Below are 418,646 nucleotides of genomic sequence, written 5' to 3'. Positions count from 1 at the left end.
GCAAAACGAGAAAAGGGCGGCAGAGAGTGAGATAGTTAGATAGCATTACCGATTGAATGAATGTGAATTTGAGCAAACTCTGGGAGATAGTGAAGGACAGGGAAACCTGGTGTGTTGCAGTCCATGGGGTCACAAAAAGAGTCAGACATGACTTAGTGACTGAACAAGAACAACAAGAGAGCCTAATAGTTCACACTGAGCAGAGAGAAATAGGAACACCACACCACGAGAGCAACAACAGAGGGAATGGAAAGGAAGATTGTGCCTCGTTTCCAAGGCCCAAGGCACAAAAGGAATTGGCTTTCTGTTCGGGATTAACTGTTGTGTTTATAAGAACTGGAATATCCAAACCAGCATAACCTAAGTTTGGCAAGCATTCTGTAAGGGGGATGCTTACCAGAAATGAACTCTACCATAGTGGCCAACCACACCAAGTTGGGGTATTCAGTGTTAGGTATCAGTCCCTAATAATATACAAAAGAGCTTTTGCAGGAGAGCTCTTCAGGAGAGTTTATTGAAAGGACCTGTGGTTACACTGCAAGAGTGTATATCCTGAAAAGGTACTATTTTATCCACCCACAGGCACACACATCAACACAGCAGCAGCAGCAATGATTTCAGAACATTAACTGCCAACCCCTTCCCACGGGCCCAGCAGTTACACTCACCTCAGCGGACCGGCCACCCTTCTGGTCCTATTGCAGGAGTTCACCAAGAGGACGTGACCTCTAATTGACACTCAAACTGGACCCAGGTGATTGGAGGCACCGCACCCCATCCTCTGTCCTGGAATGTATGTTCTGCCCACCGTTCCCACAGCAGAAACAGTCCCAAGGACACGGCCGTGAGAGACAGGTGTGGTGTTGAGACCATTTGTGTGGCCAGTGTGACTGAGCGCCAATAAGGCCTCTGTGGAAGGACACAACTTAGGGACTACACACCACACCAACAATAAACTCTTAAGATTCTGGTGGGTGGGGATGGAAATAGACTCTCTCCTCCGATGGACCGCTAAGAAGTCTGAGCTTTGGAACCTTAGGTGGGCTTCCAGCAGGAGAGTCAAGTGGCCTGGCTGGTGTTGCAGAAAAGTATCTGGGGCAATGGATCATACAGAGCCTGGCAGAGACCCTGGGACAGATTTTTTCACTAAGACCAGGGAGACAAGGAAGGGCAGATTTGGAGCATCTTTGGAAAAGCCAGGTAGCAGGGATCTGCGGCTCAGAGAGCAGCAGGGGTTCTGAACAAGAGCCGGATCAGAGGTAGGAAGCAGCCTGTATGAGAACTTGGCAGAGGGGCAAGGTTGGTGTGAGCTCACAGGCCAGATCAGGGTGATCACCTGTAACAGAAAATGCGATGAGACTTTTGGACAGACAGATCAACAGAAGGGAGTTTTGAGTATCATTTGCCAAGTTTAGACCCAATTCTGTGAGCAAAGGAGGATTTCTGAAATCTGTGAGTTTCTTTTTTATTGTCTTTTCTTTGTTTTTAAAGCAGAACCAATAGACTCAGATTTCCAGTCTCCTGAGACCCCAGGAATTCCAGCTGGATGTCCCTCGTTAAAGCAAAACCGCGAATATGATTGTCTCTAAATGCAGGTCTGCAAATCAGGCCTTCAGTCTCAAGGGGTAGTCTCGAAGCTAAAATTAGAGTGGTGGAATGTCATGGAATCACTGCAAGCGTTACATCCCACGGACATCCCTTCAAAGTCTGTATTTGGTTTGTCACCTGTTACTAATTTTAGTTCATTAGAAATCGGGCACAAAACTTGGTGACTTTTTGGGCTGGCATAGTGGTCCAGGCACTGCCGAGCACGTGTCACCTGCATCCTCCGAGACCCGGGTGTGGAGGGGCCCAGCCAGGGCTGTTCATGGGGACCCTTAGGCTTTACAAGGCTCACGTGCCCTCTGAGTCATCAAAGGAACTTGGAGATTGCATTTAATATAGTTCATAATATACTACAGGGGCTTCCCCAGTGGCTGAGTGGTAAAGAATCCCCCTGCAACACAGGAGATACGGGTTTGATCCCTGGGTTGGCTTCCCTGGGTTGGATCCCCTGGAGAAGGGCATGGCAACCCACTCCAGTATTCTTGCCTGGAGAATCCCCTGGACAGAGAAGCCTGGCGGGCTACAGTCCATGGGGTCACAAAGAGTCAGACATGGCTGAAATGACTGAGCACGCATCCAGTATACCATATTGGCTTGGAGACCAATTTACTGAAAATCGGTGGTCTCTGTCTCCCCCATTGCGTGCCCACTCTCATCCCACCTCTGCTCTAGACAAGGTCCCCCAAAATGACCTTGGGAGCTTCCTCTGGGTTGCATGGACAAAGGCAGGGCTGAGACTGAAGGCCTTTCTCTTTTCTCCAGGGAGAAGATGCACATGAACTTAAGGTCCCACAACTCAGGGACCTCCACTTCCAAAGCCAGCTACCCATAGGCTGTCATATTTCCCATGTTCTGGACAGCTGGATTTCCCAAACTCTGCCAACCACTGCATCCAGTGGACCCATAGACCATTTTTTCTCCCACTGATGAAGTGGTTCTCGTGTGTGTGTGTGCTAAGTCACTTTGAGTGATAGTGATAGTTGCTCAGTCATGCCTGACTCTTTGCAACCCCATGGACTATAGCCTGCCAGGCTCCTCTGTCCATGGAATTCTCCAGGCAAAATTACTGGAGTGGGTTGCCATTTCTTTCTCCAGCTAAGTCACTTTAGTCATGCCTGACTCTATGACCCTATGAACTATAGCCCACCAGACTGCTCTGTCCATGGGATTCTCCAGGCAAGAATACTGGAGTGAACTGACATGCCCTCCTCCAGGGGATCTTCCCGAAACAGGGATCAAACCCATGTCTCTTTCATCTCCTGCATTAGTGGATGAGTTCTTCACCAGTAGTGCCACCTGGGAAGCCCCATATTGGTTGTCACTTTTGCCCTCTAAAGAAGGGAGGCGACAGAGTTGGAGGGAGGAAACTCCTTCTTTGGGAATGTCCCCCTTTCCCCACTGTGGGTCCCAGAGAAACCCCTGGCTCCCACAACATTTATTTTGAGTTAACCCATCCTATATGGGGCTGATTCCTTACAAGCCCTGTTGCAGAGGAAAAGGGGAGATCACAAAGAGAAACCCCACTCCAGCACAAGGGGACTTTTACGACTGCCTTGTCAACCACAGTAACACACAGTCTCCAAGGCAAGAAACACTGGGGTGAGTTTTGAGTCTGGTCTCTCCCCGCTTCTCTGTCTGGAGTAACCATATGTCAGGTTTGCCCACGACAGCCCTGGCTTATGCCTGCTGTCTGGCATGGTTATTAATAGCACTTTGCTTTCTTTCTCAAGGTGTCCAGGTTTAGATGATAAATTATATAGACTCCCCATCCATCTCTCATTTGTCAGCGACTGCTGAGAACCCTTCTTCCCAAATGCTCCCATGCCCATCTCCGTTATTCTGCAGTCTCAGAACCACCTCCTCTGTCCCCGTTTCATTACTTACTGCCTGTCTGAACTGTTGTAACCCCTTCTCTTCCAATCTGCACCATACATGTCTCATCCAAAACACAGCTTGCCACATGGAACACCCACCCAAATGCTTCCAACGATGCCAGTTACCCAGGACCCCTAAACTGCAATAATTATAAGCCACCTTCTAAAGTCCTGGGTAGCCTCTCTCTAAAATTTTCACTGCTTTGTAGGCAGATTGTGCTACTAAGCCTCCTCGGTCATGTTTGACTCATTGCAACCCTATGGACCATAGCCCGCCAGGCTCCTCTGTTCTTGGGATTCTCCAGGCAAGAATACTGGAGTGGGTTGCCTTACCTTCCTTCAGGGGATCTGAACCCACGTCCCTTATGTCTCTCGCATTGGTAGACGAGTCCTTTACCACCAGGGCCACCGTTAGCTGTTTGCTAATCTGAACACTCAGCTATAGTCAGATTAACTTTTCACTGAGTACACACTCCAAGCAAGCCCTCTCATTATCGCCTTTGCTGATGCAGTAAAACCTTTTCCTGTCTTCTCAAGCCCTAGTTCCCCAATCTGTAGCTTTCCACTCCTTGTCCAGAAATCCTTCCTCAAGTGCAAGGAGCCTGGGTTTCAAAGTCATGAAGATCTTACATTGATTGTAGCTGTTAGTGTCCGAGCACTGAAATTGAAAGTGAAGTCACTCAGTTATGTCTGACTCTTTGTGACCCCATGGGCTGTAGCCCACCAGGCTCCTCTGTCCATGGGATTCTGCAGGCAAGAGTACTAGAGTGGGTTGCCATTTCCTTCTCCAGAGGATCTTCCCAACCCATGGATCGAATCTGGGTCTCCCGCATTGTAGGCAGGAGGGAAGTCCTGCCTGAACCACCAGGGAAGTCCAAGCACTAACCACTGCGTTTTATCGACTTTAAGACTCACTTTCCCCCTATATTTGTTTACTTATGATTGCACTAGGTCTTCATTGCTGCTCGGGCATTTCTCTGGTTGTGGCGAGCCAGGGCTACTCCTCCTTATGGTGCGGGCACTTCTCACTGCGGTGGCTTCTCTCGTTGCGGGGCACAGACTGCACGTGCGCATGCTTCAGTAGCTGCAGCTCCCAGGCTCTGGAGCACAGGCTCAGTAATTGCACTGCATGGGCTTAGCTGCCCCAGAGCAGGTAGAATCTTCCTGGGCCAGGGATCGAACTCGTGTCCCCTGCACTGTGAGGCGGATTCTTATCCACCGCACCACTGGGGAAGTTCTCCGCCCCCCCCCCATTTTAACATACCTGGGAATGAAATATACCTTCAAATCTATGCCATCTTAGAATCAATATAGTGACTCTCTGGCTTTCTGTTATAACCCTAACTCTTGGTTTCCTCATCTTTTTTTTTTAAATAAGTGTGTTCTGTGTGCTTAGTCATGTCTGACTCATTGCGACCCCATGGACTGTAGCCCGCCAGGCTCCTCTGTCCATGGGGATTCTCTAGGCTAGATTACTGGAGTGGGTAGCCTAGCCATTCCCTAGGGAAACTTCCTGGCCCAGGGATCAAACTGGGCTCTCCTGCATTGCAGGCAGATTCCTATGCCAGCTGAGCTATATATGCATTTATTTGGCTGCACCAGGTCTTAGCTGCAGCATGTGGTATTCATTTCCCCGACCAGGGATTGAACCCAAGGACCCCCTCATTAGGAAGACAGAGTCTTAGCCACTGGACCACCAGGGAAGTCCCCTCCTCATTTTTTTTTTAATTAATAGCTTTTTATTGTGTATTGGGGTATAGCCTATTAACAGTGTTGTGATAGTTTTAGGTGAAAGGCAAAGGGACTCAGCTGTATATATACATGTATCCATTTTCCCCCAAACTCCCCTCCCATCTAGGCTGCCACATAATACTGAGCAGAGTTCCCTGTGCTATTTAGTAGGTCCTTGTTGGTTATCCATTTTAAATACAGCAGTTTGTACATGTCCATCCCAAACTCCCTAACTACACCTTCCCCCTATTCTTCCCCTCTGCAACCCCAAGTTCCTTCTCCAAGCCTGTGAGTCTGTTTCTGTTTTGGAAGTAAGTTCATTTGTCTGATTTCTTTTTAGATTCCACTATAAAGAACGGCTTATTTCTCCTTCTCTCTCTGATTCACTTCATTCAGTGTCACCTCTGGGTTGATACATGAGTCTCAAGAACATTGTGGGAATGACTTGAGATAATATAGTCATGACCTGGGCTGGGGAACCGAGATGTTATCCCCAGCCATTGTGGAATCATCACCCAGCATCTCACAGGAAGACATATACCACGTGCAAAAATTATTGCAACACATACCAAAGTTTGTATATTAATAGAATCTCACAGCATCCTCTGCACTGTGCAAAATCAGAAAGAGAAACTAGTCTCACCCCCAGGGGTGGCTTAACCACAACATGCCACTGAGAACCCTGTTCAGAGGAAATAAAGGGGACCTTTCTCCAGGGGTAATGGGTCAAGTCTTTGAGTTGTAAAGATGTCATTTGCACTGAGGAAACAACAAAAGCAGCTTTGTCCTTAATTTGTTCCTAAGTAGAAAAATCTTCAAAAGCTGAAAGAAAGTGAAAGTGCAAGTCGCTTCAGTCATGTGTGACTCTTTGCAGCACTAGGGACTGTAGCCTGCCAGGCTCCACTCTGTCCAGGCAAGAATACTGGAGTGGGTTGCCATTCCCTTCTCCAGGGGATCTTCCTGAGCTGGGGATCAAACCTGGGTCTCCCCCATTGCAGGCAGATTCTTAACAGTCAGAGCCACCACTTAACAGAGCCACCAGGGAAGCCTGATTTTATGTTAAAAAAAAAAATCCACAGGGAGGTAAGTATTGGGACCCAGGTGGCTGTTTTGGTAATGTTCATTTGGACAGTTGCCTTCCCTTGTGAGAGGTCCCTCGCTTTCTGTACAGAAGTTTGTCCACTGCAAGAAGCCCGGCAGGCAGCCACCCTGGGGAACAGCTAGCTGACTGGCAAGGGAATCTTTCCTCCTGTGTCATTTTGCCACCACCTTTGTGCTGCTACTGGTGAAGGACCTGCCTGCCAATGCAGGTGTAAGAGATGCTAGTTAGATCCCTGGGTCGGGAAGATCCCCCAAAGGAGGAAATGGCAACCCACTCCAGTATTCTTGCCTGGAGAAGGCCATGGACAGAGGAGCCTGGCGGGCTATAGTCCACGGGGCTGCAAAGAGTCAGACATGACTTAGCATGAGCACACACAGACAGTAAGGCCCAGCTTTTGCAGAAAAGCCTCAAGTCCAGATCATCAAAGGGCTGAGGTGTAGGATTTGAATGGGAGATATCAGTAAGTATGAGGTCATGATCTGATAATATTCTAAGTCTGCGCACAGAAAGAGCCTGACTCAACGATATCCCGTAGCAATGAGCTCACTTAGGGAGCAGATGGCTTCTAACTTATTGTTATTGTTTGCTGTTATTGTTCAGTCACCAAGTCTAACTCTTTTGTGACCCCATGGACTGTAGCCCGCCAGGCTCCCCTGTCCATGGGATTCTTTAGGCAAGAATACTGGAGTGGGTTGCCACTTCCTTCTCCAGGGGATCTCCCCACCCAGGGAGCGAACCTGCATCTCCTGCATTGGCAGGCAGATTCTTTACCACTAAGCCATGTAGGAAGCCCCTGGTTTCTACCAAAAGCAACCTAGGCTCCTTAGAGAATTGGCTGATGCTAGGTCTGTGTTAGGAACATGTTGCCTGCCAGAAAGCAAAGATGTGTTCGAAGATGATTTAATAGTTCATATCAAAAGGACACAGAAGTCAACTTGAAAGGGATTCCATTGACCAAATCTGGGAAACTTTGAGGATCAAAAGGAATAATCTTGGCAGATGATTACAAAATATTGAATTTAAAAATGTTTATGATTCCATAGTGATTCAAAAGAGAAAGAGACAAAATTCTGCTTTACAAAAGATTATAGGCTCTCTTACTCTTTCCATACATCTCACCCTCATGGAAACTTACATTACCATATGTAAAATATATAGCCAAGGGGAATTTGCTATATGGCTCAAGAAACTCAAACAGGGCCTCTGTATCTATCTAGAGGGGTGGAATGGGGAGGGAGGTGAGAGGGAGATTCAAAAGGGAGGGCATATGTCTGTACCTATGGCTGATTCATGTTGAGGTTTGACAGAAAACAGCAAAATTCTATAAAGCAATTATCCTTCAATAAAAAATAAATCAAAAAACATTATAAGCTAGTAAGTATAGACTAATTTACAGATTTAGAAAAGCACTCTTTTGTAACTCTCAATGTAATAACTGATTCAAGCAATGCTTGTCAATGAAAAATACAAACCACTGGGAAAAAAACTCTAGGGAAGAGGGTATAGACATAACCTCATGGTTACTTTTTAATTACAAAAGCAAAAGTGTGTCTTTGCACTGGAGTGACCTTATCTGCTTCTCATCATACTTGGCATCACCAGTAGTATGACGATCTGACCTTATGAAGAACTGATCTCCTGACATGGGTGAGACACATAAAAAAGACCCTGCTGGAAACATTTGCTCTCGATCAAATCCTGACAAAACGTAGGATTCTGGAACTTAAGATGTTCTGCAGGTCAACTGGATTGAATCTTCAAAGTGTTTGATATCAAGAACAGGGGAAGAACTTGAGGAGAATAAAGAAATACAACAGCCAAGTAGGTGTGTGAAACTTAATTGGATTCTGGGTCAAAAACTAGCTATTAAGGACATTTGGAGGGAAATTGGGGAAATTTGAATCCAGACTGCACAGGAGGTGACTTTGTTGAATTAATGTTGCTTTTCTTAGGTGTGATAATGGTGTGGTGGTGGTGTAAGAGAATGTTCTCCTTCTGAGTGAGGTGATACGAAACATTTAGAGGTGAAATACCAGGGGTGCAGCCATCTGCTTTCGGCAAAAAGGAAGTGTGTGTATAGAGAGAGGCATATAAATACAGAAATAGAGGAAATGGGTGTGGCAAGACACTAGAGTCTGTATTGAGGGGCATCTGGGTGTTCACTGTTGTGTTCTTTTGACTTTCCTGTGGGTTTGAATGTGGTCAAACAAAACAACTATTTTTTAGAAGACTATGTGAGAGAATAGGAAATAGAGAAAGTTTTCATATACAAATATTTTAAAACACACATCACTTCTATTTTCTTTTGCCCAAGATTGTGACCTTTGATGATTTCTCCTTTCCAAGAACTCTTGCTTGACTTAAAATCATTGTGACAACATCAAGCATGGGAATCAGATCATTTCTGACATATGACAGCAACAGGAAATGAAATATTTAGGTTTTCTCCAGAGAACTGTAGCTTATCTATGGAATTTAATCTTCTTCCACTGAACATCAACTAAATACAAGATCCTCTGAGAGATACCCTGCATGCCTTCAAAGGGCTTAAAAATACCACATAAACATGGACTTGACATGTTTTGAGTGGTTTGTATGAGCTAAAGGAAAGACTAGGACTGGGGATCTGATTATGAATAAGACACAGTCCTGGCCATCAAAAAACCCCTTGTCTTTTGAGAAATATAGACACATACATGAATGTCAATATAATAAGATTTATGAAAAAATCTATCATGGTCTAAAAATTATGACCAGGCATCCAGGCACAACTTTGGAAAGGAGTAGCTCTAAGCTAGAACTTGAAGAGGAAGTCAGAATGTTTTCAAGACAGACTGGTAGGCATTCCAAGCAAATGAAACAAGGTGTGCAAATGCATGAAGTTATCAAGGGATCACAACATGTTTGGAGATCCCCAAGTAGTTAAATAAAGCTCAGATTTAGGGGATTTGTGGAGGAGTGAGAGAGATGGAGGCTAGTTAATCAGGAGATCTCATGTTATACTAAAGAGTTTGAGTTGTATCCTATAGATGATGGGAAGGTTCTGATGGTAAGTGCCATGATCTGATTCTTATCTTGAAAGATAACCCTGGTGGTGGAGTGGCAGGAGATTGGAAAAAGGTGAGACAGAGAGACTGACTAATAGACTTTTGTAATAGTTGAGATGAGAGATGCTGAGAGCCTAAAGCAAGATGGGGTAGGCAGAGACAGAGAAAGGGTAGATGCGGGAGATATGACAAGGCATTGATTGGCTCTCATGACTGAAGGAATGCTGGGAAGTGAGGGAGAGGAGATGGTCCAAGATCACCCCTGTATTAGGGTTCTCCAGAGAAACAAAGCCAGCAGGGGGTGTGTGTGTGTGTGGTGTGTGTGTGTATGGGGACAAAGGGAGGCAGTTTTAGGGAATCGGCTCATGAAGCTGTGGGCACAGGCAAGTCTGAAGCCTGCAGGGGAGTTTGGGAGTCTGGGAGTTCCCACACGAGTTGATGTTCAGTCTTGAGTCCACATGTAGTCTGGGGACAGAATTCCAGCTTCTTTAGGAGATTTCAGTTTCTTCTCTCAAGGCCTTCAACAAATCGGTGAGGTCCACCCAAATTATGGAGTAGACTCAGAGTCTACTACTGATATAAATGTTAATCACCTTTATGTTTATTTATTTGTTAATAAATTTACTTATTTATAGTTATATTATTTGTTAATATTTATGTTATTTATTAATAAATCTGTTGTTTATTTATTTATAAAAGTAACTTCACAGCAATATGTAGACTAATGTTTGAACAGCTGGGCACCAAAGCTTGGCCAACTTGGCATGTAAAACTAATCATCATCATAGCCCGTTTAAAGACTGGTTATATTTTTACGCCGTTACTAAAATGTGAAATAGAGGGAATGGCTGGGAACAAATCTGGGGGGGTGGGCATGGCAGGAATAACATCAGCTTGGAAAATGTTGAATTTTAGTTGATCCTGTTGCGTGGTCAAATACAACATATGCACAGAGACAGATCTTCTTAATGGGCCAAATTTAAAGATCTTACTGGAAGTCAGAGGACCAGATGAGGCTGTTCCATAAGAGACTGTTCATTCATTCAACAAAAAATGTCTTCTGCGTGTCTCTACGGGCCAGACAGACTGGGGGACCATGGTGTACTCAAGGTAAAGTTCCTATCCTTCACAGAGCTGAAATTTTAGAAGGGTTGGCAGGCAATGAGCAAATCTTCATGTAGATATAAAATTTCAAATAGTGACAGGTATAATTTACTGCTGTGTAACAAACCATCCCCAAAACTCAGGGGCCTAAAACGACTTTTATGTGCTCATGATTCCATGGGTTGGAGACTGGGGAGAGGCTAGCTGAAGAGGCACGTCTCAGATCCACGCCACGGTGTTGCTGGCTCCGCTTATGCATTTGCTATCAACTGGCATTTGGGGCATGGCAGCTGGAGGAGGCTGCCAGCTGTCCCCGTACAGCCTCTCCAGTAGGCTAGTTCTGGCTCCTCACTTGGCAGCTGGGGTTCCATGAAGGCAATATAACGTTCAAGCTCTTATCTGGCCTCTGATTGGGTTAACCCTTTAATGTCCCAAAGGCCAAAGTAAATGGCATGGCTGAGCCCAGAGTCATCATGAGAGGGGACAACACAAGAGCATGGGATTCATTAGGAACTGACCATAAGCAGTGGAAACAGTGACAGACTTTATTTTGGGGGGGGGGCTCCAAAATCACTGCAGATGGTGACTGCAGCCATGAAATTAAAAGGCACTCGCTCCTTGGAAGAAAATTTATGACCAACCTAGACAGCATATTAAAAAGCAGAGACATTGCTTTGCCAACAAAGGTCCGGCTAGTCAAAGCTATGGTTTTTCCAGTAGTCATGTATGGATGTGAGAGTTGGACTATAAAGAAAGCTAAGTGCTGAAGAATTGATGCTTTTGAACTGTGGTGTTGGAGAAGACTCTGGAGAGTCCCTTGGACTGCAAGGAGATCCAACCAGTCCATCCTAAAGGAAATCAGTCCTGAATATTTATTGGAAGGACTGATGCTGAAGCTGAAACTCCACTACTTTGGCCACCTGATGTGATGAACTGACTCATTTGAAAAGACTCTGATGCTGGGAAAGACTGAAGGCAGGAGGAGAAGGCAGGAGGAGACAGAGGATGAGATGGTTCGATGGTATCACTGACTCAGTGGACATGAGTTTGAGTAAACTCTGGGAGTTGATGATGGACAGGGAGGCCTGGCATACTGCAGTCTAAAGAGGTCGCAAAGAGTCAGACACGACTGAGCGACTGAACTGAACTGACTGACCATAAGCATAACAACCTAACGTGCTAAATGCAATGAAGAAAATCAGAATAGGGCAAAAAGACAATTAACTCAGAAGAAGGGGCTTGAACAGACAGGGTAGTCAGAGAAGTGACTTTTGATCAGAGACCTAAATGAAGGAAGACAGCCAGTCATGTGAAATTCTGGAGGCAGGGACATGACGGATGGAGGAACAGCAGGTGCAATGATTCTGAAGCTAGGACGAGCTTGACGTGCTCACGAAACAAGAAGAAGGTTAAAACAAGGAGAGCAGACTGCACCCAGGCAGTGAACAATTATTAATTACTGCTGTGAGGCCAAGTTTTACTTCCTCATAGATTCTTGGCTGTGTTCTGAATTACTGAGCTTGCCAAATAAGTACCATATGGAAAATTATGACATATTATTATGCCACTTAATAAGCTTCAATTATATAACTCTCGTTGAAAACAATTAACCCTTTCCTAAACATCTTGTTTGGGCTTCTCTGGTGGCTCAGTGGTAAAGAATTCACCTGCCAATGCAGGACATATGGATTTGATCCCTGGGTTGGGAAGATCCCCTGAAGGAAATGGCAACCCACTCCAGAAATCTTGCCTGGGAAATCAAATTGGACAGAGGAGCTTGGCGGGCTACAGTCCAGGGGGTTGCAAAGAAGAAATAAAGATCCTCTCAATGAAGGTGAAAGAAAGTGAAAAAACTGGCTTAAATTCTCTTGGGTTTTTTTTTTTTTTTTGGCTGGAGGAAGAGTTTTCCATATTTGAGGGAAAAAATCTTCATGGATAGTTCTTGTCCAGAGGAGCAGCTGCCCACCAAAGCTTCAGTCTCCCCTTATCTAATTATAGTTGTTACCAAAAAGCCTGAAACTACATTTCCCAGCATCCCCCACATAGAAGTAATGCTACGTGACTAGATCTTGCGGAGGGCTGTAAGCAGAAGTGACGTCACTTCCAGGCCGAGGAGGTTAAGAGGTGAACATCCTTACCCAATCAGCTGTTCCCACTCTGCCACCCGTCTATGCCTAAGGTAGCTTGAATGGTAAATGTAGAAGATTGCAAGGCCTGCATCTGCTGGGGCCCCTGAATAACCACAGGAGCAAAACCATCACCCTCTCTACAAGATGCCCATATTGGACGGACACATGAGTAAGAAATCACCTTTAATTGTATTAGGCAGTCAAATGTAGGAGTTTGTTTGCTAAAGCTACCCTCATACAGTTCAGTTCAGCTCAGTTGCTTAGTCGTGTCCGACTCTTTGTGACCCCATGGACTGTAGCACGCCAGGCCTCCCTGTCCATCATCAACTCCCAGAGTATTCAAACTCATGTCCATTGAGTCAGTGGTGCCATCCAACCATCTCATCCTCTGTCTCCTCCTGCCTTCTCCTCCCGCCTTCAATCTTTCCCGGCATCAGGGTCTTTTCCAATGAGTCAGTTCTTCACATCAGGTGGCCAAAGTATCGGAGCTTCAGCTTCAGCATCAGCCCTTCCAATGAATGCTCAAGACTGATTTTCTTTAGGATGATATAAATTCTATGTCAAATCTACATTAAGTAAAATTGTTTCTGTTATGTTTGTGATGGTCTGACTTAGATACAGATTATGGGACAATATCAGATTCACTCTGGGAGGCCCAGGGAGCTAGGCAGCTATTCTTCACCATGACTGGAAAGGAAGTATAATAAAAAGCAATATTAATACAATCAGCATGTACACATTTCCTCCAGTGGCTCAGTGATAAGGAATCCGACTGCAATTCAGGAGATGCAGGAGACAAGGGTTCGATCCCTGGGTCAGGAGGATCCACTGGAGAGGGAAATGGCAACCTACCTCAGTGTTCTTGCCTGAAAAATCCCACGGACAGAGGAGCCTGGCAGGCTACAGTTCATGGGGTTGCAAGAGTTGGATGTGACTGAGCGACTGAGCAGGCAACTTCTTAATATACGTGGTCATTTAAAATACCAGTCCCTGGGACTTCCCTAGTGATCCAGGGGCTATGACTCTGTGCTCCCAATGCAGGGGGCCCAGGTTTGATTCCTGGTCAGGGAACTAGATCCCACATGCCACAACAAAGACCTAGCATAGCCAAATTTCAAAAAAATAAAAATAAATACCAGTCCCTGTATTGTGTACATGTCACATACCTTCTTAGGTGCCCTGGCCTGGTCGGACACCAGGCTCTCAGAGTCAAGTGGACCGATGGCCACGCTTCAGGCCAGTCCTTCTCCAGCCCTTGAGGCTGACCTGTGTCTGTATCTGGGGTCTCTGGATCCTCCTGCCACAGATTTGGATAAATAGCTCCCCCTATAGGGCATGTGTGTAATTTCCTGTTGCTGCTGGGACAAGTAGGAGTTCAGATGGCTGAAATGAGGCTCACCCGGCAACCCCAAGCTGTCAGCAGGGCTGGTTCCCTCTGAGAGCTCCAAGACAGAATCCTGCCCACTCCTCCCTCAGCTTCTGGAGGCTGCCAGCACTGCTCGGTTTGTGGCCCCTTCTTTGCATCATTCCAACCTCTTGCTTCCTTCTCCTCTCCTCCTGCTGACTCTGATCTCCTGCCTCCTCCTTATGACATGTGAGTACATTGGACCCACACAGATAACCCAGAATAATATCAAAATCCTCAATTTCATGACATCGGCCAAGTCTCATTTGCTTTACAAGGTACCATGTTCAGGTCCTGGTGATTAGGATGAAGATGTATTTTTTAAAAAACTTTTTATTTTATATTAGAGTACAGCTGGTTAACAATGTTCTGATAGTTTCAGGTAGACAGCAAAAGGACTCAGCCATACATATACATGTATCTATTCTCCCCCAGACTCCCCTCCATCCAGGCTGCCACTTATCATTGAGCAGAGTTCCCTGTGCTATATACAGTAGCGCCTTGTTGGTTATCCATTTAAAATACATCAGTGTGTACATATCCATCCTAAACTCCCTAACTAGCCCTTCCCACCACCTCTCCCCACCACCCCCAGTAACTGTAAATTCATTCTCTAAGTCTGTAAGTCTGTTTCTGTTTTGTAAGTAAGTTCATTTGTATAATTTCTTTTCAGATTTGGCATATATATATACATATATGGCAAATGGTATCATATTATATTTATCTTTCTCTTACTTCACTCAGTATGACAGTCTCCAGGTCCATCCATGTGGTTTCTCATGGCATTATGTCATTCTTTTTAATGGCTGAGTAATATTCCACCATACATATGTGCCACATCTTCCTTTAGGGTGAGGGTATCTTTGGGGACCACTGTTCAGCCTGCCACCATGGGGGAATAGGGCTTCCCATGTAGCTTTGAAGGTACCAGATGACTTGGAAATGTGAGGAAGCAAGTGAAAGTCACTCAGTTGTGTCTGACTCTTTGCGACCTCATGGACTATACAGTCCATGCAATTCTCCAGGCCAGAATAGTGGAGTAGGTAGCCGTTCCCTTCTCCAGGGGATCTTCCCAACCCAGGGATTGAACCCAGGTCTCCCGCATTGCAGGCAGATTCTTTACCAACTGAACCACCAGGGAAGCCCAAGAATACTGGAGTGGGTAGCCTATCTCTTCTCCAGGGGATCTTTCTGACCCAGGAATTGAACCGGGGGCTCCTGCATTGCAGGCAGATTCTTTACCAGCTGAGCTATTGGGGAAGCCCAAAGGTGAGGGAACTGACTGCCTATGTGGCAAAATTCAACCAATGGGAACCAGGAGGCAGGACCTATCCAGGAAGACATTTCTTTCCTCCTTCCTGGAGGAGTGCTCCGAGGGAGGAATTCCCTGGGGGGCCTGTGCAGAAACATGGCACGTGGCCCCAGAGAGGCTCCTGCTGAGCACCTGCGTGGGTCTCTCATGGCTCCCCGGGAGGCAGCGGCTGGCACAGTGACATGGTCCTTTGCCTTGCCTCTCATCCTCCTCCACCTCACTGCCTTATCCTCGCTGCCCTGGGATTGCCCTTTTTAAGCATCAGCAGTTAATCTCTGCCATGGACTCTGTTCTCTAGGGAATCTCATCTGACATTCCCCCCTCCCCCAGCTGAAAGTCACCATTTATTCCTTCACTGATTCAATAAATAATTACTGAGCATCTACTATGTTCAGACACCGTTCTGTTCTCCTGGAGCTTACCTCCTAACTGGGGAAGACATGCAATAAACAATTAAATAAGAAAATACCATTTGTGGCAAGTGCTATTTAAACCACAGGGATGCGATAAAAAGTCTTGCCGTTTTATATTTGGTGGTGAAGAAAGGCTTTTCTAGGGAGGTGACAGTCAAACCGAGACCTGCGTGACAAAGAGCCATTTGTGTAGAATCAGGGGAAGAAGAGGCGACCTTAATGGCAGGTATCAATTTGCCATCTCACATGGATGATTCTGGGAAGCATGCCCTGGGTGAATAGCAGCAGAAATTTACTTTTAAAAAATTCATGATTCTACCAAGCAACAGAAGGCCAGATGGTTTAAAAGACAAACATTTCAAGCAAAGTCTTCCAACTTACCAATAGATGGGATTTTCTTTGTCATGAAAGGATATATTTTGTCTTATTAGAAATTAGATTATTTTTAACACCAAGCATCATTTAAGAGGACCATGAAATTAAAGTGATGAGTCTAGCTACTTCACCTGTATAATAAACTGGGTTATAAACCGATGTCCTCCTAGTTTTGTTTCTAGGATTAGCTGAGGTCTGGTGCCTAAGTTATCTTCCTCCCTACAGCTTTTTTACCTGGTGTCTCCAGTACGGTGACTATTGTACTCCAGAAGCACGCATCCCACGAGAGAGTAAAAAAAAAACTGTTGTGTCCATTTTCATGACTTGATTTTGGGAGTTGAACATGGTTCTTCTGCCACATTCTATTTTTTTAGAACGAGAGGAGAATCGAACCCCACCTTCTCGTGGGAGGATTATCAGAGAATTTGTGGATGCATTTAAAGCCACCATAATCGGTCTCCTGGTCCAAATTATTGACATTTCTCTTTCATGCACTTCTGAAATTCAGCTAACATAAGATTAGGACTCAGTTCCACTAACTGGGAATCATTCTCCATGGGTTCCTGGGTCTATCCTCTGAGTCATTATTCTTTCTTTTTCTCTTTATTTTTAATTGAAGGACAATTGCTTTACAGTGTTGCGTTGGTTTCTACCACAGATCAGCATAAATAGGCCATGGGTTTACCCGTGTCTCCTCCCGCTTGAACATCCCTCCCTCTCATTATTCTTTAAATGCTACGGATTAGTGACTGATAATGCTATGGATTAGTGACTGATAAGAAGGCTGAGCATTGAAGAATTGATGCTTTTGAACAGTAGTATTGGAGAAGACCTTTGAGAGTCCCTAGGACTGCAAGGAGATCAAACCAGTAAATCCTAAAGGAAATCAATCCTGAATATTCATTGGAAGGACTGGTGCTGAAGCTGAAACTCCAGTACATTGACCACCTGATGCAAAGGACTGACTCATTGGAAAAGACCCTGATGCTGGGGAAGATTGGAGGCAGGAGGAGAAGGGGACGACAGAGGATAAGATGGTTGGATGGCATCACTGACTCAACGGACGTGAGTTTGAGTAACCTCTGGGAGTTGGTAATGGACAGGGAGGCCTGGCGTGCTGCAGTCCATGGGGTCACAAAGAGTCAGACACAACTGAGCGACTGAACAATTACAACAACAGTGACTGCTATGTGCCTCCCACTTCCCCCCTTTAAAAATCAGTGTCCACAGCTGTTTTCTTTTGCCAGTCCCATTGTGGTATGGGAGCGTAGAAAACTTGTCTCTTTAGTGCAGAGACCTTCCAATCAACAAGACTTTAATCAATGAACTATACCTGGGGACCACACCCAAGGAGCCTCATTCACAGTGGAGCTTGATTTAGATGATGAGGTCTTGGGCCTCAAGTCTGAACTTGATGCCTCAATAGATAAGACTTTGATGGATCTGGAGAGGGAGGGAGTGGATTTTGCATGAAGGGTGATTTAAAGTTAGTGGCTGAGGGACTTCCCTAGTGGAGGAGCAGATAGGAATCCACCTGCCAATGCAGGAGACCTGGGTTCGATCCCTGATCTGGGAAGATCCCACATGCTCCGAAGCGACTAAGCCCATGAGCTACAACTACTGAGTCCATGCTCTGCAACTACTGAAGCCCAAGTGCCTAGAGCCTGTCCTCTGCAACAAGAGAAGCCACCACAGTGAGAAGCTGGGGTACCGCCATGCAGAGTAACCCTCGCTCACTGCAACTAGAGAAAAGCCCACACAGCAACCAAGACCCAAAGCAGCCAAAAATAAATAAAATTTTTAAAAAGTAAAAATAAAGTTAGTGGCTGAGATGATCTAAAGAACTTCACACATTATGGTTGAGGTTGATGGGACCAACAGTGGGTGATGGTCCACTTGGGGCTTGTCTATCTCTACATGGCCTCCTGACATAATCTTTTCAGCACTGCTACTTCAGGTTAGGGGAATTTCCTGTCAGCTCAGAGCATTTAAGGCCTGTTTCCCAAGAGAAAGAGCAGGCGAAGATAGGCCACCTTTGCTGACCTGGCTTGTAAGCTAGGCAGGATCACTTTCACGACATTCTATTTATTAGAAGTGGAGTCATGATGCTGTTGTTTAGTCACTAAGTCATGTCTCCTTGTGACCCATGGACTGCAGCCCGCCAGGCTTCTCTGTCCATGGGATTTCTCAGGCAAGATGACTGGAGTCAGTTGCCATTTCCTTCTCCAGGGGATCTTCTTGACCCAGGGATCGAACTCGAGTCTCCTGTGACTCCTGCATTGCAGATGGATTCTTTACTGCTGAGCCACCAGTGAAGCCTGAAGTCACTATGGCTGGTCCTTTATTCTCGAAGTGAGACCTCACCTTTTTATGGGCTGGGTATGAGGAAGCTGCAGCATATTTAAAACTACCACACACACACACACACACACACACACACACACACACACACACACAGCTGCAAGGGAGGCTGGGAAACCTATCAGAAGATTGAAGCATATTTTAAAACTACCATACACACACACACACCTCACCTTTTTATGGGCTGGGTATGAGGAAGCTGCAGCATATTTAAAACTACCACACACACACACACACACACACAGCTGCAAGGGAGGCTGGGAAACCTATCAGAAGATTGAAGCATATTTTAAAACTACCATACACACACACACAGCTGCAAGGGAGGCTGGGAAACCTATCAGAAAATTGAAGCATATTTTAAAACTACCATACACACACACACAAGCTGCAAGGGAGGCTGGGAAATGTATTCTGTAGCCGAGTATCTGTTGCAAGCTAAAGCTTAGGGGAATTCTATTACCGTAAGGTAAAAAGAGAGAATGGACTGATGCCTGGTGGATGGTTAGCCATCTCTGCAACAGGCAGCTTTGTGGAGGAACTGACGTCCAAACCAGACTGTCAAAGATGAAGAAAGCATGAAAGGGGAGAAAGGGCGTTTCAGGCAAGAGAAGAACATGAACAGACAGTTGGAGGAGGGAGTAATGCGGGCATATGTGTCTGTTTACACGAAGAGTGCCTATCTAATTAGAGGAAGCCGTTGGTGGGATGCTGGCAAACTATACCCCCTAGGATGGGGGTGGCCTTATGAAGAAACAGAAAGGAAGTATTTGGATTTCAATATAGCTTTGTGATACGAGCAAGATTTCATATGAACCCGGGTTTGAATGCTCTGTCCATTGTAGTTTATGATTTTTCAGCCAGCATGGCAGATTACAAAAACGGCCACAATTCTCCCCGCTCTGACTGAGTGACTTGGCAGCAACTTCCATCAAGCCATGCAGTCTGTTCCCTCATCTCTTGACTCTGATCTGGCATTGGGTTTTGCTTCAGCCAATAAAACAGGGCAGAATTAATCATATGACTGTTTAAACCTAAGCCTCAAGAGGTTTGCCTGCTAGCTTTCTTGAGGTCTTGCCAAAACATCCTGTGAATCAGCTAACACTAGTTAGGTAGGGGACAAGAGACCCATAGAGCAGAGCTCAACCACCCATCTGAGGCCCCAGTTCAGTTCAGTTCAGTCTCTCAGTCATGTCTGACTCTTTGTGACCCCATGGACTGTAGCATGCCAGGCCTCCCTGTCCATCACCAGCTGCCGGAGCTTGCTCAAACTCATGTCCATGGAATTGGTGATGCCATCCAACCATCTCATCCTCTGTCATCCCCTTCTCTTCCTGCCTTCAATCTTTCCCAGCATCAGAGTCTTTTCAAGTGAGTCAGCTCTTCGCCTCAGGTGACCAAAGTATTGGAGTTTCAGCTTCAACCTCAGTCCTTCCAATGAACACCCAGGACTGATCTCCTTCAGGATGGACTGGTTGGATCTCCTTGAGTCCAAGGGACTCTCAAGAGTCTTCTCCAACACCACAGTTCAAAGCATCAGTTCTTCAGTGCTCAGCTTCCTTTATGGTCCAACTCTCACAGGCACAGGACAAAGACAAGGCAAGATCAACAAAGAGAACTGGCTGCTGCAGAGTCATGAGTGAGACCATCAGGGAAACTGCCCCCCATAGAATCACGCTCTCAATAAAGGCTTGTTGTATTAGGCACTGGATTCTGGAGTGACTTGTTACACAACAAAGCTGTTACAGCTAGTTAAATAAATGGCCTTCTAAACCCCAATGTCCTCAGCATTAAATAGGTTTGCCAGCATCTACATCATGGCCACTGAGGGGACACAATGAGATGATGATGACTTGACACCAAGCCTGAAGCATTACATGTGCTGAGCAAATGCTAACTAAAGCCACTGGTCACATCAGAGAGAGATGGTCAAGGGGAAAGGGGAGTGTGAGAAGGAATGATTCATTCCGCTGGCATGAGCTCACACCATACATCACAAACCTGCATTTTCTGGCTCATTATTCACCTTTGAAAACTTTCCTCCTCGAATTCTTGTTTTCTGGACACTTCAACACATATGCACTGGTCAGCATATCTATTTATACATCCTGGCTTCATGTATTTATATATTTTATCTCCAGTTAGGCTCGGCTTCTCTCCTGGCTCAGATGGTAAAGAATCTGCCTGCAATGCAGGAGACCTGGGTTTGATCCCTGGGTTGGGAAGATCCCCTGGAGAAGGGAATGGGTACCCACTCCAGTATTCTTGCCTGGAGAACTCCGGGGACAGAGGAGCCTGGCAGGCTACAGACCATGGGGTTGCAGAGTCAGACATGACTAATTGACTAACACTTTCAACTCTCAGGCTCTAAGCAATTTAGATAATTCTTGGGTTTCCGTGGCAAACCCCGCTGAGATGGTGTTTTGCTTTTTTATCTAAACAGCAAGAATGTAGTAAATACTCAGTAAATTAAGTTAATTAAATTATGTTCTGGTTGGTGTTATTCTTGGGGTTATCTTATCTCTAATCAAGAGGACTATTAAATTTCCTCAGTGTCAAGTAAACTTACAGAGAACGATTTCCCTCAAGACGTTAGAGGAATTATTCATTTTGTTTCCTGGCAAGTCAGGAGCGAACGGGGAGACCTCTAATCTGGCAACTGGTTCCCACCAAACAAACGTCTGGATGCCTCTGGGACAGTAGACCCTGTTTATATCTCAAACTGCTCATCAACTCTGATCCTGTTATTACCTGAAAGAGAAAATAAAAGTGCCTGGGTGAACTAAAGATAGGCACTGTCTCTATACTTCGAAAACATCTTTAAATTTCCCACATCTTTCCCTCACTTAAAATGCTGCAGGCTTTCTAAACATCTTCCTTTTTACTTCCTTCAGAGGGTTTTCTCCAAGATGCTGCATTTTATTGAAAAATTATTTATTGATGAGTCTTTTCTGTTGGGGGTGAAGGACCCAGCTTCTACCAGCTTTGGGGAGTCAATTATGCATCTCATTTCAACTCTGCATTCAGCAGTGTCACCTCAGAGCTTGCAATCAGCCATAGTGGGAATAATGCCACCCTGGGAATTAGCAAGCACTACAAAGTGGGATTGTTTTCCCTGGGGAGCCTGGAGATGAATTTATCTGCCAGCAAGTCACTGCTGCCAGAACACTGGGTGCTGGAGAATTACAGCTCTTGTCGTCCTGAGCTCAGACACTAGGTCTCAGCAGTAAACGTCAGGGTCACCTTCCCACTGCTGGGCTGAAGAATGCTCTAAGTTGGGGGGCTGACAAAAGGGGGGCAAAGTTAAAGCAGGGCCGGCCGGCCAAAGTATGTGCCACTCAGCTGGAGCCAGCAATATGGGCTGACACATGGGTGAGGCAGAATGTGCATCAGACAAGGCTGGACGCAGGCGGGCAGAAAACACAGTGCATCTTTCGGTTAGGTTATAGGAGAGTTTTTAGTGCAAGGGTATATTGGTCTTCCCAGGTGACACAGGTGTTTAAGAACCTGACTGCCAATGCAGGAGACCTAAGAGACTCAGATTTGATCCCTGGGTTTGAAAGATCCCCTGGAGGAGGGCAACCCAGTCCGGTATTCTTGCCTGGAGAATCCCATGGACAGAGGAGCCTGGTGGGCTACAGTCCATAGGGTCACCGGACGCAACGGAAGCGACTGAGTAGACACGCATATTTGGCTTTATGTTTGATAAAGACATTCTGGGCAACTTGTCTGTGGAGAATAGCATATGGGGTTGGTGAAGGGTGCCAAAGATGGAAGTATGGAGGCCAAGAAAGATGCCATCTGGGGCTGGGGGGCTAGGACATGGCTTCTGACTTTCGTCCTGACACCTGCTCCATGCTGACATCTCTGTGCTCAGGCTCCTTGAGGGGCCCTCCCCCCCGGAACTCCTCCCCTCTGCCACAGGGCAAGACCCATTCAAGATGCCCCACTCTCGAGGCTCCCCCTCAAGGGCGCTCCCCCACCCCCCTCCCAGTCACACGGACCTACGTGCCTTGGGCACCTGGAACTCACCTAACCACTGCTGTGTCAGCCTGTGTGGTCATATAGCATCTTCACCTGCATTTTTCTGATCCCCATGTCTTGAGAGTTGGGGCTGGGACTTGATCACTCCGTCTGGCTAAATTCAGCTTCTGGGACGTTCCCACTGGGCGCCATGCTGGATTCCTTAGGGCATGTGGACAGAAGACATTTTCTGTCCTGAAGAAGCTCTAGTCAAAATCTAGGGACTGATCAGGTAGAAACCAGATCTGTGCTGATAATAAATGCAAAAAGGGCTGATCAGGAAGGTCACTCAATATGGTGGACAACACAAAGCAACAGATCCAAAACCAGGGACTCTATTCCATGTCTGATACATGGAATCAAAATCCTAACTAGAGCCAACAGTTGATCAAAAAGGAGATGGTATACTTCTGTAATTACTTAAAACAGGGGTCCACAAACTCCTTCCACAAAGGAGCAGAGAGTAAATACTTGGGCTTTGCAAGTGCTCCCATCACAACTGGTCAATTCTGCTGTCGAATGGTAATCACACTTCTAGATACCACACAAATCAACAGGTAGAGATGTGCTCCAATAACTCTCTACTTAGAAAGCAGTTTGTCTCTGGGCTGTAGTTTTCTGACCTCTGACCTAAAAGATCAAAATTATAGACTTGAAAATGGTAATGCCAAACTTATAATCCAGATCCAACAATTTCCCAAATATCACGATGCTTCTCTGGTCAGTTGTACAGAACAGGCATAAAGGTGCTGGTTAAATTTGGGTGAGCGAGTGAAAGTCAGTCATGTCCGACCCTATATGACTCCATGGGCTGTAGCCCGCCAGGCTCCTCTGTCCATGGGATTCTCCAGGCAAGAACACTGGAGTGGGTTGCCATTCCCTTCTTCAGGGAAACTTCCTGACCCAGGGATCACAGGTCTTCAGCTTTATATATTGTTTTGTTCACTATTATTAATAGATAATAAGGTTTAGTGGATGAGGATTTTTATGTTCTTTAAAGCACATGTTTGTATACCCAGAGGACACATGTATTTCTAGAATATATCAAAGATCCCAATGGATGAGATAGATTAAATACAGAATTTTACTACAAGCGCGTATGTGACCCAACTTAAGGTGCTTAGTAAAAAGTCTCACAAATGTTTGCTTTCTTACATTTCTGAACTATTTTTAGAGAGAAATCAAGTGGGCTTTTTTTTTCCTCTCCAAAGCTGTCTAGGACACAAAAAGGACTAGGCACCTCTAGAGATACCATGTGCAATCATATCTAAAATACCCTGGGAGAAAAGGAAGGTGCAAGAGAGTTTATGCTTTTGTGTATTTCTTAAAATGGAAGGGGTTGGGAATATTGATGTGAGTATATGCTTGGAATATTTCTAGAAGGACACTCTAAAAAATGGTAAAAGTAATTGTTTCTGGGGAATTGGGTAAACCAGGGGATCACAGCTGGGTGGAAAAGTCATTTTACTCTCACTGTTTGAATAAAAAAAATCTCACCTATGTGTATTATCTTCTAAAAGTATTAAAAATTAGAATAAAAAAACTAGGTTGTCCAACTAGTTGTCCATGTTGATGCCTTTCTCTGTAATAAGCAGAGACTCAACATTACTCCACAGGTCACGTGCACAAACCTATTAGTCTCACACACAATGAGTGCCTGTCAATCTGGTGAAATCAGAATAAACCACAGATGGAGGAAACTCAAGTTTCTTAGCTGTGATCTTTTCTGTGATTGTGTGAGATGTTACCCCTGGGGACACCCAGGGGGTGTAGAGGCCTTTCTGTACGTTCTATTCCAACTTCCCCTGAATCTCTAATTACTTCTAAATAAAATGTTAAGTTGAAGCTATTGATGGGTAAAAGCTTCTGTGTAAAGAGACCTGGGTCCAAGTCTGGTGCTGCTGCAATGCCTCAGCCGAGCCACTTTGCCTGTCTCTGCCCACTTCCTCATATGTGATTGGGGGTGTGGGGCACCCTTCTGGGGTATGAGAAGTTACACAGGAAGTCCTGAGTGGTCAGTAGTGGAAAAGGCACTTCTGCCGGCTGCTCTTGGGGCCTGAAATGAAAACAATGACAACAACAAAATACCGGAATCTTAGCTCACCTTTGTTTGGTCACCTCCAGGCCAAGTGCTGGGGCAGCACTTGGCTTGGGATCACCTCCTGATCGCTCCTGGGAGGAGGCGGATCCAGGACACAAGGACACACAGGTGATGAGGACATTGGGGGGCACCAGGGACGTCACATGCCATGTCTGATTGAGGAGCCTGTGTCGGTTCTTTGGGGGAAATCGGTCACTAGACAAGTTCCCTGGGTGTTCTGCTCACAAGCAGGTGAGCAGGCCTGCAAGCAGGTGGCAGGACAGAGGCTCTGCCATCAGGCGTCTTGGGGCTCGGCTTTAGGAGACAGTCTAATATCCACAACTCAAGTCCTCAGATTTCTGTGCTTTCACTGAACCTGGTGTTTTATCTTCCTCGCTTTCTTGGGGTCATGCTCTGTGTCTAAAAAGCTGCTAAAAATGACTACATGGTTGACATATAGTCCTGATGATCAAGTGCATGAAACACACAGCTTTGACCCTTTGAAGCCTTGAGCATTAAAAAGAAAACCCAACAAAAACACAAACAAGGCCCACATGGTATTGAGAGCCACCCCATAAAGAAAAGACACTGAACGTTAGCTAGTATCTTTTATTGTCAGACTTTCTTGAGCCAAGAAACAATGATTCCGCATGGCTATCCATAGGGATAAGGCAAGTTTCTTCTCTTGGTGGTTAGACTTAGTTGGCCTAAGTCTTTACAAGTTTTCTGTATAAAAATAGAAGTCCAAGACCAGATTACCTTTCTTCTGGTCATAAACGCTGATTTATTTACAGGGGCCTTGTTCAGGTCATCATTATAAACTTGGGATAAAATAGGTGTGTATTTTATTAAAGCCTCAGCATTGAATGTCAGGGTCCTTTAAAGATTTGCTCAAGTTGCTTTCAAGGAAGGTGACATTTTCCCCTCATATTCAAACATGGTTAAGTCACAATCTACCCACAGAGTGATTCAAGCTAACCTTCCAGGAAACATTTTTTTAACTTAAATCTCTTAGAAACTGAAGACTCCAAAGTGACTTCATACAGTTCTAAAAACAGCCTTGGAGCGAGCTGTTTAAGAGTGGTTTATAAATACAGTTATTTGCAGGCTGCATATCTGTTTATGATACAGCAGACACAGATTGCAGACTTTGCTACACGTAAAACAAAACTGGAGTCAAAAATGTGGCTTTTGAAATACAGCAAAGACAGGAAAAATCCAGGATTCCAGGTTGTTAATAAAAACCACCTTGCCAAGTAACAGTTGAGGACTCTTGACTCTGAACAATTAAAATATACAGATGCTACACCATTCATTGCACATCCTCTTTCCCTTCGCTTTCAAGGCTCGCGGAACAATGATGAAAGTGATGTGTTTATGAACACATGCGTGCACAGGCAAGCGCATGCACGTTAAAGATAAACGAGAAAAAGTTAATAGGCGTCTGTGAGGAAGGCTGCCAGCAGCTCTCCACCTAAAATAGACCATCCCCTCTCGCTCTCTCTCCGTCCCCCTCCCCACTCCCTCACCTTCCCTCCCAGGGGGAATCAGGCGGGAGGTTAGTGCAGAATTGATGGATCGATGCCCCTCCCCCACCTCAAGCTCAGCAAGCCTTTCTGAAAAGCAGGGGCGAGCATCTATCTCCCTTCAGTAGCACAGTTACGGGGGGTTTGTGTCGGTTCCACGGAGTTAAGGCACTTCCGGCTGCTTTGGTGGCAGCGTGCGTTTCGTTTCCTCTCTTTTTAAGGCATGTGTCATCTAAGAGAAGTAAAGCTTTGGAAACTGGGTTAAGGTGGTACATCTGAATACACCGGTCGCTGGAATGGACAGGGCGAAAGGTCCCCCGAGACACCTCCCTCCGACGAGGGGCTTCTGGAAAGTCCCGAGCGGCCGCAATTCGGACTGCAGACGCGGGAGCCGGCGGGGCCGAGGCGGGGGGTGGCGCGTGCAGGTGCCGAGTTCGCGTGGACTCAGGCCGCCTTCACCTGGAGCTGCCCTGGCTGCTCACGGAGCGGGAGGTGCTGTAGCGCTTCTTCACAATCATGCTGATGTAGGCTTTCATGAGCTTGGCCACGTCCACCACCTGCGGAGGGAGCAGTCGGACCACGGTCACCAAGTGTCCGCAAGGCCAGGGGGCCCAGGCCAACGATCAGACATCCTCCGCCCAGGGCGGGCAAGCGGGGCCCGTCCTGTCCGCAAAAGCCAGTAGCCTGCCCGTGTGAATTCACGATGCAGGCTGTGGATTTGGCCAAAAGTTCAACTGCTTTTGCCCTTTTGCTCATGGTGGGGAGAAGGGACTCCTAGCCTTTCCCCCTGCGCCACCTGGAGGTTGCCTGATGTAAAACTGTCACATTTGCAGGTAAAATAAAGCCCCCATCTAATCACATTAAGAGTCCTGGTATGATCAGGGTTGGGATGACTGTCCCCACTGAAAATCACAGCTTTAAAGATTGGATCCCATCCTGCTGGTCAGCACCTCCTGATATAGCTGGAGAAACAGACTGAGGGCCAGGGCGAGGGTGGGGGGTGGGTGGATGGGGACCACCACCTCCCACCCCACCAAGAGCCACCCATGCATGTTCTGCTCCCTGACAACTCTGCACCCACAGTAGCTCTTCCAGGATGTGTTCACTGCCACCCCTTTCTGGCCCATTCCTCCAGATGGCTGGCCTGGGTCCCTGCGAAGACATCCTAACTGGCTTCCATCTCCCTGATCTCTCTTCCTTCTAATCCCACCGGACATCCCTGTGAAAGCACTGTCCAGACACACCATGCACAAAGATCTCACAACGGTTCTCTGTTGTCTACTGGAGTTGACCAAACCCAGCAGCCGGGCACCATGGACCCTCCCATAAAAGCCCCCACCTCCTTCCAGCCCACTGCACACCTCCTGCACCACGTCCGTGGTCATCACCTCCCAGCACCTCTCCCTCACTTCACGCCAGTAGCCAAATGGGAGGCATGGAATTCACGCCCATTTCTTACCTTTGCTTGCTAGCAGCTCCCCGTGTGGAGACCGCAACAGGCTTCCTGCATTCTCATCATGATTACTACTACATTTTATGCTTTGGAGCGGGATGGCATATATACAGAGGAGTTTTTGTGATTTTTTTTTGTGTGGTGAGAATTAGCTCTTCCCAGGACGGTCTGCCACTCACTCCCTCCTGCTCCTTGGACACTGCCTGGCCCCAGTCTCATAGCTGTCATACACTGCCACCTTGTCTAATAATTTTCGCAAGGCTTTATTGCCAAAATATATATACATATATATATTTTGTGGACCTCTATGTCACTTCCCTTTCTCTTCCTGCAAGCGTAAGACCCCCTGACAGCTGGAAACCAAATTTCTCCATTGCAAAGGTACACAGAAGAAATGTGGGACTATCAGATTTTGGCCTGGGAGAAACCTGCAGCAGGGGTGGGACCACCACACTGCATTTCCCGATGTCTTAGAGCGAAATATTCAAATAAAGTTATTTGGTCAAAGGCATCAGGAAATGGGATGTTGTCTTGCTAGTTCATCAAGGCCACAGACCAAAGATTTGCCTCTTACCTCACTGGTTTCAAAGAGCAGCTCCCTCTCATCGACGACGATCTTGTAGGTGTTGGCCAGCGGGGCACCGAAGGAGAGGATGTGTTCATACTGGAAGACTTCCAATGGCCTCCCTTCCCCACGCTTGTAGACAGAGACCGCGTCAGCACTGACGCCCAGCCAGAGTTCCTGGGGAAAGCCACCTTCCTTGCACTGGGGGGCGGGCAAGAGTTGGGGCAAGATCAGATCAGCAAAGTCAGAAACAGGACACAGAAACCACAAGATGGGCTTTGAGCCCAGCCCTCTGCACAGAGTACTGAACACATTCAATGTCTTTTTATGCAGAGGGCAATTTAAATACAAGATATGGTAGCTCTCTGGCTGTCTTAATTGATTTCTGACCAACTCATCAACCCCATGTATTTGGAGAACACCAACTAGTAAATTCAGCATCTTGCTTGGACTCTTCACCTCTCAACATCACCACTGTCTTGGCCATGTAAATTAGCTATGAAAAGGTGGCCACAGGCAAGGAACTTGACAGTAATTCCCCATCAAATCAAGCAGCCTGTCTATCATTGCATGCTAAGTGACTTCAGCTGTGTCTGACGCTTTGCACCGTATAGACTGTAGTCCACCAGGTTCCTCTGTCCATGGGACTGTCCAGGTAATACTAGAGTGGGTTGCCATGCCCTCCTCCAGGGGATCTTCCCTACCCAGGGATGGAACCGGCATCTCTTACATCACCTGCACTGGCAGGCAGGTTCTTTACCACTAATGCCACCTGGGGATCCCTGTCTATCTCTAATTCCACCTCAATCCTGCTTTGGATGATTGTTCTTCAAATACAAAATCTAGGAACATAGAGGGAAATTCTCCAAACATGTGCTGAGCAATTTCAGCTCCTCCTGAAAAACACATCTCGGGACAAGGAGCAGCAATGACCTTTTGTGTGTATGGTGGTTGATTTCACTGGTTTACCAACAGGCTTTTTTGCACACATAAGTGGAAGGATATAGGAGCTGGGATATAGGGATGACACCAGCAGGCAATGGGACGCAAGAGGGATACACACTGGGGATGCAGGAGAGGAGCTATTTGTACAAAGCATCTGACTTACACTTAAAAACAAATCTAACTGACTCGACCAACCAACCCGCCCACCCAAAGATGGCATCCAGTGAAAACTCATGGAATATATTATCAATATTTAGGGTTTAATAAAGCCTCCTTTAAAAGTCAACAGATAACATGCTGAATGACCCTGATCATAAGAAAAATAGATGCTCATCTAGACCAAGAGTTGGCAAACTTATCTGTTAAGGAACAGACAGTAAATATTTTAGAGTTTGTGGTGTCGGTCACAGCTATTCAACTCTGCCATTTTAGCCTGAAAGCAGCCAAAGAAAAATACATAAAAGAAAGAGCACTGCTGTATCCCAACAAAACTTTATTTAAAAAAAAAAAAAAAAAGAAGGCAGGCAGCATTTGGCCCTCAGGCTGCAGTTTGTCAAAGGCTTGATTTTGATCATTAATAAAATTTTCTTTCAATAAATGGTCTACTTAAAAAAAGAAAAAGGATATGAATCAGTACTGGGTTGATGCAAATTTAGCCAAATTCCAATTGTGTAAAAGAAATTCTTTCCTACAAACAGTCATGGAGAAAAAAAATTAAAATCCAAATATATCCAAATTTTCTAATTTTATGGACATACTGGCTAAGATTCTTTTAAAAACTTTAATGTAGATTTTTACCAGCACTTTTTCACTGGGTCTACAGCTTGAATAATAAAGTCAGTTATTTAAGAATAGGTGATATCTTAATTTTCCACTTGCTTCTCACATTACAAAAGCATTTACGAAAAGGAGGAAGAATGCTTTGGGTGGATGGGGGAGGGTGTGAGGGGTAAAACTGGGGAGCTCTAACGTACAAGGGCAGGGCTTCCCAGGTGGTGCTAGTGGTAAAGAATCCACCTGCCAAAGCAGGAGACATAAGAGACACGGGCTTGATTCCTGGGTGGGGAAGATGCCCTGGAGGAAGACATGGCAACCCATTCCAGTATTCACGCCTGGAGCATCCCTATGGACAGAGGAACCCGGTGGGAGGGTCGCAAGGAGTCTGATATGACCGAAGCGACTTAGCATGCACGCAACCTCAGAGGGTAAGAGAGCCACATGTTCTACCCGGTCCTCCCTCCCCGTGACCTTGACCGAGGTCACACTGACTCGGGTGCGCAACCTGGTCCGGGAAGCAGCAGCCCGCGCTCACCTCCACATCGAAGAGCGTCGACCCGTACCCAGGCCACTCCTTGATCAAGGCCATGTACTTGGCCATGGCCTGTTCCTGGCTCACGCCCTGGAATTTCTTCCACTTGTCCAGGATGCTGGCCCGCGCGGAGCACACCTCCTCCTTGACCCACATGTCCACCATCTGCTCCTCCTCTGCCTTCTGCCGTATCGCCGAGCCCGTCCGGAAGCTCCGCCGCAGGGTCCCCTCCAGGAAGCTCGCGCGCCTCTTTTCCAGCCGCTCCCCCGGCGTGAAGCTCTTGGTGGACTGGCTGATGCGGGCCTTGAGCCTCTGCAGCGAGTAGACCTCCTCGAGGGGCGGCACCGGGGCGTGCGGCGTGTAATCCCCCTGCAGGTACTGGAGCCGCAGGGCAGCCAGCACCTGCAGGTTCTCCTCGGGGGCCGGGTAGTGGCCGTGGATGACGGCTTCGTGGGCCTGCGAAGAGGCGGTCGATGGCTTTACGGGGCCAGACATGGCCATGTGACACGACGCCCGCCTGGCCTGTCCCCTCAAACCATCAGGATTTCTCTCAAATGCCATCTTCCCATAAAATGGGACCCTAACGCCCCTTCGTGGCTTTGAATTTCTCCCTGGCAATGGGTACCACTGAAAACGTGTATTTATTATTTCCTCTCCCTCTCCCTCCTCCCCATCCCCAACTAGGACAGTTCCTGGTACAAGAGTTCACATAATATGTATGCAAGTTTCCTTCTACCAATGAATAAAAGAGCAGCCCACACTGGTTATGCTGGGAATTCTACCGCCATGCCTGGTTTCTAAGGACTAGCAGTTAAAATGAGAGGGGTATGAATGGGTTCACCCCTGTGCGTCTGCAAAGGAGCTTAAGAACTCCATCAGTTCAGTTCAGTTCAGTCGCTCAGTCGTGTCCGACTCTCTGCGACCCCATGAGCTGCAGCACGCCAGGCCTCCCTGTCCATCACCAACTCCTGGAGCCTACCCAAACTCATGTCCATTGAGTTAGTGATGCCACCCAACCATCTCATCCTGTCATCCCCTTCTCCTCCTGCCCTCAATCTTTCCATGTACCTGTTCAAACATAAAGGCGAATTCCACACTGTCTTTTGGCACGTTGTCTGTGTCCAGGAAGCAGTAAAGTTTGAAGTAGAATTTCCAGGGCTGCTCGCCCGCCTCTGAAGTGGCAGCCAGCCTACAGACAGAAGCGGAGAGAGACGCAGGAAGTAAAACCAGATACGGGCCAAGGGTGGCCCACAGGGCCATCAGCGCATGGGATGTATTCTATATCAGCCTTCAGATACCCTGTCTGGGCTCAGAGCAGAGTGTGGAGGTGGGGTGGTGGGAGAGAAAACAGAGCCAGGGAGAAGCTTTTGAGAGTTCCCTGCTAACTCATCCAGAAGCAAAAAACACGCTTTCATCCTAGTTTTAAAGAAAACAAACAGGTAGCCTTCAGTTAAATTGAGCTAACAAGTATTTTCTGAGTGCCCATTCTGGTTAGTTCCAGCAAAGCATCATGCTGCATTCAGAGGAAGAAAAGAAACAGAGCCTATTCCTTCATTCCCTCTGCCAACTCTCAAATACTTATAACAACTGACATGGGGATTCCCTGACAGTCCAGTGATTAGGACTCTGCACTTCCACTGCCCAGGTTTGATTCCTGGTCACTAAGATCCTACAAGCCCACAGCACAGGAAAAAAAAAAAAAACAACCTGAACTAAAACTGACATGAATATTAGGGAAGCTGTGTTTACATAAAGCAGAAATATCTTTTTTTTTTTTCCTTTCCATTTTGGCTTATTTCCACCAAAGCACTTAGACCAGGCCCACCCAGAAGAGAGGATGTCACTTCTCAGAGACCTGAAGTTTGGGGCTGCTCTAAACCTCGTGGTCCCCTGCCACATTTCTAAGTTAAAGCTGCTTCTGCCCCTTATGCAGTCGGGGAGGGCGAGGGCCCAGCCTGGCTGGAGTCTTGTTGTTGGCACTAGAATCATTCTAGAGCAGGACTATCTTCTGTGTTACTTGGGGGCTGTAAATATTGCAGGTCCAAGAGATACTAAATGGGGTTTGCAGCCGGCTTCTGTCTACTCACTCAGCTTCAAAGCTAATGACAAGTGAAGATCTGAGAAAAATCAGAAAATTCCAAGATAATGGGAACAACAGGCGACCGAGAGAAGGAATGGGGTGGAGGAACAAGGATGAGTGAATCCTGTTTGAGACAGTGGCTCTATCCAGGGTCAAGGGAAACAGGCAGCAGAAAGAGATGAGAAATTAAATATGCTTCAGCACAGGTAAAATGAGGTGGATTCAAACACGCGCTAAAGCTGAAAATCGAATAGAAGTTCAAACCCTCTTTCTCTTAACTTCTTTCTAACCTGCTGCCACTTCAGGGAGAAGGAACTTACTTTTCAAACTTTGCCAACACATCCGCCACGATGGTCCTGCTCTCAATGGCTTTATCGACGTGTCCATTGTACTCAAAGAGTGCGAACATGTTTCTGCTGTCTTCCATGGCCAGGCCTCGGATCAGCTTCTCCACCACCTGGAACACATGGGGTCCTCAGCTGTGGTTCTAGAACATGCCTTTATCAGAAGCCAGAGGGAGCTGCCGGCACACGCAAGGGTCCGGGCAGCTTTCCGACACCGTCGTGTGTAGAATTTCAAAGGTGCTGTTCCCCCTGGTTCTCTTGAAATCAGTTCTCTGTCTTCCTTGCCAAAAAGAACACAGGATATTCTGCTTCCTGGTAGGGGCAGATGCTGGGCCAGTTTCTTGAAAACTAGCAAGTGCATGAAACTAAAGTCCTTCTGGGGGCTTCCCTGGTGGTTAGTAGTTATGAATCTGCCTTCCAATGCGAGTGACGTGGGTTCGATTCCTGGTTGGAGAACTAAGATCCCACATGTCAGGGGACAACTAAGTCTGTGTACCAAGACATGAGAAGCCCACACACCACAACAATGACCCAGCTCAGCCAAAATAAATAGGTAAATAAAATTGTAAAACAAAAATAAAGCCCTTTTGTCTAACAGTGATTTCTGCTGATATTTCTGCTACATCAGCTTTCCTGGGTTTTATTGCACTATTCCTTTTAGCCCTTGGTTTTGCAATATTAATACTAAGTTTACATTGAAAAAAGAAAGAAAAAAACTGTGTTCCCCTCTCCCAGTGTTCTAGATTGCTGCTGTTGTTTAGTCGCTCAGTCATATCTGACTCTCTGTGACCCCATGGACTGTAGCCCGCCAGGCTCCTCTGTCCATGGGGATTCTCCAGGCAAGGATACTGGAGTGGGTTGCCTTGGCCTCCTCCAGGGGATCTTCCCGACCCTGGAATTGAACCACGTCTCCTGTGGCTCCTGCACTGGCAGATAAGATTCTTTACCACTAAGCCACCTGGGAAGACCCCATGTTCCAGATGTTTGTGTGGCAAACAGAAATACTTTGATCGTTTCTGCAGTAAACTGCGGTACTGCAGAAACGATCAGATACACCCTTGTCATGGTAGGTGTATCTGAGTCAGGTCCATAATCTCTACTAGACATGCCACTGCTTCTTAGATTAGCAGGATTATGGGCACGTCCTCGTTTACGGAGCAGCTGCAGTATGCCAGCCTAACTGTGCACAATTTTCCTGACCTGAGGAAGTGTGTGGGCACTTGGGCCTCCCGCTTACCTCCCCAGCCGTGGTGTGGGAGTTGATGGTGATTTTGCAGGAACCCCCGCCGTGGCAGTACACAGTGGACGTCATCTCTTGCCGATGGATCAGAGCTTCTATCTCATCTCGCGAAGGCACAAACTCTCTGCATTTGGTTTTCTTAAGAGATTCGTAAATGAAGAGGGAGTATTTTTCCATCTCAGTTCCTGGAAACTGCTCCCGTATCCTAGGAGACAAACGCTGACTGTTAGTTGCCAGAGTGAGCATGGATGGCTAGGTAGAGTCAGGCAGCTTCAAGGTGCCGCAGACCAAGGTGGCCAGTGGGGTCCCAGTGGTGTGCGGGGCCAACGCCAGCCATGTCTGTAGCTCACCCTGTGCTGTTTAAAGATGAAAGCAGCAGAAAGGAAGAGACAGAAAGGAAGGAAGGAAGGAAGGAAGACAGAAAATCCAGAGGCCAAAGCTCCAAGTATGACCGGGAGCAACTTTTGCTACCAGCTGACCTCTGCAGAGCTATTATATTTGAAAAAGCCACATGCCTCATACTGTCCCGTGAAAATCCCTTTTTCACAGTTAATCTGCATCTGAATCAGAGTGTTTCCACCTGCTTGATCTGAAACAAATATCTAAGGTTTTTTTTGTTTGTTCTTTTCCTGTTTATATAGAGTTTGCGTGTGCTAAGTTGCTTCAGATGTGTCCAACTCTCTGCAACCCCATGGACTATAGCCCGCCAGGCTCCTCTCTCCATGGGGATTCTCCAGGCAAGAATCCTGGAGTGGATTGCCATGCCCTCCTCCAGGGGATCTTCCCAACCCAGGGATCAAACCCATCTCTTGCATTGCAGATGGATTCTGTACTGCTGAGCCACTGGGGAAGCCCTTATATAGAGTGGTGGTATTAAATTTATCCAATGTCCTACACATTAGGACACAACCCTCAAAGTGACCTGGTCCCTGGACCAGCCCCGTGTGGTTTAGAGACACAAAGGTCGTCTGCCCCCGTAAGCTGCTCAGGTGACCTACGAGGCTGACCCACCCCAGGCGTCTTCTGTTCGGGGTCTGAGTTATCGGAGCCGCGGGCCACTGCACCCCCGACGTGAGCAGCACTGCCCAGGCCACCTCGTACCTTCTCAGGTGGAACTTGAGGTACTTGAGGATCCCGCGGCTGGGCAGGAAGGTGCAGCTCAGGCAGGTGAGGATCTGCCAGCTGCAGAGGTTGCCCACGCTGCCCGGGTGGGGCACCTTGTTGGTCTGCTTGATGAGCTGGCAGTACAGCTCGTCTCGCAGAGGCCGGAGGTCGTGCCCCGTCTGGAGGATGCCCTGGATGATGGGGACAGGGTCGGACATGGACTCCAGCTGCTGGAGAGAGTTGAATATCTTGATGGCTTCGTCCTGAAGCGTCGTGTAGCCCTTGTCTTTGAGCACTAGGAGCAAAACAAAGAGAGTCACACGAGGGGTTCGGAGACAGTACCCTCTGAGCATGTGGGGTTCAGAGAAGGTACCCGCTGAGCAGCGGACAAGAGGCAGGACTGGGGACTAGAGCTACTTCAGGATGAAGTGACCGCGCCCCCGCGATGTGCCTTGGACACTTCAATCAGCCCAACAGAGGCAGGCTAAAGTAAACTATTTTTAGTTATTTAAACTATTTAAACACGTAACTGAACTATTTCATTGTGCAAAATGCTTACTGAGAAGCTGGTCTATGCCAAACAGGTTCCACAGCTGACAGGTAAGACACCTGTTTAGAGTTTGCCTCTCACAGCGTTCCCCAATCGTTTTCACACCAGAGACCGATTTCGTGGAGGACAACTTTTCCACGGACCAGGTAAGGTGGGTGGGGGTTGGTTTGGGGATGATTCAAGTGAATTACATGTATTGTGAACTTTATTTCTATTATTATTACATCAGCCCCACACCTCCAATCACCAGGCATCGGATCCTGGCAGTTGGGAACCCCAGTTCTGGTATATGAAGGGTACCGTGAGTTCCTGGGGAGAACTGGCATGTTCTTTAATATGACAATCCTCACGTCACTATAACCAACCAATGCTAATCTGATGGAGCTCAAGAGTTCACAGGGAACCACAGCACCATGTCCCGGGTCTGGGTGGAATTCGGGACTCACGGTTGAGGTTGATGTCTCCGTAGGGCAGGGGCAGGAGTGGGGAGTGCAGCGGGTGGTGGGTGTGCCTCAGGATGGGGTTCCGCTTGTATATTTGCTCCACCACGTCCGAGTTCAGGCAGTTCTCCTTGAGAAGAACGGGGCCATGAGAGGATGCCCACGAGCTTATCATAATAAGCATACACACGAAAGAACAAAGCCACCCGTATCCACCTGCACACGAATGGTTTTCATACATCACGAAACACCTGCAGCTTGGGGATGGTGGTGGGAATCCAGCATTAATCATCTCAAACACCAAGATAGCCACAAGTGATGCTTCAGGATAAATCATACATTCTTGTTTTTCTTACATAGCTTATTCTCATTCTCTTTCTTTGGTTTGCATATATTTTCCTATATTATTAAAAAACCTTCTTTCTGGAGATTGTCGGTGTTGTTCAGTCACTAAGCTGTGTCTGAACGACCCCATGGACTGCAGCACGCCAGGCTTCCCTGTCCTTCACTTCACTCCTGAAGTTTTGCTCAAACTCATGCCCATTGATGCCATCCCACCATCTCATCCTCTGTCGTCCCCTTCTCCTCCTGCCCTCAATCTTTCCCAGCATCAGGGTCTTTTCCAATGAGTTGGTCCTTTTCATCAGGTGGCCAAAGGATTCTAGCTTCAGCTTCAGCATCAGTCCTTCCAATAAATATTCAAGGTTTCTTTCTTTCAGGATTGACTCATTTGATCTCCTTGCAGTTCAAGGAACTCTCAAGACTCTTCTCCAACATCACAGTTCAAAAGCATCAATTCTTCAGCACTCAGCCTTCTCTATGGTCCAATTCTCACACCCATACATGACTACTGAAAAAAGCACAGCTTTGACTATACAGACCTTTGTCAGCAAAGTGATGTCTCTGCTTTTTAATATGTTGTCTAGGTTTGTCATAGGTTTTCTTCTAAGGAGCAATCTCTGGGAATTACATATACTTAAAAAATTAATAACTTCTCTGGCTAATTGTTTAGCCATAAGTCATTTGGCCAAATCACGCTATCCTTGTTTGTAATTCATTTTAAAAATAAGAATTCCCTAGCTGTTCAGTGATTAGGACTCTAAGTTTCTACTGCAAGGGGCCTGGGTTTGATCCCTAGTTGGGAAACTAAGATCCTGCAAGCTGTGTGGTATGGCCACTAGGAAAAAAAAATACATTTTGGTCGTTCTCTCATTGGTCTTTCTAGCCTCCATCTGAAAATGACACTATGCTATCAATGAGACCGTTCTTTCCTGAGAACTCCTGAAATATAAGAGCTCCTCTCAGAGAATTTCATCATGTATTCATATTTCTAAAACATTAATTTGGGATCTGAAAAAGTCACAATTATTTTTAGAACTTTGAATCAACAGAAAAGTTGGAGGAGAAGCAATAAATCATTCTATCGTGCCAATTTCATTTCCACTATGAAACTTTTTCAGTAACACTCAACTGAAAACAAGAAAGAAATATGTTAAACTACTTTAAAAAAAATTCTACTTACTTTTTTAAAAACATCTGATTTCAAATGCATTAAATGTGTTTGTCTAAGTTAAGAAGTGCTTCTAAATGTTAAGAAGCACTGTTTCACAGTTAAAAACTATTTACTCTTTCGTGTTTGATTTATACAGTAAATAGAGGGGTAGGTAAGATATAGCTCTGAAAAGAAAGTTCAGCTGATATGTGCTTTTTCCTTTCTTTTCTCACAAGAAAGCTTCAAAAAATTCATTTTTTTTTTAAGACAAGAAATGACATTACTAGTTTCAACTGTTCCTGATGACATATTAGTTTCAAGGGTTCCCTGGACAGCTCTGTAGTTTGTAGGATAACTGACTTACAGGAATCTGACTCCAAATACCCAGAAAACATATTTTGGAATCAAGAGCATGACTTGAATTTGGGGGGTAATAGTACCCTACCAATGTATTAGACCCTCTCCCACCTTTACAAAGGCAGTTTCCTTCCTGGATCTGATGAGCTACTTTCCTTTGACATATATCAGTAAATAAATGCCTGTCTCACTATCATTCTGGTATCTTTTCTGTCACAGCTCTGGCTCTTTCCTTCGTATTGGAACCCTGCCCATGTGGAAAATTTGGAGGAACAGCATAAAAATAATTTCCCCTGACTCGCTTCTGCACCAGGGACTGACCCATTATGTGAACAATGCAACCAGAACATCCCACATCTTCATTTCCATTCCTGGAAAATGAGCGCTGTGATCCTTGTTCATGGCTGCCATTTAATTATTCATTCATTATCAGAGCAAATAATCTTTATCAATAGAAAATCACAATTTAACAAGGTCAATGTTGGTCCAGAAACTTTGGAGCTTCTTCTGTGAGTTTGGAGGCACCTAACAAGGATTCCAACATTCTAGACCCATCCTGGGTTTCTCCCTGGTGGTGCAGGGGTCAAGAATCCACCTGCCAATGCAGGAGGCACAAGTTTGGTCCTTGGGTTGGGAAGATCCCCTATAAGAGGAAACAGCAGCCCACTCCAGTATTCTTGCTTGGAAAATCCCATGGACAGAGGAGCCTGGTGGGCTACAGTCCATGCAGTCGTAAAGAGTCAGATATGACTGAGCCCTAGGGATTAGATTTAGATTATGGGCTCTTAAGGAATCAACTTGTGTGGTCTAGAAACCGTTGAGTGAAAGTAGAATTATTTTGTGACTCCTAGAAGGGCCCCAACTTGGGCTCAAGTGGAATCTGTGACATGCAGATTGTCCCCCACACAGGTCACACCACGTCCCTGCGACTGGGGAGCCCGCACCCTAAATTACAGACCACTGTCCCTCTGCCTACACAGTTCTACAGCTGGGTTTGCCTCAGCAGCCACACCTAACACCTCCCCAGACAGGATAGCTTTAGCATCACATTCCATGTGCAGTCGAGCATTTAGATTTTTTAAAACCCGGGATGCACAAACATGAAATTGACCAAGAGTTAGTTTCAATTACAGAGTGAAAATGAAGCATGACTAATGTTGACATCTTGGTGTCCTGAGGGTGAGAATCTGGGAGCTACTACTGACCACTATGACCACTCTCACCTTGATATCTTGAATCAGCTGCTGCGTGGGGGTATCAATTGGGGCCTTGGTGTCGGTCACGTTTTGAATGGCACTGGACCATCTGGTGGCCTCGTTGAGCAGCTTGGTGTAGAGCCGGTAGCAGTGCTTGCGTCCATACACGGTGACGTTCCAGTAGCCTGTGAGAACAGTGACACACGCATACCAGTGTTAACCTTGGGGACCAAGGTGACATCCCCGTACCAGAGTCCCAGAAATCCAGCACCCACATCGTCTCCACCTGAGTCCCTTATTATTGAGTTCAGTAGCTACTTGCTGACTTCTTCCATATGCCCTGCCCTGCACTAGATACCCAAAGTCACGTGGAGTTTACAGTTGAGACGGAGAGACGAACATTAAAATGATAAGCCCAGAATCAAACATATAATTAGTATCATCTGCTCTAAAAGCAACAGGCATAAACTAAAGTCCTGTTCAAGGCTCTGGACAAGAGTGAGAACTCTTCCTTCAGATTTCTTTTTTTTCTCCCTTTCTGTTCCTTCTCTTCCTTACGATTTTCCCTCCTCCCTTCAAAAGAAACTGCTTATGCAAAGCAAGCAGTCCAAGTGTTCAGACACCAGACAAAAGTACAATGGAGTGATTTCAGTTTAAAAAAAAATAGAGTATTTTTCGAATGGAGTAACTATACTAAAAAAGCGCAAAGTCACAACTAGCAACAAAAATAAAAATAAACAATCCAGAAACATCTTTCATAATACCCAAACGGGAAAAGAAAAAGAAGCTGTGTGACTACTTTATATTCTACTGGGTTACATTCATTGACACTCAGGTTCTACCTTGTTTTTAAGCTGCATTATGACTCTCAGGGTGCAACGGTGAGAAAGAAAAAAACAGAAGCACAGAAAAACAAGGTGTTCTGCAGGAAAACCTTTGTTTATATTTCATTGCCCTGAGAAGAATCTTTCTGCAACTCAAAAAATCAGGACCCTTTACTATGGTTTACATTATCAAGTGTTCATATAGGTAACCACGGACAGCCTCAAAAGATAATTGAACAAGGAAAGAGAGATTTTTGGAGAGGAGAGGAGGGAATGTACACACGCTAGGTGGGGACCTCACCCCTCTGCTCTGAGCAAACCGGCAACTCCTATGATCAATCGGGCCACGTCTCAAGCATGATCAGCCCGAAGCACACCGCATCGCTTACCTGTCTCCTTAAAGATCTTCTCATCGGGTGGGACGACCGAACAGAGGCTATTGAGGACCAGGGTGCCCAACTTCAGAGCGTTCTTTTCCGAGCTCTTGTAGTAATCCAAGGAATTGTGTGTGAGCACAAACCACCGTTTCTTCAGTTTCAGGGAAGACATCTTCGGACTGTTTTTCACTTCTTTGTGCAACCACCCTGGAAAGACAGACTGAAGTGTTAATTATTCAAAACCAGGATGAGCCGCATCTCGTACCAGGTGACCATCAGCTTACAAATGGGCTGTCTTTCTGTATGTCTGCTAGCAATGGCCACATCCTTCCTCACTTGATGATTTTTAACAATGCCAGCAGGCAAGATCATCCAAGGAGGAGGGGATATATGCATATCCACGGCAGACTCAGTTCTTTGTACAACAGAAACACAACATGGTGAAGCAATTATGTTGTCGTTCAGTCACCAAGTTGTGTCCGACTCTTTGCGACCCCATGGACTGCAGCATGCCAGGCCTCCCTGTCCCTCACCATCTCCCCAAGTCTGCCCAAATTGATGTCTATGAACCTGGACAAAGCAATTATACTCCAACTAAAAAAAAAAAAGAGGCAAAATTATTCAGAGAAGAGGCTCAGAATGGAAATGCAGCAGATACTCATGTAGATGAGAACAGGGCTCCGTAAGTCAGAAAGCCTCAGGGCATCACCTCTCACTATGAATTCCTGGCCCTCCACTCTGGTGTCGCCCTTGGACCTCTGCAGCAGCGTTATCCAATGGTGCATCTCCTCCGGCGTGTCGGCGTTGCAGTGAAGCACCCGGTTGGCAGTGATGATCACGAACGAGTTGGGTCTGAGCGGCGGAGAGAGAAGGAAGCAAAACCGCTTAGCTCCACTGAAACCCTCACCTCCGTGTGAACCAAGACTGAACGTCTTTTTCCCGGCTTATGGGTCACGGGGAGAAAAATGGCAGTGCTACTTGTATTTTCTGCTGAGGCAAACCTCGCTCATTTCTGCAGGATTTATTTCATGCCTCATTAACCTTTACACTTGGAGCAACACATTCTGAAAGGTCCTGGAAGGGAAAACATTTCTTCATGCAAAACTTTCCAGACGAAATTCGGTTCCGGGCAGGCTAACCAAGGTGACTGTGGGGGAAAGATTTTTTTTGGATGCCTCTCCAAAGTAAATTTCTTCCTGCCTTGGATAATATTTCTGTGGGTTGGTAATGAAATGTCAGACACCAGTAACAGAAGATAAGTAAACAGCTGTAAGTGGAACATCTTATACACTTGACTATGCCTGGAACAGAGAGCCACCTGGATCCATGACCTTAGTGTGAGCTGACAAGGGGGCCTTTTCCAGGCAGAGATAAATTAATAATGGAAATTTACTTTCTCCTGCATCTTTTTATCTGGCAACACGCTGAGTCTCTCATAGGACCTTGCTTCTATTAATTCTTCATCACTGGAGCTAGGGACTACGAACAATATTTTGCAACTTTTCAAATGTTTGCTGAAGTTAAGTGCTGCAAAAATTCAAGGAAAAGAAAGAGGAACAGGACTATAGTATGGACAGACAGGTGCTCCTTAAAAAACAAGATTTTTCTAGAGTTAGGAAAGGAGAAAGGTGAGCACTTGGGGAAGAGGGAAAAGCCAGGTAGGGATGGAAATTTCTCCCATGGATCATCACATGCCCACTGTGCCAGACAAAGGGGTTTAGAAGAAGAGAGGTGCAGGCAGGAATGTGACCGTCAGAATAAGGACCTGGGCTTTGATGACTGATATGACATGCAAGTGTTCAAGGTTCCTGAGCCAGGTATGAGGAGGTGCAGGGTGACTAGTAGAAACAAAGAATACAGTTCAGAAACGCCTTTGTGAATGGTGAGTGATGGACACCTCAGAACTCTCATTTGGCCCAGGAGACATGATTTTTGTTGTCAATTTTAATTCATTTCTATTCTCTCTAAAGCAATGTTATTGAAGGCAAAAGTCAATTCCCACTTGTACTCAGAATTTTTAAGTGGAGAAGCAAAATAAAGATGGTAAAGATGATGGTCACTGGGTACAAAGACCCCAGACCACTGCCAAAGATGATTTGCCTTCAAAAACAAACAAACAAAAAAAAAACTGAAAATATGCTATTTTTAAGGGCATGGGTAAGGAAGGCATGTCAAGGAAAATAAATGACTGTGGTTTAATTTATTAACACTCTACATATAAACTTGCATCAAAATCCTTTCTCAATTCATTATCAAAGTATAGAAGGGGGAAGTTCACCCACCCCTGTGCTGGGACGCAAGCATTACCTTCCTATATGAATCCCAAGTTTCTCCCTGTTTTTTTGTTGTTATTATTGTTTAGTCATCAAGTTGTATCTGACTCTTTTGTGACCCCAAGGACCATAGGCTCTTCTGTCCATGGGATTTCCCAGGCAAGAGTACTAGAGTGGGTTGCCATTCCCTTTTCCAGGGGATCTTCCTGACCCAGGGATCGAACCCACAGCTCCTGCATTGTAGACAGATTCTTTACCATGGGGCCACCTGGGAAGCCTGTTTGTCTCTATGACTGTCTATATTAGGTTTCCATGCTCTCCCTCACCCCTGAGCCCCCACACTCCAAAGACACCCCGAGAGGAAGACCGTGATTGCTGGAGTGGATCGGGTGGGAACACGAAGCCTGAAGTCATCTCCAAGGCCACAGCGTAGAGGCCTGTGGGTGCCTGCAGGTAACGAGCAGGTACTTTTGTTAAGCATCACACCTGAGCTTACCTATCTGGGCTGTCCGAGGCACACACAGAATCGATCAGCCCCACATCCAAAGTGCCCTGGAAAGGAACGAAAAGCAGAGAAACTCAGAGAACCATTGGAGTACAGCACGCATCATGATAACATCCCTAGATGATGCCTCTCCAAGCAGGCAAACAAAAAAGGCTCCTTCTTTGTGTGTTAACAGTGAAGTAATAGTTATCTAAGGAAACATTCCCCTTCATTCAGTACAGACAGCCTTGAGACAGGGCAGAATCTACAGTCAACTCATTAAATAAATTATAAGCGGATCTTTCTGTCTTGTTCCTAAAATACTTTCAGTAAAGAGTGCTTACGAACTTCTTTCAATTGTACCAATTTTCTGATTTATATTATGATCTATCTTGAATTTTATATTTACAAGAAAAGGAAACGACTTCTAAAATATGGTTTTGTGGCTCTGTTTATAACGTGTCTGGGAGAGATTAATGACAGAATGAATACAATTTGTAATTCAGTAAATCTTTTGAAGAGAATATAATAAGCTTCCACGATTTCATAAAAATTGGATTTTTTGGAGAAGGAAATGGCAACCCACTCCAGTATTCTTGCCTGGAAAAGTCCATGGACAGAGGAGTCTGGCGGGCTGAAGTCCATGGGATTACATGACTGAGCATGTGTGCAAGAGGGTGGAGGGAAATGGGTTGGTAGCAATAAAGTGGTAGAACTAAAAAAAAAAAAAAAAATTGGATTTTTTTGTTGTTGTTCAAGATGGGCAAACTGTAATCTATTACTACTCACAATCCTCTATAATTTCTTGTTTTTCTGCATGATTTTTACCAAAATGTTCCTGTTTCTTTAATTATTATAGTGTGTGTGTGTGCGCTTAGTCACTCCAGTCATGTCTAACTCTTTGCAACCCCATGGATGGTAGCCTTCCCCATCCATGTAGGACATGGATCCACTGTCCATGGGGATTCTCCAGGCAAGAATACTGGAGTGGGTAGCCATGCCCTCCTCCAGGGTATCTTCCCAACCCAGGGATCAAACCCGCATCTCCTGCATTGCAGGTGGATTCTTTACCAACTGAGCCACCTGGAAAGCCCAATTATTATACTATTACTTACTAAAAAACAAAACAAACTGTCCACAAGTTCCTGGTCCCCTTGCCCCCTCGGGATCGCCCCCCTCCACCGCACCGCAGCTCACATACCACAGCGTTTTGTGGGTTTGCCTGCTCGTCATGCATCTCCCGAATCTCCTGGTCTGTGGATGCGTGGACCTGACTCAGCACACTGAACCACTGGCTGTGGGAAGGAGACAGCAAGGGTTAGGGGAGGGCCAACCTCTGCACTTACAACACAGGGACGCCCTTTTCCACCTCCCCTGAAAAAATGACATCTCCTCTGAGCAACTTTAACTTGCCTGTTCCTCATGGGTAAATGTGGATATCCTACTACCAAAGGAGCAAGGGTGGAACAAACAGCCAAGGTACCTTGAAGTACCATCTGATGCGACTTCCGATCAGTGGGAAAACCCTTTTCTCTGGCCCTATATTCACATGGACATTTAATGATGATGATAACGAGCTTCTAGAGAAACTGGCAGCAAGAAATGAAACCCTCAGTTCTACCCAAAACCCTTCAGTCAAGAGTCTTTACTGAAGATATTATTTATAACCTAGGAAACATTCAAGTGCCTTCTCAGTTTTAAAAAGTATATTCCAAGGTAAGAAGGCCTATAATATAAGAGCATCATCTCGAGGGTCTACTTTCCCTACTCAATCCCAGGATGAGGTTTCCAAACACCTGATAGGATTTCTACATAAAACCACTGGAGAGTTGAAAATAGAAAATGCCTAATGTAGAAAATTATTTTGACTAGAGAACTCCTCTGTCTTCATTTCAAAAGGTTTTTGGTACTTCCAGCTTCATCAGATTCAGATAATGAAGGAAAACAGGCCAATTCCAGAAAAGTCAAGCAGAACAAAAGTTATGTTGTAACTAGAAACACAATACACGCTTCAGGAAAATGACTATGAATATCCAGTTGTCTGTTGGTTCATCCATCCATCCATTCTTTACTAAGCAACTACAAGTGAGAGGTACCAAATGTGAGATGCCAGAAGATGCCCTTCTCCTGTAGGGGGCTGATCAGACACATATACACACTCCTGTAACTAAAACTGAGAAAGTACTTGGTATCCAATGGCATATTTAAGTAAAGCAATTAATACCTATATTTAAAGGTAAGTTATGTAAATTATTTATAGCAAAGCACTAAAATCTCCTGTGATTCCTAAAGCAGAAACATGTAACCAAGAGCTTGAAAATACTCAACATACAGTGACACTTAGGGAGACCAATGGAAACATTTTAATACTGAATAATTCTTCAGTCATTGCTTTATAAAGCTCAAAAATATCCCAAGTCAAACACTGAGCAACATTTACATTTAAAACGTAGGCCACATGGGATCAGACAGACAGACAGACAGACACACAAATAAAATTTGCTGTGGCTTCCATCTATACAGGTGACTGCTTCAAATCTAAAAAATCTCTTCTCCTAAATCAAGTACAACTCAGAATCTGAAAAAGAACTTTTAAAAATGTGTTCCACTGGTCAGGGCAAAAAGTCCTTGGCTACAATACTCCAAATGTTAAATTTAGCAGGTTCATTATGGCACAAAACAGGCAGGGCTGCTGCCAAACACTGGGTCTATAATTCAGTTGCAAAGCCGTGGGCATTCCCTGGACCGCGGCAAACCACATGTGGTCTCCAGGAGTCCCAGACAGAATGATGGGGCTGTAATTCCAGGTCTGCTTGTTTTTCCAGCGTTGTGTCATGATTTATGGATCTGAGCGGGGGGTTTTAGTTCGTTCCCATGGGAAGAATTATTTTCTTTGCCCTTCATGCTGCTGCCATGGTGTTGTATCAACACAGAAACATCCAAAGGGCAAGGGGTCATAAAGGCCCCAAGAACTCTCTGGAAGATTCTAGTGATTTCTGAGCTGACAAGTGAATTCTCCAGGCAAGAATACTGGAATGGGTTGCCATTCCCTGCTCCAAGGGATCTTCCCAACGCAGAGGCTGACCTGGGTTCTCTTGCATTGCAGGCAGACTCTTTACCATCTGAGCTACCAGGGAAGCTCTGAAAAGTGAAGAACACAGGCCAAGGGATGTCACCCTCATAAATTAGAAGGCATTTTGTGGCACTGCTCAGATGAGCATTTTGAGCTCAGACAAGCTCCTTTTGTGGCGTTGGATGACAGGCAGCTCCAACCCGACCCGACACACCCAGAAAGCAGCAGGGACAGACAAGACACAGGCTCTCCTGAGTGACCCTGCCACGCGTCACACTGAGGGGCAAACCCCAGTCCTTAATTTGTGCCACATCTCGGCCCAACAACAGACCCCGAGGTCCAGGAAAGTCAGACAACTTGCCACAGCCAATAAGAGACACCACTGTCTTCTCAGCTCAGTCAGAAGTTCAAGCTCCTTAAGAGGCTTCCTGCCTCTCTTCAACAGAACTGAGCTTGCCTTCCTTTACAGATTATGCTAGCTTTTCTCTGTTGGGGCTTCCCTGGTGGCTCAGAGGGTAAAGCGTCTGCCCGCAATGCGGGAGACCTGGGTTCGATCCCTGGGTCGGGAAGATCCCCTGGAGAAGGACATGGCAACCCCACTCCAGTATTCCTGCCTAGAGAATCCCATGGACGGAGGAGCCTGGTGGGCTATATATATAGTCCATGGGGTCGCAGAGAGGCGGACACAACTGAGCGACTTCATTTTCACTTTTCTTTCACTTTTCTCTGTACCTCAGTCTCCTACTCTGTAAAATCAGATAACAGTAATCCTCCTGCTACCCTGTCGGGTTGTTGTGAGAATTAAATGAGTTAAAACACGTGAAGCATTTTGAACACTGCTTGAAATACAGTAAGTTCCCTCTAAGTGTTAACTATCTCTCCAGCCATGGAATTCTTCACTGTCACGGCCTTAAGCACCCTCCCAAATGCCACAATCCTGGCACTTGTTTAAACAGCCAGTGGTGAACGTTCCTGCTTTTTCAACCTTTAAGCAAACCAGAGCAGCTCCCTTCCAAAGCTCAGAGGCTTCCAGAGGGTGGCTTTCAGCTGTGTGTAGGAGCGCAGTTTCCACACGCTGCTGGTGACAATAAAAGCCTGAGTGGACGCAACAAAGGGTCTTTCCAGCAGCAGGTGAAGCTGGAAATCCATCTGCTTTGTTACTGCAACAGACATAAAGCCCAATGAAAGAGTCCCCAGGAGACAAGTATTCAATACTTGTCAATTCAGCTCTTCTGACTCAGTCCTCAACCATCCTAACAGAAATACCCAATGAGAAAAGTCAGTTAAGAGCTTTTCAGGGCTGGTCGGCTCAACAGCGACCCATGTGACACCCAGGCCAACAGAGAAGCGAGGATGAAGCTACTACCGAGTTGACAGCCCAGTGCCTCACCTGGCGTCTTCCGGGGATTCCGCGATCAGATGGAAGGTCCTATCGGCCATGATGATGTCAATCCCGTTCTCTTTGCTGGTGTTATCTATGATCTCCCTGCAGAGGAACACAAGCGCCCAACGCAGAGCGGGAACACAGAATGAATGCTTAGGGAGGGGCAAGAAGAGAAATTTCACAGTAACTGAAAAATCAGACACCAATCCTTTAGCCTTCTCGCTTTCAGAAATGATGACGGGGTCTCTGGGGGTGGTAGATTCCTCCTTGCTCGAGAATGGGGGTGTCTGTTGGGTGTGTGTGGGGGGAGATGGGAGTGGGGTTGGGGGGCATCCTTGACTTCTCCAGGGAGGGGCCTCTCTTCTCCCACTGGCCCATCCACGGCCCACCCAGTTCAGGTGCCCCCACTCTGCCTGTACCTTCCCTAGGCTCCCCCACTGCTCTATAAGCGACCCCCACATTGAGGCCAATCTGCAAGAGCGCTTTCATTCATCACAGCGTTCCATCGAGGTTTCAGGCCGCCACTGACACCTCTGAATTCCTCTAGTAAGGACACACTATTTCCATCAGGGGCTTTGGGGTGAAGAGCAGGACTTGAGTGCCTCTAGATCTCAATTTTGCCTTGATCTGATCCTAACATTCTTAAACCACCCTAGAGGTTCAAACTCAGTGGACCAGGCTAAGAAGAGCAGGGTAAAACACAAGCAGCTGTTAGGATGGGACCAGAGGTGGCGATCTCCTCAATAAGAAGGGTGTTGGGGATACAGATAGCTTGCTTTGACAGCTGAAGTAGCACAGCTGTTTCCAGTAAAACACTTATTTTACAACTAGAACATTCAGCAGTCCGCTTAGAAAAAATAAATATGGTATGACCTTTTAGCTAGAATCACCAAGATGAGATCTCTTAAAGGAAATCAACCCTGAATACTCCTTGGAAGGACTGATGCTGAAGTTCCAATACTCTGGCCACCTGATGCAAAGAGCTGACTCACTGGAAAAGACCCTGATGCTGGGAAAGATTGAATGTAGGAGGAGAAGGGGGTGACAGAGGATGAGGTGGTTGGATGGCATCACCAACTCAATGGACATGAGTTTGAGTAAACTCTGGGAGATGGTGAAGGACAGGGAAGCCTGGAGTGTTGTAGTCCCTAGGGTCGCAAAGAGTTGGACATAACTTGGCAACTGAAGAACAACAACTAAGATAAAATATTTTAAAAAGCCAAGAAGATCAGAATTCACACAGGAGTCTGTGATGCCTTCTTAAGAGTAGAAGAGAGAGGTGACCCTGATGGGGGAGCGATCAGCCAAGTGTCTGACACTGCAACCTCTGGAGCACGGTGACAATCCTCAGGGGAAATCTAACCTGGCCACATTATCCCAGACCAGCCCCTTAGGTACCTGGGAACTCAGTTACCTTGTGTATAAAACGAGTGGGTGCTGTGGTTCTGAGCCACGGCAGGTCCACCAGAATCCTGGGGAACATTCAGAAGCTCAGGTGGAGTTTTTCAGGGTAGAACCCAGTAACTTGCATTTACAAAAAGCTCCCCTGGAGATGATGATACTGTCAGGGTCTCAATAAACACAGCCTGTCAACTACAGGATAAATAAGGCAGCATCTCCAATAACAGATAGGGAGTGAAAGAAAAGATGAAGGGGATGGTATATAAATTGAAAGCAATTTGAGAGATCTGTCAACTGATCAAAAACTATGAACCTTATTTGCATTCTGATTTGAAGAAAGAAACCAACTGGAACCAATAATACTATCACCCCCATTTATAAGATAACTGGGGAAATCTGAATAATGACTAGAGTTTGGATGACAGAAGGAGTTCATGTTCCTTTTTAAATGTGGTAATAATATTGTGATTAAATATTTTAAAACATCTTAATCTTTAAGTGAATACCAAATATTCACAAATGAAATTATATGGTTAGGGCTTGCTTTAAAAACGTAGTTTGGAGAATTCCCTGGCAGTCCAATGATTAGGACTGGGTGTTTTCACTGCCATGGGAGTGGGTTCAATCCCTGACTGGGGAACTAAGATCCTATGAGCCATGCAGCTCAGTCAACTACAACAAAAAAATGTAATTTGCAGGGGTGGGGGGAAGAGCAGTGTGGGATCACAAATGAAACACCACTGGCTGGGGGTGGGTAACCACTGAACGTTGAATAATGAGCACATGAATTTCATTCTAGTCTCCAACCTATGCTTGCATATGACTGAAATTTTCTATAATACAAAATATATTTTTTTTATATAATAAAAATAAAAAATGAAGAAAACCTTATGATGGTGAAACCTTAACAACTCATTGCCTTCTCTCTACGGAACATGACCAACAGCTGAAGAACTAACACTTCCTTACCTCTTTAATTTCTACATAACACCTGAAGAACAGGGCCCTACTAAGCATTTATTTGCTATATAGCAAGCAGCAAAAGGAACATCCATCAAATTTACACTGGTGAAATTCACGACCGTGATTCTCTCTCTCAGCCTCCCGGCCTCTGTGAGCCACCCCCCACCTATGGGGTGAAGAGAGGACCATCGTGGTACATAGGGCAGGGGGAAGACTACAGGAGGCTCAGAGCTGGGCCATGCTGCACACACTTGCCAGACTCAGACTCGAATTCCCACGAACTCATCTGACTACAGAACAGGGGCTCCTCCTCAGGAACCCCAAATGGGCAGCCTGGAAAGTCCCAGGACTCTGCTGTTTGCATTTCATTGTTTGTCCTTAAAATTAAATACATAATTGGTCAAACTCTCCATTTTTCAATGAACCATTTTCTAAAGCTCCTGAAGCTGGTTGAGTAGAAACGACAAGTCATTTTCAGGTCTCATGAATTCAGGGGTTAATTCCGTCTCTCAAAGCTTATTTTTACCCATTTTCTAAACATACATGATTGCTCACTTTGAGTGGGATGTAGCTACATGTTACCCCAAATTTTATGCTTAGTATTTAGTTACCTAAGAAAACCAGCTACTCCTCAAATTCTCAGTATTTTCTGAAAACCTTAATTTTTAAACAAATACAATAGGCCCTCAATGGTTCAATGCTTTGGTTCATAAGAACCAGGAATTCCCCTGGTGTTCCAGTGGTTAGGACTTGGCGCTTTCATTGCCATGGGCCGAGGTTCAGTCTCTGGTTGGGGAACAAAGATCCCACAAGCTGAGTGGTGTGACCAAAAAAGAAAAAAAAAAAAGATGGCAGAAAAAGTGGGGTGTTGGATTCAAACCCCAGCTCTGCTGCTCTCATTGTTGGCATGAAAAGCCTAGGATTCCCAGCAAAGGTGGGACACAAACGATTCATTTCACACCCCTCCAGATGGACTGTCCGCTCCCAGCATAGCCACCTGTTGGCTACAGTCGGGCGTGGGAAGAAACAAAAGTGATAGGCTGACCCACAAAAGGATGACAAGATGCTCAACCAATAGATCAATATCCACACCATGATTCCTGTGTACAGCCAATCACATTTCCAACAGGTTAGTTCTATGTTCAGCGAGCATCTTATAACCCAGAGCTGAAAGTTTCAAAACTCAAGGGAACTTTCACAGATGGTCTTATTTCTCTGATTTCCTAATAATTCAGCCCACTGAAAGGAATGGTGAGGACTCTCGATCACCTCCTACAATCTACTGCTTCAGAGAACGTGTCCCAGACAGCTTGGAGTCAGGGACCTAATTGATGGAAGCAGCCCCAAGCCCCTGCCAGGGCTCATGAACGTACTTGGCCGCCCGGACCTCCACAGTGCCCTTGAGCTTCTCCTCACTGTCGTTCTCGAAGTACATCAGCTTGGCCTGGCGGAGGACGAACCAGCGCTTCTTCCAGTTTCTCCTGGACAGGGTGGAGGAGCCGCCACCCTTCTTGTGCAGCCAGCCTTGCTTGAGGGCCTCCTGCTTGGAGCGGAACCACAGGAACGTCTCGTCCTTGAGAACGCACCAGCGGCGCTTCCAGGAGTTCATGAGGCCACCTGTCTCCCCAGGGTTGCGGGGCCGGGGGAGGGGGGGAGGAATTTAAGGAAAGTTGGATGTTAAGATCAGTAGGTCTTAAGGTGAAGAGCTTAACACCAAGGCTACAAAGGGACTGATATTCTAACCCTGGAGTGAGGCAGGACCATGGGGGTTGGGGCAGAGGGTAGGGGGAGAACCACTTCCATACTTATGGATCATATTTCTGTCCAGACACCCCAGGGAGGGGAAATTAGTTTAAAACTGTGTCCAAGTTAACACTTTCCTTCTTAGTTCAGTCAATGTGAGGAGCAATATCTATAAGAGATTCTGGAGTTCAGCAATAAACTCTAACTTACATAGGAAAATAACACGTCCCTTTTCTCAATAAACATCTTTTCAGCAAAAAGATTCATTATCTGAAAATGGTTTATATGTACAAGCTATAAAACTGAGACTATGAAACAAAGTAAGACTCCAAACTGTGATAGCATGGTGAACATGAGAATTTAGCTGTAATTTCTTTCGTGGAAATAAATCTGATTGAAGGAAACTAGACCAGGATATACAGATATTATCATTTACAACATAAAAAAATACTTCTAACAGTCTTCCAGCAGGATAATTTTATTATTCTAATTTTATTTTGCCCCAAGACACTCAAGAGTGACATTTTGCCACCATCAGTCAAGAATCTGTTTTAACAAATCCACTAAAGAACATCGCATCTACTTCAGTAACTGTAAAATGTCCATAAGTTATCTCTTTGATCCACCAGTAACACAAATAAAGAGTATCTAAGTGTGGATACTGAAAATGAATATAGAGGAAATGCTTTCCTCTTACAGATTAGAAATATATTTAAAACAGACATTCTCAGATTAATTGTTTTCAATGGGTGCTCAGTGATTACAGGTCTCAATTTCAACAAGAGAAGCAAAGATAACACTGGTTTGTGTGTGCGCTGCGGAGCACACTTGTATCGCTGACTTGTACAGACGACAACCCTGTCTCGTTTCTACAGAACGTCCTGCTCACCTAGCTGAGAAGCCTTTGTGATCATGCCAAGCACCAGAGCTGTTTCCTAACAAACAGCAAACTTGCCAGGGACTCCCAGAAGAAAACTTTCTTCCTTCTTGATTTGTGGCTTTAATCTAAGTTTCTTAAAATAAGCCAGGAGGAAACTGTAGTACAAAGTTATCCTATTATCTTATCGTCTTTGAACGATAAGGGCTATTCACAGTGGTTTCAAAGACACAGATTACAACAGTCATCACTACCAGTCACTCTGTTGTGCTTCCTTAATTGATGGGACTCACGCCCAGCCCTCCCTCCCCCATTCTGGAGGCTCCCTTCATATTTCATCTAGAGAATCTGATCAGTGTTCTTAGTTTCCTGACTGTATACACCTTTAGGAGGTTATTAGGCTGGTGCAAACTGATTTACACTCACAAAATATAATCTGCTGGTTAGATTTGCCTTATGGCTCATTTCTTTGAAACTTTTGGTCACAACTTAAGGCCTTATTAAACATCAAACGACAACATATTGGAGATTAAATGGTGATGCAGTTACACAATAATTTGTTTTATTAAGAGATGAGTTTGCCGAAAGTTTACTTGCTTACCTTCTTGAGCTTTGAACGCTTTAATGTTGGGATCTGAGTGCACTGAGTGTATATTTACTTTTTCATAATCTTATTTGTTTTAATCAAGACAATTATATAATAAATGAATGCCATATATTACAATTAAGAGTGATTTACAGGGAATTTTTAAGCTAACTTAGAGAACTAGATTAATTAGGGGGTGAGGAAAATATAAGAATAATAAAAAGCTTATCTTTATTCTAGGAAATGCATGAGAAAATCTTAAAATGCTATGATTAGATACTTATTATATTATTAGACTCTGCTTTGTGATGACATTTTTTTCTTCATCCAATGAACACTCGATTATTTGGTTAGAATCCTCAATCTTTTTCATCCCAACACAACTACAAGAATTTCTATCAATTAGTACCTTTCACCAATAGGAAGATCTCCCCTAAAACAAACCTGGAGGGGTTTCCATGAGCCCTTTGAGGCTGAGAACAGCAGAAATTTGACAAGTTAAGTGACTGATGTTAGCAGCTACACAGATATCAAAGAAAGAAAGTGAAGTAGCAAAAAAGAAACCAACTTAAAAGGAAAAAAAACCCACAAACACACAGAAAAAGTATTAAGGAGAACAAAAGAGATATGAGAAAAGAAAAATATACCAACAGAAAAGAAAAGCAAAGGACAGAATGGTCAGAGAAAACACGAAGAACTTAAACCATCTGGGGAGGGCGGGTCTTGTTATCTCCACCTGACCCACAAGACTTGGCCTCTCCCCTCATCCAGCCGAGGGTGGAGAGAGAAACCAGACAATCCCCTTTTGATGACCTGCATAAAACTGGGGCTGATTATGGTTTCTCCCGATCCCTGTCACTGATTTGGAAGTCAAGGCCGAGAACAGGAATAAGCCACAGGGACAAGGTCCTGATTAAGCACTTTTCCAGAAGGAGGGTGCTTCAAGGTCCCCAAGCACTAAGGTCCAGCTCGATACATGCCAAGTTCCATGGCAATGAGAAAATACAATTACAATTCTCATCACGAGCAAGGGACAACAGTAGGTGTCACAGGCAGTTCAAGCCAGGGGCAGCCCGCTCTCAGATCTTTGCTTTTCTGTCTATAAGACATCCCTCTGGGGTCTCTAAGACTCCTGCGGGAGGGACAAATGCAGCTTTATCAATGTAGTGGGTCGCACCAACCACAGCAGCAGCACACAAGCTGTGTCTGTACATGCATAAAAGAGAGAGAGAGAGGAAAAGATGTAGGGATGGTGAAAGGGAGGGAGGAAGACAGCACAAATATGAGACATGGAGGGCTGCCCTGGGGGCTCAGATGGTAAGGAATCTGCCCGCAATGCAGGAGACCCGGTTCAGCCTCTGGGTTGGGAAGATCCCCTGGAGGGAAATGGCAACCCACTCCAGTATTCTTGCCTGGAGAATCCCATGGACAGAGGAGCCTGGTGGGCTACAGCCCATGGAGTCATAAAGAGTTGGACGCGACTGAGTGACTGACACACACAGGAGACATGGAGGCAACAGAGAGACATGAACTGAAAACGGTGACGGCGGCTGCAGACCCTCCGTCCTAACGTAGTCTGATCGGGTCACCAACGTCACACAACCATGGCGTCCCCTCCAGCCACCTGTCAGGGCCTAACACCAGGGAAGGGGGATGTGGGGTGGTTTTCCCGGCCGCCCTTCCATCAGCCTCAGCTTCCCATCGCTTCAGCCCCTCCCCCAGGCTCCAGGGCAGCTGCAGGCCATACCTTTCATGTAGAGGAAACTGTGGAAATAAGGCAGCGTGACACAGCTGTACACAGAATCCCGCCGGTACGAAAGCTCGTCGTCCGTATCAAACCGAGAATCGAAGTCCTCTTCACTGTCTTCAAACTGAACCAGGGGGAAGAGAGAGAGCCAGCAGTGAGCCAAAAGGACCAGAAACGCCCAGCACAGATCAACACTGAGAAAATAAAAGTAACTGACAAAGAAGCCATAGGCCGATTTGTCACAATACAATGGAGTGTGGTCATCAAAAGAATTCAGAATTACGAAATACTGACTGCTGGTGTAGGGTGGTCGGTGGACTTGAGATGTAGCACACAAGACATGGTTTGATCCCAAGACTCTGTATTCGAAGTACAACACTACTGCTTAAACATATAATTTTAATCAAACCACTCAAGAGTTAATCCCCTCTAGGTTACTGTGCTAAATCTATCTTCAAGTCTTAGAAAAAGTCCAGAGAGTATTTAACACGTGGTCAACGAAAAGAAAGGGAAAAAAAGTAAACTACAAATAAATCCAGAAGCTAGAAAGGGCCTGCTGAAGCCTGCAGTTTCCTCCCTTACAATGAGAACAATAACACAACATCCTGCCGGGAGCCTGAAGCTACTGTCAGGAGCGGTCTCTGAAAGGTCCCCGTGAGCCTCATTAGAGCTTAGGGCGGGCCTTATTTCCCAACCTCCTGCAAAGCCAGGACAGACACTGGCCAAATTCTCCACTGAGCATGCCAGTTTTCTCAGACTTTGGGCAAAATGCAGTTCTCTGGGTTTTGTGTTGAAGCTCCAACAGGCACCAACAGTTCCATTTTCTCATCCGATTGCTTCTGGCAAGAGAAAGCGGTCTCAGACCAGCTCTAAGAGCCTGCCTTTGGCCCATCCTGTTGGGGGATGTCTTTATTCCAGGGAGGGGGCAGCAGGGACGTGGATGACAGACCACTTCCACCCCAATGAGGGCCGGCGGGGGGCGGGGGGCGGGAGGTGGGTGGCACCAGGCCAGCGGGTACTCACCGAGGACTGGGCGCCCTCCGAGCTGAACCGGTAGGCCCCCGAGCTGTTGTAGGTGCCCACGGAGCATCGGTAGTCTGGGGACCACTGGCTGCTGCAGGAGTTGGAGAAGGTCACGCTGCTGCCGGAGGTGATGGCCCCGTCCTCGTAGTCGTCCTGATCGTAATCATAGTCGCCCTCCGGGGCGGGCAGGGCCCCCGGGGTCTGGGGCAGGCAGTAGGTGGGCTCGCCCGCGGAGGAGTCGTGCTCCGAGGGGGCCAGCAGCACGGTGCTGTCGGCGCTGGGGCTGGTGGGCACCACCGTGTCGTTCATGTAGGGGTCCTCCTCCGAGGACTCGTCGCTGGTCCGGATGCCACTGGTGCGCTGGTCCGAATGGCCGTGCTCGCTGGGGTTGGGCGAGTCCTTGAACGCATCGTCATCGGCCTCGAAGCCCTCGTCCACCTCCTCCTCCTCCTCCGGGTAGGGCTGGCTGAAGTTGAAGCTGGGTTTCTCCGCCCCGGCGCCCGGCTCGCCCGCGCAGCCGCTCCCCACCAACAGCGAGCGCTCGATGTTGCGGACGCACTCGTCGATCTCGTCAAAGTTGAGCGACTCCAGGAACTCCTGCGCGGCGCGGCAGGCCTCGTCCTCCAGCCGCCGCAGCTCCTCGTCCCGCAGCTGCTGCAGCTTCTGCAGGGACGCCTCGGTCAGGGACAGCTCCTGCCGCTCCTTCATGCGCTGCAGGTCCTCGATCTCCTTCTCCAGCCGCAGGATCTCCTCCACCTGCTTGTTCTCCTTCTGCTTCTCCAGCTCCCGGCTCAGCTCTGCCGCCCTCTGACTCTCCTGCTGCAAGGCTTCCAGTTCCCGCTGCTTCCGGGCTGCTTCCTCCTGGATCCCAGAGGAAGGAAGAGGTCAGGAAGTGACCCTGCAGAGATGGGGGCAGCGGCCCTCCCAGCGTGATGAGATACGGCCCGCTGTGGGCTGAACTGCACCCTTCCCTCCCCCCAAATGGCCATGTGAAGCTCTAACCCCCAGTTCAGTCCAGTTTAGTCGCTCAGTCGCTTCCAACTCTTTTTGCGACCCCATGGACTGCAGCACACCAGGCTTCCCTGTCTATCACCAACTCCCGGAGTTTACCCAAACTCATGTCCATTGAATCAGTGATGCCATCCAACCATCTCATCCTCTGTAGTCTAACCCCCAGGACCCTTGGAATATGCCTGGATACGGGGACAGGACCTTAAGGAAGTGATAAAGTTACAGTGAGGCCCCGAGGCAGGGCTCTAAGCCAATCTGACTGATGTCCTTATAAGAGGGGACACACACACACAGGAACGCCAGGGAAGCATGCACACGGGTGTAAGACCATGTAAAGGACACACCATGAACCCACAGAGAGGAGCTTCAGAAGAAACCAACCCTTGCAGACTCCTTGATCTTGGGTTTGTAGCCTCCAGAACTATGACACAGTCGATTTCTTTTGTTTAATTCCCCCCGGGCTGTGGCACTATATATTATAGCAGACTGAGCAAATCAGTACAGTGGTGCTACCGGTTTAGAGCTAGCATGCTTTTGCGATTTGCACAAAATCTTAGACATTCACACATTTTTACCCAAAGGTAATGGGTTAGAAATGGCAACAAAAACATCTCCTCTAAAATCCTTCCTCCTGTGTCTTTATTTTAGTTTTGAATCCTTCTCCCTATATCATTATTTTAGCTTCTAATCCCTGAGGCAAAGTGTCAGTGAAAGTGTTAGTCACTCAGTTGAGTTCGACTCTTTGTAACCCCATGGACCGTAGCCCGACAGGCTCCTCTGTCCATGGGATTCTCTCCAGGCAAGAATACTGGAGTGGGTTGCCATTTCCTTCTCCCAAAGTGTCAGCAGTGGGAAGGTAACAGACAAAATGCCACGTTGTCATGGCATTTTTCACCTGTTGGGCGCGGAGCTCCGCTTCTCTTCGTTCTTTCTCTCTCTCTCTAAAATTAGTCAAGAAAAAGACAGTGAAATAAATGAAAGCAATGAAAGATTTCTGAGAACCACTTTTCAGAAAGCCAAGGTTTTTTTCCCAAGATTATTTTTTAAAAAACAAGTCACAACGCTAAGCTTCTGGCGCATTCTGCCGACGCACAAGCTAAAATGCTTGCTCGGCAGTTGAGGGGCGTGCTTTAGTAGCAGGCTTAAAAAGTCAATAAAAATCCACATAAAACAAACATTCAAATGGTTTCCAGAGGAACATAGATTACTGTGATCCCATCTCCCAGTTTTCCACATGGTTGCATCTGTGTCAACTCCATTCACATAGAGATCTCAAAACAAGCACTAACTGGGCTTCCATGGTGGTCTAGTGGTTAAGAATCTGCCTGCCAATGCGGGGGACTTGGGTTCAATCCCCGGTCCAGGAAGATTCCACATGGCGCAGAGCAACTAAGCCTGTGCGCCATAACTACTAAAGCCTGCGAGCCTAGAGCTGTGCCCCACAGTAAGAGAAGTCAGAAGCCCACGCACTGAAGAGTAACCCTGCTCGCCGCAACTTGAGAAAGCTTGAAGGTGGCAATGAAGACCCATCTCAGCAATAAATAAATCTTAAAAAAAAACTAGCAATAATTAAGTGAACGATCCCTCCCAAACCCTTAAATCAAGCTAAACTCACAGTCAACGGCTATAAGAATGGCATCTACCATTACTAGGAGCCAAGAGTGAACTTTTAAACAAAAGATTTGCTAAAGATGACTTAAAAGGCATGAAGGATGAATGGCAACACAGACAGCTATTCTTTGCATGAATAAAAATACACACGAAACTGGGTCTTCAGTGGTGCCAAGGAATTTTATCTGACCCACCAAGAGGTACTGTTTTCAACAGCAGGTTCAGCAGCATGCTCTGGGAATTACAGCCTCAAGCCTGGATCCAGAGCATAAAAACTGCAAAGGTGTCCTGTCTGTTTCATGCAAATAAGAAAAGTCCATACCTTTCCTCCTCCTCCCGTTTCCTCTTTTCTTCCTCTTCCCGTTTCCTCTTTTCCTCCTCCGCCCGTTTCTCCGCCAGCAGCTGTCTGTAAATTCTTCTGGCAATCTGACCTCGGAGTTGCTTCTGGAAAACCACAGCTGCTTTTTTCAGGTGCAAAAATCTCCTCCTCAGGAGGAAGGCCCTGTAGTTCTTCTGTATGATCACGACACAGTCAAGGACCTTCTTGTATTGCTTTCTGAAAAACGAGAACGAAAATAGCACAACAGCATCGCTGAGGACGGAATGAGGCCACGAGCTCTTCATAGGAGTTTATGTTAATGTTATACGACAAGAGAGCAGGACCTCATTTGGGGCTGATCCACTCATTACTGGGACTCATTACAGGGAGCCAACGAGCAGGCCCTTGTGGGCAAAACAGAAGAAAAACCAAAGAACAATAACAGAACTCAAGCAAGAAGCCTATCATCACGTAGGCTAAATAAACACATCGCTCCTAATAACTGACTTTGCAAAGTCCTGGCAGGAAGTGAGGCTGTAAACAGAACCAAGGGATGTGATACATTCTGCTGTTCTTAGGAGCGAAAAGGAAAAGGATTCACCACAGCAGGATGGCTTTGTGTTTGAGAAAATCTAATGTATGATGATGAATGATGAGCAGGCCCGCTGGTCCACGGATGCACCAGACAGTACCTGCCTCATTGGGCAAACCCGGGAGAGGGGACTGCTGTGGACCCCATGGGTCGACACCAAAGTAAACAGGCGAGCTGATTGTGGCTTCAGGATACGGCCCCGAGGAACTAGGGAAACTATTTAAATATCTCGCCTGGTCCACCCCAGTGATGCCACTGCTCTGAGAAATCACGAGCCCCTGTTCCCACTTCCTGCCCAGGTCAAGCTAACTGGCATTACCAATTAGGAGCACTGCCCTGGCCCTCTCCTTAGCCTGGTCCTGATAAGAAACCATCTGGGTCTATTTTAAATGAAAGCATATAATAGCCAGCACCACGGGGTGAAACATACTAGACACATCCCCGCCCCTCTGCACACGTCTTACCTTGCCAAGTAGCCCAACACATGGGCCCGGATGACCATGGCCGCCCGCATCACCTCCTCTTCCCGTCGCTTCTCCAGTTTCTGCTCCAAGGACTCACGAAGGAAGACCTGCCCAGGAGGGAGCGGCACGTCAGAACCGCAGAATGTGGCTGGTACAGGGAAGGCCTCTCTGAGTCAGAGATCTCTTTGGGGGGGCGGAGGGTGGGGGGTAAGGCTTTTTTTCCTCTCTCCGATTTTTGCTCCAAACACAAAGAGCAATGCTACCCCGCACAGGGAATCTCAAATTCCTAGTGGGGAAAGGATTCTTTTTTTTTTTTAATATCCCATCTGTCATGGACTCAGACTTTTGTAAAGTGTAGTCAAAAATATATTACCAGAAAGAAAAAAAAAAAACAAACAAAAGGATATTTAACATAGAAGTCCTACTTTTTTGGTTATTATTAGTTCAACAGGCATAAGATGACTGTGAAAATGCCACCAAAGTTTATAAACACTTACCTCATTGTAGTTCAGGGACCAGCACTAGTCTACACTAAGTAACAAGAGATACGAAAAGACTCCCTGATGAAAGAAAGAAGCGGAGGGGGAAAATAACCACAACATTTGTAAGACGTTATTTGTCATCACGTGGAAGTCTCTCTTTATGCTGTCAAGTGATTACAATCCAGCATCTTGGCCTCAAAAATAATGCACATAAAAAATTGTCCTTTAAGAGTGTAATTCTGTAAACTGTTTGAAATGAGCTCTGCATCACTGATGCTACATCTCAGTTCAGCCACCATAAGACAATCAGAATCAGGACTAAACAGATGGTAGCTATCTGCTGGCCTGTTTCTGGCTGTGGGCACTTCAATACTAAGCTTGTCATTTACATAAAACAAGTGTGTCTGGTAACTGGCATTTGTATCAGAATCCCTAATATTTGAAAAGGTATGAAAATAAAAGACCCTCCCCTCAATCATGGCAGGGCTTCCATGCTGGCTCAGACAGTGAAGAGTCCACTGACAATGCAGAAGACCCAGGTTCCATCCCTAAGTTGGGAAGATCCCCTGGAGAAGGGAATGGCTACCCACTCCAGTATTCTTGCCTGGAGAATCCCATGGGCAAAGGAGCCTGGCGGGCTGCAGTCCTTGGGGTCACAAAGAGTTGGATAGGACTGAGCCACTAACACTTTCACTTTTCAATCATGGGAGCTTTTCATTTTGTAGTTTTCAATGGGATGCACCCCTAAGAAGTTTTGAATTATTACTTAAAAAAACTAATGCCAAATACTGATCTGGGGTTAAACGACACACCCCCTCATCCATGATTTCTTGATTTATGCTCCTTTGACTCATTCTGGCCTATGACGATGCATCATGTCCCCTGATGGCACATTTTTTCCAGACTCTCTGCTCTATTTCTTCCAAGACATTTAAGCAAAAAAGCAAATAAAGAATTCTACCACCACGTGACTCACAGAAACCTTACCTACTCCTGCTGTGGATTTCTGCACATTTGTAAAACTCTCCCACAACACCTCTCCTAAAAAGTCTTTTCATACAATGCTCTTCCTGCAATTGCAAGTAATATGCTCCACTGATGCATAAAGAGACTGCAAGGTTAGTTAAAAAAAAGAAAAAAAGTAAAAAGCAGAAGCTACAAGCATAAAGTGTGTTTGTTTGATAATGATAAAAAGTTTCCAGAAATATGAATCTCTACCAAAACCATGGGTCAGCAGCAGTTTTCACCAAGACTGGACTTCAAAGAAATATTTAAACTTCTCTTTGAGATGACTGTTCTACATTAAGGAGCTTACTCAAATGCTTTTGCTCTGGTCAGTGTTTAAAAGAAAATGTAATAAAGTCTTTTTTTTAAACATTCTCCATTTACTTTTTTTTCTTTTGGCCGAGCTATGTGGCATGGCATTCCAGATCTTAGTCCCCTGACCAGGCATCAAACCTGCACCCCTTATAGTGGACGTGAAGCTGTAACTGCTGGACCCCCATGGAATTACTAAAGTTAAATCTTGATGATGAGTGATGATGGTTGTGGTGACATAATAAAACAAAAGTGTTAATTCCAAGGAGCCATATATTTATCACATGAACAAACAGGAAGCTTTCTGAAGGAAAAAGATGCTTGCTTCTTAGAAGGAAAACTATGACAAACCTAGACAGCGTATTAAAAAGCAAAGACATTAAAAAAAAAAAAGCAAAGACATCACCTTGCTGACAAACGTCTATATAGTCAAAGCTCTGGTGCCTCCCGTAGTCAGGTAGGATGTGAGAAAGAAAGAAAGAGAGAGTCACTCAGTCGTGTCTGACTGTTGGCAACCCCATGGACTACACAGTCCATGGAATTCTCCAGGCCAGAATACTGGAGTGGGTAGCCTAGCCCTCCTCCAGTGGGTCTTACCGATCCAGGAACAGAACTAGAGTCTCCTGCATTGCAGGCAGATTCTTTACCAAATGAGCTATCAGGGAACCCCAGGAATGTGATGGTTGGATCATAAAGAAGGCTGATCACCAAAGAATTGATGCTTTTCAACTGTGGTGCCGGAGAAGACTCCCGAGAGTCCCTTGAACTGCAAGGAGAGCAAAGCAGTCAATCGTAAAGGAAATCAATCTTAATACTCATTGGAAGGACTGATTCTGAAGCTGAAGCTCCAATACTTCGGCCAACTGATGCAAAGAGCCAACTCACTGGAAAAGACTCTGATGCCGGGAAAGACTGAAGGCAGGAGGAGAAGAAGGCAGCAGAGGATGAGATGGTAGCATCACTGACCATGGGCATGAACTTGGGAAAACTCTGGGAGACGGTGAGGAACAGGGAGGTCTGGAATGTGGCAATCCATGGGGTTAAGAGAGTCGGATATGACTTAGTGACTGAACAACAACATGAAGGGAAAAGTGTTTCACACCGAATCAGAAGTCTGAAGACTCTCTTGATTGGATCAGAATCAGAGAAATACCTGTTTTAGTTTCATGCCCATCAAAGAGAGCTCTCTGCTCTGCCCATTAGACTTACATCCCCATCTTTATCTAGATCCTCTTTCCATGATGGAAAATGAAGTAAAATGCTTGAGAGACCTGACTTGGCTTCACTAAGAATATTTACCCTGAATTTACGCAGTGACACATGGGAATTGATGCCAGTTCTTCCAGCCCAGGGTGTCTTTTGCCACGTCACCATGTTCCCAGGACACAGCCAAGATAAAGTCAGCAGGATCCAGCTGCTGTGAGTGGAGGTCCTTGTCGGGAATCATCAAACGGCTTAGGAAAGGTCAACAGCCACTCAGGGGGCTGCTCGGCCAACCTTGACTCACTACCCAATATGAACACTTTCCTGTAGCTTTTTTTTTTTTTAAAAAAATCCTTTCTTTAGATAGCTTAAGAGCCTATGGATTATTCTAGGAAACGTGTCTTTTTAGAACACCTCTTGCAGACTTTATTGCCACAAAAGAAATAAGGTCTGAAAGTGTAGTCCAGGTGACCGGAAAAGTGAAACTTGCTGGAGTCACAGGGCAGAGGGAAAAGTCGAAGCCAGGAAAAAAAAGAGGGGAGCAGCTGTCCACCTCTGCCCCCCTAAACTCAGCTTCTCAGCAGGGACACACATCACATCTCCTGCTCGGGCTGCTCCAGGGGCTCAGCCAGCCTCCTGTCTTCTTTAGGGGTGCTTCCCCAGCAGAGATGAATCCTTGCCTTCCAACAACTAGATGTGTTTTTAAGCCTGTGAATTCAGACCTGGTGCCATGTTTAATTTTCTGACTACAGCGCTGCCCACAGTACCCTCCATCGTGTAAGTGTCAACAGAAACTTTTTATCCAGAAGATCTGGATGTTCCTTAGTGGTTTACGGGCTTAAATGCAAAGACCTCTGGCAGCAGCACAGACAAAAACACTGCTAGCATGTAATTAAGTCTAAAGTTGGTCAAGGTCAAAGCTATTTAGTGGATAAAATTCAAATGCTCTCATGTTTACATTTACTTCCTAATATTTACATGAAATGATAAGCTTCCATTCTACTACCAATGTGTCACCAGTTAAAATTTAACTCCCCTTTAAAGACTTCCTTTTCTTGAATACTTTTCTGATCGTTTCAATTCACAGTGAGCTCTCTCCTGGAGCTATGTCCTCATTCCTTAAAGAGATCACACTATAATTTATTAGTTGTATTGAAAAAAACCCTGATGCTGGGGAAGATTGAGGGCAGGGGATGACATGGTTGGATGGCATCATCAACTCAATGGACATGAGTTTGAGTAAACTCTGGGAGATAGTGAAGGACAGGGAAGCCTGGAGTGCTGCAGTCCGTGGGGTCTCAAAGAGTCGGACATGACTGAGCAACTGAACAACAATAATAATGGGGTGACATCTCCCAGCAAATAAGTAAACCAGGGCAATGCTTTTCTGTCTCTATATCCCTGTGCAACACCCAGTTCTAAGCTGTGCTGGGGCCTGACTTCCATTTGTAAATGAAGTTGGACTGGTTTTTCAGTGCTCGGTGCTCAGAAACGTGACTGCTATTGGCTCCATAAGTCAATGAACTTGGATATTATTCCACCATACAAGGAAGGGAGATAGGAGGAAGGTATAATATAGAGAATGTAATATATTATAGAGACTGTAAGATCCCAGGGAATCTTCCTGACCCAGGGATTGAAGCTGGGTCTCCCGCATTGCAGACAGATTCTTTACCAACTGAGCTATGAGGGAAGCCATGACAGAGGAGGGGGCTTAATCCAATTTAGGGGTGAGTTTTGATGCAGGGTGAGATGAAGAACGTCAGAAAGGATTCCCAGAGAAAGACAAATACCATGTGATACCACTTACATGTGGAATCTAAAATATGTCACAGATCAATGGATCTACAAAACAGAAACAGACTCACAGACATAGAGAATAGGCTGGGCGTTGCCAAGGGGGAGCAGGGTGGGAGAGGGGTGGATTGGGAGTTTGGGATTAACAGATGCAAACTATTATAGGACGGATAAACAACAAGGTCCCACTGTATAGCACAGGGAACTACATTCAATATCCTGTGATAAACCATAATGGAAAAGAATACAGAGAAGCACGTATATATGCATATAACTGAGCCACTTGGCTATACAGCAGAATTAACACAACACTGTAAATCAACTATACTTCAATTTGAAAAAGAAAATAAAAAAAAGGATTCCCATCAGTCTGCATCCAAGCAGACTTGAAGGAGAGGGGAGAGGTCCCGGCAGAGAGACCTAACGAACCTGCAAGGACACACCCCCCAAGGATCACCAAACGCCCCAATGAGTTACGCCCCTGCTTAATCCGACCAGGGTGGGTGGAACCTGTGACTTTCTTTTAGGACGTGGCAGAGGTGAAGGGGTATCACTCTTGTGAGTATATTACATTATATAAAAGACTTTGTGACCCATTGGGAAACGAGCTGTCTAGCCTCAACAAACCAAAATCAACAAAACTGCAGTACGCTGCTTCTGCTGGCCCTGAAGAAGTGGGTGGGCCCAGGGTGAGAACACCAGTGGGTGATTTCCTGAGCGACTGCGCATGTAACAATCTTGTGTCGTTCCCTGACAGTGTGTGTGTGTTTTCGGCACTTAGCTGACACTGACTGAGCTCCTACTATGCGCGCTGTGTAGTACACAGTGTACGTGCACTACATGGGGTAAGAAACGGTGGGAAACTCTAGAAGCTGAGAGCAATTTCAGGGTAAGCAGCCTGCAGGAAAAGAGACACCTGGGAAAGACTGAGGGCAGGAGGAGAAGGGGACGACAGAGGGTGAGATGGTCAGATGGCATCACGGACTCAATGCACATGAGTTTGAGCAAGCTCCGAGAGATAGTAAAGGACAGGGAAGCCTGGTGGGCTACAGTCCATGGGGTCGTAAAGAATCAGACACAACTGAGTGACTGAACAACAACAAGAGTCCCACAACCACAAAGAACTCAATTCTAGAGCCACATGAGCTGGGAAGAGGACCACAAGCTCAGGAAGGGAATGCAGCCCTGGCTGACAGGCTGAGACCCAGAGAGAGGACCAGCTATGCTATGCCTGGACCCCTGACCCACAGATTCTATGAGATCACTGACTTGTGCTGTGAAAGCTGCTAAGTTTATGGCTGATTGTTACACAGCAGTAGGTAACTAACACAATACCTCTGCATGCTATCTCTACTGGATGCGCGTATACTAAGTCACCTCCAACTGATGCCTAAATACTTGTCATTAATTTCACATCAGTGTTAACAGATTGAATGTCTAGCACCCCTTTGCCCCCAGTTCATATGCTGCAGCCCTGTCTGTCAGTGTGATGGTATTTGAAAATCAGGCCTTTAGGAAGTAATTTCATTTAGGAGGGTGAGGTCCCATGATGGAAAGAAGGAAGACAGACCAGAAGTCACTCTCCACCATCTGAGGACATAATAAGAAGGCAGCTGACTGTAAATAAAGAAGGAGCCCTTTGCTAGAACCTGACCATGTAGGCACCCTGATCACAGAATTCCAGCCTCCAGAACAGTGTGAAATAAATGTGTGTGTTTAAGCCATTGTTATGGTATTTTATCAGAGCAGCTCTAAGACGAAGATAGTCAAACTGCAAGATACCTGTCTCTCTTTTCCTCTTCTTCCTCTCTTTTTTTAATACAAAGAAACTCCTAGGTTAAAAATATAATCTGAGCAGCAACTTTAAAATACTTCTCTGACACTACACTGCTGCTTGCAGGGTCAGAGGATGAAGTTGGAGGAATATCTGTAACTCTGAGGACATCCATACACTCAAAGGCCAAGCCCCAGTTGCCTGCATTTCTGCCTCTCCTAGTTGTAAGACATTGGGGGTGGGAGGGGAGACAAGGCTGGAAGATCAAATGTGGGTTTTGGCCATTTCTGATACTGGGAATAAAGGTCGCGCTGCCAATTTTATGACTAATTTTTGCAATTGAGGCCAGACTGTTCACCACTTAGCTAAGGAGTAAAGGCCTCATACCTGCACGTGTAAGAATAGATTTCACCTTGGCCTTCAGGACTGGACTTTGGGCAACCTACACGATTTCAGACGACTTGCTGGTCTCCCACACAACAGCTCCTGTGGTGCACAGCATTACGACAACGCAAAGTTAGAGGGTCTGGGGCCTCACTTCTTAGATGCTGGAGGCTACCCAGCTCTTCGCTGGCACTGAGCTGCCTATCAGCCAACATCTGCTGACTGAATGAATGAAAACATACATAGGACCTGATGTGTCAATGGCTCCCCAAGAACAGAGTCCCCAAAGAGTCAAGGACTTCAAATAAAAGGTTAATGGTGGAAGGACAAAGAGTGTTGGCCAGCGTGATACCATGATACCATCTTCCTAACGCTGAAAAACAATTGGTTAGCAGTCATCACAGGACACTGAACTCAAACATCTCTCCGGGGGTTGCCGGGCCAGCCATTCGCTCTCTGAAATCTTACCTTCGTCTTCCCCAGTTGCCACTCACTGTTGGAGGCATCATAGAGCTGCAGCAGGGCTGTGCACTTGCCCCTGATGTCCTCAGGCAGCGCCACGTTCCTCATCAGCACCTCATACCTGCAACGTGAGAACACCCAGCGTCACCTCGGGCTACAACCCTTTCCCCAGTCTCTCGGAAAAGAAGGAGGGTCTCTGCAGCTCCATCTTGCCTTTTGTAAAAGTCCTGGAAGGGTCTCCGGACGGCATAGCCAGCTTTCCGGATCCTGACTGTCTCCAGCATCCCCGAGTATCGCAGCTGGTTGACCACGACTGCCTGGTCAAACTGGTCCGGCATCTAAAATGTGCCAAGAGGTGAGAAGATGAGGTTATTAACAAGACCACCCACACCATGGTTGTACTCACATACACTTTGGGCCTACAGAAATACATAGAAGAGAAAATGAACTCATCCCAGACTTGAACTCATCCCAACTACAGACTTGTCATAATAGCCAGCACTATCAACCCTGCCCCATCCTTAGCCCCCTACTCTTTGTTCCTGGATTTTTTGGGAATCAAGTCCCAGATAGCACACCCTCTCATTTGTAAACATATATCATTTTTTTTTTTTACTTTTTTTTTTTTTTTTTACCACACTGTGAGGCATGCAGGATCTTAGTTCCCCAAACAAGGATCAAACCCGTGCCCCTGCAGTGGAATCATGGAGTCCTAACAATTGGACCACCAGGGAAGTCCCCCCATCAGTATCATTTTTAAATAGAACTAAAACCCTATTATGAGTCTTCCCTGTAGCTCAGATGGGAAAGAATCTGCCTGCAGTGCAGAGACCAGGGTTCAATCTCTGGGTCAGGAAGATCCTCTGGAGAAGGAAATGGCTACCCACTCTAGCATTCTTGCCTGGAAAATTCTCTGAACAGAGGAGCCTGGAGGGCCACAGTCCATGGGGTTGCAAACAGTCGAACATGTCTAAGCAACCAACCATTTGATCACTTTTCATCACAATACTATTATATTTAAAAGATATCAATAATTCCTTGATATTAATATCCAGGTTCAAATTTCTGATTATTTTATGAATATCATAACCAGACCACCATTTTTAATCCTATGTTTTCCAGAGAAGCTACAGTGTCAGACATTTATCATTTTGTTTTTAATACTTCAATTTCCAGGCATTTTTTAGCTGAAGAATGCTGTGAAGTGACCCAGAGAGGACTGGGGGAGGAGTTAGGGCCTGGAGAGGAAAAGGAGAGATTGCAAGTAGAGAAGAGAAACAAAAATTCTCAACTTCTAGTCAAACACCCTGTTTATCGCGATCCATACTATGATCACTAAATATATTAATCCCAGAACACACAAATGAAAGACAGAGGAAATGAAACCAAGACTTAACATTCTGAACTGTGTTCTCAGATCTGCTCAGTTGCCAAAAAAACTGGCACTGCTGACAGGACAATGGTCTTTCAGGGAAAAGCCCAAAAGTAGGCCACTTCCCATTCACAGCTTTTTGAGCAGTGATTTGTTTTTTAATCCAGACACCCCATTTCCTTTAATTAACTTGTATTTTGTTATCTTACAAAACTGTGTATAAGATGACCGAAAAATAGTGCCATAGGGCCCAGAGACGTCAAAAAGTGCAAAGATATAAAGTGGCTTAAATTTGTGAGCTTTAAAAACACAGCACAAAATCAGGCTGAAAGGCACATTATCCTCTTTGCTTTCCAAATTAGCAAAACATAAATCTGAAGAAAGCTCTGCAAATCTTTGCAGTGTTTCATGGAAAAGTTGCTGTCCCATGCAGCAGAATGACTTCTCTCATATTTAATTTCTCCTAAAACACTGTGGTCAAACTGTCTCTACTTGGCAGTATTCTACCCGAATCTAGCCAATAAACTAGGGCAACTACCCAAAGAATTGTGGCTCACTGCTTTCTAGTCTTATTTCAAATATTCTTAGACAAGAAAGAATAGAATAAAAGCATGAAAAAATTAGCCTTGGTTACTCCTCTACTTAATCTTTGGATTAAAAAAATGGAGAGGTGCAACAGTTCTGAAGGTATGTGGTTAAAATTTCTTAGATTTATTTGGGATATAATCTGAATCCACAATGACCACCAGAGAGCTAATATAAAACAAACACTGAATAAGACATCAGGCTTAGTTAAGTATTAAATTCATAGTCAGAGAAATCTACAAATTTCATGTTTAATCATTTGATGCTTCGAGACTTGTCCAATTTAAGAAAAAACTCTCTAAACTTTCACCATTCCTGACCCATACTGTTTTTCCCTTGCTCCTTTTCTTCCGATCTCTACTTAAAAAAGTCCATACAATTCCTTAGTTTGGTACTAGTTATTAAAACTCTAAAAAATACTACTAAACGGACACCCCCATCCATAAAGTCTGGCCGCACTTACCATCTTCCAGTCCCTCCGAGGAACATTCCACATTCAGTTTCGCTCTCAGGCCAAAATTCATATGGAAAACAACTGCCACACTGACCTTTTCGCCACAGCTAAAGACACTGAACAATAATGAACACCATTCCTGTGCTTTAAAAAGTGCTCGGTCGCCATGACAACCCCTTCCATTCTCGGGCTAATTAGTGTGGTGTGGTTGTAGGGTTTCATAGAGCCCAGGGAGGGGAGGGTGGGAGGCAGCCACCAGGAGTGGCCACTCTTTCCAGGCTCCTATTGTGACTATGCTTCTGCCCCTTCATAGAAATTTAACCAGGGGAAGGCGGATCTCTGGGCAGATTGTCACCCTGGGCAACCCACAGGGCCATCACGAGGGGAGTAGACCTGTATTTCCATTGGTGGGTCTCTTTTGAGTTTTAACTTCCTTTTCTTTCTGGTTCAAAGATGACACAGCTGGAGGAGGGGGGGACGGGGGGACAAGTCACAGCTTAAAGGCATGTGTCCTTTTAAAACTTCCCTCATGGCCTCCAGTCCACACCAGTAACTAGTTGTCCAGAACGGGAGGGCCCCCCCTTCCAAGACTGCCTGCAGCGTCCTAACTGGGAAGTTTTGCTGGCCAACAGTTGAGGAGGATTTGGGATATAACAGCCAAGAACTAGGGTAATTAAAGTCCCAGGAGATCCATTTACCAAATATTAAATGAATAAACACCTACTATGCGTCAAGGTTTTGTGATCCATGCTTGGGAAGAGAACATAAAGATAGGTGCTAGGTTCTTTTTTTGTTTTAAACCAACAACCCTCACCAGAGTAGTGCATTCATTATAACTGATGAACCCACAGGATATATCCTAATCACCCTGAGCCCACATCTGACATCAGGGTTCACTCTTCAGTGTTTACATTCTGTGAGTTTTGATGAGTGTGTAATGACATGTGTCCATCATCAGAGCCTCACACACAGTGGTTTTGCTGCCAAAGAAATCCTGTGCTTCATCTATTCACCTCTACCTCTCCCCAACCCCTGGCAACTACTCATATTTTTGCTGTCTCCACAGTTATTTTTTTTTTAAGAGCAGTTTTAGGTTCACAGCAAAATTGAGAGGAAAGTACAGAGAATCCCTTATACCTTCTGCCCTTCATTTGCATAGCCTCACGGGCTGATTCTGTCTCCAACTACCCTGGAATTGAGGAGGGTAACAGGTATGCCAGACATTACTGCTTATACAGTAGATAGCCTAATATCAAACTACATCTGTCCATCTGACAGATGAATGGATAAAGAAGTTGTGATACATATACACCATGGAATATTACTCAGCCATAAAAGGCAAGGCACGTGACAGTTCTAAAAAGGTAAATGCCTATTATACAGAGTGAAATAAGTTAGAAAGAGAAAGACAAATATCATACATTAACACATATATATGGAATCTAGAAAGATGGTACTTTAAAAAAAAAAAGAAAGATGGTACTGATGAACCTATTTGCAGGGCAGCAACGGAGATGCAGACATAGAGAACAGACTTTTGGACACAGTGGGGGAAGGAGAGGAAGGGATAAACTGAGAGAGTAGCATTGGAACATACACATTACCATATGCAAAATTAGACAATCAGTGGAAATTTGTTGCATGACACAGCCATGTCAAACCTGGTGCTCTGTAACAACCTAGAAGGGTGGGAAGGGGTGGGAGGTTTGAGAGAGAGGGGGCATACATATACCTATGGCTTATTCATGTTGATACAAGGCAGAAACCAACACAATATTGTAAAGCAACTGTCCTTCAATTAAAAGTGAATTTGATCTGAAAGAGACACGTGCACCCCAATGTTCATCACAGCACTGTTTATAATAGCCAGGACATGGAAGCAACCTAGATGCCCATCAGCAGATGAATGGATAAGGAAGCTGTGGTACATATACACCATGGAATATTACTCAGCCGTTAAAAAGAATTCATTTGAATCAGTTCTAATGAGATGGATGAAACTGGAGCCCATTATACAGAGTGAAGTAAGCCAGAAAGATAAAGAACATTACAGCATACTAACACATATATATGGAATTTAGAAAGATGGTAACAATAACCCTATATGCAAAACAGAAAAAGAGACACAGAAGTACAGAACAGACTTTTGAACTCTGTGGGAGAAGGTGAGGGTGGGATGTTTTGAAAGAACAGCATGTATATTATCTATGGTGAAACAGATCACCAGCCCAGGTGGGATGCATGAGACAAGTGCTCGGGCCTGGTGCACTGGGAAGACCCAGAGGAATCGGGTGGAGAGGGAGGTGGGAGGGGGGATCAGGATGGGGAATACGTGTAAATCTATGGCTGATCCATATCAATGTATGACAAAACCCACTGAAATGTTGTGAAGTAATTAGCCTCCAAAAAAAAAAAAAAGAAAAGAAGAAAAAAGTGAATTTAAAAACACATTGAAAATTAAAATCGTGTTCCTTGGGAATATGGAAGAAAGAAAAGTACCGAGATGGTACAGGTGGTAGGTGAATTTGAATTAAGATCCCACAAGTCAGAGTCTGGACTCTCGCATCTACAACTCAGTGCTGGGGGGACGGGACATTCTACACAGAGAGCTCAGCTCACACCAAAAAGGCAGAGAGGGAACCTGCGCTGACAGTGGACACGGCGCTCAAGTCTGAAGCCACTGCTTCCAGAATCAGGGGCCACCCGCCGGGGTCAGACCTGGGCTGTGGACGGACCTCCCCTCCCTCCTCCATTGGTAGTGGCAAAACTGGAAACCAGACCAGAGGGATGGCTGGGTATACACTGATATCATGCCCATCACGAAATGTTATGTGCCCATTAAAAAATAAGCCCAAATTAAAAATGCTCCTGTAGGGACTTCCCTGGAGATCCCAGTGGTTAGGACTCTGTGCTCTCACTGATGAGGGCATGGGTTCAATCCCTGATCGGGAGCTGTGATCCCACAAGCCAAGTGGTGTGGTAAAAATAAATTTAAAAAAAATTAACAAATTAAATAAACAATAAATATTAGATACAAATAGTATATAAAATGATTAAATAACATATAAATGGGCTTCCCTGTTGGCTCAGCTGGTAAAGAATCCGCCTGCAGTACAGGAGACCTGGGTTCGATCCCTGGGTTGGGAAGATCCCCTGGAGAAGGGAAAGGCTACCCACTCCAGTATTCTGGCCTGGAGAATTCCATGGACTGTATAGTCCATGGGGTTGCAAAGAGTCAGACATGACTGAGCGACTTCCACGTCACATAGAAATAAATACTAAGTGTATTTTTAAGTACCCCAGTTAACTCTCAAGCCTTTTGTAAGGTGAGGAAAACAAGATGCAGAGAAGTATGTATGAGAATCTCATTACTGTAAAATAAACAGTGGTCCCATCAAACATGACACCTGCTCTACGTATGCACGTGTGTGTGAATATATACATCTAGATACACGATGTGCAGAAAAGGATAGGAGGAGACATGCCAGGCTGTTATGGAGTGGGGGGCACTATTATGGCTGGTGGGAAGAAGAGACAGCTAAGAAAAAAGGGGGGAAATCAGATGGCACTAAAAGAAGGAAATAATCACATACATAACCACATGAGAAATTTCTATTTGGCTGTATATCTTTGAAGACACTTAAAAAATTTTTTTACAAAGTAAAAGGATTCTAGAGGTCCTTCATGGAATAAGGTGGAAATGGGGGCAGAGAAGCAGGGAGACCAGGGGAGAAGCTGCTGGAAGGGAACTTGAAAGTGGCAGCAACCCAGATGTCCATCAGCTGACGAGCAGATGAAAACGTGCTTCATATCCATGAAATGGAATATTATCAGCCATAAACATGAAGCGCTACCTGCTACAACATGGATGAGCCTTGAGAACACGAAGCCAGGCATATAAAAGGCCACATGTTCCATGATTCCATTCATGTGAAATGTCCCGGCCAGGAAATCTACCGGGGCAGGAAGGACAGCGGTGGCTACTCAGGGCTGAAGAGAGAGGGGCTGCAGCTGACAGGGCAGAGGACTTCTTTTTAAGCTAATGAAATGCTTTAAGTATCGGGGCTGAGGGTTGCACAGATCTGTGAATATGTGAAAAACGACTGAACTGTATGCTCTAAAGGAGTCATTGTATGCTATGTGATTTACAGCTTAATAAAGCTTAGAAAAAAGGTATTGTAAAAGCCAGACTGACACAGAAGCATTTAAAATGGACAAAGAGAGATGGATGCAAGAGAAAAATTTGCATTCTGGAGACAGGACTAAATACATTTAGCTTCAGGTAATTTAATTCTACAAAACAAAACAAAAAATAGAACTTTTCCCCTTACAATCTGAAAAAATAAGATTTCATAATGCCTCAATAAAACAAGTGATGGATAACAGAGCATGCTAAGCCCTCCACAAAAATCAATTACGGGTAAAGGCAAGCTTTGGTAGCTAAATGTCTACATAAAGGGCAACAGAAGTGCTGGCCGACAGGGACACAGGATAGGAAAGGTGTTTTACAACAAAAAAAGAAAAATGCATCTATGTGCTAATGAATAAGATTACCCTGAATACTACCTGAAAGTGAAAGTGAAGTCGCTTAGTTGTGTCCGACTCTTTGCGACCCCGTGGACTGTAGCCCACCAGGCTCCTCCGTCCATGGGATTCTCCAGGCAAGAATACTGGAGTGGTTGCGATTTCCTTCTCCAGGGGAATCTTCTCGACCCAGGGATCGAACCCAGGTCTCCTGCATTGCAGGCAGACGCTTTAACCTATGAGCCACCTAGCTTTCTATAATTCCAAAAATATTGCAGACAGACAGTAAGAAGTATGACAGTGGGACTTGGAAATAGTCACATAGTAAGGGGATGCTCAATCTGTGTCTATTTAATTAACAAAAATAGGAGTTAATTATCTGTGGACCCCTGAAGTTCTAATGTTTTTCAGTGTTTGAGACCTCACGGATCTGAGATGTCCTAGATTTGAAACCAAGGAGCCCTGAGAAGGGCCCAGGGAGAGGGGGTGGGAACGCAGCCTGCCACACCAAGGCAGGTGTGTGTGAGAATCTGTCTGGGACCAGCCAGGACTGCAGGCGGAAGGCATTCCCTCTCCTCTGATGGGACAAGTCACACACACAGAGACACAGACACACAGACACTGGATTAAGCACTATATAGACCAGAAACCAAGTTGGGGGTGGTGGGGAAATCCAGTCCTCCTGCTAAGGTGAGACCCTCTCCAGGCCTTGGAGTCTCTTGGAGAGAAGACTCCCGAGGGGAGAGAACAAGCTGGACAAGGACGTGGGCTGGCGCAGAACCAACTCTTACTTCACTCTGCTGTCATCCACTGTCACGTAATATCACTTAACATGGATCTATTTTTTAAAAATTTGCTATGAGGGGAGAAAACTATTCTCTAAGAAGTGCTATGTTTTATCTGACCATACACTCATAAATTGATGACTATCATAACTCACTGTGATTTACTTATGTACACTGTGCCAAAGAGGAATTAGGCAAGATAAAATAAACAGAAAATAAACACAGTGATCAAAAGGGAACAAACAGTAGAAAATGCATCACATTCTCCTCTTTGCCTTGGCTGACAGGAAGCTCAAACTTAAATTTACTTCTCAACAGTAACTTTTGTTAACCAGGTATTTTATTTTGCCTTAATTTTTGGATCAGGCTTCACAGGTGTGAATCAACAGATTATCAGTTTCTTTAAGAAAGCTATGCTATTTTTACAATCTAAAATAAGAACCATAAAAACATAATCTTAAAAACATTAATAATTTTTAAAAAGAATTCTATTATTCTACCTTCAAAGAACTACTGATGATTATACACATAGAATTTCAAATGGTTTCTTAGCAGCCTTGCAGGAATCAAGTCCTCTTATTTGATACACGGAAGATTCCCACAGCTATCCTTCAATTCATACAGTACCTGAATGCAGAAATCTGATGGGGTGGGTGTGATGAGTAATATTATTCCATTTTGTGGATGAGGAAACTGGAAGTGAGTAAAGCTAAAAGACTTGTTCAAACTAGTTTTAATATTTGCTTAAATCACACAAAGTTCAAAGTGCTTTGCATTCCTGAAAACTCGTATGTAAATCAAACTTGATTCAAACCATATTTTCCAACTGATATTTTACAAAATTGGAGGCATATTTCCATAGGATACTATTCTCAAAGGAGTGAGCTGGAAACTTCTCCAGGGAAAAGATTACAGTGAAATCTAGGCAGAAAAATGTGCCCTGTATTGCAGCATTTCCAGAAACTCTGGGTCTTCCGGGCACATGGAGACAGTATCTAAAAATATTAACACTGAGGAGGGGGCCTTAGAAACAACCTGTCAGGTACTGACATGATGTAAATGCGGGTGATTAAAAAAAAAATCACAATTCTAAGGGCCGTGACAATGTAAAGCAGAAACTGGTTCACTGCACTGTGAGTTCAGTCAAATATCTAAATATGGAAATAACGAGTGAACAGAGGAAACCTTTTGGAAAATCTAATAGCAAATTCTGAGCAAGTCCATCTTTGGTAACTGTTAACATAGACAATGAAAGACTGATAACACATTTCATTGCATCTCAGCCTCAGAGAAACGACAGAATTTAAATGTTCTTTGACCCACTGGTGGTTGCAACTTCTCCTGCCTGTCCGTCCTCCTCCTTGGGTACCACCTGCCCTGGACAGGTGCCGGAGAAGAGCAGACACACGACAGACACTCACCGAGCCCCGTCCCACGGAATGAGCCTGCCTGGGACAACACATGTAGTGATGACTGCTTTTGCTTTCATAACAAATGCAACTTGATAATTCAAGCAGGTGCTTCTGAACACAGGCTACAATTTATTTCCAGAATGAGTCCTTTTCTCCCTTTTTTAAGGAGATGCTTAATTTATTCGAAGTCTAAAAACTAACCACTTGGTAGGATCACAATGTCTTAGAGATGAGGTGAAAGTAAACATTACTATTTTCATCAATCAAAAGTATTTATTAAGAATCCTCCATAGACTGGTGGCTCACACAGTAAAGAGTCTGCTTGCAATGCGGGAGACCAGGGTTTGATCCCTGGGTTGGGAAGATCCCCTGGAGAAGGAAATGGCAACCCACTCCAGTACTCTTGCCTGGAAAACCCCACGGATGGAGGAGCCTGGTAGGCTACAGCCTATGTGGTCGCAAAGAGTTGGACATGACTGAGCAACTTCACTTTCACTTTTCCATAGACTGAAAAACCACAAGCTCTGGGATGCACCCGAGCAAATCCAGTCCCAGCTGTGACCCAACAAATGCAGACTTTCTTTGGTTCCAATCTGCTTGGAATGCAACACGGTGGTGAACCCTGGGCCTGTCGCTGTGAGTCCCCAGAACACAGAACAACCAGACGTGGGATCTGAATGTGTCTTAACGTCCTACTTTAGTAGCCTAATAAATGTGTTTTTAACTTCATATTACAGGGACGTCCCTGGTGGTCCAGTGGCTAAGAATATGCCTGTCAATACAGGGGACACAGGTTTGATCCCTGGTCCAGGAAGATCCCACATGTTGCTGGGCAACTAAGCCCGTGTGCCACAGCTACTGAACCTGGGCTCTAGAGCCCAAGAGCTGCAACTCCTGAAGCCTGCGAGCAGCAATGAAGACCCAGAGCAGCCAAAAATAAATTAATTTTTTAAAACTTTATATTCTCTGAAGACTTACCCCCAGCACAACACTGGTAGGTTGTTTCTGAAACTGAGTGGTGTAACATTCTAAAACTAATAAAAATGGAGTTCTATTTTTTTTATTGTGTTTTTTAATGGCTTCTGATTTGCTTCCTCGATGAAATATTGTCAACTTTATTATGGACATGGCAGCTCTGCAGTGGAGGGACTTGTTACACAGTCCATATTATGGAGGATTAGTATCCATCATCCCAAGAAATGTTAAGTTGATTCTTGTATAAAACCATTACATGACTCTTCATTTTGATAAGCAAACATTGTGGACTGAGAGAGAGACACTAGAATTATAGAGAGGATTTACTATATTAGGTATATTTGTCTTATGATCACGGGATATGGGCTTTCCTGGTGGCTCAGACGGTGAAAAATCCATCTGCAATGCAGGTGACCCAGGTTTGACACCTGGGTCAGGAAGATCGCCTGAAGAAGGGAATGGCAACCCACTCCAGTATTCTTGCCTGGAGAGTCCCATGGACAGAGGAGCCTGGTGGGTTACAGTCCATGGGGTCACAAAGAGTCCAACAGGACTACGCCACTAACACTTTCACTTTTTTCAAGGGATATACCTTTACCCTAATTCAACTTTAAAGCAAACAAATATTAAGAATGCTGACAACTCTTTCATCAACTTTAAGAAGTAAAAAAATTCCAGAAGGGTTTACCAAAAATTGATCACACTAATAAAATATCATTCCCAGCCTTACAGTGACTGAGTCTCCGTAATATTCCTGTCCTCACGTCTTATTAACAAAAAATTAAGATGGAAGACCTCTCAATCTTTATTTGCTGTTTCGTTACATCCAATTCTCAAAAGCAGTTAATAAATAGCGGACAGGGGTTTATCCTGCTTTTGAACGGTTTTCAAAAGCACAGTTACTGAAGCAGCAGTGTAAGTTTCCCGACCTTGAACAGGAAGTAAACAACAGCCAATTAAACTAGAGACAAAGGTTCTTTGTCTCACATCAGTCACTCCTCTCCCCGGCTGTTCAACGTTGAGGCAGTTGTTACCACTTGTTAAGTTTTTCATTTTGAGAAACAGGCAGAAAGAAATTTCCCCTGGAGAAGAAGCAAGCCTACTCCCCTCCCAGGTGAGGAATGGGAAGCATCTTGGTTACATGAGTGGCTGAAGCTGTCAGTCAATCCTGGGGGTTGTATTACTGAGCCTGGAAATTTCTCACCCACAAATACAGGCTTCAAACCACACCCTTCCCAGATGAGCACAGTTTTAAAAAGCAAGGAAATCCAAGCTGTTATAGGTGGGCACTGTGGTCCTCACCTCAGATCCACACAAATCCCAACTACTTAATGGGGAAGAGAACTCTGAACATAAATAATATACAGGCGCATCATGAAACCTTTCTAAGGCACTGTGTTAGCACTGTCCTTCCCCCACCTGTTCATGAACTGACCACACACACCAAATTAACACAAAAGCATCAATTTCCCATTGAAGCCCTCCGCCCAATATGTTCCAATCTATCTTCCTGGTCAATGTATCCCACCCACCCTCTACATTTAAGTCAGATGAGAAGTAACTCTGGCAGCCTTTTGACTAAAGCTTGCTGTCTTAGCTCAGCTGAAGCCAGCTTCCCCACCTGAAATGTTCCCCCGTTGTCTCTGTTAAGTTTCATGGGTCTTTTAAGGGCTTCGCAAATACTCCCTCCTCAAAAAAATTTTTCTGGATGCATCAAATTTGTGCTGCCTGTGACCTCATCGTGTTCTTTTTCATGTCATTTTTTAAAAAATTGACAGTTAATTTACAATCGTGTTAGTTTCAGGTGTATAGAGAAGTGATTCCATTTTTTATATATATATAAAACAGATTTATATATATTACATTTATATATGGGTATATTACATATATATTTACATATATGTATTTCTTTTTCAGATTCTTTTTCATTATAGGTTATTACAAGACACTTAAATGGCAACCCACCCCAGCATTCTTGCCTGGAAAATCCCATGGACGGAAGAGCCTGGCAGGCTATACAGTCCACGGGGTCGCAAAGAGACACAACTGAGCGACTTCATTTTCTTTCTATTATTACAAGACACTGAATGTAAGATCCAACGCTACACAGTAGGTCCTTGTTGTTTCATAAATCGTAGTGTGTATCTGCTAATCCCAAACTTCTGATTAATTCCCCTTCCCTTTCCCCTTTGTAAAGGGTAAGTTTGTTTTCTGGGGGCTCCCAGGTGGTGCAGCAGTAAAGAATCTGCCTGCCGATGCAGGAGACCGAAGAGAAGTGGTTTCTATCCCTGGGTTTGAAAGATGCTCTGGAGCAGCAGTTTTCTTGCCTGGAAAATTCCACAGACAGAGGAGCCTGGCAGGCCACAGACCATGGGGTCAAAAAAGTGAGCCATGACTGAGTGACTGAAGCGTGTGCGCACGCACACCCACCTGCATATAACTTCTGCAAATCCTCCTGTACACTTCACCTCAGTGCTGAGTCGCTCAGTCACGTCCAACTCTGTGTGATCCCATGGACTGTAGCCCGCCAGGCTCCTCTGTCCCTGGGGATTCTCCAAGCAAGAACACTGGAGTGGGCTGCCATGCCCTTCTCCAGGGGATCTTCCTGATCCAGGGATGGAACCCAGGTCTCCTGCATTGCAGGCAGATTCTTTACTGTCTGAACCACCAGGGAAGCCCATAATACCTGATACAATGCAAATGCTACCTAGCTAGCTATAAAAATAATGTAACTGCTATATAAATAGTTGCTGGTAAATTCACGTGTTTTGGAACTTTCTGGAAGTTTTTCTCCTGAGTATTTCTGATCTGAGGTTGGTTGAATTCCCGGATGTGAAACTCTTGGATCAGGAGCATTAACTATATTTACTCAATTGAGTTGAACACTTCCATTCATACAAAAACATACACGTGAATGTTTATATAACAGCTTTATTCATAACCATCAAAAGCTGGAAGCAATCATCATGTCCTTCAATAGGTGAATGGAAAAATAACGGCAGCATTCATTCAATGGAATATTATTCAGATTTTTTTTTTTTTACACTCTCAAGTCCCCAGAAGATGTGGTGGAACCTTAAATGCACAGTGCTAAGTGAAAGAAGACCCTTTGAAATGGGCATATATCGGGTTGGCCAAAAATCTCCTTCAGGTTTTTCCATAAGAGGTTACAGAAAAACTTGAAAGAACTTTCCGGCCAATGCAATACTATGTATGTGATTCCAATAACCTGACATTCTGAATAAAGCAAGCTAAAAGTAGGGATCTGCAACCTTGGGACTGCAAACTGGTACCTCCTGTCAGCAGTGGCATGAAATTAGAAACACAGAGCACAGTGCATATAATGCATTTGAATCATCCTGAAACCATCCCCACCCATGCCTGGTCCGTGGAAAAATTGTCTTCTATGAAGTCGGTCCCTGGGGCCAAAAAGGATGCAGACAGTAGAAAGAGACAACAGAAAGATGAGTGATTGCCAGGGCCTCGGGGAGGGCTGAACAGGTAAAGAATAGGAAAATTTCTAGGTTGAGGAAACTGTTACATGTGATACTATAGCTGACATGATACATATTAATCTTTCTGTTATATGGAATCTAGAAAGATGGTACTGATGAACCCATTTACAGGGCAGCAATGTAGAGGCAGGCACCGAGAACGGACCCGTGGACGTGTGGTAGAAGAAGACAGTGGGCTGAATTGAGACGGTAGCATGGAAACAAATATATTACCATATGCAAAATAGATATGATGCAGGGAGCTCAGATCAGGTCCTCGGCGACAACCTAGAGGGGTGGGATGACGGAAGGTGGTTCAAGAGGGAGGGGACACATGTATACCTATGGCTGATTCATGTTGATGTATGGCAGAAACCACCATAATACTGTAAAGCTATTATCCTCCAATTAAAAACGAATAAAATTTTTAAAACACACAGTACTTTACAGCCAAAGAATGAACCTTGGAGGATCCTAGGAAGTAACTCAGATTATCACAAGAGAATCTGAATATATTACAGATGGATGAAACAACATCACGGGAAGGACGGAGAGGAAAACCTGCAACTAAAGTACAATAGCGTCGGACACGGAGTCTATCCTAAGACTCAGAGGCAAAAGGAGTCACAAAAAAGCACTATCCTGTGGTGGATAAAGTTGTTTCCCGGGGGGTGTAAACGAGCAATTCTGGTACCACTATACCTTTACCCTGGAATAGAACAAATAAACAGGTGCACGGTGGAAGAAGACCTTAAGGAAACTAATTCTGCCCGACTAGAGTTGACTCACGTTCATGAAAACAGCAGCAGAAAAACCCAACTCTGACGCCGTCTCAGCCTCAATTCTAAAGATGCCAGTCACAAGGTCCAAGCTGTCCTCAAAATGTGTTTTTAGGGAACAAGCCCCAAACTCAGCTCAATACCCACCTAGGTTTTCAATGATTTACATAACACAACTGGAATGTGTTTCCGTGGGAAAGAGTTTAGCCCACCGTGTACTGAAGACACTTTTTGGCAGAGAGTTTAATGAGGACAGATGTAAAATACCGGGAGATGCAAGGAAAGTCTGGTTTTCTCCATTATCATTGAAGGAAAGAATAATGCATGCCAAGGGGTTTTTAAATAAAAAATACAGAGAATATATGCAGTGAAAGCGCCACAGCTCTCCTGGAGAAGACCACTCTTGCCAGCTTCCCGTGTTTTCTTCTGCATGTAATCTATGCGTGCATGGATACGGACGTGCACCTGTGCACACAGATGAACACATTCTTGAGGCTTTTTTTTTTTTCTTTTGAAAGCAAATAAAGACATGGTCAACGCCTTGCTCTGTTCGCCCAAGGTAATCTTGGAGAGCTCCCTGTTACAACACACAGACCTCCCGTGTTTTTTTCACAGCAGCACACTATGTCTTCACCAGAATGGGTGTGTAATCAGCTCCCTATGGAGGGACACTGAGGCTGTTTCTCCCCTGAGCTGTTTTCTATTCCGCTTTTACGGAATGAAGGGAAATACAGTGGAACCTTGGTGTCCCCACACCAGAGAATTTCCTATCAGTACCTCCAGCCCTGGCCCCCTCTTTGCTTCATGGTGAATGAATCCTGTACTTCTGATGCCAATGGTTAGAGGCCCAGATAACAGGAAGGTGATTACCCCAGCGTGAAGTCTTATAACCTTCTCCAAGATGGAGCTCATCCAACCTCTACTGGCAAGGAAAAACAATTACTAAGACGCCTGATATGTGAGACAGGCTCTTGATCTATGAGAATATTACACTGTGGACTCCCTGATTATATAAAGTGTCAGCAACACTTCAGTACATTTTAGTCAATCAATCAGAAACTACCGATGAGATGACTAACTAGCAATGCAATGCCGCAAATTTTCTATTACGTTCCAGCATCTCAGACGACAGAACTTTGGGAGCTTATCTGTCACGCTCTAACAAGGTCATTTAATAGTATTTCTAGTCCACATGGTGGATAGAAACCTAAAGGGATGGGTTACAGTAAAAGGTTGTGTCTTAAGTAATTTAATCATAAAAAATAGCAGCTACCCTACCCATGGAACAGGGACGTCTTTCCACTTTACGAGTATCTCAGTCTTTACAACCACCCTCTGAGTAAATCAGTCCATGATGATCAAATGAAATGTGTGATTAAGGTGAAGAGAGGCAGACACTCAGGAAACGCTACTAGCTGACATTTGCATAGCACCGTGTAGGTCAGATGCCACGTGTTCGTCTCCACCGCCCTGTGAGGTGGGCAGGGCAGCAATAGCATCTTCACTACACAGGTCCAAAGGATGTGAGTGATCCAACCCCCGTCACATGGCAGTTACCAGGACACAGCAATGACAGGCACCCACTTCTAACATCAGAATCCCTGCAGATTCTGCCACAACTTCCCTAGAATGTAGGAACTCCTCTGCTTATAGACAAGTTCAAGTCCAAACTGACATCGTATGAGTAGCTGCTACCATCGCCTGTGGGTGGCTGATGTACTTCTGTTCTGGTGCATGGGTTAGTCTGTATTTATGAACCTTTAGGGCGCTGGTGGTAGAAGAACAGTACTGACACTACCAGTAGTAACAGACTAGTAGAAGCAGCAGTCAAGGTAGCAGCATAATGACTGCTCACGTATCTGTGTCATGCTGCATGCTCACTTCGTAACACTAGATTTTATTTTTTTTTTTATTATTTTTGGGAATATGTTGGATCTTGAATTCCTTGACCAGGGATCAAACCCTCACCCCCTGCAGTGGAAGCGCAAAATCTTAACCACTGGACTAGCAGGAAAGCCCATAGTTTTTATTTAACTTTAGCAACTCTTAAGGTAGCACTCATCATTCCCATTTAATAGATGCATAACCTCAGGAACAGAGAGGTTAATTAACTTATCTAGGGTCACAAATCTAGACAGAGCATAATAATTTAATTTATTAATTTAATTAATTTAATCTAGCATATTAAAAAGCAGCGACATTACTTTGCCAACAAAGGTCCATCTAGTCAAGCTATGATTTATCCAATAGTCATGTATGGACGTGAGAGCTGGACCATAAAGAAGGCTGAGCGCTGAAGAATTGATGCTTTTGAACTGTGGTCTTGGAGAAGACTCTTGAGAGTCCCGTGGACTGCAAGACCTAACCAGTCAATTGTAAAGGAAATCAGTCCTGAATATTCATTGGGAGGACTGATGTTGAAGCCAAAGCTCCAACCCTTTGCCCACCTGATGCGAAAAGCCAACTCACTAGAAAAGACCCTGAGGCTGGAAAAGACTGAAGACAGGAGGAGAAGGGGATGACAGAGGACGAGATGGTTATATGGCATCATCGACTTAATGGACATGAGTTTGGGCAAGCTCCGAGAGTTGGTGATGGACAGGGAAGCCTGGCGTGCTGCAGTCCATGCGGTTGCAAAGAGTCGGTCAGAACAGAACTGAACAACAAGGGTCACAAAGCTCCTCTGAGACAGAGTCCAGTGAGTGAGGACCAACCTGCACTAGACCCACAAGCTATCCCGGTGGTCTGCAAGATCCTCTTTTAGGAGGCAGGGTGGGAAGTTCCTGCAGTTCAAGAGTATTCATTATTTAACAATGGAGTTTGTTTCCTGATGCATTTGCCCTAAATATTCCTGAATGAAATTCATCACAATAGCTATCTTGGTAGCAGACTTTAGGCCAAAACAGAAATCATTTTTTTGGATTAAAACACCAATGAGACAATATATTCAGCTGGAGCAGGGGCCAGCAAAGGACAGCCTTGGAGTCACATCTGGCTTGCCACCTGGTTTGTAAATAAAGTTTTATTGGAACACAGCCATGCATTGTGACTGCTTTCACAGGGCAGTGGCAAACCTTAAAATATTTACTGTCTTGCCAGTATTAGAAAAAGTTTGACAACCCCTGAGTTGGAGAATCAAAGCCAGGGAACGGGTGCACTCAAATAGCACAAACTGAATTGTGTTCCAAGGGTAATTCTACACGAGATTTTGAGAAATCAATACACAAATAAAACATCAATAATTTTGAAACGTATTACATGTTGAAATAACATCTCAGATTTGTTGGGCTAAAGGCTAATTCCACAAAAATTCCTTCCTTTTAAAAGTGGCTACTGGAAAAATTTTAATTACATACATGACTCACATTTTATTTCTACTGGACAATGCTGCTCTAACAAATTAGGCTGAAACCTCTGCTCTGTAATGACTTGGGTAGTGAAAGAATAACAAAGCTTAATACTGTAATTCTACTTTGAAACTTGGAGCATCTTTTATATAAATGAACTGTCAAAACTATTTTAATACAAGGCTTATAGAGAGATAAACACCACCTATCACTTCTCATTGAAAACATTATCCATTGTTCAAAGATGAAAAGCAACACTCACGAATGATGTGAAATAGAAGAGACCTCATGAAGAGTTTTCATGAGGGCAACGATGCTACACAAAGAAATGAGATATGAAGAATTCCCATTTACTGCAAATAAAGTGTAAAATACCAACACAATGATTCTCAAATGAAATATGTTGATTTCATTTTCCTAATGAATTTATGTTTTGTTTCCAAAATCACTCCAGAATATTCCAAGCAATTAAATGTGTTTTCTTGTTTGACAAGTCATTGAACCTAGTATCTTCTGCACCTATGGGTGATGATGAACTACAGTACCATGGGGGGAATCTCTCATAACATTAGACTGAACAGGCCAAAACGGGAACACATACATTCTCATCTTCTTTCCCCCAAACTTGGCAAGTAAATGCCTGGAAAGGCTACACAGCGAACAGCTCCCAAAGTTTGGCTGGAGCACCTCAAGTGGATCCATGGGGCATTTGCTCCTTTGATTCTTAGCTGCCATTGTGCCCAAGTCGCATACTTGTTTCCAAACCCCACAAATGGCCAGAAAACCTCAAACCGCACAAATGGCCTGAAAACCACACGTATTTAACATTTGGTCGAATGCTTCGTTGAATTACAGGAATATAAGCCTGCCCCCCCCACCCCCCAGCACTCTGCTGCCCCCACCTCCCATGGCTTCTTTCTTCCATTCTTATTCCTTTCCGGTTTCCTGCCTTTAACAACCAGCCTTGCACCTGCTCCTCTGACCACCCTTCCTCTTCTTGCTGGCTGTGCATGAGGAATACAGCTCACTGCTGGGTTTCCTCTCCTCTCCTCTCCTCCATACACGGGAGGCACTCTGACTCCCTCTGGGCCACGGATTCCCAGGAAATCCTGCAGGAAGTACCTGGTCTTCAGGCCTGCACATCAGACCCCTCTTGGGGTCCAGGAGGGGAGCCCTAAACTTTCCTATGATGCCCTCTGCCACTCACGTGGGGCAGACAGAAAGAGTTCCTGCAAATCGGAGCCCCCTGGATTGCCAAAAGTGGAGCTGGCACTTAATTCTCACCACTGAAAGGGAGTGTGATGATTTTCTTCTGAAATGCGAAGCAGCGAATAATGGTTATCTATTATTTAAATATGAGTGACTATCTAGACAAAGGATTTTTGGTAGCTTATTTAAACCTGAAAGAACTCTATTAAAAGAAGTGGGCAAGCCAGAATGATTATTCCATTGCATGCATGGAGGAATGCATGCATTAAATACATGCATCGGATACAACATGTGTGCCATGTTCAAGGTCCTGTGACTGGCAGGCATTAGGATCTGTGCCTAGATTCTGGCTCTTTCTTCTTGTAGGAAAACCAGGAGGGTGTGACTCCAAGTGACAGGTGCTAGCTCATGAGGAGATGGATCCCAAAAAAGAGAGGAAGCATTTAGGAACTTTAACAGCGTAAAGAAAGCTGAGTGCCGAAGAACTGATGCTTTTGAACTGTGGTGTTGGAGAAGACTCTTGAGAGTCCCTTGGACAGCAAGGAGATCCAACCAGTCCATTCTAAAGGAAATCAACCCTGAATTTTCATTGGAAGGACTGATACTGAAGCTGAAGCTCCAATACTTTGGCCACCTGATTCAAAGAGTTGACTCATTAGAAAAGACCCTGATGCTGGAAAGATTGAAGGCAGGAGAAGGGGATGACAGAGGATGAGATGGTGGATGGACTTGATGGACATGAGTTTGAGCAAGCTCCAGGAGTTGGTGATGGACAGAGAAGTCAGGCGAGCTGCAGTCCAGGGGGTCACAGAGTCGGACATGACTGAGCGACTGAACTTTGAACTGAATAGCCAACTGACATGGCCACATCATTTTTTATTCTGTTTTTTAAAAGTACCAGTCCACAACGAATTAGCAGCAAGTAAAAGGGCTCCTCTCTTGCCACAGGTATTTTGAGAAGTACTGCTGAACTTGGGGTAGTGCTTATCAGAAATTTCTTGATAATCATGTGTACACAAATCTGCTGTCATTACGCCATTATCAATCTTGCATGAAAGTACTAGACTGACTCCCCTTTCTATTGTTTAACATCAAATCAAGCTCAACAGATAAGGAAAATGTACTTATCTAAATCCTTCCTCAAAATTGTCACAAGCACAAAGTGCTTATTCAGAAATTCTGATACCACATTTGTTAAAAGTTCTCCAAACTGTACACAAGATATAATTCAAACATTTTGTATTTCCTTATTTCCAGCTTATTTCCTTATTCCTTATTTCCACCTTCATCCTCTTCTACACTTTTATTTTCCAGTGGGGCCCATGAATGCTCCCTTGTTAACGGAGCTCCCACTGTACTCAGGGCAGCTGTCCTGGGAATGAGATCATTCTAAGTGAGCTCTGCAAACCCATTCCCCTTTGCCAGATATTCACTCTAAGTTTTCTATGGAGTGAGGCTCAGCAACAGGCCTCAGGCTGGCCCCAGAACCAAGCAGAGAAGCCAGGACCAGGGAGATATGAGGCAAATCTACTGAAAAAAAAAAAAAAAAAAAAAAATTTTTTTTTCTTTCTAATTAAAGGACAGCTGCTCCTTTTGGCACAGTCCTGATTCCTTTCAGAAGTAATGCTTACTCCAAGAGGGCAAAGACTTGGTTTGATTTATTCAGAGATGCATCCCAAGAATACAACAGATTCTCAAAGACTATCTGCTGAAAGAACTAAATGAGGATGTTTTGTGAAGATGTGATGGTTGCCACTATGGCAGCCATTTTGTGACCTTGAGGAAGGACCAATGGAATTGCATACGCCTCAATGTGAAGCCCTGATATTGCAAAGTCTCTGAACAAATGCTTCTTATTAAATGTGACCTGTATATGCTTGTGTAGGTCATTACTAGCTGAGTTATTTTGTGTCTTGTCACTGCAGAGTTGGCGCTCTGCCCAAAGGGACACTGAGGGTATCGTGTATGTGTGTCACACACCTGTACAGTCTGATGGTAGACAGAAGAGGTTCGATTTTAGAAGCGAAGGATCACCCCTGGGAAGTAGGGGGTGCCAATAGGGAATGGACTTAGACCAGAAAGATCAAGCTGCCTGGTGAAAATGCAAGGCTGATAAATAGCTTAAAACTCTACAGTGGTTAATACTGTTGGTCACAAAAACACCCAGAAGGCAAATGAGCAGGGGAGCAGAGGTCAGCAGTGGCAACGTTAACTGGTGTGCTGTGCCAAAGCCAGACAGACATCCCACGGTTGTGGTCAAGTTCAAATCTAGGTCTGGAAAGTCGGAATCAAAGACGGAATGAATGGACCCAGGGTCTGTGAGCACAGTGAGGACCACTAGGTGGTGGTCTCATGGGAAACAGCCAGATAGGCAGGAGGCTTGGGACATGGTTTGAGGAAGGAGGTTCTCAAAGTGTAGCGAGGACCTGACGAAGAAGGGGAGAGAGGATGTGGAGGAGGACAAGGAAGGCGGGGGAGCTGGCAAAGAAGAGATGTTCTCAGGCCTTGGGTGGGTCACGAGGTGAGGTCATGTGCAGAAGTGGAAAGGCTGACATCAGGTGAGGGGTGTGGGAAGGCTTCGAGGGAGGGAGGCAAGGGCATGGAGGTCACCTCCTCCAAGGCTGGTGCCCACGTGCCCTAGAATCCACTGGAGCACTTTTCTCAATATTGTCCTGAGACAGAATCTGAGACAGAAGAGAACATGAGTATCACCCAAGACAAGGCTGTCCGTCTGGAGGGAGGTGAGGCCAGTGAGCCAAAGTGACCTTATAGACTCCGCAGGTTCATGACTAAATGGCTCACCTCTCCTCCCAGACCTGAGACGCTGTTTCACGTCTGGGTTCACCATGTGATTATACAAAGCTGTATATGTATGGTTTGATTCACCATGTGATTATACAAAGCTGTATATGTATGGTTTGATGGTTCCTTAAAATATATGTTCTGTGTTCCCATTTTTTGAACATGAAAGACCCATGAATGAATCCAACTGAAGCAAGAAAACAATGAAATCCCAACACGGGTTCATGAGCAAGAGGAACTAAGGGACCCAGGTCTATGCAAAGGAAAGGAATGAGTTAGTTCTCTTAAACGAGGGAGTAAAAACAATGGAAGAATGAGACGGCAGGTTGAATGGCAAATTTAGATTCTGAATAGGTCACATATATGTAAAATCAGAGATTCAGCAGTTCAAGATTAAAAAAAAAAAAAAAAAACGATCCTGAGAGTCAATTAATATGTGTTGAAAGACAACCTCAGAAAAACACAGAGACAAGTGGGAAGGGAGGGAAGGACTAAAGATTTGTTTTAAATCAGACCACAAACCCTGACAGAGCCAACAGACGATCCAAACCTAAACATATAAACCCCATCTGGAAATCCTCACAGAGCAGCCTCCCTCTTGGGTATCATCTGTTGTGATATTATCTAATGATTGTAATTAAACCCTTTTTATCTTGCTAATCTAAACCCTGATCTCACTCTTCTCATTGCTGGACTATTACTATTTCTCCATCCACCACATAGGACAGGTCGGAGTCCTTTTTATTCAGACTTGCTATGAAAAAAACCATGCTGAGAAATACCAATTGAGGGGCAGCCATCGCTCTTTGTAGATGTTGGCAAGAAAGCTCAAATCAGTCCTGAAAATGCTAAAATAGCTGTGAAATTTACCAAGTCGCTTCTGCAATCACCAGGGTCATGTAAATGTGACAAGGAAGCTGAGGCAGAGAATGTAAAGCAGGGGATGAGGAGGAAAGACAGGTGAATGCCCAGGAGCCAGGCATCCAGGAAAACGTGTCCACCTCAGAGCTGTCATAGTCCACCAGAGTTATTACTCTCATGATGTTGATCAGTTGGGACTAGGGCATGCCATCATGATAACATAAATCAGTGTACAGATAGGTAACAATCAGGAGAATAAACTTGTGGTTTCTTGCTTTAAGGTAATTGAACTTTAAGGTAATTGAACTGAGACAAAACACTTCTACCCACTGAACACTAGCGACTGACCACCATACTTAAGTTTTGAAAAATTGCTCTTTTTAAAACATCAGATACACAGAAAAACAATAGTTCTTAGAGATAGAAAAACAATGGTTCTTAGAGACAAGAAGGTCAAAGCAGTCAACCCTGAAGGAAATCAACCCTGAATATTCATTGGAAAGATGGATGCTAAAGCTGAAGTCCCAATACTTTGGCCACCTGGTTCGAAGAGCCAACTCATCAGAAGAGACCCTGGGAAAGATTGACGGCAGGAGAAGGGGATGACAGAGGATGAGATGGCTGGATGGCATCACCGAATCAATGGACATGAATTTGAGCAAGCTCTGGGAGACAGTGAAGGACAGGGAAGCCTGGCATGCTGCAGTTCGTGGGGTCACAAAGAATATGGCACGACTTAGTCACTGAACACAACAGAAACAAATAAATAAAAATTCATACAAGGACCAAAGAGCTTGGAATGTCAGAAAGTATGAACATAGCAACTCGGAAAATTTTGAGCTCAAACCTAGAATGTCAGTTATTACAAAGAATGTAATTTCATCAGATTCTCAATTGTTGGTTGAGAGCTAGAAGGAGTTTAAGATATTACTCCATCTCATCATCCCATTTATACAGGAAGAAACTGGGAGGAAGCTACCTGTCTACATTTGTCTAAAAGAATGTGCTAAAAAAAAAAAAAAAAAAAAAGAATGTGCTAAGAAAAGAGTTAACTCATTGATAATGGATGTGGCTGGCTTATAAATACTCATCAATACAGGTTGGGCTATTAGAAAAAAATCAAACGGAGACCGTTACTTGAAAGCCTTTTGCTGCGGTCTGAGCTGAGAGAGATGGCATCATATTGGCAAGTCCTGGGTAAAGTCTACTCTCCCGAAGGAAAATGAGGGCTTCATGAGCACTCACTCTTCATGGAAAGAAGAGGCTCCTAGGAGCCTTTTCTCTTGCTTATTCATGTATTAAAGTGGCTGTCTGCAAGTCATAATGGGAAATCAGCCAGCCTTAGACACAGCCAATATCTGTTAAGTATAAATTAGGAATGCCACAAAATATTCCGCTGAGCACTTGAAAGTTGCTAGGAAACAGGAGGTCAGGTGATGCACAAAGGCCAGGTTATTCCCATCCCCGGGGCCTGGACAGGACTGGTTCCTGCTGGAGTCCCAGCATCCCAGAGTTGTGTGACTCAAGATGCTGAAGTCCAGAAGCCCCTCTTGACCCTGCTACCTGGGGAGAGGACCCAATGAGAAAATTCAAGGAAGGTGCAGGAAACAGAAAGCATGCCACCACCAATAACACGCTCTTTCTCCTCATCCATCCTTAGAAAAACATATTTCACATACTTCCCCTGAAAGTGTTAGTCCCTCAGCTATGTCCAACTCTTTGTGACCCCATGGACTATATCCCACCAGGGTCCTCCGTCCATGGGATTCTCCAGGCAAGAATACTGGAGTGGGTTGCCATTTTCTTCTCCAGGGGATCTTCCCCACCCAGGGGTTGAATCCAGGTCTCCTGCTTTGCAAGCAGATTCTTCACCATCTGCGCCACCAGAGAAGCCCAAAAGCCATTATCTGACAAGGATGGGACTTGAACCCATGCATGCAGAGCACAGTGGATGAGTAGTCCATCACCTTAACCACTTGGCCACCTTGACGCACTTCCCTTAGTGATCCAATTTACTTATTAAAACTCACCATGTTTCCCATTCACACACTAGTAAAGTAATGCTCAGAATTCCCTAAGCCAATCTTCAACAGTATGTGAACCATGAACTTCCAGATGTTCAAGGTGGTTTTAGAAAAGGCAGAGGCACCAGAGATCAAATTGCCAACATTCGCTCGATCATTGAAAAAGCAAGAGACTTCCAGAAAAACATCTAGTTCTGCTTTACTGACTAAGCCAAAGCCTTTGACTGTATGGTTCACAATAAACGGTGGAAAATTCTGAAAGAGATGGGAATACCAGACCACCTGACCTGCCTCCTGAGAAATCTGTATGCAGGTCAGGAAGCAACAGTTAGAACTGGACATGGAACAACAGACTGGTTCCAAATAGGGAAAGGAGTATGTCAAGACTGTATATTGTCACCCTGCTTATTTAACTTATATGCAGAGTACATCATGAGAAACGCTGGGCTGGAGGAAGCACAAGTTGGAATCAAGATTGCCGGGAGAAATATCAATAACCTCAGACATGCAGATGACACCACCCTTATGGCAGAAAGTGAAGAAGAACCAAAGAGCCTCTTGATGAAAGTGAAAGAAGAGAGTGAAAAAGTTGGCTTAAAGCTCAACATTCAGAAAACTAAGATCATGGCATCCAGTCCCATCTCTTCATGGCAAATAGATGGGGAAACAGTGAAAACAGTGACAGACTTTATTTTTCTGGGCTCCAAAATCACTGCAGATGATGAGTGCAGCCATGAAATTAAATGACACTTACTCCGTGGAAGAAAAGTTATGACCAACCTAGACAGCATATTAAAAAGCAGAGACATTACTTTGCCAACAAAGGTCCATCTAGTCAAGGTTATGGTTTTTCCAGTAGTCATGTATGGATTTGAGAGTTGGACTACAAAGAAAGCTAAGCACTGAAGAATTGATGCTTTAGACCTGCGGTGATGGAGAAGACTCTTGAGAGTCCCTTGGACTGCAAGGAGATCCAACCAGTCCATCCTAAAGGAGATCAGTCCTGAATATTCATTGGAAGGACTGAAGTTGAAGCTGAAACTCCAATATTTAGGCCACCTGATGTGAAGAACTGACTCATTTGAAAAGACCCTGATGCTGGGAAAGATTGAGGGCAGGAGGAGAAGGGGACGACAGAGTATGAGATGGTTGGATGGCATCACCGACTCAATGGACATGAGTTTGAGTAAACTCCGGGAGTTAGTGATGGACAGAGAGGCCTGGCGTGCTGCAGTCCATGGGGTTCCAAAGAGTCAAACACAACTGAGCAACTGAACTGATGTTTCCCATTCTTAGATTTAAAGCATAGTTTTCAGGGTTCTGGTAATACTTTTTCCATGAATTTACTTTTCCATACATCTACCCCCACGTGGGTGTTATGTCTTTCATAAATTCTATCTGAGGATGTGGTCCCAAGTTAAGTAAGTGGTGAACAAGCTCAAGAGGAAACAAAAGCCTCTTCATGCTGGGACAGCCACAGTCAGTGTGGAAGGGCCCCACCAACACACAGATGTTGCCTCTTTGCAGAGAGACAAGTATGATCGCTATTATTTATCTACCACCATGACCAGTGGTGGCCAGCATGTGCCAGAGTCTGAGCTAACAGACATGATCACAGTTAACCTTGCAACCACCTTAAAAATGGGTGACTTCTGTCCTCATACCATCAAGGAGGCAACTCAAGTGGCTATACCAGTGTCACATGGCTGGTGAAAGGCAGGGAGTCCAGCATTTCCTATGAGACTTCACTCTGTCCACCATGGTTTCTAATACATCTTTGCTGATCATTTTAATCTAGACCTGTTGAAAGATTAACTAGTTTTATCAGTCTGTGTACTATAGAGTATCTGAAGGTGAGGCTGCCTTATTCACTAGCAAACAGAAATGCAATCAACTTGTCCCCTGAGAATCATAAAACCTTATGCCATTAGTCCTAGAATGTGTGGAAAAACAGGCCAGGTTAACTGACAGCTATAGAGTCACTGGGCAGGCTGGGATTCGGTTTGAATTAGAGGTTAACTATTGCAATTCAGGCCACAAAACCATGGGACTAGGCCAAGTGAGACCAGTGTGGGGGAGAGACACATCGTACACTGGTGAACGTTCTCAAAAGTCCTCCTGGTTCTGGTTTCACCTTTTCCCGCATCCATGATTTAGCCTCATCAACTATATCTGAGGCCAGGACATGATTTATTAGCTGAAATGGAAATGATTTAGAGACAACCTATTTATCAGTTCATTTCTTCCTGTACTTTTGCACCCAATCCCTCAAATACAGTTAACAGTCAACCAAAGAGTATTGCTTCATCTGTGCCCACACATCAGGAGGAGAAGGGGGCGACAGAGGATGAGATAGTCAGATGGCATCACCAACTCAATGGACAGGCATTTGAGCAAACTCGACTGAGCGAGTGAACAAGCTCCATCCCATTCACAGGACCATCAAAAACAATAAAATGGTTAGGAATACGTGCAACCAAGGAAGTGAAAGATCTGTACTTTGAAAACTATGGGGTCGCAAAGAGCCGGACACGACTGAGCGACTGAATAAGAAGTGACGATACGTCAGCTAGTCTATTCATCTTTCCCTACACCTGCTCTCAGCTCTGCAGTTTACCGTCTGCGCAGCACCCAGCAGAGTGCAATCCGGGTTTTAGGCTCAAAGCAGAACCAAGAACAGAAAAGCCTGCACACCCTCGCCAGTTGCTAAAGGCCCTTCGAATATTCCCAAACCGCTTTCTCAACTGTTTCAATACTTCATGCCAACATGTTGTAACAGGGAGAGTGGATGTGCTCTGGGCAGGCAAGGTGAGTAATGCAGAACAAGTGGCGATTGTATTGTAGTTCATTTCTTGTTTTTTTTTTTTTTTTTGATCAGGCATGAGAAGGGAAAGGCTTTAACTCAGTCAACACTGGCAGAGCCCCAAGCCTGTGTGAACCGGGAAATGGCCCAGCACAGCTGCAAACACATCCAGCGTTCCTGAGCAGAGGTGGACCACGTGCTCACGCAACGAGGCGACAGACCATCGCTGGTCCAAAGCTGGTCGGCGGCACTGAGGTTTGCAGTGTTTCGTGCATCTGATCCCAGACCCCAGCGCTAACGGGCTGGGTCTGAGCCCTAGAAACCCGAATCATGTGATATCACCACCAGGTCCGACCTGCCCTTCCACCTCCACTCAGGACTCATTTTCCTAATCTGCAAGGCACCTCCAAGCAGAAGGCTCTCGGGGGCGCCTCTGTGTGCACCCGCAGCTCAGTGTAAACTGAACACGCCACGCTTCAGTGGAATTGATGTAATGAAGGCATGGAATCAAACAAGAAGGCCAACTTTTCAGAGTTAATACCAAAATCAACAAAAGGAAAAGAGAAAGAAAAAGAAGCCAAGCCAGGCTAATTTCCCTTCTGTAATTTCTCAAGCCACAATCAACATATTAAAGATTCTTTACATTTGGGGTTGGTTTCACTGGCTCAGCACAATGGGCCTCAGTCCTCTACTTCTGTAGTCTAACAACCTTATTTAAACCATCCTCTACTTATATGGCATCATCAACCCAACGGACACGAGTTTGAGCAGACTCTGGGAGATGGTGGAGGACAGGAAGCCTGGTGTGCTGCAGTCCATGGGATCACAAAGAATCTGACACTACTAAGCGACCGAACAACAATAATTACTCATGTGTGTTACCACCTTATTTAAACTGTTCCGTTGAAAACAACGTCAAGGGATGCCTGAAAGATTTCATATTCAAGCCTCTGTCCTGTGCCTAAAGCACAAAGGCTGAAATTGCAGGAACTCAAACTTCTTGTGAATATTCAAACTTCATCTTCTGGTTTCTAAAGAGACTTTTTACAAAAGCATCGCTAAACAGTATCTGAAACATTTGTTCGCTGGTGAAATTTTCACCGCATTTTTAACAGGGACACTGTCATTTCATAAAGGCAAACTGAGTCTATCTCAGAATTCAAAAGCTGAACAGTATCCCCTTTTAAGTGAAATACTGGCAAACGAAGCATCTGGCGCACTTTAATGGGCTGTTTTATCCTTTCACAGTGGCTGAAACTAGGACAGCCATTCATCTGAGCAAGCGGATAGCACAGGGCAATTACGTAATCCTTCAGGGCACACGGATATTCAGGGTGCTCCACACCTCCCCCCAAATTTAAAATTTTCTAGTACTACTTACAAGGAAAGAAAACAGTAATTAATATACGTTTCATTTAATGACTCAATACCTGTGAAAAATGTGAAAGGATACTCTTTTCACCATAAATGCAACAGTTAAAACAAGGTCCAAAGTCATAAAACGTGTTATAATAAAAATTAAACTGTGGATGTCATTTTCTTTTTCCTTTTACCAAGAGCAATGGAAAAATAAGGATAAAGCCCAAGAGATAATCAGCATTGATATCTTAACCCAGTAACTTTCAGTCAGGGGTAATTCTGCCCTCTGGGGGACACTTGGGGGAGAGTGGTTTGGTACTGGCATCTACGGCTGTTGTTACAAGTCCTTATAAGATGCATTGGTACCCCCCGCCCGCCCCCGCCAAAGACCAGCAAAGAACTGGGTCAACAGTGCCAAGGTTGAGACACTCTGCCCCAAACTGATAAATTAAAAAATATTTAAACAAGGAGGTGGAAGGAAAAGGATGTGAAATTCAATTATGGACATCTTTCAAGTTTGAAGCACAACTCAGGGGAAAAAAAGTAGGTTACAAAGCTGGACTAAGAGGCCAAAGCTTAGAGGGAGGTTTGGGGCTGGAAAAACACAAGGGAAAGCTACTCACCTGGGCTGAGAGCAGGACAGGAGTGAGTGTTCCTATGGGAACAGCACAGGTGAGGAGGTGAGGGCAGGCCCTTGGCCAAGCCCACACCCAGGGAACCAGTTAAGAGCGGGATGGGGAGAGGCTTGGTCAGAGAAGTGCCAGGAAGGAGGGGGTGGCTGGTGATGCCACGGGGGCGGGAGGTAGGGATTAGGAGGGCAGGGCAGGGAAAAACTGTACCTGCAAGCTTTCAGCAAGACAGAGGCAGAGGCAGCCTGGATGGCAGAACCTCGGAAATAAGAAAATGGGCATGGACTCTTTTCAGAAATGTTTCAGCAGTGAAAAGAAGGCTGCTCAAGTCAAGCTCCTATTCATTCCTACCTCCTTTTCTTTTACATAAGTAAATATGTATATTTAAATACAGGAGGTGTATGTCTTCCCTGGTGGCTCAGAGGGTAAAGAATCCACCTGCAATGCAGGAGACCCGGATTCAATCCCGGGGTCGGGAAGATACCCTGGAAAATGGAATGGTTATCCACTCCAGTTTTCTTCTCTGGGAATTCCTGTGGACAGAGGAGCCTGGAGGGCTACAGTCCTTGAGGTCACAAAGAATCAGACACGACTGAGCGACTAACACTTATGGGACCCCCAGGGACCCCCCAGGGTAAAGTGACAGGGAATTCATTCCCTGTGAATGAAACTCCAAGATGAGAATAGGAGGACAATTAAGAGAGGTAGCTGGGCCCCGTCCAAATCACAAATTTCTCAATTTCGAAGTCAGGAGACCTCCCTGACCACACATGCCCAGAAAGGCTCCTTGGAGGTCAAAGGGGAGTGATGTTAAGCTACCCACAGGCTTTTCAGTAGAATCCACCTTGGCTAAAAGATACCCATGCACACATGGGAGAATCCCGAGATATCAAACATGGGCTGTGAATCAGGCAAATCAAAATGACTGGCCAAAGGAAACCTGGAAGAAATGCCCCATGAGAATAATTCAAATTGCCACAAGGGTGGGACTCAGTGACTCTCTCTCTGAGTCTGTGTGTCTATCCATATGTACTGTACTTTTGTCCTTTTAATAAACACTTTACCACTTCACTACTTTCCATCTTTGTGGGAGCTTTTTTCTGCAAAGCCAAAGGTCCAGGGCCCTTCTCACTGACCACTGGCCTAGTGGGTAGGATATGCTGCTTTCACTGCCGCAACCTGACCTCAGTCTCTGGCTGGGACCCAAGCCCTGCTCCAAGCCATTGCAGGCTGAGGCCACCTGAGATCCAAAGTGTCAGCCAGGAGATGGGCTCCAAGGAGAAGGAACTCTTTACAGCCCAACAGAGAAAATGATGGACTATGTTCTCAGGAGAAGCAAGAAAAAAATCAAGAAGACAAGGTGAGGCTGTTCTTCAGAAAGCCTGCAACAATTTAAACTTCCAGCAGCAAAGTACACGAATGCGAGTTTTCTCAAATAGTCACAGTCTCTGGGACGTGTTACTGATAACAGAAAACCAAAAATTCATCCAGTCTTCACATCAACAAGATTATCTCACTATTTTACATTTTACTTCTCTGATGATACTATTGAGGTTGTCAGGTTATTTCCCATTTGTATTAGAACTTTTGCAAATTTCTTGCTCATGTGTTTTACTCATTTTTCTGCTAAAATATTTACTATTTTCTTATTAATTGGTGAGGGCTCTTTACATATTAAAGTTCTAAATCCATTATTATACACTACAAAATTTTACTGGTTGTTGGCCTTAATGAAGGGCATGTTGCCCAGGTGTATATACATCAACAGTCTAACAATGTGCATACCGTCATTTTAGCAAATAAACTTCTGAGAATTTACCTTAAGGAACAGTCTTAAATGAGCACTAGTATTTACACACATCTGGATAATATAGTAAGCAGCACTGTTTACAACAAGAAATAAAGGAAATAATCCAACAATAGAAATTTGACTTAAAGCACCACCACTGATAATTACATAGTCGTGGAAAAAAAAGCACAGGAATGTTTTAAGATACAGTAACAAAAAAAGTAAGTTACTAAAAATAGAATTACAATATGATCTAGTAATTCCAATCCTGGGTATATATCCAGACAAAGTGAAGTCACTCAGTGATGTCCAACTCTTTGCGACCCCATGGACTAGCCTGCCAGGCTCCTCCATTCATGGGATTTTCCAGGCAAGAACACTGGAGTAGGTTGCAGTTTCCTTCTCCAGGGGATCTTCCCAATCCAGGGATCAAACCTGGGTCTCCCACACTGCGGGGCAGATTCTTTACCATCTAAGCCACCCTATCGAGACAAGACTATAATTCAAAAACATTTATGCACCCCCTATGTTCATAGCAGCACTAGTCACAATAGCCGAGACACAGAAACAACCTACATGTCGACAGGTGAACAGATAAAGATGTGGCACGTATATATACAATGGAATACTACTCAGCCATAAAAAAGAATGAAATAACGCCATCTGCAGCAACATGGATGCAGCCGGAGATTATCACACGAAAGTGAACAGAAAGACAAATGCTGTGTGATATCACTTACATGTGCAATCGAAAATATGACACAGATGAACCCATCTCCACAACAGAAACAGACCCATGGACACAGAGAACAGACTGGTGCTTGCCGAGGGGGAGGGGGTCAAGGGAGGTCATGAATGGGAGGCTGGGGTTAGCATATGTAAACATTTACACAGAAAACGGATAAACAGCAAGATCTTACTGTATGTGTATAGCACAGGGAACTATATTCAATATCCTGTGATAATAATGGAGAAGAATACTTTTTAAAAAGGAATGTATATATGTAACAATCACTTTAGTGTATAACAGAAATTAGCACAACATTGCAAATCAACCATACTTCAATAAGAATATATTGGTTTAAAAAAAGGTAACTGTGATCCCAGTTTAAAGAAAAAACTATGCATACAACAAAGTGTAAGCAGGATTGTCTCTTGGTAGTAAAATTATAGGTAAATATAAAGAGATTTTTTTTTCTGGATTCTGCATTGTTTCCAAATATTTTATAATCAATAAGGATGGCCTTTGTATTGGAGAAGGGTGGAAGAAAACCCTAGTGACTCCTGTGATAATGTTTTTATTATAGTTACTCTTCATGGCAGTAGTATTTTTGAGTATCAGGGAAAGAACTGGCCTGAGGAAGGAAAACAGGAAACTCCCCAGGGTCAAAGGCCAGCACAGCGAAGGGCTGAGGACAGAAGGTGGCAGACAGAGCTTTCTCCAAGGCTGTGAGCAAACCCAGGGACATCAGACTCTGAGCCTAGGCACCACACTGCAATCAGCCCTCAGCTCCCACCCTCTGGGCTCCAAAACCTGGACCCTTTGCTCCAAGGTGGCTGAGGAGGAACACAGCTTTTGGAATCCTTCATCCAGATGCTGGGTGAGCAGCGGTGAGCGTTACAACAAACTCACAAACAGAAATCACACATTAAGGGGGCTACTTGTGAAACTATTAATGCAGAGTCACTTAGGCTAGAACACACACAGACACACAATCAGTCTGCCTATGACTGACAGGCAGTCTGGGACTGGGATGGGCTCAAACATTGAATTGAGCTGCTATTCTAATTGCATGCTATTAAGAAGTTCATCAAGACCAACCAAAATAAAAATGCACCACTGGAGGACTGCAGGGAGGTGGCATGGCTCTCTGGCATGGTGGGAACAGGGGAGACATGTATCCTGTTATGGCAGATGGCACCTTCCAGGTGGGAAGTAAGCAGGTGGGCTGGAGTGCCTTTGCCAACATGCTCTTCACCATGCCATGGTACTCTTCACAGAGAGTGAAATATTATTCATCCAACAATGAGTATATTCTCTCACTGCAAACAACAACAGGATTCTGGAACTGGGGTTCCATATATGGAAGCACAGAAAGTCAGGTGAGAAAACCCACAAGTCCAACACAATGAAAGAGCCAGAAATATGTGGCACTTCATCTTTCCCTTATGATGGTTCTCAGTTTTATGTCAAATTAATTTCCCCTGTGGTCGCTCAAATGGTAAAGAATCTGCCTGCAATGCGGGAGACCCAGGTTCGAACTCTGGGTCAGGAAGATCTCGTGGAGAAGCGAATGGCAACCCACTCCAGTATTCTTGCCCTGGAAAACTCCATGGACAGGAGAGACTCCCATGCCACAGTCCACAGGGTCGCAGAGTCGGATACAACTTAGCGACTAACACACAAGACTGGAAAAAACTCACTGTTAAAAATAAAACGTTCTAACATTTAGCTTTCACTTGGCACTAGGAATTTATTTCTGTGAAGGCAGATTTGGCCAAGCGGCAGTCAGCCACATTATTATTCATTTCTTTTAAATGTAAGTCAATTTAATATGAAAGCCCACCTTCACATTTAAAACACTTATTCTCTTAAAGGGCACTTTTAGCAACTGAATAGAAATCAGCTAAACACATTCAAGTGGCAGAAGAGGCAGAGATTAGCATTTCAGACGCTCTTTTATTATGTTCTTCAAATCTTTAGGGACTTCTACTCCGAGGAACAAGAGGATCTCAACAAAATGGGTCTCACCAGGTTTCTCCAGGCAGATTGCAAAATATCAGCAAGTTCACGCTTGCAGGAAACAAGTACAGGATGTTCAACAAATGACCATTCAGTTCCCGTAACTTCTCCCAGTTCCATCCTTGTGTACCAACCAGTTTATAACCCAACTTAGAAAGATGCTGCTTCTTGTGCCCATTTCTTTGAAGGTCGGTATAAACCACAGGGCAAGAAAAAGCCACGAAACTATATAGCATATACTCTTCCAAAGGGAACTTCTTTGACATCACAAATTCAAACAAAAGAAACCCTCCCCTCACCATTTCCCAGAGCCGACCCAATAAGAGAAATGATTTTTTTTTCCTATAAAAGATGAATTTCATAAACAAAATACATGGCATCACCAATGCCTTATCCACGTGGTTACGTCTTTTGTTTTTACACAGGAACAGTAGTTCAGACTTGCAGAAACAATAAAAATCAGCACTTACCCATCTGTTTAGAAACTAAACAGTTCTGCTGCTCAGGAAAGCCTGAGGAAAACAGCAAAAAAACCTGTCTTCCTCAGGCTTGAAAAATTCCTCCATACAAAAATTTCAGTACTGTGATCGTCGTGAAACTTTTAAACCATGCAGATAAAGAGAAAAACCCCTACCTTGGGTCTCTTTTGCCCCCTTCAGCTTTTGTCCACTGTAAACGGCTACATCTTTAGCAGTCCGGGCTGCAAGCATCTGAGCCCACAAAAAAACACAAAAACGGGCTTTCTTCAGCTCACTGCTGTTCCCAGTCTTTTATGTGGTGTCTTGGGCCCTGCTTGTTCAATTCCTGATTTTACTGAAAGAAGTCCAGCCTGGCGAGGCTGGGGCGGGAGAGAGACTGCCCAGGACACTTCAGGCCACAGAAGCAAACGAATCACCTTCTACGCGCCAACGTGTGCGGAGACATTAGGAAGGTCCAAAGAGTCTGACTTTTCAAAGATGACTAATATTAAAAAGAAAAAAAAATGTCCCAGGACAAAACGCTGCAATTTAGTGGTGACCTTGGAAACTCCACCCTGAGAAAAGCAGCCCTCCCTTGAGCCCCGCTTCATTTATGGCTATTTATCCTGGTCTTTGCATTTGGCTCCTGAATGGTTGCCATGACAACTCAGTAAACAGGATTCAAGTGACCACTGAGGGGTTTAGTGGGATTGTTTTGTTTAGGGAGAAGAATGGTAGCTTTAAGGCTTCCTCTACTAAAATTTCCTGAAAAGGTAGAGCTGTCTTTTTTTAGATTGTGTGTAGGTGATGTTCTCAAAAATCAAGAGATGCAGGCGATGAGTGCTCTGGTTCCAGGAGAAGAGGCGACAGGAGTTGCAATCAGAAAGACAGGAAGAGTTCTGGAAGGTTACTGTGTGCCAAGAGGGCTTTGTCCAGTGTGGATGCAGAGAAAGCATCATCTCAAAGACTGTAAGACTAAGTAAATGTAGGGCGGAGTCAGTCTGATAATCCAGACAGTTCTAAAAAAAATCCTGGCTCCCGGGTTCCCCTTGCTCTCTCAGTGTCTCCATTTTTTCATTTAGTCTCTCTTCAATAAAGCAGTGGCTCAGTGGTAAAGAACCCGCCTGCGATGCAGGAGATGTGGGTTCGATCCCTGGGTCAGGAGATCCCCTGGAGAAGGAAATGGCAACCCACCCAAGTATTCTTGCCTGGAGAATCCTATGGACAGAGGAACCTGGGGGGGCTACAGTCCATGGGGTAGGAGAAGAGTTGGATATGACTGAGTGACTCAACCTATAAAGCCGTTATCAATCAGACTGTGAGCCACAGAAATTTCATTCTCAATCTTCATCAATCAAAACTATCCTATTCTTATAAAATACCACCTGAAAAAATGCTCACCAGGTTGTAAACAGATGATGAATATTTCATATTTTGACACATCACCATGGTACGCCTTTGTCAAAACTCAAAGAATCTACAATACAGTGAACTTGAATGATAATTTTTGATTTCAATAATAATGGATCAATATTGGTTCACTAATGGTAACAAATGTACACTAACATAAGAGGTGCCTAACAGGGGAAATTGTGTGTGTGTGTGTGTCTGTGTGTTGGAGGGGAGAGTAATATGGGAACTCTTTGTGCTCAAATTTTCTGTAAATTTTAAAATATTCTAAAAAATAAGGTTTATTCATTCTTATTTATTTTTAATTGGAGGAGGTTGGTGCTCAGTCTTGTCCAACTCTGTGACCCCAGAGTCCACAGGCTCCTCCATCCATGGGATTCTCCAGGCAAGAATACTGGAGTGGGTTGCCACTGGCTTCTCCAAGGGAGCTTTCTGAGCCAGGGACCAAACCCAGGTCTCCAGCATTGCAGGCAGATTCTTTATTGTCTGAGCCACCAGGGAAGCCCCAAATTTCAACTGGAGGATAACTGCCTTACAATACTGTGTTGGCTTCTGCATCAATCAGCCACAGGTATATATATGTCCCTGCCCTCTTCGACCTCCCCCCACCCTCCCCATCCCACCCCCTAGGTTGTCACAGAGCACCCCATTGAGCTCCCTGTGTTAAAGAGCAATTTCGTATCAGCTGTCTATTTTACATACCATAATGTATATGCATATGTTTCAATGTTACTCTCTCAGCTCCTCCCACCCTCTCCTTCCCCAGCTGTGTCCAAACACCTGTTCTCTATGTCTGTGTCTCTATTCTTGCCCTGTGAATAGGTTCATCAGTACCATTTTCCTTGATTCCATATATTTGGGTTAATATACGATATTTGTTTTTCTCTTTCTAATGTACTTCACTCTGTATCAGACGCTCTAGGTTCATCCATCTCGCTACAACTGACTCAAATGTGTTCCTTTAAAAAAAAAAAAAGAAATTAAAATGTTCATCCATAACCATGTCGAAGGCTAAACGGAAATAAAAAAAAGATTAAGAAGCTAATTACAACAAACTTCCAAAAGTATTCTATTTAAAACTCAGAAAGGAGGAGGTCTGGACACAGTCTGAGATTTTCCTTGATTCAGCTTTAACTGGGGGTTAAACTTGTGAGGCTAAAGGGAGCCTGTTTTTCACCCCACACATGAAACGCAACGATGGACTGTTTCACACACTGAAGTGTCGCTGTTTCATGTCCCTGTCACCTCGTTTTATACCCACAGCTGCTCTGGCAAGTGAGGCTTCCCTGCTGGCTCAGACAGTCAAGAATCTGCCTGCAAAGAACCCTGCCTGGGAGACCTGGGTTCGATCCCTGGGTCGGGAAGACCTCCTGGAGAAGGGAATGGCAACCCGCTCCAGTATTCTTGCCTGGAGGATCCCATGGACAGAGGAGCCTGGCGGGCTCACTACGCACACTTGGGAGAATAGGCAACAACCCCAAGGCCACATGATATATCACCAAGGCTTGGTGATAAGAGGCTGGACGGACACCCGGGCACACACACCTTTGACTTGTATCAATTTCACTCCAGTGCTGTAGGGGCCTTGTACCTGGGCAGCTGCGCAATTGCCTTCCCACAGGGGTGGGGCCTCGGGGTTTCAGAACTCCCCAGACCCAGGGCACCTTGCACCCCGTGTCTCAGCAGCAGTGGAGCAGAGCCACCTGTGCCCTTGGTGCGGCGCCTCAATGCATGACCCAGTCACCCAGGTTCCAGGGTGACCCGGGGGCACGCAGAGGGCAGCTGGGGACGTGTGGGGCAGTGGTGAGCGCAGCCGTGGGAAAACATCTGCACTGAAAAGAACAGGAAAAGCAAAGGCGTGAAAGAGACAAGCAGAGTGAGGAGTAAGGCGAAGCTCCATCAAACCCAGCTGTCCCCAAAGAGCCTAGAGATGCCGCAGTTTGGTGTACGGACGTGCAACTGAAAATTCTAAGATGACATTTCTTGCAGGCGTCTGGTTACTAGACCAGGAAAAGCGTACACTTATTCAGAGCTTAAAATATTTGACATACTCATACGAATAAATATTTGCCATTTTACTTTCATCTCAAGTGACTGGATAAAAATCAGCAAACGGAAGATAAAGAAGTGCAGATTTCATTCAGTAGGAATGAAGACCTTTCCCATAAATAGTAAGGGCATAAAAAGAAAGAAAAGACAACAACAGGGTCCCTTTAGGTGTAAACAGAGAGTAAATTATCTGTTCCTGAGGATTAGTTTATGAAGAGGTAGGCAGATCCTTTGGTGTCTCATTTAAAGGGGATAAACAGATCATATTTCATCAATTCTTTATGCAAACATGTTCCCTTCTCCCTTCGCCTGAATGTGTCCACAGCTTGCTGACATCCGAACAGCCATCATGATGCAATCCCATACCCACATGTGCATGGATTTCACCACAGCTTTTCACTCTCTTTGAAAATCACAGGCACTATTGGAACTACTTGCACTGCATCTAGCTGGCCTTTAAATGTAGCCTAAATATTCCTCTTTAGAGTCATCAAAGAAACGGAAAGTCATTTTATCTGCAGAAAGGCCTGGAAATGGAGCGACAAGGTGTAACTCTTACCAGCAGAGCAAGGATCTGTGGTGGACGACGACCCCCATTTCATACTTCTTGCAAAGCAAAAAGCAAGTGCCTGGAGACAGAACAGCATGGTGCTTGGGCTAAGTGGCTTAGGAACAGCTTCTGCTTTCAGGGTGATGTATAAATAGTGGTGCCTTTACAACCACGGAAATCTTTGATTCAATAAAATATGGTAATAGATACTGTTTGAACTGGATGATGTATAATTCTAGAAAGTGAAAAGTGAAAGTCTCTCAGTCGTGTCCAACTCTTTGCAGCCCCATGGACTATAGTCCATGGAATTCTCCAGGCCAGAATACTGGAGTGGGTAGCCTTTCCCTTTTCCAGGGGATCTTCCAGACCCAGGGATCGAACCCAGGTCTCCCGCACTGCAGACAGATTTTTTACCAGCCGAGGCACAAGGGAAGTCCAAATTCTAGAAAGTTCGATCAAAATGCTAAAATACAGTGTTTAACCTTTCAGGTTCAACCCTTGTTATCCAACAGGTTTGCACACCCAAACCTCCTTGCCAAATCCTGGCAGAGAACATATTCCCTAGGGGAATACCACTTAGAGATTTGAGTGTCTGCGTATGAAGCAGCAAGCCCAACTCTCAGTATTTGTGAATGAGTCTCCAGCGCTGAGCTTGGCTCTTTCCAAAGGGCTCCAAACCCTAGGTGGGGGGTGTGGGAGGGTGGGGGTGGGGGGACATTGCATGTGAGAAGGGGTCATCTAGGAGAGAGAAAGACAGCATATTAGCACAGAAAGGCTGGATCACAGTAAGGACATCACTCTAATACTGACCTACTGGTGTATCCCCAGGGTCACTTCTGACTACACAAATCAAAGATGATCCAGCAAAAAACAGACCAGAAATAAACTAGAATAGAACCTACAGCAGTAAGGATTAAAGACAGGGCATAAATCAATCTCTGGCAAAGTGAAGTATACACCATGAACATCATTATGGTGTCCTTTAATGAGCAATTCGATTTAATGTGTACTGAGCACACCTGAGGGCCTGGATGTGGACTGGGCTACCCAGCAGGGCACAAAGATGGAAGACGCAAACCAGCAAAGTTGTACATGGTCAAGATCTTCTGTATTTATGGAATACCTTGTTCAGAAAATAAGCCAGCCAGGGCTTCCCTGGTGGCTCAGATGGTAAAGAATCTGCCTGCAATGCAGGAGACCTGGGTTCGACCCCTGGGTCAGGAGGATTCCCTGAAGAAAGGAATGACTACCCACTCCGGTATTCTTGCCTGGAGAATTAATTCCATGGACTGTAGCCTGGTGGGCTACAGTCCAGAATCGGACACGACTGAGCAACTCACTCACTCACTCAGAAAACCGCGCTGGGGTAGAGAAACCAAAGCCTAAAAAGAAATGTAACAGATCGCCAGTCCAGGTTGGATGCATGAGACAGGGTGCTCAGGGCCGGTGCACTGGGATGACCCAGAGGGATGGGATGGGGAGGGAGGGAGGAGGGGGTTCAGGATGGGGAACACATGTACACCCATGGCTGATTCACGTCAATGTATGGCAAAAACCACTACAATATTGTAAACTAATTAGCCTCCAATTAGAATAAATAAATTAAAAAAAATAAATGTAAAGGGTCACTGGAATAAACTCAGAAAGGCTTGTGAGAAACAAGATGAGTAAAATGAGAGGGGAAAAGATTTAGAAAGAGTAAGACAGGACAAAAAAGTCAAGGTAGGAAATGCACTATAATAATATCAGAATTTTCTAATATGTGGACTCTGTTAAAACAAACAAAAAACCTAAGGAAAAATATAGCAGGCAGCGCTCCTGGGGACCACACAAACACGAATCCCTAGGATTAAATGTGCCGGATTCATGAAGCCATTCATCACATCACGATGCCTCTGGAAACAAAAGGCTCCGGTTTCCATAACGCCAACATGGCTCTCTCAGTTCGTGTGTGGTCCTGAGTGTTGTCTTAAAGAGGGACCTGGGCGGATGTCAACAGCGGCCGCATGAAGAGAGGACACAGGTCAGCAGGACTCACTGAAGGGAAAAAACTGGCCTCCCCTGAAGTCTCTCAAAGATGACTTCAGTGTGAGACGGTTGGACCGTCCTCCTATCTCGGAGCCTGGAGACGGTGCTTTAAGACAAGGCCACCACAGCCAGGCTGGCCCTGTGTGTCCAGCTTCACTGTCCTACTGGAAGTTCCATTTTCCACCACATATGGCTGCGTCCAACTCACAGACCTCAGGGCTTCCCTCCTGGGACGCCTGGTCCAGGGCTCCCCTTGGCGTGGACACCCCTCATCCCTTAGAAAAACCTGACTTCACAGAGCCACCTCTGCTAAAAGCTTCCCCCCAGAGGTCCCCCGGGCCAGTCAGCTGACTCATGTCCTGCCTTTTTAGAGCAGACCTGATAAGAATCTTTGAGGATATGGTTATGCGGGGTTAAAACTTAAAGATGACCCTGCAGGAATCAAAGATGCTTCTGCCTAGAACCCAAGAGCTCCTCCTCCAAAGACAGAAGGAAGACTGAGGAAAGCCAGCCAGATCCTTTACATTTCTTTTTAGGCTTTGGTTTCTCTACCCCAGGGCTATTTTCTGAATAAGTGAGTGAGTGAGTTGCTCACGGCATCTGACTCTGCGGCCCCATGGACTGTTGCCCACCAGGCTCCACCGTCCTGTGAATTCTCCAGGTGAGAACACGTCCTGCCGCTCCTGTAGCAAGTGGGGCTTGCACTCGGGGCTGGGAAGTGCGGAGAACCAGTTCTCACACCCGGGAAGGCTCTCCTGATATTTATCCGTCTGTTCCCTTCTTTAATTCTGAACTGAGGAATGTTAATAACGGACTTTTCTGACTAAAAGTTATTTGCTGAAACAATAGGCAAGGAGAGAAGGCAGAGGCCACAGGACACCCTTGGGGAGAAATGCTGAGGAGGCAAAGCAGAGTTTCTCTGGTGCCGATATCTCCTGGGGTTGGTCTGGACACATCTGGCCAGGAACTACTACTGCCTAAGCAAATCACAAAGGTCTGTGGTCAAAGCCAAGGTTTTTCCAGTAGTCAGGTATGGATGTGAGAGTTGGACTATAAAGAAAGTTGAGCACTGAAGAATTTATGCTTTGGAACTGTGATGTTGCAGAAGACTCTTGAGAGTCCCTTGGACTGCAAGGAGATCCAACCAGTCCATCCTAAAGGAGATCAGTCCTGAATATTCATTGGAAGGACTGATGCTGAAGCTGAAACTCCAATACAGAACTGACTCATTGGAAAAGACCCTGATGCTGGGAAAGATTGAGGGCAGGAGAAGGGGATGACAGAGGATGAGATGGTTGGATGGCATCACTGACTCAACGGACATGAGTTTGAGTAAGCTCTGGGAGTTGGTGATGGACAGGGAAGCCTGGTGAACTGCAGTCCATGGGGTCGCAAAGAGTCAGACACGACTGAGCAACTGAACAACAAGCAAATCACAATAGGAAAAAGCTACACGGCCACATCACCAATTGAAAACCATCTGATGGAGAAGCCTGCCCTCCATAAACTGAAGATTCTAAGCTGACAGGAGGACTGCCTTCCACAGTGTCTTCTGAGGCAAAGAACTGGCTACAGACCAGCCCCCTACCAAGAGGTGTGCCTTTATTTTCTTTATAACTTAGTGCCAGGAGGACTTCCCAGAGATGCTAGTGAAGTGCCTTCTATATAATACCCAAGGTTAGCTCCAAATTGTTCACAAAAAAAAGCCCACAGACTATTATAGCTGAACTGACAGAACTGCTTCAGCATGTCAGTTATATTCTCCCTGCTTACACCAGCTTTTCAAAGCAAAACATGTGGGCTTCCCAGGTGGCTCACTGGTAAAGAATCTGCTTGCAACACAGGTGACACAGGTTCGATCCCTGGGTCGGGAAGATTCCCTGGAGGAGGAAATGCAACCCACTCCAGCATTCTTGCCTGGGAAATCCCATGGACAGAGAAGCCTGGAGGGCTACAGTCCATGGAGTTGCAAGGAGGCGGACACGACTGAGCACAGACACACAGGACGTTTTTACACCAGTTTTTCAAAGGAAAACATAAAAATCCCCAATAATGAAAACCCACAATATTCCCAAAAGAGGGTTTCTAGACGCTTCAGGCCAAGTCTCCATCCTGAGTGTCACACTCTTGCCAAGGAGAGGACGCAGCCTATAACACAGGCCTGGGGCACACGAGCTGGGCGTGCACACTCGCCAGGCCAGCACGGGAGCCTCGGATGTGTTGCACAGGTCCCTAAGAGCATCAGGCAGCTCCCCCACTTTTCCTGAGGCCACAGACTTTACAGCCATTGTTCTCATCCCCCTTGGGGTCACAGAATTGCCAAAAGGAATCTTTAGAAGCTGCTAAAACCCATGATCTATGTTTCTGAATGATGTACAAAACACCTCCATATACATACATTCAAATACATCCCCAGGACTTCTCTGGTCGTCCAGTGGTTAGGGCTCCACGCTTCCACTGCCGGGGGCACAGGTGCCACCCCCGGTCAGGGAACGAAGATCCCTCATGCCACGTGATATGGCCAAAAATAATACATCCTCCCAAGGCCTCCTGATCAATGTCTGATTTGAGAAAGGTATGGGATGAAGCCTGGAAATACACACTCCCGATGTCTAGGCAAAGACAAGCAAGATTTTCCCTGTGACATTTCTGGAAGCATTCATCTTTGGACAAAAGTCATAAGAAACTACAAATGAGGGTTGTTTACATACATTTCCTATATCATCACCAGGAACACTCCAATATTTCCAATGGAGCCAAACAAATGCTAAGCGAGTCATAATTTACCATTCCCAGAGTCTAATTAGCCCCTTCACACTTGGTATCACACCTACACCTTAGGCCTCAAACAAGTCAGTTCTCCTGTCTGACTCGCTGGGTGCCTTTAAAATGGTACTGGGATGTGTTTTCAAAGTCTTTGACAGTCCATCTCCTGGTGGGTTATTAACTAGTGCCTGCCATCAGTCAGGAGGTGGGAAGGGCTGTGAGCCAAGAGAAATAGAACCGGAAGCTGGATTGGCTCATTTTTTAAATTTTTTTTAATGCAAACACTAAAGCAATTAGACACAACCAAATCCCAGTAAGGAAAAATAAACATCAAAAAGAGGCAGTTGCTTCAACATTCTGAATGAAGTGTTTTCAAGCAGGCCTAATTTCAAAAGTGATTACAACTTAAAGAAAAAAAAAAACTAACTCCATGCCATCCAAGAAGGACAACAAAACCACGGAGGACCAGGTTTTTAAAATTTCTATCCTTATAAGTAAGGCCCGGCAAGGCCAGACCCCTCATTTTATTGAACCTAAGATGCCAACGGCTGTAAAACTGCACAATTACTACATCACTAAGAAGAGAGAAAAAGTTCCAATTAAACTATTTTTTTGGTTTGCCAAAAAAGCTGTACATTGTATCTCAATAGCCATGGCCTTAAATTTGGGACAAAGATGCATGTTCAAATTATGGTATTACTGGGACTTCCCTGGTGGTCCAGCGGGTAAGACTCTGTGCTCCCAGTGCAGGGGGCCTGGGTTCAGTCTCTGGTTGGGGAACTGGATCCCTGCACAAGTGCCGTAACTAAGAGTCTGCATGCCTCAGTGAATACCCTGTGAGCCGCAACTGAGACGAACAACAGCCAAACAACTATTTTTTAAAAGATACATAAAAAACCAAACTATGGTATTATTGTTATCCTTGCTGTAAAAAGAGGAAAGAAACACTGACAGAGGTTAACAGCCCCTGTGAGTATAGACCCAAATGCAAAGCCCTTCTATCCATCGTGTAGCTACTGCCCATTAGGGTTTTAGAAAGTGTCAAAGTGAAAGTCGCTCAGTCGTGTCTGACTCTTTGCGACCCCATGGACTATACAGGCCATGGAGTTCTCCAGGCCAGAATACTGGAGGGGGTAGCCTTTCCCTTCTCCAGGGTATCCTCCCAACCCAGGGATTGAACCCAGGTCTCCCGCATTGCGGGCAGATTCTTTACCAGCTGAGCCACAAGGGAAGCTATTTTATAAAGCCCAGCAAGGGGATATAAACCGGCTGACACGGGACACAGTTATGTGTAACTTTTATGTTGAGCATAGTTGATTAACAATGCTGCATTAGGTTCAGATGCACAGCAAAGTGAGTCAGTTAGACATGTATCTACTCTTTCTCAAACTCTTTTCCCATTTGGGTTATTACAGAATATTGAGCAGACTTCCCTGGGCTATACAAAAGGTTCTTCATGCAACACAGCTATGTTTTAGCTATTAACTTTCAACATTCTGTCCAAAAAAAAACCCTATGTATTGTTAAGCTGCTGTTATTTTGTGATAACCTGAAACATTTTATTAAAAATTTGAAAAATGGAAAAGATGAGCTACTATTTCAACTGCCAGACCTGATGGACCGTAAGTCATCACAGGTCTACAGAACCACAGTCTCAGTCACTTTAGGCCACACAAATGACAAATTCTCCCCATCACACCTCAGAGTAACAAACCGAACAGATTATAATCTCCCCTTGTTGAGTTTTGGCTTCCTAGAAGACAGAATTCAGAATTGTGGTTCTTATAAAAAACACCTTAAACTCTAAAGGAGAAATCACTGTAGTATTAAGTCAGAGATAACTGGAAAACAAGATAAAAGATCCGCACCAGCAAAGTTACAGACAGCAGCATTAGGGAGCATAAGACAAGTTTCGTGGGAAACAGTCGAGGTCAGATTCCTTATCTGAGTCCTTATGAGGATGGCATCTAGTTCTTGCCCATGAGGGGCCTTGACATTATTATTTTCTTGGGGGATTTCCTTTCTTCACAGGGCTAACTAAGAGCAGATGTTTGCCAAATCAAGATCATGTCAATTCTTTAACAGCACTTGAAGGCAAGTTACCCATTTAGCCTTAGAAAGAGCAGCTGTTTTCACCTAACACTAAATTTTCTTAATTGAAGACAAAAGGAGACGGGGGTGGCAGAGGATGAGATGGTTAGATAGTATCACCGACTCAATGGACACGAATTTGAGCAAATTCCAGAGACAATAAAGGACAGGGGAACCTGGCGTGCTGCAGTCCATGGGGTCCAAGAGTCGGGCACAACTTAGGGACTGAACAGCAACAAATTTTCTTTCTTCAAATAGATTCTCTGTATAAGAACAGACTATTGAACTATGTGGGAGAATGTGAGGGAAAACTCACACTGTTTCTGATTAGGACATGGCATTAAAAAGCTAAAACCGAGAGCGGAGACACTAAAACTTTTGATGACAGGAGTCCTCTAATTAGTTACAACTAACTAAAGTCCCTGAAATACATTATTTACTATGTAGAATACAGAGTCTTTGTCATGTTTAACAATAAAGCAAAAGAAAAAAAAAATGAAAAAGATATCTCCTGAAACAAAAAACACACCAATCATTTCTTCCAAAAGTTATATACCACATTCTGGAGCTTGCCCAAGAATCTGAAAGCAATGCTAAAGAAAAAATGCGAAGGTTTTGCATTGTTTCCTTTTAAATCAGGTTTGTCTAAAGTGTAATGGCATCATTCAAAAGCAAATAGGTCCAAAATACAAAGGGATTTTTACCCACTGAATGTTATAATAATGTCATATCCATTTCCAACCATCTATAATGAAAGAACTCTGGAGAAACCAAATCAGCAAGTAGCCATGCCAGAAAGCAGTGACCTTAAATAAGACAGTCTCAGGGGACAACTGTCCTAAATCTTACCTTCTGCATGTTTGGCTTGATACATCGAACAAAGAAAGGATTAGAGGCGCTTAGCGTTGCCATTAAGGAATGCAGGGAGTCCTATGAGGAAGAAAAACGTATATGTTGATTTAGTCTCTTTGTATGTCTTTAAACTTCTCAGCACCTAGGCACTCATCAGAAACAAGAAAAAGAAAACAAACCTGAGGAATAGTGATTTTATTTTTAATCATGTCACTCTAATAAAAGTATTATAGTTGTCATAGAAACTATTTCACATATGCAAAACTCATTTGTTACTTCTTTGATATACACTGGAGTGGGGAGCTAGTCCCTTCTCCAGGAGATCTTATTGACCCAGGGATCAAACTTGGGTTTCCTGCATTGCAAGGAGATACTTTACCATCTGAGCCACCAGGGAAGCCCCTTTGATTTTTAATCATGTCATTCTAATAAAATTATCATAGAAATAGTATTATAATTATCATAGAAATTATTCCATATATGCAAACATTTATTACTTCTTTGATATAGTACCATTAAAAAATACTATTCTGTTAACCAGCAAAAAAAATAAATAAAAAATAAAAAATACTCTGTGATATTTCAATGTTTATACGGAAAACCTGAGAAGTATCAACTCTCTTTGGAGTTGTTTCTCCTAGTTAATTATTTCCATTGAAACGACAGCTTCCACAAGTATCTCCCTGGTCTTTGAACCACGATCTTTCTTCACCAGACAGATCAATCTCCTGTAATACTGCTGTCTTTTCTTTAAAAATTTTTTTTTAATTGTGAAGAATATTTAACATTTACCAAAGCAGACAAAGCATGTAAGGAGGGCCCGTCATCAGCTTCAACTCCTGGCTAATCTCATCTCATCTGATCCCTGCCCTGTACACACCACGTCCACTTCTAGCAGAAAAGCAAACCCCAGACATTGTGCTATTTCATCCTTTAATACTTCAGTATGTATTACCAAAGGTTAAATACTTTAAAACATACAGAGGTAACCACAATATCATTCCTGAAAAGAATTAACACAAATTCCTCACTATCAAGATGAAAAGGTACAAGTTCAAGATTCATTTTTAAATACTCAACCATCTCATATGTCACAATGTTTAAATGGTTTATCCTTTGAATTCAGAATGCAAATAATTAGGTCCATGTAGTGCAGTTGGCTGATATGTCTCTTCAGTCTATTTTAATCCGCTGGTGTTCCCTCAGTCTCTATTTGTCTGTTTCTTTCTTCTTATAATTTTGCTGTTGAATAAGCTAGGTTGTCCGCTACATTGACTAGTTACTTCTGTGCTTAGAAAGCCTTAGGATTTCTCACAGATGACGGAATGTTCTGGAATTCATGGCCCCTCATACTCTGGTACCCATTTATCATCATACAAGGAGTCCAGTCCTCTGGAAACAAAACTCATTCCTGACTTGGGACCCTGCCTTCTGCCTTTGTCTTTACCTAGAAGCTCTGCCCATTCTCTTCCATTGCCTGATTCTTAGTCCAATTTAAGTCCCCAACATCTGCAAAGTCTTCCAAGACAACTCCAGGCAACACTGACTTAGAAAAAGATGACCTAACGACCCCATTGGAAGAATAAGAGCCTAGGGTTTAGAGTCAGATAGACTCAAGTTCCATTCAGATCCTAGCTTCAGTACTCAGAGGGACTAAGCAAGCCTCCAATTTCTCTAAACCTCAGCCTCTTCATCTGTAAAATGGGGACAATAATACATACTGTGAACAAGATAGCATATATAAAGGGATTAGCCCCATGATTGTAACATGAGTACATAATAAATGGCAGCTGTGATTATTAAGCTGTTATTAAATTACATCCTATCAGGCTCACACCTGCCAGGACTGTCAGCAATGGGACTGTGGGTCGAACTGATCCCCAAACACATCGAAAAACAAACCTCACACAGCACCCCCCAACCCCACGGCATCCAACTGAGTAGCTACATGAAAGAGAGCCTCCCAGGGGGCAAATTTAATAAAGGTCTGATGACTGATGTGCCTCCATTCCCCCTCATGTAAGGATTTGGGGGTAAAACAGGACAATTCAATTAAAGAAATGGCCTTCTTGTGCTCTGCCTCTAAACTCTCTAAAAGGCTTACATATTTATGATGCCAAAAGAACATTCCTTATTGTCCCTGAATTCTGGACATCTGGACAAGGTAACTGACACTGATCTTATTTAACCATGCCCTTGGTTACTCTTCCTAGTTATGATACTGTAAATCTACTGAGGAAAATTTTTTAAAAATCCAGACACAGGAAGAAATATACTTTATATGCATCTGAGCCTTTAAATACAAATCAGAGCAATCCCAAATAACCAAACAGTCCTTAAGAAGAATGACTATTTCATAAACTTAGACTAAGTAGTTATTTATCTTTAATAAGACAAAAGAAACTTTTTTTTTTTTTGGTCGGGCTCAGGGAACAAAAGTATATTTTTCTTCCAAAAGTCCCGTTTTAAAAGGATGATAGAAAACAAGTAAACCTTAAAAGGATGATAGAAAAGAAGTAAACCCTTTCAGAGATCTCATAGATACTCATTCTGATTTTCAGTTCTTAAAGTCACAATAAAGATGGCTCCATCCGGGCCAGCAGCAGAGACTAACCTTGAACTGCGAGCTGACCGTGGGCCGCCGGTGTTTGCTTCCGCATTTCAAGGTATCCTGGTTATTGCGGCTGGAAACGTGTTCGAAGAGGTCGTAGATGAAGTCGAATCTGTGTGAGCAGAGAGCAGGAGGGCCATGAGGGGCGCACACCCAATTATTAGGTGCTCAATCACTGTAATTATAATGCATGTTCCCACTGAAAATAACACACCAAGGCCTGCAAGAGCTAAGAAAGCGTTCCAAGATTTCACACCCACCACCACCCAAGAGCTTTAGGCACTGAAAGCAGATGTGGATGCTTCGGAGCGCTGGAGTCTTGCCGGGGAGAAGAGGGTGGGTGAAAATAACCCAGGTGACCAGCCACTCTGGAGTTGAGCTTTGCAGCCCAGTGGAAGGGAAGCATTTCTCTTGTGCAACTCAGCGTGGCGAAGATGCAGCCAGTTAGCAGGTGGAAGGGCACTAGGCTGGAGTGAGGCCGACTTGGGTTCAGTCCTGCCATCCCCTCTTCCTAGTTGTGTGACTCGGACATGATGCTGGTCTCTCTCCACGCCTGTTTTCTCAACTGGAAATGGGAGTTATTTTAAGATGTATCCTAGGAAGCTGGGGTAAGGATGAAACGAGGAAATGGAGGCAAAAGGCTGAGCATGACGCCTGGCTCATCCTAAACGTTGATGATCACTGTTATTATTGTTAAAAAGTTCTAGAAAATCTATCGCCACTACTAACAAAGTAAAAGACTTCTCAGGAGCTATTTTTTTTTTTTTTGGCTGCACTAGGTCTTCGCTGCCGTGAGGTCTTTTCTCTACTGCGTGTGGGCTCCTCATTGCGGTGCGTTCTCTTGTGGACCACAGGCTCTGGGGCACATGGGCTTCAGTAGTTGCAGCACTCAAGCTCAGTAGTTTCAGTTTGTTGGCTCTAGAGCATGCAAGCTTCAGTAGCTGTGGCTCGAGGGTTCTAGAGCAGGGCTCAACTGCTGCAAGGCAGGTGGAATCTTTCCAGACCAGGGATGGAATCTGCGTCTCTAGCACTGGCAGGCGGATTCTTATCCACTGCGCCACTAGGGAAAATCCTCAGGACCTTTTTGATCTTCCTTGAATGGAAGATGTTCTGGGCTATAAAAACCAAGGGTCAGGGCTGTAGGGGGCAATGGCTTTGCTGAGAACCAGGAGAGAAACAGTCTGGCTTTCACACCCTTCAAGGGGATAATGCCAGTGCTTCCCTCATCACTTCTCATTCTGTTCAACTCTTTCTCACTTTTATCCTAGGGTGATGTTTCATTCTCACTCTTTGAAGTTCTCTGTACTTTGAGCGCTTTGGAGAAAAGCTTTGTGTTCCATTAAAATGTCCCACTGGACGAAGAAACGGCAACCCAGTTCAGTATTCTTGCCTGGGAAATCTCATGGACAGAGGAGCCTGGTGGGCTACAGTCCATGGGGTCGCAAAGAGTTGGATGTGACTGAAGAGATGGACTGCAAAATGTTACAGATGCCAAAGGCAAAAGAGAGCAGAGAGGCAAAGACACCAAGCCCCTCCATCAGCAGAGAGAAACCTGGGCTGAAACAACGCTCTTGCCTCCAATTCCACTTAACGTTATGATAGTGGCATCCAGTGGAAGGCCATCTTGCTGGCCTCCAGGCCTCGGCCCTTCTCATAACCAAATGTTCCATTTAACCTCAAGACCCCGCTTTTATTTAAATGGATCGATTTAAATCTGCTTTGAGAGAAAGGTAATCTGCTATGGTTCAAACATCACCATTTTTACTGCTCTGAGAACACACCTAAAAATAAAAATAGTCTACAAGGTTATAATTAGGGAATCTTCATAGAGGAGGGTTAAGGCAAATTGAAAGACCAACCACTTCCCCCCTGGGCTTCTAAGCTGACACTTAAGATGGGTTCTCTTCACCCCGGTTCACAGCTATTTAAGCGACAGGGTGGCCACCTGGGGCTTTCATTTCTAAAAGTATTACAGCTTTTTAGTGATGGTGCTACTTTCCTTCCTTGGATATTGAAAATTTGTGTTAGAAATTCACACTGGATCTAAGACACATATTGATGCCTTTAAGGGCTGTTTTCCCCTCTTTCTCTCTCACAAAGCCTCCTAAAAGCAGGAAGCCTCCTGGTTTAAAATAGTCAAACAAATAAATTCATCATCAAAACCTTTCAGCATATTTTCCTTAACTACTGATTTAAAGGTGTGAATTTATAATTCATGAATGAATAAACGAATGGGTAATTTTAGCTGAATACTTGTTTATTTCTCTTGATAACTCTTACACTAACCACAGACATAAGGTCCTACAAGACCCGAGGCTGACATCAATTTAACACATAGCTCTAAGCTTGCTGTGAAGAAACTAGGTCCTGCTGGTTAAAATCTTAGATTCTTGAATCAAGCAAAACAGATCAAATCTAGTTGAAGAATCCTGGGCAAGTCACTTAACCATGCCACGCTTAATCTCCTCACTAGCATAACAGGATGAATAAAAGTATCTAACTCAGGGATTTGCTGTTCCAACGCCACCTCATTAAATGGTAGTCACTACCACTAGGGCCATTTATGTATCTCTCAGGTCACTTTATTGATCAAATATTGCCCAGGGAAGAACACACCACATCAAGTTGCCCCCATATTAATTTTTTTATGTTTGTGAATGAAAAACATCTGCACAAACATCAATCTGACATCGCAGGGAAGAGATCGACGCACCGGCTTTCTCTCAGAAGGTTGAGAAGATCGTCCCTGAAGGTATCCCTGTTCTTCTCCAAGATGCCCCGCACGTCATACTGAACCTGGTTTGCAACAACAAACGAGAAAAGGAAGAACTGATCAAAAGAACCATTTCAAGTCATAAGCGTCCCCTTTAAAAGCTGGACCCATCATTGAATATATTTATGATCGGCTTCTGAAATTACTATTCTCTAAATACCAAATGGGCAAATATCAGCAGGGGTCTTGATTAAGAAGTTACCTGTCTAAGGGTGTGGGGAAAAGGGAACCCTCCTACACTGTTGGTAGGATTGGTTCAGCCCCTATAGAAAACAGTGTAGAGGTTCCTCAAAAAGATGAAAAACAGAGTTGCCATATGGTCAAGTAATCCCATTCCTGAACATATATCCAGACAAAACTCTAATTCAAAAAGACACAGGCGCCCCTACGTTCATAGCAGCACTATTTACAATAGTCAAGACACGGGAACAACCTAAATGCCCAGTGACAGATGAATGGATAAAGATGTTGTACATATATACACAGTGGAACACTACTCAGTCACACAAAGAGCAAAATGCCATTTGCGGCAACGTGGATGGACCCAGAGATTACCATACTAAGTGAATCAGAAAGACATGATCTCACTTCTACGTGGAACCAAAACATGACACAAATGAACTTATCTAAGAAACAGACTCACAGACACAGAGAACAGACCTGTGGTTGCCAAGGGGGAGGGGGTAGGGAAGTCTGGGATTAGCAGAGGAAAACTGTTATATATTGGATGGATAAACAGGGTCCTACTGGAGAGCACATGGAACTACATTCAAAATCCTGGGACAAACCATAATGAAAAAAGAATATATATACATATGTGTGTGTGTGTATGAGCAACTGCATCACTTAGCTGTAGAGCAGAAATTAACACAACATTGTAAATCAATTACGCTTCAATCATATAAATTCAAGAAGGAGTTACCTCTCCAGCATAGTGTTTCACTCCAAAATTGTTGACTGCAACTCTGGGCTTCACGTAAAAGTGGTTATTCTAATAAAAAAAAAAAAAAGTAAATGCATAATTTCACTCACTGATTTCCTGACAGTGTACCTACAACTGCCAGTGAAAACAATTTCAAAATCCACGACATATAAGAGCTTTAGGACATATCATGTGATGCACTTCATCAAAATCATGCACCTCTGGTCTGTGTCATTACAGTAGGTTAAAAAGGTTAAATCTTATACTCAAAGTAAACATGGACATATTCTGACAAGTAGCCTCAGATCTATGCCTTTGGCTTATTTCTATTTAGTTCTAGTAGAGCAAAGCTTCCATTTGAGAAAAATAAAAAATTCAATGTGAGAGGAACCGTGGGGCCAATAGCCCTGAAACTTGTCCTACGCCATCTTAATCCACAGGTGAGCTACCCAGACACAGTGAGGGGTTGGTAGGTGTGGACATACAGCGTGCTGATTGTGCAACTTCTCCAATAAGGTGCTATCAGTGGCTTGAGGAAAATGGCTTTCTTCATTGATAAGGGCTAGGAGACCAAGTTTCTAGAAGAGGGGGGAAAAACAGGTCAAATACGAATTAAACATTGAATTTTTGCCTCTATGTATTTTTACAGATCCTTTCCTCTCTACTCTCTATCAAGTGGTAAAAAGTGCATAGTTTCTCAGATCAAAAAATTCAGAATGACACGCTATAAAGAACTCCAAATGCATTCCATACTGCAAACCCTGAACCCCTGTAATCTGGTGACCAAAACATTTACAACTGGCCAATCCACTACTGGGATGGCAAAGTTTTTGATGCGGACTTAAAATCTCTGGGAAGCCAATCTGCTCACTGTTGATTCTTAAAATATTGACTTCAAAGAGACAATGGGCGTGAAGCAGCCAAGTCCTTAAATTCAACCTTGCACAGTTACATGTATGCTTCCAAATGGTCCATTGTGTTCTAAACATTCACATCTTTCATGTGCGTGTTCGTACAAGCTCTTTTGTTCCCGTAAATATGAATCAGCCCAGCTGGACACCCTTGGGACTGTAACAATTCTTCAACAGTGTGTTACCTTCTCAATCAAGTCCAGGCATTCTCCATTGTCTATCCAGTCAATATCTTCCCACACTAAGCCTTCTCTGTACAAAGATTAAAAAGGTCCAGGTTGTAGTAAAATATCGCTTCAAAACTATCCAACGTAGGGACTCATTTTCTTAAACATTTTGAAATGCAATTCAATGAGTGCTTACCTACTATATTCCAGTTGTTCTAAAGAAAAGATATGCTTGTTGAAATATTCCTGAAGTTTCTCGTTTGCATAGTTTATATTGAACTGCTCAAAGTGATTCACCTAAGGGGGGAAACAATCCAACAAGAGTCTTTAGCGCTCTCGCTCTTACATAAAAAGGTCAAGAAAAGGCCAACAAAGATCTGCAGGGAAAACATATCAGTATTTGTTTCACGAGATCTGCTGAGGAGGATCCCACTCGTTGGAAGCACACCTCAAAGTTTTCAAATCCAAAGATGTCCAAGATGCCAATAGACTTGAAGTCATCTCTGCCTTTGATCCTGCTGTTGATCTTCTTGATCACCCACTCGAAGCAGCGTGCGTAAAGTGCCATGGCCAAGGAGTCCCTGCTGTCTGCTGCCTGAGGGGAGAGGAGACAGAGACGCAGTTTCCCTAATGACTGCAGGGAACCCAGATGGGCACATCCATCTGTGCTGCACTTGGGAGCCACACTCACTCCACATCTATGCAGCCCATGTCAAGTGAACCAATACCATGCAGGAAAACACAGCTGTCTAAAGAAAGGGAAACCTGAAGCTTGCTTATTTGCAGCAAGAGTCACCCTGAAGCATCAGGCTTACAAATTCAGCTTTAAGTATTGAGTTATAAGAAAGAATCTGGACCAAAATACACAGCTCTAAATTTGATCAGGTTTATGCCACTAAGTGGGCTTTCCAGGTGGCTCAGTGGTAAAAAATCTGCCTGCCAGTGCAGGAGACTCGGGTTTGATCCCTGGGTTTGGAAGATCCCCTGGAGAAGGAAATGGCAGCCCACAACTCCAATGTTCTTGCCTGGAGAATCCTATGGACAGAAGAGCCTGGTGGACTACAGTCCACGGAGTTGCAGAAGAGTCAGAAGTGACTTAGTGACTAAATAACAACAACAACATAATGCTAATTAAGACTTGACTTCACTCATTATCATCTTCTCATATTTTACTTTGTGTGCATACAAGTTTTCTTCATGGTATGGTTAGCATTTTTACTTATCCAATCAATAAACAGCTATTAGATGGGCTAGTGCATATAAGTGGCTCAAGGCAGTTGCAGAGACAAAAATAAATCATACAACATACTGTTGCTTTGCTCTCATTAATAATAATTTATTAATTATAATAAAACCTAACACCAGTTAGTAATAATAATTATTACAGCTGTTTATTTAACTCTTTCTCTGCACGAGTCACTAAGTTTCCAGTTCAGTAGCTCAGTTCTGTCCGAATCTTTGTGATCACATGGACTGCAGCACGCCAGGCTTCCCTGTCCATCACCAACTCCTGGAGCTTGCTCAAACTCATGTTCACTGAGTTGGCAATGCCACTAAGCTTTTAGCATTTATTTATTTTTTACTATCATCCTTATACATGGCAACCCACCCCAGTATACTTGTCTGGAGAATTCCATGGACAGAGGAGCCTGGCGGGATCCAGTCCTTGGGGTCACAAAAAGTCGGACATGACTGAGTGACTACTACTTTCACATCCTTGTCTTGGGGCTTCTCTGGTGGCTCAAGAGGTAAAGAATCTGCCCGCAATTTGGGACACCCAGATTCGATCTCTGGGTAGCGAGATCCTCTGGAGAAGGGGATGGCTACCCACTCCAGTATTCTTGCCTGGAGAATTCCATGCACAGAGGAGCCTGGTGGACTACAGTCCATAGGTTCACAAGGAGTCGGACATGACTAAGCAACTGACACTTGACTTTTCGTCCTTGTCTTACAGAAGAGGAAACTGAGGCACAGTGAATAAATTCCCCAAAAACAGAATATAATAAGCTGAAGACTCAGGACTCAGACTCAGGAAATCTCCCCCAGTCCCATTCCTCTTAAAGATTCTGCTATGCTGTCTCTAAGATGACCACTGAACCACTGGATGTCTTATTTTTGACCCTGAGCCAAAAGCATTTGAATGGATCACTGCAGTTACTTATTCAATCAAAGCTGTGGATCTGCAGACCCAGGGGCATCTTTAGAAGTTGCTTTGAGGGCCACACACATACCTGCTGAACATTGAGAGGTGTGAGGATCTCCTCCCCCCGGAGGAACATGGACCTCTGGGTCAAGGCGTCCGTGAGCTGTGCCGGGTCCAGCCCAAGTAACTCTGCAGACCTGCCCAAGGCTGGGGAGGAAGGACAAGGCGAAAGTGGATGCACAACCCCAAGAAGGAACAGCCCATGGGACCCCAAATGGGTGCAAAACCACTGCCACACACGACACAGTTAAGCAGAGAATAATCCTAAGGCCCTCGGGCAGGACCTAGAAGACACATGTTCTACCGGCAGGTTATTCACTCCCTTAATGAGTCTTAGATTTACAGCAAAGGACCTGGTACTTGGAACAAGTATGATCCAGAGACCCCCATGGCAGGTTCCCCAAGACCCTGTCAGAGGTTTGCAAAGCCCATGACTATTTCAATAATAAGACTAGCTTTTTTTTTTTTTTTTTTAGTGATAAACTCTGTTATTTGCTTTTTCACTCTCATTACCTCACAAGTACACAAAAGAATATTCCAGAGGCTACATGACATGAGTAGCTCAATAAGTTGAGGGCAGAAATAGAGGCCAGCTGTCCTTCATTACACCGGATATTTTAAATATTTACAAAATCATTAGACAATGTCAGTCGTTACTGACTTGTTCTCTTTTGTTTTGGAAGATGGCCTTTCAAATAAAATGCTACTTATTTTACTATATGCAAGGGGTTGGTTACGGTTATTTTAAAGTGAATTTCTTGCTATTTTTTTAACTGTCTCCACTATTATTTCTAAAGGGCTTTCCTGGTGACTCAGATGGTAAAGAATACGCCTGCAATGCAGGAGACCTGGGTTTGGTCCCTGGGTCACTAAGACCCCCTGGAGAAGGGAATGGCTACCCACTCCAGTTTTAACTGACTCTGTTTTCATTTCTAAGGCAGTAAACATCAACAGGAATGATCCACGGGAACAAGAACTACAGGCCTGTAGCCCTGGGCTACTCAAGGGCCACTTTGAATTTACACTCTTCAAGTTCCCAGCCTCCTTGCCCTCATCCACTGCATCCATCAGCAAAGTTTAAAGAATAAATCACTCCAGGAAAATGACAACTGACACTGTTACACGTATGTTAACTCACTTAGTCTTAAGACATCTCCACTGTGCACTTTACAGTGAGAAGTCACGAGTGTTGAAGGGATAAGTAACCCAAGGAAACAGCTTGTGGCAGAGCCGGGCTACGAACCAGTCATCCTGGCTTGAAAACTAACGGTCTTAACCATTCCACTATGGCAGCCCTCAGCAGCCAGGAATTAACTACAACAACACTACACCCGACTCATGACATTCTTCCTACATCAAATTCTTGCCCCTATTTCCTCTTATTGGGTTCACTTTCATTCTTTCTTAGTAGAAAAGGAGAACACAGCCACCATTCCATGCAGTAATCACTTGTTTGATGCTTTGACCCTTTATTAACTGACCTTTCACATCAAACTTCTGTAGCTCATATTCTAGGGCTCAAAATATTTTTTTTCCAAGGCCAGACAGGAAACATTTTAGATCTACATTTCTTATGAGGCAAAAGCCAAGGAAGTGAAGGAGGGAGAAGCAACCTTACCCGTTTTGAAGGAAACTTGCGCCCCACCAGCAGTGATAAATTCTATGTTCCCAAGATGTAATATACCAGCAAGCAACCTCAACACTTCCCGAACTTCTTCCTTACTAAACTGCATGACCTCCATTGCCATCTGTAAGGAAACAAGGTTAGTTTTTCATCTTTTTTCACACTAAAGAAAATGAAAATGGTCACTACTCAGTAAAGTTACTAAGTACTATTCTAAAGGCAAGAAAGCAAGAAACATTGGTTTGGCCAAAAATTTCGTTGGGGATTTTCCATTAGATGCTGCAGGAAAAAAACGAACACATTTTTTGGTCAACCCATTTTATATGACAAAGACTTTAAATGGGTACACATAAAAGAAAAGCAAGACATTAAGAAAGATTTGTAGAATATTTAAGAGAACCCAATCGACAAGATAAAAATAAATATCTGCTTTACACACAAGACTCCTATTTATGCCAGAAAAGAACTACTCCAGAGTCATAGTGACAAAGAAATACTTTTTCCTATGTGTATCAAAATGTAATGGAACATTTTTTATTTTCTTACACATAAAAAATAGGCGGGAAGGGGTGGGGAGGGAGGTGGGAGGGGGGCAGGTTGGGGGACACAACTGTACCCATGACTGATTCATGTCAATGTACGGCAAAAACTATCACAATATTGTAAAGTAATTATCCTCCAATTAAAATTAATTAATTTAAAAAAAAGAAAAAATGTTGGAGGGGAGATACTTCATGAGACTCCTTCAGTATAAATTTGGGGACTTGTCTTAATGGTTAAAAGTAGCAGGGACCCTGATAGGTAGAACGAAATTCCCTATCAGGGGTTCTACAGATAGAAGAGCCTTCTGCTCATTGTGTAGAAGATGCTGATGGAAAAACTGAATGGATCTAGATTTGTCTTCCCTGACAGTCATCGCACTGCTATTTTCCATTTCTCCAAAGGATTTTTAAGGTCTTATTTTGGCCTCTGGATACTAAATAGAAGTTAACACAATGCTGATTTGAAAAAAATAAAAAAGAACAAGGACCAACAGGGGCTTTGTTCCCCAGAAAGTTTCTAAACGGAAGCCAGGCATCTTCTGAATCAGATCAAAGATTTGCTCATTATCTCTTACGATTTAGGAGCCATATTCTCATCAGAGAAAGAGCCAGCTACCCTCTCCCACTCCTACACACGCACACACACGTGCAGAACAGAGGACGGAACTGCTGGCAATATTGATGAAAATAACCTACAAAGAGAACTGAGACCCATGATCACTACAATGACCACTGGAACGGAAAGAAGGAAGCCACGCAGCACTGTGAAGCCACAGAAGCTGCAAGAGGAAACGACTGGAGATTTTAAAATATGAAAAGTAATTTCTTTACAAGGAAAAAAAAACACAAACAAAGCCAGAAACAAAGGGCAAAAAAAATAAACAGGAAAACAAAATTAAAAGAAAAAACTGCATAAGGCAAGGAACCAACAGCTATATTAAGAGACACATGACGCAGTAAAATAAAATAGGCACCTTTTCTAACAGGAAATGCAAATCCACAGAGAAATGTTTTCCTTCCTAGAAATCCAACACGTGCATACTGAAGAAAATGAGATAACTTCTATTAACAAAAATTTTTCTGAATGATAAAATGGGTGAAAGGGGGATATTTATGCAGTGGTCACTCACTGGTAGTATAAGTCAGTATAATCTTTTTTGAAAACAAGATTATGGGTCAGTGTTTGGCTGGACCACCTATGTACATAATCTTAAAATGTTCAGAGAAGTTACACAAGTTTCTCAGGGTTACAAAACCAAGATTCAAAGTCAGGCCTGACGAACGCAAAGTCTAACTTTCTCTCCATTCGGTTATATGCTTTTTTTCTTTTTACATCCTTAGAAAGTCAGTCGCCTATGTAATCACCCTTAATTTCAGTGCTGGAATTTTATTTTTAGCTACCATATGTGGCATGCAGGATCCTAGTTCCCTGAGCAGGGATCAAACCCATGCCCCCCTCCATTGGGAGTACTGAATCTTATTCACTGTATCACTACGAAGTTCCAATGCTGAAGATTTGTTTCAAAGAAAATCCAACAGGAAAGAAAGCTTTGTAAAATATTCACTACAGCATTATCTTAACAACACTTTCAGAGAAAAAAAAGTTCCATCTCTCCTACAAGTCAAGTCAATTATAGTAAGTAAACTTGTTATAGAACAGTGTATAGTTTTTAAAGGAAATTATCAACATTACATAGAAACATGATTACATTTATGATAGCTTTATGCAAAAAGTACTAAATTATATTTGTGCAACTAATTTTTTTAAAGAAAATCACGCTGGGAAGAAAATCCACAAAATTGAAAATAGTTGCAATGTTACTGCTGGCAGGCTAACGGACATTATATTCACATCTTTTAATATTGTTGACATGTTTTTAGTATAACAACTGAGTCTATTAATGGATGAATGGATAAATAAATTGCTGTCTATTCAATGGAATACTATTCAATGTAAGAAGAAACAATTCTGTTATGTGCAGTTTGGATGAATGAAATAAGCCAGACAGAGGAGAAGAGATTTTGTATGATTTCATTTTTAGGAAATTCTAGAAAAGACACATTTTTCTACATGTCCTAGGGCTAGGGAGTCTGGAATTGTCCAGGGAGGGGGACAAGAACCCTTTAGAGTGTAGAATTGTCCTTCAGTTTGATCGTGGTTGTGGGTACACGAGTGTGTAAATTCAAAATTCACTTTATATGCTTTATATGAGGGCATTTTATTATATGCACATTATAACTTAATAAAAGTGACTACAAAAAAAAAAAATAAAAAGACCATGTATTGTTTAACAGAGTGAGAGAGAAGACTATCATTTTATGGGTACAGACAAAAATTGATGCCAAGAATAAGAACTATTGGTCAAGTGCTCATCAATTTTTAGAAACCTACGGGAAAGTAATTATTCAAATTTACTTATTCTAAAAGCAAAGAAATGTGGCTAAGAAATACAGAATATCTATTATGCTCAAGACTTTTAAAACAGTAGTAGTAGTAGTGTTAGTTGCTCAGTCGTGTCTGACGCTTTGCAACCCCATGGACTATAGCCCACCAGACTCCTCTGTCCATGAATTCTCCAGGCAAAAATACTGGAGCCGGTTGCCATTTCCTTCTCCAGGGGATCCTCCCGGATCCAGGGATCAAACTCGGGTCTCCTGCACTGCAGGCAGATTCTTTACCATCTTTGCCAGCAGGGAAGCTTTTTAAAACAGTGGTAAGGACCAATTCAGATGTTGGCAAAATAATTATAAAGCATCTATGCTGTGCTAAAGTTAATAATTTTCCCTTTTTTTGATTAAAGTTTTTCCTCATGTATCACAGGACCTCTTCAACACTAATTTATAAAAATTTTCTAAGCTCACCTTAGGATGACCATAGAGATAAAAGATTTCACTGTAACTCACCTGCCTGGACTTTATATAACACTAAACAAATAAGATCTTCCATAAAGAACAGACTTATCAAAGGGGAGGGGAGTCAGGAGAGGGCTGGATTGGGAGTTTGGGATTAGTGGATACAAAATATTATACACAGAAAGGATAAACAAGGTCCTATTGTATAGTACAGGGAACTATCTTCAATATTCTAGAATAATCCATAATGGAAAAAATGAAAAAGAATCTGTATACACGCACACATATATAACTGAATCACTTGGCTGTACAATAGAATCAACTATACTTCAAGTTTTAAAGATCTCCTCTATACTTGCAAGAAAAAAAAAAGGAAGGTCTTCAAAAAATAAGTTCACAGTAGCAGAAAATTGCAAACTGTAAAATAAAAAACATCAAAAGATGCTCCATGAAAAAAATTCTTGTTTAAGCTCTGAAAATACAAAGATTACATATGGAGGCATGAACGCAAATAAATAATATGTGCTTTCTGTATGAACCAATTTGTGACTTCACTCCCAAGTTTAACTCTAAGTGAATTAGGAGTCTGGTGACAAGTATCAATCGTGTGCCATGGGGTAATGTACTGGCTGGAACCAATTAACACCAACCAGCATGGGCGTGGCTACTCACCCCTGCCAGCAAGTCTCCATTCACTGTTTCCTACTGTCCTATTTACAGTCTTTTCAGTAGCAAGCTCCACCCCTTTGGCAAGAGCAGCCACTTTAAGACTTTCCTAAAATTTTTATTGAAATACAGTCGATTTACAATGCTGTTAAGCCTCCTCATAATTATCTTTCTCAATGACATGGCTCAAGACTTAAAAAAAAAAAAAAAAAAAACCCTGGGAAATTCTCAGTACAGTTCAGAAGCGCAAAACAGCAATTTAGCTATAAAACTGGCACAAAGTCATACAAAATGTTTTCAATGAAGTCTTTAATAAGCACATAAAAAACAGGTGATTGTGAAAGTGTGGGGTGGGAGGGGAGTGATGACAAATACGTAATACAATCCCAACCACTAAGGTCAGAAGGAAGCCGGGCTTTTCACAGGACAAACAAGCAGGGAAGAGGAGTGAATTTCAGGTACAAAAGGTAAATGCACTCAGGGTCTCAGCTGTGAGGTGGGGGCACCACCTAAGGAAGCCAAGGGTCCTCAGGTGAATCGTGAATAAATGGATTGAATAAGATGGGGTGGGAGGGGAGGTGTCTGGGCACAGTAAATCACGAATGAAGGATCAATACTTTGAAAATTTATTATGTAATTTATATTAGGCGGGATTATAGCATTGTATAATATAAAATTAGCTTCTACTCCTGTATTTTCCAACATTGAAAGAGACTGAAGTTTTCAAATGTGGCAAAATCGAGGTATAACGTCAGTCTTTTAAAATTTCTACTGGGGCATAGTTGATTTACAATGTTGTCTTTTAATTCCAGCTGTACAGTGCAGCGAATCAGTTATGCATATACATGTATCTACTCTTTCTTGGATTCGTTTCCCATATAGACCATTACAGAGTACTGAGTAGGGTTCCCTGTGCTATAAAGTAGGTCCTCATCACTTATCTATTTTATACCTAGTAGCGTATATGTGTCAATCCCAATCTTTCCATTCATCCCTCTCCCCAACAACCCAGTGACCCTAAATTTATTTTCTACAGTTGTAAGGCTTTCTGTTTTGTGGATAAGTTCATTTGCAGCCTTTTTTTAGATTCCACAAATAAGTGATGTCATATGATATTTGTCTTCCTCTGTCTGACTTACTGCACTCAGTATGACAATATCCAGGCCCATCCATGTTGCTGCAAATGGCATTATTTCAATCTTTTTTTTTTAAGGCTGAGAGCCATCTAAATCTTTATAAGACCAAACTGATGAGGAGAGAACAGATGGGTTCACACAGTTAAAAACATGGGTACACCCAGTAAAACCTACATGGTCAGGAAACCCCAGTCCTGGTAGATGGCTAGGAACACCATTACCATTCAATATGTGGAATCAAAAGAATAAAAAGATTATCACTCAAAGACTCTTGTTATCCTCCCCCACATTTCATCAGCCACCATTCTGGTAGGTCAAATGCAGGCAATAAAAATCAATTAGTTGTTATTATTTTCTTGAAATAGCTTTTCATTCTGACTCAGCAATTTATAGTGCAACCTGGAAGATTGCAAAGAAAAAAAAAAAGGGCTATGAAATTTAGTCTGTGTTCACTGTCTCTCCCCAGGAAAAACTGGGTCCCCTAAGAATGGCTCAGGGTCCTTTACAGGTACATATTTATAGTAATGTCAGGTGATGTCGATAAGGAATTCTAAAACCACATAAATTCTCAATGAAATAAGAAAAAGTCCTAAAAGGTCCTATTGCCAGAATATGTTGACATTAAGCTGATAAAAAGAATAATGATTTTTTTTTAGTAGCTAAAAATACCAGAGGTGACATTTTCATATGTAATTCACAGAAATAATTTCTCTCTGCTAACATTTTAACACATTCTACAAACAAACGTTCTTGAGTCCCAACAGAATGTGGTCCCTTCCCTTTCTTCAATACCGAAACCTCTGGGGAAAGAAGCTTTATGGAATTAAAAGTAGGAAGATACAAATCTCAATGGTACTTGATTTTGGAAGGAAATTGAGACAAAGCTATGGTTTTTCCAGTAGTCATCTATGAATGTGAAAGTTGGACCATTAAGAAGGCTGAGTGCCAAAGAACTGATGTTTCCAAATTGTGGTGCTGGAGAAGATTCCTGAGAGTCCCTTGGACCGAAAAGAGATCATATCAGTCAATCCTAAAGGAAATCAATCCTGAATATTCATTGGAAAGACTGATGCTGAAGCTGAAACTCCAATCCTTTGGCCACCTGATGCAAAGAGCAACTCATTGGAAAAGACTGATGCTGGGAAAGACTGAGGGCAGGAGAAGGGGGCAACAGAGGATGAGATGGTTAGATAGCATCACTGACTGAATGGACATGAATTTGAGCAAACTCTGGGAGACAGAGAAGGACGGGGAAGCCTGGCGTCCTGCAGTCCATGGGGTCGCAAAGAGTAGGACATGACTTAGCAACCGAACAACAACAGGAGACAAGTTACATGATAAAACAACAGCATAATCTATTCCAGTCATCCTAATTTCTTTAACAGAACATAGCGATTATATAGACTGTTTGCTCACTACAGTCTCCTTGTTGCTCGAACGGTGCCTGCCTGGCACACAATAGATGCTTAAAAACGTTGAAGACAGAAAATCAACTTTATAGCCAGAAGTGTTCAGTGTCTCTTTAACCATCTGTATCACTCTTGGTTATACAGCGCTATGCAAGACAGAAAGATGGGTTGGCTGGTACTGATATAATACTTTATACTCCTGTATTATAGAAATTATGATTTGATAAAAGTGTTAGTCACTCAGTCATGTCAGCTCTGTGCGACCTCATGGACTGTAGCCCACCAGGCTCCTCTGTCCATGGAATTCTCCAGGCAAGAATACTGGAGTGGGTTGCCATTTCCTTCTCCAGGGGATCTTCCTGACCCAGGGATTGAACCTGGCTCTCCCAAATTGCAGGTGGATTCTTTACTGACTGAGCCACCTGGGAAGACCTATGATTTGGTAATATAATCATATATAATCATTAAAATTGACATATTCATTGTAAAAATATTCTAATAGAATGAATGATAAAGAATAAAATAAAACCCTAGAATTCTGCTCTGAGATAACACTTTTGAATTATTTCAGTGTATTTTCTGCATACATACTATATATTCATGACATATATAAGCTTACTTTTAAAATAAAAGATTATATCATGCTGTATTATGCTTTCCTCACTTACAGAATAAACAAGTTTTTCCTTAGTGTTAAACATACATGAACATGGTTTTGCGAGCTACAATGGATCTTAAAGATATAATAAATTATTTGAGCCATTCCCCAACTGATTGTTTTTGTAGGTTTTGGAGGAGAGAATTTTATTTTTTTTATAGAAAAGAATATTTTCCCTCCTTTCTGAAAAGTAGCACATTTATTATTATTATTTTTTCTGGCTGCATTGCTTCAATCTTCCAGAAGAAGGCTAAATAAGAGCAAAAATTACATGCTCCTGACTTCAATGAATACCAGCTAAGTCTTCACTGACGTTTCTGATGGGCCAACACTAAAAAGTAATTGCAAAGCAAATACTTAAGACTCTATAAATAGAATTCCTCTAAGTCTGCTATGTACACTCATTATGTCAATTTCATGTCTAAACTTTTCTTCCCTTCTAGATGACATGTCCTTTCATCGCAGGACCAAATTTCAAATGCCAAAAACCTATCATTTCAACTTAAAAATAAAAACTAGCAATCACGGAAACAGGGCCACGCTCCATGAGTTTCCTTGTAGCCAACAGAAGCAGCACACAGTTTTGAATCAGAAAACGATGCCCCCAGGGGAAGCCACCAGACTACCTTCCCCGGGCACTCCCAGGACCGGGAAGGGCCTCGCTGCCCCCTCACCCTGGCGGCCAGTGAGCGGTCAGCGTGGGCCTGCAGTGACAGTGTGACTTGGATTACAAGGAGTCTCTCACTGCAAACATCCACTTTCTAGTACAAAGTGAATGCAGGAAGCTTGTGTAGTGAAAGAAGTCTCGGGCATCAAAATAAAATTGAGAGAAAATTTTAAATAAAGACTTAAACATTTCATGAAATTCAATTAGCAGGGCCAAATCCTGTACTGCTTAGGGCAGATACGCAGCAACGGTGCTGTCAGCAAAGGTTTTTTGGTTAACAGGTTGAAGGAAGGAGAGATGACAAAGAGAGACATCTCTTTGCATTATACGTGGCAGAATGTGACATCTTTAAAAGGAAGGCTGAGGCGAAGGTGATCATGATACTATAAGCCTAGCCTGTTTTTATTTTCATTTCAGTTTAAAGGCACATACATTAGACACTGGGAAATGACATGTGATATATATCCACTTAAAAATATACTTTGAATCCATTCCAGAAGGTATTCTCATGAACAGTCTAGAAAAGCAAATGACGATATGGAACTGACTTGTTGACAACTAGAAAGACAAACCTAGGTGCACCGAAATCAGGGGCTAGCTACCTGCCTCCTGGTTAGAGTCTAGGATTTGAAGTTAGACTGTGTCTAGATACTGGTTCTGTTAGGTGCTGTGTGTGGTTAGGCTGGTCACCAACCTCTCTGAGTCACAGAATATAGACAACCATATTTCTACCCTCACGGGGTTGTTAGAAGCAGAGGAATGATTAAGTCCTCATAGTAAGCGCTCCATCAGTGTTAGTGTTAGCTCCATTTATGAATCAACTCTATATCTACAGACTCCAACTGCTGAACAAGTGACTCCAGCAGAGGAACAGACCACACTGATAAAATCTACCGGCCACACTCAACCAATGCCTAGACTTCCTAAACACAGTCACCTTATAAAAAGTCCTTGGGGTATTCGAGAACTGCAGGATACAACAGGGGTCCACACCAAAGTGTCTTAAGATGACCACTGTTTGCATAGTAAGAATCAGTTACCAGAATCAGGTATGAGAACAGGATGAGACCCAACAGTCATCTGGTCTAACTGTTGACAGATTTCTTTTGAACTGTGGAATCAATTACTTAAAACAATTTTTAATTGTAAGCCCTGAAACATATGATCTGCTTACTCCAGTACCAAACCTGTGATTTTTCTTTTGTTTCGTTTTTCTGAACCCTATTCCAAGCCAATCCCCATCTCTCCTGAATGCAGACATTCACCCATCTTCTAGGAGAGAGGATTCCCTCCCAGGACTTGGAATAAGAAGAAAGGACCTATTCTCACAAAGCAGTACAAATGTGATTATTTATTAAAAATTTTTTTGAAACAGAAAACGAAAGTCGTCAATTTCTTTCATTCTTTTTTTTGCGGGGTGGCGGGGTGGGGGGTGGAGTCACCCTTATAAAGGAAGATAGGCAAGTAACTTACAATTACTTCCCTAAAGGATTCCTGATCACTGATTGTCCTGTCTGTCACACATCCAGACTGATTCAAGTAGTGGTAGTTTTCTGGCACAGATAAATAAAATTCTTCTACAAAAAGAAAAACAAAAACATAACATCAGTACTCGACTGTCCAGGATAAGACAGAACTCAAAAGAGTTTCCACTTTGCAACTTTATTTTTTAAAGTATGGAAAATAATTCTATGCTTCTAATAGTTCACTAATAAGATTAAAATGTTCTCAGACTGTATGATTTCAACACCTTTAGACCGTGAAATTTTTGCACCTGGTTTTATGCCCCTGGATGCGTTCTAGTGTCTCCTAGTTTATAGTCTATGGGAACTTGAACAGAATTTGTATCCTGCTGTTGTGTGAAAATTGTACAAATCTTAATTATGTTGAATTGGTTCATGCTGCTTTTCAGGTCTACTATACCCTTCTACTTTTCTGTATATTCATTCTATTAATTTCTGAGAGTTTGATACTGAAACTCCAACTAAAAATCATAATTTATCTACTATTTAAGTAGTACAATCATTTAAATTGTAATCTATAGTGGAACTATATGTAACTTTGTTCTACATTTTCCAAGTCTCCTGTAAATGTGTTATCCTACTTGCATAATCAAAAAAATAAAAAAGAAAAAAAAGATTAAAACATTCTCTCTTAATCATCATCTAGGGAAAATAGAATTATCAGATTAGATGGGATGGAAGAAAACACTACTGAAAAAAGTAACTGATGAGGATCCCGTGTTGATTGTTGTTTTTCAAAGTCAAATATTTGCAAATTTGCTTTATTAGGGTGTGATTTAAAAGTAAAGCTAGTTGTGATACATTATGCATTTTTCACAAATAGTCCTTAAATCGGAAAAAAACTAAGATTCCAAAACATATCCAAAAAACTCAAGCTTTCTCTACTAATGATTTTTTCTCTACGGTATCCGGCTCTACATGCACTCAGCATTTTTGATCATCTCGCACATTTCGTTTCAAATGGTGGAAGACCAACAAAGTCCAGTCTTCTCTTTCACAGATGGGTTTTAAAGGGAAATGTCTCTGCAGCGGCTCCATCACTCACCTCTCTCTTCATGTCCTAGCCCTGCCAGCAGCGCATAGAATATGTGATAATTCCTTTCCCCAGGGTTTTGCCTTACTACTCGGTTCTGTGAAGAGAAGAAATCAGATTTCTATTCAGGGATGTTTCCTCTGATTAATGACCAAGAACCAGTAACTGCTGAAAAATGTTAAAGATAATGTGAATTAAATCACGCTTACTTACTTTTTCTAATAAATCTTCATGTGAAAAGCAATGGCAAGTCAAGGAACAAAACAAGGGTACAGGATGCTCCATTAGTCCTCATTTTTCTACTCTTTGTTGCCCAAATAATTACAATTCCTTGTGTCTTGGGCATTCTGACTTTCAGTGCCAAAAGACAAGCAAACAAAACAGACTATTTCATCAAAATCCAACTTCAAACAGGACACATGTGCCCTAGAAGGCATCGAACTATTTGAAACAACTGATTATTTCAAACAACTAGCTGCTCAGTCATGTCTGACTCTTTGGGACCTCATGCACTGTACCCCGCCAGGCTCCTCTGTTCATGGAATTTTCCAGCAAAGAATCTGGAGTGGGTAGCCATTCCCTCTCCAGGGGATCTTCCCAACCCAGGGATCAAACCCCAGTCTCCTGCACTGTAAGCAGATTCTTTACCATCTGAACTACCAGGGAAGCCTATGATATTTGATGAGAAGTCCAAATTTTCAGATTGGAGACATGAAATCAGAGATTCCCAAAAGAAAGAGGGCCCCTTATTTCCTAGGATAATTAACAGGTCAAGCAGAGTAAAACAGGAGCAGTAATGAGGTAGAACCAGAAATGAATGTTTCACATTCTCTATCTGTCTTAAGAAAAAGCAAAGAACAGTTTCTACTAGAGAGTCAAATACTAATACACAAAAGCCAAACAAAACAGGATACAATCTACAATTCTCCCGCCCTGGATGTTTCCCTTCTGGCCAATGTTCAGCTGAACAAACTTCCCGAAGCGACTGGAGTTATTGTTGTACACGGTCTTGGCATTGCCGAAGGCTTCCATGATGGGACTGCAAAAAAAAAAACCCAGGACAACAGTGAGAGGCAATCAGGGTCCATGTAATTAACAACAGTCCTCACCAATGGCAAAATAGATAACTGCAAGACAAATCTGAAAGCAAAGGGCCCTACAGCAATTATGTTTATTTATAGAAGGGCCAGATCTCCCAGTACTTGCTGAAATGGGTTTATAATGCATGTCCATCTTGAGGGGGAGAACTTGCAGCTGGTCGTGTGGGCAAAGGATGCTACCAGGAGTCAAGAAGGCCATGTGGGCTGGTTCTCACCCAAATTAGTTTATTTACGCAAGTCAAGGGTTGTGTGCACACGCGCACGTGCACACACACACACACACAAACCCACACGAATTCTAGGAACTGAAAAATTCCCCAGTCCTGGAAATTTCACTCATTTGTTCTATGTCCCAGGGGAGCTCATTTAACTTCCTTGGGTCTCCTCCAACTGTAAAATGTGGTCAGACTAGGTCTGCGGTCAGAGTAGGTCAGGAGTCAACCATCTTTTGCTGTAAAGGATCAGATTAAAAAATACTTTTAGGCTTTGTGGGCCAAGTGGTCTCTGATGCAATTACTCAGCTCTGCCACTAGAGTGCAAAAGCAACTATAGACAAGATAGCAAATGAGTGTGTCTGTGTTTCTATAAAGTTTTATTTATAAAACCAGGCTGCAGGAGGAAGATGAAATGGTCCAGAGAAAGATGGTGGTGATGGCTGCAGAACAACATGAATGTACTTAATGCCACTAAGCTGTACATAGAAAAATATTTAAAGTCATATATTTTGTTATGTATATTTTAGCACAATTTAAAAAATAAATTTTGAAGTCTAAAAAGACAAAGCAATAGGCTGTAGGATACAGGTGTCAGGCTGGAGTCTGCTGACCCCTGGACTAATTTTTAAATAACAGGACCTTTAAAGTCTCTATTGGTTCTAGGACCTTTAAAGGCACCAATCAGACATGGGGCAATTACACATTTTAATTAGAATTTCAGAGAGTGCTGTACCAAGGCTCTCTTTCAAGCTCTGAGGTCATTGCCATTGATGCCCAATAGTTTTGCCACCTGAGAGGCTGAAGAAGTGAAGTAAAAGTCGCTCAGTCATGCCCGACTCTTTGCAACCCTACTGACTGTAGCCCACCAGGCTCCTCCGCCCATGGGATTTCCCAGGCAAAAAGACTAGAGTGGGTTGCCAATTCCTTCTCCAGAGGACCTTCCTGACCCAGGGATTGAATCCGGGTCTCCTACGTTAAGAGCAGATTCTTTACCATCTGAGTCATCAGGGAAGACGCTAGTAAGAGGCCACACAATACCATTCTGCCCACAAGACACCTCCCAAGAGTTGACCGCTAAGCTCTCTGCGACGTGCTGGATGGAGACTGAAATTTCTGCTGATAACAAGGCCTCCAAACAGCCAGTCAAGAGCTGCCCAGTGGGAGGCAGCTGCAGAATGTTCCTCACTCCTTTGCTCAAACCTGGCCCAGCAAGGGAGGGTCAGGTCACCAGAAATCTCCACCTGTGTGTGGAGACTTCTCCTTGAGCAATCGTGAAAGCCACATCAAGAGAAAGAGCAGACAGGACCCCAAGTTTCAACTACTTCCTTAAATAAGTCACACAGTGAGGAGAGTGAATCCTGTTCGCTAGAACAAGAAACACGATGGAGAAATAAATACCTGCTCTCAAGAATGGCTTGTTCGACAGACGAGGTCTTCTCCTTCGAGGACAAGTCCACAGACTGCTGACTGATGGCTGATAAAAACTTGAGGATCAGCTTAGTGCTCTCGGTTTTCCCGGCGCCGCTTTCACCACTGGAAGATAAAATGGAGGCGTTTATACTTCTAGTGAAAAAAAAATAAAAATAAAAACCAGCTTGGCCGGAGTCACTCCAAGGTGTCCACAGAACAACTCTTGAACCGTGGGAAAGAGACCCAAGTGCTGAGTTACAGGGAAGAGAGGGTCCCTCCCTTGGAGAAGGCAATGGCACCCCACTCCGCTACTCTTGCCTGGAAAATCCCATGGACAGAGGAGCCTGGTGGGCTGCAGTCCATGGGGTCGCTAAGAGTCAGAAACGACTGAGTGACTTCACTTTTCACTTCCATGCATTGGAGAAGGAAATGGCAACCTACTCCAGTGTTCTTGCCTGGAGAATCCCAGGGACGGGGGAGCCTGGTGGGCTGATGTCTATGGGGTCACGCAGAGTCGGACACGACTGAAGTGACTTAGCAGCAGCTGCAGAGGGTCCCTCCTCCTGCCAGCCGTACGGCCTAGGTGTTACCAATGCCCCCCACTAAACAGAAGCCTCCTCTTTGACTAAGCTCAGGTAATAAGACAGATGGTGCCTTTCATTTCCCTGGTAGCTCAGTTGGTAAAGACTTCACCTGCAATGCAGGAGACGTGGGTTCGATCCCTGGGTCGGGAAGATCCCCTGGAGAAGGAAACAGCTTCATCTGGGGCTTTTCAGGTGGCGCTAGCAGACACGACTGAAGAGACTTAGCAGCAGCAGCAGTAAAGAACCCACCTGCCAATGCAGGAGACATGAGAGACGTGGGTTCGATCCCTGGGTTGGGAAGATCTCCTGGAGGAGGGCGTGGCAACCCACTCCAGCATTCTTGCCTGGAGAATTCCCATGGACAGAGGAGCCTGGTGGGCTACAGTCCATGGGGTCGCAAAGTGTCGGTCACAACTGAGCGACTGAGCATACAGAACGGCAAGCTCTGCAAAGGCCGGAACAGGGGTTTTGTTCACTGAACTGTCCTGGCTGGTGGCCAGCACTTAGTAAATAGTAACTATACAAATGAGCACATTAATGGTATCTTTCTGGTAAGCAAGTAAATATTAATTATATGAATGAGCACATTAATGGCATCTTTCTGGTAAACATGAATAAAAATGCAATCATTCATAAATATCGAGGGGACAAGGCAATGAGCCCGAAGGTGCTCAACCAACACTTAGGCATTTTATTCTTGTGATAATACCATGAGGTGGGCAGTGGCTAAGTGTCGGGATCCGAATTGACAAGCAGATCTGTTGGCATCCAAGGAGTAGTAAAAAGACAGAGAATTTAGGAGAAAAGTAAAGCAATGGCAGAACAGCACATAAACAGCAACATCGTCATGGGGTAACAGGCTCACAACTGCTCAAGGGGTGAGATAAACACACGTGGTCCCAACAAGTCCTAAAGAAACAGTCCCCATTGAGTGTCGAGAGCTGGGAGCTTATGAACGAGGAATTCTGCAGAAAACATCGTGAATGATTAGGCGCATGTAATAAAGGAGAGGAAATGACTCAGTGATGACACCATCCATGCCCGGCTGGATACTGCAGGCCCTGGGGAATCTCCATCGATCAAGGCCAATCACTGTAACCCCATTCCCTCTGCAGGTGATAGGGTGGTTTGGTTGGTCATGGGAAAGGGTCAGGATTCCAGCCAAAGAGACTTAAAGTCAAGCATGCTGAGGGCTTCTGGGGAGACTTGCATGTGCAAGTGGGGGGCGGGGGGTAAACATACACGCACATGCGTGCGTGCACACACACAAGACCGAGCAGTGTCCCCCTGACTGCAGATGACAAATACCTGGGAAGCCACACCTTTCTTGAGATAAGAAAGCAAAAGCCAAGATAATCAGAGGAGCGCCCAGTGGGAGTGGCTGAACCCATAGCCCTGACCCCGCCCTGCCTTGCTGCCTGAGATGATAAAGGCCCATGAAAGTGACACCAAATCGGGTCACCTTTTCTGTCATCGGCAACCAGAACCGCCCTAGTGTGGGGCTGCACGTTCGTCTCTACATCTCTGGTACCAGCCAAGCCGGGGAGCTGGCTCACAGGAGGCATTTAGCAGGAAGGAGTGGCAGAAACCAAGAGAAAGTTGCAGGAAGAAAATTTAAATAATTCTTGATATTTAAAAACACATATACCATCTCCCTAGCAGTTAAATTTTGTTGAAACTGAAAGTGACAACTTCATACAATGTATGAAACAAAAATAATGTTTTACATGGTCCCCAAACCCATCTCTGTATCTTCCAGCACACAGAGGGGGCTGGCATTTCAACCTCTCTTGTAGGAAGGACAGTGATCAGTACCCAGGAATGAACGTGGCCAACTGAACATGTCAGCAGCTGAACTGAGCCAGAGAGGTGTATGTTACTTCCACGTCGGGTGGCTAAACCCCCTCACGGTCCTCTGGGCTCCCTATTTTACCAGCCTGGCAGCTGGGTGCCCTCAGGATGGCACATCTCCAGAACAAAGTGATGGGTGCAACAAAGTCAGGGGTCTCACCTTCCCATATGGGGCTGTGAAAGTCGCTCAGTCGTGTCCGACTCTTGGCGACCCCATGGACTATACAGTCCACAGAATTCTCCAGGCAAGCCCCTGTTACAGCAATCAGCAAAGCAATGAACCTACCGTGATGAACACGGTAACCATACAGCCGTGGAGAAGAGGCTGTTCGAGGTGGATAGCGAAGACTCAAGGAGAAGAAAACCCAAAACTTGTACAGTCCTTTACCAGCCATGGATACTGATCTATTGCCAAGCTTCAGCCCACATTTTTTCTCACTGCAGCAAATTTTTTTCAAGCATCTTCTTTAAGCACATCTTTTTTTAAAAAAAATTGGGGGTAGAGTTGCTTCACAATGGTGTGTTGGTTTCTGATGTATAGCAGAGGGAATCAGTTATGTGTACACACACCCCCTCCCTCTTGGCCATTGCTCTCACCACCCCCCCAACCCCATCCCTTTAGGTCATCACAGAGCACTGAGCCGAGCTCCCTGTGCTATAAGAAGGATCCCCCTAGCTGTCTGTTTTACACATGGCAGCAAATATACGTCAATCCCAATCTCCCAATCCATCCCCACCTTGAAAAATGGTACAGGTTCCCTGGTGGCACTAGTGGTAAAGAACCCGCTTGCCAATGCAGGACACATAAGAGATGGGGATTCAATTCCTGGACCAGGAAGATCCCGTGGAGGAGGGCATGGCAACCCACTCCACTATTCTTGCCTGGGGAATCCCATGGACAGAGGAGCCTGGTGGGCTACAGTCCTTGGGGTCCCAAAGAGTCAGACACGACTAATGTGACTTAACGCAGCACAGAACCTATTTAGGCACATCGTTGATCCGTAAAGTAAAACTTAAAAACGAAAAAGGAACTCAGGTTTGTGCAACGGTAATTCTCAAACTTGGCTGTACATGAGAAATACCTGTTGTGTTCCTAATTCGAACCTGTAAGGGTAGAACTTAATCAGTAATTTTTCTTTTTTTTTTTTTAACAAATTTCCAGGTGATTCCACTAAGAAGTCAAGGCTGGGAACAACTATTCTTGAAAGCCCTTTCACAAAATTCAGATAGGACTTCAGCAGATTACAAAGGGGACATATACAGGGGGCTGGGGAAGTGTGCCATGAACAAGGCAAAGAATAAATGACTCACAAATTGTCAAAACTCAGAAATATGCCAGATGTCCCCAGACATTAGCATCAAGGTACCAGGACTCACTTCTGTCTAACCCTCCTCCTCCTCCTCTCCCCACCCCTGCCTGTGACTGCGTGCCGTGTGCTAAATTGCTTTAGTCGTGTCTGACTCTTTGCGATCCTATGGACCACAGCCCGCCAGACTCCTCTGTCCTTGGGGTTCTCCAGGCAAGGATGCTGGAGTGGGCTGTCATGCCCTCCTCCAAGGGATCTTCCAAACCCAGGGATCAAACTCTCATCTCTCAGGTCTCCTACATTGGCAGGCGGGTTCTTTACCGCTAGCACCACCTGGGAAGCCCATTCTCCATTTACCGAGGGTCACAAAACATCATCTTTGAAGCAATGGACAAAGAGCATCTCTGCAGGAACTCCCTCCCTCCTGAAGTATCCATGGGGCCATGATGCAGCAGGCTGCACTAAGGGCTGGGAAGACAGTCTGGAGACAAACGGCCATGGACGGTATTTATGATCCAGCAGCAGCAGGAGATAAAAGAGTCACAAATTATGGCTAATGCTGTGGAGTATGAATCTCAGGAGACAGGAGGAGTCATAATTTAGATAGAGAGTAAAGGTTCAGCAGAGACTTTTCCCGGGAAATGACATTTGGACTGAAATGCAGAGACATGCACAAAAGTGAGCCGGGGAAAACCTGAAGGATGGGGAGGCGAGGGCTTGGAGCCTTGAGGGAGGGGGAGATGCCCACAGAGCCAGCGGGGAAGGGAAGGGGGGCTGGGGTCCCACTGAGAGGTCACTGTTTTCCAGGCAAGTATGGAACTGGTTCTTTTCCACAGGAGAGAGGGGGAGAGGCTGGTGATGGACTTTCATGGCTAATGGGTTAGTCAATCCATCATGCTATGGAATGAATCCTCCATAAAGTCCAAAAGGATGGGTTCTGAGAGGTTCCGGGCTGGGGAACACGTGGAGGTGGAGAGTGGCTCCCCAGAGGGGCGGGAACTCCTCCCCCTTCCCCACACTCTGCTGGGCATCGCCTCTTCCATCTGCTGTTCCTGAGTTAAACACATCCCTCTATAGTACAGTGAATCCCCCCGCCTCCACGAAACTTCAAAGCTGCAGACATGCCCCTGTTTGCCAGCTGCTGTACTGTACCACTGTACTTCCCAAAGTGCTGCACCATTCATGTGTTTTTCTGCTGTGGTTTTTCATGCATTATTTGTGTGAAAAGTATTATAAACCTATAACAGGACAGTACTACATAGCTGATTGTGTGAGTTGGGTGTGCGTGTGTGCGCGCACGATAACCAGGTGGTGCTAGGGGTCAAGAATCTGCCTGCCAATGCAGGAGACATAAGAGATGCAGTTTCGATCCCTGGGTCAGGAAGGTCCCCTGGAGGTGGGCTTCAAAACTCACTCCAGTATTCTTGCCTGGAGAATCCCATGGACAGAGGAGCCTGGAGGGCTATAGTTCGTAGGGTTGCAAAGTTGGACATGACTGAAGAGCCTTAGCATGCATGCACACATATAGATGAATGCGTTAGTTGCATACCTAGGCTAACTTTGCTGGACTTAAGTTGGACTTTAGTCCAATTGGACTTAATTGGACTTAATGAACATTAAGTTCGTTAACTTAACAATAAGGGACTTACTGTAACTGATAATTGAGTAACTAAAAGGTTTGAGTTCTGTGAGCTGCTCTAAAAAAACAATTTTTTTTGCTCTAGCAAATTAATCAAATCCAAGGAGGCGGTCCTTGGAAGCTCCAACCTAGAGCTGCTGGGTCAGAAGGACAGGTGACCACATGACGGGCATCTGACGTGGAGGGGGAGGCAGTCTCGTAGGACTAAACTGTTAACTGTGGGATCTGATGCTGTTTCCTGGTGGACAGTGACAGAACTGAGTTACTAACATGGGGAACTTGATAACACATGCTATGTGATAGACAGCATCTATATTGTAGCATTCTAAGGATATAATAACTAAGTATATCCTGCTTTGCTTATTGCACCACATAACTATGAAGCCAAAATAAATGTTAAGACTCATAAACTATAATACATATAAAATCTAGATTAACAAGACTACCTTAACCCCCTGGTTAATGTTGCTTCGCTAAAGCTGAAGCGCTCTGTGAACCGTGACTGCCCACTGCTTCCCCGTGAGCCTGGCAGCCTCTCTGACCACAGGCGCTTCGATGAGTCATGTGTTCCACCTTAGCTCCTCTATCCCAGCCTCGATAAAACAGTCACTCACATAGCAATCACGCTGTTAGCTCCCCTTCACTGACAGTGAACACATCACTAACATATCCAGTCCTGCCTTTGTCTCATCAGCCCGTGACGATTACAGTCCTAACCCTTGGCGCCAACGTGACCACAAACACAAACATGGGCTTCGGAGGAAACATATGCAGCCAGATAAGCCAAAATGAGTTGATGTTGTTAAAAAATTTTTTTTTTTTTTATAAATAGTGAAAATTTAAAAAGGGAAAAAAAAACTAACTACGGCACTGATATGGGGCCTTGGAGACCATACTCGAAGTTCTGATAACTTTTTGTAGGCAGAATGGAAAGTCTCAAGGATAGTTTTTAAGCAGAAGGATGTGAAGATCAGGTTCGAGGTTCTAACGAATCAGTGTGGAGAATGGATTGAGGGGGATGGAAGGAGAGACATGAGAAAGGAAGTCGGGGAATGAGGGCAGAGGATAAGGAGAGGAGGTGGCAGAGGGGAAAGTCAGAGGTCCCCAGAGGAGGCAGGGGATGGCTGGGGTCCTGGTCTGGGTGCTGGGTGACAGGGAGGTGGGGGAATCAGTCGGGAGAGTCCAGGGCGTTTGCCAGCCAGTGTGATGACCTGGACGCTGGTAACACAGCTGGGCATCTTTGTCAATAATCACTGAACTGTATATATGAGATCGGCACAGCTGACTGAAGGCAATCTGACCTTCATTGTTGGGGGCGGGGTGACTCCTAGATCCAAGATTAATGTCCTGATATCCGGCTTGAGACCTTGCTAAGAACAAGAAGCATGATAGGAGGAACACGGATTTTCTGGGAGAAAATCAGGGTGAACTGAGGATTGGTCACCCCTGAGATGCCCAGCAGAGACCTTCATGACGATGCCCTGCGGGAGGGGTGAACACATGGGTGGGACACAGAGGAGAAGCTGGCAGGGGAGCCCTGAAGTCTGGGGAGGCAGGGAGATGCAGAGAAGGAAGGGCAGGCTGGACAGAAGCTGAGGAAGATGAGCCCAGAGAACAAGGAAGAGTCCAGAATGGTGGAGCAGCTTGGAGGAGGGTGGGGCAGCCTGTGGAAGGGGCTGTGGAGCCAAAGACAATCTCCGCCCCCACCCCCCGCCCATTTCAAAAATAGAGAAAATAAGTGAGTAAGTGTGTTAGTCACTCAGTCATAGCTTTCTCTTTGCAACCCCGTGGACTGTAGCCCGCCGCTTCTCCAGGCACAAATCCTGGAGTGAGTTGCCATTCCGTTCTCTCCAGGGGATCTTCCTGACCCAGGGACTGAACCCAGGTCTTCTGCACTGCAGGCAGATTATTTACCAGGCAAAGACAATCAAGTATCCAGTAAAAGATACTAGAAATTGTTGGGTGATAATGCCAATGATCCAGTAGAAAAGGAGAGATCCAAGAACCAGGGGCAGAGAGGCTCAAAGGTGGAGTGAAGTCCCCAGGAAATCAGGGAGGAGGGATCAAAACACACCTGAAGGAAAGCGCCTCTGCTGTGAACAGGGCCCTCTATCCACCTGCAGTCTCCCCTTCAGCGCACATGTTGGCCAACTGTGGCCTCCAGATCTGCTCTTCTGCTTTTATAAATAAAGTTTTATTGGCATTCACACACGCTCTGTCTGCAAGCACTTCTCCACTCTAAGGGCAGAGTTGAGTAGTTGTAACAGAAATGATCTTGCTCACTGAGCCAAAAATATGTCCTCTTTTAGAGAAAATATGACCCTCCAGAGGCTACCCCTGTGGACACCTGACGACCATTCCCCATCCCGAATGGGGATCAGATCAGACTGTCCTGATTCGTGTGATTTTCTCGGAATATACAGGGATTACTCCACTGCTGACTAAGACGACTTTGGAAACTTCTCTACTGCCTAGAAGATACAGTCGGCAGGTCTTTACAAGCAGGACAAAACCATCAAGGTGTGACCCTGCAGCAGGAAGTAGGCCTCTGCTCTGAAATGAACACAAGGAGACAAAAGCTCAGTCTTTCTCAATGAACGGCAGTGCACCGTCTTTGCCTGTCCAACCAAGCCTGGTTCCTACATGTCCTTAGCAAATCCCACACTTTACAGGCACGCCTTCCATTTGCTAATGATCCTCGTTCTTCTGATGGCTCAGCTGGTAAAGAATCCACCTGCAGTGAGGGAGACCTGGGTTCGATCTCTGGGTTGGGAAGCTCCCCTAGAGAAGGGGAAGGCTACCCGCACTCCAATATTCTGGCCTGGACAATTCCATGGACTGTATAGTCCACCGGTTCGCAAACAGTCAGACACAACTAAGTGACTTTCACTTGTTCTTTCAAATGCTTCTGGGCCCGTCCCCACCCTGTGCCCGCCGTGTTCCCACAGACTGTTGGGCTCATAACCACAAGTCCCTTCCTCTGTGATATATTTTCTCAGTTCCTTCTTGAGCGTCTTCTGTCATCTTCTCTGAGCAACCATGTACACATTTCTCCAATAGCACTGGCAGACTGTACTGAAATTACATGTTTACATCAGTTTCTTCCCATCAGAGCAGAAGTTCGTAAAGGGCAGTGGTTGGGTTTTTTTGTTTTTTTTTTTCAATCCTAAAAGCCTAACAAGGTAACCTTCCATATGATACGAGCTCAAGGCATGCCCCATGCCTTATTCTGATTAGTGACTTTTTAATCCAGGATGCAAGCTTTGTTCACTATTCCAGTTCGGTCATTTCTAAATATACCACTAGAATAAAAAAAAAGACTGAGAAGCCAAGTATTATTCCAGAATATAAAAGACACGTTGTTGTGTAGTCGCTAAGTTGTGTCTGGCTCTTTTGCAATCCCATGGTCTGTGGCAGGTCAGGCTCCCCTGTCCCTGGGATTTTCCAGGCAGGAACACTGGAGTGGGTTGCCATTTCCTTCCCTGGGGGATATTTCTGACTCAGGGATCAAACCCACATCTCCTGCATTAGAGGCGGATTCTTAACCACTGAGCCGCCAGGGAAGCAGAAAAGACACTGTTAAGAAGAAATCACTACTATTTTGGAAAAACAAAATTTTTCACAAAGCAAACAGAGGTCCTAAGCCAATAGCTGCTCCGCGCATCCATCCTTTGATTGATGGACATTGGATGCTGAACCCTCTATCAGGCACTGTCCTAGGCACTGAGTTGCAGATGAATTAACCACAGGACTTGACATTAAAAGGTCACATATCCAGAAAAGACCATAAAAGACTAAACAAAATAGACTAAATTCTGCTTGCCCCAGACTGAAGTTAACAAGAAATATACCAGACCAACCAAGATCAAATGCTGACCCTGTTAGATTAAAAAGCTCATGGAAGTTTTAAATACATATTTTAGAAATCATAATAGCATAAGCGTTGGCTTAAATGTACATAAGCAAGTAAAACAAAACTAGAGCTTAAGAGAGGTAAACTTTTGAAAGTGAGACAAATAATAAAGGCTTGGACTAGAATCCTGGAGACTGGGAGGAACAGAGGCCCGTAAAGTGAGAGAAAAATTGATCTACGAGGTCCCTGCCTAAATCCAAATAGGCTTCTTTTCTTAGTTTCATAGGTAATTAGCCTGATTTTTGAAGTAGTAACATGTTGTAGCCACCAGGGGGCAGATCATGCCCGAGGAAATCTAAATGGGCTACTGTGCCCTCCAGTTTTTTTTTTATACTCAATTTTCTCTTAATTTCCACAAGCCCCAAGTCCCACTGGGGGGGGGGGGGGGGGGAACAAAAAAAAACCTGCTGGAGTGGTCTATTAAAAACCAAAACACATTTTAATGAGAAATCTATTCTTAAAAATGCCGTTTCCTGATTTAATTTAAATACTCTTCACATCAGAATTACACAATGAGAGCTTTCTGTTTGGGGTCCCCTCTCCCTCCCGGCTACCCCCAACTTTATTTTTAAATACCACAGTCTTTGGCAGGAACATGCTAACCCCTTCCTGTTTTATTACACACACATATATATGCACAATGATCTCATTTGATTTTTCACTTTCTTCCCTAACTGCTCTGTCTAGCAAGTGATATATGAGTCATGCCCTCACTTTTTCCACTGAAAGTAATAAACACAGCCAATTATCGATGGCAAATATTTAGGTACCTAAGTGTGGAAAACAGCTTGATCTTCTTAAACTCTCTGTTAATCTTATCAAATTATATTCTGCTAATCTGTATGCTAAATATTCTGTATGCTGAAACAGGGATCTTAAATTCCTACTTCTAAACTTCACTTTCAACTTTTGTGAAACCATCTCAAAGAGCCCACAAATAGTGCTTCAATCAGAAGGCAAGTCAATTCATTGGGAAGGTGACTCTTAAAAGCTCTGTTTTCAAACCAAGTGTTAGCTTCATTTTTATTAACTTCAAGTTACAAGGATTCACATTTACTTAACTGGATTAACGGACAGTCCCTCTATCCAAGTTGTTTCCACAACCTGGTGAGTGAACATTGTTACGGTAAGAAAAGAGAATATATCTTCCCAGGTGTTTCTCTTTCCTTAAAGAAAGTAACTGATGGAGGAAGCAGGGAGAGAAAAGATGAAGGAGAAATGCATTGTTCTATCCTCCATCACATAATTCTGATTTATTGCAAATGAAGGATCCATGAACAAGAGTAACGGGTAAACACTGCCAAGAGGAACAACACAATCCCTGAAGGCAGTACCTGCGTCAAAGGGCTGCTGGAAGGTTTCAATGAGCTGATGCATGGAAAGTTTTTGGCACAGTGTTCAAAGCCTTTGGAAATGTTGGCCATTATCTCTTACCCATCTTCCGTCAGATACCATGTGGGACAATGTGGGTGTGCGTGCTCAGCTGTGTCTGACTCCTTGGGTCCCCATGGACCGTAGCCTATCAGGCTCCTCCATCCATGGGATTCTCCAGGCAAGAATACTGGAGTGGGTTGCCATGTCCTCCTCCAGGGGATCTTCCCAACCCAGGGATTGAATCCACGTCTCCTGCATTGGCAGGCGGATTCTTCACCACTGAGCCACCTGGGAAGTTGGAACGGGGGGGGCGGGGGACAGTGTGAGGACCTCCCAAATGGCCTCCTTTCTCTCCCCTAGAGTTTCCAGGAGGACTCACCTCTGGTACATCTGCTCCTGACTCCCTCCCCAAAAGAGCAGCGGTGGTTTCCTGGACAGGTGAACTGGGTGGAGGGAAGGGCTGGTCAGCTCCTCACCATCTGGGGACTGGTTTTGACAGCGATCGTGGTCACCAGTGACCTGCCTGAACCCTGACCAGGGGGTCGGTCTGTCTGCAATTTGGGGCTGGGAGTCTGAAGCTGACACATGGCTCTCCACCTCTCTCCTGAACCTCACTTCCACTGGATCAAAAATCAGGGAGTGGGATCCTGATATGATGTCCTCTCTAATTCTAAACACCTTTTCTTCTCCCCTTGAAATAATAACAATTATTTTGCCACAAGTTGGGAAAGAAGATCTTGACCTCTGTTTTTGATGGCTTTCCAGTCCCATCAGCAGCTTTAATAATTCAGTTGAGTCTTAGCAACAGCCGAGCTCCATGCACGAGTGCCTGGACGAAGTGCCTGGATATTCCAGGGCACTCAGCACGTCTGCTCTTGATCTCATCCAGGAGTGTTCTGATCACCACTAAGACATGAGTGAGTGAGTGAGTGAGTGTGTGTTTGTGTGTGTGTTCAGTCGCTCGGTCGTGTCCCACTCTTTGCAGTACTATGGACTGTAGCCCATCAGGCTCCTCTGTCCATGGGATTCTCCAGGCAAGATACTGGAGTGGGCAGCCATTTCCTTCTTGAGAACATGATCCCAATTATAAATAATATGAGCCAACAGGATATCACTAGAAATTAGGTGATAAGGGCAATTTGAATTATTCAGTAAAAATTACATATCTTCAAAGCAATACACTCTATGATTTTTTTTAGGAAGCTCCTAGTAATAATTGTTTTGTGAGTGAGGCATCTGGTAGCTTAAAATTTTAATAAATGAGTAAAACTTGGCTGAAATAGATGGCAAGACCCTTTTTCCTCACCTCTCCCCAAAATTAATGGAAATCATTATGCCTTTCTATCATTCCCTCAACATATAACAGAGTAAGTCCCTCTTCTGCGGCTAATTCAAGGCTCAACTTCAGGAACATCCAATTATTAAATTCCTTAAAAATCCTTAAATTTGGGAGATTCTTGGGTAATCTGTTACTGGCAAAAACCAAAACCTTCCTCAAGTAGGCAAGCATACTAACAAGCACTCTAGAATACAGAAAACATTTTAAACTTGGAAGAACTACGCAATGCTTCCGTAAGTCAACAGTTGATCACTGGAACAAACCAAAGAATAACTAAGGTAAATGAAACAAAGAGACGAAATGGAGAAATCACTCTGAGGACAAGAGCCAGCAAACAAACATGGTACATCCTGCTTTTTTATCGAGTCCCCAGTTTCTTTCCGAAGCTGTAGTCGTTGGGCTACTCAGAACGGAAAACTCCGTCTGGGAACTCTGGGGGCTGACGTGCTCACGGGCGGGCTCTGGGTTTGGGGGCCGGCTGGTTACCTGATGAGCACGCACTGGTTGTCGTGGCGCTTCCACAGGCAGCGGTAGCACTCGTTGGCGATGGCGAAGACGTGGGGGGGCAGCTCGCCCAGGTGGCACCTGCTGTAGCGATCCACGGCGTCCCTCGAGTACAGGCCCGTGATGGTCTTGTAGGGGTTCACGGAGGCGATGATGGAGCCGATGTAGGTCTGCGGGGACGGGGCGGGGAGACAGGGACTCGGGTTACGGGTGGCGCTTGGGGAGGAGAAGGGGGCATCTGGGCACGGGATCTCACCCCCACCCGCGCTGGGGTGAAGACAGAAGCAGCTCCAGGCAGCTCCACACTGAGAGGGGAAGAGATGCCACCTCCCACTGGGGCCACTGTCTGAGCCTAAACAGAATCCAGAGTGCACGTTAAAGGGACCAGGGACTCCTGGCCCCCACTCACACACTTTTCCTGTATCTGGGGACTCCTGGCCCCCACTCACACACTTTTCCTGTATCTGGGGACTCCTGGCCCCCACTCACACACTTTTCCTGTATCTGGGGACTCCTGGCCCCCACTCACACACTTTTCCTGTATCTGGGGACTCCTGGCCCCCACTCACACACTTTTCCTGTATCTGGGGACTCCTGGCCCCCACTCACACACTTTTCCTGTATCTGGGGACTCCTGGCCCCCACTCACACACTTTTCCTGTGTCTGGGGACTCCTGACCCCCACTCACACACTTTTCCTGTATCTGGGGACAAATCTTGTGCAAAGGAATGAACCCACTTCAAAGAGGGCTGCAAGTAAACAAGAGAAAGACAATGGGGACACAGCGAAGCCCAAATCCCTAATTCTCCGGGGACCTCCTGACCCCAGTGCCCATCAGGAGGCTGTTAGGAAAGGCGGGATTAAAGCAATAAGAGAAGGCGGGGTGGGGGGGGGGGGGGGCCAGGGAGGGTGACTGCTTAGTGGGCTTCTGTTCAGGATGGTCAGAAAGTTTTGGAGGTAGATAGTGGTTATGGTTGCACAACACGGCAATGGTATTTAGTGCACTGTACTGCACACTTAAAAAGAGTTAAAACAGTAACTTTTATGCTATAAATCTTTGACTTAAGAAGTAACAAGAACATTGTGAAAACACTTGGTATTCTTCCAGTAATCTCAAACACCTCATGAAATGCCATGTAACTTACCTGGAAAAATAGCTGACTGGCAATCTTCCCTTTTCTGGAACCAAATCCAGGCCAGAAATTAAGCAAAATCTTCAGAAGAGCAAAACAGAGGCTACAGAGTTATCAAAGCATCATGCTTCATGCCTCCTCCACGTGGATACAGACTAACTCACCCGTCCTTCTCTAAGAAAGGCTAATGAAGCTGGGTTGCTGGTTCCCAGGCTCAGACACAAGTGGAACAGCAGATAAGGAGGGTGGGCGCTAAGGTCCTGCAGCCATCACCATTCACCTGCCTGCTTCCACTGTGTGTTCACTGAGCCCCGGACTTGACAGCGTGCTATGGGCTGCGTCCCCTCCTCCAATTCATGCACTGAAGCCCTGACCCCCAGCACCCCTGAATGCAACTCTAGCTGTAGACAGGACCTTTTAAAGATGATTAAATTAAAATGAGGCTGTTCAGGTGGGCCCTAAACGTGTCCTCGTGTGTGCTAAGTCACTTTAATCATGTCCGACTCTGTGCAACCCCATGGACTGTAGCCCACCAGGCTCCTCTGTCCATGGGGATTCTCCAGGCAAGAATACTGGAGTGGGTTGTCATGCTCTCCTCCAGTTATCTTGCCCACTCAGGGATCGAACTCATGTCTCCTTCATCTCCTGCATTGGTTCAGTTCAGTTACTCAGTCGTGTCTGACTCTTTGCGACCCCATGGACTGCAGCACACCAGGCTTCCCTGTCCATCACCAACTCTAGGAGCTTGCTCAAACTCATGTCCCTTGAGTCAGTGATACCATCTAACCATCTCATCCTCTGTCATCCCCTTTTCCTCCTGCCTTCAATCTTTTCTAGCATCAGGATCTTTTCAAATGAGTCATTTCTTTGCATCAGGTGGCCAAAGTATTGGAGCTTCAGCATCAGTCCTTCCAATGAATACTCGGGACTATTTCCTTTAGGATGGACTGGTTGGATCTCCTTGCAGTCCAAGGGCCTCTCAAGAGTCTTCTCCAACACCACAGTTCAAAAGCATCAATTCTTTGGTGCTCAGCTTTATGCTCCAACTGTCACATCCATACATGACTACTGGAAAAACCAGAGCTTTGACTAGATGGACCTTTGTTGGAACATAATGTCTCTGCTTTTTAATATGCTGTCAAGGTTGGTCATAGCTTTTCTTCCAAGGAGCAAGCGTCTTTTAATTTCAGGTCTGCAGTCACTATCTGCAGTGATTTTGGAGTCCAAAAAAATAAAGTCTCATCTATTATAGTGAAACAATGTAAACAGTGAGAGGTTTTATTTTGGGGGCTCCAAAATCACTGCAGTCACCATCTGCAGCCTGCATTGGTAGTCGGGCTCTTTACCACTAGGGCCACCTGGGAAGCCCAAACTTGTCCTTGTAAGAAGAGAGAATCTAGATACACAAAGAAACACAGGCGATGTGTGCACACAGATAGTCCACATGAGGACCCAGCAAGAAGGCGGCCATTTGCAAGCCAAGGCAGGAGACCTCAGGAGAAACCAACCCTCCTGATACCTTGACCTCAAATTCTGGGCTTCTAGAACTGTGAGAAAATAACTGTCTTGTTGCTTCAGCCAGTTAGTCCATGGTCTTTTGTCATGGCAGTCAGAACAGACTAATATAGAGGGTCTGAGCCTTTCAACACTCACAATATCCCTAGGAGGTTCAGAGTATTATTGCACCTATTTTTCAGAAGAGCAAATTAAGGTAGAGTGATAAAATTTTGCTTTTGGTCACACAGTCAGTAAGGGGCAGAGGTGAGATGTGAATGCAGGCCACCTAAATCCAGAGCCTTCTCTTCGCATTCGCCAGCAAGGGGTGGGAACACAGCAGACAAGAAAAGCAAGAAACACTGGACAGAAAGCTCAAACATCCTGAGTGCATCTGTACCATATTATAGCAATTTGCAATCATCTATATTTACAGTGACTTCCAGGAACATGAAGCAAAATATCCTGTGTCCCGTGTAACTGCTTTCAAATGTAAGACAGTCAAGAGCATGCTTTGGAAACATTTTAAACCAAAATAAGGTTGAAAAGGTCAAAGAGTTATTACCGTATGACCCAACAATTCTGTTCCGAGGTATGTACCCCCCATAGAATTAAAAACAGGTACTCCAACAAAGATACAGCAGCATCAAACACAAGAGCCTAAAGGTAGAAACAACTTAATGTCCACCATCAGATAGATGGGTAAACAAGATGCAGTACAACCATACTGCAGAATATTATTCAGCCGTGCTAAGGAAGGAAGTAATGATACAGGCTTCCGTGTAGATGGACCTTGAAAACATGACACGAGGTGACAGAAGCCAGGTCCAAACATGGTGGTAGTTACCATGGGCAGAGGGGAGGGTGGAGGCAGGAAGGACTGACAGCTGACTGCCTTGCAGGTACAGGGTTTCCAGTTGGGTGATGGTAACATTTTGGTGCTGGTTGTACAACACTGGATGTACTAAATGCCACTGAATTTACCTTCAAGTGGTTGGTTTTCTGTTATGTAAATTTCGCTTCCATTGAAAAACAATTAAAAGATGCAGAACTTTCAGGAGTGAATTTTCAGGTCTTCAGACACCTACACTCTCTAGAGGGCCCCCTTTTCCCCATCAGAGCATCAGGGGAAGGATGTGGCCAGAAAGAAGAGTGCAGGCAGCCTTTTCCTCTGGGGAAGGAGAGCGTCCTACTTCTACAGGAGAGCAGAGAATCACATGGTCCCCTGGGGGATGCCAGATACCTTCCATCAATGCCTGGACCACAGGTGCTGGCGGCTTCTTTTACTACAACTGCAGAGATGAGGGAGGCAGGCAAGTAGGTGATGCTTGAGGCTCTGGGAGTCTGGCCCCTTCCTCTTGTAGGTCTAAAATGTCAAGCTTGTTTCTACCCTTTTGTTGGCTCTCTGCATTATTATTATTTTTATTGGTGAAATACCAAGACTTCATTTTTCTGTGAAACATGTTTCCCCCTCCCCACTTTGGCAGAACTCAAGACAATCAGTGAAGACCCTCTTTATACAGATAGGTAGGCGTGCTGCCAATTCCCTGTCTCAGCTACAAGTAAAAGAGAAAAGCCACAGTCAGGGCATCAGTTTGACTATTACATGAATATTAGAATAGTAACCCATCATTAACATATCTGAAAAGAGAATAATATGCCCAAATTGTGAACATTTTTGCACTCCTGTTCATATCCAGAAGATGCAGGTTCAATCCCTCGGTCAGGAAGATCCCCTGGAGAAGGAAAAGGCAACCTACTCCAGTATTCTTGCCTGGAGAATCCCACGGACAGAGGAGCCTGGTGGGCTATGGTCCACGGGGTCACAAAGAGTTAGATATAACTAAGCATGCACTGCCTGACTGCCTCCCGTTGACAGCATATTGGCAAGGTGGTTATGCAATTCTGAGATGAGATTTTTAAGTATTGATTTATACATGAAAAACATCATAACCTTTTAATACAAGCTTTCCTTTGAAAGTGATGACTTTGGCCAAAACCTCATAGGCGTGCTCCCCCTTCCCGGCTGGGGAAGGAGCCCCCTAGCATCACTTAAGAAAAAGAATCTGCCTTCCAATGCAGGGGTCGGGGGTTCAATCCCTGGTCAGGGAACTAAGATTCCACCTACTGCAGAGCAACTGAGTCCACACGCCACAACCAGAGTCCATGTAGCACATCGAAAGATCCTGTGTGCCACGACTGAGACCCAACACGGCCTAAACAAATAAGTAAAATTAAAAACAAACAAATAAAAAAAAGAAGTCACTTATCCTGACACAGATGACGTGGATTCTGTATGGGGGCAAGAGACCCACAGGACATTAAGTTTGTTAGTAAAGGTGAAGCCAGAACATCCAAAACGTCTTAGGCCTAGTTTTGTTTTTGAGTAATTCACATTGCACTTGGCCCAATGAAGTAGTTTTAAGGTCTTTCAGAGAGACAATGAGGTCCGTGGCGTGGCAGTTACAGACGACACACCCGTGTCTCCCACCCAGTCCCCAGAGGTCCCAGGGGCGGGAAGCGGGGCTCTCTGATCAGCAGATGGTCAGCACTAAGGCAGCCCCTAGGAGGGCAAGTATCATGCCATCGTGGTTATGCCCACCACCCACTAACATCACCATCCCTTCCCCAGTTGAGCCTGGTCCCCAACACATAGTTAGAGCTGGCCCATGAGCTCACGCCCAGCTACTGTCTCTGGCTCAAAAATCATCCCAACACGTCTAAAGACTGTCCCACTCTTGAATACTCTATCTTATAGACTTTGTGGCTGCCCGTAAATTCAGTCAAAGGGCTCCTCTGTGCCAACGGGGGGCAAGAGAAAACCAGACTGAATTTGAGCCCAAATTCAATCCTCTGACTCTCTCCCTGCCTCCAAAAAAAAGGAAAGCATATGTAAAATGTGTGTTTGGCTGGCATGGAGAAAGAACCCAGTTCTTCACTGCTATTTTTCAAGATTATGGGAAACCATGCCTCATGCAGCGATCAAAACGCCTCTTACTGTAAGCACCTCCACTTAGTTCCAGAGGTCGACTAGGCTTTTATAACATGAAAGCACACGTTTTACAGTTTCACCTCCTCACTAATGACCGGAGTCATTTCTCAACAGGCCTGACACCAGATTTCAAATGACAATTAGGTCTACGTGTTTGCAAAACAACTTGACTGACGTTTCAGAACCACAGGGCACAGAAGCCAAGTGACCCACACAGACACACGTCAACATAACCTTGACCGACGGGCAGCCCAGCGGCCGGTGCTGCCTCCGCTGACAGAGGAAGGAACAGAGCCAGTGAGCGGGGGCAGGACCCTGGATCCTCATCGGGGGGTGCTTTCCCACAGGTCTGCGGTGACTCCCCCCTTCCCCACTCACTCACATGCACACAGGACGGGAATCGTCCCAGACTCTCCAGCCTCACCGTCCGTGCTGGCCACACCCCACTTTCAATTAACTCTAGAATCAACCCCCTTTTTCTCCATCCACACCCCTCTGACTACACTTGCTCAATTATGACCCAGAGTCTTCTTCCTCATTCACTTCCCACTCAGTCTTGTGTGTTCAATCCCTGCTATGCCCTTGACAAATGAACAACTGAAGACGGACCCTCCCCTGCACAAAACTTTCACAGCTCCCGCAATCTTCAGGATCAACCCACAGAATATTCGAGAAAAGAGCCTGAGCACCTCCAGAAAGGTGACTTGTGGAGGTGACGCACAGCCTAACGAATTTTTCTCCTAACGGTTACAGAAGTGGGGGCAGCTTCGGTGACTTTCCCGTTTTCATTGTTTGTGCCCACACTGGTGCCAAATGATACTTTTGGACTCCCCCCCAACAAAGGAAGGTGTAAATCAACATGGCCATCAAAGTCATGGTTCCTAATGGATTCTTCACATTAGATGAAGGGGTTGAGGTCCATCAGCAAAAATGATTACAGCCAGGGCACCTTTATTTTTTCTCACACTACCTTGAACATACCACCTCTTGCATGGATTATTCTGTCACTAAAACAAAGGCTGAAAAAAAATAAATAAATAAAATAAAACAAAGGCTGCATGGATAAGAGATTTGTTGAATCACAAGGAAAGTTCGACGTGGAAGTAAACATGGAGACTGAGGAGTAGAAGGGGCAGGAGAACAGCCTAGTTTTAAGTATCAAGGGATGCAAAAGATGCAATGTGGTAAGAAGTCACAAGAGCGGTGGGAAAACATGTGGTCCATGCTTGTGCCATGGACCACTCTCTTGCTCTTTAGTTGCTAACTCGTGTCTGACTCTTTGCGACCCCATGGACTGTAGCCCGCCAGGCTCCTCTGTCCATGGGATTTCCCAGGCAAGAATACTGGAGTGGGTTGTCATTTCCTTCTCCAGGGGATCTTCCTGGACCAGGGATTGAAACTGCATCTCCTGCATTGACAGTTGGATTCTTTACCACTGAGCCACCTGGGAAGCCCAATAATACCATAGCAATGCTTATTCGTATTTTTGTGTTTATTAATGAGTTATAGTCATTAAATGCTACAGTCTGAATTTGAATGCTGGTTCCGCTGGTTTAAGTTAAATTCTTGGTGCTTCGGTTTCCTCATGGTAAAGCAAGGGTAACAACATTAGTGGCTGGAAGAATTAAATGGATTGACACCTATGAATGTAAAAATCTACTACAGTGAAAGCTGAATGCCTCAGTGAAGAGCCTGTGTTTCCATGCTCACTCTATAAAAAGGCAATTGCTGTCATTGCTCCAAAAATGGTCATGAACGCCGTGCACTTTGGGACTCAGGGTACTTGCAGCTCTCAAACACCAGGCGGGGCCATGGGCTGGTTTCCTCACACTGGATTCCGAATTTCATGAGACTACATCGCCTGGTCATTTTAACGGGCAGCTCTCAAACACCAGGCGGGGCCATGGGCTGGTTTCCTCACACTGGATTCTGAATTTCATGAGACTAAATCGCCTGGTCATTTTAACGGCTTTTCCGAAATAGAAAGTATATTCTATTTTGGAGCACATAAATTTTTTTTTCTGGTCAGAAGAGTTCCACATAACTCACCGAAAAAATACATTTCCTTGCCCATTTTAATAATCGGGAACAGCTGCAGTGCCTGTTGCTATAAAACGCTGAGAGAAACTCCCTTCACTGCTTTAAGACATAGCCTAGCAATTCGAGGTTTCAAAAGGCGTAAGTACAGCACAGCAGAGACATCATGACAGAGGTCCGTCTAGTCAAAGCTGGTTTCTCCAGTGGTCATGTATGGATCTGAGAGTTGGACTATAAAGAAGGCTGAGCACTGAAGAAATGATGCTTTCAACTGTGGTGCTGGAGAAAACTCTCCAGAGTCCCTTGGACAGCAAGAAGATCAAACCCATCAATCCTAAAGGAAAGCAACCCTGAATATTCATTGGAAGGACTGATGCTGAAGGTGAAGGTCCAATCCCTTGGCCACCTGATGCAAAGAGTCGAATCGCTGGAAAAGACCCTGACTCTGGGAAGATTGAGGGCAAAAGCAGAAGGGGGTGACAAAGGATGAGATAGTTGGGTTGCATCATCCACTCTATGGACATGAGTCTGAGCAAACTCCAGGCGATAGTGAAAACCAGGGAAGCCTGCGTGCTGCAGTCCATGGGGTCACAAAGAGTCGAACACAACTTAGTGATCGAACAACAACAACAAAGGTTGTAATACCTAGTATCCTGTCCCCCACCAAAAAAAAAAAAGAGTATAAAAGAACACTAAAAGTGACCCAGTGGCCTCAGATACATTCTGCTGGTACATATGGAGCATCCCTGTTACTGTTGGAAAGTCATTTTTACAACACAGGAAGAAGTGATGGAGACAGGAAGGTGTGGTCAGGTCAGAAGACCCCAAGTTCTCATCCTGGACCTACCTTCCCTGGTTCACGGCTTAACCCCTCCAGGCCCCAGATTCCGATCAGTAATAACAACACACCCTCTGTTATTCCACCCAATTACCATGTGAAAGTGTTACATAAATCACAGGTGCGTATTATTGTTTTCATTCATGAAAATAAAACTATAACGGTGTTTCAGCACGTGGTCCTGAAAAGCTGGATGTAGATCAAGTAACCTCAAATGCACCAGGGTAACTGGTTCAAGTCACTGCCATCTCGCCCCTACAGGGAAGGTACTGTCAAGAAGTGGGGACCACTGTAACCAGATTTACTCTCCACCCACCATTCTCCGGGGGGCTTCCCTGGTAGCTCAGCTGGTAAAAGAATCCGCCAGCAATGCAGGAGACCCCGGTTCAATTCCTGGGAAGAGCCCCCGGAGGAGGGCACGGCAATCCACTCCAGAACCCTTGCCTGGAGGATCCCCATGGACAGAGGAGCCTGGCGGGCTACAGTCCATGGGGTCGCAAAAAGTCGGACACAACTGAGCGCCCAAGCACAGCACACCTTGCTCCTCATTCCTTCTCTCTCAGTCATCTCAGCTTAAACCATGGCCAAGACTCACTTCTCCAAATCTCTTTCTGGACTGCAGCTCTGGTTTTAAGTTGCGGATCCGGGTACTCAAGAGTCTGCTGGGCATCTCAACTTGGCCTCCCCCAAACACCTGCTTCTCCACTCACTGCCACATCTTCACAAATAGCACCACGGTCTACCCAAATGGACAAACCAAAAATCCAGGAGCCATCCTATAGCAATACAGCCTGCTGCCCCCAAACCCAATCAAACACCGAGATTCTACCTCTTTCTAAATATCATACTCCAGCTCCCCGAGGACTTGTTTGGAACCCCAACATTTCCCATCTGGTTTGCTGGTCACCTCTCCTCCTAGACCAGATACACCTGCTGGACTCATCCATCACCCACAGTCAGAGTGAGCGCTCCCAGAACTCACCTTTGACGCTGTCCCCTGCCAGGCTTCACGAATGAATTCCAGGTCACTCACTCACACAGCGCCCTTCCTCGCCTGCTCCTGACCACCTCGCCAGTCGGCTGCACAAACCCTTCACTGCAGGTTCTTGCCTGTCCTGCAGGTGGGCAAATCACGCTATTCCAAGTCTCTGTTGATCTTCTGCCAGGAAAGAGCTGCCCTCCTTCTTGGCTGAATTCCCCTAGGAATGTTTCAAAACTCGGCACTAGTGCTCCAGTTGGGATCCTTTCTGGACCCCCTCACCTCTTCTCGCGATGCTCATTCTTTGTGTTCCCAGCACTTTAATCACAGTCACTGTCGCCCCAAGCCGCTGTCAAAGGTATGATGTGTCTGTCTTCATCAACAAGCGAGGAGGTCCTGGAGGGGCGCTGTCTTTTGTTTATTCAATATTTCAAGAAACGGTAACCATCATGAAGAGGAATTTTGCATCCTTGGAGTCGCAAACACAGCCTGGCACATAGTCAGTGTAGAGACATTGGAGGCACCTGATTCACTACCAATGCACCAATAAGTTCCCCCTTTAACTGAGTTCTCAGGCTCCACACCCACCTTCTTCCCTAACAAAATTTGCCATCCTCATCCGATTAAACAATTCAAACTGTTAAGCATTCAATTTCATTGAAAACTGGATCATAACCAGTAACTCAAGATATATTACTAAAGTCAAGCTCTTACATTTAGAAGTGACATTTCCACTTAATTTGAGTGTGTTTCTGACTCATATTCCTCCCTTGTTGAAAGGAATCTGACTCAAAAGAGGCCGGAAAGGGGGAAAAATGAACAAAAACAAAGTTTCTAATTGCCACCACCATGTGCCGATGCAGAAACGGCAACTCAAGAGCATAAATGTTTGGTCAAGTTTAAAAATACAAAGAGTCAGACAGATGGTTACAATCATCTTCTGGCAACACCAGTCTTGATTTCATGTGAAAGAAAAAAAAAACCCCTGACAAACCACACCGTATTCAGCTGTTCCTGGTATGAGACAAATGCCAAGCCTGCTGGCCATCCAGTCTTCAGGCCATCCCTGAGAGGCGCGCTGTTACTTGACACTGGCTTTGGAAAGGGATGGGAAATAACCCCCAAAAGTCTCCTCTGGGAAGACTGAATGAATCAAGGAAATGAATCGCAGGCTGAGATCCGCACGCCCGCAACACTGAACGCTGCAGCTTGGCTGGCCTGACCTGAACACTGCGGGCCGCCCAGGTGAACTCACTTGTAATTCACATGGCTTCAACAGGCAGCCGCCTGCCAGCACCTCTTATGGGTTTGGAAGTTAATTTGGGAACAACAAACTCATTTACACATTCGGTCTGCACGGCCACCTTACCCAGAGGAGGGTTTTATTTTTGAAACACCTAAAAATACACGAGCTGTGAAACATCTTCTGTGCTTTCACAACCGTTTATCTTTAGACACAGCTCCACGTCTTAAAACGGACTCATCTGACTCTCAGCTCTGTCCTGTTTGCTCGGCAAGACCAACAAACGAACCCACGAGGTGGGTGGAACAGAACGGGGCTTCCTCTGGAGCCATCCTCAAGCCCATAATTGCAGCCGGCCCCTGATGTGGTTGCCAGCCCGCTCCTTAGACAGGAGGTTCCCACAGGCAGCTGACCCAGAGCACGACAAACCCCGTGACGGAGACAACGTGTTTCTCTTCTGTGGGGCAGAAAACAAAACTGCCACACCACAGAGCTGGCTGGGCCATCCCTTCACTCTGGACACAGAGCTGACGGTCAATGCAAACAGAGACCTCATCTGTCTTGGTCCAGGGGGTGCTTAGATGCTGGGTACAGAATGTGAAATGATCCAGGCTCCAGAGAATACGATGCAATAAGCATCCAAAACCCAGCTCGTCTCTCCCACTCTCCTCTCCTGAAGGAGCTGTCAGAACAGTTGGTGGGGACATCAGGGCATCATTACAGCTAGCCCTGCCTCCCTTACCCCCTCCCCCATGGGTATCACATGTAATTTTCTCTTGCTCACTCCCAGCTTTGTTGCAGATGTTCAGTCGCTCAATCGTGTCCAACTCTGTGACCCCATGGGTTGCAGCACAACAGACTTCCCTATCTGTCACTATCTCCTGGGGTTTTCTCAAAATCGTGTCCATTGAATTGGTGATGCCATCCATCCTCTGTCGTCCCCTTCTCTTCTCTGCCTTCAATCTTTCCCAGCATCAGGGTCTTTTCCAGTAAGTCAGTTCTTCATATCAGGTTGTGGTCCACAACCCTCATTTCTATCCACTTTGAGCTACTGCAACACTCTCCCACCCAACCTACCCTCTGTAGACTGTATCACATCACTTCCCTATCAACCCTTCTAAACTTTTTTCAAGGAAACTGCCTCTTCAAATGAATAAGGCAATGGCAACCCGCTCCAATACTCTTGCCTGGAAAATCCCATGGACGGAGAAGCCTGGTAGGCTGCAGTCCATGGGGTCGCTACGAGTCGGACACGACTGAGCAACTTCACTTTTCACTTTCATGCATTGGAGAAGGAAATGGCAACCCACTCCAGTGTTCTCGCCTGGAGAATCCCAGGGATGCGGGAGCCTGGTGGGCTGCCGTCTATGGGGTTGCATGGAGCCGGACACAACTGAAGCGACTTAGCAGCAGCAGCAGCCTCTTCAAAAGCCTTTAGCAAGGACAATATAGTCTCTTTATCACTAAGCCCAAACAGTGCTGCCTAGCTTTAAGTAAGGCAGGGTATCTCAGCATGACTGACATCTTAGGCCAGATAACTCTTTGTAGGGGGGCTGTCCTCTACACCTGGGGATGTTTAGTAGATCCCTGGCCTCTACCAACTATTAACAGATATCAGCAGCATCCTCTGCCCTCGCTATGGCAACTGGAAATGCCTCCAGGTATTGCCAAAAGTCCCCTAAGACCCACGCATCTGGTCCAGAACAACTGCTTTTAAAGGTGTCCTGACCCCAGCCTACGCATCCCACTAACTATTGGATGTTCCCCAAACATCAGATTCCATAAACAAAGGAATCTTCTCTCAGTTTAGCAAAGCCAACACACCAAAAACACTCTCATCTCTCCACCTTCAAAAAAGGCATCTCTCTAGCCTTTTCTTCTAATCAACTCTCAGCCCTCCTTTGTAGTATCATTGCTGTCGCCCCTTCTCCAAGGAAGCCAGCTCTCCTTCTCATCCACCCATTTGTTCCCTCCCCCCTCTTATCACTCTGTACATCACACGCCCCTCCTCTCCGTCTTTAGGGACTTACAAGTGTGGGGCCTTGTCTGCATCAGGCCTCATCGGTGGTGGGAAGAGACACTTCTTCCCAGGGTGGGGCTCAGGGCACCCTCTCCAAGGTGCCGGGAAACCCAGAGACAAGAGGTTGGGGGTGAAAGTCTGGGGCAGGGTCACAGATCGGGAGCTGCCGTGATAAGTAGAATCCTCATCTGGGAAGTCGCCAGAGGACGGGGAAGCTGATAAAGTGGAGCATTAGGTGAGAGAGCCTGAAGCTCTAGGAAGGGATCCTGTACTGGGCAGGAGGCAGGGGTTCGGGCCAGGCAACTGTGGGAAGAACAGAGATGCTCTAAACCAGGTTATTATTACTGTTGTTTTTGTTTACTTGCTAAATTGTGTCTGACTCTTCTGTCCCTGGGATTCTCCAGCCAAGATACTAGAGTGGGTTGCCATTTCCTTCTCCAGGAGACCGTCCCCACCCAGGGATCAAACCCGCATCTCCTGCAACAGCAGGCAGATTCTTTACCACTGAGCCACCTGGAAAGACATCTAACCTGGGGGTCAGAGCCAAACTGGACCAGTGGCAAGGCTGGAGTCACACAGACCTACAGCCTCCGAGGTCTGCACAGTCTCTGTGGCCGGAAGGAGCAGCCCCAAGTTCCAGGTGGGAACTTTACAAATAATGACCCATGTTACAAGATGAGTAAGATGGGGAGAGAGGTACTGATACAAAGGTTAGCACGGTTCTTAAAGCTTTCACTGGCCATTTTATTGTGAAACAGCCCCATCAGGTATGAGGGTTATGACATGTGACCTTTTATTTGTTGAGGCTAAAAATTATTTTTTAATATTGATAAGTAAAAGTGAAAAATCAACAGAAATTTGGCAAAAAGATGAATATAAAAATTGTAAAATGAAGTCTAGATCTTCACCGAACAGTCTTAAAGGGTTAGAAAACCATTCATGTTAGTGTATGCTAAGTCGCTTCAGTTGTTTGTCTGACTCTTTGTGATCCTATGGACCATAGCCAGCCAGACTCCTCTGTCCAAGGGATTCTCCAGGCAAAATTACTGGAGTGGGTTGCCATGCCCTCCTCCAGTTTCCCAACCCAGGGATCAAACCTGTGTCTCTTACGTCTCCTGCAATGGCAGGCTACCTGGGATGAAAACCACACAAACGCCTGAAAGCTTAGAATGTTCAGATCCCTGAAGAAATAATGATACTATCAGATGACACCTGACCTTTAAAAATTTTTAAACTGACACAAAAAAGTTAAATGGTTAATATAGAGCCCAAAGGGAGGTGAGTAGAGAAAAGTGGACTCAACTTTGATTTGTCTACTGAGTGCTCTACGCCTTCATAGCTCTCTAGCCACATCTGAATTGTTATTTAATCACTAAGTCACGTCCAACTCTTTTGTGACCCCATGGACTGTCAAGGACCCCATGGTCCCCAAGGACCCCAAACTTGCCAGGCTTCTCTGTCCATAGGAGTCTCCAGATAACAATACTGGAGTGAGTTGCCATTTCCTTCTCCAGGGGATCTTCACAATCCAGTGGGATCAAACCCATGTCTCTTGCCTCTCCTGAATTGGCAGAAGGAATTCTTTATCACTAAGCCACCTGGAAAGCCCACCCACATCTGAATGGAGGATGCTAAAAGCTAGAAGAAATATTTTATTGCAGTCTTATAATGTTCTCAGTCATTAAGAGTAGCCCTCAAGGAGAAGAGAAGTTAATGGTCCCTGTTAGCACAAACAACAGACCCCTCTACCTGGAGATGAGTCTGTTTACCAGCAACCTGTGTTGCCCAAAACAGAAAGCCAACAAATGATGCAAGATCCAGGGTGGTGGGGGAGACACACACAGGCTCCTTCTCAGTGACAGGGCTCAAAGGAGGGCACCTATGGCGGGCGGAGTAACGTACCCCTCCCTGCCCTACCAAGGAGTAGTAGTGTTAATCGCTCAGTCGTGTCTGACTCTTCTCGACCCCACGGACTGTAGCCCACCAGGATCCTCTGTCCATGGGATTATCCAGGCAAGAACACTGGAATGGGTTGCCATTTCCTCCTCCAGGGGATCTTCCCAACCCAGGGATCAAACCCACATCTCTTACATCTCCTGCACTGGCAGGCAGGTTCTTTACCACTAGCGCCACCTGGGAAGCCCTTGGGAAGATGCCCTGGAGAAGGAAAAGGCTACCCACTCCAGTATTCTAGCCTGGAGAATTCCATGGACTGTAGAGTCCATGGGGTCGCAAAGAGTCAGACAGGACTGAGCCCCACCAAGATGTTCACCTAATTCCCAGGACCTGTGACTTAAGTGATGTTGCACATAAGACACTCAAGATATGATTAAGGTTTAAGCTCTAAGACTGGGAATTAACCCAGGTAAGCCTTATCTAATTGCATGAACTTTAAAACCTGAGAACCTCTCTTGGCTCTGGTCAGAGATCAGATGAAAGGAGGAATAGATTTGAAGCATGAGGACTACGTCCAGGGTTGCTGTCTTTGAACGTGAAGGAAGGAGGCCTCTACCAGCTGGGAATCAGCAGCCAGCCAGCAAGAAAATGAGGACTTTGGTCCTACAACCACAAGGAACTGAACTGTGCCAACACTGGGAAACAGCAAGAAACAGATTCTTCCCTAGAGGCTCCAGAAAGAAGGCTAGCATGCCCACACCTGGATTTTAGTCTAGTAAGACCCCTTCAGACTAACCTACAAAACTGCAAAAAAATTCATAGCTATGGTAATTTGTTATGCCAGCAAAAGAAAACTAACACAGCACCTCTGCTATAAGTCAAGCCATTTTTTCCCCTTTTAAAATATGGACAAGCATCACTCAGGGCTGGGGTAAAGGTGGAAAGCTGTGCTTTTCTAACAGGTGGTGGTTTTGTCTCCTTGGAGCAGTGTCTGACAGGTACCAGCATCCACTGAAAATAGCTTCAGTAATGAAGATCAAGATGACTGCTTTATATATAAACAATACAATTATCTAGGTTCTAAAAGGAAGGCATATAGAGTATAATTAACTGACCTGAGCTGTAAATTGGATGTACAAAAATCCTGTGTTTTTCTCTCAAAGGGGAGAGAAAAGATCTTCATTCCAGGGGGGAAAAAAAAATCAAGATCATATTCATTTGGTTTATTGGGCTATTTAGCTCTCAGGTTCACATCACCATCATGGTGGAGGGGAGCTTTAAAAGGCTCTGTCCTTTAACCTTCTTCAGTAGTTCTCCCCCTAACTGACTTTTTCTTGACTGTCAAATGTGTAACAAAAACTCACATCTAAAGACAGAAGGATATGAATTCTGAAATATTCATTTATAAGAGATAGGTACCAATAAAGAAATTTTAAACCCAGCTTCACTTTTATCACCAACTATGTCACTTCTAACATGAATGGCATCTCTTTTACAAACATATGGCACAACCGCCAGGTGCCCGACACTGTCCTCGGCTCAGGAGAGACAAAGTCAGTCCTTGACGAACTGAGCAAGGAAACGGCCGTGTAAACAAAGTCACGCAGTCGTGTCAAAGACTTAAAGCTGAAAGCACAGCCAAGGCCCATGCTTCCCGGACACCTGTGCAGGTGGGAAGGAAGCTGTTTTGAGATGGGAACAGGAGAAAGCCCACGTTTGTTCAACAAGCACATGCACAAATTGGGATACACGGCCACTTTTACAGAAACATGTATGAACATTACCTTTTCTGAAGGACATATGGAAAATGCTGTCTCTAAGGGCTGAGTGTAAGCAAGGCTAGTCCGAGGGCTAGAAGGCGACTCAATTTCTCTATACAAGGCTGTCTGAAGACATTTGCCAAGCACTAGGTCAATCTGGCAAAAATGCCACTTTCCCATTATTATTAAAAGAAGGCAAATAAACACCTTCTTTTCTTGAAGCTGAGGAAAATTTTGCATTAAGCCCACAAATATCTAATTCTTCCCTATTTCCCAATTCTCCTCTCCTGGTCTAAGGTTGGATAAACTAGAGCAACCACAATACTGAGAGGATCTTGAGTTTCAGTTAGCACCTGCTAGCTATTGGAAAGTGAAAGTGAAAGTCGGTCAGTCATGTCCAACTCTGCGACCCCATGGACTATACAGTCTAGAATTCTCCAGGCCGGAATACTGGAGTAGGTAGCCTTTCCCTTCTCTCGAGGATCTTCCCAACCCAAGGATTGAACCCAGGTCTTCTGCATTGCGGGTGGATTCTTTACCAGCTGAACCACATGGGAAGCCCAAGAATACTGGAGTGGGTAGCCTATCCCTTCTCCGGTGGATCTTCTGGACCTAGCAATCAAACCGGGGTCTCCTGCATTGCAGGTGGATTTTTTACCAACTGAGCCATCAGGGAAGCCTAGCTATTGGAAAGGCTGATATTATTATTCATCATGATTACAGGCATACCACCAAAACTGAGTGTTAACTCCTAAAGAACAAAAACTACTGAAAGATGAAGGGTTTTTACAATATTAAAATTTGGGTTTTTAAAAAAACTGCATGAATTTGAACTTGACAAGAAAAATAAACACCTATCAGCAGTTGCCCAGTAAAGACCTGAAAACAAAGGCAGGTGGAAAGGAGAAAGTCTGCAAATCATTCTGGAGAGATGACGTAATTTATACTTTAATGTCAGAAAGGGATGACTACAGGAGTGATTTTCGGGTATTACTTTTATAATACAGGCACAGAGTTCATAAAAGTTGAGGAGAAATGTGCATGACTGTTTTTTATACAAGGACGTGTCTCCAATCAAAAGAGCAATCCCACAAATGAGACGGGTTCCCTTGAATCCAAATGTCCCCTAGATGGAACTTTCCTACATGCTGGTGGGAATGTACATCGGTGCAGCCACTATGGAAAACAGTATGGAGGTTCCTCAGAAAACTAAAAACAGCTACCACATGACCCAGCAATTCCACTCCTGGGTATATCTCTGGGAAAAAAAATGAAAACACTAATTCGAAAAGATGCATGCACCCCAAAGTTCACAGCAGCATTACTTACAATTAAGATATGGAAGGAGACTGTGTCCACCAAGAGATGAATGGATAAAGAGGATGTGATATTTACGCATGCACACACACACACACACACACACACACACACACATATATACAAAATGGAATATTACTCAGCCATAAAAAGAATGAAATTTTGCCATCTGCAGAACATGAAAGGACTTGGAGAGCATTATGCTAAGTGAAGTAAGGCAGACAAATGTGTGATATCACTTATATGTGAAATCTAAAAAATACAATGAACTCCTGAGCGTAACCTAAAAGAAGCAGACTCACAGATAGAAGAAACAAGTGATTACCAGGGACGAGGGAAGGGGGGCAACCTAGGGGTGGAGGAGAGGGAAGTACAAGACAGATGCAAGGATGTACTGCATAACATGGAGAATATTGCTAATATTTTTTGATAATTGTAAATGGAATGTAACCTTTAAAAATTACATATATAAAAAGAAACATCTCCGTAGATAGGCCTCAGAGCCAGAAGAAAAAAAAAAAAAGTGAAAATCCATAAAAGGGGAAAAAAAACCAAGAAAATGAGAAGAAAAAAAAAGCTTGAACTCAGGTCTGCTTGTTTGCAAAGCCACATTTCTTCCCAGCCTTAACCAAGGAAGTCAAACCACTCTGCCTGACTTCTCTAAGGAACAGAACATTCAGGAACAGAATGCACTCAGGAGAAGAAAGAGGTCAAATTACCCTTCACTACAAAGCCATGCCTGCTAATAAAGTCCAGGCAATCAACACGAGAACATGATTTACGGACCCACATCTCTAATTTGGCAAAAAAAAAAAAAAACCCAAAAACTAGAAATATAGCTTTTACTTAGATGAACGGGAGGTTCTCAAAAATGAAATACTCTCCAAAAACAAAAATAAACAGACTCAAACTGGAGGGAGTTTGGAAACTTCCCTGGTGGTTCAGTGGTTAAGACGCCACGCTTTGACCGTAGGGGGCATGGATTTGATCCCTAGCCCGGAAACTAAGATCTTGTATGCCGTGTGACGCAGCAAGAGGAAGGAAAAGAGTGGAAGGATCTTGAAGGGACCGAGAGCGGAACTTACATAGATCTGGTTTCTCTTGTAGCGCTGGTACAAGTTGTGCATGATGGCACCCCCGTGGAGCTCCGTCAGGGTGGCCATGTCATCCACGCCCTCCTCATCCATGGGGTGCATAGGCATCACTTTCTGGTGTGTAATTGTGCTCTGCTTGTACGTGAATACCTGACGGGGGAAATGAATTCACAGCTTAATTATGGGCAATGAACAGTTTCCACTGACCATTTCCCAACTCACAATACAATCTCAGTACAAATCTGGCAAAAGGATCCTGAATCCACCACCAAAACTCAGACTGCAGAGAACGCTTTAATTTCCTTCATGCCACCTACCTATTTTTGTGCTAGGTCGCTTCAGTCGTGACAGACTCTTGGACCGTAAGGACTATAGCCCACCAGGCTCCTCTGTCAGTGGGATTCTCCAGGCAAGAATACTAGAATGGGTTGCCATTTCCTCCTCCAGGGAATCTTCCCAACCCAGGGATCGAACCCATGTCTCTTACGTCTCCTGCACTGGCAGGAGGGAGCTTGGCCACTAGCGCCACTTGGGAAATCTCACCTATTTTTAACATTAGCAAATTTGTTTTGACAATTGACATTCGATGTCCCTAAAAGACATTTGTTCAAGTACTAACCCTCCTATGGGAATCACAGAAATGATAACATTTTCAGTTCACTTTTCTCCCACTGATACAAAAGCAGTAACAGTTAAGAAGCTGGCTGACCAACCTTTCAGAAAGTAATTTGATTTCACTGTGTAATATATTCAAGGGACCATGGGATATAGTTCAAAGCTTCCTAATAAAGCTCTTCAATCTAAGTGTTGTCACAAAATTCACCATACAGCCTGGACATTTGTTCAGAGACTGACACACGACTTCTCAGGATAGTCTGAAAAATATTCTTAGGCACGATCCCTTCTCAACTGAGATATATAAATAGCATTCCTCTGATCTTTAGGAAAACAAACCCTCTCAGATTTAAAATACAACTGGTTTGGGACTTCCTTGGCTGTTCAGTGGTTAAGACACCACACTTCCACTGCAGGGGGCACAGGTTCAATCCCTGGTTGGATAACTAAGATCCTTTATGCAGCAGGGAGCAGGCAAAAGGAAAAAAAGTTAAATAAATAAATTACAATTGGTTTGCCTGTTTGACAGCCTAAAAGTGAAAGTCACTCAGTCATGTCCAACTCTGCGACCCCATGGACTATACAGTCCATGGAATTCTCCAGGCCAGAATACTAGAGTGGGTAGCCTTTCCCTTCTCCGGGGGATCTTCCCAACCCAGGGATTGAACTGGGGTCTCTTGCATTGCAGACAGATTCTTTACCAACTGAGCTATCAGGGAAGCCCTATCTTGCTTTAAACTCCAAAACCAGTGGTGGGTGCTGCATATGTGTTGTATTGTTTCATTGTTGTTGTCTATTTGTTAAGTCATGTCTGACTCTTTTGCAACCTCATGACTATAGCCCACCAGGCTCCTCTGTCCATCGGATTTTCTGGGCAAGAATACTGAGTGGGTTGCCATGTCCTTCTCCAGGGGATTTTCCCAACCCAGGGATCGAACTCACATCTCCTGCATTGCCAAGTAGGTTCTTTACCACTGAGCCACCAGGGAAGCCCATTGTATTGTGTACCGGAGACAACTCGGACACTGCAAGACTGATTATAGAACACGCATGGACTTCTAAAATCTACACTGGATTCTTTCATCACCATTGATTGGGTACAGTATTAACTGCACCCATTCAGCTTCATATGCTGACCAGTTTGACCATACTTACAAACTCTGGTACATAAAACAATCATTCAAAGATGAAGTCTACCCCCTATTTATTTACTGTATACTTTTATATACAGTGAATAATCACAGAAAAGTAATCAAACTGATCACATGGACCACAGCCATGTCTAACTCAATAAAACTATGAGCCATGCCGTGTAGGGCCAACACAAGACAAATGGGTCATGGTGGAGAGTTCTGACAAAACATGGTCCACTGGAGAAGGGAATGGCAAACCACCTCAGTATTCTTGCCTTGAGAACCCCATGAACAGTGTGAAAAGGCAAAATGAAAGGACACTGAAAGATGAACTCCCCAGGTCAGTAGTTGCCCAATATGCTAGTAGAGATCAGTGGAGAAAAAACCCGAGAAAGAATGAAGAGACGGAGCCAAGGCAAACACAACGCCCAGTTGTGGATGTGACTGGTGATGGAAGTAAAGTCCGATGCTGTAAAGAGCAATATTGCATAGGAACCTGGAATGTTAAGTCCATGAATCAAGGTAAATTAGAAGTGCTCAAACAGGAGATGGCAAGAGTGAACATCGACATTTTAGGAATCAGTGAACTAAAATGGACTGGGTGGGTGAATTTAACTCAGATGACCATTATATCTACTACTGTGGGCAAGAATCCCTAAGAAGAAATGGAGTAGCTCTCATAGCCAACGAGAGAGTCCAAAATGCAGTACTTGGATGCAAACTCAAAAATGACAGAATGATCTCAGTTCGTTACCACGGCAAACCATTCAACATGACAGTAATCCAAGTCTATGCCCTGACCAGAAATGCTGAAGAAGCTGAAGCTGAATGGTTCTATGAAGACCTACAAGACCTTACACCAAAAAAAGATGTCCTTTCCATTATAGGGGACTGGAATGCAAAAGTAGAAAGTCAAGAGATACCTGGAGTAACAGGCAAATTTGGCCTTGAGTACAGAATGAAGCAGGTCAAAGGCTAACAGAGTTTTGTCAAAAGAACACACTGGTCATAGCAAACACCCTCTTCCAACAACACAAGAGAAGACTCTGCACATGGACATCACCAGATGGTCAACACCGAAATCAGATTGATTATACTCTTTGTAGCTGAAGATGGAGAAGCTGTATACAGTCAGCAAAAACAAGACTGGGAGCTGACTGTGGCTCAGACCATGAACTCATTGCCAAATTCAGACTGAAAGTAGGGAAAACCACTAGACCATTCAGGTATGACCTAAATTAAATCGCTTACAATTATACACTGGAAGTGACAAATAGATTCAAGGGACTAGATCTGATAGACAGAGTGCCTGATGAACTATGGACAGAGGTTCGTGACACTGTATAGGAGGCAGGGATCAAGACCATCTCCAAGAAAAGAAATGCAAAAAGGCAAAATGGTTGTCTGAGGAAGCCTTACAAATAGCTGTGAAAAGAAGAGGAGCAAAAAGCAAGGAGAAAAGGAAAGACATACCCATTTGAACGTAGAGTTCCAAAGAATAGCAAGGAGAGATAAGAAAGCTTTACTCAGTGATAAATGCAAAGAAACAGAGGAAAACAATAGAATGGGAAAGTCTAGAGATCTCTTCAAGAAAATTAGAGATACCAAAGGAAAATTTCATGCAAAGATGGGCACAATAAAGACAGAAATGGTATTGACCTAACAGAAGCAGAGGATATTAAGAAGAGGTGGCAAGAATACACAGAAGAACTATACAAAAAAGATTTTCATGACCCAGATAACAACAAGGGTGTGATCACTCACCTAGAACCAGACATCCTGGAATGCCAAGTCAAGTAGGCCTTAGGAAGCATCACTATGAATAAAGCTGGTGGAATTTCAGCTGAGATATTTCAAGTCCTAAAAGATGATGCTGTGAAAGTGCCACACTCAATATACCAGCAAATTTGGAAAACTCAGCAGTGGCCAAGGGACTGGAATAGGTCAGTTTTCATTCTTCCAATCCCAAAGAAAGGCAAAGCCAAAGAATGTTCAAACTACTGCACAACTGCACTCATCTTACATGCTAGCAAAGTAATGCTCAAAATTCTCCAAGTCAGGCTTCAGCAATACATGAACTGTGAACTTCCACATGTTCATGCTGGATTTAGAAAAGGCAGAGGATCCAGAGATCAAATTGCCAACATCCGCTGGATCATAGAAAAAGCAAGAGAGTTCCAGAAAAACATCTACTTATGCTTTATTGACTACGCCAAAGCCTTTGATTGTGTGGATCACAACAAACTGTGGAAAATTCTTAAAGAGATGGGAATACCAGACCACCTTACCTGCCTCCTGAGAAATCTGTATTTCCATATAGAAACAACAGTTAGAAATGGACATGGAAAAACAGACTGGTTCCCAATAGGAAAAGGAGTACACCAAGACTGTATATTCTCATCCTGCTTATTTAACTTACATGCAGAGTATATCATGCAAAATGCCAGGCTGGATGAATCACAAGCTGGAATCAAGATTGCTGGGAGAAATATCAATAACCTCAGATAACACAAATGACACCACCCTTAAGGCAGAAAGTGAAAAGGAACTAAAGACCCTCTTGATGAAAGTGAAAAAGGAGAGTGAAAAAAGCTAACTTAAAACTCAACATTCAGAAAACTAAGATCATGGCATCTGGTCCCATCACTTAATGGCAAATAGATGGGGAAACAACGAAAATAGTGAGAGACTTTATTTTTTGAACTCCAAAATCACTGCAGATGGGGACTGCAGCCATGAAATTAAAAGACGCTTACTCCTTGAAAGAAAAGTTATGACCAACCTAGACAGCATATTAAAAAGCAGAGACATTACTCTGTCAACAAAGGTCCATCTAGTCAACTATGGTTTTTCCAGTAGTCATGTATGGATGTGAGAGATGGGCTATAAAGAAAGCTGAGCACTGAAGAATTGATGCTTTTGAACTGTGGTGTTGGAGAAGACTCTTAAGAGCCCCTTGGACTCAAGAAGATCAAACCAGTCAACCGTAAAGGAAATCAGTCCTGAATATTCATTGGAAGGACTACTGCTGAAGCTGACACTCCAATCCTTTGGCCACATGATGGGAAGAACTGAATCACTGGAAAAGACCCTGATGCTGGGAAAGATTGAGGGCAGGAGGCGAAGAGGACGACAGAGGATGAGATGGTTGGATGGCATCACTGACTTGATGGCCATGAGCTTGAGTAAGCTCTGGGAGTTCGTGATGGACAGGGAAGCCTGGCGTGCTGCTGCCCACGGGGTCACGAAGAGTCAGACACACTGAGTGACTCAACTGATTCTTTTCACTGATACTTTTATGTTTGTCCTTCAAATAAAAACACCAAGATGTAAAAGCAAAATGTAAACAACACAAAAAATGTGATCTACACAAGCTCACGTGTGCACATGCACACAAAGTAACTTTCTTGAACAGTACCCGCAGATTGGGGAATTCTAATTTTCAATGTCAACCAGTTGTCTGAATATTCATTGGAAGGATTAATGCTGAAGCTTCAATAGTTTGGCTACTGATGCAAAGAACTGACTCACTGGAAAAGACCCTGATGCTGAGAAGACTGAAGGAGGAGGAGAAGACGGCAGCAGAGGATGAGATGATTGGATGGCATCACTGACTCAACAGACACGAATTCAAGCAAACTCCGGGAGATAGTGAAGGACAGGGAAGCCTGCCAAGTTTGCAGCTCTTGGGGTCACAGAGTTGGACAGTACTTAACAACGTAACAACAAGAAGTTGCCTATATGGAAACAAATAGCATGTTATTTGGGAGTGACACAGCAAGAAAAGCAGAAGTACCAACCCAATGGTTTCCATAAACCATGGAAAAAGGTGGCATGTTTTGTTTTATTTTCCAGAGAAAAATGAAAACTTCAGTGGTGTCACTTCTGCCACATAAACCACAAGGGTCGGTCAGAACCAGTCCTGAGAGACTGCTCGAGGCCAGGGCAGACCCCAGCCATCTCATCTGAGGTCCAGCCACTTTCCCAGCTTTTTCCGAGCCCAGACACCTGCCAGGAGAAGTGTCAGCCCCAGCAGCCCCACCTCATAGGGAGGTGGCCACCCCACCACATAAGTGCCCCCGAAAGAGTAGGACAGGTCTGGGGCCACTGAGGGCATGCAAGGGGGCTATGCCACAGCCAAGATGACCAGGTATTACAGAAAAACACCAAGAAATTCAAGAGTGTAGAAACACAAGGTATCAGACCCTCATTTTAATTCATTAACATCAAACAAGAAAGTTAAATACATTTAGGCTGACAGTGGCGGCCATCTTGGGCTTCACAGGTAGCTCAGCGGTAAAGAATCCATCTGCCAATGTGGGAGACACAGGTTCAATCCCTCGGTCAGGAAGATCTCCTGGAGGAGGAAATGGCAACCCACTCCAGTATTCTTGCCTAGAAAATTCCATGGACAGCGGAGGCTGGCGGTCTATAGTCCATGGGGTCACCAAGAATCAGACACGACTGAGTACATAATGACTAAGTATTTATGTCACATGTAACCGTCTGTTGCCTTTTTAACACCCTGGGAACAGTAAGACAACCTATAGTCCAAGTAAGCATCTCAGAGCTGGGCACATGGTCTCTGAAAGAATGGCAATCACTATAAGTTGAGTCCCCACCTTAGTACATGACTTTCTCATAGGTTTTCAGATACACGCTGTGTCAGATGTAGGCATGTGGCCATTCCAGGAGTGGGGCAGTCAAGAGAATGAGCGCTATTCCTTCTCCTGACCTCAGAGAGAAAGAATCAGGATAGACTGTAACAGTTACATAAATAAGAGGTTATGTACAGGAAAGAAATATCATGCCAAAACAGAGGGCTGCAGCTGTTCAAAACAGTGATTATTTCAAAGAACAGTGGGTAAAGCAGAGAAAATGTATGTGTGAAGGAAAGGCAGAGAGAACCATCCATTCTCTCTCTGTTAACCCATAGAGATGGGTTAACATTTGCAAAGATTTTACAGTGATGCCTGGTACATAGATAAGTGTCTGATAAATTAACAAAGAAAATCCATACATTCAAACAAATATTTACTGATGTGTTCTAGGCATTGGGAATACGATGGATGTTCTAATAAGGGGAAGGAAAAAGCAGAAATGGACAAGTAAATATAACACTGTGCAGATGGTGATGAATATCTATGAAGACATAAATGAGGGCAAAGGGATTAAGCACCCAGAGGGGTTACTTTATGTTGTGTTTAAAGACAACCCTCACTGATCAGGTAACATCAAAGTAGAAACCCTAAGGAAGAAAGGAATGGAAGCAGGCTCCTGCATTCATTTTGTTAAAGTACACTGGTTGAATAAATAGCTAATTTGGAAATATTTCAAAGGATTAGTAAGACTCACCATCTTGTTCAAGAATTTTTAAGGAGAGCCCTTTGAACTACCAGAAGTCATTCCTATGGAACAACAGACAGGGTACAAGTTGCACAACTTTATCCCCAAATAGCAAAAAAGAAAATTCTAGGGCTAAGGAATGGAATTCTTTTTACAGGAATTTTTTGGGAACAAACAACAGCCAAAACGCAATAGCAAAGTGAATTCCTCTAAACCCAACTAAAAACAAACTGAGTGACTTCAATGGGGCATATATTAGGAGAAAGGTGGTAAAGGTTAAGAAACGGGGCAAAGTATAGAAGATTAATAGACAGGAAATCAATTTAGAGAAAACGGGACCTTAGAACAAATAGCTCCTGTTACAGAAATAAAAGCTCACTGGTCACAAGATGGACTGGATTAAGCATGGGAACAAAACTAAGGCCACCCATCAACCCTACTGGGGCCTCAGAGAAGGTTTGCCCAACACTGGGTCCAACTCTGTATGAAAAAATGAAAATCAAGAAGTTAAGTAATTAATTTAAAAAACAGCTGAGCCATTTTCAATCCCTTTATTCTAATCCTAGCAAAGTACACATATGGCAGGAAACCCCCATCAGGCTTATGTGCAAGGTTTTATAGTCTATAGTGACATACTATAGGGGCTTCCCTGATAGTTCAGCTGGTAAAGAATCTGCCTGCAAGACAGGAGACCTGGGTTCAATCCCTGGGTCTGGAAGACCCCATGAAGGGAAAGGCTACCCACTCCAGTATTCTGGCCTAGAGAATTCCATGGACTGTACAGTCCACGGGGTTGCAAAGAGTCAGACACGACTGAGCGACCTTCACTTCACTTCATAGTGACATACACAGATTTCTCTTATTACAATTCGTTAGCAACCCCCAGTCACAAAAATCTAACTTTTCTGATCAGAGAGGAAAAAATAGAAAAAAAAAAAAATCTTATGTCCTCTCCTGATGGACAGATGGGATAGACCATGCTCTCAGTCTGGGTAACTTCATTTCCCATGAGCTTGGCATTTCTTCTAGAGAAGGTCTCAGTTTGGCTCTCCAGGGTACAGTTGGCAAGGTCTGTAAACATTTCGGTTGTCACAACTGTGAGGGATGGGGGGGAAGGGCGCTAATGGCATCCAGTCGGTAAGGTCAAGAATGCTGCTATAGACATCTGAGAATTATCCAGCCCAAAAGTCACGAGGACCAGGGGGAGATATCATGGTCTAGGAATGCCCTGATGTGCCTTCCAACCAGATGTTTAGGTAGATACCAGGAAAAAATGACGAGTCAGCCAATGCCTATAAGCAAAACCTTTCATAAAACACAGACAAATCTTTTGGAAACAATTTTAAAGATAAAAACATTTAACAGAGGTAAATCAAAGGTCAGCAGGACAATACTATATAATTTGGTTTTTGATTCTTATTTGACCCAAGTTAAGAAGGGTGATGGGTGATGATTTACAATGATGGTGGTCACTAAGCAATGGGGTTTGCTTCTATTTGTTATCGTTTTCTTTTTTAAGGAAAATTTTTTACTGGAGTATAGTTGATTTACAATGTTATGCTACTTTCATGAGTACAGCAGAGTGAACCAGTTATACATATCTAACTATCTACTCTTTTTTAGATTATTTTCCCAAAGAGGCCATGACAGAATACTGAATAGAACTCCCTGTGCTATACAGCCAGTCCTTATTACTTACCTATAATGGCAACCCCGTTGTAGTATTCTTACCTAGGAAATTCCAAGGACAGAGGAGCCTACAGTCCATGAGGTTGCAAAAAAGTTGGACATGATTTTCCGACTAAACAACAAGTGTGTATATATATGAATCCCAATCTTCCCGTTTATCCCTCCCTTACTTCCTGGTGACCATAAGCTTATTTCGTACATCTGTAACTATTTCTGTTTTATAGTTACAGATAGTATCATTTTCTAATTGTACTGTATTACCGTCTCAGACAACATGTTCCACACTATTTCCACCCTGTCTCCCTGACCCAGGGCTCTCGGACCTGCCGTTTCTGTGTCTGGGCCACTGACATCCCACTAATCTCCCTGATGTCTCCACCCAAATGTCACCTTCTCAGAAGGCACCAGTGGTTTCGTGTGAAGGACACCCTGCCACCTTCCTCCTGATTCTATCACATCTGTTTTTTTAGCTCCTGTGACAGTTTGCAATCACTTTAATCTATTATCTCCCTTGTTTCAAAACCATCTCCCTCCCAACTCAGAAACCTCTCGTCAATATATTTCAACTCTTTGGACCACAACCTACAGGCAAAAAATGTGTTTTACACTGTGAACTACTATACACACAGTTTCACAAGGGTTTCGTAAAACACCATGAAGTTTGGTGCATCCCAGTGTCTTCTCTTTGTAATGTCAGTTGTGACTCTCTAAACTGACTTCATACCTCACTATAGAGAAAACTCAGTCTGGAAACTCTACAAAGGCAGGACGCATGCTTACCTTGTTTCTCAGCGACCAGCCTTGGCCCACCATACAGACTCAGGAAATATTGAATAAATGGTCCTGGCCTTCAAAATGGGTACAATACATAGGGAGAGGCAGCGGTGGGTACTGACCAGATATGGCCTCGGAGTCAGACCTGGCTGGACTCTGTTCTCCGAGATCTATGCTTTCATAGCCCAGGGATAATGAGCCAGATGCTTAACCTCCCTGGCCCATGATTTTCCCCATTGATAAAGTAAGAATGGTGATGATTATCCCTCACTCATAGCATTACTGTGAAAACTAAAAATAATGTGGTAAGTGTTAGTAACTCAGTTGTGCCTGACTCTGTGACCCTATGGACTGCAGCCCGCCAGGCTCCTCTATCCATGGAATTCTCCGGGCAAGAATACTGGAGTGGGTAGCCATTCCCTTCCCCAGGGGTTTTTCCCAACCCAGGGATCGAACCTGGGTCTCCTGCATTGCAGGCAGATTCTTTACCATCTGAGCTACCAAGAAAGTCCATTGTGGGTAAAAGTCACAGCAACTGAAATCAACAAGGGCTCTGTGAAGGGAGAAATTCCTATAAGGGGGCCATCATGCAAGGAAGAGAAGTGAAGTGAAGTGAAGTGGAAGTCGCTCAGTCGTGTCCGACTCTTTGCGACCCCATGGTCTACACAGTCCATGGAATTCTCTAGACCAGAACACTGGCGTGGGTAGCCTTTCCCTTCTCCATGGGATCCTCCCAACCCAGGGATCGAACCCAGGTCTCCTGCATTATGGGCAGATTCCTTACCAGCTGAGTCACCAGGAAAGCCCAAGAAGACTGGAGTGGGTAGCCTAATCCCTTCTCCAGCGGATCTTCCTGACCCAGGAATCGAACCAGGGTCTCCCTCATTGCAGGCAGATTCTTTGCCAACTGAGCTATTAACGAAGCCTATAATGCAAGGAACAATGTAGAATATTCTCTAAGGAAAGAATCAAGACTCAGAGATGGGGGACTCCTCCTCCTCAGACAAGGGCCTGAACACCAGCTGGGGGTGGTAGGGCAGAGCCAAAAGGAGGTGGGGATTTATTCAGATCTACCTTTTTTACGATGATCTTGCCCAGCACTGCATCTGATGAAAGACAACACAACACACTTTCTTCTTCTATTTTAATCCTTTTGCACAAATGTGGCTGGCTTTGTTTAGATTTTCCCTGAAATGCAACTTCATTTGTGTGGGGAGATGGGGTTTCTTAATTTACTTTCCATCTTTCTTTCAAATTTCTTGGTTCATGAATTAAAGCATGATCGACGAGAAAGGTTAAGACTTTTGCCTCCAGACATGTGGCTAAAATGATCATGTAAACCAAAGACAAGCTTCCTCATGTCAAGCTCCATGGACTCTAAGTCTCTGAGGCTATGACCTTAGGACAGGCTGTAGAAGGAAGCCACCTACTTAACTGAAACTCTGCCCTGGCCTGTTCAGTGGCTGCCCCAAGGAGACTGGAGAAAGTATTTGGGACACAAAAATGTAAAGTCCGTTAGAAAGTTCCACTGGAATCTTACTAAAGGCAAAATGATACATGCCTACTCTCCGAGTGAGCAGGGGAAAAAAAAATGGCATCAGCGCTTTGCTTTCAGCTCAAATTTGTCAGAGTAAATACATCTTAATTGCACGGCCCACGGAGGGTAAAATGATCTTTACATAAATAAAGATTCTGTTACTCTAACCTCCCCCTTGCATTTGTGAGATGACTGGCTTCTAATTATAGATAAAACAAGATTATTTTCTTTTTTCGGAGACTCAAGCTAGTTGTGAGATTAAGTCATTTAAACCATCAGTGGGTTTGCAATGTCCAGTAGGGCGAGATGCATGGCATGTGGGTGATAAACCAAAATAGCAGAGAGAGGTGGGCAGAGGGCGCTGGGATTTATTGAGCACTGGCTGCGTGAGTCAGGCACGTTTGATCCTCAGGGGCGAAGGAAACACCATTGCTCACTTCTTAAAGAAACCGCTCAAGAAGATTCAGAGAAGCTGAGAAATCTACCCATAGCACACAGCACAGTGAGCAGTCAATTCCTTGAGATCACGGCAAAGGCGATTCCCACCCTAGAGAGACACGAGGTCAGAGACGATCCGCCGCTGCCACTAACCGGCTGGGACTCCCTGGCACGTTCAATAGAGTCAGTGGTTACGATCCTTGGCCATTTGGAGGAGTTCAGTTCAGTTGCTCAGTCGTGTCCGACTCTTTGCCACCCCATGAACTGCAGCACGCCAGGCCTCCCTGTCCATCACCAACTCCCGGAGTCCACCCAAATCCATGTCCATTGAGTCAGTGATGCCATCCAACCATCTCATCCTCTGTCATCCCCTTCTCCTCCTGCCCTCAATCTTTCCGAGCATCCGGGTCTTTTCAAATGAGTCAGCTCTTCGCATCAGGTGGCCAAAGTATTGGAGTTTCAGCTTCAACATCAGTCCTTTCAATGAACACCCAGGACTTATCTCCTTTAGGATGGACTGGTGGATCTCCTTGCAGCCCAAGGGACTCTCAAGAGTCTTCAATACCCCAGTTCAAAAGCATCAATTCTTCGGCATTCAGCTTCCTTTATAGTCCAACTCTCACATCCATACATGACCACTGGAAAAACCATAGCCTTGACTAGACGGACCTTTATTGACAAAGCAATGTCTCTGCTTTTTAATCTGCTGTCTAGGTTGGTCATAACTTTCCTTCCAAGGAGTAAGCGTCTTTTAATTTCATGGCTGCAGTCACCATTTGGAAGAGAGGGGAGCAGAAAGTACAGTATCACTGCCCTCCCAGCGTGCCAGATTTATTTCTCTCACTTACCCCATGAGTTTTCATTTATTTACTCTCTCCAGTTCCCTCGGTCATTCGTACCAGGCTGTGAGCTGGACCCCAGGAATACAAACATGAATTAAATGGTCTCTTTTCAAAGGGCTTATCGACCACCAAGGGATCAGAAAAATAAACAGGCAATCCTCACCACGTGGTGGGGGCTGTCAGAGAGTCAGATGTGAACCGGCCACGTGGGATGGCCCAGGGCCAGGCAAGAGCACACAGCCCAGGGCACCCGGGTAGCAGAGTATGGCTGGGAGGGGGGTGGGGGGCTCTCGGTCCAGAGTGGCCCTTGCCCTCTGACCCAAGGAACGGAGAGCTACATACGTAGCTAAGGAAGGGGGGGCAGCACTTGTTATCTATTCATCATCATGAACAAGTCAGTATCAAACGTGACACTAAGATTGTTTTTCGAGTGACAGATAAAAGGAGAAATCTCACTACATAATGCAATTCAAGGAGATCAGCTTTCGAGAAACTCCACAGGAAAGCAATGTCTGAATCAATGCTAGGAGTGATCTCTACATACACTGTTGTCCCCCAAATGGACACTGTGTCTTTCTGCTTTTATGTGCACAAATATCACTACCAAATGCATCAGTGATGACAGGCACTACCCAGAGTCAGGAAGCTCCGGCTACCAGTCACTGACAGTCACTCTTAAGCACTGAGCCCGAATCTTTCTGATGACACTGCAGAGTGTGCAGAGAGACGAAGAGGACTAAAAGTCCAAGAAGCCAAAGACAGCCAGGAAGCTAATCTGTGGACAGCACGCCTGCTCAGGCACCCAGGGAGCCTTGCCACACAAAACGAAAAAAATGAAGTCGCTCAGTCGTGTCCGACTCTTTGCGACCCCATGCATTGAAGCCCATGGAATTTTCCAGGCAAGAGTACTGGAGTGGGTTGCCATTTCCTTTTCCAGGGGTTCTTCCTGAAACCAGGGATCAAACCCAGGTCTCCTGCATTGCAGGCAGAGGCTTTACCTCTGAGCCACCAACCAGCACACAAATGCAACTCACTGACTCGTCCTGGCAACTGCCTGCCAGCCAAGAAGCGTTCGTCACTCAGTCCTGTCCAACTCGGCAATCCCATGGACTGTAGCATGCCAGGTTCCTCTGTCCAGGCGAGAATACTGGAGTGGGTTGCGATGCCCTTCTCCAGGGGATCTTCCTGACCCAGGGATCTGAACCCGGGTCTCTCACATTGCCGGCAGATTCTTTCCTTACCATCTGAGCCTCCAGGGGATACCCTGACTCTGGCCCCTCCCTGGTGAATCTCAGAGAAAAAGGTTAACAGCCACAGTGACCTGGCATGGTTGTAATAAATGACTCTCACACACACACAAGAACATATTACCATGTTTACATATTAAGGAAAATAAGATCTCCAATCGGAATTTATACACACATTAAGAGTTGTGATTTTGTAGAAGAATTTAGTACATATTTCTTTTAAACGCTAAACACATTTTTTTTTTTAGCCATTAAGAAAAAATTTTAGGAAAATCATCTGCACAAAGAAAATTCACACCTGTCCCAGCTGAGCTAGGTTCTAAAGCTTCCTTGTAGCTGCTGTGACCACCCAGGCCAAGTCTACCCAGAAAAAGACCACGTTCACGCTCCTTAGGTCAGTCTTTCCACACTGAAGAATTCAGCGTTCAGAAAACAATCACTATATTTTAATGTGTTTTCATTATAGAGTTACACTGAGCTATGGTAAGATAAATCTATGACGATATTAGACTATGCACACACACAGTATAATCCTAAGTTTGTTTGTTTGTTTTTTAAATACACACACAAGGACAAACACACAGGCATACACATACACACCAGCAATTGTACTCCTGGGCATTTGCTCTAAATAAATGAAAACATCCGCACAAAAATGTACACATGAATGTTCACAGCAGCTTTATCTGTAACAGGTGAAGGCTGAAAAAGTTGGTCCCAGAAGGTTACAAGCCATATGATTCCATTTCTATTATATAAGATTCCCAAAATGACCCAATTACAGCAAATGAAAGCCAGATTGGTATGGCTGGAGGCTAAGGAGGGGGTGGAGGAGGAGACAACTTGCTGGATCCTTGTGCTGATGGAAAGGTTCTGTATCATCAAAGGAAACTGGGTAAAAGGGTATACAGGATCTTTCTGAACTAGTACTTACAAATGCATGTGGATCTACAATGATCTCAGAACAAAACACTTAATTAAAAAAAAAATTTAAATATGTGCCAAAAGCCTAGAAGAAAATAGATCACAACTCCAATAACGGGTCACAAACTTATAGGTGTTTGTGTTTTAATACTTTTCCATAATTTTTTTCTATTTTCTAAACTTTCTTAAACAGTTTCAGGCTTAAAGAGAAATCAGTTCAATCAAAATTATTATTAATGAACATATCCAGATACATGTAACTAATTCAATGAATCTTTGAAAAATGAGTACTGCAGAACTGCTTTCAAAAAATAACAAAAACAAAATGAAATAGTAAACCTCCCCCAAGGGTCACCAGCTACTGGAAAAAGAAAGGGCTTCCTTGACCCGCTTGTTTTACACAGAGTAAGTTCAACCCTTTACACAGAGTAAGTTTCTACAAGCCAAGAAGTAGGGATATGACAAAAGCCCAGGAACCCCAATTCTTGAGACAAACATTCGACAAGCTCTCACTTCCACAGTTTCTTGCCCTCACAGGCAAATTCTACCAAAAGTTTAGAGAAGGGCTAACATGTATCCTGCTCAAATTCTTCCAGAAAATCACAGAGGAAGGAAAATTCCCAAATTCATTTTAGGAGGCCACCATCACCCTGATATCAAAACCAGACAAAGATGCCACACACAAGGGAAATTACAGGCCAATACCACTGATGAACATAGATGCAAAAATCCTCAACAAAATCCTAGCAAAGAGAATCCAACAGTACATTAGAAGGATCATACATCATGATCAAGCAGGCTTTATCCCAGGGGTGCAAGGATTCTTCAATATATGCAAATCAATCAAAGTAATATACCATATTAACAAATTGAAAACTAAAATTATATGATCATTCATTAGATGCAGAGAAAGCTTTTGACAAAATTCAACAGCCATTTGTGAACACTCTCCAGAAAGTAGGCACAGAAGGAACATACCTCAACATAATAAAGGCCGTATATGACAAACCCAGAGCAAACATTATTCTCAATGGTGAAAAACTGAAAGCATTTCCTCTAAGATCAGAACAAGACAAGGGTGCCCACTCACACCACTATTATTCAACATAGTTTTGTGAGTCCTAGCCACAGCAATTAGAGAAGAAAAAGAAATAAAAGGAATCCAGATTGGAAAAGAAGTAGCCTCGGTTTGCAGATGACATACTATACATAAAATAACCCTAAAGACACCATCAAGGAATTACTAGTGCTAATCAATGAATATAGCAAAGTTGCAGGATATAAAATTAATTCACAGAATCCTTTGCATTCTTATACACTAACAATGAAAAATCAGAAAGAGGAATTAAGGAAACAATCCCATTCACCACTGCTAAAAGAATAAATACCTAGGAATAAACCTACTCAAAGAGAAAAAAGACCTGTAGGCAGAAAACCATAAGACACTGATGGATGAAATCAAAGATGACACAGAGGAACAGATATACCATGTTCCTAGATTGGAAAAAAACCAATATTGTGAAAGTGACTATACTACCCAAAGTGACCTACAGATTCAATGCAATCCCTATCAAACTACCAATGGTATTTTTCACAGAACTAGAATAAAAATTTTAGAATTTGTTTAGAAATACAAAAGACCTTGAATAGCCAAAGCAATCTTAAGATCTTAAGAATGGAGCTAGCGGAAACAATCTGTCTGACTTCAGACTATAATACAAAGCTACACTCATCAAGATGGTATAAAAGAAAAGAGGTAGTTGCTCAGTCATGCCCAACTCTTTGCAACCCCGTGGACTGCAATGCACCAGGCTCCTCTATCCATGGGATTTTTCAGGCAAGGATACTGGAGTGGTTTGCCATTTCCTTCTCCAAGGGATCTTACCAACCCAGGGATCGAACCTGGGTCTCCTACACTGCAGAGAAACTCTTTACTGATTGAGCTACATGGTACTGGCACAAACACAGAAATATAGACCAATGGAACAAAATAGAAAGCCCAGAGATAAGCCCATGCACCTATGGGTACCTTATCTTTAACAAAAGAGGCATACAAAATTCTATACAACGGAGAAAAGACAGTCTCTTCAATAAGTGGTGCTCGGAAAACTGGACAGCTGCATGTAAAAGCATGAAATTAGAACACTAACAGCATACACAAAGATAAACTCAAAATGGACTAAAGACATAAATGTAAGGCCAGAAACTATAAAACTCTTAGAGGAAAACATAGGCAGAATATTCTTTGATATACATCACAGCAAGATTCTCTATGACCCAACTCCTAGAGTAATGAAAATAGAAACATAAATAAACAAATGGGACCTAATTAAACTTAATTAGGAAGGGAACTATAAACAAGGTGAAAAGACAACCCTCAGAATGGGAGAAAATACAGCAAATGAAACAACCGACAAAGGATTAATCTCTAAAAATACATAAGCAGCTCACTTAGCTCAACACCAGAAAAACAACCCAGTCAAAAAGTCGGGAGAAGACCTAAACAGACAGTTCTCCAAAGAAGACATACAGATGGCTAATAAACACAGGAACAGATGCTCAGCATTGCTCATTATTAGAGAAATGCAAATCAAAACTACAATGAGGTATCACCTCACACTGGTCCAAATGGCCATCATCAAAAAATCTACAAACAATAAAAGCTGGAGAGGGTATGGAGAAAAGGGAACCCTCTTGCCGTGTTGGTGGGACTGTAAATTGATAACAGCTATTACGGAGAACAGTATGGAGAGTCCTTGAAAAACTAGGAATAAAACGATTGAGCCAACTATTCCACTACTGGGCCTATACCCTGAGGAAACCATAATTGAAAAAGACACATGTATCCCAATGTTCATTGCAGCACAATTTACAATAGCTAGGACGTAGAAGCAACCTAGATGTCCATCAACAGATGAATGGATAAATAAGTTGTGGTACATATACAATATGGAATATTACTGGGCCATAAAAAGGAATGCGTTTGACTCAGTTCTAGTAAAGTGGGACGAACCTAGAACCTATTATACAGAGTGAAGTGAGTCAGAAAGAGAAAGACCAAAATTGCACATTAACACATATATATGGAATCTAGAAAGATAGGAACAACGAACCTATCTGTAGGGCAGCAGGGGAGACGCAGACATAAACAGATTTGTGGACACACTGGGAGAAGCAGAGGGAGGGATCAACTGCGGAAGTAGCGCTGAAACATACATTACCATACGTATAATTAGACAGTCAGTGGAAATTTACTGCATGACACATGGAGCGCAAATCTGGTGCTCTGTGATAACCTGGGGGGGGGGATGGGTGGGAGGGAGATCCATGACCGAGGGGACTTATGTACACCTATGGCTGACTCATGTTGATGTATGGCAGAAACCAACACAATATTGTAAAGTCATTATCACCCAATTAAAAAATAAATTGATTCATTAATTTCCTTAACGTGTTTTCCCTACAATGCCTTTCCCAAGGGGGTCCCTGCAGCTTCTCCCAGCAAGGTGACTCCCGCCCCATCAGTTGCTTACCCTCTCTCCCACGCTCCCTGGGTTCCACACTGTGTTGAACCCTCCTGGGCTCCGTCCTTCATTCCTCCAGGTCGCCCCTCCTCCCAGCCTCGGGCACCAGTCCCCCGGACTGCAGGGCGCTTCTCTTCCACAGCACCTTGGACAGACCCCTCTCCGGTCACCACAGGACACTGTCATCTCCCTTTTCTTATCTCTGCCTAGGGACCACGAAGAGCCCATCTTTAGGCTCCCACGTGGAAGTGGCTGACTTCCCTGAATACTGTGATGAGGATCCGGGACTGCAGATGGCTGCTGAGGGAGGACAATCGTGGTGTCTAGGAGCAGGGAGCGGCTGTCCTTGTGCTGGACCTAGACCGGGTCTCCTGAAAACCTCTGGGTCCTCACTGCCTAGTCAAACATCTGGCACCACTTGTTTGGCTCTCAGTCCTGTCCGACTCTTTGCGACCCCACGGACTGCGGCACGCCAGGCGTCCCTGTCCTTCACCATCTCCTGGAGCTTGCTCAAACTCATGTCCATCAAGTCGGTGATGCCATCCAACCATCTCATCCTCTGTCATCCCCTTCTTCTCCTGCCTTCTGTCTTTTCCAGCATCAGGGTCTTTTCCAATAAATCAGCTCTTGGCATCAGGTGGCCAAAGTATTGGAGTTTCAGCGTCAGTCCTTCCAATGAATATTCAGGACTGATCTCCTTTAGGATGGACTGGTTGGATCTCCTTGCAGTCCAAGGGACTCTCAGACTCTCCAGCACCACAGTTTAAAAGCATCAATCCTTCAGCGCTCTGGCACAGTTAGTAAGCAGCTTCTGGCACCTAAAGCTGCTTCCAACCATCTGTTAAAAGGACGAGCACCTTGCCCTTCTGGGATGCTGAGGTCATATGACAAGCACCTTGCATTTGTCACCTAACTCCAAAGGCTGAGTTGTAAATGAATGTTTTTCATTTACTGTCTGTCTTGAAACTGCTTTTACACTAAATAATATGAGAGCAATGCCTTGGCTACTCTTAAGTGAAATGAAAACAGCATATTTGAACCAAATACCATACATCTTGGACTTTTAAAACAAAGTCACAATCAAATTTAAGAATCCTACCTTTAAGCATTCCATTTTTTGCATGCCACTCATTTCCAAGTGTCAAGTAAGAATCAGAAACCATGCAAAGTATTTATTAATTCAGTGAACAAAAACAGAATCGGAATGACTCCAGATTCTAGACTGAAACCAGAAGTCATTTTTGGCTGTTACTTTGGTAAAATATCTACAAAGGGGCAAGAGGTCAGCTTGGCTCAAAGGGATGGTACAAAAACTAGGAGAAAACACACCATCAAGAGGATAATAGCAAAGGCCAGAAACAAACAGAAACTTGGAACATGGAATAGTGAACTCCCACGCTTTCCCTGTGTGCCAAACCTACTCCCGCCGCCAAGGAAATCTCTCAAAATGTCAGGAAAACGCTACTTGAATTACTGAAAGGACTAGGAAGGGGCAGAGACCAGGAAGAAAAAAGACTGAAAAATATATAGGTCACCAAGATGGCAAGGTATCCTTTAAAAAGTGTAATTAATAAGAAAAATTAACAGTAAGTACTGAGATATTTTTGAAGATAAGATGAAGGCAAAAGGATAAGAAGGCAGCAGAGGATGGGATGGTTGGATGGCATCATCGACTCAAAGGACACGAACGTGGGCAAACTCTGGGAGACAGTGAGGGACTGGGAAGCCTGGCATGCTGCAGTCCATGGGGTTGCAAAGAGTCGAACATGAACTAGTGACTGAACAACAACAAAAACTGAGATATTTTTCCTAGTAGCACATGGACCATGAACGACATAGGAGGCTGAAAAGAATTCTGCTTGTTTGTTTACCCCTGAAAGGTATCATGTATGTACGGATGTGAGATTTGGACTGTGAGGAAAGCTGAGCGCCGAAAAATTGATGCTTTTGAACTGTGGTGTTGGAGAAGACTCTTGGGAGTCCCTTGGACTGTAAGGAGATCCAACCAGTCCGTCCTGAAGGAGATCAGTCCTGGGTGTTCATTGGAAGGACTGATGCTGAAGCTGAAACTCCAATACTTTGGCCACCTCATGCAAAGAGTTGACTCACTGGAAAAGACCCTGATGCCTGGAGGGATTGGGGGCAGGAGAAGAAGGGGATGACAGAGGATGAGATGGCCGGATGGCATCAACGACTCGATGGGCATGAGTTTGAGTAAACTCCGGGAGTTTGTGATGGACAGGGAGGCCTGGCGTGCTGCGATTCATGGGGTTGCAAAGAGTCGGACACGACTGAGTGACTGAACTGAACTGAAAGATATCAACAAGGAATTGTTTCTTAGTAAATTTCTGTGAATGAAAAGAATATAAAATCTCCACACACCTTCTGATAGAAATCTGGTCTGAAGATCTAAAAGTCAGAGCATCTGAGCTTTAGAGAAAATTAAGGGAATCTGGTTGAAGTCTTAATCTTAAAAACAAAGGTTATACGGGATAAACTTGGCCATGTTTATCAATTTTTTGTCAATATCATCATTCTCTGTATAGCTTGCCATCCTCCATTGAGTTTTTCCTAAAAAGAGAGTTTGGGCATCCTTCCTTTCCTTACAAGCTTGCATCTCTTCAAATTCCAGTTTTAGAATGTATAGACTCAAACACTGTACGAAGACAAAGCGGCCCTTAAATCCTTGAACTTGGTCCAAACGGTTCATATCTCCATCAGAAAGCAGCTCCTCTTCACGGGTGCAGACCCAACACTGTAAGCTTGACCCCCACTCTTGCTTCCACTTTAACAAACCTACAATGCTCAGGCTTCATCCACCCACGCCCACCACCCTCATCTACTCTCTGGGGGCAAAGCCAACAGAGAAAGGCAGGTGGAAACAGATAAGAACACGATGATGAAAACTCATCAAGTGAGAGCCTCCCACGTCACGGACCACTGGAAACTGAGATGCTGCATCAAACTCAAAGCAGTCAATGTTCTCAAAGACCCTAAGATTTGCATTAGCAATGACTGGATAAATCCACATTATCCACAAAGTTCTTTAATTCCCCACGTCTTGATAGCTACATATGCTCCTGTTAAAAGTAAGAGTTAACACAGTGCTAGAAGGAATGTAAAATGGAACAGCTGCTTTGGAGTCACCCCAAAAAAAGCAAACAAATTTATCACCTGTCCCAGCAATTCTACTCCTAGGAATATACTCAAGAGAAATGAAAACAAATATCTATGCAAAACTTATACACAAATGTTCCCGGGAGCATTATTTCTATGTGCCCCAAAGTGTCATCAACAAATGTCCATCCACATGGATAAACATCGTGTGGTCTACCTATACAATGGAATATTATTCTGCAATAAAAAGGGAGGAAGTACTGATATATGTGAACACGGATGACCTCGAAAGCATTATGCCAAGTCAAAGAGGTCAGATCCTAAAGGCCACACATTATATGATCCTATTTATAGCAAACATCCAGAACAAGCAAATCTCGAGACAGAAAGCGGATTAGCGGTTGTCAGGGGCTGGGGAGGATGGGAAGGAGGAAATGGGGGATGACAGTTCATGGGTCTGAGGTTTCCTTTAGGGTGGTCAAAATGTTCTAAAACTGGTTGTGGTGATGACCGCCTAACTCTGTGACTCTACTAAAAACCACGGAACTGTACACGCTCAATGGGTATCATCTATGGGATGTGACTCACATCTTAAAATAGCTATTGTTTAAAAAAAAAAAAATACTGGAATTAAGCACTTGGCCCAGAAGGTGACAGAGGCAGAAGACACTCTATATAAATTGGGCAGTGGCACTCTGAGCCCTCTCAACTCGGACACCACGCTGACCACCACTCTGCTGCGTAAGAGGCAGGCGCCAATGGGACAGGAAGGAACTCAGTAAAGCTGGCTCTCCTGGAACGAGGAAGGTCTTCCCGAGCATGACAAGTAGACACATCCCATAAACATCAGAAGCCCAAGGCTGATCACAGAGCAAGGAAGCTGAGCCCCCGGCAGTCTGGAGCGGCTGGGCCAGAAGAGGGCAGAGGAGGGGACAGGAGGGATGCCCAGGGCCCATTCACACCAGACCGGCCTGCTCCTTGTCCCTGGCTGGGCCCCGCTTTCTCCCATGCCACCCCGCTCCCTGGCAGCTTCCTCCACACACATCTCCACCATCTTGCCACCAACTCACCTTTGTCTGGTTTTACATCTGTTTGTATAAAAAGAACTGCAACACTAACAAGGTCTCGGAACACACGTTTTTGTCCAGGGCAATGCTCATGTCCACTATTCAGACAGGCTGGGCCCTTCACTGTCCTTGTTCTAGGTGTTTAGCACCCAGACCCGGGCCCCTAAATGACTCTGGCTTTGGGGTCAGTGGCAGCAGGAGAGAACCCCGCACATTGCCAAATGCCCTAAGGCCCCTCTCACGATAGCACTCAGCTCCATATAGCACGAGCATCTTCACTGTGGCCACGAGAGGCAGATACAGGTACCCTGGGCCCCTGCCCCAGAGGGTTTGCCTGGCCAGAGGTTTGCGGTGGAGTCAATCAACACAGTTTCTGGAGTCAGCTAAGAAGAGAACCATGTGGGTTATAGCTGAGAACCCCTGAAGTCTCCCCTCAACCCTGGATCACAGTCTGAAAGCTCCTGCCGTGGCCCTGCCGGGATACTGGACATCACTGGAGCAGAAGGCTCATGGGGCAGTGAAATAAAGGTTACAAAGAGCTTGGCGCAGCACCCAGCTGTGGTCCACACAAGCTGACTCATTATTACTGATGCTCTCCTGCGGTGGCCCCGTGGGACTGGGTGGGGAGAGAGAACCCAGGAAAAGGCCCATGAAATAATCAGCATCAACAAATGTGGATCTGAAGTGAGGGCACCATCCACAGGACAGAATCTAATAGGATATGAACCAGCCAAACATTAGGTGCTCCAAAAATAAGGAGCAGCTTTAGTCTTTATGTGCCTGGGTGGTTTACCAGGACATTTCAGGAAATAAAAAGTGCGGAAGAGGAAGATTTCAGAGATTCTGGTAGCAAGGAATTCAACACCTACGTAGTGAAAAAAAAAAATACCCACCTTCCCATTCAATATTATCTATAGAACAGGGTTCAAGTCTCTGTCCCCCGCCCCCCCCCCCATGCCCTTGATTTTGGCAAGCTGCTTCGTTACAGTCACAAGAGGCTGTCTACGTACTTTAATTCCAAGTGCAGTGGGTGGCCAGGTAGAAACGGGGAGACGTGTGCATGCATGAAGGAGATGAGAGGGAAGTGAGGTGAACGATCTAGCAAGCTCTGGCAATCTCCAGACAGGTTTCCTACTGACAGGCTGTGGCCCAGTGATTCAAGAGAAAAAATAAAACAGAAATGCGTAAGCATACCTGCCCTAAGAGACTCTTTGCTTTACTGTTTCACTGGTGAGATTTCATTCTTTCTGTTGGTAGAAGCCCTTGTGAAAAAGGCTACAGTCTAGTACTGCGTTGGCCATAATGTTCATTTGTGATTTTTCTAGATGTCAGGGAAAACCCTGAACAGACTTTTTAACCAAACCGGTACTTACCACTACAGAAATAGAGGCTTCTCCTGACACACCATAAACGGCATCAGAGTGCTCACATGTTTTTAGAGGAGATGATACAAGCTGCCAATACGGTACAACAAAAACAGGCTATAAACCCTTATTTTAAAGATCTGGCTGCTACAAATAAAGCTAAAACCAATATATATATGGGAGGGGAAAAGTTTCAACATAGGGAGAGCTGTATCTTCGTTTAAAAAATAAAAGAGGTGATTTAAAATGTTTAGAAGCTGCTTACATAACCCTAAAGACAGCCCCCCCACCCCCACAAAAAGTATTATCCAGAAACAATGCATGTTTTCAAAGGAATTCAGTTTCAAAGCTGTTACGGTCTTTTCATTGTATATTACAAGAATTGAGATATTATGGGTAATTATTTTGTGGGTTGAGCTAAGCCTATTAAAATGGAGACAGTATTTCTGTACAAAAGGTTGGAACAAATTATTAACAATGTGAACAATTCAGTTAAGTGGGATAAAACTCAGCCAAGACGGATTTTTCAGATTTTAAGAAAATGGCTTAAACGTGTCTTTCCTTCTACTGACACCGAAATTTGCCTCCATGAATTTAATACCCTGCAAATTATGCGTAAGCAAGCATAAAGAGCAGAGCTGGAGGTCTGCTTTCATTTGAAAATTTTTAAGATTTCTCCAAGACAGAAAGGACGGTTATATTTCACGAGCTCCACGGACCATCAGAACGGGGGAAGCTTTGAGGTCTGAGACACTTAATCACCAATTCAGGCTCTCCAAAAAAGCCACTTTCTATTTGAACTCTTTAACAATGGCAGCTGACTTCTATGCCAACTCTACCCGCAAACTGTTTTCCATTAATAAGTTTTTGTAAGTGTGTCTAATAATTAAAGCCCATGACCTCTTTGTCCTGGAGTCTATTCCAGACTCCACGGGCTCAGAATGTTTTCACTGGTCCGTCCAGTGCATATTAGCTCACACCCAGGCACAGCCGTAATGTTTTCTGTTGAGATGAGCATAGTATCTGATAATGAGATAAAGAGGACGGGATCAGAGAAGCCAAGAGACACATCTTTTGGGAGGACTGAGAGGAATTTGAATTGTATTACTATGGGATCAGTCCTGGGTGTTCACTGGATGTTGAACCTGAAACTCCAATACTTTGGCTACCTGATGCGAAGAGCTAACTCATTTGAAAAGACCCTGATGCTGGCAAGAATTGAGGGCAGGAGGAGAAAGGGACGACAGAGGATGAGATGGTTGGATGGCATCACCAACTCAATGGACATGAGTTTGGGTAAACTCCAGGAGTTGGTGATGGACAGGGAGGCCTGGCGTGCTGCGGTTCATGGGGTCGCAAGTAGTCAGACACAACTGAGTGACTGAACTGAACTGAATGATGGGATAAACAGAAAATGAAATGGACATTATATTCTTGGTCTCACAGTATAAAATAAGCCCTGAGAAAACAGCATCTTATGGAAAATCCTTTACAAGTACATGTATACTTCCAAAAATGTGTCTTCACCCCTCTTCAAGTTTAAATAAGTGTCATTTCTGATGCCGTGTGTTGACTGGGATGGGGGTTTAAGGCATCTGCTCTCCTGCTTTTTGCAAAAGCTCTTTTGTGTAAAATGCATCACCACCAGGCCTGGCCCTATGCAAGAAGCTGAGGATATAGACAGATGAGAAAGGATGCCAGGGGCCAGTCAATGGAAGGGACAGATGGGGAAACTGATCCTGAAACTGCATCTAAAAGGTGCTGTAATAAACGTGCCCCAGCTCTAGGCAGAGGGAGACCAAATCTGTCAGGAAAATAACCTCCTCGGAGGGGTCCCATTACTCTGGTGACGTGAGCTGCTGTGAGTCAATCCACTGCTTTCCTAATCTGTCCAAAGTTGGTAAAAACCACCTCCTCCCCAGTTACAGGGCTACGTGAGCATCAGACAGGTGGTTACCAGGCACGGGTGGAAAGAACCTGGGAGCTGAGGCATCGTTGCTGACGATACAAGCTGCCTGCTTGTTCCCATTGGCTCAGCGCTGAAACCTGTTTCTTTGGCAATCCTGCTGTGGACTCAGGCAGCGCTCACCTCGTTCCCTCCCGTCTCCCTTGTACCCTGAGCCCACGGTCACTCATTTACGAGGCCAGTCCCGCCAGTCCTGGCAGCCAGTCAAAGGCACACACGGCCGGCCCAGGGTAGCACCCACCTCCACACATCACAAAACCTCCCCTATCTGCCCCAGGTTCAAGTGTTTTCCCTACTCCACCATTCCCTTTTAAAATTCTATGGAAATGGTTTCCTCCTAATATTCCTGTAATCTCTGTGTACACATCTATACACATATATATGCATCAAGATGTACACAAACATTGGAAGGACCGATGTTGAAGCTCCAAAACTTTGGCCACTTGATGCGAAGAGCCAACTCATTGGAAAAGACCCTGATGGTGGGAAAAAATTGAGGGCAGGAGAACAGGGGGAGTGACAGAAGATGAGATGGTTGGATGGCATCACTGACTCAATGGACGTGAGTTTGAGCAAACTCTGGGAGATAGTGAAGGACAGGGAAGCCTGGCGTGCTGCAGTCCACGGGGTTGCAAAGAGGTAGACATGACTTAGTGACTGAGCAACAACCACATGATTATGGCAGTTCTTATCTATATAACCTGGCAGATACCTATGTTCTGTCTGGCAATCAGTCTTGTAGGAAGGTGCTATTCTAATCTCAATTTTCTAAGTAACTGAGACCCAGGGAACCCGATTAACTTGGCCAAGGTCCAGCATGTTGACAGGCAGGGTTGGTGCCCATAGGTTCATCTTTGGCTTGTGTACCCCCAGTGCATGTTATATTTTCCTATTTCAAAATATGCTGGTTTGTTTGTTTCCCGAAGGCCCTAGAACCTCCTTATCTAACTTTCTAAATAATAGGAAAATAGTCACTCTTGTCTGCCCATTGCTAACAACCAAGTTCAACAGAAACAGCATTTTAAAACCACATGTATGAGAAGTACTTGGTCTCAGCACATCAAATATATAGTGATGGTAAAATTAGTTGTTTTTTTTTTAAAGGAGAGAAATAGTCATGGGACACAGAAAGTTAGACACTTAACTAAAAAGCTTCTAGGTCTCCTGAGGTTCATTAAAAGCATCAAAACTAGTTCAAACAAGTTAAGCTAGGACGGTTAAGTGAGGACACCAATAAATAAAAATTACCTGGTTGCATAAGAGCTTCAAATACTTAACCCATATTACTTCACTGCAATTTATCCCAACAAACAAAATGCCTCACACATAAGAGGAAGTAAGTGGGAACAAGAAAGATGGGCTGGCCTAAATCACTCAATGAATCAGCTGCTAAACTAGTTACAAATCCCAATTCACGTCCCCTTTTCTGTCGCCCCCTCAAAAAAACACCTCTGTTCCATGTTTCTACCTAGTTTTCAACCTGAATCCTTAAAAAGATTCTTTCAAATCATGCACTGGAAAACCATTTTCTTCCAAGAAATTTTATCTACTTTTTTTCCTTTGAATAATTAATTCTCTGGTTCAGGGTTGGTCAGTTGGACCCTGAGTAATTTACATAAATTGAAGAAACATACATTTCCCTCCAATCAGATCCACATCACATATTAACACAGATATTCAAATTTCAGTTTTACTTTTTCACTCTCAGAGTACCTTAGTGAGGTAAGTGAACAGAAAATAATGATTCCTGAAAATAAAGACTGTATCCAGTGACTCCAAGATTTATCCACATACTTATTCCAACAACTTTAATAGTGACCATTTTTTTTAAAAAAGCCCATCAAAGCAGGCAAATATATAGTTATGAAAGTAATTACAGTATGAAATGGAGAGTATTAAGAAATGAAGAAAATGTACCCACTTTATTTTTCTGCTAGTTAATCTGTCAGAACAAAATAGCTCTTTTTTTTTTTTTTTGAAGAAAAGAATGTGCAGTCTTGCAGCATTATTAGAACACAAAACTGGTATAAACAGGATCCTAGAACCTAATGCACATTCAACCATTAGTTCTAAGTTTCACCTTGTATACTAGTTTTTGTCCTTAAAACTAATGTCAACCCAACTGTGAAATTAGGTGAAAGTTATACTGACATTAAGAACATGTGTTATATTGACTATATTATTCAATTAATGGTTCTTAAATCAAGGTCTGCACAACTCTGAAAACATCACAAAAACCACAGTTAAGGAATTATTGGGGGGGTAGAGGGGGAGGATTTCTGCCCACTCCTCCTTACATGGTGTGTAAAATTCGTAAATTCTCCCACTAAGATTTCATCCAAAATAGAGGAGCTCCATATATATATATATTTTTAAAAGGATATATAATTATAATTAAAATAATTATAATTATATTTATCTTTTATATTATATGATTAAATTATCAAGATTTATAATGAAATAATGTAATGATTTAGTTTAATACTTAATAGCTAAATTGATAATTTAATTGAAGCCTTAACTAGAAATGTTAAAATGATCAAAAACCGTATCTTTACACAAAAGGAAAGAGAATGATTTAAAAGTACACACCACAAAACTAAACCTCTCACTGAGACAAAGCCCAGAAACTACCAAATCTGGAGTTGGGAGTACATTTCTCCCATTAGGTCAAAGATTCCTATAGTTGAATTAATTGTAGCAGGGACTTTCAAATGCTTAACTGGGGCTGCTAATTTTCAACGGCTGAGTAAGATATCTAAGGCAATGCAATTAGTTTTTCATGAAGCTTAATTTCTTCCATTTCAAAAGTTGTCCCTTATTCTGAAAATTTGCACTTCCTGCTTTCTGTGTGTTAAAATTGTTTTCAAAATTAAAATGATGGCCAGAGAGTTATTAAGTGTCCTTACCCGTCAGTGTAAAAGACAGGATAATCCTTTGCTGGTCTCCTAGAATATCTGGATGTAGGAATCCAGAGGCCTGGGAACCAATGAGCTAGAAGGATCCAGTCACAGTTCAGTTCAGTTGCTCAGTCGTGTCCGACTCTTTGCCACCCCATGAACCGCAGCACGCCAGGCCTCCCTGTCCATCACCAACTCCCAGAGTCCACCCAAGCCCATGTCCACTGAGTCAGTGATGCCATCCAACCATCTCATCCTCTGTTGTCCCCTTCTCTTCCTGCCCTCAATCTTTCCCAGCATCAGGGTCTTTTCAAATGAGTCAACTCTTCGCATCAGGTGGCCAAAGTATTGGAGTTTCAGGTTCAACATCAGTCACAGGAGAACATAAACTACAGATCAATCGTAGTGAAGTCTTTGCTGTATATGGATTTTGTTTTTCAAGTAAAATGAGGCCAAACAGAAAGTCAAGCTATTAGAAGACTAATTACAACATTACTTTTGATTCAACAGGATTTGGATGAAGTTTCCCCCACGCCAAGCTTTTCCCAACTCTGAAAGTCACCTTGAAATCACTGAAGGATGACAGTCACTTCCAGATGTAAGACAAAATGTTTTAGGATAAACATGTCGAGTCTCTCTTATTATTTCTCACACCCAAGCATAAAGACTAATTCCTGGCTCCAGAGAGTCCATTACCCTAAAAAGAAATTCTCTGAGGTTTGGCCATTCCAAGAAAGCACACGTTTCACTTAACATCTTATGACACCTGTATTATCTTGGTTCTTTGCTGCCAAAAGTAGCTAAAACAGGATGACGAGAGGCTGGATGGCCACAGACAGGTTTACAATGAGCCAGTTGGTATTAAGGTGGGGAAGAGCATTGTGTAGGGTTTGCCTCTTCAATGATGCTTCATTAATACATGACAGGTATTAAGTGCACATGACGTCAGCATATCCCTAAACACTCTCACACTCCCTTCTCTATTCCTCAAGCCAACTCTGAAAGGTAAGCATGACCATTTCACTAATTGTCCAAAGTCGCAGCTCAGTTGGTAAAGAATCTGCCTGCAGTTCAGGAGATCTGGGTTTGATTCCTGGGTCAGGAAAATCCCCTGGAGAAGGAAATGGCAACCCACTCTAGTGTTCTTGCCTGGAGAACCCACAGACAGACAGGCCTGGCTATAGCTCATGGTGTTGCAAGAGTCGGACATGACTTAGTGACTAAACCGCCACCAAAGTCATTCAGTTGGTGGCAGAGTCAAGCAACTCTGTACTTTGTCACCGAGTTCACTTTTATAAAATATACTTCTTCAGTGGAGAATGGAATGGCAACCCACTCCTGTATTCTTGCCTGGAAAATCTCATGGACAGAGGAGACTAGTGGGCTATGGTCCATGGGGTTCCAAGAGTCAGACACGACTTAGCGACTAAACCACCACCAAAGTCATTCAGTCGGTGGCAGAGTCAAGCGACTCTGCACTTTGTCACCAAGTTCACTTTTATAAAATATACCTCTTTAGTGGAGAATGGAATTGCAACCCACTCCTGTATTCCTGCCTGGAAAATCTCATGGACAGAGGAGTCTGGTGGGCTATGGTCCATGGGGTCACAAAGTGTCGGACACAACTGGGTGACTGAGCACACATGCATGCATACCTCTTCAGACAGTTACATAGATCATTCCCCTGTAAAATCAACACAGTTGTAACTAAGTTCATCTTAGGATGCTACAACTTAAAACATATACAGTCCAGAACACCAAACCCATCCTCATTTCTTAAGTACTTATTAAACACTTATTTATGGGGTGGTATTCTGGGAGGCACTGGGGTGATGCAGAGAAACAAACAGGTCTCTGTCCTCATGGAGCTCACAGTCCAGAGAGGGAGACACAAGAACCAAACACATTTTTTAAAGTTATCAGGGCCTTGCTGGTGGCTCAGGCAGTAAAGAATCTGCCTGCAATGTGGGAGACCAGTGTTCGATCCCTGGGTTGGCAAGATCCCTGGGAAAAGGGAATGGCTACCCACTCTAGTATTCTCGCCTAGAGAAGCCCATGGACAGAGGAGCCTGGTGGGCTACTGTCCATGGGGTTGCAAAGAGCTGGACACAACTGAGTCACTATCATGCACAAAAACAGTAAAACGTTTGAGAGAGAACATGTGTACACTCATATACTAAAGAAGATAATATTGGTATTAGCTGATTAACATTGATAATAAGAACCCAAATAAAAACTGCAACCACAAAAAAGGAAGCATCCTCTGCCTCAGAGGTTCCCAAAGTGAATGTACGTTAACAGGGATTAATTTTAGGAACCACCTCTCTTGCTGTTTGGGAAGCACTATTAAGAATGAAACCCTTTCTTAATGCCTTTCCTATTTCTTTCCGCATGTAATTTCTTTGCTACAGAAATAAATGAAATGCACGCTCTTAATTTCTGAAAAATGCAGCTATTCCAAACCTTTAACCCATCCCACCCCCCGGCTTCTCCCAATTTCATTTAGGACTGGTGTTCCCCAGTTAAGTCTTTGGGAAACACTAGTGGCTAATACTGCTGGTAGGAGTTGGTACCTACCAGCTGTATACAGAGGACCAGCTCTCCACCAGACAACTCATGAGACTAGTCTACATCAGCGACACCACCACCATTACCAGTTGCGGTTACCTGCGCGCCAAGTCACTTCAGTCGTGTCCAACTCTTTGCAACCCCATGGGCTGTAGCCCACCAGGCTTCTCTGTCCGTGGGATTCTCCAGGCAAGACTACTGGCGTGGGTAGCCAATTCTTACTCCAGGGGATCTTCCCAACCCAGGGATTGAACCGAGTCTCTTCCTGCTCCTGCACTGGTACATAGGTTCTTTACTACTAGCGCCACCTGGGAAGCCCTTGTGCTAAATCACTTCAGTCAAGTCAGACTCTGTGCAACCTCCTGACTGTAGCCCGCCAGGCTCCTCTGTCCATGGGATTCTCCAGGCAAGAAAACTGGAGTGGTTTGCCATGCCCTCCTCCAGGGGAAGGTTTTACTAGATATATGTCCTCTAGGGTCGAGACCATGGCTCTTCTTCCATAGCCATCAGCATATTTTGTGGGCGTATGAGGTTTTTCAACTACATCTGGAAATATGATTATTATTCAGGAAAGTTAAAAGAATCCACCTGCAATGCAGGAGACCTGGGTTCGATCCCTAGATTGGGAAGATCCCCTGGAGAAGGGAAAGGCTACCCACTCCAGTATTCTGACCTGAAGAATTCCATGGACTGCACAGTCCATGGGGTGGCAAAGAGTCGGACAGGACTGAGTGACTTTCACGTTCAGGAAGGTTAAAATAACAAACTATTTGCAGTCCTTAAATTCTTTGAATTACCTTTAAAGCATTTTTCTCCTTCCATTCCGATAACTGAAAAAATAGCTTCAGGCCATAATTTGCACACTAGCGGCATTTACCTATTGCTACAAACTAATCCCTGGCTGGATAACAGTAGAGACAATTCACAGCCTCACCTTAAAAAAAAAAAATACACACACACACACACAAATACTGGTCTGCAGGCAACTAAAAATAAACTCAAAAGACAGCTTCTAGGTTTAAAACCATTCTTAAGAGTAACATTCATATAAAAGTCAGTTAGGACTAAATTTGCATCATTAAAGAGTGTCTTTATCTCTGCCATCAGAATAAACTACACACCTATAAAAGCACAAGTCAGCAAAGAAAAAAGGCTGAATTATGAGGACGCATTCAGAGACTGTTGCAGGGTTTGTGGTCAGTAGGGAAAACATCTCACAACCCATTAATACAAGACCAAAATACTTTAGAACCTGGCTTTCTTTTCCTGTGTACACTGAAACCAAATCCTGGTTGCACGATTCAGACATAAGTTAAACATCTGGCCAAAACCCAGACGAACAACAAATTTAGAGAATCATCCAGTGGTGTTAAATAAATGTACTTACCTCGGCGGACACTTGTTCACAAAATATTTGAACTAGTAAACTTGGTTGTGGGGGGGAGTTTTATTTTTTTCTTCCCCAACTTGGTCTGAAATCTTTCCAATGTTTCAAAGCAGCTAAAATACATGCCAACTCGAACAAAAGAAGTTAATATGGCAGGCTGCGTACATCTGACTTAACCTAAAAACAGAAGCCATTTTGGTCTTAGAGCCTGAATAAAACAAGCACGAAAAGCTCAGATGGCTTAGATTCTCTTCACACAAAGTAACTGAGAAGACTGACATCTAAACTATTTACTCAGCAAGTCTGATCCTAATGGCAATTTTAGACCTGGAATTTCTGTAAGACAAATAGACGTGCTTTCAGGCAAGTAAAAAGTTAACTGTTCTACACTGATATCCCTCTGCATATGAGTCCCTTCTGTCTAGTCCATCAATTGTAGGAAAGTTGCCTTAATCAAAGAGCATCATCAATTTATTCAGCTATTTCCTATTTATACCAGCATGACATATTAAACCTGACACTGCAACCCCCAACAGCTATGCATCTTTTTAAAAAGAATTTTACCAAGCAAAATAAAATAAGTTCTCAGTTAAAGAGCCTGTGAATAGGAATGGGCATTGGCGGGGAGAAAGATGAGGAAAAGCCCCTTCTAGGTGACCTCAATCTACTGGCAATTCTGACACCTTCTAGCGGATGCTCTAAAAAACTGCTGGGGGAGGGAGAGTGGTAAATAATTTACCCTGGGTTTTTCCTGCCATGTAAAATGGCTTTTCATTCAAACAGTAGACAGCATAAAAACTTTATTTCTACCCTGAGGTCAATTTTACATTTTTGAACTTCAAGACTTTCAGGGAGAGGATGAAAAAGTAGCCATTGTGTTCTGGCGGATTCCACCCCCACCCCCCACCATGACTTCATACTTTTCAGGGAAAAGTTACACTTAAACCCAGAAGTGGGGTAGCCCCTCAGGAATTTCACCCCCCAGCTGGCTGGCTTCCTTTCATACTAGAGAGTCAAGTGGCAGGAACTGACCACCCTGAAACTGCTCCTGTCTACACAACAGAGAAGTGGCAACACACGTATCTGTATAAATGATACTTTTAATAAAATTAGAAATTTGGGTCACATGATTATGAGGATCCTATTGAGAGCAAACGAAAGTTATCTTTCAAGCTCTGGAGAATTATGTAAATGTCAGCCTTACGCAACACTGTCACCCTTTATTTTAGTGCTCACAAGGAACAAGGTGAGACAGTGACCTAGGGAGACGGTTCCGATGTGTAAACCCTCATGATTGTTCTTTTTTTTGCTGACTTCACTTCTCTGGGAAGATTAAACCAAATAAACTCAGAAAAACACATAAGTATCAACTAGTATACACACATGATATTACTGGTTAATTTAGTTGAGAAACCAGGAAAGATATGCAAAGCTTTGGTTACAAAGATAGATGGACCAGAGACACAGATATAGATGTAGTGGGAAATCCTATAAAATTAAAATCTACATATAACTTTAGGCACATTAAAAGGGCAATACAGTTGAGGGTCTAGATTTTAAAAGTCACAAAGTAACACAAGTATAGATTTTAGGTCACACGTGACGTTTATTTATGCTGTCCACAAATGACTATATACACCTAACCGTGGATGTACAGTCCTTCTCTCCACGCAGATGTTAATTAACTTACTCATTAGGGTCTTATTTTCAGTTTTATCCTAAGTGCATCCATTCACAAGGCTTCACTGGATAGCAGGTACCAAAAAAAGAAGAAAAAACTTCACTTTTTTGCCTCTTGCTTTCAGACACTAATCGAATTTCTCAATGTTTGTGAATCACTGTTGCGATTCCCTAACCAGCTGGCTGAGTACTGAATGTTTGCACCACTCTTCAGGTTCTGTTACTCTCTGAGGCTCATCACCTCCAAGCAGGAGACGGCCGCACAGAACCAAGTTTGGCCTGGACCACATGTGAGAGGTTCTTTGCTGCCAATGTCTCCTGTTCCTCTCTAAGGTAACCTTGATCAAAAGTGCTCTGGGTCGAGTCCACCCGTACAGAAAATGCAGCCAAAACGAGACAATCCCTTAAGTCCTTTCCTCTCCCCTATTCCCCCTGCTCACCCAATAAATCCTTGAGTTAAAATGACCTGTAGAAACCCCCTGGAAACTTCTTCTAGGAATTCCTCAAAGGCCTGTGCCAGACAGCCATTGAGCAGCTGAAGAATCACAAGTATCCACAGGGACCAGTGAGGGGAGAATTGGAAATGTGGATAACTGGAGACGTCACTTAAAGAGAATCTCAAAACTTCATTATAAATAATTCACTATTTCTTAAAATTACATGGGGCTTCCTGGTGGCTCAGACGGTAAACCATCTGCCTACAATGCAGGAGAACTGGGTTCAATCCCTGCATCAGGAAGATCCCCTGGAGAAGGGAATGGGCTACCCACTCCAGTGTTCCTGACTGGAGAAAGTCCATGGACAGGGGAGCCTGGCGGGCTGTAGTCCACGGGTTTGCAAAGAGTCGCACATGACTGAGTGACTAACATGTTCACTTCGCTTTTAAAGTTACATCTTCTCTCTCGAAAACCTGCTCCACTTGGAGGAGGTTGTCGAATGTCAAGCAACCTGCAGTGACCACAGTTCATCCCTCTGAAGTAAGGATGATAACAGTCTCACGGGTACAAGGAAACAGTCAGGACAACCTCTCACCTGCTCAGACAGTAGGAGTAGGAGGAACAAGATCCCTGGAGGTCCCAGGGCTAAGATCTACGGCAGTAAGAGGCCAACTATTTATTCTCAAAGGCTAATAAGTAAGCCACCCCTCTGCACTCAGACCACGCCGTCTTCAAGTTCCTCGATGTCCGGATATTGCTCCTTGGACCACCAGCCATCCCATCTGGACTGGTCCATTCTTCCCAGTGGGAGAGAACAGCTAGTCCACACCATCAAAGGATTCTAGCCCGCTCCTCGCGAAATAACCCACTTCTCGGGCTGCTTCCAAAGAACACATTCTCTGAGCTTTCATCATTTGTTCATCTCCTCTGAACTATGGAAGGGTAGGGGGTGAAAGGTACCCATTTTCAGATATGAGATGATAACTAGAAATAGTACCTAAGTCTGAACTTGTTTTAAAACACTTTATTTACCTCCCTGCTCTTAATTGTTACTCTGATCTTGAGCTTTCATGTTAAAATATAACCTTTAGAAATATTAATGTGCGACCCACTATAAACCCTATAAAAAGTGGCTGTATATGATCAGCCATGCTCATGCTTTTTACTTTATGGTTTTCTATTCTACTTAGTTTTAAAAGACTATTCCTTTTAAATAAAATGTGGTATAACCATACCATGGAATATTATGCATCAATAAAAAGGAATGAAGAATTTACTACAACATGCATGAACCTTGGGAACATTATGCCAAGGGCAAGAAGCCAGTCATAAGACATTACATTTTGTATGATTCCACTGAAATGAAATATCTAGAACAGACAAATATTAGAGAGTATTTGCAACTGTAATTGTCCTGGAAGGTAAGGTGGGAAGGTTTAGGGGTGACAGCTAAGAGGTGCAGGGCTTCTTTTCAGGGCAATAAAAATCTTCCAAAATTATTTGTGGTGTTGGTTATACATCTCTGCAAATATAATAAGAGCCACTGAATTGCACACTCTAAGTGGGTGAATTGTGTGGGATATGAATTATCCCAATTCAGCTGTTAAAAAAAGCTACTCTTTGCATTTTAGACTATAGCTCAAACTTCAGAAAGTTATTAGCTAATCATATTCTTTCTAGGTGCTAAAATGTGGCTACAGCCTCCCTTGCTCTGCTAAAAGTAACATCTGAGAACTATTTTAAAATCTCCATCAAAGACAGCAAAGAGCCAATAATGGATACTTCTGAGTATGACTTTCCTCAAAAGGAAATTATTTTCTCTATGGCTTTTTTACATCATCTTACCATTGCAGAGAGATGTCTCAAACAGGGAACATCCAAAATAAGGCTGGAGATCTGGGATCCGACTGGAGAAGGGCATGGCTATCCACTCCAGGATTCTTGTCTGGAGAATCCCCATGGACAGAGGAGGCTGGCAGGCTATAGTCCATGGGGTCGCACAGAGTCGGGCACTGAGTGACTTTCACTTCTGAATGCCGACACCTACTCTCCCTAGCAGCCTCCAACCAATGTTAATGAGACTGTGTACTATTTTTCTAAGCCAAGTTAAACCCCTTTGGTGAAAGGGGGAAAAAATAAAGCTTAATAAATATCTGAAATGAGCAATGTTTACATTTTAATTTTGGATGCTTTTAAATCAGGGGAAAAAAAAAAACTGTGAAAGTTGAAAAATCTGCAATTTTAATCTCCCTGGTGTCTTGCTGCTCCGAGAAGGAAATTAGGTTATTCGGACAGGATTTGCCCTCCCCAGAGGCATGCTGGCCATATTCCGTAGTGGCCCGACCTCTTTTGAGTCCTCTGTTAACAAAAGCTTTCTGCGACCAGGGACAGCATATGCTCCAGCCCATTGTCACAGCAAAGGGGGGCTTCTCGACATCAGCCAGCAAACATCTGTCATCAGCTCCCTTCGCAAGAGCAAAAGCAGATGCTTGGAGCGAGCCCACTGTGAACTCTGACATGGCAGGAAGATGGATGCATTTCAGAACAGAAGATCACCGCAGAGGACAAAAATCCTTGCTCAGTTTCTCAAAGGGCTAACTACTCGCTTACCCTCATTGGAAGACCTAGAAATGCTATTAATTATTTCAAAATTATTACAAGACCCACTTGGAACACCCAAACAGCAGCTAGATTAAACACCGACTCAAACCTCTGAAATGAAGCCACTGCATTTGGCAATTCTAATACAGGCCATGTGCTGAACTTACAAATGGAATGTTAAGAGTTTTATGGGAGAATGAACACGTCCTCTAGAAAGGCTTCATCTCGGAAACCCTTTGGGGACATTTTCCCCCTCAAAAATTCATGGGACTAATCAAACCCATCGTATGAAACAGGGCAGTGCATACTGCAGTAATTTAATCATAAACAAGTTCACTAAGATGTACTGAGGCAGACATCTGAAAGTATCAAAGAAAGGACTGTTCAAAATTAGAATACTTTAAAAGTATCAGGGAATCATTTAAGCAAAGGGAGGGGAAGACAGGCATCTGATTCTGCATGTGCGTCTCTTTCTTACGGTTGTTGTTGTTTAGTCGCTAAGTCATGTCCAACCCTGCAACCCGTGGACTGTAGCCCGCCAGGCTCCTCTGTCCATGGGATTTCCCAGGCAAGGATACTGGAGTGGGTTGCCATTTCCTTCTCCAGGGGATCTTTCCAACCCACAGATCAAACCTGCATCTCCTGCACTGGCAGGCAGATTCTTTATCCCTGAGCTACCAGGGAAGCCCCTTTCTTAGGGAGCCTTGCTTAAACTCTGAGGTTCTGATCAGGACTGGGAGTAGGAGACGGCAGGTATCTGAGGTATACAACTGAAGGGTGAATCAATCCTGGGGCTCGGGAAAAGGTAGCTTCAGCACTTGCAACAACCCTGAGGGATGCTTCTCTGGCTGGCACCCTGCTCACCTTATCCCACGTGGTGCAGTGGTAAAGAATCCTCCTCCCAACGCAGGAGACACAAGAGACTCGGGTTCGATTCCTGGGTCAGGAATATCCCCTGGAGGAGGAAATAGTGACCCACTCCAGTATTCTTGCCTAGAAAGCTCCATGGACAGAGAAGCCTGGCAGGCTAGAGCCCATGGAGTTGCAGAGTTGGACATGACTGAGCAACTGAGCCCATCACAGCGCAGGCCCCCTTTCTGGTTACCAGTCCAATATTCCCTACGCCAGAACGGCATGGACAGTGGGATAAAACAGCACCTTAGAGCTAAGACTACGGAGAGCCTGGGAGTTCTAAGAGCATCTTCTGTACATGGAATCACCCTCCCTTTCTTCTCCGGCTTTGGCACCCCACTTAGAAAACGAGGGCGGTATGTTGTAATTGCCTAGCACGGCAAATGATAAGTTCACAATTTCATCTGCCCTTCAATATTAAAAATAAGCATGAACTGTCCAACTTGCACAGCAACCTCTCAAGGTGTATAAGCACAATCAACTCCCTCTTCAAAATTCTTCTAAGAATCAACCGTCTTTGGGAATGTGCTTCACACGTAACACAGACTTCTCTTATTTATGCTGTGCCTGGGCGTGGCTCCCCACTAACCCAGAAAAAAAATAAAACATACAGTTACAGACTAAACCACTGACAGGTGTTAGTATTTAAAACTAAGATCAGCAGACAGCTTCTGCCAGGATACTGTTCAAGAATGAGTCCTTTATGGCTGCAGGAGTCCAAAAAGGTACTTGGACTGTGAGAGTGACCATCTGGGCTTTTAAAAAACATGCTTTTGGGGGGAAGTCTGTATATTAGACGTTTTTATTTAGAACAGGGATTTTAAAAGGAAAAAACCCACACACAGCCTTCCAAGCCCTGCATGTTGGCCCTCCAAGGGTGTCTGCCAGACTGGTGGCATCGGCAGCGCCTGGGAGTGAGTGAAGTGAGTGAAGTCGCTTAGTCGTGTCCGACTCTTTGCAACCCCATGGACCGTAGCCCACCATACTCCTCCATCCATGGAATTTTCTAGGCAAGCATACTGGAGTGGGTTGCCATTTCCTTCTCCAGGGGATCTTCTGGACCCAGGGATCGAACCCAGATCTCCTGTGTGGCAGGCAGACGCTTTACCGTCTGAGCCACCAGCACCTGGGAGCTTGTTAGAAATGCAGATTTTCAGGTCACACCTGAGATTTGCTGAACCAGAAACTCTGGGTTGAGTCCTAGGAGTCAGTGATTTAATAAGTCTCTCCAGGGGATTCTGATGCCTGTTCAGTTCTGAGCACCAACTACCTACAGGTGGCTCAGAGGGTAAAGAATCTGCCTGAAATGCAGGAGGCCCGGGTTCAATCCCTGGGTTGGGAAGACCCCCTGGAGAAGGGAATGACAACCCACTCCAGTATTCCTGCCTGGAGAATCCCATGGACAGAGAAGCCTGGCAGGTTGAACAGTCCATGGGGTCACAAAGAGTCGGACACAACTGAGTGACTTTCACTCAGTCACTTTCACTTACTTGCGCCCTACAGGTAGGGGTCCTGGTACCAGGACACAAGGGTTTTACCACTGTCAATCTTTGTCCTTTTGGGGAAGGCATCTCCCTTCATGCACGCATGCTAAGTCGCTTCAGTCATGTCCCTCTCTTTGCAACCCCATGAACTGTACCCTGTCAGGCTCCTTGGTCCATGAAATTCCCCAGGCAAGAATACTGGAGTGGGTTGCTATTTCCTCCTCCCAGGGATCTTCTCGACCCAGGGATCAAACTCATGTGTCCTGCGTCTCCTGCATGGGCAGGCAGGCTCTTTACCACTAGTGCCATTGGGACGCCCTCTCCAGATTATGGGGTTGAGGACTTCCCTGGTGATCCAGTGGTTAAGAATCTGCCATGCAAATGCATGGGATGTGGATTTGATCTCCAGAACTAAGATCCCATGTGCCATGGGGCAACTAAGCCCACGTGTTGCCACTACTGACGACCGCACACCACAACTGGAGAGGCCCTGTGTCATGCCAAAAGATCTCGCATGATGCAACAAAGATCCCACAACCAAGACCCACTGCAGCCAAATGATTAATAATTAATTTTTTTATATGATGGGGTTTAACAATGGGTCCATCTAGTAGCTAGGGGTTCACAGAATCCTGCTGGCTGGCGGCACTGGTTTCAAGTACAGCTTCCTGAGCTCACCTCCAGAGAAGCTGTACCACTGGGTTCCAGGTTCACCTGTACCACTGGGCAAGGCACAGAGGCCCAAGCGTCCCCATCACTAGTCCCTCCAGCGATTCTGACGTGTAGCCAGGACTGGAATCCACGAGAAGGCCTCCTGCAGCACTAAAACATCACATCAGAAGTAACTGGGAAAAATGATCCTCCAGCTAAGTTTTCCTGCCAAGGACCAGATGGTTAACTTCAGGCTTTCTGACTCCCGGACTGTGTGCCGCTATAGCTGGAAATCAGTCTTAGACAAACCAGTGAATGGGCATGGCTGTGTCCAATACAACTTCATTAAATGTGACTTTCTTTGTCATCTTCATGTGTCATTAAAAAAAAATCATTCTTTTGATGTTTCTGCAAACATCTAAAAATTTAAAAGCCATTCTTAGCTCTTAAGCTATACGGAAATAGGCAGTGGGCATGGACTGTAGTTTGCCGCCGTGCTTCAGTTCAACACTGGAGAGATTATACCAACTTCACTTGGTTCAGTCAGGCTGTGTTCATGACACATGTAACTTCAATACACACAGCTGCCTTCAAACAAGCTAGAGGTTACTTTTTAGAAAAACACCAAGGTTTAATGGGCACACAGCACAAACTGATGGCCTGACAACTCAGAGTAATATACTGAACATACCGGTCATCTCAGAAAGCTTAGGCATGCCCTTCCAAGCAACATGCCTCCCAAGTACCCATGTGGTTTGAATCCTTACCTTCAAGACAGCAGTGCAATCAGTCTGAAATAAAAGCTGGAAGTCATTCATGCCTTCACTGCAGTTCTAAGCAACAGACACATCTTACACAGAAGTTATAAATGAGCCCCCTTCCTCTCCAAGGTGGGGCAGCTGCCTGGGATATACATACCCCTCCGTTGCTCTGCAGTTCATGCAGCCCAGGTGGGGTCATCTAAGCCACAGGACAGGTGTGGGGCTGGAGGGGTGGACAAAAGCAGCTCTTTCGAGGGACACTGTCTTTGCCTACATCCCAGGGTCTTATCCTTCCTTCAGTTCCCCAACCCCCTTCCTCCTTCCTTGAGGTAGGAACAGGGAAGATTTCATGAGAAACATAACTGAGTGGTTTGAACTCAAAGACCATTACTAATGGCCTCCATGCATGGAGCTCAGTGGAAGGATTTCAGGAAACTGCTATACCACTGAGATTTCTCTCAATATGAATCAGAGACGCCTTCACAGCGTCTCACTGCCAGGACAGGTACCTCTAAAAACACCAGGTTCTGTTCCAGACACGGAAATAAAAGGAGGCAGGACTGCAGAAAAGAGGAAGATGCAGACCATGAAAGAACCAAACTGTCTGCAGAGTCATAGCACCAGGAAGGCCAGGTCCTCCCAGGAACCCTGACCTCGCAGGGCAGGGAGCAGCCCGACAGGAAGGAGATAGCAAATGGTGTGTGTGTGGGTGGGGGGTGAGGTTTCATCTCACGCCACAATACCCACTGAGTCTGTGGTTCTCCACTTTCACCGTGAACAGCATCATCCAGGATCCTTGTTAAGTCACAGACCCCTAGACCACACACAGAGTCGTGGATGCAGCAGATCGGAAGTGGGACCAAGGAAGCTGTATCTTTACCAAAGGCCCCGATTACAGCAGTCAATCGGAGAATCACACACACACAGATACCATACTAGCGTCTGCGACATTTAAACCCAAACGTCCCACTTAAAAAAAGAGATTCTAACAAGAGGGTGGGACTAGAGAGGTGGAGACGAGAAGACCAAAAACAGGTCAGTTCCCCGGAGAAAGAGGAAGGCCCGTGTACTCGGGGACCCCCTGCAGACAAGGGCCCAGTGGACGAGCGGACAGACAGATGGAACTGAATTCACAGAGATAAAGTGGGCATGAGAGACATTCCATAGAACCATCTAAGTGTCCAGAAAAGCAGCTATATAAGAAAAACCAAAGCCTAGAAATGATGCGTAACACGAGCAAAGTTTTCTAAGCTCAGAATGCAAAAGTCATGCCTTCTCAACAACAGTCAACGTACTGTATGGATAGGATGTTCAGTCTATGAAACACTTCTGACCTTGCCTGATTATTAACTGGCACTCAGGAAGCTTCCGAAAAACACACCAGGGTCTAAGCCCCAGCAGAGACTCTGAGTCCATAGTTTGGGGTCAGGGCCAGGGCTCTTGGTAAAAGCTTCCAGTGAATGTAAGGTGTTGTCAGGGTTGATGCAAAGAGCCGACTCACTGGAAAAGACCCTGAAGCTGGGAAAGATTGAAGGCAAAAGGAGAAGGTGGGCAACAGAGGACAAGATGGTTAGATAGCATCACCAACTCAATGGGCATGAATCTGAGCAAACCCAGGAGATAGTAAAGGACAGGGAAGCCTGGTGTGCTGCTGTTCATGAGGTCACAAAGAGTTGGACACAACTTAGCGACTGAACAACAACAGGGTTGAGATCCCCTGGAGTAGGAAGTGGCAACCCACTCCAGTATTTTTGTCTGGAGAATTTCATGGACAGAGGAGCCCAGTGGACTACAGTCCACAGGGTTGCAAAGATTTAGAGAATGACTGAGTGAGGGTGTGCACGGGCACACGCACACACACACACACACAAGGTTGAGAACCACTCTGGCAGAAGCCTGGAAGCAAGACTGTCAGCACAAGGTGATGAAACATTAAAATAAAAAAATGGGATGTGCATTGGGTCTTCTGTTGCCCTGGAGCAATAAAACCAAATAAAGGAAAAAAGCCACCACAGAGGAGGAGGGACCTGGCAGGTGGTCTGAGAACCCACCGTTGAAGAGCAACTTCAAGAGAAAACACAAAGGTCATGATCGGAAAGGAGCCAAGGATACTCAACCCTGGGGACTGAAGAGGGAAAAGAAACGACCTTGGGCAACAGCCAGGATGGGGAGGCATGGGGCCCGAGAAGGTCAACAGCCAACAACCCCCATCACATACCATCTCCCCGTCCCTCTTCATGCTCCTCCCGAAGAAGTAATGTCATCAAGTAGAAAGTTGATCAAGTCTGGATCCAAACCCCACCTCTGTCAACTCATCACCGACCAAGTGCGGCTCTCGGACACGTTATTTCATGGAAGCTCCACCTTCATGTCAATAAATACGGCTGACCATGCCTTCTTACAGGAGTCACGAGGATTGAACAGAATAAACAGAAGTAATGTGCACCAGCACAGTGCCTGCTAGAGAGACGTCTCCCAGAAAATAGCCCCCTCTCCCCTGTAACCCCTGGTGGCTCAGTCAGCAAAGAATCTGCCTGCAATGCAGGAGACCAGGATTCGGTCCCCAGGTTGGGAAGATCCCCCGAAGAAGGAAACGGCAACCCACTCCATATTTTTGCCTGGGCAATGCCCTGGACAGAGGAGCCTGGTGGGCTACAGTCCATGGGGTCTCAAGAGTCAGACACGACTGAGCAACTAACCACCCCTTTACCCATCCTCAATGCCAACCCTCATGAGGCGGACATGGCTTAGAAGTGGGGTGACTCCATTGTCCACAGCTCTCCAGGGAGGCGACCTTGGGAAGAACGTGGTTGAGAACTCAGCACGTGTCTGAAGCTGAGTTCATGCAGGGGGGGTCTGTCACACCCTCCTGAGTCTTGCCCTGCAGGTACTACCGTAGGTCTCTGTAGAACACTAGAAACCAATTCCCCATGCATATCACTGAGTCTCTCAGAAAACTAGTTCCAAATAATAGGCCTATAAATGAATTTCTCAAATGCATTTGCATCTCCATCACAAGCCAAGAAATGCCTAAATTTGTTCTAATAAATGGCCTCTGCATTTTCTATTGAAATTACACCCAGCAGCCAATGGTGCTATGTCTGCCTCCCATAGATGATTTTCTGAACTATTTTTGGTTTCAAACAAGATCTTCACATCCACTTTTCACAAAATGATACTTATAATAAAGGTATAGTAGTTAAGCCTCAAAAAAAATAAATAAATAAAACTGAGTTTTCGAAAGTGCCTCTGCCAAAGTTACCAGCTGGTCTGAGCTTAGCATCCAACATTAATGAAAACGTTTTCGGTATTCGTGGGTATCGAGAATGCAAGGCACTATCCTACTTACCTTTGAGTATGAGCAATCTGATTTCCTAAACTACAAAATTGAAAGCAACCAAAGATCCAACGGTACAAAACCACTGAAAGCGGCCATGGATACAGCGGTACAAAACGCCAGCCCCTCTTTCTGCCTGGACACAAGCGCCGCAGGACCAGGAATCCCGGGGACTACAGGAAGGGTCTGGACATACCACAAGCTCACAGAGGCACAAGCCGGCTGAGTGACCCAGAGTAGAACCTGGAATCCAGAGATTGATGGAAGATGAGATGCCCAGGTCAGAGTCAGGCTTGAGTCCAAATAAACAGATCAAGCCAAAGGAATGGGGAGAGGAGGCTCATTCAGCGGACCCGGGGAAGAAAAAGGAGGCCAAAGTCGAGAAACAGACTCAAAGGAAAAAGTCAATAAGCTGACCCAACCGGGGACAGGGAGCCACAGAAAGAAGGTCATGACCCTAGACAGAAACCATTTACTCTCTCCTGCATAATCATGTGTGTGTGTGTGTGTGTGTTCAACTAGAGGCTCACTGGAGCCAGTTAATACTGTTAACAGAGATCCAACCCCTCCCTACCCATCCACCCACCCAATGGGGGTGCCAGACGGGGAGGGGCCTGGCTGTTCAGTCCAAAGGATCTAGGCTCAGGGGGGAGGCAAAAGCCTGCTCTGAAAGCAAGGGTCAGAAATAAACTGGATTCACTTAAAGGAGCAGGGAGACAGGCTCCAAAGACAAGGGTTTCTTAAGGTCTTGTATGTAAGTGTGGCCTAAGGGTGGTTCGTACATGGCCAGGACAGAAATAATCCAGCCAAACTCCCAACATGACTCTTGTGACACGGAGGTTTTTTTCTTCTGTCACTTTTGGTCCTTTCAGACTTGTGACTTCCTTCTTAAAATGTAATATGTAAAAAAAATAAATAAATAAAATATTTTAAAAAAATGTAATATGTGCTCAACAGAGCACACATTCTTCTAATGACGTGTCCTTCTAATTGGCTCCGTGCTGACTGCAAATAGAGCTTCAGAGGCATTCGGCCTTCAAGTGCCTTCAAGGGCTAGCTCTGCTCCTAAATGCTAAAGTGAAACAAAGTGTTAGTCGCTCAGTCGTGTCCAGCTCTTTGTGACCCCACGGACTGTGGCCCCCACCAGGCTCCTCTGTCCATGGAATTCTCCAGGCAAGATTACTGGCGTGCGTTGCTATTCCCTTCTCCAGGGGCTCTTCCTGACCCAGGGATCAAACACAGGTCTCCTGCATTGCAGGCGGACCCTTTACCATCTGAGCCACCAAGAAAGCCCGAAGCGCTAAGGACCCAGCAATGACAGATTCCCATTCTCAGAAAGCTTGGTGAGAAGACACAGGAAAAAAAAAAGAGATAAAAAGTCAAGGTAATGGTCCTCTTGGAAACAGAGGTTAGAAACACTTCGTGGAAAGGTCTTCGTCCAGGTATTCATACCTGGGTGCAGGTGGGCAGGTCCAGAAGCATCTCTGCAGGAACCAGGTTCTTGAAAGGGAAATACAAGCCCTCAGCCTACATGAATGACAACCTTTTCCCAAGTTACAGGAAGCAAGTGTCTAAGCAGAGTTATGCAGATTTACAAATACGCACATTTTTTTTCCCTAGAGCCAAGTGCACCAACAATCAGACATTGTTTTTTTTCCTATATTCCCAGAGTAAAAATTAATGGAAACATCTGACTTTCCATCTTTGAGCCACAAGATGCCAAACCCGATTCTTGGAAGGAATCTAGAGAGTCAATCACATGGTTTTCAGGCCTACAAACATTGTTCTTTTCCACTCGAAACCAAGTAATTTGGACAAACTGCATTTTACTTGGTCTTTAAGTAAGATAAAGCCCCAGGGGTGTTCAGTCTCTGGAGTATATTCTAAGAAACTCCATGGGCTTGTGTTTAACATCCATCTCAGAGACGGCTATTTTCAGGATGAAACAGCGAAATGTGGGAAAAGCACAGAGAATTTCAGAGTTTCCCAGCTCAACGCTGACTTTTTAATACAGCTGCACTGTTTTCATGGCAGTGAATTCCAAGAATAACAGATGGACCCATTCTGAAGTTAACAAAAGAAACCAAATACATCTGATCTTTTAAAAATTATCTGCCACTTTTCACCAGCACCTCCCTCTTTCCTCTCAGTTTTTGGCTGACTGTGCAGCCAACTTCCTCTTGAAAGGGGCCCTTCATCCACCACAGGGGTGGGGCTGTCCACCCCCAAGCACACATCACAAGGTCAGCGCCAAACGCACTTTGGGGGTCAGCAGATTCAAGTCACCATCTAATTCTCCATCCTTGGACCCTGGAGCTAAGTCAACAACACTTCTTTCTTGGGATTAACATAAGTGAAGTAGCCCAGTCGTGTCTGACTCTTTGCAACCCCATGGACTGTAGCCTACCAGGGTCCTCAGTCCATGGAATTTTCTAGGCAAGAATACTGGAGTGGGTTGCCATTTCCTTCTCCAGGGGATCTTCCCAACCCAGGGATTAAATCCGGGTCTTCCGCATTGCAGGCTTTACCATCTGGGCCACCAGGGATTAACGTAAACACACTACTAAATACAACATAATCATCAAGGACCTACTGTATAGCACAGGGAACTCCGCTCAGAATTCTGTAATAACCTATATGGGAAAAGAATCTGAAAAGGACAGACACATGCACACATGCAACTGAATCACTCTGCTCTACACCTGAAACTAGCCCAACATTGTGAACCAACAATGGTGGTGGTGGTTTAGTTGCTAAGTCGTGTCCGACTCTTGTGACCCCATGGACTGTGGCCCACTAGGCCCCTCCATCCATGAGATTCTCCAGTCAAGAATACTGGAGTGGGTTGCCATTTCCTTCTCCAGGGGATCTTCCCAACCCAGGTATCAAACCCAGGTCTCCTGCACTGCAGGCAGATTCTTTCCCAACTGAGCTACAAGGAAAGCCGCCAAATCAACTATACTCCAATATAAAATAAACATTAAAAAAAAAAAAACACATCAAAATAAAGCAGTTCTTTCTTGACAGTGTCTATTCCTTAACAAATACAAACCAGAATGTTTAACGCACTTTTATATTCAGGAGCAGCACAAAAAAGGTATCCAAGAGGAAAGTAGGTTAAAAACAAATTGGTTGGGAAGTTAGTGCTTACTGGGTACAGAGTTTCTGCTTAGGATGATGCAAACGTTTTGGAAATAGTGGTAATGGTTGCACACATTATGAATGTAATCAATGCCACTGAATCACACACTCAACAACAGTTCAGAGAGTCAATTTTATATTTACCACAACACACATACACAAGAAAACCCAAGTTCCAGTTCAAAAGATCAATTGTGGACTTATCCATTCACTTTTCTTTCAACTCAAATTCAGACATTTATTAAGAGTCAGGCAGAGAAAGACAAAATCAAGAACTATCGTGGTCATGTGGAATAAAAAAAAAATGATACAAATGAACTTATTTACAAAACAGACTCGCAGATTTAGAGAAGGAATTTATGGTTACCAAAGAGGAGAGGGGAGGGATAAATTAGAAGCTTGGGATTAACACATACACACACCCTACTTTATATAAAATAGCCAACCTATAGCACATATATAGTATATATATATGTATATGTAGTATATATTCAACATATATATAGTATATATAGTACACATTCAATATGCTGAATATTCAATACCTGTGATAACCTAGAAAAGAAATCTGAAAAATACTATCTATACATGTATAAATTACTTTGCTGTACATTTGAAACTAACACAACATTGTAAATTAACTGTACTTCAACTTAAAAACAGGCGAAAAATTTTTTTAAAGATTTGGACATCTGTAGCAGAGATCATAGCAAATATTTTAGACACCCATCCAAAAAGCTGAAAATCCAAAAAGGAATACAAATGTCATAGCTGTCAACACATACACACAACAGAATTCAAGATGCAACAGAATTCAAGCCCAAAAGCCAGGGCTGTATATCCTTTGAGGGACAAGCTTTGCCTCTCAGCTGGACTGCAAAAAAATAAAAACCAACAAAACAAACCCTTCTTTGTTCAACTTACTGTCTGTCATCAGAAAAATTCTATCTTTAAATCAAACACATTGGTAAGCTAAAACACACAGTTAAAATAGAGGGCAGCCTACTCCAGTATCCTTGCCTAGAAAATTCCATGGACAGAGGAGCCTGGTGGGCTACACTCCATGGTTACAAAGAGTCAGACATGACTGACTGAGCATGCACACACACACACACACTCTTAGGCTCAAACAGAGGGGTCGCAGAGTCAGACATGACTGAGTGTTCACAAGTGCGCAGACACACACACCACACTATTAGGCTCAACCACAGAAAACTGCCAATATTCAACTCTTTTGTCCTACAGAGATGGCAACTTCCTATGGTTCAACCAAACCCACAGGTTAATCTGGCCAAAAGCACCGGCTACAATACAAGGGCCACCTCAGACTTGAGAGGCTAAGATGAGGGAAAATATGTTTCTTTCCTTTTAAGAGAAAAAAAAAAAAATTGCTCCTCAAAAGCTTCCCCCTATTCAGTGCATTAATATGAGGATGCTTCTTTTTATGAAAAAGGAGGGAAAAGGTTTAGAAGGGGCTAGAATATACATTTTGTTTTTTTTAAGGATAATGTAAAAGCAAGGGAGTCCTGTGCCGGCCACAGAAAGAAATCTGCCCTGTGGTCCCAGACTCCGGCTCTGAGAGTCACTGAAAGCATCTGAAAGACACCGCTTCTGCATCATTAGCATTCCCCAAGCTCCTTCTCCTCCTAAGGTTAGTTGTCTCCTTGCTGGTTCCGGAGCTGCCCGGGGGGACCCCAGATGGCCCCACCTGACTTGGGGGTGCTGAGCCAACTGCAGCTCATTCCCTCCCCAGGCACTCTTGGAGAAGGGGCTGGCGGGCAAGATCTATTTACCCGGCAGCTGCCTCAGCCAACAGCTGGTTCTGCCTGCGAAGCCAGGAATGCCACTTCTGCAGCTGCTGACAAGGGTGGGTGTTCCTGGGCTCCCGGGGGCCCACATGCGCAGGCAGCTTCCTCGCAGATCAAACTCCTAACTCGGTTAAAAGATGGAGGCTCCATCACTTCCCTTCCAAAGGCAGATCTGACCTGTTCCCAACCTCAAGGTGAAATCACCGAGTGCTAGCTGTCTGATTCCTAACAATCGGTGCTGCTTCAGGCTGACATTCACACTGTGAGATGGGAGACCTGCTGGGGGGGTCCCATGGTCAAGTTTCCAGCCCTCCACAGGCTTGGGGGAGATTCCTCTGCTCCACGGAGAGGGCTCATATGGGGTGTGCCAGGGTCCCAAAGCTGCCACATCTACATGCCATTCAAGGGACACAAAAAGGCACCAGTGGGGGCAAGGTGAAGGAGTGAAAAAAGCAAAGAAAAGCAGCTGCACAGAGCAAAAATTGCATGAAAAATAACAACAAAAAAAAATGCAAGGAAAAATATCACTACGCACACTCATCATCAAATGTCACAAAATTAGGTCCACAGTGATGCCACTATTGGATGGCATCGCTGACTCAATGGAGATGAGTCTAAGTAAACTCCAGGAGTTGGTGATGGATAGGGAAGCCTGGTGTGCTGCAGTCCATGGGGTTGCAAACAGTCTGACTCGACTGAGCGACTGAACTGAACTGAGGCCCATAGTATTAATTCCAACAAGTCAAAGTGAAAGTCAAACCCAAAAGGTTAGAGATGGCATTAAACGGGAGATATGATTATTAATAATGTGGGTGATGTTTCCTCTCTGGCCTGAGAAAGTCCATCTGGGCGGGGTGGAGGGAGGTGGTACAACTTGAAAGTACCAGTCAGTCTAATGGCCATTTTGTCAATTAATAAAATGAGAAGAACAACATTTAAAACCAACTCTGTTTCGACTTGGTGCAAATAAGCGAAGGGCACGGCAACCCACCCCAGTATTGTTGCCTGGAGAATTCCAAGGACAGAGGAGCCTGGCGGGCTACAGTCCATGGGGTAGCAAAGAGTCAGACACAACTGAGCTTAGACTAATGCTTTCACGCTTTCAGAGGATGGCATTTACTTGTTGACTGGGATGACAAATTCCCCAGCCAGCAAAATACTTCAGAAGACCCCACAGAGGGACAAGGCAGGCAAAACAGACAACAGGATGGTTGCAGAGAGTTATAAAGTCTTGATGAAGTTGACCGGGGCAAGTTTAAGAACTCCCTTAAAATCTAATCAGGTAAACTGCTATCACTCTAAGTTATTTCAGAGCTATCAAATTAGGCTCTTTTCAGGACAGATAATAAAACAGTTGACTCTCAAAGTGAAAAATCTATGGGCCTAGTTTTGTGAAATTTGATGATGAGTGTGTGTAGTGATTTTTTTTCCTTGCATTTTTTTTGTTGTTATTTTTCATACAATTTCTGCTCTATGAAGCTGCTTCTCTTTGCTTTTATTTTTTATCAGTCAATTCTACACTGCTCCAAAAGGATGCTTCCTGGATTGCCCAGCGTGCCTGGTGAACGCAGTGGAAAAGACACACATTTAGTGCCAGCTTCCATCTGATTCTCTTCACCAGAGTCGATCCTGTAGCCAGATCCGCTTCCTGTAGAAACTGGGAACCGTGGTGCTCTTTTCCTACATCTCTGTCCGAGGTCTGCTGTGCAAACAGATAAGTCATTGCTCATTTCTGGAGCACGTGCTGACCTGCCCACGTGCTTCCTCCTCCGGAGGCCACAACTATGTATTTTTTCAACACAGCGTGTTCGCATGTCGCCTGCATGCTTCTTTTTCCATCTGCAAATACTTCACGGTGAGTATAACATAAGTTATGAGTCAACTGGGAATGCTTTGGTCCTCTGTATTCCTGGAACCAACCTACAGTAGTTTAAGCTTTGGCTTGGGATGGAATTCTAGATTAATATAAAAGTTATCTCCCTGGGCGGGGCATAGAACAGCTGAGCACATGTGCAAAATCTTCAGAGACTGAATGAAAGAAGAAAAGGGGCCCTTCAGGGCTCTCACCAAAACAACATAGTACTATCTCCGACCTACCCCACGGCCCATCTCAGGATTTAGTTATTAGTGGCTCTGCTTGGCTTCCAACATGAAAACAGGATTTTGAAAACTGCTCTTTAATCCACCTGAGCATTGCTTCACTGCAGTCAGCACGATCCCAGGCCACACTTCAGGTGAAGTAACTGCCAGAATTAGGGGGTGCACATAGGGAAAAGGGGCTTCCCTGGGGACTCAGAGAGTGAAGAATCTGCCTGCAACGCAGGAAACCCGGGTTCAGTCCTCCTGGGTTGGGAGGACACCCTGGAGAAGGCAACAGCAACCCACTCCAGTATTCTTGCCTGGAAAATCCCATGGACAGAGGAGCCTAGTGGGCTACACCCATGGGGTCTCAAAGAGTCAGACAGGACCAAGTGATTCACAGACACACACACAGAAAGGGCAAGTGTCTCAAGGCGGGGCTCAGGCGGTGACGCAGGCCCTGGGAGTGGTTGTCAATGCAGACGAAGCATCACTCATTCACCCACCACTCACCTGCCGTGCGGCCCAGTTTCTAACAGGCCACTAACCAGCACCAGTCCATGACCCAGAGGTTGGAAACCCTTGATGTAGGAGGAAAAAGCACTTCCCACTCCTCACTGCAGAAACGACGACCCTAAGGCAGTTCACCACAATGTCTCGTAAATCCACTCCAAATGCTGCTTGGACCAGCAGCATCCACGCCACCAGGAAGCTGGTGAGAAATGCAGACTCTCAGCACCACCAACCCCCGCCCCCCGACCTGCCAACCAGAATCTGCATCAGGAACAAGACCCCCGAGTGATTCCTGTATGTAAGGTTTGAGAGGCACTGCTCTAAACCAAAGGACGACTCAGCTAACAGTCTGAAAGTTTATGGATTCTGGGAGGTCATATTTTGGTAGCATAAAAATTTTACTGAAATTGTTAATAAAGATACAGAAAATACCCATTAGATAGCTTTTGCCTATTACCATTTGATCTCAAACACTGATATCTTTTTAATTTAAAATTTATTTAAATGTTGGCAGGGGAAGAATTCCAGACTGTTGTAAGAAGCTGAATGAAAGAAGAAAACGGGCCCTTTGGGGCTCTCACCAAAGACAATACAGCATTATCTCCCATGTATCCCACGGCCCTGTGGTCCCATTTTAGGGACCCCTTTGTGATAAGACATACACACTCACATAAAATCTGCTATTGTAATCATTTTTTTGAATTTTTATAATAGATGGATTTATTAATTTAGTTGCACATTGTCTTTTAATCTCACATAGAGACTTGACTTAGAAATAATTCACTCTTCCACACACATTTCATGAAATACTTCTGTTTAGCCTCTTCTCATGCATGTAAGACATCAGTGTTTTTGTCATCACCAGAACCCCTTGCTGAATCACCTAACAGGTTTCTAGAATTTATCATCATTACTTCAGTTAAAGACATTGAAGGTACAGCACGTTAAAAACCTGCATATGATTCTGTCCCTATAAAAATATTTCCCAACCACAAGCAGCCATTCTCCTCATACCAGCACGGCTGGTGTCTTTCATCTGTCCTGTGGCTTATCCGTGATGTGATCCCTAACTACACTGTCATTTTGTTGTTGTTTAGTCACTAAGTCATGTCTGACTCTTTTGAGACCCCATGGACTATAGTCCGCCAGGCTCCTCTATCCATGGGATTCTCCAGGCAAGAGTACTGGAGTGGGTTGCCATGCCCTCCTCCAGGGGATTTTCCCGACCCAGGCATTGAAACCACGTCTCCTGCTTGGCAGGCGGATTCTTAACCACTGAGCTACCAGGGAAGCACAATGCTTTTAATTACCTTTAAAAGACTTGTTTACAACATGCCAACACTTAAAATCATGAGGGTCCAATCCCAAGAATAACTGCTAAATCTTCTAACATTCTCTCATTCTCTTTTAGCCAGGTGACCTTTGCATTAATTGCTCAGTCATGTCCAACTCTGCAACCCCATGGACTAGCCCGCCACGTTCCTCTGTCTATGGATTTCCCCAGGCAAGAATACTGGAGTGGGTTGCCATTTCCTTCTCCAGGGGATCTTCCCAACCCAGGGATCGAACCTGGGTGGTCCTCCATTGCAGGCCGATTCTTTACTGTCTGAGCCACCAGAGAAACCCTAGGCAACCTTTGAAAGCACTTAAAAACTAGCACTAAGTTAATACAAGGCTGAATAACATCTTTTCTAAATGATACTTTGTTTCTCAAAGTAAAGAGGGCACCTTACAAAAGTTCTTTGTAAAGGATCTGGGTGTCAAACTCTCTGCAATCACTTTTTTTTTTTTTTCCATAAACAAGTTCTTTCCATTGTTTATTGCTCAGTGGCAGTAAGTACATTCACACCGCTCTGCGACCATCATCACGGTTCATCTTCAGAACATTTTCATTCTCTGAAACCAGGACTCCGGACCCATAAAATAACTCCCCATCCTCCCTTTCCCTCCGAAACACCAATATCTTAATAAAAACATAACCAAATTGGTCTGAAATTGGCCAGCACTGTAAAAGTTACCACGTGTTTGACCAGGACAAGGCCGCGCTCTCCATCTCTGACCTGATTCCCTCAAGACTCTCTCCCTGTTCAGTTAAACAGTGGGTGTGCCGGGCCTGGGCTCCAGGACCAGGTAAAGAACTTCTAATCCTTGGTGGTTATGCCTGTTATGTTCTGCTGTGAGACTGTGCTGTCAGGGCAGGAAGAAGGAGTCAGAAGAAAAAGAAACGAGAAGTCTTTCGGCCACTGCCAGCTCTCGAGCCACGTCAGATCCACGTCTTTCCAACCTGTCTTACTTTTCTCATATTTTAAACCATTTCCTACATGGGTCACCAAGCTAATTACAGTTGTTATACTTGGGAATGACAGAGTGGACAGCATAAGACCAAGGACTTGATGGCCGATTGAAGACTCCCAGGTTGGGAGTTGCTTTCATGTTTAAGTATATACTTTTCTGGTTTAGTTCTTTCTGAAACCCGCAGTCCATAAATACAAGTCAAGAGGGAATAAAACTGTTGGCTTGACCATCCCTTTCGACGCTGAGGGCTGCCCATCGACCAGCTGGCAATAGGGTCACACGACACCAACTGCTGACCATGTATGACATGGGCAGTAAGCTCAGAGGTTGTTAGAAACGCTTTGTGAGAAGCCTCTGCTGATCAAAGCGTAGTTCAATAGGAATAGAAAGCATCTTTGGAATATTGAGTTTGCTACCTTAAATAAAACAAGCCAGGAACAAAAAAGGACAAAAAATATATGACTGCGCTCACAGAAGTATCAAAAAGAATTAAAATCATAGAGATAGAAAATAGAAAGGTGGTTGTTACCAAGGACTGGGGGAATTAAGCCTTTGCTGGATACACTGTCTCAGTAGCTTATTGCAAAATGGAAAAGTTCAAGAGACCTACCACCCAACAACGGGAATGCACTTCACAACTACTGAACTGTACACTTCAACATGGTTAAAATGGGAGTTTTAACATTATGTGCTTTGCGTCACCATATTTTAAGAGGAAACGGGGGGGGGGGGGGGGGCGGGGAATTAAAGTATCTTTGGGATTAAAAGTAAATCAGAAAAAAAAGAATTCCATTAAGCTCTGTCAGGCCAGATACACTGTTTAAATGTTATTTTGCCTTTTTTACATCATCTTGAGAAGGATGAAAGGAACCGAACTCTCATCTGGGGAAAGGGAGAAGGCAAGACACAAAAATGCTGGCCAGGTCACTTGGTCCTTAGTTTCTAGATCACATCACCCTACCTGAGAACCTGATGAGAAAGAGCCCAGACTGGGCAGCAGTGACTGTAAGACGGGTGGTCTCTTCGGCCCCCGCTCCCTGCACCCACCCCTACTGCAGATCACACCTGTATCTTCACCACCAGATAAATCCTGAAGAGCATTCAAGATGCTCAGATGAAAAAGGAACTCAGAAACTGCAAAACAGCCCAGAAACATCACTGCTTATCAAGCCCAGAAATGAGGAGTGTACTACCAAGAGGCTCATCTCTGCTCAAGGTCTCGATAACCAAGTAGCCCGTCAGTCACACTCTACACAAACACTGACCTTGAAGCGTCTGTTCTCAAAGCAACTCGCAAACAAAATTCAGAAACAATGAATGTTAAATACTGCCGCACAACCTCCTTTTGTTTCTTTATGTCTTAAATTTTAACGTGCCTCTGAAGGAGGGACCCACTTGTATAACATTAAAATTGGTTTCCTTCGGGATTAACAGATACAAACTACTATATATAAAATAAACAATAAGCACATACTGTATACCACAAGGAACTGTATTCAATACCTGCTAATAATCTATAAGGGAAAAGAATCTGAAATATATACATATTTACATATAACTGAATCACTTTGCTGTATGCCTGAAACGAACACAACATTGTAGATTAAGTATGTATGTGTCTGTATATGTGCTCAGTCGTTCAGTCATGTCTGATTCTTTATGACCCCATGGATTGTAGCCCACCAGGCTCCTCTGTCCGTGGGATTTCCCAGGCAAGAAAACTGGAACGACTTGCCATTTCCTACTCCAGGGGATCTTTCTTCCCAACCCAGGGATCAAACTCACACCTCTTGGGTCTCCTGCACTGGTAGGCCCATTTTTTTACCAATGAACCACCTGGACTTCAAAAAAATTGTAAATTGGTTTCCTTGTAAAATGGAGAAGCTAGGCTCCTTTTCAATTGTCCAGATATAATCAATGGGCCAGTGTGTAGATTCAAGTATTCGTTCTCAGTCATTTTCATTTGTTTTACACTAAAGAGTGGGAACCTTGGAGCAGTGGTCCCTACAGACAGAGGAGCTTCTTCAGTGCTTCACAAGGTGGATAAGAAGCTCAGGATACGTGGTTTGCTCCATCCTATCTTTACAGGGACCAGGTCACTGCTACAGACTCACTGGCAGACCAGTATTCCCAACACTAGGCAAGTTTACAAACTTTAAGGGAAGGTCACCATGAAACCCATCACCACCCTATACGTCTGCTTCATCCTGATCCCCAGGAGGGAAACCAGCCACGTGCAGTGTTCTTCTGTCACGTCCTGATTGGAACACTTGGCTTTCCATTCGGGAGAATTTTTTAACTGCGTCTCTCACACACTCAAGGTGTGCATTACACATTCCTTTTGGGATTCTGTTTCATCACTGAGAAAAGATGCCTAGGGCATGAGGGGTGGGGGATGAACACACGTGCCCTTACTCAGGGCCCCTTGAGGAAGCAAACACGGCTGGTACGAAGCTGCAGGCTCTCAGCTCACCTGACCATAGTCCGTCTGGAAGACCACAACGCCCTCCGCGCAGGAATTTACGGTACTGGGGAAATGCTGGCCATTTTCTCTCAGCCAGACCCGTGTTCCCTGTAAATAAACAAAGGGCATATGAGTTGAAACTGCATTTTGTGGCAAAACACCACCCATAAAATTACTATACTTAACTAAATTCCTTAAAAAAGTCAGTTTTTGAAAAGCAAATGTCTTTCTCAAATAAGCAAGGAACGAATCTTCAAAGAAAGCACCACCCACAGCCCTCTGTGTCAGCTGAACAGTCGTGTCCGACTCTTTGCGACCCTACGGGTTGCAGCCTCCAGGCTCCTCCGTCCATGGGATTTTCCAGGCAAGGATACTGGAGTGGGGTGCCATTTCCTTCTCCGGGGGATCTCCCCGACCCAGGGACTGAACCCGGGTCTCCTGCGTTGCCAGTGGATTCTTTACCATCTGAGCCAGCAGGGAAGCCCACATATACCCACGGCCTTACATATGTACGAGAGTGACTGACAGCCCCACTAGACAGAGGAAGAAAAGAAAGGACAGAGAAAACCGTGCTAAAATGCAACTGATTTCTGTGGATTATCTCATTTCATTCACACACGCCCTTTGAGGTCATTTATCATCCCATTGTATAGATGGAGAAGTGGAGATCCAGAAGTAGCTTGCCCAGCATCTCACGTGAAGAAACTGCAAGCTTAATCAGGTCACCACACTGCTTCACCTCAAGTCGAGAACTCTACGGGACGTTCAGGCTCCAACTTCCCAGGTCCAAGCCCCATGCATGCACTTCCCCACTTGGAGGGCACTGACTTCCTCCTTGTACAAAATCCACTGACCTCTCCATAAGAGGGATTACGTTTTAGTAAGTATTACACCCCAGTCCCACTGGTATGAATCTTGGCAGGATTCCACCAGATAACAAAGGCACCCCAAAATTTGGATTTACAGCCCAAGAGATAGCAACTTCCAGATCCTACTGTTTTAACTTAGGGCAAAATGTTTTGGCATCAATTTTATTTCTCTTTTTTACTTCCCCACTGGATAAATGAAATGGCAATCAAAATACCTAGCTTTCCAATGCTGAATTTCCCCTTTCTTTGATTTCCCAACATGAAAACCGTTTGTTTTCAAGGACGAGTGATAAAAATGTTGGCAGAAATTACTGGGTGTTCACTGGTCATTCAAATTATAAACAGTTACCTTTATGGCAATTCTTATACATGGTGATGGGAATGTAAATTGGTGCAGCCACTATGCAAACATTATGAAGTTTCCTTAAAAAACTAAAGTGGAACTACCACATAATCCAATAATTCCACTCCTGAGTATATATCCAGAAAGGAAAAAAAAATCAGTTCCAAAAGATACATGCACCTCAATGTTCATAGCAGCACTTTTACAACAGCCAAGACAGGAAAGCAACCCAAGTGCCCATCAGACAACTGGATAAAGAAGATGTGATGTACAGATACGTGAAAATTGCTTAGTCATAAAAAATAATGAAACACTGTCATTTGCAGCAACGTCGATGGACCTAGGTAACTTATGTTTAGTGAAATAAGTCAGAGACAGACAAATACTGTATGATATCACTTATATACGGAGTCTAAGAAAAGAATACAAACATATATGCAAAATAGTAACAGACTTACAGGCATGGAAAACAGCCTAGTGATTACCAATGGGAAAAAGGAGGCAAGAGGGATGTATTAGGGGTGTGGGATTAACAAATACAAATTACTATATATAAAATAGATAAGGAAAAAGGATATACCATATAGCATAGAGAATTATACCCATATCATGCATTATACCCATTAGCCCACAATGGCATATAATCTGCAAAAATACTGTACTACTATGCTGTACACCTAAAACAAACACAATATCTACATCAACTATACCTCAATTAAAAAATATTTAATTTAAAAAAAGAATTACTTTTATGACTTAATATATACCCAATGTGCTGGAATCACTTTAGTATCTCATATTATTTCTATTCTTCTCAATTTCATCAACTCCAACAAAAATGAAACAGTGGAAACACACCAAAATTATCACCTGATATATTAACAGCACTTAAAGCTTCTTTTTTTTTTTTTTTAGAACTTTCAACCTCATTTCATTGATCTGCTTATTAATTTGCTTTAAGATGTTAAATGAAATATTCAAATGTATTGGTTATTATACATTTAACTTCTAATGTAAGTGACTACTACTGATCTCAACACAGAGAGATGGAAGGGGATAAACAATGTCCAAGTAAACTAAGTATACTCAGCACTTTATGCTACTTTAAATTATGTTATTACTCACATAAACAGTAGCTTCCAGTAATGGAGTGCCCATGAGGTGTCCCAGTTGTGTGCTAAGAGCCTCAATAACACTGATACTAACTTAACATTTGGTAAGACAGGAATCCTTGCCCTGAAACTCAAGTTCAGAGCTTAGGTCCTTATCTAATGTCACACAGCTAGTGACCAAACCAGGTCTCAAACCTTTCCAATTCCTTATTCCATGCTCTTTCCACACACCACACTATGTGTCTCCTTAAAGTAATTCACGAATAAATAAGACACACTAGTAGATCAGTCAACAACTAAAACATACCAGTATACAAAGGTCACTTTAAGCATCCAGTGATCACACACAACTCCTATTACAAGGGAAATTTTAAGACATAAAAATCCAACTTACATGTTACTCCCTCAGTGCCAATGACAACTGTTTAAAACATACCAGCCAGGATCTAAAACACTTGTTGTCACCTCTGTGACCACACACCTCTGTCCCCATGAAGTCAATCCTGAGTTTGATGAAAGTATTTAGGACCAGCAGGCTAGACCTCAGGGCTCTGGGAGGAGGGGGACCAAAGATGGGGCCACCCATCCGTGAGGTTCTCCAAGCATTTCCACCAAGACCAAGGTGACTGGAGTCCCAGGTTGAAACACCACCAGCTCCTATTCCTCTTACAGATTCTACAGTTCCCCTAGCATCCCTACCGCCACCCTATATAAGGACCCCCCACAATGGGCAACCCCTTTTCTCTTTAGTGTGGGAATTCTAAGTTTTAGTTAACTCCCAACTTCAACCTTCCCTCCACGGAGGGGTTGAAATCCTCCATAATGAAGATGGGAAATAGCATCCAAAAGGAGTATGAGGGGTTTCTTTACAAATCCTGACGACCACCTTATATGAAGGACACAGGTCCCACCAACAGGGCCGAGTTCCCATCCCCGCACAGGTCGGTCAGGGAGCTCCGATTCCCACTTCGGCTTGAGACACCGGTAACATCCAGAAAGGACACAAGTGCTGGGCAGTCCTGGTTTATTAGCAAACAGCTGTTTTCCAAAAAGAACACTTACTGCAGGCATCTCTAAGACTGCTCTTTCAAATACCATTTCACACCAAAACTGCAGTATTTGTAATGGTCTAGATAGAGACTTCCAAGTGTCTTAACTACTTTTTTAGCCTTTTTAAAATTCACATGTCAAGACACTGCAACACTGAAAGCCTTCAAATACCTACATGTAAAGAATCCACCTGCCAAAGCAGGAGACTCGGGAGACTCTGGTCCAATTCCTGGGCTGGGAAGATCCCCTGGAGTAGGAAATGGCAACCCACTCCACTATTCTTGCCTGGAAAATCTCATGGACAGAGGAGCCTGGTAGGCTATAGTTCATGGGATCACAAAGAGTCAGACATGACTGAGCATGCAAACACACACACACACACTCAAATGGAAACTTTCAAGGTCATAACACAAGAGCTTTTACTCATTAGGTGAAACCATAAAATAATCACAGTGGACCTCCGTCCCAGAATCCTGAGTCCAAAGCTTTCTGTTTGCTATGGCTACCACCTGCATTGCTTTGATCAAAAAGGATTTCACATCTGTTTCCCAAGTCTCAAAATTGTCTATTTATATGAATTAAGATTCTGTTATGAAACATCACTGAATTAATATAAATTGTCACCAGGATTAATATAAACCTCCCAACTCCCAGAGGCTGCACAGTGTGCTATTTCTTTCACTTGAGTTTTGCTGTGGCTCTTTGCGAACCTTCTCATTTGAAAGTATTACCAAGCCCTTTGTTGACACAGTCCTGCCTACATGATCAAACACACAATTCAACTTACTTAGTCCAAAGGTCTTTCTCAACAGGTGTGAAGAGCTGCTGATAAACAAGTCTTACAAAATCCAGCCCTGATTTCCAATCCAGAGCCCCCTAACCAGTTTTCCTAAACCCAGAGCAGTGTCTTCCCCAGATAAAAAGGGAAATGCATTCAAAACACCCACTTTGTTCTCTGAAAAAGTTTAAACAGGCAATTTTCATAGAATCAGACTTGCAAAGTAAAACTGGTGCAATGGATATTTTTCACATAGATTGTTCTGGATGGTTTCTCTCAGGCCTCAAACTTTCTGCTTCCAGTCTATTCGAAAAGAACACATACGCCCCGGTCCAGAAAAGAGGCCACCCACAGGCATTTGAAAACGAAGTCACAGACAGACATTTACCAGAACATCCAAGTTTGAGTAGGGAAGAAAAATACGCCCAACCATATGCAAACCATTATATTCTGTCATTGTTAAACAGGCTGATAATTTAATGTACAACACAGGCATATGGAGAAAACTCCTAGCATATGGGGAAAACTCACAACTGAAGTAAAAATATGCCTTTAAAAGCAGGTGGAACAAGTTGGATCACAAAATACACGTTTTATTAAAACTCTGGACGTTTTCATCTTAATCTGAGACAGGTATGTGTTAAATTCAACTTCTAAAAAACTTTTCTGCACACAATCACCAGTAATAGTTTTACAAGATAAAGCACTTGCCCAGAAATTCCCATCTCTTTGAACTTGAGGGAAATCTTGTAAGATAAGGAGGCAAGTAATACCATTCCTTTAAAAATTAGGTTCACAGAGATTCCATTTTTCCATTGCAAATGAATGATTTCCTGGCCATACTAAAAGACTGACCATACCAAGTGTTGGTGACAATGTGGAAAAACTGGTGGTGATATAAAATGGTATATCCACCTTGGAAAACAGTTTGGCAGTTTCTTAAAAATCAGAATATAATCTTGCCATATGTCCCAACAATTCAACTCCCAGAGATCTACCTACTCAAAGTTTTTCAAAAGCCCTGTAAGCGAATATTCACAGCAGCATTGTTCACAACAGCTGAATTATAGAAATCACTTGTCGACAGAAGAAAAATGCACAACCTAAAGTTGCAGGTTAGATTTTATTTGGGGACCTTACGGAGGATTACTGCCTGGGTGCCAGCCTCTCAGCTGAGTTAACAGTTCCAAACAAGCAAGGGAGGAGCCAGGATATATTGGAGGTTCTGCTGGGGCGGGTGGGGGAGAAAAAATGTGGTCCAACACCAAGAGATTACTGCTAACCACAAAACCCAGCATCTCAAGTTAACAATTACAGTGTTTTTCTATGTATGGGAAGATGCAAGAGTCTGGGCTCATTGAATTGATTCCCCAGATACGCATCTTAACTATCTAGGACCAGGATCCTATTTTTCTCTATCCTGAATTCCCTCAAGTTGCACTGTTGAGGGTGGATACAGTGGCTGATAGTGGGCACCCTCTTTTTTTTTTTTTTTTACGGGAAAGGCGGGCAACATTTTTTTTTGTCCACACATTCAAATGTCCATCAACTGGTATAGAAATAAAATGTGATAAATCTATACAATGAAAGGCTCAGCAATAAAAAGAAAAAACCAAATCACAGAATCACCAACAAGGATGAAACTCAAAAATATTATGCTAAGTAGAAGAAGCTACACATAAATAAGTATATATCACAGAATTCTATATATATGAAATTTTTGGAAGAAGAAAATTCATAGACGCAGAGACTAGATGAACAGATGCCCAAAGCTAGGTGTCGGGGCAGGGAGACACACTGACTGTGCGTGGAAGAAGGAACCTGGGTGGGGAGGACAGTGGAACCATTCTAAAACTGAATTGTGCTGATGGTGGCACAACTGTCTAAATGCAACAACTGTCTAAATGCCCTAAACTCCATTCAACTGTAAATCTACAATGGGTGGGTTTTCTTGTATGTGATTATACGAGGCCATTTCAAACCATTAAAAAAATTTAAATCCCAGCCTATATACTTCTCAGTGGTACATGAATATTCTTAACCATTCCATAATGGGAAAAACCCCATCATGTCTCTATAATTGAGCAATGGTGATGTGAAGAAACACACACACAGGAATAATGACTATGTGTGCGTGCGTGCTTAGTCGCTTCAGTTGTGTCCAACTCTCTGCGACCCCATGGACCATGGCCTGCCAGGCTCCTCTGTCCATGGGATTCTTCTTCAGCTGTGTTAAAACTCTGAAGACTGATCTGTGTTGGGTTCATTAAGTCCCCACTCTATTAACAGACCAGGAGGGGCTCAAAGATACAAGGCTACCAGGAGACGTGTCCAAGCTCATCTCCTGATAACACTCTGTTACAGAACATGTTGTTGTTTAGTCACTAAGTCGTGTCTGACTCTCTTGTGACCCCCTGAACTGTAGCCCACCAGGCTCCTCTGTCTATGGGATTTCCCAGGCAAGAATATTGGAGTGGGGTGCCATTTCCTTCTCCAGGGGATCTTCCTGACCCAGGGCTCCAACCCGTATCTCCTGTATTGGCAGACGGATTCTTTACCACTGAGCAACCAGGGAAGCCAGTGGTAGAGAGTATCTCTGTTGCAATTATCAGCCTCCCTCCCTGGAAGATAATCACAAATCCCCAGTCAGCTGTGTGTGACTTGCAGTAACTTCTTGGGCAAGCAGTTGTACCTGCCACTTTCCTGCTAACATGGAAACACAACGTAGCTTTGCAGAGCCTGAAGTACTTAAACTCCTGGCCCTTCTGCACAAAAAGTTGACTGACCCCCATTTAAGAAGCTAAAAATCACTATCATAGATTTCAACCTGCTGCTGCCCCATTTAAAAGAAAAAATGTTTTTTTCTTTTCAATTACTACATTTCTTTTCTGATTTCAAGAATGATTTTCTTCCCTGAACTTTGAAAAAATTAAGTTTAAAAATAAGGTAGGAAAACAACCCTAAAAAGGGATAATGATGATGGACTTTAAATACCATACTGTGTGGCATGTTCTAATTACAGATTCACAGAAGAGGACATTCTTTAGTCAAACACACAACTCAGTCTCAGACCCACAACAGGGCACCGCACCTATTTTTCTCCCATAACTGCTTACTTGGCCCATGCTGAGTGCCACGGTTCAGGAGTCCTAACAACCTACACGATAAAGTCACAGTCTGTTTCTGAAATGTGATCTGCCTTTCTTTTTTTTTTTTTTAAAAAAAAAAAGAAAGTCAAATAACATTGTAATGGATAAATTAATATGGCTATTGTTTAAATAAAAATGTATCTTGAGGAAAGCACTCTATCTTGAGATAGAGGAAATTAACCAATAACGTTTCCCTGCCTGCCTACCTACTTAGCTGCACTGGGTCTTAGCTGCAGCACGCGGGATCTTTGATCTTCTAGCTGGGGCATGCAGGATTTTTAGTTACAGCATGTGGGATCTAGTTCTTTAATTAGGGATCGAACCCAGGCCCCCTACATTGGGAGTGTGGAGTCTTAGCCACTGGATCAGGGAAGTGCCTAATATGGCTATTTAAATCTGCAGTATTTTCAACAGCCAAAAGAAAGTTCTCCTTTTTAGCCTGCAATAACTTAGTAAATAAGTAACCTGGATTTGAAGATGTCTAATGTAACAAGTGGTAATGAACCCGCCCGCCTAATGCAAGAGTTGGGGATTCGATCCCTGAGTCAGGAAGATCCCCTGGAGAAGGACATGGCAACCCACTCCAGTATTCTTGCCTGGGAAATGCCACGGACAGAGAAGCCTGGCAGGCTACCCCGCAGGGTCACAGGAATCAGGCACAACTTAGCAACTAAACACCAACAAATGTGGCAGGCTGGGACATGAGGGATCCTTGTTCTTGAAGACACTGAATTCCAGAAAGGAGATGTGGGTAATATATTACAGTACAAGAACTCAAACAGCATTTTTAAAACTGAAATATAATTGACATGTAACACATTAGTTCCAGGTGTACAACATAATGATTTTAGTATCTACAGAGAAGTGATCAAGACAATAAATCTAGTTAACATCCATTACCACACATGGTTAATATTTTTTTTCTTATGACAACTTTTAAGATCTACTCTCTTAGCAACTTTCAAATAACTATACGGTATTATCAAGCATAGCCACCACGCTGTCCATGAGATCCGCAGGGCTTATTTTACAACCGTAAGTCTCTAGCATTTGAAGCTCTTCATCCAATTCCTCCACCCCTCCCTCTGGCAACCACTCATCTGTTCTCCGTAGGAGTTCAGGGGGGTGGTTCTGACAGGGAGGGTCCACATATAAGTGAGATCTCTCCTCGTGTATAGTCATTTTTGTTGTTGAAGTAGGAATACCTTTTCATCAACTGCACAGATATTTTTTTTCTAATCCTCATTACTCAAATCTGTCTCCAGGACACATGGTGTTTATAACATGCAAAGTTCTAACACGGGTTCCTCCACCTCATCAGTATTGACATTTTGGGTGAGGGAATTACGTGTTGTGGGGGAGGGGACTGTCCTAGTTGAGAACCACTGGTCTAGAGTGAATGGAAAGTTCGAGAGTCACAGCCAAAGGAAAGGAGCTTTCAAACCCCATTAACCGAAAGCAGACTCCACTGTCTCAATTCTAGGAATTTCCACAACCTCCTAAAGTCTGATCAGCCCAGACATGACCTACCTGGGGCAGATCTAATTTCCGGTGACCTTGGCTGGGTTCTCACAGAAGGAAGGGGCTGGGTGCGGGGAGGGAGTGCTGCAGAATGGGATTCAAAACATCTGACGGACAGAAGGAGAGAGGTCTCCGAGGCAGCAGGCTGGACGGCAGTACTAGGGGGCCTCTCTCCTTTTCCTCCTTTCCGTCCACTCTGCCGTTTGGGGTTTTTTTTAATAGGTACTTTTCATGTTTCCCGGGGAAGGGAATGGCAGCCCACTCCAGTATTCTTGCCTGGAGAATCCCATGGATGGAGGAACCTGGCGGGCTTCAGTCCATGGGGTCACAAAGAGTCAGACACAACTGTGTGACTAACACACTTTCATGTTTAGAACTAACAACGTTTGTATGCAGACAATCGGAACCTGCACAGACAAAAACCCACTCAAAACCTGTGCTCTTTCCCCTCGGAGGAGATTCCAACCTCAAGGGCTTGCAAACCTCAGTGCAAAACTTGTCAGCAGGTCTGGAAACGGTGCAAGTGAGAAGGAAATACAGCATCATCACATGTCCAAAGTGAGTATGAAAAATGCAGTGTGAAAAAGAGCGGCGGGGACAAAAGGGGCCCTGCTGGCCGGGGACGGACCCAGGAGGCTCAGAAATGAAAGGAAAAGGGGCAACCCAAGACGTCTCCCCTGCAGAAACAGCTGCACCTCGGGAGGGGACCCGGGAAAAGTGAAGCAGCTTCGCGGCCACTGACCCCAGCGTCCCAGCCGCCGTGGGTGGTCTGCGGGTCCACCCACCACGCAGCAGGCAGGACAGAGCGTGGGGCCACCAGGGTGAGTGGTCCCCGGACTCACTTCCTGCACGTGACCGCAGAGCTTCAGACCTGAGGTTGGCAGCCCCTTCTGCACCACCGCATCGGAGTCCGAAAAGCCCACAGCTGCTTAGCTCCCAGCGGAACCCAGGCGGTTTTGGGCTCAGTTCTCAAAGGATGCAGAATTCAGCTAGCGCGGGACCCCCAACCGCTGAGGATGGAAAAAGAATATGCTGTGAGCATATCGCCCGGGATGTCAGAAACACGTGGTATGAAGATGCCCAGTGTGTCCCATGTCACTGGGGCTGTGAAGCAGCAGTGGTATTTGTTTTCTATAATAAGCAATGCCAAGGACAACTGTTCTACACCCCTCAGAGCTGAGGCCACCATTAAATTCCAGGGAAAAATGTGTTGCTGACACTTGTTCAGGACTCACAGACACAACCCCTCCCATATAACCAGCCCCAAAGGCTACGTGACAAGCGTTGCGTAACTCCCCAGAAGCCCTTGAAGGCACTGCTCTTTTAATAAGGAATGTATTCCAGCTATCTGTAGCTGAAATGTGTTTGTGGCTATCAGCTATGTCATCTTCATCATCATAAACATTTCTTGGAAATATGAGCCTCAGTATCATTTACAGCACTAGTCCCCCAGCAAGATATGTCATGTCGCCAACACCTGACCATAAACACACCTAAAACACAGTACGGTTGTAAAATGAGGCTGCCTACATTCAATACCATAAAGTCCACCATCTGTCCCATGCCTCGTCACAGTTCCCAGTGAGAAGGGTCACGTGGCATCCATTGTTTCCCGTTGTCCGCCCACAAGGACAGACTGTCACCACCATGAGCCACTGCTTTCATGGGGACAATGACATGTAAAGTACATGAGCCGTAGGAGGTAGAAAGGGAGGAAAAAAGAAAACAGTAAAAGATTTTGGCAACAATAAACTAATCTTTGCTCAATGTTCCTCAGGTAAAGATGCAAAGACTCATTGGTGTCCCCCACTCATAATCAAAACCAAAGCAAACTATGCTAAATGGCAGGACACCTGACTTATGAAATTGTAATTCTTTTGTTGTTGTTCAGTCAGTATGCTGTGTCCAACTCTTTGCAACCCCACAGGCTGCAGCACGCCAAGCTTCCTTGTCCTTCACCATCTCCCAGAGCTTGCTCAAATTCATGTCCATTCAGTCAGTGATGCCATCCAACCATCTCATCCTCTGTCATCCCCTTCTCCCCCTGCCCTCAATCTTTCTGAGCATCACGGTCTTTTCCAATGAGTCGACTCTTTGCATCAGGTGGCCAAAGGATTGAAGCTTCCGCTTCAGCATCAGTCTTTCCAATGAATACTCAGAGTTGGTTTCTTTAATGAGTTTATTCCCAACTCTGGGCTTCCAACTTGCCGACTGATTCCATCCTGGTTTTATATTTTGATTTTCCCTACCTTCTTCTCAACTCCTCCTAACAACTTTTCAGTTACTCTTCTGAACTACAGTGACTAGAAGTAATCCCAGAAACAGTAACACTGAAAGAAATGAATCATCTCCAAGTTGCTGAGACAATCTCAGACAGTGTAGGAATGTGACAATCCACGGACCAAAAAACAAATTATTCTGTCTAGTAGCTAACCAATCATCACACAGCCAACACATGTGTCTAAAAGAAAACAGAAAATGAACCCAAAGAATCAGCCAACACGTTTAAAATTCATTCAATCTGTATGTCACTCCACCCATAAACCCATCTATCCATCAATCCAGCCACCTTTCCACAAGTCCATTCTTCCTACCAGCATCTTTTGTGCCCCCTCGTATGTACCAGGCACTCTGAAAGATTCACCAGTCTGTAAGAACCCTACATACAAACAAGTTCAGTTCCAAGAACACGTCTGTAAGTCCAATTTGTTCATAAATCCAACAAAATTAGCCCAGGTACTCAACTACAATTAGCCATATAGTACTGTAATAGATTTATAATATATTTTATGCAAATAATACATAAAAAAAGATGCAAAAAAATGAAACATTTTTAATCTTACAGTACAGTACCTTGACAAGTTCTATAGTATAATAGCTGGCATTCGGGGGCTGGCATTGAGTGAACAGGCAAGAAGAGTTATTGACTAGAGGAGGGAGAAGCGGTGGGAGACGGTAGAACTGAAGGATCGTCAGCAACAGAAGACGGAGGACCAGCTGCAATTGTCCTGATGCTGATGGAACAACATCAGACAACTCATGTCTGATGTTGATGGAACGCATGTTCACATCTTGGAAAAGTTTGCAACTTGAAGGTGCGTACATAGAGGACTTATTATAAATAAGATCATTCCTGCTCTAAAACACAATATGTTGGAGGTAAAACTATGCCTATTCTAATACCCTCTACCTAGAGTCTTTCTTCTGAAGCAAGGAATTATGTAACAGGAGGAGCCGAAGAATAAGACAAGAAGGAGAAGTAGGTAGCTGGGAGAAGGCCAAGCAGACTTTATAAAATGAGCACAACTGTTCTAAGAACTCTTAAAAAATAGAGGGAAATCCTCTCTCAGGGACACAAAACAACTGGCTTCAGAACTGCATTCCATTCTTCCTTGCAGTGGAAACAGTAGGAGATACGAACAGGAGGAACAATAAAAGACCATCCCAAAACGTTTCACTCCTCATAGACCGTAACGCCAGATGTCCTTTACCTCTCAGTTCCTGGAGTTTTGTCCTCTCCTATTCTTGATAGGAATAATTTTCTTTAAAAAAAAAAAAAACGAAAAAAAAACACCAACAAAAACTGGTTAAGATAATCTTGATGAAATCCTGGCTGTGTTCTGGCTACCATCTGTTTTTAGAAAAAATAGACAAACGTACTCAAAACAGGAGTTTGTCGTTACTTCATAAAAACGAAAGACCCAAGAACCCAGTAGGAAGTAAATAAACTTAAAACAGCTATTTCTCATTTCAGCTGAGTACATACTCATTAATTCCTTTACAGAATTTTATTGAAGTTCAAGAACATTTCATCTTTTTCATAAAATCCTACTTCCTGAATTAAGAGTTGCTTAAGAGATCTTCTAGCACCTTCAAAGAGACAGACAACATGAAAAAAGTAGAACGCACAAACCCTGCTGGGGAGAATGTAAAATAGTGCAGCTGCCATGGGAAACGGTCTGGCTGATCCTCAAAAGGTTAAACATGGTTACTATACGACCTGGGGATTTCACTCCCAGCTATATATCCACGGGAAATGAAAACATATGGCCACACAAAAACCTGTACATAAATGTTCCCAGCAGCATTATTCCCAAGAGCCCAAATGGGGAAACAGACTGAAGGACAGATTCTTTCAAAATGTACTGAGAGAAGGGAGTATTATTCAGTGATTAAAAAAGGATGAAGAACTGATACACACTACAACATGGATGAGCCTTGAAAACATTACTCTAAGTCAAAGCTCTGGTTTTTCCAGTAGTCATGTACAGATGTGAGAGTTGGACCATAAAGTAAGCTGAGTGCCAAAGAATTGATGCTTTTGAACTGTGGTGTTGGAGAAGACTCTTAAGAGCCCCTTGGACTCAAGAAGATCAAACCAGTCAACCGTAAAGGAAATCAGTCCTGAATATTCATTGGAAGGACTACTGCTGAAGCTGACACTCCAATCCTTTGGCCACCTGATGCAAAGAACTGACTCACTGGAAAAGACCCTGATGCTGGAAAAGATTAAAGGCGGGGAGGAGAAGGGGACAACAGAGGATGAGATGGTTGGACGGCATCACTGACTCGGTGGACACGAGTTTGAGTAGACTCCAGGAATTGGTGATGGACAGGGAAGCCTGGCGTGCTGCAGTCCATGGGGTCACAAAGAGTTGGACATGACTGAGCAACTGAACTGAAGTCAAAGCATCCAGCCTCCAAGGACCACATACTGTTTGATTCCATGTATATGAAATATCCAGAAGGAAAAGCCATAGAGACAGAAAGTAGATTGCTGGCTGACTAGGGCAGGTGTAGACAGTGACTGGAAACAGGGGGTGACTGCCAAGAGGTATGGGGTTCCCTTTGAGTGATGAAGACATTTTAGAGTTAGAGACTGGTGATGGCTACACAACTATTAGAATATATTAGTAAGAATCTGCTTGCAATTCAGGAGACGTGGGTTCGACCCCTAGGTCGGGAAGATTCCCTGGAGAAGGGAATGGCTGCCCACTCCAGTATTTTTGCCTGGAGAATCCCATGGACAGAGGAGCCTGGCGGGCTATGGTTGACGGGGTTGCAAAGAGTTGGACACAACTGAGCGATTAACATGCAAATACTCATTCTAGTACTATATTTAGTGAATATACTAAAAACCACTGAACTGAATACTTTAAAAGGCTCACCTCTATATGTGAATTGTCTCAGATATAAAAGACAAGAGGGGGAGAGAAAGAAACAGCTGCAAGAAAAACAGGCTTATACCCTCATTCACTCCCTGGATCCAGTTATTCCAAAAGCCATCTTCACCTCTGGCCTCTCTCATGGCATAGGCCAAGCAAGCCCTCTTTCCAGTTTACACTGGTTTGGACTGAGTCACCATCATTTACAGGCAAGGGAATATCAGCTATTACTTTCGCAGCAGACAAAGGTCATGACTTTAAGAAGCCATCTAGAGAGCAATGCACTCAGTCCTGTCAACAACCACAAGTTTATATGTTTTCCCTAGATCATCAAAACCATGTGGCATGTGTTACACTAGAACTTTTATCAGTTGTATGATAGGAGGTGGGCTTCCCTAGTAGCTCAGTTGGTAAAGGATTGGCCTGCCATGCAGGAGACCCAGGTTTGATCCCCGGGTTGGGAAGATCCCCTGGAGAAGGAAATAGCAACCCACTCCAGTATTCTTGCCTGGAGAATCCCACGGACAGAGGAGCCTGGCAGGCTACAGTCCATGGGGTCACAAGAGTTGGACATGACTTAGCAACTAAGCCACCACCACCATGATAGGGGGCAAGAATGAGTTTGCTTCACCTGCCACTGAATTCCCAGCACCTGGAGCAGGTGAGAGGTAAGTGTTCACTCATTCAACCCCAAATCCTAGCTCAGCACCTGCTCACACATCGGGGAACACACAGAAGCGCCTGCAGGAATGGAGCTGCTCAGAGAGAGACAGAGGGCCACTCAAGACGTCAGTAAGAGGCCGTAGAAACTGCACCGAACACTCCCCTGGAAGGTGTGGACTCCAATCCAGCCCTACTACATGTAGCTCAGAACCGCCGCTGTTAATTACTCGAGACTACTCCACACTAAACAAGGAGTCATTCAATTTGTCTGCTATAAGAGAAGGTCACACGAGATGGCTTGCCAAAGTGCTCCAAAGCCACAGGGCCCCCGACACAACGTGGCAGCGTCTATATTTGGGGTCTTGCTGCCAGCACCTCCCACGTCACACCCAGGACGGCTTTTAGCATTCGTACGGCTTTCATTTCGCTTTCCTCTAAACACCATGCTACAGAACCTAAGAACACACAGGCCTCGTTTAACTAACCACGGGAACTAACCTCTCCTCCCAACCACCAAAACTACAGCTTTGGCTGCGTTCCAGCCGCAAAGCACTTAAAAATAACTTACAGACACACTACACCCATCAGGAGGGTGACCAGAGGGTACCAGGGAGGATGGAAACAGGTTAAATGAACCAAGTGCCTGTGTGTGTTCCACTTGAGATCTACCAAGACTTTACCTAAATCAAATGATTTCTCTCCTGTGACAAAACTCAGTCCATCTCTTCTGGGGTTCCAGAGAGGTCTGGATAGAGAGTGACATTTTCTTTAAGAGGCAGGCTATGTGCCAGCCCCGCGGCAACGCCAGGTTATGTCTCCAGCACTAACTCGGGCTGAGATCTGAGATTCTTCTCCAAGGATACAGACCTCTGTGTCTGAGGATGAGTGTAAGACAGAGAGAAGAACATATAGGCATTGGGTGTAGGAGAGGCCAGAGAGGCCGCAGATGCACTGGGCTTTGTGGCGGTGGTTCTGCCGCTTAAGTCAACCTTTTCTTTTTGAATAGTTTTGGATTTTATAGAGAGGGTGCAACGCTAATACAGATGGTCTGCACATACTTATTCAGGCAGGTTCCCCCAACTGCTGACACTTACACTCATCACAGCGAAGGAGCCAACACAGGTGCGTGACCATGAATGCAATCCAATCTTCTTATGGATTTCACACCAGGGTTTCCCTAATGTCCTTCTCCCATCCCAGGATCCCATCCAACACACTCTACCGACTTGTCATGCCTCCTTAGGGCTTTTCTGCTCTATGACAGTGTTTAAAGGCCTGGATAGCTATAAGGAGTACAGGTCAGGGGTTCTGTAGAATGGTCCCTCCAAGCGGCCACTGTCTTAGGTTTTTTTTCTCCAGGTTAGATGTGAGTGTCGTGGTCTCCAATGATGGTTCAAATCCAGTGGTCCAACTGCCTGAATGGGAATCCTGGCTTTACTGTCTCTTAGCCTCTGGGACAAATTAGCCTTTCACAGCCCTAGCTTTCCTCATCTACAGAAAAGCAGAAATAAACCCTCCCTCCCTCCCTCCAGGGCACTGTGGGGCTAACTCTGAGAAGGAAGGAGATGGATAATCAGGACTTCTCCACTGAAAGCCTAAGTGGCCACTGACAGTTTAAACAAAGATGCCGGGCCAGAGACACAGGACGAAGACTTGTGCCAGACAGACGTGATTTCCAGAAACCTGCAGTCCAGTGAAGTTTATGTGGATCATTTAAAGTTGATGCCATAGGACTAATCTGGGCACACGTACCGAGTACCCGCACGTGGGGGTGTTGGCAAAGGAAGCAGGCCTCACAGGAACAGGGTTCTGAGAACGAACAGGACAGACTCCATGGGCCAGAGGGAGTCACAAGGTGAAAGATCCAATTTTCTGCAAATTAGCCAAGGACCAGTGCAGACGCAGACACATTGTCAACTGGCTTACCTGCTCTACTTAATCAGCTCATGAACTATGAATGGGCTTCCCTGGCGGCACTAGTGGTAATGAACCCGCCTGCCAATGCGGGACGGCACAGCTTCCAGCTCTGGGTTGGGAAGATCCCCTGCAGGAGTAAGTGGCTACCCTCTCCTTTGTTCTTGCCAGCAGAATCTCATGGACAGGGGAGCCTGGTGGGCTATAGTCCATGGGGTTGCAAAGAGTCAGCCACGGCTGAGCACAAGAGCAAAAACTCCAAAACACTCCACACGTGCAACAAGGAAAGTATTCGCCTTCCTCTAGTCTAAGAAAGAGAAGTCTCAAACTCTAATCAACCAAGCTCGAGAAACCACTGAAGTCTCCCCAGTTACCCATAAAATGAGGCCAAATTACATTGTTCTCCAATGCAACAGACTTTTTTTTTTTAACAACTATGCTTGTTAAAAAATACACAGAAAACCCCAGCAGCCCAGTCTTTGAGATATTAACTTCTAATTTCACCTGAGTCCCTAAGGCTCAGTCACTCATAGCTTGGAAATTCTCAAGCTCTTGTTGAGTAGGATCAACAGGTAGGCTGAAGCAGGGGCCAGGGGCTGCAGTAAGACCCCACAGGGGGTGGACAAGAATAAGCCAAGCCCAGGGGCAAGGGGGTGGGGTGAAGTCTGGGGCCTGCAGACAAGGAGGCCCCAGGGCCCATGGGGGCAGGTAACACAAAGGCCTGGGTCCTGACATTCAGGGAAGTTCCTCTGGGCTCCTCAGCAGCCTCTCCCCGAGCTCTGAATGCCAGGCCCCACCCAGACCAAAGTGGCCATGGTCCACGGGAAGGCCCTCAGCTTCCCTTTGCATTCCTAGGGAACCCCTCACGACCTGCCACCAGTGGTGGGAACAGGCTTAGTCCTGCAAAGAGTCACTTTCCCAGCCATGGGCCAGAGGAAATTTCCTAGGAGGGGAGTCTTCCCTCCCATGCCCCCCAACTCCATCCTTCCCAAACCACTCCAGCCACAGCCGAAGCCAAGCTCTGGGGGGACGGACACATACACACCCACACACAGACACACACACACACACATGGGGGGGGATGGACACACACACACACAGACACACACACACAAGCTCTAGGGGGACGGACACACACACACACACACACACACACACACACACACACACACACACTACCCCACTCAGTCAACACCCCCCAACTCCACCCTTCCCAAACCACTCCAGCCACAGCCGAAGCCAAGCTCTGGGGGGACACAGACACACACACACACACACACACGGGGGGGGTGGGGGGGGACGGACACACACACACACACACAACCCCACTCAGTCAATGCCCCCCAACTCCATCCTTCCCAAACCACTCCAGTCACAGCCAAAGCCAAGCTCTGGGGACGGACACACACACACACAAACACACACACACACTCAGACACACAAACACCCCCACTCAGTCAACAGCTGAATTCATTACTGGCAGCAAAAGACTCAGACGCCAGGCCCAGCAAACTCCCCATAAGCCACCACGGGACGAACAGTCTAGAAGGAGGCTCTGGTCTCTGACTCCACAGAAGATCCAAATGCCCGCGGAGATCGGAAACTCCTACAGCGCCCAGGGACCAGCTCCAGATGGGCGGAGGTACAATGGTGGGGAGACCCCAGCTCTGGGCCCAGGCCTTTCAGGGGGACCCGAACAAACCACGGCTCCTTCCTCCCCTCCATCCACAAACTCACCAATTCAGAGATTCTCACACCTCCTTTGACTCCCAGGAAATGCCTGATGCCCTTTCTGCTGCTTACTCCAGCAAACTCCAGCGTCGGCCAAAAAGTTCCCTCCGTTTTTTCCATAACATCTTATGGAAACCACTAATCTGAACAGCTGCCCCAAGAGAAGAAAGCATTAGATTCAAGTAAAACCATGAAGGAAGAAGGGCAGTGAGGGAATAAAGAAGAAGAAAAGGAAGTGGAAGGGAAAGGAAGTCAGTTAACGATAAACCGTCTGCCCCCCAAGCAGAATGCATTGCTCCCACGTAATTCACTACACATGTGGATGGACATCTCCACCGTTCTTATTTACTCCAATACTTAATGCTCACTGCAATCCAAGTGTTTGTCTTTATTTAGCTGAAAGTCATTTCCGAACATGTTATTTAAAAATCATTTTAGACGTTCCTACAAAACTATGCCTTTAACAAAGGTGGCTTGCTAAACATTACCTAAAAATGTACCCTTCATAACTGAATGTCCTTTATAAGCATTATTTAGGGACTACAGTATCATCAGCATTGCATTGGCCTGCCAATAAAACACCATAATATCCAACTCCAAGAGATACAGGACAGGAGTGAAAGTCGCTCAATCGTGTCCCCTTCTTTGAGACCCCATGGACTGTAGCCCACCAGGCTCCTCTGTCCCTGGGATTTCCCAGGCAAGAATACTGGAGTAGGTTGCCATTTCCTTCTCCAGGGGATCTTCCCAATCCAGGGACCAAACCCAGGTCTCCTGCATTGGAGGCAGACTCTTTACCGTCTGAGCCACACTGTACTAATGCATGAAACCAGCGTGTGTGCGTGCTCAGTCACTTCCGTCGTGTCCGACTCTGTGAGACCCTATGGACTGTAGCCCGCTAGACTCCTCTGTCCATGGGGTTCTCCAGGCAAGAACACCGGAGTGGGTTGCCATGCCCTCCTCCAGAGGCTCTTCCCGACCCAGGGATCGAACCCTTGTCTCTTGCATCTCCTGCATGGCAGGTGGATTCTTTACCGCTGAGCCACCGGGGAAGCCCTGCATGACAAAGCCACATAAATGGGTGTTTAATCACAACTCGGCTGTTCCAGCGGCCATGCATCTTCCTTCCAGACTTCCACAGAATGCCTAGGTACTGCTCTCTCTTGCCAACACCAGGCCAACTCAAAGACCTCTTATGTCGTACGATACAACCCTCTTTGTTCCCCTACCAAGTGACAGGGGTTTGTCAACACATACTGGAAACCCAGAGAGACTGCTACTCATCTCCATGGCCTCAATTCACGGGTGACAGTGATGGGTGTCCCAGGGACATCCCTTCTGGGCTCCAAAATCCAATCATTCTCCTTCAACTGACTGAAAAGAGCAAAACCTCGTCCCCAAAAAGGTTTGTTTAAAAAACTCAAGAAAATCACAGAACACTAGCAAGGCCAAAGGGTGCCTGGTGGCTAACCCTGAATTCAGCCTGATCAGAGCGACCTACCCAAAGGCCATCAAACATTTGACGAGTATCCCTACAACTCACAGACCTCACTGGTCTCAAGAACTGCTCGGACTCTTTTTCTTCTAAGCAAGCACTGACCTACAAGCATGTGTGTCCTCTCATGGTCATCCATCACAGACCGGCAGATAAGCTGAATTCTTCTGAGAAGCGCTGCTTGCAGGCTGAGGAGGCCTGGAGCCGCTGAGCCAAGTCACGGACGAAGCTGTGCTGCTCTCCCTGGAGGTGAGAGCAGGAGTCACCACGAACAGCTTGCTGGATCTGGAGAGAATGTTCCGGAGCTCCCTGCTTCCCTGCAGGCTCCGACGGTCAGGAATCCGCCTGCAGTGCAGGAGAACGGGGTTCGATCCCTGGGTCGGGAAGATCCCCTGGAGGAGGGCATGGCAACCTACTCCAGTATACTTGCCTGGACAATCCCATGGACAGAGGAGCCTGGCTGGCTACAGTCCACGGGGTCTCAAAGAGTCAGACACAGCTGAACGACTGACACTTCCCTGCTCCCTGGGGGACAGGTTCCTGGGAACCCTACTTCCTCCTGGGTACTTTTAGCCTACTGCTGCCCAACAGAGTTGAAGCAAGCCACACAGAGGGTTGTAAACGTTCTAGCAATCACACTCTGCGGGGGGTGAGGGAAGGTGAGATTAACTTTAATAATATGTTACTTAACCCCGAAGATTTAACTTCAATACACAATCAATATAAAAATGGAGAATTTAATTTCATATTCTTTTGTCCGCACCGCCCCCCCACAGTAATTCTCAAAGTCTGGTGGGTATTTTATATTCACTGCACATCTCAATTCAGAATAGCCATTTTCCAGTGGCTCACTAGTCACGTGTGACTGCCGGCTACAGCACCGGACCATGAAGTTCCATGAGACACGAGAGATGTAATTTGTGAGCTAAGGCAGTGACGTGTGTACAAAGGCATGAACGCAATGTCTTTTTATTTGTTTTTTTCTTCATTTCAGAGAACATATAAAACTTCCCAGTGACAACCAGCGAAAGTATGTAAAAATTACTCACCCTCACCTGCCCCAACCTCACCTACCTGAGTTCAGCATTCACCTAGAGGAGATGAAAAAACAACCTTTTTCTCTAATCTCTGAAATACCAATAAAAGAATGTGATAAATCAGAATTACTCTAAGAATGCAAATTCTACATGCCCAGTATATAAGATGATTAAAACAGCTTGGGGGCACACTCAGTACATAAATTGCCCTGTGACTTTTTTTTTTTCCCAACCAAAGAAAGGGAAGAAGCAAAACATAGCTGTTTACTGTTATACAAAACATTTCAGCAGCTTCGTTTTTTAAATTCTTGAACTCTAAATCGCACATGTCAGCTCATTATCTGAGTTATTGGTGGCTTAGGGTTAAGACAAATAAAACTAGACAATTAATTATACATCAAGCAGCAGAAAGTATGTGCTTTCACCCCGAAACTTGCCCTCTCCTCCTCCCAACCATGACCAGATATTTGGACTGTGGTAACAGGAAGAGGAAAACGTCTTACAGATGCAGTAAGAGTTGTCCAGAGCAAATGTATTTTTTAACTGGGGTTTCCATGAGCTAGAGGCTGGAGAGTGGAATACTTGAGAAACAGTAAAAACTACCTGGAACCCAGTGTGGGGGGATCTGAAGACAGACTGCAGGAAAACTGGTAAATTTGCCCCAGATACACAGCAGAGAGGGAGGTGAGCAGCTCTGAGAGGCACACTGGCTTTTCAAGACCCAGAGGGTCGCCTCATTCAAGCCATTGGTCCAACCCAGCCAAGCCACTTATTCTTACCACCACCCCCAGGTCAGATCCCAACCCCACCACCGCCCCCACAACACCCAATCTTATCCCTTTTTAATCTATGAGCTGCCTCCTCGGAACCAGTGTGATCTTTGCAAATGCACCTCCCATCATTGCTTAAAGCCTCTTGCATTCAGACAAAAATCTCTCTTGCAGCCAGTGGACTATGCAGGCCCCAGCCCCTTCCTCCCCACTTTGTCCTCGTTTGGATATTTCTCAGGTCCCATCCAGCTTGCAGTTCCTGACCACTGCCCTATCAGGAAAAACCACTACACCCTTCTAGCCTGGGCATCAACCTCACCCACACTGGGAGGCCCTGGCCTGCTCGCTGCACCTTTGTCCCATGACAGAGAAGTCAGCACATAAATAAATAGCTCACACGTGATGCCAGCCCTCCCAGCTAGATGGGAGGGCCAGCACCACCTGCGTAGGAAGGACAGAAGGATGGACTTCTAACAGCGACCCAAGACCACGGTGGACTTCAGCACGAACTCCACCCATCCTGATGCTGGGCTAAGAACAGTGTCTTTTACCAGCCCTGCCCTATTAACAATCACCCTGACCTTCTGTGCTATCCTAAATATTCCTTGGAAGGACTGACGCTGAAGCTGAAACTCCAATACTTTGGCCACCTGATGCAAAAAACTGACTCATCTGAAAAGACAGTGATGCTGGGAAAGACTGAAGGCGGGAGGAGAAGGGGACGACAGAGGATGAGATGGCTGGATGGCATCACCAACTCAATGGACATGAGTTTGAGCAAGCTCTGGGAGTTGGTGATGGACAGGGAGGCCTGGCGTGCTGCGGTCTATGGGGTCGCAAAGTGTCGGACACGACTGAGCTGAACTGACCTTCCGTACCATACTTCCCCCTAAACTTACTTCTACAGCATTTAAATAGATGAGAAAACTTGTATTACAGATTCTGACATCCACAATTGTGGAAACCAATGATAAAAGCTATACCCTAAAAAACAGCGTATCTTGGATAATCTACCAACACCCACTGTTTCCCAGTAGCTCCTACCACTAGCAGTCTGGGGTTATTCACCTTGGAACCCAGTCAGCGGGCCTGCTCACCACCAGCCCTCCCGTGCTACTCCCAGGGCTGGCCAGAGTCCTTCTCGAGACCACAGAAGGGCGCTCGGAATTACCACTCACCCGCTCACCTCCCAGTGCCTTGGCTCTCTGGAAGCTTCTAGAACCAGCCCATCATGAAGCCACATTCTCCACAGTTAAAACGACTTGACTTGAGAAGCCATTTGCTGTCTCAGCCCAGGGAAAGGTGTGCACAATGGTTTTCCAGAGTTCTGACCTGGTGTCCTACTTCTTTCACGAATCCTGAGGTAGATTCTCCTCTTTTAGCAGACTCATTGTATCTAGAGAACCACCAACACTCAAATTCCAAATGCACTCACTCATGCTACAGATGTTGACTTAGCCCTTGCTGGCTGACATGGCGCCATGTCAGGGCCAGGAAGTGACTGAATTCAGTGACGACGACATGGGCTTTGGGATTTAGCAGCACAGACTCCAATCCCCCCACCCCAGTGACCACGAAACCCTGGAGAACAGCAGTAACAGGAGACACCCATGTCAGCCACTGTTCCAAGAACTTCACTGACTGGTTTAACTCTCTCTCTGAGTGAGCAATGAATAATGCCCCCATTTAACAGATGTGAAAAACGAGGCACAAAGCAATGAAAAAACCTGCCCAAGGTCCCAGAGCTAACAGGTGGCGAACCAGGTTTGTTTTTTCTTTAAAAAACAAAAACAGGAGTTGCTTGTATATTTTTGAGATTAATCCTTTGTCTGTTTCTTCATTTGCTATTATTTTCTCCCAATCTGACGGCTGTCTTTTCACCTTACTTATAGTTTCTTTTGTAGTGCAAAAGCTTTTAAGTTTCATTAGATCCCATTTGTTTAGTTTTGCTTTTATTTCCAATATTCTGGGAGGTGGGTCATAGAGGATCTTGCTGTGATTTATGTCGGAGAGTGTTTTGCCTATGTTCTCCCCTAGGAGTTTTATAGTTTCTGGTCTTACATTTAGATCTTTAATCCATTTTGAGTTTATTTTTGTGTATGGTGTTAGAAAGTGTTCTAGTTTCATTCTTTTGCAAGTGGTTGACCAGTTTTCCCAGCACCACTTGTTAAAGAGGTTGTCTTTTTTCCATTGTATATCCTTGCCTCCTTTGTCAAAGATAAGGTGTCCATAGGTTCGTGGATTTATCTCTGGGCTTTCTATTCTGTTCCATTGGTCTATATTTCTGTCTTTGTGCCAGTACCACACTGTCTTGATGACTGTGGCTTTGTAGTAGAGTCTGAAGTCAGGCAGGTTGATTCCTCCAGTTCCATTCTTCTTTCTCAAGATTACTTTGGCTATTCGAGGTTTTTTGTATTTCCATACAAATTGTGAAATTCTTAACTAAACAGACATTTCTCCAAAGAAGACATACAGATGGCTAACAAACACATGAAAAGGTGCTCAACATCACTCATTATTAGAGAAATGCAAATCAAAACCACAATGAGGTACCATTACACACCAGTCAGGATGGCTGCTATCCAAAAGTCTACAAGCAATAAATGCTGGAGAGGCTGTGGAGAAAAGGGAACCCTCTTACACTGTTGGTGGGAATGCAAACTAGTACAGCCACTATGGAAAACAGTGTGGAGATTCCTTAAAAAACTGGAAATAGAACTGCCATATGACCCAGCAATACCACTTCTGGGCATACACACCGAGGAAACCAGATCTGAAAGAGACACGTGCACCCCAATGTTCATCGCAGCACTGTTTATAATAGCCAGGACATGGAAGCAACCTAGATGCCCATCAGCAGATGAATGGATAAGGAAGCTGTGGTACATATACACCATGGAATTTTACTCAGCCGTCAAAAAGAATTCATTTGAACCAGTCCTAATGAGATGGATGAAACTGGAGCCCCTTATACAGAGTGAAGTAAGCCAGAAAGATAAAGAACATTACAGCATACTAACACATATATATGGAATTTAGAAAGATGGTAACGATAACCCTATATGCAAAACAGAAAAAGAGACACAGAAATACAGAACAGACTTTTGAACTCTGTGGGAGAAGGTGAGGGTGGGATGTTTCAAAAGAACAGCATGTATACTATCTATGGTGAAACAGATCACCAGCCCAGGTGGGATGCATGAGACAAGTGCTCCGGCCTGGTGCACTGGGAAGACCCAGAGGAATCGGGTGGAGAGGGAGATGGGAGGGGGGATCGGGATGGGGAATAAGTGTAAATCTATGGCTGATTCATATCAATGTATGACAAAACCCACTGAAATGTTGTGAAGTAATTAGCCTCCAACTAATAAAAAAATTAAAAAAAAAAAAAGACAAAAAAAAAAAAAACAAAAACAGCTTTATTAACATTTAACTTATACCCCATTAAATGATTTGCACCCAAAGCAAGTCCATCTTCATTATCATTCTACATAATTCTGCCTCTCCTGTCACTTAGCTATCTGGAGCCACAATTTCCTACTTTACAAAATGCAAATGATGGACAGTCAAAGGGTGAAAAGAAGGGAATACATCTTAAAGCAACTTAGCCGGGCACATGGCTGAGGAACAACCCACCAGCCTCAAAATGAAGAAAAGACAGTCTGCACTCCAAGAGTATAATCTAATCACAGACTAAACTAGTAAATACAGAAAAGAGCCATAATAAAATGCAGAGAGAGAGAGATGACACAAGAAGGGCAGATTACAATACAAAGGGGAATTGTGTGTTTAAACGGGAGGATCGGTGTTCGGGGAGCTGAAGTATTAGCAACAGAAAAGCTGGGCTGGGGAACGCTGAGTTTTCCATCACTCAAAACACAAACTGCAGGAGAGCGGCCCAGAGCTCTGTTAGCAAGATGAGTCTTGCACATCTGACGCGGAGGACACGAGGCAGTGAATCACGCTTGCTGTGGAGGGCGGTCTAAATCCCCTTTTTTCCAGAGATGGATTTGACTCTTTCAGCAAACCCACACACGCCTGGAAACACTACCAAGAACAATCGCAGTGTATTCAACCTCATCCACGTGTCTGGTCTCCTGCTAAGCTCACTGCTGTCTTCCGAGGGTCATCATCTCCCTTCCTCATCTTGAAACTCTCGCCCCCGCCTCAAACTGTTACTGACCTTGGGGCCAGAGTCCTACCCCTGTCAAGAGGAGAGAGGGAGGCTGAGCAGAGAAGAGGGGCGACCAAGGAGCAGGCCTCCCACCCTGAGACCAGCTGCCTTCCCTCAATCAAAGCCCCCCACCCGCCAAGGCCACGGGCCTACTTCAGCTCCACCGAGTGACCAGGGCCACTGAGCACAGACGTCCTGGAGAGGCCAAAGGCAGCCTCACCTTAGATGCAACCCGCTTTCAAATACGCTTTTATGGCTCACAGGAACCAGTGACCTCGAGGGATCATCTGCTCTTTGCTTTGGAGAATAAACTCCATTCTGTGGGAGAAACTTATGAAATTTAACTCCCGATTTCAAAGATATTAAATGGCCGGTGGTGGCTCAGACGGTAAAGTGTCTGCCTGCAATGCAGGAGACCTGGGTTCGATCCCTTGGTCGGCAAGATCCCCTGGAGAAGGAAATGGCAACCCACTCCAGTACTCTTGCCTAGAAAATTCCACGGATGGAGGAGCCTGGTAGGTTACAGTCCATGGGGTTGCAAAGAGTCGGACACGACTGAGCGACTTCACTTCTTTCTTCTTCTTCAGCACCTTCGCACGCAAATCACCCTGGGGGCTGACCCACACACAGACACTGCTGGGTCCGGGCTGAGAGCTGGGGGTCCAGGGTGGGGGGCGCTCAGGGCAGGGGGAGGTGATGAGTAGCTTGTTTAATAAAGTGACATCTGAGGAGGGGGAACAATCCAGGCTTTGTTGAATCCGACTTCCTGTTCCATATCTTCCATGGCATATTTAAAAAAAAAAAAAAAAAGGGAAGAAAAGCCCCGTTTGATCAGGACAGACCCATCTTCAAGGGCCGTCTCTGTCAGAAGCAATAGAGTTTTCTGGGCATTTTCACGGCAGTGGTTAAGTGTCTGTCACACACACAGCCCATACCCGTGACAGGTCCCGAGGGGACCCACTGGCTGAATAGCAGCTGTCCCATCCCCAGGCCACCAGCAGGCTTTGAACAGGGGGTCCCTGGTGGGAAAGAGGGCCAGGGTATCGGATGAGCCTTCCCAGCCCTCCACCGCTACAGAGTGAAACGAGCAGTCAGGCTGCTCTGAAAACCGAAGGAACGGGCATCCCTCACTTCAGGAAGGGCCGGAGGCAGGTTTCTCAACATCAGCAAAACTGACAATGTTGTCGTTCAGTCTGCTCAGTCGTGTCCGATTCTCTTGCAAACTCATGGACTGCAGCCCACCAGGCTCCTCTGCCCATGGGATGCTCCAGGCAAGAATACTGGAGTAGGTTGCCATGCCCTTCTCCAGGGGATCTTCTGGACCCAGGGATTGAACCTGGGTCTCCTGCATTGCAGGCAGATTTCTTTGGCCACTGAGCCACCAGGGAAGCCCAACATTGGCAACAGATGCAGAGAAGTCTTGTGTGGGAGGCTGCCCTGCACACTGCTGGAAGTCTAGCATCATCTCTGGCCTCTATCCACTATATAACCCCTGCTCCCAGTGTGACAAGCACTGTCAAATGTCCGCTGGGGTCAAAATCACCCCCATTGAGAGTCACTGGCCCAAAGCAAAGAAAACGGTGTCAGGCCCACTGACATCCCACCTGAAAGCAGTTTGAACTCATTAACCACCAAGGACTGGACAACAGAAGCCAGCACGGCCAAAGCCCACCTCAAATCAGCTCTCCAGGCTCCCTCCTCCAACCCCATCCTGAAGGTCTCCACCACCATCAGGGGCAAAGCTGACATCCCCAACCATCCCATCTCCCAAGGCAAGAAGTGCCAGAAGGCTGTAGATCAATGGTCCCCGACCTTTTTGGCACCAGTTTCAGGATGATTCAAGCACATTACATTTTGGGGACACTTTATTTCTGTTATTATTACATCAGCTCCACCTTAGATCAGCAGGCATTAATCCCAGAAGTTGAGGAGCCCTGCTATAGATGCTCCTGGTCCTTCCATGGAGATGTCTCCTGACTCACCCGCCCCCCCATCCTCTGAACCCTCGTGGTTAAAATGGAGAAATCTACATTCAAGAACCCAGCACCATTTCCAAGAGTCACTTGAAAAACTCCTCCCTCTGTTTCTGCTCTTTGCTTGCTTCTTTCTAACTTGATTACACGGCAGAGCTAAGATTCAAAACAGATGTCATTCCAGGGCACGTGTTCCTGTCATCACACCACACTGCCTCTGGAGTGGGAGACAGAGAAGCAGCCACCAGTGGGAACAGGAGGAGGGTGAGGTGGTCCCAGGAAGCACAGCAAAGCCTGGGAAAACCAGTGGAGAAAGAGTCAACTGCTATGAAGAGGGCCAAAGAAACGACCGCTGGTCACTCAACCTGATGACCTGATCACAGCTGACGGCGATTCATTTAGAGTGATTTCCTGAAACATGAAAATCCACAGGACAATTTCATCCATCCTGAAGTAAGGCTCAAGTGCTGCCACCATATCCAAAAGGAGTCTGCAGACAGTATCAGAAAACCTTTTACTCAGCAAACTTATAGGAGATAGACTCCCTCTTCAAAGACAAACAAGGGACTTCTCTGATGATTCACTGGCTAAGACTCCACGAACCTAATGCAGGGGTCCTGAGTTCTATCCCTGGTCAGGAAACTAGATCCTGCATGCTGCAACTAAGACCCAGTGCAGCCAAATAAATAAGTGTTTAAAAAAAAAAAAAAAAGAAACAGAATAGACAACTTCAGTATGGAAAAATGCAAGCAAAGTACACTTATGGTTTTTTAATGTATCTACTATGGGCTAAACACAAAAAATCCTTTCTTTAGTATTTCCAGATCTCAGTTGCTGGGGAGACACACACAGCATACATCCATATGACTTCCTTTTTCTAAACTTTAAAAAGTAATATAAAAACTTACCTTAAAAAAAAAACACTTACCTTTATCTCTCTATTATTAAGAGAGTAGAAGACTGATGAATCACTTAAAACTAAAGCAAAAACCACCTCTGAATATTCTCTTAAGCAGTTCTGAGCAAATTCCTATCAGCTGGCAGTATTTAAGGGGAAAGATGAAACCAACATAAAACTGCAAGATCGTACATGTTAAATCACACATGTGTGCACAATGACCATCAGAGGATGAACCTCAGGCTCCTGTGAATGGAGTTCCCACCTCTGGGGCAGCGGGTATGGATAAACCATTTAAAATAAGCTTATTAGTTAAAGCAATTGAAAATAGAGGGACAGATGAACTTATTTGCAAAGCAGAAACAGATACACAAATGTAGAGAACTTACTAAGGGGCAGGGAAGTGGGGTGGGATGAATTGAGAGACTGGGATTGACATCTACAAACTATTATGTATAAAGTAAATAACTAACGAGAACTTACCGTGTAACAGCACAGGGAACTCTACTCAATGCTCTGTGATGGTCTATATGGAGGAAAAAATCCAAAACACAGTATGGTGTGGATATATGTATACGTATAAACGGTTCATTTTGTTACATGGTAGAAACTAACACAGTATTGTAAAGCACCTATACTCCAATTAAAAAAAAAAAAGGGACAAAGTGGGACCTGTGTTAAAGCCACCCTGACACTCTGCTCCAAGGCCACAGAAGGACATCCATTCCCTTCTAACGTAGACTTCTTGCCAGATAGAAACCAACATGAATATAGAAATAGGAGAATCCCCATATACAGAGGAGCCTGGTGGACTACAGTCCACAGGGTCACAAAGAGTCAGATATACACATTTGTATAAAGTTTATACATATTTGTATAAAATCAGAGCCAACACTCGAACATTATTCAGCTGTAAAATGGAATGAAGTACCGATACAGGTTACCAAGATGGAACTTCAAAACACGCCAAGTGAAAAAACTCAGACACAAAAGGTCACATTATCGTACAATACCGTTTAAATGAGATATCCAGAACAGGTAAACCCAGAGTGACAGAAAGCAAATCGGTAGTTTTCAGGGGCTGGAGGAGGAGTGAGTGGGAGATAAATGTTGACTGGATTGGGGGTTTTATTTGAAGGTTAAATTAAGTCATAAGCAAGAGGCCCTGATTTAACAGGATTAGTGCCCTTCTCCAAGACCTCACTCACGCCCACCTGCTCTTCTCATATCCATGTGAGGGCACAGCCAGAAGGTGGCCCTCTGCAAGGCAAGAAGAGAGTCCTCACCAGAAACCGATCTGCCAGAACCTGATCTTCGAGCCTCCAGAACCATAAGAAAATAAAAGCCTGTTATTCAAGTCACCCAGTCTGTGGTATCTGGTGATGGCACTCCAAGCTAAGACAGTGGAAAGTGGAACTGTAAGTTGCTCAGTTGTGTCCAACTCTTTGCGACCCTATGGACTGTAGCCTGCCAGGCTCCTCTGTCCATAGGGTTTTCCAGGCAAGAATACTGGAATGGGTTACCAGGACCTTCCCTCTAAACTATGCTCCATGGGGAGATGCTCCATCTTGGTGAATGAATGCAAAGTGATAAAAGAGGGATGGGACAGAATCTTGGTATAGCACCCAACCCTCCAAACCTCACACCTCTGCAAAAAAAAAAAACAACAACAACAAACTAAAAACTGAAAAATAAAGCTCCCCCCATCCCCCACCCCCGCCCACTCCAGAAGACAAGATTATCCAGCTTCTATTCCTGGCTTAGCCAAATAAAACAATGAATGGGGGTGGGGGAGGGGGGAAGGAATCATGTGGGGATCCACTCAAAAACACGGAAATTCAACCTAGATATCACCCTTGCAAAATGGTTTCACAATAGACATTTTTTGGAAGCAAGCTAAAACTAACCCAAAAGAAAACAGAGGCCATTCCAGTCCCTTACTCTGCTCCAAAGTTAAGAAACATCACTGCTTCACTGGGTGGAGAGTGCAAGTCCAGTCAAGTTTTGTTTGGTCCACTCAACAAAACCAAAATGTTCTGCGTTACTTGTCAACACTTGACACACTGGGAAAATTCACAGAAATCTACTTATCTGGTCCCTCTGTAAAAATGAGAAGACCTGGCAAGACAGAGCTTTAATTCTCTCAGGTCTGTGAGCTCCAGTTAACCACAGTCCCCAGCACTCCCCATAGCACACAACCTACATCATCTCATTTACCCTTCTTTACTTGTTGGGCCCTAACTGGCAACTCTTTTACACAGCGCTTTTTTTTTTTTTTTTACTAGGAGTTTAGTTGCTTTACGACGTTATTTTCTGCTTACAGCAAAGTGAATCAGCTATATGACATGCATATCCCCTTTTTTGGATTTCCTTCCCATTTAGGTGGTCATAGAGCACTGAGAAGAATTTCCTGTGCTACACTGCAGGTTTTCATTAGTTATCTGTTCCTTACATAGTAGTATATCTATGTCAACTATAATCTCCCAATTCATACCACCCTTGCCTTTCCCCCCTTGGCGTCCACAAGTTCATTCTCTACATCTGTGTCTCATAATTGTGCTTTGTAAATAGGTTTATTTGTACCATTTTTTTAGATTCTATGTGCATTAATCTATTTTTCTCTTCCTGATTGACTTCACTCTGTATGACTCTCTCTAGGTCCATTCATGTCTCTGCAAATGGCATAATTTTAGGCTGTGTCCCAACACAGGTTTTTAAAAATGCATTATTTTGTACATAATGCCTCCATTCATAGTAAGATTTTTGAGGAAAGTGTTTCAATTATTTAGCCGGCTTGTCAAGCAGTGCTCTTAATTAAACTTGGCTCAAATCAAAAGAAAAGGAGTATGTTTTTAGACCCAGTCTTGGGCATAATACATTAAATCATATCTTAATTCTGACCAAATGGCAGAATAAAGACCTTTTTAAAAGCATGAATTTTAGCCACCCAAGTGAGTCAGTATTCCATTTACAGCTGCCATGGGTTAAGGCTTCCAATGTCTTTCACCCACCACCCTGCCCCACCACTAACACACACACCCCATGTCACTGCCTCAATATTGAATTTCAGCCTCCAGCAAGACAGACTGTTTCCATTAGTTTGGTTTGGGATGATTCCTGGGCTGTAGGCACGCTTCCTGGCCAGCTGCCAACTGAACACCAGAATGCAAGGAAATTGTTTATTCCTCAAAAAATGAAGAACTGATTCTATCTTCCCTTTGGTTTTCATAAAAGTTCACTAAAAAGGAGCCTACGTTTCTCACAGTGTTTCCATTCTGTTGGTATTTAGGGCCTAACCCAAATCTCAAAAATTGCTGCTTTCTCCCCAATGATAGAACAAACAATTTTCACATTCAGAATTGAAAGGTGCTAAAGACAAAATTTAAATGGTCTAAGCAGCTATCAATATTTTCTTAACAGTCTTACTGATTAACTGAAAACTCCAAACCTTTGGTAACAATCAACTCTTCTTTGACTCTTAAGAGAGCAGGGAGGCAAATGCTTGGGAACTTTGGAAAGGATCCAAGTCTTTGTGCCATGAATGATCCGTGAATATTTCAAACTGCGATTTTCTGCTTCTCCTTGCCTGGCCATCTGAAACTCAAGACTGAAAGATTAATTTCAAGTTTCACCCCCAGTGTCGCAGAACCTCCTTCTTCACAGGTCTGCGAATGAGGTCAACTTTCCGAGAAATGGCACGTGTGGGGTGGATACTCCCGGTGTAAAAGGAACAAGAGATCTGTCATCACTGAGACCCCCCCGCCAGGGCAGCAATGAGTCAGAAAATGGGGGTGAGGGGGGCCAGGAGGGGACAGTTACACACAGAAGCAAGATCAGCAGTGGCCAAAGCAAGGGGCAGGTGTGTGACTGAAGGTGGCCAAGGAACCGCCTTCTCTAGTCAGCTTCCCCGGTGGCTCAGACAGTAAAGAATCCACCTGCAATGAGCGAGACCTGGGTGTGATCCCTGGTTTGGGAAGATCCCCTGGAGGAGGAAATGGCAAACCACTCCAGTATTCTTGCCTGGAGAATCCCCATGGACAGAGGAGTCTGGCGGGCTACAGTCCATGAGGTCACAGACAGTCACACACGACTGAGCAACTTAAAGCACAAGGAACCACAAGATCTGGAGTCAGAACAAGAAAGGTGAGAACTCCAGTTCATGTGTATGCATGACGGTTCAGAATGAGGAGAGAAAAATCAGAGCTTTAAATACAACAGGCAAAGCCAAGCTCAGATCTGCAGTGGGGTGGGGGAGGCTATGGGACACAGCTGCTGAACAGACACCAGGAGGAGTAACGTCCATACTGTGGGTTACTTTCTGCACCTCCATGCTCAAAACTTTATCATCTCAGTCATGGTGAGAGAAACAATACACCATACTCATCTCGCCTGAGCTCCTTACTTGGGCAGTAAGCTAGGTCAGGAAAGGCAAAGGCATGCTAGCAACTTCTGAATCTGATCTCTACAAAACGATAAAGACCTTAACATTCCAACGTGAGAGCAGCTGGGCCAAGAAGGCTCCCGGCTGATCCCACCTGCTGGCTATGCGGCCACTCCGAGTAATCCTCACCCGTGACAAGCTTTCCAAGGACCATCTTAAGCTTCCGCTGGAATCCTCTATGAAGCCTGCATGGCCCATTTTTGAGAGCACCATAATATTGCTGTTTTTCAGTCGCTAAGTCGTGCCCAACTCTTTGTGACTCCATGTGCTGCAGCATGCCAGGCTTCCCTGTCCTTCAATGTCTCCCAGAGTTTGCTCAAACTCATGTCCACTGAGTCAGTGATTCCATCCAACCATCTCATCCTCTGTCGTCCCGTTCTCCTCTTGCCCTCAATCTTTCCCAGCATCAGAGTCTTTTCCAATGAGTCAGCTCTTCGCAAAATATTAGCGCTTCAGCATCAGTCCTTGCAATGAATATTCAGGGTCGATTTCCTTTAGGATTGACTGGTTTGGTCTCCTTGCAGCCCAAGGGACTTGCAAGAGTCTTTTCCAGCACCACAATTCAAAAGCATCAATTGACAGCCATCGTCAGTAAAGCTATGTTCTCAGAGTGTGGCCAGCAAAAGGGCAAATCAAAATGTCCGTGACCATCTCCTCGTTGGGACCAGAGATGTCCCAACAAGATGGCTATGTCATGGTTAATTCTGCCAAGTCCACTATTTTCATTTTTCCAATTTGCAAATATTGAGTTCCGAGCCTCAGATAATGTCCTATATTTGAGGGAGTCCTAGACAAAACACACACTCCACTAGGTACACAAGCCACAACAATAAGCTTAAAATAAAGCCTCTGCCAAGTGTGAGATCCTACCGCCCTGGGAAAAGTTCAAACACTTGATAAGACTCAGTCTTCCAGACTGACAATCCACCTGGCAAGAGAGCTGTGATAAGCTTGAGAGAGATCAACCTGGAAGAAAAGAAATGAACACACAGGCCCCGGAGTCAGACAAGAGACCTAGAATCCCATCTACTAGTTGTTCGACTTGACTCGTTACTGAACCTCCCTAAGTCACGGGGTGTTCAACTCTCTATGGGATTAACAATAGTTCCTAACATGCAGCATATTCAATGAGGTGATGTATATAAAAGGCTCAGTGCAGCTGCTGCTGCTAAGTCACTTCAGTTGTGTCCGACTCTGTGCGACCCCATAGACGGCAGCCCACCAGGCTGCTCTGTCCACAGGATTCTCCAGTCAAGAATACTGGAGTGGGTTGCCATTTCCTTACAGCACATGGCCTTAAATAAGTATCTCATAGTGTCCTCTATTCTTGCTATCAGTTTTAGAGGCTTATAGCATCTAGATAAATCTGAGGTACCTTTCAAGGTGTATCAGTTGGTCAGCTATGCTTCTTTGGTGTCCTCTGGAGACCCCTCCACCGAGTCACGCATTCAGTAAGGGCAGGTGGGAATCCCACCCGCAGCCAGATGCCAGCTTTAGCACAGCCTTAGACTTGCCTGGTGGCTCAGATGGTAAAGAATCTACCAGCAATGCAGGAGAACTGGGTTCAATCCCTGGGCTGGGAAGATCCTCTGGAGAAGGGAATGGCAATCCAATCCAGTATTCTTGCCTGAAGAATTCCACGGACAGAGGAGCCTGGCGGACTACAGCTCATGAGGTCGCAAAGACTTGCGAACGACTGAGCGACTAACACTTTCGCTTGGTCTCTGACAAGCATTCCAAGTTAGTCACAAGTCGGCACAGCTGGATCACGCTGAATTCCATCAGCACTGCTCTTTAACAAGCAGTGTTCTCTGAAGCAAAGAACTCACTCACCATACTCGAGTTTCTCATCATTAATCTGAACTAACCAAGGTGGCGAATAAGTCCTTGGTGCATGTCTCTGACCACGCATGCCTTGGTCCGGAGTGCTGAGTCCAAGCCTTGATGATGATGTCATCACTGAGGTCTCATTGCCAACGTCAAGCCCAGATTTCCATCATGAAATCTAGAGTCCTTAATTCCACATCAGGGTCAGTTAATGCCCAACAAATTATCCACTTAGTAAATTAATGTTATGTTAGCAGATAGTGGTGTGGACTCTTGTTCTATCAAATTAAACATCCCATTTAGAGCCCCGAGGAGTCCTTTTATTTAAATGATTTCCAAACAACAAACAAAGCATGGGTGACACTGAAGTTCAGCTAGAAAGATGTCTCATTCACCGGGTTAAAAACAGCAAAGTCAATAGAAAATAAGATGATTTCCCTTTTTTGGTCTACCTGCTAGATGAGGGGGAAAGGTGAGAAGAATCATGGAAAGAATCACTCCTACTACAAAGCACACTTAATCTTACAATTTTATATGTCAGTTACATCTCATTAAGCCAAAATTTAAAAAAAACCTCATTCCTCAACCTCAAATTAAATTCAAGAATTTAAAGATGAACCCAAACTCATTTCCCTCCTGCCTGAAGGTCTGGCAACAACAGCAGAAACAGTGTGAATTTCTAAGTATTTTTCCATTGATTTTCAGCAAATGAAAGCTGCCTGCTGATTCAACCACCCTTACCAACTTTTTCAATGATTTATTACTGTGGCTTGCAATAAAGACACAATAGGTGAAAATTAAACAGAAAGCCAAAAAAAAAAAAAAAGTCACCCTTACTCATCAAAACTGGGAGAAGGGGAAAAGAAACGAGAAGGTGTGGAATTTGTTGATAAAGGTTCACTTCTCCTGTTCCAAGAGGCTGCCTCTTGCATGACCAAGGTTGCTACCCTCTGTGCTTGGTAAGTAATATTATTAAATGACAAGAGGCCCAGAGAGAGAGGGCAGATCTCACATGCTGGCCCCTGTTAGCTTTCTCCCATCTCAGAAACAGACACATCCATTTTCTGCTGTTCTGTGACCAAACCTGTCCTACTGCCTGTTCCTCTGTTTTTTAGGATAAGTGAAAACTCACAGTTAAGAAGACCGAGGAAAATTACTTTATACCCTACTACATAAATAAACAGATTTATATGCGTGTGTGTATATATATGTATAAACATATGAAAGTCAAAGTGTTAAGTCGCTCAGTATAGTCCAACTCTTTGCAATTCCATGGACTACAGCCTGCCAAGTTTCTCTGTCCATGGGATTCTCCAGGCAATACAACAGTGGGTTGCCATTTCCCTCTCCAGGGTATCTTCCCGACCCATGGATTGAACCCAGGTCTCCTGCACTGCAGGCAGATTCTTTACCATCTAAGCCACTGAATGAGCATATACATATACGAACATACACACACACACACATATGTGCATATATATATACACACATATATATCTATGTTTTATTTTTCACTAATGCCACAAAAAATTTTGGAATAAATATAACTAAGATATAACTATCAATCTAGATGCATTGTATTACACTACAGAAGCTATTTTGGCAAAAAAAAAAAAAAATTACTTAAAAAGCATGGAAAATTAAAATACAACAGGGTTACAGAATCAAGCCAAATTTTTACCCCAGGATTTCCCAACCTTGGCACTGCTGAGGTTCGGGCTGAATCAACTTGGATTGTGTGGGACTGTCCTGTGGTTTCTAGGATGTTGAGCAGCAGTCCTGGTTTCTAGCCAACTAGATGCCAGTGGTACCCTCCCCACATCAGTGGTAACAGCCAAAAATGTCTCCAGACACTACTAAACTTCCCCGGGAAGGCAAAGTCGCCCCCTGGTAAGAACCACTCATCTGTATGAAACAGACTTCTAAGTCCCTCCCTAATGATACCAAGCCCTTGGCAACATCTGAAGTGTTCACGTGATGACAAAGAACACATCTGCTGATTTCAACCAGGCTAGTATTTTCCTTTTCAAAATCTGTGACTTCTCAGGAATGAAAAACATTAGCAGCTCCCATATCGCCACCTTAATTGAATTACTGCTTTGAAAAGTTGGTTGCAATGTAAACCATTATCTTTTAAAAATCTCACATCCGTTGAAAGAAGGTTAAAGCCGAAAATGGTCTCTTAAAAGTTTTATCACTTGTTGTGAACCTAAAGCTGCTCTGAAAGAATCAAGTTTTTCTCACACACACACACACACACACACACACACACTGTATCCTTAAACTTGAATGACATAGCAGTTTAATCAATTTCTGCTAGGAAACATGTGAGCAGTCCAAATGCCCTAAGCCTTGACCAGTCTAGCTGAGGGTCACCTACATCTTCAGGGTGGTAACTGTTGTTCAGTCGCTCAGTTGTGTCCGACTCTTTGTGACCCCATGGACTGCAGCATCCCAGGCTTTCCTGTCCTTCACTATCTCCCGGAGCTTGCTCAAACTCATGTCCATGGAATCAATAATGCCATCCAAGCATCTCACCCTCTGTCGTCCCCTTCTCCTCCTGCCTTTCATCTACATCTACAGGGCAGACAGAGCAATCTGCACCGCAGATGCCCAGCAAGATTCACAAACTGCCCACAGACCCCAAAGCAAATACGCCTTCTCCCAACATCGCTCCATGGGAATCTGGAGTTCATCAGAAACAGACAAAAGCCAAGAAAAAGGACTCCAGAAATTCAGTGTGACCTTCACCTTCCAGAGAGATGCTCCCCAGAAACCTACAAATATTTCATTGAAACTATTCTTTGAATCTTCTCTCCAAACTCAACTCCTACCGAGCCTGTCAGTCAGGACGGATGTTCAGTTGCTGCCATCACAAAAGTCACCAGGACTGTCTCTTTGGTTTGTTTGATTACAGGAAAATTTTTTATCTCCTGTTGCAGTTGCTGACAAATTAGGTTATTCTCCTGGGGCTTATATCACGTGACTCTGGCCTGCTCTCTGGGGAGAAGCAACTACACATTCCCAAAGCTCTCCCCACAGATTCTACCTTCACCTCCTTTAACACAAACTACTGTCACCATCTCCAATGGATTCTAGTTTCATACAGCTGAGTATCTTTGGGTTCAAACCCTGGTTCCCACCACTGCCCAGCTGTGTGAACTTAGACAAATGACTTCACTTCTCTAGGACTCTATTTTCATAGGTGAAACAGACATGAGAATGGTACCAACCATATAAAACTACAGGGCATATTAAATGAATTCATCCACGTCAAGAATTTAGCAAAACCATAGCCCATGCTGAGCGAGTGATCAATACACTTTTACAAGTTAAAAAACTGGATAAAAGAAAATGCAGATGGTATGGAAGCTGAAAAGAGCATGATGGCTAAGCCACAAGGCTGATTCCATGTTTTCTTCAAATCACTACCAACATCCCACACTATATTCAATCTAAGTCTACATCATATTTCCTCCTTGGACAGATAAACCACTGACTTGAGTAGAGGACACTGCTGGAATGTACTTTTTTCTTTAAAAGGTAATTCTGTCCTAAGCTGGGACAAAAAGACAGGATATACCATTTTTTAAAGCATGTTTTCACGTAATTTTAAAGATTTTTAATTTACTTTATGCTATTTATTTGGGGGGGACGCACCCTGCAGCATTAAAATTAAATTCCAAAATTCCACTTTCCTTGAGGGAACAGCTATTCAACTTCATCAAACATTTTATAATAATGCAAAAGAACACCCTCAAGGGACCTTTTATTCTTCTGACATATCCTGTTTCCTTGTCTCACATGCACATGCCAACTCTAAAGATCTCCATTTAGAGATCGGGTGGAGGTTTAAAAGCCCTCAGAGATTTTAGGAGATTCAAAGGACACAATCTAAGTTATATTTCTGATCCCATCATCTGGTGATAAACCTTGGGTCAGGTAACCTTGTCCTCTGTGCCCCGGGTTAAAGGAATCCACCTGATATCTCATAAGATAATAGGTGAATAAATATAAAGTTATACTCCCACTGCAGAGCCATCGAGTTCTCTAAAAGATTTTACCTATTCATTTCAGAGGTACATTTTTCTCAACACTGCTTGCAAGTCACAGAAGACCACAGCCCAAGGCAGCCAAACTGAACCGATTTTGCCCCCCATTTTTACTCTTAGAGCCAATGACTCGCGTCTTAATTTTTTGCTGTAAAACATTGGAAAAGAACTATGGTGAAAATAGATGACCGATTCACCCTTCACAACATACGCAGAGTCCCTGACTTGCTCGTTCTCCAGAATACTGTCTGGCAGACACCAGTTCTGCTAATGTCACAACCCGGAGCTCATTTTATCAGATGCTTTTTCTTCTTATACATACTTAGAAAAACAAGAGGCTCCATCTTTAAAACATTTACAGAAAAGGTGCACTGGCCTTTTCAAAGAGAACCTTAAGTGAACATGGTCTTAGAACCTAAATTACCCTGAGCTAGCCCACCAGATCTACTCAAAGGCAAGAAATTGTTACAGCTGAAAAAGCTACATTACCAAGAGACACATCCAAGAATCTCAGTGGTTCTCAAGGTCTGAAAATTAATGCCAGAATTCGCCGTCTGCACCTGACTTCATATCCTTGAAGTTGAACTTGGCATCTACTTTTTCGAGAATTCCCAAAGGAGTGAAAATCTTATGCAAATACAGAATACCCAGGATTAACAGGGCAATATTCCGATGATCCCATCCTAACAAGGCAAGTCGTATGCAAAACAGTGGGAAAGCTGCTTCTGATTCTCATCTTCTTAGAAAACTGTAAGTTCAGAACCACTGCCAATACAAACTCTGCTTCTGGACACCAAACAATATATCTACTAGATGTGACAAAAACCCTAGGCAACGTGGCCTTGGCCAAGATACTTCTGTTCCCAAGAGCTCTGTCTGCCTCAGTTAGAAACCATGACACTATGCTATGCTTAGTCACTCAGTTCTGTCCAACTCTTTGTGACCCCATGGACTGTAGCCCGCCAGACTTCTCTGTCCATGGGGATTCTCCAGGCAAGAATACTGGAGTGGGTTGCGATGCCCTTCTCCAGGAGATCTTCCCAACCCAAGAATCGAACCCAGGTCTCCCGAATTGCAGGCAGATTACCGCCTGAACTACCACTGAGCATATATGTGTATATATGTTTTTATAAGGGATTTCCCTGGTGGTCCAATAAAGCTCTGTGCTTCACTACAGGGGATCTCTGGTAGGGGAACTACGATCCCACATGCTACCCGATTATTTAGAAGGAAACGGCAACCCACTCCAGTATTCTTGCCTAGAGCATCCCATGGACAGAGAAGCCTGGTGGGCTACAGTCCCTGGGGTCTGAGACGGGTATGACTGAAGCATCTGAGCATCCACGCACATGTTTTTATATGTATATATAAACTACATATACTGATACATATACACACATATGTACACATGCACATCTGTGTGATATATTAATTTCATATATATAAACCAGTTTGAGGCTTTCCTGGTAGTTCAGTTCAGTCACTCAGTCATGTCTGAGTCTTTGCAACCCCATGAACTGCAGCACGCCATGTCTCCCTGTCCATCACCAACTCCCAGAGTCCACCCAAACCCATGTCCATCGAGTCGGTGATGCCATCCAACCATCTCTTCCTCTGTCGTCCCCTTCTCCTCTTGCCCTCAATCTTTCCCAGCATCAGGGTCTTTTCAAATGAGTCAGCTCTTCGCATCAGGTGGCCAAAGTATTGGAGTTTCAGCTTCAGCTTCAGTCCTACCAATGAACATTCAGGACTGATCTCCTTTAGGATGGACTGGTGGATCTCCTTGCAGTCCAAAGGATTCTCCAGTCTTCTCCAATACCACAGTTCAAAAGCATCAATTCTTTGGTGCTCAGCTTTCTTTATAGTCCAACTCTCACATCCATACATGACCACTGGGAGAACCATAGCCTTGACTAGATGGACCTTTGTTGGCAAAGTAATGTCTCTACTTTTTAATCTGCTGTCTAGGTTGGTCATAACTTTCCTTCCAAGGAGTAAGCGTCTTTTAATTTCATGGCTGCAAAGATCAGACGGTAAAGAATCCATGCCTGCAATGCGGGAGACCCGGGTTTGATCCCTGGGTCAGGAAGATCCCCTGGAGAAGGGAATGGCTACCCACTGCAGATCACTGGAGGATCGTATAAACAGAGGAGTCTGGCCGCCTACAGTCCATAGGGTCAAAAAAAGGACACTGAGCAATGAACCATGCACGCTAATCCAGTTTAAACCAAAAAAATCTCTTTTATGCTTCAGAAGTAACATCTTACCTACTTGTTGTTGAAACACTGGTCACACTCTATACACATCCTTGCCAAAAAACAAGAGCAGGTGGACATTATTCATGTAAAACAGGAGTTACAAAGAGAAAAGTCATATGTGGAGAAACCCTTGGATAGACAACCCAGGAGGCAAGCAGCAGAGCACACGCTAGGATGCGGGGCTCACTCTGGACTCAGATTTTTGTCACAAAGGAAGCAGGTAGCAAGGGCAGGGATCCCAGGCAGAGACTGCAGAGCTGGGCCGAGGGCTGGCTTGGAAGCTTGCAGTAGAAGTCAAGGGAGTTCAGACTGTGTGCCCCCAGACTGGGGGACTGTCATGAGGCCCCTCACCCAGGGGATTTTATAAAAGGTATCGAGAGTTCCTTTTCAACAGATTTACCTAAGCTCAGTTGGGAAAGAATCCGCCTGCAACGCAGGAGACCCTGGTTCAATTCCTAGGTTGGGAAGATCCGCTGGAGAAGAGAAAGGCTACCCACTCCAGTATTCTTGTGGCTCAGCAGGTAAAGAGTCCGCCTGCAATGCATGAGACCTGGGTTCAATCCCTGGGTTGGGAAGATCCCCTGGAGAAGGGAAAGGCTACCCACTCCAGTATTCTGGCCTGGAGAATTCCATGGACTGCACGGTCCATGGCGTCACAAAGAATTGGACATGACTGAGCAACTTTCACTTCACTTCTTCACCTCTCTTAAGGCTTTTTCCCCCTGTTCCCAATAAACTTTTTTCAAAGCATGGGATCAGCAGCAGCAAGAAGGCGGCAGTAAATACAAGCCAGTGACCGGTAAGAAATAACTGGGCAATACTCCCCTCTCTGCTGGGCTCATCTTCACCTGGGATTCCTCCCAAACTGGCCAGACCTGGGACCAGAGTGAGGGTGCTTCCCTGCTCTATGCTCCGAGCCTCCCAGCCTGCAGGGTGACCAGCCTTTAGGTGGAGGCTGGACCTCGTCTGTTCCATTTCTCTGGTCACACCTCCCAGCCAGATGAGTCCTCGCTGCTGCCAACACCATGTACCCAACAAGTCAGGGCACTTTCCCTGCCCTTGGACGTCTTGTGTGCTAAGTCACTTAGCACCGTAGCCCACCAGGCTCCTCTGTCCATGGGATTCTCGAGACAAGAATACTGGAGTGGGTTGCTATGCCCTCCTCCAGGGGATCTTCCTGACCCAGGGATCGAACTTGCATTTCTTAGCTCTCCTGCATTGGCAGGTGGGTACTTTACCACAAGTGCCACCTGGCTTACATCAAAAATATCCGCCCCCCTTCCATCCCGTCCTGCCGAGATACTGATGGATGACCAGAATATCTTGTCACTCTCTTATTCAGCATCCCAAGTCGAGGTTCTAAAGAACTCCAACACTGCTCACCTGGCTGTTCCATATGGGGGCTGTCACATGTGTGACCTTGAAAGTCTAGCTATCAAGTCACTGATTTCATGAAGCTTCTGTCTCAGGGAAAGCGATGACGAACAGGAATCTGCTGCTTGGTGAGCAAGGGTTCAAATGCACTAGGTCTGAGCGAATCTACCTCAAAGGGCTTGAGACGGAGTCACCAATCAAAACATTTTTTGACAGCAGCAGTAAAATAGACTGCAAGGGGTAAACTAGGAGGGCCACGAGACTCTGAGTTCCCAGCAGCCATGGGACAGAGTAACTTACTACGCAAACAACTGCTGGCCTCAGAATGATAAGGGATGTTGGCACGGGTATTAAAAGGGTAACAGTCCACTGGAATATTGCTCCGCAATAAAACGGAACTCGTGATGCACACCACATGGATGGGTCTCAAGACAAGTAAGTGGAAAATGCCAACCCCAGAGAATTTACACACTGGTTGATTTATGTAACAGTCTCGAATGAGAAAGGTATAGAGAACAGATTAGTGGTTACGAGGGACTGGGGGAAGGCTGGGACTATTTCTCATGGGGTAGAATGGAGCAAGGGAAAGTTCTGCATCATGGTTGTGCTGGTGGCTTCACGAATCTATAGATGTGGTAACATAACCTAGAATTATACATGTGCACATACAGATGAATGGATGTAAAAAATCTGAATGAGATCTGCAAACTGTACCCTGATGCTGGGAAAGACTGAGGGCAGGAGAAGAAGGGACGACAGAGGATGAGATGGTTGGATGGCATCATCAACTCAACGGACATGAATTTGAGCAAACTCCGGGAGATGGTGAAGGACAGGGAGGCCTAGTGTGCTGCAGTCCATGAGGTTGCAAACAGGCAGACACAACTGAGTGAGCAAAAACAGCAAACCGTACCAATGACAATTTCCTGCTTTTGATTCCGTACTACTGTTACCTATTGTTATATAAGACATCACTCCCAAGAAAGCTGGGTGACAGGTACACAGGGCCTCTCTGGGCTGTTCTGGCAACATCTGAGTCTATATTGCAAAAAAACAAAGCATGCCGGAGTGAGACTATATGAAACAGACAGGGAGAAAGCAATAGATATAATTTACCTCAACATGTTCTCAAAACTTTAAAAAAATATGGCCTCCTTTTATCCTAGTAGAGAACAACAGTTAGTTTGATAACACAGTATAATAAACATTTCTCTAGTGATCTAAGCAGAGGACTTTGGGAACACGAGGTAAAATGCTAGGAGGGAGACCAACAAAAGCCTTAGGGCAGAGAGTACAGTTGGAAGTGAATATTCCCACCAGATGGAACAACACAACTTAGACAATGTGCATGTATGCTGTCGTGTCCGACTCTCTGTGACCCCATGGACTGTAAGCCTACCAGAGGCTCATCTATCCATGGACTTCTCCAGGCAAGAAAACTGGAGTGAGTTGCCATTTCCTACTCCAAGTTTAGATGATAAACCAATTCTAAGTGTCCACATCACACGGGGAGAGTTAGGATCCTAAATAGAATAAAATTGCAATACTGATAAACGTGTGCTTCCCCATCACCCAAACAGACCAAAAAAAAAAAGGCAATCAGGAATGGATATAAACAAAGAAGGGTGAAAAAAATGCTGGCAAGATCCAAATTTAAACTGTGGCCATACAAATGGTAAAGCATCTGCCTACAATGCGGGAGACCGGGGTTCAATCCCTGGGTCGGGAAGATCTCCTGGAGAAGGAAATGGCAACCCACTCCAGTATCCTTGACTGGAAAATCCCATGGACAGAGGAGCCTGGCGGGCTACAGTCCATGGGGCCAGCAAAGAGTCGGACACGACTGAGCAACCTCACTTCACAAGATCATGGCCATGGTACAAGGGTTCTCCACTAGAGCGATTCTGCACCCCTTTCCTACCCAGGAAAGAAAGTGAAAGTGTGAGTCACTCAGTCACGTCGGACTCTTTGCAACCCCATGGACCATAGTCCGCCAGGCTCCTCTGTCCATGGAATTCTCCAGGCAAGAATACCAGAGTCCAGAGCCAGTCCCTTTCTCCAGGGAATTCTCCCGACTCAGGGATCAAACCTGAGTCTCCTGCATTGCAAGTGGATTGTTTACCATCTGAGCCACCAGGAAAGGACCAGAGGCCAGGGATGCAGCTCAACACCCTCCAAAGCACAGGACAGCCCCACGCTACTATAACTAACCCGGCTGAAATGTCAAGGGTGCTGAGGTTGAGAAGGCCTACAAAGAGGGTGCACTTGCCCACCTCTGAAAATCTGAGGCTGAAATCTACAGAAGGGCTGTACAAACCCTAAAAGAACAAACTGTGGGCAGAGATAAACAGAAGCAGATCCGCACTAAACGACAATGGTATGCACTGTAAAAGGTGGAGGGTCATGTCCACAAAGCATTCAACACGTCTATCTCGAAGTCCATGGAAAGATTTCCTGGGGGTAATTAATAAAAATAATAAGCCTTAGGACCTCCTTGGTGGTCCGGTGATTAGGAATCTGCCTGCCAAGGCAGGGGACCTGGGTTCAGTCCCTGCTCTGGGAACAGTCCACATGCCTCAGGGCAGCTAAGACTGTGAGCCACAACTACTGAATCCCGCAAGCTCTAGAGCCTGCAGCTAGAGAAAGCCCATGCACAGAAACGAAGACCCAGCGCAGCCAAAGATAAATAAGTTTAAGAAATAATAATAAGCCTTAAAGTCTCACACACACACACACACACACACACACACACACACACACATACACACACACACACACACACACACACACACACACCCCTCCCCACGACAGTGTGGCGTGTTACCTAAACCCCTACAGTTGGAACCACCCCCACATAACTGTTACAGCCCAGGGTTAATTCACAAGGATACTTACAATGCAAAGGAATGAGAACTCAAAGAAAAATTCATATAAAAATTCCCCAAACAAATAGCCAATGGCTCCCCAGGCAGCATGAAGTCAGGACCCTGTGTGTGCTTTGGTCTTAAATGAACATCAGGAACCACGCTGGGATTTTCTGGGTTTGAATGTGGATAAACATCCCCCTAGTAATTAACTGAGAGAACGCCTCCCTCCTCCAGTCTGGTTCAGAGAAGAACCCAACCCACCAGTAGACACAGAAATCAAGTATCATGTGTTTCCCCTGTGAAACAAGGCATGTCATCAAGACTCTAATAAGCCCCTACTATCACAGGTACGTCATGACAGGCTGGTTCAGCTGTGCCTGCTCCAAGATGCACAGACACCTCTCAGAAAGCTTTTCTGCCAAACAGTCTAAGTAAACATGTGCAAACCCTATGAGCCAACATCTCCACTCCCGGAAAATCTAACCTCAAGAAATAATCAGGCAAGCGTGCAATGAGCTGGGTGTAAGAATGTATGTGTGCTATTTTCTATAAGAGCAAGCACCGAGAAAAACACCTAAAATGGACAACACAGGAATGCGTGCCCAGGAAGACAGGCAGGACCACTGAGATCAGACACCCAGGACACCTGCCTTGGACTATTGGCTTTAGAGTACAGCCCTGTACATCACAAAAATGGGAAAAAGAGAAAAAAGAGGTTAACAAACAGAAGTTCCTCAAATAAAGAGTGAAACCAATCTTTGCTGGAAAATTATTAATTCTGAACTTGCAGTAGCAGCGATCATTTGATATAAACTCTTGCTTACTATAAATAATAGTAGCAAAAGCTTTCAAAACCCCAACGAACCTAATTTGGCCACTTCACTTTTTAAAAATTGTGGTTTGTTTTTTTTTTTCTTAGAGAAAAATTTCTTCAAATAGAAACTATCAATACATGTGAAACATGCAACAAAATTGGTATTTTCAGGAAATGTAAGGAAATAAAAACATTTACATGACTAGGAAGAAAGATTAACACATGCATAATCCCTTAATACATCTTTATATATATTTTCTGGCCAAGATATGTTAAGATTTAGTCTCATCTAAAAACAGATTTTTAATGAATTACTTCTGCTTTCAGTTTTCTTTATAATATACACAAGATTGAAAAGTTTGAGGAATATTTTCAGAAATAGTGGCAATTCACAATATTATTTACATGACTCATAGAATAAAACTATAACACTGTGTACTTCTTGCACTATCAATAACCTATATCAGGTAATCTCATTCCTTCTTTTTAACCTAAATATTGCTATAGGAATTTTGTTGACAGTACCAACAACTACTGTCTGCCTTAGCAAACCCAGCCCTCCCCAAACTGAAATGAACTAAAGAACCACAGTGACTCAAGAAAGGTCTTCTACTTTAGTGTTACTGTCAGTAAAACAAGTTATTGTGAAAATCTTGACTGCAACCATATAATTAATGATTCTACTGAAATATGGGCAAGAAAAGCAGGTCTGTGGAAAATTTACTATGGAGCATATGTCTATTATTCATGCAAACATCACTTGTCCATCAACAGAACACCCACACACATGCCAACTATAATTATCTTTGTTCATCTTTGATGATCTGACTTTCGGCAAGAAAACACATAGCTTTTTTTATTTTTTTCGTATATTTTTTATTACATCACAATGAAGGTATATCTGTCAAGGCAGGAGATTAGAAGACACTTATTTACCAATTTGGTAGCTTGATTTACAACATATATTTAGAGATGTCATACAGGGTGTGCATTCATACTCTTATCCCTGGCCCTGAAAACGATGGGGGCTGCCTGAATACACACAAGATTCTTAAGATCTAAAGCTTCTCTCAAGTAAGTGAAAAACACTGCATATGTGGTTTCACAGAAACAGATACAGAGGCAAACAGAACACTAACAGTAAGACCAAGGAAGTTTTTATCCTTTGTTCACGGCATTTTCTACATTTTCTAAACATGGTACAAACTCTTTGCAGGATAAAGGGGGAAAAAATGAATCTAAGAATGACACGGAAAAGTAATATACTGTATCTATGTTTATCAAGGCTTTTTTTTCTTAAGCAGGAATATTCCTAAATACGGATATATTTCTAGTAACCCAATTTAAGTAAATGAAGCTGATAAACCCAAAAATCAACAGTAGCCACACACACAAGCATGCAACCTACTAGAAAAGCTTCTTTTAAAATAGACCTTTTTTTAATTCTTGAAATTTTCTTTTTTAATACTTTTGTGAATGGAATTCCTTTCTTATTTACTTTCAGATAGTTCAATGCTAGCATAAAGAAATTGTTATTTTTTGTATATTGATCCTGTATCTTGCAACCTTGCAAAATTCACTTATTAGTTCTAACATAATTGAATACATACATATATACAATTTTAGGATTATCTATATGAAAAGAAAGTGAAAGTCGCTCAGTCGTGTCCGACTCTTTGCAACCCCATGGACTGTAGCCTGTCAGGTCCCTCTGTCCATGGAATTCTCCAGGCCAGAATACTGGAGTGGGTAGCTGTTCCCTTCTCCAGGGGGTCTTCCCAACCCAGGGACTGAACCCAGGTCTCCTGCTCGGCAGGCGGATTCTTTACCAACTGAGCCACCAGGGAAGGGCCCTAGGATTATCTATATATAAAAGTATGAAAGCTTTTCATTTCTTTTCCTTGCCTTATCACACTGGCTGGTTTTAACAAAGCAGACCACATGAGTAGAGACACTACAAAGAGGTACTTCTCTCTCCACAACACATGTCACTGTTAATGGATACTGCTTACAGGTTATTAACTGACCCCCAAAAATGACACACAAGAACTACGGGATTCTTGTGGAACCCAGTATTAGGTAAGAGGCCAAGTGAAAAAGCTACTGTCCACGACACCAGTCAAACCTCATCTTACCTTGCCCTTTAATCACTGACAGGTAATCAAGATAAATATTCCATCCCCAAAGCACAAAAATTCAACTTTACCTACCTTTTCTAATATAAATCTTTAAAAAAAATAATAATAATAATTATCATAATGTTAAATGCCTGTATACAGAAGCAATTTTCATCCCGGAAGAATGGATCCTAAATCTGGGGGGAAGGTAAAACTGTGAAATAAATGCCTAACTGCCATCTGGTCGTCTCCTGCTCTGGCCACGTTTCAACAGATGCGTCATGGCTTTGCCACAAGGACTCTGACACTTTTTCCTATAACTAGCAAAGTCAGATGATGTGATGTCATGCAACATGAGAGGGTAGGTTTAAATTGGGAGTTTTGTACATTAAGCCTGGCAGACACATTTTCCGAACAGCTCTTAGCAAAGCAGAAAAATGTTTTATTCAAGGATGCTCTTTGGAAAACGTTCCACTCCACTGTCAATGATCAGTCCCCTCACAAACATTTCATAAGCGAACAAGTAAAACAACAGACACAGGGGCAGTCTGGAAAGTAGCCAGAATCTTTAATCGAAAGAAGATTCCATCAGAAAACCTCCAAGAGGAACTGAAAACTTGAGAGTTAGAACTGAGGAGACAAATGAGTTCTACCCTTTCTTTTAATTAAAAAAAGAAAAAAAAAAAAAAGAAACGAAACTTCTCAAAACTCTAGTTTTCTAAGTGCCTTATCATCTAAATCTCCCTACCATCCTCATGAGCTTGGGGCCTGCAGCTTTAGATGCTATATTTTATGAGGATACATGTCCTTCCTGAGTAAAAAAGCACACCAAATAAAAATTAGGGGCATGCTCAAAAGCCGATGAACATTTTCCTGCTGGGTTTGCAGAGTTTCTGGGGGGTGTGGGTCACTTGTTTTCCCAAGCCTCCAAGCAGTTTTCAACTCAAAACTTATTTACTAACTGCCTAAGGTCGAAGGTACATCATCAAAGAAACAGTGATGCAAGCATAATACAAATGACACCAACGGGAAAGGAAAGCATGGCAGTGAAGAGCCCAGAGGTCCTGGAGACAGCCTGTCTGGGTTCAAAGCCTGGCCATCGCTGTGTGACCTTGGGCTAATTACTCAACCTCTCTGTGCCTCATTTTCCTCATTGACAGAGCCCTACTCATAAGGTTATTACTTACTTACTGGACGAATTACTGAATGTAAAGTGCTCAGAAACATGCCAGGCACATAGCACTCAATAAACTGCAGAAGTACTTTTCACTGTCTTCAAAGAATTATAAAACGCTTCATAATCAAAAGGAAAAGTTAGAACCATCTCCCCTCCTGACATTAAAAAAAAGAATCTGTACTTAAGAGGAAAATAACAGCTACACAGGATAGCATCCCATGGTAGAGGACTTTTGATAAAACTTATAAATCAAATATTTAACTTTTCAAGACTACGCATTTGAGAAAGAAGAAAAAAATCAAAGCCTCTAGCTAAAAGAGGGTAAATTCCTAACAGTTCAGTTCACTTGCTCAGTTGTGTCCGACTCTTTGCGACCCCATGATCCGCAGCACGCCAGGCTTCCCTGTCCATCACCAACTCCCAGAGTTCACCCAAACTCATGTCCATTGAGTCGGTGATGCCATCCAACCATCTCATCCTCTGTTGTCCCCATCTCCTCCTGCCTTCAATCTTTCCCAGCATCAGGGTCTTTTCCAATGAGTCAGTTCTTCACATCAGGTGGCCAAAGGATTGGAGTTTCAGCTTCAACATCAGTCCTTCCAATGAACACCCAGGTCCTAACACAACCAGGACAGAAAGAAAGAGAGCCAAGTCCACAGGAAAGAGAGGAGTGACCATGAACTAGACCTGTGGGGATGGTTCCAAAAAAGGAGCGAGACAGCAGGACATCAGATCGGCAGAGAGGACAGGACAGACAAAGGTACGGTGTAGGCCAGGTAATAGATCCTGTGGAATCCAATTCACAGAGGGGAAAAGAATAAAGAGTTGCCAAACCAGGAAGTCTTGGAAACCAGACTAAGAATGTGAACTTGACTTTATAAGCAATGTAGACATGTTTCTGACAGCATTCTGGAACATCAGCCAGACATGTATTGGTCAAAAGGAAGAAAATAAATGCAGTCCAATACCAGAAATGACACTGGAGACAGCCCCAAAGCCAAGATTTCCCTGCCCCATTGAGGACTGGAGTTTCAGTCACCATCAGACACCACTTGTTCTTAATTTTCAAGTTACTCTAACCTTGTATTATTACTCATCTACCAAGTGCCAAGTGCCTTGTAAACCTTATCTTGAATTCTCTTAATAGCCATGCAAGGTCAACACTATTATGCTCACTTATAGACAACAGAACTTGGGCACACTCTGGGAGAGAGTGAGGGACAGGGAGGCCTGGCATGCTGCAGTCCATGGACTCAAAAAGAGTCGGGACACAATTTAGCGACTAAACAACAACACAGACAGAGAAATGAAGCCCTGGAAGGTCAGATAACCTGACTGAGAGCCTGTAAGTGCGGAGGGGGTGTGCAGCCAAGCTCCCAAAGCCCACATCTTTTCTACTCTTAGTGATGAGGTGCTTTCACCCAACCTAGCAGCATGGCAGGCCCCAGGAGTGAGGCCCAGCTTCCGGCAGACTTCCCAGACGGCTCCTGCTTGAGTGCACGTGTGTGTTAGTTTCATCTCCAACTCTCTGCGACCCCATGGACTGCAGCCCACCAGGCTCCTCTGTCCATGGGATTCTTCAGGCAAGAATACTGGAATGGGTTGCCATTTCCTTCTCCAGGGGATCTTCCCGACCCAGAGATAGAACCTGGTCTCCTGCACTGCAGGCAGATTCCTTACCATCTGAGCCACCAGGGAAGCTGGAGTGCTCCCTGCAAATCAATGACCTGAGAGCATCACCCAGCAGTCACCCTGAATGCAAAATTTTGAAACCCATTTATAAGAAGGTATCCTACGTCCCCCTGCCCAATCTCCACAGAAGAGCACATTCAAGGTGCCTGTCCTTAAAGGTGACCCCACTTAAAAGGCTGCTGGAAAAGCAAACACACCGCCCTCTCTCTGCCCGGCTCTGGTTAAACAGTGCCCGCCCCGCCTACGCTGCTCGGGGCCTGACCTGGGGAGAGGTGAGCACCCAAAGGACCAGGGCTCCCTGCTCACTGCTGCTCCTGCAGCTTTGCTGTTCCCAGCCTGGTGGGGCACTGAGACTTCCCTGGTGGTCCAGCGGCTAAGACTCCGCACTCCCAATGCAAGGGACCTGGGTTCAATCCCTGATCAGGGAACTAGATCCTGAATGCTGCAACTAAAGATTCTGCATGCCCCGACTGAGATCCCATATGCCTCAACTGAGATCTGGTGCAGTCAAATAATTTTTTTTTTTTTCATTTTTAAAAAATTAAAAGAAAGGGCAGGGCACTGTGACTTCACTGCAAGACAAGAAGACACCAGGGAATGCTCTGATTTCATTTTATGGTCGTCAAAGGGGTCACCTGCAGCATGCAGTGGGACAAGGAAGCCCTGAGTGCTTGCCTTTGCCCTTGAGGGATGATTGGGTGGGGGAGGGCTGCCAAAAACAAGAGTCTTCAGTTTTGTTTTGCTTTTGTACCAAGACAAAAAAAAAAAAAAAAAACAACAACCAATAAGATGCAGGAAAAAAAAAAGGCGGGGGAGAAATAGGCTCAAGAACTCGTTCCAGTTTAAAATAACTATTTGAGTTCCAGGAAACAACCAAACCTAAGACTCCCTTCCAAATTAAGTGGAAATAAGAAAGATGCTTCCACTTAACACCTTGAGAGGTGGGTTTGTTCCTGCCCAGGCTGAACCAGACTGAGAAGGAGGTACAGCTGGAATGTTTTCCACTGACAATATAGTCCTTAAAACATCAATCCTGCTTTATGTGTTTATGAGTATCTCACTTGTGTACGTTTTACATTTTCTGAAAATCAAAGTGTTCACATGTGTCCTATTAATAACCCTGAGAAGATCTTTCACTTGATCAGCCATTATGCCACACCTGTTCCTACAACAGAAGACAGAGAAGTCCAGCTCATTTAAGGTCCAGCCGGCACTGACTGGCCTTTCCAGTATTGTAGGCACTCTACCCAGCCCTGGAGGAAAAAGAGCAGCCACTTCAAAACATCAACACATCTGCGTGGTAGTCATGCCACTTTTCTGAGTTGAGCCTTTTCTCTTTTAAAAGTGCATTTGGTTTCAGACACACGTAACCTTAGGTTCTTCCTGAGGTCAGTTTTTGAACAGCTTACCTCTAAACGTTGAAAAGGCAAATTTCCCAGAAGTGTGCACACAGTTCACTCGAGAGAAGTCAGAAAGATCTAAGACACAGCATGAAGAAACGGAAACACAGTTGGGGAGCCTGGAGCCCTCAGTTTCTCCAACCCGTGGGTACATGTGAAGTCAGGAGCCATCAGCTGCTGGGCACAAACCTCATGGGCTTCCAGCTGAGCGGCAGCCCGATGCTACTTAGAGCAGACAAGAAGGCTGTGTCTGCAACACACAAGGAATTAATTCCACAAGGAACTGATCCAGGGGTCTAGCTCAGTGATTCTCAACTGAGAGTGATTTTGCCCCCCGTGGCTCATCTGGCATCATCTGAAGACACTTCGGTTGTCATGACTTGTGGATGCTACTGATATCTAGTGAGTCGAGACCAGGGAGGCTGCTCGACACCCCACGATACACAGGACAGATTCCCCCCATCAAAGAACTGACTGACCCAGAATGTCAATGGTACCCAGCTTGAGAAACTCTCACTCTAAATGGCAGCTGCTAGTCACAAGGAGCTCTTGTTTCCTTGCTATTTGGCCCTTCACACAGAAAGCTAATACATGCGACATAATTTTTTTTTCCAATTGTTAACATTAGCTTCAAACTGCTGTCTAACAAGCAACAAGTTATTATGCCTAAATCATGAAGGGAAAAGGTACCAAAGAACAGGACATCACTTGGCAATACAAAAGGCCCTTCAAATCTGCTGTCCTTGGAAATATATCACTTCCACACTTACTCTTCCTGCTCTAACAGGACATTACAAGATGTTCTTCGCTGGACAATTTCACAAAAGGGTGCTCTAAGATACTTAAGAGAGACAGGGTCTACGGTAGAGAAGTGTGTCCCCAAAGAACACAACACTGCAGAGCCAGTCTGGCCCTGCTGACTTCCCATCCAAAGTAACTGGTTAGGGGAGGAACTCTGATTAGAAATGAATATTGACTAGAAATCAATTAATCAGAAATTTCTGATTAGAAATTAACATTGCACTACAAATACATCACAAGAGCAAAAGTATAACTTTAAGCCCATAAAAATTTCCCCTAGCTACTAAAATCACCAGCAACAGAGGATAAAGGCTGTGGGTTCTGTAACCACCTCTTCAACCTTAGGCAAGGGTCAACGTCTTTGGGTTAAGACTTTTTTACCTAGGACAGGCAGGGAATGGAAAAGTTGATCACTGCAGGCCAAATTCAATATTATGTTAATCGTGGATATAAAATCCAACAACCAGGTCTTCTTACACTGGACAAAAGTGTATTGTAAGGAGGGAGTTATTTCCAAGTCCAAGGGTAGGATCCAGGGCAGGAGGCTGCGGCTGTTCCACGTTATCCTGCAGTTCTCCCCAGGTGCACTAGGGGGCAGAGTTCTTCCAAAGGGGAGGTCACTAGCCTCCTCCGCGGTCCACAGGCAAGCTTCATGGGGACCCGGACCCCAACAAATCGAACACAAATTCTGTGTCTCATCAAATTTCCTAAGAGATTCACAACACAAAAGCAAAATAAGGGCCTCCTTCCTGCCACCAAAAAAAAAAAAAAAAAAAAAAGTTAAGAATTAGTGTCCCGCAGGCAGAGCCTCAGGTTTTCTTACAGATGAAAGCAATTAAACATAGCCCGCTGGTCTTTCATCACTGGTTAACCTGCAACTCCTGCAGAACGTTCTGGTGCCTTCTTACAGGCATGAAAACAAAGGTCTATGGGTTAGGAAACGCTAGCCTCGCAATTACAGTGTTCTTCTTTTAAGTAGAAATATGCATTAATGAATGATTAATTGCTTTCCAATTCGCTTTTCATCATGAATGTAGGCATTACACGTAAGAAGCCACTTTTTGGGGAAAAAAATGGATATTACTATTACACAAGAATATACCACTTTGGCTATTATAGACTATTTATATTATGGTAAGTGTGCACCTGGAAAGTACAATGCCTTGAAATAATAAATCCAATTAACTCTGATAAAGCCAGATAGCCAACACAGAGGCAAACCCTCACCAATCTAAATTGCTGGAAGGTTCCAAAACTGTCCTGGGTTTACAAATCATCCCCTGGCTTTCAATGAAAGTCACATCAGACTCCTTAAGCTAACTAAGTTTACTTTGAGCCACTTCAAACCTCAAACTTAAATAGAATTTGTTAAATAAACACAACCAAGAAAGGATAGGGAGCCAAGAAACCACAGTAACGCTCGATCCCAGAGAAAAAAGAAAAAAAAAAGGGTTCTCAAGTCAAGCGTTTCAAGTAACCGTGGTGTCCCGCCCTCAATGACCCTAAAAGGAACATCAGTTCCATCTCTCAAAATAACCAAAGTGCGCCCTAAACGATTTTCTTTACATTCAAATTCAAAATCTGCCAAGGACAGTCAGCACAAACATGTGATGTTTTGATCTCACGCTCTGGAATGATCTCAAAGCCTGAAGGAGCACTTCTTGGGGAGCACTGCAACCTACACTCCAAAGGTCCCACGGGCGGAGAACTCAAGTCAACGACTGAACGCTCGCCGCCCCCTTCTCACACTTCATTAAGCGTCTCCTCTGGAAGCTTTTGCGTCCCTCTCACAGGAAGCCGGCACGTTTTGCAAAGGAAATACCAGACCAGACCTTTCTTGGAGAAAAGGCACGTCCCCGATGAGCCTTTTCATGGGGTTTCCCGCACCCCGGCAGCGGGGCGGGCAGCCCTCCCGTCAGGGCCCCTCGTCGCCCGCTCAACTCGCCCGGGGCGCCGCGGGACAGCCGGTGAGCCAGCCGCCCCTGCGCCAGGACGCTCACCTTCGCGGCATCCCGGGGCCAAACGAGAGCGCGGGACAAAATAAAAACCCAACCCGGCTTACTCAGCCATGAGACTCACCCCCGCCCCCCCGGGGCTCGATTTCTGACGACTCCCCGAAAGTTTCGCCCTCTCGGGCTTAGCGCGCGCGGTAGCGGGTGTGCGCGCGGCGCCGGGGGCGCATGTCTTCCCTCCCCGGAGGCCAGGTCCCCGGCAGGAAGGGAGCCCGCGCCCGCCCTCCCGGCCGCGAGCTCACTCACCTCGGGGAAGAAGTTGTCCATTGTTCCCCGTGCGCTCCCCAACTTGCCAGAGTCCGGCTCTCAGCTCTCGCGGAAGTCAATGCAGCCCAAGGTCCGGGGGAACCATGCGTGTCAAGGCGCGACTCCCAGAAACTCGAGCCCGCGGGGCTCCCCCGCTGCCATCTCCGTCTCCCACTTCTCGGCTTTCGCACCTTTTGTTTGCCCAAACCCCAGACTCTTAACGCATCCGTCCCAACTGCAGCCTTTGTCTCCTCGGGCTCCAAGTTCCTCACTCCTGGGCGCAGCGCTCGCGAGCGGAGAACAGCTGGTGGCACATTCTTCCCCGGGGTTGGGGGAGGGCGGCGGGGGGCGGCTGGGGAGCGCGCCCCACTCCCTCTGCACTCCGGCCCGAGGCGCTCAGGGCGGGCAGGAGAACAGCGGCCACAGAGCGAGCCCCGGAGGTGGTTCTCCCAGCTCGAGCGCCGCGGCGGTGAGGATTCGGCGCCCGGAGCTCACCGGCTCACAGTCACACCGAGACTCGCGGACAGGGGCGCACGGCCCGGCCCGCCCTCTCGTCCGGGCCCGCCCACTCGCTCGTCTCGCCCCGCCCAGTACCGAGCCCCGCCCACCCAGCCGGCCCACCCAGCCGGCCCACCCGAGGCTCGTTGGCCACGCCCTGCCCCTCCGGGAGCCCCGCCCTCAGCACGCCCCTACCCGCGCTTCCGCCAGGTTAGGCCTCGCCCTGCCGGCGCGCCCCGCCCCCAACTTCGCCCAGGCCCCGCCCACTCCGCGCCTCGGACCGCCGCGGGCTCCGAGGCTCGGAGGCGGGCGGGGCCAGAGCGGCTTGCGGACTGCCTCTCCGCCTCCTCCCTTCCCCAACGCGGGGAAGGCGGGGGAAGTTGACTCCCCTCTGGTGATAGAGACCTAATAGTCACCGAGGGGCCGGGGGGTTTGTGTGTGTGTGTGTGTGTGCCTTTGATCTTCAGCAGACTCTGGAACCGGCTCTACGCGGATCTCATTAATGCAGCTCGGCAGATGAGCGACCCCGGGGACGGAAGCGCGATCAGGGGAGCTGCCCCGGCTGTTGGGCCAGATCAAAGCAGAGAACGGAGGCTGATCAGAATTTCTGGAAGCCTCCTACCCGTGTGGAGTTTCTCTCCTGCACTCAGGTTACAAGAAGTTTTCGTCGCGGCGGGAAAATTCAGTTTTGTAAACTGGAAGAGGACGTGGCCAATTACACTTAAAAAAAAATGTAACCCTTTTCCCGGACCCAAAGGAAGTAGGTAGCCAAATGGAAGCGGGTGAAGGCTCAAACCCTCCCACCACCATACCGAGTCCTGGGTTCTTTGGGGCAACTCCTTAAACTTTAGCGTGCACATGAACACCTGGGCATCTTATTAAAATACAGATTGGAATTGATGAGTGTAAGCGCTGATAGTCTTGCATTTCCAGCAAGTTTCAGCTGCCTTGTGCTGTTCTGCAAACTGGAACCTGTCTGTAACAGAGAAAATGAGAGCAAAGGTTTAAAAACTTTTGTAGCAATATAGCAAACACCACGACATAGAAGCACGTGATTGGTGGACTGTTTGAACTAAGAATAAACCAGTTTGGGTGTTGTCAGACTCCTGGTGAGTCATAGTTGGCACAGCAGAGGTTTCGTATTGGTACCTGGCAGATTGGGAACAAAAACGACTGGTTCCTAACCACAGGTGGTTTGAGAAACTCTCTCTAGGGGTTTTGGCAACTGCTCATCCTTTAAAACTCAAGTCTGAAAGTCACATCTTTCCTGGGAAGCCTGCCCAGAGATGTCCAGCCACTCATGCCACTTCCCACTCAACCTAACGAACAGGTGTGGCTTGTCCTAAGACCTCTGAGGAAAGTATATCGTATTGGAATAAAACTATATTCTATAAGGGTTTTTTTTTTTAATTGGTGCCCTTCCCATCTTCAGTTGAGAAATTAGAAGCCCCTGTTTGTAACCTCTGTCAGAGCAATTCTTCAGCATTAATATCGTTGTACCCATTCCCTTTAGAAAGAGTCAAGGTATAAACTAATACTTGATATTGTGCTCTGTGATTGCCCTGTTTCACAGGTTTACACATGTAAGCCATTAACGATTGTGTCCCAGGTTGCACGGAAAGTTAAGATGGAGCCAGGATAAATACCAACCATCCCAGACACCAATCACAGGGCTTAGTCAAATGAGTCCTGCTGCCACCTGTGTTCAGATACTGGCACAGAGCAATTACAGCTATTATGGTGTTAATCTGTATAGAACATCTTTCAAGAGAACGTACCAGGCAGCTTGTTCAAGCGAGGGTGTGGATATGGCTTGGTTCCCAGCCGCAGCCCAGCCACTGGCAGCCTCGGCCATGGTCATTTCAAAGTCACTTTCCAATACTGGCTCATCAGTTGTAACAAATGTACCATGCTAATACAACATGTTCATAATAGAGGAAACAAATATAGGGACACTTTGCCCTAAATGTTTCTGTAAAGTTAGAACTGCTCAAAAAAATAGCCTGTAACTTTTAAAAGTCACTTCCTTATTGATTAAGAATATATGGTTAATAATTACACACCTCCAACTTGCCTCCTAAAATAATTTTGAGCCGGATCTAATACATAAGGGTTAAATTTTACTGAATTGGTGGTGGTGGTATAGTCACTATGTTTTGTCCTACTGTTTGCAATCCCATCCGGCTCCTCTATCCATCGGATTTCCCAGGCAAGAAAACTGGAGTCGGTTATTATTTTCTTCTTCAGAGGATCTTCCCCAGCCAGGGATCAAACCCTTGTGTCCTGCATTGGCAGGTGGATTCTTTACCACTGAGCCACCTGGGAAACCCTTTACTGAATTACATTTCTTTAAAACGTTTATACCACTTTATCAAAATCCCCTAGGACAGTTGCTTAAAAGAAAAAGCAAACAAACCAAAAATCCTATGACTGCATCTCAGGGTGGCCTGGGTGCCTAAGAATCTGCATTTTAGTAATCACTTGACTGAAGCAACTTAGCAGCAGCAGCAAGTAGACAGTTCTGAGTTTTAGGATCATTGTTTTGGGTTGTCACCATTCATCAGCTTTTCCATATAAATGCACAATCTCAAAAAGCTGTAAAGATAAACTATACTAGGGAAAGGCTACCCACTCCGGTATTCTGACCTAGAGAAGTCCATGGACTACAGTCCATGGGGTCTCAAAGAATCGGACACAACTGAGCGACTTTCACTTTCAAACAAGATACCAAACTTTCAAGTATTTGGGGTGGAATCAGTTGTTCTAAAAGAGTATGTTAAATTTACAAGGGCTTTGACAAAATTGGACTGAGAAGGGGAAGCCTTTTAAATCAGCAGATTTCTAAGAATATCCATTCTTGTTACCACTGTTGAAAAGTTAAGTACTTCCTTTCAAGGGGCCCTGTGACCCAATGGTCAAAGCTGTTTGGACTAAAACATCAAACCCTGTCCCTTGAGAAGTGACAGGGGGAGACTCCAGAATGTTAATACCAGAATGGGCACATTCTCTGAGGCCAAGTTCCTTCTTAATTACCCTACTTATTTCTCAAACATGCTCATGGAATGTTATATTTGCAAAATAAAGCAAGAAAAAAGCTCAAGTAACATTCTCTTCTTTAGCTGCAAATATTAATCCATAAGGGACGGAAACATACTTGTATATAGATGGGATAATTTTCCCATTTTAAGGAGTACTTTCCTATGGGCATGTATATGAATAAGAACTATAATCTTCTGTTTTTATTTCCACCACGTGTTTGTTTGTTTTCAGTTGAAATGAGTTGTGATTTCCTTGTGGTTTTGGATTGCGTCCTTTTGCTGTTGTTGTGTTGTATTGCTGCTATCAGGTCCTAATCTGGATGTGACTTTGTGTACAGTGGCTTCTTCATTACCTCTGTTTTTATAAAATACTCACCTCTAATTGCTCCAGTCAGACTAATGGCTTAATTACTAGTTACAGGAAGAGAAAGTTCTGGAGTTTCTTCACACAGATTAGAAGTTAATAACTGACACAACCTTAAAATCCTGTTTTTCATGCTTAACTGAACAGCAGTTCCTTTCAGTTCACTTACAGTCTTGGATCTTTAAAAATTCACATGTTTTTCCATTTTGAACAAACAAAAATTAAGTGACTCTCTTTGTGTTCTTTAAATTTTTAATCAAGTTGTTCACTTCCCATAACAATTCAAAATCCTCAGGGAGTTTTGGGTTTGGTTTTGTTTTTTATTGTTTTTCGTGTGAAACTTAAAACAATTGTGAAAGATTTCTTTAGAAAGAATTAAATTCGGAGGAATAAAATACCTGAAATATTTCACATTGTAGTAGAATTAAACAAGTACCAACACAGAAATGAAGCACAGATAAGACACTCAAAAAAATGATTTGCTAGCAGTCATTTTTCTAAACAAGACGGGTTACAGCTAAGGTGTAATTTACCTCCTCAAAGAGCCCTCAATGGACAGCCAATGCCAGCGAAATCCCCATCACTTCACACTATACAGATGCTTTCTAAATTGATATCCCACACAAACAGAGAGTTGTATTCATAAATGAACCCATTTCCAGTTAAAGTGCGGTGTCCTGGTGCTATTGGGTGTGATGAATAAATGGTATAAAGATCCATGAAACCCTCCATGATGGTATATTCTGCCCACGTGGAGTATATTTCTCTTTGATTTCTTTGTATCTTCAGACTCTCTCTTAGATCAGAGTGGCTCCCAGGCTGACTTTCCAAAGCTTACTGTATTTCCAACTCTATTATTAATCACAACATCTCCCACTTCCAAACCTTGTCTCCACTTACTCCCTGCTTTCTGCATCTTCAATCCTTCCTGCTCACATTTTCCAAGCCAACAAATGTGATCATGTCTCTTCCATTTGAAAATGGCTGTTTCTGAACGCAATTGCTTCCTGAACTGGGCAGTCTTTCTTCAAACCCCTGACTTTTCACTGTCTGCATGTCATCTCCAAGCACTTTACTCTTCAGTAGCTTATGACTGAATTTTTGCCCCCACCCTGTTTTCTTGAAGATCACCATGACCTCGAAATAATCATATTCAGCGACCTATTTTCAAATTCCATCCTCCTGGACACCCACCCTCTTTTGAAACTCTCACTTCTCAGCTTTGAGGCTAGCTTCACGGGGATGCAGCAGTAGTTAATTGCACAGGACCCGAAGTTCAGAAGAGGCTTGGCTTACTACTCTGTTGTATTGCCTTAAATCCTAATGAATTTTGAGTCAGGGGGCTCTCCTTTTCCATTCTGCACAGAACTCCCAAAATTATGTAGCCAGTGCTACCTAGCTTTAAAGCGCTGCATTTGTCTGGTCCTCCCATCTTTTTGACCTCATTCTCTGTCACTTTTACAGGTTCCCCTCCTCCCTCCCTTCCCCAAAATACAGTCAACCCTAAGCCCACATTCTTTTCTCTGCTCTCACATCGTTGCCATTAATTCTCACTACTTCAGCTTCGATCTCTTCATAAGTGATTCCCAAATGCATAACTCAAGCACAGCAAAGTCCCAACCCCATGTTTCAAACCACCTGTTGGATTTCTCCTAGTGAGGTCCTTCTCATCTCTCATGCTCCTAAACTAACCATGCTTCACTCTCCATCCATTTTTACCAACTTTCCTATATTTATGCATGGAATAACCCCAAGTCAGTCATCTTGATGAGTCAATATCCGTCTTTCAGGGCTGCCCAGGATCTTCCAAAGGTCCTACCCACATGCTGAGAGTGTCCTCACATTGAGAATCCCTCCAACCCATTAAGAATCTTCAAGCATCCTTTGTGCCAAACACGTGACTTCAGACCTACCAATTAGATGTACCCACTTAAGGTTTAACCTGGGGAATAAACTACATGAGGACAAAGGGGAAGTTCAGAGAGTCAGTGCTGGTAGCAGAACTGGGGGCCGAAGGTACGTTTTCCTGGTCAGCTGTGGGGATACCACTCCTAGGCTGCCCCAGTTGGGTTCTGAAGTTGGTAGGTGAAGCTGCCTCTTACCAGCCGGGCCTGCCCTGAGCCCTGTTTCTAAGAATTGTTTCTGGAAGCTTAGCCTAAAGTTCATTCCTTCAGCCTTTCCAACAATATGGCAAGCTCTGTCATACTATTTAATAATCTCCTCTTGCTTAAATTCTTCAAAGTGGATTTTGTTTTCTGCCACTCGCCAATACCTTAGGAGAGGTGATGCCCTTAGATTGAGGGAAGTGGGGTCCTGTGCTTGCGGGTGCCTTTCTCAAAATGATCGAAGTCCCATTTGCCACCTGGGATTGGCTGGGGCCAGCGGTGCCACTCAGAGAGGCCACCCTGGACCCAGATCAGGTCCTCTGTGTCTCAGCCTCTGCCTTTCCACTTTGGGGTACTCACTAACGCTCTACTGTGCACGCAGGGTCATCCAAAAGTCCAGAGCTGGCATTTGTGGGGGTCCTCATGGAGCTAATAGCTGGACCTCAGTCCCAGGAAGACAGCCACCTAGAGTTTCCTGCTGATCTACGCAGTGTGGTTTTCACGGGATTGTGAGCGACTGGGCCACCCAGGTGATGCTGACAGGCTGATGCTGTGACTTTCACTCACTTTGGGCACAGGAGGACTATGGTCCTCTTTGCCCAGCAGTCTGCCAGTGATACTGGGCTTAGCCTGTGTGTAGACTCCTCTATCAGGTCTCACCCATGTGTTCCAACTTGCACTGTTACTGCCCGAGTCTACAGCATCACTGGGCAGTGGGTGGTGGTGGGGAGCTGGCAGATATGTTTGCCCCGTGTGTTTCCCGCCCCTGGCACACAGAATGGTCACTGTACTTCTTCCATGGGCCCTGCTCCTCATGGCAGGCCATCTTCCTGGGTTCACTGCACCCGTCTCCTCCTTGGTTTTCTAGACGGTTGTCCTGCGGTGTCAATCTGTCCTTGACATCAGCATCCTTACTTGTTTTCAGTCTGTGTGGTGTCATTTTATTCCTGTGGGTGGACTTAATCTGAACTAGGTGAGAGATGGAGACGGGCATTTCTTGAGAAAATGGGACCCACTGTACTCATGGTCCTCCCACCTGACCTCCCTATTGGTGTTGGTGCGAAGTGCAGCCAACGTTGAAATCGACCTTGTGCCCAGAATAACTTGATTGCAGCCTGAAGGGTTCAAGAGAAGATGTAATAGGAAGATGTGTGGCTTAATGGTTCTGCTAAAAATTCTCAGTGGTTAATGTAACATGACCCGAAGATGAATTATTATCTGCATTTTCCTGCATACTTGGTTGGACTTGCCTTTGTGGCCACCATCAACAAAGCACTGTCACAACCTTTGAGAGTGTCACTGGCAGCCAGTTTCACAGGCACAGGGTGTATGACGTAATATCATGAACCATGATGCAACAGCCATGAAATTAAAAGATGCTTGCTCCTTGGAAGAAAAGCTATGACCAACCTAGACAGCTTATTAAAAAGCAGAGACATTACTTTACCAACAAAGGTCCGTCTAGTCATAGCTATGGTTTTTCCAGTAGTCATGTATGGATGTGAGAGTTGGACTATAAAGAAAGCTGAGTGCTGAAGAATTGATGCTTTTGAACTGTGGTGTTGGAGAAGACTCTTGAGAGTCCTTTGGACTACAAGGAGATCCAACCAGTCCATCCTAAAGGAAATCAGTCCTAAATATTCATTGGAAGGACTGAAGCTGAAGCTGAAACTCCAATACTTTGGCCACCTGATGTCAAGAACTGACGCACTGGAAAAGCCCCTGATGCTGGGAAAGATTGAAGGCAGGAGGAGAAGGGGAAGACAGAGAATGAGATAGTTGGATGGCATCACTGACGTGATGGACATGAGTTTGAGTAGGCTCTGGGAGTTGGTGACGGACAGGGAGGCCTGGTGTGCTGCAGTCCATGGGGTCACAGAGAGTCGGACACGACTGAGCGACTGAACTGAACTGATGATGCAAAAGCATTAAAGAAATGACATGAAGAAACTGCAGAGGTCAGAATTTCTATATTATTTTTAAATAACCAGGTTCTGAAGAGCTGTGACACTATGAAGGCATTCCCCTATCCTTTTCTCATCATGAGAAATAAGAAATGAGCCACTAATGGCACATTTGACAATAAGAACATGAGGAGGTGTTTCCTGGATGAGAACAGGAAGGGCTGGTGCCTGGACCCTTGAAGAATCTTAGTGTACACTCAGAGGAATAAACAAATACTGAAAGGTTCATTATTGCGAATCTTCATGGAGGAATCAGTGTATATTACATGGATTCATGTATTTTGTAATATATTTTATATCAAATTATTCATATACACAGGAGTCCCCAAATCCTAAGGGAAAAAAGCACAAAAACAGCCTATGGCTGACCTACAAGTGAGAAATTTGGGGTTATAATTCATGGGCTGCATCCCAGGGCTGGTCTTCCCAAGTGGTGCTAACGGTGAAGAATCTACCTACCAATGCAGGAGATGCAAGAGACGCAGGTTTGATCCCTGGGTCAAGAAGATCCCCTGGAGAAGGAAATGGCACCCCACTCCAGTATTCTTGCCTGAAAACTCCCATGGACAGAGGAGCCTCACGGGGCTACAGTCCATGGGGTCACAAAGAGTCAGTCACAACTGAGCAACTAAGCACATCCCAGAGCCAATTCCATACAAAGTCTAAAACCTGGCAGAGCCTTGACTTCCACACCTGAAATCACCTGAAGTCATTGCGATTGCTTTGGTTTCTTAAATGAGTTAAGAACTTCTGAGTTAGGAATATGTTTGGAATGCTGTTTTATGTTTTTGGGTTTTCCCCCTAACATCTCCGTTAAATGCATTTATGCTGCTGCTGAGAATATTAGGAACAAATCAGATAAGGACAGAAGATCGTTTATTTTAAAAAGTCTGGGGTAGAGTTGTTTAGAATTATTACAAAGCTGGATGCAATTTAGGTGCCCCTCAGCAAGAGATGGGTTGAGTAAATTATAGTAAATGTGCCCAGCAGCATATCTGGAAGTGAGTTACTGTTTCTGCATGATGAGCCCCGAAAACTAACTGGCTTCAGACAACAATGACTTCTTATTTCTCGCAGTTCCCGGCCTGACTGCTCCTGTCACCTGGGCTCTCCAAGGCAGCTGCAGGAGGACAGGTGGCAGCTGTGGCTGGTGAGGGGACCCAGCCTTCCTCCTGGGGCAGAGGCCTCGCTGGGGCAGCTGGCAGCTCTCCCCCGGGACTTCACAACGCGGAGGACTCAGGACTCCATTCAGGCACATGCAAAGAAGTCACAGGACGTTGCTTCTGCCACATTTTATTGGTCAAAGCCTGACTGTTGCAGATTCTAGGCTGTCTTGATGGAAGGAGGGGAGAGAGTGCTAAAATGTAGGTGACACCACATTTACCACTTTAAAGTAGACAAAGGCGTTTAGGGGACTTCCCTGGTGGTCCAGTGGTTAAGAATCCGCCTTGCAATGCAGGGGACGCAGTTTTGATCCCTGGTTGGGGAACTAAGATCCACATGCTGCAAAGCAACTAAGCCTGTGTGCCCCAACTACAGAGCCCACCACCACAGTTAGAGAGTCCTCAACAAAAGTCCCCTGTGCCACAATTAAGACCAAACGCAGTCAAATAAATAAATATTTAAGAAAATAAAGTCTACAGTGGCATTTAGTACATTCACAATGTTTACAACCACCTAACTAGTTCCAAAATATTTTCATCACCTCAAAAAGAAACCTCATGACCATTCAACAAACACCTAGATTCACACCTACCCCCAGTCTCAGGCAATTTCACTTAAATGGAAGCATGCACATCTTTTGTGACTGGCCTCTTTCACTCAGCACGATGTTTTTAAGGTTCATCTGTGTTGTAACCTGCATCAGTACTTCTTTCCTTTTTATGGCTGAGTAATATTCCATCGTATGGATAGAGCACATTTTGTGTATGCGTTTGTCTAACCAATGGACATTTGGTTAGTTTCCATGTTACGGCTGTTGTGAATACTGGCACTATGAATACTCAAATACTCGTTTTCAGTTCTTTTAGGTGTATCCTAAGAAGCAGAATTGATGGGCCAAATGGTAATTCTATGTTTCCTTTTTTTAGGAACCTCCAAGCAAAAGTTGCAGAATGACATGTTTCATCTGAAGACTATAGAAATTTAAGATAAGTAAATGATGGCTATAAGCAGACATGTTAACTTTTCTCTCATAAACAAAGTCTGGAGGGTTGGGATGCTCCATAAAGCCTTCAAGAATGTCAGCTTCTTCTAGTTCTCTCTCCACAGTGGGCCACAGTGTATTTTAGCCTCAAAGTTCAAAAAGGCAAATGTCCAGTGACAGATAAATGGATAGAGAAGATTGGTACATATATACAATGGAATATTACTCAGCCATAAAAAGGGAAGAAATTGGGTCATTTGTAGAGATGTGGATGGACCTGGAGTCTGTCACACAGAGTGAAGTAAGACAGAAAGAGAAAAATAAAAACTGTATTATTAAGGCATATATGAGGAATCTAGAAAAATGGTACAGATGAGCCTATTTGTAGAGCAGGATTAGAGATGCAGATATAGAGAATGGACGTGTGGACACAGCGGGAAGAGGGGTGGGATGAACTGGGAGACTGGTGTTGACCCAGGTACACAACCGTGTGTAAAATAGTTAGCAGGGCGCTGCTGTGTAACACAGGGACCTCAGCTTAGTTCTCTGCGGACCTGGATGGGCGGGATGAGGGTGGGAGGGAGGCCCAGGAGGGCGGGGATAAATGCATACGTACGGCTGATTCAGTTTGTTATACTGCAGACACCAGCACAACATTGTAAAGCAACTATACTCGGATAAAAAGAGAAGAAGAAGGCAGCAGTCTCAACTTCCTAGGCTGCAGGAGGCCATGGGGGACAGCGGCTGACAGAGGGGTCAAAGGGCATACCCACAAGCCCTTGGGGCAGATTCCAGGAGTTGTCATGTGGCATACCTACTCACTCTTGACCAGAACTTAGTCACCAGGGACCAGGAATATTGAGAAGTGTGATATTTATTCTAGGCTTTTATTTACCCAGCTAAAACCTGTTACTTAAAATAAGGAAAGAATAGATACTGAAGAACAGGAAGAAAAAAAAACAAAAATGTTGAACAGATGTTATCTCTAGATAACAAGGACAGGGCAATCAAACATTATTCTTGACCTTTTTCTATATTTTCTGAAAAAAATTTTTTTTCTTTTGGCTGTGCTAGGGCTTTGTTGCAGCATGCAGGGGCTTCTCTAGTTGTGGTACACTGGCTTAGTTGCCCTCAGCACATGGGATCTTAGTTCCCGGACCAGGGATCAAACCTGCGTCTTCTGCATTGGAAGGTGCATTCTTACCCACTGGACCACTAGGGAAGTCCCCATATTTTCTGAATTTTGATACCTATATAATCAAAATAATTGTTCTTATTTTGAAAAATAAAAAATATATTTCTTTTATCCAAGCAGAACTTCATTTAGTCTCCCTTTCTTTCAATTTTCTTTCTCTTTTTTTTTTACATTCTCTTCCATTATAGGTTATTAAAAGATCCTGAGTAGAGTTCCCTGTGTATACAGTAGGTTCTTGGTTATCTATTTAATATGTTAGCAGTGTGTATATTTTAATCCCAAACTCCTAATTTATCCCTCCTTGCCCCTTTCCCCTTTGGTAACTATAATTTTGTTTTCTATGTCTATTCAATTACTTTTTTTAAATGTTCACTTGTATCTGTGATGTCATGTATTAGAAGATATAGATATAAAGATGAGTAAGACAGAGTCTCTAAAGAAATCAATAGACCCATTGCAGAGTGATACTAAAAGATAATTTTGAAATGACTGGAAGTTTCTGTAGGAAAAGCATACACAATGTTTTAAGGAGACCTTTAAAATAAAAAGCGAAGCCTGAGGGAGTGTCATGAGCTGAGTTATGTCCCCCCAAACTCACATGTTGAAGCCTCACTTAGCCTGTATTTGGAGACAGGGCCTTTAAAAGGTGATGAATAAAAAATGAGACTGCTAGCATGGCCTCTAATTCAACATGACTGGTGTCCTCATAAGCAGAGGAAATTTGTACACACACAGAGACACCAGGGACGCTCACACTGAGTAAAGAGCACATGAGGACACAGCAAGAAGGCAGCTGTCTGCAAGCCCAGGAGAGAAGCCTCAGAAGAAACCAACGCTGGTACTTCCCTGGTGGTCCAGTGGTTAAGAATCTGCCTCCCAATTCAGGGGACGCAGGTTTGATCCCTGGCCCAGGAACTAAGGGCACACACCACACACCACAGGGCAGCTAAGCTCACATACCACAACTAGAGCATCCGAGTGCAACAAGACCCAGTACAGTCTAATTAATTAATTAATCAAAAGAAGAAACCAGCCCCACCAACACCCTGATCTGACTCCTAGCCTATCCCTTCTCCAACCGATCTCCTGGACCCAGGAATCGAACCAGAGTCTCCTGCATTGGAGGCACATTCTTTACCAACTGAGCTATGAGGGAATCCTGCCCTAGTCTTTAGAACTGTGAGTAAAGCAGTTCTGTTGTGTAAGTCACCACGTCTGCGGTATTTTGTTATGACGGCCCTAGCAAACTCATACAGGAATCAGGAGACAATTCCCAGACAGCAGCCCTGGGACCAGAGCTCCGTGGATGAGAAGGTGTCTACCAGGTGAGGAAGAGAGGAAATCACATTCCAGGCAAAGGGAAAACTCAGAGATAAGAAAAGCAAGTTCGGCCAAGTGTACCGAGGATGCTTAGCGCAGAGAGTGCGTGTGTGGAGCTATAGGAGACAAACCTGGGAAGCGGGCATTAACCTTTCATTAAGTCAGTTTACAACTAGTAGGATGCTAGTACATGTTTGATGATTGACTCTATGGAAAGGATGGCCCTCATTTGTTGTTGTTTAGTCGCTCAGTCCTGTTTGACTCTTCTGTGACACCTTAGACTGTAGCCTGCCAGACTCCTCTGTCCATGGGATTTTCTGGGCAAGAATACTAGAGTGGGTTGCCACTTCCGTCTCCAGGGGATCTTCCCAACCCGGGGATTGAATCCACCTCTCCTGCATTGTAAGGCAGATTCTTTACACTGAGCCACCTGGGAAGCCCTCAGCCCTGATTTATAAAACGGCATTTGCCGGTGTCTGTGGCCACAGATCGTCTTGTCACGACTGATTTCAGGGATTCACTGAACGTGAAGTTGGGAAGAGCCTCACAGAAGCACATCATTATTCAGTATTTCCACCCAATAAGATATAGGAGACATCACTACCTTCAAGTGCAGAGATAAGAGTGAAAATGTACTCATATAATTTGTGAGCGATGTGTTGAGCATTTACTATTGGGGGTTTTAATGTAATTTATTTAATTGTAAGTTTAAATAACTTACCTTTAACTGATGGCTGTGTTTAACAACTGGCTTACAACATTTTGGAAAATTTAACAATCTGTTCTCAAGAATCACGAGCACACTCCTGTTTACATCTACTATTTTATAAATTATTGCTCTTGCCCTTAGTGGGTGTTAAGACTCAAAAAATAACACATAGCAATTTTTATCATCAGGTTGAGGAGATAACACACACATGTCCAAAAAACCTGGGATAATTGCTAAGAAGTTAGAGGGTTGTGGGAGGCAGGAGGAGGAATCTCCATGGCTGAAGCGGTAGTTAAGCCATCACAGAGGAGGTGGAATTAACTGGAATCTTCAAGAAGCGGGGTAAAGGAAGTTTTGGAATGCGAAAGGAAGATAAAGAAGGATGGAGACCGAGAGATAGACAGAAGAATGGATGGATGAACTTTTCAAATCAGATGCCCTCCATGGGCGTAGCTCCTGAGTCAACTGGGAGATCAGGTGATTTGTACATTTGCTCCGATAAATGTGCTGGTTAACTCATTGTTATCTTGAAAGCCAGAATATTGTAGCCTTCGGAGAGTTAGAGGTGAAGGGCGCCTGGCAACATAAACCGTAGGGTAAGAGGGTTGAGGAGAGGAAAGGCAGTGTAATCCATGTGATGCAGGATCAGGTCCAAGTCAGGGATAAGTGGGAAGGCATCAAGAGAAGAAGATACAGAAAAACTAGGCTGGGGAGCCCACACTCACTGAGGTCGCAGACACAACCACGTGGTGGACCCCGCCATCTTCTCTCTCAAGACCACCATTCTACCCGTGGCTTTGCTTCCTGCCCCCACCAGACAGCATCACTTCCACCTTGTGCTCTCTGGTCCCATCTTTCCTTATCCCCCTCCTCCTCGCTCCAGCATCATCTTCCCTACCAGGCCTTTCTGATCAGCTCACAACATGCTCTAGCAGCCCCATCTCTAAATCTCTCAGTGAAGCTACATCATCCTCCAAGTCCCACACCTTGGTCTGCACAACAAAACATCCCCCAGGCATTTTCTCTCCAGGGGCCTCCTCTGCCTTACCACCCCTTCTTCCTCAACTGTCCCTCCTCTCCAGTGCCAATGTCACCAGTGATTTCTCTGCTCCACAGAAGCTGGAGTAATATCTTAAAATGTATATCAACACTACTTTACAGCTGCACTTAAACTCTGCAAGGCAGTCCTTTATATTTAGTATCACATACCAGCTCCTTCCAGGCTGATAAAACCCTGCAGGAACAACCCTGCAATCACACTGACCTTTTGGAGCTTGATCCTGCCTCAGGGCCTTTGCACAGGTGTTTCCTATACCTGTGATGTCTCCTCACCTTCCATCACTCCCTTCACTCTGCATGGCTGCCACATCTCCTGGTTCAGGGTTCAGCTCAGGTGTCCTCGGACCAGCCCATCCAATTCTGCATGGACACATCTGTCACACGGTGTCATGTTGCATCACTTATTTCCTTCATGGTGTTTATCTCTCATTGTTTATTTATTTATTTGGCTGCTCCAGGTCATAGGTGCAGCATGTGGGATCTAGTTCCCTGACCAGGGATCTAACCTGGGCCCCCTTCATTGGCAGCTGGGAGTCTTAGCCACTAGACCACCAGGGAAGTCCCGAGTTTATCACTCTTTGAAATTATCTTGTATTCTGTTTTCCTCAGGGGTCAGCAAATTATGGTCCATGGGTCAAATATGGCACAAAACCTGTTCCTGAAATGCAGTTTTATTAGAATGAGCTGCTTCCATTTACTGACAGATCATTCAGAGAGCTGAGTAGTTGTAAGACATGGTTAAATAGCATCACTGACTCAACGGACATGAATTTTAGCAAACTCTGGGAGATGGTAAAGGGCGAGGAAGCCTGGCATGCCGCAGTCCATGGGGCTGCAAAAAGTAGGACACGACTTAGCAACTGAACAGCAACAACACCAAAAGACCTCATGACCTCATGGCCCACAGAGCCTAAGATATTTATATTTGTCCCTTTCAAAAAGATCTGCTGATCCCTGGTTCCCTTGTTTACTGTGTTTACGTGTTTGCGGTCTGCCTTCCTCTGTTAGAATACCAGTTCCCTGAGAGGAAGGGTGTATCTCTATCACCTGCTGTATCTCAAGCACCCGAAGAAATGTCTGCCACTGTAGCATAAATGAAGGGGTGATAACGAAGAAGTGATAGCGTTGTTAGCACAAGGACTTGTGTGTTAACACCACAGTCTAATCACAGTCTAATCATAACACCAATACTACAGCACTGTCATTACCACTAAGGGTTACGGTAAATCAACAAGAACTAGTCTATGCTGGGCGCTGCTTCTAAATGCTCTGCTTGCATTATCCTATCAGCAAAGGAGGTTTCGTTCTACCCATTTTATGCAGGTGCAAATCGAGACTCAGGATTCAAGCAATGGCCCAGCTTCCCTCTGCTGAGCAGCGGCACACAGCTGGGTGAGGTCACTCCAGTTTAAGCTCTTTTTCTGTCCTTCTCTGGAAAGACCCTGAACTTCAGAGCAAGACAGGACTGAGTTCAAAACCAGACTTTACCTCCCTACAACTCTGAACTTGGCAATTTGTCTAGGGTGAGGCTGGCAAAGTACTCCCTAATTCCCAGGATGGAATAAGATACAGAAAGTAACACCTGACTCAGAGTGGGTGCTCAGAAAAGTTCATTTCCTTCCGTCCTTTTTTTCAGACAATGAATCGGACAAGTTTCATTCGATCCACACTTGACCTTACACTTGGCAGGGGGCCAGGGCGTGTGCAGCCTGGTGTTCTGCCTGGCCGGGCAGCGGTGCTGGTGTTTTCACAACGGAGACAGCCCTGACCTGGCCTGGAACACCTGGGAGCCCCCACCCCGACATCTTTCTCCTTTCTAACCCTGGCCACTTACCTCCATTGGAAATGATCGCACCCCCTCTTCAGCTGCTCTGGCCTTCGGGACATAGGGTTCTGTTTAGACATCTTCTGCCTACACCCTCTCATGCTGATCACTGCTGAAGAACAGAGAAACTGCAAATGAACATAATATTCAGCAAGAAATAGAATGCCGGTAGTCTGGGCACTGGCATCTGAATAAGCACAGAGAAGGAAGCAAACAGAGAAAGTTATGATAAGTTTTGCAGGAATCTCAATATGTTAAAAATATTTTAATTTGGTGTTGCCAGAAAAGAGCATTGGGGGCGTTGGGGGGGCGGTGGTGACAACAGCAACAGGGAGATATATTATGGGTTATGACTTAGTCATGGGACTCTTTCAATCAAGCAAGGAAACCAGCGCTGGTAGGCTTAAGGGGGAAAGGAATTTATTTGCAGCATATGGGGAAGCTGGTAGAACCCAAGGGTGGGATCAGAGGGCAGGGGCTTCCTCTTTCAGCATCGTGTTGAATAGCTAGCACCTCCCCCACCTGATGTGAAGAGCCGACTCATTGGAAAAAGACACTGATGCTGGGAAAGATTGATGGCAAAAGGAGAAGGGGGTGACAGAGGATGAGATGGTTGGATGAAATCACAGACTCAATGGACATGAGTTTGAGCAAACCCCAAGAGATGGTGAAGGACAGAGAAGCCTGGTGTGCTGCAGCCCACGGGGTCACAAAGAGTCAGACGCAACGAAGCAACTGAAGAATAACAACTCACCACAAACACCTTATTATGTTGGGTACAATACCATGGTGGTGGTTCAGTTGCTAAGTCTGTCTGACTCTTGTGACCCCATGAACTGTAGCCTGCCACGCTCCTCTGTCCATGGGATTTCCCAGGCGAGAATACTAGAGCGGTTGCTGTTTCTTCAGATAATACCATAGGCATCCTTTAAAATTCATGTCTATCCAAATTGAGAGGCATTCTACAAAATTCTTGACTAGTACTCCTCAAACTGTCATCAAAAACAAGGAAAGACAGAAGCTGTCACAGACTAAGGAGGCTAAGGAAACAGGACTAAATGCAATGCTGGATCCTAGAACAGAAAAGGGATATTTGTGGAAAAACTAGTGAAATGCAAGCAGTCTCAAGTTTAGTTAAAAATAACATATCAGTGTTGGTTTCTTCATTTTGACACATGTACAGTGTAACGTAGGATGTTAACACAAAAGGAACAGTCTGTACTATCTTAGTGGCTTTTCCTTAAATCTAAAATTATTCCCCTCCCCCACCCCAAAGTGTGTTTGTTTAAAAAAATATTAAAGGTACAGGGAATCCAAAAAGTCCAAAGAAAGCCAAGTTAAAAACCGCAGTGGCAAGTGAGTCCCCATGCCTAGGAGGAATGGGACACAAGGCTCCCATGAGTCACAGCTGAGACTCTTATATAAAACATGACTCCTCCAAGGCTACACCCTCAGTATAATGGCCAGCCTTGAAGGTTCCCAACTCTTGTCAAAGACACTGACAAGAAAACTTGTCAACTAAGGCCTTGATGTGAAGTGAAAAATAGAAATTTTCTTGGGAACTCATAAACATAAGCTGCTCTTATTCTGGTTTAGATTTTCAATTTGTACTCCCTGTGATGGGCAGAATTATACACCAACACCTCCTCCATTCATAAGTTGAAATCTCAGCCTCCAATACCTTGAAACATGACCGTATTTGGAAACAGGGCTTTAAAGAGGTGATTAGGTTCAAATGAGGCCATCGGTATGCGTGCTCAGTTGTGTCCGACTCTTTGCAACCTCATGGACTGTGACCCGCCAGGCTTCTCTGTCCTCGGGATTTTCCAGGCAAGAATCCTGGAGTGGGTTGCCATGCCCTCCTCCAGGGGATCTTCCCAACATTGACAGGCAGATTCTTTACCACTGAGCCACCTGGGAAGCCCCTGACGCCATTCGGGGCCTTAATTCAATGTGACTTGTGTTCTTATAAAGAAGAGGAAATTGGAACAGACAGCAAGACACCAGTAGCATGTTGGTGCACAGAAGGAAGACCATGTGAGGACACGGCAAGAAGACATCCATCTACAAGCCAAGGAGAGAGGTCTCAGAAGAAACCAGTTCTGCTGATCATGGACTTTTAGCCTCCAGGACTGTGAAAAAATCCATTTCTGTTGTTTAAGTCATCTAGTCTGTGGTACTTTGTTATGGCACCCCTAGCAAGCTGCTAGATTATCCAAGTGCAAAAAATCCATTTTAAACACATATAGTAGGAAGAGCCCTTTTAGGGCTCCAATCTTCTGGCTAAGAATTTACTCTCATCTCAACATACTTGGGATTCTGATTGATGGAGACCAGCCATGCATGCACACACACTAAAACAGAAAACCCCAATAACCAGGACTTTTGTAAGACAGAGCTTATTTATTTATTTTTTCTCTCTCATTCAAATCAGGTAGCTGTCTGGAGCTGATTCAGAGGATCCAGGGTCCTCAGGGACCTCCAATTTCTTTATTTTCTGTAAAGCTGATTGGAATGGGTTTAAGAAACAATGGAAGAAGAAGAAGGGATGGCATTAAATACAGACCTGCTAGGAGTTTTGTTACAAAGGGAAGCAGAGAAATGGAGGTATACCTGGAGAGAGGAAAATAAAGACAAAAGAGAAGCTTTATTTTGAGATGGAGACATCATCCACATTGGGATACTGATGGGGATGGCCCCATTGAAAGGGGAACAGAGATTGATTGGAGTGGGAAGAGCCTTGGGTGGAATGATGGCTCAGCATTGGTGAGAGGGGAGGGGAGTTTGTACCCAGACTGTACAGTGAGAGTTGAGAAGGAAGGAGGGCTGCAGAGAAGAAACCACACCCCATTCCACCCTCTGCTGACCTCGGAGGTGAGTCTGGGTGGGAAACGAACAAGGGACTCACCTAACTTAAGCACGAGGGCCTGTCCTTGGTACAATGTCTTCTAACCCCTGGGAAGGACATTGCCAGCCAATGTGTTCCTATGGTACCAGGGTTTTGTAAATCTTTTCTGAGATGTTTTCATTGCAATCAGTTCACCCGAAGATGGCTGTATGTTTTTACTTGGAGTCCACTCTGGCATTTTCCTGAATATTCTGGGACATTGGAGTGATGGGAACATTTTGGGAATGTCTGTCAGGGGGAGTTTAGTTGTGTATTAGTCTTGAGAGTCCCTTGGACTGCAAGAGATCCAACCAGTCCATCCTAAAGGAGATCAGTCCTGGGTGTTCATTGGAGGAACTGATGCTGAAGCTGAAACTCCAATACTTTGGCAACCTCATGCGAAGAGTTGACTCATTGGAAAAGACCCTGATGCCGGGAGGGATTAGGGGCAGGAGGAGAAGGGGACGACAGAGGATGAGATGGCTGGATGGCATCACCGACTCGATGTTTGAGTAAACTCTGGGAGTTGGTGATGGACAGGGAGGCCTGGCATGCTGCAATTCATGGGGTCGCAAAGAGTTGGACACAACTGAGCGACTGAACTGAACTGATATATACACAGATACATATGTATACATATATATGTTGTTGTTTAGTCACTTAGTCGTGTCCGACTCTTTTTTAACCCAATGGACTGTAGCCCAGGCTCCTGGGCTCCTCTGTCCCTGGGATTTCCCAGACAAGAATACTGAAGTGGGTTACCATTTCCTACTCTAGGAGATCTTCCCGATTTAGGGATCAAACCCACCACATCTCCTGAATTGGCAGGCGAATTCTTTACCACTGAGCCACCTGGGAAGCCCCATAAATATATATGCACGTATATACAGAGAGAGAGATTTATGTTAAGGACTTGGCTCCCACAAGTGTGGAGGCTTGGCAAACGCAGAATCCTCAGGGTGGGCTGACTCAGGCTGGAAACCCAGGGAAGGCTTGCAGTCAGAGTCCAAAGGCATTCTGCTGGCAGAACTGCTTCTTGCTCAGGGGAGGTCAGTCTTTGTTTTATTAAGACCTTCAGCGTTGGAGTGGCCCACCCACGTTATGGAGAGTAACCTATTTACTCAAAGTCTACCAACTTAAATGTTAATCTGAATCAAAAAACACCTTCTCAGAAACAATCCCAAATACTGTTTGACCAAGTATCTGGGTACCGTGGCCCATTCAAGTTGGCACTCACAGTTACTATCACAGTTACTATCACAGACGTGATATGTATTTGTGTGTGTTAGGGAAGGCTTTCTGCTTGCCTTAAGTGAAAGTGAACTCTATGAGTGTGGGAATCACTTCGCTGGATTCTCCTGCCTTGTACATGGCTGACTCTTCGGGTATGGAAACTGGAGATGTGAAACCAGGGGTCTTGTGAAGATATGACCTTGACTCCATGCTGGTCAGCGCCAGAAGCAGAGGAAATACTGAGTTTGAAATAAATAAAGCAAGTCTGCGGAAAGCTCTTCCAAATCTCACAGCTCATATATAAAATAAACTCGAAAGAAGTCTGCCCAAACTTGCCAACAATCCTAAAAATGTACATGACATTGCCATTTATTCCTTGTGAAGTGGAAAGAACCCCTTCTACACTATCAATAATAAAAGGCAAATTCATCGTCTGGAGAAACACTGAATTGCCAACTTTTATCCTCTGTATAGAAAAGGTTATTACAAAGCAAGCTATCATTTGAAGACGTGATTAAGGGGTGTGCAGACAAAAGTGTAGGCAAACCTTATTAGAGATGAGTGTTCATTAGCAACAAGCTTTTTAAGATTTGCAATTTGTTGTGATTTCTTTATTCATTATACATAATACTCACTTTTGCCCTCATGTTGTACTTGTGTGTTGTTTTTTTTATAACGTGAGGTCCCAAGTTGCATAAGCTCTGGGTCCCATAAAACCAGAATCCACCCCTGGGTAGGGCTCAGGAGGAGCCGGTGATGAGGGAAAGAAATCATGAAGAATCATGGAAGTCAGAGAGAGGACTGTTTCAAGGAGGGAGTGGCTGGCGGTATAGAATGTTCTGGGACTTGAGATACATCACTGTCAAAAATCACACACCTGCTCATCAAAAGGCTTTCAGGGCTTAAAAACGGCTTCATCATGGAAAATCTGGGGAGTTTACACGTATCCCCTGTGTCTCAAAATCACCAAAAAATATGGCTGTCAGACTTAGCAAATAAAACCATAAGAATAAGTTTCAAATAAACAACAAATAACGTTTTTAGTACAAGTATGTCCTATGCAGTATTGATATCTGATTTGACAACACAGCCTGGTGAGCTTCTTAAAAATATATTTAAGTACTAGATTTAAGAAAGCATTATTTTAGGCACTTGGGTCTCTTTTCAGGAGAATCCTGTGAACTATCCAAATCAGCCTGTCCAAACTGATTTCCAGTCCAAGTCCACAGATTTGTTTCATACTCTCTATAATTAAGAGGATGGCATTTAACTTGGAGCAAGTAGAGTGATGTAGTAATAACAGAATTGAAGATTAACCTCTGAAGTAAGGTGACTATGATCAAAAAGCATTGACCCCTTGAAAAGAAACCCCCCCACAAAACAAAACAAAACAAAACCCACAAACAAACAAACAAAAACAAAAGGCACTGACCAAACAGGTTAGATGTTAGGATCCTCATTTTCCTCTCATTTTAATTTTATAATTTATTTTGTTACTAATTTTTCATTGTTATTGAGGTATAGCTGATAATATGAATAATGCTTCAGTGAATGTTGGCATCCAAGTATCTGAGTGTCTACTTTCAATTCTGTTGGATATAGACCCAGAGGTGGAATTGCTGGGTCATAGGTAATTCTAGGTTTAGCTTTCTGAAGATCTACAGAAACTCCCTACTCACTGTTTATAGCCTACCTGTTGTACAAGAACAGCCCTTGGGCTCCACCATAAGCGCACCTAGGGCCAGCTTCTCGGGCACGTGTCCTGTAGGGGCCTTTTCGCAGGACCGCGTGCTCAGAAGCGCCCCCATTCAGAGAAGCCCCAAGGCTGAGAAGGGCTTCTGCTGCTGCTGCTAAGTCGCTTCAGTCCTGTCCGCCTCTGTGCGACCCCATAGACGGCAGCCCCCCAGGCTCCCCCATCCCTAGGATTCTCCAGGCAAGAACACTGGAGTGGGTTGCCATTTCCTTCTCCAATGCGTGAAAGTGAAGTCGCTCAGTCGTGTCCGACTCTCAGCGACCCCACCAGGCCCCTCCGTCCATGGGATTTCCAGGCAAGAGTACTGGAGTGGGCCGCCATTGCCTTCTCTGGAGAAGGGCTCCATGCCGGGTTTAATCCTCTGCTGCCGCCATCTTGAAATTCTTGATTACTGTGTCTCTGGACTTGTGTTTTCTAAGCGAAGTCCGATAGGACTGTGAAGAAATGTCCAGGATCCCTGGTCTCAGTCATTCCTTGCCGCTGCACCTCTACAGAGTGTCCGTTTTGTCCCAGGAGCACAGAATTCAGGAGGACCAGGGTGTGTGGGGAGACTCCGAGTGAGCAGCAGGTAAGGGTGCTCCACCTCTGACTGGGTAAAATGGGTGAGGCGTGCTGATAATCCCAAGTGAACTCACTCCTTTTTGCTTTGAATGCTGACGCAAACCCCCCAGGACCTCCCTCATATCCTTTCTTTATCAGGTTATTCCTTTTATTCCCCAGCTGTGTATGCCAGGGTGATGACATAGAAAGAAGGGGAATGACAAGGCAGTGCCTGGTTACTTTTCCTTTCAAGCCTGCCTTCCTCATCATTAATTCAAAGACAGAAAGTGGTGGTAAAACTTGCGTGCAGCAAGAAGTGAAATGAAAACGGTTCAGTGAGCATCGTGTAGCATTTCCACCGTTCTTGTAAGAATAAAATACGTGTGATGAATGTACAAGCAATGCAGTATGAATTGTATAACTTATGGGATTCTGCATATGAGTCAAACGCTTGATATTTTATTTAAAGTGGGCTTTGCACAATCAAAAGAGGGACAGTGAAATTCCTGCTAATAATGTACATTAAAATTTTTTCTTTACTTAAATGATAGTAAATAGAAAAACACCATGACAAGTCAAGACAGAGAACACAGGAAGGAAAAAGCTTTTTATCTTAGTGCTTTTAGTGGTACTTCTTTCTTACTTTTTGAACAAAAGGTTCTGCGTTTTCATTTTGCACAGTCCCCGTAAATTATGTAGCCAGCCCTGACAGCCCCCTATTCTCAAATGCTAGGACAGTAGTTTTATGTGCAATTAGGGTCATGGGGGAGGGGTGAGGAAGAACTTGAAGTGCCATGGTGTTATTTTAGGAAGGGTGGAGTTGACCATGATTTTGAGAAGGAATGCACTTCAGAAAATAAGTACATAGATGAAAGAGCCTGGAGACTCAAGCTTTCATTTATACACTGTCTCAGCATTCTCATTCCCAAATGAATGACAGATAGCCTGTTTTAAAGAAAGAGAGAAGGGGGAGGGGTAAAACATGGGCAGGCAAGTTAGATGAGCTTCATTTTGTGCTAAATGTAACATATCACACAAATAATGACTTATACATGAAAATGGGCCTCCCAGGTGGCTCAGTGGTAAAGAATCTGTCTGTCAAACAGGATATGCAAGAGATGTGGTTTCGATCCCTGGGTTGAGAAGATATCTGGAGGAGGAAATGGCAACCCACTCTAGTATTCTTGCCTGGGAAATGTCACGGACAGAGGAGCCTGGCAGACTACAGTTCATTGGGTCGCAAAGAGTTGGACATGACTGAATCAACTAAACAACAAACACCAATACATGAAAATAAGGGTAATAATAGGCTCTATGCCACTGATAAAGTTATGAAAGCTATCTGAAAGATAAAATTCATTTTCATTCAAAACTTAGTATAAACTTCAGTCTGATGGTCTGAGGGATATTTAAGAAGCCTTTATTTTGATTAACTGATCAATAAAGTAAAAATAAACTCAATTGTCATGCCTCAGCCTTTTAGATTTTTTAACATAAATATTTTATGGCAATTCAAGTAAGCCAACAGATACAGATATATTATAACACCAGTATCAGAAATAATAGTCCTGCTCTCCTTTGACAGATTTCAAAAGTTTGTTTTTTTTAAAAGGTACTTTAAAAAGAAGATCAAATATTTTGGATTAGCAATTTCGAAGTTTCTTTCCTTCTTTTTTTTTTTTTTTCTTTCAGAAATTCTAAATACGTCCTTACATGGAAAACTTTCCTCAAGAGAGAAAACTAAAAGAAATGGTGATATTCCCCAAGTTGCTCTGATGGTCTGCTGCTTTTAGTATTCTACCAATTAGGATAGTCAAGTGACACTCCAGAAAACCATCAAGACATGCCTGGTCTTTACAACCCAGGTTGTGTTGAATCTATGCCGTCTGTCCTGGAGAAAGAACTATGAAAGCATGCCACCTAACATTTTTAAGGAATTTGCAGTCAAATTCCCCAAGGACTAGGCAATATCTGGGTTATACTTAACTCATCATGATTTCTCTTATCTCACAGGAGAGTTCAGCAAGAAATAGGTGAGCCTTTATTTGCTAGATTCATGGTAGGCTGAATAATTGACCCCAAAGATATTCCAGTCCTAATGGCCAGAACCTCTGAATGCCACCTTTTATGGCAGAAAGGGCTTGCATCTGTGCATTTATACCAGTAATTTTGAGATAGGCTCCTAGATTATCTGGATGGACTTAAATGCAATCACAGGAGTCCTTATTTAAGAGAGAAAGAGAGACTGGAGAAATAACTTTGAAGATGAAGGAGAGAACCAGCCGTGTAGACACCTTGATTTTACTTCTGCAAAATTCATTTTCTAGTTCTAACCTCCAGAAATGTAAAAAAGTTGTGTTTTAAAGTTACTGAATTTGTGATCATTTGTTTTAGCAGCAATGCGTGTCTGCTCAGTCACTTCAGTCGTGTTCAACTCTTTGCGACTCCATGGACTGTAGCCCACCAGGCTCCTCTGTCCTTGTGATTCTTCAGGTAAGAATACTGGAGTCGGTTGCCATTCCCTCTTCCAGGGAATCTTAGTCCAGGAATGGAACTCAAGTCTCCTGCATCTCCTGCATTGCAGGCAGATTCTTTACCACTAAGCCACCAGGGAAGCCCTTTAGTAGCAATAAAAAACTAATATGGAATCTATAGCAAATTTCCTTCTTTTGAGATGAAACAATCATAATTATTAAGAGATGCGATAGCACATCCTACTCAGAGCTGCTGAAGTTTCTGGGAATGTTTAACCTGAAAAGGAAAAAACATGGGTGAGGTCTGCTCTTTGTGGACACAGAGGCCAGACCGTGATCAGTGAGTTAGACGGTTTGGCTCATAATGCGAATGAAGTTTGTTCAACATTAGAATATGCTGTCTTTGTGCCCCTGGATTGCTGTAGTTGTTGGTTCAGTTGCTCAGTAATGTCCGACTCTTTGTCACCCCATTGACTGCAGCATGCCAGCCTTCCCTGCCCTTCACCATTTCTTAGAGCTTGCTCAAACTCATGTCCATTGAGTTGGTGATGCCATCCAACCATCTCGTTCTCTGTCATTCCCTTCTCCTCCTGGCTTCAATCTTTCCCAACACCAGAGTATTTTCTACTGAGTCGGCCTTTCACATCAGGTGGTCAAAGTATTGGAGCTTCAGCTTCAGCATAAGTCTTTCCAATGAATATTCAGGATTGATTTCCTTTAGGATGGACTGGTTTGATCTTGAAGTCCAAGGGACTCTTGAGAGTCTTCTCCAACACCACAGTTCAAAAACATCGATTCCTCGGCACTCAGCTTTCTTTATGGTCCTACTCTCACATCCATACATGACTACCGGAAAAACCTTGCCTTTGACTAGATGGACTTTTGTTGGCAAAGTAATGTCTCTGCTTTTTAATATGCTGTCTAAGTTGGTCATAGCTTTTTTTCTAAGGATCAAGCATCTTTTAATTTCAAGGCTGCAGTCACCATCTGCAGTGATTTTGGAGCCCAAGAAAACAAAGTCTGTCACTGTTTCCATTGTCTCCCCATCTATTTGCCATGAAGTGATGGGACTGGATGCCATGATCTTAGTTTTTTGAATGTTGAGTTTTAAGCCAGCCTTTTCACTCTCCTCTTTCAATTTCATCAAGAGGCTCTTTAGTTCCTCTTTGCTTTCTTCCATAAGCATGGTGTCATATGCATATCTGAGGTTATTGATATTTCTCCAAGCAATCTTGATTCCAGCTTGTGTTTCATCCAGTCAGGCATTTCACATTATCTACTCTGCATAGAAGTTAAATAAGCAGAGTGACAATATACAGCCTTGACATATTCCTTTCTCAATTTGGAACCAGTCCATTGTTCCACATCCAGTTCTAACTGTTGCTTTTTGACCTGCATACAAATTTCTCAGGAGGCCACTGGATGGGGACTCCAATATACTGGATCACTCATTGGTCAAGTATATCATTAGAGTGAATCCCACATTGGGGCGGGAGTTTGGATAAATAACTTCTCAAGTCCTTTCCACGATTGTGTTTTCTCCTGTATCTAGTCCTGATCGTTAGTAGATGAGTGACCCATAGAACTGTTCACGGGTGTGGGAGCTCCTAGGGCTGGGCCAAAAGGGAGCTCACTATTGGCCCACTGGCTGCTATAGGTTAAGGTCAAAGGGAACATGTGCAGCTCAGAATAGAAGTCAGTCCAGTTGTCTGGAGCTAGGAAGGTGCCCATTCAGAGTTCCTGGAAGGAGAAGCTGAGACAGAAGACCTAGAGGATGAGGCTTTGCCTTAAGTTAACTGAGGTTTAAATGGGTCAAAAGGGGAGGATGATGAGTTGTGAATGGGCACCTTCCTGCATGTGGACACCTGGACAGCTGGGCAGTGGGCACCTTCCTGCCTCTTTGTGTAGCTTTAGAGTTAAGGCTAGATCTTCAAGGGACCACACAGTCTGGTCTCTCTTCCCTTTATGCCTTTGCAGTCACTTTTACTGACTCCATCTCCTCCAGCCATCCTTTGAGACCATGTTTTTCTCAGCGCCATATGCATCCTGATCACCAGGGATGCTAGTTAATAACTCCAGGTCATGGAGGTGGCACCTGAGAACCTCAGTTCTGAGCCAGCTTCCAAGGTTCCCAAACTGAATTCTTTACTCCTTTAAGTATATTATCCACTACCTTAACTTCTAACCCTCTCTGAAACTCTACTCTTACAATCTCTTCCTTCTTGTTTTATGCTCCTGCTAGTCCATCACCTGGCCTACAGTAGATCGATAAAATACTTGTGAAATGAATGAATAATGTCAACCACAGCTACAATTTCAGTAATTGTCTATATGCTGATGAAGATTCCTTAAATCAGATCCCTAGCCACTTCTTTTCTGAGCCCTGAATCAAACTCCCACCCGTCAGTCATATAACCAGTACCCAAACTTAGCATTTTGCAGAACTGAACTCATTACCTTCTCTCTGTAATTTCCTTCTCCCTTGCAAATGTATTATTTTTTTTGGTTTTCCCATAGTTAACATGATCACCATCTACCTTTTTTTTTTATTATTAATTTTTTGACTGCACCACACAGTATACAGAATCTTAGTTCCCTGCCCAGGAATCAAACCTGCACCCCTTGCAGCGGAAGCATGGAGTTTCAACCACTGGACAGCCAGGGAGGTCCCACCATCTACCTTGTGTTCCAAGGGGAAAAAAGCAAAACTGAAGTCTTCCTTTACTCAACCTCATTCCTATTGGGGTACCTATCAACCCCAAATCCTGTTATTGTAGTATCTCCCAATTGTGTCCTTATCTTTCATTCCTCACTACAGTCACCTTAGCACAAATCTGGATCTTCTGTTGTGCCAGGAAAACTGCAAGAGCCTCACAATGAATCCTTCAGCTACTGATCTCTTCCCACTCCAACTATTTTCATCACTGCCACAAGAATTAATATTCTAAAAGCACATCAGATCCCATCAGCTCCATCTCCTTTCTGATAAAATGACTTTCGGATTCTCCAGGGTGGGCAACGAAATCCTTCACATCCTATTTTAAGGCTATTCTAATTCTGTCTCTCTTCTACCCCCAAGCACACTGCACCTTATGGCCTGGTCACACTGAGTATCTCATGATCCTGGATTGAGTCAGCCCTTTGATACCTACGTGCATTCAAACATGCTGAGTCCTCTGCCTTAAATGCTTACCTCTAGGGACTTCCTTAGTGGTCCAGTGGCTAAGACTCCGAGTCCTCAATGCAAGGGGCCCAGGTTTGATCCCTGGCCACTTCAGTATTCTTGCCTGAAAAAAAAAAATGTCACGGACAGAGCTTGATGGACTACAGTCCATGGGGTCACAAAGTTGGACGTTACTGAGCACACACACGCATAGGGAACTAGATCCCACATGCTACAACTAAGAGTTCACATGTCACAACTAAAGATCCTGCCACAAAAATCACAGATCTTGTGTGCTGCCACTAAGACCTGGTGCAGCCAAGTAAATAAATAAACATTTGTTTAAAAAAGTAATTGCTCACCTCCTTCTCTGCCCAGCACGTTAAGACCAGTTCAAAGAACATCTCCCCTGGACATGTTTTAAGATGAGGGTTTGCATGTCCTTATCTTTCTCTGTTCCTATTTCATGCCTCTATTATATTATAATATTGCACTGACTAGAAATTAGCTCTGTATCTGCTTCCTCCCCCAATAGGCTATGATCTGCTAAGAAAAGAGATCATGCCTTTTTCATCTTTGCATTTCCAGTGCCTAACATAGAGTCTGTTACATAGTGGTAGCTGCTAAGTAAGTGTTTGTTTATAGAATTAATCGATATTGGAGCAGATTACAGAGAAGGACCTAGAATGGTCTACTTTGGAGGGCATCATAAAGACCATCTAGCACCAGTGTCTGGTAATGATGCTTTTAGATACTCTCAGTAAAGTCTCTGGAGTCATAAGTTTATTCCCTTTTTTTCTTCCATACTTGGGATAGATGAATATTGGATATTTTAATCTTATTTGAAGACTTAATCCTTCCTAGGACTTTCAATATCTAATAATTGTTCCAGATAATAGGAGATATTTTATTAAGCCTTATCTTTAGAGACTTTAGTATAGCAACATGAAATCAAGCTATGAATTATTACTATGGATGATTAACATGCTTATTTAGTACAGTCAACAATTAAATATGATTAGGCTCAGCATGGAGTAAGACTGCCAGGTCTTCATGACAGATGCAACTGCCTAAACTTTCTCCCTATTCTGAAAGACCTTTCCTGGAGTTTGCACTCCATTTCTTCATGACTGTCTCCATGCCCACTGGAAGATCGTGACTGTTGATTACAAGAATCAAAGAAAGAAAATTCCTGCTTGGAATTACAGAGCACTACCACTAGTCCAGTGACAACTTGAAACTTGGTCTTGGAAAAGATGGAGTAGTGACTTTAAAGTGTGCAATCTGTCTCTAACCTATGTCTTTAAGGAATGGATAAACACTAATAAAAAGCAGCAAAAAAAAAAAAAAAAATACTGTCAATAGCCAAACAAGGGAAAAGGTATGGCCTCATGTTATTACTTACAATATGGGGTTTGATGTCAAGCGGGGGAACAGAAGTTTCTGGTGTTGTTTCTTTCAGCCTCTGAAAATGCTCATCAGGCTTCTCCAATTTGGACAGAAAGGGCCTGATGGGGTAAGTCCAGGGAAAGATAAGGCAAAGGTAGCAGAAGTGCCCTATCTTACCTTTCCAGAATGTAGTGGTGAGCAAGGGATATGTCAAGCTTTTCCACTGTCCAGGGCTCATCAATGAACAGTGGGGATGAGCCAAGTCTTGCAGGAACCTCTGTGAACACAGGCTACATCCCTGACTTGATGGAGTGAACCTTGATGCAGAATATTTAATATAAACTCAGACAGGAGAGCAGATCCTAGGTGCTGGGTGTTAGATGACTTTATATTTTAATCTTTGTATTTTTCATCACTCAAATGTTTTGAAATGAGTGAATGCCTTTAGGAAAAAAAAAAAAACAGTAAAGTCATAGTTACTTAAGAAAAAGAAAGAAGCCCATAAATAACCCAATCTCGAGAAAAGATTGGCTTTTTGGCTTTTCCCTAGGATCCTGTTAGAGAAGGGATTTCAGCTTGCTGGTCAAAAACTAGCTCTCCCATGGACTAATGAAAGTAATTCAACCTCATGAGCTTTCTTTCGTGTCAGACTAAACAGTCAGTACGCTCTCACTTACCTAATTCAATGTGTTTCAGAAACTTGAGAAATTGGGAGCTGGAACTGGTTAATGAAGAACGTGGTTGAAAAAGGCTTCAAAGAAGTACTTACACTGGTAAGGACAAGCACATTTGGGAATGAGCTGGCCTTTTCATTCTGTCCTACCAGTATTTCTACTTCTTTCTTAACCCCAGAGAGTTGGAATGACGAATCCTCCTAGCAATTTCTTTGCCAAAGTCAGAATTCCTTATGGAAGCTTAGTCCCCATTGCATCCCTTCTGTTGGAGCTTTGGGTTGCCTTGGCTCCACTGTTCCTCACATCACTTTTCTGCCTAGGAGGTGTGAGGCGAGCAGAAGTAACGCCATGGCAGGCAGCTTAGATTAGGAGTAGGCCTTCCTACTTCTGGGTGGTAAGATTATCAGGCCACCTGGATACAACCAATCAGCTTAACACTGACCGCTGTTTGCCCGTTAGGAACGGGGTGGAAACCCCCAGGAAAGTCCTGCGCTCGCGAAAGTTTTAAGTGTGTTTGACCAATGAAATTGCTTTGCAAACTTGTAACCAATCCGCTTAAACCAACTACCAACGGTATGTGCTTACCCTATAAATTTGTGTAACAGCTTGGGCTCGGGGCCCTCTGACCCCGCACCACTGCGTTGGATGCGGCAGGAGCCCTGACTCGAGTCAGCAATAAACTTCCCTTTTTGCGAGTTGCATTGTCTTGGAGGCCTTCTCTCTTCCCGCTCGGGGATTCAGACATCGGGCATAACAGGAGGCAGTAATATTTCAGTGTCAAACACATTGCATGGACCTACATTTGATTGTAGCTACAGGAGTCTTAGGTGACAATATGATTTAAGTATGAAAAATGTTAATGTGACTATTTAAAACTAAATCCAATTAATAAATAATATAGCCATCACATTCTAGGCAGTAAGATTTATAGTCTTTACATTTTTCTTTATTTTCCAAATTTGCAAAATGGACACGTTATTTCTAAATCTGAGAAGAAATTATATATATGGGGTATAGAAATAATATATAGGGCTTCCCTTGTGGCTCAGCTGGTAAGGAATCTGCCTGCAATGTGGGAGACCTGGGTTCAATCCCTGGGTTGGGAATATCTCCTGGAGGAGGGCATGGCAACCCACTCCAGTATTCTGGCCTGGAGAATTCCATGGACTGTATGGACTGTATAGTCCATGGGGTCTCAAAGAGTCAGACATGACTGAGCAACTTTCAAAACAAACAAACAAATTATATGTGTATAATTCTGAGGAGATTTTAAAAACATTTCTATCCCCTGGCCTCTCCCCACCTCACCACAAGAAAACAGTTGACTTAATTTCTTCTTTAAAAGTTATTCCTTAAATGAAGCCAAGTGGTTAAGGAAGATATTTAGATCAAATAAAAGGAAATAACTTCTTCATGCAACTTGTGGTTGGTGAGAGGCATTGCTGTCACAGACGTTCAAATGGTCAAATGCAGTGGTTAGAAAACTTGCAAGGCCCAAGGAATGAAGGCATTTGCAGGGTGTGATGGCTACAGGGAAGGTGGGGGGTCTGGAGGAAGGCAGGTGGAGGTGCTCTGATCATCCGCTGTTAGGAGGAGACCAGATCTCCAGTTTTAGGGTGAAGAAGAATTTCAGCTTCAACTGATCACAGGAACATTCTCCTGACTTTGATTTGAATATTCAGAACAAGATCTTACTGATACATTTTGAAACGGAAACTACTTTCATTTTAATGCCACATTTGACCTTTGGTCTGCCCAGAGGATGAGTCATGTGGGGTCATTGTTATTCGTGGACACCCTTGGGCAGCGATTGAGTTGAAAGCATTGTGCCAGGAACTGGCAACGCAAAAGCAAATCAGAAGGGAAGAGCTCAGAGTCTACCAAGGAAAAGAAAGACGTAACAAGTAATTGTAGAGTAACCTATTAATGCTGTGATACAAGTTAGAAGAAAGTATCTTGGGAACCTGAAGGTAATTCATTTTGTTCAGTTGGGTGTCAGGACGTGTGTGGTCCCAAACTTACCTAAAGTGAGAATCATCCTGGCACACTTGCTGGGAAAAAAGATTCCTTGATTCCAACTCAGACCTACAGAAGGAGAAGGTCCAGAGAAAGATCAGGAATCTGACTACAAAACAAGTGTCCTAAAGGGTTGTCACCTGAGGGCCACTTGGGAAACTTGGGTGAGTAGGAGTTCGTCAAAGAAGAGCTTCTCAAACTTCTGCGGGCAAAAACCACCCAGGCCGCTGTTGAAACGCAGGTGTTGATTCAGTAGTTCTGTGTTGGGACCTTGATTCCACTTCTAACTAGCTCCCAGTTATGATGAAGCTGCCGGTCAGTTGACCACATGGGACCTCTCATTGTCCTTATAAGAAAATACAAACACTTGATCTGAATACAACATCCTTTGTGATCCAGTTTTACACGTCTCCGGTCTCATCTTTCCCTTCCCATCCTGTACGCTATTCTGACAGACTTAACTGTGCTTTGTCTACAAATGTTTGCCTGTATCTTCTCTTCCATGCACCCTCTTTTTCTTTGTTCAACAAACTTCTGGCTCCAGATATAGGTTCCTAAGCATTCGTTAGGTCCTGGTTAACCAGCGTTTCCTTTAGGAAACATCGTCTGAAGCCCCCAGATCTGGGGTGGGCACCCCTCCTCAGGGTTCAGACAGCACCTTTACTCTGAATTGGTAACTGCATGTTCACTTTTCTAACTAACTCGACCATGAGATCTGTTTTCCTTTTCCCAGGACACACGGTTTGGCTGTGAGGAACTGCTTGCGAAATAGATGTTCGTGAATTGAATCTAATTAAATCAAAGGTCCACGTCTAACTGACTCAAAGGCAGTTGTGAAGGTTCAGACACTTTAAAGTTGTGGATGATGTTTGGGGATCCAGGTGATATCAACTCTAATCAAAGGGGAAAGTAACTGTAAAAATATAGCAGGTTTTGAGGGTCTTTGTAGCCACAGAACTGGCCCTGTAGGCTCCTCAGTATTAGCACTGAGGACCTCAGATTTAACTTTTTTTCGAATCATAGAACCTTTGAGAATGTGATAAGAACTATGGAGTCTACCCCTGAAAAACCATCATGTAAACAAAAAGATTTATTAATACATTCTTGCCATTGATATCGGGCAGCTTAGAAACCTAAGGATTTTGATGTTGAAGGAGACCCTGTAGGAAAGTGCAATTTAGCAGAAGAATGTGGATTAATTCAGGCTCATGGGCTCTTTTAAAAGTGAACATATTGGAATACAACCATGTCCGTTTGTTTCCGTATCATCTATGGCTGCCTTGGAGCTACAAATACAGGGTTGAATAGCTACAGCAGAGATCTTAGGGCCTCACTTCAGTTCAGTTCAGTCGCTCAGTTGTGTCCGGCTCTTTGCGACCCCATGGACTACAGCACGCCAGACGTCCCTGTCCATTGCCAACTCCCAGAGTTTACTCAAACTCATGTCCATAGAGTCGGTGATGCCATCCAACCATCTTATCCTCTGTCGTCCCCTTCTCTTCTTGCCCTCAATCTTTCCCAGCATCAGGGTCTTTTCCAGTGAGTCAATTCTTCGCATCAGGTGGCGTTTGGAGTTTCAGCTTCAGCATCAGTCCTTCCAATGAACACCCAGGACTGATCTCCTAAAGGATGGACTGGTTGGATCTCTTAGGGCCTGGACAACCCCAAATGTTCCTAGCTAGCTCTTTACAGAAATGTTTGCTGACCTCTGGATTAACTGCAGGAGCAGGACCAGGGAGGGGATGCTGTGTGTGTTGGGGTCCAGTGGGTTTCCTACACATGTATCCTACTGTTGGTGCCTTTTAAAAAAGTTGGATTGGAAACCTGATATCCAGCCTTTCTCCTCTATTTCTGCAAAGAGGTTAGTGGCAGCTGCCAGACACTGCAGGGGAGCCTCCTCCGGGAAGGGAACCACTAAGTAAGTGGTTCAGGACCTCAGTTTCCTCTTTTGTAGTGTGGAGTGACTGGTGCTCATTTTCCCCGGAGCACTTGTGGAGATGAAATAAGATAATGCTGGCCTCGCAGAGAGCTAGTTCTCATGAGAGGTTGGTGATGCACAACACTGATGTTTGAAAGGAGTCACAAAGAGTGGATTTTACTGGCCCTGGTCTCCATACAAAGGACTCTGTTTACAAAGTAATTCAGCTCACAGCACACTGCCTGGAACTGTGGTTCCGGATCAAGGTTTGTCTAGTGCTTGGATCAATGAGTGGTGAGAGTTTTTGTAAGCTTAAGCAGATGGAAATGTCTCTTAAGGAACTATGTGAGAATCCCATATAATTTCATACCTTTTAAAAATATGTGCACACACAGAGGGATTTCCCTGGCCACCCAGTGGTTAAGACACCATATTTCCACCGTGGGAGGCATGGGTTCCATCCCTGGTTGGGGAATTGAGATCCCACGTGACACAAGGCATGGCCAAAAAAATAGAAAACTGAATGAATGAATGAATGAATGAATAAACAATGGTTAGACCGTGAAGGTAATCAAAACAGAAGCAACTCTGAACTAGATTCTATTGAGATGAAAAACAAATTATGCAAAGGATGAGTAACTCCCAAATCTTAAATAAAGAGCGAAAGCCTCATTGAAGAGGTGAGGTATTCCAGGCTGACGAGGACACTCACCGTCTTCTTTGACCTGACCTCCTGCTCTTTCTCATCCTCTTTCCCTGTCTTGTCAGCTGTAATTCACTGCATTCCCATCAGAAATATTTAAAGAACCCTTTGTCATGCTGCAGTTGTAGATTGGGATACAATTTATCTCTTAAATCCTTCATAGAGGCCTTTTGTTTCCTGTCTGCTCAGAATCTCTCCACATGGATGTTGAAACAATTTATGAGATGTGCTTGCATTTCCTCTTTTTCTGTTGTTTCTCCTAGATCCTTTATCGAAGGTTCCCAAGCACTTTTAACATATTAACTCTAGCTAGAGGATTTTTTTGTTTGTTTGTTTGAAACTTTGTTTTGGTCATTTCATATTAATTTCTCTCTCTCTCTCTCTTTTTTAACTGTGATGAGAACAGATGACATGAGACCTAGTCCCTTAACAAATTGTTAAATGGCTGTGCACTTTTGTTAACTATATGCACAATCTCATTCATTGGATCTCTAAAACTTCATCCTGCATAAAGGAAACTTGCTTCCTAGTGAACAGGTCCTCTCCTCTCTCCCCTTATTAGAGCATTTTAATTTTAATGATACTGAAATATGGAAAGAATGAATGGGATTATTTTAGGACAGGAAGTAGAGGAAAGAGAAAAAAAAAGGTGTAAGGGGAGAACTGATCTATTTTCTGAAGAATTTCCTCCCTCCCCATCTGGAAACTCCAGTACTTTGGCCACCTCATGCGAAGAGTTGACTCATTGGAAAAGACCCTGATGTTGGGAGGGATTGGGGGCGGGAGGAGAGGGGGACGACAGAGGATGAGATGGCTGGATGGCATCACCAACTCGATGGGCATGAGTTTGAATAAACTCCGGGAGCTGGTGATGGACAGGGAGGCCTGGCGTGCTGTGATTCATGGGGTCGCAAAGAGTCTGACACAACTGGGGTCGCAAAGAGTCTGACACAACTAAGCGACTGAACTGAACATCTGGATACATTGTATTTAACTGGGGTGCATGGGGAGCATTGCAAGTTTGCAAGAAAATACAGACTGTACCTGAATCACCGTGGCAAGGAAGGCCCTGAATTGTCAAATGCACACTGAGACAGTTACAGAAAGAGGACAGCCCCGTGGAAACCCAACAGACTGAGCTTCAGGCTTCGAGTTCAGTGTCTCTGGGACTCCCGCCGTGACAGAGTGGTTTTCACCGGGAACCTTCTGGATCACTTTTCTCCGTGAAGACAAGGTATAGGTCAGCATGGCAGTTTCCTAGTAAGAGTAGTCTCATCTATCACCATCTTTCCAACTCACTGCATTGTTTGGAGTTACCTGTGAGTTTTGCTTTATCACTGGAAAGAAGGGAAGGAAGGAGAGAAGGGAGGGAGGGAGGAGGGAGGATAGGGAGGAGGGAAAGAGGGGGGAAGGAAGGAAGGAAGGAGGAGGGCTTCCCTGGCGGCTCAGTGGTAAAGAATCCAGCTGCCAGTGCAGGAGACACGGGTTCTTTGCCTGCTCTGGGAGGATCCCACATGCCATGGAGCAGCTAAGTCCGTGCACCAAAACCATTGAGCCTGTGCCCTGGAGCCCAGGAGCTGCAGCTATCGCAGCCCACGCACCTGGACCCCACGCTCCATCACAAGAGAAGTAACCGCGGGGAGAAGCCTGCGCATCGCAGCTAGAGAGCAGGCCTGGCTGGCGCAACTAGAGAAAAGCCCAAGCAGCAACAAGGACCTCGCACAGCCAAAAGAAGTAAAGAAAACTGCATTAAAAATTATCCAAAAAAGAAAGAAAGGAGGAAAGGGAGAAACGGAAACTGAAATTCTGCCCTTCTGTAAACAAGTGTGATTCTTTTTTACCTTTAAAAGTGATTTATGAGGCTAAGTTAGTACATTTTTATCAAGTGCCCCAATATTTTGAGAAGAGAATATAATCCGTGAATGAGCTTAATCTGGCCTGAAATAGAATTATTTCAAATAAAGCCACAGGGTTTGGGATTAATACCTTTTGTTTTTCCTCGGCAACCTGGTGTTTAGAAAGTATGAGTTAACCACCAACAAAAGAGTGGGTTCACTCTGGAGAATATTTAATTTTTCTCTTAAGATTTACTTTAAACTCTTTAGGAAGCAGAAGAGCAATTAAAGAGTCTAGTTCAGGGTATGAATGCAGTGGATGAAAGTGTATTCCTTCCACGAAAGTTTGTTTTTTGGAAGTTACATCATCATCTGAAAACCTGTGAAACTGACATGATTTAAGTTAAGAAATTTAAAGAAAAAAACAAAAAAAATTGAGAGATTGCATGGAGCACACAGCTCCACTGTTAGGACAGAAGAATAAATTGGTAAAAAAAAAAAAAGAAAAAAAAAGTAGGGAAAAATGCCATATGGTTACTATGGTTACTGATTTTTTATTTTTAGTTACCGAGAAAAAATATATCAATGAATCTCAAAACAGGACTTAATGTTATTTATTTTACCATTTGTGTTTTCATTTAAAAATGGAGATACATGATCTTTCTTTCCCACCCTCTTCTTTTTTCCACTTCTGCCCTCATTCTGCCCTCCGTGGGCCTCTTCTGAACTGTGGACGAAGGGAATCATTTTTCTGCCAGTTGAACCACAATGACGCTAACCGTTAGAGGGAGGGAAAAATCAAGCCTCCTAGACTGAATTTTGCCCGTCACACCTCTGCGTAGACTGGTGTTCTGTTGAGCTCTATGACTAATGTGGGGTGTGGTGCTGAAGCAGCAACACTTGCTGTAAAAATAACCCTTGATAGCTCAGTATACGTGGTGGTGTCCATATGTGGAATCGCCCAGGACATAATGGCACCATGATGCAATGAAACTCACGGTGTTATAGTGCGATAACTAAAGGAAAAGGAAGTAGATATACTTCCTCATACAACATATAAGGCTGCTGGCTTGGTGAATCAGTCACACTTCCTATTAATATTATAGTTTGTTGCTTTTTTTTGCAGTGACTTTGTCATGCAGGATCTTAGTTGCAGAGGAAGTGTGTGGAGTCTTAACCACTGGACCACAGGGGAAGTCACTTATTATAGAATATTTTGACATCTGTTCTGATAGTTGGATGTACATGGGAGACACCAGTTTTGGTATCTGTTCTGACAGTTGGATGTATATGGGAGACACCTGAAAGATGGTGGCCTCTTGGCTGTGTGAAGTGATTTTATGCTCAGCTGTGTCATTTCATGCTCATATTTCCCTCCCCTGTCTTTTGTCTGAAGGCAGTGTCTGTGGTCTTTGTAGTACAAGTCGGAGGCTCTTTCTGTTTCATTTGTAGATAGACACTCATGGGTTCCAATTTATGAGTGGGTTTTTCCTGGAGAGCTGGTAACTTTTGTTTGGCATATGACTATTTGTTTTCTGTCATTGCTCTTTTGGGGATTTTTTCTTATGGGCTTGTTCATTTCCTGCAGCTGGGCCATGATTTGTTAATTACTTCAATAAGCCAGTCCCCTTTTTCTTTCCATTAGTCAAGAAGAATGGGATTGAGGGGAAATGGCCAGTCTTCTTTCCCAACAGAGTCCATTTCTCTTTCACTTTTCCACTAGTTTTCCCCCTCACTCTTCTGTGTTGAGTCTCTGGAGCAGACTCAGATTATCTGAGAGAATAATCTGTTTCATTCATTCATCAGTTTCTTCAATGAGCACCTACTAGTTCTGTTATAACTTCAAGACCTATTCCGAAAGCTTGAGTTAATGCTAGCTGACAGACACCTATGATATAAAAATTGGAAGGAAAAGGGGAGAAATGGGTTGATGTGCACAAAAAGGAAGAAAGATAGAAAACAGAGGTAGGAGAGAGCTACAGAATTGAAGGAAGAGGAAATGGATGGCAATGAACAAAGTGGACAAGAAAAGAAAAAGGTGCAAATGTGTTTTTTAAAAAAGGAACAAATAAAAAATGAATTCAGAACCAAGTACGGCACGTGATTCTGCCAGGAAACTAGGGGTCATGTAGAACAATTAGTCTTGGTTGTTAACTTCCAATAATTTACAGTTAAGATCAGAAATCAGATTTTAAAATGTGTGTGTGTGTGTGTGTGTGCTCAGTCATGTCTTTGCGACCCTATGGACTGTAGCCTGCCAGGCTCCTTTGTCTATGGGATTTCCCAGGCAAGAATACTGGAGTGGGTTGCCATCTCCTTCTCCAGGGGGCCTTCCTGACCCAGGGATTGAACCAGCTTCTCTTGCGTCTCCTACACAGGCAGGTGGATTCTTTACCACTGAGTCACCCGGGAAGACATAATTGGCCACACTTGTGTCCTGAGATACACATGAGAACTTTTTTAAAGTAGTTATATTTTACTTCTTATAAAAGAGCTTCAGGTGAGTGGAATAACAAAATCTAAAAGGTTTAAAATTGGTACTATGTGTTGCTTATAAGGGCTTCCCTGGTGGCTCGGTGGTAAAGAATCCACCTGCAATGCAGGAGACTCAGGTTTGATCCCTGGGTGGGGAAGATCCCCTGGAGGAGGGCATGGCAACCCACTCCAGTATTCTTGCCTAGAGAATCCCATGGACAGAGGAGCCTGGCAGGCTACAGTCCATAGGGTCGCGAAGAGTCAGACAAATCTGAAGCAATTTAGCATGCACACACATTGCTTACAAATCCCCTGTCTTGCAGCTCAGGCTGGGGACTTTGCAACCCCCAGGACATGGCTGTGCCCCAGGCTCTCCAGAAGTCAGGATGTCCGCTGCCAGAGAACCTAGAGGGAGAAAGGCCATATTTTCTCCTCCTTCCCAAAGCTGTTAATGTTCTATTAGCCAATAGGCTATTGTAACAATTGATCTTTGTGTGAGCTGGATACCCATTACATCTTGCCGAGCAAGGCACTTAATCCGGCGTATTTCCTTCACAAATGACCTCTTCTCTACCCTAATGGACCCTCATCACCGAAACAGTTGTCGGTCCAGGTCACTGGCTCACTGCCTCCAGCCATGGACACAGTCTTTGGAGCAGGAAAGCGAGAGGGACAGGAGTCCCTGAAAGACCACAGGGTGCTTTGTCTTGCATTAGGCAAATGCTCACGCGTGCCTGAAATTCCGAAGGAAGTCAGAGAAAGGAAGTTTGCCAGTGGGGGTGCTTGTGATATTTTTGGCAGCGATTTTTCCTTACCTTCCCCATGTGTTTGTGTCTGTGATGATGTTTACTGCAACTTGAAAAAGAATAGCTACTAAATTAGGATATGATGAACTTCTCAGCTGGGGAGAGAGCGGGATCCAACAGAGAAAACAACATTTGCGACTTGAGATACTGTATTCTCTCTTTGAGGTTACATTTAGACGTCAGGATAAGCAAGGGAAAAAACACTTCCAGAAGACAGAAACAGCTCGGCTGTGTCCAGTCCTTGTAAGAAAAGTGGAAATGTTTGACGTGAGCTTTACGGTTGTTTTGTCTATAAAGATTAAGGGCTCTTGGCTGTGTCCACCTCCTCACCACATCTTTTTATCCTTTAAGTTTGATGGGTCAGCTTTTTTCCTCCCCCTTGAGATTCTGCTTTATTTCAGCAAGTGTTTGGTGATTCTGGGTGATAGATTTACTATAAAACCATTTGGATTTTGATCACTTTTCAAGACCAGTGTCTTTTGGCGTGGTCACTGAAAGGAGTTTGAAAGTTCTGTAATCTATTCTCTCTGCCTTCAAGGGAAAAATTTGCACCACAAATACGATTGTTTTTAGACTTGTCAAGAGCCTCTAGCAAAACAATTCAATACAGTTTAGGGCTGGACACAAGAGATGAATGCTCTCCTTTTAGAGGCAAGTGACTGGGGGTCTAGGTGAAAGAACCTATGGGCAAAACCCTGCTCCCTGGAAAGATAATTAGAGTGTACAATGGTGAGTAGTGACTGTTCTCATAGAAAATTCCCTGTAATTACCCCATCAGGAATGTTCTCAGGACTAAATTGGAGGAACTAGGGGATCGTTGAATCATCAATGTTTGGCCTTATATCCTAAGGAGAGTTTCACAAAGGCAAAAGCCCCTTTTCTTCATGTTTTATCTATCAGGGAGTAATATCCAAAAGCAGTGGTTCATTTGTGAGTTCACTTTTTAGGTGTCTCTCTACACTGATAACCACACACACCACAACTAAGCGACACATAATATAATGTATTTGTGTGTATATATATATTTAATATAACACAGTGCTTAGAAAGGTTACTTGCATATCTTCAAAGTATATGTAGTATCACTCCAATGATACTTGGAGTTGAGAGACATTTTCAAAAACAAAACATTAGTGTTAATAAAAGGCATTTTATTAAAATTAGACCCTTGAATATGATATAGATACACAATAGAATATTACTTAGCCATAAAAAGAATGTATTAATGCCATTTGCAGCCACATGGATGGACCTAGAGATTATCAAGTAAGTGGAGTCAAGAGAAAGACAAACATCATGTGGTAGCACTTGTGTGTGAAATCTAAGAAAATGATACAAATTAACTTATTTACAAAACAGAAATAGATTCACAGACACAGGAAACAAGCTTAGGGTAACCAAAGGGGGAAATGAGGAGAGGGATAAACTAGGAATTCGGGATTCAAGTGGCTCTAGTGGTAAAGAACCCCGCCTGCCGATGCAGGAGACATAAGAGATGAGGGTTCGATCCCTGGGTCAGGAAGATACCCTGGAGGAGGGCATAGCAACTGACTCCAGTATTCTTGCCTGGAGAATTCCATGGATATCCCATGGAGAGAGGAGCCTGGTGGGCCACAGTACATGAGGTCACAAAGAGTCTGACATGACAGAATGACTTAGCCCAAGCACCACATGTAAAATAGATCCCCAACTAGTGCCTAGTGTATAGCACGGGAAACTCTATTCAGTATCTTGTAATAATCCATTATGGAAAAGAATCTTAAAAAGAATAGGTATATATGTATATATATATATATAACTGAATCACTTTACTGGATACCTGAAACTTAACTTGACATTGGAAATCAACTATATTTCAATAAAAGTTTAAAAAAATAAGTTAGACTAAATAATAAAATAATAAATTTTAATAATAAATAATACATAAATGATAATAAATTAAAAAATTAAAAACTCATTGAAGAACCACCATCCCCATTCCTCACTAGACCCCTGGCCCCTTTTTTCTTTCTACTTTATTAGAGTTGAGGGATTTGAAACTGTGATAGGTTTTACTATCCTAACGCTCCCCCAACCCTGTTTGTCTGAGAACAAGACAATGATGTTTAAGGAATTCAGTCTTCAGACTCCAAGTCACACGTGTTCACACGGCCACCACATCACCTGCTGCCGAACTCAGGGACCCACCCCCTCTGCCTGGGTAACAAGGAGCCGCCTTCGGTTCTCTTGGCCTTTAACACAGAGAGGATTGTTATTTTCTGTCTCACCGTCTGCCCTCGGGCACTGAGAAGTTGTTCTACTGGTTGCTCATTTCTGACGGGCGTAATTCTCCCTGAGTCTTGCCATCTGAGGGTCACTATTTTGTCTGTTTTCTGATACATTAGTTCAAAGACATGTGAGAAAGGGAAAATGCTATTCATTTTAAAAAGTTGATAAGTAAGTGGGTAAAGCTTTTTAATGGGAGATCAACCAACTCCCTAAAACTTAGAAAGTTCTTTTTTTCCGGCCTTGAGGCTTGTGGGATCTTAGTTTCCTATCCAAGCATCGAACCCAGGCCTCCCACAGTGGAAGTGTGGAGTTTTAACCACTGGACCTCCAGGGAATTCCTAGAAAATTCTTAATTTTCCGTGGCTAAGTGTGTCCTTGAGGAGAGATGTCATCGAAATACACATCATTTAAAGCCTTTGCTAAACCAATGGTGCAACTTATTTCTTTAGGACACTTTTATTTTTTAAGTAGAGCCCTTTTCTCTTTCCTGTCCAACATTTGATTGTATTGAGAACCATAGGACTTCCCTGGCAACTCAGTGGATAAGAATCCGCCTGCCAGTGCAGGGAACACTGGTTCAGTCCCTGGTCTGGGAAGATCCCATGTGCCATGCAGTGACTAAGTCCATGTAGCACAGCATTCTGCATGCTTTCGAGAGCCTGCAAGCTGCAACTGCTGAAGCCCTCGTGGCCTAGAGCCTGTGCTCTGCGATGAGAGAAGCCAGCGCAATGAGGAACCCGGGCACCATAGCTAGAGAGTCCGTTGCAACTAGAGAAAGCCTGCATGCAGCAGCAAAAGAGCCAGCACAACCAAAATAAAATTTTGAAAAAAGAACCATAAAAATGCATCTCAGGCAATATTGTGGGCAGTATTCTGACACAGAATCAGAATCAACATTTATAAATTTAATAATTGAACATCAAAAAATAGAAAATTAAGTATAAAAAGATACAGGCTTCCTGGCTTTAGTAACCTGTTACCCTTAAAATGATTATCATATCTGGTGAACCTATCAAAAAAGCAAAGGACAGATTCATAGAGACAGAAAGTGGAATGGTGATTACTAGGGATGATGGAGGGGATGGGGAGTTGGCATTTAATGGGGACAGGTTCCTTTGGGAAGATAATAAAATGTTCTGGAGATGGATGTTGCATGGTATTGGATGGATGGTTGCACAATAAAGGAAATATATTAGCGCCTCTGAACTGCAAAGTTAAGAATGGCTAAAATGGCACATTTTATGTATATATATTTTATCACAATAAATACAGGCAAAAAAAAGAAAAAGAGTAATTCTAGGATCAGCTGCAGGAATTTGCTGTTGAAATAACTGAAACATTTGTTGGTAGAGCCTTAGCAGAGAACAGGCAATAGTTCCCTGAAATTACTGTTACGGTATTAATATTAGTTAATATTAATATATCTCTGCAGAAAGAGATGAGGAAAGAAATTTCAACAGCTTGGCTTTTATGGGGTACACGATTGGGAATAAAACACTTGTGAAAAATATCATGATAGAAGGCCTTTATTTCAAGTGTGGTGAAGGCCGCTGACTCATTGGATAACTGGAGTATTTGTGGCTTGAGTAATGGCCGAGCCAAGAATCCTGTAGTCAGACTCTTTCTTCCTTGGGGAAAGAAAAAAAGGAGGTCAAGTCAATTCTATCCCACTCTATCTTGGATATTTTGTTCCATGATGATTTTGACCAACCCCAAATTCCTCCAGCGAGGGAGGAATGTTCAGTGTTTTTGTAACCTTGATTAACTGTGATATTATTCCAAACAAGGAGGCAGACCCCTGTGGGGGCAGGAGGTGGAGAGGAGAGAGCTGAATCGGGAGTCTGTTTTTGATCCCAGCCAGATGATGGATGTCTTACGAATGGGGCCAGTGCTACTTCTGATCTTGTTCTGAGAAAAGACACTTTCACCAGCTGGGCGAAATGTCTGGACTCAAGTGTGAAGCCAGTTGATTGGCTCAGCTAAATAGCTGAAGGAACTCAAATCCTTCTGATAATGATATTCTAATTATTTATCTTCCTGTGCTTGGACGCTCAGTCGTGTTCAACTCTGCGACCCCATGGACTGTAGTCCGCCATGCTCCCCTGTCCATGGGGATTCTTCAGGGAAGAACACTGGAGTGCGTTGCCATGCCCTCCTCCAGGGGTTTATCTTCCTGAGGATGCACTTATTTTGAGTGTTTTCTGATTGGGATAAAGTAATAACATGAGTCGGGGGCTTGGAACTGCTGTGGCTGAGTTGCTGTTTTCTGTGAAGTCATGGTACTAGGTTAGTAGGCATCTGGTTATCTTAAGGATGCTGTTGAGTGTAATCAAGCAAAGATATTCTCGAGTCAGACTTCTTGGCATGAATCCTGGGTCTGCCTCTTGCAAGATGAGGCCTCAAGCAATTGCCCACATCTCTGTGCCTTTAGGGTTGTCCTCTCTAAAAAGAGGATGACTGCAATAGATCTTGCAGTCATAGGTTGCTGTGAAATATGATTTAAAACCTGTAAAGTGCTCAGACCTCTTCATGGATCACAACCTTGTCATGGTGAATGGGGAAAAGCAGAAGTGGTGACAGAAAATTTTATTGTCTTAGGCTCCAAAATCCCTGTGGATGGTGATGGCAGCCATGAAGTTAGAAGATGCTCCTTGAAAGGCAAGCTATGGCAAACTTAAGACATCATATTAGAAAGCAGAGACATCACTTTGTCAAAGCTGTGGTTTTTCTAGCAGTAACGTGCACATGTGAGAATTGGGCCATGAAGAAAGCTAATTCAATGGACATAATTTGAGCAAGCTCTGGAAGGTCGTAAAGGACGGAGGAGCCTTGGCATGCCGCAGTCTATGGGGTTGCAAAGAGCTGGACACAACTTAGTGACTGAATGACAGCAAGAAGAGTGTTTGGAACAGTGCTCAGCGTGTGGGGATTGAGCCATAAAAGTTAGCTATTACTTGTATTATCATTGCCTCTTCGGAGGAAGATGTGGCTGAAACAGGGAGGGTGAAGGCTGCAGTGGTAGCTTTGTTGCCTATGAGTCACAGACCCTTTGCATTGGAGAGTTCAAAACTCAATGGCTTTGTCAAATTATCACGTGCATGTTAAATATATTACAATTTTGTTTGTCAATTACACCTCAATGAAGTGAAAAAGAAGGGAAAAAACCCTCCCTGACTGCTATACACACGTATGTGTTGTTGTTTAGTCCCTAAGTAGTGTCTGACTGTTTACCCATGGGCTGTAGCCCACTAGGCTGCTCTGTCCATGGGATTTTCCAGGCAAGAATACTGGAGCAGGTTGCCATTTCCTTCTCCAGGGGATCTTCCCAACCCAGGGATCGAACCTGCATCTCCTGCATTGGCAGGTGGATACTTTACCACTGAGCCACCAGGGAAGCCATACAAGTAATGCAGGTTTTAGTGAACCACTCCTGCAGTCATTCATTTGTTAATTCACCATGTGCCAGGCATTGGGGATACAGAGTCAATTACAGTGTGATTTATTATGATGCTCAGTCTAGTGGCAAAAACACATGAAGAGGTTACTATGCAATATGTAGGTACAAAGGTAAAGATATGTACAAGGTATCACTGAGATGTGATGGAGGAACCCTTGAGGTTTGAGGGTGAGGTGGGGAGGAACACTCAGGGAAAATTCCTGGAAGTAATTCTCCAAAATACATGTTTGGTCAAATAAAGCTTGATTTTAATAAAAAATCAGTAACAGTTTTAGCCTCTAAAAGCTAAGGATTCTCTATGATAAAATACTATTATTACCTCTAAAAGAAATAATAATAGTTACTCAATTATAATAAAATACTATAATATTAACTGTAATAAAATATCTGATTGATTATTTGGACATCACCAGATGGTCAATACCAAAATCAGATTGATTATATTCTTTGCAACTGAAGATAGAGAAGCTCTATACAGTCAGCAAAAACAAGATCAGAAGCTGACTGTGGTTCAGATCATGAACTCCTTATTGCAAAATTCAGACTTAAATTGAAGAAAGTAGGAAAAACCACTGGACCATTCAGGTATGATCTAAATAAAATTCCTTATGATTATACAGTGGAAGCAACGAATAGATTCAAGGGATGAGATCTGTAGACAGAGTGCCTGAAGAACTATGGATGGAGGTAATGCCAAAGAATGTTCAAACTGTTGCACAATTGCACTCATCTCACACGCTAGCAAAGTAATGCTCAAAATTCTCCAAGCTAGGCTTCAACAGTACATGAACCGTGAACTTCCAGATGTTCATACTGGATTCAGAAAAGGCAGAAATTGACAACATCCACTGGATCATAGAAAAAGCAAGAGAGTTCCAGAAAAACATCTTCTTTACTGACTTCACCAAAGCCTTTGACTGTGTGGATCACAACAAACTATGGAAAATTCTTAAAGAGATGGGAATATCAGATCACCTTACCTGCCTCCTGAGAAATCTGTATGCCCGTCAAGAAGCAAGAGTTAGAACCAGACATGGAACAACAGACTGGTTCAAAATTGGGAAAGCGGTACGTCAAGGCTGTATATTGTCACCTGCTTATTTAACTTATAAGAAGAATACATCAAGTGAAATTCTGGGCTGGATGAAGCACAAGCTGGAATCAAGATTGCAGAGAGAAATATCAATAACCTCAGATATACAGATGACACCACCATTATGGCAGAAAGCAAAGAGAAACTGAAGTCTCTTGATGAAAGTGAAAGAGGAGAGTGAAAAGGCTGTCTTAAAACTCAACATTCAAAAGCTAAAAAACATGGCATCCGGGCCCATCATTTCATTGCAAATAGATGGGGAAACAATGGAAACAGTGAGAGACTTTATTTTCTTGGGCTCCAAAATCACTGCAGATGGTGACTGCAGCCATGAAATTAAAAGATGCTTGCTCCTTGGAAGAAAAGCTATGATCAAACTAGACAGCATATTAAAAAGCAGAGACATTGCTTTGCCAACAAAGGTCCATCTAGTCAAAGCTATGGTTTTTCCAATAGTCATGTATGGATGTGAAAGTTGGACCGTAAAGCTGAGCACCAAAGAATTGATGCTTTTGAACTATGGTGTTGGAGAAGACCCTTGAGAGTCCCTTGGACTTCAAGATCAAACCAGCGAATCCTAAAGGAAATCAGTCCTGAATATTCATTGGAAGGACTGATGCTGAAGCTGAAGCTCCAATACTTTGGCCACCTGATGGGAAGAACTGGCTCATTTGAAAAGGCCCTGATGCTGGGAAAGATTGAAAGCAGGAGGAGAAGGGGATGACAAAGGATGAGATGGTTGGATGGCATCACCGACTCAATGGACGTGAGTTTGAGCAAGCTCTGGGAGTCGGTGATGGACAGGGAGGCCTGGCAAGCTGCAGTCCAATGGGTCGCAAAGAGTCGGACACGACTGAACGACTGAACTGAACTGATACATATCATTATTTTTTAGCTGGTTTGAATGAATCAGGATGCAAGTAAGGGCAAACCTTGTAATGAATCTCTTTCTCTTTTTCATTCTTTGTAATTTATTTGCTGTAGAAACTGAGTTGTTTATCTTGTATAGTGTTCCATGGGTGGATTTTGCTAATTGCATCTTAATGGTTTCATATAGCATTTTCCTCTATTCATTATACTTCCTATAAATACTGTGTCCAATTTAAAGTTTTGTCAGACTCAGATTCAATTTCTTGGGGTGGGGTGGGGAAGTGGATGGGCCAAGATTCCTTCACAGAGAGAGTGGAGCCTTTCCTTCAGGAGGCATGTACTGAATGGTGGTCTCTCTTTTTGAGATGTTTGCAGCCCCTGACAGTCTTTGGTTAGGGCCATGCCTTCATAAAGGTTGTAAAGTGGTCCTATTCTAATTCTCCCTTTCCTTCTTTGGCTGGAATCCTAGAGAGAGTAATTTCCCCTCATTTATTATTTGCTTACTCATAAGTTGGTCTAGGAAAGGCAAGTTGAGTGCCTCGTTGAAAAATCCATATTAACCGTGGCCCTGTGGTATTACAAGACCCACAACCTTTAATGTCAGTAAAATTCCATCAGCATACAATTCTACTAAAGCAGGAAGGTGAACCGATGGGGTTTTATAAGTACCTGGCATCAGAAGAAGAACTTTCTGCTTATAACATAGCTTTAAAAACACTTTAACTTCCCCCAAAGCTTTTAGTCAAAATAGTTTGTGTTTGTTTTTTTTTAAAAAACCAGCAATTACAAAAAGATAATCTTGCTGAACTGAAATCCTAGACTACATCTCGTATCATTTTAGTTTTCAGTGACCTACTTAATGCGTGGCATGATTTACAGTGGGGTTTATTGCTTTAGCAAAATAATGCTTTGGTCATTCACTTAAAGAGAAAAACTATCCTATGTTTTACTCTGTAGTGTGGAATGAAACCTTTAAACAGTCAAAACCAGCTTGAGGTTAAATCATCATTAGGACAATTTTATACCAAACCTAAAATAGGTGTGTATGGTAGCATTGATGTATACAGAGCTTGTGTTTCCTAAAAGGTGAAGCAAAAATATATTCCCATGACTGCATGCAGGATGAATAAGCAAATCACACACACACAAAGGTTAGTGAAAAATGGAACACCTAAGGGACTTCCCTGGTGGTCCAGTGGCTAAGACTCTGTGCTCCCAATGCAGGGGTCATAGGTTTGATCCTTGGTTGGGGAACTAGATTCCATATGCCACAACTAAGACTTGCACAGACAAAAAATTTTTTTTTTAAATGGAGCATTTAAGAAGCACTACATTTTAGGTGTTCTGTGAAAATCCCTTTTAAATGTATTCCCAAGTGAAACCAGTTGTTTGCATTCAATTGGTGACATAAAACGCTAACAGTAGTGGAAATAGGAGTAAACTCTGAGCTTTTGGGTGGACTCTGATGTGACCTCAAAGTCCTCGACTTCCTCCAATGGGGAGACTGGTCAACCCGGATCCTGACGAGTTTTCCTCTTGCCCTCTCCTTCAGAATCACTTAAATCCTTTGTCTCCAACTACATTAGATCTATTCAGTGTTTCCCTTTTTAATGCTTCCACCATTTCTTGATATCTACAAAGAACGGATTGATTCCCCCCATGCCAGCAGGAAGCAGTGGGGTGTGCGTGCTGGAAGGGCCCCAGTTTGAGGAACAAGCCAACAAGGGGCATATTGTCTTTCTTTTCATTCTTTCTTTTATTTTTTTTAGAGCATTTTTCTTTCTTATCCAGATTAGTCTGACCTCAGCGCAAGACAACCATATATTACTTTTAACGGCAAACTTGAATGTCGCCTGGGTTGCCTTGGTGGTTTTCCATGAATGTAATATGATAATCCCACTGGAGCCACCTCAGCCACTAACTACTCTTACCCTGATAAAAATACTTTGTTGGGGCTGTTAGGATGTCTTTTATTTTTAATCCAGCTGAAAATGGAAGCATTACAGAGCTTAGAAATATTAATGAGAAAATTCTCCGCTTTCCAGCTCAGCATACCCCACACATGATGGGCTAGAATAAAAGTATTTTGCCCAGTTTAACCTCGATAGAAGCATCTTAGCTGAAGCTTTCAAGCAAGGCTTTTAAGAAAGAATCATATGACACACACATATACAAAATGGAAATGCCCTGGCAGATAAAATTAACATTCTCTTATTGCACCTGTAGCGCAAATGGTTATAAAAGGAGTTGCTAAATAATGTACACTCTCTGATGATCTATAAGGCAGCTGTGCGCTTTTCTATTTTAAAAATCCCAAGAGTTAAAGCCTAATCTAATCCTCTCTTTGTCCGAGGTTCTGTCAAATGATCAGACCCTTGGACATTTTTTCACTCAGGACGGATGGGTTGTATTGAATCCAGCCTACTTTCTGAGCAGGTTGTCCATCAGCCTCGTCGAACCTTCTGGTGTTTGTTTATTAACAGGTAGAGACAGACCTGCAATCTTAGTCTTGTTCTGAGTAAACCTGTGCCAAAACCCAAATGGGTGGTTAAAACAGATGGTTCTCATCTTCCTAAAGACCTGACTGTCGTATTTTACCTCTGGGCACGGTCCTGGCAGGGTGATTTGTGAGGTGGCGCCATCAAATTAAGTAGGAATCACCTGGAAAATGAGTTTTGCTTGCTTCATGAAAACAAAAAAAGACCCCCCCTCTCTTTTTTTTTGGAGGTGGTGGGCTGACTAGGTCTTTGTTGCTGCCTGGGCTTTCTCTAGTTGTGGCATGAGGACTTTTCATTGCCGTGGCTCCTGTTATTGTGGAGCACGGGCTGTAGCGTGTAGACTCAGTAGTTCTGGTGCGTGGGCTTAGTTGCCCTTCGGCATGAGATATCTTCCTGGACTAGGGATCGAACCCGTGTCCCCTGCACTGAAGGCAGATTAAGAGCCTCTGGACCACCAGGGAAGTCCAGAAGTTCCCCTGTCTTATGGTCATCCTGTGGAACATGAAGGAACCCCACCCCAGATTCCGTTGGGGTGTCAAAGCTGATGATACCACGCAAGCGCTGAGAGGTATGAAAAGTTACATCACTCACACCATGAGGCGTTGTGCAGGGGCTAGGGCAGGCTCCCAAACAGGTTCAAAATGGGCTTCAGAGAAGCCAAGGAGGCCAGCTTGGCATTTTATATTAGGAGGTAACCAGAGGTGAGCAAGGCCCTGATGCTGGGAAAGATTGAGGGCAAAAGCAGTGGAGGGTGGCAGAAGATGAGATGTTGGATAGCATCACCGACTCAGTGGACGTGAACTTGGCCAAATTCCAAGAGACAGTGAGGGACAGGGAGGCCTCAGTTCAGTTCAGTTCAGCTGCTCAGTCGTGTCCGACTCTGTGTGACCCCACGGACTGCTGCACGCCAGGCCTCCCCGTCTATCACCAACTCCCAGAGTTTACTGAAACTCATGTCCATTGAGTCGGTGATGCCATCCAACCGTCTCATTCTCTGTCGTCCCCTTCTCCTCCTGCCTGGCTTGCTGTGATCCATGGGGTCTCCGAGAGTTGGACACGACCTAGTGACTGAACAACAAGGAGGTGAGTGTTTCCCCACGCATCCCTGAGCTTGTGTGGTTTGAACGCCCACTGGTGTCCGAGAGGGGAGTACCTGGGCTTTCTTAGCAGCTGGAAGATGGGAAGGGGAGCAGAAGGGAAGGGGGGAAGGATGGCATCCGAGAGCCATCACGGGTCAGACATCAACATGGGGTCAGACGCTATATTACCTGTCTCTTTCGGGTAGAGAGAAGACTGGAGGCATTGTAAAGAAAAAAAAAGAAGAAGGTAAAGATTTTTGATTGATACCAAATGCTGCTTGAGAAGTGAAGGTTTGAGGCATTTGGAAAACTTCTAGAATTTTGCTATGTATTTGTGCTTGGGGCTTGTAAGGGCCAAACAGTGTATGCAGTCAGTCAAACCTCTGCTTCTGATAAAATATTTGGATGCAAAGTCTTCAAGTGTTGAGATGATTACTGAAGACATTTAAAAAATTGTTCCATTCAAGCAAATCAGCTCTTACTGTTGGTAGATTATTCTCCACTTTCTAACCTAAATCATTTGCACACTGGGTCAAGGTAAGTCTTGGTTCTCTCATTACACTTGACAATGATGGGCCATCAGAAAGTCAAAGGACGTTAGGGATTATTTAGGATAATCTTATTGTTTGTTTGGAGAAATTTAAGGCCTATGAGAGTCTACAATGTTAGCTGAGGTCACAAAAACTAGAATCCAAGTCCTGAGGCTTGCCTACTATACCTCATCTAATTTAGATCAGACAGTTTGGTTGTCTTTTTTTTCCCCTAGGCTTTCAATAACAGTGCTTTCTCTGCAGAATGCTAGATTTAAAAAAAAAAAAACCTCATAAATTTTATTTGTGGCTTCCCCATAATCTTCAAGCCTGAATATATTGCAGAACTTTAATATTAATTCTAAAATAGAGACCCTATATTTTATTACACTGGAAATGTTATATTATACATTAGCTTTGGGTGCTAAGCTGTGTGCTAAGTCACTTCAGTTGGTGTCTGACTCTTTGTAACTACATGGACTGTAGCCCACCAGGCTCCTCTGTCCATGGGATTTCCCAGTCCAGAATACTAGAGTGGGTTGCCAAAGATCCTTTCCAGGGGATCTTCCGACCCAGGGATCAAACCTGCATCTCTTTCATCTCCTGCATTGACAGGCGGATCCTTTGCCACTAGTGCCACCTGGAAGCCCCAACATTGGGTAAGACACGCAATAACAGACCTTTCTTTTTGTTTAATTCAGTGTACTTTAATTTTTAAAATAACATTAAATATTTTCTTTCATTTTTTCCCCTGTATTTCTGTGATGTGTGTGTTCCATTTTAGGACTTATCAAAAACAAACTTTACACTTCAAGATTGTTTTAGATTTACATATACATTTTGAAGATGAGTTTACAGTGAGTTTACAGATACTTCATGCTCAGCTTGCCCTATCAATATTATATTAGCACATTTGTCAAAATTAGCTAACCAATATTGATCATAATTCTTAACCAAAGTTCACATTTCCTTAGCTTTTTACCAAATATTGCTTTTTTGTCCCATCCAGGATACATTGAGTGGTGACTCCTCAAGCTCCTCTTGGCTGTGACAGTGTCTCCAAATTTTCTTACTTTGTTTTGATATTCTTGACAGACTCAAGAAGTACTGGTCAAGTGTCTTGTAGAATGTCCTTCGACTGGGATCCATCTGATGCTTTTCTTATGATGTGGCTGGAGTTGTGAGTTTTTGGAAGAGACCTGACTTATCACGCTCAATATTAACCTTAATCGCCTGGCTGAGATAGTGTTTGTCAGATTATGGGTAGGGCAGAATGTTCTGGAAACCCATAGATGACAAGACAGGAAGGACAGAGGGATTTTTATGTATGATTTCTCCACACAAAAAACTTACACCCTTCTATATTATACTCTGGAAGAAGGTTCTTATATGCCTCCAAGATGTTAGGGGTTGGTATGCTCCTCCACTTACTGAAGGGTAGAATACATTATATACATGGTTTGGAATTTTGCTTTAGAGGTTTGTCTCCTATCCATCTATCTATCTGTCTGTCTGTCTATCATCTATGTATAACAGTATGTATTCATGGATATTTATTTACTAATTTGGATTACAAACCAATTAAACTTGATTTTGTTACTTAAATTGTTTCAAGTTTGGCCATTGAGGCCTCTTTCATTTGGCTACTCTCCTCTGGACATACCCCTTTCATGTTCTTTTTAAAGCACTTTTTCTTTTCCAGCTCTATAAGATGTTCTAATTTCATCTTGTACATTCCGAGCACCAGTCCTAAAATCAGTCATTTCTCTAAGGCGTGGTTTTTTGAAATTGAAGATTTCAAAGGTGTGAGTTGTACTTGTTCTACTGGGCTGCTATTACTTCTAGGTGGTCCTCTCACCCAACAGAACATGGAAATGTGTGTGCATATTTGAGCCCTTGCATACGCATACAATTATAAGTATTTCTGTACGTATCCCTCTTTATAGTAAGCTAAACATGAGTTCACAGTGACGCCTCCAACTCCTAATCCAGTACCACAAGGATCATTCTAGCCTCCTCCCCTCTTTTGCTTCCAACCTCTCACTCCACCAAAGAGAAAACTGGCTCCCACCATCTGCCACCCATTAATTGTTCAGTTCCACTTATACATGTGTAGTGGTTTCAAAATTGTTCATTTGGTTTGGGGATGCTTTTCTGTTTTTGTTTTTTGGCCATACCACATGGCTTGTGAGATTTTAGTTCCCCAACCAGGGATTGAACTCTGGCCTTCAGCAGTGAGAACACAGAGTTCTAACCACTGGACCACCAGGGAATTGCCAGGATATTTTTCCATTGTATCTTTTAACTCATCCCCTGAATAGTTTTCCCTTAATCATCTTTTTTTATTTCCAACATCTCTTTTTCTTTCTCTAATGATTACACTTCAAAAATGGATTGATACTGTTATGCAGTCCAAGCTTGTAATGCTTGCTGCATGATGGACCAGTAGATTGAGAGAGATGAAGTGTTGGGGCAAAGAATAGCAGATCAAGAAGATGATGGACTAGTGTCCCAAAGAACCATCTTACCCAAGTTAGAATTCAGGCTTTTCTTGTACTCAAAGGGGGAGAGAGTGTGACTTACTGTCACAAACTTCTTGGTGCCAGATCTTTGTTCTTGGATCTGTCCACCTAGGTCTGGTCACAATGTGTCTATAAATCGCCAACAAGACAAATGTTACTCTCTGCTCTGTAACTTTTTATCTCTATGAAAATGGAGAGGTGTTATACCTTTAAAGGCCAGAGCCTTGAAAATGAATAATCCTATATACTTCAGGATATAGGCAACATTCTTGAACAAATTAATGACTAAAGGCAGGCAACAAAGCACAAAGGTTGGAGATCCAGTATGGAGCCGCATTTGTTCTTCTGTTGTAATAGCTTCTCTCCTCTTCCCAAGGATATTAGTTGCAGTTTACAGAATTCATTCTGTTCCCAGGATTGTCTGTTTCTTCTTTGTTTTGTTGATACTGACCTTTGTCTTTTTGTCTTAGAGACTTTCTTCGAAAATATGATGATCTTTGGCTATTTAAGTATGTCCAATTGTGAAGCACAATGATTTAGAAATTATTAAAGTGGATAAATAAAACACTATCTAAATAATTTCTTGTGCTAACCTACTGGTTGGTTGTAATTATGAAAAGAAGCAATATTATTGTTGATAAGATGTTCACCTATTGGTGACTGAAAGATAATCCCAGAGTTATGAGTCAGACTTAGATACAGAAGCTTATTTTAAAGTGTAAAATACCCTGGAGGTTATAGTGATTACTGCTTTTATATACTAAATAGGCAGCTAGGTAGATACAGAATGAGGCACCAAACAAGCTGATTGGCAGCTCTGTGTCTTAGAGTAGGACTTCTGGACTGCAGTGGATATTTTCAAGGTGAAAAGTCATCATTTTCATTGAGGATTCCCCAAGAGGAGAGCAGCAACTTGATGATAACAAAGACATCTTAACACAGTGAGCTAGTAAACACTCACAGGTGCCAACTTCCTTACCCAAGTTTCATGAAAAAAATATTTCAATCTACAAAGTGCAAAAATACTGATGTAGTCCATTTTTAAAAGGTCGTGACTCGATAAATTGATTCCACATACAGTAATGGTTCTGGCTTTCCTTGGTGACTCAGAGGTAAAGAACCCACCTGCAATGCAGGAGACGCTGCTGATTTACACGCTAAACTCATTCAAAAACACCCTCACAGAAATACTCAGAATGATGTTTGACTAAATATCTGGGTACCCCATGGGCCTCTTGGTGACCCCATGGAGCCTTCCTGGCTCCTCTGTCCATGGGATTCTCCAGACAAGAATACTGGAGTGGGTAGCTGCTGGCTCAGCTGGAAAGAGCCTGCCTGCCAATGAAGGAGATGCAAGAGATGCAGGTTCAGCCCCTGGGTCGGGAAGATGCCCTGGCAGAAGGCGTGGCAACCCGCTCCAGTGATGTATTTTGGCTTAAAACAGTTGAATGTTTTAGAAAGGATAATGCTAGCTGTCATAACAAACAAACCAAAATGTGCAGTGGAAGAGTCACGGTATGTTTATTCCTCACTTGTATTAAGTTCAGATTGGGTTTCTTGATTGGTGGACGACACTCCTCCAGAGATAATTCAGGCTTCTAGACACCTTTTATCTTGTGACTCTGCTTGCTTTATCATGGAGTTTCCAAGGTCCCTTTGCTTAGCTCCAGCAAGCTGGCAGATTGGGAAGGAGCAGAAGGAGAAGGTATACTGCTTCTTACCAATTTGGGCAGGAAGAGACTCATATTGTTTCTGCCCATGATCCATTGGTGAGCTCTAATTGTGCAGCTTCACCTAGGTTCAAGGGAGGCTGGGAATCTAGTTAGATCCTGGTTGCCAAGTATTTTCCAGCAAGAAAATAATACAACGAGAGGAAGCCTAGATTTTGGCAGATAATTATCCTTCATTCCAAAGATGAATATTTAAGGATTATATGTATCCATAATTAAAAAAAAAAAACTTTCTGTAATGATTAAATTATATTAAAAAGTAATTAAGAAAAATTAAGTATAATTAAAATAATTAAAACTTTCAATAACTGCTGATTGATCAAGGAACAAAAAGCAATTAGTAAAGATATAAAAGATTTGAGGATCCAATTAACAAGCTTGATTTTAAGGGATACAAGTAGAATCTATGGGTACAAAAAACATTGGAAACCAGTCATTCTTCTTAATCACTCAGAGAAAAGTTACAAAAAGTAACCATTTTGTAGGCCCAAAAGCAAGTTTTAATACATTTCAAGGCACTGGTATCACATTGCCCACATTCTCTAACTGCTTTGTCTCTAGTTTTAAAGATAAGAATTACCCCTTGAGCTCTGCTCTGCTTATTCAGACAGGGGGGTTCTCAGTCAAAACCAAAGCTCCAATAATCCTGTTACCAACTGCTAGGAACACAGATTGCCATTTTTGTAAAGAAAATGCTTTCATCAATAAAAACAGCATTTTCACATATTTTAAAGATAATTTGCATATGGCAGTTTTTCACATAGTTATATTTTTCTCACAGTTTTTAAACATCACATATGCCTTCTATTGCTTCATATTACTCTTTGAACCTGCAAGCCCAAAACATTCTTTACTTAACCTTTATGCTAGTTTCTGATGACCTACAGATTGAAGGCTATTAGTGAGGTCATTGTGTTTGTAAACTTTGCCCTAGTTAGAATTAGGCAGCAAATTGTGGGACATAAGGAGAACATGGGGAACATTTAAAATAAATGTCAAGGGACTTCCCTGGAGGTCAGTGGTTAAGACTGTGCTTCTAATGTAGGGGGGTGTGGGTTCGATCCTTGGTTAGGGAACTTAGATCCCACATGCTTGCTGCTCAGAGCAGTCAAAATAAATAAATAAATAAAAACAAATGTCAAGCTTATTACTATTCCATTAACTCTTACCAGAAATGACTCTTACCATTAACTCTTACTGGAAATCTATTCATTGCAATAGAAGACCAGAAATCCTTTTCTTTTATATTGAGTAAATAGCATCCTTAATTGAAATTTGATGAAGGAAAGAGCTTAGCTCAAAATAAAATATAAAATGTTAGGGTCATTTGGCAGCTAGAAAAGTCCCTAATGTTATTTATTTTCTAACATAAATTCCCCAGTGTGCACAAACGTCTTAGCAAATCCTGAGTCTGAGGCTTCCCTTGTAGCTCAGTTGGTAAAGAATCTGCCTGCAATGCAGGAGACCTGGGTTCGATTCCTGGGTCAGGAAGCTCTCCTGGAGAACGAAATGGCAACCCACTCCAGTATTCTCGCCTGGAGAATTCCATGGATAGAGGAGCCTGCTAGGCCACAGTCCGTGGTGTTGCAAGAGTCACACACGACTTAGCAACTAAACCACTAAACCACCACCAATCCCTACGGTGTAGATCCTCAAAGGAAAGAGTGAACAGAAAAGCAAAGCTGTCATGGGAATCCTGACATTAGATGGAGTGAGGAAGGAATAAGAATTATCATGCCTTAGTGTCAGGAACATTTAAGCTACCTTACCCCTTTGTTTTACACACAAAGCCAATGAGACCTAGGTAGATGAAGTGTCCCCTGAGCACTTCAGTTTCAGATAAGGGCAATAAAGAAAAGGAGAAAAGAATAGTCTTTACACGAGACTACGCCTTCTGGATGTACAAAAACACTCCAGAGGGAGAAGAAAGGTAGCTGTCTGCATGGCAAGGAAGAGGCTGGAAGGGGATTGTCACATAGATGGGCTCACAGATACAGTCTTCCTCTGTCTTTATTTCAGTAAGTCTGGGTATGCACAACCATTCACTTATTCATTCACGTTATTCAACAAATAGCTTCTATGATGTACTAGGTCCATAAATACCTGTCTTCATGGAGCTTATCTTTTAATGGGACTATTCTTCCCCACTGACTATTCTCAGGGTTTCCAGGGATAAATTTACAAACACTTGCAACTAAGATGGGGTAGCTAATAAGGTCCACACAAAAAATACAGACCGAGTCCTTTTAAAATCACTTGTCCCACTACATACTCACCACTCTGGCTAAAATAAAAAAGACTGACGATGCTGGATGTTGGGGTAAGAATATGGAGCAACTGGAACTCACGTACATTGTTGAAGGGAGTGTAAAATGGCACAAACTCTTTGGGAAAAGGTCTGATAGTTTCTTGTACATTCAAGCATACATCTAATTTACAACCAAAAATTACAAGCCTTGATATTTACCCAAGAGAAAGGAAAATATGTGTCTATAAAAAATGTATATAAGTATATTTTCAGAATATCTATTCATAATGACCCCAAACTTGAGACCATCTTGGTGTTCATCCATAGGACAATAAATGAACAAACTGTGATATATTCCCTGTGGCTCAGTGGGTAAAGAATGCGCCTGCAATGCAGGAGACACAGGAAATGCAGGTTCAATTCCTGGGTCAGAAAGATCACCTGGAGAAGGGCATGGCAACCCACTCCAGTATTCTTGCCTGGGGAATCCCACGGACTGAAGAGTCCAAAGGGTCTCAAAGAGTCAGACACGACTAAGAAATTAAGCACACGTGTTATATTCACTCAAAGGATAACACATGGTAGTTAAAAGAAAAATGATTGCAGTACTAAATATCATCTAAGACTTAAATTGAAGAGGAAGAAATATGAGTGATAATTACTTCAGGGGAAGGTTTCTTTTTAATAAACACATCATCAAGAAAAGAAACATCAAGGTGAAAAAGAGTTCCAGACTGGACTGGACCTGGTCCTGTGCTGGGGTCTGCCTGTTTTTGATCTGAGGCAGGTTTCCTGCTTGATGTCCTGGTTCCTGTTGATCAAGTGGGCTCTAATTTTGGGTCCTTCGTATTGGATACTGGAAAAATTGTAAAACCTCAGTTTGGAAAAATGAGGGTAATAGTGCATGCTACCTGATTCCTGGGAGCACTGCCACCATTAAGAAGATGTGATCGAGAAGATGGATGGCTAAGGACAAGGGCGAACTCTCGAGAGATGATATTGGCTTACTTGTTTCCACTCCAGCCAATAGGGCAAGCTCTGCAAAGATGTTCAATTCATGCTTTCTCAGACAAGAATATTCCACGTTCAGTTCCATTTTTAAGCCCCTCTGATGAACTTTTCTTATGCTTAACTGTACCGACAAAGATGTATTGTTTTTGACCATTTGTGCTATATCAGAAGTATGGTAATTTATCAACTAGGCAGGATGAGAGTCAAAGAAAGAGTTTAAAGAGCTAGCAGGGAGTCTGTAGTGTCGATTTGGGATCCATTTATGTCTGATTCTTCAAGACTGGGAGCCAAATTGGATAAATGGAAGCCAAGAAAACTATAGTTTTATAGCTTAAAACTATAGAACTATTTTCTTTCTCAGCTTCCAATCATAGTCAGAGGCCTGGGTCCTTTAAAAAAAAAAAAGTCTTAAATTACCCTCTTCTTACTTCCTGCCAAGCTAACTCGTCTCAGCCGTGTGGTTCTATTACTTCCCCTTCCTTGGTCCTTGATTCCAAAAGCATGCTGTTTGTCTGGAATGAGGTGTGTGTGTGTATGTGTGTATTTAGTCGCTAAGTCAGGTCCAACTCTTTCGCAATCCCATGGACTTTAGCCCTCCTGGCTCCTCTGTCCTTGGGATTTCCCAGGCAGGAATACTGGAGTGGGTTGCCATTTCCTTCTCCAGGGGATCTTCTAGACTCAGGGATTGAACCCCCGACTCCTGCCGCATCTCCTGCATTGACAGGCCAATTCTTGATTGCTGAGCCTCCAGGGAGTGGCATGGCAACTTTACCTCAAAGAAATAAAGTAATCAAAGTGCCTGCTCATCCTCTCTTCCTTTTGGAGGTTGGGAATGTGGGAAAGAAAAGTGAGAAGGAAATGGACTGAGATTAGAGCCAGTTGCTGGGGGAACAGCTCTCATAAATATTGGGTTAATGACAAATTTAAGGAGTTTATAGGACTCTCTTTCAATGTGATTGAAACTGTCATGTGAGAACATTTAATTGTTCATTTAATTGACGAAGGGGATTAAGGCAGGGCATCACTTCTAAAAGTGATGTAGTTTCTTTCATTTAAAACAGTTACAGGTATGCGTGCTTAGTCATGCAGTCGTGTCTGACTCCTTGCAATCCCATGGACTGTAGCCCACCAGGCTCCTCTGTCCGTGGGATTTCCCAGGCAAGAATACTAAAGGGGATTGCAATTTCTTTCTCCAGGGGATCTTCCCAACCCAGGGAAGACCTTATGTCTCTTGTATCTCCTGCATTTGCAGGCAGATTCTTTACCACTATAGTCGTGCCAATCTTTTGGTGTAGGACTGAGGATGCTTTTTTCCCCGAGTTTGGGTCTACTGATTGGAGTACAGTGTCATCTTTCTTGGGTAAATAATATTCCCTAATATACACCTGAGTTCTCTTTTTAGAAGCTCACTACATATTTTTAATAAGAAATTTATGAACAATGAATGCTGCTTATAGCCATTTGGTTATACCAGTTATACCAGAATTTTACTGAAGTATAATTCATTTATTATTTATTGGGGTTTCCCTGGTAGCTCAGCTGGTAAAGAATCTACCTGCAATGCAGGAGACCCCAGTTTGATTCCTGAGTCAGGAAGATCCCCTGGAGAAGGGATAGGCTACCCACTCCAGTATTTTTGGGCTTCCCTTGTGGCTCAGCTGGTAAAGAATCTGCCTGCAATGTGGGTAGATTATTATGTATGGAATAGATTAACAACAAAGTCCTACTGTATAGCATAGGAAACTATATTCAATATCCTGCAATAAACCATAATGGAAAAGAATCTGAAAAAGACTGTAAATATATACATAACTGAATCACATTTTTGTGCAGCAGAAATTAACACAACATTGTAAATCAACTACACTTCAATAAAATGAAATTTTTAAAAAGATACACAGTAAGACCGTTGCCTTTCTCTCTTGGTATATGGAGGTTTAGAAGTCTCAAGATCCTTAGTAAGTAAGCAAGAGATTAAGGAAAACCAGTGGTATAGGTCTGGTTCGAGTGTGAAGACTTGAAAACCACAAGAGCTGATGTTGTAGGTCCTGTCCAGGAGCCAGTATTTCAGTTCTGATCCAAAGGCAGGAAAAAACTGATGTTCCAACTGGAAGGCTATCAGGCAGGAGAAGTCACCTCTTATTCAGGATTCTATTCAGGGTAGCTTTCATTCTTTTCAGTCTTTCAGTAGATTGGATGAAGCCTAGCCACATGAAAAAGGACAAACTCCTTTAGTCAGTCTACTGATTTCCATGTTAAATTCATCCAAAAATACCCTCACAGAAATACTCAGAACAATGTTTGACTAAATATCTGGGTACCCCATGGCCCTCTTGGGAACCTCATGGAACCTGCCAGGCTCCTCTGTCCATGTGATTCTCCAGGCAAGAATACTAGAGTGGGTAGCTGCTGGCTCAGCTGGTGAAGAGCCTGCCTGCCAATGCAGGAGATGCAAGACATGCCTGGGTAGGGAAGATCCCTGGATAGGGAAGATCCACTGGAGAAGGGAATGGCAACCCACTCCAAAATTCTTGCCTGGAGAATTCCATAGACAGAGGAGCTTGGTGGGCTATACAGTCCACGGTGTCATGAAGAGTTGGACACAACTAGGGACACAACTTTCACTTTCAACACCCTATGGTCCAGTCAAATTGATGTACAAAATTAGTGATCCCAGAGGGCCTAAGTTTCAAAGTGAGATCTTTGGTTTTTGTTTTTTTTTTTTTTCTCCTGATAGAACTTAGAACATGGGACAGCTGTCTCCAGCCTAGATGTACTCAACCCCACTTGGACAGGAAGTCTATAAACGCCTGTTAGCTGCTGTCAACCAAAACCGCATAGGTCAATGAAGATGCCTCAAGTGGCCATGACTTCCACTGAGAATTCAAGGATGTTTTGTGAAAATGTGATCTTTGGGGGCTTAGCGTCAATCTGCAGCATCTGGTTAATATTTGTAGCACTAAATGTGTAGAACTAAAATTGTGCTGGAACAAAGCGCAGACACTCTGGGGGGCTATTTTCATATCCTAAGTGTTGACTTGTTGAGCTGTTCTTGGAATCCTACACCCACCCCTTCCTACAAATACCCATGCCTTTTTGCTAAGTATTGCACAGCTAGTTAAATGAAAGTATTTCCTTACTATGGACCGTGATCAGCTTGAGCTTTGGGGATTTAATAAACGACAATGGTTTTTTTAGTTGAAAACTTAAGGCAGCTGCAAGTTCATTCTATGCTGTAGAAAGGAAAACAGCCAAATTCCTTGTTTGGGCTGTGTCCTTGAAGCTGTAGGTATTTAGCGATGATTAGGATGATAACAATCGTAATAAAAGCCAAGCTGTATCAACTATTGATTGAACCAAGTTGCTTTATGCAAATTAAATTATTGTCCTCATTTTATGGGTGGATAAACTTCCTGGTGGTTCAGAGAGTAAAGACTCTGCCTGCAATGAGGGAGACCCAAGTTCAATCCCTGGATCGGGAAGATCTCCTGGAAAAGGAAATGGCAACCCACTCCAGTATTCTTGCCTGGAGAATTCCATGAACAAAGGAGCCAGCAGGCTACAGTCTATGGGGTCACAAAGAGTCAGACACGACTGAGTGATTAACACTTGAGACAAGGCTTATTTAAATTTACACTTTAGTTTTTTTTTTTTCTTGCAGCTTATTGAGATATAATTGACATACAGGACTATGTAAGTTTCAGGGGTACAGCATAATGACTTGATTTACATACATTGTGGAATGATTCACAATGTATGTAAGAATATTGACAGAACACGTTTAGTGAACATCCGTCATCTCATACAGATACATTAAAGAACTAGAAAAAAAAATTTTTCCTTGTAAGCTGACATTTCTGTTGATAGTTTGCTGCTAAGATGCTAGACTATTTTTATTTTTATTAATGTTGATAGTGAACTAAAATGATTTCTAGCTCAAGAAATGGGTTTTTAAAAAATCTACATTCTTCATTGTACTTATACAGACTAAATTAGTCAACTACTACTTGGCAAAATTTCAAAACAACTGCTCTGTGTAGGAAAGAGGATGGCTATTGTTTGAGGGGTTTGTGGGCTGTACATGAATAGGAATTCAGGAAAGGTAAGGAGCTGGATAATTCATTTAGCGTAGTATTTCTACGTTTCTGTGTAAAGAAGGTAAGTACATCCTTAAATGGGAAAAGAAACAGGTGAGTACAGAGAAAGAAGCAGAGGGCCACTCACTGTTTTGTCTGGGTTGTGAACTGATGAAACCCATGGAGCTCAGATCTGAGTTCTGGTCTTCTTTGAGTCATGTACGTTTCCCTCACCTGGTCACAGCCCTGGGAGCTGGACCCAGTGAAAAATGCCCCATTACAAACTAAGATGATCCTTTGGTCATATCGAGATGGGACAAGCTCACAGACAGTGGAGGAAACATCACCCTGGAGGAAGGGTCGGGGTCTTAATATCCTGCAGGCGCGCTCCAGGGTGCATGTGAGCCCCTGGGGCTCCCAGCTGCTCAGCATGTGCTGAGGATACGAAGGTTTCCTGTTGGGCACCTGTGTCTATTTATGTGTGTTTAAGAGTTGGACCCGATTTGGCAACAGAACAACAGCAACATCAAAGCTCAGTTGCTCAGTCAAGTCTGACTCTTTGTGATCCCATGAACTGTAGCTTTCCAGCCTCCTCTGTCCATGGGATTTCCCAGGCAAGAATCCTGGAGTGGGTTGCCATTTCCTTCTCTAGGGGATCTGGGTTGCCATTTCCTTCTCTAGGGGATCTTTCTGACCCAGGGATTGAACCCACATCTCCTGCATTGGCAGGCAGATTTTTTTTTTACCACTGAGCCACCTGGGAAGCCCATGTCTATTTATAACTATCCACAAAACCTTTTTTCATGCCAAAAAAAAAAAAATAAAACACACTGGATTGACGTAGGAGAAACAAATATTCCTGTTGAATGTGGTGATTTTTTTGATGTGTGTTCAGCATAAACTATCTCAGCACAGAGTGGGAAAACCAAGTTCTTCCCCCAAACACCATTAGGAGGAGAATGTAAGGGAAGAGTAAATTGGAATACATAGGTTTTTTTTTTTTTTTTGGAGTAACTTGAATACATAAACTAAGGCTTACACAACTGCTAAGTCCTCGATAAGAACTGCTTCATTTATTCATTCACTCACTCTTGCAACCAGTAATTATTAATCAAATATAAAAGTGCCAGACATCCTGCTCATGGCTAGGGAAACAATTCAGAAGATTTAATCTCTGCTCTCAAGGAGGAGAGAAAAGGGAGAGTAAACAAATTTGTTTATAGCACTCAGCAAATAATTTTGTTTATAGTTCTACAGAAGAAACATGTCAAGACATTGTATTGCTGTAGATTAGTGCTATGAGCAAACGTCTCCAGAATTTCTAGAAGAGCTTTCCAAGGCATTTACATGTAAAGCCAGGTCTGAAACGTGAGTCAAAATTAGATAGGAAAAGGACAGTAGGAAAACAGACGGGTGGAGCTGGCCAGGTCGAAGAAATAGCTTGGTGCCTAATTATCATGGATTTGGTTGGGAACTTTTTTAAAAAAATTTTTAAGTAAGTAGTATTTTAAAAAGATATCGCCTCATGTCTTTGTTGCAGCATGTGGGATCTTTCATTGAGGCAGAAGGTCTCCTCTCCAGATGTGGCACGCAGGCTGAACTGCCACGTGGCATGTGGGATCAGATCTGCGTCCCCTGCTTTGGAAGGTGGATTCCTAACCACTGGACCACGAGGGAAGTCCCCGGAAGTTAATCTTAACAACTTGCCTTTGTGAGCCTGCACTCAGCGCCAAGGTGTGTTCTCAGAGCTTTATGACCATTGTTACACTTAATCCTGTGTTGCATCTCTGCGAGGTGAAATTATTATTCCCAGCTGAAGAAATAAAAGGCTCAGTGAAACTGAATGACGATAGGTAGAAGAAGTGGAACCGAGGTTTAAGTCCACATGGAACTGATAACATTTTGAAAGGAGGAAGAGAGGCCAGAAAGAGCAGGAGGCGGTGGGGCGCCTTAATCTCAAGCAACAGCCTTAGTACTCCTTTCTCAGTCTCCTTGTTTGGATTCTATCATCTTTTGCTGGAGTCTGAGACTCTAGTCACTGATGCTATAAGGGAGGCTTCTGTACTTCTTGAAGACTCTGTATTTGTCAGTTTCAGCTGCCATAACAGGATACCATAGTTTGGGAGGCTTAAACACAGACATTTATTTCTCACAGTTCTGAAGGCCGGGAAGTTTGAGGTCAGGGTGCCAGCCTGGTTGGGTCTGCAGAAGACCCTCTTCTTGGTCTGATGGCTTTCCTCTCGCTGTGACCTCTCCTGGCAGAGTGCAGAGAGAAAAGTGAGCTCTTGTGTCTCTCACTGTAAAAGTATGAGTCTCATCAGGAGGACTCTACCACCATGACCTAATTACCTCCCAAAGTGTGTGCTCAGTCGCTCAGTTGTGTCCAACTCTTTGTGACCCCAGAAATGCAGCCTGCCAGGCTGTCTGTCCATGGGATTTTCCAGGCAAGAATACTGGAGTGGATTGCTTTTTCCTTCTCCTACCTCCCAAAGTTCCCTTCCCCAAATTCTATCACATTGGGGTTAGAGTTTCAACATTTGAATTAAATCCAGAGCAATCACCCACCTCAAATTCTTGATCTCCAGCACTGAGTCATGCCTTTTAGGTACTGTTCCTACAGCAGTCCTTTTGGGAATATTCCTCCTTACACGCTTCAGGATTGGCTTTGATGTCTATCAAGTTTCATGGCTAAGGGGTAGGGTTTGGTGAGCGTCCAGGACAGTGGAGGAAGTAGGTGGGAGTACCACTGTAGCAGGGAAAAGCAAATTGTGACTCCATGTTGGAACAGTTTCTTTGACTTTTTTTCACTGCTTTTGTTATTATAATCATACATAATGGCTTGCCTCAGAGAAACCTGCCCCTCTGCCTGTCTGATAACTAAAGTGCCTTTGTTCAGAAGCCCATCCACCTGTAAATGACAGGAAGGAAAAGATTAACACATCCCCTGCCTGAGGCTTGCCATTCTAGGAGATATATGCAAGATTAATGGCTTTTTTTTTTTTACTTTGTTTCCCTGATGGCTCAGATGGTAAAGTGTCTGCCTACAATGTGGGAGGCCTGGGTTCAATCCCTGGGTTGGGAAGATCCCTTGGAGAAGGAAATGGCAACCCACTCCAGTACCCTTGCCTGGAAAATCCCATGGACAGAGGAGCCTGGTAGGCTACAGTCCATGGGGTCGCAAAGAGTTGGACATGACTGAACGACTTCACTTTCACTTTGCTTTTTACTTTGTCTCCTCACCTCCCCCATCTCTGATCTGTAAAAGAACCTGCCATCCAGACCCCAAAAAGATGGTTATTTTGAGACGTTAGTTTGCCATCTTCTACTCCAAATAAAGTTGCATTCCTTGCCTTAGCATCTCATCTCCAATTCATTGGCCTGTCCTGCGGCAAGCAGAGTGAGCTTGGACGCTATAACACTACCACTCTGATGTTGGGTCTAGGTCATGGGCTGATGGAAACTGAAATTTAGCTCAGTCTTAAACCTGAATTCTAAACTCCTAAAAGGAATAAGCATCTGTTAAATGGCTTCTTATTGAGGACATCCACCCTTCTTAAAATGAGACATAATGTCTGAAACCGCTCATCAAGTCAGAGCTCTTAAGGAGCTTCATTTCTCTGAAGGATTCATTTTCCATTAGTTAGAACAAAGCCTGCTTGAGCAAAGAAGTTTTGCTCAACTGATAAAGGGGCTCAAGGGAGGCTCCAACCCGACAAGACACATTGGTATGCTGGGCCCACCATCACTTACCCAGAAAACCTCCATCCCTGTTCCATTGGGAGTAATGAGCTCCAAAAGGAAATTCCAAGAAGTGATGTTGCTCTTGGCTATGTGTGAGCAGAGATAGTCTCAGTCAAACTAATCCCTAACTTTTTTGATTTGCCAGAACATTTTAAAATCTGTTGAAACTACAAATCTTTTTTCCAAAGAAAGGTGCCACACAGAAAATTTTACATATAATTTTGGGGCATATACTCCTATCCATGGCCCAGAGGTTGAGCATACCTGGTTTGTACATTACAGTGAATAAGGATGCCAGGATCAATTGATGGCTGTCTCTCAAAAGATTCTTCTTTGATGCTGAAAAATCCAATTTGGATTAAGTTGTGGCGAAAATAATTGATCAGTTTCAGGAGGGATCAAGCAAACTTAACTGATCTTCCTGATATGCTTAATTTGGAGGCTGTAATTATATTCTTTGGAGAAAGGTGATGCATGAAATGGTATCCTTTAATAGAATCCTCACATTGGAAACCAGATAGTGGAATAATTCTGGAGAATAGCAAGGAGAGAAAAAGAGCCTTCGATGGGGCTCAAATTATCTCACTTCCTGTGAGAACAACAGTAAAACGCTTTAAAAAAATTGCAATCGCTAAACCTGTATGAAAAAATTGTATCAAACCTAAAAATGAAATAGGAAGTCTAGAAGTCTCATCCCAATTCCTGTAATTGTTAAGTGTTGACACTAAAGGGAAAGAAAAAGATCACTATATTAACCTTGGTTCTTCCCACGGTTCTGAAATGGCACCGCCCTTAATAACATCAATAGCCTGAAAAAAGCCAGCACTGGAGCTGTAGACAGTGCCCCCATTCAAACTGAGATTCTCAATTCTCTACAGCCCGAGGCCCTCAGTCTTCATGAGTTGCTCCATACCGGCCTCTGTAGGCAGCACTGAGTGTCTGGCCGGCAGAGATTAGACAACAACCCTTTAGAAAAAGTCAAAAAGCCTAAGTTAGAACTTCAGTGATCTGACAGTGCAAATCCAGGAAAATTACATTGTACCCCGAACACACCCTTGACCAAAGTAGTTGTTGGGACTGATCTGTTTTTGTACCTGTAGACTTCAGTTTTTCTTTTGAAAATGGATTGAGGAGAGGGTTCAGGATAAGGAAGGGACCTTGGATTTCTTCACCTGTAGGTAGGTTCCTCCTGCCTTTTTTCTTTTTCTGCATAATTCAATAGGCTTGATAGTATTGTGATACCACTTCCCTAGGGGGTGGGAGAGGAGTGAAATCTGTACAACATCCTATAAGTAAGGCCCATGGTTCATACAAGCCCCATCTGCCTGCCACCTCTTCCCTGCCCCCAGGGTTTCCTCCTGAGAGCAAGAAAAGGAGGTGGTTCTGCCCCCCATCTTCCATGACCTTCAAAAAATGCCCCTTTGATGCTCCCTCAGAAGCTTCTAAAATAGAGAAAGACAAGGTACTGAGTTCTTTGTAAGGCCATCCTTGATTCTAGATTAAAAATTAGCCCTCTATAATAAACCATAATGGAAAAAGAAAGTTAAAAAAGAATGTATATAATGTATATATAAAACTGAATCATGTTGCTGTACCGCAGTAATTAACACCATATTGTAAATCAATTATACTTCAACTGAAAGAAAAAAATTAGCCCTCAATACCAAATTCCCATGTTAACTTATTTTCATTTCATCCACCCAGTCAAACCGCGAGGCAAAACTAAATGACAAATGTTGGCCTATAAAATAACTTTGAATCACAGAGCACTGGCAATGAAAAAAACGGAACCATATGAATTATCTTCCATGAGGCAGTGAATCTCTTATTCTCTCAGAAAAACCCAAGACTCCAAAGTAAGTGTGTTTTCATCTTGTTGCCATGGAAAAATTTAAACTCAGGAGAAGGAAGGAAAGAAGGAGGAAGAAAGGAAAAAGTAGAAAGAAAATGAAAAATGTTTTATTTTTTCCACATGGAAATTAAATTCCAAACACCCTTCTTCATTTATCCTTATCTTTGCGAGACTATTGTCCCCAGTTTATGAATTAGTCCATGGAGTCTGGCCAGGAGAGTGGCCCAGGATGGCTGGCTCAAAGCTCCTGTGCTTTTCTGCATCAACCTCTATGGGGAGGTTGGTTATTAACCCCTGATCACTTTTCCTGCAGTTTTGGGGGATCAGCCATGTCCCTGATTTGGGGTGTATGATTATCCCGAGGGGTGAAAAACAGGGTTCCTTTGCACACAATTCTTCTTCAGCTGTTCAGTTCACTTCAGTTGTGTCCGACTCTTTGCGACCCCATGGACTGCAGCACGCCAGGCCTCCCTGTCCTTCACCAGCTCCCAGAGTCTACTCAAACTCATGTCCATTGAGTCGGTGATGCCATCCAACCATCTCTTCCTCTGTCGTCCCCTTCTCCTCCTGCCCTCAATCTTTCACAGCATCAGGGTCTTTTCCAATGAGTCAGCTCTTCTCATCAGGTGGCCAAAGTATTGGAGTTTCAGCTTCAGCATCAGTCCTTCTAAAGAATATTCAAGACTGATTTCCTTTAAGATTGACTGGTTTGATCTCCTTGCAGTCCAAGGGACTCTGAAGAGTCTTATCCAACACCACAGTTCAAAAGCATCAATTCTTTGGCACTTAGCTTTCTTTATATCCAACTCTCATATCCATACAATGCTTCTAGAAAAACCATAGCCTTGACTAGATGGACCTTTGTTGGCAAAGTAATGTCTCTACTTTTTAATCTGCTGTCTAGGTTGGTCATAACTTTCCTTCCAAGGAGTAAGCGTCTTTTAATTTCATGGCTGCAGTCACTATCTGCAGTGATTTTGGAGCCCCCAAAAATAAAGTCTGACACTGTTTCCACTGTTTCCCCATCTATTTGCCATGAAGTGATAGGACCAGATGCCATGACCTTAGTTTTCTGAATGTTGAGTTTTAAGCCAACTTTTCCACTCTCCTTTTTCACTTTCATCAAGAGACTCTTTAGTTCCTCTTCACTTTCTGCCATAAGGGTTGTGTCATCTGCATATCTGAGGTTATTAATATTTCTCCCAGCAATCTTGATTCCAGCTTGTGCTTCATCCAGCCTGGCATTTCGTATAGTATACTCTGCACATAAGTTAGATAAGCAGGGTGACAATATGCAACCTTGATGTACTCCTTTCCCAATTTGGAACCAGTCTGTTGAATTGTTCCATGTCTGGTTGTAACTGTTGCTTCTTGACCTGCATACAGATTTCTCAGGAAGCAGGTAGTGGTCTGGTATTCCCATTTCTTGAAGAATTTTCCAGTTTGTTGTGATTCACATAGTCAAATGATTTATTTAACGTAGTCAGTGAAGCAGAAGTAGATGTTTTTCTGGAATTCTCTTGCTTTTTCTATGATCCAGTGGATGTTGGCAATCTGATCTCTGGTTCCTCTGCCTTTTCTAAATCCAGCTTGAACATCTGGAAGTTCACAGTTCACGTACTATTGAAGCCTGGCCTGGAGAATTTTGAGCATTACTTTGCTAGCATGTGTGATGAGTGCAATTGTGTGGTAATTTGAGCATTCTTTGGCATTGCCTTTCTTTGGGGTTAGAATGAACACTGATTTTTTCCAGTCCTGTGGCCCCTGCTGAGTTTGCCAAATTTGCTGGCATATTGAGTGCAGCACTTTCACAGCATCATCTTTTAGGATGAAATAGCTCAACTGGAATTCCATCACCCCCACTAGCTTTATTTGCCAGCTATAAACCCTATTTAATGAATAAGGGCTTCCCTGGTGTGTCAGTGGTAAAAAAAAAAAAATCCACCTGCTAATGCGGCAGATGCAGTTTCAACCCCTGGGGTGGGAAGATCTCCTGGAGGAGGAAATGACAACCCACTCCAGTATCCTTGCCTGGGAAATCCCATGGACAGAGGAGCCTGGGGGGCTATGGTCCATAGGGTCATGAAAGAGTTGGAAATGGAGGAGCAACTGAACAACAGCAACACACAAGAAACAATTAACTACTCTCTAATTGTCCCATTTTGGTTTTTTAAAAGACCATTAAAGTGGCATTATATTAGTACAAATGCATGTCAACGTTTCAGACTTATATCAACAATTAATAAAATGAGGCAATTCTGAGCCACACAAATGCAATCTTGAACTCGCAGATGCCACTTGACGCTGTCAGCCTCAGCCGCCTACTTCTTCCTTTGCTGTGTGTGCACAGTATCGAGAGAAATCCTGACTGATCCGGCCAAATAAAAGCAAATTGTAAACGTTTTAGGAACACTTCATTTTGCAATCTCAGGATGCTCTCTATGTAAACCTGATCCAGAAATTTGGAAGAGGAGTAGCAGGAAATGTTTGTTGCAAAGTTGAATCCCTAAGAATATCTTCTTGATTCAGTTTTCACGCACTCACGATTGCATCACTGACCATTAGACCTTGAGGAGAATATGTGAGAGCAATGCGCGGGGGCCTGCGGAGGTTTGAATGGGGGAGTGAGTGCTGTAGGGGCGGGCTGGGGGTAACCTTGAACTTTTTAACCATTTAGCCGTGTTAGATGTGTACAGTTCAATGGCATTAAGTACATTTACTATGTTGTGTAACCATTGTCACTATCCCTTTGGTTTAAAAAGTTATTTCTTTTCTTAAAATAATATGTATTTATTTATTTGGCTGCACTGGGTCTTCATTGTGGCATACAGGATCTTTAGTTGCATCATGCAGACCCTTAGGTGCAGCATGTGGGATCTAGTTCCCTGACCAGGGATTAAACCCTGGGCCCCCTGCATTGGGAGCACAGAGTCTTAGCCACTGGACTACCAGAAAAGTCCCTTAAAAGTTGTTTCTAAGAGTCTGTATCTCACACTTGGAAAGGGGCACATGTGTTTATCAATCATTATATTAAAGTCACCATTCATACAACTGCCGAAGTATTAACACCTTAACTCACATCGATCCGAACTTTGGTTAATCACTTTCATTTAGATTTTTTTTCCCCTTATTAAGGTTAGGATTCTTCTGGACTGTCCTTTCCTGGTAGTGTTTCCAGAAGATTCAGGACCCTTGAGGATGCTGAGAATTGGAACTTGCCTTGTGACCTGATCTCTATTTAGTGTCTTCAAGACTTTAATTAGCTGCTTACCCTCATTTCCTTAGTTAGTATCTTACCTGTCCCCTGAGCTAATCCTCATGACCTGAAATCCCATCACCTTTGTTCTGAGGAAAACTGGAACACTCAGTTCTATGACATCCCTCCCCTGGACTTTTTTTTCAGAACAGGAAAAGTGGAGAAACAATCAACTATGTTTTTTCTTCTAAGTACACAGGAGATTAGAATGATTGATCAAAAAGTCCTGTTTCTCTAGAATGATCCTCGCAAGAGCCCTGGGAGGAAACTACTCCTTTGCACCAAAGGTGAGACGGATGCACAGTTCTGTACAGGTCAGCCGGGAGCACAGAGAGGTTAAGCCAGCTGCCGCAGGTCACACAGCCGGCAGAGCGCAGAGCTGGGACACGAGCCCAGGCAGCCAGCCCCAGTGCCCTGAGCCCCAGGACCCTCATGTTAAGGGCCACTTCTTCTACTCATACCGTTAGGACTCCTCCCCAGAATTCTGGTGTCAGGGCAACAATTTGTGTCAAGGACAAGAAAGATACAAGTGGAGTAGGAGCTGGAAGCCTGGGTTTTTGTTCTAGTACTTTTTCTACCTTTCTATGTGACTTGGACACATCCCATGGCTCTTCTGGGTTCTAGTTTCTTGATAATGTAGGATGTTAAGGGTGATGACCATTCAGAGGGACTGGCACCTGGGGACGTGGAGGACAAGTGCCATTTTTGGGGAGTGGGGGGACAGGACCAGTTCCAGAGATGAGAAGGCCCAGGGCCAGGTGAAAATTCATGGCCCTCCTTATGCAAAAATTGCTAAGAGCTTAATACAGGGACAGCAGAGCATTAGCCAGGGCCCTTCTGAGTATGTGTGGGGTCTCCTTATCTGCAGAAGGAACAGAACAGTGTGTTTCTATTCAAGGGGTTTGGATCCAGGTGCTGACGATGGGAGAGGCTCCTGAGAGAGTCCTTGTCAAGAGACAACTCAGCATCTGGCAAGTCCTGAGATTTTAGCCGGATCCTTATCTTTCCATAAGCACTGGTGAGTGATGCTGTCAGCGCCTGAGAGAGTCTGCAGGCTGGAAGGACATAAGCAGAGGAACACCTATTAAGACTGAGAGCCAGCTTAATGTACACAAATAGGGCCCCTCCCTCGGTTTATACACAAATAGGACTCAAGACACATAGTGAGATAGAGAAAGTTCTAGAACTAGAACCCACGTCTCCACCTCCCAGTCACTGTATCTTTCTTCTTGTGTGCTTAGCTGCTCAGTCGTGATTCTTTGCGACCCCGTGGACTATAGCCCGCCAGGCTCCCCTGTCCATGGGATTCTCCAGGCAAGAATATTGGAGCGGGTTGCCATTTCCTTCTCCTGGGGATCTTCCCAACCCAGGGATTGAACTCACATCTCCGGCATTGGCGGGCAGATTCTTTACAGTCTAAGCCATGACATGAATTTTCCCCTAACCCTGGAGTTCTGGGGAGGAGTCATGATGGTATCACAAGAGAAGCAGCTGTAAATATATATTCAGTACATAATGAGGGCCCTGTGGCCCAGTGGTTGGCGTGGCTACTGGAGCTGGCTGCCTGAGTCCTGAATCTGCGTCCTAGCTCTGCCTTCAGCGAGCTGTGTGGCCTAGAACAACTTGCTCAAAGTCTCTGTGCTTTCCTCGCATCATCTGTACAGTGGGGATGACAAGAGTATTCTCCTAGTGCTGTTGTGAGGATCAAAGATGTAATGGGCATAGAAGGATTAACATAAAGAACTCAACCAATGTTATGGCCTAAATTTTTGTGTCCCCCTGAATTCATATGTTGAAGTCTTAACCCCCAGCCTGGTGGCATTAAGGATGGGATGTTTGGGAGGTAATTAGGTTTAGATGAGCTCGTGACTGTGGTGTCCCCATGATCGGCTTTGTGTCCTTGTAAGAAGAGGAAGAGAGACGAGAGATTTGGGTTTGTTTGATTGTTTGTTTTCCCCTCTCTGTTATGTAAGGACACCCTGGGAAGGTGACAGTCTATAAACCAGGAAGAGGGAACACGTCAGACACTGAATTGGCCACACCTTGACATTGGGCTTCTGAGCCTCGGAAGAGAGAACTACCTGTCTGTGGGGTTTCGTTAGAGCAGCCCCAGCTGACCAAGCCAGTAAGCATTAGCTGTTATGATCTGGAAATACATAGAGCTGGCCACACCTTCATCTTCTGTCCAGGTACCCAGCTCCTCTGAGCTGCAGTATCCTCTATGTAAAGTGAAGTCACTCAGTCGTGTCTGACTCTTTGTGATCCCATGGACTGTAGCCTACCAGGCTCCTCCATCCTTGGGATTTTCCAGGCAAGAATAATGGGGTGGGTTGCCATTTTCTTCTCCAGGAGATCTTCCCGACACAGGGTTTGAACCCGGGTCTCCCGCCTTGCAGGCAGACGCTTTACCGTCTGAGCCACCAGGAAAGCCCTATGTAAAGTGACACAGTGATAACACCTGCCTCCCAGGGCCGCTGCCAGTTGCTCGGCAGGTTGGCTGAGAGACAAAGGAGCTGCCTAAATAGCACTTTCCAGCAATATCAGCTTTTATATAAAATACCAAGTTCTAGAAAGGACTAAATTTTTTTTTTTAACAAAGAGAACTGCTTTTCATTAAGCAGAGGATAAAATGAAGACCTGAAGTCACTTCCAGCTCTGTGTGGCCCCCGAGAGACCACCCGTCCTGAGGCCCGTCAGCCAGGGATGTGCCAGGGATGGGGCAGCTGGGCTAAGTCCCCTCAGATGGATTATTCGCCCTTCATATGGCTCAGCACGTCTCATTTCTAAAGTGCATGTTGGTCACCAACTCTAAAAGGCATCAGACCAACAGGAGAAAGATAAAAACAATGCAACCAAACCTCTGGGTAGTTTGTTGGATAAAGGCAGGAATGAACGCAGTCTGTAACATTCACAGGAAGCGCTGTGGGTGGCTTGCACAGACCTGCTCCAGTTTGTTCAGGGGTCCCTGTTGAGTTCAGACAGGGACATTGGAATGAAGGGACAGCTGGGTGGCATTTGCAAAATAATCTTGAAACCTGATAGGAAACCCCCACTTGACCATCATGCCTAATATGGGCAGTGGATCTTAATTCAATTCAAGGTTGTTTACAAAAAAATAATAACTCACAAAAAAATACTACAGATGAAATAACAGTTTCCAGGCCAGTTAGAAAAGGAGGTGAGAATATTGTGAGACAGAAAAAACAAAACACTTCCATCAAGACTATTTTTCTCTGTTGGGAGATGTGATTTAAAAACAATGACCTTCACATCCTGCTTACACCAGATGCTAAAATTAGCATTTGGGGGTTTTTGTGTTAGTCTCTCCTGGGCTCAGGCTCTGAAAGCCACCACCTTTGTACACAGAACAACTTCATCCAAAGAAAAGGGAAGCTGGGAATTTCAGAGTGTGGTTAAAAAAGAATACAGAAATATGAGTGACTTCCATTGACAACCTTGAGGATTCATCTACTGGGACTGGGTGTCCCTCCTTCCCTTCAACAATGTTACAGGTCCATGGGCATTTTTTGTACTGTGATCTGGGTGCTGGGGAGAGAAAGGAGAGAGCTCCTTTGTAGAGATAAAGGACCTCCACTTTGCTGTGCAATCTCAGGCAAGTTGTATCATCTTTTTGTTTCCCGAGGCTAAAAAAAATAGAGTAATGGCTATTAGTAGGGCTTCCCAGGTGGCACTAGTGGTAAAGAACCCGCCTGCCAATGCAGGAGATGCAGGAGATCCGGGATTGATCCCTGGGTGGGGAAGATCCCCTGGAGGAGGAAATGGCAACCCACTCCAGTATTCTTGCCTGGAGAATCCCCATGGACAGAGGAGTCTGGTGGGCTACAGTCCATGGGGTTGCAGAGAGTCGGACACGACTGAGCGACTAAGCACGCAGCACACAAGCTTTTAGTAGGGAGCAAAAGATCCAAATGTCATCTTGGAACTCCTAAACGAAATTCCATTTAAAACTTCATGTTAATATTATTAGTCTTCTGGAAGTCTCATTTCACTCCAAGCATGGATTTGGACATTTTTATTGTGTAACAGGGAGCTTCTGTTCCCTTTCAATGGATGCTGTGTGATTAATTTTAAAGTATTGGCTGTTGTTGCTCTTTAGTCACTAACTCGTGTCTGACTCTTTAAGACCCCATGGACTGTAGCCCGCCAGGCTCCTCTGTCCATGGAATTCTCCAGGCAAGAATACTGGAGTGAGTTGTCATTTCCTTCTCCAGGGGATCTTCCTGACCCAGGGATGGAACCTGTGTCTCCTTCAGTGGCAGGCAGGTTCTTTAGCACTGAGCTACCAGGGAAGCCCAAAATACTGGCTAGTTCAGGAGAAATCCCAGATCTAAAGTATGACGTATGTCGGAATGTGATCCCCAGACCAGCAGCATCACAGGGAACTTACTTGAAATGTGCATCCTGGGGTCCCAGATCCACTGAATCAGAAACCCAAGGGTTAGTGTCCAGAAATCTGTATTTTAAATTGCCATACAGGGAATTCTGATGCATGCATTTCATAACTCCAACATTTTCAGTCAATACCATTCTAATGAGTTTTTAGTCTATGTAAAACTTGGTAAAAACCTCTGACAGAATTTTCTCCCTAAGTACAGTAAGTCCCCTACATACCAATGAGTTCCATTCTGAGAGCATGTTGTAAGTCCAATTTGTTCCTGAGACCACCACAATTAGCCCAGGTACCTGATGAATACAATTGGCTAAATAATACTATACTAGTTTTATAATACTTTTCATACAAATAATACATAAAAAATAAACAAACATATAAATTAAAGGCATTTTTAATCTTGCAGTATACTACCTTGAAAAATACAGTACTGCTCCTTTTACACTTGCTTCCAGACATCCTGGGCTTGAAATAAAGACACTGTACTAAATAAAAATACTGTACTACTGTATTCTATACAGTACGGTACTGTAAGGCATAACCACTCATGGAGGATGCCCACATTTGAAAATGCATGCCAGACACGTGAGTGAACTTACATGATTGGACATGCAAACTCGTGTTTGCATCTTGGAAAGTTTGCAACTTGAAGATTCATTTGTAGGGGACTTACTGTAGTTTGCATTTCACATATAATTTCCACAACTGGAACCCACATCACAATAACTCTTTCACTTGATAGCCTCGTAAATCGTTTTCCCAGTAGTCCCTTAAATATATTCTCTTTCCCACAAAGACAGGAGGGCTATAATAGAGGAGGGAGGCAAAATACCATCAAGTAGTCTGCAGACAGGCTGACCTATGGACTCTTCACAGTATTTCCCTTGTGAACAGTAAATGTCCCCATCAGGCTGGAAGAATACATTATGTATATGGCAGTCTCAGGATAAAGATGGGCTAAGTCTTGTATGGTAAATGTTCCTTCTCCAGGGACAGCATAATCAATTAAAAGGTACATGGTGTCTGTCACTGCATCTTGCTTTTAGAAGCTGGGTCATTCAAAGGATGAAGCAGGAGAGTTCTTGAGAGCATGACAGTCTGTTCCCAAGGCAGAGTTCAGTGATATCTGTGCGGTCTCAGCCAAGGCAGAGGAATTTACACCATGGAAATTGGCAAACAATGTAAGTGAAGATTTCAATTTCTCATTTTGTGAGAGGTGGTTTGCAGCACACCAGTGGATTTAGGAGAACACAGAGCTTCGAGAGCGCTCATCTCCTCTGGAATAGTTTGATATACTATTTATTTTAGGATCAAGATTCATCTTTAAGATTGTCTGGATGGTACTCACGCTGGGATTGATGACAAACCTCTTGCAGGATATCTTGGTGCAACTTGAATGTTGCTGTCCTTGCTTCTGTGATGAGGCCTCTGCTCGACACCCAAGCCCTTCTTGCTGGACATTACCTGTGTGTCTGCACGCCTGTTTGCAGCTCCCGGATGTACCAGAGCTGGTGGACTTTGACACCCAGGGGTGACTCCTTCCATCTCCCTGTCAGTCTTTTTCTTCCTTTGTAGTCTACTTCAATATCCATCAGAGAATTCAGAGCTTTTAGTGAAAGAGTGATCTCCATTATAATTTACAAAGTTGATGCTTACTAAGCACATACACAGGCAGCGAAGCAGTAACTCTGCAAACATGTCTTCATTTTTAGTATGTGTAGAAGCCCCAAGAGACAGCACTCCTAATGTCTTCATTTGCAAGTGAGAAAGCAGAGACTAAGAGGTACCTGAAAGCCAAGATCACAGGGGATTTGAACTTGGCTTGTCTGATTCTTATCCTTCTTACCTGTAAGCCTGAGTCTACTGGACACTACTTGGGATCAGTCTTATTATACCTGATTCCTTCTTCTTTTGGGCTGTATTATCTCCCTGGAGCCCTTTAGCACCTGGTGCAAAGAGACATCTGTTGGGTCTGCCCCATATGTGCTCATGCAGGTCTCAACACCAGGATTAGACATAATTTAGGTTCGAGTTAGGACAGCTTCCTCCCTCCCCCAGCTGGTCAATCAGGGATTGATTAAGGGCTTGCTTTTATTGGTCCTATAATCACCGATAGAGCTTTGATAACATAAGATGCTTTGGGCACTGATCTAGAAATTCTGATTTATTGATTAAGGTGTTAAGTCTGGGAGTTTTTCATAAGCTCTTCAGGTGCCTTTGTTGTTTAGTTGCTAAGTTGTGTCCAGCTCTTTTGACTCCATGAACTGTAGCCCAGTTCCTCCATCCACGGGATTTCTCAGGCAAGAATACTGGAGTGGGTTGCCATTTCCTTCTCTAGGGCATCTTCCCGACCCAGGACCGAACCTGGGTCTCCTGAATTACAGGCAGATTCTTTACCAACTGAGCTACAAGGGAAGCTCAACCTTTAAAACTGTATAAAAACAAGTAAACTCAATTTAAGTGAAAGTTGCTCAGTCATGTTCCACCCTTTGTGACCCCATGGACTGTAGCCTGCCAGGCTCATCTGTCTGTGGAATTCTCCAGGCAAGAATACTGGAGTGGGTAGCTATTCCCTTCTCCAGGGCATCTTCCCAACCCAGGGATCAAACTCAGCTCTCCTGCATTGCAGGTGGATTCTTTAAAAATTGCAATAAAAAACCACCACCAACCAACTTATGACATATTTTTTTTATATTATAAGTCCAACCTGGGTCTCACCAGGCTATAAATCCAGGTGTTGGCAGGACTGTGCTCCTTCTGGGGCTGTAGAAGAGAACCCGTCCTTGCTTCTTCCAGCTTCTAGAGGTTGTCTGAATTTCTGCCACATGGCCCTATTCCTCCATTTTCAAAGTTAGCACGTTTGGACCAAATCTTTCTCAAGTTGCCATTGATCTGGCTCTTCCTCTGCTATGTCCCTTTCCTTCTTGTAAGGACCTTTGTGATTTTATTGGGCCTACCCACATAATCCAGGATAATCTCTTTATTCTAAAATCATCTGGTTTTTTGAGATGGTTCATTGAGAACTTTAATTCATTTCTCTTTGCCATGTAACCCAACTCACAGGTTCAGGGAGTAGGAATTAGGATGTAGGCATCTTTGGTGGACCATTATTTTGCCTACTCTATCATTCTCGATGACTCTTGATCATAACAAAGTGAACCTGTTCGGAGGCCCTACAGTCTTGATTTTCAGTGTAAAGTAAAAATTCCGCCACTTCTTACCACTCTATTGCTTCTGCTCCCCTGGTCCAATCAACTGGCATTTCTCCTGGGATTATTACAGCTTCCACGTCCTAGCTCTTGGGACACTTGCTCTTGGAGTCCTGAGCCACCACCATGGAAGAAGTCTATCTGCTCTGCGGGAGCCACCATGTGGAAAGACCAGACATCTGAGTGAAACCATTCCAGACACTCCAATACAATTCTGCAGCAGCTGCATTCCACCTACTGATGCTAATCGGAGCCATAAGGGACTGAAGAATGTTCTAGCCAAGGCTATATAAGAATGGCTCAGACACAGTCGGGTGTTATTTCTGGATCATGGAGCAGTTCAAGAAGGGAGTCCCTTCTTGATGAGTGGTCCTCCTCCTCCACGTGGTGATCCAGTGACCAATACAGCGGTTTTTAGCCACTCATTTAAGTAGAGGCTTCCCAGGTGGTGCGAGTGCTAAAGAACCCACCTGCCAATGCAGGAGACATAAGAGATGTGGGTTCAATTCCTGGGTCAGGAAGATCCCCTGGAGGATGGCATGGCAACCCCTGGGAAATCCCATAGATGGAGGAGCCTGTGGATTCACAGTCCGTAGGGTCGAATAGAGTTGGACACAACTGCAGTGACTTAGCACACTTAAGTAGCATGTTACATTGCAACAGACAACTAGAATTGGGTCTTTGGATTGTATATCACTTCTTACCTTTCCTCCCTCAGTTAGTATTGTGTTCTGGAAACTGGATGATGTTTTGGTAGACTAATGAGAATTTCAGCTTGGGCAAGAGGAAGCGTGGACGATTGTCTTCTAGAAATCATGACATTTCTAGAGTGAGTCTTTTGTATATTCTCCTACCTGTATATCTGTATTGTCACCAGCACAAGCTTCATGAGTGTGTGACCTGTGCTGTCACATAGGGCCCCATGCTCAGAAGGGCCTGGGCTTGGCCCAGTTGTCATCTACAACTTGTCATCTACAGTTGTCATCTTGAAATTCTTAAATAATTTTGTCTTTGAGCTTGTGTTTTGTTAAGTGAAGTCTGAAGGAACGATGGAGCAGAAGGGATGTGTACGTAGCATGCTGTCCTATGTGCAGACACCTTTCATGACACTCCGTGGGCACAGATTTCCAGTGTACACACCATGTAGGTGTTCACTGAGAATCAAAGCAGGTCCCAGAGAAGCATCTGATGCCCCCCAGATGACCAAAGAGAGGTACAGGCAACCCAGAGAGGCCAGGTTTGCCTTTGGAACTAGAATAGGCTTCAGCTACTGAAAGAAAAAGAATGTTCTAAAAAACACAAATGACTCAAATGGGAAAAGGAAGACTTTTTTCTCCTGTGTTGTGAAGATGTGGAATTTAAAATATGAGCTTCTCAAGATGGTGATAGATGGACGTTTTTATATGTGTCGGCATCTCTGCAGCCAGAGGAATTCTTGGGAAGAATGTGTTATCAGGTAGATAAGCTTTGTTGAAAATCAGGAAGCTGCTTCATCTGAACCCTTAGCTCATTAGTTAGCCAACTCTGCAACTTGATGTGAAAGCTAAATTCTTGGAACACTCAAATTAAGGATGCATTTATATAGAAAAGGTAGTTTATCATTTCAAATTCAGATCTGTTAGAATTAAAACTTTTGGTTTTGAAGAAGCACCAGACTTTAGCATGGCAGATCATCCATAATTTCAATTAACAGTGATAAGAAAGTAAACAGACAAAAGATAGTCTGAGCTGTTGGGGCATATCTCAATTCTCCATGTAGAACACTCTGCTTTTTGGCTTTATCAGGACTGTTTGTAGCATTTCAGAAATATTGTTGTTGTTCAGTCGCTCAGTCCTGTCCAACTTTTTGCAACCCCATGGACTGCAGCATGCCAGGCTTCCCTGTCCTTCACCCTCTCCCAGAATTTGCTCAAACTTATGTCCACTGAGTCGGTGATGCCATCCAACTATCTCATCCTCTGTCATCCCCTTCTCCTCCTGCCTTCAATCTTTCCAGTATTTCAGAAATACTGGAGCAAAATAACAGCAGTAATCAAATATAATGCCAATGGCATCAATTGAAGAGTTGACCGTAACAGTCGTGGCAAACCTTATAGAGGAGTGAAAGTGGCCTCTTATAGACAACCAAAATGGGAAGGATCTCCTCTAGACTTCCCTGTCTCGGTAAATGGCACCATCATCTACCCAGTTTCTCAAAATAGAAAAGATAGTGTTGTCATCTTTTCTCTTTCTCTCTTTTTAAAATCCCTCCTCCAATCAGGCCCTATTCCATCTGTTCTACCTTCTAAATACAGTTGACCCTTGAACAACACAGGTTTGAACTGCATGAGTCCTCTTACATATGGGTATTTCCCAATAATAAATTCGGCAGTACTACACAATCCGTGGTTGGTTGAATCCTCAGATGCAGAACCCCAGTTATGGAGGAGCAACTGATAAAGAGGAACCAGATACAGAGGGTCAACTATACTCACATATTGGACAGCACAGATGGTCTTCACCCCCAACCCATCGGTTGTTCAAGGTCAGTTGTATTTCCCTAGGACAGTTTAACTGGGATAGGTTACTAATGTAGTAAATCACTGCTTTTTGTTTATTTTTATAAACTGAAAACCTTTAGGTGAAGTAGGATGATGGATTACTCAATGAGACACCTAGAAGAACATGGAGCTTAATACACTTCCATCCAAGTTCAGCATTGAATATATGGCATATCTGAAAGATCTGAAAATTAAACAGGAGTTTCTCTCATTAATTGTAATCTTTTAGGCATGCTGCCTAAGCTGAGGCAGGATAGCAAAGTGGCTCTGGATCTGAAGCATTTTGTTCAAATCCAGGACTATTTTCCTAATGTGTGGTTCCTATAGGACTTGCCTGGAGTGGTACCATCATCTTGGCAGTGCCGTCTCTCCTCCATTTGAGCTCTCCTTTCCCTTGGTAAAGGGATTTATTTAAAGTGCCTTCTGATTGCTTCAACTATAAATACTTGCATATACATGTTATGAGTGCATGTGTGCATTCATTTTTAGTAAGTGTCTATGACTAAGCCCGTGAAGGATACAAAGACAAATGGCAGAGCAAAAATGGTTCTTGCCCACAAGGAGCTTACAAATTCATGGATGGGTCTAAATAACTTAGTTGATTTGAATGATTCAATAAAATTATAAAAATTCTCATTATATCCTTTGTTGATACTCAAAGAACAATGCAGAATACAGATTCCTACTTGCTGAAGTAAACATCTTGGTCCACAATAGCATGACCTCACAATGCAGGTTCACTTATCGATATGGATGCCAAGTTTTGTTTCAAAGCTTTTGCATTCTTGTGGAGACTTGTACAACAATACCGCTGGAAACGAGTCAGTTCTGATGGTGTGGGAAAGCCTCACACCATTTATCAGATCTAAAATGCCAGAGATGAGAATTCTGTTTCATGTTTACAGGTTACTGGCCCGCAGTCATGTGAACGTTAAACTTCATACATTTGTGTGAAACAGCCCTTACCCATCGAAGACGCTTTCCATGTAGGAAATGCTGGCTTTTATTCTACGACATGAAAAACTGCCACCATTTGATATTTGACAATAACACTGCTGTCAGATTTATTGTCAGGAAGCAAAAAGTTACAATATTTTGCTGATACCATCCAGTTTTTCCTCTGAAGATAAAGTGAATGATAATAAAATTATTTGTGACTTTCCCCAGAACATCTATGTGATGTTGATCAAGCTTCACTATGTAATGTTGTTTATTAAATAGTTGATTATTTCTCACCAGCAGAAACAGCTTATATTTTTTCCTTAAACACATTAGGGAGTTCCGCAATTTATGTTGATTAACTTTCAATTTCTGGAATTTCATAAACTCTGAATGAATGATTTCTACTTTTGGATGGAATAGATGTTTTATACTCTTACACTGAGCTTCCGAGGTAAAGTGCAGAGGTGAATGGTGTCTTTTTAGTCTATTATTTATTTATTTATTTTAAAATTGGAGTGTAATTGCTTTACAATGTGTTAGTTCCGCTTGAATGACAAAGTGAATCAGCTGTGTGTGTGTGTTAGTCATTCAGTCGTGTCCGACTCTTTGTGACCCCATGGACTGTAGCCCTCCAGGCTCCTCTGTCCATGAAATTCTCCAGGCAAGAATACTGGAGTGGGTTGCCAGTTTCTGCTCCAGTGTGTGTGTGTGTGTGTGTACCCTTTTTCTTGAGCCTCCCTCCCCCTTCCCCCCACCCCACCCCTCTAGGTCATCACAGAGCACTAAGCTTAGCTCCCTGTGTTATACGGCAGCTTCCCACTAGCTATCTGTTTTACATATGGTAGTGTATATATATCAATCCTACTCTCCCAATTCGTCCCACCCTCCCCTTTTCCCCACCCCACGTCCACATGTCTGTTCTCCATGTCTGCATCTCTATTCCTGCCCTGCAGACAGGTTCATCAGTAGCATTTTTCTAGATTCCATACATATGCATTCATATATGACATTTGCTTTCCTCTTTCTGACTTACTTCACTCTGAATGACCAACTCTGGGTTCATCCACATCACTGCAAATGATCCAATTTCATTCCTTTTTATGGGTGAGCAATAATCCATTCATGGGGTTGCAAGGAGTCAGACACGACTGAGTGACTGAACTGAACTGAATAATCCATTGACAGTGTGTACCACATCTTCTTTATCCATTCATCCACCGACGGACATTTAGGTTATTTCCATGTCCTGGTTATTGTAAACAGTGCTGCAGTGAAGACGGGTACATGCATCTTTTTGAATTATGTTTTTCTTAGGGTATATGCCCAGTAGTGGGATTGCTGGGTCATGAATGATGTCTTTAACTAGGACAGACAACTAATGTAAATTAATACACTATTTTTTTCCCCAAAAGAAAAATCTTTAGGTGAAGTGAAATGAGAAATTACTCACTGGGATAATCCATAGAATGTAATGATTTAATAAATTTTCATAAATTGGAGATTGAATACATACACTATCTGAAAATTAAATATGAAGACATTTTCTTTCCAATTGAGCTTTTCTAGGCATAGTCCCCAAGTGAAAGGCAGTGTCACAAGATGGCTTGAGGCTGCTTGTGTGGCTCTGACATTTATATCTGAGTGCTTGGGCTTCACCTCTGTTTCTCTTAGTTTGCTCATCCATAAAATGGGTAAGCACGATCAGCATGTCCCTCCTTGGGTTGTAAGGAAGATTAACCACAGTAACACAGGCAAAACACTTTGAGTAGAATTTGGCAAAACTTGGCTCACAGTCAATGGCCCTATAAATGTCAGATTCCTTGATTTTGTCTTCTGACTGATGGGACCTTGTTACAGACTTTTGCAGAAATGGAGTTTGACTTGGCACCGAATGAATATGGATGAAATCAAAACAAGAATATAAGGATCATGGTGGAGGGATGGCTCAAGTATTAGACGCCAAGGGGATTTCCTGGCCGTCCAGTCTTTAGGACTCCACACTTTCACTGCTGAACACCCAGGTTCAATCATTGGTCAGGAAACTAAGGTCCCACAAGCCATGCAGGGCGGCGTCACCCCCCCCACCCCCCAAAAAATAATTAGAGGGGCAGGCATCGTCTAGATTTTCAAACAGAGCTGATGTGTGACTTAGGCTGTCTTTCTTGAGAGAGCTAGCTACAGTCATTCTCGTACCAACCCCTTCTATTTTCATTTCGTGATCATAGTCCATAGGGTCGCAAAGAGTCGGACACAGCTGAAGTGACTGAGCACGCATGCACGATCAGGCAAACAAAGATAGGAAAGCTTCCTGTAAGCAATTTAAATTATTTGCTTCAGGGGAATTTTAACTCAATTGTTCTCTCTTAGTTTCCTTGAGAACTGCTTCGGTATATTTTCTCTTTTTGTGTTTGGCAGAAGCAGATTCGAATGTTTTAAAAATTGACTTGACTGAGGAAGCTTTTATTCAAAAAGATAAAATGTTGCCTGGGTTAATCTATGCAAACACCTTGGAATTACTACAGTCGAGTTTGCATTAGGCTTGTAGAAAATAAACCCTTTGGAGATCGTCACTGAAATATTTGGAAGAATGTCTTGAGTGTTCCCAGGTGTCAGTTCTAGCCTCTACTACTTCAGCTTCTATGTTAACTGGAGGCAGAGCTCACACTTCTGGACATAAGACAGACAGGCACACAGCATCTTAGGAATCAATTCAGTTCAGTTCAGTCGCTCAGTCGTGTCCAACTCTGTGCGACCCCATGAATCGCAGCATGCCAGGCCTCCCTGTCCATCACCAACTCCCAGAGTTTACTCAAACTCATGCCCATTGAGTCGGTGATGCCATCCAGCCATCTCATCCTCTGTCATCCCCTTCTCCTCCTGCCCCCAATCCCTCCCAACATCAAGGTCTTTTCCAATGAGTCAACTCTTTGCATGAGGTGGCCAAGGTACTGGAGTTTCAGCTTCAGCATCAGTCCTTCCAATGAACACCCAGGACTGATCTCCTTTAGGATGGACTGGTTGGATCTCCTTGCAGTCCAAGGGACGCTCAAGAGTCTTCTCCAACAGCATAGTTCAAAAGCATCAATTTTTCAGCGCTCAGCTTTCTTCACAGTCCAACTCTCACATCCATACATGACCACTGGAAAAACCATAGCCTTGACCAGACGGACCTTTGTTGGCAAAGTAATGTCTCTGCTTTTTAATATGCTACCTAGGTTGGTCATGACTTTCCTTCCAAGGAGTAAGCGTCTTTTAATTTCATGGCTGCAGTCACCATCTGCAGTGATAGCTGCTACTTATTCAAGTCTCCTTGACTAGCAATCACTTTGTGGCAGGTGGAGTTCAAGCAGGAAACGGCATCTGTCTCCCATGTTGGTGCTGATTCTGGCTCTGAGAGAACTCTCTGGAGTTTCCTGATGTCAGGCACACTACTTAAAAAAAAAAAAAAGTCAGTCACTTCCATCCCACTGATGACCCAAGCCATTCCTGATGTTATCCTTCTGAAATCCTGTCCCCACCTCTCTGTTCCTTAAGTAGAATACCGGAATTTATCTTCATGGTTCTTCTAGAATTCTAGTTTCCTGTCAATCACCATCAGGAGCATGAGCTCACTAAATTAAAAGTCTCTTTATATGTTGGGAGGCATCCTGGGTGGCTCAGTGGTAAAGAATATGACTGCCAAGGCAGGAGACATAGGAGACATGGTTCGATTCCTGGGTTGGGAAGATCCCCTATAGGAGGAAATGGCGACCCACTCCACTATTCTTGCCTGAAAAATCCCGTGGACAGAGGAGCCTGGTGGACTACAGTTCATGGGGTTGCAGAGTCGGAAATGACCAAGCGACTGAGCACGCACACGCTATATGCTGGGGATATTTAAAAAGAAGGTTGATGTTGATAATTTTAACAATAAGATTGACAAAACTAATGTTGGTACTATTAAAACATTTCAGAGTGGGTCTCTTTAACTACTAAGATATGAGAAAATCATCTCTCAAGCAGGTTAAGATGAAATTTTAAATGAAATATTGAAATATTCAACTATCTAGCAGTGATGATTGGCAAAAAACCCCAAGAAATAGGAAAATGCAACCAAAAAGAGTCTCTTCCTAATAGCTGTAATTCTGAAATAGTTAAGTAAAATGGTGAGCAGAAGAAACCAGAAAAACTGATCATTTTACTAAATTAAAATGATGCCATTTTCTGGATAGTTTGGATGATAATAGCCGCTGACTGGGTTTAGTTTAGCTCAATTAAATTTAATGAGAACCTCCTGCTTTAACTTAGTGGGAGAAGGAGTAAAAATGTTCAGATCCACGAAAGTATAGGTCATGAAGAGATGCATTTAGTCACCTTTACCTTGGCAAATGGGCTGTCCTCATACTGAGTCAGAGGGAGGCTATTCTGATGAAAGCAGATGAGTAGCAGAGGTACTGGAGAATTGGAGGGTGATCCCGTGAATTCTGGTCTTCTGAGGTGGCTCAGTGGTAAAGAATCTGCCTGCCAATGCAGGAAATGCAGGTTCCATCCCTGGGTTGGGAAGATCCCCTGAAGAAGGAAATGGCAAACCACTCCAGTATCCTTGCCTGGAAAATTCCATGGACAGAGGAGCCTGGCAGGCTGCAGTCCATGGAGTCGCAAAGAGTAAGACATGACTGATCACACACGGCACAACACCAATGAATTTTGCAGTCTCCAGACACTCTCACCTATTATGCTGTGTCTTCCAAGTTTATCCAGTAAATGTCTACCTGCAGCCACTAAACTGGGCTACTGCTATTAATAGTTCAGCTCCACAAGGCATCCAGGAATCCCCAAAGGGAAAAGCAGTCTTGCTAAACTGGTTTCCCGGGTCAGCTTGATTGGAATGAGACTCTACTCTGAGAGGAAGAAACAAATGTCAGAGAGAGAGGCTGTGCTTCTTCTCGCCTTTTCATCTCTGGGAAATCCCAAAAAAACCTAAAGGCAAAACTAAATGACCAAGGAAGTGCAAATGGGGTGGGATGCTAGACAATATCCCTAGGAGGGAAAATGCAAATGCATACAATTCTGTATTGCAGATCATTTCTTCTACATGAGGAAGAATGTGAATCTGAGAAGACAACACCAAGAACCAATGCATGTGAATTCCTATAGGTGCCATGGGTGGCATTTGGGCTTCCCTGGTGGTTCAGATGGTTAAGAATCTGCCTGCAATGCAGAAGACCTGGGTTCGATCTCTCGGTTGGGAAGATTCCCCTGGAGAAGGGAATGGCAACCCACTCCAGTATTCTTGCCTGGAAAATTCCATGGACAGAGGAGTCTGGTGGTCTACAGTCCATGGGGTTGCAAGAGTCAGTCATGATTGAGATACTAACACACACAGACACACTGGAGGGATTTGCCAACAACCGGAAGTTAACTTTGCTTTGAACCAGAACAATCAGTCCTACAGCCTCTGCCTCAGAGTCCAGCCAGGTGTCCAGGATTTACAGTCTTGGAGGAAGCAAACGGGAGAGAGAACTCCTTCCCTAATGCTGGCTTTCTCCCCCTTTCAAAACTGGATTGCGAAAGCCTTTTTCAAAAATACAGAAAATTGGCATGAATAAAGATGGCATTTTGGGTTTTTGGAGGGTGCTGCCTAGTAGTAGGTGTGGTTGGAAAGCACCCATGGAACACTCTCCTGGAGTTAATCCCTTACTGGCTAGAGCCCCAGTTTTGACAATTTATGGGGATTTCCCTGGTAGTAGGCTGACACTTTGGCCCAAATACATCTTGAACTTTGTCCTAGACCAAGAATCATTGTGATTTACTCATCTTATTCTTTGACTTCAGCTAACTGACCAAATTCTGGCCTAAAAATTTCTTCAGTATCTATTTCATTAATGCCTCATTTCTGGAGACAATATTTTCTATACTTGTGGATTCTTACAGTAATTCCCCCCATTTCCTAAGAAGCTTGAGACTCTGCCCAGTGGAATGGTACCAAGGATAGAAAGATCCCTTCTGGCTTTGAGGCCAGTGCTCTGAATTATTTCCCATACTTTTGCCTTCTTGGCTACTTGCATGAACGATTAAGAATATTTTTATGATCATAAAATTCTTCACATCAGCAATTCTAGAGTTTTCACACAGTGGCCATCTTAGGCACAGTTGGTAAGGGAAAGTACTTCATTCATGTATTTATTCATTCATCAACTGATAGTTATTAAACGTATATTGTGTGCTGAGCAATTTTCTAGGTGCTAAGCAATGATCACAGTAGTGATCCAAACAGGCAATGAGGGACTTCCCTAGTGGCACAGTGGTTAGGAATCCACCTGCTAATGCAGGGGACACAGGTTTGACCCCTGGTCTGGGAAGATTTCCCATGCCATGGGGCGATTAAGCCCACGAGCCTCAACTACTGAGCCCGTGCACCACGCTACTGAAGCCTGCTTGCCTAGAACCTGTGCCTGGAAGCCACTGCTTGCCACAACTAGAGAAAGACTGAGAAAAAGCAATGGAGACCCAGCACAGTCAAAAAAAAAAAAAGGCAACGATCTCTGCCTTTATAGAACTTGCAGTGTGTGGAGACATACCACAAACAAGGAAAATATATGGAACATTAGAAATGATTGTAGGGGAGGAAAAATATCTCCCTTTAGGTTCAGTAAGAGGAGTCCAGAAATTAAAGTGATGGAAGATAGATTATTAGGAGAAAAAGCATCCAAGTTTTATTAATATTTTATATTTTGCATGCACAGGGACTCTACAGAAAAGCAGTAAAACTAACTGAAACTAAATTTGGACTCATATACTGTTTTAACAAAGGGTGATAAATTATGGAGAAGTGACTACACAAAGGAAAGGGGTTTGGGGCTTCTAGGGACAATAAATTGTGAAGAGGTGGAAGTTTAAGAAGTCTATGGGGGACTTCTTATGGTAGAAGGCTTATGGTATACAGGCTTATTTTTTATTTAGTTTTAAACTTTTTATTTTGTATTGGCGTATAGCCGATTAACAATGTTGTGATAGCTTCAGGTTAACATTGAAGGGACCCAGCCATACATATACATGTATCCATCCTCTCCCAAACTCCCCTCCCACCCAGGCTGCCGCATAACATTGAGCAGAGTTCCTTTAGACAGGCTTGTTCAGTAAGGTTTGTTTCTCAGATTCATCTTGGTGCCATTCACTAGTGATAAGGATTCTTCTCCTCTTCCTGGTCCGGGAGAGGGGCATCGTTGTGTCTGCTTTTTCTCAAAAATAATCAGCCCCAAGTAATTCTTGTGGCCATGTTTTGGAGTGGCATATTCGGTGTCCCTTCAGAATAACTGGGCAGGGAAAAAGGATGGGGTGGGGGTGGTTTCTGCAATTTTAGATAGAGTGCTCCAGGAAGGCCCGTTGATTGGGATCAAGACTTTAAAGAAGAGAGGGAGCTAGCTTTGAAGGTGATGGGGACGAGCATTCCAGACACAGAGAACAGCAGATGCAAAGGGTGAAGAAGTGGGAGGGGAAAGTACCCTTAATGAGGCAGAGCCAGTGAGGGAGGAGGATTAGGAAGAAGACAGACAGGAGAGTATGAGTGGCATGTCCATGTGCAGGTCATGGGATAAGGTGGGAAGCTGTTGGATAGTTTTGACCAGAGGAGGGTGTGATCTAATGTATTTTCAGCCCTGACATTTTAACAAAATCACTGACTTCAGGGTTGAAAATACATCTCTGGGTCACAGGGGTAGGAGACTGAAGCCAGTAAGGGAACTGGAGTGTTATACAGGGAAGGGATGGTGGTGGCTTGGACCAGGGAGGCAGCAACAGGGGACGTAAATGGTGGTCAGATTCTGTATCTGTTTCTCAGGAGAGGTGACAAGATTCATTGACATGTTAGGTGTAGGGTGTGGGAGGAGCCAAAGATGACTCCTGAGGCTTTGCCCATAAAGATGAAGTTACCATGATATGGGAGAAAAAACAGTCTTCCCTTTATACTTCTGAGTTCTAGGCTGAGACTCCCTGTAATGAAAGACAGAATAACAAGAGAAAAACAAAGACATTTATTAACATGTGTACTCATGCATATGTGGGAGAAACAGAGGGAGAGTGAATAACTCAAAGCAATGGCTTTGGAATTCAGGATTAGATGCCATCTTCATAAGAAAAGAGAGGTGAAGGTTGTTGGCCTGTTAGGTGAGGGTGAATAATTTTTAGGAAAGATAAAGGGGCCCTTAGAAGCACACATGGGAAATATGGTAGATTGTGACCGAGTCTGTTTGGACATGCTGTGGGCTTCCAGTCTCCTCTCCTGTGATAAGAGTCAATTTTCTCTAATGAAATTCTCCAGGAAGTAATCTATGACAGGATCTGTCTTTAGGCAGATAAGGGGAGTTCAGAGAAATTCTCTCCCTCCATTTGCTGTTTTTCAAGTGGCTCCAGCTCAAAATAATCTCTATTCCAAAGCAGCGTATTTTGGGATGGACATGTCCTTAATTCTTACAGTCATATTTTGGAGTGGCATGTTTTGCTACTCTTAACCATTTACTAAGATTGATGAAGACTCTGAGAGGAGCTGGTTGGTTAGAGAAGGTGGAAGAGTTATCAGGAGCTTAATTAAATTGAGATAATTATTAGAAACCCCGTGAGAAGTATCAAAACCACAGTTGGACGTGTTGAGTTGACAGTTCAGAGAAGTCTGAACTGGAGATATCTGTTTGGGACAAATAAGCATATTAATATTTAAAAACAGGAGATCAGATGTGCTCACCAAGGAAAAGATATAGCCTTGGAGTTAGAAGATCTGGGTCCAGATTCCAACTTCAATATTTGGACTCCATAAACAATCTCACTTCTTCACCTGTAATATGGCTATGTGTTGTGGACTGAATGCTTGTGTTGCCCCCAAATTCATCTGTTGAAACTCCTTGTAATGATATTAGCAAGCCGGTCATGAGGGCAGAGGCTGCATGAATGGGACAGTGCACTTATAAACAAGACCCCAGAGGGCTCCCTTGACCTCACACACCATGTATGGGAGAAGATGACATTCTGAACCAGATATAGTAGGATCACATCAGATACTGAATCTTCCATCATCTTGATCTGGGACTTCCCAGCCTCCAGAATTGTGAAAAACACCTGCTTATTGTTTAAGCAACCCAGTCTATGGTAATTTTGTTACAGCAGCCCACATGGACTAAGACACTATGATAATATTAGCATCACTGGTACCCTTAGAATAGATCTAAAGTGGTATCCAATGCTCAGTAAATGCTGGTTAAGTATTGTCAATGAATAAAACAATAGAGTTTCATTCTCTAACCAACTAAGGACATCTGTCCTACTTGTCAATCAGCTCTTGATTTTGACATTCTCTGCTTCACCATCTTGGATTCTAAAGCGAGGAGCAGGCTGGGATGGGAGGCCAGAAGTTCAACTGTATTTGATTGAATAAACTGCTATTAACATTTACTATGTGCCTAAGTTTCAATTCCTGGGTCGGGAAGATTGCCTGGAGAAGGGATAGGCTACCCACTCCATATTCTTGGGCTTCCTTGGTGGCTCAGACTTAAAGAATCCTCCTGCAATGTGGGAGACCTGGGTTTGATCCCTGGGTTGGGAAGATCCCCTGGAGGAGGGCATGGCAACCCACTCCATTATTCTTGTCTGGAGAATCCCCATGGACAGAGGATCTGGTGGGCTGCAGTCTATGGGGTCGCAAAGTCAGACTACAGCGACTAAGCACAGCACAGCACAAGGCTGCCGTATCTCTTCCAGTGCAGTTTATCTGATTTTATTCTCTTTAGAGGCCTAGGAGATAGTTACCATCAAGGCTCCAGTTTTACAGATGACAGTATGTAGTGTACCCAAGGTCATGGTGGATATCAGAACTTGGACTGACAGCTGATCAGGTCAGTTGGATCCAGGTTCATTCTGGGACAGTCATTCCAGCATGGCTGACCTTGGAGACCACTGACCTGCATGCTTGTGTAAACTTGCATTTAGCAAAAAAACCTTAATTTTATTTAAAAAAATTCTAGAGTGTCTGAGATATTCTGTTTACCTGTCTATCTTCTAATATGTCCCTTTGGGGGAGTGTGTGACTAGGGCAGAGTTTAAAAGCTTTCTTTGCTCTTCCTTCTTACGTGGAGCTCTATTGGGTAAACGTATTACTTCTTGCAGAACAGACACCTGAATATCGCTGGAGACATAAACTGATACAGTGACTGCTAGGTTTAGAACTGACTGTAATCGGCACTTAGAATTTGTCTGGCTGGTTTGCCAGAGGGAGAGAAAGAGTCTTGCAGTCAGTGGGTACTGTCCATTTCTTTCCATCCCGAAGCTGTCAGCGCACTTCAGATAAACCAGCTCATTAAAAGCAAAGGCAAGGCCTGAGCCAAAGTCTCCTCCGGGCCTCCGTCCAGGCAGGTGTCTTTAAGCGTGATCTATGAGCGTGATGAGTGGGCGGATTGAGCTTCTTCCATTATTGTCTCTGCCCAAGGGACGACTGTGACCCCCGACTCCCCATTTTTTGGCAGTTTTTTGATGTCCAAGGATACAGATTTAATACACGAAGCTTTCAGGCCTCAGGGTGCATCTTCCGCTTGCTTCCATGACCTCGCTTTCACTGGGGGTGGCCTAACCACGCCATAGAAGGAGCGCGCCTGCGTCCTGGCAGCCCTCTGGAGGTTCCAGGAATCCTCTGTCTTGAATGTCTTGCTAAGATTCCAAAGCTTCTTGAGGATGAAGGAATCTATCTATTTTAAGAAGTACTGCATTTCAGAATCCAGTTAATGTAGACTCTATTACAGACTAATAAACCAGAATAGTATGTACACAAATGGCAGAGGCCTATAGAAACCGGCTTCACCAGCCAGAACAAAGATCCATTGTTTCCTTTTTGGTATAATGTTGGTGTTCTATTATAGTTTGCTTGTTTGTTTTTGTAATTTAAAACATCGTAAAATGTACAAGCTGTATGTGAAATTCTATATGGATATTTAAACAACAAGATCAAGGAACACCTTTTATCAATGCCAAGAAATGGAACATCACTGGTACCCTTGAAGCTCCTGCGTGTCATTTAGATTGTGTCTACTTCTCCCCACCCTCACCCCAGCAGATAACCACTGTCCTGAATTTTGTGTTGATCACACCCTTATTTTTTGTTGTCTGTGTGTGTGTGTGCGTGTGTGTGTGTGTGTGAGACGAAATAGTGTATTTAGCTTTGCCTGTTTTTTTGTTTTTGTTTTTGTTTTTTTGCCTGTTTTTTAAAAAAATTTAAAAAATAGTTATATCTAAGAGAATTTTTTCCTTTGTTTATTTTTGATTGAAGGATAATTGCTTTACAATATTGTGTTGGTTTCTGCCATACATCAGCATGAATCAGCCATAGGTATACAAATGTCCTCTTCCTCTTGAACTTCCCTCCCACCTCCCATCCCATCCCACCCCTCTAGGTTGTCACAGAGCCCTGGGTTGAGTTCCCTGCTTCAAACAGCAAATCCCTACTGGCTATCGATTTTACATATGGTAATGTATATGTTTCAAGGCTAGGATCTCAGTTGGTCTCATGCTCTCCTTCTCCTGCTGTGTCCTCAAGCCTGTTCTCTATGTCTGCATCTCTGTTGCTGCCTTGCAACTTAGGTTCATCAGTACCATTTTTCTAAAATTCCATGGTTCTTGTTCAGTCACTAAGTCGTGTCGACTTTTTGAGACCCCATGGACTGCAGTAAGACAGGCTCCCCTGTCCTTCAAAATCTCCTGGAGTTTGCTCAGATTCATGTCCATTGAGTAGGTGATGCCATCCAACCGTCTAATCCTCTGTCGGCCCTTTCTCCTCCTGCCCTCTCTTTCCCAGGATAGATTCCATATTTATGTGTTAATATACAATGCTTGTTTTTCTCTTTCAGACTTACTTCACTCTGTTTAACAAGCTCTAGGTTTATCCACCTCACTAGAACTGACTCGAAATTGTTGCTTTTCATGGCTTTGCCTGCTTTTGATCTTTATATGAAAAAATACTGCATTATTTGCTTCTTTGACTCAATGTTAGCTTTTTAAATTCAGTCACATTGACACATGTAAACCTATCTATTCATTTGTGCTGCTACACAATATTCCATGGTATGGAAAACTTAATCATTCTACTGTTGATAGATACTTGTATTGTTTCTTTTATGAAAAACACTGCTAAAAATATTCATGAATATGTTTCCTGGTGCAGTTGAATCAAGTTGGATTTTTGACAGCCCTTTGTTTACCAGACTCCTTTTGACTGAGAAATCATCAGGCAATGAGAAAAATGCTCAAGGCTGGAACTGCCAATCATTTTCCCTGTTTTTTAAGAAAATGGGAAGAGTTGAAATAGGGAATATATTGAAATAATGAAGGTGATGAAGAGTCTCAGCAAAATAAAAGATTAAACATGATTTGTTCTTACAAGTGCTTAGAAAGAAAATGAAATGCCTGTGACTTAGTGTCATGTTGCTAAAAATCAGCTATGACAAATTACTTTAATCAATCCCTTTGGTAGAGTCACTGCATGTGTACAAACATACACATGTCAATTTCTGTAGATCACAAACTCTAGTGGATGGTGGTTTAGTCACTAAGTTGGGTCTGACTCCTTTGCGACCCCATGGACTGTAGCCCTCAAGGCTCCTCTGTCCATGGGATTCTCCAGGCAAGTATACTGGAGTGGGTTGCCATTTCCTTCTCCAGGGGATCTTCCCGACCCAGGAATTGAACCCGGGTCTCCTGCCTTGCAGACAGATTCTTTACTGACTGAGCTATTAGGGAAGCTCCCCAAACTCTGGGGGACAGGGGTCTTATCTTGATCATCTAACAAAATGCTTGGCTTCTGGCTGGTCCTTCTTAGAGGTCTGTTGGATGAATTCTGTCCTTGAAGACCAGACCAGGAATACGGGATTGAAGTGATACTGGCAGGAAGACTAGCAGTTTTAGGAACATTGGATCTAATGACAACTGACTAGCATATAAATATCTGATTAGAAACTTCCATTTAAACCTTTGCCTTGTTCTCCTTTTTTTTTTCAGTTCAGATGAGTTTATTTATTTATTTGATTTGTTTATATGCCAAGTTCATTGATATTATATGTATCACACAATTTACCCATTTAAATTGTACAAGGCAGTGATTTTTTTTTTTTTTGTATATGTGACTATCACCACCACAATCTTAGAACATTTTCATCACTGCAAAAAAACCATATACCCCTTAGCAAATAGTCTCCATAAACTCTCAACCTCTCTGGTCCCAGGCAATCACTAACTTACTTTCAGTCTGTAAATTTGCCTCTTCTAGATATTTCATGTAAATGGAATCATATGGTATGTATTCTTTTGTCACTGGCTTCTTTCACTTATCATATTTTTAAGGTTTATTCATGTGGTAGCACATGTTAGAACTTTTTAGAAGAAACTGCTGAATAATCTGTTCTATGAATATACTACATTTTAGTTACCCATACATCAGCTGATGAACATTTGGGCTTTTCCCACTTTTTCTCTATTTTGAGTAATGCTATTATGAACATCTGTGTACATGTTTTTATGTAGAAGTATGTCTTTGTTTCTTCCTGAAATATTTTTATTTCATTTCTCTTGGGTATCTATACCTAAGAGTGAGATCCCTGAGTCTTATGGTAACTCAGAGTTTAACCACTGAGGAACTTGTCTTTGTCAAAATTATCCTAAGCAATTTAGGTGAAGATAAAATTTCTAATGATCAAATTTGTGAATGGCATAAATCTGCAAGGAATCATTCATTGCTTTAAGGTGGTTCTATTCAATATGGAAGCCACTGGCCACATAGGACTGTGGGGCATTTGAAATGTGGTTAGTCTGAATTAAGATGACTTATAAATGTAAACTACATACTGGATTTCAAAGTCTTAGTCTGAAAAAAAGAGTGTAAATTATCTCATTAATAATTTTATACTGATTATAGGTTGAAATGATAATATGTTAGATATACTGGAGAATGTATGACTAAAATTAATTTCACCTGCTTTTTAAAATTTTTTCCACATGGCTCCAAGAATATTTACAGTTGCATATGTGCCCCATATTCTATTTCTATTGGGCAGTCTTGCTCTATTTCTTTCATTTTCCTTTCCTCCTTCAAACATTAGATGGCTATTAACCTGGCAGGGTTTGAAATCAGACTGACCTGGATTCAGACCAGAGTCTTCTTAGATGTAAAGCCATGCACAGCTTTATTTATATCTCTACGTCTCATTTCCCTTAACTGTAAAAATTAAAAAATAATAATTATTTAATCAAAATCTTACAAGGAGTCAGTGAAAGAACTTATAGAAAGAACTTAGCTGAAGGCAGGGGCATAGAAAGAGTTAAATAAACGTTAGTTCTCTTCTTTCCTCATTTCCATGCTGTTAAGTGATATGTAATTAACCTGGTCAGACCAATTAGAGTTCTAGGTGGTAACATAGGCCACCTCATCTGACTTACAGTGTATTTATTTTAATAAGGTTCTTCAAAACATTATGCTTAATAAAATGATTTCAATGGTTGAATTTTTCTGGTAGGCAGGATCTCATAAATAATATGAATAATCACTTTCATCTTTCCTTTGATTTTAGAAGTTAACTTTGCCCGTCTGCAGTGCAATATATGCCAAGTCTTAAAATAATTCCAGGCTGTTTGAACTTACTCAACATTGAGGATATGTTGAGATTGTTCACATGTGTTTCAGGATGTCATTCGAACCATCCAGAACTCATTCAATATGGAAAACTACGTGAGAACTTCTCAAGGGAACTCATTCTCTTTCCAAAGGTCAATGGAATTTCCTGTTTCTCTTGGGACTCAAAATATTACATAAAGTTCTACTTTCTCTGAACACTTTGGATCCTGGCTTGACATAGGAAGGCATAGTTTAGTTTAAATGAAAAGCACACACATATCAGAAGCTCTTCACCACTCTCCCCAGCTCTGAGGCAGTTCTGTTTGATCAGAAGCTGATTTCTGTCAATAACATTGATCATCATGGATTGTCCTTATCACTTCACTGAGATTTCCTTCCTTTTCCAGAATCAGCAACCACCCAGGATTTTTCTTTATCTATTTTCACTTTGAGAAGCAGATAGGGCATCAAATACAGAGAAATGGATGGAAAAGAATTGGTAACTACCTTTCCTTAACTGAAGAAAAAATTTGCTTCTGAGGATAGACATTTCATGTAATCAAATAAAACCTCTTGATGTACTGAGGGTTTAAGGCAGTCTTTTGCTTGCTATAGGTTTGGGTAAGAGAACAGACACACAAAATTATATTATCATTGCTTGAGCATTCATTTCTTTCTTGTCGTGTTTTGCCTTCCTAGGTGATCTGGGTCTAGAACATTTCTATTTGGTATGTAGTTAAAAAAAAAAAAAAAAAAAGCAGCCTCACCACTTTTTGGATAAACGTAGAGAGCTTAGCTGGAACTAACAGGATGGGCATGCTCCACAGACCCTCTACGCAGCTTGCTCCTATTTGCTTGACTAGGGATTAAACATCTTTCAGCCACGTGTGAACTTGGCACACTGGAGTTCCTGCTCAAAGTTTCAATTCCTCCGACATCCTGCTACACCCTTTGAGAGAAGCTTCTAAAGACTTCCTTCCAGCTGTCACCAAAATGGATGAAGGGTCCTTTACAGACAAAATTGCTTTGGAAACCCCCGCCTGTGTATACAATAAGTAGAGATGCATTTATTGCCTTTCCAAGGGCAGCAAAATGTTGGAAATCTACACACACACCTAACTAGGTTCTATGCCTAAAGGATGGGAGAGACCAGGGCTCTGTTCTGATGAAGTCCTTCTGTTGTTTGTGCCAGCAGCAGAGATTATTCAGTTTCTCAGAAAGTCAAGGTAAAGCACCGAGGATTTAAAAGGATGAACTGAAGGAATGCCTTGCGGCTTCTGGTCTTTGAGTTCTCTCTCAACTTCTACTTCTAACATTGACAAAAAAGTATGTCTGCTCCAACATTTTTACACAGAAGTCACGGTGTTCCTCAAACAGGAAAGAGGTCATTGAGAAGCAGCCAAGGAATGACATGTGTTGCTTCTTCCTCCAACTCGTTTAGAATTTTGATGATTCCACACCTTCTAGAAAACAATACAGATGTCTAGATATGGGTCATTCTGAACAAAATTAATTATTACCCAGAGGCAGTAGCCAGACATGCCTACTTTATTAAGGATTATATTGTTTGTTGAGGAACAGATGGCAAGGAAGCTGAAAATGGCAATAGGTTAAGTTTTCTCTTTGGGGACAATTGTTTTTATCTTTTCTTTAGCAACATTGCCTAGAAACTAGAACATTATTCAATTAATTTGAAAATTAGTTTAGTTGATCATTCAATTAGAATCAGAATAAACAGAAGTGAATTTAAAGAATAGTTAATTCATAATCTACTTCCTAAACATAATGACTCTCAACTTTCCCACAAATTTCCCCCTATCTTTGTCCCACTGTAATTCAAGGAAAATAGAGCTCTTTTAAAACTCTCATGTCATTTAATCAAAGGTTTTAAAATGAGATATGAAAAAATAATAATAAAATGAGATATGAAACTACAGAGCTTTAGTGAAAGCATACATCTGTATGTATGGGGTTACAAAGAGTCGGATAGGACTGACTGACTGAACATGTACGCACATGCACATACATGTTAAATAGGGCAAAGAGAAATAATATTTAAAGAAAAAATATGAGTCAGAAGAATTTTATTACAGTTATGAGCCTTTATGTCAAAGCAACATAAAAGCTGACTATAAAGTAAAAGCTCATAGATGTATAAAGAAAACTTGAAATTACCCTGAGCAATTTTAATATGTCTCTTACAGAGTTTCATAGACCAAACAGATAAAAAAGAGGAAGCATAGAGATTGAATATATAACAAACACCTTCAACATGATAGAGATATATAGAGGCCTTTATATCCTACAGAAAATACATGTTCCTTTATGACTATGGGGGCTTCTCAGGTGGCTCAGTGGTAAAGAATCTGCCTGCCAGTGCAGGAGAAGCAGGAGACCCGGGTTTGACCCCTGAGTCAGGAAGGTCCCTGAAGAAGGAACTGGCAACTTGTTCCAGTATTCTTGCCTGGGAAATCCCATGGACAGAGGAGCCTGGTGGGCTATGTCCATGAGGTCGTAAAGAGTTGGACACGACTGAGCAACTGAACATGCACGTGGTGACTATGGACATTTATAGAACTCAATTGTGTAATTGGCTGCAAAGAAAATATTAATAGAGTCCAAAAAGTGTAAGTTTTAGAGGCAGTATTCTTTGGTCATAATTCAATACAACTGGAAATCAGTAATGTATGTATAGATACTGAATTCAAGAAAACTTTGTATAACCTTAGCGTGTGTGTCCTAAATGGCTTAAACATCAGTGGAACCTGTCTAATGAACTATTTTATCAGCAGGCACTATAGATGTCCTACGTAAATGATATAGAGGTGTTACATTAACTGAGAACTTGTGAATATAGGTACAACCAATGGTACCACGTAAGAGAGTCTGGCATCTCACTGGAGGATTTCCAGAGTATCTCTATCAGACTTCCATCCTTAGAAATATTTCCCTAAATCAGAAAATCTTTGTAAGGTATTAAATTTAGGATCCTAACAGCTGACAAGCCAGAATGAACTTCAAATGTTATTTCTTTTCCTTTCCGGCATTAAGGAAATGAGGACCACTATAACAATGGAGCTGTACCGAGGGCCACGATAAGATCTCTCTTCCGCGTCTGGAGCTGAACTCTGAAGCACTAGACTCTTAATCAGCAGAAAGAGGAAACCAAGGCTTCCTTCCCAGATCATCCTGGCCTCTGTAGAGCACAGAGCCACCTTTTACAGAATTCTCTGAATACTATCAGCTCAGGGTCCATTTTTTGTTGAATTCCCCGTGGCGTTAGACTAAACAAAGAACAGCATTCCAATTTTAATATGTGGTTCCTTAAAAGAAATTCTTCTCTATTTCATAAAACTAAAGCAGCTTAATTCAGTTCAGTTCAGTCACTCAGTCGTGTCCAACTCTTTGCGACCCCATGAACCGCAGCATGCCAGGCCTCCCTGTCCATCACCAACTCCCGGAGTCCATCCAAACCCATGTCCATTGAGTCGGTGATGCTATCCAACCATGTCATCCTCTGTCATCCCCTTCTCCTCCTACCTTCAATCTTTCCCAGCATCAGGGTCTTTTCCAATGAGTCAGCTCTTCACATCAGGTGGCCAAAGGATTGGAGTTTCAGCTTCAACATCAGTCCCTCCAATGAACACCCAGGACTGATCTCCTTTAGGATGGACTGGTTGGATCTCCTTGCAGTCCAAGGGACTCTCAAGAGTCTTCTCCAACACCACAGTTCTAAAGCATCAATTCTTCAGCACTCAGCTTTCTTCAGAGTCCAACTCTCACATCCATACATGACCACTGGAAAAACCATAGCCTTGACTAGACAGACCTGTGTTGGTAATGTCTCTGCTTTTTAATATGCTGTCTAGGTTGGTCATAACTTTCCTTCCAAGGAGTAAGTTATGCTTAATCAGCCTGTTCTGTCACTATCATGATATATACACACTTGTATATATATATATATATATATATAGCTGTCGTTTTAGTTGCTAAGTCGTGTCTGACTCTGCGACACTGTGGACTATAACCTGCTAGGCTCCTCTGTCCATGGAATTCTCCAGGCAAGAAAACAGCAGTAGGTTTCCATTCTCTTCTCCAGGGGATCTTCCCAACCCAGGGTCTGAACCTGTGTCTCTTGCATTGGCAGGCAGATTCTTTATCAGTGAGCCACCTCAGAATACGTATATGAGAATATTAGCCACCATATGTATAAATGCATTCAATTAAAAAAGATACTTCATGAGGTAACCAGTGTGGATTGGGCTGGGATGGGGTTGAGTTGTATTTGATGAAAGAAATCTTTTAAAATTTTAGACAAAAGAGTTAACCAGGTTGATGCCTGCCTGTGACAATAAGATTTTATTTTATCCACTCAATAAACCTCAGAAGATGTTGGACAGGTACAAATAGATGGAAGACAGCCTCTCTTTTTGATTCAGAGGTGTAAACAAGTGCTCTAAACTCTTTCCATGTTTCAAATCCCCATTTGTAAAATGGGATCAATTAAGAAAATGAACATGAGCTGGCATTGGCTGAATGTGAATCACCCCCTTGTAAAGTCTCAATTCTTCTAGAAGATGCCATGTTACACAAGACTTCTAATAAGATGCTCTGAATTGACCAGGAAGAATTTTAGATTTATTCTAAAATTGAATGTTTACCTCAGAGGAGCAAAAATAAATGAAATTCACAGGCCTGCAGACTTGTTTGCATCTCGCAGCCTTAAACACATGGAATTCTTTTGCAAAAGTGGTGTTGACAGAGCCAGCACATTTGATTAAAACAGGAAGCCCAATTTAATAATTACTACCTCATGAAGTCCTCTAACTTTTTCGACTGACTCCTCCTTTTCTTTGTCTTTGCACCTTCTCTTTTCAGAGAGCTCCCTCTCCCCAACAGGGTCTCCCTCTCCTTGGAGCTCTTTTCTTCTGGAAAGAAGGGAGCCTACAAAAGGGGGATGGAATCACTCAGGACCCTACACTTGGCCCATGGAGTCTACTCTTCTTCCAATACTTGCCGGCCAGGCTCTGGTGTTTAAAAGACCAAAACACCCAGGAGACACTTCAGAAGAAAGAATATTCCCAGCCCTGCCACCATCTTCAATCTGCCATTCTCTGTGCAGTGTGAAGTCACACCAAATGAAAATGACACTTTCACTCAACTTCCTTTATCACAGAAGGGAGCATGGTTCATTTACACACTTACTGGGAAGAAGACTGAGTTGGAAGTTTGCAGAGCTGGTTGCTAGAGAATAAAAATATGCCCATAAAACTGGAGTTAATTTCCCCCCTCAGTGTTTGCTTAGAATATAAAAGTAGTAGGATTATTTAATGTGCAGTGACTGGGTGACTGAGTGCATACACATGACATGTTTTGAACTTCTTGAAAGGAAGTTGTTCTTACATCCAGAAGAGCAGAAATGTCAGTATTTAGCAAACACGGCCTATTCAAATACATTGATTTGATTGTGTGGAAAATATCACAAATTTAGAACAGATAGGTTCTTGAGAAAGAAAGGAAACATAAGAATAAAAATATTTATTTGATGTGAGTTGGCCTTCTACATAACAGCATTCTCTCATTATACTGTAATATTTTTTAATAAACCTGAGGCTATGGTGAAAACTTTGAGCCAAATCATGCTGACTGTTCACAGATGAGGTACATAACCTCTTAGAATGCTGATGCTGGTAGAATTCAGTAAACATACAATTTCCTATCTCGCCTGTGTTCTCTTTTTGCCTATTAGAAGATTGAGCTTTTAGGATCAATTAATTAACAAGGGATATGCAGGAAGTCCTTAGGCAATTTTACTCAACAGTAATTTTGGGTAAACCTATGATAAGAACAAACATGTTCAATGCTGCTGGAGTGGAGCGTTGTCACTCAGACCTGTCCGACTCTGTGCAAACCCATGGACTGTAGCCCGCCAGACTCTTCTGTCCATGGGATTCCCCAGGCAAAAATACTGGAGTGGGTTGCCATTCTGTTCTTCAGAGTATCTTCTGGACCCAGGGACTGAACCCAGGTCTCCTGCATTGCAGGCAGATTCTTTACCATCTGAGCTACAGGGAAGTCTGCAAATCCTGCTAGCTCAACCAAATTCATGTTTTTCTTTAAGGCCATGACCACTAAATCAATTCACTTCTTACAAGAAATTGAGAGTATTCATTTAGTCATTGGAGGTCCGGGCTCAGATTATTTTGTTGACTTTCCCTAAATCCTTATTATTTCAGTTCAGTTCAGTCGGTCAGTGGTTTCAACTGTTTGCGACCCCATGGACTGCAGCACGCCAGGCTTCTCTGCCCATCACCAGCTCCTGGAGCTTGCTCAAACTCATATCCATCGAGTCGGTGATGCCATCCAACCATCTCATCCTCTGTCTATCTCATCCTCCTACCTTCAATCTTTCCCAGCAACAGAGTCTTTTTCAATGAGTCAGTTCTTTGCATCAGGCGGCCAAAATATTGGAGTTTCAGCTTCAGCATCAGTCCTTCCAATGAGTAGTCAGGACTGATTTCCTTCAGGATTGACTGGTTTGATCTCCTTGCAGACCAAGGGACTCTGAAGGGTCTTCTCCAACACCACAGTTCAAAAGCATCAATTCTTCAGTGCTCAGTTTTCTTTATGGTCCCACTCTCACATCCATAAATGACTACTGGAAAAACCATAGCTTTGACTAGATGGATCTTTGCTGGCAAAGTAATGTTTCAGCTTTTTAATATGCTGTCTAGGTTTGTCATAGCTTTTCTTCCAAGGAGCAAGTGTCTTTTAATTTCATGGCTGCAGTCACCATCTGCAGTGATTTTGGAGCCCAAGAAAAGAAAGTCTGTCATTGTTTCCATTGTCTCCCCATCTATTTGCCATGAAGTGATGGGACTGGATGTCGTGATCTTAGTTTTTTGAATGTTGAGTTTTAAGCCAGCTTTTTCACTCTCCTCTTTCACTTTGATCAAGAGGTTCTTTAGTTCCTCTTCACTTTCTGCCATAAGGGTGGTATCATCTGTATATCTGAGGTTATTGATATTTCTCCCAACAGTCTTGATTTCTAGCATGTGTTTCTTCCAGCCTGGCATTTCATATAATGTACTCTGCACATAAGTTAAATAAGCAGGGTGACAGTATGCAGCCTTGATGTACTCCTTTCCCAATTTGGAACCAGTCTGTAGTTCCATGTTCGGTTCTAACTGTTGCTTCTTAACATGCATACAGATTTCTCAGGAGGCAAATAGGTGCTCTGGTATTACCATTTCTGGAAGAATTTTCCAGTTTGTTGTGATCCACATAGTCAAAGGCTTTAGCATAGTCAATGAGGCAGAAGTAGCTGTTTTTCTGAAACTTTCTTGCTTTTTCAATGGTCCAATGGATGTTGGCAATTGATCTCTGGTTCCTCTGCCTTTTCTAAATCCAACTTGAACATCTGAAAATTAACAGTTCACATGGTAAGTCTGGCTTGGAGAATTTAGAGCATTACTTTGCTAGAGTGTGAGATGAGTGCAATTGTGCAGTAGTTTGAACATTTTTTGGCATTGCCTTTCTTTGGGATTGGAATGAAAACTGACATTTTCCAGTCCTGTGGCCACTGTTAAGTTTTCCAAATTTGTAGGCATGTTGAGTGCAGCACTTTCACAGCATCATCTTTTAGGATTTGAAGTAGCTCAGCTGGAATTCCATCACCTCCACTAGCTTTGTTTGTAGAGCTACTTCCTAAGACCTTCTTGACCTCGAATTCCAGGATGTCTGGTTCTAGGTGAGTGATCACACCATTGTGGTTATCTGGGTCATTAAGATTTTTTGTTTATAGTTCTTCTGTGTATTCTTGCCACCTTGTCTTAATATCTTCTGCTTCTGTTAAGTCCATACCATTTCTGTCTTTTATTATGCCCATCTTTGCATGAAATATTTCCTTGGTATCTCTAATTTTTTTAAAGAGATCTCTAGCCTTTCCCATTCTATTGTTTTCCTCTATTTCTTTGCATTGATCACTTAGGATTTAGGTGAAAGTTACTCGTGTCCGACTCTTTAGGACCTCATGGACTATACAGTTCATGGAATTCTCTAGGCCTGAGTACTGGAATGGGTAACTTTTTCCTTCTCCAGGGGATCTTCCCAACCCAGGGATCGAACCCAGGTCTCCCTCATTGCAGGCCAATTCTTTACCAACTGAGGCACAAGGGAAGCCCGAGAATACTGGGACTAGTACCCCAAGAAGGGGTAGCCTATCCCTTCTCCATGGGATCTTGCTGACCCAGGAATCGAACTTGGGCTTCCCTTGTTGTTCAGCTGGTAAAGATTCTGCCTGCAGTGCGGGAGACCTGGGTTCGATCCCTGGGTTGGGAGGATCCCCGGGAGAAGGGAAAGGCTACCCACTCCAGTATTCTGGCCTAGAGAATTCCATGGACTGTATAGTCCATGGGGTCGAAAAGAGTTGGACACGACTGAGCGACTTTCACTTTCGTTTTTACATGAAATGTTCCCTTGGTGTCTATAAATTTTCTGAAGAGACCTCTAGCCTTTCCCATTCTATTGTTTCCCACTATTTCTTTGCACTGATCACTTAGGATTTGGGTAAATGTTATTAGGATCAGAGGGAAGTTGGACTGGACCTGAGGGTGACAGCTGACTGTACAGAAAGACAGCTGAAGAGGTTAGGGGAGAATCCCTTCAGATTACAGTGAGTCAATCAAATCAAAGTGCCTCAAAAAGAGGCACTTTTTTTTTTTTTTGGCCATACTGCTCAGCATGCTAAACTTCCCAGACCAGGGATTCAAGTCACTCCCCGTGCTGTGGAAGTGCAGAATCTTAACCAGACCACTAGACCACCAGGGAAGTGAATGTTTCTCTTGTTATCAAAATATCAAGAGAAAATCTATCTGGTTGAAAGACACACTGACTTAAAGTGATGTTATTATTTCCTTCCCTTTTTACTTACCACCAGTCTAAGCAGTGTACATGACATTGTTTCCCTGTTTGTTTTGCTTTTTTCCTGGAGTTTCACATGGTATTGGTCCTCTCAGCTTGTACTTATATGTTGAATTTAGACCCTCTCTCACTTGTCTTATTCTTTAAAAAGTCTTCTTAAATTATTTTCAAAATGTGCTAATTTATTTTTTACTGAAGCACTGATCTGTATAATATTATATATGTTACAAGTATGTAGTATAGGGATGCATGATTTTTAAAGGCTATACTCCATTTATGCCATACCATGTTAAGTTGCTTCTGTTGTGTCCAACTCTTTGTGACCCCATGGACTGCAGCCCGCCAGGCTCCTCTGTCCATGGGATTCTCCAGGCAAGAATATTGGAGTGGGTTGCTGGGCCCTCCTCCAGGGGATTTTCCTGACCCAGGGATCGAACCCACGTCTCCTGCGGCTCCTGCATTATAGGTGGATTCTTTACTGCTGAGCCACCAGAGAAGCCCTAGTTATTAAAATATATCCCCTGTGTTGTACAATACATCCTTGTGGCTTATTCTATACTAAATAGTTTGTTCCTACTAGGTTTTATAAGAGGATTTCTCAGGAGCAAGTGGAGAAAGAAATTTCTTAAATCCTTTGAGTAACACAAGCCAGGAAACCAAGGTCTAGGATGAAATACAGTTGCTAATATCCCCAGTGACTCTCAAACCTGGCTGAATTTAAGAATCACTCAAAAAAGCATGTTAAAAATACTGATATGATGCTGCCTGGTGGCTCAGATGGTTAAGAATCTGCCTCCCCAAAGAAAAACAGAAGTCTCATGAGCTTCTAAGAACAAAGGTGTTATTCTTGATTATTTCACACATCAGTGGAGAATTGGTTGTGACTCTGTTCAATGTGTCTTCAGAGGTTCAGCCTGTCTGGATCACGTTGACCTATAGGTAGAAGGAGAAAACAATGGAGGATCCATGCAATGGCAGAACCATGTCATGGTGCAAGCACACGGACATCACTGAAGTTTCTACTGGGAAGAGATACAGTGTATCCCCATCAAAGCTGGGACTTAGTGACATAAAATAACTTACCCAGGGCTACAAAGCAAATAGGGCTTCCCAGGTGGTAAAGAACCCACCTGCCATTGCAGATAGAAGTAAGAGACGTGGGTTTGATCCCTGGGTCGGGAAGTTCCCCTGGAGGAGGACGTGGCAGACTGCTCCCGTATTCTTGCCTGGTGAATCCCATGGCCCAAGGAACCTGGCAGGCTGCAGTCCATAGGGCTGCACAGAGTCAGACATGACTGAAGCGATTTAGCATGCATGCAGTCATGCGCAAAGCAAATGAAGGGCTGAGCTGAATTTTGAATTCTGGTTGGTCTGACCCTGGAGCTCCTGCTCTGGCCTCGAGGCCACCTCTCCATTGTGACTCTCGCTCTCAGCTGCCGTCGGGCCATGGGAGCTGGTACCAGTCAAATGACATCGCTATGCTCAGCTACGCTCAGCACAGATGTAAGGTGTCAAGGTTAACACTTTTTGGAGCCGCAATTGTCTAGGGGTCATAAACAACCACAGTGGAGGGCTCAGGTGTGGGAACTCTCCAGGGGTACCTGTGTATCTCTCCTTGGTATGATTAAAGGATGGGATGGCTTGCCCATTAAAAGAGATGCAGAAACTGATGACTAAACCAGACTGAATTGACAAGGGAGAATTTGTCTTCTGCCCTCCCATCTCCCAGAATGAATTCTTTAGCAAAGCCTCTCCTATTTTCTAGGATGAGCCTAATGTATGGCCTGAAAATTAGCCTCTCAGGACCAATTTCTTGGACTCCCCACACCAGGTTTATTGGCTCAAATGTCTAGCATGTCAGGCTGATTTTAAAAATGGAAACAAATCTGGGGACAGAGGGTTCCTCCGGGAGCTGAAACTAGTTTTTGTCCTCTTTTCACTGAAGAACAAAGTTAGGAGATTTGTATTTAAATCACTTTGGTGGGAATAGCATAAAGGACAGAGCTAAGATCTGGGAGTAGTAGGTGGAGAAGCAGGTGTATCTTCTGTGGGTGATGGCAGGTGGAGCTCTCCCTCTGCTTGCTCAGAAGAACTTACAGTGGGTGCTTTGGGATGTGGCTTAGGTCTGCATATTTCAAGCACTGGCTGCCTTCCAAAGTGGGCCCCAAATCCTTTCATGGAATTGGGTATCTGTGAATTTTACAGGCCCTGGACGTAACTAGGGTGCTTAATTGTGAGAGGAGAGCCGGAGAGGGAGAGACGAATGAATGAGGGATAGAAGGAAGCAGTATGCTTAGAAAGGACTTAGAATGATAAACGTGTTGTCATAAACCCCAGGAAGTAGGGGAAAAAAAGGCCCAAACCCCCAGTCAAAAAAAAAAATCAAGAAAATCTGGTGTTGAATCCTTTACCTAAGATCCTTGATTTTTAAAATTTCTGCATTCAGGCTATGAAAGCAGAATCATATAAATACAAAGCTTGTGAAGAATAATCACGAGACCCCAAGTCAGGAGAGGTTCTGAAATTTTTCCTTAACCATTTGTCATTCGAAACCTAGAGCAAACCTAGAGCAAAAAGCTGTTTCTTATTTCTCTTAAGAGTAACTGTCACTAAATATACGATGCCTCCTTATTTTGAATAATAAGTCTTTAAAAAATATTAGATCCCAGCATCTATTTTGACTTTCAGGAAATCCCTATTGTTATTTGGTTTAGAAGTTTTTCACAGTATCTAATTCTGGAGTTGGAAGGAATTCTAACTCTAATTTTAACAACAGCTTTGATATATCTCATATTCTTTCATTTTCTTCATTAAAAAATTCACCTTGTTGAGCTTCTATGTATTAAATGCTTTCTTTGAAGGTGGGGGCACTCTAGTTCATTGTTTCTTCATCATTGTTTTTCCAAGGAAAGTAGCATACTTTTATCATTGGGATATGTTTGCAATACATATCATCCCTGAAGTTGTAAAGAGGCTCTGAACCAGCTCGTACAAGTTTACCAGACTTGGGAGGAGACACAAATATCCTATTCTGGTCCATGGAAAAGGCAGAACTGGGGCCGTTGACTTGCCTTCATCAGCTTTCCTTCTCTCACGGCTTGGTCCCTTGAGACTGTATCAAATGACGAGAGCTGGCTTCTCCTGTAAAAAATAGCAGACATTGCCTATAGAAATACTGCTTATGTTTACTTTTACCACCCACACACTTCTAAAAATTGGCAGGAGAGAGAAATTTGAGCCATTCTCTAGCATAATGCAATAAATGAAGAGGAGATTTATCTTATAGTAGTGGGAGGGAAAGGCTGAAAAAGTGTCAAAACTGCATGCATCCAACCAAAGGAGAGTCTGCACCTGATTGACTGTTAGGGATTAAGAGATATATACACAAAAGCCTGTACTTTAACCCAGATACATACCAGTCTGAAATTTAGGGCAAGAGAGTGAGGGGGTGGGTCTGTCCTGATCCCTGCTGGTTTGAATGAACAACAACAACAACAAAAAATCTCTAGCAATGTTTAGATAGGATCTGAAGAGCTTGGTTTTGGAAACCATGGGGGGATTTTTGCATCTGATGGGGATTTGAACTAGATAATGCTGCTCATCTGAAGATTTTTATGAATTTCACCCTGAGTCCTCATTCTGCCCCAAGTTGAAACACACTCCTGCCATCTGTCAACCCCCACTCATGCACTTCCCCAAACCCAGATAAGTTCTACGTAAAGGTGGTGAATGAATCTATGGGCATGCACACTCGGTCGAGTTTGACTCTTTGTGACCCCATGGACTAGAGCCCGCCAGGCTCCTCTGTCCATGGGATTCTCCAGGCAAGAATACTGGAGTGGGCTGCCATTTCCTCTTCCCAGGATCTTCCTGACCCAGGAATGGAACACACATCTCCTGTGTCTACTGCCTTGCAGGAGAATTCTTTACTGCTGAGCCACTGGGGAGGCCTGAATTAATCTGAGCTAATGTGAAAACCAATGAAGTGAAATATAGGATTCTCTTGCTTTCTCCAATAGAATATTGTTATCCTTCTGGAAACCGTCTATTCATCTTGGTAGTTTAAGCCTATGATGCTGATGAAGAGTTTCTCAAGTAGAAGAGGACAGTTGAGAAAGAGAGAGAGATCACACAGTTCTTTTTTTTTTTATTTTTATTAGTTGGAGGCTAATCACTTTATAATACCGCAGTGGGACACACAGTTCTTTTAATTCAGCTCCACATGAGAAGTATTTTGGAATGGAATGTTTTGTGTAGTCTTCATGGCCACAGGCAGTGGTGTTGATGGAGAATCAGAGGACTTTAAAAAGACATGTGTTTCCCCCAAAACTTCTACCAAGTTCCAACAAATCCTTCATTTCAAATTTCATAAAGTACCATTATAAAAAGGAAATTTTGCAAAATCATTTGAAACTATTTGAGTGTTTTGAGGGAGGCTCTTTTAATTAGTGTTTTCTTTTTTCAAAAAAAAAAAAAACTTTAAAAAAAAGTGTTGTGTTGGTTTCTGCCATACAACAACTTGAATCAGCTATAATTATACATGTATCCCCTCCCTTCCCTCGTCCCATCCCACCCTTCTAGGTCATCACAGAGGACCAGGCTGGTCTCTTGAAAAAAGGGATTTTTATAATTGGAAAAAAAAAAAGGCATGTGTTTATAATGTGAAAACATCTGTCTGTCACACATAGCAACAATTCCATCTTTCTCTCTGTCTGTCTGAACAGACACAAGACTGGATTGTCCATGTGTTATGTGCACGGAAGATGTGGGCCATCTCTGCTATCTGGCCCCTTTCCCTCCCCCATAGACCAAGAGATTTTTATTCTTCCACCACTGAAGAGAGCACTCATGTGTGATCGGCAGGGCATCTGGGGGCCATAATAAATCTCTCCACTAGGTCTTTCCATCTCTCTTTAGATTCTAGGTCCTCCCCAACTCCCTTTCTGGGAAACTCCTTTGATGCACAGCATCAAGGTGGGTAAAAGGGCATGAGCTGGACAGGGGGTTGGGGAGCGGTCTGGGACTGGCCTTTGCTCCTCTTTCATTTGAAAACTGCATCTGAAATCTGAGCCTGGAGGTCCTGGTTGTACCTCTGCAGCTGGGAAAGTTCACTGTTTTAATCCTGAGGACGAGGAAAACAATGGAAAAAAGAAAACCTTGGTGTGAATGTCCCATAAACCATGACACAAGGGTCCGGACTGTCTAGCTACATCTAACCACGTCTGATTTCTAAGACAGTCTTGGTGCTTGATTCTGAAAGTCTTTCAGATGATCCAGAAGAACATCCAGAAAAATAGCCAAAGGGCAGCACTCTCCAGTGGAACTTTCTGTGATAATGGAAATGTGAAATGTCCTATATCTGTGCTGTTCCTACAGTGGTGACCAGTCATGTGGCTCTTGAGAGCTTGACATGTAGCAAGTGTGATGGAGGAACAGAATTCCGGCTTTAATTAATTTACATTGAAACAGCCACCTGTGGCTAGTGGCTACCCTCCTGGGCTAGTATATAGGTCTAGGACAGTACAGGTCTAGGGCAGGGTCCTGCAATGGTGGCAATGCTGTCGCCTCCTCTGCCCCCTGTGGTAGGCGCTGGCCATTATGCGACTCTCAAGCACTTGAAATGTGGTTACTCTAACTGCATATTCAATTTCATTTGCATTTTTTGGCCACGCCCCACAGCACGTGGGATCTTAGTTCCCTGACCAGATACTGAAACTGCACCCCATGCATTGGAAGCAAGGGCTTCTTAATCACTGGACCACTGGACCAAAGTCCCTCATTTGCTTTTAATTAATTCAGATTTAAATCTGAAAGCCATGGGTGACTACTGGTTATCACATGGGCAGCACACCTGAAAGGGGAGTTATTGATGTGAAGGGCTCTGCTGCCCTCAGAAGGGTTGCTTTTCCCTTCTCTGTGATGTTGAGCTCCACTCCTCTCTTGGTGGAAGAAAAACTTGCCTAAAAGCACTCGTGATCCCCCCACCTTCCTCATTCTTGTTACCAACTTGTTTCTGGAGCCCATTAGAAAGGCCAGCGCAAAGCAGGTCCAGCTCTACTTTCTACCTGTGAACGTTCTCTCTGCAGCCACGTGGACCCAATCTAATCCCCTAAGCGGCTGTACACTAGGCTGGTCTCCTGTCTGCCCAGGGGATTTATTTCTGAGAACACAACTAAGCCTATTTTCTGAGTTTGTAATTCTCCAGGCTCCTGCTTCCTCTCATTGTTTGTTATAGCCAGTTGTTTTGCTCTTGAAGCTTTATTCCACTGTTTTACCCTTTCCTACTCCCCAGAGTCTATCATGTAACTGTGTTCATACAATTTGAAGGAGCTCTCAGCTTCAGTTGCATTCCCGTTCTGCCCATGATGTTGATGAATGTTGCCACAAATATCACCTTCAAGAAGAAATGGAATCGTGCTGAAATTGCATGCCACTCTTAGCTTTACCTGCTCTGGGAGTGACACTGCCCTGGAGAAGGAAATGGAACCCACTCCAATATTCTTGCCTGGAGAATCCCATGGACAGAGGAGCCTGGCAAGATACAGTCCATGGGGTCACAAGAGTCGGACATGACTTAGTGACTAAACCACCAGGAGTGACACTGACAAGTCATGAGGAAAAGAAACCGGAAGGAGACTCTATTGATCACCTTGGAGCTTCAGTGATTCATTTCATAGTTGGGAAAACTGAGACCTAAGGACTAATATTCCTTGGAAGGACTGATGCCAAACTGAAGCTCCAATCCTTTGGCCACCTGATGCGAGGAGTCGACTCAGTGGAAAAGACCCTGATAGTAGGAAAGATTGAGGGCAGGAGGAGAAAGGGGTGACAGAGGATGAAATGCTTGGATGGCATCACTGAGTCAGTGGACTTAAGTCTGAGCAAATTCTGGGAGATAGTGAAGGACAGGGAAGCCTGATGTGCTGCAGCCCATGGGGTCACAAAGAGTTGGACGTGACTGAGCAACTGAACAACAAAGATGAAAAATGACCTACCCAAGGTCACACAGGTGTGACTGTGAGCAGAACCAGGCCTGGAAGCAAGTCTCCTGACCCCAAGCACTTTTTAAAAATCATATTACACTGCCTCCCCAGAGGTGCTGAAATCAAGAAGGATATGGTTTACATGAACGTTATACAACTGCAAGACAGTATAATAATGCCGTTAAAAGGGCTATTTAATTTCAAGAGGTCAGATTTCTAAAGGCTCCCTCCTATTGTGTGCCCTCCCTCAGGGGTGCAAGAGGAGCCCCTATTCAGCCTGTTTTGAAACTACTGTCAGTTCAGCCACGCTCAGTCATGTGTGTATTGTCTGAGGCTCCTCAGAACTACAATAGCAGATTATATGGCCTTTTGGCCCACAGACTCTAAAATATTTACGATCTGGTCCTTTATGGAAAATTTTTGCAGGCCGCTGATGCAAATTAAGCAGTACTAGTAAGGTGTATTTGTTTCTTATGGGGCTGTTGTTACAAAGGACCACAGACTTAGTGGCTTGAAACACTGTCATTTATTATCTTACAGTTCTGGAAGACAGGAGTCTACAAATGGGTCTTCCTGGGCTAAAATTAAAGTGTTAGTGGGTGGTGTTACTTTTGGCAGCTATAGTAGAGAGTCCATTTCCTCCCCCTTTCCAGCTTCTAGAGGTCCCCGGAATTCTTGATTTATGGTCAAAGATAGCAGTGCAACATTTTCAAATCTCTCTCCTTCTCTGCTTTTCTTGTCATATCTTCTCCTCTGTTTCTGGCCCTCCTGCCTCTCTCTCTAATTTGTCATTACCTTGGGCTCATCCCAATAATCCAGGATAATCTCCTGTCAACTGAAGAAAAACACAAACCAGAAAGTTGCAAGAAATGTTTTATTTGAGGACCTTTCTGAGGACTATTACCTGGGAGACAGCCTTTCAGATTGCCCTGAGGAACATGTCTGAACAGGTAAGGGAAGAGCCAGGATATATATGATTTTTTGCTGAAAACAAAACAGAACAAGCAGTTGAACATCAAAGGATTACTGCTAATCATAAAAACCAGACATCTCAAGCTAAAGGTTTTAGTGCTTTTCTATGTAAGGGAAGATGCAAGAGTCTGGGCTCACTGAAATTATTCCTTAGATATGCATCTTAAGATTCCTTCGATATGGCCCTGTGTAGGGCCGGAATCCTGTTTTTCTCCATCTTGAATCCCTCTCAGGGTGCGCTGTCCAGGGCGGTTGCAATGGCTGATGGCTTGATGGCAGGTCACACTCATTGTTTACTGGAATGTGTGTGCTCAGTCGCGGCCAACTCTTTGAGGACCCCCTGGACTGTACCCATCAGGGTCCTCTGCCCATGGACTATTTCAGGCAAGAATACTGGAGTGGTTGCCATTTCCTTCTCCAGGGGATCTTCTCCACCTCGGGACTGAACCCGAATCTCCTGTGGCAGCGGGTTCTTTACCACCAGCACAGGCTGGGAACGTAGGCAACATTTTATGTCCACACTCTAATGTCAAGGTTAGTCTATTTCCATCTTAATTTGATTTCTTTTATTTTGATTTCATTTTGCCTTGAATATATCATATTAGTAGGTTTTGCTGATTAGGACATAGACATCTTTAATATCTTTCCTAAAGAAAATCAACCATAAATATTCATTGGAAGAATTAATGCTAAAACTGAAGCTCCAATGCTTTCGCCACCTGATGTGAAGAGCTGACTCATTGGAAAAGACCCTGATGCTGGGAAAGATTGAGGGCAGCAGGAAAAGGGGATGATAGGAGACAAGATGGTTAGATCGTATCACTGACTCAGTGGACATGAGTTTGAGCAAACTGTGGAAGATAGTGAAGGACAGGGAAGCCTGGCATGCTGCAGTCCATGGAGTTGCAAAGACAACAGTCTAACATGGTCAAATTTCTGCTTGTGATGTGAAAATCAATGTGGCCTCCCAGAAGGACCTGGTATTTACAGTGAGTGCTGCAGTGACGCTAGGCATGTCAGTGCTCGTGTTGTCCTGCATTTACTTTATGTTCTTGAACAGGTCAGTTCAGTTTCAGCTTGGATGCCTCATTACTACAGTGGAGCTAATACTAGCTATTAATATTTCATACAGTTGTTTGATGATTGAATAACTTCAGTAACATTCCTTGGATGTGCCTTGGCAGGCCATACTACTCAGTAAATGTTGCTTCTCCTCTAGGCTGTGTGGTTGCTCCCGAGTGATGAGTCTTTTTGGAAAAAACATTGACTGAACTACATGACTTCCTTACTCTCCTTGAGAGAAGACTTTCCCTTGATTCCTTTGCATTTTCATCTCCAGGAGCACTACGTATCTAGTTGTAGAATGCTTTATTCTTGTTCATTCGCTCAATTGTATCTGACTGTTTGCAACCTCATGGACTGCAGCACGTCAGACTTCCCTGTCCTTTGCTATCTCCCGGAGTTCACTCAAACTCATGGCCATTGAGTTGGTGATGCCATCCAACCATCTCATCCTCCGTCATCCCCTTCTCCTCCTGCCTGCAATCTTTCCTAGCATCAGGGTCTTTTCCAATGAGTCATTTCTTCTCATCAGGTGGCCAAAGTAGTGGAGTTTCAGTTTCAGCATCAATCCTTCCAATGAATATTCAGGGTTGATTTCCTTAGATTATTATTATTATAGTAATGAGTCATTCCCTGACCCCCTTTAAAAAAAAAAAGAACAAAACAATAATCCATGGAACACTGTTTAACAAATTGTATAAGCACATCCTTTTGTTTGCCAAGAGCTGTGTCCAATCATCTCATTCATTCCATTCAGGGCCAACAGGGTTGGGGGAAAGCATATGGTGAAAGAACTGAGCCAAGATCTTCTACAGTTTCTTCCCAGAGTTTGTGTATTTTCTTTATGGCTAAGGGTCTAAGTACTGAGACACACCTGAATTAAGCTTTTACGACTGAATCTTAGTTACACTGATCGTTAGGACCCGAGAGAAAATAGATTAAGTAGGTGAATTCCAGAAAAATCCCCAAGTTTGAACACATTTAACACTACTGCATGATCAGGATTCTAAATAGCATGCCACCTTGACATATACACGACTCACTTACTTTGGTTTTTGTAAGTGATTGGTGATGTCACAAGTAAATTCCGTTTGAGCAGAGCCATCCTCAGTCTAGAGAGTGGTTGGGTGGCTCTGCCTCTGGGTGAAGGCTACATAGTTGAAGTTAGGAGGAGAGAGTACTTTTGTTGCTTTCAAGTCAAAGTGAAAAGTGTTACTCGCTCATTTGCCTCTCACTCTTTGTGACACCACAGACTATAGCCCACCAGGCTCCTCTGTCCATGGAATTCTCCAGGCAAGGATACTGGAGTGGGTAGCCATTCCCTTCTCCAGGCAATCTTCACAACCCAGGGATCGAACCCAGGTCTTCCGCATTGCAGGCAGATTCTTTACCATATGAGCCACCAGGTAAGCGTTAAAGTCAATACAGATAGCAAATCCTTGACCTCACATCCGTGAATAAGAAGCAGAGAAACTTCTAAGCTGCTGGGAATATTAGTTACCATTTATTGGTCACTTTCAAGCTACCAAGCCTTATTCTAGTGCTTTGTGATAACTCATGTAATCCTTCCCATACTCCTAAGAAGCAGATACTCCTACTATTATTCCTATCTGACGCACAAGCAGGTACCACTATTATCCCCATCAGGCAGAGAGAAGCTGAGTAAGTTGCTCAAGGATGCCCAGCTAGTGTTGTTGTTGTCCAGTCGCTAAGTTACACTTGACTCTTTGCGACCCCATGGACTGCGGTATGCCAGGCTTCCCTGTCCTTCACCATCTCCAGAGTTAGTAGCAGCTAAAGTAGCAGATAGAGATTTCCACGCCAGGTAGGGAATTATTGGAGGGCCTGAGAGAATTCAGATCTTTTATCTTCTTCCTCTCCTCCCCAAGTTCAGGCAGTTTTAGAAGAGTAAAGCAATCTTGCCAGTAGAAGGAACAGAAGAAATGGGATGAGGACAGCATAGGCTAGATTCATAATTTTCCAGCATGTTTAGGAATAAAAAACCATAAACCAGAAGTAATTCTATTATTTTTATTTCTTCCAGATTTCCCTCTTCTTTTTGTTATCATTCTCCCTGATAAGTTTCTCTCTATTATTATTTGAAAATTATGGTAAAGAAAGCAAACTTTCCTCTCTCAGCATTCTTTCCATCCACAATGGGACCCTGTCAGCCTTTTTGTCCTGTGCCCTGCTTATCTTTCTCATAGAAATTTAAATTTCATATTAGCCACCGGCCTTATGCTTTGACAGTGCTTTTAAGAAAGAATAGGAAAGCAAGATACAACTCAGTTCAAACATGAGCCTCTTGGCTTTATACCTGCAGGGTCTGCCAGATGAGTATAGATAATGCATCTTGCCAGAAGCACATTTGACCTCAGAGTTGCAGAGCACCCACGAAGTGTTCAGGCAACACCCAAAGAAAGGCTGTTTCCTGTGTGCATCAAAATTATACAAAATGCAACGCAATATGTCCATTGTCATGAGTGAGCTGAGTCTGAAGCCTTATGAGGCATTTATAAAGCAAGATGATGGGTTTCCCGTACTGTTTTTAAACAATTTGTTAAACAGTGTTCTGCAGATCATTGTAAAAAAAACAAAACAAAACCAGGGAATAGTGAGTGAGATAACATACCCCAAAATATTGATGAAAAAAGAAATATGGAATCATGTGTAGGAAGCACAGAAGGAATTTAAGAAAATACAAGGAAGTTAAGAACAATAACTAGACTGATAAGGATATTAGCAATTAACCCATTTGATGGGTTAATAGGCAGATGAGAGCTCTGATTGCTTGGAGTCCCCTACGAAGTAGTTCTTTTAACATTTACTAGCCATTTATTGAGCACCTACTGAATGCCTTAAGGGTCTAAGTGCTGGTGACGTGGTGGGCAAACAAAGCAGTCATTTTTCTTATTAACTTCACAATTTAATGAAGGAGCCAGTCAAAAAATCAACAAATATGTAATATGTAAAGTGATGATGCAGGCAGAGGAAGGAAATAAAGAGGGATGAGAGGGAGGATTCTATTTGATATAGAATAATAGACGAGAGCCTGCCTGATAAGGTGACATTTGAGTTGAGACCAGAAAAAAGCAAGGAACAGAGCAACCCAGGTATCTGCGGCAGAGAATATTTCAGGCGGTACGGGCAGCAGGTGCCAAGGCCCTGAGGTAAGAGTGCACCTGGGTGTATCCGAAGACAAGCAAGAAAGTCCCAAAGGAAGCAGAGGAAGAGGAAATGGGAGTGGAGATTGTGTGTTTCCTTGTAAGCCATCTAAGGACTCTGGCTTTAGAACAGATGAGTGGCATGATCTGGCTTAGAGTTTTAGAAGAATTGCTGTGGCTCTATGTGGAGCCAGACTTTGGGGGAGGGAAAGACTATGTAGCTATGAAAACTCTCTTCCAGATCTGCAAAGTATCAGTAAGAATAGCTGTTCTCAAATATTTTAATGGAAAACTTTATTCAGATAAAAGAAACAAGGCCTTTGGCATGATATTTAAATGACCCACAGGGAGGGGGAAGTTTTGGGCAAATATAAACAACACCACATTCAAGAGGTGAGTTGAGATATGCTTTCATTTTAGCATCTGCAATAGCCAAGTCATCACAGCACAATCAGAGCCAGCTGGGACCACGGAAGATGACTCCACATCCTGTTGATGCACTGCTTGGCATAATGTGGATGGAAGCCAATGAAGATGGGAGCGATGGAGGCCCTGTGACTGCTGCCAAGCTTTGCTCAAAGCCAGTGGAAACTCCTGATTCAGCTCAGCACTTTTCTGTGGCTAGCAAGGGACAAGGACTTAAAGGGAAGATATTGAGATCTCCATGATAAAGTGGGTCTCTGACGTCCTGCTGGAGCCATTACTGAGCCCTTTTCAACTCCTTTTGAAACTGATAGGTCTTTTTGCTGGCAATGTTAGCTAGCCCTTATATAGCATTTACCATGTGCCAGGTAGTGTGCTAACTTACTATATGCATCGCCTCATTAATTTTCACAACAGCTCGAGGTGGAAGGTACTATTACTATCATCTATGAGAAGGCTGAGCATCAAAGAATTGATGCTTTCAAATTGTGGTGTAGGAAAAGATTCTTGAGAGTTCCTTGGACAGCAAGGAGATCAAACCTGTCAATCCTAAAGGAAATCAACTCTGAATATTCATTGGAAGGACTGATGCTGAAGCTAAAGCTCCAAAACTTTGGCCACCTGATGCAGAGTTGACTCACTGGAGAAGACCCTGATTCTGGGGAAGATTGAAGGCAGGGGGAGAAGGGGATGGCAGAGGATGAGATGGTTGGATGGCATTACTGACTCAATGGACATGAGTTTGAGCAAACTCTGGGAGATGGTGAAGGACAGGGAAGCCTGGTGTGCGCAGTCCATGGGGTCACAAAGAGTCGGACATGACTTAGTGGCTGAACAACAACGACATGTTTTAGAATTAGGATCTGAAGTTTAGAAACTTCCATAAGGACTGAAATTCAAAGCTGGATAATCTGACTCTTGTTTGTACCTTGACACAATAACACATGTCTCTGAGTGTTGCTTGCCAATGTCTCACATGAGGAATTGCCTGATGGCTAAGTTTATTCTTAATTGGTTTCCCTTTAATAGATGTTGGCACAGTTTTGCATCACCATGAGGTCTATGCATTCTTAGTGCAGGTTAGAAATAACAAGGTTAATGTGAAAAAATGCTTACTGCCAATATGCAAGCCCTGCTTTTAGCAAACCTAGTAAAGTGAAACAATAGACTTATAAAACAGGCACAAGAAGGGCATGCTTTGACTATAAACTTTTTTATTGCTTTGCCAAAGAATTTGCCTGAGTGTTCCTTTAAATAGTGCGCTCAATAATGCCCCAAGTGTACAATTTACATTTATTCAAGGGATCGGGGGTTCTGACAAATATAACTGCATGATTATCAAAGTGGAGAGAGTCCATGGTTTTTGGTGAAATAGTTCATCCGGTGCTGACAATCAAGCATCACAATTTCAGAGTGAAGGTTTCCTGTTGAACTGTTTTACAAGCTGGTAGCTTTTAACCAGGACTGAAAGACATGCTTGCCACACACTAGCAGAGAAGTCCTGTGCATTCACCAACAGGTTTTAAGTTAATATTGCTTCCACAATACGGCAACTTCTTCTCTAGTCTTGCCATTCATAAAAATGGCTGGGTATTTTAGTGGCAGATGCTCTGCAGATGATCACTTATTAATATACTGGCTGGAGAAAGAAAGAAATGAAAATGGAAGGATGTCTCTTTGTGTTCTCATGCTCACTATACAATTCAATTCATCCATGCTTTGGTGTCTAGGAACAGAGTAGTGATGGAAACCACAGTAGGTGAGGGCAGTGCTTCTGTCAGAAATGGGAGAGTGGAATAAACTCCCCTCCAGGTTCCTGGGTTCTGTGTCAACCTCTGCGGGCTACACGAGGTGGGAGACAATTTTGGGGGCTGTAAGAGAAAAAGGAGGAATCACGTTTCAGAATTCACAGCCAGTGCTGTCATTGACAACTGGATGAGCAAGTTCATTCCTCTGCCCTAAAGTTGAAGACAGTGGATGGAGAAGTGAGCTTGGTGGGTAGTTTAGAACCTCATTTCTTGAAGATAGTCAAAGGTGTCTTTAATTTAATTCTAAAGAGAAACCAACAGTTGTAAGTGCAGATGAAGCAGCGCCATATATGATCTGATATGGTTTCCATTCTAGCCCCAAACATGAATCTCCCCAGCCTGTTGGTTACCAAGAACTGATATTAACTTACTGATATTTATGATCAGCTCTGTGTTCACGTTTTCCCTTCTGGTACACTCAGCACTTCAGTCGTTCACTCAGTATTTTTCCTTAATGAAAGTAGATGTGTTGAAACTCTTTCCAGAGGGTTTTCCTTGTTAGTAACTGTGAATTCTTTTTCTTCACTTTTCCCCCTCCTAATTGTTGATTTTTACTGCCTAATAAGCATTTTCACAAATATTTTGAAGGATTATTAAAAATAAAAACAGTGCTTTTCCCCCTCTTGATCTTAAAAAAATCAAACAAACAAGAAAATCACTTCTTTGCTGAACTTTGGGCAAATCTTTTCTTCATATTTTCAGTTGCGTTAGCAACAGCAATCAGGTGCATGAAGGATTATAGGAGTGAGGACTATAAAGAATTTTAAACATTTTAAAAAGCTTCAGCAATTCAAATTATTTCCAACATATCTTATTTATATCAAGTCAATCTTTTATTAGCAATTTTTGTTGATTAACTTTTCTAAAATTAGAAAACTTTTCTAAAATTATCTATAAAATAAAGGTTTTTTACTCTTCATTTTAACAGCTTCTCTATAGAGAAACAATAACAATAAGTATTAAGTAACTGTACAGTATATTTAAAGACTTGCTAACTTTACTGAAAAGAACTATTATGCTGATTAACTTAAGTATGAAAGAGACTTTAGTGCTTCTGTTTTTGTTGTTTAGTTGCTCAGTCGTGTCCGAATCACTGTGACCCCATGAACTGCAGCACACCAGGCTTCCCTGTCCTTCACTATCTCCTGGAGTTTGCCCAAATTCATGTCCATTGAGTCAGTGATGCTATCTAACCATTTCATCCTCTGTCACCCTCTTCTCCTTCTGCCCTCAAGTTTTCCCAGCATCAGGATTTTGTCCAATGAATTGACTCTTTGCATCAGGTAGCCAAATTATTGGAGCTTCAGCTTCAGTATCAATCCTTCCAATGTATATTCAGGGTTGATTGCCTTTCAGTTCAGTTTCAGTTCAGTTGCTCAGTGGTGTCTGACTCTTTGAGACCCCATGGACCACAGCAAGCCAGGCCTCCCTGTCCATCACCAACTCCCGGAGTTCACCCAAACTCATGTCCATCGAGTCAGTGATGCCATCCAACCATCTCATCCTCTGTCGTCCCCTTCTCCTCCTGCCCTCAATCTTTCCCAGCATCAGGGTCTTTTCCAATGAGTCAGTTCTTTGCATCAGGTGGCCAAAGTATTGGAGTTTCAGCTTCAACATCAGTCCTTCCAAGGAACACTCAGGACTGATCTCCTTTAGGATGGACTGGTTGGATCTCCTTGCAGTCCAAGGGACTCTCAAGAGTCTTCTCCAACACCACAGTTCAAAAACATCAATTCTTTTGTGCTCGGCTTTCTTTATGGTCCAACTCTCACATCCATACGTGACTACTAGAAAAACCATAGCTTTGACTATACAGGCCTTTGTTGGCAAAATGATGTCTCTGCTTTTTAGCATGTTGTCTAGGTTTATCATAGCTTTCCTTCCAAGGAGCAAGCGTCTTTTAATTTTGTGGCTGCAGTCTTGGTTAGCCCCTCTGGGAAGTCTGTATATTGGCTACAAAAATCTTTCCCTGTTCTGTAAACTGACAGATTGGTTGTAGTTTTTTTTTTTTTTTTTTAATTAAAGAAGCAGAAAAATGCAAGCCAGCCAGCCCTCTGCTTAGATCTACCAGTGGAAGTGACTGTGACCCCACTGCTCCTGGTGTTTATTCTCCCTCCCCTCAGCCAAGGTACCATGTTTTACTGGGCCTTGTATTTACTTCTAGATGCCTAAGCTCCACTGAGTAAGTTGGTTGAGTTTAAGAGCAACTCTGAAGCAGAAGTATTTGGACAGCTTAGTAGCTACCATGAGCATATCATTTGTTATTGTTCAGTCACTCAGTAGAGTCCAACTGTTTGGGACCCCATGGATGGCAGCACACCAGGCTTCCCTGTTCTTTACTATCTCCTGAGGTTTGCTCAAACTCATGTCCATTGAGTCAATGATGCCATCCAACCATCTCATCCTCTGTTGCCTCCTTCTCCTCCTGCCCTCAATCTTTCCCAGCATCCGGGTCTTTTCCAATGAATCAGCTCTTCACATCAGGTAGACAAAATATTGGAGGTTCAACTTCAGCATCAGTCCTTCCAATTAATGTTCAGGGTTGACTGGTTTGATCTCCTTGCTCTCCAAGGGATTCTCAAGAGTCTTCTGTGGATACATCAGTTAATACACCATTAAGATACCTCAAATTGCTTCCAGTCATTTGCATATTCTCTTTCCTGAGCTGAGTGTGCATTATGATTATTCATAGCTCAAATTCATAGCTCCATGTAAAAAAGATAATATGGAGGAAAAGCTTATTTCAAGCTTTGTTTGCCAGGGATGTTACTTATATTACTTCCCAAATCCTACAAATAAAGTAAGTTATTTTTAAGGAAACTACTTAGCCAGTCAGTATATACAAAGCATCTTGTGCAGAAGTGGAAGAAATTTTCAGAAATTTATTTCTATTTAGGAACAAAAGCTTAAGTTATGAGAGACCCTGACATTGTGTGTGTGTGTGTGTGTGTGTGTGTGTGTGTGTGTATTACCATAAAAGAAAGAGTATTGTAGTGAATGTTCAAATACACAATGGCACTGCAGGCAGACTTTCCCTAGAATTTTCTGTGACAATAGGGGTAGAATTGAAATGTGGCAGGAACTACACTGACCCAGCTCCAGGGAAAGGAATGCATATATCATTTAGGAGAAAAATGGCCTTTGCTTTCAGAAAGTTAATCTAGCCTGAAAATCTAACCTACAGTGGTTCCAGCAGATCATGCTTTTCATTCATTGTCTCTGTCATATCTTGGTGATGATGAATTACTAATACCCTCTTTTAGTTTTAATCCTAAAGTCAGTCTCCAGAGTCTACAGGGAACTTTTATCACTTTTATTTCTAACAGTCAGTCCATTCAAATCTATGTGTTGAGGGGAAGAAGATGAGTAAAACACAGTTCTTGCCAAAAAGTGCAATAGGCCTGATAACCACGTGGTATGATGTCATCTCATATAAAGCCCATTAGATCTGTAAACATTTTGAGATGAGGAGGGAAATTCACTTTATTCCACAACTTTCAACATTTTTACATTTCAGTGTAAGATGTTTATTTTATGTAGATGGATGATAAAGTTAAATTCCACTTTAGGAAGCAGAACCCAGCGGTGAGCGATGGGGAGGAGAGGATGAAGGCAGAGAGGCAGGAAGAAGGGGAGTGGTGGGCTTCTCCTCTGGGAATCTCGGCTTTGTGGTTCAAGAATTCTGGGAATTTTCTCAAGCTTCTGGGCTGCGCTGAGAAAGTTTGACCTTTGTGTGGCCAGTCAGTTTTGGAGATGAGATTCCAGCCTAGTGACTCTCTACTTTCAAAAGGGGCCCTGAATGTTTCCTTCTAGTTTTTGTCTCTGTTGTCACTATGTCAAAAAAGAATCATCCTGAGACCTTCATAAACAAATCTTTTAGCATTTTTTGAAGTCTATAAAATACAAGCAAATTAGAGCTGCATAATATCTTTAAGGGTATTACCATCATTTTCTTTTCTAGATGCAAGCATGTAATATTGATCCTAATAGCCTGTCTTGTCTTTAATGTTTGGTATCCTAAAATCGAATTTGCCATTTGCCTTATAAAATGATTTTCAAAAATTGTGTATCTTATGGTGTCCTATTAAATTTATCTGTATTTCCTGTCATTCATTGTTTAGAAGAAACAACATACTAAACAGTACATGAAATATAAAAAGCCAAAATTCTTGTGACATTAAATACTGTTATTAACTACCCCAATATACATCTTTATATAATAGTAGTTTATAATATCCCTGAGCATATGAGCTATGCCTGACTTATTTATCCCCAATTCTAATCATATTTCCAGACTTAAGCAGGCACTTATCATGTGTTCAATAAGTCATTCTTTATGGAATTAATGTTAGCCTGAAGACAGGGCATTGAAGTGCACGTTTGCTATAGACTGAAAGTTTGTGGTTCCTTCTCCACAAATTCATTGTTTGAAATCTTAATTTAAAAAGTGAGGCCTTTGGGAGGTGATTAGGTCATGATGGTGGAGCCCTCATGAATGGAATTAGTGCCCTTATGAAAGAGACCTCAAGAACTCCTTCCCCCATTTGCCATGTGAGGACACAGCAGGAGGACATGTCCATCTATGAAACAGATACCAAATCTACCAGAGCCTTGATCTTAGACTTCTCAGCCTCTAGAACTATGAGAAAAAATTTTCTGTTGTTTATAAGTCACCCAATATATGGAACAAACTAACCCATGTTTTTATACACTTAATGATATTTATTGTGGACTTACTTTTAATCTCTTTTTTGACTGCCTCAGAATTTATTCAATGGAATTAAAACATTTGAACATCTTATATTTAATTAACAGCCCATCAAACATTACAATTATTAACAAATCCATTCCACGTCAGTACAAATGCACTTGATTTGCATTGAGATAGAACAAAATCTGTTTTATTTGTATGAAGCACCTTACTTAGAACTGGTATTCAGCCTCTTATTACCAGCATCCATCCATCCCCAAGATTCAGCCTGTGTGGACACCATCTTGTTTCAGTACTGAGGCAGAGATAAACAAGAATACATAGAGTGGGGATCAGTCCATCACATGGCAGTGTACAGCCTCGAGGAGATGATACACATCTCTTTTTAGAAGTTTGGTTTCTTCAATTATATGTTTTTAAAACAATGGGCCCCAGCTCACATGGTCTTGGAGAATCTCAGATAAACAATATCACATTCTTTATTCTCAACCTGACCCAACAACTGTGTAATTCTAAACTGTGTAATTTTAAATTTCCATGAGGTCGTGGGTTTGACTTTCCTGGACTCTGCCTATGGTCTGGAACTAGGTGCTTTCTTTATTTGATAAGTTCCCTGGCTAAAGTTTCAATGATAGTGGCAATTATTCTCGGGAAAATGCTATCGCTTTATCTTCAGAAAAGCTTTTTGGACAAAATTTTCAGGTTTCTGGTTGATCCAAAGTATTAGGAAGGGAAGCGTTTGGTGTCAGAGAGTCTCGTTCTTTATCAGTGGAAAATAATCTATTCGAATCACGAGAAGGCTTATAGGATGTTCTATTCCAAAGCCCTTCATTTTTTTCAGATGGGGAAATGGGTACCTAGAGAGGTTAACTGAAGTCATACCGAGTGCTTTTTCTGCACTTGGGACAGGAGCAGGATCCTTGGCTTAGTGAATGAAATGTGGTTCCTTAAACATCCCACTCACCTGGTTATAAATTACCCTTTAAGTCTCTGATTGTGTGCGGAGTCTGTGAGCTTGGCTGAGTGTTACTGTTCACAAGTGTATCTTTTTACTTAAGGATTAGAAAGTGTGTGCTGACTTAGCCCAGGTGAGCTTTGATCTTGCCCAAGGTCAATGTTGAAAACTGGCATCTTTTATGAAAGAGGAACAGGAAAATCCAGTATAAGATTTCACATACATATTTATTCTCCTGATAAGCTTCACATTTCCTAATACTGTAGCTTTCATGTCCCCTGTTAATGATTTGATTGTGTGCACCTCTCCATCGTGATTTTGGTTTCTCTGAAATGGGGTAAGTAATGGTTTCCGTCTCACTTTGTCTCATTCAGCCATTAGATATTTGACTATAGTCTGTATTATCCATTTGGTGCTTAACATACAATTTTTTCTTGGTTACCTTTTTTTCTGCATTTCACCCCTAAACATAAGCTACTAAAAGAAAATAGGTTTAGCTTAGTGTCTTTTATATCATTAACGCTTAATAACATTCCTGAAGCTACTAAAAAACCCAAATTTTATAGGGCGAGCTACTTGAAAGTGATCATGGCAAGGCAAGAATTTATTGTTTTGGCAAAGGTGAATTTCCACAGAGTTGCATGGAGACAAGTACTCCTACAATTGTACAAGTTCATCTTTCTGGGCCTTTCTGTGTACAGATCAAAACTCTACATTTTTTTCATCCCTTTCTTGGTTCCTTTCCCCCTAAGACCAATTGTTTGAATTACCAGGTGCTTGACCATCTTCTTGGCGTGGCTAGTTTGAAAACTTCTTAGCTATTCCCCTGTACTTCATAATGGACATGTGTGTTCTCAAAAGAAATGATCATGAATTGGCCAGTATTTCATGGACAATGTCGTCCAGAACTTCTGTATATTTGCCGACAGATAATGAACTGTAACTGGCGTGGGAAACACTGCTCCTGGCTTGATTCCATCCCATCTCTATGATATTATTGCTCAGCCATTAATTCTTTGCCCAGAGAATATTTTCCCTCTATGGATATGCTTTTAAGACCAAAAACAAAAAGGCTTAAGGCCACTAGGCAATTGCAGAAGGAGAGTAATTTCTTTGTTGGGCTTCTGTTGACACTTCTGTGCCCAAGGTTAATTACACATTTGGTTAATTGGTTTAATTAGTTAATTGGTTTGTTGAGCCTGCCTCCCTGATGAGAATTACAAGACCCAGAGAACTGCCAATTCTTGCATAGATATGCCCTTTCATTGCTTGTGGCTTGTAACCAAGGCACACACACTGCTTACTTTAAAAAGTTTGTTTTGGGGGAATCGACTCCTTGTTCTCTGAAACAGATTTTCTTCTTCCTTAGGATACAAGTAGAGAAAAATGCCAGTTGACTGCCAACTCCAGCAAAGCCTGCTTCTCTTTTGTAAGGCAGGAGGTGGGAAAGGCAGCTCCCGGGAGCAGGAGATGGTTGTGGAGAAGAGTTGTTGGCTGGGAGGTGATGAACATCAACCTGAGATTCGCAGGCATCCTCTTGCCCTCAGCAGGAAAGGCCAGAAAAGAAACAGGATTCAGTGTGACAATTCAAATGCTAACAGTTTCTGACTAACCAATGAAAATGAAGAAAATGAATTCTTTCTAGACTGCTGGTAGAATCAAGGAAAACAGAAACATCGTTTTTAACCATAGATGGGTTTTTACAGCCATAGACTAACTCTCTAATCATTTCCATTGCTTCCTATTTTCAATTTGCCTAAAATCATCTTTTTCCCAAGATGATGTTGTAGATGTTGAAGAGATCATTAGCATATCTTGTTTGGCGTCCTAGGGTATCAAAGCTTGGAGAAGAAATGCTCCAGGCTCCTCTTTCCTTGATGAATTGCACTCACATAGGAGTGAGTTGTGGGCTCATCTCACCATGCATTTTCACTTACATGCTCTGAGCTATCTGGAAAGCATGTGGCTAAAGATTTTAAAGCTGGTCTAGATCCCTTTAACTAGAGAATGGAGCTTAATTATCCATTTTAGGAATGATGCTGTTTTGTCCTAACCAACTCTAATTGTTGGGTTTCTCATTTCAATCTGCGGCATTAACAAGTTTGTAACCTCCTTTGTTAGACTCGCCTCACAATTTTCTTTCCTTTCTTCATAATTAGAGAGCCCTTTGTAATCTTTAATCAAACTTTTCTTTGAACAAGCTTAATTACATCTCACGCCAGCTTTATTGACCAGTGTGGCTAATTGATCTTTTTTTCCCTTCCATCATATTGTTTTTTATGCTTTAGAGGAAATTACAGCTCTTTTCATTTCATTTTCTCTTCATTGTCGAATATGCCTTTAAAAATTATAATTATTTAAAAATCCGAGAAGTCATATAATAGTAGTACTATTTGGCCTTTGTTTTTCCTTCTGAATCAGCCTTTCTACTGCTCCCTACAAATCATACTTCGAGCGACACTTTGCTTCAGATTTGAGGTTTAAAAACCAAACATGAGCCCAGCATCCTCTAACCAGTGCGGAAGTCTGTGGCAGAAAGTTCTCAGGCTTTGTGCCGTGTGGGGAGCTCTTGTTCATACCTCCCTGTGTCAGAGGCCACTTCCTCTTTTTTTTTAGGGAGGCTTTGGGGAGAAAGGCGGGTGGTAACATTGTCTCATTGATGACTCATGTTCCTGTGGCTGCAAGCGGTGGGTGAGTGGCAGGCAGAACTCTTCAGAACAGCGATCTCAGGGTGGGAAGCCTCACTTAGCGGGTCTGATTTCTTCTGCTTTTCTCTGCCGTTTCGCCAAATTCAGGCTAGGTGTTCACGCAGCATCATACCCTTCATGAGGAACTAGGAAACGAGAACAGAACTCCTTTAGACTAGACTGGGTTCAGAAAAAGAAAACCACAATGAAAAGAATCCTGGAGGGGAAAAGAGGGTGATGGAAGGCAGAGAAAGAAAGGAGATGCCTAGGAACGACCTTGAGAAAAGGTATAGCATTGCATTTCAAAAACGACCCTCGTGCAGGTTATCCTTGCCTTTGCATGGATGGAAAGGAGATATAGTTTGGTGTCCAGCTCTAAATGGCTGCAGCGGTGGGTCTGTGAGCCCAGACATGCTCTGTGTGAAAGATGCTTTAATCATCCTCTGACTGTTCCTGGCACCTTGGTCAAGGCTGGCTGAGTCGACTCTGTGTAGTAGGGTGGGCTGCGTGGAGGAGGAGATGGGAGGAGAGAGGAGCCCCAGAGAAGGATGAGGTGGTGCTGCTGGGAGGACCCCTCCAGAGAAACCGGCAGCCTGGTGAGTCAACAACAGCTAGCTACAGGTCCACATGGAAGGGTTGTTGGAGGAGAGAGGTCACAGACAGCAGGAGGTGACGAGGTGATGGATGAGCTTCCTGGGGCCACAGGAAAGATGCAGGTATATGGCTCAACTTCCGCTGGCTTCACTTTACTTAACAAAGTAGTTGGATGAGTAAGGGTTTCATGAGAATTAGCCAATAGTCCCATACTGTGTTTTTACCCTGTAAAATGATTAATTTCAGGTGTAACTATTGTTAGTTGTTACCTAATCACCTCTTCTGATGAGAAGACTTTTGTTTCCTTGCCCTTATCAATACCAACGGAAGCAGTTAGTGTCAACCATAAACCAACACTAAATATTTGCCTTGGAGGCCAATGAAGTCAGAGATAAGGCTGAAAGTGGGATCACACTTGCCCTTGGTTTCACCACCTAGAAAACGATGAGGGCGATCTTACTTCAAACTGGCTGCCAGGCCGCTTGTAGCACCTTCAGTTTTTCTTGAGGACATGCCAGTCCTCTGCTTGGTGCTGTGTCTGCAGTAATAGAAACAATAAAAGCATCACTCACATGTGCTCGCTAGGCACCAAACACTGTTCTAAGTACCACCTAGTACACACACACTCAGTCATTTATCCTCCAAACTGTGAGGGATGTTGTGTTATATGTTCACATTTTACAAATCAGGAAACTGAGACACACAAAAATTAAAATTAGGGAGAGGGATAAATTAGGAGTTTGAGAGTAACATACATATATTACTATACGTATTAATAAAATAGGGAGTTCCCTATTTTTTGCTCAGTGGTGTCTGACTCTTTGCTACCCCACAGACTATAACCCACGAGGCTCCTCTGTTCCTGGAATTCTCCAGGTGAGAATACCGGAGTGCAATATCTTGTATCAACCTACAATGAAAAATAATCTGAAGAAGAATACATATATGAATATTTACTCAGTTATACATCTACATGGATATAGGTACATATGCATGTATATAACTTGTGTACACCTGAAACGAATACAACATGCTAATTGAACTACAATTTTTTTTAAAAAAGTTTAAAAAAAGAAAAAGTTAAAATTGCCCCAGGTCGCATAGGATGAGTGGCGGAGCAGGTTAGGGGATGACTAAGCAGACAGACTCACATCCTGCCTTTGGAATGCCGGCCATCTGATACGGGCATGGGCCATGAGACACTCAGTTGTAATTAAGTGCTGTTGCCTGAGCAAATAAACACTTTAGCAGAGGCAGTGAACCACATATGGGGGTTAGTCAACGTGTTACATGAGATAAAGTGTTACATGAGACGCGTCTGATGGCGGGGGGCTGGGGGTGGTCGTCGCCAGCAGGGCACAGGGTGAACAGCCTGCTGCGAACAAATGTTCCAAGTCTAAGGATGAAAAGAAGCTGAGTATGGGATGGGCTGGGATATTCAGAATGACTTGGGAGGATGGTTGGAGGTAGGAGGCAGCAGCCGCGTGGGGGAAGGTTCCTGAGGGGCCTTTAAGAGTGGACTTGAGGGACTTCTCTGATGGTCCAGTGGTTAAGAATCGGCTTTGCCGTGCAGGGGATGCAGGTTCAATCCCTGGTTGAGGAACTAAGATCCCACATATCTCGGAGCAACTAAGCCCGCGCCTAAACTACGGGGCCTGAAATAGCCAAATACATAAATAATTTAAAGAAAAAAAAAAAGAATGGACTTTATAGTGAAAGGAGCTCATTATAGGGGGTAGTGAGGAAGTCAACTGCTCAAACTTGGCTGTCGTGAGACCATTGGGGTTTCCATTAGAGGCTGAGATCTGAGGAGACACTCGGTAGTAACAGGGATTAGGACTGGGGCACTGGCCATGAGAATAGAGAGAAGGTGGGTTATGAAGGTCAATGAAGAGGTAAGGATGATAGACCTAGTGGCCTTGGAGTATCCACCGAGGCAACTCCCGGCAAGATGGCTCGTGTGAGTCAAGTGAATTTTTTGGAGAGGGACACACAGGTGGCTCTCAAGTAATTATGCAGCTGGAGGCAGTACCCCCATACAGCTGGGTCCATGGTGGTGCCATCTGCTGAGGGAGAGAACAGGTCAGACCCTCTTCTCCCCACCCCTGTAGGCCTCCTGTGTCTTAAGTGGAAACTTCAGCCAATGAAGACAGATGGCTGGTAGGCTTTTGGAATAAACGGCAGAGCCTGGGAAGACCTGTGTGGGGTGACATTGGTGCCTCGCCCAGGACCTCTTTGTATGGGGGTACTGCCCCCCAGCTGCATAATTACTTGAGTGGCCCTCTCCAAAAAAATGCCCTTGACTCACTGGAGCCATCTTGCCCGGAGGTGTCTGGGTGGATACTCCAAGACCTCTCCCCACCAGACACACACTGGGGTCTAGCCAGTGAAGTAATACTTAAGGCGATAGGAAAAGTCACCTCCTCGCTTCAAGATGGGACAACTCTGTGGTTTGACCGGTGGTGCTGGGACCCCCTGACCCCACGGACCAGGCTGAGAACAGGCTTTCCTGAGACGGCATCCTGTCTCCCCTCCTCCCTCTTCCTCAGGCCCTTTCTCTCTCCCTGTGATGGATTTGTTGTATCCTCTCAAAATTCATAGGTTGAAACCCGGACCCCTGGTACCTCAAAGTGAGACTGTATTTGGAGATAGGTCTTTAAAAAAGTTAATGAGGTTAAAACAATACCATGATGTTGGGCTTCCCTAGTAGCTCAGTCAGTAAAGAATCTGCCTGCAATGCAGGAGACCCGGATTTGATTCCTGGGTTGGGAAGATCCCCTAAAAAAGGAAATGGCAACCCACTCCAGTATTCTTGCCTGGAGAATCCCATGGACAGAGGAGCCAGGCAGGCTACAGTCCATGGGGTTGCAAGAGGCAGATACGACTTAGCAACTAAACCACCACCAATTCAATCTGTCTGGTGTTCTTATAGGAGCTTCCAAGGTGGCTCAGTGGTAAAGAATCCACCTGCCAGTGCAGGAGATCCAAGAGATGCGGGTTCAATCCCTGGGTTGGGAAAATCCCCTGGAGGAGGAAACAGCCACTTACTCCAGTATTCTTTCCCGAGAAATCCACGGACAGAGGAGTTGGGCAGGCTACAGTCCATGGGGTCTCAAAGAGTCGGGCACCACCGAGTGGCTGAGCATGCACACCAGGTGTCCTTATAGGAGGAGGAGACTGGATACACACAGGAACCAGGAATGTACGTGGACAGGGGGATGACCATGAGCAAAGGCAGCAAGAGGTCGGCTGTCTGCAAGCCCAGGGGAGAGGCCTCAGGAGAAACCAAACCTGCTGACATCGTTTGTTTTTTTTTTTCCTTAAATTTTATCGGAGTATAGTTGATTTACAGTGCTGTGTTAGTTTCAGGCATACAGTAAAGTGATTCAGTTATACATATATTCATTCTTTTTCAGATTTTTTTCCAGATTCTTTTCTCATATAGGTTTTTACACAATATTGAGTAGAGTTCCTTGTGCTGTACAGTGGGTCCTTGTTGGTGATCTGTTTTAAATATAGGAGTGTGTGCATGTTCCGCCCAAGTTCCTGATTTATCCCTCCCACCACGTTTCCCCTTTGGTAACCGGAGCTTGTTTTCTAAGTCTATGAGTCTGTTTCTGTTTGGTAAGCAAGTTCATTTATATCATTTTTTAAAATTAGATTCCACTTATGAGTGATATCATATGATATTTTGTCTTCGTCTGACCCAGCACCTTGATCTTCGACTTCCAGCCTCCAGAAATATGAGAAAATAAACATCTATTGTTTAAGCCGGGCCGTCTGTGGTGCTTTGTTATGCCAGCTCGAGGAAATGAATACACTCCCTTACCTGCTTTTCCTAAAGAGCGTTCCCTGAATAAATCCCAAGCACTGGAATCCTGATCTCAAGCTGGGCTTCTAGGGGACGTGACCCAGGACACCCAAGCGCTAAGGGAAAAATGTTAGGTTGTGTTCCAAATGTGTCAACCCTTTGTGGTTTATTTTTATTAACTTGTTAGAGGAGAGCTAATACCCAGGAAACAGGCTGACCAAGGACTCCCAAGGTCTGTCTGTTCTGGAACTTGTCCAGGCTTTAGAGGAGGGGGAATCCCCAAGTTTCCATAACTAGAGTCTCTCCCTTTTTCTCAGTTGCACAGCCTTCCATGTCTTAAAACAGTGTAAGGAAAAATGTTTTAATGTACAGGTAAATTCGTTTCTGGTTAATTAAAAAAAAAAAAAGATTAAAACCAATTTCACTTCATTAGAACGTAAACATCTTTTAAAATTTCTTTTTTAGAAAAATGTTTATTTTTATGTATTTATTTGGCTGTGTCAGATCTTACTTGCAGCACGTGGGATGTGGGATCTTTTAGTTGTGGCATATGAGCTCCCACGGGATACAGCATGCGGGATCTCGTTCCCTCACTGGGGATGGAACCCAGGCTGCCTACGTTGGGAGTCTTAGTCACTGAAACACCAGGGAAAACCCCACACATTTTAAAAAATTTCTTGACATCAAATGGTTGTCTTTACACTATGACTTTACCCCCTGGGTGTGTACACGTTGCTATGTTACTATTCACTCACTAAGTCGTGTCTGACTCTTTGTGACCCCGTGGACTATAGCCCGCCAGGCTCCTCTGTCCACGGGATTTCCCAGGCAAGAATACTGGAGTGGGTTGCCATTTTTTTCTCCAGGGGATCTTCCTGACCCAGGGATGGAACCCACATTTCCTGCATTGGAGGGTGGATTCTTTACTATCTGAGCCACCAAAGAAGCCCGGCTGTGTACATGGGGGAGATGTAAAGGGGGAAAGTGGGTTAGAAAATTATCCAGGGTCAAATTCTGATTCAGTTGGTGTGGAATTTTAAACCCTTTATTATACCTAGCTTCAGGTTGAAAATGAAATGAGTCGCTCAGTCATGTCCAACTATTTGTGGCCCCGTGGACTGTAACCTGCCAGGCTCCTTTGTCCATGGGATTCTCCAGGCAAGAATACTGAAGTAGGTAACCATTTCTTTCTCCAGGGGATCTTCCCAACCCAGGGATTGAACCCAGCTCTCCCACATTGCAGGCAGATTCTTTATCATTTGAGCCACCTTCAGGTTAGTTTTTTGTTTTTGTTTAAAAGACAAGAAAACAATCAGAAAAAAAAAAAAAAAGTCCCAAACCTGTGTAAGTCCTTTCTCCCTCTAGCATTCTAATTATTCTGACAACAACGCTGGAATATTTTGGATAAAGGTATTGTTCCGGATACTTGAGTCAACCAGATAAGCAGAGTCTCACCTCTCTGAATTTGCATGTGCAGTAGCAACCCACCCCTGGTTCTCAGCGGTGAACTTCAACTCTTTTCACCTTTCTGTCCTCAATTCCCCTGGCTGGCTCTGCGTGTCAAATAAACCTCTCCAAATAGACTTGGAGCCTGGCTCGGCAGCATTTATTGAAAACCCATTATGTCCTGTTTACTTCTGCTGCAATCAGAGCCTGCCCATTTCTGATACACACTAATGGGAAAGTTTTGGCCAAAGAGCAGTCGATTGTTCTGGGTCCGTCCCGTCCCGGGATACCAAACATTCATCTGTGCAACGCATCTGAAAGCTTTTGTCCCCTAGTAGCTAGAGGTTAACCTTGACAGAGAGAGAAAAAGAGAGGGAGAAAGAGAGAGACAGAGGGAGAGGGCGTTGGGGGTGGGAGGCTGTTGACTTTATTATCTTGGGACACTTTATGCTGTGTTTTTGAGGAACTGTCAAAATCCCCCCAGTGTGTCTTCTAGCGCACAGTTTATTTTCTTAAGCCTCTGCTGACAGGGAACTGACCAAGAGACCCAGGAGGTGCCTGAAACATGCAGGAATGAAGTTTTTCCTTTTGTCTGGCAAAGCGGGTTCCTCATGGTTTCTAAAAGCTGTCCAGGGACACCCATTCAAAGCAGCTTGAGGCATGACTCAAGAAAACTTAATGAAATGTGCATAAGATGCACTCTTTTTTTTTTTTTCAATGCACGATGACAATGGAGAAGTAATTGTAGATTATTTTTAAAAGCAGGGACTTGCCAGGGATCAGCAACTCCTAAAAAAGTAAACTCCTTGAGGAGAGCATCCTTGTCTCATTTATTTTTGTATTGTCACAGTATCGAACTGTGCTTGGCATGTTGGGCCATGAATAAATAAAGTGATGAGTAACAAATGTGGCCCCGGAGGCTCCAATTCTGGTTCCTACTCCAGCCGACAGAACAATTTTAATCCTGCATCTTGTAATCGGCAACAGGTCACCTGCAACAAGAAATGAACTCTTAAACCAGCACTGTGTGAAGCCAGCGGCCCTGTCCCCCTTGACCCTGGTTCACGTCTTCATAGCATGTACGGCCTTCACAAATGCTTTCGTGTATTCCATGGTGGGGCATTTATCGCTTGTCTCCCCTCGTCGTGTGTGAGCCCCTGCTGCTGCTGCTTAGTCATGCAGTCGTGTCCGACTCTTTGAGATCCCGTGGACTATAGCCTGCCAGGCTCCTGTGTTCATGGGATTCTCCAGGCAGAATACTGGAGTGGGTGGCCATTTCCTTCTCCAGGGAGAAGGTCTTTCTGACCTTCCCAACCCAGGGATCAAACCTGGGTCTCCTGCATTATAAGCAGATTCTTTACCCTCTGAGCCACCAGGGAAGCCCCCACGTGATCTCCAGTCGGCACAAACTCTGTGCATCGTTTTTGGCCACATTGTGTGACTTGTGGGATCTTAGTTCCCTGACCAGAGTTGAACCTGTGCCGTTGGCAGTGAAAGCGCAGTGTCCTAATCACTGGACAGCCA

The 418,646-nt window shown here is 43.9% G+C and overlaps 1 protein-coding gene and 1 non-coding gene across 3 annotated transcripts; both read right to left on the bottom strand.

Moving 5' to 3' along the window:
• Nucleotides 1–25,156: 25,156 nt before the first annotated feature.
• Nucleotides 25,157–282,051, bottom strand: MYO10 (myosin X). Of its 2 annotated transcripts, XM_043887225.1 has the most exons (41): nucleotides 281,543–282,051; nucleotides 225,832–225,930; nucleotides 169,213–169,371; nucleotides 150,400–150,587; nucleotides 137,895–138,029; nucleotides 136,096–136,220; nucleotides 135,395–135,408; nucleotides 135,194–135,278; nucleotides 134,099–134,202; nucleotides 124,689–124,818; nucleotides 123,099–123,217; nucleotides 121,316–121,462; nucleotides 121,064–121,164; nucleotides 120,886–120,952; nucleotides 120,275–120,367; nucleotides 119,790–119,858; nucleotides 118,808–118,890; nucleotides 116,098–116,206; nucleotides 113,481–113,561; nucleotides 67,547–67,671; nucleotides 67,340–67,454; nucleotides 59,915–60,021; nucleotides 58,862–59,095; nucleotides 57,824–57,869; nucleotides 55,918–56,778; nucleotides 54,895–55,018; nucleotides 51,315–51,558; nucleotides 47,584–47,679; nucleotides 44,322–44,415; nucleotides 43,133–43,188; nucleotides 41,073–41,215; nucleotides 40,376–40,570; nucleotides 39,190–39,347; nucleotides 36,124–36,247; nucleotides 35,125–35,422; nucleotides 34,021–34,228; nucleotides 32,760–32,896; nucleotides 31,428–31,548; nucleotides 30,363–30,815; nucleotides 28,115–28,306; nucleotides 25,157–26,644 (listed from the first exon to the last, which is right to left on the bottom strand). In XM_043887225.1, the coding sequence occupies exons 1-41, from the start codon at nucleotides 281,561–281,563 to the stop codon at nucleotides 26,543–26,545; spliced, it is 6,162 nt and encodes a 2,053-aa protein (XP_043743160.1). In that variant the 5' UTR covers nucleotides 281,564–282,051; the 3' UTR covers nucleotides 25,157–26,542. The 2 variants fall into 2 exon arrangements, with proteins under 2 accessions (XP_043743160.1, XP_043743161.1); XM_043887226.1 differs by lacking the exon at nucleotides 169,213–169,371.
• Nucleotides 91,841–91,922, bottom strand: TRNAS-ACU. The gene has a single exon. It is a non-coding gene; the product is annotated as a tRNA-Ser (tRNA).
• Nucleotides 282,052–418,646: the final 136,595 nt, after the last annotated feature.

Source organism: Cervus elaphus, chromosome 25, assembly GCF_910594005.1.
Source record: "Cervus elaphus chromosome 25, mCerEla1.1, whole genome shotgun sequence".
NCBI classification, from domain to species: Eukaryota; Metazoa; Chordata; class Mammalia; order Artiodactyla; family Cervidae; genus Cervus; species Cervus elaphus.
The sequence above is the reverse complement of the archived record's forward strand: the minus strand, read 5'-3'. Positions and strand labels throughout refer to the sequence as shown.

Coding starts and splice junctions, on each gene's coding strand:
- MYO10 (XM_043887225.1), bottom strand. CDS start 281,563: ATGGACAACTTCTTCCCCGAG. Junction 169,372..225,831: donor TCCAGACGGACTATGGTCAG/GTGAGCTGAGAG, acceptor TTCCCCCGTCAG/GTATTCACGTACAAGCAGAG. Junction 39,348..40,375: donor GAAGATCTTTAAGGAGACAG/GTAAGCGATGCG, acceptor CTGTTCTCACAG/GCTACTGGAACGTCACCGTG.